General features: G+C 37.3%; 11 protein-coding genes and 1 long non-coding RNA gene across 36 annotated transcripts; 3 read left to right on the top strand and 9 right to left on the bottom strand.

The window, feature by feature from the left end:
- The first annotated feature begins 8274 nt into the window (after positions 1-8274).
- On the top strand, positions 8275-74977 carry LOC102232522 (stAR-related lipid transfer protein 13-like). 5 transcript variants are annotated; one of them, XM_014475722.2, is made up of 18 exons: positions 8275-8504; positions 11012-11996; positions 15784-15927; positions 17138-17284; positions 23809-23842; positions 63535-63606; positions 64667-64748; positions 67152-67215; positions 68515-69875; positions 69969-70139; positions 70407-70566; positions 71604-71802; positions 71899-72112; positions 72532-72646; positions 72752-72973; positions 73489-73706; positions 73807-73983; positions 74110-74977. In XM_014475722.2, the coding sequence occupies exons 2-18, from the start codon at positions 11124-11126 to the stop codon at positions 74225-74227; spliced, it is 4371 nt and encodes a 1456-aa protein (XP_014331208.1). In that variant the 5' UTR covers positions 8275-8504; positions 11012-11123; the 3' UTR covers positions 74228-74977. The 5 variants fall into 5 exon arrangements, with proteins under 5 accessions (XP_014331208.1, XP_023206544.1, XP_005796863.1 ...); XM_023350776.1 differs by lacking the exons at positions 8275-8504; positions 11012-11996; positions 15784-15927; positions 17138-17284; positions 23809-23842 and adding an exon at positions 38665-39070; XM_005796806.2 differs by lacking the exons at positions 8275-8504; positions 11012-11996; positions 15784-15927; positions 17138-17284; positions 23809-23842 and adding an exon at positions 45539-46050.
- Positions 74978-77368: 2391 nt separating this feature from the next.
- Positions 77369-302867, top strand: LOC102233216 (neurobeachin-like). 5 transcript variants are annotated; one of them, XM_023351738.1, is made up of 57 exons: positions 77369-77929; positions 124969-125200; positions 127786-127886; positions 127995-128090; positions 128853-128974; positions 130828-130954; positions 133251-133370; positions 134356-134502; positions 140247-140444; positions 140633-140766; positions 142775-142883; positions 145343-145495; positions 147650-147818; positions 157414-157439; positions 158551-158613; positions 159291-159388; positions 159780-159872; positions 162194-162302; positions 162393-162474; positions 162573-162696; positions 163384-163576; positions 163713-164687; positions 175576-175793; positions 176014-176167; positions 177252-177260; positions 177591-177771; positions 178604-178695; positions 178898-179005; positions 180215-180383; positions 182896-183328; positions 190572-190732; positions 191962-192088; positions 193439-193566; positions 197909-197970; positions 203324-203388; positions 205665-205773; positions 208063-208229; positions 218683-218807; positions 228849-228995; positions 233213-233349; positions 257111-257228; positions 257309-257411; positions 258825-258940; positions 262440-262552; positions 270796-270936; positions 271944-272063; positions 276758-276910; positions 280844-281011; positions 288489-288578; positions 290297-290489; positions 291202-291273; positions 291409-291564; positions 293227-293397; positions 297542-297643; positions 299074-299270; positions 299596-299747; positions 301109-302867. In XM_023351738.1, the coding sequence occupies exons 1-57, from the start codon at positions 77654-77656 to the stop codon at positions 301197-301199; spliced, it is 8595 nt and encodes a 2864-aa protein (XP_023207506.1). In that variant the 5' UTR covers positions 77369-77653; the 3' UTR covers positions 301200-302867. The 5 variants fall into 5 exon arrangements, with proteins under 5 accessions (XP_023207506.1, XP_023207503.1, XP_023207504.1 ...); XM_023351735.1 differs by having other exon boundaries at positions 157414-157493; XM_023351737.1 differs by having other exon boundaries at positions 77370-77929; positions 157414-157493; positions 290312-290489.
- Positions 234254-236244, bottom strand: mab21l1 (mab-21 like 1). Its single transcript, XM_005796808.2, has one exon. It carries the CDS (start codon positions 235846-235848, stop codon positions 234769-234771), a length of 1080 nt encoding a protein of 359 aa, XP_005796865.1. The 5' UTR covers positions 235849-236244; the 3' UTR covers positions 234254-234768.
- On the bottom strand, positions 243388-253495 carry LOC111612034. The gene is made up of 4 exons (XR_002754368.1): positions 253321-253495; positions 249152-249341; positions 243990-244106; positions 243388-243854 (listed from the first exon to the last, which is right to left on the bottom strand). It is a non-coding gene; the product is annotated as an uncharacterized LOC111612034 (long non-coding RNA).
- Positions 302868-302961: 94 nt separating the features above from the next.
- On the bottom strand, positions 302962-317826 carry LOC102233476 (serine/threonine-protein kinase DCLK1-like). 4 transcript variants are annotated; one of them, XM_023351743.1, is made up of 17 exons: positions 317521-317821; positions 316954-317148; positions 316771-316878; positions 316160-316506; positions 312321-312420; positions 311595-311711; positions 311411-311505; positions 310385-310472; positions 310131-310300; positions 309821-309940; positions 309506-309652; positions 308652-308785; positions 308488-308565; positions 308268-308364; positions 308083-308163; positions 307866-307979; positions 302962-304580 (listed from the first exon to the last, which is right to left on the bottom strand). In XM_023351743.1, the coding sequence occupies exons 2-17, from the start codon at positions 317129-317131 to the stop codon at positions 304386-304388; spliced, it is 2169 nt and encodes a 722-aa protein (XP_023207511.1). In that variant the 5' UTR covers positions 317132-317148; positions 317521-317821; the 3' UTR covers positions 302962-304385. The 4 variants fall into 4 exon arrangements, with proteins under 4 accessions (XP_023207511.1, XP_023207508.1, XP_014331242.1 ...); XM_023351741.1 differs by adding an exon at positions 306457-306521 and having other exon boundaries at positions 304434-304580; positions 316771-317148; positions 317521-317826; XM_023351740.1 differs by having other exon boundaries at positions 308268-308361; positions 316771-317148; positions 317521-317824.
- Positions 317827-321564: 3738 nt separating this feature from the next.
- LOC102233736 (spartin-like) lies at positions 321565-329766 on the bottom strand. Of its 3 annotated transcripts, none has more exons than XM_023351789.1 (8): positions 329299-329764; positions 328008-328787; positions 326724-326921; positions 324528-324696; positions 324227-324421; positions 323970-324128; positions 323244-323334; positions 321565-322478 (listed from the first exon to the last, which is right to left on the bottom strand). In XM_023351789.1, exons 2-8 carry the CDS (start codon positions 328782-328784, stop codon positions 322274-322276), a joined length of 1794 nt encoding a protein of 597 aa, XP_023207557.1. In that variant the 5' UTR covers positions 328785-328787; positions 329299-329764; the 3' UTR covers positions 321565-322273. The 3 variants fall into 3 exon arrangements, with proteins under 3 accessions (XP_023207557.1, XP_005796868.1, XP_023207558.1); XM_005796811.3 differs by having other exon boundaries at positions 329198-329763; XM_023351790.1 differs by having other exon boundaries at positions 322315-323108; positions 329198-329766.
- A 16782-nt stretch (positions 329767-346548) lies between these two features.
- LOC102226467 (periostin-like) lies at positions 346549-362411 on the bottom strand. 3 transcript variants are annotated; one of them, XM_014475728.2, is made up of 22 exons: positions 362243-362411; positions 361731-361829; positions 358848-358912; positions 358538-358695; positions 358290-358454; positions 358044-358190; positions 357817-357958; positions 352632-352844; positions 352363-352497; positions 351613-351761; positions 351325-351461; positions 351009-351139; positions 350763-350893; positions 350388-350490; positions 350192-350259; positions 349972-350017; positions 349848-349877; positions 348711-348812; positions 348583-348630; positions 348336-348413; positions 348221-348247; positions 346549-347212 (listed from the first exon to the last, which is right to left on the bottom strand). In XM_014475728.2, exons 1-22 carry the CDS (start codon positions 362359-362361, stop codon positions 347184-347186), a joined length of 2322 nt encoding a protein of 773 aa, XP_014331214.1. In that variant the 5' UTR covers positions 362362-362411; the 3' UTR covers positions 346549-347183. The 3 variants fall into 3 exon arrangements, with proteins under 3 accessions (XP_014331214.1, XP_023207595.1, XP_023207597.1); XM_023351827.1 differs by having other exon boundaries at positions 348225-348247; XM_023351829.1 differs by lacking the exon at positions 348221-348247.
- Positions 362412-363387: 976 nt separating this feature from the next.
- Positions 363388-396610, bottom strand: LOC102226727 (short transient receptor potential channel 4-like). Of its 4 annotated transcripts, none has more exons than XM_023351826.1 (11): positions 396554-396610; positions 372932-373358; positions 371659-372177; positions 367656-368007; positions 367231-367370; positions 366803-367116; positions 366500-366695; positions 366217-366411; positions 365968-366009; positions 365783-365872; positions 363388-365362 (listed from the first exon to the last, which is right to left on the bottom strand). In XM_023351826.1, exons 2-11 carry the CDS (start codon positions 373307-373309, stop codon positions 364829-364831), a joined length of 2760 nt encoding a protein of 919 aa, XP_023207594.1. In that variant the 5' UTR covers positions 373310-373358; positions 396554-396610; the 3' UTR covers positions 363388-364828. The 4 variants fall into 4 exon arrangements, 3 of the variants coding, with proteins under 3 accessions (XP_023207594.1, XP_023207593.1, XP_014331210.1); XM_023351825.1 differs by lacking the exon at positions 396554-396610 and adding an exon at positions 377141-377217; XM_014475724.2 differs by lacking the exon at positions 396554-396610 and adding an exon at positions 373687-373924.
- On the top strand, positions 386472-446923 carry LOC102226984 (FRAS1-related extracellular matrix protein 2-like). Its single transcript, XM_005796870.2, has 24 exons — positions 386472-391644; positions 392735-392824; positions 414770-414916; positions 417416-417646; positions 419325-419450; positions 420425-420676; positions 429241-429390; positions 431893-432102; positions 432186-432383; positions 432490-432654; positions 432891-433073; positions 433179-433309; positions 433398-433553; positions 433753-434056; positions 434198-434329; positions 435539-435870; positions 438924-439116; positions 439249-439353; positions 439577-439704; positions 440602-440736; positions 440915-441041; positions 442456-442643; positions 442734-442880; positions 444726-446923. Exons 1-24 carry the CDS (start codon positions 386634-386636, stop codon positions 445227-445229), a joined length of 9345 nt encoding a protein of 3114 aa, XP_005796927.1. The 5' UTR covers positions 386472-386633; the 3' UTR covers positions 445230-446923.
- Positions 446924-447872: 949 nt separating this feature from the next.
- LOC102233992 (tripartite motif-containing protein 3-like) lies at positions 447873-464677 on the bottom strand. The gene is made up of 13 exons (XM_005796812.3): positions 464527-464677; positions 456473-456653; positions 455319-455559; positions 455060-455211; positions 454770-454950; positions 453589-454318; positions 453342-453445; positions 452397-452564; positions 452131-452299; positions 450877-450936; positions 450578-450648; positions 449925-450065; positions 447873-449837 (listed from the first exon to the last, which is right to left on the bottom strand). Exons 2-13 carry the CDS (start codon positions 456616-456618, stop codon positions 449685-449687), a joined length of 2316 nt encoding a protein of 771 aa, XP_005796869.1. The 5' UTR covers positions 456619-456653; positions 464527-464677; the 3' UTR covers positions 447873-449684.
- Positions 464678-466385: 1708 nt separating this feature from the next.
- Positions 466386-473925, bottom strand: LOC102227236 (FH2 domain-containing protein 1-like). 3 transcript variants are annotated; one of them, XM_023350760.1, is made up of 12 exons: positions 473685-473925; positions 472870-473256; positions 471985-472046; positions 471257-471359; positions 471060-471145; positions 470365-470465; positions 470198-470268; positions 470010-470117; positions 469689-469759; positions 469489-469606; positions 469225-469389; positions 466386-469137 (listed from the first exon to the last, which is right to left on the bottom strand). In XM_023350760.1, exons 2-12 carry the CDS (start codon positions 473215-473217, stop codon positions 467860-467862), a joined length of 2511 nt encoding a protein of 836 aa, XP_023206528.1. In that variant the 5' UTR covers positions 473218-473256; positions 473685-473925; the 3' UTR covers positions 466386-467859. The 3 variants fall into 3 exon arrangements, with proteins under 3 accessions (XP_023206528.1, XP_023206530.1, XP_023206529.1); XM_023350762.1 differs by lacking the exon at positions 472870-473256 and having other exon boundaries at positions 473685-473923; XM_023350761.1 differs by lacking the exon at positions 473685-473925 and having other exon boundaries at positions 472870-473671.
- A 980-nt stretch (positions 473926-474905) lies between these two features.
- Positions 474906-483224, bottom strand: LOC102234416 (arfaptin-2-like). Of its 5 annotated transcripts, none has more exons than XM_023352078.1 (10): positions 482892-483224; positions 482621-482729; positions 481104-481212; positions 480642-480704; positions 480023-480109; positions 479782-479882; positions 478822-479043; positions 478592-478749; positions 478305-478479; positions 474906-476173 (listed from the first exon to the last, which is right to left on the bottom strand). In XM_023352078.1, the coding sequence occupies exons 2-10, from the start codon at positions 482717-482719 to the stop codon at positions 476018-476020; spliced, it is 1170 nt and encodes a 389-aa protein (XP_023207846.1). In that variant the 5' UTR covers positions 482720-482729; positions 482892-483224; the 3' UTR covers positions 474906-476017. The 5 variants fall into 5 exon arrangements, with proteins under 5 accessions (XP_023207846.1, XP_023207845.1, XP_023207847.1 ...); XM_023352077.1 differs by having other exon boundaries at positions 482918-483224; XM_023352079.1 differs by lacking the exon at positions 480642-480704 and having other exon boundaries at positions 482918-483222.
- Positions 483225-508806: the final 25582 nt, after the last annotated feature.

The raw sequence follows: 508806 nt of genomic DNA, 5'->3' as shown, positions 1-508806 counted from the left end.
ATTCATACCATTTAAACTGTTTTTCACATTAGCTGCTGTTTCATGTAACAGACCAGCATAGAGCTGTATAGACATGGAAGTTAAAAGATATAAGGTTATTTTTATTTCATATGTTTACCATAAATGCTTTTACATTTACGTCACAGAGCGCTGTGATGATTGTCTTTATCTCTGTGAGGAAAGTCAACGAGCCTCTATGTTGAATCTTCAGGTATTTGCTTCTTCATTGTCATCCAGTGAGCTGGACGACAATGAAACAGATTGTTCCTGTTTCATATCAGATCAGAACATATGCAGTGTAGATAAGATAAAACGTGTAGCCCTCTTTGCCTTCATTTTGAGTCATTTTGAATTCCTCTTTTTTATGATGATCTGTATGCATGCTGGCTTCTTTCAAATAAAGCCAAACTGCGTTAGAGACTTCTATGCAAATTAGTTACATTGATTATTCACAAGACTTCTTTCATTCTGAGTTTTTTCTCTCCTTTTGATTCAGGAAATGATAAAAGCTTCTTTTTCACTTAGATTTCTGAGCTTTCAAGCCATGGCGAATCGCTCATCCTTCCTGCTGTATTGACATGGATGAGGATAGCTCTGCTTCTTTGAATTCACTGCACTTTCTTTTTTTTTTGTCTGCACCATAACTATCTCTCCACATTGAACTCATCCTCTTTAGCAACCGCCTTAATAAAGATGAATAATATTGCTAAGTAAGCATTAGAAATACTTACATTATACATAACAATACCAAAATAGTATTTGACTCTTGCTATTGTGTCTGGGTTCACTCCTTCATCTGTCTGCTTTAAATTACTGGCAGGTAGCTCAAGGCACCGTCTGGCATGCTCTCGTCTCCGGGGATCTTCTGTAAATGTGTGTGTGGGTTTGATGAGTCTGGTATAGGGGGATTAACTTAACCCCCACCCGAGAAACGCGACTTTATTCACAGTCAGATAAGAAAAAAAGACGAGTGTGGTGGCCCCAGGTGCACAGAAGAAATCTTCGCATAATGGAGAAAGGAGATTAGAAAGCTAATTCAATTACTGACTTCTGCTCTGTTAAAAGGTGTTTCTAATATGGAGAGATGAAGGAGGAGACGGGACTCGCTGCGCAAATGGAGGTTTCCAATTTATTTTGACTGAGCAATTGTGTAGCTTTTTTTCAAATGTTGAAGGTTATATTAATTCTTTATCATGTAGGCTCTTCGTACCGCTCCTTTTAGGCAAATGTACTCTCTTTTTAAATAGATCCCTTGAACTTTACTTCTACTGTGACGTTTTTAAGCTTTCTTTTTGTTCTTTTATTTAATATTGTATAAGGCACACAGGTTTATAAATTCTAAAGGCAACACAAAGGCAACAAGGTTGTCAGTTGTTTAGCCAGAGTATAGCTGTTGAGATGCAACCTACACTGTGTAATCTAATCATACTATTTCTAGTAGATAATCTTGTTTTCATCTTTAAAAAGTCTAAAATATAGCAAATAATTTCCTAAAATTAACTCTTGTCCAGAGTGGACCATCATATCCTCAGTTCAGTTTGCATTCACTCATCATGGGCACGAAAGTTACATTTTTTAATGGTGCTCTTGGAATGAAGTTAAAACACTTAAAACTTCACTGCATTACATTTATTGCAGACTTTTTCTAATTCAAACAGTGTCTAAATGTATGCATGTTAATGAGCTTTGACACCTTGACAACCTGCTTTTGCAACCGCCGAAAAGTTTCCAGAATGATTCTGGTTGAATATTTCATCACTCATATTTGAATGCATTTAAACAAATTGATTCTTTGATAGACCTGGCTTTTAGGCATTATCCAAACTGTCAACACCTTGGTTTAACTATTCTAAGAGATGTTTTAATATATATCTAGGCTTATTCTTTTTCCTATCTCTAATATGCCAAAACCTTGACAAGCCAGGCTTTTTGCTTGTCTTAGTGTGCTGCTGGAATTGTTTCTCATGTTTGTAGATGCTGATTTTGGAATTGGGGCCTTTTGTTTAATCAGAAACCTCTTATTTAATGGTAATGTGAAACTGCTTCACTGTGGACAGGGACAATGATGTTTCTGTAGCTTCCTTTTCATTATACAATTAATTCTTAGTGGTTCCCGGAATGTTATGATTATGATGTTATTCCCTTTCATTGGAGGGGTGACAGTTTGAATCTGGTTTAATTTGGTGCTCCAAAGATCCCTACATCTAAACAGATTTAGGAATAGGCAAAGTAGACTAACACTGAGGTTCTGGCAAAGTCCCTCAATACAGTCCCTTGGGAGAAACGGCACTTGTTTCGGGAGAGGTGGGCTCCAACTTAGTCAGTCCACCACAGTGACACAGGACATTCCACAATAAATTCAAATTTTTTCGTTGTGCGTTTTTTCGTGTCTTTAGGCTTGGCTGTTTTTAAAGCAGCTCTCATTACCTGCCATCACAAAGAACAAGCAGAAAGTCATAGAGTTGATTGTATATTTTTTCTTCTCATCATTCTAAATAAATCATATTGAATTTTTATTGTTTTTTTTAAGGATGTTTTTCTCTCTCTCTCTCAATGCAGTATTGTTAAACTTAATAATGTAACTGCCTTGTAATTTGTACACAGTTGTGATTGATTATCCTCTGGACTTACTATACATTTATCTAAATGAATAGCTCTGCCACTTCTGAATAGCACCGTCAAGCAGGCAGGTATTTTCTTGCACCAGGAGGCTTTTTGTGTTTGTTGTCGCAGCGCAGTAGGGTGATGGGTGGTGTAATGTTTGCATCAGTCACCGGATTTGATCATACCTGTCAATTACACAACATCAAAATCGCAACGTCAAGCCCGCTATAACCCGACTCGTCTTCACCCTCCACCTCACTGCTCTGAGCGGAAGGAATTTGCTGGTAGATTACGAGGCCTGGCAGAGCATGTTGCAGCAGGTGAGGGCAGGGGCTGTTGTTGGAGGGAATTAATCTGTAGCTGCTGTTGGTGTGTGACTGTGACGGCCTCATTCCTCAAAGGCAATCCCCCAGTCACATTGATTTCTTTCCCCTCACATCTCTTTCCTCCAATAAGAACTGACAAACAGGGGACTCTAAGTGTGTGTATAAATATGTGTATGTGCCACATTGCAATTTTCATTCACTGTAGACAATGTTTACATTTGTTTGTTCATTGACGCTGGAAATTATATCCACTGTACTCTCTATCATCTCTCATTGTTTGGAAATGTCCTGACAGATTACTGGGCCCTATTGTGTGTCTGTCATGCGTTTTGTCAAAGCGTTGAACGATGAGACTCTGTTTTTGTTAAATAATGCTGTTACCGGTTGTTCATTTGGAGGAATTTCTGTTGAACATTTAAAAAACATCCAGATACACAAATACTTTTAATAAAGCCACGCAGATCCACTTTGAAACTTTACAACATGTCTGATTAAATGACAATCACTTTTGCTTAAACAGTTCCTTGAACAGTTTTATCTGTAATACGCATCACCATGGAGATTTTCCTATTGCTCTTTTCTTGCTGATTTTTTAGCAACAAAAATAAGTTGGTCTTTTAGAGGCAATTACCAAACCAGACGGCCATCTGCTGCCTACCAAATGTGACAGATCTCATGGGTGTTTAAGGAACACTTGATCCCATCATTAAATGGCAGGTGGGAATTTAAGCACTTACATGGTAGTCACATGGCCAGATTCTGTTTCTTCCTTCCCAACTATATATGTATATATACATTTATCAACCATGTTTATGAGAATACTTTTTCTGAAATATTGCATAAGCTTTAAGCCAAAGCTAACAGAACACAAACACACTAAAACGATCCTGTTTTGACTCATTATTTTCCCAAATGTCTTGGAGATCATAAAAATGTTTTTTTTGTTGTTGCTTAATTTCATTGGTTAAGAGATTGTAAAGAAAATATTCAGTGCTTCCACCAGATGCCAAATTGTGAGATTATGTCCATTCTTTAAAGTGCTGGTCACATTAAAGAATGTTTAACCCTGAAACGAGCAGTTTTTCACAGCTCAGTCTGAAAGCTGCATCATGAATTATGTAAACTTTGCACATGCAATCGATGCGTGATGTTGGAGCAGCTCCTCAGCTTGGTAACGTTTGAAGCCACAGACAGCAGTGATAATACAGAACATCTGTCCGTGATCTGTGGTATGATAGAAATCTGAAGACACATTGAACAGCAACAGAGATGTTGAGTCAGACTGTGGAATTGCTGGAATGTTTTCTAACTGTGCTGGAGTTTTGGATCGTATTTGTCTGTTGCCACAGCTATGTTCAGTTCACATTGCATAACAGAATCGTATAAAACAGCATAAGCAATCCAGTTAAAGCACAGTGTGATGAGATTACCGGTCTATAAAAACAGATATATTTCTATAATTGTTCCTAATGCGCTTCATGTAGATTAGAGTTGTTGGTCTTTGCTGTTTTTACAAACTCCCTTTTGTTCTGTGTAAAAACAACAAAGTGAAATGCTGGCAGACTAACCTGGCACGTTTCAGAAACACAGCTGGCTTCATTCACTTTAATCTTACTATGCCATAAGAAGACCACAGGTACTTCAAAACGTCTGTCTCTTCTTGGCAGCTGTACCGATGCACATGATGGCGCCAAGAGGGAGAGAAAAGGCTCAGCAGAATGTAGTTCCCTACCTAGAAAACTTTCTAGCAACAGTTTTCTTCATGTTTTTTAAATGTGGTATAGAGTAACTGTTGAAGAACACGATTATGGGGACAAGAATCAGCGATAGCAGATAAATCACTTAACCTAATGCTGGTAAATAAGTTCTGAACATGACAACAAGACACAGGAAAGTCATGCCTATGATGCTTTTTCTCCATTAGTAGAGCCTTGTACTGTGGGTGTGGTGGTGTTTGTGTATTTACTGGAGAAATCTTTTAATGGGCCATTAGTTAAAATGAAAACAGTGTACACTGATTTGAACATAGCATCAGGATTGCTTTCTAAATACACAGATGTTACAGCTTGTTTCTTGGCTTCCTTTGCCTTTGTGCACATATTTTTTTAATGTGTTTAATAATTATTAATTGTGTTTTCTCCCATATCTTCCAGTGTGGACTAAAATACTTTTATGCCTCAGTATTTGCCAATTACTTGGGTTGTTGTCGACATCTGGTGTGTCTTTAACATCAATGACCCCTTTTCGAATTAATGAAGAATGAGAATAATGTTGACTTGCTTAATACTAATTTAATCCACTGTAAAATAATGGAGTATTGGGGCCACAGTAGACCATTTCAGAATTTATGAATCTATATATGTAAAACCCTAATGCATTTGTAAATTATTTAACCTGTAATGTTAAAAAATATATTTACCAACCATTTTTTAAATGTTTGGACACAAGTACTACTATATTCAGGCATGAACTCCATTTGACTTCAGACAAGTTGCTGTCCTGGAACTAGGATTTTACTTGCAGATTACTTAAGTCATGTAAATAGCGCGATTAGGACCTCCATGAGTTGAACTTGTTTGTACAGCTCATCCCAGATGTTAGGTAGGATTGAGATCTGGGGAATTTGGAGGTTAAGTCAACACTCCAAAGCCATTCTTTGCACATACGGAGCAAATGTTGGCAAAAGGGGCATGAAAACCACAACTGTTCCTTCTGTAAAACCTTTCATAAACCACTGCAGACTGGGAACAGCACAGAGGAGCGACAGTTTTGAAAAAGCGCTGACACAGTCATTTAAGTATCACATTTGTCGAGCTTTTTTTTAAAATAATATCTCAAACTGCTGGTGTAGGAAATTGACATTTGCAAGTGCCAGTGATTGTGTCAAAGTAACACCTTCCTGAAATGAGACATGGAAAGAATCCAAACAAAGACAAACATGTTAAACTGAGTGATAAAAATTGTGTAAAAAGAGTGTATCTTTAAGCTTTGCTGTAAATTAATGAGCAAACTTACTAATTAACAAACTAACAAATTGTTGTGCAAGTTTTGATGCTGTGAACTCTTTTGTCATGAACTCAGTTTTCCATGTTTCCAGTAAAAATGAGCAGTGAAGGAACTGGAAATTGATATTTTTATTACTTCAGTAAATCAGTCAAAGCAGACCTTAGTAATTTTTTTTCGTGTTATGTGTGTGTTTCTCAGGGGGTTGAAACTGAGCTGAACCACCTACAGATTCCAGGCTTTTGTTATTCATCTCTGCTAGTTTACTTTCTCTTAGCCATAGGTCCCCCTGAAACTTTGTTTTAAAAAAGCTATCATATAAATGCATTCCATCAAAAACCCTTAACATGTTTCATTTAATTTACCACCAGCATGATGCAATATTCTTTTGTTTGTAAATTTCCCTTTTGAAGCATTATGCTGCCATCATCATGGTAGACCACCTTTACAGTATTCACAGGTTTTAAAGCTTGACAAACATTCTTGTTGTCTCTGAAGCCAAATAGCTCAAACATTTTCTTGTCAGATGATCAAACTCACCCAAATGCATTTCCTTCCAGTATTTCTATATATGAGAATCTGCTAAATTAATCATTTCTTGAACAATGTACAATGGTCTCGCTCTCCGTTATTGTTGTTGCCCCTGCTGTTGCTGTTTCAGACTTGTCTCCTTTAGAAGCAGAGCCAGTGTTTTTCTTGCCAGTGAGAACGTCCAGCTGTGGTTAAGTTGAGCTTTTCTCACTCCCACTGGCCTTGGACTTGTTACCTCTACAGCTCTGATAGATTTCTCTTTGTTAGGCTTGTTCTCTCCTGTGTTTCTTTTTCACTCTTTCCTTCTCATACAGATGGAGCTGGAATATTTGTTCCTCTATCTAATAGAGTAAGCATGACCAGCATACGTTTTTTTTAAAATCCCATATTGTCACTCTTACCTGTATCAGCGTAATCAAGTAAAAACAAACTAACTTTTAAGCAACCACTCAACAACTTGTCCCTATTCCGCAACAATTTCATACAAAAGAGGAAATCTAAACTGATATATCCAACAAAGGCACCAGGAATGTCTTTCACTTTGCTCAATAAATCTTACCTTGCACTAATACTTTAAGTTGCTTAATAGTTTTCTATTGTGTCGCTGCTGATTTGTACAAAGTCATCTTTTGCAATTTTTGTATCTCAGTTTTTAAAACACAAAATAGTCTCATAAAAAGACATTTCATTTTATAAATATGTAATATTTTAAGTGAAAATTATTTTCCCAGTGTTAAATTTGGAACTTTCTCATGGGTGCTTGATTCTCAAATGAAACCGGTGGAAACAAGTTTTAGCATTGCTCATTTGCATAATAACCCATGAAAACATGTGCCCTAAATATAAATACTTCAGATATTTTAACATGGCAAACTTGCACTTCACAGCAGCTCTCAGGCTGATCCACCTGAACTGCCATGTAAAATGAATTTAGTACTGAATATGTATGATAGAACATCTGCCTGTTCTAAAAATTAAATAACTATGCATCTGACAAAAGCTCCTTTTCCCACATTTTTATAGTATTTCCTATGTTGCTTGAGAAATCAATCAGACTTCTAATGGTTTTCGTTAAAAATGGTTTTCTTCTTGCACTTTTTCTATTGAGGTCAGATTCCTGGACTGCACAATTAAAAATTACCTTCTGATAACATTCTCCCACCGGAGCTTTGCATCTGTGCAATCTCTTCTGTGATATCACCACACCTCACTTCAAATTAGCATGTTTTTAAGGAAAGTCATAATTATTTTTCCTTACACTTTACAATTATGTTTGACTTTGTGCTGGTCTAGACCATAAAGTCTCAATAAAATGCATTTGATTGTGTCTTATCCATAACAAAAACGTTTTAAAAAGCTCAAGAGATATGAATGTTTTTACTGAATTTGTAATGTAAGGTTTTCAGTCTTGCCCTGATAATTATGGAACTACTTAATTACTCATAATGTCATGGAGGCATCTAAATGTCAGCTTGTGTAGTGAAACATGCCTAAGACCTCTTATGAAGGTGACATCCTCCATGTTTATGTAAACTATGGTGCTCCACATTAATCTCCTTTGCCTTGAAAGCATTCCTCTCTCCGCTGTTTTAAAGCAAAAGATCGCGACAGTGGTTCCATCTCGTTCCTTCAAAGTTCAGCCATTCCTTGGAGCTTATTTGAGCGTCCTGGAAACTTATTTCACCTTGTTCCTCCACAGTGCCAACCTCTGCTGTTGCTCCCCTCCCTCTCCTCACGTCAGCCTCTGTCTCCTTTCTCCTCCCCTTTTCCATCTATCAACAAGTACACATTCTCTCTGCTCTTACACATATTCTGAATGGTGTAGTCACTGCTTGTTGATCAGCCTTTCCCAAGGAAAGAACATGAGGAGGCGGGTGTGACAGCCAGCTTGTCAGAGTAAGTCTATGGGAACATAATAGTGGCTCCTCAAGGGTCTGCCCAACTCTCTTTGCTTACAGGAACCAGCCTGGCTGTCACTGTTTTGCCATGATCATAGTGACACTGTTTGAGCAACACAGACATCTGCTTTCCACTTATCAGGTAAGTTTTGTTTCGTTTCTGTTTTCCTTTAACTCGACTCAGAAGCATTATAGGAAGGAATCCACTAAAAACTCCTCATCATCTTTTTATAATCATACCTGGCTGAGGTTTAGCGTTATATGCTATATGGTGTTTCTGCATGAGGAGACTTGTTCAGGACCTCTCTGTTGAAAATTGAACTAGAAGCTTTTCTAAGTAAGTTGTGGTCTGGCCTTGGCAATCAACACACCCAGTTCATTTTCACCCTGTGACTTCTTGTTTTCAGTTAAATCTGCTTCGCATTCACCAGAGGATAATGAGACCCTCTTTGCATATGTTTTTTTTTTCTTTTTAACACAGGGGTTTCTTAGAGGGAACTCTCATTGCCTGCACACTTCAAATTCACCATGTAGGGGCAAGTTTCTTGGAGGATGGCAAGCAACTGTTTGTTTACTTACAAAGAAACGCTGCAACAAATTAAATCAGCGTGTATGCATATTTTTGTAGCACAGTCAAAAATACCTTGTGCTTTGCTTTTACTGGAAAGCAGAGATTTACTGAGTTTGTTGTCATTCAGCAGTTTTCTTACTGGAACAACAAATGCAAAAATGACTGATTTTTATTGCTCTTCAGTGTTTTCCACATAAAATTTAACATTAGTGCTTATAATATAAGAGGAATCTTTTCTTAGGTTTTGAAATCACACTTGAGAGGCTTAATTTGCTCGTGGAGACAACAGGTTTTTTGTTTTCTTGAAAGTTTCTAGCTTCAGCTGCCCTCTTATCACATCTCAAAATGTTCTCTGAGAAAAATGTTTGTGGTTGAACAAGATGATAAACCTCTGCACAAGCGAGATAGAGCAACGCAGTGTTTGATTTTCTACATGAGCTTTGGATGCCTCGGAAATTGTCGAAGGTGAGTTTTAAAGGACAGCCTAATGAAGGGGTAAGGTGGATGCTAACCGCAGTCGTCCGGGGACATCTTCTGCTCTAATGAATGGTGTAAAGTGTTGTAAATCACCCCCTGTGGAAGAACAGTAAGATTCCTCTATGCAGTGATGTCACTGCTCATATGTGAAGCAGATCCAGACATGAACAGTTCAGTGTGAGCCAGATGTTGAGTTTAATTTCCCTACATACTCTTGGCCAGACTGACTAATCAGAAGTGTGCAGAGGTGCGCTTTGACTCTTCACACTGAGACTTTGGTAATTGTAGAAGAGAAAGAACTTCAGGAAACGTCCGAGGATTAATGCTACCTTGTAAAAGTATTCATACCCCGTCGGTCTTTTCATGTTTACACTTTACAACCATAAACTTTAGTGAGTTCTATTGAGATTTTATGGGATCGAACAACACAACACAAGCTGTGCATATTTATGAAGCAGAAGGAAAGGGAATAGTTTTCAATAGTATGAATAAAAATTCTGAGAGTAACTAAATATACCTATTTATATCCCCCCTCCCTTTACTTTGACACAACTAAACAAGAAGTTGGAATTTATAGGATAAATTCCAAGTGTGTGTACTTTAAGCTAAGTAAATACAGCTGATATTAATGATCATGATGACCAAGGAAAACATCAAACAGGAAAGGATAACATCTTAGGGACAATTAAAGCAGAGTTATGATATAAAACAAAATCCCAAACTCAGAGCATTTAACAGAGCACTGTTCAATCCACCGTCTGAAAATGTATAGAAAATGGAACTGAAAATCTGGCAAGTTGAAGCTGTCTACCAAGGCTGACAGGCTGATCCAGGAGAGCAGAACTCTGGAGGAGCAGATGCTAAACGACTCCACTCAAGTCCCCTTTTGAGCACAAGTTGCTAAATTTTAGTAGTCTTGACAAAAGCAAAAAACAAAAAGAAAGCAGACATAGTAAATACATTAATTTGTCATCTAATGTTTTTGATTTGAATAACTTTTTGATTTGCCTACATCTTTTGAAATGCTCTTCTAAATAAAAACTCCACCTTAAAACATTTAAAAAGTGTCCACCTTTCTCAACCATCTGTGTTGGCAGTCCAGATTTATACGGTTGTTGAATTGTGAAAGCAGGATGTCTAAAATAATTTTCAAGGATTAAATAAATTTCCCACATTCCTCACTTTGGAGATCCATAGTTTAAATCAAAGCATATTCATGAGACAGAATTGACAAGTTAAAGTCTTGATTGAAAATTCATGACAAATCTTGAAACTAACTGTTTACACGCTTTCTGTCCAGTCTCATTTACCTTGAGTTACTTTCCAAAAGAGAATGGGCAAAAAAAGAAGAAAAAATTCTTTCGGTGCCAGAAACTTGTAGGGACATACTCAAAAATACTCAACTTTTGAGTATTCAAAAGTTTCAGGTAGTAGTAACTCCAGGGTTCTGAGCACAAATGCATGCTGTTCATATTTTTGAGGTGAAAAAATGCAAAATTGTTCAGATGGTACAGATAATTTTAAAATTCACCATTTTGCATTTGTTCTGTTTATATGATTTATACAAATTATCTCATCTGTTTTACTTCTCTTTCTTTCAGGCTACTAAATTGAATATATTTTTGATTAAAAAACATGGCCATGTTCCATACAAAACACAAATACCTATGGATTTACGTTTTGAACTATGAGTAAAACAAAAGCAAAATAACAATGGAGACTCCACATGATGCGAGTCTGGAAGAACATCAGACAGCTTTGGGCAGCGTGACCTTTTCTGCACAAGCATTATCTACAGAAGATGAGGATGCTTCAGAAAGAAAAGGTCAAAGGGGAGATGATCTTTTCCCTTCAGACCAAAGACCACAGTTGGAACTTGATGTGGATATACGTGATCGAAAGAAAAGTTTTACCCTTGTCTGTTACAACACTATGGCCCTCAGAGAAACGATGTGTTTTCAAGAACCCAAACAGGTCCTTCTGGATGCAGCTCCTGGAACATCTCAGCTTCTTGTGGAAAATTATCCCTCCATATCATATGCTTCAAATGAAGACTGTTGCCTTCCACCTTCTGCTCATGCAGCAGAAGTTCAGTTAAACCAGTTTGCTCAAAAACAACCTGATTATTCTCTGAATCTTTATTCTACATCTGCACAAAGAGGCTTGAAGGCGCTGGAGCCAATTTCAAATGGTTCCATCATCAGTCAGGCCTGTGCATCCACTCTGGAGATCACTGCTAACCTGCTTCCTAAAATCTCCGACTTACTGCATGTCGTGAAGCAAAGACCAAGCACCATCACCTTCTCCACCAGCACCGGCTCTGCTTGCATCAACAGCCAAGCTTCTGTCTACGACAGCTCTGATAGAGAAGAATCATCAGAGGAGGAGAAAGAGAAGTTTAACTTTAAACTTGAGGATGTGGGGACGGGAGATGATGATGTGTTCCTCGAGTGGCCTCATAGTAAAGATCGTCATATGACTAAAAGGAAACTGAAGAAACGAGGCTGTTTGGAGCCACAAGCAGATTGTGTGTTCACACCCAGCACATGTGGTTATGAGGCTGAGGAGGAAATAAGCAGCAAGGAGGTATGCCATTAACAACACAATACATTTCTTTTAACCTTACATTGCCTTGCAAAAGTATTCATGCCCATTGAGCCTTTCGCTATTATGTGATAACAGCCACTAACATTAACATTAACAGCAGTTTCTCATGAAACCCCCCCCACAAAAATCAAACTTTCCAACTTTAGAATTTGTCTAAGCATTTAAAAACATTTAAAATAAATTTTGAGGTGATTTAATTTTCATTGGTTCTTAGAAGACACTAATGCAGTCATGTTATCGTTGGAAATAGATATGAGGCGTATAATTGTGTAGGAGTGAACTGACTTCCAATTTGTAAGTGAGAGACAGATCCAGGAGGAATTCAAACAGCTTCTGCTTTATTTCCCCTCCCATAGCTGGGAATTGAGTTTGATAAAGTACATCAGACCACATTAGCACTGAACTTCACCTTCCATTTCTGGCTTGTCTCCTTCCTCGCCTCCCTTTCTCTTCGAGGTGCGTCTCTGTCCTTTTCACATGACCTTCATTCCTGCTTTTTTTTATTGCCTATTTAAACGCTTACATGAGCTTTCATAAGCCTGTTGTAATCCATTATATATATATGCTTTGTTACGCCTAGAGGGAACATAGCCAACAACACATACCTGCCATACTTTTTATAACGGTGAGAGGTAATGCACTGGTACATATTAACCTCTCTGTCTGGTGGTAGGACACTGAGGTAATGCTGGCTTTATACGCAAATGGCACACAGCTCTGAACGGGTCATTTTGGAGAGGACAGCAAGAATGCAGGGAATCAAGGGAGTGTATAGTAAATATTATCAAAAGAGTGCAGTAAATACTTTCCATGCCATCACATCACAGACCGTGTTAATGCTTTTAGGCTGAAATGCAAAGTAAAAGAGAGCAGATGTTGCATTATTTTAAAGGACCACTAGATTCTTGAGCTATGTATATATTTCAAGGTAGATTTTTGTGTTTTTTTTGACAAAGTAGTCATGATTTATCTGGAGGAACATCAGAAAATCCCAGCTCAGGTGAGATACTAAGTGCACATGTAAACTATTAATTGTGCTTTCAAAAAACCTGTTCTTTATGTTCTTGTCCTGTTCGTTAGTGCTTGGAAGACAGTATCAAGCACCCCTGTTTGCAGTACAATAAAGTCAGATAAGAACAAAATTACATTTTTTGAATGTTTGTCAGAGTTGATTGGAAAATGGATGGAGCGAAATACATGGCAAAGTCCAGATCTAAATCTCATTGGGAATTTGGAGTAAGATTTGAAAATCAATTTCAAGGATGAAATTCAACCACCTGATATTTGACTAAGTTTGCAAAAAACAATTGGCAAAATTTTTGTCTGTTCATGTGCAAAAAGACAAACCCATGGAACTTTCAGCCTTAATTAGAGAGAAAGCTCACTCTGAAAAGCATTCTCTTGGGAAGGGATTTCACACTTTTATTCCTTATTTGCAAAGGTATTTGAAAGCCATGTATCCGTTTTCTTTCACTTTACAAATATACACAAATAAACTTAATGATTTAACACATTATGTTCCAGTGAAATACACCAAAGTTTAGAGTTGTAAGGGAACAAAATATACCAAAAATTTTAATAATATGAACAAAATTATAAATCAACACAGTCTTCTGAGATAGGAAAATGTTTAAAAAACCCCCAACAAATCAGTTATTTTAAAAGACATTCAGTAACAAAAATATCTGCTTTGGCTTGCCTTAATTTGAATAAGCACAGAAACACATATTTGATTTTAGTATTTGCGTAAAACTTTAGTATCATTTCTGAAACAAGCTGAGAATGCAGTTGTCACCGTCAGCCATGTGAGGGCACTATATGCACAAGGTTCCCAGTCTGCCACTTAATGTCTTCCTTTACAGTTGAACTCACGTATGAATAAAACAAACACATATCTTTCACATATTCTCCCTGTCCCACTCATACATTGCTGTGTTCACATGCTGCTTTGTATTGCGGGGTATTGCCAATGTAATTTATTCCTTCAAGCAGCCAGGTAGCCCATGCCCTTTTCGCATGACCGCTTGCTACGTTGGGATACCTCCATGGTGATCTCTGGCACTCTCAGTGGGTGGCACAGACTAGGCACTGAGCCCAGAGCTCACACACTTAGCTCCTCATTTCCATCTCAAAGCCCCTATGTTGGGGTTCCACAATGTGTCCAACTTGTGCTGATAAAGTTATAGTCTCTTCGCTTTTGGTCATCCCCTGATGATAACATTGCATCTGTCTCATGGAATGACTCACACCAGCTCAGTTCCCATGGCAGTGAGCCTTTGCGCTACTCCCAGGGCCAAATATAGAGGAAAGGGAACGGAGAAATGAATTGAGGGGAGAGTCTCACTTGAGCGTCCAAGCCCCTTCTGGTATTTGTCTCATTCTGAGGGGAAGTGTCTGCATTCCCAAACAGCACCTTGAGGGGATGTCACTAAAAAGATATTTTGTGAGTGCCTTCCAGATTCTGCTTGACTGCAGGCCAGAAAACAGGGCATCTGTTTCTTGCATTTCTGTTTGTCTGACACCAGGGGTTAATTAGCAATCCGGCTCACAAGATCCTCAGCTTCCTCTTCTTATATATTTTCAAGCATTTGGTTTAGAATCTTGAGCTTGATTTCCTCCCAGCAAGTACTATGCACATGTTCGTACTTTATATCTTTCAATTAAAGAATTAAAATAGATAAAATGATGTATCATCACTACAAATCAAAATAGTTCTCAGTATTTTTATTTTGTTTAATTTCCTTTAGGGATAGTTTGGTTTTCTTCTGGGGTGAATGAGAATTCTTTTTATTTGTAAATAGACTCAGAGGTTTGGAGAGATAAATATACTAATCCACTGATAAACATATTACGTTCCCTAGTCAGCACAGCGCTGGAAAGACACACACTGTAAAATGGGAAACTTTATTTTTTTCTCTTGGTGACCCGGAGTGATCTTTAAGACCCCAGAAGGTACCAGGGACCCAGACAGATTTAGATCATTCCTCAGGGATTCAGTGGAAGGAGGTACTTTCTCCCAGCACTCACTCGGTCAGCTGACCCTGCATGGTCATCAGGCTGAGTGGTGCCTGGTGTCTGGTCTGTTACTTCCTTGCAATTTAAAGATAATGCACTAAGTTCAGTATTCAAAACAATTTCTTATTGAAGAGGGTTTCCAGTTTGAGGAAATCAGTTTAATATCTTTCACGTAGGAAGTCATATTCCTAATGTACCTCTTTGTTAAAACAGTAGACTTTTACAGATGTTGACTTCACGCATTTATACTTTCGAGTAAATTATTCAGTAGTGGCATTCCTACTGGCAAATTCTCAGGGTTTTGTTTTTCATTACAGCAAGTATTTTTTCAAATGTCATTTAAGGGTGGATCTTACTCAATTAGCATATCATCCAAAAACTTATCCCCATATTTCAATCGAACAAGTTACTCATATTTTATAGCTTCAACATATGAATCTATAAAATACATTCATATGTTGAATCTATTTTATAGACTCGATATATAAAATAGATTCATATTTAATTAATCTAGGGTAGCCAAACAATCAAAAATAATAACTACCAATTTCTGTAATATAAAGGGTTATTGCTTTAAGATAAAGACTGTGTTGTAAATATGAACAAATACAGGATTTAATTATTTGCAAATAATGTCAGACAATTAGGAAAAATAAAACATCACCAAACTGTCTTATTTCCTATAGTGGTTGTCTAACTGTTGCAATGTTTGGCTGACCTCTCTCATCTGATCTTCTCTGATTACCCCCAGGAGTCTCCACAGGTCACGTCTCCATGGTCTGAGTCAATGAGCCAGATCATGAGTAAACTGGACCAGCTTAATCAAGACATAGAGGAAGCTCTGAGTGCAAGTTCATCACCCTCTGACACGCCTTGCATTGCGCGCAAGAAGCAGGTGAATGTCACACATTCTGGTATGACATTATATCTGCTGTCACTGCGTGCTTGAAGAGGTCGGCCATATATTTTAAAATCACATAGCCGATACGTTCTTTGTTTTGCCTATAAGGACGCAGAGAATTAACAGGATATACTGGGACACTTTTTATAAGAAATTTATCAGACCTCCATGGGTTAAATCAGAATTATGACTGCACCTTCGATGCGTTATGGTGTGCACAGTCACGGCTGATTCTGCACACATTGCTATGAAGCCCTTGCTGCATACTTTGTCATGGCTTTTAAACTTTCTTAAATCAATTTAGTTTGCTCTGCAGAGAAAAAATCCGGGCGGATTATCCAGACCTGCAAGCAGCTGGTGTTTGGAATTTCATGTCCATCACCATTTCTACAAGTGTTCCACATTATGTGGAGATTCCAATAAGACCTGTGAATTCAGTGAGCAGTCTCTTGCAGTCCCAGTAAATGAAGGGGTACAGTAGATTTCTCTCTTGTGGCATGTGTGACTTTTGCAGGATGATGGTACATTCTGTGACAAAACAACCTTCGGTTCAGCTTTAAATATCTGTCTCTGTCTGTTTTATGATGTGGACCCTCGGCACTCAGATGTGATATTTGATTCTAAAGCCTGATGACTGCAGCAAGAACAGACAGTTATTGTACTTCAATGATGCAACAGCAGGAATGAAACTGTGTTTCCAAAAAAAAAAAGACCCCAGTCTCATGGTGGCATGTTCCATGAAATATCTCCAGACTTAGTGTGCAGGAACAAAAGTGGCCTTTTGAGCTCCTTATTCGTGTCCTGCACAGAGGAGCTGTTGTGTAAGAAAGGAGTTTGTATGATTTGGTCTATTAGGAATGGTTCAGAGAGACTTGCATGCCTCCTAGGCATCTGCATAACCGTCCCAGTTATTCACTACGATCTGCTTCAACTAATGGCGGGCAACTGGCAAAGACAAGACGTATTTACTGGGATATTTGACAAGGTCATAGTCTCTGTTCTCTCAAAGGAAGATCTGCACATACAGCCTTCTTTGTGAAGCTCCGTCAAGCTGAACAGAGAGTGGAGACTTCTCTTCCCCAACCGCTGACCTCAGCCTGTTGTTTTTCTTTTCCCCTGGCCGCTGTTGTGTTCATCCTGTCCTCGTCTGTTCGGCCACACAGAGACAGAGCCAGTTTTGATTGTTGTTGTGATGTTGTTGCAGTGGGGTGCTGCTTCAAAGTCCTCGACGAACCAAACCCAAAATGACACAGTTCTCCAAACAGCAGACAGAAGGGAATGTTGGAGCCAAGACACATCTTCTGCTTCATGCAGCTCCTCAACAGGGACAAAAGCAAGAAACAAGAAGATGGTAAGTTGCCCTAAAAATGGTTTCCGGCTTTAAGCTGACAGCTGTTTTTATAAGACTTATGGGACTTTAAGCTGTTGTTCTTTTTCAAGCAGCAATAAACAAGTCCTTTTTGAAGCTTAGCTCTGAATGTCGGCCTTTAGTATTCATGTCTGGTGCTACTACCTGGTAAGAATCAGCTAATCAAAGACTTGCCTATGTTTAGCTGAAATTGTTTCTCCAAAATAAATTAGGAAGGAAGGTGACAAATAACACATTCTCCAAAACCTCTTGAACAAGGTCCACTGTATAATCTCTTATTTGTTTAGCTACTGCCATGATGCTTTTGATGCATTTTTGGTTTCAACAGTGTGTATTGAGATTTAGAGTGGAATTTTTAGTGTTATGTGATGCAACAATTCAGTACATTTCTTTTGCCATGAAGTGCCCCCAAGTGGTTACATAATTGTTAGATGGATTAATCAAAAAGTATGTACTGTTAATTCAAGCAAAAAGCATTCAGAGGGGAATAAATCTTCATTAGTGCAGACAGACTGTCTGCATGACCTAGCATTACATGAAGTTATATAGTCATTGCTGCAATTTTGAAATTGGATTGATTCTGTATGAGTTCCACATCTTAGTATTTTACATAACAGCTAAGGGTAACTATTGCCCTGTCTGTTGCAACAGACAGGGCAAAAGTCCTGTCACATGCATAGGAAAGCAATGCTGGAGCCACGTTTAACCGAGGCATGGATGTCAAGTCTCAAAGGCGGTGCCACTGCACCGTTAGATGCATCCCTACTTCAATGCACCAGTGTCAAATGGCTGAATTACCTCCTAAGCATGCAATCAGAGTCCTGGATGTAATTACTTTATTAAGATGTGTTCAAGTAGCAATAAATCTAAAAGTTGCATTATCCTGGCTTGAGAAAATTAGCGTTTGTGACCACCTGACTCTGGTATCGAATCGACATACACAAGGGGTCTTAAAATAATGCTCTCGAGGGCCAGCTTCTTTCAACTTTAAGACGTGTCTGTGCTTCAACTCACCGGACTTAAGTACCTAATTATTTTTATCCTGCAGTGAAGTTCTGTATTGCTTCACTAAATGTTCGGTAGGCAGTTTAGCTATTTGATTCAGGTGTGTATGACCAAGGATGAAACACCAGCCTTCGAGAAGTGGTGTTTGAGATGCCTGTAAATCACTGAAATACAAGACAGATATGCAATAGTCTAAATAGGGTATTAGAATGATTTTTCAGTCAAGTTTTAGAAAGAATTAAGGGATGTACAGAATGAAATAATTCATAAAGGAAGATGAACTCATCGGCAGCACAACAGATATTTCAAAACTTTGTGCATAAAATGCTTTCTCTTGCAAGCCGCACTGAAAAATTAGGAGTTTGAGACCAGTAATTTTAATTATGTACCAGTATACGTTTGGTTCCGGTTCCACTTAACGATTAAAATAAAATAGCCATGACTCAGCATTGGTGAAGGTCCCAATTGCAGAGAGGAAACAGGTGGGTGAAAAATTGGTTTTTAGTAAATAATATTTACCAAATAAATCCTACAAAAACAGGGTCTACATTCTGGCATGAGTGATTGCATATCAGATTATGCATACACATGAAAATACAGCATACAAACACTAAGATGAATGAAAGAAACATTTTATGGGCTCCTGAATTTTTTTTTCTGAAACTTAACTTTTTAATGTAAATTATGCCTCATGCTAAATGGTTTCCCTTCCTGTTGGTGTGCTACTTCAATCTGGGGCCATAAATCTCTGCCCAATGTAGCAGTGGAGTGTAGGCAATTGAAAACGGTGAAATCAGTAAAAGAGACGACAGAGCTGCAATTAGGCTTGCAACAATCTATTAAATGCCAACATTTATGACAATTTTATTGCAGTTAAACTTTGAAAGTAAATTAAAATCACTTCTGTCTCACAAGAATTGGTAATAATCCACATATCTTTAATAATTGAAGTCTGCCAGATTTGTCTTGTAGAAACAGTACCCACAGAGAGAGCAGCTGCTACATCTTAGGCTCCAATCAAACCTAAAATGGTGAATAATAAACAATTCTGGACAATTTTTATTTGATCAGTATCTAAAATCGAGAGAGTATTTCTATCCAAACGTGCAGAGAAACTAAAAGCGGACGTCTGCACTTCCTTTATTTTATTATTTCTTTGAGATTGTTGGTTCTTATCAATATGCAAACTCTGCAAATCTCTCTAGTATTCTGCATTAATGATTAGGTTTAACTGTTGTGTTTCCAAACAACAATACAGTGCAATTTAATATTAACTAACAATATGAGCAGCAGAGAATGATAAACTAGGAGATAATTAAAGAAAATGCAAGGAATATTCAACCAGTGAGACATCTTTAGCTATCTCCCACTCAAGCTCAACTTTTAGTTCACAGTCAATTCCTTTGCTTTTGGGTGGTTTTTGTAGTAGATATCTACCAGTTTCTGCAACTGAAACTCGGGATGGAGGATGGATCTCCCTGGTTCCTGAATTTTTTTGACAGTGAAAGCACACCTATCTTATTTGACAAAACCAAATATGACAGGTGATTTTGTCCACTTATCATAGTAATCGAAACCCTAGTAATTGAAACTAGGGCTGTAACAAATCATCGAATGATTCAAGTACCTTGATTATTAAAATTTCCTAAGGCAAATTATCTGTCTCAAAGCTTTGTTAAATTATGTTTTACTATTTGACGAACTGTGTTCCAGCCAGGTGATTATTTGTATTGCGTAGCGCACTTAGTTTCACCTATGACTTGTTGACAATTGCTAATAAGGGTTACATATATGAGTATTTTGGCTGAGAACTAACTTTGATTATAATAAGGATAAGTACCTTTCGGTGCTGATACAATTTTAGTCATCCTGTTTTTGGTAAAAACAAAATAGCAATTAAATAATAATTTAAAAAAACAAACTTCTTGCTATCAAGAGTTTGCTTCCTGAGATTTTTTTTGTCTTGGCAGCAATGAATCGTACATAAGGGCCTCTCTAATCCATATGGAACATCTGGAGGCAGCCTATGATAATGTCAAGTCTGATGCAGTCTTGGAGTCTAAGAATGGTGGACATGCTCAGACTGGTAGAACTGACAGAATTGAAAGATGTCTTGTTGATCTACCTGTAAAAAATGTTTTGGAACATGTGGTTTTTTTGAAGTTTAAAATCTGAAATTCATCTCATTCCCTCCCTGAAGAACAACTTCATGATATGCAAAATGTTTTTGTGTTGATAAAGATTGTACATTGTTGAAAGAAGCTACAGTACATACTAAGGCTTGTTTCTTCCTCAAATTGGGACATGTAGAGGAGATGTAGAATGCCTTTCAAATAACAGGAAGAAAACCAAAATTTGTTCTTATAAACACAGGTCAGAAAATATCTTGACTGTATAAGACTCTCCTGACTCTACTGATGACTTAGTAACTTATTAAACTATTAATAACTCTTGAAGTTTTCCAAATTGTGTCAACTACCTCAAACATCAGTACAACATCTTATTGAGGTTAAGAGAAATTGTGAAGAGGAAGGAAAATGGTATCTGCCTTTTAAATGTGTGTAGCAAAAAAACATCTTAAGAGTGTGGCATGGATTTGCATTTAGAACCCTCTCCTCTAATACTTCTAAATGAAATCACTGCACAAGGCAAGTAATTTGCAAAAAGAATTTAGTTGTGTGTGTTTTACTCTTTAACTTGTTTTGTCACTTAAACTGGTGGAAACATGTTTATTTTAGAAAGACTGCATCTAAAATCAATGTTACATGTAGGGCAGGCAACTCTAAACTGAACAAATTAAAAGTGGAGTTTGCTTATGGAAAGTAAAGCTTAAAATTTAGTTTGTAAGCGCTACTTCAAGCAATATCTATGGCAATACCATGAAGAAAGTGTGACTTCTTAACTAGAACACTGTAACCTTAGTGTGATGTCAAGCCCAGTTCGGAGTTCCAACTTTCCAGGTAATTGAAATGCAGCATAATAATGTCATTAGGCAAAATTATGTAAATCTCTAAAATTTTATTTGAACAAAAACAGCTAATTTGAAGATACATGAAATTATCACAGCTACAGATTAAATTGCCTGTGTATTGCTTGGATGTACCAGAGAGTGAACAATTTTATCAATAAGCTGTAATAAATAGTATTAAAATTAAATGTTGCGGTCAAAGCCAGCACACACAATATATACAATACACACACACATACTGTAGTTTCCCTGTTGTTGCTGTTCAGCATAAACTATGATTCCACTAATAGTGGATGGAGACATATTCAGGTTAAGTATTCTTACATTTAGTTGCTGTTGACAGTCTGTCAGCTGGACTGACTGGTTCTGTATCCGCCTCTTTGGCTTGTCACTGTGTGGGGACCCCAGACATCATTCACCCGCACAAACCTGTCACACCACATAAACATCCTTGTTGATGCAGGCAAGGGGAGAGCTTTCCAGTTACATAAAAACCCCGAAATAGATCCTCTTCTCCTCAGTGAAGGATGTCACTTTTTCCGACCTGTAACCTTTGACATGTGTCATTCGTCTAGATACAGCTGCCCTGAATTGGGGGGACGTGTGTTTAATGCAGGTCAGATCTTGAGATATGCTGAGATATACTTTCTGCACAGAAAGAATCGGAGAGAAGACCATGCCAAATCCGTACCTCCTCTAGGGTGAAACATCTGGTTTTTGAGTTCTAATCTTCAGAGTTTATTTTTGAATCTGGGGCTGACGGAGGTCCATGGAGACTCCCTGGACAGAAACCTTTAAAAGTGCAAAGATAATAATCCTAGTTGTGTCCCAAGTGTTTAAATCTGTGATGAAATTCTGCCAAACTGGCAGATTGTACTATCAGTAAAGAGGGACATGTTGTGGCTATTCCTCTCAGTTTTCAAAGGTTGCTATTTACTACTCTGTGTGTTTAAACACATGTAATATTGGAAACATAGAAGTGTGAGTCAGACATTTATGACTTTGTTTTTCTGTCTCCCAAAAGTGGATTATTGAACCAACGGGGCTACTGAGTGGTTGAGGCAGCGCAAAGTTCACCTATGTTCATAAATTTAGCTGTTTGGCTCATTTTGTTTTATTTATTTATTTTTGCTAAAATGTAAAAGCATTGCAGGATGCTCATCCAACCAAACAATTTAATACTGCCAACATTTTTGTTTTCATGCAAGCATTGGTGATTACATCTCTCACTGCCAATGCAAAATCATTTAACTTAGAAGATTTTGTCCAAATTAAAGTGAAAAAAAAAATCACCTTGGTAAATTCAAATTGATTCCCAATCGTCTGCTATGATGAGGCCTGTGCAGTATTGCAGCCGACCATCCTGGGAGGAAAATGGTCCAAGCGAGCAGCATGCGGGTAAATCAGAACATTATGCCACAGAGAAGAAACATTCTGGAACTCTTCCTCAGAAAAAAGCTAAAAAATAAAACTGTTGTTGTTTTTCTGGGTTCCAATGCCTTTTTAATTAACTACAAATTTAACCATAATCACATCTTGTTTTAATTTTTTTTAAAGTTACTAGAAAAATTCTGTCTTTATTTTGAAAAAGAGCTAGTTTACATGAATACCGTTTTTTTTCTTTTTTATGTAACGTGACAAATTCATTTCAATGACACCATCTCAAGAAAATAGCGATCAATATACACAGTAAATACTGTTGGATGAAGAACTACTATATGGAAATTTGTTGATATATATGGATTATATATAGTTTATTTCAAGTGCGAGTTTTGGGTTCTAAGTTTTAATTTCAAAAAATGGATTAGAGTACATGATATTTAATATCATGGCTACAGAAGACAGATTTGGAAACAGTACACAAAAAGCAGATTAGTAAACAATAAATATTTGAGTTAAAATGAGTTAGTCTTTTGTCGGTTTTCTATACCTGCCTAGTACTTGCAGGATTTTTAGAGACATGCTGCCTATCTAGTGGTCAATGAGTGAGATTAGAGCACATCCTGGACAGGTCATCAGTCCATCACAGAGCGACACAGAGATAAACAGTGCAGACAAGCATGCACACATAGAATCTCACCTAAATGCTATTTTCTTCTGGTTTTGTAAGTCACCTGCAGTACAATAAAGTATAGAATTGCAGATAAGAACCTCATACTGCTGTGACCCACAGCATGATTTTACCATCTAACCATTTTATATTTTCTTTTATGGAAGAGGTCATCAAAGATTGCTCAACCTTATAATCCATCTAAACCAATGTTTGGACTAAAACTTCTATTACAACAACATGAACTAAACACAAGCTAGACCTCAAACTTTGATTTAGTTTCTGAAATATTATCTATTTCACTATATCACTGCAAGCTGAGCTGCTAAATAATGCTACCTCTGCGTTATTTAGCTGCTGCTGTGGAAAAGCTGTATTGATTTTGTCATCACAGCACTGATTGCAGCCGTGCTGAAGAATGCAGGTACACATCTGCTCCTCAGCAACAATTACTCATAATTTGCTTCTGTTTCTGCCTTGCAGATGTTTCATAAGATGACCAAAGCAGCTGGTGCAGGTAAGATGTTTTTTATTCTCTTCCAGACATTTTGGTAAGCGATGCTCATGTTGCTTTATAAAATGTTATTGCTACTGCTGCTGCCTGAGCGTAGAGAAAACTAGAGTTGACCTCTAAACCTTAATGTTTTTGTGGATTTTATTTTCCACAAATGTAGGCTTTAGGGACAGCTGAAAGACTAAATATCTACGTAGTACCTTTTCATGCTTTGAGTCTGAGACTGATTGGCAGGGTGATTGTTGGGATAGCAGACTGTGACCTTGGACAGCTGGTGGAGAAAATTTAATTATCAAGGGATTGGATAAATGGATGTAAGACAAAGTTGCTTTTTAAATAGATGGCTGGCTAGTTTAACAGGAAACCGCAGACATCTGCTCATTTGCATTTGCACATTAATTCTGAATGGCTGTTAAGGTACAAACGATTAACTCAAGGCAGAACTGAACAGAAAAAGAAGCTTCAAATCAATGATGGCTGTGTTGATTCGACTGTGTTGGTATCTGTCTCTATTCACTGTGACTGAATCATTAATCAAAGATAAGCCTGTTATCTAACGCACTAAACCTCGGCATTTAGAAACTGTGAACAACTGAAAATCATTGAAATCTAACAGTGTCTTGCAAAAGCACATCCATTAAACTTTTTCAGATTCCAATACATCATATTCACAAATTCTATTGTAATGTGTTTTATTGTGATTTTTCATGATCAGACAACCAAGGCAAGACAGTGCATGGCTGTGAAGGGACTCTCTAAGAATGTTATTCATCAATGTTATTCAGATGTTGCAAAAAATGTACTTAGGGCTATCACAGTAAAGGGGACTCAATACCAAGTTACACCACACTATTCAGATTTTTGCTTCTAAAAATATGTTATTCATACTTTTTCTAGTTTGCAGTTATATACAATTTTGTGTCTACCACCTAACACCCGTAATATGCTTTCATAGCTGTAGTTGTCATGAAGAAATATGAAAACGTTCAAGGTGTATGAATATTTTGGCAAGGTGAAGCGTATGACAGGGTCAGATCATTTTAGGAATCCCTAATCTTTGTGTCGTACTGTAAATTAAAAGCTTAACAGATTATAAAAATCTCCCTGCATCTTAATCCCACAATAAGCCCTGGCCTGCCTGCTGGCATTGCTCAAGCTCCAAACAATGTTGGTAAGATTGATGGTCACAGGTGTCTGCTCTCTCCCTCCCATCCCAGCCTGGTGGAATGTCCAAATGCACATTCTTTTATTTTTAACGCCTTTCATATGGTCCTCGCTCACAGGGATGCAGTTAAAATTAGGCACTGAGCCAGATCATTGTTTCTGTTTTGCTGAGGGGAAATATTTGGCCTGCTGTGATGTGGCCCTTGAGGGGCAGCTGCAGGAGTTGGGTGGATGCCATTTTGGACTCAGGTTGCGATCTCACATGACCTCAGTTGTGCACGATGCTATCACACAAATGGAGTAAACAGGACAAAAAGAAATAAATCGATACAACATTTATTGAGCAGTTAACTAACGTGAGGTCTGCTGCTGAATTATGAGATCTATGCCGAGACTTTCTGCCAAGAGATTTTTTTTGGGGGGGAGAGAAGAGTGAAACTGAGATGTTTATCGACATACTTGTATAATTCTGTTCTGATTATTTAAAACAAGATCACAGACCGTGTCACTGTCAGTTTCATTTACTTTGAGAGTAAATAGATTCTACATGTGGTCTTAACCTTAACCGAATGATAGAATGACTTGGAGATGGATAACGCTATAAAAAAAGGGCAAAGCTGGCAGAGAGTCAAACATATTAGGTGTGATTTTTTTTTTTTCTGGCTGGATTTTACGACTGAGCTGTCGAAACCTCTTTTAAGACATGATTATGGGACAGCCAGATGGTTCTCACTATCGACCATAATAACACTGTCCATCCTGTTAAGTTGATATTGTCCAGGAGGGAGAAAAAAACCCCACATTCCTGAAGATGAATTTCAAAACAGCAAAACAGCTGCACAAGAAGTATTGCTGCTATTGTTGAGGTTCCTAAATGTTCAGTTTTAGCTGCAAGCAATGGATTTCTTTGTTCTAAATGCTCTCTGCATCACCATTTTTGACCATCTTGATCAGTGCTTTGGTCTAATTCTTTAAAATGTTAACGTACTGTCTTGCTAAGCTATTCATACAGTTTTTATTGCATTACGTAACTTTTCAACCACAAATTTAATGTATTTCATTTGGATTTTGTTTGACTGACCAATAAAAAGCAGTAAAAAAAAATTTACAAAAAGAAAAAAAAAGTAAAAGTGGTGTACAAACATTTCAGTCACCTAATCGGTTCATTCTATATTATACTTTTTGTGTCTGTAATTTAATTTCAATGTAAATACAACTTTTCTGTACTTGAAAGGACTATAATCTGGAATGGCAGTAAAAAGTCGTTCTAAAATCCATTATAGGTGATATCCATTTAAAAATGAGTTAATGAATTGTACAAAAACATAAAACATGGACTAACATGTTTTAGCAAAAAAAAAAAGTGCTTTTAACCTACTGCAGCTAATGTTTTCTTCCTGAAAAAAAAACAAACAAAAAAAACATAAGGACTCAGAAAAGATGTGCATGCAAGTATGGAAAAATACCCAAACCTCAATTTAAAGGGTTTATTTTCTGAAGACATTACTTAACATCAATGTTAACCGATTGTCTTTAACTTTTCAGCACATGAGCAGCCGAAGGTTCCTCATTTACTCTCACACTGTGAAATTTATCTAAGGAAATCTATTCCCTACAGCCACTTTAATTTCAGCGCAAAAATTAATGGCTTCCTCTGGTGATAGGAGGCAATTATGTTCATCCATGAAAACCGGCGTCTTGACATTAATCTTAGAATTAATGAAACTTCAGAGGCAACCTAAAGCTTGGATTGCTTAGAGAGATACAGCATAGATTTAGAATACAGAATCAAACATTCACATGTTAGTTGATAATAAGTTAGACTTAAATTTGACTAACTTGATATTTTACAATGATTTCTTCATAGATGACGTGTATTTTGCAAGCATGCTGGCACATTTCAGACATTAATTTAGACCACCAAAATGAATGTGACAGTGTCCAAAGAGAAGCAGCTGTGCAGAACTGAACAAATTCAAATTTGCATAAATACATGTGCTTTGTTATGATAAACATCACCATCCCACAGCAAGTCAGTGGGGAAATAAGACACGTGCAGCTTAACCAGCACTCTGTGGCCCAGAACTGTCAGGAAGAGGCTTCCCTCTTGGCCTCTGCGGTCTCAACCAGCCTCTGCGCATTTCCCCAGATCTTCCCTCTGAATAAATATGCTAATCTACTCTCAATGTGGAAATCTCAAGCTGCTGATTAAAAGTAAAACAAAGAGGATACTCTGTGAATCCCTTGGAGACTTCTGTCTGTTTGTGAGGAAAGGAACGCAAAGCCTCGTGTTGTTCGGACATAGTGTACCAGTATATGGCTCCAACGGAAAAGCTGTAGAAAACATGGAAAGAGGATGTTTTAGCTTGGTGGTAGTGTGAAATGTCAGCCAGTTATTATTGATTACCAAGAACAACTTTTGTGCTTTTCTCAAATTGTATTTTAAGACTGTGTTCTGTCTAATAAGCATGTTTAGCTTCTAAACATTCTAGCAGAAGGGAAAATCAGTGGATGGAAAAATGAATCTTGGATATAAATATTCTTCCTCAACAGCATGTTTGCTGCGTGTTTTCTTCTCAGTTTGAAAAAACAGCAAATGTTTTGTTGAAGTAAGATACATCTCTTAATAATTAGGCTGCTTTGTTCGTGGTTATGATGCTAGAAGCTGGACTGTTGCTGGATCAATGGGCTAAACAAACGTTTAGAAGAAATGGCCTTTTGATGATATTTGCTGTAATGTTTTCGCACGTTGTTGAATTCTCTTCTTGTGGGTTCGAAAAGGAAATGATAAAACAAATCCTAATTATTTTTGGTAACTAAAGCAGCATTGTAACTAAAACAATTTGACATTTTACAAGATTGTTTGAGTTATGTTCTGTAGTGACATTTTCCTCTATGAGAGCTGCTCTCCCTGTGGCTTGACTACTCTGCTGTGCCCTTTGTCTACACTATCAATCTCTGTTCCAGTTAAGAAAGAAAGCACCAGTGGGTATTACATAATGTCTGTATCTTAGCAATGTCATCCGTTCTGTATTTTGCCTCTTGTGTGCTTCTCAGCTGTCCTTAAAGTTCAGGGCTTCAGTCTTGCTAAGGGTCACTGATGGCGGAGGCCCACTGTGACCTCCCACAGCTGCAATCTCTTTCTGTCTCTCTAGAGTCCTGTAAGAGACTTTAATATATACATCCCCAATGCTCCACCACAGTACACTGAGAGCAGAGGACATGGTCTGAAATTTCATAATAAATCAAAAACAACACAAAGAAATGTATAACTGTGAAGTGTCTGAAAAGGTCAAATCTAAAAAATATATGGCACATAATTGTATTCTGCAGTGAATACTTTAGAGGACCATTTTGGACTTCAATTATGAAAGCAAATCTGTTTTTTCCACTTCTACCAGATTTGTGCATGATTTTTCTGTCAATTTTTCTTTGCAAAATAGTTTAACCCCATTTTGATTTGTTGAAAATGATCAAAGAACATAAACTCTTATGTTCTCAATTGGATTATGGTCTGTATTTTGACTAGGGTGTTTTAACACATTAATTATTTCTATCCAAACCATTCTATTATAAATTTGAGGAACTCAGAGTTGATAGCAAGATGGTTGATGCTAAACACAAGGCAGTCCTGGAAGAAAATTTCTAAAAAATGGGCAGAATTTTGTGATAGAAGATATTGTGACCAGATACTTAAATTATTATTGTGTGAACATGGAAAACGAATATGTATAACATTTCTCATCTTCGGTTTGAGCATAAGTTAATCATGGACGTTTTAAGTTTTTGATGTGTCAAATGTCTTTTGAATGTTGGCATTTTTGTTTCTATATAATAATTATTATTATAATTAATAATAATAACTATTATGATTATTATTGTCTTTATTTATTTTGCACATTTGACCCCAATTGTTTTGACAATTGAGCAAAACTGGATTAAACAGAAGTTGTAATAGAGCACATCAGTTTACCATCACATTTTAAAAATGGCAGACCAGGGGTGCTGTGGTGGCGCAGGGGCAAAGCACGACCCACGTATTGAGGCCTCGGTCCTCGTGGTGGTGGTCACAGGTTTGATTCCCGGCCTGGCGACATCTGCCGCATGTCTTCCCCCTGTCTCGTTACCCTGTTTCCTGTTGAAATGCTTTCAAGTAAAGGCCACTAGAGCCCCCCCCCCCCAAAAAAGGCAGACCATTTTTGTCCACATAATACGAAGACTGAACCTGGGAATTGTGGAACTCCTTGATTTAAGGCTGCAGGGAAAATTAATTTTCATTGAATTGTGCCAATATATGTTCTTCCCATTTAACTGCTGAAGATCAGGTGCCAGGTCCTCTAAATTTATCATTTCTGCATGCAGCTCAGAATACAAAGCTCGTGCGCTGCCATGATGAGCGCATGAAAAATTCCACACATGGAAAGATGGAAAATGACTTGTGGTTTCCTGAGTGCAGAGGCCAGCTTGGCGGTTTGACAGGGAAAGCAAAAAGACGGGGGGGGGGAAAGATGCCTGGTTGTATTTCTGGACTTCTCTTTTTATATACAATGATTTGTCAAGGTTGGGAAAACATTAGAGAACTATAAGGATAACCTGCTCTGAAATCTTTTAACATTTTCATCTCAATTATTGTGGCCATGTCTTATAATAATTTCTTCCAGGCTCCTATGCTGAATGTGGTCATCATGTTCAACAATTTCCATCTTCTGCTGGTATGAATTATTGCTGAGTATAAATCATCTGTCCATTATAGTTTGTGTTACTGCATGATGCTGCTTAATTCTACTAATTTTATGTTTTCCAATTAAAGGAAACTGATTTAAATTTCTGATTCCTAATTACTCCATTCTGCCAATTGGAAATGAAGCAGCCAGTAAATTCTTTATGGAGCAGCTTTTCTAAAAAGACTAAGTTTTGCATGTGTGTGCATGTGTTTATGCATGTGTGTGTCTGGTGAGGAATTTAAGCCTGGGATTTGTAAACTAAGTGGAAGGAGACTTGGGCAGTTGTGTGAGGATGCAGTCCAGTTTAACAGGGAACATGTGTGTGAGTGTGTGGGACTATTATGTGAGAAGTGACACAAACTCTAAGAGGTTGGTCCAGCACTCAACTGCCACATAAAAGGAAATACAGAAGCAAGATTTGGGAAGTAATGAGCCAGGAAGGGACATGCAGCTCCAGGGCTTCCAACACTTGACAACAAACAGTCCACAGGGCAGCTTAATTAATCATTATTTTTGCAACTACTCCTTTCCAATTGTGTTCAGGCTTGGAGCTTGTATTTATTTACTTGACCAAAAGTGAAAAATCTGCTAAGACAAAAACCCAATACAAAGTAACAGAGCACATAGCTGAAATGAAAACATTCGGATTCATGAACTTAGGCATCAATGCATGACACAATGGCCACCAAAAGACAAAGTGGCAATAGCAAACTTTTCAGCTCCAATTCCTCCGCTTAGAGAATGAATGAACCAGGAACTGGCAGAAGAATTTGAAACCGAGGTGTGCAATGAGAGGAATATACCGTACTTTAATTCAATCTTGTCCACAAATCAACATTGTCTGTGATCACATGCTTCCACCTTTTCTGGATGAAACACAGTTGCTAGTCTAGTCATTTTGACACTATGCTTAATGAATTTTCATCACCTGTAGTGATGCTTTTTTTTTTAAACAACCAGCAACTGTTATGCTGACATTTCCTTGTGTTACTGCAAATCTTTGGAAAGTCAAGAAACCTTTGGAGAGGGCACTTCCCTTGTCACAAAGCTGCCACAAGTAGCTGAGGGCTCCTACGTCTGTCCTGTCTCCAGCTGGAGGCAGGTCAGTCCCATCTGGGTCCAAACTGCAAATAATTCACACATGTGCGAAGCCACCATTGGCTGATCTACCTAGAATCAGACAGGCAATTAAAAACAACGTTGTTTAATCAATCAATCAATCAATCAAATTTTATTTGTATAGCACATTTCAGCAGCAAGGCATTTCAAAGTGCTTTACATCATAACAAACACAGAATCACAATGCAATATAGAATCAATCATTAAGTCAAGTTACATCAATAAATTTGTAATTGATTACATTTCAAATACAATTCTAAACAGGTGGGTTTTCAGTTGAGATTTAAAAGAAGTCAGTGTTTCAGCTGTTTTACAGTTTTCTGGAAGTTTGTTCCAAATTCGTGGTGCATAGATGCTGAAGGCTGCTTCTCCTCGTTTGGTTCTGGTTCTGGGGATGCAGAGCAGACCAGAACCGGAAGACCTGAGAGGTCTGGAAGGTTGATACAACAACAGCAGATCTTTAATGTATTGTGGTGCTAAGCCGTTCAGTGATTTATAAACTAACAACAGTATTTTAAAGTCTATTCTTTGAGCTACAGGGAGCCAGTGGAGGGACTTTAAAACTGGTGTTATGTGATCTATCTTCCTGGTTTTAGTGAGAACGCGAGCAGCAGCATTCTGGATCAGCTGCAGCTGTTTGATTAATTTGTTGGACAGACCTGTGAAGACGCTGTTGCAATAATCAATACGACTGAAGATGAACGCATGGATGAGTTTCTCTAGATCTGGCTGAGACATTAGTCCTTTAATCCTGGAAATGTTCTTCAGGTGATAGAAGGCCGACTTTGTGACTGTCTTTATGTGGCTCTGGAGGTTCAGAGAAATATCTAAGCTTAAATAAACCACTGTATTTTTTTCTTGTCTGTTTTTGGTCTAATTACATTGGCGATGTTGATAGTAATCAAAAAGCAATCTGAAATAATTGTTCTTTTAAATTACTTTTCTGCATTAAAAAAAATAACGGAAAGACAGACTGATTTATTTTAACATACTTTTGAGATTTTTCAATCTCAATATTCAAAGATACATGGAATTAGCCTTTATTTTTTTTAGACCAGGACACACAAGTAAAACTAAAATCCTACAAGAAATGTACATTTTGTGCTTTTCTGTCAGTGTTTCTAAAAATATAAGTGAACAACTCTTTTTCACATTCAGTGCTTTTATTTATAGGTGAAAGATGTTTAGCAATGTTATTGAGTTCTTTATATTCCACTGTTAAGAACTTTGTCATTGTTTTCCGTGCAAGGTTCTATATAAAAACTGTTTACTTCTTCAGAGTTGACTTCTTCTATCTTTCAGTGGCCTCATGGGTTTTCCACAGAAACTGTAGGGGTTCCAGATGTTGCAGGGAGGCAGAAAGTCTAATCCAAATCTGTCCCACCTACCCCAGGCCTCTCTGTCCTCAGGTTGACAGAGCGCATGGAACAGCTCACACCAAGGTCTGTCCTTCTGCAGTGAAGCAAGGCCACAAGTGACTATGTGACTGGAGCTTTACATAGCTGTGCGCATCCACCTGCACTCAGATAACAAGAAAAAAAAACAGAGCGTGCTGTTTAAAGACGTTCTGTCCTGGGTCAGTGTACCGATGCTGCTTTCTTGTGGTTTCAGATGTGATTAAACAATCTGGCTCGATAATCAAAGCATGGTGGCAAGAAGAATCAGAGCAGTCTTCCTGTATCCTTTAGGCTTATCTGTGTCTCAGTTTCAAAACAGGACTTATGCTGAAGGAATGAGGTTGCATATAAAATAGATTAGTTGGTTGTTGTAAGCTGACTAGCTGACTAAACACAATCTGTCATACAATGATCATATCGCTTCTCTCCACCTTTTCATGTCAAAATGTCCTTGCCAAAATTACCAACCATGATGTGCTCATTATACAAAATATAAACAGTGTGTATGAAAAGCACCATATGTAAGACATATAATCAGTGGACATTGGTGGGCATGTTACGTATTTTGCACAATGTGCTTTGCTACTGCAAGCTCACATGACCACAACTCAGATATTGCAGCAAATACCCAGCAACAGCATCATACCATGTTGTTTTGATGCTTAACTCACTTCAGGATGCTTGACACTGTTGCAGCCATCACTTATATTCAGATTAATTAGACTAATTAATATTTGACAATTTGGAACCGTTAATAGAGCAGTTATTAATATATAATAAACTAAAAAAAGACAGTGACCTAGTGAAAAGTAAAATATCTGGTTCTGCCGCAGCAAAATATTCCTATTCAGAATACTCTGGGGATCTCCAGTTTGTTTCAAAATATGAAAATGTTTCCTTTTCTTTATTCTTGTATACCCAACAATGAGTATGCTCTAGGGAAGTGGGTGAATTATTACAACTCTACAGTCACCAAAGAGATAAACAGAACAGAAAAATAGAAATTGTCAATTAGATGGACTTAAAAAGATTACAGAATAGTACCTATTGGCTACAAGTTTAGTCATGTCACGCTCTGTAAGAAGTTACACTGCTTTCTAACCAAAAAGACAAACAGTCCTAGTGTTCATCCTTGCACACTGGTGTCTTGGCAGGCTGTTCCCGATGAGAGCATGTGCAGCTGCATGGCGTAAACTACTGTCTGCTATCAATCTCCCACAACTCTGCAAATTTCTACTCTTGGAACTTTATCAAATCTCTAGGTATTTGTCTCTCAACTTACAAAAGTGTCTGAGGTGGCACCAAGAAGAAAAATATCTGTTAGTTTGTAGAAATATCTATAAAATTAATTTATACAGCCTTTTGTATACACAATAGTTTTCATAGATAAAATAGACTAACTTTACCAGAATAAGAAGTACTAAAAATGACCTCTACCACATAAAACACTGAAGAGACTCATCCAAGGAAAGTAACAGAACCTAAAGTATTCATCCAAAATCTGCTCATAATGTTAACTTTTCTATTTATTTTCTTTTTTATAAAGCGTATAATGTACAATACATTGTTTATCAACTTTATGAGCCGATTTTCTCTCAAAATATTAATAAATGATTTGTGAAAGACAAAAGATAGCATTTGCCATTTCATTTTAGTCCTTTAGAGGAACATTTGTGTAACATAGAAGGGAAATTCCACTGGATAGAAAACTGTAAGTACATGCTGTAGGTTTAATTTCATGCAGCTGGTTTTTGTTGTTGTTGTTGTTTTGTTTATGCTCTTGGTCAGACACTTAACTTTATTTTCTCTCTGGGAAGAATGCTAAGAAAACATAAACACCAACTTCCTGTTTGGACTTGATTCTTATTGGCTTGTCATCCCTCAGAATATCATTAAATGTTATTTATTCAGTTATCCTGCCATCGCTATGCATTGTTGATTGCTATGGAGCTTAAATAAACCGTGATGTATGCTGTGCATCCTTAGGAGTTAATTCACTGTGGAAAAGGAGAACTAAAGCTGAATTTGATTAATAGTATTATATTTTACATCTGTGAGAATAACAAAAAACGAAACGCTGAGGGAATTGTAGCTCTGTGATTAAATTCTTGTTGCTCTAATAGAAACCAGGTGCAGAACAGTGGTTGAAATGTTTTCCCATGCATTTTTTGTGAGCTATGCAGCCTTAACAGATTTAGAACTGACAGCATTACATGCTTTGTCATTCAATTAAACAATGGCCACATAAATGCTTGTCATGCCAGTTTTGGATTTTCAAGCTGCGTTATGCAAATGTTAATGCCATAAACTTTAAACCCTTTACAACCTTGTCATGTTTTTTTGTTTGTTTGCTTTTTCTATTTACTTTATTGTCAAAGAAGTCATATCAGAAATTTCAGCTCTCGTAAAGAATCTGCACTTCATACTCAGAATTTTGAAGAATTGGATTGTACAGACCTGATCTCCGTTTTGAATATGAATGATTCTATAAAGTACAGTCTGTACTAAAAGAAGAAACCGTGACGTTATAATTGACGTCCCACTAACAAAACAGAATTAGTGGCGGCTTTAATGCATTGAGACCAAAGTCAACTCCTCCTTTCCCAACCGCACAACCTAAAGCCAGATATATACCACATGTGTGGCTCCTCTGGAAAAACGAAGTCCATTTGGGAATATATGGTCAGGAAATTTATAGCACATGCGTACGATGAGCCCTCGGGGACTGGGATAGAGGTGGAAGAGAGATCTCCCCGGCTCCCAGCTCCCCCGATCCTTGTTTCCATTAGGCTGGGAAATGCAGTCTCCCAGACTTTTCAAGGGGGCCTGGTGTAAGACCTCCTGGCCAACAGCATGACCCATTCATGGAGGAGAAATCGGTTTCCTCACATCTGGGATTTTCCCCTAGCAGCCACAGGATAAGCATTCCACATCAGTCATCAGACATGAATGGAGGCAACACACATTTAGAAACTCTGCAAAGCAGATAAGTTGTTCACAAGTAAATATCAGTTTATCTGTATGTGTTAATCAAAGCTGTGAGAGGGGGTAGAGACGAGAAAGAGCAGATGAAAAATCATCAAAAGAATGTCCAGTTTTTCAGGAAAACGAGTGCTTTCTGGAGGCCAACTGGCCAAAACAAACAAAGGGTGAGTCAGTGGAGAAAAAAACTTTCCCAAGCTAACTGATGTTTCCTTCCCTTGCATCTGCTGTTATTTCCACTGCCAACGACTAGGCTGAGAGATTGTTTGGTTAATATGATCTTCAGCCTGATAAGGATCATCTTTATTCTGCAAGATATTTAGGCGTACATGAGGAGCAGCACAGTGACAGGACCTTTGGTGATTCATATTGGAGGTCAGAACCTCACTGCTGTGTTTTCTTCTGTCACTTTTGCACATTGGTTTGACAGAAATTGTGTTTTCCTGTCAGTCTGTGTTTCCATTCCCACCTTTATTGAGGCTCTCTTTGCAGCCTGACATTGTGTCCAACTTTATTATCCTGTTTTCAGCCCATATCATTCCAAAGGATATCCAATGTTAATTAAACTTGATGATAGATATTTAATGTAATGATTAGTTAAGTGCCTCAGAAGGGAAAAACATTCTCACTTCTGTAGTTAGAAAATTTATTGCTGACATACAGTGTTCTGACTTGTGTCTGGTGTGACCATTTTCCGAAATGGTGCTTGACTTACCCTTCAGCTGTAATTGTGCGATGTGTGTTTGCGTGTGTGTGTGTGATCCTACTGGTTCATGGCATTGTTACTGTGCCACTGGCTATCTTGTGACCATCTGAGACATAATCACTTGGATCCAGCTAAACAGGAATCACTCTGAGAATAGTTTAGTTCTTCTACTGTGATTGAGCATTTTTAAAGGTTTGCTTCATGGGAAAAACATGCAGTCTATTTTTTAAGATTATCCAGCTATCTATTATCTTCTGCTAGGCATAGATCAGGTAGCAGAACCAAAAAAAAAACCATGATGTCTATGATGTGATTCCTGGGGATCCCAATATGTTTCTTTCTTAGATGGTATATACTGTAGGTCTGCCTTGACATATCCTTCCAGCAGGACATAACCACAAAACCTCCAAGAGAAGGTACCCATGAGGTGTCTTGATCATATGCTCAAACCATGACTTTAGGCTTGGAGCTGACTAGGTATAAGGCCAGGAGCTGACCTACATCCTGGCCGAATCATACTCAACTATGAACCAGTCCCTGAACCAGGTCTGCAAAGACCTGGCAATCCTTCACTTGTTGAAGGATGCCCAGTCCTTCTACAAGCCTAGGACTGGGAATCCCTTGTGCCACCCCATAGTCCTACAACATACTCTACAAAATACCTCAGTGACACGGTAACAAACTATCTCCAGATCCACAAAACTTCTGTTGACTGGATAACAGTAACTCCCATGATCCACACACAAAGCAAAGATCTGGTATACTGTTCCATAGACAGAGCAAAGTCCACTTTGTTTTTCTTGGATGTGAGGTCAGACAAATTGGTCAGATTCTCTTTTTGAGCAGCCCAAAGCAGGCGTGTCCAACTCCAGTCCTTGACGGGTTAAATTTTCAGATATTTCCCTGCTCCAACACAGCTGGATAAAATTGTTAAATTGCCACCTCACGGAGTTCTTCAAAGAGCTGGAAATTAACCATTGTTTGATTTAGGTGTATCAGAACTAATACATGCAGGATCACTGGTTTCTTGGTTAGTGACTTTGGACTCCACTCCCTTAGAAAAAAAACTTTTCCAAGAAAACCTAAGAAGTTCATGACTCAGTCATTTTGGGACAATTTTCATCCACCGTTGTACAACACTTTTCAGATCAGATATGATAAAATTGGAACTGTTATATGATTCATTGTCTATGCAATATCTCATTTTTATCAGCTCAGACATTCTTCTTTTCACAAGCAGCCCATGAACAGATCCCTGTATTTGCTCTCAAAACAAAGTGGTGATGTATTTCTCAGTGGGTTGTATTTCTTTTCTGCTTTTAATCATTTGTCCTTCTCAGAGACAAAAATGTGTCTTTTTTTCTTCTTGACACACCAGATCGTCATACTGACACTAAAAACTGGCCTTAGCTTATTCATCTGAGAAGCTGTCAATCTTCACCCACTCACTCCATGTGTTTTTAATAGGCTTTAACCTATTATAACAGTAATACTAGTTGGTGCCCACATAATATTTTCAGCTGATATTATATGACTTGTCTCAGGTCATGGACGACCTGCGTGGGCATACAATAATAGAAAAAAAATTCCTAAAATAATTCTGGTAAAACGATTATTGGTGCAGTTGTCCTGCAGGTAGCTGTAGCTGTAGGCCTTTAGAGAAAAAAAATGATGTTTATTCTTCAGGCATGAGCAAAGGCCTTCTTTTGTTTCAGGATTTCTGGTGCAAGCTTTTGTAATAACAACAGTAAATGGTCCTGAAACTGAATCCGGGTCACTGTTAAAGAGCTGATTTGCGCCAACTTATCCGGAGAAAACTCACTGAACTCTAATCAATATTTAAAGCAATATATTGCTTTAAGTATGTATAATTTAAAAACTGTATAATCCTAAAATATAGTTAGAAGTTTAGACTTTTCAAAGTCTAAACTTTGAAAATCAAAGAAGCTGATATTGTACAAGTACAAGTAGTGATACTTGAAGTGTATTTATTAAGTTGAGCAGTACTTGCAAAGTAAATCTTAACAAATGAATAGTGATCAGGTGGATGACTGTGAACTAGGAACCGATGACTTCAGATCCATCGTAACTCTGCTTCACCTGAGAGTTAAAAAACTACAGGTTTAAGAAGTAGGTCAAATCACCAGACATTTAAGTACACATTTTGTTTATTTTTTTAGTGCAATCAGCACATTTTAATACACAAGGAAACCGATTTAGATTTTCAAGGGTGGGTTGGGGAGAAACTACTGACTTTCAAATTACTTAACACTGATTTGAAGGGAAAGTTTTGTTGATTTTATCAAATTGAAATCGGTCATTTTTATATCTGAGTAAAAACTAAAATAAATACCATGTCCTTCTATCAATCAAAAAAAGGCAATAGATTAAAAAAAATCCTTTGTTTTTGGCCCAACATAAGAAAGTCCAATCCCTCGTATATCTCTGTTTAAACAATTTCAATACACTTGAAAAACCTGATATTCACAGATTTGAGACCTTCTTGTCTGAAAACGTAAGAGAATATGTGGTCTAAGCTTTTCTTCAACATACATTTCAAGTGTTGTGAGATCATCTGTTGTTCCTTGCGTCATATAACAGTAACAAGAAACTAAGTACATTCTAACCAATCATAATATAGTGAACTGGGAATGCCTATGATTCTTTCGGTACGTGAAGGCATCACGGTTGTCTGTGCGTAAATCACTATGCACACACAATAAACCCAGGAACACACACGCACATCTGGGGGGCAGTATGAAAGCCTGTCTCTGTGCTTTACTGTCACTTTCTCACTATTATTAGTTTCACTGATTTCCGCTTAAGTTTGAGGAATATATTTCTTTTTTTTTTCTTCCACGAAAATGTTCAGGAACTATTTACCAGCGTTGATGATGCAATAAAAAGGAACTTAAAGCCGGGAATGCATGATTTTTTTTTCTTTTTTTTGAAAACTTTTTTTAAGCTGTGTGAGGTAACAAACGGATTTTATCATGCCGGAGTTCAGGTTTTGAGATGACTTCTAAAAGATATTCAGCGAGGCTGAAGCTCCGGCGGTCTTTCAGTGAGCAGCTGCGGAGCTCCACGTCCAAAGCCTGGGATTTACTCTGGAAGAATGTCAGGGAGCGGAGACTGGCAGGTCAGTAACCCGCTTTTGGTGCACCCTGGAGCCGACGCACATAAGTGGAGTAAAGCGCTTTATGCACTACAGTTGGATAAATGCACGGGTCAATTAATTTAATCCAGGTAGAACCGATTTATTTAGTGAACGACCCTTGCTTTAACAACATGTTATAATTTTACAGTCAGAAGCGTGAAGAAAACAGTTTCTTACATCTGCTAAAAGTTTGACTCTAATTTTCTATTTCCCTGTTGTTCCTGAGGTTTGACCTGTGATTACTCAAGTGATTACTCAAGTAAAATCATTAACTCATTATGTAGACAACTATAACACTAAACGTTCTACTATTTAATTTAAAACAGCATTTGCTATGCTTTGGGGGATGTGGGAATAGATTGAGTTGATTTTCTTTTTAATTCTAGAAGCAAATTATTACTAACTAATATCATGTTTAGAAATAAAACATAGCCGTATCCATTGTGCTGCTTTGTTACGTTAATTTCACCAATACAAAGGATAATGAATTTATTGTGGCCGCAAGGGGGCGCTGATGAGCCATTTTAAATGTCTATGAAATCAAAAGCAAGCCTACACTAATTGAAAATTAGCATTAATCTGGAAAGAATATATGCGGTTCTGTTAATAAGACTGATCTTATGCACTTAATAATGTTCTACGTTTAAATTCTTACGGCTTGCCATAAAGTTCCAATTTTAATACATTTATACAAATGTATTAATACATTTATACGTTTATACAAATGTATTAATACATCTTAATACATTTGGGTACATTGTAACAGTAAACAGTGTCTTTCTGAGAGATCACAGATCTTACTAACCTTCAGTTGCTTTGTTTATTTTCAGAAATCCCTGACTGCAAATAAACCAACCCAGACTGTTTCCAAGAAATGTGTTTCTAATGAACCAGACAATAGACATTTGGCTTGTCCAAACAGCTGTTTATCAGGAGGACAAGGCTGCAAAGCATTGCTTAGTAACACTATTCTCTATCTATACCCCTCAGCCTACCCACCATCACCCATACAAACTCCTTTTATTCCCAAACACATTGTTTTATTTAAAAAATAGACATATAGAAAATAAAAAAAGCTCAGATATGACCACATAATTATTTAAAAACATAGAAAAAATACAACAGAAGTGTATTTGGCACCAACATAGCAGTAGAACCAGTTTGAAATCAAGTAGATTTACCGATCCACCAGCCAGAGGCCAGAGATCAGAATTAGGCAGTTTTCTCCTGATCTGCCCCGATTGGTGATCAGAAGGTATTTAGTTAGTTTTGCAGCAAGCAATAAATAACCATTTTTAGTCTACAAACACATTAACAAACTGCATGTTGTGATTTAATACACTTTCTTTGGATTGATAAGATTAAGATTAGGGAAATTTTATGCTTTGATGCATGAAAATGTCAACTTGTTAGTCCTCTGATTTCCATTGGATTCAAAACTGGCACCTGTTTCATAGAACCTGCAGCCATTTTTTTATTTGATGTGTTTCAGTCCTAGATTAAACTTTAGATTAGATCTAGATTTAAAAAAAGACTTTGCAGGTCAAAGACAACCTGAAATCTGTGTTGGCCAGGAAATGTCAATACACATCTCTCAGTATCACTTAGTCTGACTTTTCTGATCTTAAAGCTGCATGCATTATCTAGGTCCTCTAATAGAATTCAACACCTTGTGCTTATAAATTCAGCACAGGTTGCAATAAATCAAATAAAATCACAAAAAACTAAATGTTCATTCTAAATATAACATCTTAAAGCATACATTTTAAGTGAAATGAATGAAACAATTTATTTAGAGGCTAATGTTGGGAGTGATGCTACAAGGTTCTGTAGTTGCGTAGTTTTACCACTAGATGCAGTGAACTAACCACACCAGCACCACAGTTCATGTGGGAAAGTGGCATGAATTACAAAAACCCGCTTGGTCTTCATCAGGCATGCTGAAGTCATGCAAATGGAGACCAGATGTTTTATGTGATATAAAAACTCGCTGGAGTGCTGTACTTGTTTAGCCTGTGTGTTTTGTGTGTGAAGTCTGACGTTTGCTTGGCTCTGAAGTGCTGACCTCACTGGTAAAGCAACTGAGAGCTGGGATGAATAGTACTTAACACGTTAATCTTCTTTACTTTTATGTCTATGTATTAAAAGGGAGTAATCAAAGTAAGTCTGAACTGTAAATATATCCAGTGAATATGATTGGGGCACACACAAAACACATTTATTGTGAACTCTGAGAAGATTTGGCTTTTTTTTCTTACATTTCTAAGGTGGCATAATTTACTTGGTTGGTTCACAGTGCCTTTGCTTACAAAACTATGCTACAGGCAAACAGCTGAGAACGTCTTTCACAAAGCAGACATTAGTGAAATCACAGGGTGAAGCTAGATGTGTATGGAATTTGGATCACATTTACGCCACTGATGGCAAATTTGTGGCTCATTGCAGATGAATTTGGCCAGTCAAGAAATAATATTATGTGTGTCACATCACAGAAGATGACCTATTTATAACTTAGGACTGATGGATGGCTGCTGTCTCCAAGAGTCTCAGAGTGCTCCATAAAACATGTCTGCCAAGGCACTAACTGCAGCTTGAGATGTTGACTGGAAAAAAGAAAACGCTATTTAGACATTTCAGTTTAAACTGAGGATATTTTAAGTGTCATTAAGCAAAGGGCAAATGTGATTGTATGTTGAAAGTGATGCGTTTGTGATTAAAAGAGGTTTGTTCCAGATTAATTGCAGGAGGAAAAAGATAGATTTGAGCTGTCACAATACATTCCCATAGGAATATTTCAAAAACGTGGTCCTTGGCACCAACATAGCAGGAAAGTTGTACAGTATTTCTTTCATTACATCACAGTCTGGCTTTTAGGTGGGCAGCAGCTTGGACTGGTAGGTGTTTCTCAGTATAACCACAAGTAAATGTACCGTGCTTTCACCTGTTTATTGTTTATTTATAGTGCTGGTAAAGTAAGATAGCAAAATAACAGTTGTAACAGCATTACATCATATATGTATTATTGTTTTGATTTTGATACACATAGTTAGAAGAAAAATATTTTTAAAAATGTAGAAGTTTTTAAGTACTTACGTATTTGTTGCCTTCTACAGTTTTGCTCTTTTTATAGCAGGGGTCTGGAACTCCAGTCCTCGGGTGCCACAGGCCTTCAAGTTTTGGATAAATCCTTACATCAACAAACCCCTATCAAAAGGCTGAATTACCTCCTCGGTATGTCAGCAAGGTTTGCAAAGACCTGGTCATTAACCATTCATTAGATGCAGGTGTGTTGGAGTAGGGATCCATCCAAACATTGCAGGACAGTGGCAATCAAGGACTTGAGTTGCAGATAACAAGCTGGTATGAATCCCACTCTTGGTGCTCTTTTAGTTTGGACACCATCATAGCCCAAGTTTTTTGTAGCAGGCACAGTTAATTCTGACTTTCTTTTAAGCATGGTTGGCTGGTAAAAAAGATTCTTGGTAGAGCTGATGTGCCCGTAGATTTCCTTTCCACCCTAAGGATTTGAATGAACAGTTGGAAGATGACTACAATTTCACAAAAGTATAACATACTTTATACGGCAAAATAACATGACGGGATAAATTAGCTAAAAGTGAATGGATTGTTCAGTAGCTTTCAAAATGAACAGTATTTTATCATTTAATCTGCATTAACAGCTAACTGAATGAGAATCAACTGGTGTTTGAGTGCGTATAAGTTTAACTCTGTACAAAACAACAGCAGAAACTCTAAAAAGCAACAGGGGCATCAGCATTATTGACCACAGGGGGAAAAAAGAAATCTTAGGAACATTCATTTAGTTGTCTCAGGAGTTTGGAAATTTTGCATCACACTAGAGTTATTCTTAAGATTTAACCACTGGAAACATCGCCAGAGTGGAACCATGACTGTCCAGTGCAGATTACATGTCTGCTGGACGATCAAACCACATCACAGCTGCCTTTGCTGCTGCCACACGTGGGCCTCAGGATGAACATAATTTTCCCTCTCTGTAATCACACCTGGCTGAAGCTGAGCAGTTCAAACTAGAAGTTTCCAAAGGCTGGACTTGTATTAAAGAACTGCAGTTGTGCATGCACTCAGTACAAGTTATCATATGGACCGTATCATAAAGATGATTTATTTTTTTTTTTTTTGCTTTTTTCATTAAGATGAACAATCAAATCATCCCTGTCAGGCCTTCCAGTCTATCATAACACCTTGATATGTATTTGTTTGTCTGTGATGCGAGCCTAGATGTCTCCTGCCATGCTGTATTGCAATTTATCTCTCAGACCCAGACAGAGGCATGCTGCAACATGTTTGATATGGGCCCAAGTCGCAGCACTCCCTCTGAGGACAGACCACAGCCGTTTCTGCGTGGCATGCAGTCCAGAGTTAAACACAATGGCATCTCTGAGCACAGCGGAGAATTTTTAGCTCTTTCACAATCCTGACTGAGCTATTTGAATGTAGACGATGTCACCATTGATCTCGTTCATTATGATTCCGTAATACGATACATGGCAAATTTTATCGTCTAGACAAGAAAGGAAGTCCAAAACGGAGACTGATTAATAGCAGCTACACTGTCACTCACAGGCTGCCTCTTATTTTTGAGATCTGATTGGTCAAACGGTCCTTTTACTATGTGAATGAATACAGGTACTTGTGAGTAAAACATGAGTCACCACTCGATGAAATCATCAGAACAGACTCACGCCATCAGTGACTTCTTTTAGGTGTAGCAGCCTTCTATTAATACAACTCCTCTCCAGGGTGTGAAAAGAGCCATTAAACCCAGGAGAAGTTTATGAAAATGTGAAGCCGACGCTGAAGTGTGCTTCTCAATTGTGGTCTTTGTGAAGCTAAGCTGGGGTGGATTTTGCCAGCCAGGCAGAGGAACAGACAGAGGCTGTGTTTAACTTGGTGGCTTGCCCGTTTGTCCTCTTTTCACATGTATGGCACCGTGCTTGTGCTAAACTGGCAGACTCGTATGCTAAGTCTCAAATAGTCATAAGAAGATCGGACTTTTGGATGCATACTTTATTTCTGTTTAGATGTGGGAAGGTTGTTGTTTCAGGCAAGGACAAGGACGTTATACATTTAAATAAGAGTACATGCTTAATTCAAAGTTATAATCTATAGTGCTTAGGCTGGACGATAAAACTAATGATATCTATCACAATAGATGAGAAATGTAGGCAATGAGTGCACATTACTATGGAATCTCAACTGTCTGCAGACAATTTGCGGTCCACAGAATGTGTACACAGTATGCCTAAGGATGTGGGAGCAGTTTCATGTTCAACATGTTCAACAGCTGAAAAATAAATTGTGGCTAAATGAGGAAACATCACTGGTTTGACATTGTTTACATATATAACATTCAAAAAAACTAATCAATAAGTATTGATATCGACTGATATGAAGTTCTTAAATAGTGATACGTTTTTCACCAATATCGGCCAGGCCTAAATTGTGCTGTAAATATCTTTGATAAGTATTTTACATTGTTCTTCTAGTATTAAACAGTTAATAGACTAATCCTACACAATTTGTAAACTAAGCAGATTGGGAGGTTGAGATGAAGTTAAATGGAACAAACTGCATTGTGTAGCTTAATTTACCAACCATTCCCCCAAATTCGTCTTTTCTGACTTCTGTTTCATACCGATAAAAATGATTCCATACCCTATTCATTTAACCATTTCATATCAGTTTTTATGGGTATTTTCGTGAAGATTAATAATAATCATAATCTAATAACTAATAGAGTCTGAGAACTTGTATGGTTTGCTTCTCTCTATAAAGTCCAGATTGGATTATAAATGGACATAATGGAAGATTGCATAAACCTTCCATTTGCTGACCTAGCATTTTTTTTGACATTTAACAAGTTTTCATGCCTGCATATTTGGAAATTACATATAAACATGCATCAGGTCTATAAAGCATTCTATTTAGCAAAATTTTAAAGCTTAATTTTTATTTATTTAATTGACTTTAATTTCCTTATTTTTCTCATAACAAAATTGGAAAAAAATGCCTCGGTCTATAAAAATAATGCCTACAGTCATTATTACATAATATTGGGCATGCAGTGTAGCATGAGCGTGAAATATTTGGTGATTGAGAGGGTTTTCATCAGTGAAGATCAAAGTCACATGTGTATTCAGGCTAAATCTTTTTTTCCCCACTTAGTGGCTGACACTTTGAGGTGACCTACTGTGAGAACTTCCTACCAGTGCCAGTGGAAATAGTTTGGTGGGGGGTAGAAATTAGCATTTCCCATACCAAGAGAAGGACTTCTCTCCTCCTCCTCTTTCTTTTACAGTTTTCTCCAAAGTCTCACTCACACCCAGTAAATTTGGCACCGGCATCACCTGAAACAGCACAGAAGTTGTTCTAGCGCAGGGTAAATCCAAGCGCAGGGTAAATCTATTTTTGTAAGCCCTCCCACACCCTACATCATCCACTATTTCTCCCTTACTCAGTTCATAGGCATTCCAGTGGTATTTATATTTCCCTCCAGAGCGGGGAAGGCTGTCGAGCCTTCATACAGACACTGGATTCAGCTCAGAAAGGTGGGCCGTACTTTTTCCTGCTTCCTTGTGATTGGCTTCACCATGGTCATGTGACCCGCAAAGGGCTGACTCTCCTCTCTGGGCTCCACTGAGCCATCCCTCTCAGGTCTCTTCAGGCTTTTTTGCGCATGTATGTGAAGTTTTCTGTTGCGTGTGGGTGAGTGTGCTTCAGGCACTGATCAGGGGCTTGTTTGGGGTAGAATACAGCCATGTTTCGAGAGCTCCCAGAGTCCACAGGCAGTGACTGCCTGAGCAGCATGACTCCTGAAACTCAGGATATCTACCTTAGAATGGATCATTGCCGCAGGCGCTCTGGCTACAGGCTGGGCAGGATCATCGCCAGACACCAACTAGTGAAGAGGATTGCTGGAGGTAGGAGATGCCTCTGGAAATAAGTGACAGCTCACACCATTGCTTCACTGTTTGGACTTGAAGCTCTTTGTTTCTTTCGGTGTCAGTTTTGTTTTCCTCTCAGATTAGTTCCCCTTTGACAGCTTTACTAAGTAGTCAAAGCTCAAGGTCAATAGATCACAATATGCTTGTAATAAAAATTGAACAGAATCATACTTTAAGGTGAAACACACTCTGTTGATTCTTGCGTTCATTTGTGTTACCATAAAATTCAGTTATAACCTTTGGGCAATTGGTAGTCAAGGGTGAAGCCTTGACAAATGAATAGTATCGACAAACTTTAACAAATGGTAATGTGTGATAAGCCTTAGGATTAACCATCCAAGGAACACTGTGCCCAGAATGTAAACAAGAGATATCAATGAATGTCTTTCTTGGCTGTTTTACAACCCTTCAGCTTATTTGTGCACTGCTGTTTGGAGCTGGGAGTGTTTTCTTTCACTGCAGTAGAGTTTGACTTCTCTTTTAGCTTTCCCCAAAACTCTAAAATATTTCCTTGACTTTAAACTTCAGCTAAGTAAAAACTCCTTGAAATCAAGGGGAGGTGTGGCATGCCTTAACAGTGAGGAGGACAAACCATGTGAAGCCTTGGTTCTCCCTGCAGGTATAAAAACCCTGATGCTGGATGAGAGGGGTGGCTATAGACACAAAACGTCAGAGACATAGTTCCCTTACCAAATGCTCTAACGAGTGAGATAAAATAACAGATTGTGTGGGTAAGATTTTGTTTGTCACCACAGACGACATAAATCAAACTATGCTCTTTTGATCCTAGTGATGTTTATGAGACAAAGTTTTTATTTTGTTGCACAGATTTATGAAGATGCCCTTGAGTTGTGTGTACAGAAGTTGACATAATCTGATGTTTGCTTGCATGTGGAGTCATGTAATTTGTCGTGTGTTACAGATGTTAGCAATTAGGCTCCTCTTTGACATGGAGAAAAAAACTTGTAAACCTTTGGATTCTTCTTTCAAAATAGATTTTTTTGACAGCCATTTTTCAATGTCAAAAGTCACTTTTTGGTTAGTAGGAATTCATTTTTGTCCTTATTCCTTAATTAATTATATATTTTTGGATATCTCCACACTTGACAGAAAGTAAACACTACAAAGGTAATTTGTAATTTTGAGGAGGTCACTGGTATTAGGATAAGGTGCAGTTTTAAAATTGCTCAAATATATTGTTGTGTCGTTCTTACATTTTTTAGTTCTTTTGAAAATACATGTGGTTGTTTGGATTTGATTCCAATTGAGAGAAACATCACAAGCAATAGCATGGAAACCAAAGGAGCACTGCTTACTCAATGTTTCAAAAACAGACTATAGAGAAACTTTTGGAGTCTCAGTATGTTTTCTGACAAGACCAAGACAACATTGGGTTGTTGTAGTTAACCCAGTGGCATCTGCACCTCTGAGTTGCCAAACAAGGTATTCACAGCCTTGTACTTGCTAATATTGCAGATGAAGGAGTGACATTATGAATACAGATGGTCTATGCAACCAACTGGGAAATTTAAAGCATACTGGCACCAGGGCACCACGAACAAACTCTTTTTGGGGTTGTGTTGAAGTTGCCAAGGCAGAGGAGCTTTCCAGATTTCAGTTTCTGTATCAGCTCTATATCTACCATGCAAAGTTATATGTCTTGCTTGTTTTGGCTCCACTATTAAAAATTGTTGTATTTAAAACAGTGGTGTAAATATTGCCATGGTATTTTTTTACTCAAAGTGATCATAGCGTGAACATTTATTACACTATTAAAGACAAAAGAATTTTATATTTTAACGCTCCATCTGTCATTTTTTTTTTACCTACTTGTTTAGTATTCATTGTTGTCTTGTTGTAAATGTAAGGTAAAGTCCAATAAGTTGCTTGTATTCTGAAAATTGTGACATGTATTATAACTTTGGGTGATTAATAGAATTGTGGTTGTGTCATTGTCTTGACTCTTGCATTCCTGCTTCATTGACATTTCTCCTCTCCTCCTATTGGTCTGTTGACACTGCAGGCCATTAGTGAATGGGCACCATGGGGATGGGCAGAATTACTCACATACTGTCATCCTAAATTCTAGGGATGCCTCTTCATCTTAGTCATATTTACTTTTATTATTGTCAAAAACTCTATCCAGTATCTGAGCGTCCTGAGTAACAGATAGATAAGAAAGATGAGATAGAGACACAGGCATTGTTGGGTTGTTTTCAAGTAAAGATATCTGCCTTCACTCCAGAGGAATGTGTTTCTTTCCTGAAAATATTCTTCATATTTCTGAGGAGCATTCCATATGTTAATACGTGGGAGAACCTGCTGCATAGTTTCTCCTTTGTCTGCTTCAACTCCTTTCTTTTCAGCTCATCCCAAGGTTAGCAGTATTTCCGCATCTTTTTGTATATTGTCTTCATGCTGGGTAAAATATTCACCTATTCGGATCCTCAGAGCATGCGTTTTCCTTGGAGACAGTGATAAACACCAAAAATAACAGCAGTAGCTCACTAAATTAATTATGTCAGTTGTTTTCTTATAAAATATGCTGGGCCATAATGGAAACTTAGCAGTTGAATGATTCACAGACCGTTATGTGTGCTTCAGAGTGTTCCAGCTTTGCCAAGAAAAAAAACTCTGGAAACTTCATCAGTACGTTGGTGGAAACTCGAAGCAGCTGAAAACTACAGCGTAACTAAAAGCTCGACTTCAGACTCTGTTCGGTGCTTTGCTTTGTGATGCTGTTGTGTCTCAAACAAGACGTCATTCGACTATTGCCCTGCCTTTAAGACATTTTAAGCCACCCAGATCCGTAAAAATCTATTACAGTATGCTACTATGGCCGGAAGTATGGCCCATGAGATGTAATCATTTACAATTGATATTCACAATCAAGAGTGATTGTGTGCCACTTGTTTGTCAGTGGTTCTCCCTGCTTTTTGGAAACACACACTGTGTTGTGTACCATGCAATCATGAGGGAAAGGTGTTTCCATTGCCCAATTTAACATTTCTAAAAAAATAACAGTTTTTTTGATAGGTTTTGCTTCTATGCTGAGGTGGATTTTTAGAATAGGTTAATATGACAGGAAGTAGTTGGAGGATCATAGTGCAGCATATTTTCTAATGACTTATCGTGAGAACAAATTTATTCATGTGTGATTTTGATTGTGTTTCTTATTTAATGCAAACACTGTCATGGCAAAATTGTGTTGTTTCAACATTAGCAGAATATTGAGTTTTGTGCACATTTGTAATGGAAACACAGCTACTGTGTGCCCTAAATGCTATTTGGACATAAAGGTTAGTCGGTCCATTGTTGTGTGGTGTTTTATTCAAATGCGAAGCTACCACTCATTGCTGTTTTTTTCCAACAATGTTTGTTTTGCTTGTTAAAAGGGTGATAGTCTCTTCCTCCCTTTGTCTTTTCATAGCTTTTCACTTTTAGTTGTTGCATGCCTGACTTTTTCAGGTAGAGAAAAAGATCTGCCTGACACAAAATGTTTCACGACGTCCATCTGTTTCTATAGGGGAGGTTTTATACCCACTTTGAAAACTGACTATTTTTTATAATCTACCGATAGATTTCTTTAAGGAAATGGGGTTATGTTACTCGAGTTACTTGGATACTTGGATTAGAATATGTGGGATTGTATGCATTTCTGAATTATTTTTAAATATTTAAATTATAAGGATAAGATAAATAATTTTGTATTTCTATGGTTAAAAAAAGTAAAAAGGAACAAAATGGCAACACCAGGCTTTGTATTAGGGCTATAAATTGGGAAGGGGTAAATTGACCCAGAGGCTTCTTATGGTGCTGTGTTCATTTGTTCAGTCAGTCACCATACATCCTGTGTGTCTGGATCAGTTATTGTACATTTAGGCGACAGAAATTGATCCTCTAGTGGAAAATACAAATAACCCAACAACAAATGGATTTGTAGAAATCACTATTGTTCACCAGCGACTGTAGTGTGGACAAATAATTTGAATTCTTCCTCCATAATTGTTTCAAACTCTCAATTGTCAAGGAAAACCTATTTATAGAAGTGTCTGAACAGGATAATGTGCTCGCTCTGGAAATTCGTAGAATAGAGAATATAGCAGGCCTCCTTCCTATTTAGACAAGAATTTGTGCTTTTCATCCTTTGACTATGGCAGTTGTTTGAAAATCCAGCAGAGAACTAGTTTGCATTGTTCTCTCTTTTGGAGAGGGATCGTAACAGTAAAAGGGCTCTTCAAAGTAAAGAATAGAAAGACTCTGTCCTCTCACTCTTAGAATCCCTCTCTTATGTAGACTGCTTTATTCATCAATGCTTCACTGCAGCATGAAAATCATCAGCTAAGTGTGAAACTTAGCTGATGAGTTTCACACTTAGCTGAACACACTTAGCTAAGTGTGAAACACTAAGCTGATGATTATTATCTGCCCCTTTGTTCAAACCGAAGTTTGAAGATAAATGTGTATGAAAATGAACATGTTGCTTTGCTCATGATGAGACCTACTTCCGATCAGCTGTTAATTGGGGTGTATTTTTTCTGTCTGAAAGAACATTTTTACCTCCATAGATGTTGAGATGACTTTTTTTCTATTTCTTTCACCTTTTTGATAAGAAGAATTTGCATGAACAGCATGAACAAAGGTTGACCTTTTTGATCCATCTCCATCTCAGGGTTTCAATAATCTTTGAATTCATTTAAATGACATTAATGTGTTTAACTGTTGTAATTTGGAACAGCATGCTGTAGGAAAATGCAGATTTAGATGGAGATCAAACAACTTTGATCAGACCAGACCGATATTAACAGTATTTTCCAGAAAATGTTCTTTTAATCTAATTAGTGAAATTTTTAATGTAGTCATGAGAAATGTTATGCTTTGACTTATACATGTTTGCCTTTCATGCTAAATTGAACAATTCAATTGAAGGTAACTGTCAGATTCTACTTCTCCAAAATGCAGCCTCAAACACACATATAGTTTCATAACATACTGATGTGATCAACATTTCCCCTTTTTTACTGCATCATTTTCAAACTCAACTATTCTTAACAGGAAAAATGTTGAAAAAATTCAGATAGGGTTAAGCTAACACTAACAAAACTGCAAAATTATTTATGCAAAAGAGCTAGAGTAAAATTAAAAGCATTACATTTGATTGGTTGGTGTGCAGATTACAGCCATTTAACATAATTTAGCAATCAGGACCAAGCTCAGTTTCTCCACTAAATTTCTTAAAAGGTCATATCCATAAAGATTCTCTGGAAATTCCTGTTGCAGACGGAGACTGTGGTCTACGTGAAGAGCCGTTTGTCCTGACAGCTGCCACATGTGCACAGCTAATCATTTACCAAGAGCTTTTTTCAGAAATGCCTCTGCTGCATTGTAACAGGAATGAAAAGTTACACATTAACTTTGAAAGGTACAGTGCTTAGTTCCTCAGCATTTCACACATGTCAGGATACCACACGTATGTGCCTAAGTGACTCATTTAGGCCAATTGATTACAAACTATACGCTAACCTTCAGGTTGTTTAACTAAAAAAGTAAGATTAGGACTAGATAGGTTTGTCACTTGTTTATGTTCCCCTTTTTTGTGCAGCTACAAGGAACAGAAGGAGATTTCTAATAATAAGACTGTAGTTTTAAATTGATTAGGCTTTTGTAAATAATAATAAGTATAAAAATTTACCCTTAAATGGTAAGCACATATGGTACATGTCGAAGTTCAACAGTTGCCTGCCCCCCTGTGGTAGAAAAGCTAATCTCATGCCAGTAGAAACGTGAGGGTTGCAGTCAATCAGCTCCTGTGTTCACACACCATCTCTGTGTTAGTTTTCTATTTTAACTTTTAACTATGACTTTCACCACTTATGTGGGAGACGCTGTGTCTATCAAGTGGAACAATGGCTGGACTGCAGTAGTTATAAAGTGACCTTTATTTCCTCATATACAATAATTCAGGCTGCCTGTATTATCCTCTATGTTGCAACTTACCAGCTTGTTGCAGAAGTGCTGCAAGGCTGTTGATGCAGTCCAGCTGCTCTTTCATGTAGTTAATTAGGACCAGCATCCGTTTGGATGGCTCCGTCCTTAACGGTGGACGTCCTGAGAGGGGGTTCTCACGGTTGGGGCTCTTTTTCTATCATTGGTCCCCTCTGTACCCTCTGACTCTCTGAGGCCATTCTAAGAGAAGGAGGAAACTTCACTTAGACCCCTCTGGGAAACTTTCCAAATGAGAGGAAGGAGGACCTAATGAAACTCTGCGGGACTCGACAGAGGAGTTTTCCCTGGATGTTTTTCTTTGATTGTTTCCCCCGTATTCTGCACCTCACTGTGCCGTGGTCTCTGATAAAAGTAATTTGTGTATTATAGTATTTTTATGCTTTAGATCTTCTGAGCATGAGCTGTTTAATTTGTGTGGGTGCCACATCTTATAGACTTTCCAGTCAATATTTTTCCATGTTTGTGTCATGATTTCAGGTCAGCTGGCTAAGCGCTTGTTAGTAATTCATAGTCCCCTTAAGTCATGTCATATGGCATTGCTGGAAAACCAAATTACAGTGTTTATATAAGTTATCAAAGGAACGAAAGAATTACAGTCACACAACCGTAAATTAGAAGTGGGAAAGCAGCGTGACATGGCAAGGCATGCAGGCTACTGAGTTTCACATTAAAGGAGATGTGGACTTCAAATTAGGATGCAAATAGAAATGTAGAGCTTGTTAGGGGAATACAGTTAACTCCATTACCACATGGGAAACGGTAGACACCAGCTGTGGGGGAGGTAGCTGAAAAGACAACTGAAAAAATAGCTTTGACTTACTGAGACGAAAAAGAAACAAAGATTTTCACTGAATTCATGCGTCTGAGACAATTCTCTTTTTCTGTTTCCATTCTTTACATCATAAGGTGCACAGATATTCATAGTTACATTATTACCAAAGTGCATACCCCTCTCTTTTTTTACATTTTTTTTACTTTCCCCTCAATGTTAAATTCATTGTAATGAGATTTTATGATTTCAGCCATCATAGTGATGTACAGAGGTTTTTATTTTTACTGTTTTGTTCTCATATTACCCCCTATAAAACACAAGAACACTTTGACAAAGCATGTCAAAGTTTTAAAATATCCAAGTTTTCCAAAATGAAATGAATGAACATTTTTGCTTTTTCAAAAATGTGTAAAGTCACATCTCCGGTATTAAAGAAATCATTTGTCAGCAAAGGCCACAACTAGTGGAGGAAAGCTGCATGTCTTCATTTGATCCTATCTGGACATAATTAGGGAGAAAATCTCCAAAATTCAACCATGATGACTTTATCAGCAAAAACAAACTCTTTATAAATTCAGCTCAGATGATTGTCAGGACTGTCCAGTGTCTGGAAGTGTTTAGCTTGAACTTGGCATGATATATTTTACAGGAAGCTCAGCTGATTGATTTCTGAAGAATTCTGCACTGTTGATCAAAAGCCCTGTAATAACGGGAAGGGTTCTTTTTAAAGTCTTTTATATTTTATGTGTCATAGGCTCCTTTAGTGTGACTAAAGAGGGGAAAAAAACACCTGTGTGTGTTGCTGACACTTCCTTTGGTCTTTTCTGTTTGCTGAGCAACCTGGGGGTTTCAACATGTGGCTGTTAGAGGGTTTTCTCTTGAGTAAATGTGAGACAGTAACGAGGTTAAAGAAGACACTGTGGAGTTTTTGATTGGACTTTGAAGCTTGCATAGGGGCAACGCAGCTCAAACGCTGTGTCCCAGTATTTGACATCAGTCTGCAACAGCCAGTCAGAACCAGTGGGCTATCATCTTACAGTTGAGGTCAGGGATAATTTGCTAATGCTTCACTGGAAGGCTGTTGTAAGATGGGAATCTCCACTGAAGTGTTCCTCAGTGACTTGAAACACTAAGTGTTATTTCCTTTAAAGATGGTTTGAAGTAATTTCCCATAAAACACTAACCTCCTCCCACATGCTACTGACAGTAAATCCCCATTCAAGCTTTAATCTCATTGTTTTCTCAGACAGCACAAAATCCATGAATCAGTTTGACTCCCGGTGACCACCTTTCCAAAAGAAACAGCATCTGAGTTCAGGTCCGGATGAGTCTTATTGTGCATTGTGAAGTGATTGGAGACCTGTGAATACTACAGAAACCAGTGGCTGACATTACCATAGCTGATTGAAAAATAAAAGGAAGAGAGCAGCACAGAAGGAGTGAGCTCATGGGTTGTTTTCCCCTGAAGATGAAAGAACCCCCTTCTCTGGGTGTCCTTCAGAGGTGAAGGAGAGTGTTACCACAGCTGTGCTGATCTTGTTTAAATTCAATACAGGATCTCGAGATGAAAACAGGCCAGGTGACTTTTGACCCAGCAGGCTTTGGCAATGGTCAATAACAGCAGCTCTCCAGCTCATATAGTTGTTATTTGCACTCAGAATCAATAAGCTCTACGTGTGTGGGTGTGTGTGTGTGTGTGTGTGTGTGTGTGTGTGTGTCTGTCTGCTGTGAAATGAAAGGTTGATCTTTCACCAGTGGACCCATTATAAGTCGTTAACCAGACTGTGTTTATACTAAAGCAGCATGTATCTGTGATCTGACTTCCAGCAGAGAGGGTCAAGAATTGAGCCACACGTGACAAGAACCCCAGTGGAAATATTTAAAAGACTTGTCTGAAATCTGTGGAGTTGGTCTGTAGCATTATAAGGAGATTTAAAAGTAAAAGGGGCGTACTGTGGTGGCGCAGGGGGTTAGCACGCCCCATGTTTGGAGGCCTTAGTCCTCGACGCGGACGTCGCGGGTTCGACTCCTGGTCCCGACGACCTTTGCCGCATGTCTTCCCCCCTCTCCTCGCCCTCCTTCCTGTCTGCCTACTGTCGCAAAAATACAAGACACTAGCGCCGCAAAAACTCTTCGGATAAAAAAAAAGTAAAATGTATGGCTTAAAGTACTTTTATATACATTTCTCTGGATAAATGTAGCATAGTGTAATGCGCCTCCTCCACATGTTGCTGCCCACTGGCTCAGCAGGCTGTAAGGTGTTCTCTAAACTATAAAACACAAGAATGTAATTAAGTAAACTGATATAATTATGTTCTCACAGCTATATTTATTTTTATTTACCTTGGTATTGAATGTCATCAATAAAGATGATGAATATCCACTTTAGGAGTCATAGGACATACACCATACATTAATCAGTTGTCACCTTTAGTATAACAGTTGTCACCAACTATACTAAGTTATTCTAGTTTAGAATAGTTTCTAGTTTCTAGGTAACAATTTGCCAGAAACTGACAGAAAAGAAGCTTATATCAAACAAAAGCAGAACTTTAAGATGCACTGCATCTACAAAAAAATATTGACGTGAGAAGTCTAGTTTCTAGTTCTCAGTTTTAAAAATATTTGTGAAAAACTGCAAAAAAGTTATTTGTCTGCTTACTTTGGATCAGATTGTGATACTTTAGCATGGAAGTTCACTTTTTGGCTTGGCAGTTTGATCAACAGTGGTGGTGGCTGACCCAGCGGAAACAGTTCAAGAAAAGTCTTATTTAGAGAACCAAAGTCCTAAGCAATCGAAATAATACATGATTTTCTTTTTTTAATCAAAAACAATTAGAATATGTTTTTTTTTTATTTATGGAAAATATTGTGTTATTGTGAAACTGGAATATACTAACTCAATGTTATACAGTGAGAATCCCAAGCTGTGATCCATGCTGGGTACTGATCTGGGGTTTCACTGTTTTTCCACTGGTCTCTGAGCTGCAGGAGGTGTGGAGGTTCGTTTCATCCACTCTTTGTTAGAGACACGTGGTCCACTGAAAGGACATCTCCTCATTTCACTGCAAAGCACAATGAAAAGCAGGTCCAAAGATTTGCTGGCTCATTTGTATTTTAGAACATTTTGCTCCGGCACCTTAGCAACACACCCTGGAAGTGACCGTTTAAAATCTACATCCCATGTGGACTACTGGGTAACAGGATCCTAGGGCACTTTGCAGGATCAAACAGGGGACTCGAGGTCCCCGGGTGATTCAACACTGCCTCTCTGTAATTACTTGGCCTATGAAACCAGCTAGCTCATGTGCCAGTCACACCATCAACAACAAAGTCATTTCAACAAAAGCACTGTGTTGTTACTCACCTATGACGGCAGACAATCTCTAAGAGTTTACTCTTGCTCATTAATTCAGCAGCTTCTCTTGTTTATAGATACCAGGAATGCTACCAACACAGTATGCGCTGTGTTATTTGGCTGTGGCACCTCCTGTTTTGCTGATAATTGAGGGAAACTGTGTAGAGGATATTGGAGTCTGAGGAACATGTAGAGCTTGGTTAATTAAGACCTACTACAAATAATAGGAAGGTTTTATTCCCACAATATTAGGTGAATTACAGGGGGTGCAGCTCTGTTAATCCACCTTGTGAATAGTCACCATTATTTTTGGTGAATCAGGGGCCCAGTTTGGCAGCCATCTATAAGATGTGTTTGGATCTAGACTTATAATGCAAAGCATTTATGGAGATCTGTTTGCAGAACCTCAAATAAATATTGATAAAATGTCACTTTCTTACATTTAAAAGAACTAAATTTTCTCCAGTCATTTTAATCCATAGACCATGCATACTCATGTCATGTTCCTACATATGTTTTACTGCTGCAGCTCAGAATGAACTGGAGTGAGTCTTTGGCAGTTTTTATAGATGAAGATTTAAGACGACGAGTTTTCATAAAATAAATAACAGGGATGGAAACAAACTAGCTGTTGCTCAAAATGCTTTAAACTTTTTTAGTCACCGGCTTGCCTCAAATGCTGTGAAGAAGTTACTGTGTGGTGTTAGGAATTATCACAGGTAAAACATTAGAAAAATAGAGGCTGGAAAACACAAATACTCTAATGGTATTATTACATTTATTTTTATAGTCCTTTACAATAACTCCCAAGTTAAGTGCTTTACAGTGGGCAATATAAGATAAAACATATAAAACTCAAGGAATAAAACAGGGTAAAACACAAGAGACAGTAGAATAAAGTAAAAAAATATATTTTCTGAAAATCAATATTGTCTAAATTAATGACCTAAAATTATTTGCTCAGATTATTTTGGTTATAAAAACCAAAAGACAAATAAATTATGTTAAACTGACCAACAACAGTTTTGCAAAGCTGTTGTTACTGCTATAATTCAAAATTTTAGGTTATAATTTAGGCAACCAAACCCACCCTGTATTCAGCCTGGGCATGTCATTTTAATTAGAATTTTTTGTGTCAACACTGTGAAGCCATAGCGTTTCTGCTTAGTGTTATAAAACAATGGGAAACTCAGACTGACCCGTGTCAACTATCCATAATCAATGTCTTTCCAAGAAAAGGGTTTTGAATGAATAGTTACCCATTTCCCTGAATTCTGGTGCTTTTCCTACCAGATGTCAATAATCTGTAATAATAATATGTAATTATTTTGACCTTTAGGAAGTTCAATCTAAAATCCCCTTGAACTAATAGAACTGACATTACATCCCCTCAGGTGGTGATGGAAAAGGAGGGTTTAGTTTTTTTACAGGAGAGTATCACATCGCCATTGGTTATCACTAGATTTAAATATACTTTAGTGAATAAAACTGATTAAAGGGCATATTACTAAGAGTAAATCATTTCCACAACAGTCACAGCAGTCCCTTCCTTCAAGTTCAAACTTTGCATAACATCATTTTCATGTCCCATTATGTTTCTATTTTACAATGTTGCCTGCAATCTCTGACTAATAAAAAACAGCTCTGCTGTTCATCCCGAATACACAAGTTCGGTATTTATCTGCCATCAAATTTGTCTTCCAGCTATCGCTGATCATAATTTGAGCTTCCCATTTGCTGCCATGTGAACAATTGCCAACTGAGAGACAGAAGGAATGTAGGACTATTTTGGGCATGAAACATCAGATGTTGTGGTTTTGGGGCAGACTTAGAGGAGGGGTCTCTGTGTTTCCCCTGGCAGTCTGTCTAGTCGAAGCTGACTTCTCACTGTGAGTGAGTGTCTGTATGCAATTTCCTTCATAAAGGAAAAGAGTGGCCTCTCTTACAGTCTCTCCAAGTATGACGGCATCTTCAGTAGTAGTAGTAGTGTCTGTTTTTTTTTCTCATATTTTTGCCTCTGTGTGTCTTTCTCCAGGTGTTTTAACAGACAATCGTAATGGTCGGTTGGAGCTTTTCTTGTCTGGCTGATTCATTCCGTGGTAATGCATAATGGTAGCAGAAAGCCCAGAGATTTTTATTATACTCCAATTTATGGCCCTTTGTCTTTCTATAAAAATCTAATAAGTGCTAAGTGCATTTACCGGTAAATGCTTTGTTTTTATGGTGACTAAAGTGAATCACCTATGTCATCCTTTTTGTGCTTGGAGATAAATTCCCAGTTCCGGCCAAAGCACTTGTACAGAAAAAATGGCAGCAGCGTCACAGAGTGAGGAGGCAGGCCTCATCCGGAAATCTGCTCACATGATTGGAAATTATGGATGGGTATGGTTTACTTATGTAATCACAGAACCTTGGAAAATCCCACTAAACTAAAGTGCCTTCACATACAAAGATAGGAAACAAAGTGTTCTTATTAGATATAGATTTGGCCATTTCCTCTGTTGTAATCCAATTAGAAAGTAGGTCAATATTTCCTTCACAAAGTCAGTCCAGGGCTGGCTCATCTTGGACTTTATTAATGATAGCATGAGGTTGTTTTTTTTTTTCAAATAGATTATTTTCTTGTCTTTCTTCTAGGAATGGGTTGGTAGCCAATATTAGGGCATAATAGGTTTTAAAACATTACATTTTGAAAACCACAAATATTTTTCATCATGTTTCTGTTGCTCAAAGTTCACTTAATGAGACTGCAGTAAAACTGACTGAGTTCCTGCAGTTTTCTCCAGCTATGTTAATTATAAAGTAACACAATGCTGTCCCACCCCAACCTGTTGATGCACACTGCTGTTCAGCAGGCTGAAAGGATTCGGCAACATTCCCTTGCTTACAAGAGAGAAAACATTCAACTGCATAAACCGAACAAACATCACTCATACTGTAGCTATTATATGCTTATTCAGGAATGACTGTCTAGCTAATTTCAGCTCTTTTACAATTCAGCAGAACTATAAAAAGGAATAGCACTCTATAATTAGTATGTTTACTTGAACATTATATTTTAGTGAATGTTTATTCTGTGGTTTTGATTAATTGTATGTAGCAAAGATCCAAATAATAATAAATGGAAATAGCTTGTTCTTCCCCCTGGCTTTATTACTATAAGAAAGCCAAATCAGAAGCTATGACTAGTTTTTCTCTTCTTTTTTTTAAGCTGGAGTAAGTTATAGATTTTGGGAAGATATTGTACAATTTATTTTTACTCAGAACTATCATACTGTGACAATATCCATGCCTACTTTCTTTAAATTTTTATTTTGTAAAAAGGTTTTATGAATTTATGTCGATCTCTTTTAGATGTTTTGTTATTCTAGTAGCTGGGTTACCAGTAATAAGGATTATTATCTGATATGTTTCTTTTTCTTTGTGATCTAATTATTCAATTGACAGAGTGATCTCCTTCACTGATTTTCCTACAAACAAAGAGACTGAAACAGAGAAGGTTTCAGTCTGAAAAGCTGAGTGCTCCAGCATGATTCACTGCTTCTGATTGCTGGCGGTTTATGTCATGGTTTTCCCCGACTTCAGCTGTCTACGTTTTTTCCATTCCATTGAACCCTAGGAACAACATCTGGAGCTGCACTCCATTCTAGTTTATTTAACTGAAACCTTTCCCACATGAATTTTTCTACCACGTTTTTGGAGTAAGGCTCGAAAGGCTGTGAAAGATAACCTTCGTCTCGCCAAATCCTCACTCAGGAAATTGTTGAAAATTTTTTAAGACTTCATCTTGAAATAGAGAGACAAACTATCGGGATTAAGAAGCAATCTTTTGGCCAATCTTTCCAATCTTTTCCAAAAATGTGCTGACTTGTATATGAAGGAGTTGTTGTGGGCAGAGCTGGGTAGGAGGGTTTGGCACAAGGAGTACATGAGGAAGAGGGGGGTTGAGTGAGTGGGAGCCTGCCACAGTAAAGTGGGTGGGTTAAAGGATAGATTCAGTGTTGGGACAGGCACATGGTGGTTTGGGGGGTAGATAGAGAGAGAAATGGAAAGAGTAAGGAGCTGTGGATCTGACTTCAAACTGCCAGTTGTGTTCAGACAGTGAAAAGGAATGTGGCTCAGCGTGGGAATGAAGATGCTCTGACATGTTTGGAGACACTCGTAACTCTTGATGGATGTAGAAGCTATTCTGGCTCTATGATGAAAATATCCCGTGAGTACGCAACTATTTTTCACTGACAGGAAACCAGCATGTCAGCTGATTCAAGGGTTCTTAAACAATGGATGTGATCTTGTATTGTTTTTTGGGGGTTTTTTTGTTAGTTTGTATTCAAAAGGGTTTTAAAAAGTAGGGCTTGCTTATTAAATTGTATGATTTGTGATCTGTCATTTAGACATAAAGTAGAATGTAATTAAGGTTTTAAAAAAAGTGCTAACTCTGGCTCTTCTCACCATCTGTGATCTGTGCTGATCATTTCACCACTTTGCCATTGTGTACTTTTGTAGCTTTAGATGGACGTGTTTCTGTCTACCATGAGCTCAAGTACTTTTCTATATTCTATTGATTAATTAATGGCTATTTAAATCCAGCAAATAATATCTGTTATCTATCTATTAATTTTATCAGGTCCTAATCTGTCATATTTTATGCAGCAGAGGGGTTAAAAATGAGCATTAGAAACACAAACAAAATGTAACACAAAGTTTTCAGATAGTATACAACTGAATGAAATAATGCTTAGAAATTTTACATTTTAACAGATAAGTAATGGTTGAATTTTGACAGCTTGACTTTGTATCAACCATGAGTCAGTTCATGCCAACTTTGGGAATATATATTCTACTCATAGTTTATTGTAAGAAAGTTGTAAAGCAAAGAAAGTTATTTTTTCATCAGGCCCCAATAAGGATCAGAATCAAAGTGATTCTAAGCTTTCAGAACTTAGTATAAAATCTAAGTATTTTATGACTATATATTTCCAAATTCATTGGAAATACATGACTAAAGAAACAGATGGCAATAGTTTAACTACATGGATATGGAAGGGTTTGTTTACAGGAAATAGAAAGAAACAAGGTAGCAACATGTAGGTACGAAATGAGGGCATGAACCTTTGACTGGACAAGTTGACCTAGAGCTGATACAAGCTATGTCCACAATGTGAATTATATAACAAGTATTCTTTATAGAGTAGACAATGACATCCTTTCCATAGGTGCTTCAGCCGCACGCAACTTTTGACATTTTGCTCCATTGTGTGGCAGCCAAACTGAGTTTTACTTCTTTGTGAAATTGTAATTCTATACCATAGACAGCTTTAAAGCTTTAGGTTGTGAAGAGCAAACACAAGTTCTCATTCTTTGGCACGATGCCCGCCCCAGTCTTTTATCCATGAGAGATTTCCTTGGAGAGAGGATGAGAGGACAGAATGTCTCACTATCATGTTACAGAATGCAAAACAGAGGGATTCCCAGATCCTGTTACTGTTTCTCAGTGGTCCAACCTGAGGTCCTGGGACACAGAAGGGCCTGACAACACTCTCACTATGCATAGCAGTTGAATAATAAAGAGCCTATATTATTCACCTGGGAGGGAGGTCTAGCAGAACACAAAGGCTTTAGCTTGTGCTGACGCAGGTGGGAACACAGCAGAGTGGCTCCTGGCAGCAAACACATGTTGACTTATCTCCTGGTTCAGGGGTAAACAGTAGACATCCAAGGACAGAGGGAGCTGTTAATATTTATTCAGTTGTTGGTCAGTCCTGAAACCAGACAAAGTCAATTTTCTTTGAATTTTTTCATCATCTGGAAGCAAAGCAGCACAGGTGAGTTACACAGAGATAATTTTCTGTAATTATGTGGAACTGTAGGATGAATGACTGCGGTGCATGTTGCAGCTGCTGTGTGCCGGTCACAATTTGGAGCTGAGATTTCGGATTTGCTTTAGTGATTCCCTTTTTAGCTGAAGATGAATCTATGTGCAGTTTGCTCTTAGTCAAGAGCAAAGTTGTTCATGTTCTTTAAAACATAAAAACCCCCCATCTGTACAAAGACTCATTTGGACATGATATTGTTTTAAAGATTGGTTCTGGTAAGTTTAGTCAACTCATAGTTTTTTGTTGTTGTTGTTGTTGTTGTTGTTGTCTTTCTGACTCTGGTAGCCTGACTTTATGATTATATCACAGTTAAAGAGCCAAAGATCTTCCTCTGACTTTCTGCTCTGTGATGACATAAAATAATCATATTTGCTTGATAAATTAATTGAGATGAAGCCACTTGCTTGAGAAATTACACCAGAACAGAATTTTTTTTAAACTGTGGTGATTTTCATTCTAAACATTACTGCTGATCTGAACAAAATATATTGATATATTGTATTTTTAGTCATTCTCTTTTAAATAAGAAACATTATTATTGCCTCGGTTCCTAATGTAGTTTATTGTGGGTTGTAGCACTGATGTGTCAGGTATCATTTCTCATGTAGGCGGTAATTGTCCCCCACCTCTATTAGCATTAATGGAAAGGTGTCAACAGTCTTTTTCCTTTTCAGACCATCAGTGGCACTGATAGCTTCACTCTGCAGGTCACGAGAGGTAGTTTATGATCCAGAGAACAGGATCACCGCTTTTTCAGGCGTTTCTTAGCTTGGAGCTGGAGAGCACTGACAATCATCTTAAGTTGTTTTGCATCTTTCAGTAATAAATCTATCCTTTAGGTGAATGTTTTTTCAACAGTGGGAAAAAAATCTTCCAAAACAAAAAAAGTTGTTTTGTTGTTATTAACAGATTTGCCATGAGCATTTATGTAATTTGCACACAGAACTTCGTTTTTGTAATCTGTTAATCTGAGGTATATGAATTCACATATAAACATTTTCAAAATCTATTTCTTAGCCAATTTATAGATGTCCTGAAGAAAAAGTAGAGCACATCTTGTTTTAAGATGTGTGTTCTCTCGTCTTATAACAAATTTAATCCATAGGAATGGTATGACGGATGTTTTGTGTTTTTAAAACATCATATTATAATCTGTTCATTTTTAGGAGCAACACTTGTAACACTCTGTAAGTGCTGTCTTACAAAAAGTTGCCGCGTTAATGGAAGTTCTCTTTAAGGAGTTAGTACTTTATGTTCCTATTTTGCATATAAAGAGGAATCCATTTGGTCCTTCTACACCTGCCTCTGTATGAAAAAGGTGCCAAGGGATTTTTCTTTCTTCTTTTTTTTGCTGTTTTGATTAATGCTTTGGTGGTTTTGTTCAAATTGAAAATGATCTCAATGAATGTGGTTTATTTTCACTTTTCATCTCTGTTGTTGCCTTGCAGAAATTGAGGCAAAAGAGGCGTGTGACTGGCTGCGGGCAGCAGGATTTCCCCAGTATGCTCAGCTCTTTGAAGGTAATGAAAGCACTCACTGAAACTCCTACACACATTCATCATCACAGGGGGGAGAATTGTTTGTTGAAAGCTAGGGACTAATGAAGTTGCACATGGATAACTCAGTTCTGCAATGAACCAAAAGTTTCATTTTTTATTTTGGATCTAATGTAAAATGGGAATATTTGTTTGTGACCTTTTCAAGTAAATAGTTGTGCCGTGTCATCTGGTCTTTCTCAAACACTGATCACAGAACCCTGTACATCTTGCATGTGCTGTTCTCAAGAAGCCTTCAAGCTGGAGCCCCGAGCAGATCTGCAGACACCACAACACAAACAGAATATCAGATACTTTTAAAAATCTAATCTCTTCCATCCAATAAGTACTTTATAAACATGTCTGCTGTGCTTGACGCCTGAAGTCATAGGAAGAAATTGGTTTTATCAGAGCTTTAAGGGGCTTTACTCCCACAGATCTCTGTGTTGAGGCCAGACTTTTGATGTGCAGTAGTGCTATACATCTTTTTCTCCTGACAGCTTATGGAAAAGTAAAAAAAAAAACTTCTAAAGAGGGAACTGATAATCTTGTCAAAATGCAGAATTCTTCATGCTGATGTTATGTGTTAAAAACCTTATTAATAAATAAATCCATTATTAAGTTTTTTCATATTTTAAAGCCCTTGATATATTTGAATCCCTGCCCTTTTGAACAGGCAGAGCCTTGTCGAGCCATAGCTGCTCATTGTAGCTTCTGTTTTCCATGAGAAGAGACTAACTTCACATGAATTTAGTGAAACGATAGATTCAGTCTCTTAAGTTATGTAACATGAAGCTCATACCGAGAGCAAGTCGCAATGCCCACACAAGTGCTAGCTCTGTTATTTGGGCTAATTCTGTCTGTTTTCATTCAAATTACAGAAAGTTTCATGGCTCCTTTTTACCACTGTAATGAATATTGTGGTTTCCAGACACTTCAATTTTTCCTTTGTGTTAAACAAGACTTGTAGAAAGTGGAATGTTAAGAATACCACTCGCTCTGGATTTTTGCACTCACATGTTTTCTGTTTTTTTTCCCCCTTTAGATTCACAGTTTCCAATTGACATCACGCCTGTGAAAAGAGATCATGACTTTCTGGACAAAGATCTGGTGGAAACTCTGTGCAAGTAAGTGAAATGAGTCACTAAATAAAATGAGAGTTAGTGGAAGAAGATATAATTGTGGATCTGTAGAAGAATCTATGCAGAGTTGCTCATAGTTTTTGGCTCTCCCTGGTAAAGATGTGTAGAATCCTTTAAACTACTTTAAACTAGTTTAAACTTTAAACTTAAGGAGTATGTGACTGAAGCAGCATTCAAAATTGAGGACCAAAACACTTTTACTTCCAAGATATTTATTCAATAGAGAAAAATAATGTTTCTATGTTAAGAACTTATTGTTTTTATGGCAAAATTATTGGTACCCTTACTTTAAATTACTTTATACAACTCCCCATTGCCAGCAGAACAGCTATTCGTCTTCTCCCATAACAGTTTACAAGAATGGAGCAAACAGAAAAAGTGATCTTTGACCGTTCCGTGTCTCACAATCTCTCTACATTGTCCTCAGTCCAGGGTTATGTTTCTGTTATACACTCTTTTCTTCAAATCACTCAACAGGTTTTTAATAGGATTTAATCTGCAGACGGACATGGTCCTGTAAGTAGTGTTGTAGTCAAAACCACCTAACCCAGACCAAGACAAAACCAAGGCCAGAGTGTATCGAGACCGAGATAAGACCAAGACCTTTAGGGTCCGAGACCGAGTCAAGACCAATCACTTCTCAAACACATTACAGTAACTTAATGTTTTTTTTTTTCCCTTTTGGGTTAATGATTTTTTATGAAGAATAAAATAATTGTACCATCGACAGTTGCCTCCACATTGCTTTTTAGAGCCGATGTAGGTCCCCCCCCCCCCCCCCCCCCCAAGTAAAAATGAAAACAGCACTTAAGCAACTACAGTAACTATGGAAACGATCCAAAGAGGGAACCAGGAGACATTAGTGGTGCCTCGCACCGCTCAACATATCGTGACTCTAAACAACCCTAAAGCAACTCATCTGCATTCCAAACTAGCCACGGGATGAATAGGAAACAATTGGAAACAGTTCCACCTCCAGTGTGATGTTGCCCGTGACTTTCCACCATCACTATGGTAACGTAAGAATAGGCCTTTAGTCAGTGATGCCACCACAGTCCCAGAGCAAAAATAAATGCCACCCTGCATACCATGCATTCCTTTAATTGAACAGATAGATATTTCATACATGCTAGTGCAGCCTCTGATCTCCAGCTAAGTACCCTCTTATTTTAGCGACCACATTTAAAGCTCTTTAGGCGTGTGGAATAAAGGGCCCCCCTGCTTGGAAATCCTCTCTTTAGTTCCGTATGCTGCTATCTTCAGTAACAATGATGGGAAAGTCTTGTTTTAATAACCCCTATCATCTACAGCTTTGGAGTGCAGTTAGAGCCTCCATAACAGCGTGCTTGAAAAAGAATCTGGAGCAGTCAACCCCTGATTATCTTTCCACAAATTTGTTACTTTTTTCTGCAACAAGTCAGCTCATCTGTTGTGTGTATTTTCCCATTTTCTTTGGTTGATCCATAAAAAGCGTTTGTGCTGTGATTTCCAGTATTTCACAAAAGAATGTATACATCTGGAATCTCTTCAGATTTTCTCACATTAAAGCAACAAACCTTGATGTGTTTTATTTGAATTTCATGGGAAATGTGATGTGAAGGTTGGATCATGAAGAGAAACCAAAAACATATAGGGTTGCGGAGAAGCACAGGGCAGGGTGACGTTATAACACAAAATAAGAAACTTTGAACATCTCAGAGAGCGCTGCTCAATCCAGCTATTAAAAAAGACATTATTGTTCAAGTGCGTGTTGATACTTTTGGAAAGCAAAGTATATTGTATTTGCAACACAGACAAGTTTTCCTTAGCTGAACAAAGAAAACATGCTCTGATCCCTGACCTGTGATTTAATTCACATATTGTAAACATCAGTTTCATCTGTCTCTATGTGACCTTTGTAAAAGAGGAATTATTAACTATGCTATATTTTTTAGGGAACAAAGTTTTTGTGTGAAGTCTGTTAAACAAACAAACAAAAAAAACAATATTATGCATATAATGTACAGGATGGTTTCAAAGAATGATTCAACACCACACTTCGTGATGTCATCTTTGAGTGAGTCCGTAGGGTTTGACATTTTTTTATCTAAATTTGAAAATAAAAATACTCCAGGCAGCCCTTCGAGCCACCAACATCTCAACTCAGACTCAACAGAAAGAGAATCAAATAGCTGGCAATTACTAACGTTTATTAGATTAAGGATATTATTATATTGACCAGGTCCATTTCCCTAAGGGGTCTGGTTGTGCATCCAGAGAGGAGCCTGATCAGATTAACATTCAAACAGCTCTCAGAACTGAATGGAAATCTATTTTTGGTACGTTCATTCGAGAGTTATTGTCATGCTTTGGCTGCTTGTTCAGTTCAGTTTCCATCTTTTCTTTCAGGCGGCTTAACACACTCAACAAGTGTGCCTCTATGAAGCTTGATGTGAATCTTCCAAAGAAGAAGGTGAGTGTAACTCCTGATTGTTTATTAACATGTTGCTTAGTTAACTGCAAACAGTTTCTTGGTATGACTCTACAATAATAGCTACTGTTTGAAAAATACCATACAACCAGTGTTTTGTTTTGACTTTGTAAAAAAATTAAATTTTTTTAATATCATATTGTAGTGAGAGTGACCAGATTTCCTTCTCACTTTAAACAGAAATTTGTTGTTCTTTCATCTACTTTACATGGTATCATAGTTTATCATGTTTTATATATCTTATTTAAGCAGAAAGTAATGTACATTATTAAATATTTTTGCCATACTATATTTACAGCGACTTGATCATTCAGATTAACATTTGTTGAATGTATGATATTATGAACAGTAAATTATTTAATTGAAACCTGGTGTAGATGTGAAAAGCTATAAATGTTTTATTTCACAAGTAAAAGCTATTTCTTTTAACTATACAATATTATTGTTTCTAAATAGTTTTTCTAAAATTTAATTTGCCAACACAGATTTTAGGTGATTGTGATTGATCTTTAAGCACTGTAATATAAAAGATTTATGAACTGTATTACAAACATTTTTTCCAGCCTTCCTGCGATAAGCGATCAATAATTGTTTATATTAGGAGCAGAGGAAGTTTCACAGCAGATGTGAGAGAAAGCAGTTCCTGTTGGTTTCAAGTTTCAAAACAGACTAAATTATTATGAAGTTAGCATTTTCAACAGTTTTTGGCATTATGGATAAAGGATTAGTTCAATTAGCAAAGTAGTCTATGTGTGTGTGTGTGAATGTAGATGCTTAATGACTTTGAAAATTTCCAAATGGCTTCCAACATTTTAGTTAGACATCAAAAGCTCAAAAGAATCCAAGAGAACAACTTTCCTCTACTCTTTTTCTTTCATGAAATATGCTGAGACATTGCTGCGGTTTGCTCAGGCTGTGAAAGAGCAAGACTTTCATATGGATCCTTTCAAGCTTTTGACGTTTATTTAAAATGTTGGAAGCCATCTGGAAATTTACAAAGCCATTAGAATGTGATTCACCAGTTAGGGTTTCTTAGACTATTGGTTCTCAGACCTGGTCGATAAGTACCCTGCCCTGCCCATCACATATTAATTTAATTAAGCTGTTTAGAAGCAAGAAAACACCTAAAATATGCAGAGCAGGGGTATGTGGACCAGGTTTTGGAACCACCGGCTTAGGCTAAATATTGTTAGATAAAACAAAATTACACTGAATAATTACCAGACTGTTTCCTTCTACTGTACATGTCTCATTAAATATGCAATTGAATATTATCTCTAGAGTGAAGACTCAGATGAAGAGGACCTCTTCGCCATCAGTGACAAATGGACCTTTGAGTGGAGCAGCAAACGTTGGTCCAGATTACAGGATATCGACTGTCTGCTTAGAACGCACGAAAGAGGCCAAACATCTAAAGACGGCTTGCCTCTCCACAGTACGACCAGCAGGGAGAGTGTTCTGACGGATCTCAGTGAGCCCGAGGTCTCATCATTGCACAGTGAAAGCAGCGGTGGCAGTGGTCGAAGGGGCCTTAGCACGGAAGACTCTGACTGCTCTAATCGCACCTGCTCCGATTCTGCAACGATGCCAGACTCTACATCTCTCACAATGCCTCACATCCCCAAAGAATTTTCCCACTATCACTCTATCCCTGACAAGCAAGGCAAGTTTAGCTGCACCCGTGCCAAAGACTTCCTGAAGCGCATGGAAACCCTGAGATCTAAAGGAACGTCAGTGAGGGATCGGAAAACTTTGATCATTAGCTCTCCTGTCATGCAGCAGGAGGCTCAGGCACTGAAGACGCTGCGTTGTGTCGAGATCATAAATGGTGATGCTGGAGCTCCAGAACTTCCGTCAGGCAGAATACTGTCACCACAGTCCGGCAGTGAGGGTAGCAGTCATTCCAGTGGCAGCACTGTCAGCACACCAAGTCTGAAAGAACGAAAGCCTCACCGTGCTGACCACAAGCGCAGTGGGATGTATCTAGAGGACTTAGACATTTTCTCAGGCAACCAAATGAACAAAGTCGCAGAACACAACCGCAGAAATGAATTCTGCTCCTATGAAGATCTAGTAGTCCACATTCCCAAAGACCATAAGCCAGGAACCTTTCCCAAAGCGCTATCCATAGAAAGTCTGTCCCCAACCAATGGAGCCATCAACTGGCATACAGGAAGCATGCACCTGGACTCCACACTAATTTCATGCAGAAAGGAATCCAGACCTGTTACACAATGCTGCTCCAGAGGAAGCCGAATCAGTGTCTACGATAATGTTCCTGGGTCACACTTGTACGCCAGTACTGGAGACTTAATAGACTTGGAGAAAGAAGACCTTTTCCCTCACCTGGATGATATACTGCTACATGTAAATGGTCTGCAGCAGATAGTGGACCACTGGTCAAAAAATGTCCTACCTGGAGGAGAGGGGGTGATGCAGGTGGATAGGGAAAAAGAAGATACGGTACGGCTGCAGTCCTCTAGTCAGATCACTTTAGATTTTGAGGAAAACTCTGTCACCGAAAGCCAGACTACTCCTGGTGATGGAGACAGAGACAAAGTATCATTAGCTGAGACCGAATCTACCAGATTCAGGGAACGGAGAGACTCTGGAGTTGGTGCTTCACTCACCAGACCTAACAGGTAGGATTCATGACAGTGTGCTTAATCAGGCTGTACCAATGTATAATAACATGTTATGAACAAAAACAAACTTTTTTTCTGCTTTGGCATTAGGTTACGATGGCCCAGCTTCCAGATATCCAATCGTCTCAGTCACTCAATGGCATCCCTGCAAATTACAAACCAGTCAGCAGGCCAGCTGAGTTTGTTACAGAAGTTTTCTCTCTTGCGTCTTACAGCAATCATGGAAAAATATTCCATGTCTAACAAGCATGGGTGGACTTGGTAAGTGTTATTAAAACAACACACAGGCAACAATAATGCTCTGTCTTAATGATCAGAAAGACTTTTTTTTAAAATTAATTAACCTGTATTTTATCAAATCTTTTTAAATGTGTTTTGTTTTGTTGTGTAAAGAAGTTTGATTATCTTGGGAAAAAAATTGTTGAAATGACCTTCCTTTATTACTGGCTGTTGTTTAGTAACTTTAGATTTTCTTTTTTATGCATGTTTTAAAGATTATTCATTAATAACATTCATTAATGTTTCTAGGTCTGTACCAAAATTTATGAAGAGAATGAAGGTACCAGACTATAAGGACAAGAATGTGTTCGGAGTGCCACTCATAGTGAATGTGCAGCGCTCCGGTCAGCCCCTGCCGCTTGGCCTCCAGCAGGCTTTGAGATACCTGAGAAGTCAGTGTCTTGACCAGGTCAGTAACCTCCCAACGTTAAGATGTATGTTCTTTATCTATAGGAGAAACTGTAAGTTCATGTACTGTACGGAAAATGGACTCAAAGCTTGATGGGGGTCATTTTGGATGAACTTCAGCATCAGTGCCATTTCACATGCCTACAATCAGCCTGTGGCTTTGCTGTGGTGGTAAAGAAGTCAAGGTTGTCTTAATAGCGGCGTCCATCTCGTCTCCATTGTTAGTTTTTTGGTCCCTTATTATTTTCATGACTGTACTGCATAGATACTCTATGAGGTTTAGGAAAGTTATTTAGCCAAACAATTGTAGTGCTACTATAGTCAGTAAGTTTCTGATAGATGACCACAAAACTTAGAATTTGAGAGGACACACTCTGCTGAGAGCAGCAGAGGACATGTCTCCTCAAACCATCATTGAGTGTGAAAACTTCACACTGGACTTTAACTAAATTGGATTCAAATGCAAAATTTCCTTTATGTAAAAGAAGGACTTTGAAATGTCCAGACCTTTTTTCTTTTAGACTCAGTTTTGATGCTTCTGACATTCCTACTACAGGAATGGCTTATTACTAGGAATGTGACAGCTGTAACTCATGTCCACAATACATCTGTTTGTCGTGGCTCTTGAAGCGCTCCAACTGCAAAATCCCTAAAACCCACAAAGGGGTTGTACTTCACAATACAGTTGTCTATGTTATGTATGAGCGCTTTTCTTCCTCTGTTTGTTCCTTAATTCTAATTTCCATTGGTATTCCTGAGTACAGCACTCTGTGAACTTTTCTGTTGTGTTTTTTGGCTTATATGATTGTGTAACCATAACACAGCCACCACATAATGTCTCCGTGGGGATAATTTTGTTTCATGTATTTTTTGTTTTCGAATCTTAGTAGACAGTTTTTGTTTTTGGGTTTAATTACTAAATAAGTAAACATTTTTACAGTATTCTAATGTATTGAGCAGTAATTTGATACAATGCTGTGAATGAATTCCATGCACTGAAAGTGCCTCTGTTCTAAAGGATTTCTGTTTGTCTTCCAGGTGGGTCTGTTTCGAAAGTCTGGGGTGAAGTCCCGAATTCATGCTTTAAGGCAGATGAATGAAAGCTCTCCAGATAATGTGAATTATGAAGATCAGTCCGCCTATGATGTGGCTGACATGGTGAAGCAATTTTTCAGGGATCTACCTGAACCTCTGCTCACCAGCAAGCTAGGGGAGACATTCCTCCACATTTACCAGTGTAAGCATAACATTCTCTTTTATTGGTGATAATTTTTTTTATCTCCTTCTTTGTTGTCCAACAAGAAATGTAAAATGTTGTATTTTATGTTTGCAGATGTGCCAAAGGATCAAAGGTTACAAGCTGTCCAAGCAGCCATAATGTTGATGCCGGATGAAAACCGAGAGGTGCTGCAGACGCTCCTCTGTTTTCTGAGTGATGTCACTTCTTCCGTGGAGGAAAATCAGATGACACCCATGAACATTGCAGTGTGCCTAGCCCCTTCTCTGTTTCACCTCAATATAATGAGGAAGGACAATCTATCACCAAAGTAATTTCTCTTGGATTATTGCATTGCATCTAATTTAATGTCTGTCCTTTCAGCGCCTCTGCAAAAAAAAAAAAAGTGTATAATGAGCTTAGTTTGCCCGCGTTTCATTAACTTCTGTGTAATTATCTTCACTATGACTCCATAAACCATGGCTTGAAGTGTGCTATGGAGCTTACTCAGCCCTTAGGGGTACATTAGATTACTCTCTCAGCGCCAGTTTACTGAGGTTATGACCCTTTTTATGCTTGCTGTTTTAGAAGCTCAAGCTGTGTACAAACAAAGTAAATATATCACATTAAAATTTCTTTAAAAGGACCAAAGGCGTTTCAACAGGGGGAGAAAGGGGCTTATACTTCATTTATTTAGGATGTTGTACTGAACTCTGTTAGAATTGAAAATTTTTTCCCCATTTTCTCTAGGGCCATGCAGAAAAAGTATGCCACAGGCAGGCCGGACCAGAAGGATCTGAATGAAAACTTAGCTGCGACTCAGGGCCTTGCTCATATGATCATGGAGTGCAATCATCTCTTTGAGGTAGAACCAGTAATTGAAAATTGAAAATATTTCATCCCTGGATGCAACACCCTCTCCTGTATTCATTTGGATCTAGTCTGACCTGTAATTTGGTTTACCCATTAGATCCCTCATGAGATGGTTACTCAGTCACGCAATTCTTACGTGGAGGCCGAATTACATGCACCGACAATCGATGAGCTGTGCAGACAGCTGGAGGAGGAGGATGGAACATATCAAACACATTTGGAAGGGAGACTACAAATTTTCCTTAAAGAGGCCAGAGAAAAGTCCAAATATTGGGTGTCATGCAGCAGTCCAGATAACACAGAGCTGTACTACAAAAAGGTGGGTGGTTTTTTTTCTGTTTTTGATCTTAATCTGCTGGTAATTTTGCCCCTACTGCATTTCCTGCTTTTGTAGTTTTTCACATTCCATATTTTTGGTCATAAAACAAAGTCGCCTGCCGCAGGGGAACATTTCATGCCCAATTTGGCAACTAGTTATTTAAAGTAACTTTCTATAGTGTACTGCATAAAAAATTGAAAATAAAATGGTTTTAGCTCTCTGTCAAATATATCCAGCAGGATGTTGCTTAGAGTTATTTCTATGTACATTTGTATCATAAACTGGTGTAATCTATTGATTTTAGAAAATAACTTTATTTTTCGGTACCAAATGGAAGTTGGAAGGGATGAAAGGGCAGTGTTTGACAACAAAATGGGGGTTTGAATTGTCAAGCAGCAAATTCATCAAGCACCCAACATTTGTTTCAATTATATATCACCAAACCAAAATTTAGTGATTGCTTTAACAAAATATTTAAAATGAATTAAACATCCATGTTTGTGCATTTCTGGCAGGTGGGGGATGGAAATCCTTTAAGACGTTGGCGAGTATCTGTAGAAGTGGAAGCGCCACCATCTGTTGTGTTAAACCGCGTACTGCGGGAGCGCCACCTGTGGGACATGGACTTGCTTCAGTGGAAAGTGTGTGAGACACTGGATAAACAAACTGAGGTGTTTCAGTATGTCCTCAGCCGCATGCCTCCTCATCCCAGTAGGGACTTTGTAGTTCTCAGGTTAGCAACAGCTAGAAAAATAAATAAACAACACGTCATCTTTTAATTCTAATAGGCTATAAAATTTGATTTTGTGTTTTCTTCTCTTTTTTTTGCAAAGGTCTTGGAGGACAGACTTGCCCAAGGGTGCTTGCTCATTGGTTTCTGTATCAATAGAGCATGAGGACTCCTCTGCTACAGAAGGAGTTCGAGCTATGATCCTGGAGTCAACCTACCTACTGGAACCGTGTGGCTCTGGAAAGTCAAGACTAACTCACATCTGCAGAGTTGACTTAAAGTAAACCTAAACATAATTTGTTCTAGATTTTCAGACATTTAAATCTAAATGTAAATCACAAAATGAATGCATTTGCCATGTGTTGTTATTTAACGTGTGGTATTAAGAATATGGTTTTGATTTCAGGGGAAGGACTCCAGATTGGTACAACAAAGCATTTGGTCATCTTTGCGCTGCAGAAGCTGCCCGGATCCGCAACTCCTTTCAGCCGCTGATCACAGATGGACCAGAAACCAAAATCTGAAACTGTTATGTCTGTTAAGCTTTGAGATCAGGACTGAGCTGTTGAGTCATTGCTAAACGGCTCACATGAATTGCACAGACAGTGCCCCTGAACAAAAGCACAGTTTGTTTTTGTGAAAGAGCTCTGAAAACAGTTTCATGCCTTTCAACTTGCACATGGGCAAAGGAGGATATTTTTAGGTGCTGAGCATAATTCATTTGGGAAATTAATTAAATTGCCAATATCCTTCACTTTATAATTTTATTTAGCTTCTGTTGTGAATTATTTTTTTCAAATATATATATGTATTGATATTATTTACAATGTCCAGGACATTCAAGCTCTTAAATGCTTCTGAGAAGCATTAGTTAATCAGTACAGATTTAAATAATATAATTATGTAAACCCAAGTGTTTGTATATTTGTGAGTGAATATTTTGTAATTAAGAACAAATTGTACATTGTGTACATATGAGAGCAGGTAAATAGTACATATGTTAATTTCATATATTGATTCTTACATGGTCAGACTTCTTTTAATACACATGGTACAAGATTGTAAGCTGGTTTTACTTTGGTCATGTAATGACATTTTTAAATATGTGTAATTTTATGTAACTTTGACCTCCAATAGTTGTGGAAAAAAATGACTGAAGGTTTGACTTGATCATACCTGCTTTATGGTACTGGCTCATACAGTCAGGTACAAGACACAGTCTTGTGTTTGTTATTTGTTTGTTATTTTCTAAAATAAAAATATCTTTATTATAAGATTTTTTTGCACATTGTTTCCGAATCTTACCATTGTATCAAGAAATAAATTATAGTTGGTACTTGACAGCAGCTCACCCTGAAGGGAAAAGTAGAAATTCTCCAAATATATGTTGACACCAAACTGTGCTGGAGGTGTTCACTCCTCACCTTTGATTCCCAACGCTTGATCACAGAATCAAAGGTGAGGTTTGTTCATTCTGTAGACCTGTGAATGCATTGAATGGTATGCTGGAGACAATAGAAGTTCTGCTGACAGCATTTCTGCAATCAGTAAGACAACTATATATTATGAAAGATTGAAAAAAAAAACAAAAAAAAATGAATTCAAGCACAGGAATTTTTGTAAAACTGCAGAAATTATCTCAGCTCTGGAGTTAGAGGGACCTCTACTGGACATTTGAGGGGAACACATCCACTGGGAGGTATCAGAGACATTTAGTTTGATTTTAAAGTGATTCAAAATGTGCTGAATAATTTAGCTGTTGTGACTATACCTTTGTTATATCTTACAGTATTGAAGTAAGACTAGGGAAAAAAATCTCAATATTCAATAGAGAAGTAAACATGCCGTTTAAAATTAAATACTTTCAGCTTTAGCACATTTTTTTTGACTAATAAAAACAGATTACATGTAACAAACCTTTATTTTCTGTCCCCTATTCTAAATATTTGCAATCCACAACTTAGTAGGTGGGTTGAATGAGCTACTGATAGAATAAAGACAGAGTGATACTTAATGACTTTGTTAATCAGGACTGGATTACTTTAATAGAAAGTTAAGTTTGGCTTCAAACATTGAAATCATTGTTTGAAGCTAAACTTAAAATCAAAAATCAGTTTAACAAAAACCTGAAATTGAAAAAAAATATTTCCAGACTAAGAGAGGGAGAATTTATCTCTTATGTATGACTGTGTGTGGGCAGGATATATTCGGCAGAAAGCTGGCATTTTTTTCTCAAAACTGATAGGTTCCAGTAAGAAAAGCAACAACAACAATTTGACAAGGACCAAATTGTGATGGCTAGACAACTGGGTCAGGATATGTCCATTACTGCAACTCTTGAGGGGTATTCCAGATGTGCAGATGTCATATGTCTCAAAAAAGGTCGAAGGAAGGAATAGAGGTGAACTGCCCAAGATGTACTGATGCATGAGGAAAGTGAAGGCTGCCCTGTGTGGTCTGATCTAAAAGACAAACTGCTTTACCGCAAACTGCAAAAAATGTTAAAGCAGGTTCCTCACAGTGCATTAGCTGCATAAATCAGATCCCTTTTTTTTAAATTATGTTTTGGTTTTGTGTAGTGCCTCCCTTTTTCTGGTGTCCCAAAATGAAACTCAGTGCTATGAATTCATTTCCATTTTAAATAGAGTCCACCTGTATGTAGTTTATTCTGATTATACACCCAACTGTCCTTATAAGCCCTTTAGGAAGTTTAATGAAGTTTACTGGTGAACTCCTTTATTCTCAGGAATAAAGAGAAAAAGCTAAATAGGGCTTAGGTTACAAAATAGCATCCCAAACTTTGACGATCTGATGAAGCACTGTTCAATCCATCAACCCAAAATACGAAGAGTACGGCACAAATGTAGATCTACAGAGTCATGGCCGTCCAACTACTTCCACAGCTGAAAGCATTATTCAGCAAAGAGTGTCATGGTGACTCTGGAGGAGAAGACATCCACCCATCAGGTGTAAAAATCTGAGTTGGGTGACAAAATATGAAAAAGCTTAATGGCTACGAATATATTTGAAAGTCACTATTTATTTTAAAAAACAGCCTTTGTTAATCACAACCAACAAAATGTTTTGTTTTTTATTCAAATTTTCTCAAATATAGCTTAATGTGGCTTGCAGTTCAAAGAATTTAAGTCATAATTTTATAAACCCTTACAACTGTAAAATATATTGCATAGTTTTGATTTTTAAAGTAACCATTAAAAGACATACACAGGATCCAATGCCATTTACAATTAACTTCTTTAGGTGGTCATTGATAAGTTTGTAAATACACTGGGAATGTTCTTTAAAACGTTGGAAGATGTGGAATGAAAGTGGTGTCATTATGTGCACCTGCGTCAGGTACGCTTTGGCTACCATTTAGTTTTGTCAGGAGGCAGTTCAAGATAAAACTTGAACTGTCTGATTTAAATTCCCAATAAAACAAGTCTAAATATTTAGAAAATTACATTTATAGTAATATAAAATATTTTTTTTCTTTGGCCTATTACTAGAAACTTCGATAAGCTTGAAGCCACCAGGACGTGCTCCATGTGGCAACAAAAAGAGGAACCGCAGCCAGGGGGCGGCAACATGGTGGGTGACAGCGGCTGCAGAGAGGAGAAGCGCATCCAAAAGATCCGCACACACACACACGCACACGCACGCACGCAGCTTTGTGTTCACAGCGCAGGTCAGTCAGCTTGCTTAACCTGCTGGTACCAACAACACACTCCCTTAGCCGAACTCTCCAGAGTGGATTTCTCCCAACAGAAAGAGGCTTCTTTTGCGGTTTTGCTCCTGTTTTCTCCTTGCTTCTCAAGTGTCTTTCTCTTTTTTTTCTTCTTCTTCTTCTTCTTCTTCCTAACGCTCTTAACCAGTAATTAAACACAACACGAAGAGACGGGGGAGAGCCTTTATCAGTGTTTCATTAAAACCTCAGGGTTGGCGTGGAAATGACAAGCGAGAAACCGGTGGCAATGCCGGGCTCGCTGTCGCTCTCGGACCGTCAGCCTGCTCCAGGTCACGGGCATCGCGGAGCTGCGGTCCCCGCTGTTGCCACCGGGAAGCCAATGATGATGTCCGGCTCAGGTTCAGTGGTCCTCCCGGCAGGCATGATCAACCCTGCGGTTCCCATCCGGAATATCAAGATGAAATTTGCTGTTCTGATTGGACTCATCCAGGTCGGCGAGGTTTCTAACCGGGATATTGTGGAGACGGTGCTCAATCTGGTAACATTATCTCCTTATCGCTCAAATTCACACCTGGAATTATTTCTGAAAGCAATGTTCACATATTATTTCATATCATTTTGACACATAGCCTGTGAAAATAAGGAATTGTTTGCAGTACAAATGGCTTGACATTTTCGAGAGAATCTTCAACGTGAATGTTACAGTCATTCATTTAAACAGTAGCCTGTTGGAGGAAAACTGAATATAGCAAAGTAATTTCTGAAGTTTTTAACTTTAGAAAAGTCCAGGAATTTACGAGCACTTGTTTCAGTGAGGAGTTTAAATCCAGTGGTCACTTAAGATTTCAATGTTGTGGTTATATTAAGGAGATTCATCTGCTGCTTCTGGTTGTGACAAAAGCATATTGAGTGATCAAGATATGATTGTCATAGCACTCCAGATCAGGCAAGTCCATAACTGCTGTAACACTTGTGATAGGCAGAGGCTGGTATGAAATTCTTGGGGTACAATAACCTAGGGTAAAAATGTGTAATAGGGAATGGCATTTATTTAAAATGCAAGCAACACAACCTTAATATAACATTGTATTCAATTTAGCTATACTACTGTTATCTATTTTTTTTATTTTGAGACCTAAATATGGTTGTAGTTTCCAGTAGCTAATTGCACAGAATCTTGTGCAATAATTACAAGGAATCTTTTTTTTTTTTTTAAAGTTTCATCTTTAACTAAGCATAAGTCTAACAAGCCGATATTGACTGGTTAGTCAGGCTATCTGCTCCAGACAGCGTTGACTCAAGATTGATAGCTGGCTCTCACTTTGTTTCTACACTACAACATCTGTTTTTTTTAAAACCTACAAACATTTACAAGAAGAAGAAGCCAAATTTTGTTATTTCTGGGAGGAAGCAAAGTTTTTAAAGCCAGGTAATCATAGATGTGTGTCTCAGTAAATGTCTTCTTGTTGAAAAGGTAATTTATCTTAGTAATTCAATTTAAAAAGTGAAACTTGTACACAACCAAAGTAAGGTATTTCCAGCATTTATTCATGTTAAAATTGATTCTTCTCACTCACAGCAAATGAAAACCCCAAAACTCAGTTTTTTAGAAAATGTTCATATTACATGGATTTTTTATTTTTAACTTGCTAATATCAGCCTGCTGGACATTTTGTCCATGTGCAGTACAGTGTGTACAGTAATTAGTTGGGGCTTCTTTTACTTGAACGTAATTCGAGCAAGATATGGCGTGGCATGGAAATGATCAGCCGGTGGTTGGATGCCTTCTTTCAGCCAGCTGACTGGTAGTGGAAAGCAAACAGTTTACTCTGTGGATCACATAGAAAAATCACCAATCAATCTGGGACTTTCTCTAGAATTTTATTATAATCACTTAAAACCGGAAGAAGAGTGTGCTGGAAAATTTGAGTGGGTTTGGAACTGTTAACTTTTTAAATCTCGATTTTTGTCATTTGTAACTTAAACCCCTCTTCTCTATGGTATGTACCTCAGAGTACAATTATTAATACAATTTCTCATAATACAGCTTTTTGACACCAAATTGGATTATGGTGGATTAAAATCTGAAACTTTTATACTGAAGTCATTTTATTCTTTATTTAACATTGAATTAAAAACTAAAACCAGTTTCCAGCTTGTGCTTTGACCATCTGCAGCAGCACTACAGTCTGTTTGCAATAGTTGGCCTCTCCTTGTTAGCACACTAGAGATTAATTACAACCTGTTCTAGCTCAACAGAGACCCACTTTGTGGAGCAGAACAAATTGTAGCCCTTGGCATGTTCAGACATGAGAGCTATACTGCAGGAACTAGAGTCACTGACACCTTGCCCCTTCTCACTTTGCTGTGCTGTTTTAAAAAAAAAAAAAAAATCACACTCTGTTGTATGATAATTCTGATTTTCTTCTTACTCCAACCTGACGGCCGTGACATGATTGCACATTCATTTTTCATAATTTTCTGCTTGATGAATTTATTTTGTGATTGATGCTTTTTTTAAAGTCCTTTGTCCTCACTCTTCAATACAACACTAGATTTTAGCACTGGAGCGATCTATTCAAACTTTATTTTTAAAAGTTTTCTATCAAACCAGTTTAAAACTTTTAAATGACAGATTTAATTAAGAGAGTATGGAAGCTCAGTTGTCTTTCATTTGTAGATATCAGTGCAATTAGATTATGTCTGGTAAGAAAAGATTGACCTCAGTTCAAGCAATAAAAGACTTAGTGCAATAACTGTAATATCAGATTGAAGTTGGTATTTTATCTACCTTTTTATCTAAATTACATCAGAATTTCTGCATCAGACATATATCCTCAAAAAAGCTGGGATGCAAAGACAATTTTGTTGAATACTTTGAGAATATATGTGGGGTTTTTTTTTGCATATAAATTGAGATCAAATTGTCTGAAGATTCCGAGATTTGTGTATTCTGTAACTCATAACATGCAGTTTATAGGATAATGAAGTAATTTATGTAAGATCCATCTAGGAATGTTATGAGGATCTTGATTTGAACATGTACTGTTGAAATATTGATATTTTTTTTCACAAAGGTGCATAGAAGTAGAAAGTTAACATTTATTTGCAGGATAAGAATGCATATTGAAGATAATTGTCTTTAAAACTTGTTATGTTATGATTCACATCAGGGATCCTGAATCATTATGTTCAAAGTCAATTTCAAAGACCCACTTTGGTAAGATTGGACTTTTAAGACAGTTTAGCCTTTACTCACCATTTTCTGTGATCGTCTTATATAATATAGTGTTTATTTTAACATTATGTCAAATCATTTAGCTTTTTAATATCAACCAAAACATAACTAATCAAGATTCTACTGTCATCTTTGAATTATCACACTGCATCTGTAGGCTATTTTGCTTCACTGCCAGTGTTTTAGTTTCAATGTAAAACATGAAAAAAGTCACAAAAAAGCTATGAATAAGCAAATGTCCATGTCAAAACTAAAGTCGTTAAGATTTCCCATGAGTTCGCGTCTTGAGGATTTTCTCAAGTACAAACAACCACAAATTATGTTGCAAAAATTATGTTGAAATTTGTGAGTGGAATTCTTTACATTCATAACAAGTAAAGCATTTAGTCTATATAAATGTTTTTGAAAGGATGTGTGCATACCACAAGTAGGATAATTTGATGTTTTATTTAACAAATAAACCATCTCATTAAAAGACACAGAAGTTGCAAATGTTAATCATAGAAAGAGTTGTTTCTATTTATTGTGGCATTTTATTTATAATACAGCTTCTTGACAAGTAATTTATATTAAGAGTTGGTATGAATTTTTATTCCATTTTTATCGATGGAGGCACAAGTTAAGTCTTTCTATGTATCTGTGCTGTTCTGTCTGCAGCTTTTATGTATATTTTTTGATGTTTTGATGCAATATTTGCAATTGTGCTTATGATTTAAGGTCATAGTAAATTACTTCAAAAATGGCTGTAATCGTTTGTGGAATTGAAATAGCTTTCTCTGATTATATTCCATGCGGTTACATGTTAACCACTACACTGGATGTGTTCTGGATGTGTTCCAGCTGAGATCGATCGAGTCTATGCATATTAGAGAAATAGCATGGCGATCCCATGGAAGGCTTGTTTCTGTATGCGTTCGAGTGGCTATAAGCTATGATTTGCACTCCTGAGTCAGTTACACACTCTGATCAATATCGGGTCAATATGTTCTTTTACAGTTTTATAAATACAAGTTTTTCTTCTGAATTCCCCTTTCTAATGGGCACTGTTTTGGATTATGCCAGAGGCTGTATTTGTGATCTCCACTGTCTTACCTTTCTCCGTTTGGCCACGTTTTGGCCTTTCCGATAGGGCTAAGGGGACACAGTTGGCTGTGACATGAACCACGCTGCTGAGCTTGGCAGCAGCGTGGTTCTGCTTGGCATGTTGTTGCAACTTTGAGACACATTATATCAAGCAATTAAATAGATGTTTCATTAATTGAAAACCCGAGCCTCATGTCTTGTTGATATGCTGTAGCTCTTTGCATTCATCCCCCTGTGTAGAGCAGGTTAATAAAAGATTATGATGTACCTACATGGAACAATTGAGTGTCGTTTCGATGTTGTCATTGTACCACCTGGTGTAGTTGGTTCATGCTACATGCCCTAAATAATTCTACATTAGTTAGGAATGGCAGTGTGTACATCTATAAATTCTTTACTCGTTGAGTCTTTTTATTCTTTCCCATTCAGAACATTTACATTGGAAGGGGGGAGGTGTACGATATGCAAACACTGTGCTTCCTCAGTTGAGTTTATTCAGTTTGAAGCCATTCGGTTTCCCCCCAATCACATTTTCCTTTCCTCTGATCTACTTCATGATAATCTTCTTAGGATTTGAGAGAAAATTGAAATTCTGACGCTGTGCAAATTTGTTTGTTTTAAAAGTAATTTCATTCAGCTGTCAATTGACTCAGCAACATGCCGGTAATGCATTTCCTTGGCCTCAGTCAAGGACGAGGTAAGGGATTGCACTTTTCATGTTTTGCCCTGTCTGCAAATATTCTGTGTCTCTTTGAACATCCAAGATCAAGTTCATTTCAGTAGTAGTTTTATCTAAATGTTCTTTAATTCAGATCAAATGAAAAACGGCAAAATGCATTTTGATCCCAATGCTCATATGCTGTGCAATTTATTAGGTTGTTGTCAGTAGTTTAATAAAGTTTACCTTGAGTTTCAAAGCTCAGATATATTAGCTATATTGAAGTGTAGATAAATTGTCTGTCAACCTGATTACATCGGCAAAAATATAGCTTTTGGGTACATAATCTTTTGATTTAAGAATAACCATTAGTGCCTTTAGGAAATGCTGAAGAGTGAGGTCAGATGACTTTGCAAAAGCTGTAAGTCTGTTATCTTTGTTTCTCCCTTTGGTCTCGCTCCTCTCTTGCTATTCTCATTCGTTCTGCTCACTCATGCGTTCCTACCCCAGTGAGATGCCAATAGTATATTATTTGGCTGCTGCCTAAATTAGTGTCATGGCTCATCCCAGGGAGCATCTCCCAGCTCAGTGGGGGAATGTTGCTAAGAGAACAACTAACTCCTGGTTGTGGGAACTTTATGGGTTACTTTTTTTTTGTTTCTTGATAGAAATGTGCTGAAGCTCAGAATGATGAAATATGTGAACAGTCTTGCTGAAAGAGATGATAATAATATAGATTGACTTAAAGATAACAGTGAGAATTACATTTTTTATCTTTCTGCTTGATGTTTTGAATTTAAAGGATACCTAATAGTTGGAGCATATGGGAGTCTTTTCAACAGAAATTTGTGCAAAAGTATGCTTGATTTATCAAAGCTCTTTTTGAGACATTAATACACAGTTTTTTAAAGAAAACACCCAGGAGTGGATATGTGGAAGACTGCTGTAATTTCTGTGTGTAATGTATGAAAATAGGCAGTTGTAGAGATTTTTTGAGGCGGTCTTTAGCATTCTTGGGCTTCAGCTATTCATGGGCAACTGTGGTCTTTTTGAATACACATAATCTGATAAATCTAATCTAAACTTAATCTAATATCAAATTCACTAACTTTAAACGGCTAGTGTAATTCATCACATACAAATGCCTTTGTATCATTTTGATTTGTATTCTAGCTGACCCGATGCAAAAAAGCAACAAAATTACAACTATTGATATTTCACAAAACAAAGTTTTAAAAAGGTTTATGAGTATTTTTAATAATCTATAGTTAATGTCTGATAATTATTTATTTCAAATGGCTAAGTATAATGGTTTTTAAATGGATGTAATTAGAAGTGGTCAGAAAAAGACCCAAAAAGTGATGAAAGTGTTTTTTTTTTGTTGTTTGTTTTTGAACTTTGAATTATCATTATTATTATTATTATTATTATTATATATATATATATATATATATATATTTTTTTTTTTTTTAAATGAAAAAAAATTAACATCCAAAATGTGTTAAATTAAAGCTGATTGTGGGTTGGGGAGGAGAAACACTAAACCTGTCAACAAAAATATGCAAGATTATTTAGAAAATTGTTTATAATATGGTCGACTGGTAGAATTTGGCTAGACCTAAGCCTATACATACCATGTGTATGTAGGGCCTCCCCATAGAGGTGAGGCCCTCAATGCTCATTTCTATGGAGATGAGCTACATCTTAGATCATGCAAACCTAATTTATATTGCTTTATGCAGCAGACAGACAGCACTGCAGCAGGGTGTTTCCATCACTGTAGAGATTGAACGCAAGCAAAGACAGTCTGACAGCATCACACCCCTGGTGTAGATAACATCTCTGGCTATGTCACGATAACAGTGTGTTTATAGAAATATAAACAGTTCCTTTTTTACTTGTGTTTAGTAGATGTGTGAATTTTATAATTGACTGAAAAAAGGTAAATGTAAAATATGGGGAAACTATAAGATTAATATTTTTTGCCAAAAAAATATATTGAATGTTGCAGGGATTGTTTTTGTCAAATGAAAATTTAGATATGAAAGTACATTTCTTTTATAGTATGCACTGTTTTTAGGATAACAGTGTTCTCTTCTCAGTTACTCCACATTTTTGGAGGGTCACAGATAAGGAAACACGAATCAGAAATGTTTACAGAGAGATCTATTTGAAATGGTTGATGGATTAATTTTGAGCTCTTTCTGATTTATCCACTGGATCATTAAAATGGCAAGTTTTTATGTACATTTGCCTTGTTATTGCTCAAGGTTGGTGCAGTGTGTCAGTGAAAAGCCAGCAAAAAGGATTTTACTTATTTATTATACTTTAATTGGTTGACCGTAAAATACTTGACACATGCTTTTGTGTCATGATTTTGCCTGCTTGTATCCTCTCCAGTCTAGAAGACCCAGCAAATCATTACATTTCTGAAAAGCCAATAGAGCACACAGGAGAACATTTCAGCAAATTGTTTGCCTGTACAAAGACTGGAATTTAATCACAATAGTTTTAAATGGAAAGTATTTTGGGGGTTCAAAATTAATGTTTAAGGCTGCAAACTTTGCTCTTTATGAAATATTGGGTGCAATGTGTTATACTTGGACATGAAATAGCAAAGGAGCAGCAGTAGGCTTTAGGATTTATTTACAAAATGGAAAATGTAGTTTTGTTCATTGTGTGCAAAAATGCGATCATACTGCTCTGCTACATGGCATCACTTTCATAGTGGATTCTCAGCAAAAAAGGCAGAACATTTGTTCTTCCTGTGTCAGAACACACGCAAAAGAAGAAAGCCAAGTCAACTGGTGCACCGTGAGGCATGAGGTCCATATTAAAGGAAGTGACAGATTTATCCTTCTCTCTGCCACATGAACCACTAGGCAGTTAATGATGTGTGCTGTGAATACAGATTTCTGTATTATTCCTGACAAAGCAGGCATTGTTGATAGCATGATTCTGCTTTGAATATGTTTTCATTTACACTTCAGTCCCTGCAGTTTTTACATGCTATTCCTTCTTTGCCTGCATGTGTTTTGTCAGTGGATGTTAAAGGACGTCCGAGTTCATCCTGTTTTGGTTACCTATTGAAATCAAGTGAGGGCTTTAGTGTTTAGAATTAAGCATAAATTCTCAAATTTATTTGCTGCAGCATATCTGGGATCTTTCTATTCCTTGCTGATATTGAAGGCTTTAATACTTAATGTAGCTGAAATAGGAGGGAGATAATGAAGAGTTTAGTAAGAGTTGGGGATTACAATTAATACTGAGATATCAGCTTGATAAATGAAGACACCGTTTATATGTCCCATCTCCCTTGGCACATTCCACCAGGACACTTATTTTTTAGTCACTTAACATCTGCTCATTTTTCCATTATTGAAGTTTAATACAGAAAATCCATCTTTTTGCTTGTCTTTAATTTGTAGTAATATACAATGCTTATCAAATATATTTTCAACTGCAGAGTAAAGGACTTACCTTTATCTCATCTAAAGAATCTTATCAACTGAAGTAAACTTCCGTTTTTTGATTTCGAATATACAGACACTGTGTTCTGTCTACTCGATGAGTTCATCTTGAAATAAACAAATGGTTAAATATATTTGCCAGATGGTTTCTTACAGAGAGCCATCTGTGCAGTCTGTGTAGAAAACCAAAAGAAAAAGGACGTGTAAGGGATGTGGATAAAAAATATATCCCCATCATCCTTAACTGGCAGTCTTCAAAATGACGTGAACAAATAAGCCTGTTCAAAATACAAATCATGCAAAGACTACACTTGAGGGAAACATTATTTTTCCAGAAAATCTTTGTTTGTTGTCTCCAAGCTAAGTAATAAACTAACTTTTATCAGATTAGAATACCACAAACTCATCTGTGGCATGAACTGGTATTTTTATCTAGCTGAATGATTACTGGAATAATTGTGAATTAAGAATTTGCCCCTGAATCTGAATCTGTACCATACACCAAGGCAGCACACTAAAGTTGCATTTGTTTTCTTTACTGTTTGTTGAATTGCTTACTATTTAATCATTTAGCATTAACTAGACAATAAAAATACAATCATAGTGCTATTGATTGTTTTTCTGATTGTTTTGGGAAAGCATCCTAAAAGAAAGAACAAAAAAAATTCTTGCAACATTTTAGTTTTATGAAATCAATGCTACTAAATTTTGTAAGCATTTTTCAAAGTTGCTACATTCGTGCCGCTGGAATTTTATTATATTTTACCAATAAATCTATCGCTATCAGTGATTCCCAGAGGTTCCACTATGTTCGGTGTAGTGTCAGATTCCCAAAGAGTCTATGCTGTACCATTACGCCATAGAAATAAAAGGCAGAAAATCTATTCTGTGAACATGACATAACGACAGTAACCTGCAGGTACTGTAAGTTTTTCAGATTGGTTTTACTATCTTAAATAAAACCAAAGCATAAAGAGAGGATTGTGGGAAATATTTAGATTTTTTTGTTTACAACTTCACCTTCCTTTCTTATTGAGGTTCCTAGCAGAAGCCTTCAGGGACTTCAATGCATCCAGAACTCTGCTCCTAAACTCCAGATGGGCGTGCAGAAACATTAACACTCTCAACCTATTCCAAACTCACTCCATTGGTTTTCTGTTGCTGCTAGGGCTGAGTAGATCTCCTTGTGAACTGACAGCACATTTACAGAAATGTTTCGCCCCCTGTCGACACATTTCTCAACCCACAAATCTGTACATCTTCCCTTTACTTGATTCTGTCGCCTCCTTCCCACCAGCACAAAACTCACCAAGGGCAAATGAGCACACTATGCTGCTGGCCTTTGTCTGTGAAACGCTCTCTCTAACACTTTGAGGAGCAAAGCAGCCTGCGGGCAGTTTTAAACATAATTAAATGTAACATTTGTTGGTTCCTTTAACATTATGCTTTGAAATGTTTCTTTTTATAAAGTTATGAACTTGACTTTAGATAAAATTACCATTTTTATCAGAGATTTTGACATTAATCAAATATTAACCTATATGAGGGAGTTTAGCTCTACAGAGAAGGGAGAAACTGAGATTTTTGCTAATGTAATCTGGGTATGGTATACGTAGCCTTGGTGTATGCTGCGGAGCACATCTCCTATGTTGCTTTGAGGCTTCAGTCCTGGCTGAATGTTGTGCCTACAAGCGTACTGAAGCCGATTTTCAAGCAATGTTTAGATGTGTGTCCCTGGCTAATGCTATTACTGGTGAGAGCTGGACTGCTTTGAAAGAAACATCTGGATGGAGAGCCTCACTGTTTCCTTGGAGTCTGAGGCACAGACAGATTACTGCTGTACCATTTGGTTGATAATGATTCAGCATGGAATTAGATGCTCTATATGGAACAGCTTGGGTAGTGTGATAGTCTTATTGCTGCTGCTAAAATGAATACAGGGCTTCTGGAGTGGCTGTGAAGATTTCTAAGTCCATGTATCACAAGTTTGATAAAATAAGCTCTGATAAATGTTTCAACACTTTATCACATTCCCTGCTGCTGGGCAGAAAATTCACACTGTATCAAACTCATACTTAATGTATATACATAGGTTTTGAAAGTCAACACTCAGCTGTTAAAATTTCAGATTTTTGAAACATAAACAATTTTACTAAAATCATTCAAACATTTTTTTTTCTCATATTTAGTGTAACTGAACTAAAAACAAATGTTAGCTAAAATTGTGTGATTTGGCCGTTTTTACCCACTTACAAATATTCTTCAAGTCATATTGTGAGGATATCTCCTGTTCAAAGCCTTCCACAGGTACCAACAGGTTTTCTGTTGAATTTTTGTTCTACATTTGACTTCGCTGTTCCATAACCTTAGTTTTCTGGGGTTAAGAGTTTTTACCAGTCTCTTTTGTTCTCTGTGTGCAGTTCATCCATCCATGGTCCAGCCCAACACATTGTTTAGAGGAAACTCCAACAACTACTTATCATTTGCTGTTTACTGATGAGTTTTGCTGAGCCATATAATGCTGTTGCTGTTTTTTCATTCTTACTCTGACTGACACCTTTGTGCAATGAAATATCTTGGATTTTTTTTCTCAGCAATGAAAAAATGCAAAAGAGTAAAAAAAAAATCCATAGTAAGTATTTTGCTTGATCTAACCTTTGCCCTTGGTACATTTGTTCATAGCATTTTTGTTAGCAGGTTCTGGAATGTAGCTTAGATATCAGGGGTGACTGTAGAGGAGTTTCACTTTAACTTTCTGTACGAACATTCAGTGTTTTTGGCAAACCAAACTGAGTCAGACTGTAAGAGCCCATGTAAGTACTTTGAGCTATGCTCTTTCTCTTATATTTACCCACCAAAGCCAAATAGTTTCTGGACGTGCTTAATCATTGCTATCATGCCCTATCATTCTTTTAAGCTTGCTGAAATGAAAGCTTTTCAGCTTTCTTTTCAGCTTTGTAAGATACCTTCCTTTGTAAAATGCCTTACCAGGATATAACGGTGGCTTTCTGGCACTGTTTGGTCAGGGATCAGACATAATCATTGCCTCTGTGATCCACATATGTATCAGAAATAGCCTTTTTTCCACTAAGAGATATTCCAAACTTTGAACTTTGTAGACAAAAGCTGAGTTGAATATCATTATTCTTACTTTTATTTAATCTATTCTTGATTTTTCTTTATGAGTCCTTTCATGTGTCTAATGGATCTTGACGATCTCCAGACAGAGCAGAATGCAGCTGTCTCTTTCTTGTGGAGTTTAACTACAAGAAAGAGATGGCACATTTCTCCCGTTTTAGCCTCTTTGGATTGGCTACCTTAGTCCTCACTTTTAGAGCCCTGTACGGTCAAGCTCCAGCCTATTTCTCGGACCATTAACAACTCCACATCACAGTTTGAGATCTGGTCAATGGATGTTAAATATTTTTAGGAAAGACATAAGAGGGGAAAAAAGTCTTAGAGTGATATCCCCAAGTTGTTGAATTTGTTGCTTCATTCTTGACACTGTATTTTTTCTTTGAGTCATTTAAGACTTATTTATTCAGACAAGCTTTTTAACTAAATTTGGGTTGTCTGATATTTTCTTTGCTCTTGTGTATGCCATTCTATTTGTACCATTTATAAATTTCTGTTTCATACATTGTTTTATGTAAATAGTTTATAGTAAAGCAAATATAAGGTAAAGGTGTAATATAACACTACGCAGAAGTCATTGACCTCTACGTTGTACTATTTAGATATAAAGTTTACTTATTTACTACTAGGACAGATGCAATTCATTTACAGTTAACCAGATTTTCTGTCATGAATGGCAGGTGTGTACTCAAGAAGAAAGGTGGTTCAACAAACTATTAGTTAAAGGGTCAAGCTATATATAAAGGTTATGCCCTTTTTCCAGGTACATTGTATAACATATTATGTCAAATTAAAGGTGGTAAAGGGTTTGTTCTACTCTCATTTTTGACATAACAATAACCTAGGACTAAAGGTTGACTTGACTTTCTATAATCTCTTAATACGTCTTTCCTTGGCAAGATGTCTTGTGTGTACACAAGACTTCTTAAAAACTAAGAAGTCTTAAAACTAACTTAAAAACTAAAATACTATCTGTTAAAACTTACAATTGTTGACAGCATCCTGCACTGACCGTCAATTTGCAAGTCTTTACATGTTGACCATCTGGCCCTCAAACACATTTATGAAATTGTCCATATTCCCAGAGTGACCTAGATGGAATATTTATACGGAAGAAGTTAATTACATTTCAACATGTAGATTACAGCACTTACTGTGCTGCCATTTCCATTCAAATTGCTATTTCAAGTAGAGCAGACCACATGACTTGTGCTGCTATGCCTTTTCAGAAGAGGATTAAAATCCGAAGTGAAGAGAATTGCTCTGTATCCCAAGTGTATGATTTTGGAAGTAGTATATTTTTGGCATCACAGTCATTTTTTAGCTCACAATGCTGTATAGCACAGTTTTAAAAAACTGAACTTCTGGGTTCGTGTACAGAATACAGTGTAAAATGTGTTTTGCTGGTGTCTCAGTGGTATAGGGAGCTAGTGAGTTTGTCATTGAGCACTGCTGCTGATTTTCAGTCTCAGCAGGGCTAAAATTGCTTGCAGTAGATGTCCTCCAGTGGAACTGTGTCAGTATGTTTAAACTGGATGACTGAGTTGATTGCAAACTAACAACACTGTTTTTCAGAGATGGAATTGCAATCGGCAGATAAATTGAGCATTATCGTTTATCCATCATTCTCTACATATGCACAGTGCCGTTGAATATGAAGTGTAATTGACTATGAACATCCATCAAATTTTAACAGATTGTACAGGTGTGACAGGTAATACCTTTTTCCAGTACTTCAAAAATGAACCAGATGTAATTACACTTGGAATGATATTTGTCAAGCATTTGTTTTTGTTTATTTTGATGTTTATGGCTCACAACTGATGGAAATCCAAAATCCCTTCCCTTCCAACTGCAAAAAGGATTTCAAATACAGAAATCCTGTCATGCTGGGAGCCTGTCCATGTGCTTTACAGTATATGTACTCAATTCTCGGTTGGGACTCTTTTTGCATGAATTCTTGCATCAGTACAGCATGGCCTGGCAGTGATTAGCCTGTAGCTCTGCAGGGGTGTCAAGTAAGTCATTTTCCTCTTAAGAATACCTCACACATTCTTTATGGGGCTTTGGTGCTTTTCAATCAAGCACATTGATACAAAGTTGCCAGAAAGAGAGGGAATTTACAATCACAACTGTAAATTTCTTTAATGACAAACGGCACCAATTCAAGAATATTTGCATAAGCATTATTGTACATACAATAAGATTCATCCAAAAAGTTGCACAATGCAGTGACTTACACCTCTGGAAATGAAGAAAAATGAAACCTGGGAAACGGCCAATGGTCTGCATACGGCCAACAACTCAGTGGAGGTGTCCAACAACCAGCAATCTTTCTCCTGTTTTTTTCCCCCCATTTTCTAAGCATTGCTGATCCTGAAAACAAAACCAGCTGATTCTCAAAGTGCTGTAATGGCAAGAAGACAGTTGTCAAATTCGGCGTTAAACTGTGGTGGTCCCAATGTGTTTTTATTCCATAATCCCTCCATTTAGTGTGAGCACACAGCCATAATGCTTCTGTCAGTGCTGAAATACTGTAGTAGTAGATTACCATTTTACTCAGTGTGTCTTTGACTTGCTAGTTGCCAGCATTGCTGGGAGCCAAAACTGCCTCCTTAGTTTCTGCTAGTGCACTCCGGGTATAAAAACAAGACTATTCCATATACTGTAAATCATTGACGACATTTGGTTTTAAAAAATGTTCAATGACTTTTTTTAGTTATTGTAAATTAATCATTGCAGCTCCAATTGGCAGGTGCAATCCTGAGCATTTTCATTTAATCGTATCAACAGGAAGGGAGGGTGAAGTGCTCTTTAATGTCCCTAGATGGTTACACTGAAATTTCTCTTAATAAAACACTCAGAGACCTTAATATCCAAACAAAATACAAAGTTTTTAAAAGAGGACTTTTGCTGCAGAGGAACAATCCAGTCTTTTTCTTTTTAGCCCAATTATGATGCTTCTGTTGACTGCTGTTCTGGGATGACGTAAAAGTAATGCAACGGTTTTACCTCATATCTTGGGTAAATCTGTATGCCATAGCTTTTGATAAACTGAATGTAGCTATAGTCCACACCTTGGGAACTTTTTTTTAAAAACTCATCATCTTGACTATGTTTGGCCCCGTTTGCTTGTGCAGCTTTTTCATCCACATGTCTTCCCTCTACTTAACTTTACATTGATATGTTTGGAAACAGCACTTTGAATTGCTATATTCTGAAGGTGATTGCCTGTCAAGTTAATGTTGGCCTTCCTCCTGACAGGATAGAGTATAACATGGCCAATAACATATACACTTGGTAATAAAAAGATTTTCTTTTCTTATGTTGAATTCTAGTTTTTTGTAGTGTATATATACATAAAAATAAACAGTAATAAACACTTGAAATAAATCACTGTGTATTGCAGACATCAATTATGGGTTTCTCTTTTTTTTCCTAGCATTTTTTGCATCGTGTGTGGTGTGTCTTTCTTGTTTAGATTTTTGTGGCCAGCAGTGGCTGATGCAAGCCTCTTTAAACTTTGGAGAAATCAGTGTTAACCCACATGAGACGTAGGCCTCATTTCACCTAGGTGAATGTGACTAGTCTCAAATATTTTTATAATGTATTATTTTTGATCAAAAAACAAATCCGTTTTCTGTGACTTCAAATACGCAGCGACTGTTTTACATTACCTGCTGACTGTTTGACTATCTGTCTCTGACAAACATATTTTTTACACTTTCAGATAATGAGAGTGTGCACACTGTTTTAAATAATTGCTGGCACAGTGAGTAGTTTGTTTTTGTTTGTTTTTTTCATGTAGTTAAAAGTTGCGATATGGGCAGGTGGTGCAGGATGATGTGGAGAAAAAAGTTGTCTTCGTTGCTGTTCATTCACAAAATGTCTTCATCAAGTAAGCAGCTTTTTGGATCACTGAATTTGAAACACCAATCACAGCAGTTGAATATAAAATTAGACTCCAAATATCAAATACTAAAACTCAATTAAATGAAATGGGTTCACAATAAAACAAATAAAAATAAACTGTATGTTATGAAAAACGGGTGCAAAAAAATATTCAGCCTGTGTACTTCTAAATTAATCGATAACATCTATTCTCAGGACTGAACCATTCATCAGATTAAAAGAATAATGCATTTAAAGTTTATATGCCATTTTATTTGCAGGGCTTGAGGGAGTAAAAAGAGCAGGAGTAGAGGAGATGAAGATTGTAAAAGATAAGAGCAAGACAGATGGGCAAGAGGAGAGGAACAGATGAGACATGCAGTTAGCACTTTATAACTGCTCTAAGCAACACGTACAACAAACACAGAGATATAGCCTGGTAAACTAGACTTAAATCAAGTCATACCAACATCATTATTCCATCTGTGGAAAAGCTATAATCTAATAAACCTCAGAATTTTATAGATGCTAGCATCAAAAGTTTTGCTGATAGAAACTTAAATTGTTTTTGTTTTGATTTCAAATTAAGTCAGTTGAAGTATAAAACTGATACAAGTAGTTGCATATACATTTTACTCTTAAATCATGCAAAAGTGATGAAAAATAGCTTTAAGCTAATGTTCTCTTAGTTAGTCATTGAACTTCCTGGTATTTTAGGATCCTGTGGCTTAAATACTGCGGTGCTCAAATTGTATATTTCCAATATAAGATGCAACCTTGTGTTGGCATAACTAAGAGTTGCAGGTTTGATGGAATATCAATAGATTTAATTTTCTCTAGACTTTTTATGCGACCTATCTTATGCTCACTGCTCACTTGCAACCCACAGGTTGATTTTTCATACACTTATTTACCTGCTTTATCTGAGCTACCTGTCAGCAAGAGTTGCATCCCTGTTGATCTAAGTCCCTTGTAGCTGTTTTGTTAATTTAGTTATTTTTGTAAGTAAAACATCACACATGTTCACAGACAGTGGTCACAAAGTTTTTCACAAGAAGAGTAAACCCAGTAATCTGACATGTAATATACAGAAAACAAACACAATTCAATCACAAATTCATGTCATAGAAGCTCAAGTTTGTCTAAAAGCTTCTTGGATTAAATATGTCCTTAGCTGCTCTCTGTGGACAGATTCCAAACCCCTTCAGAAGTTACAAGATGCAGAAGGTAATGCATTCCACAGTATGGGTGCAATGGATTGGGGGAATCAGTCTCCTCTGGTTTTGAAATGGGTGTGGGGGATCTCTAAAAGGTTTTGATTGTATGACCTCAGGTCACAGAAAGAAGTATATATTTGAAATACAAAATATATGAAGGAGCCTGTCTATATGATGCCTTAAAAGTTATGACTGAAATATTAAAATGATCTAACCTGATGGCCAGCCAGTTTAGTGACTACAAAACCAGGGTTTGATGATTTTTTTGTTTGAGAAATTGTGAGGTCTTGCATTGAGTATTGGAAACCCTGAAGATGAGCCAGTCCAGTCTTGTTAAACCAATAAGCTGACCATTATAATAGCCCAGAGACAGAAATATGAATTATCATCGCATTTGTTCATACTACTACTACTTATGATGCATCCAACAGAAATAGAAATATACAAAATAGCATGGGCCTAATGAATCCAAAAATATTTTATTTTAGCATTTTCTGTTTTGTTTTATATGCAGTAGAGGTTTGACACATTTACAAACTGTTTTAACAAATTTGTAATTAGTGTAGAATAATTTGATGCAGATTAGTCCATTTATGGTAAGACATTATGCTTGTATTACCATAATGTGGTACTAATGCATCTTTTTGTGTTCAGGTTAGAAAAAATCAATTCAGGTTAATCAATCTACCCGTTTTCCATTTTGAAGTAGACATGTTTAAATGCAGTCCAGACTTATTGAGAACCTGCAAAAGAGCCCTTTAGTTTAATACCAATGAGAAGCTATTGCACAGATACAAACTTTAGCTAAACCAAGTAGCAGTTTATTAGTTTAACACCACCAACAAAACTAGCGATTCACAAACTTCCTCTCTCCTTACTTCAAAATATGTCTCAAACTTGCATACATTTACTCCTCAATGTCAAAGGTTCTGAAAAGTTCAAAGTTAATTTGGCAGAGGAAGTTAGTGTTTCGTGAAATTGACTTTCTCAAATTGAATATAAAGCAACATTTATTTTGGTGATATCTCATGAAATCCATGTTAACCTATCAAACGCAGAATAAACAAAGTTTAAGGTTGGCCACGCATGGTAGGAATGATTTACACAGCAGTTTTGTAGAAATATATATCTTATCACTGCAACTAAAACGGAGATTCTACATGATTTTTCTTATGTGTTGTACCTTGTCTTTAAAGTATTTCCACAAAAAGTCTTTTGTTGGGACAGAATATTGAAAAGTCTCTTAAGAGACTCAACACACTTTGTCAAGACTTAATGTTTTTGTCCTCTAAACGGATAAATCAAGTTCATCCCACCATCCTCATTACTGACTTGGCCATTGAACAGGGAGTAAATATTTGTTAAATATGCTGATGTCTGTTATTTTGGCAATCTTTGCATACTTAACAGCAACTTGGTAATGATCTGGATTACCCACTGTATTGCTCACACTATTTGGCCTTGGCACGTTCTAAAACCTGTCTGCCAAAAACGGCTCAATGGTTGCAAATTGTGTTTCAGCCAGAAAAAGTTGGCTGATTTATTTAAAGCATCCACCGTCTAAACAAGGAATTTCTCCACCACTGTGAGGGTTATTCTAAAATGGCCTTTATATTGAGCTGTTCTTTGATTTCAGCTGTATGGAAGTAGGACTCTAAAGGGTTATTTCCATTATTTTAAAAGCTACATAATTTGTCTAAACTGAGGGGTGTTTTCTTCTTTGCCAGAGGCAATTTTTCAAGTGTAGTAATGGCCAAATTTCTAAAATGATTAGTATTGATTTATGAAGGATGAATTTAGTCACTGTATTTGTGTAACATAGTAATTTGTTTTGTTGAATTTGTTTCTGCTGAACATAAACACATCTCAGCATCTCATCAGCATAATCTGCCTGGCTTGTTCTGTCAGTTTGTTTGATAGCTGTCATATTGGTCACAACAAAAACAGTGTTAATGTTTTTCCCTCCAACAGACGGGCCAACTTGACATGTTCTGTAGTTACTTTGAGATGGATTATGAAAGCAATTAGAATGGAGATGATCTTGAGCTTGGCAGATAAAAAGACATGCATTTACAAAAAAAGACATGTGAGGAGAAAATATGTAAATCAGCAAGTTTGTCATGTTTTGTGTTTTATAGATAATTTTACATGCTGAAAGTTTTCAACAATTTATTGTTTCTTTATTCATAACTAGTAAAATATTATTAAAATAGGTTCTTGCAGTTCTGCAGAATTCTTGAAGCTTTTGTATTTTAAACAAACAGATTCATAGACTATGAAAGATGTTTCCTGCAAAGAAACAGCTGAAATGAACATCTTTAGAAAAACTTATTTTTAGGTTCTTGAAACAGTTCATAGGAAAACAAGAATGAACGATATTAGCATTCTTCTCACTAAATATATTCCTATTAATATGCAATTCAGTTGAGATGTCTGTTAAACAAAAGTACAAGAACATATTTGAAGACATCGTAACAAATGTCCATGAATGCAAGACAACAAAATATGTATTGAACTCATGCAGCTATATTGATTTTTATTGCAGTCAGATTTTACCTATTTTTGCAGCCATATTTCTTAAATCGGTGCCAAGTATTGTTTGATTTGGATGCAATTAATAGTGTGTAGAGATGTTTTTACTATACCAAATTATCACACATGGTATGTGAAGAAGCATAGAGCTTTACTAGGACCTTGATACATTTATTGTCATAAAACATTATGACATTAGTTGCAGAAATTCCTAAACTTCTGAACATTTCAGTAGGCACCATTGAAGTCATATTCCTGATGTGGAAGAAGCATTATATCATAAATCAGCAGTGACTAGGGTCTTCTGTCTTTTAGCTAGAGAGAAGTGAAAAAGGAAAAACAACACAGGACTACTTCAGAGAGCTGGCAAAGACATAAAAATGACAGGAATAGTTTCTTCCCTGATAACTTCAGTGGGAGATGTACTGTGTGGTACCGGTACCGAAGGCCACATATTCAAAGGAACTCAGCCGCAACATTGCATCTTGTCATAAAACATGGCTGAGGCTGGTCCTCAGCCATGTTTGTCCCTTGGTGAGGTTGTTGTTTTATGTGCTGCAGTCTACCAGCGTAGTATTGGGGTGTATGACACCATCATCTCCTACAACATGTGCTGACCCACCAGGCAAAGCCTGCAAGGTCTCTGAGAATCATGTTTTATGATTTTTCTAGTCTTTTTAAAACCATCCAGATGGATTTCTATCTCTCCCAGAGGATACTGGACAACTTCACTGGCAAGTCACAGCATGTGCAGTACAGACGCCCCACAGGGACCTGTGCTGGCACTGTTCCTCTTTACCCTTTACACTGCACTGCAATAAAATTTATTTTGTGCTATAAATATGGTATGCAGTGAAATACTGACAAAGTGTTTAGTTTATTGTAGGATTACTATTTTCTTTCTTGGATGAACAATTTAAAATGTTATGCTTATGATATTAATTAAACCCATATTACATTTTAAGGTGAATGTAATATGAACTGAACACTAGGGCAGTTCAGTTCAATTCATCTAAATGGCTAATTAGTTTTTTGCTAACATTAGCATCTCCGTTGGAATAAAAAAATGGGGTAAACATATATCTACTTAGCAAGTCAATTGCCAAAGATCACATAAAAAATGCATTAGCTGAATAGAAAAACTTCCGCGTGCCAAATAAACTGCAACTGTATTAAATTCAATAACACTTTGGGATTTTTTTACAGCTTTATCTACCCTCTCTGTCTGCAGTATCCAGAGTAACATTTGAATTGGGATTTGGTGGTCCCTGTCGATACATTTATTCTTGCTTAGAGGTTAGCTGGTGCTTTCAGATCTGTCATGGAGGCAGTGGTGGTGTGGACAGTGTGCCTGTGTTTCTGCACTGAGCCGTGTGATTGCCATGTGTTGGAGGACATGGCCAAGTCTCACTCGGGGCGTCTGCAGATTGGTGTGCATGTGTTCCCTGTGTGGCCATGTTTCTTGGCTGAGCTGTTGGTTGCTCTGATTCTAAACTGGCACACAGTCAAATTGTGTTTGCCTTTTAGAGACCATTATAGTAATGATTAAGACTCTCAGATTGTCTTGTGCCTGGGCCACACAAAGCTCACAGATAGAAATCGCACTGATGAAACTAGAGTGCCAATTGCACTTCCATTGTTTATACCAGGGGTCTGCAAGCTGTGACTCTGTAGCCATGTATGAATATGTGAGCCCTCTGTTGATACATGATTTCAAATATTAAGATGAAGCATCTTTTTGTGTGATCGTTTTTCTTCAACAAAATAACACTAATGGAGCAGAAAATATGCTTTGCCCGTAGACGGTTAACTACATGCTTTTGTTAGCTTTATTTTTTAGAAACATGGACTAAATATTTGATTAATCAAGGTTTTTCTATGTGTTTAATCAAAAAAATCTATGCTTAATAATAACATTTTTGTTTACATTATTTAGAAAATCTGTTTTTTCTTTTTTTCTAAAGAGTCACCTAACGTTTGACGCTTTAGTCCACAATTTAAATTTCATTCCACTTCAAACTATTTCATAATCTGTGCTTTTTTTGATATTTTGTTTAGGAGGACCAAGGACAAAATTGGTTCATTTGAAAGTCATGGTCGCAAAGACGTTGTTTATAGTACACTTTTTACCACAGAGAAAAGCTCTGCATTCCACTGAAACCGTTTTACTGCTCACCTCAGAAATGTACTTCTCTAATCAGATTTAAATCTGAGGATTCATTTAAAAGCTATTCTGTTAATCTGCTCTTTTGATAAACAAGCTCTGAGAAAGGCACCAGTTCAAAATCTAATTGTATTATAGTAATTATTCAAAATGATTGCAATTATTTTGCATTATTTAGTTGACATTAATAATATATCATGAGTCTACAGTGTTTTTCCTGCAAATCTGAAATTACATTGACTAGAGTTTACACTCCTTAAATTATGTCATATTTATGCATCTTCTGTTGAAATGAAAGGCATGAATCAGTTTTTTCTTTAATGGACTGCATTTATTTTTAACAAAGAATATTTGTAGTTATTAGATGAGATCTTTATTTTGTGTCTAAATGTCAGAAATTACAAATGTTTTGTCAGTTTTAAATATTTCCACATTAACATTTGAACAGTTGTTTTCTTAATCATGTAAATGTCAACTTGAGTGTTAAATTAGCCTATTAAAGCGTTTGACCCTTAAAATTTCAGACTTTTTGTATTCGAGCTGAAACGGTGACTTTCAGAGGATATTAAAATAAACTAATTGGAATAAATAAATGTCAAGATTGCATCAGCTTCAGGATTTTTATTATCTCATTAATACAAGATTAGATGTGGTGTTTTCTATTAGAAAATGGAGCATTTTTTTCAGTAGGTAACCTTGTAACCAAAGTTAAGCTAAATTACGCTCATTTGACTAGTAGTCTTTTATTTTATAATAAAAAGGCTCATTAGCTTTTTTTAATTAATTCAGGAAGTAACTGCTCCTCGTGATTGTCATGTGAAGGGAATTCATGCTGTGTTCCAAGTCTAATGTGGTGTGACGTTTCTGTTTCAAAGCCATCTGGCTTCTTTTTCTGTCTGGACTCAGGTTGTTCAAACAAACCCCAGCTCATCTATAATTAATAATTGTCCACATTTGCTTTTATCAATGAATTCACAGGCCTGTGCCTAATAATTGCATTCTGCATCTATCCTGCAGTATCAGTAATTGCTTTATTGGTGGGTATATTACCGTAATCAAAATTGTTCTGAGTTTCTTTCTAATTAAAAATCTTATATTCATGTAATAATGTCTGTATAATACTGCATTAGTTAGAGAACTCAGGACGATGTGGGTTAGTGGGCAGTGTACTTCGAAGACCTTGTCAATCCCACCAGCATATCTTCCATTGAGGAAATGGAGCCTGGTGACTTTGAGTTGGTGCTGAGTTCACCCAGATGGTTAAAAAGTGGCAAGGACCTGGGGGTGGATGAGATTCTCCTGGAGTTCTTTAATTCTCTGGATGCTGTGAGGTTGTCTTGGTCTGATCCAGGTTGATCCAGGTTGACCGGGGTAGTGGACCCCCTTTTCAAAAAGGGGGACTGCAGAGTGTGTTCCAACTATCGGGGAATCACACTCTTAAGCCTCTCAGTAAGGTCTATTCAGGAGTTCTGGAGAGGAGGGTCCCACAGAAACTCACATCTTGAATTCCAGTACTTGTTGCCAAGAAGAACCTTCATGGCATGATGCTGTCACAACCATGCTTCACAGTGGGAATGGTTTGTTCATGATGATGTGCAGTGTTTGTCATTCAGTTGGCCTCCGTTCCACTCAGTGTGAGTTTACTAGCATCGATTGGCTGGACCTCTGTTGAACTAGGTCAATCACTTCAAAGGGGTTGAATATTTGGGTAGTCATTTATTTGATGGTACATATTATTTAATTGTTATTTAGTCTTTGTCTCCTTGCTTAGACTGTTGCCCTTGCGATCTTACCACCATGGTACAGTGCAACAGGAGTTTCTATCAAGATTTTATCCTATCGACTTTACAAAGTGCAAAAAGTTCAAGTCTTATTTGATTTTCAAAGTTTCACAGTGTGTGTTAACCTTGAGGCATGTTTTGGGAAAAGAGTATTTAAATTTATCCATAAAGCTGCTTTATTAGCTTTAAAGTTACTTGGTAATAATGTAATTTCACCTAAAGCAAGCCGCTTCTCTGTGAAAGTTAATTATTTTTTCATGAGTGGATGTGATGTTATATCGTGTGTGCATATGTGAGACTAAGAGAAATAACAAACACCCTATTGAAGTTGGTGAAGAATAAGAAGACCCTGTGATTTGACATTTCCCCTCTCAGGTTGTGCGCAGTGTCACCTCCACTATACTGGGTTGCAGCAAAATAACCTTGTTTCCTTTACCGGAAAAGTGATAAGCTTTCTAGAGTTTGTGTGTGTGTTTTTTTGTATTTGATACATTGTAAGGCCCATTTTCCTTTGCTACATTGTGGAGACCAAATGGTACTTATGGGGCCCAAAACTCCAAAAAGAAGAAATGCTGTTTTTGAGTAATGGTTAGGTTTAGGATGAAGGCATGAATTGAGTTTTGGTTAGGCATTATATCTCATATTGTGTTCTGATAAGGGAAGGGAATCTGTAGGAACTTTATTATCAAGCACAATTAAAAAGTCAAGAATGTGATCTTCAATCTTTTATGTCTCTTTGCTACCTGTTAAAATGACAGATTATTCATATTTCAGTGTAGGTGTTGAAAGTTCAACAGTATAAATTAAAAGAACTTACTCCCTTCGATTTAACCCTTCTATTGCTGACAATGTTCCATGCTGCTTCTCTGTAGCTCTTAGTCCTGCTACAGCCTTATTTCCTCAGTTAATACTGCTGTTAAAATCCAGCAAAACTTCCATCCTCAAAATATTTGAATAAGAAGCATAACAAATAGATGTCTTGTATTTCTTTGTAGTTTCACTTTTAAATGTCTCAAAGGACAGTCACTCTGGTCAAGTAGACGGTTCACGGAGCAGCAAGCAGACGGTTTACAAAGGCCAGGCCTCCAAAACAGTCTCTGTCTGCACATTGAAACCTACTATAATTTGGTAATCTCGTAAATACATCTAATGATACATATTTTTAAATATCTACAATTTCTAAGAGTACTTTTGGCTAGAACCCTTAAACGTCCAAAGTAAAAAATGCCAGACTTCACCAGCATTGTCACAGGACCATGTATTCTGATGGCTAAAGCTTGAAAACCATTTGGAAAGGATTCCTATGTCAGGTGATACTGATACTGGGCCAACTCAGTTCAACCTCAACTCCTTTTTATTTTATGCTTGGTCAATTTTGTTTCAGCTTCTTTTTTATACTTTAAAATCAGGACGCGATGTTTGCTTTTATATCTGGAATTGATCAGCGTAGGAGAGTGGTATTAGCAACTTCTCTTTTGCAATTAGCAGCATTCTGCTTCACAGCCTCATGCCGGCAGATTGAAGCTGACAGATTGTGTTGATGTAAGTAATTACACAGTAGATCAAATAAGACCATAAAAGACCCATTAATCACTCTCCTGTAAACTTCCACGCACAGTCATGCAGAGCACAATGCATACCCACATAAATACACATTAGGGATACACTGAATAGATGAATAATATTTGATTCTTGTTGCAACATTCCCCGAAAAAATCTTTCTTTGTTAAGACAAATGTCTGGTCACACATTAGTTAAGTTTTGTTTTTAGCTTCAACAGATTTTATTTCTGAATTTTTTTTAAAGACCATGCGATTTGAATGGAAATCCGCCCTGCTGCAGGTTGCACACTGTTTTTGGTCTTCATGAACTATGTGACATTTACAGAGAGAAGTGAAAAGCTATTTCCCTTTGCCATACATAAACTGCCCATAGCATTCTGTTGTGGTATTTTATACAATCTCAGTTCAGAAGAGCTATCTGCTAAAAAAGAAAAAAAAAATTCTGTACTCCTAAAGATTGCCTGCCCTGCCTCTCTGTTTGCTATTTAATTCAATGTCTGTATCACTAAAAATCACCCACTCTGCTAACATTCTACTGTTGATGACAATTTGGTTTTTGAATGGTATTGACATATTTTTGATCTATGTTGTGTTCATATCTTTTTTTTTTAATTCTCCACAAAGGACTTAGACAGAATTTGAATTATTCATTTCCTTTTCACTTTCTCCCAGCGTGAACATGACGGTGAAGATTGAGATAGAGATTGAAGTGCAGGCAAGCTGTAGAAACACTTGGCTTTTCTTCTCCTTTCATTTTTGTACAGCCTGTCAGAGTGAATGGAGCAGCTTGAACTCTAAGCCTGAACTCTCTAAGCATTTTTGTCCAGAGTAATTTAGGTTCACAGTATTAGTGTGGATCCAAGTGATGGGTCCACAGACTATTCTTGTAAAAGAAACATTTCCCCTATCACAGTATAAATGGTTAACATTTGTTTAATTTTTCTCCTCCCTATCTTTGGGCATTTCCATTGTTAAGTGGATCTTATATTATTTTAAGAAACAAACATCCTGGCGATCAAATGGCAAGGCAGCTATTTTTGCACAGTTCGTTTTCAATAGAATTTCAATTCAAATACTGAATTCAATTAGGACTGTGAATACTAACAAATTTCAGTGTTTGTAGAGAAACTGTCTGAAGCTTCTTTTAAAATGCAGTTTGATGATGTAGCATGACTAAGACGTTAAACTATTCCTGTCTTTAATTGTCATAAAAAAGTTGGTCTCACTATCTATAACAAATGCATATCAATGAGTTATTGACCTTCATCTTGAGTGATTTTTATTGTGAAAACCCCCCAGGAATATTTCTTTTTATAAGTCTGAAAATTAGGATTTAATTTGGATTTTTTCAAAGACGTCTACACTTAAGCTGAGGATTATATTGAAAATTGACAGGGGATATTATTCAATTTGTTATTATTCACATTTTAAAAAGAATAGTTGATCAAAATCCTTCACAGTTTACACCAACTATCTCAACATAGCACACAAAATAAACAGAAAAAATAAAACAGATGTTAAATGTAGAAAAAAAAAGTTAATCAAAATCATCAGTAGAACATGCAACTCACGGTGTTAACACACCAGTGAAGACAGGTGTGTTTTAACAGAAATTTGAATACAGGAAACAGAGAAGCCTGTTTAATGTTGGAGGGCAGATTCAATTCCTGATCAGTGTAATCAGAAATTAAAATGATTAATGTAAAATAACACTAAGATAAAAACAAAGTTGCTACCCCTAATTGTACTCTGTAGGCTACTTGTAAAATGGAGAGATTATGAATTGAGAATTAAACTTCAAGGAATTAAGAAATATGATTAAAGTTTTCCATTTATCAGTAGAAGTGCAAAAAATATTCTGAGAGCGAGAATGGGGGTGGGGAAGAGGAAAGATATTTTTTCAAATAGTCTTAATCTGTGCACTTTCTGCAGCATAGTTTTTTAAAAAAAAATAGCCTCTTACTGTGCAGGCATGTGCAATTTTGACCATCCAGTTTATTGGTTTACCTTATGAGAAACTCTTGGCATAAATTACTCTTTTTTTTTTTTGGACCTAAAGATTGCAGACACTGAAAGTTTGTTGTTTATGTGGCAGATTGTTGGAAATCTTTGAGATTTCAGGCAATGAATTCAGAATTGTATTCAGGATTTTAATTAAGGAAAGTTACTGAATGACAAGTTGCACATTTCCAAGACATAAGGAAGAACACAAAACAAAGTTGTTGCATGGGATTTACAAATAAGACTCATAGAGCATAGCATCCAAAGCAGACAAAAACTCTATATTGCAACTGAATACAGAAAGGCAATTACTCCTATCTTGGGAGGTTTACCTTATCAGGGAAATCTCTCTGAAGACTCCTAAGATTCTTTCTTACCAACTGTTCCTTCACTCCACTATTGTCTTGTCAACATATGCTTCCAGTAGCACAGTTTCAACTAGGCATGTCAATAGCAAATTTTTCTTGACAATAAACTGTCCCAGTAATTATTACGATAAATGATAATATTGTTGTTTTGAGACCATTTTCAAGTAATACAATAATGGCATAATAATGCATGTTAGCTCTCTCAAAAGCCAATTAACTTTCATTTAGTAAAAAAAACAACAACAAAAAAACAAACACTGAAACTGGAAGATATCACAACCAAAACCAAAAATAACAGACTTTGATGTCTCAAAATTTCCCTTAAAATATTGATAATCATCAGAATAGAAATGATCAGTTTCATTTTCATTTATCATGTGATCAATTGATGCATTGCTTAGTTGCTACTAACTAGGAACTAAGGCTTGGTGTGCAATTTTAAAGGTAAGTCACCTTTAAAATGGATACCAATTATGTCAAAACAAATGTTGAGGTCTTAAAAACATCCATATTTCGTAGATCCTGGGATACTAATAAGTTGTTAGATATACAGCCAGAAAAGGGCATTTGAAAGTACATTAAAGGTCAAATATGAGGTAATTGTGTACTCTACATTATGTGCTTGATGGAATTTGATAGTGCTCTCATGAAACTGATGTTTTGGCAATATTACAATTTTCTTCTCCAGACTAATCAGAAGTGTTCTTTGATGAGATACTGAACTGCAGTGCATTTACTTCTGATCTGCTCATCCATGTGAGAGTAATTTATAATTTGTTTTGGGTAAATCCATCTGCTGTGTAACCCCTAGTCAGACCCAAGCAATTTTGGAATGTAGAGATAAAGAAGCGCAACAAATGGATGACCCAATAATTGTGGATGTCCAAATGAGTAAAATTTTCTCAAAAGGTTAAATATGAAATATGAAAGGGATTTTTGCACTCCACCATAAAAACGTAATAACCCACAAGCATAACAAATAAGGTTTAGCACAATGAAAAGTTTTTAAGTTGACCCATGATTTTTTTTTTTTATATTTCAGAATGATGTCTTACCACAAATGATTTTGGAAAAAAAGGTTTTTGGTCACTTAATGTTACCTCAACATGGGGTTGGATTTGTCCTTTTGTCTCATCGTGTTGACCATGACTCTTCCAGGACTGACAGGCCCAGCAGATGGGACACACACCAAGTGGTCAACTGATTAAAGATCCTGGGTAGAGAGAGGCAAAGATGCAAAGACATTGGGATTGAAGTTTGGGGGCTGCAATAAGTTAAGACTGGATGAGATGGCTGTACCTGAAAATGTGTGTGTAAAGAGATAGGAGCTTATACACAATGACATGCTAAATAATGGTAGTGACAAGCAATCAATTCTTCACAGTGATGTTACTTGTAATTTGTTGTCACTTAAAATTAAATTTAGTTTTAAAACAAAAATGGCACAGCACTCACTTGTAACCCATTGTTTCATACAGACATAGAGTCGACTGTGACTCCATCATCTTGTCTTGAAAGAAGGAGGTTTAGGTTTTCCAGACTTGGTTATGGCTGCTGTTTACAATTTCTCCCTCTTCCTGCATGAGTTTTTTCAATAGTTCAAACAGATATTTACTTTATTTTTAATTGGAGATTTTTACTTGCCCATAAGCTCAGTATGATTGACAGTGAATCAGTGTGCTCGTAATTGGCTTTCTCCCCACTGACCCAGATTGGTGTTTAACTGAAACATGACTAACAGTAAAAATTGTCTGGGACCCCAACTGCAGAGCCTTCTCTCCCACCACTCCTGGAGCATTTCTTTACTTCCTGAGTCTTTGAAATCCTCATGAAGCTTTTAATGTACCTGCAGTATGAGACAACAAGGCTTCCCTCATGACCTGCAGGCTCATCCTGGTATTGAATATGCAAATGCCTCTGCTCTCCTTTACTACAAAGGTACCTATAATGAGCTTGAACCTTTCATTAATTGTTCTCATCCACTGCTGTTAGAACCTGCTCTAACTAGTATGTAGTAGATAATGATGTGCGCCCAGGCAGAGTCCTGATTCATTTAATCCTCACCTGTGTTACCTCTAATGTGTGTAGAGTCACAAGACATTTTGTCACAGAGAACCCACATACTATTTAGCAAGACACGGTTTCCTCTATAATCATTAGTGAAATTACTTGTTTAACCCACTTGTTGCTGACTTATTTATGCTGTTAGTTATTTTTGCCATGCGCAGGCATATAAAGCTAGCTCTTTTTTCCAGGCACACCTTGCCAATACCATTTAGACAAATCTCTGCCTTCAGAACTGCCTTAATTATTTGTGGCATAATTTTAAAAAGAAAACATTTTTTAGTGATTGTTTTTTTCTGCAGATTTGTCAGCTGGACATCAATGATACAAATTTTATGTCCTTGAAGATGATTCAAGGACAGTGTGAGATGATTCAAAATGTAGGGTATACATAGGTAGGGTTAAAGGGACCAGTGTATCATTTTTGTGCTTTTGTGATCTTTATATCATGTTGGAATGTTATTTCCTAATCATCCTAATCATAAATATGGAGTATTTTGGGTGTGTCATGGTGGCGTAGGGGATAGCGCGACCCATGTTTGGAGGCCTTGAGTCCTCGACGCGGCTGTTGCGGGTTCGACTCCCGGACCCGGCGATATTTGCCGCATGTCTTTCCCCCTCTCCTTCCCCCTTTCCTGTCAGCCTATTTTCATATAAGGAACACTAGAGCCCACCCCCTGGAGGGGTAAAAAAATTGAGTAATTTTATAATTTTTGAAGGTAACATAGTTATTTGATTGTGCTATAAAATGTGCCTGGAAAATATATAATACTGGGCATAACATTAAAGTGCATAACATTTCCCACAAATGTTTATTTCATTGCCACTATGTTGAAGCATTGATCAAGGCAGGACACATCAATGTTTTTCTGTATGCCAAATTCTGACCCCACCACCTGAATGTTGCAACTGAAATTGAGAATCATCGGACAAAATGGCATTTTCCAGTCTAGTATTGTCCAATATTGATGAATCTGTGTTAATTGCAGCCGCACTCCCTGTTTTTGGCCAGCAGGAGTGTTCTTCTTATTCTGAATGCCACCTATATTGTGTTTGACTTGTTACTTATGGTATTCTGCAAACCTTGGTGGTAGCAAGTCTCAGTTTTCAGCCTACCCTTTCTTCTCAAAGCTCCAATATCAACAAAGCATTTTAGTTCATACAACTGCCAAATGTAATTTGTTTTCTCCTTTTTTTAGACTGTTCCCTATCTACCAGAGAGAGGGTTGCATGTGAAAACCCTTGTAGATGAACAGTTAATGAAAATACTCAGATTGGCGTATCTGGTACCTACAACAGATCCATGTTCAAGTCACTTGAAATGTCCTTCTTTGCCGTCCTAAAGATCAGTCAGAACTTCAGCAAGTCATCTTCAGTGTTTCTAGATAGGTAAATTCATTCAGTTTGTGCTATAACACTGGCTGAGTCACTGTTTTAATGAGCAATGCCTCAGGAGTACCGAACAAACTGACATGTAATCTCAACCAATAGAAAGGTATGACGCACTGCGTAGCCTGGTTGGCTTTTATATTGACAGTGTCAGATTCTGACATAGTCAGATACTTTGTAGTATCTAGTATTTGGTTTGTATTTAAATAGACTAAATAGTAGTTTATTTAACTACTTTTAATCTCTTAAATTTGGATTTAGGCAGAGGTCATTCCCTAAATTTGTTGAAGGTCAAACTGCTTCTTTACATTGCAATGTTTAAGACTTCTTACTGTCAGTTTTAAACTCTCAATGGAAAAATATACATATATATGTTTGAGTCATAATAAAAACCTTTCTCTGATCTATTGATAACTATTTTTGAGGGAGCCATGAAGGTTATCAGTATTTTTCTTGTGCTTTCCTATCTCTACTTGTCTACATTCAAATTTATAATAAATGCAGAATAAGATGCCTAGTGATAGTGCTCAGATGAAATTGATCTGGTTCCAGATCCAGATCACAACTCGCTATTTGGAGACCTCTGCTTCAAACGGAAAAGCTCTTTGACATAGCAGACTTTTTTTTTTTAGTTGAGGATTATTTTCCCCCTTTTTGTCCCAGATTGTGTTGATCCTTAAATTTTGCATGTACATGCAATTTATCACTTTTATTTCATGTACAGTTAGAGGATATGTGGTCGTTGGTAGATTTCAAATAAAAATTACATTTGAACGAATAAAGAGTGAGGATTTAAAACTGAATGCCCTAGAGGGGGATCTTCGACTGACAGAATCAAAGATGAAAAGGGTTTTTTTTTTGTATCTTATGCATGTGCGTTGTGCTTACAGATCTGGTATTAGTGTTTCTTTTGAGAGCAAGTGGTCTAAAGATGTTTTCTTCCTTCATTTATTTTAATGTAAACTTGGCTAACTGTAAATTGTAAAACAAAGAATTAAGTTATTTCTCAGAAGTTCTGATTAAATATTTCCATCACTGCTGTGAGAGGAAGCTTTGATTTTAGTTTTCAGCCTCAAGTATATGATTGCAGATTTGTGAAAGAAACTAGCAGATCTTGCTGTCGGGGTGTGATGAATAGTCTGCGTGGAAATGGCATCATCAGTGTCGTGGCCGCACAGAGGAACTGAGGAATAGCTGCAGTAAACACCGTGGACTGTCTCTGCTACTTTCCTCATCTCCCCTCTTCAAATTTGTGAGCTGCATACTGATCTCCAGTTTTAACCTAGAGGACATCATGTCCCAGTCCCATCCTGGTAAGAGTTGTGACACTTTGATGATCTGGAGAGGACTGACTCTAGAGCGCTCAGCTGCCATAGTCTTTTCATCATTCACTGTTTTCTGTCCTCTGAAGGTCCGTCTCAAGCCTTTCTGCTTCCTGTCTGTGCTCCTGGTGTCTGCATCACAGCGTAGTACTTTTCAGCTCTCTATCAACGAAGACGTGTTTCTATCGGTATCAGGCATCTCTCTGCTCAGCTTAATGGAAAGTAGGAATCATACAGTGTTTGAGCATGCTTTGCATTGTTTCAGATATCAGGAAAGCATTTTTCTTGACATGCTTATTCAGTGGGAGGTGTGTACAGAGACTAAACTATGACAAAACAGAAAGTGTTCCCTCCATTTTTCTGTTTTCCACAGTGTGGAAGAAAACAATGCATTTAAAATAAGTTTTTATTTTTAGCAGATTATTTTTTAAACTTAGTGGAATCAATATAAACCCAAAGCCCTATCGCTTAATTGACAATCTATAATGCAGGACTATATATCAAAGGACTTTATCTAAAACCATACAAGCCAAGATTAGCTACATCAGAAAGAGTTGATTTAATTTTTTTCATTTTAGGTTACCAATTCACAACAAATTATCATGTTGGAGTATTTTACATCAGCCAAGTTCAACCTCTGTCACATGGAAATTAGTTCAAAAATCGGTTAATTCCAATACAAAGGAACAATGACTCAATCCAATTCAGTGAAATTCAAGAATGGTCACCTAAAGACTAATGCAATCAGTCCATCGATCGGCTGTGCCCCCTGGCAACACAGGGATGTGAGAGGGCTGGTTCCACTCTCCAGCTGTCACAGGGTAAAAGGTGGAGTACAACTTGGAAAGGTTGCTAGTCTCACAATGCAACATAGAAACACAGGATTGCCACAGTACAGCAGTTTTACTGTCATCTTACACTATAATACAATTCAGTCAAGTATGAATTCCCACAACATATCTGTGGATGGCACAAATGATAAAATCTTCATTTCAGCAAGCAACTTGAGCATGCAAGGGATGATATAATTGGAAAGTCCCAAATCTTCAGTAAGACAAAGCTTGATGTGGGCAGTTACTTACTTCAGTCAACCTGGGACTGAGGATTTATTAAACCACTGGGAAAAATCCCAACCCTGAATTACTTACCTTGTTTCTTGTTACATTTATGAAAAAGTTTTGGGCCTTTTTATGGTCCTCCTTTATCAATAAATACTTGTTAGTTTATGAGCAATTTTCTTCTATTCCACTGTATGTTATGATGTTGATATTGAAAGAAAAAACATGTTTTTGCTGTATATATCACACTCTAGCTCTTTTCTGTGTCAGCTAGAATAACTGCTCACCTTGGGGTCATTGTCTTGTTACAAGTCACAGTTGGGCTTAAACATTTTCTGTTTAGGTGTCATCAAAATGGCAATGTAAACCCTAGCCCTGACCTGTTTAGGTAACACTGCTTTTGTCAGATACGACATTGCAAATCAAATTTGTTCTTGATCTTTTAGAGTAGATATTTTTCCTACTAACCCTCCTAAGCAATTCACACACATTTAGGTTTTCTCTGTATATATTCCTATTTGACCACTAACCTTTCACATTATGTTTAATGTTTCAGGACATTGTGTTTACAGTTGACCTCTAGCTCATCACAAATTGATAGCAAGTGATTGTGTTAGTCAATTGCTAACTTCCTTCTTTCTTGGCAGTGTGGCAACAAATACTCAAATGCTCCAGACCAACTAATATGTGAATTTATTGAAATGTTATTTGAATTTGAATTTATTTGGACATGGGTGTTCCTACCACCATTTGGCTTAATTTTTACTTAATACACCAAGACTCAGAAATATGCAATCTGCTCATCTGAAGTATCCCAGTTTTAATACTTGCTTAGGATAACTTTGTGAGTTTTGACTACCAGCAAAGTCAAACAGGAATTTATTCTGTAACATCAAATTAAAACTGAATTCATGTTCATGTGGATGCTTCTTGTCTGGATGGAAGAGCAAAGAGAAGTGCTTTGAAGTTCTGCTTAAAGTAAGAGGAGATGTATGGTTCCCACAAAGAAAGGCCTGTGGCCATAACAGCCTAAAAAAGACTTTAATATGACAGTAACCAACTATTACCATTTGGAGAGGCTCTTTTATAAAGTTTACATTGTTGAAAAATTTTGATTACATTATTTGAATTTAGTACCATCTATTCGTATATGTTTTGTAGAAATCGTATTGTAGTTTTAGTTTTACTGTTTTATATTGATTGTAATTATTGAAAGATTTTGCATTAAGTCATTTTTACATTGTTTTGTACACTTTTGTTTTTGGCAAAACAAATTTCTCATTTGTCCAAGGAAATAGATGAATGATAACCGTTTGGCTGTTTCAAGTTCATTCACATTAACATTGAGATTAATTAATGTCCATTGTCTCAGCCAAATAAATTAATACATTTCAAATATAATGCCATGAGTAGTTGAAATCAGTTGTCGCATAAGAAAACGTATGAGTTCTGTAAAAAATGTTACCATTTATAAATGCCCAAAACTGGTGCAAATATTATAAAATTAGTCCTTTACTTTCTTTCCCATTTAAGACAGAGGACCAGAGGAATGGCCACCAGAATTGTAAATAAGCCTGCGGTTTGGTGCCACTCCATAGATTGTTAATAGAAAACAGAAACCACAGAGGCTTTAGGTGCTTTTCCTCTTTTTAAGATTCACTGTGGCAGTCGGTAGGAAAGCCACATGTGTGTAGCAACGTAAAAATGTGATTAATTACTCGAGTGCAACAAAGGCAAAGTGGTCTCAAGCTATGTTTTTTTTAAGTGCCATTTAAAAGCAAACAGACTGGAATTAATTATCTTTGATCCCCATTTTAGTGGCTATTTGCCAGGGTAAAATGCTGGGTTCTGGTCACCTTACTCCTATGTTGACAGGCTGCTACATGGGACAGAATTTGGCATAAAACAGAGGAACTATGGGTAGGTATAAAGACACTGAATAAAAGCTTGTGCTCTCGCCCAGAGAGTGAGAAGGCTGTGTTACAAAGCTAGACCTGTCAGTTTGGCTTGTCAGAAGTCTAGTGATGATCTCCACTGGTTTTCACATAAAGGGAGCTGTCTTTAGAGCTGAAACCAAGGCACTCAGATTGTCCAACAGACAGGAGCAGAGGGAATCTATGTAACTGGCTCTTTATCACTGCAGTAATCCAAACCTTATAGCCTCCAGGTGCCAGAAATCTTTCTTTGCCCTGCTACTTTATACTTGAACAGTTCTGTAAGCTTTGTATATTAAGGGTGATAGACGTTATCACAATGGTAGTCATTTGAATAATTAAGTTTTGTGAAGCACAATTTAAAATGAAGCAAAAAAAAAAAAACAAGACTTCTACATTCTGCTTTCTTGAAGATATTCCTTTTAAATTAGTCAACTGTATTTTTATGTTTTTTTGCTTAACATAAGGTCTCTATCATACCATGGAAAAAAATCCCTCCTTCCCCTATTACAAATTTGTTCTGTCTTTACTTTTGGAGTAAGATTGGCGATCCGATGATTGTGACACACAAAATTGTGAATACAAAAAGCTGTCTTCAAGCAATTTCATTTATAGGTGTGTATTTTTAAAAATACTCAGATTATCTCTAGCTGATATTAAAATAAATACCTATAAAAACAAATGAGGAAATTTGAGGGGTAAAGATTTTTTCCATGTCACTGTATAAGTGGAACCCTTCACAACAAATATTTGCTCCTGTAGAATCCTGATGGATTTTAAATACTGGCTTAGCTTTTATAATTTTCAGATTTTCTTTTACTACTTTGCTAGTAAAGCGCATATTTGATGAAACCTTTGAATAGTGAGTATCAGCATTAGAGATTTTACATCGACTTGAAACCAGCAGTTCAGCCCAGGAAGTCTTTGGACAAAAAGAGAAGTTCCTTCACAGGTTACACCTTCTTTCTGAACAGTAAGGTCTCTGTTACCAAATGAGTTACAAGAGAAAGCCTGGGTAAGGGAGATTTGGGATTCTCTGATCAGACTGCTGCCCTTTTGACTGAGTCCTGAATAAGTGGTTGAAAATGATGAATGGATGGATTCACTGAGTGTGACCTTGTAAGACAAAGTGGGTTTATCACTCTTGACATATTTCTATTTATTCCATCTTTCTCAAGATAGGAGCAGGAGTTATTCTACAATTACAGCCAAACCATTTTAGCACAAATGGGAAGCACTTAGAAAAATGGGACTTTTAGTGCTTTTTGGGATTTGGCACATTTTCTTTTCTACTTTAATTTACTGGCAAAGAAGATAAGAAGAGCACATCCCTACTGTCCTTTGGATGCAAGTGCGGAAGGAGCTTTGCACATTCAAGATATATTTTCTTCTGATTTACATTTTTTTTTATTTTGCTCAGTACATCACAGCCTTTTTTTAAGGACGTCTAATTTGATGTACTTTTTAGGCTTAAGAGCACTTTAGTCATTGGGGACATTAGGGATTGACAAAAGTGTTTACATCATTTGAGCATCTGCCCGTTTTGAAATATTACAGCATTACAGACATCAACTATATCAAATATAACTGTGTTTTTATGTGATTGACTCCCTTCAATCCTGCAAGGATCAAGGGTGGATGGCTCGATGGATGGATTAGATGGAATTAGAAGTCCAAATAAATAAGCTTCCACCTTTTTGAAATTCAATGTCAGTGTAAAAGCATGTGCTGTGTGAAAACCTCGGGTTTGTTGACACGGGTGGATAAACTGCGTTGCGATGATGAAGGGACACAACAGCTCAGCAATTTTGGAGGCTTTTGTCATAGACTTAGGCTTTGACACAATGTCTTGAACATCATACAGAGGATTGTTTGACAATGCTTTGTATGGCATTGAAACACTAAATCCTGTTTCAAAACCCGATACAAGACTTAGTAATCAACATGCTGAAGTTCTCAGAAAATTAGAGGACATTGTTATGATGGAAGAGATGGAAATGACAGAGGAAATTGTGAGCTATATTTCAAAATTCCACAGTAATATCAGGCATGTTTGTTTTGTTTTATTATTGTTATTGTACTACTCTAGTTTAGATTAAAAACAAATATTCACCTTGGAAGAGTCCAATAAAAATTCAGATCAAAATCTGACTGAGTCTGTATCAAGATCTAAACACAGTTGTTTTTTGATGCTCTTCCTCCAGTGTGACTGAACTACTTTCAGACAAAGAATGAGAAAAAACACTAAGGTTATAAGTTTGAAAAAATAGGAGAAACATACCATTAAACACTCACAGCTGTAGTTGTAGCAGAAATCTGCAGAGTATTGAATAATTGGGGTGAATACAAATGTACATCACCATATTTTAGTACAAAAGAAAATAGAAAAAATAGAAAATGTTATATTTTTCTTCCTCTTAAGTTTTATATTGTATCATCCTATTTAAAAAAATCAAAGAACTCCAGTAAGAAGCATGATTAATAACATGAGAAGCTCTCTTAAGTGTAAATAGGTAAATGAGAGATAATTAGAAAATGGCTTTATAAAACAAAGTGTGCTTAAGATATCACACTACAATTCTCAACCAATTCTCGTTTTCAGCCTGGAGAGAGAGATTAGAAGAGATTTTTTCTCTACCCATTTGTAACTCTCCCAGGGCACATCTGAATTTTTATAGCCCGAGGTCAAAATTAAATTTTGTTTTGAATTTGTTTAACTGAAAATGAAGTTTGAGTTCTGCACAGTTTAATGGTTTTTGTACATTTCAGATAGGGGTTTTATGATGGAATGTTCTTTCAATAAAATAAGACATTTTTATATCGTGGTAGAGAAAAGTTTACAGAATATCTAAGCGGCAGCCTGTTTGATGCAGGCTGAAACCAGATCACTGATGTATAGATGATCATATAACAGGACCCGTGGATCTCTGCCAGCTGCATCTTGGACTTAAATTATTTAAGTTTTTCATCTCACCTTTGAACGGTATGAAGTTTTATGTGTAGCAACAACAGGCATGCTACTCAATAGTCACATGAAGAGTTGTTAGCAGTGGTTCAACAAATCATAAAGCTGATAATTTTGTTCACAGTAAACATGATATTGTTTTTTCAGTGGTTGATCATTTTCTTTATAATTAATCAATCCCAGTTTCTGGTCTATTTGTAAAGTCTGGATGTATTTATTTTTTTCAGTACTCCCTTCTTTTCAGCTGCAATTTTCCACTCTTTAATGCACCAAGGCTCAGCAGTTCCCACTCTGAGGAGACGGTAAACTCTACAAGACTCCTGTTGTTGTGCTGTCAGCTGTACTAGTAATGAAATCTACTCAGTGAATGCATCGGCTCGTGCTGCACTACACCAGCTTTCACTGTGAAACAATGTACATGTCTATGTCTCCATTCTGATCTTAGACCACAAAACAGAACGGTTAAAATATAAAGCAGGAGTGGGGAACTTACATCCTCCATACTCTATGCAGTCCTAAATACTTCTTCCTCTAGCCTGCTACACTATTTAGAACCATTAAGTGAACTATTTAAAAGCTCGGAAGGTGAAGTTATTGATGAACAACAGTGTTTCTTTGATGAAATTGTCAGCGTTGCACATAAGTTCATACCGGGATTGAGATCAGTTTAACCAATGAGTAGTCGAGGGTTGGTGCTTGATATACAGCTGTTGATCATGGTGACTATGGAAAAGAGTAAATCGATGCTGAATGCTCCATTTTTCAGCAAAATGGTCGGGCCAACGTTTTTGGCTTTTGGGAACTTCTCCTTCTTTGACCATTCACATGAAAAAAATTGTTTTAATGTACACAACAAACAGTAACTGGATATTTTCTCTTTTTTGTGCCATTCTCTACAAACCTCAGAGCGGATGATGAAAAACCCCACAGATCAGCATTTTCTGATACACAAACAAGCAGGACATCTTCAAAGTCACTTAAGTTCACTTTCTTCCCCATCCTTATTCTCAGTTTAAACTTTAGTGTGTCATCTTCACTCTATCAAGATGCATAAATGCATTAAGTTGCTGTCATGTGAATGACTGAGTCATTGTTTGAAAGGTGTTCCTAATGAATTGACCTATGGCTTTAGTTATTTAGAAAGAGGTAGAAATGTAACTGGGAAAATACTTTTATAGACTTTTCTTCTGACTCTGCCACTGTTTTTTTTTTTTTTTATATGGATCAAAGAAAGCACACATGGTCATGAATACAAATTTTAAAATAAGATTCGAAGTTCAGCATTCAGTTAATTGAAACATTTTTAATGACGGAGACAATTTAAACAAAACAGTGTTGCTTTAATTTGTCTTCCTGTGTTCTGCATGCTTTTATGTCCCGGAGTAAAATGAAAATGGGTGTTTTCCGTAATGAAATTTGCTTTTCTTTGTTTCTAACAGAACACATAAGATACATTATTTCCTAATGAAATTATGACAGCAGTGGAGTGGTTAGAATAGCTGCATTGAGGTAAGATTGTTTCAAGTGTTAGCTTAATCTTTGAAGCTTATTTCCAGTTTATCTGTGGATGTTTTTTTCCTGGCTTATTTAACTTCCCACGACTATTCAAACACTCATTCTGTTTGATTTTCTTTGTATTACATTCATCCAGTGAACATGAGTAGTTCATGTAACAACTAAAATATATCATGAATGAAAAGGAGCAGCAAGAATTATACACTTATATCTCCCCATTATGATGCTCGTGGGATTAACTGCTGCTTCTATATTACTTTTAGCAATAAAACTTTACCTGTCTCTGTTAGTCCTGTGATAATCTGGTCCTGTGTCCTTCATATTTCAGCTGGGATCATCCTCTCTCCCTTGTGACCGTGTTTAGGGCATCAAGCACAGCAAATTTATGGATCGACAAAGGCTTGTATGCTGAAGTTAGGAAAAGAGCAGAAATACAACATGGCTGTGTTAACAGAATACATAGTGATGAGCTCCTTGTTTGACAAGACTGATTGGAAAGACACCTTTCATTTTTAGCTTCCTGAAACCTTGCTAACCTAATTTGTATGCCAAAGGTGTCTAATGTCTGTGTGAAACATAAACAGTGTCATCTTTAAATGTTTGCTAGTATTATCACAGACAATACACCTCTCCTGATGTCTCACTTTCAGTCTGCTCACATGCTGAAAGTTATTCATTCGGATCACATTTCTCGCACACCTCCCAGTTGTTGCTGGTAGTTTTATGCTAATCTCTGAGGATATGCAGTCAAACGGTGAACATTTCTCCTTAATTTCTGGGAATCAATTCTACTTTTATATAAATGGTTTAAACATTTAATGTACACAGGGAGACGGTAATTGTTAGAGAATGACATTTAGAGTAACTTTCCTAGCAACTTTAAATGCTTGTCCTTTAAGTTTGATTTAATCAATTTTATATTTTCATATTTTTATGCGTATTCTCTGCATTCCACTACCTGAGCTCTGTGAACTTCTGTTGTCAGAAATTCACAGTATCATGTAGCCACATAAGGCAATGCTCCTAGGTAGTCAGTGCACCCTCCTCCCACCCCATTTTATCATTCAAGTCAATGAATGCCATGGATTGACTTGAATGAGGGGATTACAATGTATGTGGTCTGTGTTCTCCGTTTATGTCTTCCTACTAATTAAGAGCTGCTCATCTGTTTCAAAGTGTGGGTAAAGACAGACTTCTCATTTGAAACCGTATGTTTGCTAAGGCTACCTTAGTTTAAAAGTAGTAGCCTTCTATGACATAATTTGCATGAAAGCGTAAAGTTACCATCAAGAACATTAACAGGATTGGTTCCCAATACAGGGATACGTACTTTGAGAGAAATAATAGTCTTTGAAATTCATTGTAATGATTCAGTCATTCTTTAATAACCCAGTTGCTATTGTTTAGAACTACTGATAAATGATGATAAAGTTCCAATCATGTTCTGGATACAAGGGATAATGCCTGTTTTCCACAGGCTTTCTCCCTTTTATCAAGAACATGATAATGTGTTTTTATTACACAATCCAGTAACTATTACCTTCAATTGCTATAAAAATTCTTGATGTAATAAATATCTTGACTTTAGAATTTGATGCCTGGAAATTGTCCCTCTGTCTCTTAAGAACTGAGTGTTGGGCTGAAAAGGAGTTCATACAATAAGCTAAGCAGACCTGCAGACTGGTCGCATTCAAGGTTTGACCTGTCGATTCTGGTTTTAATTGATTCTGATATGATATGAAATAGTATCAGATTTTTTGTTTTATTTCTAATACTTGACCTGTGAATCCCCAATCAGACCTGAAAAAGGAGAAAGCCGCAAATAATAATGTCATACATATTGATTGATGGATCTCTAACTTAGTTGTTCTTGAAGGATTTTATTCCAAATACAAAACACATGAGTAATCAATCACTCTCGGTATTTTAAGAATCTTTTTCCTGTAAATGGCAAAACAGAGTTTTTCAAATCAGTGAATCAGGGTGGATAGTCTGTAGCTTTGCGGGTCTTTAGCAAAGCTCAGCATCAATATAAAGGCCATTCATCAAATTCACTGAAACCACAGCAGCAATAAACTGATTTCTACCTTCCCTGATGTGTTTTCTTCTTGAATAGAAAAGACATTTATCTTATTTTGTCTCCTTTTGCTGTTAAACTTAATCCTTGGATCATTTAAGTATTTTCTACATCTTTTGTGTTGTTTTGTGGAACTCAGTCTGATACTACAAAGTCTTTGGCTGCAGAATGATCACTTTGTTGTAAAATATTTTCTGCTTACCTCTTTTTTTTTTCCAATGTAAGTGTAAGCATTTTGTTTCTGTAGCAAAAAGACCCAGAAACAAATTCTGGAACTTTTCTGTTGTCATTCAACCTCTCCTGGTGAATTTGCAAGTAAAGCCATATAATCTTTCTTTGTTGTATGCATTTATTTCTGTCAGGGATTCCTGCTTGAAGAGTGCCTTGCACTTAAATTCAGTAATTCGTAGAGCCAACCTTTGTAGCAATTACACTATATAATATTTCACTGTGGTGATGTTTTTTTTGGGTGGGATGTATTGGTTTGGGACAGACATATACCACTAAGTCTTGCCCAAAATCAAAAAGTTAAAAGTTCAATTTTGGTCTCATCCAACCAAAGCACTTTCCTCCATATTTGGGGAATGTTTCACATTCCTTTGGCAAACTCCAAATGAGCCTTCCTTGTCATGTTTTCATAAAGCACAGCTCTATTAAGTCTGCAGCTTATTGTGGTTGTTTGGACAGATATTTTGGTCTGCTTGAGAACTCTGCAGCTCCAGCAGGGTTAGCTTTGGTCTGACCGTTGCATCTCTGATTAAAGCCCTCCTTTCCTGTCAGAGAGTTTTGGTGCACAATCTTCTCTAGCCGGTTTGTAGTGGTATTATGTTATTTTTATTTGCTCCAGTGGATCATCAAATATTTATATTATCACCAAATTTTGATTTGCAGTTTTGAACAACTTTGTCTGGAGGTCCCCTTAGTCTTTGTGGTGGTATTTGGGAGATCATAGAGTCTGCACCACCACTAACCAGAGAAGTTGTGTACATGCTGACAGATCTGGCAGGTGGACTTAATTTCACTAACCATGTGAGTTCAAAAGGTATTAAGTAGCATCAGATATTTTTAGAAGCTTCATAGCGGAGAGTCTCTTTATATGCAGGATATACACATGCCAATTTTCAGTTTTTTATTGAAATGTTTTTTGTTTTGTTTTGTTTTACTTTGCCAGCTTAAGATATATTGTCCCTTTTCTTCATATACAATTTAGATATATAAAAAAGAGATTCTAATGTAGCAAAACACAAAAAAATGGCACAGGAATTTAGTCTTTAGCATCGAAAGGTAATTTCATGTTGGTCTTTAAAAGGTCTCTGAACCAGTTGCTAGGCATTCATTATGTTAGATTCTAACATAATGAATGTGTTGTAAACTTAGCTGTAACTGACTTTAACCCTCATAAGTGCAGCACATTTTCTGCTTCTGTTTAGCAGACCACATGAATCAGACACCTTGAGTTTAAATAGACATCTTCCCAAAGATTTTTCCTCCTATTGAGATTTGTTTTACCTTTTTCTAATGTTTATAGAACATATTCAGAATTATGAATAGAATATAACATATTCATTCTCATTCAATTTAGATGCCACTGTAGCCTGTAGACAGAAAACTAAAGTCCAGTTCATGGGGCTGGTCACCATGCCAACAGCAGGACTTCAGCCCTGGCTTAATCAGAAGCAGTTGATTGTTGGGGGATTTTTGACTGCTCTTAATTCACTATCCCATGGCAATAACACATAATTGTGCTCTTTCTTGGTGGGAATAAACAAACTTAATTGAGACTTAATAACCTTGCTCTAGTAAAATGGTATTGACTGAGATGAATAATGGACTCTGACAAAATTTAAATATATTTCAGTGAAGGATTCTTTTTATCTTAACTACTCATGAAGATGGATATCTGCTTTCTTAAAACCCAAAGTGCAAACTTGATCTTTAAGAGAGAGAGTTTCATAGCTCAAAGCCTCTGTTCATCTGAAAATCACATTTAAGCCTGTGTTCTGGGGTATAAGTGCTCTGATGGAACATTAAGCCACTTTGGTGCTGTAGAGATGGAAAAAAGCTTGTCTATTAAGAAGTTATAAAAGTTTTGTTTCTGACACTTAGAGGGAGATGTTACGTAAATTGTCTTTTTAGCATAAGCAAAACTTTCTGTAGCATTTTAATAGTGTGAAGCTGTTCAGAGTTTTTCTTTAGCCTTTTTGTAAATACTGGGAAATGTTTTAACATGACAGTGAGAAATCAAAGATCTCTGGTCATTATCTAATCTCTGAGTTTTGTAGATTTATTCTACTGATACTAACTTTAGCCCATTTTTAGCAAATGAGGAATGATAATTAATATTCAAATATATTTTTTAAGCTCTGGCTGTGAGCGGTCATTAATTGTCTATTCTAGGTGCAGCGGTGTGTGAGACATTACTCACTCATTGTTTGTCTGTTTTTGCTTTAGGGCTTCTTGTCATTGTAAATACAAATACGTTGCTGCTGGCCACACCCTCACAACTCAACATTTCATGCACATGAAATGGCTGCAAACAGATGGGTAATTGTACAATGATACATCTTTGACTCCAAGTCAGACTCAGAATCAGAAAAAATTGCGTCTCTTCCACAATCATTAAAGTTGCAGTAAGTGGTTTCTGAAAAAGTCAATAAGAAAACTCTTGCTTATTCTAGCAGCCATTGCACAGTGCATACAGTGGTAAAACTGTGATAGGCTGTACTTGGCTGGGGTTGCTTAGGGTAAGGAGGCGGTGCACACCGATTGTGACTGAATAATGGGGATTTTTCTTGTGACGGCTAGTTTTCCAGACACCAAAAAATATTATTTCCAGTAAATGGATGTGTTTGTGTGTGTGTGGGTTTAAGCATTTGGATTGTTCCTAGAAGCAGTAGAGGCCCAAGTCAAAATACAAAAATGTGCAAAATGAATTTTGCATAATAAGTCCTCTTTAAGAGCTTCTTTTTTCCCTGAAACTATGGGACCAAGCATTAGTTAGTTTTCCTCCTGAAAGAAAAAAAAAATGGCTCCATCATAATTCTCCTTTGTCCATTGTTACACTTGACACAATTGAGTTGGAAAAAAGCTGTTGTCCTGACAACTGCCAGACCCAGAGTCTGATAAAAACCCGGAGGTGAATAAGAACACCTCTCCACTGCTATAGAATCCAGCAGTGGCATGCTTTACGCCACTGATGCTTTGTATTGCACTTGGTGATGTAAGATTTGGCAAAGCATGTTCCCAAATCTACCTCTGTCATGGCAGCCTGAATGAACTGCTTACATGCATCTATAGGGTATACAGTTTTCCTTTTAAATGGCTTATTGTACCTTTTTTGTATTTTTCTCAGACTTTATTTTTAGACTCCTCGCTGGTACTGAAAATGACATGATTAATTGTGTTGGGGTTTGTACACCCCTTTAACACGTAAGTGACACATTCACTGATCTGAAAAAGATTAAATTATTGCGTTTGCGAAAAGCTGGTCACAGGTCAGGGTAGATAAAAATCAGTGGATTATGTCATCTATGAATTTTTCAGCTTATGCCCAGTCATGAATTACGTGCATCTTTTCTTAACAATTCATAGAGCAGTTGTAACAAATCTGAGGAAACTTTTTATAAATTCATTATCCAGTTCAAATATGGTTTTTTTGGGGGGGGGGATTCTTGACTTGACTTTACAACTTAATACAGCATTGGTTATCACTTGTGACTGCATGTTTTCCTGATCATATTGAAGAAACCATCCAGAAAGGCTGCCTAGCAACTTACTAGTATCACCTCTGACTTTAAAACGAACTAGGACTCTGTTTGAAACCCCTCAGACTGATATTTTATGACATTTTCTTAAAAGAAAATTCAACTAAGGCACCAAAAAAAATGGAAAAAATTAAGCATTGATTACAAATTAAATGTGGTTGTAACACTAAAATGAATCCCACAGTATTTCAGCGCAGCAGAGCACCTTTAGTTTAATCAACAATGAACACAAACACAAGAAAAATAAAACCCTATTAGAATACTTCTAAAGCTTGATTCATGCCTCAATGTTCAATCAATGCAGAGAGTACACCATGAGGCAAGCTTTTCTTTGTATTAATACTTTTGTATGCTGCATACTTCCACCTCCAATTAGACCACCACAATGCTGCTTTACAGAAAGCCTTTTGTAGCAATGTGTCACTATGTGCTTCAAACAACGCAATTTAAAAGCCAATATAAATGGAAGCAACTCAAGGCCTGCGCATGTGGAGCTATAAATGTTCCACAAAAGCCTTTTTGTCTGAAAATGTTGTGAAGATGCTCGAAGGCATAGTAATTAATCAACACTGGGTTCACTGATTTTAGAGATAATTGGAAATATTAAATGATAGAGATGCAGAATGCACATAATTGTTCAAAATAGTTTAAAATATTCTCACACTAACATTCTTTTAGAACAAAACTGAAATTTTAACAAAGCAAACCCAGTGGTGCAATCAGTGGTGGCGTGCTGTAGCCTCAATGCAAACAATGTCAAAGAGACTCAAATGCACACATGGCCACTTTTAGGGTGAATAAAAGATCCTGAGTCATTCAACAATTTATTATCTAAGTCAGTGTAAAAACTTTAGAAATGGGGTGATGTGCTCCAGTTTCCCAGCTTTTGTAACATCTGAACCAGAAGAGTTCTGGATCAGCTGCAGCTGTCTGACTCACTTTTTTTGAAAAATCTGTGAAGACACTGTTGCAGTAATCAGTTCAACTAAAGACAAACACATGAACAAATTTCTCAGGGTGGTGTTGGCACATTAGTGCTTTGATCCTGGAAATGTTCTTTAGGCTAGAGAAGGCCGACTTTATAATTGTCCTTATGCTTCTCTGAAGGTTCAGATCAAGTTCATCACTACACTCAGATTTCAGGTCTGACCAGCAAAAGCTGATGCTGTGTGCTGGCTCTTGATCATTCCTCTTTTGGTCCAAAAGTAATGACTTCATTTCTTATTTTTATGCAGCTGCGGAAAGTTACAACACATCCATGCCTTGATTTGCTCCATACATCTGGTAAATCCCTGAATGGGTTGGTAGCTACCTGGTGACATTGTAATGTAGAGCTGTGTATCATCTGGAAAATAAATGATGCTCCCACATTGGCTGCTTTGCAAATGAAAACCAATGGTGTGTCAAGAATTGTGTGTATTTTAGCTTTCTTTTGAAGATTTTAGAGAAAAAATCAGTTTATTTAAAATATTTGTTATTAAAATTTTTATACTGTTGTTATCTGTATACACAATATCAGAAGTAGATTGATCTTTATGGCAAACAGTCTTACTAGATGACATTGAAAAATTGAAAGATGACTTGTAATAACAGCAGCTGTAGATTTAGGAGCAGAAGAGTCAATGAACGAAACTAAGTGCTTGACTACCTCCACTCTACGGCATCACATAAAGATCTCATGACGAAGTTGAGGCAAGGCACAGTTTTTCCTGCAGTGGACTAGTCTCCTCTGAGTATTTCTCTCTGCTCTTTGCTTTCACCTTACTATTACCTGTCAGTCACAGTAATGTGCAGTGGGTGCAGTGGTTCCAGGGCCATTTGCTGCCTCTTTGCTTTGATGCCCACCAGCGAGTTGTTTTCAGTATGCTTTCATGTACACAGTGCACTTCTTTAGAGAGCTAATTTCATGCTTTTTGGTCTTGAAGAAGAGCACTATTGATTGTTGTTTTCTACTTTCTTTAAAGTGATTTTCATTTGTAATTTAAATTGGTGGTGGTGGTGGAGGGCAGAAGCAATAATGTGTCTATTTCCCGCCTTTTCATTAAAAACCAAACAGTTTTATTGTCATGGATGCTTAAATTCTCATTATAATCAGTGTGTAGGAAGATAAACCTCACTTGCATCTTTTGAGAGCTATTTACCATCGGAGCAGTGATCTGAAACATGCTAGGCAGAAGTATGCTATTAGTTAATTGTATTCCATTAGGAAGATCCAGGTCAAGATGGCTTATAGCTGGATCAAACAAAAATATATCTTAAGTTCATTACAATTCAAATTGCATTCATTCCGAGCATTACATAAGCATGACAGAATATAAATCAAAAACCTGCTTGTGGCTTCTATAAAAATGCTTTCTGCTGGGACATTTTCTGTTTCTCTCTCTTGTAGTTGGTGGGGGGAGAGTTTGACCTGGAGACAAACTTCATTATTCAGGATGCTGAGAGCATTGGCTGCATGGTGGAGCTGCTGGAACACTGTGATGTCACCTGCCAGGCTGAGATCTGGAGCATGTTCACTGCCATTCTTCGAAAAAGTGTTCGAAATCTGCAGACGAGCACTGAAGTGGGGCTCATCCAACAGGTGCTGCTCAAAATGAGCTCAGTGGATGACATGATTGCAGGTATGATGATGATATGAGTAGACATATAATTTGAGCTGTGCTGTTTTAAATGTAAATTTTGAGCTGATTGTCATTTTAATGCGTGGTTACTATATAAGTTAAGCTCTCTTCATTCAGTCAGAAAAATCATTTGCAAATCAGTCTTTTTTTCCAAAATGCAAATTATTTGGCCGCATAGAATTTGATGGAAAATCTGATTTCCATCTACATTGTTCATTGTTCAGGAATGAGGGATATTTGGTCTACCCAGAATTTAGAAAAGTATGTTGATGTTTTCCTGAAATTACAATAAAGTAAATATGTAAAAGAACATAGCAGTGTCACCTTTAGAGGCTGGAAAACTGAAGACGTGGAATAAAAGTAAACTAGGAAAATGTGTTACTGGAGGAACTTATTTGGTTCAATTTACATAATTTATTTTTAATCAGTATTTTAATCACTTAGGTATCACGAGTGGTTCTTGGAGGACAGGTTATCCACCGCGTTAAAGCGAGTGAGAGCATTGAATACCACTCACAGGATGCCACTTAAATTTAGATTTGAGAAACTATTCTTGTCTTGTTGATATTTATACAGAGGCTTCCTAAAAAAAAGTGTTGAACTGAGTAAATACAAGACTTATTGGATCCAAGTCCAAATCCTAACAAAGCTGACTTATTTATTCACAGCCCTGCCAGCATCCTCAGAACAAACATAGGAAAATCTGATTTGGCTAAATTAACAGCAACGGGTTCCACTGCTCATCATTTGCAGCTGCCACTGATCTGTTCATGTTAAAACAGCAGTCTCCAACTATTTTTCTGAGGAATTCATCTCAAATACACATCTTGGTGTGTGTCTCCTTATTGACAAAGATTCACCTTATTTGTACTCTGGGATTGCTAAAAGAGGAAGACATACAAAACTTCAGTTGTGATGAAAATAACAGTTTTTAGCCTGAATCACAGCAAATTTTCAGCAAGGATGATGGCAAAATACGGTTTAGATTTTCAAAAGACATGCTAATGCTGTCAGAATTACCAATTTCAGATTACTCTCTCATTCGGTGCTTCATTCACGTAGGAGATTCAGCTTGTCAAAATAAAAACAAGTCTCTAAGAGCTGCTATATTATGACATCTGGTCTCTTGATGGGTATGAATGATCAAGGTGGCTGTTGATTTTTAAGAAAAATATAACAATTGGACAGATGCAGAAATGACAAGTTAGTCAGGATAGGGTTGTCTTAGCATTTGCACAAATAAGCATCCACACTTTACCAGGATGAAAATGTGCTTATGTGTGTACAATAACGTATTTACAAACTTCATGACAGGCAGATAAGGTTTGCTTTTTTTGACAATGAAAAAAGCTTGGATTTATGGGGTAAGTTTTCATAATCTTGGAAAAACAAAGATTTTACTCGCATGAAAGGCCTTTTGTGTGTCTTTTTATTGGCCCTACCTGGCTCCTGTCCTCAGTGCACTCAGTCATTTACCTCTAGAGCCCTTTACAATGAATCTCAGAATTGAGTTGTTTCCAATGATCATCTTTGAGATGTTTCTACTGGCTAAATTGAGTTCACCTGTTTTACATTTAGTTGATTGGACTCAATTTGAAAGGACACGCACCTGTCTATATACAGTTGACTGTACAGGTCAGAGGTCATTCACCAAGCATGAAATCAAAGGAATTGTCTGTGGACCTCAGAGGTTGTCTTGAGGTAGAAATATTTCTGCTGCTTCAAATGTCCCAGTGAGGTCAGTGGCCTCCATCATTGGTAAATAAATAACATTTGGAAGCAGCTAGACTCTTCCTAAACCTGGCCAGCCATCTAAATGGAGCAACAGGGGAGAAGGGCTTTAGTCATGCAGGTGACCAAGAACTGTCTGGTTTGAATTCCATGGGGTCATGTTTGGAAGAAACCAGACACAGTTCATCACCAGGTCAATACCATCCCTCAGGTGAAACATGGTAGTGGCAGCATCATGCTTAGGCGATGTCAGCAGGAACTAGCAGATTAGTCAGGATAGAGGGAAAGATGAATGCTGCTATGTGCAGGTTGAAAAGCTGCTCCAGGCTGCTCCTGACCTCAGAATGGGGCAACAGTTCAGCAGAAAAATGACCCAAAGTCCATGGCCAAGATCTCAATGGAACGGCTTCAGAACCACGCTGTAAATGTCCTGGAGTGACCAAGCCAGAGTCCATACTTGAATCTAATTGAACATCTCTGGAGAGATCTGAAAATGACGCTGCACAGATGTCTCCCATCCAACTTTATGGACCTGGAGAAGTACTGCCAAGAATAATGGCCTAAAGATATATGTGCTAAACTTGTGGCATCAAATTAAGACTTGATGCAGTAATTTCTGCCAAATGTGGAGCACCATGTGATTTATTGGATTTCTGTTTATTATAAATTAGGGAGTTTATCACATTGATACAGGCGCTGTGTGTGATTTTTACTGAGCCATGTCTCAGGATGAGCAGCAATAGTCCCCTTGAGGATCTCCTGTCCAAGGTGGATTAGTTGTATCTATAAAATTCAACTGCATTTTTGATAATTTTCCTTTTGTTTGTGTGTCTGCTTGCAATGTCTTTTGCCAGACTTACTGGTGGATATGTTGGGTGTATTGGCCAGCTACAGCATCACAGTGAAGGAACTGAAGTTGCTCTTCAGCATGCTCCGAGGAGAAGGTGGCCTTTGGGTTAGTGACATGACAACTGAATGGCTTGATGAATCTATCTTGTTTCCTGTCGTCTGGTATAATCTGTCATAATAAAAGTTGTAATTCTCTCCTTTGACACACATACAGCCAAAGCATGCAATCAAAATGCTGTCGGTGTTAAATCAGATGCCGCAGAGACATGGTCCGGACATCTTCTTCAACTTTCCTGGTCGCAGCGCAGCAGTAAGCATCATTATTATATAATTTCATTACATGTGGTCTACTGAAAAATGTTTGTTAAAAGTATTTTATCAACGTAGGGTGTGCAGAAATATTATTGTGCCTCAATGATAAGAAGCTAAATATGGCAGCAATGGAACTATCAGTTAAACTGTGAGAAAGTTGAATATTAGATATGTTATTTCTCTTGCTTTATGGTTTTGTGCTTGACCTAAAAAATAAGTAGATTAAAATATTAAGAATCTGTTTCATGACACTGCTGAAAATCTTCAAGATTAGCAGTTATTTAGTCAAGCTTCAGTGCTGCAGTTATTTTAACAGACTAAATCTTGGCTGCAGTATGTATTCTTTCATATAATTTCCCTCTGGGATTAATGTTTTGTAATTGAATTTAAATTGCATTGTACATCTGAATGATTTGATTAAATTATCTCTACAGCACTTGTAAGGTCATTCTGTATTTTTCAAATTGACAAGTTATTTTCTGAAAAAAAAATACTTAAACAATGTGTTCTTCCCATTTTACTGTATTTTTGATTGTTTTTTTACACCTAGATTTGACATTTGACACTTTGTTTTATTTTAAAGAGCCTCAATACTTTTATACTTTCTCCTGCAGAGGCTTATTTATATTTACCCAAGTCATTCTAGAGTGTTACTGTTGCAAAATATATATTTTGAGTAGCTTGGTATGGAGGAACGCCAAAAGACTTTAAATAGCTTTCCTGGCTTCTTCATGGTGTTTTTTTATCATGTTTCTTCTAGGCAATTGCTTTGCCTCCCATTGCTAAGTGGCCTTATCAGAGCGGGTTTACATTCAACACTTGGTTCAGAATGGATCCTCTGAATAATATCAATGTAGACAAGGACAAACCATATCTCTACTGGTAAGAGCACAGAAACACACACGTGTGCTTTTTATTTCACCTTAATAATTTTGCTGCTGTATTTCCTCCTGCAGAGGCTTATGAAGCTAACAGCAGCTTTATTGGCAAAGCCTTATTCTGTCTGATGCTTTGTGACCAACACTGATTGTCTAATCTAACCAGTTTATGACTGAATATTGTATTTCAAGGTTAAAATAGTTTTAGACGTTATTTGTCACATGCACATGTACAGCATTTTTATAATGTCTTTAGGAAAATAGCCTTGTTTTTCCAAGATAATGCCACAAATTCTGATGTAGAAACGAAGTACTGCAGCTGGATTACTGAGGGCTTAGAGACACTGTGGAGGTAATCATTTAGATTTGAATAATTGCCACAAAGCGCTCACATACCAGCTTCTCCTGAAGATTTAGGTAATTATTGTAAAAGTCAATGATCCAAAATTGCTGCACTGTCTGGCTCTTTCTCTTTGTTTGTGGAAGAGCCTTTCATTAAAGTCAAATAGTGTAATTTATGATGTCAAGTAAAAGAATCAGAGTGGACAGAAAAGGTGGAAAGATTTTACTGTCTGACAGGGAAGACTGATTAGACAGAGATAATAGTCACTTTGGTCCTTATCACCTCTTGGCTGTCATCAGTGTTTGGGGATCTAAGTGTTTTAAACTCTTCTCCTTAGTAGATCTCTGTTTCTCTGATATGGCAAATGTAAAAGGGAAGAAGACATGGAGCACTGCACTAGCAAAGGTTTTCATATGTGCCTTCTATTCTACACTGACAGTCACAAAAGAGTTAGATCTGCCAAGCTAATCCTGTTTATGCATTGCTCTGGGTGCCTCGCAGCTCAGCAGCAGGCTTGTAAATAACCAAAAAAATAATTGCATCTTTAGAGGCGGACCGAGCTTCTCCAGCAGAGTTTCAGAGTTCTGTTATAGAAAGGGGTAGAGATCCATATGTCTTTATGTACGAAACACAGCTGTGTTTGCATGGCTTTGAGGATGGGTATCTTTGTTTCTTGATCATTACAATGGGTATTTGAGCCCAGCATAATAGCTTTAGGGCTTAAGACTGTAAAAGTAAATTTAGCATGTGTCAGCAGAATAAAAGATGTGCAAAAGGAATTTGTTTGCATCTGAACAGAGTGGCCTGTGCACTGTTTGTTTTTATATGCAGTTTGTATTTCCAGTCAAATGATCTGGTGATGTTTGATTGAAAAGATTAGACAAAATATTCCTACAACCATAATTATTATCACATAATTCAGATGCATGCAACATTTGAACAAATTTTAATTTCATTTATCTTTTCTGATGTTTGTGCATCAGAAAAGATATGCACAATTCCTAAAGATATGCGCAATTCTTAAGCTAAGGAGCTTAAGAATTGCCTTTAAGTTTCTTTTTCAAATTGCTTTCTCTTTGGATTGCTAATCTTCTAACTGTTTATGTATATACTTAACATTGTATAATAAACCCTGGCATTTTTATGCATACTTCAAAGTACAAAAACAAATCACAATTTAACTCCAGAAAGTGACACAGTCGCATTTTAAAATAATCACAATATGGTTTTAGCAAAACACCCAAAAATCCCTCAGAAATTCTTATAAATTCTTCCATTTTAAAATGGTTCTAATACCAGATTTCAACTATTGTTTGCTGTGTGCTTGATTTCAAATAGACGTCTCAAAACGTAACTGTGCACTATAGTGCACATTTGGACAAAAATAACACAGTGATTGACAAAAGGTGTAACTTACATAATTTTGTCAAAGCTTCCTCTTAGATTTCAGATGGTTTAAATTGGATTAAAATTATTGTTGAGCATAAAATAAGTTTTGAAATGTTTTCTTGCAGCTTTCGCACCAGCAAAGGCATTGGCTATTCTGCGCATTTTGTCGGGAATTGTTTGATTGTCACATCGCTGAAGTCCAAAGGCAAAGGCTTCCAACACTGTGTGAAGTATGACTTTCAGCCCAGGACGGTATGTTTGTTTTGATGCTTATTTGAGTATTAACTTTGAAATAAATGTATTCGTTATTGCAGTAGCATAGTTTCACAGTGAAAAATTTAAAAAGAATCCAACCTTTAATTTGGTGCATTTATTCTCTAGCGAATAATAAATACTGTTTTCAACTAAAAATTGGTACCAGAGTTATTGACATTTAAGCTTTTCAACAGATGTAACATTAGCATTTTTTAATTTATGCTTTATTTCTTTAATCTGTTTCTGGAATCTTCTAATTTCTTAATTCTTGATTTTTTGTTTGCTTTTGGTATATATTTCATATGACACTGAGGCTTATTTCATTTAGCAAATAGCATGGAAAAGATCCCATAATTATGTTTCCTCTAAACACAATTTACAGGAAACATAATTCCAGAAACATTGTAAGCACAACACTGGAGGAGATAAGTTTCTTAAGCTCAATGTTGTAGGGCAGCAACAAACAGTAGATTCTTGCTATCACAGACTGTCCGCTACAATCACTTTTACCAGTTAAGTCCAGAATTATTTATACCCATAACTTCAATCAGTTGAATCTAATCACAACAATCAAACCATCAACATTACCATACAAAACATGCAAACCGTCTGTTGTCATTTGTAAAGAAAAAGTTAGGAATCATTTCTAAGATGCAATTTACTAAACAAATTCCCCCCCCAAAAAATTATATCCCTGTCCACTGTTGCATGTTTACGGTGAAATTCTCCACCTTGACATTATGGCATTGTGATAAAACACATTTATTTAAATGCTTCATTCACCTCATTATCAGGAATGTCAAAATATTTGCGATGGCTGTGTATTTTGTATTAATAAATCTAATAGCAGTAGGAGTAAACATTTGTGGACTTCAATTAAATTTTAAATATGTAAAAAAGAAAAGGGGAAAAATACCCTCCCCAGCATTTTAAGCATATTTTGTTGGTTGATTTAACCGAGCAGTTTTTGCTACATTTATTATCGCTTACCCTCAATCGATCAAATTTTGTTTTAATTAGTAACAGTTTCTTTATCACCTGAGTTGTTTAAAACTCAGGAGTCTTACACATGCAAATGTGGATTAGAGAATCAAACCTAATTTATTTTGGTGTGTTTCGGTGGTGTTGCTGTCCCTGTGCAGCAGAAAAACTCACCTGACACGTGTGAAACAATTAGAGGCTTCACATAACACTCGAGGAAAGCTATTTGCCTCATTCCAGGAGTCACGGTGTAGGTATTGTATTGTTGAAGCTGTTCAAAGATAGAGTGCATTAATTAACTTTTTAATTGATTTTTGGATTCAGACATTAGTGAATAAATGTGTTTCTAAATGACCTCCAGACAGGCTTCACTTTTCTGCTCCACCATGAATTTTTTTTGACACAATTTTATCTTTATGCGTAGACAGCTCCTTTCTTCAGTCGAACCAGTAAATAATTGACTGGATCACAAAAGATCCAGTCCAGTGAATAGATGCTTTCACCATCTATTCACTTCTAATGCAGTAAGTGAGTACATTTTAGGTTTCCTTAGGAAGTAGTACAAAGAGAGTCTTTTAGAGTGAAGAAGCAAACAATCCCTAAGTATTAAAATACAATATTTCAAAATCAATATCTACTGAATTTTGTTTTCATTCACACCTAAATTGTGGAGTTCATAGATTTATTTTATTTTTATTGTTTTTTCAAAACAAATAAATATTCTTCACATTCTGAGCATCCAGAGTATTTATTTATTTATTTTTTTAATTAGAGCAGCGTGGTATGTGGGGAAGAAGGCAACATATTGTTGAACATCACAATTACAATTTTCAAAATTGAAATGTGTGATTAATCCACATTTTTCTCACTTTTCTTCTTGTTTTTCTTCAGCACAAATTTCTCGCCGCTTAAAATTCAAACATTTCTCATCTGAAATCTTCAGCATGTTTGTGTCGTGATGTCAGTGAAAGTCCATTCAACAGGCCATTTGCATTCAGAGCATTGACAAACATCCCTTGACATCCAAGCAGTCTTTTGTAATTGCTACATTCTGCATGCTGACATTTCCCTGATGACAGCAATTTAATATACTGTAGAGCTCCATGCAAAGCTAAAATAATGGCTCAAGCCTAAAGAAATCAAGGTTCAGAGTCACCCGGTAGTTTCTTTCCTAAAGATGGAGTCTAAGTATCCCTCTCTGATGTATTACTTCAAATGTACAAAGGAAAAATGAGAAAGATTGATGTGGTTTTTGAAAACGAACACCTCTGGAGCTCATTTCCGTTCAATCTGACTCACTCTTCACCTCCAGTGGTATATGATCAGCATAGTTCACATCTACAGCCGCTGGAGGAACAGTGAAATCAGATGCTACGTAAACGGACAGCTCGTTTCTTATGGGGACATGGCATGGCACGTCAACACAAATGATGTAAGTACTCCTTACTTGTAACACATTTTAACACATGGTTGACAGGGACTTACGTTTTGCATTTCCAGTCATTCACATTATGAAAAGCTCATTTTAAATCCCTTAGCAAGCAAGATGACATGGTCTATTTCTCATCCAGTTATCATGTAATTAGACAGATTTTAATGTTGAAGATGAATTTTTAAACATGAAGGACCCAAAGAACCTGCAGTAACGCAAGTATTTATTTTTTTCAGACTGGTTTAGAAATGTGTTATTTTTTGCAAAAGAAGGAGTGAAGTGTTTTGTTGAAATGTGCGTTTTAAACTATCAGTATGCATTCACACTTTTCAGTTCAAGAAATATTTTGCTCCACTTATTGCAGATCTCTGTTTTGTTCATTTGAGTGGAAAAAAATCAATGAGTCATAATTATTCCGTGAAGCGTGATATTTTTAATGTGCTGGTAACAGAGAATAAAGCTATTTAAACCGAGTAATGGAGAGCTAAATTCAGGATTTTCCTTTCTAATTTTTTATACTTTTCTAGACATTTTACTATGTATACCATGTGTACTAGGCTTTACGTATTTGTATATTCCACAAATCTGAAGTTGACTTCTTAATATGCTGATTCATGAAGAGCTTTTTGACATCTGGACTAATTTGTATTTCACCTATATTTCTAAATTTGTTGCACTTATACTTTTTAAATGCAGTCTTTGCACTTGTATCTACGTACAATTTGTTTTACCTTTCATTTATTTCTACAGAAACGAAAAACTAGTTTCAGTGGTTTCATTTTGATGGAATGTTGTGAGCTTTGCTGGTTACACATTTTAAGATGAAACAAAGGAAATTGGCTATAGTATAGACATACTGTAAATCCTAATTGTAAAACAGTTTACATATTTTGCACTTTGCTGTGATCATTAATGTGGTTCCTGTTTTTTTTCCTAAATTGCTAATGTTCCTAAATGCCCTTTCCTTTACATTTCCTTCTTTCAGAGCTATGATAAGTGCTTCCTCGGGTCTTCAGAAACAGCCGATGCAAACAGAGTGTTCTGTGGGCAGCTAGGAGCTGTCTACGTATTCAGTGAAGCTCTCAATCCGGCACAGATTTTTGCAATTCATCAGCTAGGACCAGGCTATAAGGTATGTGCTTGTGGGTGACTAAATTAGATTATATATAAGCAGTCGGAATCATCCATCCATTTGTGTAATCAATGAGAAGCGCTGCCCCGTAGTTCCTTGCCTTATGTCCTGCTTTTCCTGCCAGATAAACGGCTGCATAAATTACCTATTCCTTGGGAATAATAGCATGGCACACTGGGGGAAAGCTGCAGGAACTCGGTAAAGGGACCGAATCCTGAGCCAACTTATATCAGCTGCAGCAATGCTGCCTAAAAAGCATCAAATCATGAATGTGAATAGAGAAACTTTGACTTGCCGTAAAAGGAGCTGCAAATATTTTTTCACTGACTGTTTTAGCTTCTTTAATATGATGTGTAATTCAACGTTGTTTTATTTGTTTTTAAATGTCTGCCAAGATTGCTCAGTTTACTTCTTCTCTTTACACTCTCATCTTTACCCCTGATATTTGGAGAATTGCGGTTCTTTAAACTCAATACTTGCACTCTGTCATAAAAAGTCAATGAAAGGCACTGCAAAACCGTCTCCAAACACATAATGTCTCACACAGTTTATATCAGAGGGATTTTTTTAACGCTGAAATTTACATCTTACAAAAGCAAAAATAGACTCTCTAGCAAAAACAATGTTCTTTAATTCATTCTATAGCTTTACAAAATTGGATTATAGGTATGTAGGCTTTCTTTTCATTAATGGGATCATCCTTTTTTTCCTAGTGTATTTAAAACAGCTTCCTGAATGAAGAAACCTGCACTGTATTTTCCTTTTGTATTGTTAATGTTAAAATGTTACATTTATTTGTTAAATCAATACGAAGTTTGCACAGATGACTTAAATGTGAATCCTTTGATGGAAAAAATCAGGACGTTCCTAAAAATGTACTGAGTTGAGTTGGTGAAATCTAGTTTCAAAGATGTATAGTTTTGATTTCTTTTCCCAGAAATATGACTTTCAGCCAAATAATGTAAAACCAAGCAGGGTTTGAACTGCATACTATTACTAGAGAGAGAATGAGGCAATTGTTAAAAATTCTTAAATGAATTTTGAACAATTCATTTCAGGCAATTTTCTTTTCATAAAGAAAATTACCTGTAAGTGATGGAGCTCTGATAAGTAATGGAGAATATAATAAATGTAGCCTAGTGGGTTGCTATAATTAGGAAGTTGTCCAGCTGTCAGGAATCCTTCCTGTTTTAATTAAGAGCTGCAGGGACATGGTTTAATGCAGGAGATTACAGCACACATTTATTGTTGTACGTCCACAGTTTGGCTCAGTCTTTAGAAAGAAACCTCTATACTGATGTGGGAGTATTTTTTTTCCTTTCCAATCTCTGGTTACCTCATCTGTGTTTGATCTTTGACACGCTTTGACTTGCTTATACAGTGCTTTGAATGCAACTGTAAATTCTCTAGCTTTTCTGAACATAGACATAGATTATTGCTTCAGTGGGTCACCATTTTCTTGCATGATTTGTGGCCATGAAGCTCAAACGTCTGTCTACAAAATAATCTACAAGTTCTTTTTAAAATTGCACTTGCTAGATTTGATTTTGACCTGGAAGACTTCTGTGCATTTCATTATGAGCATTTATGGGTGTGTTTTTGCATTTGTTCCAAGGATGTAGAACATCCTGAGAAATGTACTGATAATTTCACAAGAAAATGTTGTACTAAAATTGACAAAAGCATGCTTGAAAATATTTCTTACGATTTGTTGCTTCAGTTTTCTTAGTGTAGTTTTTTTTATAAACCGCTGCTAAGAAATTAAGTGAAAACTTTTTTTGTGTGTGTCATTTTTGAGTTTTAAATGATCTATATCACATATCAAACTCAAGGCCCGGGGGCCAAATCTAGCCCACCATAGTTTTTATGTGGCCCTCTAGACTCCAAATTACATCAATAAGTCCCTCCAGTTTTTCACTAATCTGCAAAATTCACACAAAATTAACAAATTCCCACATTTCTTCTGATTTGGTCAAAAACATTGGGTTTAAATGACTGCTGCCTCAGCCTTACTGGATGTCACATTAATCCTCATACATTATTGTAAATATCATAAGAATTTCTTACAAATATTTCTAAATTAGCACCACAAAATATGTGAGCTTGATTGCAAAATCTTGGAGATACTCATCAGTGTGAAAATATGTTTAATATTTAATTTAGAGACTGTTTCTTAATTTATTAACAATTTAATGGGTATTATTAATACATTCTGCCACAACCGACCCTTAAAGAACATTTAGATTTTTCATATACTGTACCCCGAAGAGTTTGACACTGCTGATCTACATGGTATATTAAAAATAAATATCAACACTTTAAAAGAAATCTGTACTTGTAAGTTCTCAATCCATCATAAGTTTTCACTGGCAGATTTACTGCACACTAAGTATTAATCATTGATTGGACTCGTCAAAGCAATTAAGCCATGACTTTACATGTTTTCAAATGATGCACTTGGTTATTTCTGTCCTTACCCTCTATCTCTGTTGCCATACGTGGGCTACAATAGGCAGATTAGTCCTCTGAATTTGTGCCAGCGCTGCTCTGCAGAATGCACCACAAAGTGCCCTAGAAGAGACCGACTTGCACAGCCGTGTTTCTCCTTTCAGGAAAATTAAATGCTACGTCAGTGTAGGCTATGGCTCAGAAGGTGTAATCTATAACCCTAGTGCAGATACAGAATAGCCATGACACCAGAAGTTAAAAACAAAGAATAATCAATACAGAAAAAAAAATCTTTAAATGAATCTGATTGACCAGGTTTACTATCCTTTGCAGGAGTTCCTGTTCTGGAAGCTGAATCTTGTTTATTTTTGCTTCAGTTTCTATGTTTACATTTCAATTTGCTTTACTGTTAAGTGATTATGATACTGATCTGATGCACCTCTAATGGTTCTGTGGGAGGCTGAATCTAAAGAGCCTAAAACGCTTTACATCTGCAAGTATTGACCTAGTTTTTGCTGGTATGGGAGTAATTGTATTGTCTTATTCCTAATTATGGAGTTCATTAAGCCACCTACACTGGGACTGGTAATGATGTCTTTTTGAATATACATTGCAGTACTGAAAGCATCCATTTTTTAAAAGTTCTTGTTACACTCAGACCAGAAAACACTCGGGTTCTGAACCTTTTCAAGCGCTCGCCCTTGCTCAGGGATGGCCTTTTGCTCTTAGAGCAAAAGGGAGAACTGTGCCCTAATTCTTTTATATGACTGGCTGGTCTGTGGAATGATGCTGTCATGGCACAAGGTTTTATAGTCAAAACCCATGTGATCTTTATTTTCACACTGCTGCAGTGCCCGCACAGAAGTGGAGGCACTGGAGCTTGTTATTTTTGGTCACTTGGGCTCCATGAGTAAAAGACTACCCAAGGATGTAAGAGACTACATGATGAGATGCATAATAGCTGCTGTGTGGACTTGATCATAGCAAATGAGGAGAATATGTATATGTATATATTTTTTGGAGCAAAGTAAGAAGTGGTGTAGCAGAAGTTGTAGTTCATCCTTACTATTTCTGATGTTTTTTTACTGGAGAAATATGTGCAGGGATGTAGTGCTAGGTGATGGCATCCATTGCTACATTAATGCAAGTAGATGTTTTACATTAATACACATTAAATGAACAACAGCTTTGTTTGAAATAGTACAAATAGCAAATGAATCATTTTAAAGTCTTTTGCTAGTAACTAGTTAGCTTTAATTCCCATGACTAATTAACTTGTCACTGAGCACAGCTGCGGTATCAAACTGTTATTTGCATTTCTGGTGATTCATGTTTCATTAAATTGTATGAATGCATAGAACTGTTTAACCAATGTTGAAAAGCAGATTCATTTACCATGCATAAAATGCAAAGAATTTAGTTTGTCTCTGAACATGCCCATTAGAATCTCCCGTTGGTTTTCAGACTTGACTCTCGGGCATGCTTAAATTGGGTTTTCAGATCCACGCTCCGACTTCAGAGGTAATAACTAGTCGCTGCAATTGTTCTTGGTTAAGTGCCTACTTCTGTTTTATACATGGTGTTCCCAAAATATGCGTAGGTGTTTCTTCTTATTAGCTCGACATGACAGGTCATTAGTTTTTGTGTTTACTTGGTATAGTTCGTGCCAAATCAAAGTACCACCCGTGGTTAGAATCCTGGGAAAATGGAGCTCTACTGAAGTACTAACAGTCTCAGCCAGTAGCCCTCTTTATGTTTTTACTTCAACTAAAAATAACAGATTTTGATGCATTTTAGGCAGGTGCAGGATGCTCTGAGAAGCTTTTTCTACAAATCTGCTGGGACCATATGGTTGTTTCCTTGCCGCAGAGCTCTATCTCTCTCTTATCAGCACATGCTTGCTGCCCATAATTCTGAGAAAGATGGAAAACATTTCTCGCATTCATTAATAATTCAGCTCTACTGATTAGAGGAATTGATTTAAGTATTAAGCTTAGTCCATTCTCACAGCTTTGACAGATTATTTTAGCTCATCTGTCAACAAATAATTGATTGAGTAAATTAAGACTACTCTGTCATTGATAAGCAATTTGTTATGTTAATTATATTAAATCTCCTATTGAACCATTAACTAGCTGGACTTGTGCTTTCATGAGGTGATCAAAGTGTCTTGAGACAGCAGAAGGTAATATGGCAATGGGTAAATCTGAAATATTAAAAAAGGGAAATCCCCCACTTGTACTGTAGGGACATTTAAAAGTGGCATCCTAAATTAACCAGAAGTTTGATGGTGAAAAAAGTATTTTTCTCTGAAAAGGACTTGATTTAACTTTTGAAGTTTTTCCTCTAATTGTCAGGTTGTGAAACGACAGTAATTCAGAACTTAATTACACACTGCCAGGTTTTATTTGTGTTTTCAATCATATCTGATATCCCTTAATTTACTTCTTTTGCACGAATATATTTAAACCCTAAATGACCCATTCAGTTCTAGGAGAGTGAAAATGCTCACATGTTCAGTTGGTAGCCATTTCAGAGTGAGCAGAGGAGAATTCACAATGACAGTGCTTTGCTGGATACTATTCAAGAAAAGTTTGGCATAAATCGTCTAGTTAAATTAAAACAAGTAAACAATCATTTAAGATTTCAAAGGAACCTTAATTCATTTGGTCAGGCTGTGTTCCTCCTCATCATTACTCTCTGTTGTAGAAGTTGCAGAGCACCAAGTGATGTTCCTCCAGGGAGAAAAAAGGGAAAGAGAGCCAATATTAAGCAACATAAAAGAGCAAAAAGTACTTTGTTTTTGTAAAATACATGTTAATGCAATTGGTGTAATGTGTTTTTAGAAGATATACAAGTGAGATTACATTCAACTTTTTTTTGCAGAAGATAATGACATTAAGGTGAAGTCATGAAATGTTGCACCTCACACAGCTTCTTTACGCTATTCTGCTGCTTCCCAGCTAATTGTGCCAAGAATGGTTTGCATCACTGAAATGGTAAATTGTGTTGCATTTTGTAGCTGATTACACTAATAAAGATTAATAAAGATTGATAAAAATTAAAAAAGACAGTTCTAATCAGTTTAGAAATTGCATTTTCAAAATGTTGCCTTTTTCGCGCAACTTTAATCAGTTCACTCTCAAATAATTTTTTTTCATCAAGTTATAATTAAGATAGCACCACAGAGAATGCGATAAGAGGCTTGTGCAGAAAATAACTTTGCATTTTGTCTCATGTTTCCTTTTATCTCCTAATTCCCTGATTTCCTCTAGTTTTTGTTTTTTCTTTTGCAGAGTACGTTTAAGTTCAAGTCGGAGAGTGATATCCACTTAGCAGAGCATCACAAGCAGGTGTTGTACGACGGTAAATTGGCAGGCTCCATCGCCTTCACCTATAACGCCAAGGCCACCGACGCACAGCTTTGCCTGGAGTCCTCGCCTCGTGAAAACGCCTCTATCTTTGTGCACTCACCGCACGCCCTTATGCTTCAGGTCAAATGCATTACTCTTAATCTGTACACACCACCTGAGGCAATGATGAATTCATTTATGTTTATTTTATTTATGTTTTTATTCAGTCAACAGGAACATTGTTTTTATTTTTTAAATTCTGACTTTGTCTATTCGCAGATATTGTACCAAACATAGTATTTGTTTCTGTTTTACTTTTATCCTCACAGGATGTGAAAGCCACAGTTACACACTCCATCCACAGTGCCATCCACTCTGTTGGTGGTATCCAGGTACTCTTTCCACTTTTTGCTCAGCTGGACTTTCATCAGTCAAAGGACAGCCAGGTGGAAACTACAGTCTGGTAGGTTAATATGTTGTTACCATGCAGAGCACAACCTTGTTTGATGCAGTAGATGTTAAATACATGACACTATAGCAGGTTGGATCTGTTAATGCGACTAGGTTTCACTCTCTGGATCCAGCGTTCTTTTAGGAATAGTTTGTTCAGCTGTCTGAGTCTGAACAGCTCATTTCTGGGTCTTTACAGGGAAAATAGTTGCAATAATTGATTTGCATCTAAATTATTAAATTGATTAAAGTAGGACTAGGAGTATCTCATGCATGTTAATTTGTAAGAAAAATATTTAAATATTTTCCTCCAAGATAGCATTACATAGCTGTTAGACTTATTGCAATGCAGTAGATGTTAAGCCCCATTTAGGCTTAAAATTCTGACCAGTAAGGGCTTGCTGGTTTGCAACTGGGTTGCAAAAATGTGTAATCAGCATTAATGTCTGATATGACCATTCATATACTGTTGTCCCTGATCAGTGTACAGTTGGAATTTAAGAAGTTCTTGATTTCATGCTGGCAAGATGTTGCATTAATGTTGAAAGTCTTTGTTTTCACCAAAAAGTAACCTTTCCTATATCTAGCCAGTTAGTTGTTGTGCTTAGACATATGAAAAAGGGAAGTCATATAATGCACAGCACACAGCAAATATTGCTCTCAGTACATATAAACCGAGGCAATTGAGCAAGTAATCTGTTAAAGAAGTTTTATTAGTCTGAATCCTGTAATAGTGTTTATAAAACTGTAGTCCATTTTTCATTATTATCTCTACTCTCATTCCTCTTATCCTGAGCTTGTCTTGCCAAAGCTTTGCGGTTGTGTGCAGTTTGGATTCTTAGCTCTGCTTTAATACTGCAACAGTTTAATGACATGGATGGATGCAGGAGTGGCCACATTGGAGCACAAATCCCTGATCCCCAAAGCTCTCTGCCTCCAAAGACTCCACTCCTCTCTGCTCTCCGTCCCTCTTCTCGTCTCGCCAGCGTGCGTTCCTCTTTGGTTCACAGTGTGCACCCCTACCAAACATGGCACTTTGTTGTTGCTTTAAGACTTAGTCCCTCTAAAGCCTGCTGGGCATTGGAGTTCAAAGCTTTTTCAGCAATTAACTTCCTGTTTTGCCTGAGGGTTTGCTGCTCCCAACAGCATGCACAGATAGTGATTTTTAAAATATCCTTTTAATAATAATTTTCTATGATACTTCTTGTTGCCAACCTGAATGCAAAGCAGGAGTGAAAACCCATCAGTCAGCTGTGTTCTACCACACTGGAAGAAAACTGGTTTCTTGTTAATTATCTGAACCAAGAAAGCACAAAGTTGATTGTCACACATTTCTGTTTTTACTTTACTTTGTCTGTAATAGCAAAGGTGAATTAATGGAGAAAAAGGGACCTCGAACTGACTATGCACCAACATACGAGATATACATCAGACTGGATGAGCATGCATACTGTGTGCACACTATATGAGCAAGTCTGTGCAGGGGTGATTGCAGTCTTGTTTTTGTTGAGCTGGAGTGGAAACCATTGGAAGCCGATTAAGAAGTGTCACCGAGCACCACTGTCTTTCAGCCAAAAGGCTTCAGCAGAAAAGCTGTACAACAAAGAAACATTTTCTTCACTGCAATGCCTTGGTCCTTTGAACCCCCACTCCCGTATGAACACATACACAATCTGTTAGAGTTCACCTCAAAGACCACCCCTTGCTCCCCAGAGGACTCAAACAAAACCCCAACTTTCTTGTCTGAATTTAAGAGGGATAAAAGGCTGGGCTTGATTCCCCAGCTGATTGCTGACATCCTCTGAAAATGACCTTGTTGTTTTCCCTTGGCTGCACTGTCTTCCCATGCTGCAAGAGCTAATTTATTATCCTATTGCTATTTTTACCACCACAACAACGCAAATGGAACTACCATAACAATCTAATTTTCTATATGACTGTTAGATTTAATTCCTGTTAAGAAGTCTTGTGAAACCCGATGAGTTTTTAGCTTTTCTTCTCTCTCTTTTTTTTTTTTGCAGTGCCACTCTCCTAGCCTTTTTGGTTGAGCTGCTGAAGAGTTCTGTGGCCATGCAGGAGCAGATGCTGGGAGGAAAGGGCTTTTTAGTGATTGGGTACCTGCTAGAGAAGGTATGGAGCCAATCTCATCAAAGTTTCACCGGCAAACCCATTAAGTGTCTATATCATTAAATTAAAATGTTAATGAACAGTGAATTTATCTCAACCATTCGATTGAAAAAGTGGAACTTCTATAATGGGCAGACTTTAACAAATAGAGAAATTTCAAGGTTTGAATTACTTTTAATTTTGGTTAAGATTTGCAATTGATTAAAATTCAAAATGATTGTCCTCATGAAATTCAAATATTAGGCCAATTAGATTTTTAGACAAGCCACACAGTAATGTGTCAGACTGCTGATTTGACAGTTGTCTCCTAAACAGCCTTTGACTCTCACAAGGGGAGTAAAACAAAAAAGCTGTCTGTTTAAGGTGCCACATCCAAACACAGCACTGGAAAGTTAAGTGGAAGGAAAACATGGGGTAGAAAAGTGTACACACACTATAGAAAGAGCCACTATCTTGATTGCAACTATTGTGAAGCAATAATTGCAATCTTGATGCAATGCTTGATTGCTAAGCAAGTTTTAGCAAGAGATCCAAATGTTGATTGTCTTCATCTTAAATGCATTGATGCAGCAATTCATCCAAAAGAAGCCATGACCAAGTAACAAGTGGTTTCATTGCATGGACTTCCTTTCTACTAGGAAGTCCACGTTTATTGAAAATATTTTGTAATGTTAAAACTTCTGAGAAAATCATTTTCAGCTAGCAGTTACGAAGCAAGTCACGAAGTAATAAGGAAATGAACTTAAAAAATGTGTTTTATATCTTGGTGTAACAGCAAAGGGTTTGAATACTTATGGACATATTTTAAATTATTACTCTTTTTATTAAAAATATGTACATTAAAGATTCTTATGTAGATTAAAAAGAAAACTTGATTTAAATAGGTGAAGAATGTGAGGTGCTTTAAATATATACAAGTTTCACTTTTGAGTTGAATTACTGTAACCTTTACATTACATTCCTTACTTATTGAGATCCTCTGTCTCTCATTAATTCAGATCAAATTCCAATTTAAAAAGTCTTGCATCAGCTTTAAAAATCTCTTTTTGCACATTTGCTTTCATTAAAACGTTTGAACGATATGCAATTTCATGTAGACCAACAGTCTGTGAGTTTCCAGTGAACACCCCATTTGCTGTCTCTCATTGTCCAGGTACGCTGTGTCTTGTCTGCGTCTTGTTCTATCAAGGTGCACAGTGTTTTGTCTGTACTCTCAAAGCCCTGTCAGTAGTCTAATCTTCCATTGCCCGTGGCAAAGTCCTGTACGTTTCTTTGAACTGAACAGAGGAACATGTCCCCACTTTCTGCATCAGTCTTTATTTACCCATTTTGTGATTCAGATCTAGCAGCCGGCATCCCCAGAGTGCTGTCTCTTTCAGAGCACTGAGATATGACTCCACTTTGTCACTCAGTGACTTGCCTGTCTGCTGGCTTCAGATGCTGTAAACTAACAGCCAGGCATAGTCGGCACCTGAGAGCTGCCGTTTTTTCTCCCTTCCCTCCTGCTGCCAGGTTTCACACGTTCACATATCGCACCATCTGTTCATGATCTGTTTATGCCACAACTTCTCTCCTCCTTTGGGCTTCATTTTTCTTTCTTCCCTCCTTTCACAAAATTCCCACCTGGAAGGACAATAAGCACCAGGCATGAGTTGTAATGGCACTTGTCACATGCAGAATTGCCTGTAGAAGTGTCCATTTTATCCTTATTTTGTTTTATTATATAATAATGAGATGAACTAGCTGAGTAGATTGATTTCTCACCAATGTTATAATGATGAATTGATACTGCAGTATTTAATACTTGAGAACAAATTTATTTTATTTATATTGTGACCAAGAAACCTCCATTACCCCAAAAGCATTGATAAATTTTGTGTTCTACCAGGTATGAGTTTGTCTGAGAGTCTCAGTATGATACACTTGAGTCCAAGAAAAAAAAATAGTTTGTCATTCTTTTACGTGAATTTGTCTTTCTTGTAAGAAAAGGAAAAACCTTCTTACAACCAGGTGATTAATAGTGTGCAGGAACAGGTGAGGGGGCAACACACTTCTGCTGTGTGGTGCAAAGCTGTGTGCTTTGCTCCACACAGCCGGAGAAACCTCAGGTCACTCTGACGTTTTCTCTGCCATCTCTTCAAAACAACTTTAAATTGTGAAAATGGTATGATGGAAAATTTAAGAAGATGGCTTTTTTTAAAAAACCTTGGTGTGCCTTTTCTTCCAGTAAATGGGTTAACTGTTACCAGTGCATTAAAGAGAAAATTCAGCATGTGCAAGTTTTGAAATTATATTACATATTATGAGTTTAATTTGTTTCCAGGTCAACTATAATAGTCTTGTAGGTCAAGTTTATTAAAATGTTAATTTACAAATAAATAGATTTTCAAAATCCAGTGACCATATTAAAATGCCATCATGAATGTGTTTTTTATTGTGATTTTGTGGCTCTGTTTTTTCAGTCTTCTCGTGCACACATCAGCAGGGCTGTTTTAGAGCAGTTCCTCTCCTTTGCAAAGTATCTTGATGGCCTGCCACATGGAGCGCCACTGCTGAAACAGCTGTGTGATCACATCCTGTTTAATGCAGCAATTTGGATCTATACCCCAGCCAAGGTGAGCTACCGCAAATAACAAGATGAGCAACCAGAGATTCAAACTCGACTGTTTGTCACCACTGCCTTTGTAAAAGTGTGAAGACAAATTTCTTCACATCCAGCTTCTTTTGTGGAAGCAAGATGTCAAGTAGACATTTTCTTTGTGACAATAAAGGTGAGCTTTCAATGGCAGCAGGTAAAACTGGTGGTAAAATACATCTGCAAATGAGAATAAATGAAGGAACAAAAGAACAAGTAAAAACTAACCGTAACTTGTTCTCAGTATATAAATGAAAGCTATTAAACCAAGTTCACAACTAACACGACAAAAGGTGTTACGGCAATTTGCAGCATGAGGAAGAATGGTTTTTTGTTTGTTTTTTTTCCAATTACAAGTTGTGTACATTTCTCTCAAAATGGTGGTGTGTCCTAAATTGGATACTTTAAAGTGCTTTGTTCCTGTGCGACACATTTTTAAATTGCATAGAACATTTAAATGTTGCAGTTATGCTCCAATTTCACTGGTCTCAAATACATTTTTTAAACATTTTGGAGTTTTTCCGATCCTACATTTAAATAATTACCCATAAAATGAAATCAGACTTACTAAAGAAGTAGTGTGTGTGGCAAATGTGTTTTTTTCTTTTATTGGTAGGCAGCACACAAATATATAAATAGAAGTATGAAAGGAATACCAAACTGCCCAGAGGCATGCCAGTGACGCTTCAAAATGGAGCGATCAGAAAGGAAGGATGAAAAATGAGAGAAACAGCTTGGTAATGAAATGGAGTTTGAGCACTTTGAGCATCTCTGAGGCCAACTGCTTGGGTGCACTCTCCTAGGTGGTCAAAGTGGTAAAATTCATTTACCTGTCCCTTTCTGCTACCAACTTATAGCATGCTGCAAGCATGCTTCTCATTTCCAGTATAAGAACCAGGGCCAAATCAGGCAAAAAGTGGGGTGAAATCTGCTCTGAAAATGGCCAAGATAAAGAGAAAGGGCTTTTTGGATGGACCCTTGACTGAAGGTGAAAGTTTGTAATGGGATAATTTTTTCCTGGCTAAAAATCCACTGCATTTTGTTTGTCATTTACCAGTTTATTATTTTTCAGGAAATCATCTTTTTGTATTAACTAAGATAGCTATTTTAATCCCAGCCATTCAGCCTGAACATTGAATGGAGTAGAATATCATCAACCCACAGTTGGGGGACACAGTGTATCAGAAGAACAAGCAAATGGAAAGCACACAGTTAAAACTCCAAATTTGTAATAAAAAAATAATAAAATATAGCATATATTGCACAGTTATGTCAAATGTGCAAAAGCTAAACAGCCATGAAATTAATCTACAGATGGCTCTGCTGGCACCAGTCCATAAAATCTCAACTCCATGTCGTTCTTAGCTGTAATAAGGCAGACTATAGGAAGGATGTGGAAACGTTTGGAGATAGCATTCAGGAGAATTGATGGAGAAGTTTATTGTAACATTTATTACAAAGAAGCTTTATTGCAACAAAAGAATAATCACAAGGTGTCCTTCCTTTTTGTAAGGGCACCTTTCTGAAGTTTGTGTTTTAAAATGTCACACAGCATATAAAATAGGTAACGTTTGCATACTCTACCACTCATAAGGGAATTTAGGAACTAACCTAGATATGGTGTTTCTTTGGAGTACTATAGGTAAAAACATTTGAAATCATACCAGTTATTGTCCTAAACTCCAATGTTGTCAATTTTTTCTGAGCAAGGAAAATCTTGTTTTAAGGATAACATAACTACATTTCATTGCAGTAGACAGCAATAAATAACAGAAAAGTGCTCTAAATCATCGGTTGTCAAAGCCGGTAGGAAATGTCTGAAAAAGTTGGGTACATAAAAACCAAGACTGCAAAAGCACCCGCCGACATTGATGACAAAAAATTTGACTGACTGTTCTCATCAAAAACATGAATTGAAACGTACTTTTCCACTTCCTTTTAAAAACCCATGTTTTAGATTTACTATGCACTTCGACTTCAGGTTTATCTCTTAGCTCTGCTTCCACTTTGGGGGTTTTTCCCACCTGTTAATTTCCACTCCTTGTCCAGTTGATGAAGCTGTTATGTGCCTTTAATAATTATTTCACTGTGCTGTTGGTAATATGAATATATATATTTGTTTTTCTCATTCCAGGTTCAGCTTTCATTATATACATACCTTTCTGCTGAGTTCATTGGCACAGCTACCATTTACAACACAATCCGTCGGGTTGGTACGGTCCTTCAGCTCATGCATATGCTGAAATACTACTACTGGGCCTCCAATCCCGCAGACAGTAGTGGCATCACACCAAAGGGATTAGGTGAGCATATTTAATTTTTATTCATCTGGATGTTGAGTTCCTTTTTTTTTTTTTGCAATAACCATAATTTGATTTTATATGGGTTGTTGTAGGCTTCTCATCTATCTCAGGATGAATCCAAACTACCCTTAGAATTTTAGAAAGGAAATCGCTGGGAGTGAAACAACAACTAGTGTTGTATGTGGTTCCAAGCCTGTTATCAAAGTGACGACAGAAATTGAAGCAGCTCCACCACTTTTTAAATTACTCGTCTCCACACAGAAAGGTTTGTCTGTCAGCTGTTGGGACTGTGGCCAAGAGATGGCAGTTTAGGCAGACACACTATATCATCTATTGTCATCCCAGTAAGGTGCTTGCTGTGGGTGTTAAGTCTATGAAACGTGGCCCAGTCTACCGACTGGCACACTAAGTCTGTGAAACAGCACATCACCAAGTGGGCTGTAAAGGAAAAGAAAGTGTCCTTGAACTGTCATTTCCTTTTTGCTATCCATTATTCTTTTCAGAAACTACCCACTTTCTAATATAGGGGCTGTTTTATATTGGTTTCGAGACCCCACTTTATGCTGCACCAAGGCCCAATAAAATTTACGTGCTGAAGGTTGGAGCTTGACAGCATTGATGTAATACTCTTCACACTATCAAAGGTCAGCTAATCCAAAAGAGGTTTTTTTTCTATGCCTCTGCTTGAATTGTTCCTACAGGTAATTTTCATTTGTATTAATACTGTAGGTACATAAATGAATCCCAGAGTGTAAGTACTGGGAGAATATTGCAGATTCTTTCATGAACTTCATTTTTCTTCTGATTTGTTAGAATGGGATCATAATGAATAGCCTTCTGATAGTTGTATTATTCCTATGCTTAGTTTATCAGAGGTTATTTTGACTTATGGATTCCACTGGGCCTTCACCTTTACTTCTCATCTCTCCAGTCAGATGTTTAACCTACTGAATTGTTTTCAGTGTGGACATGCATCAACCAGGCTTTTCTTTTCTGATGCAGATTTTCAGTTTTTCAGTTTTGACAGGTTGAGATTTTTTTTTTTCAAAATTAAAGTACTATTTTGTTGATATAGGCGGTAGTTTTAAGTCAGCACAACACAAAGGAATGACAAGGCCACTAGCATTTATGTATCAGTGTATCCTTCTAATCTTCATTCAATTTAATTATAGCTCATTTACTTGTGCATCACAGATGATAGTGTACCACTGTATGATATCCAAGAATGGTTTGTAAAGTAGGAAAAACTAATGCTACATGGAAAACTGGACGGGATGCGTTATTCAGAAGATTGTATTTTATCAGTGTGTGTATTAAGAACATGTGCATAAGTCACAGTCAAATCTGACTATTTTACCAAAAAAAAAAAAGAAATTGCTTGTCTTTTCCAATATCATGTTCCAATATTATGTTGCAGTTTCCTTGCTTTTACCATTATTAAATATTATGAGTGAAAATCAGTCATTTGTGTAAAGCCTAGAGATAGAGCAAGACCTCGGGATTGTCTTGATCCATGAGTAATGGTCCAGGGTTTATTATATTGGTATAAATGATTGAAAACATCAGTGAGGGTATTTCCCAGCAATGTGCATGCATTGAAATAAAACTAAGAACAAGGTGAGAAGCTGTAAGCATTTGTGTAAGAAAGTACAGTATATCACTATTGAATTAAAAGTTGACAACACTTATTTGTTTGATTTTCTTTTTAATTGCAAAGACATGTAAACATTTGCCCATCCCAAATTATGCTACCCATTTGTTAATTAAATATGCCTATTAAGCTCCCCTTTCTCTTCTCCAAATGAAGACCTTTGAATAGAAGACAAATTACACCTCTGATTTTAAAGGAAGGCAAAAGGAACTACAGCTGGGGATGCATCGTAAAATGGATCACATTCATGGTGTACATTAGTCTCAGGCTGCCCAGATTCATTTGTCTTTGCTTGCCTGGCAGCTCACTTTTTCTCTCTGTCCTTCTGAACAGAGGAATGACCAAACAAACACAAAAGTAAAAAAAAACAAAAAAGAACCAAGTAGATAATGAAGTGTTGAGTTATGGGACACAGAGAGAACATTTAAAACAGATCTCACTAGCTACATGTTCTTTATCTCAAGGCAAATCCTCTTTTTAGTTTCTTGTGAGAGAGATTATATAAGCACCCTTCTGTCAAAATTTAATCGGAGAGTGATTGATGAGTGATTAATGACACTAATTAATTGCTTTTAATTTCTGGTCACATGATGCCCCTCCCACCATCCGGTCACATGATGCACCTCCCCCCATTCGGTCACATGATACACCCCGCCCCTTTCCATTAAATCTGTCATCAATGCGATACATTGTTTTTGGTGAACTCCTTCTGACCTCCGAGTTTTAAGAATAATACAGTTAAGGTATGAAAAACAATAAGTGTTAGATAATGGAGAATAATATATAATATAATATATTTAAATAGATTTGGAACTTTTTAGATAATTTGTCCCATGACAGCCACTAAATTCATGTCCAAAGAGGGTCCCACTGAGATCACTTCAGATGAAAGGGAGAAGATTCAACTGGAACTCCAACAGCTGGAGAAAACCATCCAAGAGGAAGAAGCACTAAGGGTCCAGGCTGAGAATTTCTTAGAAATATTGGACCAAGAACTGAAATCGGAGCAAGAACTTAGAGCCCAAATTGAGGCAGACAAACAGGGAGCTGTGGAGATTGCAGAGGAACTAATTAAAAAGCTTGAGGACGTGGAGAAGACGTCCAAGGAGGCTCCATCTGAGATCACTTTGGATGATCGGGACAAATTTGAACTGGAACTCCAACAGCTGGAGAAAATGCTTCAAGAGGAGAAAATACTAAGGGTCCAAGGAGAGACTGAAAATGCTGCTCTCTTGAAAACTGTAGAGATCCTTCGGCAGGAAACAAGCAAAGAACGGCCGAAACCATTGGTCTATCACCTCAACAATGAGCTCTTTGACATCTTTCAGCAGGAGATCAAGGGGCTGCACCAAGATGTTGCGGCCATTACAATGGAGAAATTCAACACCAAACGAGACTATAAAGACCTTGTCTCAGAGGAGAGGAAGGAGAAGCAGGCCTTGCTTCTGGAAATTCAGGAGCTCAAGGAGAAGCTGGAGAATGAAAAAAATCTTGGTGCAAAAAGGGAAGCCATCAAGATTCCGCTACAATTCTCTAGTCACTGTGAAGTTTCCAGTGAACATTCAACAGAAGTCAAAGTTCGAGATGAGGACATTCCTTATTTTGATGTCCGACAGCTTCAAGAAATGCTCCAGAGAGAGAGAGAGCTGAGGATTCAGGCTGAAAATGAGAACCTGGATCAATTTAAATGTGCTGAGGCTTTCTTTGAAATGATGGAGCAAGACCTGACAACCGAACGTAAACTTAGAGCCCAAATTGAGGCGGACAAACAGGAAGCTGTGGAGATAGCAGAGCAACTGATTAAAAATCTTGAGGACATGGAGAACATGTCCAAAGAGGGTCCCACTGAGATCACTTCAGATGAAAGGGAGAAGATTCAACTGGAACTCCAACAGCTGGAGAAAACCGTCCAAGAGGAAAAAGCACGAAGGGTCCAGGCTGAGAATTTCTTAGAAATATTGGACCAAGAACTAAAAACGGAACAAGAACGTAAAGCCCAAATTGAGGCATACAAACAGGAAGCTGTGGAGATTGCAGAGGAACTAATTAAAAAGCTTGAGGACGTGGAGAAAACATCCAAGGAGGCTCCATCTGAGATCACTTTGGATGATCGAGACAAATTTGAACTGGGACTCCAACAGCTGGAGAAAATGCTCCAAGAGGAAAAAGCACTAAGGGTCCAAGGAGAGACTGAAAATGCTGCTCTCTTGAAAACTGTAGAGTTTCTTCGACAGGAAACAGACAAAGAACTGCAGAAAGAAAGGGCTCTGAGAAAAGAGGCAGAAAGAGGTAAGCTGGAGTTGGAAAAGGTAAGAGATAAACTTTACCAGGGTTTCGAGAAAGCCTGTAAGATGACAGAGACGCTCTCAGCTGAGGCCGTACTTTTTACCAACAAGCTTCAGGCAGACGACCAAAAACAGAGATCTCTGCTCAAAGATATCCAGGAACTCACCCTCATGCTGGAAAAGGAAAAAACCCTTAGGATCAAGGCAGAGAACTATGAGATGGAGGCCATAGAGATCGTAGAGGCTTTGCAGAAGGAAGCAAAATATAGAACCTGGAAGAACAAAGATTTGAAAAAGAAACGCCATCACATCAAAGCTCAACCTTTTTAAAGTTATGTGAATAACATCCTTGTTGTTGTAAGATTATTAATACTTTAATTTATGTAAAAATAACTCTTATGTTTTTCTGTTTCACCACACCTGATTCAAATGATTGCATGACCTCCTCTGCAGCCACCAAATACTGCAAAAGTCTGTCAATCAGCCATTCATTTGAGTTAGGAGAAGGAGGCACCTAAAACATGTAGGGCATGGGTACTGGAGGACTATGGTTGGGAATCACTGCGACGGCGGTCGATTCCCGGTCTGTCCACCCTTTGCCGTTTGTTTTCCCACTTCACCCACCTTGCCTGCTGGCGATTGTAATCCCAGTGTAGGGTAAGAATAGATTATGACGAGAATTTATTGATGCAGCATATTGAAATGACGGCCATCGAGAAAGCCTAGTGCTCCTCTGATCCAGAGATCTGATCTTTGTCCCAACCCGGGAGCCAATGAACCAATCAACAGCTAACTCCAAACCGGCCTGGTCTGACCGGCCCGATTGGAACCGCAGCTCTCATGGTTCCAGGGAGCCGGGTGGTACCGGGCTGGAAGTGCTAATGCAAAAATGATCAGCCCTGCTGATCCGGTCTGGCCCTGGTCAGACCGGGTCTGGCTGTGCAGTGCTAAAGGGGCTACAGACACATTCACTCCCTTCAGATACATGAAGTGGACTGAAACACATCATACAGCAGGGGTCTCAAACTCCAGTCCTCGAGGGCCGCTGTCCTGCAACTTTTAGATGTGCCTCTGCTGCACCACACCTGAACAGAATAATTACTGTAGGTCATTAAGGCTCTGGAGAACTGATCTACACAAGGAGGATCTAATTAAGCCATTTCATTCCGGTGTTTTGTACCTGTGGCACATCTAAACACTGCAGGACAGCAGCTCTCGAGGACTGGAGTTTGAGACCCCTGCCATACAGTGTCATTTTGTTTTAAATGTTGCAAGTTCTAAGTCAGTGTTTCATTTTTATTGTACTCTTTTATTTAATAAAAAAAGGCTTAAAAACAAACAACAACATAAAAGGAAAGGACAGTTTTGTATTTTTTTTTACTTGGGATTCAGCCTCTTAACTGTAATATAAATAGCTTCTTGTTGTGTTTGTTTCTGTTTTAAATGTTGAACGTTTTACATCATCATTGTATGTATTCAGACTCGTAATGTAATGTAAATAGCTGTTGGTTGTGTTTGTCTTTCTTTTAAATGTTGCAGGTTCTGTGTCAATGTTGCATTTTTTTATGTCCTCCATTTGGTACAAACAAATGCTAAGAAACAAACAACAGAAAAACCACTAAACAAAAATGGAAAGGTTGGATCTATTCCACCTCTTTACAGTAATGTAAATAGCTTCTTATGTTTGTTTCTGTTTAAATGATGAAAGTCTTGCATCATCATTCTATGTATTCAAACTTTAATGTAAATAGCTGTTGATGTGCTTGTCTTTGTTTTAATTGTTGCAGGTATGTTGCATTTTTGTTATTTCGTTTTATTTTAAAAACACACATGCAAACGTTATGTGAATCATGACTCCTTACTCAAACTCGTAACTAGAGATATGCAATGGTGAAAAAATAAAAAAATCCAATGATGGTTCCATATCTTGATATGGAACCATCATACCATGGAACCATTGGATTTTTTTTTATCTTGGTAATTGTCACCATAGCAACCAAGCTTCTAAAATTGCATTTGCTTTGTGATGTCACGCGTTCAAGATTCTGCGTTTTACTTATCAAACAGTGCAGCAATTTAAATGTATTATTTAAGTCAGTCAAAATAAAATGCAGAATGCATCATGTCATTGACTTGACTTGTTTATACGCTTCTCTCTCTTCAAATTACTTTTACCCTGTAATGACTGATTTTATCCATATTTTCTGGGGAAGCCTGTGGAACCAACATGTACATTTGCTTCCTTCTTTCTTTGTTTCTTTCTTTCTTAGACTAGGACCACCACAAAATGATTGAACTCTGAAATGAATAAAAAGTCATTCAGTGAATCATTCAGCACAAAGTTGACTCTTTCCATCTTTAAGATGACTAGAACAAACTCCTCACTGTTGAATCCATGATGTTGGCATCACTTTATTACAGATGATAGTAAATAACTGGAAATGTAGAAATATAATTCTACCAAGATAGAGCTTAATCCGATATTACTGGACACTATTATGGAGTATTATGGAGTTCCATAAAGTCTAACGGTCTGATTATCACTTATTGTTTTTCATACTTTAATTGTGTTGTACTTTAAATCTCTCACACGTGGTCACCCATGCACACTCACCCCGCACACGCACACACGCCCACATGCCTACACACAGGTACACTGAGCACCACACTGAGCATGTGACAGGATGGGAGGGGTCATGTGACCGGATGGGGGGAGGGGCATCATGTGACCGGAAATTAAAAGCAAGTAATTAGTGTCATTAATCACTCATCAATCACTCTCCGATTAAATTTTGACAGAAGGGTGCTTGTATAATCTCTTGTGTTTTTTGCAGGTCCTAATAGAGAATGCTCTCATATTAAAGCCATGTATCATTCGGTTATAGTACAGAATCTGTCCCAGCTGTCGGGCAGATGCTCAGTTTCTCTTAGACTGAGACTTGAATCCACAGCCAACATATTAGCTTTTTCCTCTCTTATCTATTCAGTCTCTGTGCTGGCTTCATTTTTACGAAATGGTGTGTAATGAGGTGGGCAGCAACGCTTCTTGGCCAGTCAGCACATCCAGTTCAAGCTTGTTTTGTCTCTCCTTTAAAGGACAGATCATTAACAGAGATAATGGACTTTAGACGTTTTGGGCTCTTAGGTCATGGTGGAGCATCCTTCACTGAGCAGAACTAAAAATCACCACCATTGGAAAGATTAACTATTTCTCTTCAGAAAATAAAACCTTTCATCGTGTCATCTTCTGTGGTCCATTACAAAGTCCAAATGGGCAAGTTTGTGTGGTGAAAGGAGAACAAAACAGCTCTGTTCACTTCCTTCTCTGCCATTGCCAAAACTAATGACAGACTATAATTCTACAACAGCGTAGAAAAATTACGTCATTCCTACGTCACAACTTCTCCTTCTGTTTGCCGATTGGCCAGCTTTAAGTTCTACTGGGAGAAGCCAAGTCAATAGGAGAATGCCCAGATTGTGCTGTGAAGTGAGATTAAAATCAAGCAGAATTGCACAGGAAGGAAATAGCCAGGCTAGTGACCAGACCTTTGCAGGGGTTGTTAGGCCCTATGACACTCGAACTTCAATGTTTGGACCTAGAATGAAAACTCCATAACGTCTCTCAGTTACATGCAGGATGTGTTTTAAAAATGGTGTTTTCAACAACAAAGTATGGCAGTCCACCGCTGACAAGAGTAGTAAAGTGCTTATTATGCCTTAGGACTCACCTGAATTGTTAGTAACTGTTAATAAGGCAAAAACCCCCCAAAAAACAACTAAAGTCTCTATTTGATACATCTTTCTTTGTCCACCGTCACTGTAGTTCACTAGGGAACCAGAATGCTCACAAATATTAGACTGCAGTGAAAATGGTGGGTGTTTAGTAATTGTCTGTGCTCTTTGATTTTATTTTTTGTTTTGTTTCGTCACTTCATATGCTAATGTCTAAAAGTTGAATGCCAGAATGTAAAATTCCTCTCATAAATGGCCTGGATGTGAGCAGATTTAAAATAGCACTAGAGTTTTTTCCTGTATATTATCACAATATGACTAAAAAGCAACCCACAACTGTCAACAAAATGCATGTACCATTACACTCCAGCCGAATACCTGCTAATGTTGCTTCAAATGTAAAAACAAGGATTTCTGCTACCAAGGACACAGGGAGTTAATCTGTAATAAATCCTTTTTGTGTGGAAAGGTTTGTACAACTATAACGGACGCATGTTATTGTCTTGACTTTATTATCATTCATAAGCTGCAATAAAATTCCAGCAATAATCACATGGCCATAAATTGTTTTTCAATAAACTCATTCTTCTTGTGCCTTTGGGACGCAGGAATTAAAGCAGTCTGTGAATGAGAAACAAGGGCCGTGCAGGGTTTGTGAGCATAATTGGTTGTGAATAACTTAGATGTGGTGGCTGTGGTAATAATGTTCTTATCATCCCTTTTATGTTCGGCTCTATCCCTTTGGTGGAGTTTCCTCTCTCCTGCTATTAATCAGTGTCGGGATGCAGAGGCACTTACCTTCCTCCCCCTTCCTCAGGGAGCCTCATCATTGATTACATTGACTGGCTGAAGTAGCAGGATGGTCAGGTGTCTGCTGCCATTATATCGGTTCCCATTTCAAATAAACATGTGTTCAGCCAAGGCAGAGGTTGGAGTTTATCAGTGCAGGGAAGAAGAGGGGGGAACATTGGGCAAAGTGACCAATTTTCTCTGAACTTCCTCTTGTTGTTGTATTTAACCCAGCTGGTGCTATATAATAGCGCCGTAGTGGCAGAGGATTTTCTCTGTCCTAGTGCTTTGTTTTTTGCACGGGATAAACAACAAATGGGTTAACACGACTGAAATTTTGACAAACCTTTAATGTAACAGCAGGAGTTCTGCTAGCACAACAAGGTCAGAGCATTCTATGTATTGTGATTTCTGTTGTGTCCTAATGAATACTCTTGGGTTTTATTGATCTGGCTGTTGCTGCAGCTTATTAACTCTGTGTACATAAAAACAGGCCTGGCTCAAAACCAGGGAATTTTAAATAAAAATCTAATATAAAAAAATACATTCTTGTGCCAAATGGATCTGAAATTTCACAATATGTAAGAAAATTGATCAGATATTGTTAATTTTGGTGGATATATTATAAAGAGATGAGAAATAAATTACAATTTGAGGTTATTGTCAGAATGCCAAAGTGATTTCAAGTTGTCAGAGGAATTCAGTGCAGTTATAATGTGCTATTCTCCGGTTTGATGGCAATTTGTGAATAAGGTGACCTTAGACTGGCAGCCTGGACCCCATGTTGCGGCCAAGGTTACTTGGGAGACTGTCTGAGTTTAGACGCAGCAGGAAATGATGGATACATTTGGAAGGAATATTGCAGATGGCCTTTCCTTTCCAGCTTATTGTATTTATTGCAAATCTACAAATTCCTCTCTTTTATCAAAAGAGGAAAATGAAAAAAAAATACTATGTTGCTGTTGAAATCTGTTAAAACCTAAGCTTATACACCCAAGGTTTTAGAGCGTTCAGTTTGTCAATTTTCTCACATGCTCAAAGAAAACTCAGAAATAAGACTTAAAAATTGACAGCAGCAGAAAGATGATATCTGCTTTTCTTTCTTATCCTCGCTTCATTTATTTTTTTAAAACCACAGATGGGCCGAGGCCAAACCAGAAAGAGGTAATCTCTCTGCGGGCGTTCATGCTTCTCTTCCTCAAACAACTCATTCTGAAGGTATATCCCACCTGTCTTCATACATCAGATTCCCTACACGACTGCACTGAGAAAATCTAGAGATTCTGCCTTTATCCTGTGAAATGGTCTACTGTTGTGCTCCTTAAGAAGTTAGCTGTGCCGAAAAGGGAATCTTTTTATGTATATCTTAAAGTTAAATATTAAGTAAAAGTACAATATATGTCTGGATTCCAGTATAACGTGAGGTTTTTGCTCTTTCCACTGTTTTTGCATATATTAACTCCAACAGGATTTTTTTTGTCCCAATAGATTTATGAAATTTAAAAATAAGGCTCAACCATTAGTTTCATTTGTTTTTGAAGCTATATTTGATTCAACCCATGCAGCCACAGTTTTCAATAAACTAGATCTTACTGAAGGTGTTTCCAACCAGATTTCTTTAATTGGTATTCTACTGTTGGCATGCTGATTTTAATGTGATTGCAGTTAATTGTGTGGAGACAGAACTTACCAGAAAAGTTGCTGGTTCAAAAATTTAATGAGTAGTGTAAAGCACAAATGCCTCCGTTACACAAGAGCTGCCTGTGTACACCGGAGTCAAGCTAGAAGGATAGGATAGATCACATGACAGATAGACAGCCCTCGAAGCTACATTATCTCTCTCATTGTGAATGTCAGTAAAGTCTGGGAAAGTTAGGATTCTAAGTGGATTGTATGCACAAGCCATACAGTGCAGTCTTATGAGAAAATCCAAAGGCAACAGTCCAGAATTGTTAAAAACTGGACACCTAAAAGTGTCTGCTGGCGTTTGGGCTGACATAATTACTAGTATCCAAACAGGTTGTTCTAGCATAAACAATCTGTTTAGATATTTGTTCCACTACAATACATTTCAAAAACATTTCATTCTCTGTTTCACTGGAGAATAAAAAACAGTCAAATCTTAGTGGGAATTCATGACATAGAAATTTTCTTTATGAAAAACGTCTGAACAAAGAAAATAAGCTGAAACGCTTGTGTCAGATTATTAGTGTACATGTCTTTCATGCTTTCTCCCCTTCTGAATGATTTAATGCGTTATTTTGTTTTCTTTTAGGATCGGGGTGTGAAGGAGGATGAATTGCAGAGCATCCTCAACTATTTGCTAACAATGCAGGAGGTACACGTCTCTTTCTATCCTCCAAGGGAATTCACTCAGCGATGTTATGCCACTCTCCTGCCCTTCGCTGCATTGTCACAAATCCTCCTCAGAATTTTTCTTCTATCAGCAATTTGTTTTAACTAGCAACTCAATTTTTGTCTGCAATGCACAAGTCCAACTATTCTCCATTAGCTGATGTGGGGTAAGGAGTCTGCAACTACTTGAAAAACTGCAATTCCCTTATTTTTCTGCACCTCTACAGATTAGGGGCTTTCTTAATCCCCAGGACCTCTAATGATAAGGGGATTAAGAAAGCATTTGCCTGCCCAGAACATGAAAACTGCAACCTACCTCTGGTGCTAAAGCCATGAGGTAGAGATCTTTCCAGAGTACCAGATGGTGAAGTGCAGGCCACAAAAAGCAAGATATTTTTGGAGTTTGGTTCAGTATCTGACTGGTGACAATTAGGATTCTATTTTCCAACTGAACTGGAAGCCTAAGAGATTTATTTAGCTACTTATGTTGCTTCTTCAACTCTACATGTATACTGAGATATTTTGTGGGCAAATTCACAATTGCAGAAGAGATGGACGATGCATTGACATTGAAAAAACTCAAACTGCATTTCCACTGTTTAACTTTTGTTTTCTTTACTGTTCTGAATCTTCTGTGTTTCTATAATGGTGTGCCTACAGGATGAAAACCTGCATGATGTGTTGCAGTTGGTGGTAGCTCTCATGTCTGAGCATCCAGCTTCCATGATCCCTGCTTTTGACCAGAGAAATGGAATACGGTAAGGAGCGTGCAAAGCATACGATTAAGGCACAAATGTTGATTTCATGACAAAAATCAACATACCTCACTGCACAACATTAGTGTCTGTTCAATAAATGAATAAAAATAATCAGCAGGATATAAAAGTACATAAAACAATGGGATTGCAATAATAAATTATCAAATTTGCCTCATGTTAGCTGTGAAGTTGCAGATACATACGTTAAAATGACTTTGGTTTATTCAAAAGAAAAGATTACTGATTTTATCCAGACCTCCACATATGCAAATTTGTTCCAAAAGAAAGAGGCTGTCAGCCAGCCAGTGAAGTGCCTCTTCATCAATGGGACTATAGTTAATTCTCTGAAGACCATGCTTCTTGGTTAATTTGCATCATGTGTCTATTCCAGGGTAGTCTACAAGCTCTTGGCCTCTAAGAGTGAAAATATTCGTGTACAATCCCTCAAAGTACTTGGATATTTTCTGAAGCACTTGGGACACAAGTAAGTAACCAATTCCATTTGCTATGAATTAGATCAGCAATGGGATATTTTGCTTTTCTTATGATAAATAATTTAAATGAATTGAAATTGGTATATGGTAGTGTTTATAACCTTGCTTTCATCAAAATGTATGCAAGGGTAGATTAGAAAGTTGTGTATCATAAAGTTGACCTTAACATTTTATTCAATGGGAAAAAATCCAGTGAAAATCTGACTTGATGCCAGTTTTGCGAAATGGGGTGCTCCACTTTTCTGAATAGCTTCAGATTCTACAAAATAGTGGCTAACGAGGAGGAGGAGTAGCAATGATCTTTCAGTCAGGCATACTGATTACTCCCAGGTCAGTTATTTATTGCATTTTATTTGAATATCTAATCTTGAGGTTTACTTATCTAATGTTTTCGCCACAATACGTTTTTCTTGCTTTAGTTTTGTATTGCAACTTTTAGGTCAGATCTCAGACTTATCTGATTTAGTGGTAAATAATGCTAAACTCATATGCTATATGCTAGCATCCATATAGACCCTGATGGCCATAGCCTAGATGTTTAATGTCGTTTTCTTCTGTCCTAATCTCTCCTTTCAACGTATACTTGATTTTATTAATGACACAAAGTGAGTACTCTTAAAGTCCTATCTGACTATTAAAAAAACCTAGTTTTTTATTTAATTGCTTATTCCACAACTGAGATAAAATTTTGTAGATAAAGTAGATTTTCATCTGACAATACCACAGCAACTTTTAAAGAATCTCTACATGTTTACAGTTTCCTTTTGTATTGCAGGACACGACAGCAGTGTGTAGCAACCGAATTTCAACCCAATAACAATGTTTTATTGATAGTTTCACAAGCTCAGTGATTGTAGCACTTATCAATATAAAGAAGATGGAAAAAAATAAGAGTCCTACCTAATTTTGAATAAATAAAAGTCTGATTCTTGCACTCAAAGACTGCGACATTCAGCCGGCATGTTTGCTTAAAAGGAGCAAGTCAAAGAGTCAAACTAAAATCTGTGAGGTTTTCTTAACTCAACTTGAATTTACCGTACTATGACTTGGATGCAATTAGGACATATATAATTAATTTTGAATGTGCATAAGTGGATTCTTTTAGAATGATTTGAGTATTTATTTGTGGACATGAGTTGAACCTGTTTGTCTCCTGAAGTGAAGTCTTTGCATCATGCCTTTACTCATTAATTAGCATGATAGAAAGAGGCCCAAGATGCAGTTAAAAAGAAAAAAAAAAAAACTAAAATGTCAAGAGAGATAATAAGAAACTCTTTTGAATGGAAAGCTTACAGTTTTAAATGCAGGTTGCAGGGTGAGCAGAGAGGATAAATGGTGATGCTGTGCTCGCAGCAGTGGAGTGCCAGGGAGTGGTAATGCCGAATGCAAAATAAGGTTAGGCATAAGGCCAAGTTATGCTACTGCAGGCAGAAATAAAACCTTGTAAATCTCGGCTCTTCCCCACAGTATTTTATTTCCAGGTTGTTTTTGCAGACAAGTGTGTAAATGACACTGTTTTGTACCAATGATCAGTGTTTGCTCTTGTTTGAGAAGTCATTTTAAAACGTACATTTTGTATCTGCATATCACTTGGTTTTGGAAGCCATGTAAAGAGCAAAAGTTACATCGTTTTAAATTTTGGTCAAATTTATGTTTATTTCTTTCTTCTCTGCAAATACAGACATTGGAATTAATACAAACAATTTTTTTACATTAAATTTTAGAACAAAGTCTTCAGTGGTTTGTAACTAAATTACCTTTATCCAGTTCAGTGGAAATATATTCTGTCAGAAAAATCTTGACATTGTTTATAGTGTCTCATGAAAGCAAAGCACATCTTTTTCTCTTCATTCTTTTAACATTTGTGCTTTACAGTTCAGTAGGCAATACATCATCAGGCTGCTCTCATTTCAAATTTCCATATTTATGCAGCTGAAAGAAAAGGTGCTCTTTTTCTAAGTGCCCAATTTCCAAGCTTTACAATGTGAAAGAAAGGAGGAAAAAAAAAGTCGAACAAAGAAGCTCTGGCTGACAGCATTTCTTATTCAGTTTGTCACTGTTGAACCTATTCACCTGTAGTGTGCCTCGGTATCTTGAGCCACTCCTGGTGACAGGCTAACTTCTTTATCCTATACACCTACGACAAAATTCACCCAATTTATGACAGCAGGCAGTTTTCCTGACACTTGTCTCTAGAGCCTGGCTCCCTGTGGATGAGCATAGGGAGGCAAGCTGATGGCACTCACTGATTTGAGTGGCTTAGGAAGTTCCAAACACACCACTTCACCGTTCTGCTTGTGTGTATTAACAGAAGGAAGGTGGAAATCATGCACACACACAGCCTTTTTACTCTTCTGCACGAGAGGCTTATGCTGCACACCAACACTGTGTCTGTTACAACTTACAACACCCTTTATGAGGTAACTGCATTGTTTGTTTTTCCCATAAATGCTCAATTATTATGAACTGTGTGAGGGTGATGGCAATCTTTTCACTGCTCCTCATCCCAGATTTTGACAGAGCAGGTGTGCACACAGGTAGTTCACAAACCTCATCCTGAGCCTGACTCCACTGTCAAGATTCAGAATCCAAGTAAGCCTGCTTGATGTCAAGTTGCTCTGCCTTCCACGGTAATTGATTGCTGGAATTAACAAAGTGTGTATTTTTTTTGTAAATGTATTTATTTTCAGTGATTCTCAAGGTTGTAGCAAATTTACTGAAGAGCTCCGCCCCCGGCACAGAACTGATGGAGGTTCGGCGGCTCTTCCTTTCGGATATGATCAAACTCTTCAGCAGCAGTCGAGACAACAGACGGCAAGTAGACTTAGGCCACATTTTTCTCACTTGCTTTATTAAATATCTGACAGATCAATGAATGAATCCAGGAGAAAAGGCAGAGAATCCATGAAACCTATATATAATTACTCTGTAAGAGAAGAAAGTATCCATAGTCATGAGATATATGAAGGGGAAGTATAACAAGACATATTTTCGTTTTTGGTACTAGATTTTTAATTGGTTGTCAAACTTTTTATGTAATTTGTCTAATAAATATATTCAACGTTTCTAACTACTGAGGTATCAACAAAAGCTGACGCTCAGCTTTTATATGTAGCAATATGTCATGTGCCATTAAAAAGGAAATAGATTCAAAAGAATAGACTGAAACAAAATTCAAATGAACAAATTTCATTATGAAACCAATTTTGCTCATCTAAAATGCCAAATGATGTTCAGTTACTGAAGGAAACGAAGAATCACACTTCAACCTTACAAAACCTTGTACTAGGACGTTGAAGGTTCATAGGGCTACATTAAACTATTTAATTTAAATAGTCTAATATCAGGTTAAGGCAAGAAGACTCTAACATACAGAAGCTGACAAGTTTGTTGGCATGACTCTTTTATAAACAATTACCTAATATTTACTAGGCATAAACTTGTTAATGTTTTATCCAGTTTACATGAAGCAGATTTATTTTCACTGTTTGAATTTTACAGGTGTCTGTTGCAGTGCTCTGTATGGCAAGACTGGATGTTTTCTCTCGGCTACATTAACCCCAAAAACTCAGAAGAACAGAAAATGACTGAGATGATGTACAACATATTCCGTATTCTGCTTTATCATGCCATCAAGTATGAATGGGGAGGATGGCGTGTGTGGGTGGACACTCTCTCTATAGCCCACTCTAAGGTCAGTGCAGCACAAAAGAGAGAAACACTGACCTCTGCTGCTGAGGCAGATCTTTTAAGTAATCTGTCAACTATTTAAATAATATTCAGAGGATTACAGTATATTCTATATGTATTTCATTACATTTTCTCTACAGGTGACGTATGAGGCGCACAAAGAATATTTAGCAAAGATGTATGAAGAGTACCAACGTCAGGAGGAGGAGAACATAAAGAAAGGGAAGAAGGGTTTGGTCAGCACCATCTGTGGTCTCTCTGCTCAGACCTCAAACATCAAAGGTGTGATTGAGATCGGAGAAATTGATGATCATTCCCAGACCCCCGACAGCGAGGCAGACTATGAGAGTGCCGATTCGCGCAACCTGCTGACTGAAGGGAAGGGGTCTGAGGGAGACTTCGGGGGATCTGAGAATACATTAGATGGAGTCAGAGTTGCAGTTCATGACCTTCTTGTGGACATCAAAGCTGAAAAGGTGGAAGCTACAGAGGTGAAGATGGATGATACAGAGCTGTCTTCAGAGACAGTGGGAGTATCTGAGAACCGGCCTCTGGTTGAGGTGGATTCTCTGTTGGATAATGTTTACTGTGCCGTTGTGAGGAAGCTCGACAATAATGTCAGCAGTATGTTGATGCCAAAGGGCAGCATGAATGACCAGAATGCTGCCCCTCTCATTACACTGGATGATGAGAAGGACGACATCCCTCACAGTAACAATTTCCTGTTTGGCAAGGTGACGGGCAGCATTGAGGACAATCTCCTACCGGATCTGAGCCTAGCTGAGCCTCTGGTCCTGCCGAGGTCAGAGCTTTCCGATCACACTGGATCCAGGGATGAAATTGGCCTTCTGGCTCACATGACTGGCTCCTTACCCAGCATCTTGGCAAAGGAGGAGTTTGAACTCAAAAAAGTGCTTGAAAACATGAACTCAGAAACTGAAGGCTTTTCCAAAATCCCACAGACCTCTGATGATACAACAGAATTTGAAGGGGAATTGCTGGTTGATAAGACGAATGGTGCAGTAGAGATGAGGAGCAACGCCTCTGAAACCGCAAGGTCAGATGATGGCAAAGAGAAGGAGATGAAAAAGATTCAGACAACAGCCACAACACAGGTTAGTCTTGTCCTGTATTTAAGTCGCACATTTCATATACAAATTTGTTAAAAAATGATAGAAGCTGAACATTACCAACCATTGCAAATAATGACATGGGGTAGAATCCCCCATCCCCTTTCTCCCACAAAAAACAGACCCAATGATGCTGATTCATTCTAATGCAATACTTAATTGAAAGGGTATATTTAAAATGATAGCTGTGTGGAGTTTGAGGTCATTCATGCTATGAACAAAAACAAATGTTTCCCGAATCCATATTGATGGTCTATATAGTTTTGAAAATAAGAGTAAAATGGGTCATTCAAGATGTTAAAGAACATTGTAATTTGATTAAAATTGATTGGTTAATTGATTGTTACACTACACTAACAAAGCCTGCAGCTGGAAGGATTACTTTAAGGACTTTTCAGAAGTTATGCAGCTTACCTCTTAGAACTTTGTTCTTGTTCCTGCCACTTCAAGTAAAACTACAGATTTATCTGCTCTTCCGCATTATGTATAGGTAGTATTGTCATCTCCTACCGTGTAAAGAAACAAACTGAAAAATAGTCTTATAATTCACAAATGCACAGGACGAGATCCACAAATGCACAGGACAAGATCCACACTTGTCTTTTTGATGCAAACACAAATATATATTGATTTACAAGCTGCTACTGGCCTGTGAGTTGTGCTGCATTTGTGTGTGAATTTTGAGACTCCCCTGATGTCCCAATCCACAAATGTCTTTTTTTAATAAATGGTCTATCTGATTGCATGATCAGCAATCAATCAGATAGCTTCCTTGTTTCAGCCAATCACATGAACGGACCCCCACGTTGGGGTACCTTACGTTCCAGCCAATCACATTAACCCATGGACCATACCAGAGGGGCCGCTTTTCATTGGCTGATGCCCATTCTACGTGGTCACGTGCGTGGCCATCTCACAAACACACTTAGCTTCCCGTTAGCTAAGTACAGCATAATGGCAGAACCAGTGTTGTATAAAGTACTGAAATCTCAGAGTCAAGTAAAAGTATAAGTACCTCTCCAAAATATGACTTTGGTAAAAGTCCAAGTCACTGACTGAAATGTTATTTGAGTTAAAGTCTTAAAGTATCTGAAACTTCTTGTACTTAAGTATGGAAATTACTGTAAAAATGGATGTACTCAAGTAATGTAATGAAAAGTACAAGTAAAAAGTAAAACAAAGCAAATGCAGTTTGAATGACATTTTTTATATTTTGGTAAACTTGTCAAATACACTTAAAATAATGTACCCAACCAAGTGCAGGCAAAATTAAACCTGCTAATAGATATACCTGCAGGCATCATTTAGTTAAGAAAATTAGGTGCTTTACCTATAGCACAAGGTTAACTTAACCTGCTTTACAACTGAACCAGCTTCTAAGTATACCCTCCAGGACAGAAAATACAAAGTTTTTGTAAGCCTTAAGTTTTCCCTTCAAGTAAGGTCAGTGCTGAAAATGAGAAAAATAAATAGTACAGAAAATGCGGCCAACATGAAGAAAAAGAGCTGTTACGATTACTCTACTTCACAAATCAGTGAATCAGTCAATGCTACAGTCAGTAGGTGGTGCACACAACTGGTCATTATGCAAAAGAAAAAAAGAATTGGGAGGGAAATGCAGCTTATTGACATCTGTAAACCTGGTTTTGAACTTGCATGCCTTTCCTATATTCGTTAAATTCAGTCTAAATTGCTATCGCTATGGCTTCTGTCCCCCTTGAACAGAGGAGTCTAGGTAGCCTGCTACAGTCAACATTAAGCCTAAGCTAAATCCACCACGTGTGGAACTGAAATAATGCCAAACAAAGTTCATTTATGGTCAACGTTTCACAATACAGTAGTGTCTAGTGACCAAGCTATAGTTACTGAAACAGGAGGATTATAACCATTTCATAAGACGTTACCTCGATGTGTTTCTTCAAGTTGGACGGGGAGTTTTTGTAAGACAGAATTTCCACATCTTCGGGCAGGAATAACATAAACTGCATGCGGTACGACGAATCTTTAACACCCACGAAAGAGTATATTGTGTTTAAATAAGGCCATGGGCTCTCATCACCAGCTGGTGGTTCCCCTGGAGCCGTGTCTAATGTAGTTGCAGTCGTTGTGGTCTCCGTCTCCTCCTCCATGTGGCTGCTGCTGATTGCGAGACTTGCTTTGTGTTTAATGGGAGAAGCGAAACAGGTGTATCCTATTGGAGGTGATGAACAAGCCCAGGCAAGCAGGCTACGGACTTTGTTCGGTAGCCTGCTTGCTACTTGCTAATCAGTAGGTGGGATCAAAACACTTGCGTTTCTCTCTCGCTTTTTTGTAACGAGTAACTAAACCACACATTGAAAATGTATCAGAGTAAAAGTACGCAATTAAGTTCGGAAATATAGTGAAGTAAAAGTGAAAGTCATCAAAAATTTTCATACTCGAGGAAAGTATGAAGTACTCCAAAATATACTTAAGTAAAGTAGTGAAGTATTTTTACTTCGTTACTATACAACACTGGGCAGAACTGATACAACTTCTACACCTTAAAGCCTGTCTGCTACACAGTCTTACGTTAGCTAAACAGGTCAATATGCAATGTGTCTGACATACACTTTAGTGTATCTGACATACACTAAAGATTTTATTTTAGCAGAAAAGGCTTTGGACTAAACTGTTTTTCGTGTTAGCCGCTCTAGCACCAAGTACAGCTAGTCAGTCAACCATCGCTGTGTTCAGGGAAGCGCTGATTAATAATCAAGAAATAGATATCAAGCCTGAAAACTTGATATGGTAACGGACTGAATGTTATGTTTTTAACGTCTTTGCTCGTCTTGCGGGGCGCAGGCGGTTGCCACGGTAACAGGTGTGCTTAAACTACAAAGCGAGAGAGAGTAAAAAGGTAGGAGTGGTTTGAGTTGATCACCTGTTCGGGTTATTTTACCTTTGTTTACCTTTGCTGTTGTGCATTACGGCCGCTGTAGTTTCTAAACATTGGACTAATTACCTCGTTCGTTTGTGAGTTTACGTCATTCACAGCAAACATCCAATAGAACAAATATATTTCATAAAATTTTAACAAACAAATGGCTTCTACCGTGGTAATTATGTGAAATTAAATTAATTATATCCCAACTTCAGAAGATTTGCCTTTACCTTTACGGAGCTCTTTGGTTCCTCCTATCAGTCTGTAGCTTCTCATATTGACGTCATCAAACCAAATTTCAGATCTACCATAACTGACTGACACCTGCTGGCCTCAGGTTTGCAACCAGCTTGACTGAGAAACCAGTAACCTCCTCCCAGATGATGACATGAACTTGTTAGTTCCTCTGTCCATTGTAGTAGCTGATATATTGTGAAAATCCGGTAGAAATGATGCACTAATGAAGTCACGTTTACATAGAAACAAGGCGCCGCGAGGCTTTGCTTGTGAGACTTGCGGTCACGTGGGTCGGTTGTGGGCGGAGCTTGGTAAGGTCCAGTTTAGACCTCGGCCTGGCTTCTGGCAGCGAGCGGTAAGTGGAATATCTATCTTAACATATTTAGTTGTTTATCCCCATATTATGATTATTAATATTACGCAATGTAATTGTGCAACTATCACTAGCTAGCGATTTTAGTGAGAAAGCTGTGCTACCGAACTATGCTAGCGCGTCTGCATGCTCATACCGCCAGGCTAGCGTTTTTCTATGTAGTTGAATTTATTCAAGATAACAATAGCCTTTGTATATTATAAATTGTTATAAAGCCCTGGTCCTTAAATGATAAATTATAGCAGTGTAATAATTCACTTAAGTCAAGCTTTTCAGAAACAAGAAGTTAAGTTTTTTTATATACAGTATATATATATTTTTTACACTTGTACAAGGCTGAATATACAGTCTGCTAAAATATGCTACACACCGCGCTCTTTCCCTCCTTCTATAATATAATATAAAAGGTTTTGATTTGTAGTTCAGGTGTGTGTACATCCCTGAATATAATTTTAAAAAATCAGCTGACAGCAAGTGATTAAAAGGAAATATTTATTTCTTTGTCTCCCTCAGGAATCACTGAGGCATGAAATCCTTCAGATTGTGAGAACAATTCCTGCATCCCGTGAAAGAACATGATCCACCAAGACTTTGTCCTTCATAGAACATGTCCATTTTAAAGGATCCCCAGACCTTTCGAGATTTTCAACTTGAGGTTTTTATACATGTAGTTTGTTTTGAACATTTTAATAAACTGATGTAGTGCTTTAAATATAATTCCTGATTTTTTAAACATTAACATTAATTGCTTTAAACAAATGGCTACATCAACGAGGGCAATCAGGCTGAAAAGTTCTTGTTTTTACAATTGTATAAACTTTAATACTTTTCAAGATAACAATAATTCTGCATTTTTACTAAACCTGCCTAATTTAGCAGGGCACTAATACACAGTGCAGACATCTTATTAGATAAAATGGGATCGCAAAACTGGTGTGCACACTGTAATATGTAGGAAAAAAAGTACTGTAAAAAGGTTTTTAAAATTAAAAAATACTTTAATCAGAAAGGGAAATTAAATGATGTTGTAGCTCATTTATTCAGATTCTTCTAAGAGTTATTGTAGATGGTGATGGCTGATCTACAGAACTTGTCCATATCAGGAACCTAACATAAAAAACATAAAGTCATTCTCCACAAAAAGAAAAAAAATCTCCGCAGATGTAGGAAATGCCTGAGCATCAATGTGATTCAGAAGTAATGAATTTTTAAGTGATATAATTTTACAAAAGTGACTCACTAGAGGCTGATGATATGTGAGCCTACACCAGAACTTCTGGAGGTCAGAGCCATCACCAAATCCTGGTACAAGTCCTGCAGGCCTAGTAGTGGCTGGGGAGCTTTGAGAAGAAGCAGCTGAGAGCCACCTTCATTGGGTCACGCAGCACATCTGATAACACTATGGATGAGAAAAATTTTACTGATTAATCCACAAAAATGTATATTGCAGAATATCTTTCAAAAGATAAGATAAATCTTTATTGTCATTGTCACAAGGACAACGAAATTAAAAAAATCTGAAGTAATGATTGTCTCAAATTCATATATATATATATATATATATATATATATATATATATATATATATAAAACAAATCCAGTTTTGAGATAATCCAGCAAAGATGACATCTGAAATGCTTGCTGTTTAGCCATGGCTTTCAATATATATGCCAAATATAAGGCAGATCAATAGAAGATTGAAAATAAAGTAAGCCACAATGTACTCAATAGCATGTGGAGAGTCACAAACATGTTGATCAACCAAGTAAAAATCTTGATTTATACTTCGTGGCAATTCGTTACCAGAAAAAAACGCTCATGTCTTAACACCAAATTAATAACAAATAATATTATTGTTTATAAAGCATAAGTACTTTTGTGGTACTGCTTATGTGCTTAGACACAATAAATTTACAGTTGGTAAATTTAGCAAAAGTAAAAATCTGATGTTTCGTGGCACTTGGTTACCAGAAAACGCACTCATTTCTTAGCAACAGATCAACAATAAACATTGTTATTGTTTAAAATACGTAAGATTTCTTCTGCTCTTTTGAAATGCTGCTTGTCTTATACTACTTAACAAGAATTGTGCAGTTGATGAATTTTTCAGAAATGTGAAAATAAATATTTTTTTTGGTAGACATATTATAAAACAGACATTCGACACAAAAGTAAAAAATATGATGTATACTTCATGGCACTTCGTAACCTGAAAATGCGCTCACCTTTCAGGAACAGATTAACAACAAACTTGTTCAACAAAATTGTTCAAAATACATAAAAGTACTTCTGCTCTTTTGAAATCCTACTTGTCTTATACTACTTAACAAGAATTGTGCAGTTGGTGAATTTTTTCAGAAAAGTGAAAATGTTTTGGTTTTTTTGTAATTGATGGTGCATATACAGTATATGACATTCAACACAAAAGTAAAAATCTAATTTGTGCTCCGTGGCTGTTCGTTACCAGAAAAGAAAACCCCATCTCAACACCAAATTAAATTATTAACAAAAGATAAGCTCTTTTGAAGTATTGCTTATTTGCTCAGATACAAGAAATTTGCAGTTGGTAAATTTAGGAAAAGTAAAAATCAGATGTTCACTTTGTGGCATTTGGTTACCTGAAATGCCACAAAGTAAAGTTGTTGTTTTTTTGGTCATTGGTAGTGAATATATTATAAAACAAAAATTAAGTGCAAATGTAAAAAAACTGATTTATACGTCGTTGCAGTTTGTTGCCAGAAAAAACCTGCTAATCTCTTAAATAGCAAGTAATATTATTGTTTATAAAACATAAGCACTTTTGAAATACTGCTTGTCTGCTTACATACAAGAAATTTACAATTGGTAAATTTTGCAAAAGTAAAAATCCGATGTTTACTTCTTGGCACTTAGTTACCAGAAAACGCGCTCATCTCTTAGCAACAGATTAACAACAAACATTGTTATTGTTCAAAATACATAAGATTTCTTCTGCTCTTTTGAAATGCTGCTTGTCTTATACTACTTAACAAGAATTGTGCAGTTGATGAATTTTACAGAAAAGTGAAAATATATATTTTTTTGTCATTTGTGGTGAATATATCATAAAACAGACATTCAACACATAAAAAAATATATGATTTATACTTCGTGACAGTTCGTTGCCAGGAAAAAAAATGCTCATTTCTTAACACCAAATTAATAACAAGTAACAATTGTTTAGAAAGCATAAGCACTTTTGAAATACTGCAGATCTGCTTGGACACAAGAAATTTATAATTGGTAAATTTTGCCAAACTATATACGTAATATGTTACATATTAATATGTAATATGTAACATTACATATTACAACTGTAATATGTTTTTCAACATAAGATTTCTAATGCACTTTTGAAATCCTATTTATCTTACACTACTTAACAAGTATTGTCAGATGGTGAATTTTTCAGAAAAGTGAAAATGTTTTTTTTTTTGTTTGTTTCTTGGTGGTGTATATATTATAAAACAGACATTCAACACAAATGTAAAAACCTGATTTATACTTCGTGGCAGTTCGTTACCAGAAAAAAAACGAACACCAAATTAATTATTGTTTATAAAACATAATCTCTTTTGAAATATTATCTGCGTAGACACAAGAAATTTACAGTTAGTAAGTTTCGCAAAAGTAAACATCTGATGTTTCTTTCGTGACACTTCCTTACCAGAAAACGTGCTCATTTCTTAGCAACAGATTAATAACAAATATTGTTATTATTCAAAAAAACATAAAATTTCTTCTGCTAGTGGAGGGGTAAGATACCTTGTTGCTGGAATCGGATGCGGCATGGGGAGGCTTCTTGGGACCAGAATCGACAGAATCACAGAGAGCTGTCATGGATCCCGGACCGACAGAGGCACAAAGAAGCAAGACACTATTGGCCCTCATTTAGTGAAATAGCCTCTCATGGTATTACCAGCACTAGAAAAAAAAGCAGCCTCTTTTTTTCTAGTGATTTTTCAGGTGAGTTTCTAGACGACACAATGACATTGTCAACCACCTGGTGCTCCATAAAAGACAGTGTCCATCCAGCAGAACAGCCCAAAGTTTTAGTGATATCACAGAAAGCAGGAATCCATTTCTGCTGGATTTTGTACCGCTGTCCCTCAATTTTGACCTAGATTTGGTCAACAATGCGTTCTTGTGTCTCTCTCAGGTAGCAAAGACAGCAAACATGTCTTAGGCTCCCTGATTCCTCGACACATTAACAACTTTACAAAAAGCCGTATCGTGTCTTTTCTCTCTCTCGAATGATTTTCTCAGCTCTTCAAGTTTAAGCCTCATTGTATCAGATCCTGGACAAACCTTATAACAGTATTCACCAAAGAACTGAATCCTAACCTCACCTTGAGCAACTCGGTGGGGTCCTCTTCATCCGAGGAAGATGTCACTGTTGATATAACATACTTTAAAAAAGCATGTTAAATATCTCTGTGCACTCATCTTGAATAGTCTCTTCAATGGCCATAGCCTGGGCAAAGGCCTGAGAAACTACATTCTCAAATGTGGCTTTTAAGTCTCGATATTTTAACTGCTGGTTCTCAACCAGGTCCAAATCCACATCTGAAAAGACGTCCATCAGATATCTCAAGAGATATTTGGTCCTCTCTCTGATGCCCTCATCTATATATCCCAATGCCAAATCCTCCCAATCTTCCTCCGGGATTTGACGGATGTATTCTTCAATCGCAGGAATTGCGTAGTCATCCACTAAAACCCAGAGATCTCCTCTTATTAAATCTATCAGAGCCATTTTGCTGAATTAAAAGCAGATCCTTTTCTTTGACTTGAAATGAGGTAGAATTTTACCAACAGGAGTTGTATACTTGTCTGGCCACGAACTATATTTGTGGTCAGACACGGACATGTAGATCGGATCGAATAGTTGACCTATGTTGAACCTGAATCCAGCGTCCTACAATGACTCAACATTAACATACATCCAGCATGAACTTGGGTTTACAGAAGCTAAATAAATTTGCCAGGAGATCCAAGCACATAGAAATAACATGGATTAGTTTGTTGTTAGCGATAGCATTGCTACCATAGACTAATTACTTAAAATAGCGCAAGTCAACAGTCATTTAATGCTTCTTTTGATCCTAAATACTTGACCCAACTCGAAATTAAATAACTGTATGCTCCAGTCTTTTGAAAATTTTTTTCTGGCTCGTCGTATAATATGAACTCGGCTGCTCCAGATATTTAGTTATGTGAATTGCCTCGACACCTGGTAAATCCTCATGATTACAAGAGAAGACTTTTTTACCGAGATGATACGGATCATATCCTAAATATACACATATTTTTACGAGACGCCTCTTCTGTTCCAGTCTTTTTAGGGCATTAGCGTACTTGTGATCAATTTTGCTTTGTTTTGAACCGGAGAAATCCACTTCCGGCCCTCCATCTGAATTTCACGCGTCATCCGAGTCACGTGTCTGAAACCCAGCAATAGGCAGAAGTGGTCCATGAGGCGTCTATTCTTTTATTATGTCTATGGGTCTAGTTTTCACCAACTGTCCCCGCTCCCACTTCAGCCTTACTCATGTTGCCTAGCAACCATGACAGTGTGAAGCAGAGAGTGGCCAAGGAAAAAAAACGACAAACTTTTGGGTCTGTTCTTATGATTGGCTGAAACAAGGAAGCTATCTGATTGGCTGCTGATCATCCAATCAGATAGACCATTAGTATATATAAAAAAATACATTTGTGAATTGAGACTTCATGGGAGTCTCAAAATTCACTCAAATGCAGTGCAAGTCATGGGCCAGAAGCAGCTTGTAAATCAAGATATATTTGTGGTTGCATCAAAAATGCAAGTGTGAATCTTGTTCTGTGCATTTGTGGATATCCTCCTGTGCATTTCTGGATCTCATTCTGTGCATTTGTGAATCTTGATCTGTGCATTTGTAAATTCTGAGACTGTCTTAGCTCCATAAAATTACAGTTTGCTAATAAACACTTTCACAGGGCAAATGGGGCAACATTTATTAGACTTATGAAAGCAAGTCTTATTTGTGTATAGGTAGTTTCTGAGAGGAAGCATGGTGACTCTGGCGTCAAACTAAGGAGATGTTTCACATGGGGTTGTGTTCAATTGACCTACAGAGATTGTAGATTCATTTTAACACATTAAACTACTTGAAAAGAATGTTTTAAAAGAGATACAATACCAAACACCAGCAAGAGAGCCGCATGATCAGACAAACAAGTCTAAAGTGATGCCGTTGTTTCCCCAATCCCTAGATCTTAATTCAGTAGACAACTTGTGTTGGGTAACTTCAAACAGGTTTTCTTTTTTCTAAGGAAAATAACAAGAAATGCAGAAAAAATTGTAGAATGTAGTCCAATTGTACTGGGCTGGAATGTCTGTCCACAGGTATCAAAGGTTTGTTGAGTTTATGCAACACAGATGTGAAACAGTTCTCAGAAAAAGTTGTATTACAACCACAGTTCACTGATTCACAGGACAGCAAAATCTTAAGGCATTTCTTAGTTTATAAAGTAATTGTTTGCAAAGAAAAATGTAGACATAGCCAATATTTCCTTTATCTTACTTTTTGTGGATTTGCAACAAATGATCAAATAAGACAACTTCTTAAACATAGGGAAACAAAGAATGACTTTAAAAAATAACATAGCAGCCCTTGCGTCAAAGAGGAAGGTGAAAAGGAGGTTGTTACTGTTTGGCCCCAAAAGCACTGTTCTGTATCAACAGAGCCACAGAGATCATTTTCTCTGCACTGTGGATGTAATGGGGACAGGAAGGCCTGGTGCACATAAGGCATCATCCCTTTGAGACTCAGGAATCTGGGTTGCTGGAATAGTTAACTGAGGCAACATAAGGGAGGAAGAGACAACACGTTATTCTACAACAGTTGCTCGGGGTTTTCTCTTTTTTCCCTCCTCTGCTTTTTTTTTTTTTTTAGAGGTTAGGCTCTTTCTCTAGATTGGGTCACTGACGACATGCAGCTTTCACTTTTAAGGCCATTTTTCTCTCTCCAGTTACAAAATTGCTTATGGTGAATTTATTGTTTCTGATTCTAAAACAGTTTTATGCTGCATCTTGCTGACTCATTCATCTTATGTTAGAAGTCTCATTGAGTATATAATACACTTTTTTGCATCAGCAAGCAGAAAGAGGTTACATAACTAAATACTTTAAACTGTCAGTTTTTGTTTTTCATGGTGAATGATCTGACAATTGCTCTTTATTTTATGAGTGTGGTCATCATCAGAGCTATTGGATTGCCATCTATCCTCCACATTCTACAAGCATTACATGTAGAATGCTTCCAGGCTGTATTTGTTTTAGTGATAAATTGCTCTCCCATCAGAGTTTGCATGGACGCCCAGTCTCTCAGCTGGAAAAGGACATACGAGCGGACCTTGGCTTTAGGGCCGTCCCCATAACAGAGGAACAGCGACATCAGTTCAGCCCTGGTCCCCGCACTACAATGTTCCGTATTCCAGAGTTCAAATGGTCACCCATGCACCAGAGACTGCTCACTGACCTGCTATTTGCTCTGGAGAGTGATGTCCATGCCTGGAGAAGGTGTGTTAAGTGTATTATGTGAACTGAAGTAATTGTAGAGGGACTTTAAACATGATCAAAGGGGTAATCCTGTAATTTTTTGGAGGGGAGTTTCTGTGCAGCGATCGCTGCTCAGATAAGAATGGCTCAGACTAAATACTGTACAGTATATGCAAATTCCACCCCCAAACAAAAAAAAAAACTGTTATGATGATAACCTTGTTCCCATGTCTCTCTGCAGCCACTGCACCAAATCTGTCATGGACTTTGTTAATAGCAATGAAAACATCATTTTTGTCCACAATACTATCCATCTCATCTCCCAAATGGTAGACAACATAATCATCGCCTGTGGAGGGATTTTGCCCCTTCTTTCTGCAGCCACCTCTCCCTCTGTAAGTGCATCTGTGTCCCACTCAAGGGAAAGGAAATATTGCCATCTAGTGGATCTTAAGTGCAACCACTTTGCTCTATATTTGTCTTGCATTTACAGAAATAACATATGCATGTGCATGCAGTGGTACTTTTTCAATCCAAAATGTATTTTTTATTCAGATCACACATAGTGACATATGTAAAATGTTTGGGACTTTGAATTTAAAAGTGTAATGCAAATTTTACTTTCAGCTACAAAATGACTTTTCCACCACTGAGCAACAGCCCAGTCTTTTTCTCTTAAACTCAAACAAGCCTCTTCATTGGTTATAGTTGTCTCTGGGTCAGGAGTAGTTTAATCATATCCTGATGTCTCTCTGTGCTTTGGCTTTTGAAGAGCTGACATTAGCTCAAGTCCTTGTCTCTGGAATCTGCCCCACACTTATAAATCAACTTGTTTTCCAATTTACTCAAAGCTGCCCTTATCACTGTTGCTGGTACATCTTTTTCAACCAATCTTTTTTTCCTTCTGCTATCCTTTCCATTAATATGTCTGGATATAACACTTTGGGAGCAGTTAACTTATTTAGCAATGAATTTCTGTTGCTTACCCTCCTTGTGAAGGGTGAACAACTGTCAAGTCAGCTTCTCCATTATGGTATATGCCACTTCACATTTTTTTTGTATTAAAAATGTCTCTTTTTCTGTTTCGGTTAACTTACAAATTTTCTGAAAAACTAAATTTGGGGTTTTTCTCAGCTGTCATAATGATCAAAATTAATTAAAATAAACAAAAAAACATTTAATTTATATTAGTCTTTGTGTAATTAGCCCATGCAATAAATAAGTTTCACTTTTTGAATTACTGAATTAAAGTTTTGATGACAATCTATTGAAATTCACCACTGTGTCTGCAGATAGTTGTTCTGTGATCATCTTGTGATCATCCTGGTTTTGAATTCATTGTAAATACTCTTGTTCACTTCAATAACTTTGACCTTTTTGTTTTACTTGCATTCCATTTCATAAATGGCAAAGGGACGTTTTATGGCAAAATGGATTTTAATAATATTTCTTTCTTTATCTTTTTTGGCACTCAACTAGACTGTCAAGGTCAGTACTTATGCCATTTAAAATACTTTCTTTTAATGTTACACCCTATTGATATTTTTTTTTAGAAAAGGATCTTAAATTCCCACTGGTTTGTCTTATTTGGAATATTATGTCCGGTTTGTCAGAGAGCCCATCTATCACCATAACCATGGTAATATGGTAATGAACTATGTAGTTCCTAATTTGCCATGGCATGCATTGACAAGCCACTCTATTTCAGTACTAACTATTTTCATACGTACTGCCTTCCTTTTGTTAAAGACTATTGGTTCAATTGAAAACTTGTCAACTAAATGTTTTACACTTAATTCTCTTGTTTAATCATTCAAGACTGAGTTGGAGAACATTGAGGCGACGCAGGGCATGTCCTCAGAAACCGCCATCACTTTCTTGTCTCGTCTCATGGTTATGGTGGACGTTTTGGTGTTTTCGAGCTCCTTGAACTTCAGCGAGATCGAGGCTGAGAAGAACATGTCCTCTGGTGGTTTGATGCGCCAGTGCCTCCGACTGGGTAGGTTCTGTTTGCCTGAGATGGTTTCCTGCTGACTGAATGTCAGTGCAAAGGAGGGGATGGAAAATTACAGTATCATTAATTCATGCATGTACAACAGAAATTGAATTGAGTTTGAAGATACAATAGTGTTCGCTTCACATAATATTAATTCCTCTAATCCCTTCAAATCCCCTGTTTGATCAGCAGAGCTAATTAATTTAAGGATCCTTTGGTAATTGTGTAGTAAATTCAGAGGATTTCTTTGCAGTTTTTATTTTTAAATTCCCAGAGAGCAGAGAGATTGATCTGCAGTGCAGTCATGTTCTCTTCACAAATGCCTTTTGTGTTTCTGTTAGATGTGGGAATCTGAGGTTTCCTCTGCCTTTCTGTATATCTTGTTTTTCAGTGAATGTAATCAAGCAATAGTGAATTGTACTCAAACAAAAATAAATAATTGCTACATTCGAAATTAAATCATTCTTGAGTCAGCTGTTTTTTGTCTGTATAAAGTCTCATCTTTATCCCTGTGTTTGTGCCTGTGGGTTTGTGTATTTGTGAGTTCGCATTTGGTTGATTGTTGCGGTCCCCAACTTGCAGTTTAGGGGACAGCAAATAGCCTTCAGACTTCAGTGTCCTTTTTCCAAACATACAATTTCTCATCACTGCTTTAGTGTGAAATCAGTCTGGCTGCTGATTTTCCTCCTGCTCCCCTTCCCGTCAGCCTGGAACAAATAGTCATCATAGATAACTGATTAGGTTTAAAGAGGTCATGCATGTTATCAACATTTAATTTTTATTTGATTCTGAAATAGGACCCTGCTTGTGTGCTTGGTGTGTTTTTTGTGTACAGTCTGCTGTGTGGCTGTTAGGAACTGTCTGGAGTTTAGACAGAGGCACAACAACAGGACTCAGGAAATCTTGCAGAATGCTGTGACCTGCAAGGTATGATATAATAAAAGTGTTCATTGCAAATCTAAATTCTGTTACTTCAGCTAGTTAAACATTTCATGATCATTTTCAAAATTTACCATGAGGTTTTTGTTTTTGTTTTTAGTTCTTGCACATCCACCTTTTTATGATTCCAAAGAAACTTTTTTTTAATTTTAATAATTTCAAATCGAGTGATGATGAATTTCTATTTTAGACATCTGGGGAAACTGGCCCTACTAACCTGTCTCCAATCAAAGATCCTGATCGGCTGCTGCAGGATGTGGACATCAACAGACTGCGAGCTGTTGTGTTTCGTGATGTGGTGAGCCTGATCAAACTATCACAATGGAGTTCAAAGTCAGTCCTCAAGAGCCAACATCCTGCGTGTTTTAGTTCAACCCACCTAAATCAGATAAATGGGTTATTAGCAGGCACTTGAAAAGGCCTGGTACTATGTTTAAGAAACCACATCTTAAACATAGATGACACTGGCCCTTGAGGATTGAAGGTGGACTTCTTTGGTTTGACCCTTTTCAGACAACACCAAATGTTTGTCACAATTTAGAGATGTATCAAACAGTTTTGTGACACATTATCGGTTTCTGTTTTTTGCAAGTATTTGACCTGATGAAGCTTTCAGTTTAGCATAATCTAATTTTTTCGCAGGAACTGTTGGATTCCTGATAATGTTTTTCTAGTCTTATTGCCATGAATGGTAATTAATTATGTAGACAATATGAGACAAACATCTGCTGCTGGCCAAAAACCAAAACAAAAAAACCCCTCTAAAATAGCTGCTAAATTTGTTGCTGCTCGCTTCTTCTAAAAAAAAGTGTGTTCTGAAGAGTTGCCTTTTGTGACAAAGTTTATGATGAAGCAACATTGCAGCTGCTTTTTCTCATTCATTCATGGCTGAAATAAACCACAGTCACTTCTTGGTGTGAAGAAAATAGCTTTTATTAAATAGCTTACACCTTTTATGCTTTCCCTGACTTCACTTACTGACACCAAAACCAGTGGTCCCCAACCTTTGTCCTCTGGGCCCACTATCCTGCATGTTTTAGGTGTTTCCCTACCGCTACACATCTGGCTTGAATGGATGGGTGATTAACAGGGTTCTGCAGCAATTGAAGGCATGCCATGGATGTAATGTAATCATTTGAATCAACTGTGCTTCAGTGGGGAAACTGCTGAAACATGCAGTAGAGTGAGCCCTGAGGACCTGGGTTGGGGACCAGTCAAAGTTAATGAAGCACAATATTGTCTGGTTTCTGTCACTAACTGATTTCTTAGTAAATACTTTCACATTGTGGCAAACTTGAGTTTTAAGTGCAATAAGTCTTACTTACTTTTGAAAACAATAGGCATATTTTGTTAGTATGTTGAATAACTATTCTGCAAAGATGGATGTTTTTAGTTAAACCTATTTTTGGAAAGTTGTGGCATTGTATTTTTATGTACGTTTGTGTTTGTAAGAAAACCCAGCCATCTGAATAGAAAGCTACATAACTATTGTGATGTCTTCCCACAGGATGACAGTAAACAAGCCCAGTTCTTGGCTTTGGCTGTTGTGTACTTCATCTCTGTCCTCATGGTTTCCAAATACCGCGACATCCTTGAGCCTCAGTGTGAGTCTGGGAAGATGAGCTGTCAGTTAGGCCGCAGCGTACGCCAGGAGATCAACTCACCGACCAGCAAAGGTACTACGTCCCTTTATTTTGTTGCATCCATTCTTCTGCTCATCTAATCTTAATTTGAAGAGACTGTGCCTGATTAACAAAATGCTAAGTATCCAGAGTGTTTTCTCTTGTTCTGTTGCCAGCTGTAGGAGCTGAGTGCTCATTCACTATAACAACAGGGATATCCCTGCCTGTGTTCCACCAGCTCAATATGATTTATTCATGAGTTCTGCTAATTGCACTGCACACAATTCAGTGTGGAAGCAAATAGACTTGTGCTGAAGTCTGAAGTTAGAAACTTGAATAGGCATCAACATCCACTCTAAAATAAAAGGTAGAAAGTGCCTGGCATCATAAATCATACATTAAGTCACATGAAAGGAAATCATTGGCTGCCCTCAAAGGTTTAACACAATGTCTGCAGCAGTGGAAATTGGTTTTGTGAAATGTACGAGTGAACATACCTTATCAACTTTCATTGAGATAAAAGGTGAAGTGAATAAAATAAAATAGAAGTAGGGGAGAGCGGCCAAAGGGAATATGTAAGTGTAATTTAAAGAGCTGAGACCACGCAAAGAAGATAAGCTGTGAGAAGTTAAGAGATGAAAAAGCAGTGGGTTTTTGGGGCAGTGGAGCCAGGCTTGCTATTTTCAGCCCCATCTGTCAGTGCCCATTAGGCAAGCAATCCACCAGAGGAGAATGGGATCATAGAGGTTGCTGGGAGGAGAAAGGCACACTGCCGCCTTCATAAATTTCTCCAGAAAATAGGGGAATTTTCCAGACGGCATGTGGCAGACGATTGTCTGATGGACCAGGAAGCTAGTCGACTTGCAGGCTAAATCAGGCCCTGCTGACCGCGTTAGGGGGCATGTGATGAATATTAATATATTTGCCCTTGCATTTTAGCAACCACTGAGTCGGGATAAACTACAATCAAAACGACAAGGAGCTTCTGGAACTCTTCAAAAATAATTGGAGAACTAGATAAACTTTCTTAGCTTTACCTTATGTTCTTTTTGTTGCAATATGTAGTAAGATGTTATCTGTCGGTTCCCCATGCTAATAATAAAAAAATAAGAAGAAGAAGAAGAAAAAAGGAGAAAAAAAGTCAAGTTAATCTCACTGGAAAATCAGAGCCTCTGGAAAGGGATCTTAGAGGCTCCCTCGGCATGTGGCTTACTCTACATATGCAATATTTGCTCTTTGGCTTTGAATATAAAGCTATCTCTCGTATGCATTCTTTCTGTTAATAATTTAGATAGTACTGAATTCATCTTTTTCCATTTTATTAAACAAACACAGTGCCTTGCAAAAGTATGAATGTCGGTTGATCTTTTCCACATTGCAACCACAGACTACAATGTGTTTTATTAGGAGTTTAGACTGCAGACCAACACAAAGTTATTATGTGGTTATGAATTTGATGATAAGGATATGAAAGCTGTGATATGCATTTGTATCCAACCACTACCATTCACTGCAGTAACAGTAGGAGGGCTTTTTTTTTGTATGTTTCAACTCACTATGCTCATCTAAACACTGCCATTTGAGTCCTTCGCAAAATAGCTCAAGCTCAGTGATATTGAATAGTGATATCTGTAGACTACTGTAGACTACTGATAAACAATATGGACCAAAATCTTTATAATGGTGTTTTATGGCATTTATTACAATACTCATTATAGTGACAATAAAAAGTATTTGCTACAGTATTTTTAGCAGTACGTTTGCCATTGTATTCACACCTATAAACACAAATACTGGTTCAAAAATGATCAAATTATCTTTATCAAATGGGTTGCTTTGGTACGTCAGTTACACATAGTAATGCATTTTATGGCTAAACCACATTTAATCATATTTTTGAATGTTTTTATATTTAGGGAGGGTCTCATAGAACCAAAGGTGGCAACATTAATAAGGAACTAGGTTTTGGCCAGATTTGGAGGTTTGCAGTTCTCATTAGTTAAATTTTACTATTATCAGGATAAGTCCTAATTATTAAGACATTGCTTTTTACCTATTTTTTTTCACAGAAACACAAAAGAGCACAAAAATCATTCATTAATATGGTAGACATGAATTAAGATTAAGATTTTGCCACAGATTCAAATTTGAATTTAAATCTTGATTTCATCTGGACCCTTCTAACATTATAAATATTTTAATTTAAAGCAGTCCAGGTAAATATCTGCTCATTCTGCTGATTGGTTGGTGCAGATGGTTGCATTTAGGGTATCAGGTTAAAGGGCCCAAATTCACAACACTATGCACATCAACCCAGTACTATTTATTTTAGAAATAAAATAAATTTAAAAAAATCAAACCTTAAAAGAAAGCATTGAAATTTGTTGTTGTAATGCTTCAACATCTGTAAAAAAAATTTCAACAGGCAGCAATACTTTTGCAATACACTTCTTGTTACCATAAGATTGTAGACTGTATGCATCAATGGCACATTTTTTGGCTGTTATTTATTTTATGTATACATGCCAGTGCCTGAAACTCCCTAATTTGTGTCTTTCTTCTACAGAAACACCACTTTCATTCACAAGCAGTAAGGAGATTTTTTTGCCATCTGAAGACCTTCACATAGAAACATCCTTACCCCACACAGACTCTGGGATTGGGGATGAGCAGGTAGCCAGCATCCTTAATGGGTCTGGCCTGGATCATAAAGTGGGAGGAGTTAGTGCTGTGAATGCGCTCATTTCCACACTTTCCTCTGAGGTGAAGAAGTCCCAGGAGATTCTGTCTGAACCCTCTAATGTCGAAGTGCTCAAATCGTCCTCCTCCGTCATCAGCATTAGTCAGTCCAAGAAGGGCATTAATGTCAAGGAGATTTTGAAGAGCTTGGTTGCCGCCCCGATGGAGGGTGTGGAGGCTGGACTTGAGCCAGTGTCCTTCCCAGACTGTGCTGCAAAGGCCCAGGCTGTGCTGCCAGTGCAGTTTCAGTCCTTTGACAGGTGAGATGTTGAGTTGGCTACTAATATGCAACTATCTGAAAATGACAGCCAAATTATTGCAAATGTATCTTATTTTACTTATTGATTTCAGAGTAAGAAGGTCACAACCTGGATTTTTTGAGAGTAGGCATTAAACATCATGTATATTCTCCCACTCATCACTGTTTTGGAACTTTGATCTAATACTTTGGATTTCATATTTAAATTCAAGCATTGTTTTCCACCCATTGTTTTGCACCAGTTATTAGCTACTTGAAAACTTTTTTTCTTCTTTTTTTTGGGTGAAAATTGTCATGTTTATGTAACTGTTTTACTTGGTGTATGCTTAGAATTCACTTTTTAAAAAAAAAGGGTTTTAGTGGCCTTTATTCATTTGTAACTGGACAGGAGAAAGGGCAGAGAAAAAATGGGAAAACATACATTGAGAATCGTAACCTCTTCTCAACCAGTGAACCATGTGGTGCCCCAAATTTCATCATGGTTTTGAGGTCTAAACTGATCTTTGACTAAGATAGAAGAAAAATTCTAGAATTTGGTATAAATAGGCCTGACGCGATAAACGATAAATCAATTAATCGTATGATAAATTAGAACTATCGACGTCATGTTAATTATCGGCATTGTCGGCCCTTTTCTCGTTCTGTTAATGACACCGAATGAAAAAAAGCTCAACTTAGGGTGACCATATTTTACTTTGGGAAAACCCGGACAACCTCAAGCGGAGGAGGGGATGGGAGGGGGCGGGAGTGCTGCCCGCACTGACGCGGCTCAGGGATTACGTGACACGCAGCGCCGTGCGCAGTGCCCTACAATGAACTGTAAGCTATGTAATGTGTTTTGAGGCAGTTGACCAAAATCCCGGACGATTTTTAAATCCCCCCCCCCCCCGGACATCTTTTTAGGTCTGAAAGACATGTCCGGGAAAAAGAGGACGTCTGGTCACCCTAACATTAATGTTGTTTCCACATATCATCTCCAATATCCGCTGGACTTCGGGTTGCGCCGTGTCAGCTGTTTGGGATTCCCCTCAATTTCCCCTCAGAAAACAGGCAGGAGAATCCGGGCTTTCTGATTGGCTACCTGTCACATTAAACAACGGGGGAAACCCCTGATTTAGATCGGAGCGGCCACGACGATCTGCCGTAACACACCACACAATCTTATGAAGACCAACGTCCTAAGATTGTCATAAGGGGAAAAATAGGAGCAAAAAATATTGTAGTGTGAACTATTGCATGAGGTAGTCGATGTGCCCATCTTCTCTATTTAAATCTAATGATTAATGAAGGGCAACATAATATACAGACTTCATAATCTACACTCTTTTGGTTGAATGCAGTATTTATTTCCACTTTAGCTGTATGTTTAGTTTTTATTCAAGTACATTTTTTTATTAATGGAAACTGAGAATCCATTTTATTTTTATTTTTGGTTGTTTTGTTTATTTTGTTTATCAGTTCCAGTGTTAAGTGTTCTTTAGAAAATAGAGCGTATCTATCTTTGGCAAGAAATCCTATGCATTATTACGTCATTTCCATTAAATCAGTGTAAAAAGGTCTTCAAACAATATTATCGTTTATCACAATAGTTTTTGAGACAATTAATCGTTCAGCAAAATTTGTTATCGTGACAGGCCTATATAAATATGTTTAAAACAATGGCGTCTAACTGTGGTCTGCACCAATAAGGGCCCTGCATCATGTTTTAGATGTGCCCCTGCTCCTGTACTGCTGTATCAAATGACTGAATTACCTTTTCAGCATATCAAGTTCTATAGAGGACTGATGATGAACTATTTCTGAGTAAGTTTTTTGAACTGGGGGGACAACAAAAAACATGCTGGACTAATTGGAAACCACTGGTTTAAAGTATAAGCATCATACTTTTCCTTAGTTAGTGACAATCTAGGAAGCATGAAAATCAGAAGAGATTTGTGGTTGTTGATGAACCTGGATGCATGTGGTCTCTCAAGTAACCGTAAAATTGTTATCTTAATCCATCAGGATTATCTCAGGTATGCAGGGTGGCAGTAATGGTTTCCAAGATGACTGGAGCACATTATTTATTTCAAGCCCACTTGTTTTGTGCTCTTTCTCTTCACCAGGAATTTTTTTGTGTTTGAAATGGTCTCTCAAGCACTGTCGTGGTGTTTTAGTTTATTTACATTCCTGGATTAGATTGAACCGCACAGTAATCTGTCTGGATCTGACTGTTTACAAACCTGCTGCTGCAGGGATTTCAAGCTTGAGCTCTCCCTGATCCCAGATTCCTTCTGGCTGTTTTTTTTAGCTGCTTTTGCACAAATGTTCTATTTCTGCCACTGATTTAACATTGTTTATGACAAATTCAGCAAATACACACCCTTGAAGGGTGAGCAAAACACGTCCTGAAATGAGAGCAGCAATGGACACTTCTTTGTCCCTAATGTATTCTGTTGTTGAGCTTGGGCTAGGTGATCCTGATGAATGGAGGGGGAAACATGGAGGAGTATGTGGAGAAAGGACAGCTGACAGGACAGGGGTCTCCTGGGTGTTGATGACAGATTGAACAGAAGCGGCCACAGAACACGCCATGGCCAGCCATCGTCCTCACAGCTCACATCCATAATGGAAGCTGGCAGCCTCAAATTAGTCACCACAGCAAAGTGTATTATTTTTGAAATGCTTTCACACAAAACCTCCTGACCACATTTACAACTTTGTCTAATGCTTCTCATGTCACTCCCCCCTCCTGGTTCTATTTGCTGTGTCTAATTGTGTGCCACCTGCCAGTGAAATGAGCTGCCAACCATGGAAAGGTCTTTCATTTGTCTGTCAGGGAAAAAGTAGATTGAGAGTGACAATATCAAAAAAAGAGGAAAAAAATGCCTTGGAGTGGAGTGCAAGGGGGCCGTCTGTCATATAGAGAACACATTTAAACAGCAGAGCAACCAGACTTCCACTTGACCTGCAAGAAATACAGTAAAGACATACCTCAATAATCCTCCTTTTCCTTCCTTTTGTCTCCCAACCTTCCAGATTAGATTTACTATTGGTCCTTTAATAACGCATGAGAATATATATTTTTTTCTTTGTGTGTAAGTGAAATGTAGTGCCTTGGATTCATGCCCTTTGCACATGTTCTCATTTCAAATTTAATTTGTTGTTTTTATGTGACAGACCAACACAAAGTAGTGCATTATTGAAGTAAAAGAAAAGAAAGATGTGTTTTGTTTCTGAAGAAGGTATCACAGCATAATGATACCTCCTCTTTGCTCCTCTGTGGGGATGATGACATATTTTTTTGTTCATAACAGTCCAAAAGTCCATTCTGGCCTCACCTCAAAGAATCTTCCACATCTTTTTTCATGGCCCATATGGCACTTCTGACAGACTTTTAAACTGGACTTCTTAGGGCTTCTTTCTATCTTTCAAAAATGTCTTTTTTTTTCTTTCCCCTCCTCCATAGTGACCAGATTCGTGGAGGGCATGACTAATAGTTGAACAGATTCTCCCTCCTCTGTATTTTCTTCAGAATTACCATAAGCCTTTTGGCTGTTTCTCTCATTAATGTTTTGCAGCCTGTCAGTTTAGTTGGATGACTGGTAGATTTGCAGTAGTGCCTGGAATTGTTTTTTGGATGCAGCTAGTTCTCCATAATGTTCAAAGCTTTGAATATTGTTGGATAATCTAGCCTTGTTGAAAACCTCTCCACAACTTTATCACTGACCTGTTTTGTGTGGTTCTTAAACTTCATAATACTATTTAACTTTTGTCACGATTGGTTTTGTATTCCTGTCCAATGTTGTTTGGTCATTCTTTATCTGGCTATGGTTTCCCTTTGTGCAACTATCACTGAATTATTTTAATATTTTTACCTCAGTTAGTTCCTTACTTATTGGTACCAATTGAACTCATATGGACCCAGTTTTTACTAATTCTCATCACTTCCCTCCTTTTATTTCCTTACAGGTTTCCTTTATGTCCTCCCTATGTTTTGTTGGGCATCTTTTTCATTGCTAAGTTTCTATTTAAATTAAATATTCACTGAGATTGACCCTCCTGGTCTGTTGTCTGCACTTGGCTCTCCACAATCAGTCGATGCTTGTCCGTCCGTAACAAAGTGTGAGATAGTTTGCTAGGTGTGAATACTTTTGTAAGGCACTGTAAGCACAGTGCTTTACATTTTCTCAATGTTTCTTAATAAAGCCCTTTAGATTAGAATCTTCTCTGGGATTTATAAAGGAAATATTTCTTTGGTTACACTTTCAGTTGCCATGGACTTCATTAATATTCACTCTGAGATTAATCCTTGCTTTATTCTCTGCAACTCAATTAAGACAATCTTATTAATAAAATATGTACTAGATAATCTATACATGATTCATGAGCACTAGACTTATGAATTATTCATGAAAAGAGGTCTATGTTTTAGCAACATCCTGCTAATCTAATCCAACATCTTGGCCAGGCAGAAAGAGATGCTTGCTTCTCCGATGACTTTGGGAAGCAAAAATAAATTCACACATGGTCTCTGCAATTAATAACATGCTGGTGTTTGTCTGAAATCTGTCAATTTAACAGAGTATAACTGTAGATAGCTGTACAAAATAAATAACACTTGTCATCAGTGTTCTTCAGAGCACAGCCTTATCTCTGTTGGTATAAATATTTTAGTAAGCTCTCAAGCACTTCTTGAATATTTCTTCTTTATTATTCTGTGGATTTTGATCCAAGTTTCAAATAATTTGCTTTACTGCTGTTGTCTGTGTAAGATACATATTTGGCTGTCCACTGGGCAGCCAAATATGTTAATGGTATATACAGTTTTTGTAGCTCATCTGCAAAATAAAAATACTTTGATAAATAAAATATCAATGTTTTAACAAACTTGGACAAAATTTGCGGTGTAGTAGAGGAGAATATGGGCAAGTGGTAATAAACCACCCAAAAATGGTTTGCTTCTAGCTCAGCGTGCTTCTTGCTCGTGATCCGGGAGATGGAGTGTGGATATAAAACAGCCACAAAAGACGACAAAAGTGTGTGTTGTTTTGCAGACGGAGGATATCTGGGGATTTGCTTCAGATGACAACAGGCTTAGCTTGTGACAGTGCAAAGGCCTGGCCTTTGTCACCCAGAGTAACTGCAGGATATTGAACGAGACATTATCTGGCACCTTCACAAACTCAAAGGCCAACTGCAGACCCGATAAGGACAAGCTTCTCTTCACTGTCAGGGAGCTGCAGCAGACCCAAAGTCACTACCCTTTTTTTTAAGTCCTTGGCAAGAAAAAGACTGCATGCGAACAGTACTTTGAGTTACTAGGCTGCCTGTTTTCTTTTGAAAGGTCATGTGCAGGTTTTATTTTGATCTTCCATATTCTTTCTGTCACTTTTTTTATTTATAAATGACCTGTCCTTTTCCATTTTTAGCAGTATGTGATGTATAGTGTAGTACCTTCTATATATAGAAAGAAAACCATAATTAATTTCCTAAGTGTTTTTGTGTATTAAATAAAAAAAAAACAACCTTTTGCCCCTCACAAGTTCTAACTGTGTGGATAATTGAGGTAGAGATAATTTAATTTTCTAGGGCTTTAACCGTGAGAGCTAAAAATAAACTAATTTAATTTACAAGTAAGATTAATTATTTTTATTTTTAGAGCAAAGATTTATGCGCAGGGTAAAATACACCACCTCTGTGAAGCAACTCATTTGGTAAATACCTTATTTATTTATAGCAGCCTTCACACTTATTAGTCCATCTGGGAAATGTGTGTAAAAGTCTGGAAATAATTTATATTTTAATTCAGAAGCATACACCATTCAATCTCACCATTTTTTTTCATCTTTGAAAATACACACAAAAAGTGTTTGGTATTTTAAGGGACAACAGTGAGAGCAAATTCTAATTTATAGTGAGAATTTGCTGAGATTGATCACAAAACCACAAACCTTGTTTTATAGAGCTTTTAGTTGGGAACGTTTCAAGTTTAACATGTTAAAGAGCAAAACGCATCTTCATTACTTATTTTTCTTTTTGTTTTGTTTTTCCATTTTATTTACTTTCCTTGCATGGGGGTGAAGCCATAGTCCTGGAATTAAATTTTTGTAGTTTTTGTTTTTTGTTACTGTTGTCAGTGAAACAAAATATATTTAATTCTAAATCTAACAACATACAATGAAACTACAAAAAATATGCACGTGCATTTAGGCTTTCCCTTATGGGGGCAAGGGGGGGAAAAAGGCTCCTATCCACAGTCCTGTTAGTAATATTCTCACAGTTGCTCTTTTGGAGTTATTTGAATGTTTTTCTTTCTTTTTTTTTTCTTTTTTTGCTGTCACAGAGGGACGCTGGTAGCAAAAAGCAGATGTAGAGGAACGAGAGTAGCTCAAAAGCAGATCTTTACATGCATTTACTTATGTCTCTTGTGTATAAGCAAGTGTATTTTTTTAAATGCTATGGGTTAAAAGATGCGGTTACAAGTCAGGATGTTTACTTTTCACATGCCCTGCCTAATGAGTGGGCATGCTTAGGCTGTCTGACTCGAAAAGCAGTAAGACATGAAAAACAAAACTACTTTCTTCTGTTTCTTCCATCACCTAGACATAATAATTTATTTATTTCTATTTCATGTAAAATATTTCCTTTTTTGGAACAAAAGTAAAGAATTTTAAGTAATTTTTAAAGGGTACAAGTCCTATGTCCAAAGTTGTTTGGTAATTAGGTTTTTATTTTAATTGTATGAAAAGGGCACTGTTCATAGTAAATAAAAACCAAAAAACAAACAAAATTGAACTAAACACGATAAGGTACAGAGATGTATAGAAAGTAGAGCTGAAATTAGTTTGAATAAAAGGAAATGCAATTATAAACATTTAAATTCTTAGCATTAAAGTAAAACCACAATTAAATAAAAAAAAAGTTATACTAAAATGTTGGACTGGAAGATACTTGCTACTACTACAGAGGACTTTCTATAAAAAAAATGCTTAATCATTCTTTGGCCATTTTTTGTATATTAATTTAGCTAAGGAGTTTTTTTTCCCTGTAAAAAACATGTTAGTTTCACATAAAGTTCAGCCCCTTTTTTCGTCTAGTTTGTGCCATAAGTTAAACCACATAAATATTTCAGCCGTGTTTAGTCGTGTTTTACAGTTTGAGTCTTTCTCTCCTGTATTATATTAGGTGTTTTATGTTTTCAATCAGCAGAGATTAAACCTGCAAATTTCATTCTATGCACACATTCCTTGTGTTTCCTGTAGGAGTGTGGTGGTTCCTGTGAAGAAAACCTCCCCTGGCAGCTTTGCGATCAACACACTGGGATCCAGCAGCACCAGCACCTCCCCTGGGCTTTCAAGCTGCAGCACCCCCAACATCTTTGCCGCTGCCTCTGCAACCCCTAAAAGCATGATCAACACCACCGGTGGGCATAACAAAAGGGACTTGAAGTAGACATACAAAATTTAATAAATCTACATTCCATATTTGATAGTTAATTTTAGATGATTGTCACTTTAGGTGTGCTTTTCATCCTGGTTGCCCCACGGTTTTTTGTTTTCTTTAGGCCACAACAAGAATAGAAACAAAACTGGCCATTTTGATCTCTTGACCCTGTCTTTGCTATCTAAAACCACTAGATGGCTCTCTTTGCTTTCTGTTCCCCAAGATCCTCCATTGTCCACAACCAACTTCAAAAATACCGTTCTTCACATATTACTGTACCTCCTCTTGCCCCAGATTGAGTCTGTTTGTAATATACTGTAAACTGAAGCCTTTCTAAAAGTGAGAATGAATTTACACGCATATATTTGAAATGTCAAATGTACCCCTGCCAGATTTCATTACCTGCCTCTCTTGCTGTCATGCTGATTTTCCTGGCCCTCTTCTCTGGTGAAATGGCTTCACCTTAGAGCTTATGTTGTCTGCTAGTCTCAAAAAATATTTTTAACACCCAAAGCATTCAGAGCTTCCCCACAAGTTCAGTGTGCTAATTTTGGAAAGAAAGTGTCCCTCTCCTTTATGAGCCCCTGGCTCAGGAATGTGAGAAATGTATCCAAATAAAAAATGTGCTTTCTTTTAGCTAGAACCCCACATTTACACCCAGACCTCGTGAGCTTCATTTGCCTGATTTTTCCCTTTTAGGGAGAATAGTTTAAAGGTGACCATCTGCTTTCGTATAAATGTGATGCTTCACATTTGAATAGGTGTCCTGATTATCACAGCTTTAATTAAAGGTAATTTAGTTGAGGAAATAGTTTTAGTAAATATATTAGTTTTACAAAGTGAATCTTCGACACATTTTGACTTGGCTACAGACAAGAGGGAAACTGATGATTTTAACTGTTGAAATTTGAACTTTTGAGAATTGAGCTGAAGTCTACAGGGTGCCAAAATTTGATTTTATTGGAGCTATATATATATGTATATAGGTTTTGTGTTTTATAGTATTAGAATTTTAAAATGTGGTGTAACATTTAAAATTAAAAAGTTTACATTTAAAACATCCATCCGTTCTTCCATGTCTGCTTAACTTTGCAGATGGGACATCTGAAACCAGACATCTAAAACCTATTAAATTTATTTACATTGAATGTAGCTAGGAATAGTTCTGCTCTTCATAAATGTCGAATACTTTTTTTTGTTCCCCTGCAGGCGGCGCTGAGGCGGCCTCCGCCTCTGCATCGTCTTCCACCAGTTTAGTCAACGGCGCGACGAGTAAAAATCTTCCTGCCGTGCAAACCGTGGCCCCCATGCCTGAAGACACAGTCGAAAATATGAGGTACAACTTGTCTTTTTAACCTTTTTACCATCCCGTGTTGGTAACTCAGTTTGTGTCACTGATGGACTACAAAGTTGGGTGTGTGTAATGAATTTTTTATATGTATTTATTTATCCTAATTGCGTGATTTTATGTATTTAGAAATCCCCATTTATGTTTATCAAGCCTGACATGTGCATAGCTTTGCACATATATCTGGTTAGGACCTTGTCTCACCTCCGTACATTCAATACCTACAAAACAAGATCTTTCTCCACAGTCCATCTTTGTCCAAGTGTTGTGCTAGAGGAATAAAAATTTGGTTTCCATGGCTGCAGTAACACTAAGTCTACCTAAGTAAGTAACACTTAGGTAGACTCTGAAATTGATTATATTATTTTCCTGCTGCAGATTGAGAGGAGAGTAAAGCACCTATGCCAAAATATGTGCTCCAAAAATAAATAAGTTAAAAAAATACATTTCTTATATATATACATATACAGTTTTTCTAAGATATTCTTTATTTGTTGATGAAGCATTTTATCTAACAAGGGTTGCATCTTCTCTTTCCGTCTTTATCTTTTGTGAAATAGACCATAATCCACTACCTAAAGAACTGACACCTTCTGAGCCCAAACCCTTTAGCTCTCTGACAGGATTACAGGCAGCCTACGGAGAAGCAGGCCCATCTGTGCGAGTCACCTAAACCTTCAGCTTGCATCCTCCGTTTTATGCCAATGTGTTATGCCTATGCTGTGTTTTCTCAGCTGGCTGTGGGGCAGATTACACTACACATCCATCCAAATCCTACACCAAGCCTTGCTGTCTCTCTCTGTCTATCTGCTTTTTGCTTGTCTTAGGAAAGAAAACAAGCTACAGCTCTCCTCAGGTTGCCTTTTTTATCTTTGTGTGTACACATAAGAGCACAGAGATAAGCTGAGGCTCGACTCGCATCTCTTTCTGTATTCAGTCTGAGTTGAATAGCTGCATGATCGCTGATTTTCTGAAGGTGTTCAGATAACGTCAGGCGGACTCATGCAGTGACTACTGTACGGCTCCTCTTCTCCAGTCCTGAATTACTGTGATCTCCCTTGTAGCCCTGGCCACATGTCGCTCTAATAAAAAAATCAGCTAGCTGCTTAAATGTGTTCACACAACTTGTTATTGACATTTCTGTTGATGGCAACCACACTCGTGATATTTGCCTCCTCCACAACCCTGGAAAGCTGACTAACTGCTGGCAGCATTGTGCTTGTTTGCCAATTTAGTCATTTCTTTCTGACTATAGCCTGATATGATGTTACAACATTATCTTCATTTTGTTTCAGTTTAACTGTACTCTTTTGACATATTTTGGTGTTCATTTTACAGCATTACTACAAAATTAGAGAGAGCATTGGAGAAGGTGGCTCCCTTGTTGAGAGAGATCTTTGTGGACTTTGCACCCTTTCTGTCACGGACTCTGCTGGGCAGCCATGGACAAGAGTTACTAATTGAAGGTATGGTTGTTGTATTTTAAATGCTGTCTGCTTTCATGTCTCTGTCAGCCTCCTGTTGTATAGTATTAATTTGACTGGCTGCTCCATCGATGTGTGCACCCTCAGCAGAAACCTTGGCCAAGAAAGTCAGTTTTTGCACACAAGCAGGAGTTCCTAACATTTCATCTCCTATGAATGTTTGGTTTTCTTTGTCACTCCCTGGATGCAGTTGTAAAAATGAAACTGGTTTATTTTTACAACCAAACAAATAGCTTGTGGTGCCGTGTTGCTTTGTGCTACATCCAACCATTGAAAACTTGTGTCATATATTTTCTGGTAACTCATTTAATAAACTTTTAACATTATGAATAAAATATTTAGCTTTTTGTGTGCACAATGCTTACGGATTTGAAGGTATCCCAACAATTTTAATCGTCCCTAACCTTCAGTTTCAGTTGCTCACTGCAAAATTACCGTACACAGAAAAAAACACATCTATGCCATGTCACGGCTGCTTTAGCTTGAAATCATGTCAGGACTTTTTGTGCCTAACCTCATGAACTCATATGAGGGAGCGCTTACACACTGCTCCCCAGGCTTTGGCTTGCATTCACAAGATCACGATGGCACTTCAGTCGGCATGCACATGTGCGACACTCCGTCTGCAAATGTTTGCCTGCATAGTGCAAATTATATTTGTGGACTTTTTTGGCCTTTTAACTTACAAGCCAAAATAATTTTTGATCCTATCTAATTTTCCAGCTGTTTTCTCGTAGAAGTAAACTTGAACCACTCGTACTCTTAGCAGTAGATGCAGTGGAGTGAAGCCAACTGAAACAATGCGCTCCCTTGACGTTTTTAGAATTCCTTTGACAAAGCATGTGTGCTTTATCTAGATCATAAATTAAAATAAATGTAATTTCTATTATATATATTTTTTTTAATCCATTTTTTTTTCAGTTTGTTGTTGACTCTGAAAATCGAAAAGTAATCCCCTTTACCAAACCAAACTTCATTTCAAACATTGCACCAATGAGACGTTTTACTCTCGTACAACATGGTTGCACCACAAACATGTTGAGAAGATGTCTTGGATTGACGTTTGGCTGAGGCTTCTTGCTCAATGTCAAGAGGGAGGAAAGAAAACTCAGGTAGCAAAGCTTTGACAAGTGTGAATATGTCTGTTACCCTTTCACTCACAGTCTGTCAGCAGACTGACCAAGCTGACAAACCAAGGCTGATCTCGGGCTGCAGACTGTAACCCCACAAACAAGGTCGTAGATAGACAGCTGGGTCCGCTGCGCTCTTCACCAGACATGTTTAACCCTGTCTGAGTCTCTGAAAAGCACTTTCTGTTCTGGATTAAAACAACTTGATCTGAAATAAGAAGTACACAGATTCCTCACTTACACTTAAACGCTTATAGAATGCTTAGCTGTGTTGAGCCACCTCAGAGTGAATTCGCCGTGGCCTGTTTGTGCTCATGCTGATGTTGTACTTTCTGTTTCTCTCTCTACTTTTCTTCCTGGACCTTCCCAGGCACACAGTTGAAATACTGTGCTGCAGTGCAAAGGCGCTCCATTTACTAGTAATTACCGCCCATCCATCACTCTTTTGATTGCCTTGGGTCAAGCCCTCCTGTGCCCCCTGTGCCCCGTTCCCTCACCCTGTTCCTTCACCCCCTTTTCAGATGCGTGGTCACTGAAGCAATTATGTTGAGTGCATTAAGAGCTTTGCACTTGGAGTTGGTGGGTAAGGGCTGTGCACGAACACTGCTGCTGTTGTGATGCCTGCCGCCTGCTTCTCGCTGTCCCTTGAGTGGCCCAGCCTGCCGCCACATCACCCCACAATGCCACATTCACCCGTGCCTCAACCCTGCGCTGTTTACAGGAAAGGACTGGCAGGGAGTGTTTAAATAGAATGCATTTAGTTTGTCTACCAGCACAAGGCCAGGGTCAGTCGGCCACCTGACTCCCTTGTCAGACCGGACTGACTTATGGCTCGCATGTCACTGCTATAACAAGGGGTCAAACGTGGCACTCCATGTACAAGAGAAGGGTCACTTCCTCTTAGAGTACTTGCAATATGTTCCTTTGGGTAGTTTCCGCTGTTAAATGGAACAAGAAAAAGACACCTCTAAATGATCAATCCACTTTTATTTTGCTATTTTTTTTGTATTAAAAATGGATGTTTGTAGGTGTAGAAATTTTAACTCCATGTTAATTTTGCATCTTCAACTGCAATAAATTTCAAAAGGAGTTTTCAAGGTTTTAAAGTATCATTGCAGTGCTACTCTCTTTTTTCCTCTACTTTATTTTCTGTTTAGCTGACACAGATGAGCCCTTTTGCACATTTAAATTTACATGTAGTTTAAACTTAGTGTCCTTTTTTGGGAGGTAGATTATTTTTGTCAGATTTGTTGCACCGATTCAATTTAAGCACAATGAAGTCCAAACAGTTCCTAAATATTTTGCAATTACAAAACTGATACTAAGTGTGAACTGCCTTGCAAATGTATTCATACCTTGATTTTGTATTTCACAATTTGCCGTGTTACAACAACAAACGACAATGTGTTTGGATAATGGGTGAAATACCACCAGAAAACATTTCATAACTGTGAAATGGATAGAAAGAAATACAACTTGTTAGTGTGGTATGTATCTGTGTTTAGCCCAACTGAACTAAGTTCTTTTTAGGATTGCTTTTAACTGTAATTGCAGCTGCAAGTAATTTTGGGTATATTTCTACCATTTTTCCACATCTAGAGACTCAAAATATGCTTTTGTATGTTAACCAGGACTCAATCAGATTGAAAAAGAGGGTTTGTAACAGCAATTTTCAACACTTGACATAGATTCTCAATTATATCCACCTCTGAACTTTGACTGGACCATTCCACCGCATGAAAATACTTTGATCAGAATCCTTCCATTCTAGTTCTTGCTGTGATTTTAGTGAGTTTTGTTGTTCTGGAACATGAATTTCCATACCAGTCTCAGGTTTATGCAGAGTGAGTTACATTAAAAAGGAATGTGTCACACATACAATTTAGCATGTAGGCCAAAAATGCCTAAAGGTTTTAGTCTCAACCTTATTTTCTGTTTGCTGTCTTCGCTGCATTACTGGTGCAAAATTACAAACAGGACTTTTTATGGCTTTCTTTCAGTAACGGCTTTCTTCTTTCAGTTGTCTTGTCGACAGATTCGCCCACTTGAGATGTGGGTCTCCTCAGCTCCTTTAGAGCAGCCACAGGCTTCTTGGCTTGTTTTCTGGTTAATGCTCTCTCTGCCCAGTCTGTCGGTTTACGTGGGTGGCCATATCCTGGTAGGTTTGCAGTTGTGGCATACTATTTCCATTTTTGGATGATGGACTGAACCTAATATTATGTTATATAATGTAACTCTGCTTTAAACTTGTTCACAACCTTTTCTCTGACCTGTCTGATGTTTTGCTTGGTCTTCATGATGCTTTTTCCTCTATAACATTCTTGCATAAACATCTGAGGCTTTCACAGTTGCATTTACTCAGAAAATATGTTATTAATGAAGTGGCTTCTTATGGTTATTGGTTACAATGGATTTTTATTTAGGAGCATGGCAGTGAAGGGGATTGAAAGCAAATGCTTTTTTTTTTGCAGTAGGTGTTTTAAAACCATTCGTCACTTTCCTTTGACTTGAAAATTCTGTTCTACTTTTTACAGAAAATTGGTAACAGACTCTAAAGCTTTGGTTGTAACAAACTGTGAAAATGTTCAAGGGATATGGACACTTTTGCAAGGTTTTGTAGTCTCTTTTATCACCCAACCTCATCTTTTGAACCAAAGCATGGGTACGATATTGAGTTTTAGTCTGCCTCATCTTTAATTAGTCCTTGAGAGTTACTTTCACTGCTGATTGCACCTCTCATGATTCTCTCCAGGTGCAGCAGAAAGGCGCAGAATATAAAACCAGTTGCAGGCACCGTTTCTACAAATGAGCTTTTCACACCTGTCCATGTTTCATTAGAGTTGTCTGCTTCGGTGGCTCACCGTCTGCAGGACGGAGGCTGGGGAAGAAGCTGTGAATGTCTGCTGTGAGCGTGTGGAATGTGTAAATGTAGATGTGGTTGTGTGAAGAATGCTTATCTGTTACAGATGTTGCTTAAATAGTTTAATAGCAAATTGGAAACACAGCTAAGAGTTTGAAGCCAGATTCAGTGGTGAATCCAGGTGAAATTTTAATGTATGTGCTGCATTGTTTATCTTTAAAACACGATCTTCTGTCTTAACTAATGCAGTAAATATTGATCCTTAAAGATTGTCTGTTTGAAACACGTCTATCTACTGATTCATATCTATTCTTTTCATCTGCTGTCTTGATAGGTCTCGTATGTATGAAGTCAAGCACCTCAGTGGTGGAGCTCGTCATGCTTCTTTGTTCTCAGGTAAAAAAAAAATATATATATATATTTCTCCATCACTCCTTGAAAGCCTTTCTTTTTTTCTTTTTCCTTTCCCTTGGAGTGCAAGTTGTCTTATTTATCTTGGAGCTTAACCTGTCCTGTGCATATCATTTTAGTTCGCTTTCTCCAAGCAAACTGTCCAAGCCAATCAGAGACATACAGCTTCCTGACAGCCCAATGACTTTCTCGCTACACCCGGGAGCACTAATCCCAAACCTTCCTTTAAGAAAATGAGCCCCACCTCATGTCCCTGCAAGTGACTGATCACCTCTGAGCTGACCCTCTGAATCCCTTGTTAAGCCCATGTTTTAGAGAAGGTCAGAGCCCTGATGTAGCAGTTACAACAGGAGATATTTAACATACCTTTTGTCAGCCCATCAGTCTTGCATCAGGAGCCCATAAGGAAGCCATTACTTGGTGCCTCTCTGTGGATCCAGACTGCAGGGCCTGAGACTGGAGGAGGTAGATCGCCACTGTGCTCTCTCCGTGGCATCCAAAATCCAAAGCGCTGTGCAGCAGGGAGCTGAGCTCAACCTATGTTATATGGAGGTCATTATTCAGGAGCTTTCCGGAAAAAAAAAAAAAAAGTGCTTAGATGGGGCAGCCAGAACTGAAATATTGTTGCTCTTGTGATAGTTTTTGAAGGGCTACTTTTTGTGATGTTTCTTGGTCTGCGAAGTATCTATGGTGAGCTGTCTTTCCAGCTCTAGGATTTATTGCAGATGAAAGCGTCAGCATGCTGTTAAGGGCCTGAGTCCATCCCCCCTTTTAAACAGATAGCATTACTGAGGCTCCAGAGGTTCCTGCCATTAGGGGCTCTGGGGATGAAACCCAGGCTGAGATATTGATCAGACCATGAGACCTTGAAACTGGACTATATAGCTGGGTGTCTACAGCCTTTCAACTAGAGGTGAGGTATTACCTCCTAACTCTGCTCTGTTCATAATCAATCTACTTATCTTAGCAACTAATATGATTGAAAAATAATAATGCTGTAATGGCAATTTTTTTCTGCTTCTTTAAGCTGTGGCTCAGGGGAAAGCTAGCTGGTTAAACGCACTGCTTTTCTACATTTTGAAGGGTGATTTGGCAAGACATTGACTCCAGTTTATCAGCTTGTGATTATGTATGTTGCAAGTAATATTTACTCAGTCTCAAACAAGAAAATTAGCACAAAAAGTGAAACAGAAGGAGGGCTTGGCATGTGGAGAAACAGAGTCCATGTTGCACTGAGTAAATACAGCTGTGGTAATGACGCAGGGATACTAGAGATATACATAAAAATTAAGAAGCACATAAAATCCTAATAAGTGGTACAGTTAAGATCACAAAGAGGAAAAAATATATAGGCAAAAAAGGTTAACTCAACAAATGCATAAAACAAAACAAGAGTAGGAAATAAAATGACTTAAATTTATTAAAAAACTAACCTAATGCCACAAAGATTAAAATTAGGTTAAATGAGGAAGAAATATTCAAAATTTCTAAAAGTCAGATAAAATTTCAGAAAAGAGAATTAGCTTGACTTGACTGGCCTTTGTTCTTCACAAAGGTCTTTTCACAGGTAGGGGGAGCAATCAGAATATTTTTACTTTGGGCAAAAACATTTTCCAGAAGTCCTGCATAAGTGACTTGGATGACCTACACAAAAAAAAGGCAAACTGACAAAGACCATAAAAGGCTATGAAAATCAGTGAAAGCACCAGATAACCCTTTTCTCACATTTAGACACCTCATGTGTAAGAAACTAAACAGACTTGAACAAATATTTGTATTAATACTTGATTGCAGCTTTTGATAGAGTAAAAAGTATTTTACTTTCAAACATTTACCAGATGCACAAAACTTCATAATAATTTTAGCACTTTTCATGGTCAGATGGCATGTATTGACTCAAAAGGACTTTGGAAAAGGTTCCTAATTAACATCTTTGGGAGCATCTCAGGTGATTCTTAAACAGCGCAGCAGGTTTTTCTGATGCAGGCTGAGCGTTGGCTGACACCTCCTCGACATGCCAGCTTTGACACATTCCTTACATATTTTAGCTTTAATGTTTTAGGACAGCCAGGAGGGCATTTAGCTGACCTTTAGTCCTTCTCTGTTTTGTGGACTGTCAGTTTTATGAATAAATTAGTGCTAATGATCTGCCTTTTCTTATTTATGCATACTAATCATGGCAATCATGGTGTGGCTGGCTTCGTCTGCAGACACGGTGTGTCTCTCCTCAGCCTGGGCAGCTGAATGAAAAGGTCAAGCAGCTCTGTTTTTTGTAACAGCTTAAACATGTACAGGGGTTTAGGGGGTTCTAGAGTGGAGCCACAGAGATTTACTGATGGAAGGCCCCCAGATGTGGAGACTATAACAGAGCAAAGCTGAGCAGATAAAAGCAAAGGCTCCCACATACTGACAGGTTGGATTGAAACACCACAAATACTTAAAGCCCTGCTGAATTTCAGGAAGATGAAAGTGGGAGGAGAGTGATTCTTCTAAAGACCTAAAAGCTGTTTACTGGGATGGGAGTTTAGGGATTTTAGGCGATTTTGTTTTTTCTCAAAGCTTAGACCAAAGAATGGCAAAATATATCCTAGTAAAGGCAGACTACGATTGTTCTTTATTGCTGGCAGTTTTTTTACTATTAGTAGATTTTCTGATTTAAATATTCTTTGTAGAGTAAGTTTAATTAGAGTTGCCGCATTCTGGTCAGGCTCTGCAAGGACCGCGTCTTTTTCTTTTAAGGGGGAGCATGTCAGCCCTGATTCACTTCAAATGGGCACCAGACGACTTTTAAAAAAAATCTGCAATCAAAGACAGCCTCTATTGCGAGTTTTTCTCTCTTGTAAAGAGAGGAAAAAAAAAGAAGTAGAAAGTCTCTGAAGTGCTATCTCAGCTGTCAACATGCATTCCTTAGACAAGATAGCAAATTTGACTCGCTCACGCCTTTACCTTCACTGACCTGCTGCCACTTTCCTGGCGTCTCCCCGAATGTCACATCTGCCTCGATTTCCGTATTTATTTTTGTCACGTGAGCGCGGTGAGAGGGAAACCTTGGACGTCTGGGCATACATGATCCCTGTCTAAATCAACAACAGCCTACTTCTAGGCAGAAACTGTATGTGAAGAAAGGAGGTCATGGAGAACATTTGGAGCCCAGATGCTCAGCAGTTTGTCAGCACCATATCGCTGACTTAAAGCATCATGGGGTCAGACTGTGTAGTCTTGCATGAACCAGAATGTGTCAGTCACGACAACTGTTCACAAAAGCATTTGCCCATACATAATAATGTCAGTGTCACTTATTCTGATATACACAAGGAAGGCTGCTAACCGTGTACAGACAGAGTAAAGAGTTTGTCACTGTTTTGCATCTGTTATATTTTAGATCTGCGAATAATTGCTCCACTTACAGAAGAACATGATTTGTTCTTCTGCCACACTTAAATAGGTTAGAACTGCACACCAATATTAATTTTAGACATAGATCAATAGAAAAAGTAGTTTTCAAGTGATTTCATTCACTAAGGGCAAAAGCGTGACTCTGTAATCACTTGTTTTTAAATCATGAATCACTTTTTCTAAACTACATTCTTTGGAAATCTGAATTGAATTTCATCTCATTACATCCCATAATTACTACCAGACCTGTGGAATCAGGAAGTTGCATAAATATAACTAGTCTAACAGAATTAATTAGACTAAAAGATCCCAAAAGGCAGCACCTCATGCCCTGATGTGAAGGAATTTAAGAATAGATGAGAAACTAATTCAGCAACATCTGTCAGTCTGGAAAGGGTTACTGAGCCATTTTTGGTTCTTTAGTGAAACACAGTAAGTCTGGAGACTGGAGAACCTTTCCTGAAATTTCTGTCCTGGCAAAACTACCTCAAGAGGGCATTGACTATGAGTCTAGTAAGTCATACTAGAACCCAGAATAACATTTGGGAGAAACTACAAGCTTCACTTTACTCTGTTAAGGTCAGAATTTATTATTCAAAAATAGGAAAAAAAACCCAGAAAAACTTGCATCCATGGGAGACTTCTCAGGCAAAAAACAAAGCAGAATTTTTGGAAGATGTTAGTCCTGTTACATCTGGAGAAAAACTAACAGCGTATCAGAAAATTAACAAAATACCAACAGTTACAAATCTTAGTGGTATTGGGATGGTTTGGTACTACTTTTACTCATGATCTCATCATCACCCACACATTACAGTAGTAATGCAAGGATGATTTTTGATCTCTACCACAAAGTGCTGAAGGACAGTCAGCTATCAGTTTACGACTTTAAGCTCAAACACACATGAGTTATGTGACAGGACAACACACCAGCAGGTTTACTTCCTAATGGCTCAAAGAAAACAAAATAAAAGTTAGTTAGAAGTGGTCTAGTCGAACTCTGGACTTAATCAGATTGAGGTCCTGTTGCATGATCATGAAATCGTTTGAAAATTGCATTTTCCATCAACTCTTGTTATACTAATATAGTATATAGGTATTTTGATGATTTTAAATATTTAAGCATGACAAAATAGCAAAGCACAAAAAATTGCTAGGGGGAAAAATATTCATTGTATTGTGTTTATGGCGATTAAATTACTCTGTGTTGCTGAGCATGAATAGAGAATCTTATCTTTAGATACTCTTGAATTATGTATTTGCTCAAAGCCTTTGGGAACTCAAGGATTTTCTTTTTATTTTCTGCCTGCCCCCTCCCTTTTCGTGAACCGCGGCCTTCTCTGTTTTCTCTTTCATTTGCACCTCAGAAAGGTTACAGGAGAGCTGAGTTTCCCACAGTGAAAGGCACACTCTCAAACTGCTTTTTAATCATTTCCAGAGCCTGTTGTGAGACGGCAAGTGCTGGCACTCCAGCCGGGCCGCGGCTCGGATCCGTTCCAGGAGCACACTTCAGGGCTCACTGAGCCTGCTCAGTAATCTGTCACTGTAAGGGACGAAGGAAATGGCTGTATTTAAGCGAGAGGATACAATTTCATCCCACAATTACATCTCTCCTGTGTTTACAGATCTTTTCACAGAGGAAGAAAACGTTGCCTCACATGTGGTGCAGAATTTCAGCTTTTTATAGAAATCACTTTTTTTTCCTCGAAGGATATATCAACTAAATGCTTTCCTTACCCACTTGAATTTCAAGCTATGGGATGTAATCGAAATTATACTTGAAATATGCATTTAAAAAAAGAAAAGATTTAGTTACATAGTGGATCAAAATAGTACCTCATCATCTACTTTAACATTATAGGATTTGACTTTATAATAGACTTTTACTTTATTGTAATTATGCAATTATGCTGGTTTGAATGACTATCTCTTTTTTTTTCAGGAGTGGCAGAACTCCATTCAGAAGAATGCTGGCCTCGCTTTCATTGAGCTAATAAATGAAGGAAGGTAATTCAACCATTCATTTCAAAATAACAAAGCCCAGCAGCAGCAGGTTTTATGTTGACATTTATTATCAAAATGTACAGTTTATCGTTTCTTCTTGGCAGACATAAAGAGGTTGTTAAGCTAAGTGGAGCAGTGGAGCTTAGCCCTAAATCTCTGATGTCTTAGTGAAGACTAAAGGCAAATAAGCTTTTTTACTTGAATTACGAATAACAACACTGCAGAGCATCTCTTGTGTTGTCTACCTCTATTTGTTCATTTCTTCTTACTCCTCTCTTTCCGTGTTTGGGTGTGGCCAGACTCAGAGTTTTCCTGAGCAGATCAGGGGCAGCTCAGCCTCCTTGTCCATCTGTTGACCCATCTGGCCCGTCCTCCTGCATGCCCAGGCTCTAGGCTCGGTCCAAGCAGGTTTCTCTCTGTCTCCTGCTGGCCCTAGAACAAAGAAGTTCAGTTGGTGGGGCCACACGGCGCTGTCCAGGGTGCTGCTGACAGACGCATAATTTTCCAGTCTTACACTAGACTGTGTCCACCTAACCTGCTTAACTAGACAGATCTACAGGAACCGGCTGGTAAATCTGTTTGCTTTACAAGGCGTGGCTGACACCGATGTTGTTACTGCTGTATTTACAAAGACACATTACGCAAGTAGATGATTTTTTTTTCTTTTTAAAAACGCAGCTGCCCATATCAAACACTGAAAAGATGCCTTCAATGGGTGGGTTAGATTGTTATTTTATAATCTCATTAGATCCTTTTCAAATATGTCAATTTGAAAAAGTCAGATCTGGAACTTTTTCAGCCGTTTTTTGCGGGAGGTTTTATAGTAACAGAAAAATATCAGTACCTTAATCCATTTATGTCATCTTTTATAAAATGCAGGGATCTGAAATGCATTCCACTCAGTGACAAATCAATACAAACATTAACAATAAAAAGCACCTATACCCTTTCAAAGCTACGAACAAACATAGAAACGTTAGTTAGAAACGTTAGTTGTGAAATCTTCACGTTCAGCTTTTATCAGTTTTTTTTTGTGTTCTGCTTTTTTATTGTTCTTCATGTGCATGTAGCAAAAATACCTGGTAGATAACTGATATCTATTTTCCATCTCCAACTGGAACTTGTCAACTCACTTTCTCATCTATTCTTGGTTTCGAAACAAAGCTTCACGTTGTCAGCTTCTCTCTTTGAACTGTGAACTCCTGTCTGTTAATGAGTGCTTGTCAACAGTTAAAGAGGCGAGAGCAGCTGATGACTGTAGTCTCCAGATTAATGACTCTCTTTGGGGACAGAAGGCAATAGTAAAATCTGTATGAGGCTCTAGAGAAGAACAAGATCTGTTTTAATTAAAACAAAACTCGCCTAATGGTGTGTGAAATAGGTTATAATCTTCCAACATATCTGCAGTGAATTTATTTGTTGAAGTTTTGTTTTTTAGATGATACAATTTAAATGTTAAAACCTGTTACCCAAGGACATCTAGATTAGCTTTCTCAGCTTTGCAGGCACTAGGCGGGTTCTCTGAATATTGTTGTCTTTTTTTCTTTCAAAAGATCAAACTGTGCAGAACAGGGTTCAGTGGTGACTTTTTTTGTTAATGGTACAGAAGGCTCAATCACTGACTTTCATTGCTGCAGTACAACCAGACAAAAGAGGCCAATTACTTACAGTGTTTGGCAGCTATATTCTCACCCCTTCATTGTCCTTTGACATTACAACAATCTTCAGATTAATTTTAAAGTCCCTTTTGGTCTCAAAACTTGTGTCAAATTTTATGTATTCTTTGCATGACTTGTAGCAAACTGTATATGGGACTTCTTATTATCTCCTCGTTAGTATAGTGGTGAGTATCCCCGCCTGTCACGCGGGACACCGGGGTTGAATTCCCCGACGGGGAGTGAAGTTTGTTTCAGGTCCCTCTTGAAAATGTGATCTAGATCTCAACGGGGTTTACCTGATTAAATAAAGGAATTATTATTATTGTTATTATTATTATTATATATATTTCTCTAGTTAATGCTCTCTTTGCTCTGCCTGCCAGTTTAGGTGGATAGTCATATCTTGGTATATTTCAGCTTTGACTTGAAATATGTGTTTCTTGGTCTTTGTGATGCAGTTTATTTACTAATGTTCTCTAACAAACTACTGATGCCTTTACAGAACAGCTGTAATAATAGCGAGTTTGAATTTCACACAAGAGTGTTCCATTTGACTATATTTCTCACATTTCCTCATAAATTGCATTTGTAAAAAGTGTCTGTTGCTGTGCAATGTTAAAGGTTGCTGTGCCATGCCATGAAGGACCACATTGTTCGCGTTGCCAACGAGGCTGAATTCATCCTGAACAGACAGCGAGCTGAGGACGTCCACAAACATGCAGAGTTTGAGGTATCAACTTTTATTCCACCTCAAGTTAAATGCCGACATCATCAATGATTTTCATGTAATTGTACCAACACATGACTTTTATTATTAATGGTTCTTTTCTAAACTACATCTACTTCAAATTATTAGATTTTTTTTTTTTTTTTTGCTGTGAACGTACAATTTTATTTTGAGCACTTTCTGATGGGCACTTAACAAATTCCATTACTGTAAAACAGCTATTCAACTTTACAATCTCAATAATAGTGTTCTTTGTAGGATTGACTCTTCACTGTTACAATTTTTATAGCGTTAGCCAAGCAATATCCAAGCAAGGATATTTTATTACTGGTGACCAGCTAACTCCAGGGATTACTATTAAGAGTTTATTCAACCATTTTCCTCAAATTACATTTGAAATGTAATATAAATGTAAGCTTCGATTAAACACAATATGACAAAAGTTTCTAAGTTGGATAGTAACACTACAAAAAACAGAATTTATTTACAGAGCCTTATAAAAATGTTCATTCCCTTTTAATTTTTCCCACACTTTGCCACGCTACAACCACAAACCTTGATGTATTTATTCAGATTTTATGAGATGAAAAGGAAGAGTTATTTTCATAGGGGTATTTTTTTCCAAATATACATCAAAATTTCTCATGGATTTGTCTTTAGCCTTGTCCTGCTGTGCGGTTTACATCCTCAGTCCGTAATTTTTGTTCAAGATTGTCCTAAATTTAGCCTCCTCACCAAACTGACCAGCTTTCCAGGCCCAGCTAAAATAAAGCTGGACCAGGGTTTGTTCAGGATGAGCTTGTAGGACAGGAAATACAATTTTAAGTATATCCAAAGGCAACTGGTTGCACTGGGTTACACATTTAGAGTATCCGAGTAAACACAACCGAATAAATTATTTTTCTGTACTTTATTGGTACAAAGTCATCAAAATCATGCACTGTTCTCTTCCCACTTCACATTTTGAAGCATAAATGTCCCAATAAAAAGCATTAACGTTTTAAAGTAACAAAAGCTGTGAAAGTTGTGAATGTAGGTGTGAATACTTTGCAAGACATCAGAATGTAAGCATTTTTGCATCTCTTCAAACCTCAACTCAAACGCTTCATTCACCTCTGTTAACGGCGTGTACATGTGAGCGATGACATGTTTCTTATCTTAGAAAAGCAGCCAGCCACAAGCAGCTTTTTTGATATACAGTTCTTGAGGATCCTTGACCCGCTAGATAAACTGGAAGAGACGACTAGATATGCGGTGTCAAGGGAACAGGGGAGGAGGGAAGAAGTGTACCTGGCCCTATCCGTCCTGTCTGCCAACTCTAGACAGCTTACACTTTTCATCTGGCGCTGACATTACTTTATTACCCACTCTCCGTGATTGAAGATTCAGGTTACAGATAAGACATTTTTACAATTAAGCTGGTGTCAAGGAGAAGCGTCATATGCTTTAAAGTGATAAATAATGTTTGATATTTGTCACAGAGTCACGTGGTAATGCAGGGTGACAGGCAGCGATTGAGTTATTTGCTTTATGAGGAATATGTTGAAGTATAGTATCTGACAGAATTCAAATTTAAAGCAGGAAATTCAATTAACTTCCAGCTTCTGTTAGCAAATTAGATTGCGAATATTAGCAAGAGTCCCCTCAGGGTAGAAGAGTAAGACAATCTTATTTTAGAAACAAAGACAAGAGCTGTTCTAGTTTACTTTCAACCACCTGGAACCCTTCTATTGCCCCTAAATCAGGACAATTATTTTACACTAATATACCAATTTATTTTATATTTATTTTTTTTATTATTTAAGTAGTATTTTAATAGCATTCTTGCTTTAGAAAATGGCTCTATTTCTATATTTTCCTGTACAGCAAGCCATTTAACTTTTCATATTGTCAATGTAGTTTTGTAAATGGCAATGTACCATATTTTGTGGGACTATTAACATTTTTTTCTCTAACAGCAGCATCCATAGCTACCTAGCAGGGAACCTCATCTGTCTGCAGTTTGAGAATGAACTACCTCCATGTGCTCTCTTTGATTTATAACACTCCTCTAAGGGAGCAGAAATACATCTCTCAACTGTCCGCTAATATCTTTATGCACTCAAGTGTGGTGAATGAAGCCATAACATTCCTCATCGTGACAAATTCTCTATTAGGGGAAATATATTATTCTGACTTTATTCAAATGGAACCTTTTTGAATGGTGTTAGTTCAATGTCAGGCATGGCTTTTTGGGAAAAGACACCATGCAAACAAGGTTAACACTGTTCTTTTGTTCTTTATGTACATTAGTCCAGCTGTGCACAGTATGCTGCAGACAGGAAAGAAGAAGAGAAGATGTGTGACCACCTGATAAGTGCTGCTAAGCATAGAGATCATGTCACAGCCAATCAACTGAAGCAGAAGATTGTCAACATCCTCACCAACAAGCATGGGGCCTGGGGTATACCATGCCAGAGGTAAGTTTTTACAAGTTAAGTCTTAAACATCTGCCATTGATGTGCGATGTTAGGTCCGATCTTCAGGAGCATCAAAAGTTTCTTGCTTACAGTGATCTTCAGTCGATTGATGGGAGCACCGGTTAATATAATTTTCCCAGGACTTGATAGGGTTAGCAGTTGGGTCAGCAAACGCAATTACAGTGTGGAGTGGCCTAATTCCCAGGGGACAGTTGATTGGCTAGTCATCCTACATACATGGGTGGAAGCAATTTGGGGGGCTGGGGTTTCTTTTTATGTACCATTGTCCAGGTTTTCATTGACATTTTACAAAACAGAGCGTATCACCTGGTGGAAGCAGCAGGACTTCCCCATACGAACCCTGATAAAATAACAAGTGGCTCTTCTGCTCTGAAACTTACCTCTGTGTTTTTCCTACATATAATTCAGTGGTGAAAAAATCTAATTATAATCGAAACTTTAAGATTGATCTTATCCATTTAGCCAAAGATTGTATAATTAATCCTGTTGAAATGGCCAGATATATTAGGGGTGCACTGATCAGAAGATTTTGGCTATTTAGCTGATCCTAGTTTATCTGCAAAAACTATGAACAGCACTGAAAAACTGATGAACATTGTAAGTGGTTATTAATTTTCAGATGAGCAACACAACGTCACGCTGTGTGTGTCAGGGATGGCATAGAGCAAAAATTAAATGATCTTTTGGTAGACACTTTTTAGCATCTTCTATTATCATTGTCTAACTCTTTTTTTAATAATACGTCTACACCGTAGAATGTTGTTGGCAATGTAATCTGTTTCATGTGTTCACTGACAGATTTTTCTGTTCTGACCATTCAGACACATAGATAAAGCTAAAACCTGTCGAATGTTGATTACAAGCTGACTTTTTGTGTCACTTTCTGACAAGTTTCCATGCAATAGCTGACATGTTTTAGTTGGTTAACGTTGAAGCTCAGCTCACAGTTGTGTGATTGAGATTTTCAGCTATACATACATGCTTATGTGTTTCTGTTCTTTGTGCTAGCACCAGAACAATAGTAGCAAAAAGGAAAGGAATGGCACTTTAACACTTTGCTGAAGCAGGAACTTTGATTTTATTATTCAGTTTGAAGATGCATTGCAGATACCCTGCATTGCTTTTTCTACCTTAAATCAAGTTTACTATATCCAAGTAGCTTTACAGTGTCATTTTGTCTTGGATGTCATAGGTAGATTTTTTTATTCATATTCAAATGCTATACACTGGCATTGTTTATACTAGTTTGCTAGCATTTGAGTATTTAGGAGAGCGTTCAAATATTACAAATTATTTAAAAATGGTGCCAAAGGAATAATGTAGACAAAATTACATTTATTGTTATGCTAACAATTTGAAAGTAAAATTTTTGCAGTGTCTAAGTGCTTTTTTTTTTTTCTAAATCTGACTAAACCTTAGCAACCCATAAAAATGTGCTGGGTTGAATTTGGGGCTCATGTTCAAATATTTATGGAGCCCCCACCCAGAGGCATAGCATTTGCATTGAAACAAAAGGTTATTGAGCGTGGGTGCATTGTAAATGATACAACAAAACTTCCAACAAATTCAAATTTAATGGTAACCTGCTGGTGAAGAAAAATGATGCAATATGCTCACAAGCTCAAGGCAGTGTTGCAGTTCAGCAGCTTATTCTTATTCACTGCTACATTAACTTTCCCATTTATGCTGCCCTTGTAAAATATAAAGCCCCCAGGCTGTGTGAATGGCTGACGGGGTGTGTGTGCGCGGGGGCACGTGCGGGTGTGTGTGTAGAACCTTTACTTGGTTATGTTTTCATCCTCATACACAGAAACTGTTTTACCTTTTTATTGCTAAATCCTGTCTGGAGATATGCCAAAGAATATTTATCATTAGCACAGAATATCACAAATTAAATTATTCTTAGAACGGCAACCGAATGAAACTTGTGACTTGTTTATGTTGCTTATCCACCAGTGTGTGTTTGCAGCTGATCTCATTAGATGGATAAGAATTAGATTAATCTGTTTCGTCTTTTTCTACAGACATTTGCAGGTTGCCTCTCTGTGAGACACTTTATTTTGTGCCGTTCTTATTGCTCCAAACACCATTAGGAAAGTGTGCTGCAGCATAAACGACAACAGGCAGCTACGAGGTAATAATCTGTACAAGCCTTGAAAACAGCTGCTACAGTCATGCGATTAGACTGAAGAAAAGGCAGATCAGACCCTACGGTGGCCTGTTTGATCATACTATATGCTTGCCTGATGATGAATGTTCCCTTGTATAGAGCCAGCATAGAAAAATCAATACTCCTCAAATTGAAACAGTATAGGGTTGTATTGATCCACTGTGCTAAATCAAAATGAGGAGACTTTGATACATCTCTCCAAGACAGCTCTCTGCTCAGTAATGACACACTATCAATTTTAGCTTTACACTGATAAATCAAGTTGAAAATTGGATGTCAGAATTTTTCCCAGCAAGAGAGTGATTTCCTCTGCCCCCTGGTACCCTCTGCTGTTGACCTTTGAACCCTTGCGGCAGATTATAAAGTTCAGACTTATCCGAAGTGAAAGTAGATGTCAAGGCAAGACTGATGAATACACTGAAGGCTAATGTCCGCCTCTTTTTCAACAGAGGACATTAAAGTCGCATTACTATAAATCCTGTCCCTGTAAAAATAAAAGAGAGTCGATTGAATTGCAACTTTATTTGATAGAGTACATATTTCCTGGCATTCTCAAGTACTTTTCCAACACACTAGATAAATTTTATACACACCTGAAACAAACAAACCTCTTCCGTCCCACCTGAGAATCACTGACAGCTGACAGAGGAGCCTCTGCTACCCTCCATGGCAGCCCTTAACCCTACCTGACTAGTCTATTGATTGTCAACATTTCTTCTGTATAATTACTTTTTTGTAGCAAAGGAGAAAGGAAAATGGCAGCACATATTGATCTGTGGCAAGGCAGTGAAACAGCCGTTTCCCTTGACTAACAGCGAGTTTCATCTCTTGCACGTGATGAATGGTAACAATCTGCCCGTGGATAATAACTTTGTGATGGAATGAACCTCTTTACTCACTATGTGCCCAGAGTATTTGGTCTTGCCTGAAAGGGTTATCAATTCTAATAGAACTGAAGTGTCCTACTGCGTGGGGGGTGGGGACCTTTAGAGGGCTTTAAAGCCTCTGAGGGCTTTAGGTCTGATGTCCCTTTTGGGGCAGAAAACAAAGGTCATGGTCTCCGGTTGAGTCTAACAAGATAAACAAACTTTAACTTGGTGATAAAAATGATAGCAGTAACAACATCTAGACAAGTGGGATGTATAATGTTTTCTCACATCTGGACCTGGACCCATCGTGGGCATTTTTCTTAAACAAACAAAGCAAAAGAATCCTCATTTGAAAGCAAATTGAAGCAAAATCATTTTGATGTAGTTTTTCCAACTCTAAATCAAAAATTATTTTTGCTTTAATTTGCTTTCAAATGAGGATTTTTTTTTGTTTTTTGCTTTGTCTAGGAAAAAAATAACAGAAATCATGTTAGTATCTTAAAGTATTTTGCAAACACCTTTAAACTTCATCCAAATTATGTCTTAGGTTTGAGCAAAATGTTTCAAACGAACACACCACAAAACACCTAAAGGCAAGAAATTTAATGATATATCCATCTTAAATAAAACGTATCGGTTGTGGTATTTTTGATACAGGTCCTGTATTTACTTAGTCTTGGCTCGATATCAAAATGCGCAGCTTTACACACTTCTATAGAATACATATGTCCCACAACCACAACTGCTTGGCCTTGGATGATGAGTAAGTGAGCCTTATTTTTTCACTAAGACAGCTGTGCCACAGCTTTACCAAGAGACTAAAAGAAAGGTTGCCCATAACCAAAAAAAAAATTTCCATACAAGTATGGATTAATATTTAAAACAAAACATGATGACTTTTTGTTGTCATGTTTTCCCAAAGAAAAGTTAGTATAAACAAACCTCTCTGAAATGTAATTGAAAATCTATCATTCAAAGCAAAAATTAATATTATATCTGCAGAAACTGCTATGGGTATAGCAAAGTTAAATATATTGTTGAACTGTTTCTGTTTGACCTACTACTTCACCCATCACGTCTTAAAAAATATGCATCTTCTTTAAAACCACCCTGCAATTACAAATGTTTGTTCTTTTTTAACTGAACCTTATCTTAACATGATGGTCCTTTGTTCTGGCTTCCCAATATATTCATTTTCTTTGCCCTTGGGCCACACTTAACCTTGTACACTGCTAATTATATCTGGAAAGGGGCCCATTCATATAATCATCAATTTCATTGGGTGTTGAAATGGAGCTGGGCATTGCGCGAATGTGCCACATTTTCTGTAAAAGATTGGTTCAGGGAAGCTGGTGATCCTGGGGAGTTTTCTAACATTACAGTGTGGTTCCTCATCCCTCGCTCAACCTCGCATGTCTGTCTTCATTAAACCTGATGACCTCGAGTTAATCTTGTTGGCGCTGTGGTGTTTCCTTTTGTCTTTTTCCCTAGAGCAAATTCTTCACTCTATCTCTTAATCTGCAAAAGAAGAGTCAAGAAGCAAAAACAGAAACATTTGGATCTTGGTGTTCTTTTATTTGCAGTGGTGTTGAGAGATATAAATATATGAAATAGCAAAATTAAAGGGATGAAAGTCTTATGTATCATTTGCAGCCATCTGCGATAATAAAATCATGATGGTGACCATACAGCCACTGACGATTTGGAATCCCAAAGACACATGAAATTTATTGGGGTTTTTTGCTTTTATTTTATGTATATATTTTTTTACTTTATAAGTCGCTTTGAAAGATATGAGTTCATCACCATATGGTTGCCAGTGACCACTTTTGATGAATTGCATTTTTGTTGCCTTTTTTTTATCACAGCAGTATAGAGAAATGTTATATAAGAATGCATAAAATAATGCACTGGTCTATTAAACTGTCGTTTTTTCCTTCCGTCTGGTTTCCATGTTTATTATATCACGGAATTGGTTCTAAGAATAGTTATTTCACAGAGACTGGTAGTTCTTCTAAACTGTCGAGACAGAAATTTGTCAGTAAATATGTATATGCAATAGCCAATATATTTGTTAAACCGTATTTGAGAAATATTTTAAGAGGCAGTGGAACTTGTACCTTCTAAAGATTCCCCTGAAGTTCACTACCTCACAATGAGAGACTGTTAGGAAAGCTTAAAATGAAACAAAAGCCTATTTGTCCTCAGAATGTCACTAAAAACGGATGTGTTCTAAGCAGTGTGGCCGTGCGACAGAAACCAGTTGCTTCGTCTTTGAATAGAATTGTCACTGATTACTGGTATTTATTATAATTACCCCCGACTCATGTCACCAGTGCAGGATTTTAAAAAGAGTATTATGGTGTTTTATTGAATCAGTATGTGCCTGACCTTCCCCCTTACCGCTCCACATAAATCTCTTCAGAGAATAAATTGGATGAAAAAGGAAATCTTGAACCATGAAAATATGATCCGTCTTCAGTCCAACCCCGTCTGTTTGTGAGTCATTATGGTTAAGTGACTTAAAAGACATGCGGTTAACTATAAGCAGTTACCAAAAATAAATAACAAATACTGGTGCAACGATTAATCTAGAAATGTTGTTTGTGTCCTTTTTAGACACTAACTGATCAAGTTACTGATTTGTATTTATTTTAGTATACATTTGCGTGTACTCGCTCATCTTTGTTATTACACCTGAGCAAAGGATTACTAAAAAGCAAGTGCACTATTAACAACTAGTAAAATTCATTTATCCACTACAATTATTGCATATCACTTATTATTTCTGACAATGAATCACTTCATTTTAATAGCTTAACCACGTAAGAAAATTTGTGAATTTCAACATATTTTTAAACCTTCGTAGAAAAATGAATTACACGGTAGCTTTTACATTGTCTGAATCTCAAGACACAACAGGTACATCTTCATAGTCTAACTGATCTACATAATATCTGTACAATCAGTTTTCGAACAGTTTAATGGAATCTCTTCAAACTTCTTAAGCCTGAATCTTCTCAAATATACAAATTTTAATCAATTTCAAATACACTTGCTTAATAAATATGCTGTTTCAAAGCGACTCTTATTTACATCCAGTTGGGCTGTATGGATGCAGAGGATAAGGTCTGTCACACACACACTTCTGTTTGGTGTTTCTTGGCAGTGAAACCATGACTAATAAGCACCTTCAGTGTTTTTGTCATGAAGTCATTTGGTCCTCTTTATTTAAAAATAAACAAAAGTAAATTTGGTTGGTGATTTAGGAACATGTTGAGTGTTTAAATTTTTACAAGGTGACATATCTTTTTTCCATCCTCCAAAGCTAAGACGTCATTAACTGGGAATGACTCCACCATTAAGAAGCTGAATTGGCTTGAAAGCATTAGCAAAATCGCTAACATAGCGTAAGATGGATGCAAAGTAACATTTTTGCCCCAATACAGAATTTTTCTCATCCACAAATCTTATTACAGCTTCTGACCATTATTAGTCTGACGTCCATTTACTGTTTGCTTCATTAAGTACACTTGCTTAATTGGTAATAATAAAAATAGGAATCCACACAATTAAATGGCTGCAAATCAATACATGTAGACATCTACACATGGTGGGGGAAAAAAAAAAACACCAATCCAAACCAGGAGGTCAATCAACCTTGTATACTCGCTTCTCAGTGTGTTAATGGTGGAGGAACAACTTACCATTACATTTAAATCATTTATCCACCGTCATCGGTGTCCATGCTAACTAGCCTGAGCATTCACGACAGGGTCTGCTATCAGGAAGGAGCAGCGAAGGAGGAGGATGGAAGATGAACAGCGAAATTGTGATTGACAGCACTAAGACCCTCCTCCTGCCTTTGATTGGCTGTTTTGAGTTAGCACTGGGAGTAATGGGAGAGGGCAGAGGAGCTCGTTTTTTTCCACAAACTATCTGTCCCATACCATATTGCCACGACATAGTGACAATTTCAACAAACATCTAAAAAAACATATATTTTTTAAAGTTACATACTATAGCTTTAATGCACTGTTTGATAACTAGGATCAATTGGAGTGTATGTGTGACTGAATTGAAATTGTGAATTGGCACTACATAAATAAACTAAATTTAATTAAATAGGTTCTGCAGCACTTAAAACTATAACTCCTCATGTGGAATCAATATGAGCCTTAAGAGTTGATTTTTATGGGGGGTTTTTTCAACCAATATTATACAGTTGGCAATAAAGTGTATAAATCCTTTTGATCATACTGCTATCACAGTATTAAAATTATGTTTATTTTTCTATTGTAAATAAAACCCTGCAGGATGAGTGTTAGATCTGGCACGTCTCACTCCTCAGCAAGGCCTGCTGGAGGAAAATTGTGCTTTAAATATCCATTTAAAAGAGGATAGATTAAAGACAATAGTTCCCTTACACATTTATCCTGCTACACTTAGCAAGTCTGAAAACCTTCATAAATAATGGTGCTCTGTTTCCTGTAGGTTATCAGTGTTGGAAAATTAGCTTTTAAAATGCAGTTTGAAATCCATTTGGCTGATTGATGGGTGATGGGACTAATAAATTTTGCCAGTTTCTAGCGGGTCGGCTCAAAGCCATTCTTTATGGTTGTCACGAGGCCAGACACATTCGATGTGTGAAATAAGGATGTCAAACCAACTCTGATGAAAGGATTTCATTGGGTGGACAATTTGCTGCAGAAAGAAAACAGACTATTATCTTTGCATTAATAATTATGAACAGGAATTTTATATTTAACAGACTCTTTATTACCTAAATTGTACATTAATCTTTATTGTACAAAGGATCTTAGCATTGGTGGTCTGCTGCCAGAGTAAAGTTAGCAGAATTCAAATACTGATACTAGGGGCATATGATCACCCAGGTTTACATTGCCATTAGTCTAAGCAAGTAGAAAGCAGTCTTCAAAATAGCCTGTCAGGTTGCATTGCACCTACATGTCTCAGCTTCCTGAGTTGGATTTTCTTTTGACTATTTCAGATATGCTGTACAAAATAATCAGTCAAAGGCAGATTTTCCTCAAAACAATGAGCAAATATTGAACGACGAGTAGGCCGGGGTCCAATGTACAAGTACAAGTAAGAATTTAGATGGGTTATGCTTTGGCAAAAATTTTGCTCCACAAAACAGACCAGGTTAGCACCTCCATTGTTGCAAAGAAAGCCCAATTGTCTTATTGTTAGCTTCATCCTATCATTCCTATGATATCTGAAGTCCTCAACTTGGGTCAAAGGCTGACCCTCAACACAGAGGAAGCAGTCCACTTTTTTCCAGTTGATATTCATCTAGAGGAACTGACTTGTATTTACCTATCAACAACATGAATAACTTCTTCTGAATAGGCCACCCAATTAGAAAAGTGCTGAGAGGCTGTGATGGTGAAGCAGTTGTCTAGGAATTGCAAAGTTGCCCTGTGTTCCTGTGTACTGATGTGTGAATGTTTTGTTCAGATATATAAATTTGACTTTTATTGTAAAACAGCTTCATGTAATTAGCATAACTACAAAACAAATTCAGTCCAGACCATTGATCATACAGTTCATTTAACATATATTACCAATTGAAACAGCTTGAAAACCATGGATTTAGAATGTCACTGGTCTTACTTGTTGCAAAAAATCTACTTGGAGCTATAGAATATATTTAAGTCCTGTTTTTTATTTAAACGTTTGCACGTTTTTTGTTTTACTCTTGTGTTTAGGCACTGTGACTTAAACTATAATGAGCAACCTCAAGCAAACCACTTGAAAGCATTTTATAATGGTTAATACTATAATAAGGAAATCTTCAAAGAAGGGATTTATCCCCCACTGGCATCTGCTCTCGCTACTTCCACAATAATCACCCAGTTGCCTACAGTGGATTTACATTTTTTACACTGTGTAATCTTGCATTTACAATATCATTTACGTGGGTGTCTCCTTTCCACCCACTGACATCTGTCTTCTTCTCAGTTAAGCTTTGAGGGAGATTGGCAGGGGACAAGCTCAAGGCATTCAGTGTTACTTTGCATATACCAGCTCATGATACTTTGTGAATGCAACATCCGCAGTTGCTTGGACACACTCTCTACTCATAACCGCTTTTGATTGATATTTAACTGAAACTGAGCCCTTGTTGCTGTCAGGACTTGGCTAATTCTCCTGAGTCTTTTGATTTCTTACACTGGTGAATATTATATTCATGGAACAAGGAGGGTCTATTTTGTGATGTGATCCCCTCTAACACTTTAATCTGTTTAGACTGATTCAGAACTGTGCGGCTGAGAAAGGGGGCAAAAATCGAACAAAATACAAGGCTGCCTGCCAAGGTCTTACAGCAACTGACGTACATTGACAAATCACCTCCTGAATTTAAAAACATATTTGACCTGATTCAAGGGTGTTTTTGAGCTGTGGGTTCCCTAATCATTAGCTCCAAGATGTGTATATAACAAGATGTGCTTTATTTTGATGAGTAAAACAAAGATATTGTCCATTTTATTCCAACTACTACAGTGTTGGAATGTGCAGTTATTAATGTGATTGACCAAATTAATTATGATAGTGTCCAATCTCTTCACATTTAAGTGAAAATCATAGATGAAAAATACAGCTATATTTTCTGTGAAGTGCACAGGCTTAAAAACAGCATCAGCTAGTACACATTTGAAAAGCTGTGTACTTAAAGCCCTAATGCTTGTCCCCATGCTTAATGGTTTGCATTAGCTGCAAGCCATAAAATTATCCATAGGTCCTCACTTATGTTGGAATAATCATTTACAAAGATGGCTACCACATGCTGGAACTGTTTTCTTTTTTTTTTCTTTATGGCTTTAATTCGCTGTTATTAATAATGAATAAAAATGCAGTTTTCAATTGGGTTGCTCCAGGGCCCTGGGAATCATTTCAATGAATATTTCAGCACATTATTTTAATCATGGCTCTACATATGCAGTGGGGGGAGGGTTTGTTTTATAGGCTCATGCTTCAACCGCCCCAAGACCCTGATCATTAAACTCCACGCTGTCTGCATTGAGGTTCCTACCTTTGATTTACAAGACTTGTTAAAAAACATTGTAAAAAAAGAAGCCAAGCTGTGCCATTTATACTTGTAATTTGATGCTGTATTTGTAAATGGGGGTGCCTAAGATTTATGTATGTCGGGTTTGCTGGTGCTCCCTGCTGTTATGCTATTGGATTTTGCAGAGGTAGCATTACTTAGGCCTCTAGAGAGCTTGGCAGCATTCACCCTAATAAAGTCCACCATATCTGGTTTGATTTTCTCCCCCAGATGTTTTTTTAAATGTGGCTGCTGTAATCAGGTCATCATTGAGGAGTGTGCTCTCTGTCTAATCTGCCCATCTTTTTGTCTCTCTCGTAGTCAGCTGCATGACTTCTGGCGTCTCGACTACTGGGAAGATGACCTGCGGCGAAGGAGGAGGTTTGTCCGAAACCCATTTGGCTCCACCCACTTGGATATAGCGTGCAAGTCCTCACAAGAATATGGTAGGTGCTTCTTTTATTTGTGGGAAATATAAATCAAACTGCATACCATGTTTTGGGCCTGGAGTTTAGGATTCCAAGTTGAGATGGTTGCAAAGTACAACTAACAAATATGTAACAAAATCTCTGTCTTCTGTTACCATTTTCTCCTTGATTCTAACTTTTCATTGTTTAGTTTTGCCTACCGCCCAGAGTCACTTCTGCGTAAAAACCTTACACCCCAGGCTTTCACAATAAAGCTGTCTTGTCAAAATGAAATTCTCCAGTCCTTCTGCCTGTAACTGAACAGCAGGGTAAATGTTTAATGGGTTTAAGTTTAATGGGCTGATCGCAAAATTATTAGAAGCACCAAACACAGTGGCTACAGTTATCTTTTATTATACACCTTGTGGGATTTTGAATCTTGATGGTGTCCTCTCTTTATTTATATGTTGAGCTACTTAAGACAACAGTTGCTTCAGTCTGTGTCTTATGGTTACCTTAGACTTTTTCTTCAATATAATGCGCTCTAGATGAACACCTGGCAGCTGTTGAAGAAGCAGGTGGTCCCATTTCTAAGATACACGCAGTAATTAAAGCTTCTGCTCCTGATGTTGATTTGTTGTTCATTTTTGTAATGTTTTTTGGATTTTCCAAGTTACCAGGTTTCTCTACAACGGCAGAGAAGAATAGAGAATAGTCTTAAAAAGCTATTCTTAGCCCTTCTGATTTGCACTGGGAAAAATAAAAGGAATTTTCAAATTAAGGCATTCACCAGAGATGTGAGGGGTAAAATGTAATGCGTTAAAGTCATTTACCTGTAAATATTTACACACCTGTTAAACCTATAAAGCATAAACAATAATATTGTCCTGGATCTTCCTAATTCAATCCAATACTTATAGATTGTCCAGATAATATCAGAAAGAAATCTCAAACATTTATCAATATTTTAACACATTTTTAGAGATGAATTTCAGTTTGTGAATTTCCGTCCACAAAATTAATATGTTCTCATTTGCTGTGCATCAGAATGTGTCTATAATTTATATTCAAAATGGTTTTGAGTCCCTGCACGTCACCACCTTTTCTCTTCAGCTCATTGTAATGCAACCATTAAAAGTATTAGGCCTGTGTTGCCTGTTTATTTTGCAACCTTGGGAAGTTAGGTTGCCTGCTGAACTCCTTCATCTGTGGCACAGAACTCCAATGGTAATTCTTTTTTTTTTATCCATTATTTATATTTTTCTGATTCTGTCAAAGTAACTGACTAAAGACTTGTTGAGATCCTACTAACATGCTCTAGTTTTAATGAGCGGAATAATGTATAAACTTGTCAGCTGAAAGGGATTGCCTGCAGTCTGATGCTCACTATCAAAGGTGAGTTGCTTTTTCAAGCTTATTTTAACTGACTTTGATGGGGCTGTGTAGCAAAGGCTTTTATGAGGAGTTAAGATAAAAATACTTTTTTTTTCATCTTTGTGAGACCTTCAGCAGATTTTGGGGGAGCCGGGACAATTGGCAGTTACAATTTTTGTCTTTTACTGCCATGATATTGACAATAGCTGTCCTAGCTTCTGTGAAATCTCAAGGGTTCATTGTTCATCAAATATAGCATCCTCATTTTTAACTGCGATAGAGTATGGACCTTACCAAGCTCCGCCCACAACCGATCCACGTGACCGCAAGTCTCACAAACAAAGCCTCGCGGCGCCTTGTTTCTATGTAAGCTCCATTAGTGCATCATTTCTACCGGATTTTCACAATATATCAGCTACTACAATGGACAGAGGAACTAACAAGTTCATGTCATCATCTGGGAGGAGGTTACTGGTTTCTCAGTCACAAGCTGGTTGCAAACCTGAGGCCAGCAGGTGTCAGTCAGTTATGGTAGATCTGAAATTTGGTTTGATGACGTCAATATGAGAAGCTACAGACTGATAGGAGGAACCAAAGAGCTCTGTAAAGGTAAAGGCAAATCTTCTGAAGTTGGGATATAATTAATTTAATTTCACATAATTACCACGGTAGAAGCCATTTGTTTGTTAAAATTTTATGAAATATATTTGTTCTATTTGATGTTTGTTGTGAATGATGTAAACTCACAAATGAAGGAGGTAATTAGTCCAACGTTTAGAAACTACAGCGGCTGTAATGCGCCACAGCAAAGGTAAACAAAGGTAAAATAACCCGAACAGGTGATCAACTCAAAACCACTCCTACCTTTTTACTCTCTCTCGCTTTGTAGTTTAAGCCCACCTGTTGCCGTGGCAACCGCCTGCGCCCCGCAAGACGAGCAAAGACGTTAAAAACATAACATTCAGTCCGTTACGATATCAAGTTTCCAGGCTTGATATTTATTTCTCGATTATTAATCAGCGCTTCCCTGAACACAGCGATGGTTCTGATTGACTAGCTGTACTTGGTGCTAACGTGGCTAACATGAGTAACAGTTTAGTCCAAAGCCTTTTCTGCTCGAATAAAATCTTTAGTGTATGTCAGATACAGACACATTGCATATTGACCTGTTTAGGTAACGTAAGACTGTGTAGCAGACAGGCTTCAAGGTGTAGAAGTTGGATCAGTTCTGCCATTATGCTGTACTTAGCTAACAGGAAGCGTGTGTTTGTTAGACGGCCACGCACGTGACCACGTAGAATGGGCATCAGCCAATGAAAAGCGGCTCCTGTGGTAAGGTGGAGGGCCGCAAGTAATAAAATGCAAATGAGCAAAGCTGGTGAGAGAGAATATCTGTAATAAAAAGAAAACAGGCAAAATGTTTACTTATCAAAAAAATTACAGAGTATGAGTGACAAGCAGTAAGCTAAGGCCAGTTGGAAACACCAGCTAAATTAAACATGGGAATGTGATTTTTATTTTCTAGTATAACAGACAGCAAAGATGAACGGAATACAAGGCAATAGGCCCAGTGTTACAAAACACAGATTAAGATTCAGGCAAAATTTTGACAACAAGGTAGACTCAAAAATATTTTTAGAGTTTTAAGTGGACCATTCAGTCTGGCACATTACTATTGATTTTAAGTATTATGGTCAACTCTGTGGTCTTTGTTCCTATTGCCAGTATGTCAAAAGTTGTTCCTCAAGGCTATGTATTGGGCCAGTATCTTTATTTCAATTTACATTAACATTGTGCATCATTGTATTCCTGACTTAGCCAAGTATTTCTATGTACATGTCAGTCACTCAAACCCAGTTAACCTGGATTTTGATCATCTGTTAGTTGCATTAAACTTTATTTTGTCAAATTGTTTTAATCTAAGCTTGAAAAACAGAGTATGTTGTTTTTAAACAAAAAAACATTCTACATTTTTCTTTGTCATATCCACAGGGACCCCCCCATTAAATGGCTTATGCATATCTTAGCATATTGATTAATAATCTTTAAGTTCAGTCTTACAATAAACACTTCAAAATTCTTGTTTTCCAAAGTTTACCCTGTTTTAGTTTCAAATTAGCAGAGTTTACAGACCATTTTGGCGTAACTTTTACATTATAAATACAAAAGGTCAAAATTAGTCTACTGCATATAATCCTAAAGGATTAAAAAACCTCAAAAACCTGAAATATTTTTGACTGAGAATGAACTGGACTGGGAATAAAGTATGAAAATACACATATGTTTTAGCCTTTATTTTCTTTCTCTAGTTATTCAGACCTGGAAAATATTTAATCAAGTTAAAATTAAGGAAAATAAAGAAAAAGGGAGGTGGGGGGACATAGCAGCTCTCAAAGGAACCAAAGAACAGACCCAACAGACTAAAGATTCCAATAGTCTGGTATTTGACAGAAGCCTCTGTTTATCCCAGTGTCTTTGCCAGAAAAGTAAACATTAAAGTTGTAAATTAAGCTCTATGCAGCTGCAGAGTAGGGAGGTATTTGAAAAGACAAGTGCAAGAATTTTTTGCTTCTTTGTTTTCTGGAAGAAATAAAGTGTTTGTGTTTCCCAATTATGAGCTGTATTAATTCATTCTTGTAAACTCGCTTAATCAGTTGAGTCATACAGTATATTTTTACTTTAAAATGGAATTAGTATTTTTTAAACTGAAGTAGTATTGTTTTTTTTTAAAAAAACCACATGTTGGATTTAGACTTTGTACGAGATGACCTTAGAATCATCACAGTACTACAGAATATTTTTCCTATGGTTGATACTTTGCTGACGTCTTTCAAGCAACTTTAATGGCAATGGGAAAAGTAGTTTTGTTTAATAAGAGTTGGAATGTTTTTCTTTAGTTTTTTTTTTTTGCCCATTGTGTGTCTGTGCTTTAAAGGATGTAGACTCTGATGGTTGAACTCTACCTTAAACTCTGCCTCATTGTCTATTAGTAGTGCTGACAGCTTAGCTAGCACTTTCGGTCTCTGGCCTTTGCCTGTAATAGCCTGCCTTGGTCCAGCCAGCCTCTGCCCAGAATCAGACTATATTGTTAGGTGATTGGAATTGGGCAAGCATGAAATGGAAGTCACGTTAATATTGATCCAAATGTTTAACGGGGTGTTTTACCTCCTGGTGTCCTTGCTGTCTCATTTCAGGTGAGCGGTTTCTCTTGAAGCTGATTGCACCAGGCAGAGATCTTTATAGCCTTTTACTTCAGCAGGCATAGCCTCATGATGTGATATTAACCTTTACCAACATCATAATTAAAGTCATTATGCTGTGGCAAATGACATCAGAGTATTTTCCAACATACATATTCAGATATTTAAATGTAGGTTTTAAGTAAATGCAGTGAGAAACAAAAGTAATGAAAATGTCAGCATTTTCTGAATGTATTTCTTGAGGGTTTGATGAAGAAATCCACTCATAAAAATAAATTAAAATTATTTAATCCATAAAAGAAATTGTGTGGAATGACTCAAGACTGAATGAAAAAATGAAAGAGAGCTGCTAAAAGGTACAGAAAGCCAAAAACGCTGATCTGCTTATTTATCCCTAATTAAAGAGTTTTTGTTTTTTTTATTTTCAATGTATTTGACAAAAACATGTTATAAAGACTCTTAAGGTTTTTGGATCCATTTTTTTTTTCCAAACCATGTTGATGGAATTGGCTGCAGATTCAATTCTAAATTACTGAATGTTCCAGCCAGCACCAATAATCTGGAAGTGTGAAGCACATATTTTCAGAATTGCATGATTTATGACACAACAGAAACTTGAAAAGTAGTAGTACAGAGCCAAACATTACTTGCAGAAAGCTGCAGAAAAAACGTAGAATTTATATGAGAACAATAAGTAATACACTCAACCACAAGGCCTTTATACTCATCCCACAAGATTTCATTGTTGAAAAAAACTGATTAACGCTCATTTCATGTTTGTTGCAGAACATTTGAAATAAAGAACAAATAAACCCAACTGGTCTGGTGAGATGAGACTGAAATCCTTCACCCTGTAGATGTAATTTCACAGACCATGTTTGAAAGAGAAATGTCACTGCACATCACCGAAAAACACCACCACTAACGGTGAATTTTGGGGGCAGAAACATTTTTCAGCATATCGTGCTGGCAGACTTCATATAACTGAATAAAACATTAATAGAGAAATTTACTGAAATGTTCTTGGCAAGAATCTAAAGTACATAGAAGAGGCTCCCTGAAGCATCAGAATTTGAGGACAGTTTGTGTGGAGCATGAAACTCATTTCTCCATACAGGAGTAGACAACTTGAACCTCTCATTAGAAATAGAGGCTTTTCTACCAAGTATTTCACAAATTTTGTTTTCAGTGCTTATTCCCTGTGCTCTTCCACTTTATTACACAATTTTATGGGCTAACATGTTTTGATTTCTCTTCATGTGTGAATTAAGGGGGTTGTTGCTAACATATAACATATGGGGTTAATTTTGTGTCAGCAGCCCTATTGGAAATGTTTTCTCTGAGAAAGACATTTCTCAGGGATAATAAATACTTATTATTCCCTCTTGATACGGTATGTTCACTTCACTATGAATAGCACATATTTGACTAGAGATGCAGGATTATCACCCTTTGGCCTAATTTTTTATTTTTTTTCCAGAGATGGAGACTGTTGCGTAACAACAAAGTTGACACGCAAAGCACTTAAATACAATATTGGATAAAGATCACTCCTAGAGGAAGCGTCTGTACTGTGTAAACCACTCTACATCAAAAGTTGTCTTGCTTACTTTTACAGCCTCGAAAAATTTACGAATGTCTTGTGTCACAGGAAGTATGAAACTGTCATTTTCCCCCTCATTTATTTTTCCTCAGTACAGATTAAATAAAGGTTAAGAGACAGAGGGAAGAACTGCATCGCCTTCGTGATCCCATGAATAGGACTTTTTCTCTCCTTGTGGAATGTCGAGACAGCGGAGGGGGGAGTCTAGAGTGAAGTGCTGGATCAGAAACAGAGTCTGGAAAAAGTAGCTAAACCATTCTATAAAGCTCACTTTATATACGTTTAAAAATGTATATAGAGAGTTGTTATTTTTCAATACTTAGCTTTTATTCTGTAGCGTTCACAAACTCAAAACTCTTCGGTGGGGAGGGACAGGGGTGTTTAACAGGAGAAACTGCAACATATAATGAAATTAACAAACTGATGTCAACTTATTTCTGTGTCATAGTACTTAGTACTTTAAACAGAGCTTATGTGCTATATGTTGTTGATATAGAAGCAGCTTGTAAACACACCTTCTGACCACAATTGCTGAAGTTCTGAACTGAACCTCTGGGCCAGGTTTTTTATGTACTTCACATTTATATCTATTCTCCAGCTGGTATCCTGGTTTTTTGGAAGCAGTGCCAAGTATCTCTTTCCCACTGATGCATATGTGCTCTGTATATTTTATACCTTTAAGATATTGCTAAAACTTTGAGACAATGTTCTAAAAGGTTGTGAAGATAAGAGGCAAATTATCTACTTTTGCATTTAGCTTAAAATTGTGAATATTGTGTCAAGTGTTGACAGGAGCAAATCTTGATACTATCTTATTTTGTGGCGTTTCTTTAAAAGACAATTGACCTGTTGGTCAGTGGGTGTTTAGTATTATTTTTTTTTTAATTTTGTGTTGATTCTAGACAGACCAATTCATCTTTTGTTTTTTTCTGTCAACATACCCAGTGTGTTAAATTCGGTTTATTTAAATTTTTCATACTCTTGTTTTGTTTGTTGTAGCTTGTAAAATGTGATTTGAAATGATGGTGGATCTGAACTGCAGTCAGTCCAGTTTTATAGCTGAAAGCACATAATGAAGACATGTAGATTTAGTAACAAAAATGTAGTTTATTTTTCTCTTCAACAGATGGCCTGAATAACATATTGTCTTAAAGTATAAGTATAGTAGTAAGTTTCACAGATGCTTAAATGACTGACAATCTTCCTCAGCATTTTATTTCTCCCATCTTTAGCCTTTCTGTGGTCTTTTGTTTTGAACTAATTAGTTCTAGCTCGTAATCAGTTTGTCTGGTTACTTTCTCTTACTTATTCAAGAATTTAACTGGGATTAAACTTAACAAATATTTCTAAAAAAGAAAGTGTGTTCTGCTCCAAACTTTTTTGAGAGAGGAGAGTCCCTACGTACCCTCTAAGGGACTGTAAGGACCTTGCTGAACCCCAGCTATGAGTGCCACAAGACCGCCTCCTTTGGTGACAGCCGGCAGATCTTCATCAGCCTTCAATGAGGGCATGAAAGCTCTGCAGTGCACTTTACGGAGTGTAATTAGTGCACTCTGAGGCAGTTTCAGCTCAGTGATTGAACAAGAGGACCCATGAGACTGGCTTATAGGTGACTTCTCTTGGCACTGTTACTGAAGAGCTCAAAAGCAAACAAGAAATAAAACTGCTGTCACACTAGAAAGCCAGCGACCAATTTATGCTTTGTATTTTTTGTCCTGATTGACAGATGGCATTGCACTATTATTATAATACATCTTCTATTATTTTTCTGCAAAGCCTTAAATCCTCCTCCTTACACTCATTTCCTGCAGTGTAAGTGTTAACACGTACCAAACCCTTTTTAAGTACAGTAGTTTTTCTAAACCTTTTCATAGCCTCATGACTTTTCATCTCAATAGATGTTTTACTTTGACACTTTGTTATTTTATTTGTAATCATGCTTTCTCTAAGAACGGAAGTCCGTTCTGGTAGTTGGAGGGTAATGTTGACTCTCGCAAACACATGCCTCACCTAATGTTGATTTTACATGCTGAAATCACCACCGTTTATTTGGTCTTCTAAACCCCTTTCAGAACTACCAGTCAGAGCCTCAGTCCGTCTGTTGAATTCCCCTTCATTTACTTGAGGCGTAATGATGGTTTACAGAAATCCAGTTTTAGGTTTCACTCTTCCTGCTTTGATTTCAGACCACTGGCAGGCTTTTCCATGTAACATTGCACAGAATTCATTTCCGAAACACTCCAACTTCTTCCCTTCATCTGATGAAAGAACGCCAGATATGAGACAGAGCAGGAAGCAAGGCTTTTGCCCCCCCCTCAGTAGCAGTGTTGACAACAGTCAAATGTGACCTCTTCAAGACAAGGTACATGTTCCTTAAGGGAGGGAAAGGCGAATTAAGAACTGTGGTGAAAGGAAACATGTCAGACATATGTCAGCCACCTCCCTTACCTTGATATGTGTTCTTCCCTTAGCACACAAGTTTCTCCACTGGTTATTTCCAACATTGGACTTTAGGGGGGGGAATCACAGAAGTGTTTCGAGCCGCCGTGTGACGGGCACATGTTCAAGCTGGGCGCATTTTAGATGATCAATGCACTGTGAGGCTTTCGTTTTTGCGTTGTGTAAGAACACATCCTTTTCAATTTCCACTTTATACCATCACCATATGATGAAGTCCTGCTATAAACAGGCTCCTAATTGAGCTGTCTGCTCAGTCCCACTCTTGTCAAGTCTCCAAAAGCAGCTAATATTATCTCTAATCTACACCGAGCGTGATATGTATCCCCCGACTCAGCTTTTGGTCTTTTAAGATAAAGATTGTCTTTTATTGTTGACCTAAAAATAAAAGCTGGCACACTTCTCAAGTTAAACCACTCAAAATATATTCAGTGTAGAATCCCATGAATAGCCTTGCAGTCTTTCATATGCAGATAAAGTGGTGTGTAAATAAAATCAGGGTCATTGTGTTTAGTTGCTTTAGTTTTCTCTATTTAGTGTGATAAGACTAAAACACAGAGCCTATGAAAACATTATTTTATTGTCTATGTCCAAATGGTTTATTCATATTTTCTAACAGTACAAAAAGGTTTCGACAGTTTTTTCCCCCCTAAAATACTGTCTACTATATTGTTATATTGCCTTTTCTTTTTTATATTTTCTCCTAATTTCAAAATATATATACTTTGCAACCAACATAAATGGTGATAGTCTGATGGAGCATCTTCTCGGGTACTGATATTGAGAGACATTTTTTTTATACAAATAACATCATTCCAACAGAAATATGTAGTTGAACTGGGTGTATGCATTGATGCTTGGCTATAAAACACAATTTAATTCTCAGCTGCAGATATAAATGTTTTTTTATGAGTAAGGCTAGCAAGTTTTACTAGGTTTGGTTTACCAAATACTTGTATTTGAATCCATGATGTTGAAAATGAGTGTTTCCATTTTGTTTTTGACTTTTGTTTTGCAGTAACTTAATTGGTTAGTTTAAATTGATGGCAGTGCCCAAATCTAAATAATATATAGATGATCTAATTCTGTATCCTCTCACTGTTTGGGAGTTCAGTTTCAGAAAGCAAAGAAAATGTTTTTAAAATATACTTAGATAAAGCTTTTCCATATCTGTCTCTACTTAGTTCTTATGTTGACAAGTAAAATCAGCTAAAATATTATTGGTTAGTACTAGTCTATTTTCCAACATAAACTTTTATTTCATACTTTTACTTATTATATCTACCTAGAATGTGAAAAGATTCGGGTGATTATACATTAGTTGCTCTTTCATATTGATAAAAATATAATGCATATAAGTCCAATCTTCTGACCCAACCATATTAGTATTTCGGAGATGGCAGATTACATTTCGAGATGTCTCGTTTGTTTTTGTTTTTTTTACAGCCTTAAAGGAAGAAAAGGTCGTGAAGTCCAAGCTAGTTTTCCGGAGCCCAACTTTGGCCAGTCAGAACCCAGAAACAGAACTGGTCCTGGATGGAGAAGACGATAATGTCAGCCTGCTCCATGAAAAGGAGATGGACAACGTTGGCGGTACATCAACATTTCAAATACCCCAGACATTACTGCACCTCCTTTTTTTTCTATTTATTTAATCACTTTGCATTAATTGATTGCATTGTTGATGTTGTATTTTAACTATGCATGCTCATTGTTGTCCACAGTGAAACATCATCACAGAAGATTGTCATGAAACATCATGTTTTCTTATTTGTCCAGGTGCATCTCAATAAATTAGAATATTACTGGAAATATTATTTCTTTCAGTAAGTCACTAAGTGAAACAGTATTTACGTAGATCAGACTGATGTTTTCAAATCGTAATGATGGTAATGTCAGTTTTAAAGCAAATGAAACTACATTTAGTTTATTAGTTTAAAATATTATCGGATAACGAATAAACACATTTAATACAATAATTTGGTTTAGTGAAAAGTGTGTTAAATACCTGCTTAAAATGACTTCAAAGAGTATTTTAATCCCACAATTGAGCCTGATCAGAATACATATTCCAGCTTACTGAGATGCACCGTCATGTGCAGTGTTTGAAGTTTGAGTTTTACCACTGGACCATTTTGCTGACTTTTGACATATGCTTTACACCTCATTGGCTCTTTCATGCTCAAGACCATTTTTTCTTTCTCGCAAGAATCAAGCTTAGCAAACATAAATCAGTATCTAAATGATAATAAACCAACAGTGGTCTGTTTCTGTTTGGACTTTTTTAGAGGAGAAAGTCATGAAATGGATCTGAAAAGAGGGTTGTTTATGCTTATCTAAACATCAGCCTGGACCTAATGTTATTACCGCTATAATGGCGGACACAATTGAAAATGATTTATATTTAATTATGAAGTTAGAATATCCTGCTAAACTCATTTTACGCTTACTTAAATAATAGTATAATAATATATATACAGTATATATTTTTTAGATGGATCGTCTGAAATGATATTTGAACCAGCTGTAATGTAAGGTATCCTCCAGTAAAACAAGCCTCTAATCTTCAGAACTACGATCCTTCTCAGTTTATTCTTAATATATCCTAAATTAGCTTTGAAAGTTTGTGTTACACAGGCAGTCACTTATACAACTTGTGCAATTTTCTACTTGTTTATTTCCTTCAACAGTTCTGTAAGTTAAGCATATACATGCTTTGACTTTAAGCGAGGTAATCATGAAATTTTATATATATATATATATATATATATATATATATATATATATAAGGGAGTTTTAGCAGTTTCCCTATTTTTATGCAATATCTGCATAGAAGTTTCGCAACAGAATGAAAGCACAAATAATTCTCCATTCACATGAAAACTGTGGTCATATACATTTGTTTGCTTACGTCAGCAAAAAATCTTATTTTCCTAAGATTAAGATAAATTGTTCTTTATAGATTTACATTCCTCTTCTAGTAGACTGTTGGTGGATATTTTTAATTTAATGAGTTTCTCTTTAGTAGAACTTTGAATTGTAGATGTACATATTTTGCAAATGCTATTCATAAACAAATGTTATATTCCAGGTTTGCATTATTTGTTAGAAAGAGAGTAAACGTTGATTATTAAAAATATGTTTCAAAGCCATGTGGTGCTAATATTTTGATGTGTGAATTTAAACCGAAGCAGGGCGCTTATGAGCGGCCAAATCCCTTTAAGATCTCACAGATGAGACTAACCCCTCCTCTCTGACCCAGGGCCAGCAGGCAGCCAAATGCTTCATGTCTGTCAGATGAACCCTTCATCGGCCAATCTAAAGCACATAGCAGAGACTAGTACACAACGAGCAGCTTTTCTCCGGGGAAAACTACATGTGACCTTGTAAACGCAGCATTGTTGAGTTTGATAGTTGTAATATGTTTAGAACGTGCGTACTAAGCTAAGATTATTAGCTGGGATTTCTTTTCTATGCTAAGTTCATGTTAAGTTCTTGTTTTTGTCGATAGGGGGACTTCAGTGTGCTGCAACAGTGAGATTATGCTTTTCAGATGAACGATCTGAGTTTGTCCTGCGTATATAATCCCAGGCATGACCAGTCTTAATGAGAGATCTGGGACTAGGTCCTTGTCAACAACAGTCCTCCTCCTGCCAGCCGCTGGGTCAGTGCCTGCTGCTGCTGCCAAAGGGGCGGCGCTTGCACTCATGAGCTCAGGCAGTTGTGGCTACTCAACCTATGATTAGTTTTTCTCCCCCACAAACACTTTAAACGCTGCCTGTGCTCAAGCTGGCATTAAATGAATTTCTTTTGTTTACACATATTTATCCAGAACTGAGTAAAACAGACGTGTGTGTGTGTGAGAGAAAACGAGTATCCGGTCAGACCATTCCTCACGTTAAGGAGTAGTCTATTGTTATGACTCTTCTGCCAGTATACCGGAAGCTTGTTAGCACACCACCAAGTGTGGCTTAGCCGCCACAACCGTTTTGTTTTGCTTTAATTTTGCCTTTTTTGTATCTGGTTTAAGACCCCATTCGAAATAAAGATCACTCGAGTGGTGACGTGTTTATAAAAGAGTAAAATAAATCCACATTTCTTAATAGATCAACTCTGTATGCCAGAGAAGTGCAAAATGTTGTTTTTTATTATTATTTGCAAATTGTGTTTCTGCAAACTGTTTAAAATCTGTGCAAGTAGCCCACCTTCCTTTTACACAAACATTAGTCAAACACTGCATTATCTTCTGTAAATAGTAGCTAAGATTAAACTCTTCCTCTAAACACTTCTCCCAAATGTCCACCTCACTGGTATTAGGCTTTCTCCGAGTTTGTTTGAGGCATGTTTTATTTTTCATTTAATAAAAAAGCCCCAACAGTTTATGGGCTTTACAGATCCTTCACCCCATGTAACTTGCCCTTAATTTTATCATTCTTATGTAAACATTTAATGTTATAGCCTAATTATGAGAATCCCTCAGGGGATTACTTCATAATCCTCTTCTGCCGATGAGCAATAGATACTTAATGCTTCAGGCTGCAGTGTGTTTCTCTTGGTGTGGCTCTTTTGGGACAGATTACAATGCCTTGCGCAGAAGTGTTATGTCTTTTTTTCATTATACTTTGGGGACTTGGATGACATTAAAGACCTCAACGTTTATTGCTGTTAAACCAAAATAAAATAAAATTAGGAAATGCAAAGAAATGGGAGGATATGTTTCACTTAAGTCTGACAGTGACTCGTAATCTCCTGTAAATAATGCTGCAAATGCAGCTAAAAGAGCTCGAGGTTATTGGTTACCTATGTGAAGCTTGTAAGCACTGTGTAATATTTGCTCTGATAGCATCAGCAGATAGGATCAACGTTAATGGAGCCGAGCAATGCTGAGAAGGAAAAAATATACACGTATCCAGGGGAGGATGGTTTTACTGTGCAGCCTGCAAGAGCGATGAAGGGACGCTCTGGGAGCTCCAACCGAAATCCACTTGTATTTCTGTAACCCTATCTCCCATAATTGGCTGAGGAACGCAGATTAAGATTGACGAGACATTAAAGTGGCTCTTTGGAGTTTAAGGGATCGATAAATATCCCGATTTTCGAGGGCTTTCGCTTGAGAGCAGACAAATCACTGGAACGGGGCTCTACAGCGACACTGATCTGACAACATGAAGGAGGAAGAGGGGGAACTGAAATAAGAAAATGCGATCACTATCAGCCCACCGTGTTCAGAATCCGGCCTAATGGGTGATCATTTGCTCCTGAAATCATTCTCTAGGACTTTGCTTGTGCTGTGTTACTTTACCTCACTGAGACACATTCAAAGATTTGCCGTTTTAATTAATAGCCTTCATTTTCTCTCTTCAAAAACACACTATCGTGAAGAATTAGAAACTAGACCTTTCTACTCAGTGGCAACGCTTTTCTTGATAAGCATTTTATTTTTAATTAGTTCTTAAAAACAGATTTTAACAAAAACAATTACGTTTTGGTTTTAAACAACGCTGAATTGCACATTTTCCGCATCGCTATCGAGCAAATCTTCTATAGGGACAAAAACAAAGCACTGATTCTATAAGACTAAAAAATCTAAATATTTTCTCTCATTTTTATTTAAACTTTTTTTTGTAAATATAGCGGGTGTCCAATCAGAATGCTAACAAAAAAGCGCCATCACAATTTTTAAAGATGCTCTACAGGTCGATAACGGGACTGAATCCGCCGTCCTGTGAAATTAAGGTTCCTTCATAATCTAAATAGAAATATTATCCCGGTAATGTCCCCATGTGTCCGTCCTATTTCACCCTCCCCAGGTCCGGTGGTCCTGAGCAGCTCGGCCCAGCTTGTCGCCCCTGTCCTGGTCGCCCGCGGAACTCTGTCCATCACCACCTCTGAGATCTACTTTGAGGTGGACGAGGATGACCCTGCCTTCAAACGGGTCGACCCGAAGGTAAGTAACCTGCACGGAGCGGGCGGAAGGCTTCCTGTTGTTGTTCCTGTAAAGGAAACAAACATCCTGCTGCACTTGATTATTTATTCGCCGTTTTGACGATATTCTGTTTTGCAGAGAAAAATCCGAGTTTGTGTGGGTTTTTTTTTTATTATTATTATTATTTTTACTTTTTTGGTTTGCGTGCGCTTTTAATTTGTGCAATTACTATGTTATTCCTCGGATAACTTATCAAGAGTATATTTTAAGCCAGTTGTGGTTTATTATTTAAAAGGTTTGCTTTTAAGAGAAAACATACACGGGTTTACAGATATTACAATTTTTGTATGTATTGTAAATTTTTCCACACTATTCATATTTATTTTTAATAAATGGTTAAATATTAATCGCACGTCATTATGCTTTTGCATCAGGCCTTCTACGCTACCGTTCAGTTGGCAGTTTTTTTTTTAAAAAAGTGGGGGACACAAGTATATGAAACAGCTCCTTTTATTATCTCTTTAAATTAGATCAAAGACAGAAATAATAATAATAATAATAATAAAAACAGATCACAGATGTTATAATCCAGTGTATTTCAAGTGCATTTTTTTCGAATTAAACTGTAATATATATATATATATATATATATATATACTATATATAGGCTATCATTTTCTTTTTTCTTTTTTCTAAATCACGTTGGCCTATAAGGATGATGAAGGAAAAACAACTCGAGTACTTTTAAATAATCATTCAAGTAACGCGATGGAATGTTTTAGATGTAACAAATGTCGCACGCTTACCATCAAAATGTAAACTCTTAAAAAAAATAGAAAATGTCCATTGAAACAGGTGAGTCAGACTACCACTGATGCAAGAATAAATTAAAAACGTTTCTAGCAGATAAAGAAAAAAGTTCAGATTTAAACAGGTGGATCCTATTTACTTGTCACAGAACAACATTCACAATCTCAGATCACTTGATTCACAATCTATGAATGTATTTACAGTATAATAAAATGTACAGATGTGTTGTTGTTTTTTTTTTATTTATTCATAGTTTGTTATGGGGTTGTATTCTAAAGCATTTGGGAAAATGTTGGATTTTATCCGTCGTGTGGTGCGAAAAAAAAAAAGAATAATAATAAAAAAAGATCTTTTGTGGCCTTCCGGATTAACTGACAATACTTTGAACTTGCTTCTGAAAAGTCTAGTAACACCTCCAAAGATGAACAGGAATAATTACAATCGATACTGTTAGAAAAGAAAGACCGTAGTGAAAAAAGCTGGGCCAAAAATATTTTAACAGAAACTCACATTTCACAACAACTGTTTGGCAAAATTTCCTCCGTCCGTTTATGAGCTCTTTAGACCTCTAACACATTTTTTAAAAGGAAGTAAATCAACATATATATATTTCTTTTCTTTTGTGTTACCTCAGAGTTTCTCCAAGCTTTTGGGGTTGGTCAGTATTTCTCTTGCCAGTCGCCAAGTCTGTTTGGCCGCGTTCTCTAGAGCCGAGTGCGGTTTTCCTTGAAACAGGTCTAAATTAGGCAGAAAATAATGCGGGCACCTCCTGCACTGCAAACACGAAATAAGCTGCAATAGTATCCCGTTCAGGCGATCGCCCAGGCAGTTTTCATCCCAGTCCGACTCCCGGGGATGTTTCTCACACTCGTAGGAAACCAAAGTTTTCATGTGGTAGTTGTTCAGAGGCTGTCCCGGCAGCTCCAGGTGACGGTCTCGCAACGCCTTGAGGACCGACAAGCATTTCTTCCTGCACCCGCCCAGGAGGAGCCGGTTCTCGGCCTCGGCGAACTGCAACACCCAGGCGTCGCTCTCTGCCGAGCTCTGCTTGCCGTTCAGCGAGTAGCATTCTTTGGATAGCAAATTGAAACCCTCCGCCTTGACTTCTGCAACTCGGTTGGGTCCCGGCCAGGGTATGTGCGGCAGAGGCCAGTGCGCAGCGCTTCGCGGCCAGATGCCAGTGCACTTGAAAGCAGGCGTTATTTGGACAACGTATCTGTCTCTTATGCGCAGCTTTACCTCGCTCGTGTCAGCGACCATTTTCACAACATCTCTATAGCTGCATTTATCCACAGCCTGGGCCACCAGCGTCTGAAATCTCGACCGGATCTTGCGCGCAGAGAGGTAGCCGGAGGCGGTGATGAACTCGACCCACAGAGACATGCTTCTCTTGCGGCCGTCGCTGAGCTTGAGGACGGCGCAGCCCGGCAGAGAGCCGTCATCTACGAAGTTGAATACTCCCATCTGATTCAGATAGAGGACGACCTCAAACTCGGTGGGAGAGATGACCTCCAGTCCTTCGAAGCGGTTATCCATCTCGCTGAGGGAGCTGATGAAGCGCGGCTCCTGCACCTCCACCTCCTTCAGCACATCCGACACCACCTTGCACACCTCGCGGATGGTCTTGGAGATGGCCGCCTTCCGAGATTGACATTTCTCGTTGTAGTATTTGTTGAGGTGATACACCAACTTTGCCTGGGCGGCTATCATATTAGGGCAGAGATCCGGGTTATACACCGGAGTCTCGCAGTAAGCCGAGGGATCCAACGCGGCTGTTTGTACGGGAGCCAATTTTAGAGAAGAAGGAAAGCAATCTAAAAAGAAAAAAAAAAGTCAGTTTATTAAATGGCGACGTGCTCAGAGCACATGCGTGATAAACATAACAGTCACAGCTGCTGTGCCGTAAACTGCATTGAAGTGCTCAAAACAAGTTCTCAAAATGATCCGAATGACGTGATTTAAAGTCCATTTGCACTTCGGTCAATAGCGGGAAAATGTCTCTTTTTTGCTCTGACCGCCGTGCCAGTTTGGAGTCCGCGTAATTGCGCTGAGTGCAGTGTGCCCTCTCGACGCAGATGGCTGGCGTTGCTGTGTTTTACAACAAGGAGACACACACGCACACTCTTTATGATGAGGGAGGAGTTGAGATCAGGATGGCCAATCGCTTTCCAAAGCGTCACAGCAGTTTATGGGAAACAAATTAATCCCCGACTGTTAGCCTATATACAAATGAAAAACAGTACATTGCTGATTTTAAAGCGGGGGTCGGTCGAACACCTGCACGTTTGGATTGATCGATATTACTATTATTTATTTATTCATTTATTTTACTAGTCCGACATTCATCCGGTTTTTTCAAACGTCTGTATTAAAAAATAAAGGGGATGTGCTGAGGTTTTTTAATACCGCTAACAAAATTATTAATGCATTTAAAAAAAAAAATCTTTTAATTTTCAGCCGTGTACGAATTAAATTTTTTTCACTGAAGGAATTGTGGCTAAATATAATAAGTAAGATTATTCTAAAGTATGTGGCCTTAAAAATACGTTTTTCAAAAATTAAGTATTCACTATAAGTTTTATTCCCTCTTAAATGATTTAAGCACTAGAAGCAAAAGTGTTTTTGTAGTTTATATTTATTTCTTCTTAATGATTTAGTAATTTATCAAACAGGCTAGGGAAAAACGGGATTTTATAATTTTTGCTTTAAGCCGCTGAATTTATATCTATCTTTGATGATCTTTTTTTTTCGCTTTTTTTGAATGTTTTTAAAACACTTACGTTTTGTTTAAAAGAGCGTATTCATGAGACCGATTTCTTTTTTTGTGGTGTTCAATGAGAAGGAGTGTGTCTGTATTAACATGCAACTGTATTTTGCACAGTTACAATTTTATTTACTAAAAAGGAAATTTGTAATTTTAATATATATTTTTTTTAAATGATCAGATTTTAGTAGCATGAGAAAAATATTATTTCAAATAATGAAAAATAATAATAAATAAAGATTACATTTAGATTTCATTTAGTTAAATTTAAATTTCATTTAGTTTCAAATAGTTTGCTGAGAAACTATTTGAAACTAAATGAAATCTTTATTTATTGTGAGCATTTCATTGCAAAATTGAAGGACTATATATATATATATATATATATATATATATATATATATATATATATATATATATATATATATAATTTATTATTAGGCAGTTTTGAAACAATGAAGCAAGTTTAGCAGTAATTCTAGCATTTAACGGTTGCATGGCTGAATATTTTAATAAGTACCCAGTGATTCACCATGAGGACGCTCTGTATCTGCACTTACACTAAATTGAAGAGATGCCTTCCCTGGCTCTCATCAGTGCACTGACACACCATCTCACAGTGTACTGTTCATGCTTTGAAGAGGACTTCAAAAAGATGATGCTGCTGCATAGATCAGATAAGGAACACGAAGGCACTTACACCCATCTCTGCCCTCGTCAGAGCTGCACACAAGCAGACATTATGAGGGCAATCCACTGCTGCTCAGCCTCTGCTCTACCCACATGGATGCGGCTGAGGAGAGGTGTGGTGTGTGAGGAAGGACCTTGATAGATAGGTGACTCCCATTATCATCGCAGCCTGTCATGAGCACATTGCTAGTAGCTGTTTGGCAAGTGCAGTTGTAATTTTACACTGTTACCGGGCAGAAATTACAGATTTGCAGTATGAAATCTAATTGTGTGATATGCCAGAGGTTATAGCTTTTTATTTTTTTTGTAATGTGATAATGCATCTTATTTCTTCAACTGTATCACATTTAGGACAAATTAAATTTCACAGTCATACATTTCAACTTTTACTGACATATATGGGCAGCATTTATTTAGGATACAGAGGGAAGGCTTCCATGCAGGGAGAGGTAGCTAAAATCCAGTTCCTCTATCTGGCTTTAATAGTCTTTTCCTCTGTCTGTAGCTCAGCAGGTACTTGGCTTTTATTGAAACCAGACTGGTCTCACTTCCCAGACTATCATGCTCTAAGTCGGATACCTCAGAGTCAAGTTGCACCTCTTGAATTTATACCTCAGCCTTTGACCATCCATATGTGTGATAGAAGTGTGGGGTGGGTTGGAGGGGGGATTTTCATTGAGATTATCGCCTCTTAATCTGAACCATGTGGCTGCACGGTTCCCAGTGCAACTCAACCTGCTCCACAGTCCCATGACTCGAGTTGTCAAGTCTGGCCCCGGACATTCATGTCTTCTTACTCATACCATTACAACGCTGCAGTCTTTTTTGCTCTGTGTCCTGTCCTGCCAGGCTTTTGGGGGCTCCCTGGTTTGATAAATGGGATTGTGATATTAGTGCACTTCTGCTTCTGAACCAGCAAAATGCACGCACGATTGTGTAAATCAATACAATGACTTCTACTTCCTGGCCATGTGACACTGTTTTGAAGGCCTCTTTGTTTTTGGAGCATTGCTCTGCACTTGTGCAGCCTGTCTCTCTGTTTTTCTATTTTCTTCAAGTAGGTCTATGAGCGAGGAAATGGAAAAGTTCTTTGTCTTATGACTTAAATGCCTTCTGATGATGACTACCTGGACTTTTAATATTGTGTTTTCTACTGCTGAGCAGTAATATACAATAAGATCATTGCTGAAGGGTATATATTAACTGGTGAAATTAACCAATATGACCCACTGCCTCTTGGGATTAATCTATATTAATTAGACAAAATTGTATCAAAATGAATATTTGGAGGACATCCTTAATTTGTCTCCTCTGTAACAACACTATCCAACAGCAATGTCAGTAATGCTCTGCTGTAACAGATTTTAACTAATTCTCCGGATTAAGTCATCTCCTCGGCAATCTTAAAAATATCCATTACAGATGATCTTTTGTAATTTTATTAATCCTATTACAGAAGAACAAATAATGTCCTTCCCATGTTTTTCCATTAAACTGCTGTGGTTCTCTCAAGGCACTTAAGAACATTCACCAGAGCTACGAAGCTAATGTGAAGATTAGTCCAAATGGATTACAAAAAATCTAAAATATATTTCTGAATAAATCAAACTTAAAAAGTAGGCAATTTAGAGATGTGACACTACTGAGATTCAAGCTGTGAAAAATAATGTACTCGTGGGATTTCTACCTTTGACACAATTGTCTGTAATTGTGTTTATGAGATTGTCAGAGAGAATTTTATTAATAGAGCATTATTATTCCATGCAATATGGTATCTCTGTAGGAGGCCAGCTAATTTTTGAGCCTGGAGCCTCAATGGGGACCCCCTTCAGATTTTGCCCATTCATTTATTTCCTTCTCTGCTGTTGTGTATTTGCAAACTCACTTGTGTAAGTCAGGAAGCCAGTTTCCTGATGCCACTTAACTGGAAGTTCTCTCAGTATTCACCTTAATAGGCACTCTTCTAAAACTTGCTTCAGCAAAAAAAATCCATTTTATAATTTTATTTTTTATTAAAGAAATGAACAAAAGAGCCGTTTTATTAAATACATTTAAAACTTAATTGATTGTCTAATTTTCATTTGACCCTTTACCCCTCCTCTCTGCAATATGGTACGCTTGTCAGCCTGGTGATAGATTACATGCATGCATTTGCATGAATTTAGCATGAGTACAATTTTGTATTGTTTGTCAATGTAACAATCCAGAAAATATTTGGAGCCATCACACAAAAGAAAGAAGAACTTGGCATTTAAAGCAGCTTCTGCACAGGGTGGAAAAATCCCATTGAGGTTAATGTTGCTGCCTTTCAACTTTTCTATTATTACAACATTTAGCTCTGCATTTTTATTTTGTTTCGCCTGCAGTGTGAGGTTTCTTGTTTTTAGGTTTAAAATGATCTTGATGATTTTGTGAGAATTATTCTATTTATTTACTTCCCTTGTTGTAATATTTAATGTTACAGTTTGTGTTCTTTTTCAAGGTTTTTACAATTCTCATCGCTGAAAGCAACCAAACAATTGCAAAGTGATTCATCTTAATTTCAAAATGTCTGCCATGTAAAAGTGGGCGCTGTAATCATCTGCCCACTGACCCCTTGATGCTCATATTCAGACCTCTCTGCAGCACTTATTCCTGATGAATAATTTCAATTCTCAGGTCGATCGAACACATTTCTTACCTGCATCTGACTTGATCTAACATTGGGAGTTTATTAAGGCAACAAAGCAAATAAAAGAATTTGGAGTTTATTGTTAACATTTGCGCAGTCAGTAATAAAATGTTTTTTTGGGGGAAAATCTGCAACAAAAGTAGGTGATGTTGCCTAAATAAGGAATGAAGGGTTCATAATTGCCAGTCTTGGAGATCTGAGGTGCGGGGTGCCAACTGTCAGTGCAGGGCTAATGATGACAAATGTCTCTCTATGCAGATTGCTGCAGCAGTGTGAGAGTGCAGCTGAGACAGGAGGAGAAAGGAAAATGCAAGGGGCTTAACAAGCAAAAGCTTGTGTGCACATTTTTTATTGACCTACATGGAAGTAAACCTCTACAACTGGAGAGATTACTTTAAAAATAAAACAGCTTGATGCTGTTCAAAGCCACAGTTCGGCAACAATGCCTGTAAGGTACAGTATCTCAATGGTGTTTAGGTCTGTAAGAAATCACTGCGTCTGTAAATGTCAGTCCAACACAAAAAAATGAACCAAAGATATTTTATCACTTTTTAAACCCTTTAGAGGAATTTACTGATGAGATGAATAGATATACATGCTTTTAGAAACCTATATAGGCGCCTCTAGAAAGCAATCATATTTTGGGTAACAGAACCAAACTGTTATTAACTTTTTTTCATTAAACTGCTTTGTAACAAAGGCCATAAATCTGATTTCACTTACTGTGACGTAAGGTTCATGCTAATAAAAGAGCAAACCCGGAGTGCTTCATGGCCAGCTTTCCCCAATTTGTTGCATGAATGGCTTTTGAAAGGGGTCCCTCTCTGTACAAAGGGAGTCTCGTCTTTGTTTGGTTTTGCCCCATCTGTGTCATCTGGTGGTCTTTGCAACGGGGTGGTGTCTCAGGGTGCTCCCCAACGGCGTTGCCAGTTGTTTTATGGACTCGCTGGAGTGGTGCGGGGAGTTCATAAGTTGGCTGGGCCATTGTGAGCTGAGCCCAGCTGACACGTGTGAATTGACTCCAGCATATTGACAGATCATTTCCATTAATGAATCGCTGGAGTCTGTCTTGTTTCACTGTGTGATTTACGCCCCTGCTTCATCATCGTCTGAGGTTAGGGTTAACTAATAACACCCTGAATGGCTTAACTCTTAATTGCTGGATGAAGGGAGTCGTTCCTTTTTGCCAGCATTGGGAACTTTAAAGGTTATTTAAGTGTCTACCTTTTGTTATATACGATCTTGTTATGATCATTTTTAAAGTGCTAAATTACAAGTTCTAGCCAAGATTGTCCTGACTAGTATGAATTAGCTTCTTGTTTTTAGGAAAACATAACTTACCATGTTAATATGACAGCAAAGAAGTCAGAAAGCAATACTCCTCCATAAAGTTCATGTTTACTGTATTTAACATCTAGTTTTCAGCAGGAGTTAGTGGCTTGTTTTCCATTTGATAGTGAGCTGCTTTTGTTTGTAGCCACTAGCGTCTCATAAGCTTTGCCCTGGTCTTCCCATGGCGACCATCCAACTTGTTCAAAGCAACAGCCATACACAGCTGATTGCGCTGGCCACAGTCTGGCCTGTCTCCCCCACCACTGCTGTCACATGGAAGCCACATTTGCTCACCACCATTTTATGCTGCTGTCACCCTCCCTTCAAAAGTGGAGGGGAGAGAGGGGAGGTGAAAAGGAGAGGAGGGAAAGAGGAAGGCTCACCCTGAGCGGATGCTAGACAAAGATGGCAGCAGAGACATTTTGTCTACTTTCATTAGTTCTGCTTGTGGTGAGCTGTGCTGAATATTAGCCCGTTACTAACAGAGCCACACATTGTGGAGTGCAGACAGAGTATGTGTCACAATCATATCCAGCCCACCTTATTTCCATCATTCTCACCTAAAAAGTGGGACACGCGGGGTATGGTGCCAATTGCTCATTTTTTTATGGTAATTATCAGTCTTCAAGCCGTGTTATGTGGTAAGTGTGACAAACTTTATCACATAAATTTACATAAATGTTCCCATTAGGGTCAGATGCTCTAGGATCAGCTCAGATCATAAAAGCGGCTGTAAGTCATTCAGATAGGAAGTTTATAAACATATCCCATAGCTAACAGTTACGTTAGCTATGGGATACGTACGCTAACAGAAGTTTTTTGAGGCAATCTCATATTTTAAACCAGTTTAAATTAGAGCTGCCATTTCATATTGCCTATCAACCCCCCAGTAACAGTAAACTAATATTATGACCCTGTTAAAACAAACAAACAAACAAAAAATTTTAATATTGTTCCAGCTTAATAAATGCATGTAGAGTTGTGATCATTGGTTGTTCAGTGTAAATCATTTAAAAATAAAAATAATGTATCGTGCTCTGTCAGTTCACCTATTTGCCAATTTCCTAATTATTTCCCAATTTCTAACCACTGGGCTGACATTTATCCCTTTTTGCTTCCACTCCTATAAAATATGATTGATTAGGACTCCTAATTAAACCAAAGTAACTTCAATAAACTTTTCATAAAATCTATCAACAGTCATTTAACCAAACTTTTTCTTACGACGAACAAGTTATATGTTTATATTTTAAATATCTTTTCTGAGAGCAAAGCACAATTGAAGTAAAATGTCCTGCTTGTTTGGACAAACTTGACTGTTTTTGATTCTGAATAAGTAACGGTAAAGGCTCAAGATAAATTAGCACTTTCACCAATTTGTACCTCTAATTTGTTGCACCCTAGTTGACATTTAGTTTGGTTCTGATTTTATTTGATTTGTTCACTTCTATGAAATATTACAAATTATTGCAACAGATTTAACTGTATTAAGCTACTGCTGCTAGATATTAGTTACTACAGTCACATAGTCACATTTTTTCACAGCAGACCTTGAATAGATTATAGAAAATTACTTTAACATGTTGGGTATAAAATCTCCCCTGGTGGGTGGAATTGCTGTCTTAGGCTAATATTTAATGTTTAATGTATCATGTCAGAGTGCTCAATTTTATACACTAAAAAAACTTACAAACAAGTTGACTAAATCTATAAAGGTATGAAATCATGAAGAGGTAAAATAACCTCCTCATGATGGTCTCACAATTCACCGGGAAAGCCAGCATATCAAATATCTTTTATTCAATTGTTTTCTGCTGACATTTTAAGCATGTCCACATATACTTTTTGAAGTTCTGCCAAAATACAGATGCTTCCTTTGGTTCCATCACTCTAAATCCAGTGTTTTTGTTTACCTAAATAAAACACTCACACTGGGAGCCTCAGACTGTTGCTCCGAAGTGTTTGTGTGGAGATGGATCTGAATGTTGCTTTGTCCTGCTGGGCTTTCATCTGTTGGACTCATTATAGTTGTCATCTCACTGGGCTCTATTAGAGAATTTCAGGAGACTGGGTCCCCATGAAAGAGTCATGATGGGCAGAGAAGTGCTGATGTGCAGGTTCCTGCCTCCAGGCTTCCTCCTGCTCATGAACAGCCTGAAGGCATATAAAACAGGCCTCCCAGGCCAGCCGATGAAACATTCAAGAGTGAATGTCATGACTTTCCTGGTGGTTCTCAGTGAACTGGGCCTGAAACTGGCGCTGGGGGAAAAAAAAGAGAAGTTGTTAAGTTATTATGAAAAGAGTTTCTGGAATATTTTCTTAATGATTAAGAAAAAATATGCCAAAAAGGTGGATGAAAGCAGCGCAGAAACGGATGAAGTTGTGCCGTTCTACCTTGTTAAATTTCAAATGATTTTATTAGCGTCAGTTCTGTGGTCTTGGCAGGGCTTTGGATCTGTCTGAGCGGGGAGTTCGGCAGCAGGGTGAGAGCATGTCGGCTGTTGACACCATCTAACGAAGGGAGGATTAGGAGTTTACAGAGGCAGTAATATGATAGGTCAAAAAGAGGAGGCACTCCTCCACAGTACTTGGCTCTGTAATGAATGATTGACTGGAAAAGGAGAAGCTGCCACTCGCTGGCTGAGTGCTCATCTTGACGTCTGCCGCACCGCTCCACGGCTCCCCTTGATCACGTTTCGCTGCTCCCTTCTCATCTAAGGCACCAGTCTGCAGGGAAAAGCAGCTTTTCCCTCTTATTTTTCTCTCTAATTTACACATTTAAGACATTTTTGTTTGCTCATTTCAATTCCTTTTTTGTCAGTGAGCCTCTCTCTATCAGTCCTGCTCACAGCCCTGAAACCAGCCCCCCCAAAACCCACACACACACACACACGCAGACCCCCACACACGCACGCCAACCCTTCACTTTCCTTTCTGTTTGCCTTGAGGCAGTGAACTAATTTCAGGTTCAGTAATTGCGGTGTGTTGTACACCTGTCTGCTATTAATTCTCCCCTGCCTCTTATTGCTTTTTTTTAATGAGATATTATTGTAATTATCATCATTATGCTGTTTTTTATAATTAACTTGATGAATGTTGGCGTTATGGAAGTATTTATTCTCTATAATCAGTGTAAATGTGTTGGGAACTTCTGAGGACTAATGCTTTCAGACTTTGGTTATAAGTGAACTTGGTGCTTCATTTGCTTGTCCTCAGAAACAAGAGTTGCCGCCTAAAGCACAGTTTGCTTTAGATAAGATGAGGAGAAGTGGGAAGCCTGGTCACTACTGAAAAGGACCCTGCTTGTAGCCGTTTTAAAACCATTACAGCAGTGAAAGGCTTTACAATGGTTAGCGCCAGGCTTTGTTTCAGCCTGTCACAGGCACCCTGTGAAAATCAAATAGTCCCTTTTCCTTAAATGAAAAGGTGAAAAAGGGTTTGTCCACACTCCCATCTTTGAAAAATCTGGTTCCAGTTTTTTTTTTTTTTTTTTTTGGTATTCACTGACATGATTTTGAATGTTATTGTTGAGGAGGCAAACTATTGGGAGGGATGTAAAAGAAAATCTTGACTGAATGAATAATGTGTATCCCCCCCCTTTTAGCTTTCAATCCAATTAGAAGTTTAATAAGGGTCGTGCATAGGGACTTCACGCTCTATATTGGTTTCTTTTAGAGTGAGACTGGGAGAAATGACAGGGTTGAATGTCTTAGAGGTCCAGATGGAAAGGCTGTGCACTTCGATATGTATTGAAGGGTCTTTTGCCTTGTTGTGGTGTTTGAAAATGTTTGGGCAAAGTGTTGTGAGCTGGTTGTAAATGCTCTGTCAGTGTGCTTCTGTATAATATGCTCCACAGATAATTCTGTGACCTTATTGCGCCTCTCAGTCTTCCTGAGAATCGTCACATTGCTCACACTGGCTTCTCTTCGCCTAATATTCCTACAGGAGCACATCCGTTTGAAGTGATAAATCACTCTTAATTGAACTCTGCCTGTGAAAATTGCCTTGTTAAAACTTGTTTTCAAGGGCTGACTTTGAGCAAATAAAGTCTGTGCCTCTAATTCAGCACTCTTCATATCTAATATTAATATACCTGTTTTAAGGTATCAGGCTGTGTTTCATTAAGGAGTCATGTTGTTATGGGTAAAGTTGTGGAAAACTGACTAATTTACTGTGTTAGACCGAAAAGGGCTACAAATGCTAAAATCCACTAACTTGTTATAGTCTTTAAACCCTGGCTGACACCTGGCAAATTTACAACAGATAATTGTTTTCCCTTTGAACTGCACATATTTCTCTGTCATTTCCATAAATGAAGCCATTGGTATTATAGAATTTTTTTGTTTTAAAACTTTGAAACACTGACATCATGACTTCCTGTAAATCTCAAGGCCAGGATGCTGGATAACTGGACATTGGCTTCTCAGGTGGTAGCAATTACCTGATCTTTGCCCTCCTGACTCCCTTGTGTTACCTTTAAGCTGCATTGGTGTTGTCTCATTCATTTTTTTATGTATTTTGGTTAAAACTTCTTTTAGAATAGTCTTTATTTTTTAATCACAATATAAAAATGGATGTGTCTCTATTTCCCTTTTGCAATCAGAACACTCAACAGTGAGCACTGTTTTTATTCTTGACCACTAAAATGAACACTTGTGTAACAGGGTAACTATCATCCGGGCATGAGTGTGTGTAAACGTGCACAAAAGCTATATATTTGCGCTTTAATCCTGCTGTTGGAAGGAAAGTGGGTAGGGGGGTCCAAGAAAGGAACCCATGAAGCCTTTGTGAGTTTGTTCACATGCTGCTCCACTTTCAGCATCTGACAGCCATTTAACTCCACACAACCTGGTTCGCAAGTGCTATCGTTTTGGCGCTCTTGAATCCTGTTAAGAATCGTAATTACAATTTATGTGCCCCCTGCATTTCTTTGAAGCGGTATTGAGTGAGGAAAACAACTCTGGTAATGAAGGACTTTCACTTGTGTGTCAGCATATTGCCACTCTTAAGATAAAACAATGAGACATTTCAGTCTTTTAAAAGTATAAAATGTGTTTACCCAGTGGTTTCCGTGCTTAGAAAGGGTTTCTTGTAATGCTGATAAAACGATGCATCTTGCAGGACATATTTCTTAGACTGGGTCTCTTTAAAGTATAGAAACAGCATGAATAGTGGTGCGAGTGATGTGAAGCACGTTCAATGACTTTCAAAGAGAAAAAGAAGAAAGGGTGAGCATAATGCCTAATAGGTGCTTTAGTAATTTTTGAGTTTTCATAGCTTAATCCGTTCTGAAAAGCTCAAGAGAAGAAAGGCTGCAAATGGCCCTCAGTATTAATTTGATGTGACTTCTGTACAATAAGGGCTCTGGATCCCAGAGCCCATTTTCAGGCTTACCTTCTTTTATCATCCTTAGCCTTTGGAACTTTTGCCTAAATGTTTCATGAAACTAAGGCAGTAAGCCTCTTTGGTATTCTGTCTTTATAAAGCCTGGTTTAGGACTATTGTTACACTGTGTTCAAGGCAAAGGAATGCAACACTGAAGCCACCTCTCCATTCTGCGACATTCAAATTCATTTAGTGCAACTTTGAGAGTTCTTGTTAAAACACACATATGCTATGCCTCATTTCACCTATTTCTTTTTAAGGGGTCTAACCACACATTCACCTTATGAGGGAAGATCATGTACAAAATCGTGTTTACAAGATGGAATGAACGATTTTTACGTAATTTTTGGATCCACATTTTTATTTACACAAAAAAGAGTAAAACTTTCACAGAAACACAGTTAAAGAAGGCAGAATAATTCAGCTTATGCTTACCTAATTCTAAGACTCCTGATGTAGAAGAAAAAAGTGTATAATTTGACTTTTCACATCACTACAACCAGAATAATTTTTAAACAAACTTATTCTGAAGAATATCAGTTCAGTATAGAATTTTCTATACTGTTTAGTGATTTATTGACATATTGTGATTGAATTAGAATGCAGCTCACACTGAGCCTTCAGTTTGGTGCCTAAAGAAAGCAAGTTTTAACTTTATGGTCATTACTATTTTTGTAACTTTTTTCATTGTTTTTTTTTGTACCCCAAATACTTATAAACAAAAGATTAGAGAGGTGGTGGCACTTTCAATGCTAATATAACTAAATGTTTCCAGCAAGTCCAGGTGAACAGTCTTTTAGTCGACCCTAACAACACAACATGGCAACTCAAGATTTGCTTTTCCTCTTGCTTCAAAATAAAAGCCTTACACAGAGACACTCATTGTCAAGATCACCTTCATCTCCAGGGCTTATAATTATCACTTAAAGTCACAATGTATAAGAAATATTTCAAAATTTTAAAATGTTTTTGCCTATTTATTAACACATTGACATCTTCCCATATGTTTAACTGAATTAAAGAAAATCAGAACCTCTAAAGCTGGACATTTATAAAGCTACTCTGAAGAGTGGAAACAAAGGCAAAATATTTTATCACAACATGTAGTACTGATGGCTATGAATGCTGCTGTGAAATATATAGAGATTTGTTTCTGTCAGGAAAAGCATATTTTCTTTGTATGCTTTTAAATTAACATTGTGGAAACCAACAATGCACATACTCGTTGGGTCAGTGACCCTGGAGAAAACAGCTTGCATTAATATGCTTTAATCCAGTGTAATTAGTCAAATTACAGCACACCAAGCAGCTTGTGTGAAGCTGCTGGATTTGGCAGCCACACAAGAGGGCTTGGAGTCCCACTGGACTACAAGGGAGACCTCAAAAGCGCAGTAAATCCTGCTCTTACACCCCTTCACTTTATTTTCCCATTATCTTCCATCTTTTTTTAGCAGTACTAAAGTGCTTAACCTGTTTTGCATGTGCTATTTCCTCTGGTTGCCATATTTGCTTTTTTTAAAAAATTATTATTAATGAAAGATGGTAAAGGACAGCATATGACAACTCAAGTATTACATGCACATTGCTCAGTCTTATGCAAGGGCAGATGTATGACATCTAGGAATGCAAGGGTAAGAAACACAGACACAGTTAAGGCACTTCCTTAGATGGTAGCATTGGCATTAATAAAATGATTTCAGCCATATAATTACATGAGGATAAAGTGCAAATTATTTAGCGCACTCAACAACCAGATTATCATCCAAACCAAACCCTGTTCAGCCTACAGGGGCGAGCCTGTATGACAAAAGGCTCTCATTAGCATAAATTTACAAGCCCTCTTCTTCAGAGAAGCCGATAAGAAACTGTTCCACCTTTCCTTTGGCCCTGAATGGCTTGTTGTGCTTTTGGCAGTGACAGATAAGTCTGGGTAATTCCACTCTATGCGTGGAAAAAAAAAATGCTTCAGATTCTGGCTGCATCCCGAAGGTGTCACCCACTATAATCCTCAAACTGTGCCCAGTAGGAAGGGCGATGTGTGTTTTCCTGATGATATACTGCGAATGACATACAGAATTATACGAAGGAGGACAAATCTGTAACATGTTATTAGGCAATTCCCTCTGAATAACAAGGATAAAAAGGATAATGGATGAGGGTGTCATTATTACCTTGGTTCCAAAGAGGCGTCCAACCAAAAGGTTGAGAGACAAGATTAATTGAAGACGAGTGAGGCGCTCATTGCTCATCAGGCCTACTCGTCTAACCACTTGCTCTTTCTGGCCCTCTCCTCCTCTCTGCCTCTCCATCCTCATCTCATTCTTTCTCTCCTTCTCTGTCCGTTGGCTCTGAACCCATATTCTGCCCACACATGACGTTAAAAAAAGAGAGAGAAAAAGTGGGATTTAAAATGATCGTCTTGGCAGTTTTAGCAGCAGCAAGAGGAAGCTAGTTCTCAGGCCAGGAAGATTTCAGTCATCTTAAGGCTGACAAGTCGCTGAATGTATCCCATTAGGAAAAGCTTTCTGGCAAAAAAAACCCCCAAACCTCAACACTAAATGATGGCATTCCTTCGCTAAAACTGCTTGGAGATGGCATCCTCAAGCCGTTTATCTGGGGGATGTACTTAACATGTATTTTTGCCACATTGTCGTTTGTTAGTCAGTTCTTTTGTTTGATTTTTCAATCAGGTTTGCCCACAAAAATGTGAAATTTTATTAAAAAAAAGGTTTTGTATTGTAACACTTGTGCAAAGGGTGCTTGGTTTCACTTGAATTTGGTGCAATTATGCTCTGAAACAGTTTTAAAATGTACTTTCTGAACATTTTTGTCAGAAGCAAAAGACAACTGGTACTGCAACAGAAATGAACAAAGTAGCACATGCACTTTATTTGCATTGTTGTTTTTTAGAGAGGGTTAAAACTTAAAATTTTCTTGTATGACTACACGTCTTGCAAAAACACTACCCCTTGTGCTGCTTCAAATTTTTACTGTTGTCACATTATTACTACAACTCTTGACAGACCAACACATATATGAAATGTGTGAAGTGAAAACGGTATGTTATGTCTTTTATTTTGCAAATAAAGATCTGAAAATTGTTCCACACATCTGAACAACTTTTATTTCCTAAAAATGCACATTCTGAAAAATGTCTGACAATACCTTGCAAAATAGCTAACGGTCAGTTTTATTGGACATAAACATTAATTTTCAATTCTTGCTACACATACTCAATTGGATTTAGGAGTGCACTTTGATTGGACCACTCTAGCAAATAAATATTCTCTAATCTAAAGCATCACGTTGTAGCTCTGGCTGTATAATTAGGTTCGTTGTCCTGATGCAGGGCGACTCTCTGCCTCAGTCCAAGTCTTTTGCTGTGCTAGACAGGTTTTCTTTCAGGATTGTCTTGCACTTACCTCTATCCATCTTCCTATAACTCTGATTAGCTTATTTGCCCATTTCAGTATGAAATTGAAAAGTTGAATTCAACAGTGCTCCATGAAATTGTCAAATATTCTTTGACAATTGATATTGTTTTGTAACCTGACCCAAAACATCTGCTGTTTCTTGGTCTCTATAATGTTGTTTCTTTGATAATGTCCTCTAGAAAATCTCTGAGACTTTAAAAGAACATCTGTTTTCATACTGAGCTTAAATTACAATAGGTAAGCTCTGTTTATTAATTCACTGAGTTATGTAGACAGTTGGTTGCACTTTTGTTGTATTTAGCGAGTACCAATAGACAAACAAAAATTCAGGTCACACTTTTATGATCTTTATTTATAAAAATCTTGAAGACTATGTATAATTTTTCTTCCACTTTGCAATTATGCATTATGTTCTGTTGGTCTGTAATGTGACATCCAATAAAATTGATGTCAGAGATTACAGTTTATGTGACAAAATATGAAAAGTGTTTGCATTTACACTTTAAAATCAGTTGACAAAAAAACACTTTTTTGTAACATTGTTTTTGGTCTTTAATGCTTATGTAGAAATTAAAACAGATACGATCTGCAGTTTGATTGTTCATGTCAATATGCAAAAGTTTTGTGCAAGTTTATAAAAGACATTTATTTATAGTGCAAATACAGTGCATTCATATGCTATTTATAAGCCAAATATAATCTCTAAATAAATGAACACACAAAAGTGCATTTTGTAGACTTTGTAGTTATTTTATAATCATTTTTTGCTTCTTCTCACCTCTTGGATTTCTTCTTTTTTTAATCACATAGCTTAATGCCAGACTTCATATCAACAAGAAACCCAAGTTTAAGTCCTGTTTGGATTTCTTTTTCAGGCATATTTTAGGACTTTAATGTCTTACATCCACAGAATCTTTATTTTTTTAAGGTGATTGCATATTAGGACCGCTCCTCCCACCCGTCCTACCATGGCAGCTTTGAGGACAGAGCTGCAGGGTTTGCTAATGTGCGTGAAATACTATCCTTGACATGAATGTTATTGACAAACCTGGCTGGACATTTGGGGCAGTGAACTGTCAGTATATTTAATGCATATTCATCTCCTTTATCCCACTGGTCTTTCTAGAGCACTCGAGCTGTGTCATCTTGCCACACTCCAGCAACTACCCAAATATATAGTGACACTGATTATGCAAATCTGTATCTTGTTTTCCTCCAATACCTGCATTAGGAGCCTGCTACATTATTGAAGTTGAGATACCGGCCCTTCAGAGAGGAACCAAGTGGAAATCTGGGGAAATCTTTTACATATTTTCATTTCTACACATCACAACAGTTGTCACATTAAGTGAGAATCAGATGAGAAAAAGCTTTGATGTTTAGTCATACATTATAAATCTTTGCAGGGTGTAAAAGGATTAAAGTGTAAATAAAAGTGCAGATTTGGGCATGTCTTTGGTCACACAGTTAAGATTTTTCGCCGCATGGCTTTGTGAATTTAAACAGCCACATATTACTTTCATTCACAGTGCGTGGGCACACCTGAGTTGTTTGACAAAACAGAAAAACATCAACGGTGTCCTATTTTTTTTTCAAAGGACATAATCCTTAAATTAAAACTAGACCAAACTTTCTTTGCAAAATATTATTTAGTAACTGTTTCATTTTGTTTCCACTAAGTTTCTCAGAAAGATTCAGTTCTTTTCAGTAACATTTGGAGTTGTTTTCCTCAAATCTTTGCTAACATGAAAGCTTTTCATGTGGTTAGTTGAATACCTAATCTTTGGACACTGTCTTTAATATTTTTACTTATGTTGTCTAATTATCCTTTGTAAACAGACTTACAGTACATTCAATGTAATTTGTCTTAGTTTCAAAGGAGTCCCTTGTTCTACACTGTGCTTTGTACAAAGAATTTGGATCCTTAGCTATTGAGAAATTGTTTGCTGGAGGCGTAAATTCTGTTGAATTTTTGAGCAATTTGATCTGATTTCACCCAGTGGCTAATGTTTCCCGTGACGTGTGTAATACATCAGCTCGACGAAGCTTTCAGAAATTGTGTGGACTTTATACAACCTCATGGGGAGAGGAGCCATGACATCTTTGTAGCAATAAAAATTTTTATTTATTCCTCTGGCTCTGACTTAACCAGCTCAATATATGGAAGCATGAGCAACACAGATTGACTGGCTTCGTTCACTTTTTCTGCTTCCATTACCAAACTACAGGCAAGCTATAATTCTCAATAAGCACAGAGACTGACTGTTGGTCATTCACATCTCCTCCTTCTGTTTGCTGATTGGAAACTCAACTGGAGAAATCCAGCTTAATGGGAGGAAGCCCAGACAGAGCACTAAAGGCATTGGCCAGGATAGTTTAAAATATAAACCTTTTGGGCATAATGGTGAACCCCAATGTGGTTTAAATTGTGTGTGAGAGATGATTTGGCTCTGCAGCAGAACTTTTCAACATGTGGCAGCTTGGCTTAAAAATGCAAGGTACACAACAGTGTGACGTGTATTGAGGCATTTAGCTCCATGCTTCTCAAATTGTGTTATGAGTACTAATGGCGGTACTTGGAAGATATTCAGTGGTTTACAATGTAAGTCTGTGTCTGTGTGTAGGGCCTATTTTGACTATAAGGTAAATACAAAGCAAATTAACCATTGCAAATTAAACATAAATGTAAAGCAATGTGATCACTAAGAATAGAGTAAAATAAAAGGTGCATGACTTATTAACATAAAAATAAAACATATTTCAAGTACAAAACATAAACATATTCAATGTCATATCACTTCATCATAATAATTTTCAAATTTCTTTTAAATGCAGAAAAACATACTGACACCTTTAATTGAGTGCCGATGCTTTTTAAATAATATTACATTTGTGATGTTTCTCACCTTACTCTCTGTGGCTTCAATGTTCTTCCACTTAACTCGGGTTTCTTCCCTGCTCTTTTTGTTACCAGGCTTCATTCTTTTCCTTTTGGATTCCCTGATTGCTCAACCTCTTCACAGATTTGGCCCATTTTGCCCTGGGTCAGCCATTGAATACAGTATACGTGGTGTGTGCTGATCCTCCAAATTGCCATGTGTGAAATCCATCCCACTTGCTCCTGAGGGAGTAGTCATATCATTCAAAATGAAACGGGCCTCCCGTATCCTCCCCTTATTCTTTGACTCCACCGTTCCTCTATGGCCGCCTGGGACTGTGCAGTTGTGAGGCTTTATAGTGGAAGCCTATTAGACAAATCTGAGAAGAATGCTGCAGAGGTGCTATGGTACCAGGTTGTCAGTGTGCCCCACACTCTTATATAAACATATCAGTCATGCTGACTTGGAGGTCTCACTGAATTGTATTATTGTCCTATTTTGATATAAATGCACTGAAGGGGGGGGATTGCAACTTTCCATATGGAAGAAAATTGCATCAGGTTTTAGGGAGACTGCTTCGTTAGATTTATTAATAACATCTGTCATTGTGTCTCAGTCAATGTGGAGGTAAAAGCTATTCCGAAGTCAAATATGATTAGAATCTATTTCCATGCATGAAGTGGCACCCTACTGCTTATGAGCTTATTGTCCTCCATTTGAGCATCTGCACATTATTATATATGAGTTTAAACCTAAGCACCACTGTCACAATATGCTTGCCCTCGTCTCATCTGTCACAATATTCTTTATTTCTCTTCTGGAAAGTTCTGAAATGGAGCCAGTACATCAAATCAGCGATGTAAGAAAAACAAAATAATGAAAAGAGAGGACCGAGATGTTAAATTGCTTTAAGGCTGTTATAATGGAGGTGTATCCTCTTGCAGCTGGCAGAGCGGCGCATGCGCTCGTGTCCTCTAATGAGCTTGCATTGAGGGACCCGTGTGGAAACAAAAGGCTGCGCTTGTCGACCACACCAGACTCCCTTCACCCACCCTCTTCCTGCTCCCCCAGCACTGAGCGTGACAGACCAAGAGCAGAGCGCCGGTCCCTTCCTGGTGGTGTGATTAGATTGGGGCCGAAGTCTCCAGCTGGCAGGCCTGTCTGTGACTGGAGGCGGCCGTCCCCAGCGCTTGTCACTGCCTGACACCTCTGACAGGCAGGGGACAGCTTCAGCAGACAGGTTCATTAAATGGCATTTTTTACAGCTGGGCCTCTAAAAATGAGGGCTGGGCTTTGTCAAATCCCGAAGTCTACAGGGGCCTGTGCGTGTTAGTTTAGACCAAAGCTTTGTTGTTATGACATTTTTTTTTTTTTTTGATCTGGGCAGTTTGCAATAAGCTTTTTTTCTCCTCTTTAGCCTCTCTTCTTTGACAGCTAGCCTTTTGCCCTGTGCTTTGTCACAGCATCAAACTCTTCACATTAGTAGTGTACAAAAAATGTTTTGCAGAAATACTAGTCAGGTTAGTGTTTCATCAATTCATTTGCCATGTTTTGGCTGTAAAGACATTTAAAGCAGGGTCTGACTGCTACTCTATTGTTATCCTACTTGTTTTAATGTAGAAATGTATTGAAGGGTACAGAAGAGCAAAATAAAGACTAGACTACTGACATCAACAAATAATTCAGTACAGCTTGATGCGTTTTGAGTGAGTAAATTGTGGCCTTCTAATGATTGCACATCTGTGTGCTTTGCTGTAAAGCATTGTGTTCAGGAGTGCAGAACATCTGGCTGCAGATGAAACGTGGGGGGAAAAAAGAAAAGCTGCCTTCCCTACGAAAGTGGCTGCTGGCCCTCAACAAAATGCCTGCAGCTCTGTAGCCATCCCAGCATCACCTCCCTCTCTCTGTTTCTCCTCCACTCTGCTTGCTGCCTCCTCGGGGCTCTGCTGTCTCTATGACAACTGTTTGAGTAGGGGGTTGCAGAGGTGTCAAGCAGGGGCATTACTAGTAGAAGAGCACCAGAGATGCTGTGCTGTACATTCAGTATCTCCACCTAATCCAATTTTAATTGAGCTCAAGAGATTTTGGCTGTGGCACGGAGGTCGGGCATGAGCTATTCCACGGAGAAATTAAGGCAGCCCAGCTTGTGCTGCACTCTTCCAGTCTGTCACTATTTTAAATGAGCATTAGCATCAGACCTAACCCAGCGCACTATCTTGGTTGCTTATTTCCTTCCCCTGCCCACTCCACCTTAGTCACACCACCTCACACACACGCACACCCTCATACCCCCACACCCACCCCTGCGTGGGTGTCTGCACCACACAGTCACTAATGTGGTGCAGTTTCACTCGCCTGTTATATCTTTATTCTTCCACAGATTCATTGTCTGTGAAGTGCACCAATGTGTGATTATAACCCGGGAAGCCGATGAAGCTTCTCCACAGCTCACCCCGTTGTACAGAATTGTTCAGTGAGATGGAGGGAAGGTGGAAAGGTGTGTGTGAGGGAATCATTCTCACCTGTCAGAATATCTGTCTTGATTTGTGTGTCTGTGTGTGGACCGATTTGTCCTCTGGTGCTGCATACACTAATGATTCTTTGTCTGCTCTTTCTTTTTCTACATGTCATGGTTTTTATTGATTATATATGTGTCACTAACCCATGGGGCTGTTTTGGTGACTACTTCTTTTTGGTCCAGTGAATGGTGTACACCAACAGATAAGTGTGAAAGAGAATCTGTTGACAGCAGCATTTTTTGTTGAAACTTGCCTCGAGTTATGTTATGTTGTCTCCTTAAATATTTTTCACAAGTTGAAATAAGAATTGAATGAACTAGAGCTGTTCTGATTATCCCAGTCTGTACTACTCTTACATTTAGGTGAATGCATGTGTCGAAGAGCTTTTAGATCTAGTTATGTGTTGTCAGCAGTCCGAGAAGAAGAAATCTCATGATTTGTTTAGTTTCTGCTACTCTATTGGATCCACTTTTGCCTTCTGAGCTGCCTTCTTGACTTGTGTCAATATGTCAGCAAAGGTGCTCAATTGGATTAAAAAAACTCTAAAGGTCATTTTAGTAAGCTATCTCATTGTCATATTCAAGAAACTGGTTTGAGCATTAAAACATCATGTATTATCCTGTGCAAGTAACAATCAGAATATGGATACTCTGTGGTGAAAAAGAAATTGACATGATCAGCAACAATATTCAGTTTCTATAGTATTTAAATGATGGTAAGTGATAATCAAGTGGCCCAAATGTGCCTTGAAATGATCCCTTGAATTTTTATACCACTATCATCAGCCTGATGGAGGACAGATCTCTGTTTTCCGTTTGTTTACACTAAAGTCTGAGCCTTATACTTGAATGTTGCAGCTGAAATTGAGACTGATGAGCTCAGGCAACATTCGCCAGTCTGTTGTTGTGCCATTTGTTGGGTCAGAGTCTGTATTCCAGATTCACTGGTTGTAATAGGTGCTTATTTAAGCTACTGTTGATGTTCTGTCATTTTGAACCAGTCATAATTCAATTGTCTGGAAAGTAATTGTTTTTAAAACAACACATTGGTGCAGAAAAATAGTGGAATAAATGAGGCAGGAAAAAGGGAATGTGTGAACCTTTTTGTTAATTAAATGTACTTGCATACCTACACTGAAAAAAACATTGGCTTTGCAAACACTCACTTTTTTTCACTTGATTTGTGTTTAATACACAATTTAAACACTTAATTTATAATGTTGGAAAAAATGTCAACAGTCTGACATGTACCTTCTGCACATTTGTTTCAAATAAATAACTTCTACTTTCATCTCCCAGGTCTTGGTGTACACAGATGGTTTGCATGGCAAATGGATGTTCAGTGAGATTCGGGCGGTTTTTTCCAGGCACTACCTTCTGCAGAATACTGCAATGGAGGTTTTCATGGCTAATAGAAGTAAGGAAAGTAGCAAATAAACTATTTCATTTTTTCCCCCAAAATTATTTAACAGTAATCACATATGTTTATGCTTGCAGCATCTGTCATGTTCAACTTTCCGGACCAAGCCACAGTAAAAAAGATTGTCTATTGTCTCCCTCGAGTGGGAGTGGGCACTAGCTACGGACTACCACAAGCAAGGTAGGATAAGAGATGTCAAGTAAAATAAAACAAAAGCTTGTTAGCATAATAATTCATATCTGTAATGAGTAATATTTTTGGTATTTTGTGGTATCGAGGTGTATCCATTCAGCCAGGAACAACTGAGTTTATTTGAAGTCCCATTGCTCCAGACACTGAAGTGGATGTTCACTGACCCTGACTGAACTGACCTAATTCTCCAACTGAAAACTCAATGTAGCCATGCCAATGGCCACAGAGGGAAAAAAAAGAAACAGATTCCCTTTAGGCTTTCAGCTTCCATGGTGCTAACAGGCTCTTTAAATTACAGCTCTAAAACAAACGGCCCCACGTTCAGATATAATACAACTGACATCATTGCAGAATCTGAATTAATATCTTGCCTTCGCGTAATGCCATGGATTAGAGACCATGCAACACTGCATTCACTTTTTGTTTGGCATTGTGGGTTCATTGTCGTCAGTTTCACAATTTGTTGACATGAAACACAAAAGTACTCAGAATGTAGCTGACTCATTTGCTAAAAGCTTTGGAATGCAACTTTTAAAAGGGATGTGCTTTTTTTTTTTTTTTTTTACATATTTGTTCAAACTGTCACCATGTTGTGACAGTAGAGCATGAGACAGATAATTGATGAATAAATTGTGCTCCTCTGATTTCACCCTATGATTCTACTGCCACCTGCAGAAATGTGCCGCTTTCGGCCAGAAACAACCGATCAGAGCCAGGAGGGTTTCAGTGCAGTCAGTCCAGCTTGTGTATATCCATCCCACACCCTCCCTCTTGCTCTCTTCTGCACTACAGCTCCCCATAACAAAACTTGCCATAAATACGTATGCTAGTTAGCATACCACCAATGATTGCAAATAAACAGTTTTCCTGTAACAGTAAGTTGTTTCTCTCTCATTAACACAGCAGCTGTGCATACACCACTTGACTCTGGTTGTTTCTGACCAAGAGAATTGCATTCCTGCACATGGCAGTAGGACCGCAGGGAGAAGGCTAGATTTTCTCAGATTATCTCTCTCATGTAATACTGTCACAACATGGTTACAGTTTTAAAAAATATGTAAAGAAAAAAAAAAGTTATTTACTGCTGTTTTAAAGCACTGGTCCTCAACTCCAGTCATTGAGAGCTACTGTCCTGCAACTTCTAGAGGCATTACTTCCCCAAACACACCTGCATCAAATAGCTGAATTCCCTCAGTTCTCCAGTGGGATCTGGTTAACGTCATCACCTCATGCTGGAGAAAGGATGCATCTTAGAGGCGCAAGATCTAAAGGCCCAGACCTGGGCGCTCATCATTTATAGCATTGATTAAGCGTATAGCATTTTGAGGGATACGCAGTATGTTCAGAAATATCTGAATTTGTGAAGTATGTCGTCTCCAATTCTTTTTTGATTGTTTTTAGGCGGATCTCCCTGGCAACCCCTCGACAGCTTTTCAAATCCTCAAACATGACCCAGCGCTGGCAGAGAAGAGAAATCTCCAACTTTGAGTATCTGATGTTTCTCAACACCATAGCTGGTAAAGTTTTAATGAAAGCACTTACCTGTTTTCCAAGCGAGATTTGTTATTTGAAACTGTAAAGTAGCTGGAAGTACAGAAATAATAAATCTGTTTTTTTTGTCTTGCAGCCATCAGTTACATTTATAGGTTCTGATTTGTTTTCTTCCTTGTCCAGGTAAACTTAATGACCTGTGATAGTTTTAAGTTTTAATTTATTATTTGTGTGAATCTTTCCACAGCAAGTCTTTATAGTTAGCTAGCAGGATCAATAAATTTTATGTGTCAGTGGTGTTAGAAGCACTAACACTAAGTGGGCTCAGGTATGTCGTATTTGTTTAAGAATCCATGGTGGCTTTAGGCGAGACTCAACACAGTAAACTTCACTGTTTATGAGTATCTGCCGTTTGAAGCAAAAACAGGCGCAGTGGATTTTGCTGGATAATTAGTGCCTGGTTTTGTGAAAGTGTACCCGAGTGTCTGCAGAGTTGAAAGGTTCTGTTGTCGACTCTCTGATCTGAACTGCGACTAACAGGGAAGGCAAGAACAACTGCACGCTACTCTGCTCAGAGAGGTGTCATCCTCTCTGTCGCTGCATATTCATGCATATTTATATTTAGCTTGTGCTCGAGAGTCGATACATTATTGTCAGCTAATTAGATGTAAGGCAGACACAAAAACATGCCCAAAATTCATTAAAAATCCCTAGTAATGACCTAAGCTGCCAGATATGTCAGAATAGTGTGGAGCGGGAGACAGGTGGGGGGTGAAGTGCTGGGAAGAGGCGCGAACAAGGAGACTTCTTCTAATTAAACACTATTCCACTGTTATTAACATCCTGCCACCCTAACTCAGGACTCAGCACCACTAGGTCTCACCACACCAACACCCGACCCCATCCTCTGTGCTCAGTCTGCTGTTTCCTTTCCATTGTGTGCCATTAACCTTGATAATTATGCTCTCTAGCTTCCCCCAAACCTTTCTAGCTGCTCTGAAGAAACATTCTTAGTGACTAGCCTGTCAGGAACTTAGATCGCTTTGGCACTTTTAGAATATCTCGCGAACTTGCTGCAAAAACACAGCCTCTCTACTGGTTCAGTTTTAAAATACTTTCTGCTTATCATTAAAGTCTTTGAACGTTTGAAGGAACATCTTTTTAATGAAGAAATGTTCATCATATCATGTTGCAAATGGTCAAAGAATTAATTCTAACTTTGAATCATAAAATGTTAATCTAAATCATGCATTAATGTTTTGTGGACTAAGATTTTGTTGAATGAACACAAATGTATTGATTTTGAGGACAAGAGTAGGACAATAAAAATCTAGTTATATTAGATTTATTTTTTGTCTGAGTCCCTTTGAAAGAGTCTGATAATCTTATAAAATTATGTTAGAGGGTAGTTGTTGTTTTTTACATTGGCTGATTTATCTAATTTTCTGCTCAAACTTTTTCCATTGAATACATTCTTATTATTCGCGCAAAGAAATTTATCCATAACCCCCTAATTATGATTATTTTTCACATTCAGTTTACGAAAAATAATTGGGTGTCCATAAGAGACAGGAAAATAATTTCTAAATAGTTAACACAATCTGTGAGAAATATACATATTTGGTTGCATTTAGCTAATTTATGAATTATTATAGAAGTAGTTGTATTTTCACATAGGACTTGATTGGCTTGGAAAGAGTCTTTCCCTTAATGTAGTGTTTTGTCTGATTTAAACATTTGTTTGATGATTAGAAATATGTAAGTCTAACACAAAAGCTCACAGATTAATTTTGTGAGGGGACTAATACTTTTCCATAGTACTAAATGTGGTGTGGCTGTCAGTCTCTGGTACTTAGAATTCCTGAATTGTATGTGATCAGCACCAATAATAAGTTGCAAAAAGTTTTTTTAGAGTGCTAAAACAACTTTTGCAAATGTAGGTTGAATTTATTTGGTTTGATGCACTCATTCATAAGAAGAATGTTAAGACATAAAAGCTGTTATGGTTGAGGATCAAATCACATTGATTTGTTTATTTAAACAAATAATCAGCTATGCAATGCTGATTTTAGTAAACATTTTAGTCACAAAGTTTATATATTTTGGCAGGAAAACATTTACATGCAGATTATCAATGCAGTAAAAGCAAAAGTTCACAAAAATAGAAAACCTTAGAGATGGCTGCCCTGATTTCATGTTATTCCAGCTTCTCAAACTAAAGAAAGTTCTTTTGCCAATTCAAGTAGCATTTACCTGTTCACACTACATGTTGGTAGGCAACTGAAAAAGGAAAAGCTGGAATCAATCTAAACCTTCCCAATTATCAGATGGGTAATCTTCCCCACTGAGTCACAGCCACTGTTTTCTATTTCTACTGCCTGTTTCTTTTCTCTTTTTTTAATCTAAAATTTATTTCAAAGTAAAGCAGGACTGACAATGCTGAATTTACTCTTAATTTTTCCCATGAGTTTTTGACACACGTTTTCCCTCAGAAAATATTTTCTCCTTTTATTGAACATAAAGGAAGCTGACATCCCGCAAATCAGCCGCTCAACGCTGAAATGACATCAAAGATATTTAGTAGCTAGATTCTGTAGCTCTGCAATTACAACTGCTCAACTTGCAGACAGGCTTTATGTGACTTTCACCTTTTATTGACAACTCACACTCAGCAGTTTCTGTCTTGGGAAACAAAGAAAACATTCTCACATTTTCTGGTTTACAGTGCCTTCCAACACCACTTAAAGCCCTTCAACCTTTTCACATTTTGTTACATTGCCAACAAAATTTCCATAGCATTTTCTTGAAATCCTATGTGACAGACAACACAAAGTTTTATAGTTATAAAATGGATGAAAAAAAAGACTCAGGGTGTCTTAGTCTTAGGTTGATGAATTGAACAGTGCTATAAGAGAAATTCTGCTTAGGATATTCTTTTATTATCAAAATTTGCACACACTCCTTCTCCACATGACCCCTGAACTGTGTGTGATCCATTGTCTTCATGTTGCTGTTTGTTTGCTAATCTTTATTAAAGTTTTGAGGCAATGTCACAGAACAGCTGTATTTACACTAAAATAATATTACACAGAGTAGGACGATATTTTTTAAATCAGGGGATTTCTGAACTCAATTTATAGTCCTGGATTTGCATGGGAGAGTCAAAGGAAATGATAAAATAATACACACTAAATCTGTGAGATGTTTTTTTATTAGATAAACATTTTGAAAATCATGTTAGCATCCACTTATGTGCTATATTATGTTTGTCTATCATTTAATATCTTGATCATTTACATTAAAGTTTGTTTGTAACTTGACATAATGTGAACATGTTCAAGAGACATGGATACTTTATAGGAGAACGGAAGGAAATCTGTTTAACAGAGCTCTGAGATCAGGGTAGTACTGCATACTTATCCACACAAGATCTACACAAAGCCCCACATGTGCCCTACACTCCACCCCTTGTTTTTCTTTCAGTCTGTCATCACTCACAGATTTTTGTCTGCCAACTGTGCCTAGGGAGGACGTATAATGACCTGAACCAGTACCCAGTCTTCCCCTGGGTTCTCACCAACTATGACTCGGAGGAACTGGACTTGACCCTTCCAGGGAACTTCAGAGATCTCTCCAAGGTATGAGAACCTTTTGGCCATGCAACTTAAAATCTTTTACATAAAAGGTACAAGGCATGAAAATGCTCATTTATTGGTTGGGGATATGCTTATTTAGATTTAAATTGCAAAAAATATTATGGGCTGTGCGCCAGAAGACCACTTCACATTCTAAACTTGGATGTTAGTGGAAGAGGCCTATAAAAATCTTAACTAAAAGGAATATTTAATGTCTACATTTTACAAGCTCTATTATGCATGATGACCTTTTGTACAGGAATTGGATGTGGCACTAATCACTATAGCTCAGTTATTTTCAGTACACATACATCATGACTTTATCATAATTTTTCAGATGCTGAAGAAAAAGTTGCACTTAGACAAAAAAACACTTCTGTAAAAAGTTTACAGTTTTGCAATTTTCTAACTTGTAAAAACCAACCATTAACATCTAATAAGTGGATGAACTTCAAAGATAAATATACTGCAACAACACTTTAGCTGTATAGTATGGGTCTACTGGTGATGTTGAGTTGACCGAGTCCTGCAGAAACAAAGTATTGCCAAATTATTGCTACACAGATATTATGATTTATTTTTCCAGATAGCTGTATTTGTTGTATGCCAGCCATGACAGTTTTCTCTTGTCCGAACAGTTAAATAATTAATTTTTAAATTAATTATTGAAAAAGTTCTGCTCTTTGACTTTGGGAGTCATTTTGAATTTCTTCTACTGCAGACCATTTTCTGCACATAGCAAAGTCTGGTGTATATTAAGCTGAGACATTTAAATCCCTTCCCAAATGTAAATCGCCTCAGATATCTCTTTTGAGGATAAGTTTGGTGTTAACTCTCACTTCAGCAAGCGGGAGGATAGATGCATTGATTGATGGATAGATAGAAGGATATGTTGCAGTGAACTCAGACAATTACAAAGCGCATTAATCTGTGTAATAACAGGATCCTCGCTAATGCTACCCTGTTACAGGAGCTCAGACACAATGTGGCCAATGCCCTTCAGCCCTGATAAATAAATTTCAACATTTTCTGTAACTGAAGGGGAGAAGGCAGCAGATCACTCTACCACGAACCATGGCCCGGTTTACTGGTTTTCTACCCCCCTGCTGTCTCTATATCTCGCTCTTGCACACTGCTGCTCACTGACCTGAAAACAGTCGCATTCCTGTCTGAGCGCTCTCACTCACTTCAGTGCTGCCTTATCCCGTCTCGTTTCCCTTGAAGCACCACTGTTCTAGCTTGGAGCCAAGTTTTCCAGTCTCACTTCTTTACAGTTTGCAACAATTATTAGGTTTTCAATCGACATTATCGTCAACTTCAAAATAAGAGAAGTAACTAAAAAGTTGATCAATATAACAATCTCAATTTCACTAACCCAGATCATGTTGAGCTACTACAGAGTTCTTAGCTTGCTGTGGTCAACTCAGCAACTTTCATCTTTACCTGTTGGGTGTCCCAGGTGGACTGAGAACGCCGCCGGATGTGTGTGTACATGGATGTGTGTTTGGGGGTGGTTGAGCAGAGCTGAGCCACATGCAACCCAACTGCCCTGGGGAGACAGTTATTTATTGTAATGTATTCCAGTGACATCCTCCCATGCTGTTTACAGGCCTGAGCTGCCTTCATTAGCATGAGTTCACAGCCCATGTCTCCTGACAGTTGTCCTTGGAACCCTGGGGCTTATTCCTCCAAAAGTTCACCGATACTGTTGCAGAGCAGGACAGAGGTCTTCACTTGTGTTCTCTCTTCTTGGTCTGCTCTTTTGTTCCATTATGGATTAGTAGTAGTGGTACTGTCTCTGGAGACCTGTTCATTGTTAGACTGAGTGTCTTCCTCAGATAGATTTCCAGTGCATGTGCTTTTACTTTAAGAAGGTGATGTCTATGTTGGTAACGGTCTGGTATTGCCCTGTTTAATAAACTTTAGTTGAACAAGTTCATTTGCTTAAAAAGTCCAGTTCGTTTGAGAAGGTGTGAATGAACTCTTTTTGGTCTGCCTACAAACCTAGGTCATGGTTTGGTTGACCTAAACTCTATTGAAGTTTGAATGCATATGTGAATGCTAAGTGGACCAGAGACCACAACTAAAGTAGAAAGCAGGCCATGCTGCAGGGCATTCTGATTCAATACAACCAAAACAAATTCCATTTCCAAAGACAAAAAAGAAATCCCCAAATCACTCAAATCTTCACTCAATTTTTGTAAAGAAGGACGTTGCACTCTTTGTTTTCTTCAGAAGTTTTCATGTTGTTTCCTTCAACGGTTCTTGATGCAACTCCATCACAGGCGAGTGTGTGGTTCATTTGACACAGTGCAGTGTGAAAACATACAGCACCAGCTGAAGATGTAACAAATGTAGCATTCTTGCTCCCCAATTGATCAGGATCTCCCATACCAGTACCACTAAGTCTAGTTGTACTGTTTCAAATACTTATGTCCAGTTTTGATTTCATATTTTAGTTCAGGGGTATAAAACACTGATACCTGTCTTAGATTTGTAGACACGCCTGAATGAAATGCTTAAATACTATTAGTTCTGCTAATGACATCATCATTTGATTCAAGTGTGCTGAAGCAAATAGACTTTGAAAAATTGCTGGAAACTGACTTTCAAACATGAGAGTTTGCAGAACTTATTTCAGCCATTCTGCTTCTTATAGAAGCACTGAGCTGATATTAGCTGGTTAATTACTGGAGTATTATTTAATCAGCAGGCAGACAAAAATCTGGGCAAAGATGTCCTTATACTTAAAGTGTAATACTAACACAAAAAAATGTCTGAACAATATTTTCACAAGTTTATCAACAGGGGTTAACATTTTTGAAGTTTTTGATTAATATTAACCACACTCACACAACATGGTTTTGTGTAATACACATATTTATTTTATGTTATGTAGTTTTGTTTTTATTTTTAAGTGAGTGCTGTCGCTTGTCGTCTACTTGTTCTTGGATTGCAGTTTTTAAACTTTACAATAAGAATTTTGCAGTCAGAACATAAATGCTGAAGAGATAAGCAAGTGTATTTATTTTTGCTTTTTGATTTACCACATGGTTGAAAATTGAAGCAGCCCATGTCATCTACTGACTCTTTATAACACTACACGTTTACAATAAATTCTCACGCTAGAATTGCACATTGCACACTTTCCCACAGATTACTCATACCTGAAAGGTGCTTCTCACTTGTGATTGATTATCCCTGGGCAGACACCATTGTTTAAGCTGCTCCAGGTTTGCCTCTCTAAATGGTATCCTCCCAAACCTGTACTCACCCACAATTACCTGCTGGTTGGGCATTCAGTGAGCTGTAAACGGTGTTATTGAACATTTCATCGCTGTGCCTCGGGGCCAAACTTCTGCATATTTGTATGTCAGAAATATTTACGCAGCGAAGTGTGTCATTTGATTCTAATGATTATTTCTTGATGGAGTGACAAGTCTATGATAGATGAAGAGAAGTTTCCTCATAGTTGTTAAATGGTGCGATGAAGATTTAATTGCGAAAGAAAGCAGAAAGAAGCAGATGTCATTTAACTCTGCTTTTTCTCACCCTCACCACAGTTTAAGGTATGCATATAATTTAAAAAAATAATTTTAAAATATATTCATATGTTCATACGCTCAGACGTTTGGCATAGCTGCATCCCTGAACCAGTGCACTAAAGTTCAAATTTTCACCCAAACAGTATTTTTAAATTTCAGCTTCCTGAAGGGAAACTTGGCTGCCACAAATTGCCCTTTCTGCACTTTATTCCCACAACAGATTCTTATTCATTCTCATTTTCATTCCAGCCAGGCTGTTTGTGAGCACATCTGCTTTATCTTGATTTGGAGCAACTTTATTGCATTAGACTGGAGCTCCATGCTGTGCTGCTTCTGACAACGGAAGCAAAAATGACTGTGACTTGCCCTGACAGAGCACCATAGCAACATACAGTAATGTAATTTGTTTTGAAATATAAAATGCAATATGCTTCTCTTTGGGAGGTGGCTTGGATATAAGCAAACAAAAGGAGACACTCTTCACGTTCACTCACCAACAGCCACACTCATTTCCAGTTGCCTTGGAGAGCAACACCAGTGCTGATCCTAATTGGATGTGAAGCCAGTCAAAGTTTGATCATACTTTGCTTAGTTCTGTTGATGCATTTCAGTGGGTCAGGTGTTATACAAGAAATGAACTCTGATGAAAGTAAGTCTGGAACTGTCTAATGCAGTTGTTTTCATTGTCTCCTAACTATGATCAGTGCAGGGAAAAGGAACAAGGTGCTTTTTATTTGCTGCAGAGAGCTAACAGAGCTTGTACTGAACTTATCAACAGATGGTGAATATGACAGCATTAAAAGCACTAAAGTGCCACTGACATGTTTTTGCCATGTTATAAATGTTTGCTTTTATTTCATATGAAGTCCCAATCATTGCATTCTCCTCCTAAAAGTTATATATAGATCTCCTCGTTTGAGCATTTCTTTAGTCATTGATGCAAAATTTAACTTTAGAGATATTTATTTGACTATTAAGTAAGAAGTGACATTCATCTGACCGAGGAAGCACCCAGGCCATGTTGACGGTGTACAGTATTTATAATCGCCAGTAAGTAGCATTTCAGAAACAACAGTCTAGGCTCCTCCTTATGTAAAGCTTCCATGTTTCTGTGGCCCAATGCATTATCTGAGCTAGCATAGTTCTGAAGTATACATTTAATCAGTGACCATTTCTTTAGGTCATCCCCCCAACTTTTGAAAGATGAAGTGTGTTATATCTTTAAGTTGATGTTTCTGTATCTGCTTTTCAAGAGACCAACTGTTTACATGTAGGGAAGGTGGCCCAGAGGTCCAGCTCTTAATTCATGCAAAGCATGATGGTTTTTAGTAATAAGGTGAATTCACTGTTTATTTTGGACATAAAGGTAGAAGAATAAAGCCAAGAATCACTAAAAACAAATTTATGCTCATCGTTTTTAGCCTCATGAGTGACGTCCCTTTCCAAAACTCTGCAGGCCCCATCAGTCAGGGGTATGCTGTGTTGTTTTCTGTAAATATCTTTGCTTGCCAAAAACATGTTTTGATATGACAAATTAAAGGTTTTTTTTTGTTGTTTTTTTTTTTTTTGCCAAATGTCACACACAGGTAATGCTTCTTATTACAGTTATGCTAACACAGCTGAACAACTTTGGAACACTGTAAGCATATTTTTGTCTCATTGATGTACAACCAAACACTAAATTAATAGGAAACACATTGTCAACTTAATTGTTTTTGGACCTCTTCTGTGTAACTTTGTCGATTCTTGAAAACGTGTGTGGTTTGCTCTGTAAGAACACGTGCACAGCAAAATACAAGATTATGTTTTGTATTTTTTATTTTATAAAAACATATATTCATTCACTATATGACATTTTTAGCAGTGTACATCCAGCTAAATATTTAAGACAATAAACATCAAAACAAACTACTTGACAAGATTAGTACTGATACAAAGTACTAGCAGATAACTTTTTCACCTTTGTTTTCCTTGTTTCAAATGTATTTCATTGACTTTTTTGCATTGGTCTAAACTGCATTAGTCAAACTAGCAGTGGTTTGATGGAGTGTGTGACGTCTTGTGTCTCACACTCCAATCCATCTGGGCCAAGACGTCACATGCAAGGCTATTACCACCCCATAAATCTATGCAGATCTCAATAAACTTCTCCTTCAGTCTTTTCGGTTGTGCTAACGCTGATGTGGTTTGCCATTAAACTTAAAGGAAGAATGAAAACGTCTCCATTTAGTTAGGACTTTTTAATTTTTTTTTCCTGAGGAATGTGCTGTGTTCCACACAAAGATGTGACTGCAGATATGCTTTGTCTGAGCTTGACAGAGATTTCATTTGGATACAGATTAACAGCAGTTTTAATAATTCCAGGAAATTGCTTTAGTTTTACAATTCGGTCTCCAAATGTTTATAGTTGCAGTTTATTCCATTTCTTCTTAACCTGCTTTAAGGCAGAAAAACAGTCATTGATTACATTACGTGTCTTTCTCCCCCTTTGTCACTGATTCAGTGATACTGAGTATATTAATATTGACTGCCTATATGCCTCCAAGGCTCTTATATTGGATGTTGTGATTGAAAGCGCAGGAAAAGCAATTTATTCACCACTAAATGTAGGTTTAATGGGAGTCATTTTGTTGCATTAAGAACTCTTGGAGATGAAAGCCCGAGTGGTGGTGTCGCAATAATACTTAAGATATTATAGAGGAGTTAGTTTAATTATTATCCACACTATCAAAGCTTCTAACAGTGAAGAAAGAGTCTTAATGGTGAATGCATTTAGGAACATACTTTGTTTTTATATCTTCATAATTATGCACCTTTCAGTTTCAGTGTAGAAATTATCAACAGACAAGTAATTTCTTCCCCAGTACATTTTTAAATTGATTTTAAAAAATAACATGTCCAATGTTCAGAAGCTGGTTCTTTGTTTAGATTTTCAGAATCTTTGCAGACATTTACACCTGCATGTTCTTTTCCATAAATTGTTTTATTAGTAACATTATGGCTGTTCTTAAGTTTGTGAATGCTGATATTCATTCAGTCCTTCAGATCCCAATCTTGTATGTTTCTCCTTGTGTTTCTCCAACCCTAACCCTAACCGTACTAACTTCCATCAGGACTGCAAAATAATAGAAAACATCTCTGAACACAGCAGTAGAAGTCTAATTTCTGAAATCTTGGCTTGAAAATAATTTTGGATAAATTAGTTCTGACCTGCATGAATTAAAAACATTTCAGCAGGGAGAGTTTTTTTTTCCTTGATCCTCACCATGCCATCCTCTGCCCTTTTGCTGTTCTACCCTTTAATTTTTGACAGAATTTAGGATAACAGGACCTTTTAAACGATCTGGAAAATAAATGTGGTTTGACATAAAAAGTCTCACAAATCGAAGCTCCATTTGTGCTTTAAGCTTTCTAGAAACCTGACCTTGTTTTATTTCTGTTCAAGACATGGTGAACCTGTTGAATTTTGCCACTTTATATCTGTACTCCATATTTAAATTTTTTCACTATTATCCAAATGTGTAAATATATTTTTTATAGCTTGACGTAGTAATTTATACTGTAAAGTTGTTTGGGTTTTTTTTTTTTGACTGGTAAATCAAAGTTGTGTTGTTTCATTTTCTGACCTTGTTTTACGTAATACTTAAATAAAGTTTATGTTTTTCCAACTAAAACAAAATCTTTAATCCAGAATCAAGACTGATATCCTGTGCCACTAATTGAATTGTGTTGCTCTTTACAATTAAGTTAAAGTGTCTCAAATGCATATTTTTTGGTCTTTACCGTTTTTGTTAAATGTTTGTAGCTGTGATTATTTTTTTGTGAAAATGAGGCCAATACTGCTTTGTTTTTTTCACAGCATCTTGTAAAGATACATCTAAGAGAAGTTGGTTGCAGTGTGCAGACAGCTGAAGAAAACTTTTACATCGTGACTTGTACTCAAAGTTAGGCCATTTGAAAGCCATGTTTAATTTTCCTTTCACTGCACAATTTCGTGCTAATTTGTGTTAATCTATCACACAAAGTCTGAACAAAATACATAGAGGTTATTGGTTGTAATGTGACAAAAATGTGAAGATGTTCTGAATTCTTTTCCAAGGCAGTATGCTTGCTGACCTAGAAAGGTGACTACTCACCAAATACCTAAGCAAGCATTCCTGTCACTGGTATTTTCTCATTATGGGATTTTCAGAACAGGTTTATCCTCAAAGGAGGCAATAATATGCAAAGCAAAATGCACATATTTTGCAGTTTCACATAAGTTGAGTTTTTTTTTCCCCCTCAGAGAAACTGTAGTTAATTTTAAGATTGGACGAGAAAGCAGTAAGAAAGAATTACCTACTACCACTGACATTTACTTACATGATTTATAGTAAATTGTAAAAGGAACATGACACACATAGAGACTTTGTTTTCTGAGCTAAAAATATTAAAGAATTGTAATTTTTATTATTAAATAACTTTTTATGAAATATTATGAAAGAAGCAGGAAAGCATTTATCCTTTATTTATGTAACCTGTGACATGCTAATTGGAAAATGCACAGATATACTGTTTCAAATAATCAGTCATTTGTTGCCTTCTTAAAGCAGGTGATTTTTTTAAAGTGTAAAAAAGTCCTTCAGGGAGGAAATATTTTTAAACTTCAATTAAGTAACCAAAACTGACAGAACTAAGCTTTTCTCTTTCTGTTTTTTCCAGCCTGTTGGTGCATTGAATCCAAAGCGTGCAGCATTTTACTCCGAACGCTATGAGTCAGGAGAAGAAGACCAGACACCTCCCTATCATTACGACTCCCACTACTCCACTGCTGCCACCACTCTGCATTGGCTCGTCAGAATAGTGAGTATGATCCTTTTGCCGACCTCCATTCCTGTTGTTATTCTAATCGGAGAATTAGTCAAGTATGTGAATAGGAGTGAAGTCAAACCAGAGCCTCAGACAGCTTTTCGTTTCATTTTTTTGTCTGCAGTGGTTGATTGTCACTTGTCAGACTTGATGATGCTGTTACTTTGAGGTCTGTCGGCTTCTGCACAGGATGCAGCTCAACATTTCAATTTGATTGGGGCTGAGTTGGACCAATGGCGCTCAGAAAACACATTTCACAGGCCAGTAAACCGGCATATGTGAACTAAATAAAGAGTGGCTGGGTAATGATTTACAGGGGCTGCTGTGACAGGTTTATGTGTTTCAGGCAACCCAGTGAGCGCTGGAGACATGTCCATCAAGGTTACTGAGCACTGTCCTCATTTACTGAGGAAGAGGAGCAGGAGGCACCTCACCTCCAGTATGGTTCCTATAAAATAGGCCTGTAAAACTCGCAGAGATTCTTTGGAACACTTTACACATGGCTTTGGAAAGCTTACAAAACTGGAACAGTTTTATGGAGAAAGTGCGGCTTAGCTATCCAATGGCCATTATTACTACAAAAGAGCTAATGAACTGAGGGAGTTTCCCTGAAATAAGCTAGAAAGGTTCTAGCGTGTTTGTGTCTTCCACATGGTGACCAATCTGTTCTCTGAAACAGCCAATAGTCGAGATCAGACTCTCTGAAATTCAAACTTTATTATATGCTGCTCTCAGAAAGATCACAATAGTTCTTTTTCTTCAGATCTTAATACAGTTAATTATTTCAGAGCTATTTGCTGCTGTTCAGCTGGGAGAAATAACAAGAAAAACTAGTGCAGATATTTTGAATAAGTGGGCAATTGTCTGTTTTGAAAAATTACGTTTCGTTTTCAGCAAGCATGTCATGCCGTGGTAGTCAACATGTCAAGAAAGTGGGAAAACTGTTGTCTTTTTCCATTTGAGCTTCAATTGAATTGATGTCTCATTTTCGTTCTCTGTAGGAGCCCTTCACCACGTTCTTCCTCGGTGCCAACGATAACAAATTCGACCATCCTGATCGCACATTTTCTGCCATCACACGCTCTTGGAGAAACTGTCAAAGAGACACGTCGGATGTAAAAGTGAGAAATATAACAGTGCAGGATGTATGCTTTACCCTTGCAACTGCAGAACCATCATGTGTTTGTGTTTGTGTATCGATGTGGTTCAGTGGTTTGGCTTTGAGACAAAGTTCAACCCTGAAAATAACAAAATGATGTAGCAATACTTTGTTTTCTACATCTGCTGTTAAAATGCATGCAGAATTACAAACCTGCTTTCCTTCCTCAGTAAAGCTCTCAAGACTATACAAATAAATAACATCCCATTAATTATAAATGTCTTATCTAAACAAAAAGAAATCACAACCCCACAGAGTGCACATACTCTATGCATGTTTGATTTATCTCATGCAAAAAGCAAACTATTTCAGAGGTAGACTGTTCTTGAACAAAGGCTGAATCTGAAAGAAAAACAAAGCCCTCTCTCTCTACAGATTCTCTGTGCACGCACTCAAAAACGCTGAACCCTGCTGATTTGCCTCCATTTTGCCCACTGCATAACGCGCAGCAGGGATACGCACTGACCTCAAAGTGTCATATATTTCTAGCACACCCTGCGTAGGATAGTGTTGCCTCAGGCAATTAATAAAGCATTAATGACAAAAGCTATTTAAAATGTAGTCTTTTATGTACAGACAGGGCTTTTACTTGCTGGGATCAGGGGGAAAACCAGCAATCCATGTGAGGAAGAGGTATAACACTGCAAGACGCTGAACGACTAGATAGTCAAACACCACCCTGTTAACAAATACTGTCTACTTTTGGCCACTTGCACGTCTGCATGCATTTGTTTTTACACACGTAAGATGGTTGCTAAACTATTAGAGGCATTGTACTTTGAAGGACAGTGCAGTATTCCTAAAAGGGTTTCATAATTTAATAGAAAAACGGAAATATTACACAAGAGCTACTTGGTTTGGGTTACTCATGGTTTGTAGCATGGGCAAGCTGCATGTAATGGCACTATGTTAGCTTCTTGTTAGCCCGGTATTCAATGATGTTCAGGACCACAGCCTATCGCAAATAGAAAAAACCTGGGAATACCTAAGAGAATACCTAGAATTTTTACTTTTGAACTTTTCATATAGCTACCACCCAAATATATTTTGCAAGCTATGCCAACAGAAGTATATAAAAAACAACAATTAATTGCTTTAATTTCTTTAAAATAACAATCTGAAAAGTGTGTCATGCGTTTGTATTCACCCCTTTAGAGAAATTTAAAGCAGACATAGTGTGTGACACAACTGCAAAACCACCAATACATGTAGATGTACCTGAACTATCACAAGCTTGGCAATTAGAGTGTTATTTAAAAAAACATCAAAGAGGCCCATTTTAACTCTAAAGCAGCTGCAAAAATTCACAGTTCAGGTAAGAAAATCTGTTACGGACATAACTTTATCATAAATGTGCTACTTTTAAAATACAATACATTTTATAGATTTAATGTGGAAAAGTTACAGCATTTCATGTTTATGGATACATATAAACTGCGACAGACTGGCGACCTGTCCAGGTGACCCCGCCTCTCGCCCGGAACGTTAGCTGGAGATGGGCACCAGCACCACTAGGGGACAAGGGTGTTAGAAAATGGATGGATGGATGGATATATATAAACATAAAATTTTAATATATATGTACTTTATATACCCTCTATAATATATATTTAATATACATAAAGAGCATCACCAATGATATAGCCAGATACAAAATTACCCCCAAAATTGGATACAAATCCACCAAAGTGGGAAAGAGATAAAAGTAGTCAGCTTACAGGGTTAAGCTCAGTGGTCTGAGCCAGACCACTGAGCAGTCCATTGGGCCTCTGATTTAAAGGGAGCTTGTTTTTACCGGGGTCTCTCTTTCATTAACCCCAGCCTCCTCCTGTAGTAATGATGACAAGGCCAAGGGACGCTGAGCTCCTGATGGGGATGACCCCTTAAAGGAGCAAGTCAAATGGAAACACCCCTGATAAAAGAATCTCTCCTTCCTGAAAACACTGTAATTTATGTAAATTCTCTTCCATACCTTTCATTTATGTCTGTATGAACATGCAGTCAAGTTATGCTGGCACAGCTCCCCATTGAAAAAACAGAGATAGACTTTTCTTTAAAGTACCGGGGACAAATCCACACACACGGAAACACACACACAAACTGCCAGTGTGTTGTCTGAAGGTATCCAGCAGCACTCTCCTGGTGACAGATTTTGACAAACATGTCATTAAGGTGACACAGTGTAAAGCAATGTAGGCTTGAGTGATTGACTTGTTAGCCCATTACAATGCTGTTGCAGAATTAATGGCTACCATGGGAGGGTGGCTTGAAAGCAGAGCTGGCAGTTTTAACAGTTTGGCAGTGAGTTACAGCAGCAAGTTTACAACCAAAAAAAGCAGAGGGAAAGTGTGCTTATGTGTGTGTGGAAGAAAAGAAGGAAACACAGATTATGTTTTTTTCTTTCTTTTTTTTTACTCCTTTTTCTGTCATGTGCAGAGGGTGAAATTTGACCAACAGCAGACCAGTAGTCTTATTGGCCTGTACCATGTCATGGCAACTCACTGTCTGAAAACCAAATGATTTATGGGCACCTAAAAGCTCTAAACAGTAAGTTTCCCATAGGCAGGATCAAAGTCTTTATTACCACTGAATCTGACAAATGCTGCTTTGATAAAATAAAGAGAATTAGAGGAGCTAAGGTACTGCCTTGATAAGCTCAGCCTGAGAGAAAGACAATTATTCTTAAAGTTTTCTATGCATCTAATGAGAACAGGGTGAAAGACTTACATTCCTAAAGTGCTTATGCCTGATTGTGCAAAGGTTCTACTCCTTTATCCCTTCTTAGATCAAGAGGGTAAAGGATCAAAATGGATGATGCATAAGTGCTGTCTCCTTTATTTCTATATTTTAATTAACCTTTCCTGGACAGTCTGTCTGGTTAAACTGCATTCCATTTTAACCATGCTGCAGTATTAAAATTGTTAACATGAAATTTAAAATTAAAGACAGTATGGCTTACAAAAGTATTCATACTACTTAAACTTGTAATGCATAATTGTGGAGTGGCAGGAAAATGATTTGTTTTTCATCATTACCATTATCTTCAGAAGTCAGCTAATTGGTGAACTGAGTAGACATATCTGTAGTTTAGTGTCGGTATAACTATTCTGAGAGTACCAATAACCAAAACCTTTGGCATGAGGAGCAAAATTCAATTAATTGGAATTTGGAAAAATGTTGGAGAGCTTCAAAACTAACAAGATATAACTATCCATCGGACAGACCAGCTGGAGGAGCATTAATCTCAGAAACAAGCGTCCCTTGGTAAATCTGAAGGAGCTGCAGAAATTCATGGCTTAGATGGGAGAACCTGTCAACAGGACAATTTGATGTAGTGCCTTAAATCTGTCACTAGTGATATAGAGGCAAGAAGAAAGTCATAGCTAAAAGAAAGTGATAAGACGTGTTGTTGCATATTGACACAATCTACGTATGGGACATTGCTAAGATATGGAAGAAGATTCTCTAGTTTTGTGAGACCAAGCTTGTCCTTTTTGTGCATGTACAAAACACTGTGTGACAGAAATTCCAACTAACTATTACAGCTAACTGACCATCCCCATGGTAAAACATAGTGTGGGTAGCATCATACATTATGCAGGCCTTTCTTCAGCTGAGGCAGAGAAGCTGGTTAGGACTGATAAGAATTTAGATGGAGCCAAATATGGCAATGCTGGAAGAAAACCTGTGAGAGGTTGCCACACCATTCCTAATGTGGTGGAGTTTCACATTACAAAAGGAAAATATCCCTAAAATATCCAGAGTCGTAATTTTATGGTTTAGATCAAAACATATTTATGTAAATTTATTGGGGGATCTGTATCAAGATGAAAACCGATGTTCACAGATGCTGTCCATCCAGTCTGATTAAACTAGAACTGTTTTGCAGAGAAGAATGAACAAAGGTTTCAGCCTCTGGATTCACAAAGATGTAAGAGATATAACAAAATGAAATGCGGATGTATAAGCAGCAAAGGGTGGTTCTACCATGTATAAGCACTAATGCAGATCACATGTTTATTTACCAAATAATTTAGTAATCATTTATTAATTTTCTTCCACTTCACATGTATTTATCAACTTGTGTTGGTTTATCACATAAAATATAAATAAAACCTACAAATGTTTGTGGTCACAGTGAGAAAAATGTGGCAAAAAAATTCAATGGGTTATGAATTTTCCAAGAAACTGTCAAACATATGGGATTTGCTCTTGTTTAAGTACAACAGAAAATCCTGTTGGGAAGCGTGTTGTCTCAAAGCTCAGGTCAATATTTGCTCTCCCCTTGAGTGTAAATCACACTCGGCTTTACATTAAGAGCTCTTTTACCAAGCTCACTTCCCCTCCACAGCAGGGTCCTGACCCCATCACAAGAACCTAGAGACTAGAGAGAAAAACCCAACTCAGTTCCAGTTTCATTTAACACACCTAACACCTCTGCCTGGAATAACGGGACTAGCACCACTCAACGACCCTTTCATGGCCTGCTGTTCAGTTTGTTTGTGTTACCTTTCCCCTTGAATTTTCACTTCATCTCAGTGAGATTGTTTCTTATGTTTTTTTCTTCCCTTTTCCATCTTTATATGCACAGACATATTTGTTTTCAGGCCTTCAGAATCACCCCTGTAATATTATATATACATTTCTCTTCTTTAGGAATTGATTCCCGAGTTCTACTATCTCCCAGAGATGTTTGTTAACAGCAATGGCTACCATTTAGGAATGAGGGAAGATGGAACCATGATCTGTGATGTGGACTTGCCAGCCTGGGCCAAGAAGCCTGAAGACTTTGTTCGGATAAACAGGATGGTAAGCATTACGAGCACTGGCTTTTTAAACTCCACAGGAGTTTAAACACAGCGTCTTTTTCCTGTTCCATACTTATCTGTTGGCATTCAACAGCTGTGATCAATTTAACAATTTTAATTCTATAATAATTAATACTCAATTGTTACCCTCTAACCTTTCCTTATAATGTCTTGTCCAAATCGTGGATTATTAAACTCATTATTCGGTACCATCTCTCCATCCAGAGTTCCTACAATGTCGCTAGAGGAGAGGGCTAAGGGCAATTTTATCTTATAATGCTACCCTTTATGAAGCGGGGCCCCATCACTTGGGTAGGGGGCAAAGGTCTTTATGTCTGAGTCTGTGTGTTTAAACACAGTCCACAGCATGGGACTCCCAACTTCCAACAGGTTTCAGGTATACAGCACCAAAACAGCAAATCAGGGTCATTTGTTGCCATCAGATAAACTCAGTTTTTCCTTTAGTCTCAAATGACTTAGTGCAGAAACTCAGCAAATCTGCTTTCTGCATTAACACAAACACTACACACAAAGGCTACTTGATAAACAGCTTGATATACACTGCAGAACTATAGGATTTTGGTCGCAAATGACTCAATATACAAATATGAACAATCCTGCTTATGGGTCAGCAAAGGTAAACAAAATGTCCTATTGTCTTTTTACAGCTTTGCGAAAAAAGCAATTAATATTACAAATAGAAATTTGATTCCCACTGTTTAATATTTAAACTCTTTTCATAGTATGTAGCACGCTCATGTTTAACAAGTCAAACAACTGTGACTACTTTGTGCCAAAGGTGGAGCAAGGCAGCAAAAATGTACCTTATATTCCCAGTAAAAGATTTTAATATGCCTCTGCTTTCTAATTTAGGCATAATGACCGACTTCCTCTATAAAAGCAAAGCAACTTCTGCAACACAGCTGGGCAGAAACAATATACCCTGAGGTTAGGGGCCGCTGTGTTTTTGGACCTGAAGTAGAAGGACGCCATAGGAACACTCTTGACCTTTTCAGCAAGAGTGGCAGAGTTTGGCTGGTCTTATGCAGGTGACCTTTCCCCAAGCTCAACCCACGCTGCCTGGTTGTGCTCCATCAGGCGTGTACACCAGGGGAGTGGGGGGAGGAACGGGGAAAATGAAAAATTGTTAATGGCATGTCTGCATCACCTAAACAGAAAAGGCGGTTGAATGGAAGAGAAAGAACGACTGCAGTGGAAATGTTGTCATGTTGATGGGATAAACATGCCTGACGTTACCTTGGATTTTTAAACTGTTTAAAAGAATCGTTGTGCAGTTCTTCTATTTTTGCTTTCTTTTGTTCTTTTTTCCCATCTAGCCCACATTTATTTCCTCTTCTGTCGGTGAATCTTCTGGACTTGCATCCCTTTCTCTGTCTCTCTTTTTTCTTCCCTCCTTTCTCTGTTTCTTTTTTCTCCCTCCCTTCCTCCTCCTCCCACTTCCCATCTTTGCATGTGCCACTTTCAATTGTCGTGATATGCCCTGTGGCAAACTCTGCCTCTGTGAGCTCAAGCAGGCTTTGTTGGTAATGGCTGTTATTCCTGACGTGAGGGGAGGAGTGTAAATTTCTCTTTCAAAGCTTCACCTCTGCCTGCATGGGAATTATGTTGTAGCACGCTGTGGAACAATGCTCCGACCCCCATTGCATGTTTTCTATAGGTGCTGTAGATTTGTAATGAGCTTTCTTAAATTATACATAGAATCTCTCTCCAATCCTCCCACAAGAAATCTAGCTTGTTTTTCCACTAAAGCAATAATTCTTCCCTTTTGTGTTTTTAAATCTGCAGTTAGTTTTAAAGTGTGTTTGATCTCGGTATTAATAAGGGAATTTCTTTGTCTCCATGAGGAGACTGTGGTAAGTGAAGAGATAAGTGTGATGGGAAGATTGTCCTTTGTAAGATTGTTAAATTAAGGCAAATATCTCCATTTAACCTACAGTATGATAAAACGGCAGTTATTTTTCTGTGGTTAAGTTACATAACCCTAACCTAATGATACAGCTGGACTCTGTACTGCAAGCTAAATCCATAAAATTCCCCTCTAGGAAATGTGCTTTAAATTGTTTTGTTACCGTCTATTTCTCAGAGACAATAATATATTTATATCTTTTGGGAAATCTTTCCGAAGAAGTTGAATTTCTTCAAATTTTGCTTGTTTGTGTATTTTCTGTTTTGTGCAGATGAATAAAAAAAGACACTTCTACCCTTTTTGCTTTGTCTGAGCAGCAGCTCCACAGTCTATTTAGATCACAAAGATAAGCTGGAACAATAAGAAAAAATAATAACTCATGAAAAGAAATATAATAGCTTCCCTCCACTAGGTTAATTATTGATCCTTAGTTTTACTCTTCCACAAAGCCTTTTTGAGTTCACAATGATTGTTCCCTTTACTGTAGAGTTTCAAAACTGAAGGACGAAAAGCAGCAACAATAGAAGCAAAAGCAGCACACACTAAGATTTCTCCACTTGTTTTTGATATTTCCATAAAGATGCTTTAAGAGGCATGTCACAGTTTTCATTTTCATAATTTGCTATTCTGCTCCTTTTCTGTTAAGATTGAGGACGCTGTGTAAAGTTAGCTGAAACGGTGCTTTCCCAAATGATTTCTTTCTTTGTTTTCCTTCGTCCTCTTGGTGCCAGTTTGTTTTGGCCATGGCTGCTAAATCTCACTAAGTCAGTGAGGCACCTAAGTTGATGTATTTCATCCCACTGGCTCATTTCCTTATACAGTGTATGCACTGTATGGGTGAAAAGCAGGACTGTGAGCATATTTTTTTTTTAAATTCTGCATGTCGTGAGTGGGGTTGTGAATATGATGCATTTTGCAGGTTACAGCTCCTTGCAAAATTCTTCATTCTCCTTTAACTTCTTGGATTTTTTAATATAAAACCCCCAAAACATTCAACATATTTTATTTAACAGACCAACATAACATTCTGAACATAAATGTGAATGAAAGGAAAAGTACATATAGTTTTCCATTTATTTTGTTTTACAATAAAACTTGGAAAACTGAGGGGATACTTGAAGCAAGCACCTTCTGCTGCATTACCAGGAGTATGCCTTTTTGGATGTGTTTGTTCCAAGTTAGCACACACAGACCAGAAGCTTTAAGGTTTGGCCATTTTTCTTCTCCAATTAGCACAAATTCACGTAGACTGGATAGAGAGCAACTGTGAGCAAACATTTTCAAATCTTGCCACAGATTCTCTGTTGACTTAGGTGTGGACATTGAAGTTATCCTTTTAACACATGAATACGCTTCACTCTTAACCATTCTGTTTTAACTACAGTTATATGTTTAGAGTTGTTGATGTTATTATAGGTAAAGCTCTTCTCAAATGAAGTGAAGGGGGAATCTTCCATCATTAATAGCACCCACATATTTCAGAATTTTACTTTAAAAAAAAAAATTTACATCAGAATTTTGTGCTATTTTGTGTTGGTCTATAGCATATAATACCCATTAACTACATTGAAATTTGAAACAAATAGGAGAAGGCTTAAGGGGTGTGAATATAACATAAATGTCTACACCATCAGATTGACTGCATTACATTTTCACCCAATCTTTTTGCTTTATAGCATTGTTTGAAGTGTCTGTGACTAGGATTTAATTTTCTGCTTGGTCATATTTGTGCAATATCAAATTGTCACCTTACTAAGTCACAAAATGTGATTTTGGCAAAGAAAACCAAACAAATAAAAATAATTGGGGGGTGGGGAGGTTGCAACAAGATAAATTTGCCAAAAATTTTACTTTTGGCAAAAAAAAAAAAAGACTTAGACCATTTTTTCAGGAATTATCTCTACTCTGTTTGTGTTTTAAGTTGAGTTTGCCTTGTGACTTTTGGCTCCAGTGCTTTGTGTTCCTGGGGTGCCTCTCACCTCTAATTGCCCTGTGCTCCTCTGACAGGCCCTGGAAAGCGAGTTTGTGTCATGTCAGCTGCATCAGTGGATTGACCTTATTTTCGGCTACAAGCAGCGAGGGCCAGAAGCTGTGCGTGCCCTCAACGTATTTCACCACCTGACTTATGAGGGCTCCGTCAGCTTGGAAAGTATTGCTGACCCTTTGCTCAGAGAGGTAACGCTCATGGAGACAGACACACACATACATATTCTCACGGTGATGAAGCCACCTACTCTCTTACTCACCATGCATGCAACTTCCTGTGTGTATTTGTTCAGACATGCCTTGCAGTTCCTGGAGCGTTCATATCGTGCATCTGTCAGTCAATTAATATGTGATGCAAGTCTAACCCGTAGGATAATCTGTCAGGGTTGCTGACTCTGCATGTTTACTACAAGATTGGAGTCATTTTTGTTGACATGAGATTTTAATTCTGCTGTTCAGTGAAGTCGTTTTCTTTGAATATCATTTCAAATACATTTTTGATCTTGTTAACATCATATTTCAACCCCCTTATTGTGGAATATACTGAATGTTGCTTTTCCTAATCAGGTCAAAATATCTGTCCGAGCTCTTTGATCAGTCACAAGCAATCACTCAATGAATAGATGCATGACATAATCCTCTTATTTTAACAAATTAACTCAGTGACTATTAGGTGGATTGTTCTGTTTGCATAATTGCAAAGGGAAAGGGGACCAAAGACTGCAGCAGCTGGCATGCTTTGTGGCACTTTCCAGTGTGAGCTCTCCTCTCCCTGTGATATTCACCATCTGCTGTCTGCAAAACAACTCATTTATATACTGTCACTTTCAGGGGCGCCTTTATTTATCAAGTGACCACTATGCAAATCACCTGCAGAAGATTTGGCTCATCTAATTACCAAACCATATTGTGAAAGGTTTGGTTTGTGTTATTTCAGGAAATAGTTTTGACGATGCCTTGTTTATTTTCCTTCAGACTGGAAGGTTTTTAGCTGTCTTCTGCTGTCACAGTTGTTACTTTGAGGGGTGACAGTACTCTTAGTTAGTCTCACATTAGGAAGTCAGATATTTAGAGTCCCTAATTATGCTCACATAGCTGAAAGTGTGAGATCTGGATTTAATTGTGCCAGAAACTGGATCTTCTAAATGAAGTTTTTTTTTTTTTTTTATATGATGAGCACTAATTAAGACAAACTGTCCAGCTTTGGTAATTCATTATATTTCATATTTAACTTTTTTTATTTTATTTTACATTATCATTTTTATTTTTACTTTTCTTTGCCCTTGAAATTAAAAACCTGTCAGATATTATATAAAAAAAACAATTATTTAAAAGAAAAGAAAAAAAAATCATGGTTAATTACTTAATTAGGTCACCTTGAGGTGTAATGTTGACAACAAAATAAAATGACACATAGAAACATAAAAATACGTTGTTGAAGCACACAATATTTATTACCTTAGAGAGCTTATGCATTTGCTGTATACATATGTTCCAAAAATACAATTTTGTAAACATTCCTGCTGTTTTAATAGTAAGTGTGTGCCAAAGTATGGCCATTATTAACAGAATCTAATGTTGAATGAGCCATTCTAGCCTATTTCTGAAGCTCATTTGTGACAGAATTGATATTTTTCAAATAATTTTCTGTATGTTGTGTTTGGCATTTACAAGTTGATTTTATTTTGCATTCTAAAAACATCTGATTTCACTTTAATTTGAATCCCGCAGAGATAGAGGATATAGTACAGTTAAAGTAGAATAATTTTATGAAACTATAGGATACTAATATTGCTCAATGTATGCATGTATTTTCTATTTATTTCAATCAGAGTTTACTAATTACTTCTACTACTCCCCCCTCCCAGGTTATTGTGTTACCTGCTTGGATGAGTCAATGAGGTGGAAGTGTGCCGAGTGTTCGTCTCACCAAGATTTGTTGATATGTGATGATTGACTCCTGGTATTGATTCATCCAGGGCCTGACAGGTGAAACTGCCGACCTGGCATTAGTCACAACAATTAAGGCATTTGAAACGTCAAGAAATTAGAGGTCACGAGAGATAATTTCCTTGTGCGTGTCAGATGAAAATGATGACACTTCCTGACATGCTGCCAGGCCTCTGGTCTGTGGTTGAGGAACAGTGACAGCTCTTCTGGGCATGCTGCCGGAACAGCAATCCTTCGCTGTGATGCCTCTCCTGACACCCTTTTCTTATGGAAAAACATGACAGCAACCCCTTGATTCAGACCCCACTGTGTCACTCACAAGTAAACAGACAAATTATTCATCAGTGGAACTCTATTGCTCCTCCTGCCACTGCCCCTCCTGCCACCTCTGCATCAACAAAGACACCAAAGTTTGCTGCAGCAAGCTTCTGACAGCCTTTGAGCTTGTTGACATTCCTTAAATTGATTTCACCTTGATATTCTGATGTTGATGAAATACAAATGTTCAAATGGTTTGCATTACTGTCTCTATCACGTATCATAAAGATTTTAATTCCCATTATATGTGATGAAAGCAGGATTAGACACAGGCACTTACCCATGGACAAATTGTTTGAGACATATTTGCTCTCACTTAAAGTCATATAGATGTCCATTCTCAAGTAATCACTTAAGAAAAAAGCTTCAGGGCAACTCTTTGTTTTACTTCAGGATTACATTCATGACAAGATTGTCTGAAGCAGATTTCTGTTGACATGTAAAGAGTGTCATTACATAGGAAACTAGCACAGCTGCTGTACATTCCTTTATGCGATTTCTCTGGTAAGTGATTTTTTTTTCTTGTATAAAATGTTTTTGTTCCCTAAAAGCCAAATTATTGGAAATAATTTGCTGTGTTGTCTTTGACCTCTGTCAAAAGGTCAAAAAGCTTGCTCCAAATTTGTAGCTGCCATTTCTGGTCTTCAATGATTCAAAATGATCTCACCTTTCTGCACAAGGGAATGTTTGCTTTTGTGTTGCTGCATGTGTGCTCTGGAGAGTGATACTAGTAGATCATCCTACATGTACAGGTCAGTCCCAATAAAATAAAAGGTCATTGAAAAAACGTTGATTTATCTCAGTAATTCAAGTCAAAAATGTAGCTTAACACATTATTGTGTCCCTCAGTGAGGTTTAGGTCAGGTTAGTTTGTTGACCGATTCAGACAGTAATACCACGGTCCATAAACCACACAGTGGTTCTGCTGTTATTGTGGGTAGATGTTACATCTTGTTTAAAAATAGCAGTGGAATTTTCTTGGTTGCATCTGCACCTTTTTCTGTTTCACTGAACATACATTCAGAATTTGTGGACACAGTCAGTTTGTTAGACAAGCTCCTTTTATAGTTAGCCTTAACCTATTATATGACATTTCTCAAAAAAAACAAACAAGAAAACATTTATTTTATTGATCTTATGTACGATTCACATTATTTTAGAAATCAAACACTGGCTTTCGGGTTTGGAATTAGCTGTAGGCCATGATTATCAAAATTAAGAGAAATAAATGAATGTAAGTTATATTAGATTTTGCTGAGATGTAGCCTTTATTACTACTTTGGGGATTACACAGCTGACTGAAGACCTGCCACCTCTTACTTTGTGTTTCTTTCATCACCAAAGAATGATGTTTAAGGTGCATCATCAGGTGCACACTAACCCTACTTGGTCTGCTTTACTCAAACTCTAGTTAATTTGCCTAGAAAGTCCAGGTTGTTTGGGGAGGTGCAGTGGCGCAAAAAGTGGGTATGCAGGGTATGCAACGCATAGGGGCGCTGCACTAGAGGGGGCGCCAAAACCCCGTCTCGAAAAATGTTTTTTTCTTGTTGACATTTTCTATAATTAACAGAATGAAATGATCAATAACAGGGGAACAGCACTGATTAGGCGCCCCTCTGCTCCTTCACCTCCCCTCCTGTCGCTCTCCCTTCCCATGCAGGTGGCTGTGCACGCGCCCCTAAGAGTACGCAGGCGCGTTTTTTTTTTTTTTTAATTTTAGACTACCACTCGTAGTGCACTTGACAAAATGGAGCGGCAGAAAAAAAGCTGTCCGGGGCGCAAAACAGGAAAAGGGAGAAGGATAAAGATGTTGGCGGGATGAAAAAAAGCCTTTCAATGTGGTTGAAAGATAGTAGGTAAGTACCGTCAGTGTATTAGCAGGACAGGAGGGTTGTAAATAATCAAGTTAGCTAAAGCTAGCAGCTAGCCTAATACGGAATCGTCCCATATTTGCTGTTAAAAGTTGCCTCCCCTATTAAACCATTAAGGGACGCGATTTGTTTTGTATTTCTATGAATATCTGATACATAAAATTGTCACAGACACATAACCGCGCACTAAGTAAGAATGACCGAAATATTAACACAGGAAAGCTAAAGCTGCTGTGGCGGCAGTGCCCAGCTATGGTCCAACACTTAGCCCTCCTGGGTGCATTTTTTCACTCATATGTATTATGGATTCTTTAATTAAAGATGAGTTGTTCAAGTTCATGCGTGTATCAGACAAATTAGTCATCAGAGTCACTAAAGCCCTTAAACTCAAAAAGGTTGGTGACCTATTTTACCAACCTTTTTGGCAGGGGGACACTTGATTTTAAATGTCTTATTCAATACCACTACAGTGGTGTTGTGATGTATCTGATAAGTCAGATCAGATGTAATGTCCAATCAGTAACTGTTATCCAACAAGGAGTGGCCTTTACCACACAAAATGGGGGACACATTTAGGCAGTGTATGGTTGTAAATGGCCCACAGAAAGTTTCTGATGGTCCATATCCAGGATCAGAGAAGAATAAGAGGTGTTTTTCCAAAGCATACTGTTTTCGTTTACTGTCTAATGGAGAGAAAGTTGAACGAGATTGGTTACTGTATTCTAAAAATACTAACAGAGTCTATTGTTTTGCATGTAAGCTTTTTGGTGAAGCTAAAGTTCTTGACACATGCCTTGTGGAGGGGTATAATAACTGGCGATGTCTTTCAAAAACACGGAAGCACCATGAAACCAGTAGTTCTCACATAAATGCTTATCTGACGTGGAAAGAAATGGCATCTCGCTTACGCCTAGGTAAAACTATTGATAGTGAACTGCAGAAAACCATGGCAGCTGAAAAAGCACACTGGAGAAGTGTGTTGACTAGAGTTATCGACTGCATACTTTTCCTTGCAGAGAGAAACTTGCCACTAAGGGGGAAAAATTCTCAGTTAGGAAATCCTAAAAATGGAAATTTTCTGGGAATCCTTGAGCTCATAGCGCGATATGATGTAACACTGGCAGAGCATCTTAGAAAGGCTGCCTCCAAACAAACCACTGGATATCTGACATGGTGCACTCAGAATGAATTTTTAGATTCAATATCAGAGTGTGTTTTGAGTAAAATATCTGCCAAGATCAAGTCCTCTAAGTACTTTGCAGTGGAACTGGACTGCACACCTGATATTTCAAAGCAAGAGCAGGCCTCAGTCATCATTCGATATATGGGGGGGCGCCGAAGATATGTTCGCATCCACCTCAAAAATATGGAGTTGCGCCCCTGGGGAGGTGTGAATGCGCACACCAAAAAAGCAAACGCTGATCCACCTAAAAATGTCCTGGTTCGACTGGGGTGAACTCTGAATGCATGTGTGAATATCAATGACTAGACCACTCCAAAAACAGGAGAGTCTAGTACTAGACGGAGTAATGGCACTAGACCAAATACAAAAGATAAATCCTACAACTGCTAAAATCTGTCGCCATTCAATTTCTATTTACATTTTATGAAGAAGGAAGTTGGGCTCAGTGTCATCTTCAAAAGTTTTCGTGTCATTTCTTTCAGTAGGTCTTCTTGCAGCGCCAACACAGCCGAGGGGGTGAACAGGTTTTTTAAAAGGGTTTGGTTTGTTTGACACAGTGCAGTGTGGAGGTGAACTTCACCATCTGAAAATTTTACAAATGTTGCAATTCTGGTCTCCAATCGAACTGAGGCTACCGGACTATCGGATATGAAAACACCCTTAGACAGGAGAACATATTGTTATGAGGAATGTCATGTGCTCACCCAAGCAAGGCAGCTTTTGCTTGGAGGGAAAATAATCTAAATGGTTGTAGTGATCCACTTCTCAGCCAAACAGCAAAGCCTTTAATGACATGAACTAATGACTTGCCTGTTTAGTTATAGTACCTCAGAGTGGAATACAGACATGTTTTTGTCATCCATCTCTGGGGATCAGTGTCCAAGTGACTGAGAAATATTGATGTGTTTTGATCAGCTTGTGAAATAACATATCAATGTTTTAACCTTCAACTACGTAAATCCTCACAAAAGAACTCAAATGTAAAGAAAACTAGCCAAAGATTCCTTTGAAAAATAATATGCTTCAAGACTATCATCGTTCAGCAGCCCAGTTTTCATCATTATGAGTAATTTGATGTTTTCCACATGACAGCTATCTCAGACTTTATGGTCTATGGATCGAGTTTCTTTATTTGAACAGACACCTTGACCCTGAACCTAACCTTAAATACCCATAATGTCAGTTGCCTCAGTTACTTGGCAGACTTTGTTGTAAAAAACACGCTAACGTTTAATGCTTCCCAAATGTGCAAACCAGCTCACAAGAAACTTTCATTGCTGCATGACAGCGCTCACCAGTGTGGACATTGCCTTTTTTGGAGCCGTGAAAGATCTGAAGTGACCAGGCGGTGTTGGGGGCGACTGTGTGCCTCGCAGGTGGCCTGTCCTAATTCGGCATCACCTCCAAAAGCCCTGCGCCACGTCTCTGACTGTGGCATTTGCTACCCAATGGGTCCTTTTTGATAGTGAGTGGTGTGTACAGGGGCAGGAAAATGAGGGCCAGTCACACAGGCAGTCGGGAGGGCAGACGAAAGGCTGAACGATGTATGTTTTATTGTGCACAGTGGCATTGATGGACATCTACAAGCTCTTCTGATGGTGGAAAAGGCTTCAGTCACATCAATCACCTCCACCTTAGAGTGCCACGCTTTCAGTCAAGCTCAGCAGCTCTTACTGCTTCTGTTTAGTTTTTTTTTTTTTTGTCTCTTGTTGCAAGCAGAGAAGCTCTTTTGTCTTTTTTTCCCAAGTTTGTTTTCTAAAAATAGAAGAGCTCAGATTCTTGTGGTGGTGTTCTTTTTTTTCACTGTTCATTATCTGACTTCAGTTGTGTTTTCTCCCTGTTGTTCTCATAGTTTCTCCTCCATAAATCATCCTTCATTGAGGTAGTACCTTTACCTAACTCACAAAGTCTATCTTGTGTGGTGGCGTGTTGGCGTGTGTGTGTGTGTGTATGACTATACACACATGCATTTGTGCTTTGTTTCAAGTACAATAACATCTAAAAGCACGCTGGCCTGCTGCAGTTCTATCTGGATGTCACTCCAGGTTAACGTTTGTGCAGTTGGGGCCCCTGCTCCTGGAAATGGGGAATGGTTAACTGAAGCATGTTAATAGGAAAAGGCTTGTCTCTTCCACACTAACACTTGGATGACTCTGCAGGCAGAGGGGGAAGGGGGAGCACCCAGGCGGATTGGGAGTGCACCCCTTTCCCTTTGCCTCCCCCCTTCCTCAGAGGCACGGCTGAGTTAGGATTTGCTTGCATTGTCAAGTAACGCATTGACCCATCACTTTGATGCATATTGATTGTGACAGCCACTCTCTCACTCTCTCGCTCTCTCCCGCAGGCCACAGAGGCGCAGATCCAGAGCTTTGGACAGACGCCATCTCAGTTGCTTATCGAGCCACATCCTCCACGCAGCTCCGCCATGCACCTGGTGAGAACAGTGAGCATGCTGGGAACCTTCACTGCACCTCTGGATGTGTGTGTGTGCTTCAGGGAGGCTGGGTAGACCTTCTATATTTTGCTCTGTGTTTACAAGCAGTAATAAGTTTGTGAAAGATGATTTCCAACTTGGCATTCTTTCAACCTTTTTTTTTTCTTCTTAACAGCAGTTAAATATTTTATTTTTATCTTGTGTAGTCACACAGCCTCTGTTTAACTAACAGTTATTACGACCAGTATTCTGTGGTGTATCTTAACTGGTCATTTTCGAAAGTAGTGAAGTTTAATGAGAACACTGCTCCCTACTGGTGTAAAAGTCATGTTTTTCCAATTACATTTATGTATAGTGCCTTGCAGAAGCAAACAAACAAAAATAAAACCTTTAACTTTTTCACATTTTGTCACGTAACAATCACATATGGCAGTGAACAGCATTTTATTGGTATTTTTTTAATGAACCAACACTTAGTAAGAGCATTATTATGAAGAGGGAGGAAAGTACATGATGATTTTATAAGTAGCTTACAAATAAGACTCAAAACCCCTTTTTACTATGGTACCCCTAAACACATTCCAACAAAACTAACTGCCTAACAATCTTGCCTCTATGAAAGAGTTGCACAGTAAGTAGAAGTGGATTGATCCCAACAACCAACGTTTATTTTCTTCTTGCTGCCATTTGTGTATATGTTTTAGGATTTGCGTATGTTCAGCAGAGAAAAAATGTTAGTGGTGTAGTCATTATTTTTCGTGATGTTAAGAAGAAGAAGAAGAAGAATTACTTTATTCATCCCAGCAGGGGATAGGCAAAGATATGTATATAATATCATTAAATATGGTTATCGGGAATAACAACAATATTAATATCGGGTATCAAATTTTCACGTTAGTGCATCCCTACCTAAAACCTTTTAAAATGTTTTGTCATAACTTAAAATTTATGTTCACATGCTACTCATCTAATCTGAACATATAGACAGACCACAAATTTTAGATTATCAAGTGTCTTAAATTTTGAAAGCTATGTATCATTTTCTGTCTTCTTTTTAATTACATAACAACAAAAAGTTGAAATAAAGATATTGAAGGTTGTGGCTCAATATCTTATGTGATAGTCACATGATGAAAAATGAATTTTTTTGTTACTTTTACTTTTGAATAACATCCAATGCCTGCTGAGTTGATTATAAAACAATTTTATTAATTTAAGTCCACTCTATTCATCTGCACAGTAGTACGAAAAGTAGTTCACCCTCAAAATATTACAGGTTGTTAATTTCTTCTACACATGCAGAAGAAATGATCAAATTTTAACTATTTTACAATTCAAAACAAAATCAGCTACAAAACCTTAATCCAAATTCTTTCTTATTTTCTTTATTTTATGTGAAAAAGGCTGGACTTTTCTGATGCATGTTTCTGTATCAACCATCTCCTGTGTCTCCAGCTTTCTTTGCCTCCTCTTGGTGTAATCCTTTGTCTAATTGCCAAATGGGGATGTTGCATGAAGTTCTCCTTTGTGTCTGAACGTTGTTTTTTTTTCTTCCACACTAATTCTTCTTCCATTCTTTTCTTACATAATTTCATACCTCTTCTTGTCATCTTTTCTGTGCCCTCCTTTCATGTTCTCAACCGTCATCGTCCTCATCCATCATGACGCCTCCATTTTTTCCCCCCATATTTTTGTCTTTTCTCTCTTCTACTCAATAGTGTTTCCTTCCGCAGAGTCCTCTCATGTTCAAGGACCAGATGCAGCAGGACGTCATCATGGTGTTAAAGTTTCCATCCAATTCGCCGGTTACGCATGTGGCTGCCAACACCCTGCCCCATCTCACTATACCAGCCGTGGTCACCGTCACCTGCAGCCGCTTATTTGCCGTCAATCGATGGCACAACACTGTTGGTGAGCGAAGTGGATGTCTGGAGGTGCTAGAGGTTCAAACACAGACATATGCTGATGGGTGGGTAGGGGGAATGTGGCACACCACATGTGATACCTACCACAGCAGAGGTCCTGTAAAATCACTTCATCACAGTCACACAAGAAACCTTCCCACTGCTCATGATAGACTTGTTGCAAGCTGTCTATGAGAGCGACTAGCACCTTCCAGGTAAGCTGACTATGAGTGTTTCCACATGTTCCTTTTCAGACATGTGTGAACAACATTACCCACGGAGCCCCTCCCTACGAACAAGCCTCACCTCGGGGTCAAAGGGTCAAAGCAATGGTTACTAGGAAATTAGGCCACAACTGCACCACATTCTCCTCACACGTTTCCATCTGTCACTGCAGAAAATACGTAGCACTCGAGACCAAAGAGTACACAGTGTGCGGTTGCCCTTAATGAACACAGCTGCAGCGCCCTGACCATCCTGTTGGAGAGGAAGGAAATGTGGTCTCACTTTTTGAAATAAGAATGATAATAAGGTTTCTGTAATTTTAGACATATCCCTGAATCAAAATGGTTTCACATAAATGAAATGACATTTGACAGTGGAAATGAAAAGTCTAGTAAGACATAAATGATCATGAAAAAATATGAATGAATGGCTGCTTGACTGTGTATGAATGTGAAATTGTAAATCTGTATGCACGTATGCTTACATGAATCCAGGTCTCCGAGGAGCACCAGGCTATTCTCTGGAACAGGCCCATCATCTCCCTATAGAGATGGATTCTCTGGTTGGTGAGTGAGCTCAAAGGAGAATACACAACTTCTAACTAGAAAAGGACATAAATATTTGTCCTTTATGTCTATTTTAGAAAAAAGGCGCTACACCTCAGGTACGGTACTGTTTTTCTTTTTGTGTGTTCCTCTCAGCCAACAGTACTGGCAGCAACAAGCGTCAGATCACAGACCTAGTGGACCAAAGCATCCAAATCACCACACACTGTTTTGTGGTGACAGCTGACAACCGCTACATCCTGGTGTGTGGCTTCTGGGACAAGAGCTTCCGTGTGTACTCCTCTGAGACAGGTAGGTTATAGTGTAAACTCTGTCTCCTACAGGGCTGCGTGCTGATGTGTGGAGGACTGAATGCTATGACAGTAATGATACAGTATTGGTGCAACTGTCTCCTGACACACTGGACACAAAAGTTGATAGCTATACACCTATGCAATGAATTATTAACTGTGATGAGAACTTATTGTCCCTGTAGCTCATTAAAATGTTTTTATTGAATTCAGCTGGGAGCTCATGACATGGTTTGAGAATAAAGTGCTCGACTCCTTGATGTTTTCATCTCTGAATGTCTCCCAATCCTTCATCCTAAAGCAATATAATTTGCATAAAAATTATGCAGTTTTTTTAATTGTGAGCAGCATGATTTGGATGTTTATAGTTGATTAATTTTTCTCTTAGAAGATATCAACCATAAAAAATAAAAAAAAACACCAATAGAAATAATCTTTGCTCTTTGATCTGTTTAGGCAAGCTGACCCTGATCTATAACAGAGATAATTTTATCTCTGTTATATTTTACTTAATGTCTTTTTTTTTTTAAAATAAGCTAGTGTTCGCTGTCATTCTGAATGTGTGTTCCGGACTGGAAATTCACCTTCAAAAGGTTGCATGTGATCTAATGTGTTTCAATTAAACCAAGCGCAGCTCCATCTCCACCATGGTTCAGTGTCTCAGTCTCATCCATTCACACTGATGGTAAAAGGTATTTTTACCATGTTAATTGTGGTGGCTGAATCTACCCATCCCAAGGGCCACCAAAAGAATGAGTGTATTCAAAGCCCAGTGATTGAATCTTTTGATGAGCAGGTGAGCTTGCTTTTACTCCCCTAGGACTTTTTTTTGACACTCGTCCTATTCAGTTCCCTCTCAGCGACAGGTGTGGAGACTGACGGGGCAGCACAGGTCCTGGTCTCTAAGGGACTATGATGCATCGATCATACTCCATTTTGTTGACTGGACTGCTGCAGTTGTGCAGAGACATATCAAGCTAGTGGTTTGTATTGATTGTTGGTTAAAACACATCTGCATAATCCTTCACAGATTACTTAAATTCAGTTTCAGATTTATTCAAGTCCCAAATGGGCAATTAATGTTACAGAAAGAATGTGATTATAAAATGACATAAAAACTAAAAGACAAATAGCAAAAGTAAAAAAAACAACAATTTAACATCCCAAAACAGGCAACATATATAAATCAATACATAATGTACAACAGTGTACTTTCCTTTCTGTTTCAGCCATTCAGTTGGATTGATGCTGTGTTTAGGATCATTGTCATGTTTATGAATGAAGTTCTCCCAATATTTAGCTGTCTGACAGATAACCTCACATTTCACCCTGGAATACTATATATTCAGGAGGTTATTGTCAGTGCAGTGAGTGCAAGGTGTTCAGATCCTGTGGCTGCAGATACACTTAAACTATCAGCCCTCCAGCATCAGTTTTGCTTATTGGTACAGTTTGTTTGCATTGCTACACAAGTCTTGCCAAGAATTATGATCGAAGAATTTAACTATTTTCTCATCTGTTGTGTTGTCTTTTTAAAAACCTAACTAATATAATATTCATTTTAGAGACAAAATGCTTTGTACTACTTAGAGTTGGAGGGCTAGTGCCTGTCTCAGTCATTAGGCTAGCAATAGAAATAATCTTTGCTCTTTGATCTGTTTAGGCAAGCTGACCCAGATCATTTTTGGCCACTGGGATGTGGTGACATGTCTGGCCAGATCAGAGTCGTACATCGGAGGCGATTGCTACATTGTTTCTGGTTCTCGGGATGCTACCCTGCTGCTTTGGTACTGGAGTGGACGGCACCATATTATTGGTGACAACCCCAATCACGGTGAGTATGCACTTTTTCTAGGGTTTTTACAATTGGGGATTAACAAAGTAAGAAAAAAAAACACAACTAACTGTCTTCTGTTCATTTGTCTTAGACAAATTACAATCTGCAGCCAAAACAGACAAGACACATAAACTTAAGTGTACTATGTTTTCTTTTGACTAAAGAAGACACTTATTGTGAAGGTTTGAAGGAAGTTGTATCTTTGGAGCCAGCCAATCAGATGTCAGAGTAGATTTTGATGCACAGACAGAACCTTTTTGTCTTTTTCACAGCTATATTTATGACTTTAAAATTTATGCCGACTGAAATATTCTCACTTTATGTTTCCTACCTTCTGCTTCCTACCAAGACAATGCATTTCACTTACAATCAAACAATACTTCTATCTCAAGTTTAAAATGGTAGCTTGCAAAGCAAATAATGAGCAAGAACATACATGAAAATGATCATTTCTCTTCTTTGGTGGATTATCAACACTTTCCTCCTTTCTGATAAAGTATTGTCATATTACCAAACCCTGGGTGCAGTAGCCTCAAGTGCTGGATAAAATTGCAAAATTAGTATATATATTATTTAATTCAAACATGAATTTTCTTCTTTCTTTTGAAGTTATTTTCCATGAACTCTATCAGGCTGTTTTTCAACGTTTCATTTGCTGAAGCAAAGGACTTTTGATCAACACAGGAACAAAAACGCTGTTCATCCAAAAAAAATCAAAAAGTAAAGCAGAATAAATTATCTGCAGTATAGCTGTTTGATTATTGATACCGAGTGAAACTATTTTCAACAAGAGGACGCCAAGGGCAAGATTAATATTTTTTTTTATTAACAGTACTCTAGAAAAACATTCACATTTCTGTCTGTATCATAACAAATTTCAAATACTGGTTACTTTGAAGTCCAACTCACATGCCTCAGTGTGATACACTCTCTCATTTTTAATGAATGCCAATGTCCCAGTAATTTCTATATAGAACACTGAAATGGTTAGAAGAGATGAAGAGCTGTTTTACCAGTGAAAACTATTTTTATTCTAGTAAATAGTCACTGCACTACATTAACTTAGATTTCTGGAATCATGACTGAACAAAAACTGTGAATGGCATGAAAAAAATATTGTGTAATTTAAAGAAAACCCCAAAACCAAAAGCTGATGAGTCACACGTTTTGAGCTTATCTCGGTGCTCAGGAGAAGCTGTGATTTTTGTTCAGTTACGATGTATTCCAAAAGTATTCTCACTACATTAACTTTTTTTTAAGTTTTGTTAGGTCACCATAATGATTTTGAGTGAATTTGGGATTTTGTGTGGCAGACCAACAGGAAGTATTACATAGACGTGAAGTGGATAGTTATGGTTTATTTACTTTTACAAATAAAAGTCTGAAAAGTGTGGCATACATAAACCGCCTTTGGTATTCCTACTTAAAATCTAGTGCAACTCATTTCCTTTAGAAGTCCCCTCATTAGTAAATAGTGTCCACCTCTGTGTACGAGAAGCTAAAAATTATTGACACAGGAGAGTCAAGTACAACTGCACACTTCAGATTTTGTGAAAATGTTAAAAAGCATCTTTCATTTTTCTTCAACACATCTGCAACTTTCTTGTTGGCCTGTCACAAATTTTATTTTATTGAAATGTCTATAGGTTTGATGAATACTTTTGTAAGCCACTTTTAAATGTCATGTCAAATGTGTTTTTGTTTTCTACTTCATCGTTGCTCTCAGACCTTGGCATCAGTGTGTAATTACTGGTCCTGATTTGGTCCCCATTGGGGATTGGCAAAGCAATGATATCCAGTTTTAATTCATTATCACTGCATGTGAGTGGAATTGAAAAATATTTTAAAAAACAAATTTGTTTTTCAAAGCGTGATCTGGGTACTGCCTGTTACAACATGTGTACATTTTGAAAACTTGTGTTTTCAATTGTGAAAGATTTTAGGAGCTTGAGTTTAGTTGCAAGCATCCTCTAATTAACTTCACTGAGGCTTTGACAGTTAATTAAGAATTTCAGCTTGGATGCCTCCAATTAGTAAGGGGCAACATCACTTGTGTTACTGCAGCAGGAAGAGAGTATTCCCCTGATATCCACATGAAAAGTGCTTGCAATGCATCTTTAGTGGACAAAAAGAAAAGCTAAAGAAAGAATAGCAATTAGAAGATGATTTAGAATCACCCATGAAAAAGTATATACAGTATAGATTTTTCTTTATATGAATATCCTAATTTTATCTCTGTTATATTTTACTTAATGTCTTTTTTTTTTTAAATAAGCTAGTGTTCGCTGTCATTCTGAATGTGTGTTCCGGACTGGAAATTCACCTTCAAAAGGTTGCATGTGATCTAATGTGTTTCAATTAAACCAAGCGCAGCTCCATCTCCACCATGGTTCAGTGTCTCAGTCTCATCCATTCACACTGATGGTAAAAGGTATTTTTACCATGTTAATTGTGGTGGCTGAATCTACCCATCCCAAGGGCCACCAAAAGAATGAGTGTATTCAAAGCCCAGTGATTGAATCTTTTGATGAGCAGGTGAGCTTGCTTTTACTCCCCTAGGACTTTTTTTTGACACTCGTCCTATTCAGTTCCCTCTCAGCGACAGGTGTGGAGACTGACGGGGCAGCACAGGTCCTGGTCTCTAAGGGACTATGATGCATCGATCATACTCCATTTTGTTGACTGGACTGCTGCAGTTGTGCAGAGACATATCAAGCTAGTGGTTTGTATTGATTGTTGGTTAAAACACATCTGCATAATCCTTCACAGATTACTTAAATTCAGTTTCAGATTTATTCAAGTCCCAAATGGGCAATTAATGTTACAGAAAGAATGTGATTATAAAATGACATAAAAACTAAAAGACAAATAGCAAAAGTAAAAAAAACAACAATTTAACATCCCAAAACAGGCAACATATATAAATCAATACATAATGTACAACAGTGTACTTTCCTTTCTGTTTCAGCCATTCAGTTGGATTGATGCTGTGTTTAGGATCATTGTCATGTTTATGAATGAAGTTCTCCCAATATTTAGCTGTCTGACAGATAGCCTCACATTTCACCCTGGAATACTATATATTCAGGAGGTTATTGTCAGTGCAGTGAGTGCAAGGTGTTCAGATCCTGTGGCTGCAGATACACTTAAACTATCAGCCCTCCAGCATCAGTTTTGCTTATTGGTACAGTTTGTTTGCATTGCTACACAAGTCTTGCCAAGAATTATGATCGAAGAATTTAACTATTTTCTCATCTGTTGTGTTGTCTTTTTAAAAACCTAACTAATATAATATTCATTTTAGAGAGAAAATGCTTTGTACTACTTAGAGTTGGAGGGCTAGTGCCTGTCTCAGTCATTAGGCTAGCAATGGGATTTAGACTAGACAGAATGCCTCTCCATCACAGGGCAACATAGAAACACAACTATACGTGGATACACTCATACATAATGGCAACTTCGAGTATTCACTTAAACTAACTACCTTTTTTTGGACTGATGGAGAAAGTTATCTGGAGTGAGAACCCATGACTATGGTAAATTGGGTGAGCTTGCAAGCTTCAGAACTTGAGTCAGAGTTTGAACCCTGAACCTTTTTGCTGCAACAGTGCTTACAGGGCAGCCGGGCACCAACCCTCTTTACATGCTCAGTCATTGCCAATATCGTTTCTTTTTGGCTGCCAATAGAAGCAGCAAAGTTGAACTTACCCCTGAAATGTGTAACATCATATGTAATTTAATTTTGTTTCATATTTCATTGAAAGCTCCTAAGTACAATTATTAATACATTTTTTAATTGGTGATCAGGTTATTTTTAGACAGATTACTTTCCTATGTAGCAAGATCACCGGGTCAGTGGCTCCAGGTGCCATGAATCACCCCTCAGTGACCTCTACCCCTGCAATCATCAATCAAGAGGCGCATGGGAGTGAATCAAGCCATTTCTGCATTTGCATAACAATTCATAGGACTTTCCTTCCAGCAGATGTATGTCACAATCTTATTGGCTAAGAAATGTTAAAGAGATTACATCTATAAAACTAGTTTCACACAATTGTATTATTTAATAAACTAAACAGGACATTTGTTAAACTAAGTCTGTTAATTAGTTAATTGGCGGTCCACATGTCTCATCTTTTAGGTGACTACCCAGCACCACGAGCAGTTCTGACTGGTCATGACCAGGAAGTTGTGTGTGTGTCAGTCTGCGCAGAGCTGGGCCTTGTCATCAGTGGAGCAAAAGGTCAGTGATCTTCTTTGTCTATTCATGTAGCTGTCAACATGGAAAAGTGGAGGACCAGAAATGTGTTAAACATGGGTCTGAAGCAAAACTAATTCACAAGCAAACTGTACAAACAGTACATTTATTACAACAGTAAACTCATCCCTGTTATCAAGTATTTTCCACCGGACATTAAAAACAGCAGTTATCTAACCACTGATAAATAACAGTCTGGACAATTTGCTATTGCAGAATTACAGGCCAACTTTTGACAGTGTCTCAACGGTTAAACAGCTTCTTACCCTTAGCCAACTCCTTTGACGTCTTTCAATCCGGTTTTCCAGCTTACCACAGTAATAAGACTGCCCTCGTCAAAGTGTTCTATGACATCCACCTAAATACAGACTGTGGAAGAACCACAGAGCTGGTTTTGTTGGCCCTCAGCACAGTATTTGACACTGCTGACCATGACATAAGTAACTGGAGATTTGGATGAGACTATCTGGACCAGTACTTGGCTTACTTAAAGAACAGGGATTTCTTAGGTAACTTCTCATCAGAGTGGACATAAATTAAATGCATAGAGTCAATCCTGAGACTCCTCCTGTTTAATACCTATATAGTCCTGTTTGCTCAGGTTATAACTTGCAATAAGATTAGTTACCATAAATATCCAGATGATCCACAGCCTTACATTACAATGTCACCAAATAACTATGAGCCCATCCAGGCACTGAAGAAATGTTTGGGACAAATCAATGTGTGGATGTGCCATGACCATCTAAAGCTGAACAGAAACAAAACGTAATTTATTATCTTTGGAAATACAGAGGAACAATCAAGAGTTTATTTCAAAAGGGACAATGTACATCACATTATATGCCAGTTTTAACCATAAAGGCTATTTCTATATCTGTAGTCCCTCAGGGGACAAGTAATATTAATACAACCTAAAACCAAAATAAAAATAAAACACGTTGTATCAACCATCCAGATGACTCTGGTCTTCTGGGTCTAGTCCACTCTGCATTCCCAGAACCAAACATGGAGCAGTATTCAGCTTCTATGCACCACAAATCTGGAACAAACTTCCAGAAAACTGCAAAACAGGCAAAACTATTATGAGTTCCTTTGAATTAAGACTTAAACCTGACTTGTTCAGAGTTGCCTTTGATTAATAACTGATTAATATATTTGATAACAATTATCAAATATAATAATTTCGATGATGGCATTGGACAAAATGTAATGTTTGTTGCTTTGTTTCGTAGTTGGTATTTGTTTTTATGTTTTTATCTTGTGTAACACTGGCTGTTGCTGAAATGTGCTATAAACATAAATATACTAATATTTGCATTCACAGCCTGACCGGTTCAAAACAATTAGAAATATGTCCAGTTCTTTCTGTTAACACAAGCACAGGTACCTCACACTGTGTTTGGGTTTGACAGAGGGTCCTTGTCTGGTCCACACCATAACTGGGGACCTTCTACGGGAACTAGAGGGGCCGGACAACTATCAGTGCCCACGGCTCATCTCAGTGTCCAGTGAGGGTCACTGCATCATCTATTACGAGAGAGGTCGCTTCTGCAACTTCAGCATAAATGGAAAACTGCTGGCACAGATGGAGGTCAATGATTCCACCAGGGTAAAGAAAGTTGGCAATTAGCATACTCAATAAAAATATCCTTACATACACAAAAAGCAATTCATATCTGGGGCAAAAAGGATTATGCAATCATGTTTTCTTCCCTACCATGTCCTTCATACATTTTCACAATGACTAAGTGAAAAAAGAAAACTAAACACATGACCTTTTTGTTATTCTCATTGTGTATATTCTTTATTCGACTTTAGGCCTTAAATTTAAAAAGAACAAAACTATTTAGTTGCATATTTTACATTCTGCAGTAAAACCACAATTTTTCATAAGCCTAAAGTGGTGTGTTAAATTTCTTTGTATCCCTCCTTAGGCAATTCTCCTGAGCAGTGATGGACACAACCTTGTGACAGGTGGAGACAACGGTGTGGTGGAAGTGTGGCAAGCTTGTGACTTCAGACAACTCTACATCTACCCCGGCTGTGATGCAGGGATCCGAGCCATGGATCTATCACATGATCAAAGGTTAGGTTTGGGCAGTTTCATGATGGTATTTTACCTCAGAGGATGAGTTTTGTTTTAGTTTCTTTTAAAACAGATTTAAATCCTACTATCAAGCATGTCATATGACCCATGAGAACTGTTTTGATACATTTCTCTACAGAGACGATGATAGCTGTTGGTATTCAAAGCTAGAGAAATAGATTTTTTTTTTAACTATATCCAATAGAAGCCTAGATTTGTTCCTGCTTTCATTAAAATGCTCAATCTTTTATAAACGGAAAGACTTTCCTAGCTTTCTGTGCAAATTAATATTACTGACTTTTCTCACATCAAAATGATCAAACTAATGAAGAAATATTTTTAATTTAAGAAAACAATAGAGCAGGAAAAGGTTGAGAGCAAATCATGTCCAAATGGCAGTGCAAAGAATAATGCATATAAAGCAGAAGCTTTATGCTGGACTCAGGTCCATGCAACTGTGGACCAAATTTCCCAGAAGTGTTATTTTTCTTGAAGTGCAAAAGGGGGCAATAGTGCCCAAACTTGTAAATAGTTGGAAATTAGTTTACAAATTCTGCTCTTTTAATGAGCACACAACATGTTGTTTCCCTATGGTTCCACATGCAACAACAGGTTCCTTGGTAAAAGTTAGGATTTAGCCATTTGAACCAAATGCTAGAGATTGTTCTGAGTATTAACATGTGACTGTTTGGAATCCAGTTTCAAATTCATTAAACAGTTTAGTGAAGAAATATCTGCCCTCTTTACCCAATTCACTAGGTGTATTGATGTTTCATGTGTAGATGATCTCTGAGGAGAGTAAAGTGCTTATATGCTTTTTTTCTGTTGCCAATAATATACCAAGCATCTTTAAGATATTCTGCACATAATTTTTAGTACATGGTAGCAGACTTAAATTTCCGGGTCTTTTTGTGTCTGAAAAGTGAGTTTTAGAATGATTTATCTGGTTTGACAAACAATGGAATGGTAGATTTGATTCATACTTTTTGGATCTAAAATAGAATGTTTTACCTTTTGTTTCTTTTAAGGAGTTGCTTTACTTTGTTGCAAAACATTGCCTACATGAGTTCACTGCAAGTAAATGCAAAAGTAAAGTGAGGTTTATAACGTGAGTTACAAAGAACCATTCAGCAGCGACTACTCACGATGCTTGAACGGTCAGAGCCTTGGGGTGAAGCAGTAAGAGGCTACCCTGATAAATCAGCAGCTTCAGTACATTCCAGCCAGACATGAACACAAAGGTTGCAGAAAGACATTGAACAAGTAGCTGTAACCACGTAGATTACTGATGATTTCTGCATGTTTCTCCATATACATATACATGTTTTAAGGTATGTTTATTCCCTTTTGCTACCCTTTAGGACCTTGATCACTGGCATGGCTTCTGGCAGCATTGTGGCATTTAACATAGATTTCAACAGATGGCACTATGAGCATCAAAACAGGTACTGATCAGATGAAAACTTCCAACATAAAGGTTGTTGAGAAAACAAAACCTGCTAACCTGTGACTGTGGTGAGCAGAAGAGGATCCAAATAGCAAAGAAGGGATCAATCAGCAGGAGAACATCAAATATTTTTATGTTCATCTGACCTCAGAGGCAACCACATTCTGATTCATCTGCTGCTATACAATCTGGACACATTGTTTTATTATTGTACCTTAACACCAGCTAAAGTCTTCTCGAACTGAGACGAGTGGGACTGTTGTGATTATGGAGCTGAGGTAATGTATGCACAGATATTAAATTCTAAATGTTTCCCTTTTAACCTGGAAAAAAGTAAAGCAACATATCATTTGACAGATATTTGGAAAAAAGTGTAAAGAGAAAGATCTAAATGCTGGTGGCATAACATTTTTGTTAACTGTAAAAGCTTAATATCTAAATGCTGTGGGACAAGCCAATGAAATGAGAGAGGCCATTGTGCAAGCCATGAATTAATGTAGTCATCACCTTAAACATTTGTTAGTAACATGGATAAAGCTGCTGTGTGCGCCTAAACAGAGGTTAATTTGTATGTTTGTGAAAAGACTAAATGTTCATATATTTGTTGTTCGTTAATATGGAAAAGTGAGTTTTAATGTAATCTTAGTCCTTTGTGATAAATGTTTTTAATATGCCAGCAACATTTAAATGTGACATTGCCTTGTTTTTTTTTTTTTCAAATATTTTTAAGTAGGACTATTAGTTTACATTTTTTGTTCAAAAGATGGCTCAAAAAAATTAAATGCCAAATTTGTTAGATGGTATCTTTTGATTTCAATTTGTAGCAAAACTGACATTTTGGAAATGTCATTTTAATGACCATGTTATTAATGGTGCAGTAGACATCAGTTCATCAAAAAACATTTGTATTTTGTATTCTTTTGCACAAATGTTTTTATCATGTTAATTCACAAACTGCACTTACTGTCAATCTGTACTCTCATAAGCAATATTTTGTTTCTGAATAGATTTAAGGAAGGTTTTCTGTTACTTGACATTAGTTATTGATGCAGATAAAATGCTCTATTTTAGTATTGATTAAAGCTATTAAAGCATTACTATGCTGTTTATCTGTCAATCTATATGAACAAAAATATGCAAATTAATGACTTTTTTTTGTTTCTAAGTGCAGGTCTAACATAAAACCAATCTACCTAAAGCTATAATTTTGCATGCTAAGATATTAAGGTGGCACTGGGTTTACTTTGTGTTCACATAAAACTTGTTTCAAAAAACAATCTGTTTTAACTTATAAAGCAGTGACTAAATTTCATGCAGTGTTTTAATATTCATGCAGTGTTTTAATATTCCAGCTGTGCAGTGTCATTTTAATATGATTTAATTTAAAGGCAACATATTTGGAGATTGTAACTGCATTAAAAAAATTATGGACCCGAGTCAACTTATGTAGTGTTTCTTTAAATAAATGTAAATTGTAAATCTGACATACAAAGGGTGGATTTTTCTGGAATAGTGTTTGGTTATGCTGCCATCTGCTGTTTGAACATGGACGTCCTGAGATCAGTAGTTTAAACTTTTTTTTTTCAGAACAAGTCTTTTGTGTTGCTTTGTTTAATACAGTAATGCTTTTCAGGTGGCAAGTCATGAGGCACCTAATATTTTCACATGAGGAAAACCTATTCACCATTAATAAAAACATTTCTTCACTAACTTGAATTTCTTTGTGCTGTTTGGTACCCCCCAAAAAAGCCCTTTCGTGACATTACATTAATGTCAACATGTGTTTTAATTTTATCAGTTACCATGGACAGAGACTATAATGCAAACTATTCATAAAGAACAACAATTGCAGGAATTTGTTCATTTTTCTTTTACAGCAAGAGAGCAGAATAGTTCAATGGTATGCACTTTATCACATGCAGTCTGGAAAACAAACATTCAAAACTTTTGTCTGAGCAAACTTAATCACGTAATGAGAAAACATACAGGAGGTCTTGGCAGGGCTTTAAAAAGTACTTGCATAAATCACATTAAAATGACTATTAGTGGAAGCACTGTTGAATTCACTTAAGTGTGAAAAATAACTAATGTTGCACCATTTAACTCCGATAGGGAGTCGTGTCAGTTGTCAGAAAAACATTTAGTATTGTGTGCTATGTGCACCTAATTGCACTTGATTGTAGGTGTGCCAAGGCGATGTCTTGATAAAGGTGCAATTTTCAACATACTATGCTCCACTGAGGTTCATCTGCACCACCACCATTACAATAACTAGTTTATTAACCCTCATTTCCTTTGTGAGAAACGTTAATAGAAGTACTAGGTGTCTTTTTACAGTTCAGAATGATCCAGTGTAGCAGCATTTGTCAAATGTGTTTAGGAATTGACAAAGATGTGCTTTGGGATAACATCTTTAGATCCCAAAGCACCATGCTTTCAAGAAATGTAACACTGTAAGATATTAAGCTAATAATGTGATATTTGAATTGAAAATGTAAAAAGTAATATGTATGAAACATATCAAACAAGGTTGTTCAGAAACAAGAGTTTAAATGCAAGAATTCAATAAACTTGTTCTTGTGAAAATTTGGGCAGTACTATGTTGTAACCAGGAGAGGGCCCTAGTGAACTACCTCAAATATCACCTTTCATGAACAAACTGAAGCTGCATTTGTGGCTTTTAAGAAAATATTTCCACAAGACTCCAATCAGCTAATTTGTATTTTTTTTATCTCGACATCTTTTTTTCTTACAGTTAAACTATAATACCTGCTCCACTCCATTATGGTTTAGTCACTCACTGAGCAAAATGATACACAGATGTGGATTTTTCTCACCTTTGTACTCATGCATTACCATTTGGATAAGTATAACTACACCCCAAACTAAAATTTAGAACTACAATGGTGACATTTTTGCAGTGCCCCTGCTAGTGCCAGTTTTTAAAGCAGTATTGAAAAAAAAAATGAGAGAAGTCTGAATAAGTAGGCCAAATTAGCCAAACTAAAATTTTTGCATGCTGTCAAGCTATGTTCATTTTATTGGGCTGTCCTTCAATTTTACAAATGTATTTTAAATTAAAGTGACCAGAAAATGGGTACAATTAAGGACCAGAGACCCATTATTATTTTAAACACAAATCTCTCCAAACATTTTCCAAATAGGAGCCTGGTGTGATTTCTGGACACCTATTAGAAGGGAGAAGTGGGTGAAAGAACGGTGTCAGCTGAACTTGAAGAGAACTCTTCCAACTCTGGGGAGATGACAGGGTTGACCATCTCTGAGGTGGCGGTGGCACCACTGCTGGGCAACAGTTGGGTAGAAAGCTTTACATCCTGGTGGCGTCTTCGTCGGAAAACTTGCTTCTCTTTATCAAGTGGCGTGGTCTAAGAAGGGGTGAAACAGTAGTATATATCAGGTTCTTCTCAAATCAAAGAGGCAAATTAAAAATAAAATAAATAAACTGTGACAAATTGATACAGAACAAAAAGGTGCTTAGCTAATCAGGCACAATGTTGTGAAAAATGTTTGCACCCCCTATGGAGCTACAAATGTCTTGTTTACAATTTTATAAAACAAATGTTTCAGATCAAACTTTAAGGCAAAGATAATCTGAATGCATCAAGCGGTTTTCAAATGATATTCAATATATATGGGGAAAGAACATATCCAAACTAAAGTAACAATTTACCCTCTTGCTGAAACATGAATGATCAGCACTTTGATTTTATTTCACTAGCCACACCAATGCCTGATCACTGGCATGTAGACTAAAGAGAAAAAAAAAAAAACTTCATTTGAACCAGTGACAACATAAAATAGGCTAAGGTATCTCAAAAAGACAATACCTGAACCTAAAGAAATGCAAGACATGGAGGAAATCCTGGACATCCATCAGGCTGGGAAGAGTAGTAAAGTCATTTGCTAGAGGCAAATTGTAGTCCAGAGTAAAACTTCAATATATTCAGACTCCAAGTAAAGAGTAGGTATCCAAGAAATTAATCCAGCAAATAAGTACCAAGAAAGTGATCATGATAGCTGATCTAATTGTAATACAAATGATCAATTAGCAAAATTTAAGCAGACACTTTTAATCCCCTCTCTCCATATAAAAAATAGACTTAATGTGTAAGAACAGGATAAAGTGCTTTAAGTTACAAGTTTATTATACATTTACTTGATATCCAAATGGCACAAATGCTTCAGCAGTTAAAAATAATACAATAAAATTTGTTAGACAAGAGGTCTCATTTAACAAACTGTGGGTTCGTGTTAAAGTTTATTCTTCATTCTGTGAAGTTATTCAGTAATTTCACATAATATTAATAATACTAGTCAAGTTAAAGTAGAGTATGGTGTAGTAAAATTACTATTTTTCTATTTTCAAAAGGTTACTCAAGTAATGTAAATGGTTACTACCCACCTCTGCATGGTATTTGTGAATCTTATAAGGAGTAGGACTTCAACCAGAATTACTCCAAAACACATCGACAAGTCATCCAGGTTGTCATAAAATAACCCAAAACAGGAACTAATGTACTGCTGGCCTCACCTAGAACAATGTTTATGATTTAGCAATAAAACAGAAGCAGGACAAAAACTTCAAATCTCGTCTCTGGCATAAAATTAATATAGTCAGAAAAATGACTATATTGGCAGTCACACGGTGGTGGTAATACGATGGTCTGGAGCCACCTTGCTGCTTCTGGACAAATAGTAGAAAATATAAAAGCAGTAATTCTGCTCCAATAGAAATCCTTAAGCAGAATGTTTGGCTTAGAAAGGACAGCTGGGTTACCTATCGTGACAAAAACCCAACCATTTAGGTTTATGGGGTAATTACTTTCAAAACTGCTTTTCAAGTATTCCATAAAAATAGTTTGATGATCTAAAGAATTTGAGTGTGACAAAAACGGTAAAAACGCAAGATATAAGGGGGGAAATGCATTTTTTTTGTGGCACTTGACAGCACTTCTTGCAATAAACAGAATTTAAACCATCTCAGCAGGTTTTCTGAATCATTAAATTCAGTTTCAATGGAAAGGTAACTTAATGTAATGTGATAAAATATCTCGGTAAACCGTGCAATGAAGAAGAACAGCTGCAGCCCAAACAGCCCAAATGAGATGAGGTAAACTGATGAGGTATGAAAATGATTAAGTTGATGGACATGGGTCAAATCCATGGAGAATGGAAAATGGAGACTGCCAGCACTTTGCCACGGAAGCACTCACTGCACTTTAGCACTTTGCTGTGTCATACCTTATCCAACACAATCCTGGATTCTGGTTGTGATCCAAAGACCCTGACTTCTGGATGGTTAAGTCCTGGTCCAGCAAAGCAGAGGGAGATGAACTCAGTGGATCACCTTGAACTCAAAGCATCGCTGGCCAAATTGTCAGTGAGGTGTCCAACTTTACTTTCCTACTAAAGTTACTACTTCACTGGCAAAAGAATTACACGTAATCTATTTTTTTCTTTATTTTACAACTTCACATGAAAACTCACAATTTGTTCACTACATAAAAAAAATTACCATTCAGCATCTCTTCCATCAATAAATAAGCAGTTGAAAAATTCAATAGTTCTCTTTAAAGTAACATCTTGTACACATAAGCATAATTTATGTGCAGGATGTCCAAGCAACAGTGCCTACAGTCCAGCTAGACAGGATGGCAGGATGAGGCAAAAACAAAAGAAAAACGCATGGCAGTATGACTTTGATGGATGCTAATCTCAAATAATGCTGAGAGAATGAGAGGGATCTGGCTGTAGAGCCTGAATCTAGTGGAGCTGCTATGGTAGAGGGAAACAAGGTCGCTGCAGAGTAGAAATGCCATAATCTAAAACTGATTCTTTAATTCAAATGTAAAGTACATGGAGGTAAGAATGATATATAGTCAGAAGAGCTGCAATCCAAAAAGAGAAATACACCATACAAGACGTAAAACACACTCTTTGGATTGTCAGTGAGTTTGCATTTCAGAGCCATTTAATATCAAGGCTTTCACAGATGGAGAAAAAAAATAAAAAAAATATAAGGAGAAAATTTATCAGGAGTAGATAGAGCAATGTTTTAAGTGAAGTCCTTTATGTTTAAATAATAAAGAATACTGTTACCAGTACTTAGCAATCAAACAATATTCTCTATAAACTAGTAGGGTGGATTAAAAATTTTAAAATTACATTCAAATGGGGGTTTGAGGAATTTTTTATTTTTAATGGAATTTATAAACAAAATATTTAGCCAAAAGCTGTTTGCAATGTAATTCTTCATTTTCAACTGAAAAACCACTTTGATAATGCAAAATGTACATGTTATAATTATCAGAAATCCAATAAAGTGATAATGGGAATTTCTATGTTTCCATTTATATGCAGTATTAAAAAAAGTCAAGTCTTTTCACCCACAAGCAGAGCTCTGCTGAAGGCAATGTCTGTAAAAGGTTATATTTGAGAAATAATAAATAAGATTTTGCTAAAAATGCAATTGCACACTGAGGGTTATGTTGAATCCTAATGGTTTCCTTTTTGAATGGTAAAGCATGAAAAGCAAGGCAGCAAAAAAGAAAAATCAAAATCAGCAAAAAGAAAAAAAAAAAAAAAAACACGGTCTCACTGAAAACAAAATTACAAGCAAACTTTCCATCTAGTTTCTAATGAGTTCTTACTGTAATTACTGACACTCCTGCTGCAGTGCCGTTGAGCTTGGGTCCATAATTAAAATGCTTCTTGATTTTTCCAGCCACAGCAAGCTGGTGCCCCTTTTCTGACAGACTGTCACCCTGAAAAATACAGACACTGCTTAGCAACTTAGTTTGAGTTTCAGTAACACATTCTTCTTCAGCTCTTTTGCTGTATATGTTTGCAGTGATTTACTGAACTTACATTGACCCAGGGGTGATCCAGCACTTGTACAGCTGTGCATCTTTGATCCACAACTACCTGCAGCATGCCAGTGATCAGAGCCTAGAGATAAATGTGTTACCCATAAATATCTTGGAACATAATGAAAAAATCTGGTCTGACAGATTGTGAAGCATATTCATGGTAAAAGTCAACTTCCAGGCAACCTTGGCAGGCTCAGATACATTGTCCCAGTATGGTGCTGGAAATTCAAGATGGCCTTTTAAAATCTCTTCAAAGAGGGCCTCCTGGTCTTCACCACTGCTGCAAAAATGAAATGCACAGTTAAAAAAAAAGGGGGGGAAAAAAACCCACTTCATAACTTCAAAAGCATGTACCGATTACTGGTTATTTTACTTAATGTAATAATAATAATAAAGCACATACCCACGGAAAGGAGGAAAGCCACAGACCAGTATGTAAGTGATGACGCCCGCTGCCCAGATATCAACCTTGAGGCCATATCTGAAGTTACAAAATGAAACACCAGTTAAAAGGATTGAAGAAAAACATACAGTAGTTTTTGCCCCACAAGCCACATTCAACCTTACCCTGTTTCAGCAACAATCTCTGGTGCTACATAAGTTGGTGTTCCACAAACAGCATAAAGAGGACCATTGACAACAGTAGCCAAGCCAAAGTCTCCCAGTTTCAGAGATTTACTACCATCTTGGTGTTCATACACCTGTGTGACAAGAATGGACAAAAACGATAAGCAAAGCCCCTACTTGGTGAGGGATTGAAGTAAAACAAAAACAAGAAATATTGCTTCTAAGCATGTTTAATAATATTTATACTTAATTTTGTATTGTCGTAATAAAGCTGTATACCAGTTGTGAGAATAAGTGGATATGTATATCCACTTGTGTATTGTATATTTGATTTAACTTTTTTGTATATTGAAAAGTTAAAAAGAATCTTAAAGATTCGTTTTGACAGAAACATAATCTGAGGATAAACTGTGAACTTCATGTGTTACATCTCCAAATACCTTGCGAGGGTTTTACAGTGTTAAATCAAGAAAAAAAACTTAAACTTGTGTATGTGTGGACTCCAGTTGGTTTAGATATTGTGCTCCACAATTTTCAGCCCAAAAAAGAAAAGAAAAAAAAAATCCAGCAATTCAATCCAAAAAATTAAAACAAAGACATTTACCAAAAAATACCAGGTGTATTTTTTTTAATTAAGACCCAAAATCTCTTTCTTAGAAAGTGTTATTACGTAAAACCAATTTAAAAAGATTTTTAATACACAGTTTTTATCGCTGACACGTCAATGGGGAATAAAGCTGACTTGACAGCTGTCCAGCAGACAGTCACTGACACATTCTCAAAGCAGGATTAGGTTTCTATAAATGCTCATTCCACAGGATGTATTAAGACAGGCTTTATTAAGTACCACTTACCAAGAGATTTTCTGGTTTTATGTCTCTGTGCACAATATTGAGACTGTGAAGGTACTTGATGGCGCTTGCCAAGTTGAACAGCATACAACTGGCATCCCGCTCTGTGTATCTGTTGGAGGAGGTAATGGCGTCAAAGAGATCTCCTCCCTGGATAAAAGGTTTTTAAATGCAAATAATTATTACATGATTATATAAATTTCATTAAAGAGATTAATTATATTCTAAACATAATATGTATCAACCTTTGGGGAAAGTAGCTTTGAACCTACATTTACTGATGTATTCACCTATAATCTATTTAAAAATGCAAAGTACCTTCACTAGCTCCATTACAAGATAGAGATCTCTACGGGTATCCATTTCCTCGATTAAGAGGACAATGTTAGGATGTTTCACACGCCTCAGGATGGACACTTCACTCTGTATCATGTGTTCCTGAATAATGCAGAAAAAGAAATCACATAACTTGAGAAAAGTTCAGTATTTAAAACGCATAGATTTCACAAAGATGTTTAATCTCTGTGCCCCAAACACACGCACACTAAAATGGAACAAATACGAAAGAACGACAAATTAGCACAAATTTTGTGATTTGATGCGATTCTAAAGGAATAAGAATGCCTACCTTTCCCTTACATTTGTCTTTGCTGATTATTTTTAAAGCGTACTCTCTTCCAGTTGATCTTTCCACACATTCACGAACCACAGCAAAGTTTCCATCCCCTAAAATCCTTCCAACTTTGTATCTGTCTGCTATGGAGGTAGGAACTGGGGAACATTCTTCCACTGGCTCAACTGAGTGAGAAAACATATCTATAATTTATGAAACATAAGGCATAATGACTCGTGTAGTTTTTTTTTTTTATGTCAATACCCCACCTTCACTGTTGGGACCATCTCCTTCATCCATGGAGCTGCATACCTTGGTAGAGGCTAATGAGAGTGAGGAGCCACTGTACTGGGATCCCTATAGACAGGGGGAAAAACTCCCCAAATGATCACATTGTAAAAAATAATGGCAGCAACAGTTTCTAAAAGCTTTAAGAAGAAAAGCTTCAAAAACCTAAATTACATCTAGTCCAAACAAAGAAAAGACAAAAACATGATGCAGAATTGATGCACGAGAATTGATATATGAGCAATAGAGCACAATTTCAGGAAAATATGTAACTACAATACTATAAATGAAATTGTAATTTAGAGGATTTAGATTATATTCAAATGAAGTTACACACAAATACGCAAAGCATGAAAAATTGTATCTGTTATTATAATTACAACCTAGCATCCCTTTGCAATGTGGTTGTAATTTGAACAATGTTGCAAATCTGCAGGCATATGTGATTCTTGCAAAACAGTGACATAACAAAAAAAAGTTATGAAATTTTAGTAAGAAGCCATTTAATGCTTGCATGTGAGCACTAAAGAAATGGCCCCAAATCTTTAAACGTCCATAAATAAACATTTTTATTTCTCCCTTATATTCACTTTCTTAATTAACAACATTTTAAAACATTCAGGGGTCTACACAAAACCTTACTGCTGTAATATAATTAATTTATCCCAAATATTTTTGTGCCTAAAGAAAACGAATGTTTATCAGCACCGATAAAAATAGAATACACAGCAACTATGAAAATGCCCATTTCGGACAAATGAGCATCTCTGGATGCAATTTCTATGCTATCATACATGTAGCAATGACAAACAGCAAAGTGCAACAGTCTTATAGTACAACAGAAACCTGATTTCTAAGACAAATCAGCATGAAATATGGCACAGTCAAATGGTGTAGAAATCATTTGACTATGGACACCACACAAGCTCAAGACAAGAAAAAAAAAGTAAATATTCAATGGCAGCACAGAAGTAGTTCTCTATTCTACAAACTTTGGCTGTTATTACCTGTCGTCTCTGGAGGCTAGTGGGACTGGTTAAAATGGGACTTGGAGATTTTCCAGAACGAGGTGTAGAAAGCGTACTGCCCGCAGTGCCATTTGCTGTTAAGACGGGGGGGAATAAAAAACTGATAAGGAACCAAAACATGGCAAGTTCAAGTTTTAATTATTAAACTTAAACACACATTTACCCGATCCGGCAGGTGAGGGAGACTTGCTTCTACGAGACATTCCACCAGTTCTCGGCAAAGAACGACCATGAACTGTGGGGAGTCGGCCATATGACGACGACTTTGTCACCCTGCATTCTGGTGAGGAGAAATACATTCAAAGCATGAAATGTATTTTACCATGCAAGGTGATAAAGATTCTATTTAGAATAAGCAGTCGTTCTGAGACTTAAGGTGGAATCTGAACAAAAAGATTCAGCACAAAACTAGGCCAAAAATGGAGGGGGAAAAAGTATTGCAGACACACACACACCTCATTCCAAGTATAGAACTAGATCAGTCAGTGAAAATATCACCTGCATTCAGAGCGTGGCATATTTCCAGCACACCCATTTCCTCAGACCAGATTAAATTACCTCTGAGCTGTGTTTAAGCAGCAAATATACTGTGCAAAGGTTAACGTACTTTCCCACAACATAACTTAATATAAAACAATCTACAATGCAGTGACAAAAGGTTAGATACAAGTTAGTGTAAAATGATTTGATGTGAGAAGAGGGAACACAATATTACAATGCTAAATAAAAGACACATTTAAGTATTATCTAGAAGATGGGGAGAAAAAAAACCAACAAAAAACTTTAGCTTACCAAACATTTATATTGGGCACACAGATACTTAAGCATTTTTATGAACTGAAAGTCGATATCACATTAAGCCCATTCAAATCCTCATAGACATACTTACCAGTTTCATCCAAATTGAAATCATCTTGATAGCGAAACTTTTCAGGACCACAAGCAATGAAAATGTCATCTTCTGCAAAAAAGTCCTGAAGACATGTAACCTGTCAAAGAGATTTGAAACAGGGCTCTTAAAAACTACTCTTCAAAGAAAGTACCCTACTTTCCATAGAGGTTACTGTTTTTATTTCAATTGATTTTAGTTTTTGACATTTCAAAATTATTAATTGCTCAGTTTAAATTGGTCAAATGGCTTTTGAGACTCAACTCGCACTCGTCTCAGGACTTGCAAGCCCACCTTTGGACTCGAGCAGAAAGACTTTTGACTAACAAAACACTCATTTGGTCCCACTTGTGGGTGATATACTGCATATTTAAACACAGTAATTACCCTTGACTGCCTGGGATCCTTTGAAAAAAATATATATATAAATTGACATCCATACCTGATAATGTCAAAACAATATTGTTCTTAAGGTGAAAGCAAAGAAAATGGCTCATGATTGAAGAGCTTTGAAATGTGTATCTCCATTCTGAAATGCCACAGTCATCCAATAAAAACCAAAAAACAGATAAATGCATGATTTTTCTGTTTTTAGCATAATTTCTAAATCAATCTAGCTGCACTTCACAAGAGTCGCTATTATGTACAATTTGTTGCACCCTAATTTCTGACAAGTCCGACTGTAGAAATATTGGTGATATGTGACCAATAGATGCTTCTATTCATAAAAAAGACACCATTCTGAGAGTTTGCAACCCATACAAATGCCCTTTATCAGCTCTGCTTTTTGAAATGTTACCATTTTTCTGTTGTCCATTTTACTCTTTAAAACAAAATTATTTTCAGTTGATACACTTAGGAAAACCGTTTTTAGGGAGCTCATGCTAAAAGGCATTTCCCCTTATGTAACGTTTCCTAAGTAGGATGGTTTGAATCCAACTGTATAAGAGTTTGACAAAATTAAGTTGTTCATTGTCTAAATATCTAGACATGCACAAGAAATTAATCAATGGCTCAGATATTCCTTTTGAAATTTGTAAGAAAAATATAAAACTCAATAAATAAAGCTCTTGGTTTCTGTGACAAAACCAAGAGCTAAACTGTGGGTGTGCTAAGGCCTTGCCAGACTGTCAACATGTAAATATAAACTATAAAACATGAACTAAATTCTCCTCACCATCACATATTTCATGAATCTTATAAACATCCAGTATGCATCAAAAGTATAACCTATTTCTCTAATAAAGGTTAAAGAACCATTAAAACTCCCCCTTTGATGACAGCAGGTGGTCATCTGGCCATCTGTTGGCACAACACAACAAAGCCAGCACTGAATAAAGAGCAAAGAATGGCAGAGATCAAACCTACTAAACTCCGTGTTATTAAACCCACAAAATGTTTGTTTTTATCTTGTAACCAAGTTGCTATGTATTGCAAATTTTTTGCTCAGGTCCCTCTTGAAAATGAGATCTAGATCTCAACGGGGTTTACCTGGTTAAATAAAGGAATATGAAAATACTCACACCATTAGAAAAACCTGGGGAAGAAAATAAAATAAAAAATAATAGAGAGAAAAAAGTCTTAAAGAATCATAATTGTCTACATGATGGGTAGTTTGTTTTTGGGACTGAGGAGGGTGATTGTTGGGAATGACCCACTTCACTAGGTACACGCTGCTAGTACCTGGTTAGAATCCTTATTGCCTTCAGAACTGCCTTTTTTCCTTCATGGCATAGATTAAGAAAAAAAAAAAAGATGTTGGAAACATCCTTCTTGAAAATGAGTGGCAGTCGTCTATATATCCATAATGAAAATCTGTTGTTCCAACCTAAAGGCAACCTGTTTAAAATCAGCTGACTGTAGAGGCCACTTACCTCCCTTTCATGACAAGGAGACCAGTTTGAGATGATTTGAGCTTTGTGACATGGTGCTTCATCTTACTGAAAGAAGCCAACACCTACTGTAGCCCATCTGTTCCACTTTATGTGCTCCAATATGGTATTCTTTATACCTTAGTTTGAACCGGTAATTATTTAAACCACATTTTCCTTTTAAAAAATCTGTCAGTTTTCCTCTGGCCACTAACAACATGAGCACACAACTACTGCTCACTAGATATCTTCTCAATTTACAGTCAGTCCCTCTTGACTGACCATCATAAGACATGGTCATGTGTCAAAATCCAATAGCTCAGCAGATTCTATGTGCTCAGATTAGCCAATCTGGCATCAACAACCAATCCACATTCAAAGTCTAGTTACCCCATTGCTCCATTTGAACTTCTGAAATGAGTCTTCATCACATTTAGATGATAAATGAGGTGTTGTCATTGCTGTTTCCAAAAGATTGAACAAGTGTATGTCAGGGACATTCAAGTTAATGGCAACAATAAAGTTCAATGGCTTAGATCACTACGAACTTTAAAAAGATGTGCCCCGACGTACGTATGTTCTATGGCTTTACAAAACAAAAACTAAACACATTAATAACATCAGACTTAGTCATGCTGCCATATGCACAAAACAGCAGACAGTAAAACACAGATGAATCCCGTCGCTAACTCACATGCTCACTGCTCGCTCTGCTGCAGAGACTGTTACTTAGCAACCACTTCGAGAAACCATTCACTCCAGTGTAACACTAGCAGAAAGCGCAGAGGACAGAGTTTTTGAAGTGAATTTTAAAGACGTTACTATTTTTATGGGATGCTTAATCAAGCCTTTTATTAGTTGCCACATTTCTTTCCCTTAAAAACATGCAACCTCCTTGAATATTATAATTTCAAGAGCTTTCAAAAGTAGGATGTGGGTATACTGTGGCTGGCTAATCAATCAATGAAAATACATGTCAATAACTATTGTGCAAAAAGTACTTTTCTGGAAATACTTCAATATTTAGGAGACTAATCCGAAATCAGATTACATGGTTCCATCCAACAGTGTTCTGTTGTTGTAGGAATATGGGATGGAGTCCTAGAAACCCATTTCTGGTAATACATTTAGCAATTATTCCCAGGTGATATGTACTGTGCTCCCTCTTTGAGTAAGAAAGAAATTGCAGGAGGGATGACAGGGCCATCCCTCCTGCAGTTTGGAGTTTCCAAAAAAAAACAGAAAACTTTCCTTACAGCAGTATTCCAAAGTTGTTCATAGCTTTGGAAAACTGCTCCATTTAGAAAATCAGAGTGGATAAAGCTTATCCCCACATCATCCAAGTACCGTAAATATCAATTTCCAATAGATCATAGCTTGGTAAAACTAAAAGCAGAGCTAACTAATGCACATAGGCCATCTACTCCCATTCAAGCAATTAATCTTTTAGAAGGTAGAAGAAAAAAAAAAGCATAAGATAAGAGTACTCTACAATACAGAGCACTTAGTTGTTGGACTTTCTCACAAGACTTTAAATGCAAAACATCCAGAACATATAGCTAGCTGAACTTATAACAATATTGATAAGGTTTTATGAAATTTACATTTTTGATAATCCTATTAATGTTGATCATCAAAACTGAAGTTTTATAGACAATTGAATCCAGTGACCGGAAGGGTCAATATGCAACCTTTCCAACTGGAAATGACAGACTAATATTGCTGAATGACATTTTACAATCTTGAAGGTGATAGTAACATAAAAATTTAAATATCCACTGCAGCCAATGAGAGCACTAAAACTGAGTACAAACATAACCCATAATAATGTAAAATATTTTTTTTGGAAAGAAAAAAAAAGAATGACTCCATTGATGCCAAAGGGTTCTTAAGCTTTCGTGACATTAAAGATATACCCGTTTTATTTGCAAATATTGAGTTTTACAGAATTAGAATTTTAACACTTACCATTTTGCCATCAACAGTACATAGCCTTTTAACGACCCCAGAGTCCAGCTTGATGGCATCTGTGATGTCACTCATGACTTGATCAAAGGAGTGTGCCGTCTTCTTGTTGAGCAAGACCCGAACAGCCTTGCGAGGTTTGACTCCACTGCGGACAATCGTCACCAGTTTGGGCTTTATGAAGTCTTTGGTCTCCCTGGTTTCTGGGGATCCAGCCATGGCGCTGCCCAGGGAAGAAGGATCACGGACAGATGCTGCAGTCCTGGCGCCAACTGCCCAGTTGGGATTTACATTCTTGGTATAGTCTAGTTTCTTGAAAGGCTCTATAGATGCACAAACATAGCTTTCTCCTGCAGAAAATTGGAATAGAAAAGCTAATATACAAGTATGAAACATAGAGCTAAAATGTGAGGATGATTGCATAAAGAACTGTGTATAAGCACATGTTCTTTTTAAAAACACAAAGGAGGTGGCCGTGCCATTTTGTTTATTATGCACTTTCTGACTTGGTTTGACTATAATATCTGCACTTAAGACAGCCAACATAACTTGCCTATGATTCAATATAAATTAAATTTTTTAAACAAAGTTACAACAAAAGGGCTCAAACTCACCTTCCACCAGCTGTTCTATGCTGGTAATCTTGGTTGCTCCATCAACAGTATATATGGTCCTTACTCCTTGGGGCAAGTTGACATTATCTGAGAGAGATCTTGTGAGATCTGCAAGGAGAGCATCTAGAGATCTAAATCTCTCCTGAGAAATGGCATACACAATCCCTTTAAAGTAACGGTCACCGTTGCGGTAGAAATGAATCTTCTTGGCCTTCTTTTCTGAGCTCAGTGCTTGCAGTGTCCTGGTTCTGTAAAGGCTGCAGTGAGCACTGTGAGTTGGACTAGGGAGACCATTCCCTCTGGAGCCCCTTCGGGTGCATCTCTGAGACTTGTCCCGCTCATCAAAATGCTCCAGGTCCATGACTGCTGAATTACACCCTAAAATAAACAAGAAACAAACAAAAAAAAATCTTTAAAAAAAAATCCTTTATCTGGAACTGAGTAAAACCCACCACATCAGAACCATGTTTTGTGACAGTCCATACTGTCTTTCTGGTTTGTGCAAGCTCCAATGCTGCAACTGTTCCTAGTAAACACATAAAGAAGCATGTCACACCCATCTAATGCTCCCTGGTGTCTCATAATTTAAACAGTGTAAAATGGAATATATATTTTAGACAATTATTAAAAAGAACATGACTACCCAAATTATTTTTTCTGAAGAAAAATGATAGTAAACCAAACATGAATAGCAAATAAACGGTTAAAAAAAAAAAAAAAAAAAAATCTAATTTCATTGCAGTCTCTTACCTTGGAGGTGAGGATACAGAGGTAGGCAAAAAGGGTCTGTGCGGAAGTCTTAAATATTCTTATTTATGTGATGCCTTGGAGGAAGCATATGTCCCTTTGTTGCCCTGTGATTGTCCTTAGCCGTCCTGCTGTGTCTGTCCTGTTGTGTGTGCTCGCATGCAGACTGGAGGCAGGGCAGCCGGTCTCCTCTATCCTCCCCTGCTCTTATTCCATTGCGGAGATTTAGCTGACCGTGCTGTCAGCATGGCTCGCGCACGTTTATGACGGAGCGCGCAAACGCAGGATGCGCGGTCACGTAAACCATACAGTACTCAGCTGTAAAACAAGATAAAACAGAGTAATATTGTGTAGATATGATAGTAAAAAGGGTTACCAATCGCTCATTTTTCTTAACGGGGTGAGTTGGTACATATAAGAAAAACTGTCATCACGTGTGAAGGCGTGCATGAAGCGTTTTGGGGTAAACTAGTGGAAGCATAAGCGTAATAGGCTACAATACAGGTCATTTACCCGAAAGGTTTATAGATTAGTGTACCTGATTTCCATTAAATCCACTCAATTTGTTTGTTGCTCTGATCATTTCATGATCAATTTATCTCGATTTAACAAATTCCATCATTAAGTCACAACACTTACACCAGTGAAAAGGGAAACAGAAAACCTGCCCCGTTCTCAATAACTACAAAACATTTCCATGGCCGTATTTATTAAATTACTATATTGCAAATATTCTCATTAATCATAGTGTATACGATTTGATCATTTTTTTTCTTACAGTGTGTTAAATTAATTTATAGAGCTTTTCCCATTGTTTTTAAATTGTCCAACTTTACTCCATGCATCTTCCTCAAACATATGAATGATGAAAAAACCCGTCATAAATAACTGTTCAATTTATTCCCAAAGTTGCAGACAATCTGTGCATGTAACAAAACAAAAATAAGTAGGTCAAATTAATGACGAAGAAAACCGAGAATGAGGTTGGCATTTTATGCAGAAGACCTGCTTTGGCTACGACTTCGTACTTCATTTTTAATAGGGGTCTGTGAAAAGATGACAGACATCTCTTCGGGTACATATTTAAAGCTAAGCGCACTCTGTAATACTTCAGATTTGAAGAAGGGTTTTGAAATCCTTACCATTTGGAGCGCATGTCATAAACTCACCGCCCATTACAAATCACTTTTACCTGTTTCACACAGGTGAAGGTGATGTGTTTAATTAACTTCATCAGACAGATTTTTGTCACGTTAAAAGCACGTGACGGCTGGCTCTCTTATCTCCAGGTGAATGATCTTCTCAAGGGTAACTTGGACTTTTTTTTATTATTATTATTTATTAACCTTTTCAAAAGGGTGAAGATTTTGGATCCAGCTCCACTTTTATTAGTGATATTGTGTTTGCTCAACTATGCCAACACGAACATTAGGACTTGGCTTTAGTTCAAAAGCTTTGAACAATCCGTAGAATCTTGAAGAAGGCAAAATGCTGATCAGGCTAAACATCCAAAGGTTATTAACTAGCAACAACAAAGACAAAAAAAAAAAGATTGTTTCTTTGAACATCTTCTCTCTCTTTTTAATGTTTTTATTACTTTTTGTATAGCAGGCTAAACTAAACTGACTCATGAAGTTTATAATATCCAGAAATGCTAATTGTTCAGCTTAAACAGCACTAATAATAGACAACGGCAATTTGCCTGTTGATTCTTGTATTGCATTGTTATAGCAGGAGCTGACTTCAGAGAAGTGCTTGTGTACTTTTGAGTCTCTTCCAATTTTATTTATTGGGCAAGAAGCAGACGTTCTTTTATACACACCAGGAAAGGATGTTTGGATTAATTAAACTGAATCTCAATTTAGCTGTCATAAAAGTACTGTTTCTGCAGAAATGTTTAGGCCTTACAACACTAAGCACAAACAAGACATCTATGAAGGTTCTAGGAATGTGTTTTTATTACAGTTCAAAAAGTTTAAAATTAAGTTCAAAATTAAGCAACATTATTTGTGTCATGATTGTAATCTTGAGATTTACCAGGGCAGTAGAGTCATAACACTGCATAAACTTTTATTTATGTGTGTATTCTCATGCTTTGCATGAAGATGCCAGAGGTGCTGGAGTGATTTTTTTTTCTTCTCATTTTTGTCAGTCAAAAAGCCAGCAGGTGATACTGTCTTAATTATCTGTCTCATGTAAATTGCAACATTAGCTGCACTGAGGTTCTGCTGTGGAAGGCTACATTAACTAGGAAGAACATAGTTGACAATGTTGTCAACTAGGTTGACATGACAAATATCAATATATAGCACAAAGTGCTGACCAATGTTAAAATCTATAGATGAACAAGTGAATTTTTCACTCCTTGAAAAACAAGACCAACCAACATATTTTTTGGTTTATTAAATAGGTTCATCAGTCCAGAAAAAGTGCTTTTGTACATATCATATTTAACCTGGTGTTTTCTTTCAGCCCTCATCACTGGAAGACTCAGTGAATCTGCAAGAAAAGTGGCCATCTACCACACTGATTGGTTCTCTGATGGATCAAACTTTGGTTCAAGCTGGTAGTCTCAACCCAGTGCATGCCCGACCAATACTTTTAGACAAATCGACTGTCCCACGGGGACAAATGCTACCAGTGAGCCAGGATCAATTTCTATCAGCCTTGTTTCAAATCATGGAAGACCATTTCCTAAACAAACCATCTGCATCTCAGGACTTCACTTCAAGTTCTTTTAGAGGGTCAACGTGGTACCAGCAATGGCGACAGTCTCATCTTTGAGCCAAATGCCTTGTGAGGTGACTTCTAACCAAATTGATCCTCATGATGAAACTCTACAAGAATTAAACTGTGCCTTGAGAAATGTTGACTATTTAGACCATAGTGAATCCCACCTCATTGGTCAACATGCTAGAAGAGAAGCAGATAATTTGGCAAATCAAAAATTCAACCCTGTGTCTCAAAATCAAACTTCACCTCTATGTTCAAGTGATTCGATTCCTAGTGACAGAATTAATCCACTCAGTAGTAACTTGCAAGCCATTTGGCTTTGATGCCGTCACTCACTTTGATGCGAGTCCCCAATGGCTAGATTTGTATATGGATAACAGTGGCAATTTGTGCTTTCCTGATGCTAATCATGAAGAGTCTGCATTTTCACCTGAACCAGGCCTTAACTGGCTTTTTTTGATACAGAGGTCTTTGTTGTTTAACAATTGTTATGTACGTTTTATAGTAGGGTAAGGAAAAAAGAAATTAGCTTGAGGTCTTTGTAAAGCATTGTATTCATGTTTGCCGCCCAAATTTCTTCAGACGTCTTGCATAGGTATAGAAGTTTTGAAGGCCATCATTTCTATGTGCAAGTAAACCCCATTTCATAAGACATTTTAGTTTAAACTCTCTAGTCCTTAATTTAGGTAATTCAGCAGTGAATTACCCATTTTTGTACCATTAAAACCCAACTGCATATTGTAATTATATTTCTGTTAAAATACATGTTTCGTCTCATAGAAATAAAACTTATTCTGCATCTACTTTGTGCCTGTTTTTGGAGTACTTTACCATTTGTCATCTGTAATCCACTCAATATCAATAATGTATTCTGTAGGAAAAATAGTTTACATGAAAATCAGTAGAGATTTGAACACAAAGCTGACAACTGAACTTGCTGGACTTCCTATTTAAATGTCTACTTAAATTATATACAGTGTGATTTCTAAAATATATACTACATTTACCACATATACTACAGTACCAAAGTTGAACAAATATTCTGAAATGGTCTAACATTCAGACCAAACTGAAATGTTAAGCATCCATCAACATTTTGAGGCAAAGGTGGTTGGTAATGACTAATAAATAGCAAGTGGAAATATACTTTTCATTTTTCAAAATATTTTAACTGACTTTTTTCCAGGTGAAAAGTATAAGAGTGCCATTATTGATCTAAAGGTTTTAATCAGCTGGCAGCCTAAAGCTGGACCATAAAGGGAGACAATGCGACAGTTTCACAAAATGGGGGAAAAAAAAAAGTTTGATACCAAGTTAGGATCACAAAAATTAATTTATTACTTGTTTTGTTCACCTCTCACACAGAAGAAACCTTCATTATCATTAAAGTCAAATTTTTAAGACAATTCTTCAGCAAAATTGCACAACAAAAGGCAGTATTACAGCTTGTAGGTTAATACAAATATCATAATTTTTAGTTACACTTCATACTATCAGGTTAGGCAATATTTTAATCACCTTAGTGGAATGTAGGAATCTTCTTTAAGGATGATTAAATAAAGACAAATGAAAATAAAGAAACTTTAAAGTTTCAATTTTTCCAGATGTTAGACTTAACATTGTTTGTAAGCACACTAAGAGATAAAATGTTAAACTCCACAGACAAAACCATTATATGTGATCAAAATTAAGCAATAGTTGTTTATAGATCAATTTAATCTAACACAAAAATACTTGAGGTTTTTAAATATTTATCCTATTTGTAAAATATTGCCCTTAATTTAAATATGGAGAGCATATCAATGTGCTTCAAGTTTTGGTTTCCACTTTCTGGATGTTGATCCAGCTGCTGTATATTTAAAGTGCTTGAGAGCTATACCAATGTGTGGAGTATGCACATCACAGTAGCTACCTAGCAAATATAGAGCATGTTCTTATAAATAATGAGTATTAAATATAGACCTTTCTGATTAGTAAATAAGTTTTAAGGCATTGTTGAGAAAATGAGGCAGAATATCAACAGCTATTTGGTGAGTTTCTCTACTTCCTTCCCGTTTTGTGGTTTTTCCTGAAGCTTGTAGTCTTCCAAAATAGCCTGTGCCGTTTGCTTTCCAGTTCTTTTAACCACAGCTTTGATCCCCAGGTTGTCAATATTGAAGGCAGTAATACCAACATTAATGGCAGAATTGACAGCGTTGTCCGTGGCTTGTCCCGCCGCAGTGCCGTACCTTCCGAGTTGGCAGCAGAGTCAAATTGGGTGAGAGGTCAGAGTAAGAGATAAGAGAATTAATTAGTATGCAGTGCAAGGACTGCAAAGATGCCATGCAGAAGTTCCATTTTACAATTACACCCATGCAGGTTCACAAACCAAAAATATTTATTAGCAGAAGTTTTCTGCAGATGAAAGAAAGTAGGCAAATACTTAAATTAATGCTAAAGCCCTTTAAATTCTCACCTTGCTTAATGAATCTTAGAATAGTTTAATACAACCAAAATTATTCTAAGTAGAAAGTTGTAGCAAAACTCCAGTATTGGATGGTGTATATTCATAATTTACAACAGAAATGTGAAATGTTATAATTAATTTGTATAACACCCAATTTCAATTGATAGAGAATGGAAAGATGTCAGTCCACCAGAAATCAGTTGGTAAAGCATACTTTAGTGAATTAGCACAAGTAGAAGGGAAGTAAAGTGAATCAGTGCTGAACAGTACTGCACAATTCAGGACTGAATTGTGGAAAAAAGGGGAACCATGTTTAATTAGCGTTGGAACAAGTTAAAAAGCTGCGTATTGTTAGAAAGAATTACTGTTCTTCTCATTAGATGTATCAGAGACGTTTTGTAGAGCTCTATATCTGTAAAGCAAATTGAGGAGGAATACAAGTGAGCGTTTGATTTAGCTTCTCTTGTGCAAGAGGTCATTTGCAACAAACAAAGGAAAAAAAAAAAAAGTCTAGTAAACTGAGAAAATTCTTTTCACAAAAACTTACTTATGTTTTATGGTGGTGACCGTTTCTGATGCAACATTTGTAGTGATGTCCTTAGCAGCTGCTTCCAAACCATTCCAAACAGTTGCAAATCCTAGTAACGGGGGAAGAAAACAAAAAAATCCTACTTCAACATTTTTTTTAATGAGTCAAGCAAAAACAAACCTTTATAGTGGTTGGATCCAAATAGATAGCCCGAATCTGGTTTCGTAATGTTATAGAACTATTTGGTACAAAAAGATGGAGCAGATTGAATCTTTTTGTACCAGCAAGACTCAGCAAGCCTTCACCTTCAAATGTTTAAATTCAAAATTGAACAGGAAAAAGGGAGCCACAATACTGCTAACACATTTTCACCCGCTAACACTGCCTGGGAAATGTATTACTAATATTTTGTCACCCATCAACCACAAACATCAGTACACTTATAGTAATTTTATGTAACAAACAGAAGATGGCGCATGATGCATTTTCGATTACTATAGTAATCTTTAGATGAGGCACTAATCATTAGCAAAAAATAAAACAGCTTTAAAAATTATGCATCTTTTTCTTCTACTTTACAATAGTGTCCTATCTTGCATTCCCCTATAGTAAAAAATAAAATGACAATAAGGGTTGTTGTAATGTTACATAGTAATATCGGTGAACGAGTTAAAAGGCAATTAATACTCTCGGAGAATATTTTATAAACTCCTTGGAAGTAACAGAAGTGTAGTTTGACCTTACCTTGCATTCCACTGGCAGCCACCACCATTGCGCCGTCCATGTTTGAGCGCCCGTCTTTATCCTTCTTCATGGACTCAGGAATCAGTTTGCCTCCATGTTTTTTCACATGAGGAGCCAACTCTCGACCAACACAGTTAGCCACAGTACACACACCGTCCACTGCACAGGAAGAGCGCCACTCAATTAGAGGTTCACCACAAAACCCACCGGTCACACAAGGTCAGTAAAGCATGCAGGCAGGAAGTCGTGTCAGTCACCTAGAAACTGGCTGACTTTAACAGCGCCTCCTGTTGCTTGCTTGGCCACATAGAGGCTTTTGGTCACAGTGGGGCTCACATCGGTGGGCTTGTCCTCTGGAGTGATGTGTTCCCTGAGCTTAGACGCCCCTTTCTGAATAGCTTTGCCTGTGTACTCAGCCCCTTTGACCAAACCCCAGCTTAACCAGGAAGCACCTAAAGAGATCAAAGAGGGTCTGCCTCGATGCATTTCTGAGCACTGGAATTTCACACAAATAAAAGTATGTAGATGCTGGAATTTAAGGACAGAACATGACCTCACCAGTTAAGATCCCACTTGCCACTTTTTCACTCCATTCAGGCAAAGTTTTCTCCTCCTCGGTTTCTGCAGATGCCACCTCATCAGCTCCAGGTGGTCTCTCCCTCTCCTCAGGTGCAGCAATGGATACCTTCTGACTGAGATTAACAGAGTCTGCAGCTTCATCTGCGGCCTGACCAAACACACACATGTATTGGTAAGCAACTGAAAAACGACTAACAGTGTACGAAAATAATCTGTTTTCAGTCCAATTTGTTGGGGGGGAAAAAAAAAAAAAAAAATCTGGCTCCCAGTTAATCCAGTATACAAAACAGAGAGCGTCACAGAACACAATAGCTCCTCTCATTCTGGGGTTCTCATCACAAAGCACCATCTGTTTACCCCAAACAGACGGCCATTTTAAGAAAAGGCAGAGCAAAGTTGGAGCTGAAAATCTCAATTCTTCTGCTTGTACTAAAAATAAAAACAAAAAGAGCTTACTCTTTGACAGGATACCACATCCATTAGAGAAGATATCTACCCTGACTGCATTCGTGGAACGTGACCTTGTCTGGCATTACTTTGAAGAGGCATCTCTCCTTCCTCAAAGACTGAACTGACGTTTGTCTTTCAGTTGAGGCTCTGAGCTTGTTCGAAGTGCTGCAGATAAGAGCATTATACCTGATTAATTCTCCTCACCTGCCAGTATCAAATCCCCTCTCTGCTGAGGCAGGGGTAACTTCGGGAGAGACGCCAGATCAGAAGTAAGTAGGGCCAGGCGTTTCTTGCTAGGTTAATGTGATTTAGAGAAAAATTAGGAATAGTCTTCAGTCAGCAGCCTTTACATATTCTGAGTACAATGAAAAAAAATCGTTGGCTCTTTTCCATCAAGAGTCAAAGACTAATAACTTCCAGGTAGACAATAAAATACAAGTAAATGAAAAAATGCAATTATTTGGTAATCTTATGATGTTCCTTTCAAAGTACCCAAAGGCTTTAGTGTTTACTGGATTTTATGTAATAAACTAATGCAAAGCAATAATGCTGGCAAAATACAAATCTGTTTAGTGGTATGCATTTGTATAACTAAACCTTAAATAAAATCCAGAGAGATTAATTGCCTTCAAAAGTCACAACCTCATTAGTAAATAGAGTCTGCCTGTGAGTAATTTGATATCAGTACAAATCCAGCTGTTCTGTGAAGACCTCAGAGTGAACAAAGAGTCATAAAAACTCTTTTTTATGGCAGGTCAGTGATACAGTGGTGAAGAAGTTTATGAAAATTTGCTTCAGTATCACTATCCTATATTAATATTGCTGTTTGGGCTGGTAACCAATAATATGATATATTTCACAATCCTTTTGTCCAGTTGGGGGGGGGGGGGGGGGGATGATGACCACAACGCTGACTTCACCACTCCTTCAGTTAAACTCCCCACAATCTTGTGCAGCCTCACTGTCACATGACCAAACTCATTCCCTCCCTCTTGGGAAACAAATGGCAACAAGATGAAAAATAAATATTGGTTGTTAGTATCAATCAGGTTTCATTTATCAAACCAATACTGATATGTTAAAAAAATTACTAAAACGTTAGAAATTTATTTTGTATTTGAACAAGAAGGTTGTTTGTAAAATGAAAGGCATATGTCAAAAGGTAATGTTTTTCATTTACATTGTTACAAAAATCTGCAAGTATATTTATGCCCAATTAAAAAGTCTTTATTGGCATTACAACAATAAAACCCTTCTTTTAACTGCTGGCCAGTTTTTGGCATGGTTTCACTGGTATATTGATGACTTATCTTGGATGATGAGCTATTTAAGGTTCTGTCTCCTTGCCATCACACAGTTTGCTAGTGAGCTAGAGCAGATGTACGTATTTTGGTGAACAAAGCTCAGACTTGGGCTAGAAATTGTAACTAGTGATCAAAGTGTTGACTTTAAAAGTACAGAGACGAGAACATTTTAAATGCCTGTTGTCCTGTTATGTGTCCAAGTTATGCGTCACTTTCCTAGAATAGCTCTCTGTGCCTCCCAGCAGCACAAGAGGATTTGCTAAAAGCAAATTGTGTAAATGTTCTCTGGTGACTTTCAACACTGAGAAGCACAACAGGAATAAATGACAGCAAGTGCTTGCCAGATTTGTGCATGCATTTTGAGAATTTATATATATTTTTTTAAATCATCAAATGGTGTTGTTGCAGACATTACACTTACCTGAACCCTGAGATCTGTCATCTGAGAGAGCAGGTTCTTAAACAAGGCTCGGTCTGCTGCAGGGAGCTCAGACGACAACACAACCCCGACGTAGTAACCCGGTGCCGGCGCCATCATGTCCGGAAACATAAAAACTCCGGTGTTACACTCTAGCACTGGAGAGTTCACAGACATGAGAGGGTAGAGCCAGTCACACACCTGTCATGACGAAAAGGACAGTTAGGAAAACGCCTGGAAGTGACACAAGAGATGGTGGTTTTCTGTGACACAATCATATTCTTCATAAACAATGTGCCTCTATGTATGGCAAAATAACCAAAATTTACACAGAAGTAAATATTAAACAGGGAGAGGTCGTTTTTAAGGCTTTATTCAAACTTGATTTAGAAAACACTGCCGTCTTCTGATTGCTGCATGTCTAACAAGGTTACAGCATACCAGGATAAGCAGGGTTTATTCCCTCACTCATGTGAATCACTCATGTCACAGAGTGGAACAGAAGGAAGATGAAAATGTCAGTCTCATGACCCAGCAGGAAGACATAAAAAAAACCCAGCAAAATATAATTTAACATTACATGTATTCTGTCCTGGCTCTGTCTGTGTTTTCAGTAATAAACCAATTTGTTGACATACTTTTGATTAGTTTGTCTAATGACACGGTGTAGTGTACACATACAGCCTCCACGTTAAGCAAATCAATTTAGTGGGTCACAGACCAGAAAACCACTAAAACAAACCAATAATGTTGGCTCTACAGACCCAAGCTTTGCTTAAATGCATTATTCCTTTTCATTGTCTCTGGATGCCATGAACCACTAATCAAAACTCTAAAACCCAGATTCAAAGCTATAATCTAAAATGTGACTCTGCCATAAAAGCTTTTTGCTCAGGTTAAGAGTTCTGTGTTTATTCTCAATCTGAAAAGAAAACAACAGGGAAGCATTTAGTGATTAGGAACAGTGTAACAGGTCTAATCCTGACCTGGTATTCTCTGCTGGATGACGTCATAGTCAATGGGATTGAGGTACTCACATGATTGTTTACACAAGGCAAGGAATATTGATCATTAACAAACCAATGCCCTACACCAGTCAAATAGATCTGGACTCCATCTTAAAATCAGATTAAAGGTCACAAGATCGGCTAAAATCAGATGGTGACAGCAGTAATAAGAGTTGTTTAAACCTGTTGCATCACACACACGTATGAAGGTGGCCTATAATCATTATTATCTGAGGCTCTGTTTAAAAAAAAAAAAAAAAAAAAAGGCTTTCTGTCGTACCTGCAGAAATGCTGGCGGTCTACTGGGCATCCTGTCCGAGGGATCACTGGTGAACTTCACCAGCCGCAGGTAGCCGGGGTATGATGGGGCGCTTACTTGCCCCTCGGGTGTGACAAAGAATATCTGAACACCATTAGGGATGTAAAGCAGCTCTTCTCCGTCCTCACCCACACTCTGAGAAGATGACGAGGAAGTAGATGTACGACTATAGAAATCATCCCCGACCACTGACATCTCTCCTGATTCTGTGCCATAAGAGATAGAGACATGGCCATCAGCAGCCTGAGGAGAGTAAGCTGGTGGTTGCTCAGCTGGAACCATTGGGGTATGGCTTGCAGCCACGCCTCTTGCAGCTTCTGTGGCTAGGCATGGTGGGGCTGGTCTTTCTGGCTTTGCTTTGGTGTCGAGCTTTGGATACAGACCTCCAGAAGACATGTGTGCGTCACTAGAACTCTGTGTGGGTGCAGACTCGAGGTCACAACTGGTCTCCAGCATGGCAAGGCGTGTGGTGATGTTGTTCAGCGTCTCCTGCATCTTCTGCTGCATTCGCCTGGCCGATTCCCAGGAGCTGCCAACACACTCCTCGCCCCGAGAAGGCACGCTGATGCCCCTGAGAAGATGCTGTCGACCTCGCTTGTACAACTCCAGAGCCTGCGACTTTTCCCCAACTTCATCTGCTGACAGTCCTTCATTGATGCACTCAAACCCTCTTTCATAGCCATCTTTGATCACTTGGAGTCTGGCATTATCAAATGCATCTTGCTTGGCCTTCTCCATTCCCTGTCACAAGGAATTTCAGACATTTTAGAAGCATAAACAACCAAGCAAGCAACAGTACTAATGGTATTGAGAAAACCTTTAAACTTTACTTTAAGGCAACAAGTTGCTCAACACTTTACTCGTATAGATCACGTGTAAATGCACATGGTTTTAATAATGTACTGCCTACGCGACACAGGAGATATAAATGTCTAAAATGTTCTGATTAGCGTCTCAACATGCTAATCCTGTTGGTTAAACTCAAGCCCACTACAACTAACATCTCAGTATAAACAGAATCGGCTTTAAGGCCTGGATTTAAGAAGTCAGCACTTAATAATCCTAAAAAAGGGTAACACAGAGAACTTTGTTAACATAACATTTACAGCTAATATACCCGAGTAACTTTATCAGCATGCGCAGCTTCCTACCTTAGTGGGTCAAATGTCTGTGAACAGCTCAACTAGCAACTAGCCGCCCGCTATCTGTCTTTTATTTCAAGTACTGAATAGTATTAGCTCGACAGACACACCTGCTTGCTAAAGTTAAGTAGATTCAGCTGTTTGACGACTTCCACCAGTAAAGAGATGTAATTTGATGTCGCAACACGTACCCGTGACCCTTCGAAGCAAAACTGCAGTGACTGGAAAAGTGACGCTATTATTACATTTCCTAGTGGAACTGTGCTTTTATTGTGAAAGTATTACCAGGAAGTACTTGAAGTCCCATGAAGCAAAAACTGATTATTTTCGCAGTTCTTCATTATGACCACTGAACGGCAGCAAAGAGTAACACTATGAGTTGGATTGCCATCTGACATCTCTCTCACACACCCCTACATACCACTATAGCAAGCAAACTAACTACACAAGGTTTTACGGCTCTACACAAAATTTGTTGTGGCAAAAGTGGTTAAATTGTAAAGGGTGTTAGTCCCTGATGTCTGCCGCCATCTTGTGGTCATGATCTTAACTGCAACACACCATTTGTTGGACAGATTATTATTATTATTATTATTGTTTTTATATTATTATTTTTGTTTTATTTTTTTGTTGCTGTTTTAAAGAAATACTTTCAAAATAAATGCTGAAACGCAGATGGACGGGAGTGGATGGACCTGTAGGTTTAATCTCATTGAATGCCTCACTGATGTCAAAGCTGGTTGTTCATGAATAAAGTTGAATGAGGTCAAACCTCTATTACGGAACATCCTCGGGTCTCAGGTAAACATTCTCACACATTAGAACAAATAGCGTCGGATGTCAGACACCATAGACAAAAAACCATCAGACTTCTGACTAAACGACCTCAGAATAAAAAGTCTTTGCAAAAAAGACTTCAAATCCGAAGATGACCAGTGTAGGTAAAATTTGTTTTATGGTCTGTAATGAATGTTAGTTTTTGGACACTTCCACATTTACAACTGAGCCTTTAGGAAAAATTTCGCTTTACCTGAACTCAATCACTGCCCTCTTGCGGTCTTATATGTGACTGCAGCACTATTCGTTTGTTACTTCAATGAAGCAGAGGTATCACTAACAGATTTGTTTCTTGACATTATTACAGAGTGCTAATGGCAAACACATGAAGACACAGAAACTATATTTAAATATAAAATAGAAATAATCTATCAAAGGTGTCAATCTCATTTTCTTTTTAGGCCATATCAATCAAGATCATTGTGACAGAATGTACTAATAAGCCCATTAACAAACTGTTAAAATATTAATAAACTGCTGTTTCTGCATTTAATGAGTGTCACGCAAAATAAACAATACTGAACATGTTTTCACATAGATGCAAATTGGCAGTACAGATAAAAACAGTTTTCATTTTATTGATAAAATAGTATTCAAGAACACAACTGTTTTTTGAAGATTATTTTTGCATCCCTCTACAGGTCCACACAAAAAGGAAAAAAAACTATGACGAGCAGGATTTAGCCCTTGAGTTTGACAAATATGGTATTTATTGTCTCACAGAGGGGAAATTCACCTCAATTAAGCTTTGTGTAGACTGCCTTCAAGATCTGTAGAGGGTGCCAAATCCTATCTTAAATAATAATGACTAGTCAAACGTGGACAACATAAGGGTGGTGGTTTGAGTAAATCCAAACCTTTTATAGAAATCATGTCAATATATTTAGTCTAAGTTTGGAAACGATGCTATCTCCAACATTTCTGAAATGACTATTAAATGTCTTTTTTATAAGCAGATGGATATAAATTTGGCCAGGATAATAAACGCAGCATGAATATTTAACTACTGAAGTGTTAGAAGTAAGTAAGTAAGTAAGTAAGTAAGCCTGCTCTACTCTCCTCATCGTCACCAGATTTTTCTGTGATAGATGCTCTGAGCCCGAAGGCATGTGATAAACATCAGTCTCATCTCGCCTTCACTTTGACAGGTTTCCAGCATGCACAGATACCACAGAGCTGGGACTGCACATGCTCTTCACACATGTGGAGTAAATACAGAAGGACTTTAGGTCACTTCTGTGTCCGGTTTAAATCTCTTAGGCCAAATATTGGACATTCTGATTTAAATATTCTTAGAATAAAATAGGCAGTTCCTGAAATGTTATTTCTCTAAGATTTACATAAATACGCTAACTCTGATGTGAATGAAATTAAACTCGGTTGTACAGAAAGTAAATGACATGTCTCCCTGTTGTTGATTGTTTTAACAGACTTTTTAACAGAATCTTAAAGGAAGCTGTAAATTTACAACATTTTCTCATGGTGAGTAGAACAATGGTTAATTTGTGTAAGTGAAACAAGCTGCTAACACATGTCCTGTGCTCTTGCTGTTAGTTGACATCTGTGCACCATATGTTCAGCTCAGCCTGTTGGGACACTAATCTCTTTACAGGAGAAGATGCATCTAGCTATCGCCAGTGCATTTTTCTATTTTCCTGTCTTCTCTTTTTTTAAATTCTTTATTCCCTCTGCAAATTGTTTAAATTGTAAAGAAAGACTGATTTCATTACTCCAGCTATTGCCTGCTACTGAAACAGATGAAACCCAGTGAGGAATGAGGAACGCAGCCAATATTAAATGATGAGCAGGCGGCGTACTGCTGGTGCTCAGATGTTTGTCAGGAGTTTCAGAGTCGACCTTTTTCAAAACGTGCACTAGGTTACAGATGAAGATTTTATTAAATGGCAATAGTGTTGTTAATTTACTTTTGGATAATTTTATGCATAATGAACTTGCAATGAAAGTGAAGTTGCCCTCATTTTCAAAAGCTGCTCTGAGGATTCTCTCCATACATTTACTGTTAGCTTTTACAGTGTCGCTTTAGTACCATAAAAAAGTTCATAAAGGTTTTTGCCGCTGCCTCGCTATTGCTGACTCTGTTTTCCCATATAACTAAACCTCATTTCGGTGCCTTTTCAAATAAAATTATTTTAACAAGGACAGTCATCTCATTCTTGTTTTGTGTTCATTTTTTGTGCGCTTTCATTGTCTCATTTACTTAGCAGGATGGATTATAATGCCATTAACCTCTTGCAGTTTCTTAGTAATTTTTTCTTCTTACGGCTAACGTCAGTTTTGCAACGTTTTGTACCCTACAGGATGAATATAGCATGATCTCGAGTGAAATCTTAAAAAGATTAATGGGCACTTTGCCAGATCATACAGCTTTAAGTTAGCCATTTATTTGAAACTAGAGTACAGTATGGGTCAGAAGAAAATGAAAAGAGGACAGGAAGAAGCATCATCCGTGTAAACGAGCTCTGGCTTGCATGCCAAAAATCAAAAGCTTCAATTCTATCCAGTCCCTCTTAAAACTCTGCATGGGTAACTCCAAACGTCATCAGACATGAAAGAGACCATTTAGGTTCAAAGACTGCTGATATGCAGCTTTAATGCTCATTGAACTTCATGTACACACCCCTTATGCTTTGCGGTACATTATGTATTTATAACTCCTTGGATGGCATTAAACAAGCTAGCAGGTATCAAGCAAGTTATGTCAGAGATGTTAATTACATTTAACACAGCAATCTATTGTGCTGACAGCAAGGCAGAGCAGTGCAGAGCATATGTTTTGTAATTGCTGCCATGTATATGCAAGAAAAAAACAGCATTCACAATATTTGTGAATGAGATATCTCATGATGAATACACACCAGACAAAGAGGAGAATGTAAATAATGAACACATGATTCCAATTAATGCAAGACCTCATTGTTCTCCCCTTCTTTTCAGCCTGTGTTAAAAGAGAAGAAACCTGACAAATATACTATACAGTTGTGTCCCCTGGAGCAGATTCTTCTAAGCCTAAATTGCAAAAATACAGCAAACTCCATGTGAGGTACAGCAGCTTGACATCCAGACTCAGTAAATCACAGTTTCAACTTGTCTCATGACCTGAGATCAATTCACTGATCTCAGGTCATGAGAAGAAAAACACAAGACCTAAGATCAGTGGGATGATGCTGTTGCAAACCTGTGCCAATATTCTGACACAGTCAAAAAGCAGATTCAGTTATGTTAATTATTGTAAACTGTCTGAATGAAGAGACAAATTGAGATAAAGAGGCTTTTATTTCCAAATAAGACTGTGGCAAACTGGGTGAGTGGAACTGAAACAACACAAATGAGTTTAATTAAAATTTTAAGAGGACAAGAAGCAAGAGTAGAGAATTTAAAATTGGTGTGACGTGAGCTCACTTTCTGATCCTTGTCAGCACTCTTGCAGCCTGTTCTGAAGTAGCTGTAATGCAGATAAAGTTCTTTTAGGAACACAAGAAAGTGGAACAATACAATAACCAGTTTATCAGGTTTTTAAAGCGTAAACTGAGATCTTTGAGACAGGTGTTCAAGCTAAAAGAATCCCCAGGGTGCTGAGCACCTTTTAAAGGCTCCGGAAGAGACCAATGCAGGTGGAAGAGGGGGAGCAATAGTAGCCTACAATACACTTTAGAAGTTTAATGTTGGATTTCTATTTATAGAAATGTCTTTTTAGAAATGAAATGTCTGCTAAAAAATAAATAGTATTTGCTAATAGATATTATTCTCAAGATTTGGTTGTTTTTGTCAAGTTTGTTTATGTATGTATTTTGTTTTACCCTATTTCTTGGTGGGTTTGTTTAATTGGAGCAGCCAGAGACAATAAAAGGCCACATTGCATGTTGATTGCTACATGCGGTTACGTCTTGAGCGTCAACATTGAGCCCACAAGCAGCCGAATCAGTTAGAAACAGCAGCAACAGCATCGGTGTCGGTGGGAGAATGTGTTTATCTTTGTGGAGGCAGAACAGGAGTGCAGAGGGACAGCCATGCCTAGGGCACCATTAAAGCCAGAAGCACCTCTGCCTGGCTCTCTCTATCACTGTCAAATCGCAACAGAGAGGAAAAGCAGATGAGCATTGGAACAAATCTGCATATCTCTAAGGCTCAGTTTATGACTAACGATGAACTGTAAATCGCTGAGATAAATTTAGAAACAACGCTCTTCTTTCGTTAAAAACAGGAATTATCTATTGCTATCACCAACATAAATTAAACAAAGTTGGATTTAAAAGAGGTTAAAATAAAAAAGGACGTCACCATTGATCCCTTCTAAAATATGGAGCAGAGGACTTTACCCTAATTCAAGTCCAACAAGCTGCAAAGTTTTGAGTTGCAATGTCAAGCTCAGCTCTTAAATTAAAACAAATAATTTAAAAAATGCTCTCATTTTCTTGAAATGGTTTTGAATATGGATTACATTAAATCAAATTGTTTGAAGCACATGCCCATTGAAATCAGTAATTCAAAATAAACAAGAACATATTAAAATGTTTAGGTGATGCCCTGAAAAGAGAGAAACCCACTCTCATAATGGAAAGACCCTCATATGCCAAAAATCAGTTTTTGCTGGTTGCCAGGACAGAGATGTTGACAAACATTGGAACGGTTAGTCAAGAGCACCTGCAGAATGAAAGAATAAAATGCAGAGGTTATACGACTACTATAATGACAAACACATGCACCAAGAATTTGAGAGGCAATGTGAGGAGAACTGCTCAGAGCTGGAGGTGCATCCTTTCAGAGCAACAGCCTTCATTATGGGGTTTTACATTAAAAATAATAACAGAAGAAAACCCTTGCAGTTTGTAGTGAAATAAAGCATTTTATCTATTAAGTTTGCACCTAAGAGCGGTGGTTCCATTGCTTGAGGTTAAGACTTTGCCCTAAAATGCCGTTCCATTCCACTTGCTTCTGTTCTTGTTTACTTGTCCTTGGATTTTTTTTTTTTTAGTCACTTAAATACTATTAAAGGGAGTGGCAGTTTTAGTTTTGGCTGTGTTTTGCTCAACTACTAAATTGCAGTCATGTGGTTAAGAAACGCTCTTATGCTGAACCACACATCGTCTGTGCAATAAATATGCCTAAAATATATTCAGATAACACAAGCCACCCTGCTGATTAATTAAACTCAGCAAAGTGGAATACTACTAAAAAGTTTAAAAAGAACTTTGTTTTATTGATGCCAGCTTAATGTGTAAACTTGTTATTTTGGGGGGGGTTAGCAGAGCTTTACACACAAAAAAGGGCTTTATTGTAAACCAGGTTTTCATCTCATACATTAAATCTGAAGTCATGATATATATGAATTGTTCTATCTCCTGATGTTTTTCAGATAACGGCATGCCGTACTGTGCATGTTCCGAATGAACCAGGAAACTATCGAAATGTAAAGAACTTTTAAGGATGAGCCTTTCTAATGACAAAGCCAGGAATGGAAGATTCACAAACGCATGCAAGGTTTGCTGGGGCTGTTTCCCAGGACAATAAAATATCACTGGCAGGAAAATGTAGGAGGAAGGCCAATGATACTGGGTCTGCTACATCAACACAGGGACAGCCAACGACTGATCTAAGAGACAGAGATGAGAAACATTGCGAGTGTTTTACTAGAATTAAGCTTTTAACTAAAAGAGGTATTTATAATCCATGCGAAAATATTATAAAAACATAGTAAAATTAGATGCGGTTGGGGAAATGCATCAAAGTTTGTAAATATCAATTAAAATATACCCTGATTTTTTTTTTTAGCTGTGTGGACATTCTCCATCAGAAGCATTTTAAATAAAAAGACGTTAAACACAGTGAAGCATAATATTTACTTGCACTGCTATATCCTAACAGGCTAATGCTGTCTTGTGTTCTTTGTTCTGACAGATCATGACATACATGCCTTTTGGCTAAATCTGTGGAAAATGTTCTCAACATGTCAGCACAGATGGAAGAATTTCTCAGCTGCATTAAGGTGTGGATTCACTATAATGTCTTACCTGAAGGCAATGATTGAAACAATCCGTTTTGACATCAGAGTTTGAAAAAAACGCAACATTAACAATGTAATAAATTTGATGAATAGCTGTTGTTTAATATTTTTAATCCCATTGAGCTCAATGCATTATAATAATCAACCAATTACTTGTAAATAAAATTATATCTACTTTGTGGTTGATGAACATAAAATATCTTGCTTTAGAATTAAATAAAGACATTGCCTAAAGTTTCTTTCAAACCTTAAAAGAACCTCTAAAAATAACTCTGTTCCTGGTGAAACTCTTGTCTTTTTTGCGTAAATCTTCCTAAATTGTTGCCCTCCAGCAAAAAATGTACTTTTTTGTTAACTCGGGTGAGTGTTTGACCTTTACCACAAAGACGAAAGTATGTGCAAACTTTGACATAAGACTTGTCTTCTGAAACTTAATTGTAAAGATGAAAACTTTTTTTTGTATTCATTTTAAATTTGAGTTTGAGGCATGTGCATACAAGTGGGACGCAATATTCAAATGTGACAGAAAGGCAGAACAAAAACATGAAGCCTTTGGTTATGAGCTGTCTCATACTTAAGCAAACAACCTTTGCAAATACTTTTTCTTCTGAACTTTCGTTTTATTACTTAGTATGTTTCATGGACTAAATGTATCTGGAATTTCCCATCACATAGCTGCACTTTAGAGTAGAAAAACTAAACTTGGCAGCAACTTGTATCGCTTGCAAATAATCTGTACAAGGAGAAGACATGCTAAAGTTGGACAAAAATAGGATTTAGCTGCCTTTGAACATCGTGTGCTTGTTGGTGCCAGTCAGGATTGTAAGTATTTCAAACACAGTTGATCTGCTGGGATTTACACCATCTCATGAGTTTACAGAGAATAGTTTGAAAAGGAGAAAAGAAAAATAAAGGCAGAGAGAAGTTTGTATGGATAAACTTGTCTTTTCCATATCAGAAGTCAGACGAAAATGACAAAACTGGATTTAGATGATAAAGGCAGCAGCAGGTCAAGAAAGCATTCATTAAAACCAAGTATGCAGAGTTCTGTCTGTGAACACACAACACCTTGGACCGTAAAGGAAATGAACCACTCTGGCAGATGACCAACTGGATAACAGTCCTGTTAGTCAAAAGCTGTAAACTGAGGCTATAATGCACAGAGCTCACCAAAGCAAGATGGACTTTAACTTATTGGTTTTTACCAACATAAAAACATGGCTCTGTCCTGTCTTCAATAGGTCCAGCAATTCTGTTTGTGGTGTAATGATGTGGGGAATATTTTCCAGGCACATTTTAAACCCCTGAGTAGTAAGTAATATTTTTAAAATGCCATTGCCTATCTGAGGATTATTCATCACTGTACAGTTTCATATTTAAGGGGAAAATAAGTTACAAAGACTTGTGCTTGTAAAGTCATCAGATCTCCCTCTTTGGATGCTCCTACACAGAATTTTTAACCGTTTTCAATTTTTCCACAAACTGAGATGATCACTGGTTTTGTGTTACATAAGTCAACAGGACAGAAGGCTTTCTAAAGCTTACCCCATATCTAACAAATGTAAAAAAAAAAAAAAAAAAGAAAGGAACAGTCAATCAAACTCCAAAAAACACAGTTCAAATGAAGTTGAACCTGTCCTCGTCTTTGAAAGCTTTACTTTGCCAATGGGTATAATTTTAGGAATCCACAAAGCCATATTTTCAATTGTGCAAATTCTGATGTCATATTATAAAAAGTCCCCTAAGGTAAGGAAAATTCAACTATTCCTGACACATTTATAATGAAACTGAAAACGTTTCTGCAGGACAAAGAAAAGACAAACACATTTGTACAGCCATGTATTTTTTAAAGACTTACAAAAGCCATGAATTGCATTTAGATTTTGCTTGGAATTACACATACACACAAAAAAATCATAATCTCTAATGTGCTCATAGGCGTTTCTCACAAACATACACCGTCTCACCACTGGCTTATCTGGTAAACACACATATGTGTGTTCTTCCACATTGTACTACCTGATTAAATACATACGTTCAAATGTTTTTTCTCAGTTTTAACATTTACTGTTTCGAAGAGAAAAAAAAAGGAACACACATAGCTATGTGTTTTTGGAAACCACTGGCTGGAAGAAAGAGGGAAAGAAGAGTGGAAGAAAAGCCAGACTGGGGATCTGGATCAGAAAAGCACAGGGAATCCCATCTACGTGGCTGATGACTCTGGGAGAATGATGGAAGAGGGGACTGGGAGTTTTACTAGCCATCATTTTACTGATCTTGAAGGAAAATAAGACGTCTCTCTCCACCTACGTGCTCAGCAGCAACACTGACAATACTGACAATGAAGAAATTTAGAAGTTGACAAAAAGAGTTAACACTATGTTGAATATCAGCTTATTTGATTTGATCTAAAGTTAAAACGTGTTTCAAAATAAAATTCAACAATTGGAAATCGTTTCAAATCCTGCATTTAATAAAAATTCTGTGGCATAAAAACCACATATTTAAACGTTCAAAGAAATTATATTGTGTTCTCCTGTTACTTTTTGGTGCTTGCAGAGGTAATGGAAAAAATACATAATCCACTTCTTTAATCATTCAAATAATAATAAAAAAAAACTCTTCAAGCATTTGGAACTCATTATTCTGATCACTAAAAACTGGAATTCTTAAATTTTGTTCATCTCGTCATAATTATTTTTGTAGGTTTATTTAAACATATTTGATGAATAAACTGCCAAATTAATATTTCACAACATTTTTCAAAAGCACTCATAAATGTTTAGTTAAAAACAATGTTTTATATCCATATTAATTGTTCATTTAGTCATTCAGAGTGGTGAACTTTGCAACATCTTGATTTCTGAAATGCTCAATCTCAGCCAGCATGCTATTTCTAAAGTGAATTACGGTATTGACCTCTTGACAAGTAATCCGACTAAAATATTTCATGAGGCAGACATCTGCAGTTTTATTTTGCTGCATTTCCCACGCGCACAATAACAATTGCACTTGTCCTTTTGTATCTGCAGTGTTGTCTAAGCAGTGTACTGCACTCTTAAGACCCTGGCATTGACGTGGAATTTCTTTGGAGACATGATGTCGACCCAAAGCAAATACTCAAGTGTCTAATGCATCACTAAGTTATTGAGCAACAATGAATGTATTGAGAATGTCAATTCAGCTCAAATATTTGCTGCTAAAAAAGATGAACCTCACCTGTAATTTACCTTGGTGGTTTTACTCAAAACTCACAAGACAATGGGATACATCTTACAACACAACAATGAGTTCATATAAAAGCAATTGAGGATTCCATAAAATATCTAAAGATCTGGACTACTACGGAGTTGGAACCAACAATTTAACTGACACAATTCTTTTGGCAACAAAATGCAGCATGCGAAGAAAGACCCCGTGAGGGACATGCCTTATGTAGGAAAGCAGATAATTAGGATTCAGGAGAGTTGAAGGTCCTCACTGCCTGAGGAAATATTAAGTCAGAAGTGTGTGGAGCTGGACCTGGGTTTTTTTTTTTTTACTTTTTGCATGAGAGCAGAAAATGTTATTAGCAGGATGAACTGTTTCTTTAATAATTTTCAATCCAACATTAGAAAGATAAGCATTACATGCTTGCCAGAACTTTCTGACCGAGTCAGAAATTCTATCCCAATAAATTTCTATTCTGTTTTTACGGAAAATGGCAGTTTCCTTGGTTGTAAAGATATTGAGAGTTAAGTTGTTTTAAGTTCACCAGATGTCTTTGAAGATAAGTCTGTGTTATATGAGGCTTGGTCATTTCATGGTGTTTTCTCTGACATAATCAAATTCTACAAGTCCCAGATGTGCAGCCATATTGGAGGCATTCACAGTGATGGGAGCTCTGCATATATGGTGCACATGGAGTTTCCTTCTTAGTTATCCAGGTAACTATGTGCTGTTCTCATCACGTCGCTAAGACTCTCAGCACCTGAAGTCCTTCACAGAACTCTAAGCCAGTTAAATTATAAATAGACAAATCAGAAACACAAAGTAAGAAATGTGTTGGGTGCAGTTTTGGGAGTAAAAAAAGAACTGATCCACATTGGCTGCACAAGGAAAACATAAAACCTAAACAGGGTAATAGAACTGAGGACTTTGGTGGGAAACTTTGTTGCTACTGTAGCAGGGAATGCACCCCAACTAGCACTTCAAAATAACTCACACATGACAGAAATATACCTTTAAGAAAGAAAATTAAATTGAAAGTTGTTGACCAACTGGGTTCTGTTAGGGGAAAAGTAGCCTGGTAAAAACCAGCCCCTTGTTCTACCCTTTCTTTCTTACAAAGGGTCTGGACCTTTGGGTATTGAGAAATAATTGCTTTCTGGAGGCATGGAATCTATTGAAGTTTTAAACGACTGCCGGAATTTGCGTGTACTGTTAAGAAAACAAACAAAAAAAAAAGAAGAAAAAAAACATACCCTACTGCAAAGAGAAAAGTGCCAAGCCAAATGAGATCATTAAGAGAGCTGCAGGTTTTGCCAGGCAAATTTACTTTCCTTTGCAAAACTACCGTCATAATCAGACCGCAATTCAAAAACATATTAGAAACTCAATGTCAATATTCACAACTACTCCTTTTGTACTGTACACTGATTGGCCAGGATGAAATGAAATGCATCCTGAGAAATCAAGAGAGAAATCCCAGATGGGAGTGGGATGGCAAAGCACAGCAACGACCAGGCGAGGTGAAAAGTTGTGCTGGAGTAGTAATAACGCCGTGTTTGTGGAGTGACTGATTATAGAAAAAATAATCCATTAAAAGAATGAGTCATTTAATCTCACCATTTTTATTTCCCTCAAATGGTGGGGATGTTGCTTTGAAAGTTGTGCAGTCATGAAGAAAATTTACAGGACCTATTCAGTACAACAGTGCTTTAAGACTGCAGTATAACCTTAATCCATCTAAACAAGAGGATACCGCCTACATTGCACTACACATAGCTCTGACATACTTACAGAATTATGACAACTACTATAGTTAGAATACTGTCTGTGGACTTCAGGTCATTATTTCACATTATAACCCGATACAACCTGATAGTAAAGCTCTACAACCTGGGACTTTCAATATCAGTGTGCTTCTGTATCAATGAATTTTTCACCAACCAGCCTCAGGTGGTGAGAATAGGAGACCAAACATCATCCTCGCTGGTCCTAACCACAGGCACACCACAGGTCTGTGTATTCTGTTTCCCACTATCAACACAAACACAGTTCTGAACATACAGTATTTTGCAACAAACAATGATGAGAACCACCACAGAAAAGAGATTCAGCAGCTGCCCAGGTGGTATTAGTTTAGCAATCTGGTATTCAACACTAGCAAGACCACCGAGGTCACAGAAGATGTGAGGAAGGTCCAAGAGGACAGACCACCCACCTCTCTTCATGCCGGAGGAGGTGGCGGAAGATGTGGACAACATCAAATTTCTGGGCCACATCACCTCCATCCTGACCTGGTCGATGAACATCTCTTTTCATCCGAGGAAGTCTAACAAAAATCTTCAGAAAATTGAAGAGGGTTGAACTTTCCCAGAATCCTTTTATGAATTTAAAAACATGTTTATTGTGTAAGATATTGCTGTTTCATAAAAATGTGATCGAAATATGATTGTGACTTATTGATTACATTTTATTTAATTTAGTATTTTCCACTGTGCCATATCAATAATAAAACTCAAAGATCGATTTAGTCTTTGTAAATTCTAGTCCAAGAAGTTATTATTGTCCAGATTTATTGGTGCAAAGGCATATAGTCAAAGATGGAAAAAATGTGCATATGCAGAGGGAAAGAATTATGTGTCCTGTGTCCAAGCAGAAATAGATTCAGGAACATTGTTTGCAAATAGGTAGCAACTGCTCTTTTAAACACCTGATACCCCAAGAGACCAGCTATAAATGTCTCTGAAACCTATGGACAACTCATTGGCACACCATCTGATTCCAGATGCAAACACCCAGTTGTCTTCCTGCCTTGTGTTCAAAATAAATTATGTTCCAGTTTGAATTTTACTGCTTGACTTTCTAAATTCCTGCTTAGACAAGAGACTAATTTTCAGCTGGATTTAAATCCCTCATGAAAATCACTTGCCAGGTGTGTGAGGTTTTTACGGCAAGGAATAAAAAAGGCAGCCTTAAAGTGAAGGTAATCTATAATTATGTCACTGACAAAACAAATAAAATTAATACATTCAAAATGTCAAACAAGTAGAACAAAAGACTAGGTAAGATCTGAAATGGTTAAATCTTCATGATGTCATGCAAGCTGCCCTGCAAGCCGGGGCTTATATGAAAGATGTTAAATCTAAGTGTGATATATGAGTGACGAAGGAAGGGATATTGTATCCTCAGGTGTCCTTCCATCAGGAGTTGTCTTCTGTTAGATTATAAATCAAAATAAGTTGTCAGGTCCAATGAAATGTTGTATGTGTGCAGAAAGGCTATGACGGGAATGAAAAAAAAAAAAAACTTTTCCAAAGTTTTGTTACACAGGTGCTTTGCAATGTATATTTTTGCAAGAGTGTTTGTTATGAAAATTGAAAAAATATCCCTGTATTTGTTTGAGAAACTTTCATGGAAGTTGCTGCATGTCATTAATTCCTGTAAGACTGCAGCTGAAAGTGATAAAACTTCCAAGTATATTCTTTTGTTTTTTTATGCTCATGTGAGATAGATTTTACAATTGATTTATGTCAGACTCATATTAACAATTTGTACTCTGTATACCAGTTTGACTGTTGACTAAGCCACTCTTAAAGAAGAAAATGGATGCGTGTGAAATAATGGGTGGATGGATGGAAAATGATTTCTAATGATAGTTATTAACAAAGACAAAAGCGAGCAAATACATTTCTGGACTTTGAAGTTTTGGACTGATTGACTGAATTTGGCTGGACCTTTAAAAGGAGACATTACATTAGAGTTGAAAAAGCAATTTTAAGCAGGGACTTGAACTCACTAAAATAAAATGTGAAAAGAAAGTGCAAAGTCTAGTGAGTCCTGAAACTTCCTCCTTATATGGGAAAGTGTTAAATCCATTAAGGGTCTGCATTTAAAAAGAGCCCTATTTTTCTTGCAAGCAAGTCTAAATCTGCACTTGATAAATATTTGAATGTTGTTTATGACTGCTTATACACACTTGATTTTATTGATGACGTGTTTGACTAAAGGAAAGCTTCACCTGCAGAGGTCACTTTGGTAAATATCAGCTGTGACATAGTTTGTAAACTCTTCTAGGGAGTAAAGGAGGTCTTGTGCTGGCAAACATTGGGCTCTTTTGAACAGAACAGCTGGTGAGCATTTTTTCAAATCTTATTTATACTTCATCTAATCAGGAAAGACTGTTGAGTTTTAAAATCTCATTCACAACACTGTATTTACCGAGCTTGGCAGGACTCCAAAGAGTTCTTAATCTCTGAAAAGACCATGTAAATCACCAAAACACAAAATGACTATAATTGTAGAGTAGGCAGTTCTATTGAAAAACACTTTCTTCTTGGTGTTAGATAGCAAGTCAAGATAGCAAGCAAGTAAAATGGTTCAAAATGAAGTGAAGTCACAAGTCTTTGGTGTGAAAATCAGTTAAGTCCAAAGTATTTCATGTTATTCTAAAATCGAGTCTCAATTCTAAGTCATATGACTTAAGTCCAAACATCTGGTACAAGGTAAAAAGTTCCTCACATAAAGAAATATATAAAAATAACGTATAATGTTTGACTGACTTGTGTAATGGCAATCTACCAAAGCATATCTAGTTTTGTAGGGATAGTGATAAATAGAGTAAAAAGGAAAAGCTATGTCCAAAGCCCAACGCCTGCTTAAAGTCAAACATTATGTATGGTGCATTTGTGTAATTGCTTTATTAAAGCAGTATTTATCACACATAAGATGATAGAACTATGTAAACCTTTAATAACTATAGAATAATGTTTGATTGTAATGTTGTAAGTAGTCCAAGAAATGCTTTCTTAACATTTTATGTACAGTGAATTATAGATTCAATCTCCTATATAATCAGTGGTCTATGTTTAAGTTTGAGTTATCTGTGAATTGTTTGGACTTCTTATGCAACTATACAAAGTTAAGAAATCCTTCTGACCTAGAACTGGCAGGTCCTTTGATTTCATAATGTTCATCTCCAAGCTTTCTGACTAGAGAGTGAAATCCGCTTTTATTTTATTGGCATTTTTCAGTTATATTATAGTAGAGCCCTGCAGAAAAAAAACCTTCTTCATTGGGCACAAAGCCATTATTAGTACATGTTTGTATTTAGGAGCCAAGAGTTTTTTTTTATATCCATATGGCAGGTCACCAATAACTCTATCCAAGATAATCTCTTTAACACCGACTTCGGACACCACAGATCACTCATAGGGTGCAGGTATTCTGCACCATTAAAACTCAAATTCCATTTATGTAATAAGTACAGTTATGAAATTTTCACTCTACAACGTATTCCATGGTAGTGGTACTTTCACAAAGTTAAATTAATTGGAAACAACATCAGATCAGTCTTAGTGGTAGACCGTGTGAAATCAGAGTCAGATCAATCCAAGGCTTACATCAAAAAGTGCGACACAAATGTTCGGGTGCCACACCACTTTAGGTCCACCACTAGATGTAAAGCAATCCAATGGATGAGCGTAGGTTTGGCAGTTATCAGGGGAAGGGTACTTGGCTAACCTCATTGTATCAAATGTAAAGTTTGACTCAGAAAGGATTATGGCATGAATCTACTGTATTTTCCTTAGTTCCAGTGTAAAGAGCTTTTATTGTTTAATTATGCCAATACTTTTTTGACAATCTTATGCCCACATGTTTGTGGAAACATTTTGGGGTTGGCCCCTTTCCTGTTTCTACATCTCCAGTGCCCAAGATCCACGAAGAGTTGGATGTGAATGCTTAATGTGGAGGAACTCGATTAACCCACACGGAGTCCTGACCTCGGCCTGACAGAGTGACTCACAAATTAGAGTGGGGATTGAGAGCCATGTTTTCTCGTCCAACATCATTGTGTGATTTCCCAAATGCACTGCTTGAAGACTGCTCAAATGTTCCTAGAAACACACTTATAAACAATGTGGAAAGCCTTCCCAGAAAAGTTGATGTTTGCAGCTTAATGAGTTGGAACGATATCATATTAAACCCTCCTAGAAACACACTATTAAACCCTCCTAGAAACACAATAAAAGTAGTTTATTTCATAATTATTTATTAATAGAGATGTAATAGAGACATTTTTCCTTTTGAAAAGAAGATGATTGGCAATCTTCTTAATGGCTGTATGATTTTTGTCTTTTTAAAATAAGTTTAGCAAATTTGTTTGTTTGGCAAGCAAATATAGCATGACATAGCATAAAACTAAACAACCTTTGCGGTGTATATTGCCATATAAACATTCAGCAATGTTGCCTGTGAGCTCTGTGTCACTGGAACATGATGTGGTAGTATTCACTGGAAATTTCCAAGCAATTGTAGTTTTACTTTACAACATAACAGCTGAAAAAGCACAACTTCAAATGCAAAGGAGTTTTTGCAATTACAGAATTGTGGTCTTTTAATACAAATCATGTACTTCATCTTGTATACAAAAATGCTAAAACAATATATGTTGCTAATTTATTGACAAGCAAATTATTTTTAGACCACTGTCAATAGAAACATAAACATAGTTTACTTAAGAATTTGTTCAAATTAAGTTACATAAGCGAGAACACATTAGTGAATGGTTTTATGACTTCTTCAAGGGAGATCGCATTAAACTGTGCTTAGTGCATAGAAAAATTGCAATTCTGCTTTTATTCTCCAGAAATAAGGCATCCAGTGTGCAAAATTGTTTTTCGGTACCTTCCAAATGTTTCTTGTTTTTACTTTGGCAGTTGTTCAGGTTTTTATCCATTTTAGTCAATCCAATGAACCATAAACTGAGTTGATGAATTCTGCATGTGAGCCAAACAGCACAGGAACTGGGCCAGATCCAAATGTCTACAAGTTTGAAAAATTGTTATGAAACCTGGTATGCGGTTAAGTAAGATTTTACCGCTGTGCAAGCAAATAAGCATAAGTCGTTTTGTTGTTTACTTTAAAATTATTAATGCTATCATTCATGACAAGATTTGAGGAACTGTTTGAATTTTATGGTTTTAACATATGAATTTGTCTTTTGATGCAACTTCTACTTGTTTGAGCTTACGGAGAGGTATGTTCCTTTCAACCCATAAATTTAGCTCTCAATGTAATTTTTATATGTTAGACCTCATGGAAAAGCATACCACTCTCAAGAAGCATTCTTTCTTGGAGCTCTACTTCACCCTGTGTTACATCTGTTTGTAATATTTAGATAAACGGGTGGGCGAAATCTCCCATAAACCTATAAATGAACAATTGGTCCAGTGAACAGAAAGCTTTTAAACTTTAGAGGACCTTGCTCTTACAAATACAAATGACAGACATAATATTTAGATTTAAGCTATTTTTTTTATATAACATTAACAAACAAATTGAGGAACTGTGCAAGGAAATAAAAATTACTTTTTATGGTAATGCAGTTACCTCAACAGAAGCACTTTATTGTAGGATTTTTGGAAAACAAGAAAGAGCATACCTGGATTTATCCATATCATTACAAATGACACAATCCACTAACCAAATGTACATGAAACCTTAAGCCACTTAAAGTCAGAGATGTTAAAGTTACATAGCAGGTGAAGTAAGAGAAAATAGTTTAGGCCATTTTCATACTGAGATTTTTCTCAAAGCACCTCATTAAGCACTCTTGCTCTAACATTTACCTTGATCAAAATAAAAAAAAGTTAGAAACAATATTTTTGTCCCTATATACTGACTTGATTTTCACTACTATAACCTTCCTCGTTTCAGTTAATTTTAACTGCTAACATACAATGAATTTAAAAATTCAATCTATGTACAAATAAAGCACCTTAAAATTTGAGAATTTATCAAAACAGTTATGTTTAGCAAGTGCTATCACAATATATTCAGGAAACAACACTCTAGATGTATCGTTTGTAAAACACCAGTTTCAGCCTCCATGCTTAACTTCACCAGGAAGATATCCTCATCCGACCATTCTCAGTTCCTTCCCCTCCTCCTGTTGCCACCTAACAGAATAAATGGAAAAATAAATTAATGTCCGTTGCTTTGAACTGGTCTTTGCTTAAATAGGAAATACAGCGAGTATTGCGTCACAGCTCAGAAATCTTTATAGTCTGATCTCAGTTCTTTCCACATGACAGAACCAAGCTCAGCACAGCAAGAAGGTGGAAGTATGACTGCCCCCGCAGAGCCTCAAAACCTGTATGAATTATGGCCCTCAGACAGACCTCACAAAAAAGTTGCACAAAATGCAGTTTCACAGACATAGTAAATGTCAGCTTAACATTTAGGTATGCAATGTGCAGGCAAGCATGTTGAAATAAGCAAGAAGCCAAAGCTGCCATTAGAAATTGTTTGACTTTTTTTGGAAATATGCTCATGTGCTTCCTCACTGAGTTTAAAGGGGGGAAAAAGACTGATACGATCCCTGCATCTGCATGGAAAATGTGATTCAGTACTCCGATGGCTTAACTTAGCTCATGAACTGGAAAGCGATGAAATCAGCCAGCGAGCACATCAGAAAGCACCTACCAGTAAACCCCAAATTTATTTAGTATTTATTCAATTTGTGTAAACTACCAAAAAAAAAAAGGTTTTGCAGTAGGTCTTACTGTTTAGCTTTAACTGTTTTTTCCCAGTGAAGTTACAAGACAACCTGGGGTGATACAAAAAGTTATTCTGCCTGCTCCTAGACAACTAAACATTGTTGTTTTGCTTTATTTTCTATTCTATGCTTCACATTTACCATGCACAAATTATTTTTCCCAAGTAATTTTAAGGAAAACGTAAGCACTTTAAGTTGATTTCTCAAAAAGCCAAACCATTCCATAAATAACACCCAGAAGGACTGATGGGACACAGTACATATATGATGCAGGGCAATACAATCATGTGACACAGATGCAGGAACAGACATGACATTACAGTCAACATTAGCTCAAAGATGATGTTGGGGATTCCATTTAGATTGGGTACAATCTTTTTTTTTTCCTTATTATTTTTATTTATTTTACCTACACCTCTTCTTGCATTAGGTCTTCCTATGAAAGGGAAGCAAGCATACACACTCCATATTAATAAATAACACATTTTCTGAGTTAGTGAGTTATACAGGATTATAAAACTCACTTTGGATCATTCCAGCAAGTTGCTCGGCATCAAGGTTTGTGTTCCCTTCAAAGGTAACAATTCTTGATCTGTCAACTCCTGTTGGAAAAAAAAGACATTTTTATTTGAGTAAAACATCACTTAACAAGTCATAAATCTAATGTTTATCAGTCACACTCCTTTACTTTCTAACTATCATGATGTTGTAAAGATAAAGGCTAAAAACTACAATAAATTTCCTTGGACATCTACTTTTACATCCATTTACCTTCCAGGCCAATGTTTGTGGAGCCTGAACTGGCAGAATATTGAAAGCCTGAAAGGAGAATTTATTAGTCGTCAGAAAGATGACTCATGTCAGACTTTAGAAAGAATGACCAAATGGTAAGTCTTTACCTGGGACAACCCTGGTGAGTTTGCGGACAGAAGGTTCAATGACCCTAGTAACTGTAGTGGTGGACCCGTCAATAATCCTTGTCACTTTTTTCACTTCAGGAGCTGCAAAAATAGAGACTGTTTCATTAAAATGAACTTTGATGAAAATATATTTATGCCTGAGTGCCATGACATTGTATCAGAACTATTACCTTAGCTAAACTTTGGCATCACAAATTCTTATCATATTGTCCCTAGCGATAACTTTCCACAACATTTTAAATATCCATGCATTGTGATGTGCTTACACTTAGAGAGGTCTTGATCGTATTCACTCAATGACTCAAGACTGTTTTTTGATTACGTCTATCTGTTGTATGTATACTGTCAGTGATTTAATCAAGAAAAAAAAAAAAACACACTGACACATGTGTCCACATTGCAATGGGCATGGTTTAAAACCTGTGCTATGGACCACAAGCTTTTCTTTAGCAATTTTTTAAATCCTGCATAATGACATTGATGATAAGAGAGTTTGTCTCATCTTCCTGTGTTCTGAACTTCTGTATCAACAAGACATATCAAAACAGAGAGTAAATTTACAAAATTTAACCTACCACTGTAGCAAATTGCATAAGTTAAAAAAATCCTAAATATTAGCAGGAAGAAGTTATAAATTTATTAAAGGCAGTCACTGTTCATGTTAGGTCAAATTTAGAAACAAATAATACAGATACAAGTATTTCAGGTGATTCATTCTCATTCTGCTAACTTTCATTCTGCTAGCTCCTCTAACTTGTGTTGGAGGAGCTTATTTAGGCTAACACGAAGAAAGATTGTTTAAGCCCAAATATCTGTTGCTGTGTAAGTAAAAAAATAAATCAAACTGCAGCATTTCAAAATTACTGATGAGAAAATCAAAAGCTATACTTTCCAAATAATTTTGTCAGAGTTTTCTGAAGTATAGGACTGAGACTCGGTATTGGTAAATGCCTTGGATAATTAAGATGTAGTATTATGGCCATTAAAAAGGATAAAAGATATTTTAGAATTAAAGATTACTTTCCTTTCTAGTTGCATTATCAGTTTCTCCTTAAACAAAATTCAGTAAAACAAAATGAATTACATAATAATGAAAGGGTTTTAAATCATAATTACATTGATGGACAACACGTGTGATGATCTTCTCTAAAACAAGAAAGAAAGAGAATATTTATTTAAAAAAGATATTGAAAATTCTAAAATGTAAATAGTACTATAACATATAAATATTATTACTCACTCATAAATGTAAGAGGTATTTCTTGATATCTGTATCCTGAAACAAACTGTAAAAATATAATACAATAGTTACATCAGAATAATATAAAAACAATCAATCTTAAGAGAAATTAAGTAAGGAGGTCCGGTGCATTATAAAGCTTCAAGGCATATGTTTTCATTACAAAAACCAACATACTGTCTTATTTAAACACTAAAGCTTTAATAAAAACTTAATTCACCTTGACTTGTATGTAAGTGATGAGCTTCTTGAGTATTGAAAGGAGTTCCTGATTCCCCACAGGGATATCTGGAAGACAGCAGCGGCTGTTAACCACAATTAAGCTTTTGGAGAAAATAAAAAAAAACATGTGCATGCCGTGACAAATAAATTAATGGAAGGGAATGTTAATAAAGTTGAATAGACAAAATTCTCACCTTTAGGGTATAAGATTTGGTTGACAAAATGAATAACACCATTTGTGGCCATCTGATCGGTTTCTGGGAGAAGCAAGGAATTCACTTGCACATCATTATTCACCTGAGACAAACATTTGAAGCATACATAAATGAGAAGATTGTGGTATGATTGACAGAAAGTAACATTGATCTCCACGGTAAGTCAATAGCTTGCTGTTGGCTGTGGTATCACAATTAAAAATGAGATTTTCGAAGATATGGCAATTTCCAGAACAACAACAACAACAAAAAAAAGTCCTAAATATTCAGAACACTATTACGATATGCTGTGCTTAAAACTATGCATAAAGGTTGAATTTTCTTTAGTAAAATCTTTCAGTGCTAAATACCTACAAGTTTTAGTTGAATATTGCTTCCCTGGAGAGATTTTAGCAGATTTGTCACGCCGCCCTCCAAACCACCTCCAATGACGATGCCATTACTTAAGTGATACAGAAGAATTGTCTTGAGCGCATTTTTGTCACCTGAAATGAACAACGGCAAAACCTTATTTGTTGAGGGATTTATGTAATTTTCCACTGCCAACATATGTGCTGGAGGAAGGTATAATAAATGGTAAAGTCATTACAGCAGATGCACCTTTCAACATGTTCAACTCTCTTTCAGTCAAAGCAGCAAACGCCTTATCGCTGGGGGCAAACAAAGTAAAACCTCCCTCTTGTCTGAGCAGGTCTATCAACCCAGCTGCTTCCATTAGAGACAAAAAGATCCTGCAGCACAAAGAAGAAAAAAGTTGGCTGTTATAGAAACCACAGAGGGCTGATGAATTGCACTGACAGCACTATTTTCTTTTCCAGGAGTGCTTAGTGAATTAAACGGAAAATAAAAAGTGATAGAGTAAAATGCTTAATTTTAACACCAAAATCCACTTTAACCAAAATTGCCTAGGACTTACTTAAAATTTCCGTTTTCAGTCAGAATCTCGAACATAGATTTTTCTGCAGGCATCAACATAGTCCTCATGAGATGAAGGGCTCCATTGCTCCCTTCTTTGCTGCCTCGTATCAAGCAGGAATTCTCAATGCACACAGCCTGCAGAGAAAATCCGCAGGATTAAACCAAAGGATTGATGAGGTTTCTCTAAAATACTGTGATTAATGGAAGTATGACATAAGGAATGATGTGTTTGTCTAGTGGTCTAAAGCTCTCATTTTTGGGGAGGACTTTGGGGATGTTGACTCACTGTGCGGTAAATGAAGACCCTGAGGGTCTTTCCTCCAATAGTCTCCAGCTGCTGGCCATTATACAGTTGTCCAAGACCAAACTTTTTCTTTAGGATGTGATTCTCCAGGATGATCTTAAGCTCGCTTTGATCCAGGGACATCACTTCATCTACAATTGAAAGACATTTTCCCTTGTGTAAATAAATACAATTCACAATTGGAAGTAATACTTTGCTAAATTTGTTAATCATCACCACATCTTTCACTAAAGTCATGGGTCTGTAGTCAAGACATGTAACAATAACCTGCACATTTATTTATGCTTTGAATTAACTTGATTTCCTTAAAATCTAATAATTAGTCTGTTTGCTTTAATTTCAAAGAGGCTTGTGTACTTCTGGTGAAGACTCGATTCACTGAGAGATTGTCTTTGACAGAAACCTCATTTTGCCTGGAATGATATAAGTATGTATATCTTAGGTCTTTAAAATCTTTAAAAATAGAGTCATTGTAAAGCGTTTTCTGATTAAAAAGAATTGACTACTTCCACTGTTTGCTGTCCTATATTGTGTGTCTGAACTATACATTCTCTCGCTTCAAAAACATTTCTATGGACATGTCTCCATATACAACTAAAAATGTACAACAAACTTGGAGGAAGAATGTAAGAAAGAAAACACTGCTGCTAAAGAAGTAGTTGTCACTTTAGACCTTTAAGAACTGCAGAAGAGAGATGCCATACATGGTACAGCAAGCTGTGTGTGACTCACCAGTAAAGGCAGCATTGAAAGGAGCCAGCAAAGTATACTCAGCGTCTGCTCTCATTTCAGTGGAAAGGCCCAGCTCAGTGATCATGTCCCCAAAGGTTGCCTGTGAACCTCCCAACAGTTCCATTACTTGCTTAGCTTAAAACCAAAAAATAAATAAATGAATACATAAACAAATACAATTAAAACACAACTGAAATATGAAAAATAGACAAAATAGGAATAAATATAGTGTGCTAAAGTAAGCAGATTAGGGGAAATGTTGAGCTAACCTGAGTCTGGAATCAGCACTTGGTCAATAAGGTGGATGACACCATTGGTAGTGACAATGTCCTTCTTGAGTACCATCTTAATGCCATTAACTGTTAAACTGTCTCCATCACAACCTATTTCAATGTTGTTTCCTTCCAGGGTTTCATAAGAGGTTCCTGCCATGATGGCCTCAGAGCACTGGACTGAGCCCAGGAGGTGGAAATTCAAGAGAGCTGAAAAAAAAGTTGGAAATTGTTATTTCTTTAAGCAGTAAGACATTTATAGAATGGATGGAGATTCATGTTAAGCTGAGCAGATAACACCTTAAAAACCTTTAGACCCTTTTGGACCCTTTGACTGGATGTCTTTGTAATTATAATTAACTCAAAATCAATTTGATATCATTGGCAAAGCTAATGGGCAAGAGAGTTGTTGAGATATTTTGCCAAGTAGTTCAGTATGCTCATTAGGACATCTGCTTCCTGCTACTCAGAGCCTTTACAAATCTTATGCCAAAAATGTTGAACAGCTCACCATATAAAGCACATGTGTCAAACTCAAGATCCAGAAGCCAAGTCCGGCCTACCATATCTTTGTATAGACGGACTTTTTGCTCTATGCACATACATGGAGTTTTCAAGATAACGGTTCTCTGTTTAAATATTATTTCATCAATCAAATCAAAGCAGTTGTTATCTGTATACTTCCAAATTACATCAATCTGATGTTCAGTATTATTTAGTTTTAAGAAGTAGTAATAAGATGCAGAGACAACTATTTATTAAAATTTTAACAGTTTGTTAATGGTATTTTATCAATGCATTCTGTCTGCCCTTTGAGGACATCCATGACTTTGCTATAGCCCAAAATGAAAACAAGTTTCGAACCCTAATCTGAAAGCTTTATATTATAATTACTATAGTGTTTACTTTGTCATTGACAGAACTCCATAAATACTTCTAAAAAATAAATACAAGGCATTTAAATTTGAGATAAAGTTTATTTCTTGAGACTTTATAGCTACATGACGTTCTGATCAGAAGTTTTTAAACATTCATTACCAGCATAATGTTTTTACTATGGAATGAATGAGTGAAAAAGGCAATCAAATCCAATAATTTTTAAACAAGAATTTGGTGCATAAGTTTGAATTTGTTCTCGATGTTCTATTGTCCAAAACAGCATAAAACATACTGGGTCAAATATGTACACATAGAGGGGTGAGAACAAGCTGTTATAAGTAATGAAAACACTAAGTATAAAAATAGAATCCTCAACATAATTTTATTCTACCTTTAGTTTCTCATTGTAATATTATTAAAGTATTATTTCAGTTATTCGGTGCAATTCCATATACATCCGCTAGGGGGCGCCTGTCGCGTTGGCAGCATAGACAACAGTGATGAGATTTTCGGCTCCTTTTCGAGATGCGGCTCTAATGGCTCTTCTTACTGTGGAGAGCCGGCTCTTTCGGCTCCCAAACGGCTCCCCATATATATTTTTGACATTATTAATTAATAGCTTAAACCTAATTTTATAATATTTTGTTTCATTATTGACATTGTTAAGCACTTATGATGAGTAAAAATGCTGCCTAACAATGCTATAGCAATACCGATGCGTGTGATGTCCGCATGTGGCTGTGCAGGTTGTTTGTCGAGCCTGCACGATAGGAAATGCTGACTTTGCACAGTCTGCACAGTGCCCTGGAGCTTGATGTAGCATTAAAATGAGTCCAAATCTTGCTCCGTTTTCTGTCACTCATTTATTTTCACCTATTCAGTTCTCACACTGACTCCCCTTCTTTCTGTCATGCTTCTTGACCGCTGAGTGAGTGTCTGTACATAAACACCTGCCGACGAAAGCTATACAGCTTGGCCAATTGCCTGCCATTTCCACAAAAAAAGTGGAGATAAACTTTTTTTTCAGTGTTTTCCCGCCACATTATTAATTGAAACTATGTGTGATTGGTCAGATGTGTGGAGCACACGTTTGACATGAGGGCAGTGGACCGACCGAGGGAAAAAAACTCTCTGCTCTAGCACTGGCAGAAGAGCAAAACGCGCAAGGAGAGGGAGAAGGGGGCGTAGAGACAACGAGGCACCGCAGGACAAAAAAAAAAAAAACGATGTGGGGAAAAACTATCGGCTCTGGCACTTGCAGAGCACAAGCACAACGACAGGGAGGTGGAGAGACAGCGATATACTGTAGAAAAAAACCCGGCTCCCAAATAGGATCCTAAAACGGCTCCCATTGTGGAGCCGGTTCCAATCGTTCACTTCAAAGAGCCGGCTCTTAGAGCCGGATCGTTCGCGACCGACACATCACTAATAGACAAGGTTGGGTACATAGAAGAAGAATAAACCTTCCTGTTAGATGCTAAAGGAAGCTCAACGTGTGTGTGTCATCTTTTCTATATCAAAATGTATTTTGATGAACATATACCTTGGAAGAGCTTGTGGAATTTAGCGTCAACTAGTGAGTCACGTTATTCAGTTTTTATTAGTATTGTGAAGAAAACAGGATCTGTTCCTGGAGGCTACTTAATACTAATGCTAGGGGACTTTTGTGTGAGCTAGCTAAGGGGAAACTAAGGGATTCTTGAGTTCACTTTGAATAGTGTTTTGCATATTCTGAAACGGTTCTCTCACAAAGGACATTATTTTGGTCTCTTCTTTTTGTAAAATTGACCCTTTTTTCGTGGGTTATTTAAAAAACCAGAGAGACAATATTGTTATGGCATTCAGTCAGTAAGTAATGGCTGCCTATGTGAGAAATTTGGGAAACAGACAGAATTAAAGGAGCATTACACCCTTTTCAGTTTGGTAGATAAAAAGTAGTTTTTTGTGTGAGAGATGAAATACTGTTTTTTAAAAACAATGAATACAGTTAGAAGCTAAGATGTTTAAATAATAAAGTACATTTTATTTGTGCAGAATAAAAGTTGCAAAAGCTAATAAACTAGTTAAATTATGTATTTTATTTTGATAGTTAAAAATACAAAAGGTCTGAGGAAAAGGGACAAGGTATTTAGGTTGAAGCACTAACTAAAAAGAGTTTAGACAATTAAAAGCCATATGTGAATAGATTTTGTAATTTGATAAAATTCATAATGTTAAATGGAGCATGTTAAAAAAAATCTTGTTGGGTTTAAGAGATATGGCCTCTGTGATGTACTGAATCGAAGGATTATCTATGGCAGTTACTCAGTGATAATTAATTTGATATGAAGTATTGCATATGGAGAATGTTCATTACACAGAAGAATAAACCTTCCTTTTAGATTCTAAAAGGAATGTCATCTGTTCTATATCACAGCGTCTCACTGAGAGAACAACATTTCCATATTGCCCTCAGCTCATCCAAGGTTGGTGGGTATACACTTTCACCAATATTTGGTAAAATGTCCTTTTGCAAAATACAATTTGACCAAAAACTAAAGACTTTTTGAAGAAATAAACCAGATTCTGCCAAAGTGCTGGTGAGTATTTAACCAACTTATTTTGGCAGAGTTATTTAAATTGGATTGTTCCCTTGCTTGGACTTAGCTTTTAAGGAAAATCAGTCAATTCTCAGTTGGGTGATTTATGGGGCTAATCCATTGTTTCCTTAATTTATCTATTCCAAAACCAGTTTTAATTTGAGTTTGGGACAATTTTTAAGTTTTAACAAGCAAAACTTGTTAAAGGTTTTGCGTGTTAAACTGCAAAAAATATTAATAGACCAACGTGATGAAGAAGCAAGGAAGCAAACTAGACCCTCAGCACAATGTTACTGTAAGCATCCATAAATAGATGAACTGGGATAATTGGTCTGAAAGGCGGGCTGCATAATGGCGCAGTTGGTAGCACTGTTGCCTTGCAGCAAGAAAGCCCTGGGTTCGATTCTCGGGGTCTTTCTGCACGGAGTTTGCATGTTCTCCCTGTGCATGCGTGGGTTCTCTCCGGGTACTCCGGCTTCCTCCCACAGTCCAAAAACATGACTGTTAAGTTAATTGGTTTCTCTAAATTCTCCCTAGGTGAGTGTGTGTGTGGTTGTTTGTCCCTTGTCTGTCTCTGTGTTGCCCTGCAACAGACTGGAGACCTGTACCCTGCCTCTCGCCCAGAACGTTAGTTGGAGATAGGCACCCCTTCCGACCTCACTAAGGATAAGGGTTACGAGATGGATGGATGGGTCTGAAAAGCTAATTGCAACTCGTTCATTGGTATCTCTTGTTATTGTAGAGACAAACATCAAAATGTTTGAACTTTTTAACCACTGATCATAAAACTTTCCCATGGGATGCAATTGACTTGTCCATGTGGGCAGGTTAATATTCAGGTAAGCTGTTGATCTTGGATAGCTTCTTCTTGCTTATGTGTATGTTGATATTTCAGTGCTGTCACAGTGCATAGTGACAGTTATGGTAAAATAGTCTCCAATTTATGATAGGGCAAAGCCTTGGTGGGTGTTTTCTTGTTTTTTTTTATTGGAGAACATTTGCCTGTTTTCTTCAAATTGAGGGTGACAGGTTTTGTCAGATGCCTAACTGTTGGACACAACAAATGATCCAAAACACATATAAAAAAAGTGGTTTTGGAAATAAAACAGTCACATTTAGAGCTTGGGATTTCCCCAGTGTATTGTAAGCCTAGCAGGCCAGCAGGCTTTACTTGCCCCCCCACGAGGCTAAGCGCTTGTTTTGTTTTAAAGGGTTTTTCATACACCAGTAACAGTGATAGTAAAGACGGATTAAGCTAGGTTTATAGTTGACTCATTGAACTGGATGTGAGAAGGTGTGCAACATTTGCTCCATCCCTACACCTACCCATTGGCCTAACACGCTATTATTTCCAAATTATGATGCCTGTTCATGTGCCTCTGAATTTTTCTAACTTTTCACGTTTGTAACACAACAATGTTGGTGGAATGCCTAAATTAATTTAAACATTTATCTGCCAGAATCGTATTAATGGTTACAGAAAGTAAATTTATCTCAGTTGGAACAATAAGTATTGTATTGAATCACCAAAACTTTAATTAATGACATGCATGCCAATAATGGTTTTTTGTAAACCTCAGAGAACTGTATGCATATCACAGAACCAAAGTGGTTTTCCTTATTTGAATTGATCAAATTCAAGATTTAAAATTCCTTTTTTGAAAACCATCCTTTCCATTAAATTATGCTGTTTTGCTTGTTTCATTTACAATTGTTGGATTTACCTCTCAGGACATCTTTGTCATTTAAAAGTCTTTCCATGGTATCGCCACCAATCTTGTCAAAGGCATTGTTGGTAGGAGCAAAGAGAGTGTAGAATCCTGGCTGACCCAGTTTTTCCAGCAGTCCAGCAGTCTGAGCTACTTCCTAACAAGTGGTTTCAGAAATAGCATTATGATTTAAAAGCTTCAACATAAAAAAAGTAGAAAATATGTATAATGTGCACACTTACAGCTAGCTTTGTTAAATCTTCCTCGACCTCAATATAATCCTGGATAGTGCTTCCAACACTAGTGATGACACGATCAATGACATGAACAACTCCATTGGTTGCAACCTGGTTACCATAGATAATCCTAGCACAGTTTACAGTAACCACCTGTGAACAATATAAATTTTCTCAGTAAACCCCAGACAATCTGTTCCAATGCAAGACTATGTCGTAATACTGCAACATGTACTACATAGCAATACTCACCCCATTGGAATAATGGTTAATATAGAGACCAAGGTCATTGTACATAGAGGTCAATTTCAATCCATTCTTTAGATCTTTGGTTAGGAGGCGTTTGTTGACCATGTGGTAGTGCAGAGCATTGAAGAGTTCAATGTTGACGTTGCTGACCAGTGCATTCCTTATTGTCTGTAAGATGAGAAAAACAAAGTGGTCAAAATGCGACACAAGGAACAACAAGTTAAAGAACTTTTGGTTTTGTCCTGACTCACCTCATCCAACAGCCCCCAGGCGTCATTGCTTGGAGCAAAAAAAGTGAAAGATCCTGGTCCCTCAATCTCAGGTCTTAGCTTAGAAATGTCCGCATAATTTTGGGTTGAAGTAGCCTGAACAAGAGCCAGACTCCCATACACGTGGTCAATTGGAGCAACTAAAAAACAAATGTACTTTTTTGAAAGGACAATTAAAAGTTGCAAAATTACTCCCAATTAATTGAGTGTGAGATCAAAATTAATTCACATCTATTCTCCAAATGGATTAAGGACCTTCATCTAACTTTTATCCACCCAGTTAGTCCTATACCTGCAGGACAGCCTTGCATGCCTTCAAGCTTGATATATCCTGGACAGCATTCATACAGCACAGTCCTGCAGAGAACACAGACAAGCATTCAAGTCTAAACCATGTGTATTTCACATTCTTTAAAATAATGCTTGCAATTACCTTTTTTTTTTTTTTTTACTAAGTTATATAACAATTTTGAAATTTGTAATGAGTTGTCTGTTTTGGATTAGGTTGTCTGTCTTTAAGAGGATTCTTCTGTGTTTGAAGATGTAACTCATTATCTCCTGGATAATCTCAACACAGTGCGATCCAGAAGTCTGAGCCAAAACCTCAGGGAAATGGTGCCTTAAGGATACTGCTACCATTTCAGTAGTCGATTATTATTATTATTATTTTTTTTTGCCAAGCCCTTTTCTTTGAAGATAACCGTTTATTTTGAACTTTTCTTGACATTCGACTAACCTTAGACATGTTGGCATTTTTGCCAATAAAAAGTACTTGGAAGCATAAACATGATTCATTATAAGCTGTAAAAATAATATAATGTTTTAAAAAAGACCCTAACTCTGCCAAAGAAACAACGGATAATTTGTTTATTCCACTCATTTTGCCTGACACTGCAATCCGAAGAGAACTGTAAAACTTAATGTGCAGCTGTGAGACAAATACGTGATTTACACCAACGCGATCAGTCATGTCGAAACTGCAACTCTGACTCCACCTACAGTAAAGCTACTATGTGATGATGTACAGTACATGTTACCCCAAATAACTCCCAGTTATTCAACAATAAAAGGACCCTGAAGAAATGAGCTCTCCGGATGCAGCTATTAAAGATAAGCAATACCACATGCTTCTAGGGATGGCGGAGGAGGTCATTAGAAGAGATTTCTTAGGTTTATTGTGAGAGAATATGATCTTTACCCAACTTCAGCTTGACGTGATTAGGGTGTCCATAGTTATCATGACAAATACTAAGAACAACGTTAGGCTTTTATGTTTTAAAAATGAACCACTTGCAATTGGATCAAAAATATTCATGATTCAGCAATGATTCAACAGAATTTAATTGGAGACATCAATTGTTCAAAATTAGGAGTTTTCTTTCAGGAAGTTGTTTAAAATGTGCATACCATTAAAGCTCCACATGTGTTCTCCAGTTGTAGTGGACGTCTAGAACTAGTATTAAATAGCAGTGCTACTCTCACGGTATGCAATGTTCAAAAAATGAACGAATAAACATAAAAACAACATGTAATAAATGTCTGAAATGCTGCCCGCTAATATAATTTTATTAAATACATAACGATCAAATAGCTCAGAGTTTATAGGCATGGAGATTATTGAGGCACACTGCTTAATCCACTGCAAATATTTTAAACCATGCAAAAACCACTGCTTCTAGGTCATGGCCAACTGCATGTATATAACATCTGTATTTAAACCAAGGTTGAATGGAGTTGCAGGGACGGGGATGAGCTCATACAAGCCCCGATGGGGCAGAGTCAGCAAAACTTGTTATATTGCTTTCCCACACAAAGGGACTGTGCCTGGCAGCGGGCCTGGAAACTTTTGACCATCAGCATCTTTAGAAAAATATTGCACCACTTCAAATCGTGATAACTTTATTGTAAAGTTTCCCCTCTTTAATGTATGTGTTAGTATTGTAATGTAATACACCATAGTCTGTCAAAGAGCTTGGTAGTAAAGTTTTCTTGGAATCAGACTCACTTTGAAAGCACAAATGTTCCCAATGGGAAAAGAACAAATACTTTTGCAGCCTACAAGAGATTAAACCCAGTTGGAACGATATGAAAAGAACAATTTAAACCTTACTGTCTGGACTTCTGCTGTCCAGACAGCAGGAGTCTTGATGCACAGTTGGTGTAAACATTTATTTAATCTCATGGAAAAGCTACTTTTGTTAAAATGTTGGGCTTTGCCAAATTTTCTTATACATTCTATTGTATTCAATTTTATTCCACTTTCAACAAACTTTGTGGTTCTCTATTTAAATAATTTGGGCCAGACCAGGACATGACTGAAACAATATTTTTCGAATAAGTAATGGTTTAAATTCAGATTTAAGTATGTTGGCAAAAAAAAAACATAAAAAAATGTGCTTAATTGTTTGAGTCTCTACTTTCTCACATTAGTCAGTGTATGTTTTCTTCCAAAAGTTTCCACTTAAATTAATATACTCTAGTAAATGTGGGGTTTTATATGGGTGAGTTTTCCTTTTCTTTGCAAGGTGGGCTTTGTTAAAGGATTGGATCTGTGGGGGTTGCCAGAAGGAGGGGCTCACCCAGGGTGCCATTTATGTTAGGACCGCCTCTGTTAAGAACAGCTACCAACTTTAAATGATATGTTTGGTAACAAGGGAGAAAAAGACTCTTAAGACCCACCAAGACATGGCATGGCTTAGATTTATGTTTAAGCTGCAATGTGCTGAGCCAGCAGGACTGCTAACAAAAAAATAGGTTTTAATGACGCCGCTTGATGGGTTTCCATTCATGAATGCAGTCTCTATTCTGCAGCCACATCATATCCTGGAATCAGTGGTTCACCGCTGTGGCACCCAGCGACCACCGGGCTTGTAACATTATTAAACCCCCATCGAAGTTTATGGGATCAAATAGAATTGTCTTTGAGACGAAAGGTTTTAGGACTGCTTCTATAAATGTGTTTTTCATTCTACAAACCAGTGCAACTAAAAGTAACATAACAGATGTTATGATCTGTTACTGTGAAGACATCCAGGTTTCCATGAAAACTACTGAAGATGAAACAGGAGAAGATGGGAGAGCAAGAGGAAATGGCAAGCATGTTTTCAGAAACAGAGCAGGTAACTTTATTTCCTAAACTTGAATGTCATTTCTTTTATCAGGATAACCAACTTACGCTTTCTTTCCGCAGATTGACCCGTGGTACCAATTACGACAAGTACTGAAGTATTTCTTCTTTGTCCCCATAACTTGCTGAAGTGCACAGACATTGGGTCTGGTGAAATTTGTTGGAAAAAATGTGACAAGGATTAATAAGAGTAAAAATTGCTTTTAAATCCAAATTATTCTTTTAGAATATGGAGAAAAAAAGAGACTGCTCTATGTCAAACTTTCAAGTATGAATACATAAGATATAGTAGGTAAAACAAACATCAGTGTCTTTTCAGCTATAAACATTGATGCAATAACAATTATGAGCTTACATTTTTTTAAATAAAATGACATTCTTTTACAGTATATGAAAATAAATTGTAAGAAAGTAAATTTTCTTGAGAAACAAACATAAATGCACTGCCCTCAAAAACTAAAGATTCATGCATGTGCAGTGAAAAATGTAGGTATCTTAAGTTATCATTGCAAACAAGCAAAATTTAAACATAAAAAAAAAATCTTTGTTGTTCGACTTACCCTTCTTTTCTTGCCCTAATGCGGCTGTGGGTAACTATTTTGTCATAAGCTGAGGAGTCAGCATGATCAAAGGTAGAGAGCACAAAGAGTGCAAAGGCAGCCACAAAGAGGAGCTTCATTCTTGATTCCTGAACTCCCCTCTAGCCCAGAGTAAAAGGAACACAGTCCTAACTGGAGTTTATATAGCCCAAGTCTCACCCTCCTCTCTAGGAGGATGGTTGGATTTCTGACATGCATGAGCAACACAAACCTCTCCAAATGTAATATTTCTCCTGTTTGGCACTAAAAACTTTTCATTGCGGTCTACAAATTATTATTTGTAACATTGTTTGTAAAGGAATGATGGTATTTGTGGAGAAAAGTTATCTAAAAATCCAAAGTGCAGATGTTCTTTTTTTCATTTAGAACTAACATTTGTAAACTTTTCAAAATCCAAATCAACGCTTTAAAGGTGTAAAAGCCCACAAACCAAATACTTTTTAGCAGTTATTTTACTTGGAATTAAGATTTTGCATTTACTTAGTCTATTAAAATGTAATTTGTGAGGGAAGCAAAAAGCAATGAAGGGGGAAAACCCCAAACACTTTACATACCGTTTGGAGAAACACCTCTAAGCTGAAATGCATATACTTCAGAATGCAGTTTGTTCCCCCTAGTGGCAGAACAGAGTTTGGACACATTAGTTTTGCACAGAATTCTAGTGTTTTTCCTCCTGCCAGAATATTCAGAGAGAATATCAATTACAGATTTATTTAATTACTTTGATCAAATTTAGATGTGTGGTGCTATGCTGAGGGTCTCTGCCAAAACTCTATTATTTTTTATTGTAGCAAATAAAAACATTTTTAATGATCCTAGCTGACCATTCTAGATCAATTCCAGATCATTCTGCTCATCAGAATTTCCACTGTAAAAGACAGAGTCTTGTAAAGCCAAAAGCAGCCATGGCACATTTACAAAGCAGGGTAAAAACATTACTCTTTTTTTGTGTGAACAAATGATGTCTTAAGTACATCTGTTTTGATACATCAAAACTTAGGAAATGACTGTCTGTGAAACAGCTCAGATATGTAAAATCCCAAATTGGTTGAGAAATTGATGTCTGGTAGCGCCTGGTTGCATATTTAATAGCATATATTGAACTTTATGAGGCATTAAAGTGGCAGATGGCAACTCATAATCTAGTAAGTCAAAACTATGTCAGAGAACAATGTAGCATACAAAAAAGGTTTACATAGCGTTATAGCCTTGCCATTTTAAACATCCCACTCAACTGTTGCTTTTGTACCAAAGACCTGAACCTAGTTTCAGCACTGCGTGTAAAAGATAAGGTGGTCTTCAATCAGCTGTGTTAGTAAGACCAGTCATTTTGATTAGTTTTATGGGGACTGCTTTTGACAGATTAATTTGCTCATTTTCTACCGTGTTACTCAAAAAAATAAAAATACACACACACGTGTCTTTTGTATGATGAATTTGTATAATGTTATGTTATGTGTAAAAATGGCATTACTTCATTTTTAGCCATTGTAAACAGTCATTATTAAAACATATTCATATCTAGCACAGAGGATACTTCATGTCTGGCGACCTACATATAACACTAAAGCTCCTAATTAAGTTAAATCAAATTATACATCAGAATAAGTTTTAAATCCTGACTTCTTCTTCATTCAGGCCATAATAGTTGGATACCATGAATATGCTAATGCGAGTTGTGAACAATGATAATGCATCAATTCTTACATTATTTACCCTGGCCAGTGAGCACAAGCTTGAATAAGTGAAAAACATTCAGCTATGTTAAAACTTAAAATATGTACAACTGTTTAACAACAAACTGTCCTCTGATGTTTTTTTAACACCCCACATTTTCAAATAAAGGCAACTCAGAAGACCATGACATTTTGCTTTATTTTATTAGTGAGTATTTATAATGTTTCATAGTAAAAGTTGTCAAAGCTCATTAGCCCACAAGATATAAAACACAGATCTTTAGAAAGCAGATCCTGAAACCAATCTCAAATCTTTGCACACATGTTCTCTTCTTTAACAACACTCTTAAGATTGTTCCATTTCACAGCTTTACCATCATTGGGGATATGAATGTGAAGTACAGGAAGCCTCTAATTTTCAAGGCTCTGTGATATTCTGAGGTAACGACAAAATTAAACAATACATTAGATTAAATAGTAGACTAGGGGAATATATAATTAGTGTTAACTTTCTAAATGAAATTAGATTCAGATTTTTTTGCACAATTACATAGAATCAAAAATAACAATTTTCAAGTGTATGACTATTTGTGTAGGTAGAGACAGTCTATTTTTTGTAACAGCCAAACAGATGTTCAAAGTAAGAGCTAAATAGCATAGCATACCTGCTGAAAACTCACTTTCCTGAGCAGCAAGTGAGCAATCATGTCGTTCGTAAAGAGGATTTCTTACCGGGTCTTTTATAACTGATTGAACGTATAAGCGCAGTATGGTAGTATAGCTATTGTCTTTCACAAGCTATTTTTTAAAATATGAAGATTAAGTAAATAATGATTTTACTGTGTGTTCCTTATTTTACTTTCTTGCAGACTCAGTTTTGCATTTTTTTTGGACCATTTGTCACTTCCTTAGAAAGGACGGTACAAGAAAATCCTATTTCCTGAGTTTCTGTGTTGATATTCTGTGAGACTTCCACATCTGCTTTACCACTCAGAGCTTTGTCTTGCCTGCCAGATGCCACAAACAAGGAACTTGTTTCATCACATTTCAGAAAGGACGTTTGCTCCTGTTTCGGAGAGCACTCACCCTTTGACTGATCTTTTGATATTTCAATCTCAGTCTTTTCTGCACTCCACACAACAACAGAACAATTATTTTGATAATCTGAGCCCAGAGAGTTGGTTGTGTTGGCAGCTTTATTTTGAAGTATTGTGGGGGACTTTGCCTCCAACATGTGTGACACTTTTTTACGCTCACTGGCAGCAGGTTTACGACAATATTTGAAGGAATTTCCAGGATAAGCCAATGTTGTGCTTGCAACTGGACTTGTTCCCCCGCTGTGAGGTTTACTCTTCATCATTCCCAAAACTTCATAGCGGAAGCTGGAGATATCTTGCTTAAGCTCCTATTCATTAAAGTAAAAAATAAAAAATAAACAAAGAGCAGCAAAAGTTATAAACCAGTTCAAGACCATAGCAATCGATGGTGTTATTTATTCTGTGAAAAAAGGAGTCAAACAGTTTGCCAGTATTTAAGGATGAAGGTAGCAAATAATGTAAATGCAGTTTATAGTGGAGTCCTCCCTGAAAATCAGATTAACATGGTTCATACTAGACACTGCTCAGAATAACAATATACTTTGAATTTTCTTTGAGAAGGAAACTTAGAAAAATGAAGAAAATTATAGGTCGTGTAGCTAAACTGAGCTCAAATGGTTTAGTATAAACTTGATATAAATGTACTCTTGATGTAGTTGCATGTACAGCAATACAAATAGCTTTACACACTTTAAGAAAATCAACGATTAGATTACGATCATACATACCTTAAAGTTTTCCTCTGTCAACCCTTCCTCGGTTTTGGCATCTCTGATCATTGCAGCAACATATCGCTTCACAAGGTTCTTCAGTACCGCCTAAAATGCAAACTAGATTTTAGATAAACTCATACTCTTATTCATCTAAGATCAAAACTAAAATGTAATAGTATGGTACTTGTTTGACAACAAACCTGATATTCATGGTTTAATCTGACATTTTCTGCTGCCCGCACCTGTGATTAAAGGATAAGCAAAAGCAGCATATTATCCCCGTCTACTGCTGATACATTTTCTTTACACGCCCTTTCAAAAAAAAAAAAGAAGCTCTTATGATTCACTTTGAAATAGCTATTAGCTTATTAAATTTATGCCAAGCTCTTTTGGAGCAAAGTGTTGAGGCACTGAAAACTCATCAGAGTAAACATCTTGAAACTCCTTACCCCTAATGTCTCAAATGTGTGCATCGATTTTTTGCCTGGTTTCTTGAACACATTTGTTTTTATCCACCTAAGTAGATAAAACACAGATTTTGGACTCGGGATTATATTGAACGGAGATGGTAAAGTCCCGCCCTCTTCAAAATAGCTCATCCATAATTTTGTCCGTGCAAATTTCCATTCTATGTCTGCATGATCCTGGAAAAAACAAGAAAATAATTGAAATTTTAAGTAATAAGCTAATGTTAAGCCTATTAAAAACAAATGGCTTATCTATAGGACTTACCGCAATGTGCTGGTAGGAATTGTTCATCATTGCAATTAGCATGTTCAGAAGCACCACCAGGGAGATTATATTGTAGGTGCCGAACATAGTAGAGCCAACAAATTTGGTAATTGTATGGTTCGCTTTTACGTTGGTCACATAGAGAGAAATCAAGCCAAACACAGACCAGAATAATGATTGGAGTGTTTCAAACAACCTGAGAAGAGAACAACCAGTAATGTATTTAAAAAATACTGTAACAGGTATGTTGAAACATATTTCTGATTGTTAGAAATATCAGTGGTAAATAATGACTTGACTTACGTTGAAAAGGCATTATTTTGGGTTTGACATCGAATACCGGTGCAGTTCTTTTCACCCTCTGTTGCATAGTAATAATAGAGCTGGTTAAGGCCATTTGCAAAAGCCAAAAGCACGAGACAGTAGATAAACAGAAATTTGAGGATGTCCAGAAGCATTCGGCCAAGTGAAATCTGTAAAGGACCCAAGTGTGAGTTGGCAGTGAAAAGACTGATCAGACGTAAGGTGCTGAAGATGTTAGCAATGGCAAACAAGGCCTCTGCTATCAACGTGGGGTGCAACATTTCCCAGCTGTCTCTCGTTTTGTATCCTCTGTACTGTTAAAAAATAAAAATAAATAAACATTTTATTAGACATCAGTTTGCATTATCTCTGTATAGTCAATGTAAAATCCACAACTAAGCTCATCTAGACTTAAGGCTGCAAATTACCTTTGTATATGCAACAATTTTTAGAGAAATAGTTGCAAGATACAAGGAGTTCATTATGAAGTCCATTATGTTCCACCAATCATCCATGTAGTTCTTTAAACCACCTTCCCACATTTGTTTGATCTCAGCCCATACGAAACCTTGGATAAAACAAGTAGCAGGGGTAAACTGGGATTATCACATTATTGGTCATTAGATATGGTCACCTGGGACAATAAATGGTAAAAAAAAAAAGCTAAAATTTGCTATAATTTTTTTATACACATCTTTACACACATCTACATGTAATCATCTGTAGTAACTTTAGCTACTGTACAGTAGTTACAGTGGCTAAAGTTACAATGTTCAATAAAATTACTTATTACAGATTAAATATGTTCAACAACAGATACATATGATGAACAACAGGTGGCATGTATTGTTACCAATCACCCATGGCAGGATAAGCCATTCCACAGTGGTGGGCGCTGGACCCTGGAAGTAGGCAGCCCGGCATTCTGGGTCACCAGAGTCGATATGCTGTGAGGCCAAGAAGAGCAGGATGAGGAAGGTCAAGTAGGAAGAAGTGTGGCAGATAAACTTGATGAAAGGTTTGCGGATGAATTGGCCATAGCGAGTCGTTGGGAATAACAGGTAGAAGACAGAAAGCAATGGAAAGAGGAGGCCAATGAAAGCACAGGTGATGAGCTTCACTGCCCAGTGACGCCTCCTCCAGCCTGGGAACTCATCGTACCACCGAGACGCAAGAAGCTGCTGGCAGTTGGGTTGAGCAACAAACTGAGGAAAAGAGAGACAGAAGAAAAGGTAAAAGACTAAAATCTAAAATAGGCTCAACCTCTTTCTATCTTTTAAATCTATTTGCTTGTTAAAATACAACAGTTAAATATGGTTGAAATGATTAATCGTGATGAATCAATTATTGAAAATAATCGTTAGCTAATTTAGTCAATCAATTAACTGAATACAGACTCAAAAACATTGATTAATCATCAAAATGACCGACAAATTAATCAATTACTAAACTAATCATTAGTTGCAGCCCCACAGCAAATGTTTAAAATGTGTAAAAATGGCTTTGGGAAAATGATGCAGTTTTAGGCCCCGTTCACAATGGCTTGAAGCTGCAACACCTCTGAATACAACATGGATGCAGGGTTTTTGAGGAGCGCAGTTGGCTCACCGTTTCATGTCATAGAGAATTTGGGTTCTGACTGCCCAATGGATCAGGACTTGGTAGGGAGAAGAGCACACAAATAATACACTACCACCGAACCTCAGCTGTGCTGATTGCTGGGAAACTATAGGAAGGTTTCAGTTTTTCAGGCTGTTATTTCAAAGACAACATCTCAGCATCAATATTGGAGCTGAGGGGAGGAGAAGCTGTCTACAAATTGCAGTATTTAGTCTTACTCATAAAAAAACGCATTACAACGTTTCGGAGCTTCTGAGGCATTGACTCACAATAAGTGAATAATACAATCTAAATTTTGTGTCCTAATTTTTAGCCATTCATGCCGACTTATCCTTATAAATACTGTGGTGGATTACAATTACAGAGCACAACGACAGGTTAAGTGGTTCAGAGTTTTCTGTTGAAACCTCCTTCAGCTGTTATACATTTGATAAACTGATGAAAGACTGGCATGATTTTGTCCTTAACAGGAAAGGAGAAGCTTAAAAGAAACTGATCACAAGGTCAAAGAAATATCCTTGTGACATTTTTAACAATGCAATGTGGTAGGATGGAAACCAGTAAGTGAAAATCTATTTGGTCACAACTTCAAACATATCAGCATCATGATTTCTATCACTTTAATGCTTTCCAAATTTCCCAAAGACGGTAACAAGGAGACTACAGGATGGTCTTAATTCAGAAGGATGGGGTCCTTACCAGCCTTAATAAAACAATAATAATTTTCTGAAATATCTAACAGCCTATATTTTAAACAGTTATTCAGTTTAAGAAATGCAACAATTGATTGCTGTAACTGGAATCCAAATTGAATCTCAAGTCTGTTTCCTACACTTATCCCCCAGTCTACTGAGATTTGATATAAATATTTGATGAACACTCGCAGACAGTAATTGATGTTAATTTCATTTTAGCAACATTGTAGTCAAATAGATCCCATACAGTCTGTTTCGTTCAATTTAACTGTCACCCGCAAAACTATTACATGTTAGTCAATGGTTCCATTAGGAAACCAGTATCCTCATGAAATAAAGCATGAAATTGAGGGTGAATCTGATATTTTTCAACTGTTTTTATGAAATTTCAATAAATATTACACAAATGAAAGAAAAATTAACTATAAAGAGGAGTGCCAGAGGTTTGCTGGATGTTTCATCATGAATTAATGTTTCATTTTCCCCATTCCACAAAACATTAAAGCACAGTATAGCTGCCACATATTTTGTTCCTGAGTGAACATAAAGACAGCATGACTGTGGCTAATACGGAGACAGAAAGGAATATTCAAATTTTATAGATTCAAATAGCCCGAATCTTACGTCCTCCCTCTATTTTCTATTTTACTTCATTATTAAATTATTAGGTTCACAAATAAAATAGATGAGAATATCGTTCCAGCACTTCCTTTCCCTCACACGGTGCTTTCTGCATGTCTACCGAACAGCACAAAGTGAAAACCAGTATTCTAAAGTATAATTTTAATTTTCTAATCCAAAATCTACCTTCGATAGTTAGAGTTGAAACTAGCAATTGCAAAATGCACTAAACATCACAGACTATATGTATACATTTTGTGGTCTGTTTGTTAATGATGTAGTGTTATGTCTGGGATCACAGTCATTTAATCAGATTCATATAAAGTCATGTATGACATTGAAAACGTTGGTTTGCAAAGTAATTCACGGTTGACTCAATGACTTCAAAAGCACTTCAGTACTACGGCTGCCAAAACAAACCCAAATCATCAGTCCTCTCCAACACAATGTTTGAGGCGTGGCTGCTGTGGTTGATAACTGATTTGCTCTGTGGATTTCTCTACAAGTGTTGTTCTGCATTTTGGCCAAACACCAGTTCTTTTGTTTGGTCTTGTCTGTCCAAGGGAGAATGTTTATATTTACTCTAAACTTAGATACAACCTCACAATTACATGTGATTCCAAACAAGTTACTGTGTGTGCCCCAGTGTTTGTTACTGGAGTTTTCAGAGACATTTAACATACATATCACAATGCCGGCTATATCTCAGGTCTTATTGCATGGCATACCCTTGCTGGGGCTTCCATGTTTTTAAGAATGGCAACTAGCTTTTCAGATTTCCACATGTAATGTTCCCTGCCACTATGAAATTCAGATCTGAAATTTGTTTTGGAATAAGCTGTTAAGTCTTGGAGATTTATTTCTCCAAGACTCAACATCTGTTTCAGCTAGCATTACATTAACACCAGTACAGGAAGTGACCAAATCTTTAGCTTTTTAAAGGTGTTCATAGTGTAAATTGTTAAGAAAAGTGTGTTTGATTAGAATGGCATGGTATACAAGTGTACACAAGATCCCCTTTTAGGTTTTACTTTACATGTGTTCTGCATGCCTTGATACTCATCAGAAGTAATGAACACACTAGAGTAACTTTTTGATCCACCTAGAGAAGTAATCTCAGAGCCAGTTTATATTTTATGCTCATCACTTTCATTTCATGAACCTCTCATTTTCCTGCAAAATCCCAGATACAAGACAGAGCCTCTTGATCCCACCAAATCAACATGTGTGATTGTCTGACTGGGGCTAAAGTTTTGCATGGTGCAATCAGAAGCTTGTTTTCCCCATTGCACTGAACAAAACCTAGTGAGTAGAGAAAGTGAATAATTGGAGATTCATCGGTGGATGTTCACTGCTTGTTATTTTATGATCATTGATTTTGTATTTTTGACTATTTATTTTGTAATAGCTATTCTCGCCCTCAACTGTGCTATACATTCACTGTTTCTTGTAGCTTTAGCTAAAAATCAATGAATGCAAACTCAAAAACAGATTTTAAAGACCATAAAATGTCCTTCCCTCATTAAAATGTCATGAGTTTGAATTTCAAGGAAATGATCGTTGTATCTTCCATCATTATACCCAATTATCTAATCATCGTGGGACTCACTAAAAGGGCCTACTGTAATGCATTGTTAAGAGGCAGACTGGCAATTACATGTTGCTCTAAAGTCCCAGAGGATGTCTCCACCCATCTCTGGCCATTTACAGCCCATCTTGGCACTTTTCTTGTCCTTCACTCTTCCTTCACTCCACACTGATCAAATCAGATCAAATCTAGTTTCTTCTTGTACTGGTTTAATAGTATCCCATCCAAGTTTGCACACAAAGGTTACCACACTAAATACATCAATGTTGCTCCTTCTGATCAGACCACCAATGTAGAATTTCAAATAGCTGTTATTAACAAAAGACACGTACCTCCTTCTGGGAGTATTTGATTGCCAGTTTCAAACGGGCTAGGTCATTGTTGTTCTCATCCAGCAGAGGATCGATGTCATCACGGTAGTTGAGAATTATATCCAGCTCCTTGGAGCTTCGAGTCTGGTCCAGAAGGTCTTTTGCAAATTGTTTGCACATTTGGGACAACTCTTCATACTCTGACTTGAACTCATTCTCCACTGTGCTGAGCTCCTTCAGCTCCCAGCTGAGCTGAAAAGCTGTCAGGAATGGATCTTCACTGGAGAGGGCAATGAGAGATGGACTGGCAAGGGCCTTGTAGATGTTAAGACGAGAACGTGAGTGGCGAAGGCTGTCCACGTCTGTGTTGGACATGCAGTCCATGCAGTTGCAACGCACAGCATGTGGCAGAGGTACGGAAACACCTCGTTGCAGAAGCAATTTGATGACCTCATAGTTGTTTGTCTGAGCTGCAAGGATGATTGGAGTGATGTCTGGAGTGAAGTCTGAAAACTGTTTGTCCAACAGAATTGGGGGGATCTTTGCGAGGAACCAAGAGAGAAATGCACAAATGAGTTGACAATGAACAAACCAAAGTAGATAACACAAATATTGTATAGCTTTAGAAGAACATTGCTTTCAAACTCCATACAGGATGCAAACAACAGTTTGAAAGGAACAAATTAATGCCTTCTGACTGAAAGCCCACAGCTAATGGCTTGTGGTTAAGCTGTTCTAAGAAAATTTGTCTGAACATCAATCGTATTTTATTTGGAAAATGCTTTCCAAGATCAGACTAATATTTCCAAGACTAATATTGACTTCAAAATAAGTCTTTTGAAGTTAAAAGACAAAGTTTATGGTGTGTCAAATAAAATACCAATAAAAAAAACATTGAGATTTGTGATTGCAACATAACAAAATGTTCCGCAAGACACTGCATCTGCAAAAAAATCAATGAGATTCAATTTATGTTATCACATTTAAAGTATCAAAAAAATAACTTACTGAGATCTGTAGCTAAATTGATCCAATATGACTAAAACAGCTGGCAGTAAGATTAAATCTATCAACAACAACAACAAAAAAAAGAAAAATCAGCTTGAAAAGTTTTTGGCTTTCTTAACTTTTGAATAATGTCCAGGAAATGGGAGTGAACTGAGTCTTAAACTGAAAGAGACACAACTAGAGCCACTTGAACAAATGATATTTTAAACTTAGTTTAAAAAACACGGAGTTTATATAGAAAAATTACTTTTTGAGGTTGATCTAAACAATATTTGCTTTCTGTTACCTGTTTTTCTCCACGTGGCCTCTTGTGATTGAGAAGCAGCTCCACGGCCCCCACTACTTCCTTACGAATGGCGTGCAGCAGGGCATCACCCACATGGATGTTATAGCTGAGCAGAAGCTCTATGATCTCCAGGTTCTCGTTTTCGATGGCTATAAGGAGGGCCGTGCGTCCCAGCGGGTCGATGCAGTTGATATTGATTCTAAAGTAGATCTCAGCCTCCTCTAACGCTTGTTTTACACTCGCGTAGTCCCCTCTTTCTACGGCCCCCAGGTAGACCTTCTCCATGGGAGAGAGCTCAGCCTCTGCCCGCACAATCCGCAGTGGGAGACGGTCGTTGTATGTGGAGTTGTCAGTTCTCTTGTAAAATAGTTGAGCCATTTTTTTTTCTTTCTTGTTATACTTGCCTATAAGTCTTATCGCAAAACAGCTGGAAGATAACAGAGAGGGAAGTTTTAGCATTTGCAGAGGGACGCCTGTCATAAATCAATTAATCAAATTCTGAAACTAAAGCTCAAATATATCATCACAAACATATAATTGATATATGGCACATGAAAACCTGCCCTTAATTTCACATTTAAGACTTTCAGTTTAAAATGAGTCCCCTGTAAACATTCAACAGTTCACGCAAAATATATTCTTAACCTTATAAAAGTTTCCTTTTTTCTTTCTAGCGGACTGACTAAATTCTATGAATTTGCGCTTATTTTGAAATGAATTGGCAAAGTGAATCTTGAAGAAAAGAAAAACTTTACCGGTTTCCTGTTGCCTTCTGGGTGTGAATCAGACAAATCCCTCGTTAGAAAAACTGTTTCCAGATAAGGAAGTTCGAGGGTCGCTCTCGCATTGTTCAAGCCTTCACCAAACCGCCTGTCGCATCTAATGTCCACTGCTCCTACCCAACACTTCGGTCAAGTTACTGACTACATATATTTTGTTTTTTCCTGTTACATTGATGCGACATGTGATGCAGAGTGGATCGAAGTGACACATCCGCTCTAGGCTGCTGAAGATGAATGAGCATTCACCAACGCCCCTGCTGTCTATTTTGATGTTGTTAACCTGCGACTCACCGAGGGGATTGATTTGTTTTGTTTTGGAAAATGCGACATAACTTTGAGTGTTTTTGTAATTACTTTATTGAATGTAAGTTTAATTCATGTTTCTGCATTCTCAATTTAAAAAACGTATTTGCTAAAATATTAAAATCCCAACACAAGTGCATGCTGACCTTATTATGGATATTACTATCATTTTCGTAATTAAATTATTTAAGAAGAGATTGGAAGTGTTTATTTATGGCAGGTATATTTTTGGCTAGAGAAACCTTTTTTTCTAAAAGTTTTAAGTCATCTACCAAAGCAAACTCAAAACCTTTCAAAACATTTCAGCCTCAGAGGATAAGAAAAACATGGACATCATGTTTTTTTTTTTTGTGTGGGTTTTTTTTCATGCAACTCATATCCCTACAGAGATAATAGCCTGAATAATATTGATTCGATTTTCAACATATTTTCATAATAACGTCCTGATTCCTGAACTTAGCGCTCCTAAAAGTTATTGTGTCAAAGTAAATCATTGCATTTTGTCAACTTTAAAGAAATTGTCGAAGCACAACAATAAAACGTCTTCATGACAGTAAATGCATTGTGCATACACAAGGAGAGGTGTATGGCAAAGTATGTATAGAGAAATCCTTGTTTAGTATTTGCTGTGTGCTCCAGTTCATTATTAAATAGCAAAAGTGCAAACAAGCTGCCCATTTAAGATTTTAAAAATGATACAGGAAAAAAAATAGTCTCAAAAATACTTTAGTCTTTGAATTTGGTTATTATGCGTAGCAGTACATAAAACCTTATAAAAGGTTACAATTATAAAGTGGATGCACAATAGGAGATGGACAGTTGCCCTCCAACTAGCAAAACTGAGAGCCATGGTTAAATTCTTCCAGCATAATGGACAAATTATCTCCAAAACATAATTCGTCCAAAATTATGTAATCATTCAGTAGCTTTTAGTTACTGAATGGACAGCCAAGAACTGGACAGGGAATGGAAGGAAAACATTTTATTGTTAAGGGTCATAGTCTGTGGCAGAGAATTAATCTACCACTTTCCTCAATGGCAGAGCTTCTGAAAGAGAATGTGGAAAAACTAGCACCTGCTTATCCCTAAATACTAATATTATTATAGACTACCCTGGCTATTCTGGTGACGGTTTTACATTATGTGGTCATGTTTGTATAGGACTGAGACTGGTCCAGGAAACAGTCAGAGACACCAACAGATAGTTTGGTAAATGTGATTCTTCCAGGTTAACGACTCTGGTGAAGTAACTGGTTAATGTCTGATAATGGCTCCGATTGATTTTGTAATCAAATTGTTATTTTTTTTCACTTGGCTCCAGATGAGCTCACTTTTGGACACGCCTGTCAGTCACACCCTGTAATGGGAGGAGGTAGGAGAGTCACACAAATAGCAAACTTCACACAGCTCTGTAAATATTACAGACTGCATGCAGTCATTGATTGTGCAGCAATCCCTTTTATAATATGGGGATGTTGAAACATGACAACCCAGTTTTAGCATAAAGAAACCATCGACAGAACTTGGCTCAGTATGAGCAGCCATCTGCCATGACCATCGTGTCAGAAGGTAGAACAAGCAAAAAATACAAAAATAAACCCCCCCACAAATTTATGACATTGTTGTTGAGGTGACTAGTACAGGTTGAACCATATCTGCTACCCATTGACTGCTGAAGATAAGCACCAGAACCTGGAATTGGAAACCCTTCCAGGTATAGAAGATGGATTGGTGGATGGATGTCCTTGAAGTTCTTTGCAGAGTTTTCACTTGCTTAAAAGCCTAAAGCCTTTTCCTAAAACAGAAAGAATCCATGTGGATCCCAGATGTCTTGAGGCAGATACCTTTATGTAAATGCAGGCTCACAGGTTGAGGTAACCAATAAACTTTTATGTTCTGCAAAAACAGGGTATCCAGTGAACTCAATGATGAGGAAGGGTTATGATAAAGCAGATTAAGTAATTAACAGACTGTGATCAGGAATGAGGGAGAAGTAGAATGTGATATTACACTGGACATTAAACCCCTGCCTAGATTCTCCAATAGGTGTTTTGCATCACATTGTGTGTACTCACCTTGTTTCCATGCTTTAATCACATCTCCACAGTACTTAAATTATTATTGCTAAATGCGAACTACCATGATTCCACCATTTCAAAGTAACCTATTTGTTTAAAATCCAGAAAATCCCATCATTTCCAGGAGACAGTGAGCAATCAGGTTTTTGCTTTTTAGCCCTTTGAGAGTTTCTGATGAAGAGACAACTGAACTGCTTAGAAAAATGATCTCCATTTATATATTTTTCTGAAATATAATCACAACCAGCACTGTTGAATTTCTGTCAAATTGCTGCAGTTTAAAAATTTTTCAAAGTTCTTAATTAGATGTTATCGTCGCCAATTCATGGGTACAATTTCCTATGTTGACCTTAAAAAGTCAATGATATTTGAGCTAAGCAAAATAACTTATAAACTGGAATGCGTTATTTACCATGTATGTATAGGTCATGGTGTAAAATGTGTTTTGATGGACGCAGTTTTCTTATGAACAAAAAAAATGAATGAAAATTAAATCATGTTGAGCAGTTGCACTGCAAAGTGAGTAGAAGTGTGTGGATTTGTCTTAAAAGTTGTGGGTAGAAAATATATTTTTCAGTAGTGATGACCTTGGGTGAACGCAGTCTTATTTTCTCCCTTCAGGCAGGAGGAAGCATATGTTTCTACAGTAATGACAGGAATACTTTAAAATATTCCATTTTCTGCAGCAATGGTTGTTAGAGAAAGAAGTTTGGTATGACTGCTATGATCTTCACTGCTTTTCTCAAGCTTCTGTCTGATCATTTGTACTTTGTTTTGCTGCTTAAAAACAGAGAAGATGATTTAGTAAGTCTTGATCTCAGGTGTTTACAGAACCTTCTTTAATAAAATCTTTTATCATTTACTTTTATTTCACAGTGAAGTTGCTTTAAGCAACACACGGTTGTCTGCTGCTCTACTCCAACTCCAAGATGACAAATGTTCTTTGATGATAATTGTAGTGTGGTCAGCTAACTTTATGATGTGGGTAATGTGAACACGTCAGAACAATCATGTGTCATCAATGTGTGCAAGCACTGAGTACACACCCTCTGGCTGATCCGGTGTTCACAGTGAAGGATTTAGTTGTATTGCTGCCAGTTCTGGCAGTCTGGCATCTGGGCATTAAAAAAGGTCCGGATTCAGTCACAGCTGCTAGGAGTCTGCTTCCAACAGCTGAAAAAGGAGGCAGTAGGGTTGTATCAAACACTAATTATCAGTGTCCTGGCATAGGTGGGGATTCAGACTCTTTGGGGGAGTCCAGGTTCATGGGGGAGGGATGTTTTGATCACAATAAATTGCTCAAAACATATCATTATTGCATGAGTGATAACAGAGGGGAGCATTCAGGAAGTCAGTGAAGAGATCTTTCAGTTGCTCTGCACAGTTCTTTAGATGATGCCTTGGTACACTGTCTGGTCCAATGCTGGGGTTGATTAAAAAAGAAAAAAAAGAAAGAAACTCTCAAACCAGACAGACAGCCTTATTGCCAGGCAATGTGGGGAAGATGAAAGCTGGGATGTTGAGGTTATCTGCCTGAGACGAACCCTACAACTCTGGGCATAGTGAATTTGTAGGCTGTCAGTGCCTAGAATCCTTGCCAGTTGGGCTGAAGCAGTTGATGCAGTCTTTGTTGTCAGCAAAACGACTCCTGAGTTTTCAGTCCATCTATGCTTCCCTTCCAGATGCATTTTTTCTGCACTTTCATTCCTCCATACACTGCTGCTTTGTTGCCAAGTCTAAGTTCAGCAACAGAGATTTCAGACAGTGGGGTGGTTTCTGCTGTCAACCATGGGCTTTTGTTGCATGATTCTTGGTACTTCTTACCGCAGCCACTTATGGGTTTTCCCTGTCATAGCCTTTGAGCAAACTTCCATACTGTACTGCCAAACCTTTTCATTCCGAGTCTGTATGCAGACATCAGCATAATATCCAGTTAGGAAACTTTGCAATAGCTTTCTTTTAACTTATAGATTGGCAATATCTTCATATGTAAAGAAAATAAGCCTAATTTTACCTGAAGCTGATCTCCATTGCAGGAAACCTGAATTATTTTTGTACTTTACCTCTGAATAACAAATTAATTCAATCAGTAGATCAAAGAACTTATTTGCCACTAGATGGCAGTAAGACATTTCCTTTTTTGTTAAATTTGCAGGGTGATGACTTTTTCTCTTTTTCTTTATATGTATTTAGATGACTTCCGTAGTCTCCTTTCCTGTCCCTAAATAAATACAGTTCCTTTAGACAGTTTAAAAACTAATTACAGCATAACTGTAAAAGCATATAACATGTATGAGCTAGAACAAAATCAGTGCCTTTTCAGACCTAAACTGTGTGCGTTACAAAGGCTTGATTTCCTTGTTGGCCTTCGCTGTGCATGTGGGAGGGAAATTCATTCAGCATCACAGTACTGTCAATTAGATGCAGTGTGTGTTGGCCAGGTTTCATTCTTGCTTCTCAAAACGAACGTTGATGCAATAGCCGAGCTAGCAGCAGAGATTCATAGTCATTAAATCAGGATTTGAGCTAATTAGGCCTGTCAGCATCAGTGATGAGAGAACACAGCTGTTGTTTGCCAAACAAGACTCAAAAGTTGACTAAATGTTTATGGCACAGTTTCAAAAGTCAACAATGACTTTAAAATTCAATTCTGGACTTTTAGCTGCATTTTAACGCAGTCTTGCTAAAGTATTTACACATTTTTCTCTTTTTCCTTCTTTGTGACATTATATTCAAACATGTTACTGCATTTCATTGACATTTTATGTGATAAATAAAAACATTCAACTGTACATAGAAAACAATATATGCTTATTTAGCCTAACTCTTAGTCAGTACTGCAGAATATGCTTTATCTATCTCTAAAGTTTTTCATTTAAATTTAAGAGTGTTCTTTGCTAAATAAAACATCAATTTGCAAATCTTGCCATAGATTTCCAATTTAAATCTGAATCCTGCCCTGGTCATTCAAACACGTTAATATAATTTGATCCGATCCATTACTTTGTAATTCTGATCCCACATGATTAGGACTCCAAATTATGTATGTATTATCATGGTTAAGATTGTAAAATTTAAGGGAATTTTTAAAATCTGTTATATTATTAAATCGAATCAATCATGAAGTTTTTTACCCTCCTGTTATGCTGCGGGTCAAATTGACCCATTTTAAAGTAGTTTTTTTTAAAATAGTTGGAAGTATTTTTTGCATGAAACTTTCTATTTGTCTTAATAGGTGCACTCTACATATAAATTGAAAATGTATTCATTTTACACATGTGTAACCCCCCCCTGCATCTACTTTTTACAAAGATACTGTTTGGGTCAATTTGACCCGGCAGTCAAGTTGAAGTGCAAAAAAAAGATTAAAAATGTCCAATTCTATATGTTTCCTTACAGCTATGAACCATATTTCACCACACACACGCATGCACACCCCCTCACTACTCTCTTTACTTCACTAGGAAACTAGAGAAAGCAGGTGTTCATACAACTTTTGACAGGAATCTTTTCTGTTCCTGTGGGCAAATTCCACCCACACTGAGTGGACACTCAGCAGAAGTGGAGGAACACATTAATACTCTCTGCATGATTCATTTGTCTTGATTTTAATCAGTGGGTCAATATGACCCTGAACAGTATGTGTGTCTGAAATTCAATTATAAAGATCACCCATTGAAAAAAACAAAAGAAGTATAATATAAAAAAAATTACCAAAGATCAATTTGAAGAAAATTATTGTTTTTTGTGTCTAGGTTTTGTTCAGTGGACATAAACAATTTAAATTCCATTTTTTGTGTCCAAATGAGTAAATGAGTAGGTTGTCGTCATTAACCCTTAATTTCTGAGAAATAAAAAAACATCATTGCACAAATATTGATTGAAATGGTGAGTATTGGAGTTAATAATCAGCTACAAAAATGTTTTGGAGGAATTGTTTGGTTTCTGACACTATTGCATGATTAAACAGTCCCGGGGTCAAATTGACCCACGAACATTATTGCTGTACCTCAGAAACGAACATAACAGGAGAGTTAATAATCACATAATGCAAAACACAAAATGCTTTGTTTACTTTTGGGCAATGCAGAGATCTGTTACCTGTTTGATATCAGGAGAGGAAGCAATGATGTGTGACGGGCTTGTTGATGTCTGTCTGCAGCTCAATCGGATTAATAAAACCAGCCATGTGACACAGCTGAGGGTTTTGTGCCTGTCAGCAGCACACATGTGTTTGTATGTGTCTGTGTGTGGTGCTGGAGGTCAGAGAGTTAAAAATCACTTGGAAGTCATGTGGTCAAGAGGCAAATCAGAAAGCATGAAAAGCCCCTTCTTACAGTTAACGTAAATGATGACAGTTCGTTTTGACAACTAGGGGCCAATGGAAAGTTTTAAGTCAATTATAGCTTGGCAGGGGACTCAGAAATATTTGAGACATTCTCTCAGAACAACCAAGACCCACATATGTACTTTTGTTCTGTATAAAATAAAAGGAAATTGAATAAATGCATTTAAACATAACTAAAATATTGTACAATCTGAGATATTTTGTAGCTTTTTGTGATTTGGTTCAAAGGTGTTTGATTCCTTCTAATGTAGCACTTTCTAACCTCAATCATAAAAAAGTTTAAAACCTATTGTTTCAGTTACAGATGAATGGTAAAACATCTGCTGGTTGGTCTGAGCTTGCCACTGAAAAAGTCAAGTTAGTCAGACTGTACGGAAGCTAGTTTTGACAGAACCCTGGTGCCTCTACAACTGCGTTCGCAATGTTTTATTACTGAGACTTTCAGGCACAGCACTATACATCATATCCCATTAAGATCTCTTGGAAACAGGGTGTTCTCACAAGCGTACTGCCTCAGAAAACAGTGAGTTCCACATAGAGTTAGTTGTAGCTGTTCAAACTTCCTCTATAGTACAACCAGATAACGTTGAAATCCTTGTTCTGTTAAATTTGTATTGCATAAGTATTTTATTAAGTCTTACAAGAAATGCCAATATGTTCAAGAGATACAGCATATATGCCAAGATACATATCAGGTTATATGAATCTTTTTTTTTCTTTTTATTGCCATCCTGTTATGATCCTTTCCTGTAGTGTCACTTTTATAGCTATAAAAGTTTATCACCTTCTTCACCATAATCACAAACTGATGCCTTCCTAGATTACTAATTTGCCTGCAATGACTGCATATTTGTTGCCATTTTTGATTGCTAATGTTCATATTCCTTATAAATTCTGAACTACCAGCCACAACAGTGTGCTCTGTTGGCATTTGCAGTCATCAAATAAAGTTTTGTTTTGCCTTTGTCCCCTGGGCTATCTTTGAGTCACTTTTTACTGACTTCTGTGAAGACCTACTTCTTTCCGTTTCACCCCATGCAGTCAAACCTTCTAAAAATTCACTCATCTGAACCTGAGCACATGTCTATACACCTGCTTCTCATTCCCTTTGGAAATGGCCATGAAATTTACCAACCCAGTTTTTCTCATGTCGTGCCAGGTTGCCGCTTATTGAGTTATTTATCACTAAGGGGACTTTGTGTCAGCTAGATTCTCTTACAATGTTTGTGTATCTCAAGACTTGGTTAGATTTAACTGAGAGTCAGTGAAATCTTTCTGTTCATATTTGGATTTTATCGCTTGTAAGAAGTGGCAAGTATTTAATAAATTAATAAATGCATAGTTTTATTATTTCTCAATCAAGTTGATGAGCTTGCATATGCAAAGCCTTATGGGAAATCAAATGTATTGCTGTCACTGCAATATCAATACGATATAATTTGATGTATTTAATTACGCAGACAGAAGATCTTAATCACATATTATAAATATCTGCAAAAACATCATTACTTTTTAATATAATCAGTTTGCCTCAGTAGATATTGCAAAACTGTTTTTAACCATTTATTTCAGGACATTGGAAAATTGTATGCAGTATAAGACTTGAGCCAGATCTTTAGAAGTGACATTTTTCCCATCAGAGGTTGACCATGAATCCTTTCATGATTAGGGATACTAAAAAGGTATAGTTCTTACACTAGAAGATGGTCTTTTGTAGTTTTCAAAAAGGAAACTAAAACCCCACAATTCCTCAGTCTCTGAGTTAGTAATTTAGGTAAGCATAGATTTCTGTAAAGCATTTTGCAAGACCCTTTATTGTCATAAACATTCAGTAAAGAGCTGAAAAAGCTGGAGAAGTGCTTTGTTCCTACATTAGTTCTTTAATAGAGTCCTCCTTAAATTCCCGGGGAATTTGCAGCCACAGATAAAGAAAATGATTAAACTTGACTTGTTCTGCTGCCTTTTCGTTCTTTAATATCCCAGGAGGAATATAACCTGGGGAAGATGGATTTGGGTGCCGGCCGGCTGTGTGTTCAGCTTCTATAGAGTACATAATTTATTTTTATGGGGTTGGATTTCAGGGAAGTTGCTGCGATCATTTTACTGTATAGGGCTTCAACTCAGGGTAGTACATGATAAAGATGTAATAGGCAAAATATAGCTTTAATGAGATCGGTGAGTGTGGCGTTGTGGCATCTCTTGAGAATAGCCAAATGCAAAAATAGTCCTAAACACGAGCAGCTGTTAAAAAGGAATTGCTTTAGCAACACTAAGAGAAAGATTGGGATAGCACATAAAAATACTGTTATATAGAGCTATTCAGTTAGGAGATTAGGATAATATAACAGTGTCAGAAAGATAAGATATGGACTAGCTTTTAATTATGTGAAATAAAAATCAGCTTTGAATTAAATTATACATAATGGCACATTTTATTGTAAGAAAATACTGAATTTTAACTTTTCTATTTTTATCAGTTCTCATCATAACGTCTTTCAAGTCAGATTGTCATACAGTTTTAATCAGCTTGAGTTAATATATGTTATAGAAAGATAACACAAGCAGACCACAATTCACGACTTGACTTAAAGTCAGCATTCACATATAAAGGACTCCATTAGTGGGATTTGGTTGCAGATTTAGCTCATGTTGAATGAGATGGAACATTATGCAGCTCCTTATTATACCAGCATCAGGTCAATTCTATGTCACTTCTCAGGACTCAAGCCTCATTACATGATGCGCATTTCTATCAAGATTGTTATGATACCAGTGGTGCCACTGAAAGTTGGGAATTTAACTGTTTCAGTGGATGATTTGCTCCTATTGTTCCATGATTTAAAAGATGGGAGATTCAGCTGAAGGCCATCACTCCAATGACCTTGCAAAACAAAATATTTGCAGATTACAAATATGAATAAGTATTTTTGTTCCATTTCTCATAAGTAACTAGACTGGCAAGTTGAACTTAAGAATTCAATTTACTTAATAGCTAAAAGACGTCTGATATATTTTTTTAATAAAAAGAATGTGCAAACTGTATTTATAATCAACATGTCATAGCATGATAATACAATACATTTAAAATGTCTGTCTAGAATATCTGTCCTTAATTTACATTTAAAAGCTGCAAGCTCAGCTCAAGCAGCACCAAATACAGGTAAATGCAAAGCTGGTTCAATCCATCAGCATCATTTGATTTTGAAAGGTAATTCAAATTGCTGGACAGACTATAGTTTCACCGCTGCTACCATTAGTGTGCACAAGCAAGGTTTATAAGGAGGCAGTGGACAAGCTCCATCATAACAGACAACTCTTGTGTGTCCTCTTTGGAAGAATCATAACTAACTAGCATTTTCACTTTCTTGTTGACTAAATCATTTGGTTCATTCTCCACGATAATATAAATGTTTGAACTAAGATTACTAAGGTAGCAACTAACTTTTTAGATCTACTTCAACAACTTTTGCCCCCTGGCAGCCACTGCTGTCAGATGTGCCATGACTGCTAAGTTTAGCATGCTAGCAAGTTTCACTTTAGGATTAAAGTTAATAAACTATTTGAAGCTCTATAAAAAGAAAAATGTTCTTCAAGACAAGATGTGAATTGAAGTCTTGTGATAGTAGTGGAGAATATCACTACACTGTTGGTAGTATCAGGAAAAAAAGAGCTACAATACTAAAAATACAATAACACAATTTAGATAATTTCAATGGCTAATATTTTATTCCTATCAAAATTAATTTGTATAATGCAGCTTATTTGAAGTGATAAATTAATTAGGCTTTATTTGTGTCATCACATGCAAAGACAGAGCAAGTTTGTGAATGCTACACGGTGCGAAAAAAGACAGGCTTTTGTCATTAGCATTCGGTACAACTGTATAAATGAAACAGGGCAACCAACATAATTTTTGTTGTTGATATAAATGATGTAAGATGGTTTGCTGAACTGCAATATTACAACCTCAGCCCCACCTGCACCATACGTAACTGCTGAAGGATAAATCTTCTGCACCTCAGGTGTGCAATTACAAGCTTCAGTTCTTTATAGACTGACACTTCTATCTTCTTGCAAGGACTGGTCATTTACAATAAATTTGATATAAATGTACTATGACAGAATATCATCAAACTCCCCCTTGCTTGAAAAATAAGCTTGGAAAATTGGGTATGATCCAATTCCCTCTATGCAATCACTGCTGTCAGAAAATTCTCCTCATCTTCTTTTTCATTTTCTCTTGTAACTAGATGCTGTCAAGGCCCAGGGGCTTTGCTGAGCAGTTTGCTTGGCTGTATTTATAATTGGACCCTGTCAACAGTGTCCAGTGCAGCAGAAGTGCAAGGTTTGTTATGGCATCTACTTTGTGGCAATTTCAACACATGGCAGCTGTGAGATATTTTGTCTGTCATTAATGCATAAATATGGGATGGTGCAGACACAATAGTTGCCCCTACATGTTTGTGGAAGGAATGAAAATTATCTAAGCACAGCTGAAGCTAAATTCTTGTTTGCAATGTAAAACTTTAGGGTTGTCTATTTACAAGAAAACACTGGCATGTGTGTGTTTGTATACAAAAGAATGGAAGACAAACCTAATAATGATGCCTGCTGTTCCCGTCAAAACCAGAATGTCACTCTTTTTTTCTGTTGACATGATAATTGCATGTAATAGCGGTACAAATGCCAGAAGGGATTTAGAATTCAGCATGGCTCCATCTCTCTGCGGCAAGACTCTAGGTTAGGCATGTTTCAATCCCCTCTGTTATTTCTACATTTTCTATGTTCCTTTGTTCCTGATCAAATGTTCTGTTCACCAAATTGTGGGATTTGACCTGCTTTGCTATTTACTAAGTATCTGTGTGGGTGTTCTCCTAATCAGTGTGGGAGGAAAGGGGGGGGGGAAAGAAGCCAGATCATGACTGAGCTTGTCAAGACGAAAATGCTCTGCTTGGAAAAGTGTCAGACACCTAGAGGACAAATGGGAAATGAGACAACATGGATGCATGACTCCAAAACGACACAGTAGAACTTAGATCCGTTTAGAGCAGGGTGTGGCAGGGTGAAACATGCTGGCTGGCTGTAACGCAAAATTAGGAGAACACTTTTTTCTGATGAATCTCCTTAGGATCATGGTGTCTTGTGCTATAAACATATTTTTTACTTAATAAATCCATGAACTGTACAGGTACAATGTGTAGTATTACTATATACATCCTGAGCTAAACCCACTATCTCCTCAAGAAGTCATAGTAACGTCAGCATCAAGCAGTAGGTTCACAACTGTTCATTATCCAATTTGAAAAGAAGAATACTAGCCTTTAGATGTGCAAAGCTAGTTCCTCAAGAAATGCAGCTGTAACTGAAATGAAAATGGCATCATATAGACATATAATGAACTACACATTTTTCACAAGTTTTACTGTATTTTTTTTTTTAAACCATGCATACTTTTATGTCTACTTCACAATTATGTACCACTTTATGTTAGTCTATCAAATACAACCCCAATAAAATCAATTTAGGTCAGTGGAAGTGACAACATGAGAAAAAGTTCAAGTAGTATGAACAACGCTATTTACGCCCCTCCTCAACACTCCAGGAGGGGGAGACAAAGATCCACTTTGGTGAGGGTAAGAGTCCAGATCGTGTATCTAGACAGACCTGCTTATGGTTGTTTTTCTTTATTGTTAGACGCGTTGTAGGAATAGTTGGGTGTCCTTGACTAAGGCATATTTCCTTTGTTATTTATAAAACATGTGTAGGATGTGTTAAAAACACACCTTCCTTGAACTTGCACACAGACTTTAATCAATAAATCCACTTCTCACGCAAATTTAATCCTACTCATTAAGAGTTTTGCTTAGTAAACCTCAAAGGTCTGTCCTCCCCTCATCACTCTTTCTGTTCAGAATGACACAACCGCCGTCCATTTATCACCCGACAAGCGCATTCCAGGGGAGACACTGGCCAATGGGTAAAGAGGAGGGCGTGACTTTTCTTTTACTCCAGCGAAGCAGGAGTATGAAGTTTCGCCGAACAGTGCACAGCTGCTGGGAGAGAATGGTGCAGCATCGCGCTCAGCTCAGGTGCGTGATATTTCCCAGCTCCGTTTTCATCTTCCTATAACTTTGACCGACGCTCACAGGAGTGCAGGCACAAAGTTTAGACTCTGCCGCTCTACTCCCCAAATGGCTTGGATTATTCCTTCGCATCTGCACGGGACTGGCGCTGCTTTGCTTCTCCTCGCACTGATTCTGACAGGTGATGCCGTAGCAAGTGTTTTTGACAGCTATGGATTATCATACGCCCTGAGGCCCGAGCTCTCGGAAGATACGATACTGGTCGCCAATAATGGGATCCGCGTGCCTTTCGGGAGATCCGTTTTCATTGATCCCATTAACGATTTGGTGGTCCAAGTTCAGCCCGGCGACAGATGCAGCATCACAGTTTTGGACAACGACCCGCTGTCTCAAAGACCAGGACACCTGTCTCCGAAAAAGTTTCCGTGTGAATTTGGCCCCAACGACGTGAAGTATTCACACTTTGGCTCCCGGAGTCCCCCGAGAGACAGAGTGAGATTACAGCTTAGGTACGACACCCAAACGGATACAATAATAATACCGTTCATGATGGAGGTGGAGGTGATCTTCACACAGCTGGAAGTGCTGACGAAAAACATGCCCCTTACTGTTGACAAACTGCTGGGCACCAGTAATCCCATCGATACAGGGATTTTGGAGTTCACCTTTGACAGACGCTCACAGCAATGCAAAATAGCTTCGCTCACCAGCGGGAACGTGATGCCCCGATATGGGAAACTTGTGGATGAGGAGAGCCTCGGAACAATGGTAGATTGTGATGAATTCATTAGGATGAACTTACGTTATCAGCATACTTTTACTTCAAAGTCCCCCAACAGAGATTACATCCCCATGCTGGTAGAATTATATGATAAAGAAGGAAATGTGCTTAAGCAGGAATTTTTCCAGATTTTGGTGCGAATAAAAGACGGAGAGGACAACACGCCCCCTAAGCCCAGCTTTGTTGCCATGATGATGATGGAAGTCGACCAGTTTGTAATGACAGCAGTAACCGTAGACATGCTGGCTGCTGAGGATGTGGAGTCTAATCCCGACGAATTAATTTTCAACATCACTTCCCCTCTCTCCTTTGAAGAGGGCTACATAGTCAGCACAGATGACAGGAATTTACCCATAACCTCATTTTACCAGGGAGACCTCAAAGAATTGAAAATTGCTTATAAACCTCCTGCTGTGGATTCAGACATTGAGAGGATTTTCCAGGTTGAGCTTGAAGTTGTGGACACAGAAGGGGCTGTGTCAGACACGTTTGAATTCATGATTGTTGTTAAGCCGATGAACACGTTGGCCCCTGTGGTTACAAGGAACACTGGTCAGCTACTGTATGAAGGCCAGTCCAGGCCGTTGTCTAGTTCACAGAATCTAGAAATCAGTGATGAGGACAATTTAGACAAAGTAAGAATTAGTGTAATTGATGGCTTGAGGCATGGAGAGTTAACTGTTCTGGGCTCCAGGAGAAAATTTTTCACCCCGGCTGACCTTGACGCTGGAGTAGTCATTTATCAGCATGATGGTAGTGATACATACAGTGATAACATTATCTTCAGGATGACGGATGGCACAAATGAAGTGGAGTTTTTGTTTCCCATCACTGTTGTGCCTACAGACGATGAGGCACCTATTATCAATGCCAACACTGGTTTGATTTTGTTCAAAAATCAAGTTATGCAGATTTTCCCGTCAATGCTCAGTGCTGCAGATATTGACTCAGAAGATTCTACAATAAAGTTTGCATTAGAGCTTCCCTTTCCAACAGTGGGGCAGGTGTTGCTGCGTCAGTCTGAGGCACCAAAGGACCCATCTACCTGGAAGTTTAATACAGAGGATGAGATGTATGAGAAAGTAGTGACTGAGTGGCTGCAGCAGGACATTATCGATGGAAAACTGTTTTACAAGCACAAAGGGCCTCACAGTACGAGCACAGTCATGGATCAATTTGTTTTTAGAGTACAAGATGACAATGATCCCCCAAATAAGTCAGGTAAGAGCACATTCATAATCAAAATAATTCCTGTTGATGACCTCCCGCCTGAACTTTACCCTAGTACAACCTTACAAATGACTGTTCACGAGTACCAGCTGACGTACTTCCGGAAAAAATTCCTCCGCTACACTGACCTTGATTCAGAGGATCGAGATTTAAAATACACCATTATCCAACCGCCTACAGACACAGATGAGAACAGCCCTGTTATACTAGGAGCCCTGGTTTTGACTGAAACCCCAAACACTGAAGTCACAACGTTCACACAGGCACAGATTAACCATCACAAAATAGCCTACAAACCACCTGATCTTGAGCTTGGAATTACCACTCATGTTCTACAGTTCAGATACACTGTGGAAGATGTCTCTAGAAATAGTGTGGAGGGAGATTTTACAATATTCTTAAAGCCTGTGGACAACAAGCCACCTGAAATAACCAACACCGGGTTTACTGTTCTGGAACGTGGCAGACATATCCTCACCAGAGCCGAGTTGGACACCACAGACACAGACACAGACAGCAGCAAGATAACATTCACTATTACACAGCTTCCTCTTCATGGTCAGATCCAGTTCATATTCACTCACATGACAAAAGGGGATACCTTCAACCTTGAGAATATTGGAAATGGAATGATCTCATACATCAACAATGGAGATGAATCAACAGTAGACTTGATAAGAATAGACGTCAGTGATGGGGTGCATGTTGTTCCAATTTCTATAAAAATTACAGTGAAGCCAATTGATGATGAGACTCCAACAATCGATCTGCCAGCGGGTACAATAGGCTCCTACATAGATGTACTAGAAAATGAAGCAACAGAAATCACAAGTAATGTAATTCAGGGAAGAGATGAGGATACAGATGACCTCCGTTTGACCTTCATCGTTGAAGACAAACCATCATTTGGTGAAATCCTAGTGAAAGGAGTCCCATCGAGCACGTTTACTCAAGCTGATATCATTAACGGCTTTGTGGTTTATGCCCATACAAGCGGAGAGATTGGCTTAAACACAAAGGAGGACTTTCTCAATCTCACTCTGACTGATATGTCTGATGAGTGGACTATAGGAGGAAATAAAATTACAGGTGTCAGAGTTCATGTAACTATTCTGCCCCTGGACAGTCAGGCTCCTGAGGTCTTTGTTGGGCCACAGTTTACTGTTACTGAGGGAGAAAAAAATGTCATTCAGATTCTTCATATAAGCGCGGATGATGTCGACACCCCTAATGATGACCTTCTTTGTACAATTATTGTTCAACCCACTTCAGGGTATGTGGAAAACATCTCTCCAGCACCAGGTTCAGAGAAATCCAGGTCTGGGACAGCTATTAGTGCTTTCACCATCAAAGACATTAGACAGAATCACATTTACTATGTTCAAAGCATTCACAAAGGAGTTGAGCCAGTGGAGGACAGGTTTACCTTCAGATGCTCTGATGGTATCAATTTTTCTGAAAGGCACTTTTTTCCCATCTCCGTAATCCCCTCTAATGATGAAAAGCCAGAGATTTACATGAGAGAATTTGTGGTTATGGAGGGCATGAACATAGTTATTGACACTCCCATACTGAACGGTGCTGATGCAGACCTCCCGTCTGACCAGCTCACTTTTTTCATCGCCAAACCCCCCAGACATGGATTTATTCTTAATCAGCTCACCACTGGAACTCTCCCTGTGTCAAACTTCACCTTAGAACAGATCAGGGATGGCTCTAGTATTGTGTATGAGCATGATGACACAGAGACAACAGAAGATAGCTTTGAAATTGTTCTCACAGATGGAAAATTCAATGTAGAGAAAACAGTAATAGTTATGGTTATCCCTGTGGATGATGAAACCCCAAGGATGGCTATTAATGATGGCCTAGAAATTGAGATAGGTGATGTTAAAGTAATTAACAATAATGTTTTAAAAGCCACTGATCTGGACTCTGAGGATAGTACACTTACATATATTATAAGATATGGGCCTGGCCAGGGGTATTTGCAAAGAACAATGCCAACTGGTGAATTGCAAAATATCTCAGTTGGAATGAATTTTTCACAAAATGAAGTAGATCAGGGATTGATTTTGTACATCCACAATGGACAAGAGGGAATCCGTGACCTCATTAAGTTTGATGTGACAGATGGAATCAACCCTTTAATTGACAGATACTTCTATGTAACAATTGGTGGGATTGACATAGTTTTCCCTGACGTAATCAATAAAGGAGTGTCCCTTAAAGAGGGAGGCCGAGTTACCTTGACAACTGATCTTCTTAGTACAAGTGACCTGAACAGTCCAGATGAGCACTTGGTTTTCACAATCACCCGTGCTCCTGTGAGAGGACACCTGGAATGCACAGACACACCTGGGATGCCAATCTCATCCTTTACTCAGCTCCAGCTGGCTGGTAGCAAAATCTACTACATTCACACGGCTGACGACGAGGTGAAAATGGATAGCTTTGAGTTTGAAGTGACTGATGGCTACAACCCCGTGTTCCGCACTTTTCGCATCTCCATCACTGACGTGGACAACAAGAAGCCTGTGGTTACGGTACACGGCCTGGTGGTGATCGAGGGAGAGAATAAACTCATCACACCTTTTGAAATAACAGTTGAAGACAGAGACACTGTTGACCGCCTGTTGAGATTCACAGTTACTCAAATCCCTGTTCACGGTCGCCTGCTCTTCAACAACAGTCAACCTGTCACCTCTTTCACAAAGCAAGACCTAAATGAGAACATGATTAGCTACAAACATGATGGCACAGAGAGCGCAGAGGACAGTTTCTCCTTCACCGTCACCGATGGAACCCACACAGACTTTTATGTCTTCCCCGACACGGTTTTTGAGACCCAAAAACCCCAAGTGATGAAGATTACTGTTCTTGCTGTGGATAATGGGGTGCCTCACATCATAGTTAACAAAGGTGCCCAGACATTGAGGGTGATGGAGAGAGATCTCTTGGGGTTTGTGATCACAAGTAAGTCCCTCAAAGCAGAGGACAGAGACAGCAATCAGGATTCTGTGACTTTTAGGATTACTGTTGCCCCACTACACGGTTACCTGATCAACCTTGGCAGAGGAAATGCAACTGTCTCCACCTTCACACAAGGTAAGAGAGCTGCTTTAAATATTTCTACTGTTCTTGCAACATTTGTGTCATCCTTCACATACTCTGTCTGAAGACTTTGTAATTCTCAAAGATGTTTGATGCTAATCTTAAACCTCTTTATATTTATCTGCTACGTTAAACCTTCTCCCCATTTGACATTATAAAAGCAACATTTCCTAACAAAGGTTTTATTAATATTTCACCCAAAGCTTCTTTTTTTAGATAGAAAAAAGTCTGTTTTCAGGGCCCCAGGCTTACCAGATCTCCAGAGGAGTGTATTTTTTCAAGCAGTGCCTAGTGGGTTCACTTTTGGAAAGAGCTGGTGGAGATTTGTACATTACTGGAAAACTATTTTCAAAGAAAAACCAAGGGAAATATAGATATGGTGGTAAATAATATGAACTGCAAACACGTTGAAGGGAGACTGGCTCAAAGGAAATCACTAGTTTTGTAAACAACACAAGGCTGTGCCGAAGTTATATTTCAAACAAGCCAGGGGGATGCCTTGGTTAATGGTAAATATAGGTGTAGCAGCACATCTGTTGTGTCAATGTCCATGTTATTTCTGCTGAGATTTATGGAGCCACTGTGCAAAGGGTATCCCCAGGTAATTAATACTTCAGCAGTTTTCACAAGCGTAAATAGACAAAAGCTATGCACCACTGATAACATTTTCTAATGCACCCTTTCATTCATTTGAAGATTTTTTGACAGAAATAACTGAAGGCATGAAGGGTTAAACTTTACAAACTACCGTATCAATGATAATGAAGGATTCTGTTTGACAATATGCAATCATGACTGCACACATTAGAATGATGGTGAATCACTTTAAGTCATTTAGGATTTTGGATAAACTTGAAGCATTTTTAGCAGGCATCTCTGCCTAATATGTAAATATTCCAAGACTTTCAGCATGCATATTTTATCACACGGCCTGAGTCTGCATTAGAACGTAGCATTCAAAAGTTGTTTTGCAGAAGCATATCGGGAAAAACAAAAACAAACTCTGAACATATTTTTCTCCTTGTCACCATTCAAGCCATGGCGGTGTTTGTTGTTCTGCTCATACAATTTCTTTCTTTTTCAGCTGAAATCGATGATATGAACATATGCTACATTCTGAAGCATGGTGACAATGCAACAAATGACGTTTTCCATTTCTCCATTGGGGATAATGGTAAGTTTGCTTTCTGTCAATAAGATATTTGAAAAGTTTGATAAGAATCCTTCTCATGCTGATATTGGATTTGTCTCAAATTGAAGTATGAGAATATTTTCTACATGTAGGAAAGTTATGTGAAAAGATGATAAAGACTTCCAGGACAATATTTTCTCTCACACATGATTTAGAGGGAAAGCTATACTGTTTATATTGTAAAATAGATTTTGACTCTGTTGTAATTTCTTGCCTTCTTGCTTATGACCATTTTATTTAAGCATTTGTGTTAGTTTTACTGCAAATTACCCAGTAGCTGGTACTACCGTATGGTTCCAACCTATAATTACTGGTTATTTTTCAGCAAGTAATTATTCATTTAGCAAATGACTAATTGGTAAAGCAATTAGCGAAGACCTTCCCTCTAACGAAGATTTGTAATCAGGCGCAGGCTCAGTGAAAGGTTTGGGGCAATGATGTCGGTGTTGCCGATTAGCAGAAGCAGTGTGCCTTACAGTGTGTCCTTTTCTCTACCCTTCAGCTGTGATGAGTGAGCACAAAGAGCCGCTCTAATAGGGGCCCTCTTTTCCCACAAGTATCTCCCCGGCCTTCATATTTATATTCTCATTTTGCTTTTTTTTTTAGACAAATCTGTTGCTTCGGTTTAAATCAGTGGTAACAGGTGGGCGGGGTACTGATGAGTGATTACTTAAAAGTAGAAGCTGGATCAGTATTATAGATTTTCACCTAAGCGGCTTGCTCGTTTTGAGCAAAGGAGAAACTTCTTTGTTGGTGAGGCTCCATCAGTCCACCTGTTATTACCACACCTGAGTTATTTGTCAGGGATCTTTGCCGGTTTTCTCCCTCTCTTAATGACATACCCAAATCCCACACCAGTAGTTTGTTTTCCAGCGCTGATAAAAGCACTTTCTCAGGTCTCACAATAATTTTTATGTTGCTTTTACATTTAAAAAGGTGATTCTAAACAGCATGTTCTCTTCCGCATCAATTACAGCTTTTTCGACACTGACCATAATTATCATTCTGTGACATTTGAATTGCGCTTTAAAGTTTTCCTGCCTTTTTTAAGTACCGTAGTTGGTCTACCCATCCACAAGGACTTGTCACGTACTGCAGTGCACCTGGTGAGGCAGTCAGTGAACATTTTTTCAATGAGATTTGAGCTACGCTGGTGGCAGCCCTGATTCCCCAGACGGTGCTTGCAGCTCTTTGAACAGCCGTGTTGTGGAGGAGCTGAATGGTGTTCTCCAGCACACAGCTGCGCCATGTCATGTTAAACAACGGAAAACATTCTCCTTCTCACTTCAACCTCATTTAGCCACTAAAACTTTGAAATGTTTTTTCCCCCCTCAGTAAATAGTTGCTTTTGATGGTGCAGCTGCTTATGGTAATTGCAGGAGATTGTGCCAACAGATGTGAACTATCCGTGTGTTTACTACTTGAAGCGCATGTAGAGAAAGTGTTTTTGCTGCTGATTGCCAGTATCTCAATATGTGTGCTACCTCCTTTGCACATGCCATTGTCACGGAAATACTGTCATCATAAAAAGCAAGTGCACCCTTTCTGACATCTGGTCTTTTTGGTATCAGGATATCATAAAAATGATTTAGAGTGTTGGCTTCTGTAAAAACGAAATCTATAGAGCTATGCTGTCAGGATTTATTCAACAAAGATCACACCAATTAGAAAAAGTAGAAAATGTTTTTAAGTAAGAATTAATTGCATCTTTTAATTGAACCACCTATAGCAGCAATATGTTTGAAGTAATTGTTTTCTGTGTGTCTTTATCAGCCATTTATGTTGAGAATGTTGAGAACTTTGGTGGTTGCTGTTTATTTCTGTGCTGTTTTGTATTTATGAAATAGTTTCTACCAACCATTTGTTGTTCATTTTGACAACTGACTAAAGTAATTTTAGATATTTCAGTCATTGTCTGCTTTTAAGGTTGTGCAACTCAGATAAACCATACCTATTTTCACATTTCAGTCATATTTAATGAGAATAGTTTAGACCAAATGGGGATCAGAACAGACATAAATCAAGAAATAGTGTTATACTATTTTTCCAGCATGCTGTATCGCATTTATTTATGCCATTGGTTTTAGGAAATGGGAAATAAAAGTAGTAACTGGCAAAGCATCAATATGAAGTATGACATGTGAGTATGAGTGATCAGCCTCATTTTGACCCATTGGACTATATTTAAAAAGTGCAATTTGATCACTTTTCTGAAACATGCAGAAATTAATTTATACGTAGACCACCACACCAATATGAATATTATTCATTCATATTTCTGACTAGATTTGTCTGGAAGAAGGCAATGTTTAAATTTAATTGATGAAACTCACCCTTTCCAAAACATGTTTTATGTAGTTTTATGTTTTATGTATATTTAAGGATCTAAATAAGCCAGCATTTAATAGATGTTTTAATTTTTTAGGGGGTGTTTAATTATTCCAAATCTGGATTTCCAGCATGAAAATGTCACTTTTAGCCAGGTTTATTTTGAAGCTTGAAATATTTCCAGACTCATCAAATACATCTAGGACACAGGATGGTGAATCAATGTGTCTTCAATATATGTTTACATTGAGTCAGAGGAGGATGCCACTGTGACAAGCAAGATTTGAGACTGAGCAGATGATTTAATTAATATGCCATAAGTGAACTGATATATATATATATATATATATATATATAAATTGATGACCAGTAAGGATCTATTGTGTACCTCTTTTATGTTACTTCTGATAGCCGTCCTCTCAAACAAATACGTTACATATCCATTTTCTTATGTCCAGATACATAAAACTCTGGAATGAAAGGTTGTCTTCTGTGACTGTGCATGTAAATATTATGGCAAATGCATATGTATTCTCCTTTTTGGATGTGTTTACATCAATATGATAAAAGCAAAACAATTGTTATCAATCTAAAAATGAAGCACTGCGTAAATAGATAGTGACAAGCCATTTATTATACTTCTTTTATGTACTTAGATTAATTGGACTGCAGCCCACAATGTTACTGTACTTTGTTGAAAGTGATATTAAATTTTATCTATTAGCTTACTTGCCATTGACTTACTGTGACTTTGTTTTGTAATTGAACTGCCAGGGGCCGGGGTTCCTCTCTGCGGCAATTAATCTCCGGCTTTATACACTTTTTTTTTTAGACTTACATGTTGCGTTAAAGGCCAATTTAGAATTTCATTTCAATGTTTTATCAATTTGACTTAGCCACATAAAAGCTTAAGATGTCTCTTTCACCTTTAATAAGCTACAAATTGTGATTAAATCTTAATATTTTCCACAATATCATTATTTAAAATAGGATTGTTTTTGTTGAAGTCCAGAATCTATAGCAATAAATAGCATATTTATCCACACTACTGACAGGTTATTTTTACTTAAAGCTAACTCATATGCCTTTAAAGCTCTTTTTTTCCAAAGAAGGGAAGACAAGGCTTAGACTACTGCTTTGAAGTAACTTAACACCTGCAAAACAAAGGCGCAAACACAGCTTTAAAGCAAAAATCTCCATAATTACTTGAAAAGTCTTTTGTTTGAAACCAAATTGGTATATGGATGTTTGTGTTTATATGTATGTGTGTTCACAAGGAATGGGACTGCTCTTGTCATTTTAAATCAGTTAATTGATGTGTTTTGGTGGACTCCAGCACTCTCCTTGTCTCCTGGGGATTCAAGTGCATTCAGGTGAGCTTACCTGAACACACACAAGCCCTGGCATTCCCAGGTAGTTGTTTGTTGAGTTGGATCCCTGTCTGCTTCCAGCCAGTCAGTCAACATTACAGATGTTCCTAATGACAGACACAACTGCTGTGGTCTTTGTTTTTCATTCCAGACTTTCTTCTATGTTGTTTTTCCTTTTCCTGGGGAACCTGGAGACTGAAATAGATCATTAAGAGCTCAGTTCTTGAAAGAAGTCTGAAAGGAATTTGACTACAAGAATTCAGTAGAGAGTCAAGTCAACAATTCAGATTTGTTGAGAAATTATTGCGAATAATTACAAAGTAGAGATTTCTTTGAATTTAGTGAAGTGTTTTTGTCTTTAATACACTTCTGCAAGCTTAAAAAGTATGTTTTGCTTGTTATTTCTGCGTCATGAAATAAGGTAAGCTGAAGTCACTAAGTGCTTTCAGCTGATAAATCCTCTGAGCCATTTCAGGCCTCCAGTTATATCTGATATGTTGGTTGTCAACATCTTCCATGTTGCCAGCGTGTAATCGCCTGTGACACAGAGCACACACTCCATCTCTCTTGTCCCTCATCCTGTTTGACTCTGGGTTTGGAGGGATTATTTTACTCCCCATAGCGTGCTAGAGTACAACAAAAGTAAGATAGAACATGCACTCACATGCAGTTGTGAGGTTAGTATACTATATTATTCCCATCACAGCTTAGGTGATGACTCTGCAGGTTTTTTCTGTTCTTCTGTCCTGTTATTAATGAAACTGTATGGGCTATACTTTTCTTGTGGACTGTTACATTTCTCTGTCCTTGGAACCTGTATGGTATGAATCATATGCATAAGGCATGCTGTAAAACTCAGGAAATTACATAGCTGGTCATGTTATCGTCTTTTAAGGAGATTTGGGGGGCATAAAGTTATTTTTCAGCTTCTGCCTGTGCTTGTTTCTTGTTTGTTTTTCACATTTTGTGATTAGAAACCTGACATTTGATTGCTGAGCTTTTCCTGGGAAACAGCTGCTTCATGTTGGGAATAAACACACACACACACACACACACACGCCCATGCACGCACACACGCAAATTAGAGTGAGGATTTAGGCTAATCTTTTTAATTTGGTTAGTAATTTGGGTCATTTTTTTGCTCCCTTGCTGTCTTTCTAATTTTCCATACCAGCCTCCACTATAGCTATAATACAGCATACTGCAATATATATAAAGTTTATTCCCTAACATGTCCACTTGGAGTTTCACAGTAGCAGCTTCAGAAAGAAATGTTTGGTGGTGGTTAGATAGTTTCCACACCATGACTGCCACTGTTTTTCTGGAACCGGACATATTTCCCAACAGCCTAATTTGAGTTTGCTGTGAAACTTAACACTATTTCCATCTATCTGACCCATGTCTAGTTTTTCGACAAGTATGTGAACCAAATTCTACTAATAAGACTTTTCATTGTTGATAACATTGTCATTGATTCAGTCTCAAAGAATTTGTGTTTTACTCTCATTTTACCTTGAGAAAAATAAAAGGTAACCCTGAATGATCAAACGTTTCCCTTTGCCTTAATGTGCCATCAGCAAGTGTAGAGCCAAGGTTAACAAAGCAAAGACGAATTCCCAAAAGTATCAAAATCCCAGGCTCAGACTTGTCCTGTGAAAAGATAATATGTGTCGTCATGACTGCCTTAGGATATCAGTTTAGCAGAACTGAGGTTGTCTCAAGAGTCAAATGCTCCTTAGCTTAGGCTAGCTTTTAATTTTGACAGCTTCTTTATGGATTGTCCCAGTTCTCAAAACTGTAAAGGCTGACAAATGCATGTAAGAAAATACAAATGACATCAGCATCTGTAACAAAAAGAAACTCATCACAATTAAGTGCTGTGTACATTTTAATAGAAGCTAAATAAAAATGTCAGCCTCACACAGAGGGAGCAGTTTTTAACATATTAAAAACAACTTTATAAGATAGTTTTGACAGAGTGGGTGTCATTAATACTAAAGCTGCTGCAGTGACATCTCCTTTTTTCACATTTGCAAGGCTTTTGTTGGTTTTGCTAAATCACTCTGGATAATGTGTTTTTTGGCCCCCAAATCCCAGCAGTGGGCTGGAGCTTCTCTTCTCAGCATTGCTGCATATTAAGCCCCTGACAGCTGGTCCGTAATGTCCCAGCTCTCTTCAGATGAGGCTTGGGTTAGCTATTTGAACTCCTTGCATGATACACCTCTTTTATGTGCACTTATTATGCAGATTCACAGTGGCACAATGAAAGGATCCATCCCAGGTCCATTGTGAGACCAGCTGCCTGATTCTTTAATCAGAGATCTAAAATTGTTCATCAAATTTCTTGGCTACAACTGCGGTTGATGAAAAACTGTTTTGTTGCTGATTTCTTGTCATTTTCTCTCTTGTTTACAGCAACGTAAAAAACAGAGTTGTATTTTTTTTTAGTCAGTATGCCAAATAAGTATAACATTGGGGTGAATTGTGAGTATGGAGCAACCTGATGGAAACCTTCTAAGTATTGTTCCTTTTCTAACTCAAGGTCTAGAGTATGACATTATCTTTGAAAAGCCAATCTCATAAAAAATGCTGATGAAACCTTTAGAAGGTTTTCATTGTGGTTCAAGCCTCTGCTCTCCACCACATGCTTTCCATAAGTGTGGTCTGATAGACAGGATATAAGGTATCAGCTTGTCGAGAAATGGGAAGAGGGAAGAAACCGAGGAGTTGAAAGATAGAAGTGCTTTGTTGGTGCTGCTGTTGGTGAGAGCAAGGCGTCAAGTTGCTTCCTGTCGCCTGAAGTGATGACATGAATGTGCTGATGTGCAGTTCACTCCCCAAACACCTCCTATGTTGACAAGTAGTGAAATGTAGTAGGGTAGTAGTGGCTTCATCTGCATTCGAATAGAGCTCACCATTGACATGATTAGGTGTAAAGTAAGATGCATGCTGGCATGTGTAGGAGAATCTTAGATCTCCACATTTCTGAGAAAATGTGCCTGCCTCAAAGGGTGAGGAATGAAATCAGTGATTTCTTTTAGTTTTGCTATTTAGTGGTCAAAGATTATCTTTGTAATGTCAGCCTTTAACAAGGCATAAAAATGATGGTGTTCAATTGCAGTTTACAAAAAGGGAATTATCAAATGACCAATTTTTCAAGTACAAGCAAGACTTGTCTTTGTTAGAATAAAGCTGAAACCTGATATGTTTCTTTGTCTGTTTAGATGACTGTGTGCGGTGCTGTATTCAGATTTCTTCAGATTTAGCTTTTTCTTATCACACAAATTGTAGCACCAGACAAAAATAACCAGAGTTAAACCAAAAAACAGTTTTTGAATGGTAGTTTTGTTTATTAAAAGTCAAAAAGCTTTTCACACCAACCCATGAGAAAAAATAATTACCCGGTAAGCTTAATAACTGATTGTGCTTACCTTGGCAACAACAGTTGTCATCAAATGTTTGTTATTACTGGCAAGTTTTCCATCAGGAATGCTGGCATATTGTTGCAGAATTGTTTTAAATCAGCCACAGAAAATGAGTTTCCAACATTAAATGTTGCTTAGGATCAACAACAGAATTTAAGTCCAGATTTAGACTAGGTCACTAAATCCTTGTGTGGTTTTTTTATTGTTTTATTTTATTTTACATTTCATAGGTAGACACACCAATGTGCTTCAGATCACTTCCCTACTGTATAAAACAAAGTTATTTTTAGTTTAAGGTCAAAAACTAATGGCTGGACATTCTATTCCAGGATTTCTTGTTCCATTTTTTTTTACAGAAAATCACTTGGACCATGGAGAGTTAAAGCAGCCTCACGTCTGGTTGTAGGTAGTAAAATTGTTAAGTGATCTAAAATGTGACAAAAAAATCAAAAAAGGAAATTATTCTGAAATGGGATAAAAATATTTTTTTACAGCACTGTCGGTATGATTTGTTACAAAAATGTAGTTAGTGTAGTGTAGCTTATTGGTTTTGGAAGCTTTTTTTCCATTTGCAAATGAAAACATCAGTTGTTTTTACTTAGGTTAACTTTGTTGTATTTTGAAATTTGTTTCATGTATGAAGCAGTTATATGGGACAAAAACACAAGAAATCTGATTAGGGGAAAATACCAAATACCTCTTCACTGCACCATGTATAATTATACAAATATTTCCAAAACATCCAGTACAACATTTGTTCTAGTCTGTAAGCAGTTGAAGTTTTGCATTGTTGAATGTTTCGATCTGCCGTCCCTAATCTTTTCTGTTTTTGTCACAGATGGGTAATAAAGAAACTTTAAGAGAAGCTAAACCCAAATCTAAAAACATGAAAATTGTGCAGAGTTTGAATGAACCCTTCCCCCATGAAGAAAACAGGAAGGTGTTACTGACAGAAATTAACTAGACCAAGCAGGGGCTTATCTTAGTTTTCCAGCAGTTGAGCTGGGAGTGAAGAGTTACATATTAGCAAGCAAATAGGAAGATGGAAAAAAAAAGAACCAGAGGGTGCAGGTCTAGACAACTGGGCAGTCTCATACTGTGCTCCAATCATTCTTTAAATCCCCAAATAATTGGCTTATGCATAATAGTTACCACTAAAAGCTTTGAAGGTTATTACTGGTCAATTTTTTTTGAAATTGGGGATTTTTGTGCCTGTCAGGCGTTGTGAAAAAATCAGTATGCTAAAAGCAGTAATTTAAATTTTAAATTTAAAGGGCATATAACATATAAAGTTTTGACTTAGATCCCGCAATTGCTGTATTAATTTCCATAATCCTAAAAAGGCAAAAAAGTATGAAGGAAAAGAAGCAAACATCAGGCAGCCAGGAGCACAGCCAAAACTTGGAATACCAAACTCTGGCATCAATGCACAACACAAAGGTCACTCAAGAGAAAAGTAGTTATATCAAAGCATAAACTCAGCTTAATTTTGAATCCATAAAGTGGAGAATTATGCTGCGATCTATAAAGTGACCAGGAGGAAATCAGAAGAGTTGCTTATTGAGTTGTTGTCTGAGTGCAGTAGATTGGAGACTAAACAAACCGGCTCCTGAGTGAATGACTGCTTATAACAAAAATTCTAAACACTAAAAACACTAACCTTTGGTAGCACTCTAGATGTTAAAGTTTGTGCTCCAGTTCTGACCATCTCTGCTAAGTTTATTCCTGGGACTGTCAGCTCTTTGGTTTCTCCAAACAAATCCATGATAAAAATACTTTATATAAGGTAATCATACAGGTATTGTGCAAGTCTTGCTTTTTTCAACATAATCAGTCCATGGTTTTACTTGTGTTGGTTTAACCCCACCACAGTAATTAAGCTGTTGTCATGTCTAGTTCATCTTCTTCTAGCTCTCAGGAAGAAATTAGATCCAAAAATGCTAAACAACTTTCCTCAGATGTATCAGTGATCTGGGTGTTGAGTCGTAAAAATAATCTTCTAGATTCTACAAGGTGCAAACAGGTGTATTTCAGCATGTACAGATACAGGCTGAATACTGCAATGAAACCACCCCATAATTGATGAACTCCATTGGGGTTTGTGTTTAAAGAAACAAAAGGGCTATCTCCTCCTCTCCCTCTATCTCTCATTTCATTGTTATTATTCTATTGCTATTCTGCAGCATCCTATTTCATCTTTGATTCCACTATTTTCACTTCATCTCCCACATAATCCGGCCATTTCCACTTTTCAGCTACTTTCTCAAATCTGTTAGCAGCTTCTGCTGCTCCCAAGGCAGACATTCAACACCTGCTTGCTCAATTCACACACACAAAGATACAGTAATTACATTCCAGATTCAAGCAAATAGTGGCATATGGGTAATGCACTCAAAGGAGAACATGCATTTCTAGGGTTATTCTAATTATTCACGAAACATTTTGAGGACACTGTCAGATCTCTAACTAAATAAGTATGTTAATGTGTATATATATATTTTTACATCAACAAAAAAAAAGCCCTAAGAAGTCATTTTAACACAATGCTATGAAGGTTCTAGCTGAAGGAAAAGCTTAAATTTTCTAACAGAATCTGCAGTCAAATACAACACTGCTACAGCTACACCTGGATAAAATAGAGGATTTTCTTTCCTGATAAATTTTATGGTCACAAACAACTGTTATCGCCTGGTGGTCTGAGCTATCTGTCCTAGGGGGGACATAAACTGTGTTATGTCCTCTTCCATCAGCTTTGTCTTGTTGCTTCTCTTACATCTAACATTTTCAGTTGTTTCATAATCCTGGGGCAACACATGTTTCTAAACCAGGTATATTTTTGATGGGTGAGAAGAATCCTTTGTTTACCTCTGCTTAGCTCAACCAGGTGTTCAGTGTACTACTGTTAAAATTGTTTTTTCTTCAAAAAGTAATCTATAAAATTACTTCTGCCATCAAGTAATATTTGGTTTGAATATTTTGTTGTTCCAGATGTAATGTCAAAAAAATATATATGCAGGAATGGGAGTTGAAAAGAATTTAGCAATTCCGATTCCATTATAGATCTCACTTATTAATTTGATTTCTTATTGATTCTCGGATTGATTCTCAGCGAATTAGGAAATAAAATAAAAATACAAATGAGTTTGGCTGCATGAACAGTTTTTACAATTTGCATGTCTGTTGTTTCAGGAAGAATTTGAAATCTTTCAGGACTTAAGGTACCTCCAGCTGTGAAAAACACCCTCTCAGATGTTTTGTATTATTTATTTTTGACCGTGTCATTTTACCCTGCATTGATGAAAGGTTTAGCAAACGAGTGTGTGAGCCAGCCTCTGAGCCAGCCTCCCTCTGGCTGTCCTCATCAACTGAAGGTTTACATGAGATGATGGAAGTGGCTAACATTAATGTAATAAACAGGACCTGGAGAAGTCTAATGTTACTTTAGATATTTAAGGCAGAAGATGCTGTGAGCGAGAAGCTCCGTTTTGAGAGTCACAATTGTTCATAAGCAACGTATCAATCACTTTATATTTGTGCAAATTAATTTCATGTTGTGTGGTCAAATACTTGAGCATGTTGGACATGTTTCGTCCTTTTAAAGTACCGGTATTGCAATTGGCCCTGGTATCGTATGTTTTTTGTGAAATGTAGCCACACTTTGGACTTCTTCTTCTGTGACGCCATCTTGGACATGTCTTAGACCAGAGCGTGTACAATATGGCATCATGCAAATACGTCTCATGTTATTGGAGCCGACAAGTGTAATCATTAGGTAGAGAGATTAACAATTGCAAGGAACGGAACTACTCAAATTTCCATCCCTCATACATGTTTTATTGTATAGTGCCTTCCTGGTTTTGACTAAAAAGGTGTTTTTTTTGTCCAGAAAAGCATACTTTTAAAATAATTATTTGCTTTTAAAACCAAATAAAAGCCCACTTGAGGCTCATTAATGTTTTGTACTTGCTTTCAAAGGTTTCAACCCTAGTTTATGATGATATTATGCACTACAAATGAAAAATAGTTTAAAGGGCATTCATTGTACCTTAAAGACTCATTTCGATTAAGGCATTCCATAATAGATTGAGAAATAAATGACATTACCATACTGGCATGTGAACTGCTGTGCTTGTTCAGAGGTTTTGCATTTTTTAGCAGTCTTGTTGTGAACCATATTATTGCATATTAAATTAGGTTGTGGTGTTCAAATTAGTCCATGAAGCAATAATGTAACTGTTTATCCATGTGAAAAACAAAATTGTTTGTTCAACATCTCAGTGCCACACTAACAATAATTTGCATGCACAGGCTGAAAAAAAACCCAATCTATGGCATAATATGTTCTAAGCATCCCTAGATGTGCTTTTAACTTGCCAGTGGAAATTTACATCCAAGGGTTTTTGTTCTGCTGCACAGACTAATCATCCGTCTAAGATTACAAGCAAGAGACAATAACAACAGTAAATGCTTAGAAAATTTCATTCCTCTTTTTATGAATGCAGAACAGCATTCTTATCTTTAACATGCAGGTTTTTGCTGTTCAGCTGGATGTCTCCTTTTCGCCAGCTGTAAACAAAGGACAAAGAGTCATCCAACACCTATTTAAGAATTACCATTTTATTTTTGCAAGGAGCATTTTCCTTTCAGGCAAAAGCCCTTCCGCATGTTGGGGATTTGTAAGTAACGACTGTGAAATGCAGCTGAAACATGTTTGTTCAAATGACTCCAGTGAAGGCCAACCTTGAAAACAGGCACACCAAATTCCCAGCTTTATTAGTATGGTGCTCATGACTCTGTGGGACCGGGATGGGGTTTTTTATATTCTACGGCCTCACACTGTTGCTTTCAGCAAACAGTCCAGCATTATTCGGTCTGACAAGAGAGCAAACACTGTGCATTGAGGGGTCAAGAAATAGCTTGTCCTCTTTTGTCAGGTCCTCTCTTCCTGTATTCTCATGTTTCTTTGTTTTTTCCTGCATTTTCACACATAGCCATGTTGCTGTTTATCGTCTTTCTTTTCCTCCTTGGTGTACCTTCACACCATGAAAACATTAAGTTCAACAATTTATTTTGTCTTCCTGATCTCACAAACATTTTCAATAATATATGAAATGTCAGTTCATAAAATAGCTAAGGCCAACTACAAACATATACTAAGATCTTTTTTAAATATGTGTTTTCCAACTCTTTTCTCAAGCAAGTATATCCACACAGCACAGTTTAAAAAATAAAATCCTTTCTTACAAGAAAAGTTGAAGTGCTGGCAGCCGTATGTGTCACAGGAGTGTTGACTTATGTGTTTCTCTTAATAAAACATTCTTCAGTGCAGCAAAGTTCAGCCCACTCAGAGTAAAACTTTATTCACAGGCCCAATACAAACAAGGAAAGTTAGAACTAGAAGCAACAGAATGTATTAGGCTGCCCTTTAATTCATCTGATTGTCTCTGTTGTATCTGTAACCTTGACTTAATCGCTGCCTGCAGCAGGCTCCCACACAAAAAAGACACAACTTCACATAATTAAAATTTTTATTGTAAGGGAAAATCATTCATTGTATTTTGAAAGATTTAAAGTTATGGAAGACTGCTTAAACCATACATTAAGCAGCAAAAGTAACAGATGGGCAAAGAGACTGAAAATAAAATTGTGTTCAGCAGCTTGAACAGCGCTTCTGTGCAGATATGAACACACAGAACAGATCTCTGTTTCACTGAGTGGTAGGTGATGAACAGTTACCAGTGTCATGAAATATGCATAGCTTTCAAAATGCAACCCTTTTAAAACTGCAAAAAGAAAATACGCAATACAATTTTGACTGTTCAAAATGCTGTTTTTACACTAATACTAATAAATTAATGTTAAATAAAGTGTCTTATAGACCTGTGTTTTTGTACCACCCTTTCTCCACCCATTGCTGCACACTACCAGTCAGCTGTCTAAACGAAGGCTAATATGTTTCTCATATGTATATAAAAGGCAAATTTGGCCATTTGAAAACATTTGTATTTGCTATAATCATGAACATTTTCAGCATGGAAACTAAACAATCAGCAAACATCACAGTTATAAAGGTGATTCCTCTTTTGAAAATACAGTTGCTAAGCTGTTTTTTAAAGCAATTTAATTGTTAATACCATGATATAATGAAACTACTGCATTTTTAACTTGCATCTCATACTGACACATATCTAGTGCTTAACTGTGTTTTTATGAAGAAAACATGTAAGACATTCTGGTACTAATGTACTAATCCTGGCTGTTGCTATGCCAGCTGGAGTGAAGTTCTATACCTTATATTGCTATTTGATAAATAGTAAAATTTTGCAAATAAAACAAATCGATGTAAGTAAAAATGTGCATTGTGGTAAAAAGAATTTCGGAAAAAAAACAAAAAAACCTCGTATTAGCTTAAAGCCATAGGAAAAAAATATTATTAAACACCGGTGTTTTCTTGTACAGTGTCTAAATCAGTTATTTCTGTTGTAAACCAAACATTAAGGGGTTGAAATAGGAATTCACTTGAACCATTTAAAATTACTGTGGTTTTTGCTCAAAGCCTGGCAGCGATTTGTCTTTTTCTCTCCTGTGTTTTTTCAGTGGTGTGCGAATGGTTTGCCACAGCTGCTTGAGCAACCTGTGTGTTCATCCCATAAATAATTGACTGGTAAGAAGTGAGAAACTAAATCCACAATGACCTTTATGTGAGTGCTGAAAAAAGCCCGGTAGCTCCTAATTCAGCCTTTTGTTGGTACTCTCTTTTATATTGAGACTTGAGGCTTTTGCTTTTTAAACCTTGCGGTTCACTGTTAATTAAGACACTACAGGCTTTGTCCTCTTTGATTGACAGCAATGTTAGTCAAGGACAATCAAGGAATAGTTTTTCAGACCTTTTCTACCAATTCAAAGATAACGAGCCGTTTATCGTTTGTTTTTATAACTATTTAAATTTTTTAAGACCCTTTATTTACAACCTTTTTCTTTCTAACCTTTTTATCTACATGTTTTTAAGTGCACTTGTCACTAAAATTATACATGATGTGCCTTTAATGATACCATTAAAATTCTTTCCATACTTTATAGTAATGATGACCTTCCCATATGATTGGATTTTCCTGCCTGTGGAAGAAGAGGTCCTGATCTTTAATACGTGGCAGGGAATCTTCTGTACTTTGCGGGAAAACAGCAAACCAAGCAGAACCCTGAATTGTCTGACAGTTGTTTGCCAAATTATCATTCGAAGGTTGCCTAGGTAAATATAAATCCAGCCTATAATAATTCATTTGTTCTTAAAAGTCCATCAGGTGTGTACGTAGACTTGTATAATCTTATTAAATAATTATCGCCCTTTGAAAAGTCAGCAAGCATGCTTTGAGTTATATTTTCAAAAATAAATATTCCTTTGCATCCGTCAAACCAAATGTAATTAGTGTTTTTATGACTGTTGTACAAGTGTTGTTTTGCTAAACACAACTGACATCATAGCACTGTGTGAGGACACTGAACCTTAAATCAGGTTCCCAGGACGGGAGTGACCTTTACGTGTAATCAAATTGAACAGTACTTCCTCTGCTGTGTTTTTCTCTGAGACCACGAATAAAAAGAGCTTTCATTTAAAAAAAAAGAGCTTCCTGGATTCCTCCTTGCCTTAGTAGACATATGAGAGGCTCCTACTTTGTGACCAAAAGGGACTGTCACAGTGTGGTTTCCACAGCAACCTTTAATTTCTTTTTTGTCAATCATTTCTAGCTTAAATTGAGTTATTTGTTAAAATTCTTGTGAAATCATGCAAATTTTTATCTTTCCTTTTATGTAGGCATATTACTGCACATGGCTCTACATGTGAGAAAATGAATAGGGCTTTTTGGAACCTCAAGTCCTGTCATTTAGTCAATGTTTTAAAAGTATATGTGTCACTTTTGATCTGTGTCTGTTTGGAATAGTGCATGTGTAACTGGATCAAAGGTGTGGAATTCATTGTTGTGTCAGGATGGTGTTACTTTCAGCAGAGCACCATCTCATTTAAGAATAAACTGTCCATCTGAAACTACAAAGTACATATTCCAAGTTCAGCTTCAAGCATCCAGCATGCTGAGGTGAGTGAATCTCAATCAGTGATCACTGAATCTCTTGGCGTAGCAAGAAATTCAGTAATGTCATTATTGAGTCCTTTTCACAACATTTTAAGGGAGTTTGCATCAGTTCTGTAGAAGTGGTGTTTTTCAGCTTATGGGCTCATGGCAGTCAGTTTTAGCTGAATATCAAATTATGTATGATATTGTCAAATTCATAGTAAGGTGGTATCAGGTTTTTCTACACAATTGAAATGTAAGTCAGATAAGCAGTGGTATGACAGGGTTATTAGTTTTATTTTGTGGTTTCCCGACCCACATTGTCCCGATCGGATATGGGTCGATTAGGGTCCATACCTGCTGTTTTTATGCCAGAATCGGAGCATTGCCAGCACAGATGAGTTTATCACTTTCAACAATTTATTAGTTATATTGCTTTTATTAACAAAAGCATACCTAGACATTGCATCCCACATTTAGAATGATCACCAATAGTTTAATCACTTGTGTATTTATTTGAGATGGTAATCTCACAGGATTTTCCTGCTGAGAGCAAACCTCTTCTTGCATTAAGCTTTGATGGGTTCTTTGACCCGGCACTTTTGTTCAGAAGCACCTCTGGCCTTTCTCTTGGGCTCCACAAATGTTGCCTGAGAGTGACCACAGTGTCAGAACGGCCATGGTAGCAGAATGGGCTCTGAGGAGAGGTCAGATTTACTGCAGAGAAGTTCCCTGAGAGGGTACAAAAAGGTCTAGTGCTTGTGAAATAATAACTGTGCTAAATCTTTCGAGCCGTAACCAACTCTCCACTTGTGACTGCAGAGACAAGGCTTAGGGTGATTAGACCATATCATGCTTTCTCTCTCTGCTTGGCCATGTGTTTTCCCTTTCAATAGGATTCTTATATCCACTTTCCCTTAATTGGAGATGGAATAGAATATGCTGGTATAGTCTTGTTCACTGAGGGACAGGTCATGAAATAGACACACTACACCTAAATGTTCAGATGAAGATGAAGAAACATGTTTTCTATGACAGTAATGCATTTCTTTTTACAAAGCAAAGCCATGCAGAGATTCTTTCCCTATTAAAATGGTCTTTAAATTGATGTGTTTCCAAAGCAATATTGTTCCTCCAACAAAAGTACAATTGAAAAAAAAATGATTTGAAATATCTACCAACATTTGACATGCTGCAAAGTTAAACAGATTAGAGTCTCCCTGGCTAATATATTAACAGAAGACAAAGTACAGCGAAAGCAGAATTTCAAACCATATGAAATCCTCCTATATAATAGGTAAAGTTGTTCCTATCAGCATACATTAACCTGCAATTCTATACAGCAGATTATATAGTGACTTATATAACCCAAGAATTTAAAAAGTTACCTTTTCAAAACTTTTACCCTCGCATTGGTTATACTTTTTGAAGTATTTTTAATAACAAAGAGTGACGGCTAAAGTGAGTTTCCTCCAGCAATATAAGGATATAGTTATCTAATACGTTATATATTGTTTTAATACATTTTTGTTTTAAATACTACATGAGTGTATCATAAGTTGGATAATTGATACCAACTCATAATATACAGTTACAAAATATAGGAAATAAGCATTCTTTTAAACTGAATAGTTGGATTTTTGTGAGTGAATTCCTGTAACCAATATTTTTGTTTGCATATAATGTTTGTATTCAGAGTAGATATGAAAGACGAGTCCTTGCTTGTAAGTTGTCCAGAGCAGTGGTTCCCAAAATGTGGCAATGCCATTGCAGGGGGGGGGGGGGGGGTGGTGAGAAGCAGTATGGATGAATGAAAAAAAAAAAAAAAACAGTTACACAAAAGTGTTTCACTGTAAAGATGGTTTGTAGTGTGTTTTGTTGCAACCTGAAGTTTGAAATAAACTTCAGTGGAGTTTGAAAACAAAATATGTGTATAGGTTTATGTCTGGTTGAAAGGTGTGTGTGTCCAATTGATTTTTTTTTTTATTTTTGGGGGGGGGGGATTTTACTGGAATCCATAGGGGGCCCAGAAAATCTTTGGGAGCCACTGGTCTAGAGTACGCTGAGGTTCTTAACTGCTTCAGTGCATCTATTTAAAATAAGTTGTTTAATAAAGTTTAGATTAAGATAGCAAAGAAATAGCTGACGTAAAGACTTACTTACAGCTATTATTAGTAATATAAAGCATATGCTTTACTAAGGCTCAGATTTTATGTGTTTATTAATAATTAAAGACCCTCTATAGTAGAATAATCTTGCTGCTTTTACTGCCAATTTAGTCTCTTTTTATAGCTCATTAATAAATAACATTACTACAGCATGTTGACTAGTAGTTTTTGTGCAAGCTAGTGTTTGTGCAGCTTTATGTTGCTTTCTAATTAAAAAGATCAGACAAATTATGTTTTAAAATTAATGGGGACTGAATGATACATGCGTATTTTTAGGTGTGCTGTCATTTAATCAGCATTTACAGGTTGGTACCCGTTTATAGAGTCTGAGTACTGCGATGCTATCTCTGTAGGCAAATGGCTGCCTGTCTGTCTGCCCTGCTGAATTAACAGATGGGGGTTCATGGGGCATTGCAGCTATACAATGCTTGATGGTACCCAAATAAGGCCTGACTGCAACATGTATGTAGGGAGGAGACGGGGGCTCTCCGTTGGCAGAGTCAGGCCTCTCACATTCTTTAGCCTCTCTGAAAAGCCTTCTGTCTCTCATCACACAACCACCACCACGTGAGCAGAGAGAAGTTGTACAGCTAAATAGACTGTTCATATATTTGAAAAAAATGGTTAAGGTACAAGTGGTGAAAGAAAGGTTGAAACCTTCTGAAATTTTTACTACAAATGCTGAGTAACCATGAATAAACCAGTCAAGCAAATCAGTTGATTGAACTAATAAAGTGTAATCTGTAGAAATTGATATAATGAATAATGCTTTTTAACGGCTGTCAAGCCCAAGTCAACAAAATGCACTTCAGTAAAAAGGAGTGAAAATAAAGGGATTTTGATGTAGTTCACTAAATTTAGTCTCAGCGCTTTAAGGCCAAGCTAAAGATTAACTCTGGTGTTTTCCTTGGGGCCTCTTTGAAGTGGACTTACTTCAGCCCCTTCTTATCTTAATTAGAAAGAAATTTGGAGGAGTGAAGTGGTTCTTTTGAAACTGGCACCTCCACTCCCCCAGTTCCTTGAAGTCTGTACTAATACAGTTTTACCAGGTTGAAGTGTTTTCTCATGTTATTTTAGGCTTATGGTATAAAACTATTTTATGTAGACTTGCGTCTGTGCAGTTCCTTGTGTTCCTAACTGGTCCTAATATCTAAATTGACAGAGCTATTGATACCTAATTGATGCCTAATTTATCTAAAACACATTCAAATAGTGTTGGTCAAAGTATTTTGCTTGTTCACCCTTTTCAAAATCTAGATGAAGTTCCTTTCACACCAATAAAACGGAATGAATCCACTTTCATTGTTTATTGCCGAAGCACTCTGTATTGGCGCTATATTTCAGTCCCAAAATGCACTACTCCTGGTTCATTGATCAGTTTTTTCAAAATAGAGATCACCAACTTTATGCTTCAGTTTGCATATCGATTCTGTCACTGCTTAATGTTTGTTTCCTGGCCATTAAGATGGCGTTTTTAAAATTATTTCATTTTTCTGACTCTTCTTTGTTTTTTTATAATTTCCACCAATTTTCACCATTTTCTGTGCCCTTTAGAACTTGATAGTAAATATTCTTTTTCCAAAGTCTTCCAATACATTGCTTAATTTCCAAACCACAGTAAATGGTTTATAAAGCTGAGGAGTCAGGATCTCTCTTGAGTTATTACTGTAATGATCCAACACAACCTATGCTTCTCTAAATGTTTGCACAGAACCTGGAGCAGATAGATGTGTGTGGCATTTCTCTCTCAACACTAAAATATCTCCAAAAAAGGCCAGGCCGAGCAAGCTGAGTAACCACTCTGCAGCCAACAGACTGTCCACTGACAATCTGGCCAATCTGAGAAATAAATCTGTTCATACAACTAAAATATGTGTTTATTTGGAATTCATGGCAAAACTATAATACAATATCCAACTTTCTGTCTGTAAAGCTGAACTTCAAAAATACGGTAATCAAAATATGAAGTCTTAATTCAATATCCCACTGGGACTAGTCAGATATTCCTTCCAAGAATGTGTCTGTTCCAGTGCTGACATTTGATGGATCTGTTCCAACTGTTTCAAATTCCAACTCTAGTCTTTGGAATCTGAAAATACACCAAGGAAGGGATTGCCAACTTTGGATGGGAGTTTTAGAGTTTTAGGGTTTTGGGTGAAATCAGTAGCAATCAAAACATAGTATGAACAAATTTAAGTCAGAATACGACACTGTGTTAAACGCAAAACTGAATGATTTGTTGCATTGATGCTTACTGTGGCTGGAACTATGCCAAAATTAACAATGTACAGTTTAAAAGACTGTTCTTAAAGTGACATCCAGTTTAAGCAGCTAATATTGACACCAATATCCTGTTTTTATACAGCACATTGTGTTTGGTCAGAAAACTGTGGATTGTTTTTGTTTTAAAACAAGAACATACCTCTTTGAACCTCAGTTTCAAGAACAAATTATGTCCTTGCTGTCATACGAGTACTTTTTTGAAGCATAAAATTCTTTGCCATAAACAAAATAGTTTATCGTTGCTTTGGGACATTCTCAGCATATGCATCTGACAACAACTTAAATAGTTTTTCTTTAAAAATGTTGTAAGTTTAAAATCATGGCCAAGATACCAGACAGATGGCCAAGACTTACGTTTTTGTTGCCTTGGTGAAGGACAGGCTCAAAAGCTTAGGGATCACACATGCAGTGTTTACCACTGGCACCAGTGCCACACTGCTGGCCTTAATCCAAGTGGTGCACTGAGGTCCTGTCATACAAAGGTCACCTGTCTTCAGAAGAATGATGTGGAACACACAGGAAGGAAAAATCCTGCTCTGTAGTAGACCTTAGGAAGGCATGACTCATGCAATGACTGTTTTACCAGCTACTGTAATTGAATACAGCTCCTTCTGCATGTGCCTTTTTCAACCAAGACATTAAAGGTGAAACAGGAAATCTTGCTTTTTTTTGTATTTTATTTAATTTAAAATTTGTGTCTCAATGTGTGTTGCAAAAACCTTAAAAGTCAAGAGAGTCATTGCTTTCTTGTGATCATATACACTGTTACACAGATGCTGGGGAGATTTTAATACCTGTTCAGGCACACACACTTGTTTATATTTCTATCTACGTCAGGACTTTGTGTTGACTTCCATTCAATTTAGTAACTGCATTTATATCTAACCCAGACATTTTACTTAATCCTAATTATTACTAGTATATTCTTATCCCTAAGCTTCACCAAAACTCAATTCACACGTTAATGCTAACTATAATCCCTGAGCCTAAACAAGGCCCACCTCATATTGGCAGGATTAGGAACAGGCTTTGATCTCCACAAGGCACATTGGTCTTCAGAATGTTAATAAATATGCCAGAAGTGGTTCTAAGACGAATATAAATAAGTACACACACACGCATCATAACAGGACTTTGCATTGACTTCCATTCATTTTCCCTTCATTTCTATAACCTAACCTCAACCTAAACTGAACCACTACCAGTACATTCTTAATCCTAACCCTAATTTAAACCAAATACACACCTTAATCTTAAATCTAATCCCTTACCCATAAACAGTATTTTCCTAAAGGGGGCCTTATAAGACCTTACAAGGTGCAAATGCAAAGACACACACATACACACCCCATACATCTTAACCTCCCTTACACATAATACAACACCCATGGTGAAAGTGTAATGGCTCTACGGCGCTTAAAGAGAAAAGGAAATGAATGCAGCGAAGTGGTCGGCTGGAGGTGACAGATTTACTGACCATAACAATAAGGGTGGTGCTGTGCAGAGACTTTCACTTGTGCCTAACATAAACAACAGCAGCACTCTGAATTCTTTCTGCATTGTTCCTGAACCCTCCTGGCAGTTTTGCTTTTATCCCACCACTTTCCGTACTGTTAGCTGTTTAGTGGATCACTCATCTGAATCTCTCATGGCTCCTTCCTAATAGGAGAAGCCAGCAGGTCTCACTGTGCAGGCTTTAACTTTTATTAACCTTTGCCATTATTTACGCTGTTAGCTACTCCTATAGCAATTAAAATATCAAAGTCTGATGCAGTTTCTTTATGCGTCACTGTGTGTGCTTGTTCCAATGTTTTCTGGTGGGGTTTGTGTATCCGTGCACGTTTGATGTCTGTTTTTGTGCCCGCGCTTTGAGTCTTTATGGTCAAATGGTAGCAGTTTTGCCCTTCGGTGTTTTGAGCTTATAGTCTTTGAATAGAACTTCAAAAGGGAAGAATAAAACATCTCAGTTCAGCCAGAAAACAGACACCCTTCATCTTAATTAGAAATAAAGCAATTAGATTGCACAAACTTTGTTCCTTTGACATAAGGGTTTTGCACGCCGCATACCTCCCACTGAGTCCTGGCTAAGACTCAAAATCAACTTCCTAAGATGTCAATGAAATCACTCTAATCAGGGATATTAAATTTTTGCCCCAGACTAAAAACAACCACCGTGTTCATTTAAAAAATATATTTTGAATACTCAGTCCTGGCTAGGTTATCTGACTATGTTTTCTTTTGCAGCTTTGTAAACTAAATAACCTTCTTTCATTTCTATGTGCAGGAGGCAACAGGCTTAGAAACCAGCAGTTCAGGCTAAATTGGGCTTGGATTTCCTTGGAAAAGGAACACTATGTGGTGGACGAGGAGGTCAAGTTCCTAGAGGTGGTGCTGAAACGTCGTGGTTACCTGGGAGAGACTTCGTTTGTTAGTAAGTAGATCTTTCCTCAACCTGCCTTTTTTGGTAGCACAAAATCATTGAAATCACAGTTTCAATGCAATGAAAACTGTGGTCCTCAGATTTTATTTTAAAACCATAACTTAAGATTCTAACAAAGAAGTGCACAAAGAAGATATTGTTTGGCAAGCCATTAAACTGAAAGACAAGCAGACCCTTTGATATATTTTGGGACAAAAGTAAGACTTGCTCAGAAATTCAGTAGGGTCACTCAGGTTATGACCTTTAACCTCTCTCATCCGGCCAGTGTTTGTGTTTCAATCAGACAATAGCAACGGACAATCCCATAATAGCTGTGTGTTCACATGCATAAGGCCTAAGTTAGTGACTATAAAGGATGAACTCAAACCATGAATTTACTAGAACAAAACACTTTTTAAATCTTGTTTGTTCAAAGTCTCAAATTCTTGCTACTGGTACCATTTTTTATTGTAATTAAAATGGCTTCTTGCTAAAGGTTTACCTGTTGAGATAATTTCAGCCGCTTTTATATTTTATTTTCTAATGGTCCCAGTAACCATTAGACCAGTAAAACATAAAATGTAAATGTTAATAACATTCTGGTTTGATTTTTACTGTGCGTGTAGACTCACAGATGCTTTTGAATTATTTAAAAGGTTAATCTTTTAGTTTGAGTCATACTCTATTGCTTCTTCTTTTAAAGGTGCCAAAAGCTTTTATTGGGCCATTTTCTTAAAAACATAAAATGCGTACATCTTTGTTCTCTAGACATTGGGTGTCCTCTGTATCAATACATTTTAACTGGTCATTTTCAGCATCTATGCTTAGTTTTTTCAGAAATACTTTAGAGAAAATCTTGTAGTTCAATAAAGTCTGCTATATCATAACATCTCTTGCAAAAGCAAAAATGATCTTTGATTTTATATGTAAAAAATCAAAGTGCTGCCATGACATTCTCACTGCTCGCTGAGAAAGTTTCTCATAAAAAACCTTTTCATGAAAACTTAGGATAGCTTAATTTGACCTGCCATGCCAACCTCTGATCAAAGAATGCCCCCAGTGGTGGGCTATTGCCTCGCTGCTCTGTGTACACAGTGAGGGCTGCACCAGTTTGGAGGCTACAGTTAGCCCACCTGTCATGAATCCTTAGAAAACTGCTGTGATCAGGGCCATTCAACGCAGGCCTCGTGTGGGGCATAGAATTCAGGCAAATTATATTTTCTCCTCTTATGGCTCTTTGAAGGCTGCAGATCTTTTAAGCCCCATTAAGTGTGACTGTTTTATCTCAGCATAGACGTGCAACAGCATTTTCCCACTATCTTCGCTTGCATATCAAAGTCCAGTTTCATTTTCATCAAATACTGAAACCGTAGTTTATAAGAATTGCTAACTTTGCAATCGTTAACCTGAAAATTATTGACTATATTGTTTATATTTACACAGTAAAAAAAAATGAAGTTTTCATCTCCTTTTCTTCTGCAGTGTTTCACATTTTTTATGCACAGCTACCTAACGTCTTTACATGTTTTTTTTTTGTTGTTGCTGCTGCGTGCAGTCATGCTTTTTTTCCAAAGCTCTGATGCATGTTATGTAGTCAGTTAGCAAAGACAATGGAGGCGCTGTGTGACATTTCACTGGCCTCACTGCTCTGACCCAACAGGAATCATGCCAGAGTCACCGCTATGGTGACTACGAGTATACAGCCAAACAGTGGGCATATAAAAGGTCAGAAACTGCATGGCGGACTAAGACCATTTTTGCTGAGATCAGGCTGGTTTCTACATTTTTTATTTTGTTCTGGCCAGGATGATTAAAAAATTATCCAGGTGTAAAATGTATCCCCCTTATCAATTTTTTGTTTTTCATACTCAGCTGGTCGTATTGGTCGTCGAATATCAACTCAGTCTTACAAAAGAACAACAGAGGAAAAAATGAGTTGCATATCAAATAATTAACATCTTCTTGTTACTACCAAACAAATAAAAGGATTCCACTATTTATCAAAAGTTGTGTGCTGCTTTTATAAGAAAAAAATAGAGTAAAGAGCAAAACGTTATCAAAATTTGACTTGGTTGATGGTCTACTTCAGAGTTTTATCAGGCAGAGAGATTAGAATTTGAAAAATGGTAAAGAAAAAGTAAAGTTCCAAGGTTATAAAACACCAGAGAATCCACCCAGATAAAACTTTACAACAGCTTCTTAAATAAGTCAAATGAAAGTAGAAAGCTGAACCCTTTTGATCCTTTGTTTTTTCTCATACAGGATACTCTATTAAAATTGTACACGGCTTTCATATAGACCAAACAACACAACAACAGTTTAATAGCTCACAAACGCATCCTTTATCTAAACTAAGAGTTAACTTTACCTAAATCATAAAATCCAGTTGGCACAATAAAGTAGGCAAGAGAGCACAGAGTCTCTGAAGGTGAAATGTGAAGATTAAAAATTCACATACATAGATTGTAGAAGATGATAATAAACAAAAAAATATCCACATCTTTCTTTAAGGCATCGGCACAAAGGATAATACTGCAGTGAAGGACAAAGACTTCCGTGGGAAGGCTCAGAAACAGGTGCAGTTCAACCCAGGCCAGACCACATCCACCTGGAAAGTCAGAATCCTGTCAGACAGCGAGTATGAGGTGTCAGAAACCTTCCAAATTGTTCTGTCCGACCCGGTGATGGCTGCTCTCGAATTCCCAGAGGTTGCTACAGTGGAGATCCTGGACCCAGATGATGGTCAGTTACTATTTTACTCAAAAATATGTTTGCAGCTTAACTCATCATGGTTTAAAGTCATACCTACTGCTACGGTTGTCTTTGATTTCTACTAAGCTCTTGTATGGTTTTGAAGCACACTTAGAAGTTTACTTTTGACAAGCAAAGATGTCAATTATGGTTTTGAAGAAGTGGCAACAAAAAACAGAATTACCACATGCTGTTTCTCTACTAAACAAAACACAAAAGCCTGACAAGCAGTATGTTCATATAGGTACTGTACAAAACTGGCTAAACCAGCAATTTTCTTATAGTTTGTTTGTCTTTTAAATAATAGAGAGCTCGGTTTAAAAAAAATAATCCCTCAACCCTTATCAAAGCTAGCTTCATGTTTGGATTTGATCATGGAAATTCATCTTTCATCTGCCTGAGGGCATCAGAGCTCTATAAATACAGCGCTAATCCAGAAGATAAAAGAGGGCTGACAACGTAAAAATACTGAGCACTACCGTATTATGAAGGCTGGTACAGGTTCTAATTTTAGACAAGTATGGGCTTTGAAGGTATTGTCTTTCCTCAAATGTCATGGAACATTATTAGAGAGATTGGTTATGAACTTCATGTGAAATGCTCATTATGATAATATGGAAGAAGCAGAGCTTGAACAGATAAAAAGGAGCTGATGAAACAAAAGGTTTACTCTTGTAGAACTGGAATAGAGAAGAGCAAATATTGATCCTATAGGTCTTTACTGAGCAGAAATTTGTTGTAGACATTGTATAATAATTAACATGTTTATGAAAAGCTTGTTTTTAGGCAAACACTTGTAGGTGGAGGCCCATCAAGAAAAAAAAAAGTCGGCTGCCTTTCTTAAGTAAAAAGGTTTTGTTTTTTTCCTCATGCCCTGAGCAGCCTCTGTCGTCCTACAGCTACATCGATTGTTATTGCATTCTACTGTTTATAGTTTTCAAAGTTTTAAAGTATTTTGGCCTGTCAAGGTCACATAAATTCCAAAGGCATAAAAATATTTATTCTATTTTTTTTTTCTGAGAGCATATGCTTAGAAAGGCCGCAGGACCTCTACGCAGAACCAGTGAGAATAAATTATTACAGACCAGACCGACTACATTAGCTGAAATTCAGAAAAACTAAGTATTGTGGAGAAAAGCTAGAATATTATGTGTTGTTTGCACTGGGTTAAGAAAGGACAACAGATGTGGATTATTTACTACCTGAGCAGTACAATGACCTTCCTGCAGAGGAACTGATAATTGAAGCTGAAGCCACTTAAAAAGATTTTGTGACTGAAATGCTGCAAAATTATTAATGTTTTGAATGACCTACAAAACACAGGGAAGGAAGCAAAAAAAAAAGAGTTTTCAAAAAATTTTCATTAAAGAAAATGTGATTTCTCAGTTTAGGAAGAGAAATTGAAACAAAAAATGTCTTGCAAGAAAACACTTAAATCAAATTGGAGTAGCAAAAAGCAAACTAGAAAGATGTTGTTGTTTTTTTAAAATCACAAGACATTTTCCACATTTAAGAGGTCCAAACATCACAAATTCTTTTTTATGGTGTGTGGACCAAAAAAAGGTGCCAAATCTGTTTGCAAATATGGTAATTATGTTGTTCTGTTTGCATTCTTGTATTACAGTGCAAACAGATTGAATGTGAGTATTTAACTTTTTCCAACATACAGAATCAACAGTGTTCATACCCTCAGCTGTGTACAACATAGAGGAGGACATTGGTGAGCTGCTCATCCCTGTACTCAGAAGTGGGGATGTGAATCAAGAGCTTATGGTTATTTGCTACACTCAGCAAGGTAACACCTACCTGTGTGTGTTAACATTAATGCTGTCTTAGTTATTGTTGGCATGTGGTTTTCATAAATCCTAATGTTTTTTAGTATTGCGTAACCGGTACAGACACTGCAGATTTCTTCTTACTTAGTTTTATAAAGCTTTGACAGATACGAGTTAAATGGTAAAATGGACTGAACTTATATAGCGCTTTTCCAATCATTTGTACCCAATGCAGATTTTTCTTTGAAATATCAAACATAAAAAGATATAAAACAGCATTCAAAGGTTTTTTTTCTCTAACCATTCTAAGAGGAGTCAGTATAAAGCATTTTTATGAAGAAAAGACAGACTGATCGATAACTAATTTTAGCAATGAGGCTGATTAGCAAGCACAGCATGACTAAACATTAATAAAAAGTGAAAAGTCACAGAGAAAGTCACTGAATTGCCAGAGGGGACTGAATACTTGCTAAATCTAGCGACAAAGTTGCCAAGTTGAAAATACGTTCTTCACTCAGCAACAATTTCCTTCCTTTCCATCAGAGTGATCAGGTTCACTGATTGGAAAAAGAAAGTTTTTTTTTCCCAGCTGGTCGCAGGTTAGAACTGGTCAGCCTAAACATTGTTGGTCTGGTCATCCATGAGTGCAGATCCTGTAATTAGTGTTGTAAAGTATATAAATGACGATAATGATTCTATTTAGATGTTAATTAATTAATCTGCTGGTTTGGATTTGTTGGATGAGATTCTGATCTGGAGAGTTAAGATTAGCAACAAGCTTCAATAAACATTTTACAGAAAATTAACTATTTTGTATTGAATTACTAATATTGTTGTTTTTTCCAGATGCACGGCAGACTTGATTGCTAAGTCAATAAGAGCTAAATATATTGTTAGAAAAAAAGGCAAATTATACAACAGATCATGCTTTGTATTGTGTCAAATTTCAGCTCATTAAATTTGTATTCTGTAATTCTCTTTTCTGCCCGTTCAGTTTCCGCCACAGGCACTGTCCCCACCACTGTGCTGTCCTACTCTGATTACATCTCTAGGCCTGAGGACCATCACAGCATCCTGCGCTTTGACAAGGGAGAGATAGAGAAATCCTGTCGGATAGTGATAATTGATGATTCCCTGTACGAAGATGAGGAAAGCTTCAATGTCACCCTCAGCATGCCCATGGGAGGACGCCTCAGCTCAGAGTTCCCCACAGCCAGAGTCATAATCATTCCAGATATGGATGATGGTAAGAGAGCATTTCACTGATTGTAACTGTGCATTAAAATGCAATCAGTCCAATAAATTACAGGGCTGTGATTGTTCAGTGATTTCTTTGGCAATTTTCTTTTTCTACCTTTTACATTTTTAGAAATGTTTTAGGAATCAAAATAAACCCCAGCTTTTTCGTTCTAATTGCCCTTCTTTTCTAGAAGTGTTCTTTATACAAAGTGTAGAAGTGCCTGAACTTGGATGTATTCTTACAGCAGAAACAGTGGCTTCAGGAAAGGTTTTGAAATTGTTTTTCAACTCACCCATAAAATTATCAAGGGACTCAGAACATGCTGATGTCAGTGGCCGTTATGTTTTTGTATATTGTGTTTGTTTGTATTTCACTGACAATGTCTGTGAGAGAAAATGTTTGGGTGTGCAGTCTTCCTCCTTGGTGTTTATCTCACATCTGCAGGCTCTCATTGTTGGGCTGCTGGCTCCCATATCTTCCTGATTTCCTTTGTTCCGAACACCTGTCGGCCTCTCTTCACTCCCCTATCAATCTGGCAATCTGTGAAAGTACGGCTGCTGTGAGGACTCTATATATTGTAGGCAGGTCGCAATGAAGCCAAAAAGCTAAGCATACTAGCAAAAATCATTCAAAATTTACCTAAAAAAAATCACTTTTTTAGTCATATAATTGAAGTGATTAAACAATATTTGGTTATAAAAAAATGTGTGTTGATTGTTTACTTTTAAAAGTAAAAATATGACTTCTGGCTCTAAAGCTTGAACGCTCATGGACAACATTGGATTTGCATGAACGTACAATGGCAAACCAGTAGAATTGAGCTACCAGTTGATAATCGCTATTACATTTTTAAAAGACCAAACAGTAAGTTCATCTGATTATGTAAAATCTACCACAGTAGTTCATATTTTAGTCCTTACTACAATAGAAATATCATCCATAAATTTATGGAGAGGATTTTTTCCATTTATACCTTAAAACCATAGACAAAACAAGAGAAAACAAAAAACACAAAACAGAATTATTTACATAAAATCCTAAGAGAGTTTAAAACCACACAACAGACTGTCATTATTCATTAAACAAAGCCAAAATGAAAAAGCTGTGTTTGAAAGGGGGTTTAAATATAAACTTTTAGTTCTGATTCTTGTAAAGTTATTTTTTTTTTTTTCTAATCGCCTCGCAAGGGGTCTTTTGTGGGCTCTAGTGTCCCTTTTTTTTTTTTCAAAGTAGGCTGACAGGAAAGGTGGAAGGAAGACATGGGGTTAACATCGTCGGGTCCGCGACAGCCGCGTCGAGGACACGTTGCCTCTGAATGTGGGTCGCTCTAACCCCTCCACCACCACGGCACACCCTGATTCTTGTAAAGTTTATGCTCAATTAAAACCACACAACCTGTCAACCTGTGTTTTATTGCCAAAATATATAATAGATCAGAAGCCAGTTTATAATCCCACAGTAAGCAAAGTTTGGAAAACACATTTGCTCTTTGCAGACATTTAGTGTGGAAATTTTAGATGCAAGTCATGTATTTAATGAAGATTTACAGACTCATAACACTGCAGGGATCCAATCAATATGCTAAGAGCATAAAAAGAACAGCTATTGAAATAAACGTAAAGGGATGCACAGATTAATAGTTCTTTTTTTAGAAGCTCTTCTTCCTTAATTTCTTAACTTCTTTATTCACTGACCCGACGCTGAACTTTTCTCATTTTCCTCCTCTGACTGGGTAATGTTTTCTCTGGGATCCTGCTGCTTCAAATTAGCTTAAAGATTCCTGAAGAAACTTGATTGCTAACTTTTTTAAAGACCCTATGGCTTGGAGTGCTTTTTATTTCTTTCTTATCAGTAAAGACTAACTGATTTCTGTAAGTTATATGTTAACTACGAGACTTTCCGATTTTACTCCACTTTTGTTGAAATCTGTAATTTTCCAATAATGTTGATAAAACTTGTCAAAATCTGCAGCTTTCTTTAAAAACTTTCACAGTGAGGTTCTTATTTAGTCAATTCCGTTCTGTTTTATCCTTCCAATCTGCTTTGAAATGGAGGATGCTACGTGTTTAAAAAAGTTAGCAAATTGTTGTAGCCTCGAGTGTAACCAGAGACTGAGCTTGGGAGCTTTTCACCCGTACTACTCTGGAGTATTGACTGCAGCTGCTGAAAATGACTCCTTACAGCATGAAGTGTTTTTTTAAATGGCGTCCCTCTCCATTGAAACTATTAAATTTCAATTTCATGGTCTTTACTGATGGCTTTAACTGTGACAGTGTCAGTCATGGGTGTCTTTTTAGCTCCCATGTTTAAAGATGACACATTTCCTCCCAGAATGAAGAATCAGTGATGTTTGAAAATAAGTTAAACAGTTAAATAAACACAAAGGTGTGCTTTAGGCATTTCTCTGAAGCTGTAGAAGGCGGGCCAAATTTGCAGAGTCAGTCAGAGTATATGTGTGTTGTGGTTACTGTTATGACCAGTTATGACCTGTGCAGAAAAATGGCAAAGCATTTAAAACTATTAAAGAGTGGTGTAGAGAGTCCTACAAAAGTATTCATACTCCTTGAACTTTTTTTCCATGTTACAACGAGAACAGTGGAAAAATACAAACATTTCTTCAATCCTTTGTAAACAAAAATCCTAAAAGTGTGGTGTGTATGGATGTTTTGGTCCTCTGAGTCAGTATGTTGTGGAACCCTCTTTTTCTACGTCTGTCTCTACTGGTTTTGATCATGTTGAAAGCAAATCCTTTGCAAAGTCTTCTTTGAAATTTAGCTGAAATTCAGTCAGATTGGATAAACAGCAATTTAAAAATTTTCCTATCTTTTTTTTTTGCATAATTTTGCACTTCCATTCAGTATACTGCCTCTAGAAACAGTTCAGCATTAAAAAAACAAACAAAAAAAAACATCTAGGTAAGCAAGATGGGGGGCATTAACTAGCTCGCTCACTCTTTGGTTACCTAGCAACCACCTGTTGAGTAACGTGATGTTTTGCCACTGTGTCTCACATCTACTTAAAAATAAAAAGACAAAGGCATGTTGACCTCTCAAGTGCAACAGCTCAAGAGGACAATGTGGATAAAACAGGAAAGGTCACACCACCAGTTTGCCAGTATTTCAAATTTTAAAGCAAAAAATAATAAACATCATTAATTATTGATATTAATTGATTTGAAGCACTTATGGAAGATAGTGTTTGCACTGTGACAAACTCCAGAGCGTGTGAATACCATTGTTCAGCCAGAGTTCAAAACTAAATAGAGTCTGTGACCATACATTGTAGACTTACTATATTATTACTGCGTCCTTCTTTGCTTATGTCTGTTTCACTTTCCTAAGACGATCCAAATACATTGTAAATTGACCACAATCATATTCAGTTCAGTTCGTTGTTAGTTTTGACCTTGTCGAAGCTGTCCAGGGCGTGCTGCACATCTCAGTCAGTGTCAGCCAAGACAGTTCCAAAACTCCCACTGCCCCGAACATGGTGAGGTTGATATGGAAAATGAATTAATGTTGTCGAAACATGAAGAGTGAGGAGAAATAAGATCATGTCAACTCCTCGTGTCTCCCCAAAGGAGTTGATAATGAAAAAGGCTTGAGCACTGATGTTGAAGTAAACAGCTCTGAGGCAAGTGGAACAAAATTGATCTCCTGTCTAAAAGAGTAGAGAGGCAGCAAAAGATTCATTCCCGCTGTTAGTGCAGCTGTTCTGGCTACAGCCAAGGTTCTAATCCGCCCTCTAGACTCTAAGTACACATATGAGTCTAAAGCAAATGGGGGCATCACATCCTTCTTTGTCATCCCTCTTCTAGAATAGCATTCAAGTGCAGCACTTACATGTGCAGAAAGATTCTGTGGCCAGCCAAGCACCTGGCCAAGCCTAAGATGTCTATATGCTCAACGTCCCCAGGAGGCTTTTCAGCAGCTTTGCGAGGTTGTTGGCGCCAATATTTATTAAAAAAAATATATATACCAGCTACCAATTTAAGAAAAATGCTTTCAACAAGATTTTTTCATTTCCAGCAAGCAAACTAAGGCACCATTATGAAATTAGATGCAGGTCAATAATGTAAATTTTCCTAGCTTCACATACAGAGTCCTTGCCAGCCTCTAATAAAACCTGCAATGGGCAACAAAAGTGAAGCAAAGGTGAGACTTTGTTTTGTAACTTTACCTTCACTGTAAATTAAAGCGAGCTGTTCTGATAATCAGTTTTGAGGGAATGTAACATGGAGGTGAGGGGGTGTTTTCTGCATAACTAGAAAAATATATTATTTCATCTCCTGGATTCCAACTTATCTAGAGAATAAAATAATATTACCAACATGCTGGGTCAAAGATGAACATGCTGGTATATGTTTCATGTTTCAGCAGACTCTTCCCACAGTATTTTTGAACAGTTTGATATCTTGCATTGTTGAATTGAATTTAGGGTTCTCTGCTTAAAGATGAAGAAGTGTTATTATTAAACTTGATATTTATATGATAGCAAAAATATATTTTTTAAAATTCTGTAAGAAATTTGGGAACATTTCACACAAACAGCAAACTTTCACCACAGGGTTTTTGAACTTGACAGTTCTTTTATATTTCTATGCTGTTTTATCTTTTTTTTTTTTTTTTTACTTTGTTTTAAAGGGAAATATTTGTTAGAAACAATCTAGTAGAGAGAATACACTACCACATCTTCCCTCTTTCAATAAGATAACATTTTCTCTAATTTTGTGGTGCTTTGATCTAAGATTTTTGGGGTTTCAGTCCATTACCTACCTATATTTAAATATATGCTAATAGAAACTGTTCCCAATCCAAAGAGTTTTTACTTAAATATTTAATGTTGTTTTTCAAATGTGTCCTGGTGCTGTAAAAGCAGATATGAATAAACCACATAGGTTATACCGAGCTTCAGAAACGTAATCTTTAGCCCATATCTTCTGTTATATTTGCATCAATATGTATATTTATATCCATGTGAGCTGCAGCTCATGGTAACCGCAGTCTTTCTTTGTAATTTCTAAATATTCCTACCTTGTGTCAAACTCTACTGACAGACTTAGCAATACCAGATTCTTTATGTTGCATTCTCAGTTATTGTTACTGCTGCAGTCCAACATAACTACACTGCTATCAACATTTGCATAAACATCTGTCTTGTATTTTCACCTTTTTGTCACCAAACTATCCCAGCAGAAGAAGATGCTGAACAGCAATCTGTTCTCTCTGACAGCACGCGTTGGCAACAAGTCTCCTCTATGTTTAAACTTTAATCTTGCAAATCTAAAAGGCATATCTTTTGATATATTCGGAACATCAGTTTATCTAAATTTCATATTTCTCTGTATATTTTATTATTTAAGCATGCCACATTTTCTTGCAGAAAGCTTAAAACCTGTCTAGAAATGACCTCAAGCAGCTCAAGATCCTTTGGATCGCGTCTAGCTGATCTCATGTCCAACAATGACATCACAATGGGTTCTGATAGCGATAATCAAACTAGATTGGTTTTGTCTATATAATCTTTGCACCTTTTTCTAGTTTTTTTTTTCCATCTTTTTAACTATTTTTTTTTAACATTTTGTAAAACAATTTCTCTTCCCTGTTTCTAAAATGACAAAACTGGAAAATCCTGGTTGATAAATTGTGATTTTTTTTTCTACTAAAAGGTAAATCTTTTGGTAGATTTACAATCTGTCCAGGCTTTCTGTATTATTGCAGCCATCCTTACAACACCAGCTGTTTTCTCAGTCGCAGACAATAAGACAGCCAAATCCCTGTGATTTCCACCCCGTTTCTTTTGCCTGCTACGCGGTTGGAGAAACTTGTCGTTTCTTGCGGAGATAATTGCTGTTTGATATTGACTCCGCATCCGGGGGAAAATGTTTTGGTGGGTCGAAACTGTAAGACATGAGACTGCTTGTACAGGTGTATTTATAGCCATGTGTCAGTTGCCTGTATATTTGACTCTGGTTCTGGGGGTATGATTATAAACCATTTTAACGATGGGCGGCATGAATCAGGAGGGAAACTTCCAAACCCTGCCATCATAGCTCACCTGGACTCTTATTTGCTCACATACTAACAGATGTCTATAACACTTAACTGTAGAAAAGCTGTCTTTTGACAGACATTTTTTTTTTGGTGTTTGAAAATTCAGATGTTTATGCTTTTAGTCCCTACTGGAAATGGAAATGCACTTTTGCACTCTGTAGGCTTGGCTAGACTAGAGCGCGGTTGGCAGTCGAGCATTTACCTGAGCTTCAAATGAATCTTACCAATGGAGAAGCTACTTAGCGCTGTGGGAATTATATGCAAAGTTCAAGTGAAATTAAGCTACCAGGGGGAGTTTAACAATTTGCCAAGAGAAGTCTGTGTCTCTCTCCAAGTCTCATCTTTTCGTTTATGCTCACATGAATATAACATAAATTATTTTCCTGGCTCTTTAAATTTGCAGAATAAGTGGACTTGCATAGTAACTATCTGCGGCTGGTTTTTAAATTCAAGTAGGAACAAAAAATAAAAACGATATGAATGTGATGTTTAGCTACTTTAAATAACTAAAACAAAACATATAGTTAGTTTTGATTTGACTCTTCATTACTGGCATCCATGAAACCCTATAGCCTGTGAGCTTTGTGGTGTCAGAGGCTGCTGCTGAACTGAAAGATATGGCTGATGGTTTACCTTTCAGTTAATGGGCCTTGAGTCTTTGAGGGTTTTTTGTTTGTCTGGTGTGCAAACCTTATCTGATTACTGGACTAGTACAACTGTGCCTGAGTTCCTGGCTGCCAACCTCAGTCGTGTAGCTCTTATTACTCCTCCAGGTAGTGTGTGTGCAGGCTGCCAAAACCATCTTTGTTTGGTTTCTCTGTGGGGAGAAATCCTGGCAGCTGCAAGCCTCTTGATGCAGCATTTATTGTTCTGGCCATACTCTCATAACATATTAAAACATAAAAGTGTTCTGGCCTTTGCTTGCACTTAGGTTTAGTGCTTTTCTTAACCACGTGTTTGACTTCTCCAAGGGCTACAAAGTTACTACATTATTAGTTTCTTTTTCGCCCAAAGAACAAGTTTTTACTTCTAATGTCGAGATACTGTAGCTAGGTCAGATAGAATCAGATAACGTATATATCTCATCTGGATGTTGGGCTGGTTGCAGTATTGAGTCTGTCATCTATTACTATTTTATGTGTACTCTATGTCACACAACAGTGAGGTGGAAGTAAAAGAAATATCTGAAGAGTATGTCTTGTATCTTTATCTCCAAGTCTGTTCAGGTATCTTTGCTAACTTTACACAATTAGAGACTGAAATGTTCTGTTTTTCTTTGCAAAACAGCTCAAGCTCAGACAGATTAGATGTTGAGTTTCAACAAACCTTTTTTTATATATTTTCGACTGACTTCGAACCTTTTTAACACATGGATATTCTTTGATCTAAACTGCTTCATCGTAGGTCTGGCTCTATGGTAAAACTCAGTCTGAAGCCTTTTACAGCCCCTAACAGGTTTTCTTCCAGGTTTGTCTTGCATTTAGCTCAAAAGTTCCTTAAATTAATGTCTACAGCATGATGCGTTCACCACTATATTCACAAACAGGTTTCTTTGCATGAAGGGTTCAGGGTGACAGAAACAGAAACAATTTTAATTTCTTCTGAACAGAGCAATTTCCTCAGAGTAAATAAAAACCACCCTTTTCACAATTTTATATGTAAAAACAAATTTAAAATTATGCTTCATTTGTTATCTTCTACCACTCAGTCATGCACTACTTTGACTAGGTCTATCACATAAAATATATTTAAATATGTGGTTATAATGTAATACAATATGAAAAAGATGCAGGAATGCTTTGCAAGGAACCTTCAGCCATTGTTTATATCTATTGTGTAGAAATGCACTCTTTTGCTTGCTGAAATTGCTGCTTGATTGATTTCAACGTTTGGCTAGATTTGCTTGTCACTGGGAAAACTTTCCGAAACCAAACATCCCCGGGAGTCCAAGATCTTAACCAACTATTTCACAAACAGCATGACATATTGGACACCACTAAAAAAGGAGTGTGGTTCTCTAACAGTTAAAAATCACAGCGGGTGAGTTTGGCTGCAGTTGAAACTCAGTTTATAGAAAAGCTAATTGCAGTCAGACAGGCCTGGGCTGGCACTTGGAGCTTTACATCCCCCAGACCTCCTGTCAGGCCTCCTGTCTGCCTCTCAGACCCATCACTATCAAAGTTAGCAGCTCCAGCAGACTCATCCCAAAGAGAACAAGGGAGTCTATTTTGCCTCAAGGTTGCTTTTCGCCTATTAATCTTTGTTTCAACTCTAGAGATGCTTCAACATTGTGTCAGGAAGTTAGAAAGTACAATTACAGCGCTGCTAATTTGATGGAAGAGATCCTTCAGTTTTCCTGTAATTAGAGATAATGCATGTGTGTAGCTATTAAAGATTCAGCTGTGCAATTACATCAAAATTTAACAGTGTTTGTTTGAAGCATTTAATGGACGCCACACTCCTGTTTCCCTTTCCGTATGCAGTGCGTTTCACTCCTATCTCTTTTGTCATTCCTAGCTCCGGTTTTCTACTTTGGAAGCATGGAATACCACGTGGATGAGAGTGACGCCTTTGTGGAGGTGCAGGTGTGGAGGACAGGGTCTGATCTTTCCAAAGGAGGAACTGTAACAGTGCGCTCCAGAAGGACCGATCCGGTCTCAGCTGAGGGTATGTTCCTCTGTTAAAACCACAGATTCCCCCTGCACATGTTTACATTAATATACACCAGACTGAATAACAGGCTTAAGTTGCTGTCCCGCCACTCTTTGGTTATGTACACACAGCAGTCAAATGCGACCTAAATCTGCTTTGTTTGTCCAAATGCGACCTATATGCGGCTTTTTCTCCACAGTCTGAGCGACCCAATTCCAATCTTTTCACCAAAAAATTAAAAATAAAATCTGATTTGTGCCACTTCCATATGTGGTACTAATCCTGAAACTTATCAAATTGTGTTCAAAGTGTCTGCAGTCTGAATAGTCATGTGGTGTTCTATTATTTTATGTTATTGATACGAGAAATACATCCTAATTCTGATCCAGAAAAAGCTAGACACTGTAAATCAGGGCATCAACAATGACCGAAAGTTATGATTATGAAAATTCTGAACCTATGAAGGAAAATTGTGTCACATCACAGTCAGACTACTCCTGGTTCTGACTACACATCCATTTCCTTACTGAAATTGGAGTCAGTACAACTAAAGCAATCACTATTAGTTGTGTTTTCTTTTTATTATGTTCCTTGATGATCTTGTGACGATGCCGTCTGATCTCATTGCTGAATAAACTTATAAATCGATACCATAAACGGCTCAATCCATTATTACTTCCTTAAACAATGCGCTGCTGTGTGACGTTTACGTTCTGCTGTTGGGATTTAAACTGTTCACAGAGAATTTCTATTGCGGTCAGGTATAATTAGCAGTGTGAACGACCATGAAAAAAATAAAAAAAAGTCACATTTTAGCAAAAAATCGGAATTGAGCATCAAGACCTGCTGTGTAAACGTAGCCTTTGTCTTACTGAGCTCAACTACAAAAGAAGATTTTCACTCTGGATATGTAGAGTGGATGGCCTGGGGAATGTAAACATTTTTAGGATGTACAAATTGTTATGAATATAATGCAAGTCTGACTGCCAACTGAGTTTCAGGCGTGCATGCTGATCGCGCTGCATATTGCCACACACTTTGGAGGATGGGACTGATTGCTGTTTCCCCAAGTCTTCCCTGCAGCTTCTATTATCTCTGACCCCCAGGCGGTTATCCTCTTAACAGCTGTTCTTCTACCTGTGCAGCAGCTTTGAAAAGGACCTAGCATCTAATCATATGCGATAGAATGAAAATCCAAGACCACATATAGCTGGGTTATAAATACGTGAAAAATGGCCTGCAGGCAGAGATTGAGCTTTCAGTACAAAAGGCTCTTTAGAAAATGCAAAAAGAAGAATCTGTCTGTAGTTGGAGAGCTGTCCAGTCCCTGACAATGCTGTTTTATTTATTAAATAAACTCACATATCCATCAAATGCTCATAACTGTCATCTGTGTGACAAAATATTTTGCCACAGGGTTGACAGTATACTTTATTTGCCTAGTATACCCTTTTCATCTTCTTCAGTAAGTGACATTCACAAACCAGTTGGGATGTATTTCAAATCTACAGTACTGTCAAAATAAGATCAAGTATTGCCTCTATGGCTCTTTTTAGTTGTCCGTCTTTAAAGCACTAGTGTCTGGTTCCAGTCCTCGAGGAACCTGACACAAGTGCCTGAAGTTTTTAAATGTTTCTGTCTGTTAACACACACCTGAATCACATTTACAGGACTATTCAGGTGTGTTTAACTTGGGACACAAAAAGAGACAGGGATTGAGATTTTGCATAGTGATGTTTTTATAACTTATATCTCCCCTACATATAGTAGAAAATTAATGTGTTTGTAAAAAAAATTAAGAAATCTTAACTCATTTATTTAATTTTTCCAATAAAAAGTCAATACAATGTGACATTTGTCTAATATAGGTATAAAAAAAGGGAACTATGAATGATAATAAGATTTGCAGAAAAAAAAACTTTTTAAAAAGTTCCTCTTTAAATGATATTTGAAAAATTGATATAGCTGAGTCATAAGTGGAAGTGGAGACAGGGATCACATACAAATCCAATATTGAGTGCACTATTTCCAAATGTATGTGCGCAGTGCATACAAACTTTGTTCCCAAACAACATTCAAAACAGATTTGTAAAAAGAGAAAGCTCATACAACCTAAAAGGAACTAAGATTTTGAAAAAAAAAAAAAAAAGAGGTTTAGGACGGAAAGATGCATTTCAATTAAAGACATTATTAAACAATCTCAACAGTGAGCTAAAACAATCTAAATCTGCTTTTGAAAATCATTTTGATGAAGCAATACGGCATTGAATAACCTGATGTTTTGTTGTGTGGTTTTTTTTGTGTATTGTATGAAATATGTCTAATAGTCATCTATAGTAAGTTGAAATGCTAATTTCCTTTTATGCGAATAGTGGGCAGATATTAGAAGTTTATACGTCTTTCTGCTCCTTTTCATTCGTGTTTAGTTTAGTTGTTACATGAAATATTTATACTTATTATTGATTGAATGAAAAATGAAAAATGATATTTGAAAGATCTATATCGTGTGGTGTGCAGCTGGCGTGGATTATGTGGGGATCAGCCGGAATCTGGATTTTGCTCCGGGCGTCACCATGCAAACATTTCGCGTGACCATCCTGGATGATCTTGGTCAGCCGGTCCTGGAAGGTCCAGAAAAATTTGAGCTGGTGCTGCGAATGCCGATGAACGGAATCCTCGGCGAGCCGAGCAAAACGTCCATCATCATCAATGACTCCATCTCTGACTGTGAGTTAAAACTCTTTGTTAAAAGTTAGTCCAATGATTTTGAAAGTGTTTGTGACTTCAAGATCAAATTATTTTTGATTCAGTGCCCAAAGTGCAGTTCCGGCATGCTGTGCATGTGGGGAGTGAAAGCTCAGGACAAATCTCAGCTATGGTGTACCGCAGTGGCGACATCAGCTACAAGTCAACAGTCCGCTGTTACAGCAGGCAGGGGACAGCCCAGGTGATGATGGACTTTAATGAAAGGCCAAACACAGATGCATCCATCATTACCTTCCTACCAGGTGGTGTTGCAGAACTTGACATGTGTCTCCTTTTTTAGCTCTATATGTACTGATGTAAAGATATGTCAGGCTGGGTTTCAGTTTTACACTGTGATTTATTTTGCAGGAGAGATTGAAAAACCTTGTCTACTTGTGCTGGTTGATGACACGGAACACGAGGAGGAGGAAGAGCTTCGTCTAGTCTTGGGGAGTCCCAAGAGCGAATCTCCGTTTGGAGCATCTATTGGAAAGCAAAATGAAACTCTCATTAAAATTAAAGATGATGCAGACAGTAAGAATATTTTGCTAACATATTATATAAAAATGCCTACAGTGATGCACGCTGTAGCCCAAATTAAAGAAATTACATGTAGAACTTTAGTAGTCATATTAAATATTCAAAATTAAATAATTAAATTAAATCAGGACTTTTATGTTTTCGGATTTGCAGTGCTGGTGACATATTATGAGTCTCACTAATGGTGACTATAACGCAGCATTTGATTTCACAGTAACGTCTTTTCACAGGATCTGTTATTAGTTTTGAAGAAACCAAATTCAGTGTGAACGAACCAAAGAAAAAAGGTCAAGTCTCGGTGGTAAAGATCTCAGTGTTGCGTGTCGGAGACACCTCTAAGGTCTCTGTTGTTCGAGTGCACACCAAAGACGGATCTGCTACCTCAGGGGAGGACTACCATCCAATATCTGAGGGTAAATATTACTCTCAGCCTCTTTTATCAGACTGCCAAGTTAGATCTGCTGAAAATACTTCTCAAACTTTCTCGTTGGTGTGTGTGTGTGGTTTTTTTTCTGCAGAAATTGTGTTCAGACAGGGAGACACAGAGCATCATGTGGAGGTGGAGGTTTTATATGATGGTGTCAGAGAAATGAGGGAGGCCTTCACAGTCCATCTTAAGCCTGACGAGAATATGGTGGCAGAAACAAAGGTCATACTTTAACCTTTTTATTATTATCACATGAAAAGTAACATTTTGTTTTCTTGTAAAACACATTTTCTTGTTGGTCAATCAACAGATGAGCAAAGCCATCATCTATATTGAAGAGAGCAACAGCATGGCAGATGTGACGTTTCCCTCCATTCCCGTAGTGATTTCTCTGTTTAATTATGATGACAACGAACAAAACAAACCCTCCCTGCCTGTGGCTGGATACCCTGTCATTTGTGTCACTGTATGTCCTAAACCAATTCCAACGTTTGCTTTTCTTTTACAGTGTCAACTGATTTTTAATTTTGTCTTATAGTTACTGAAGAAAATGTTTATATGCTTTGAGTTGAATTGTAAATTCAGTACCTGCCTTAACAAAATGAATTTGCCTTGGAAACAAATGTTTCTGCTTTTCTCTTATACTCCTCTTTTTCCTCTTCCAGGCCTGTAACCCCAAGTATCCAGACTACCACAAAACAGGGTCTATCTGTGTGAGCGAGAGCATCAACAACACCTTAACTCGCTATCGCTGGCTTGTTAGCGCCCCCACCGGCCCAGATGGTGTCACTAGCCCAATGAGGGAGGTAGACTTTGACACTTTCTTCACTTCCTCCAAACTCATAACTCTGGACTCAGTCTATTTCCAGGCTGGCTCCAGGGTCCAATGCGCTGCCAGGGCTGTGAACTCTAACGGGGATGAAGGACTAGAACAAACTAGCTCCATAGTGTCAATCAGTACAGATGAGGGTGAGCATTTCTTATTAACACTTTTAAAAGATATAGCAATATGAAAAGGTTCTGGTGTGTTGTGTATTTATTATTCTTCTACCAGCCTTTTTTGGGTAAGGATCCACAAATGTTTGTTTTTCATTTGTTGCACATTTTCAGGAATGTGTCAGCCTCGTGCTGTAGGCACGGTTGGGGCTGAGCCATTTTCTGCCAGGCTGCGGTACAGCGGAGCAGAGGAAACAGACCATCCAAACCTCATCAAATTAACTGTCACCATGCCTCACATTGATGGTAAGAGAAAAAGGTTTAGAATGTTTTTAAGTGCCTGGAAGGCAGGGTATTCTCTGGGAGTCCAGCTGTGTGTGATTTAAACTTAGTATCAATACATCTAATCTGTAAAGGCATCAAAGGTTTGTTTGAGAAGATTAGTGAACAAACATCATCAGAAAAGCAAAGAACACACCAGACAAGTCAGGGATAAAGTGGTGGAGATGTTTAAAAGAGGATTGAGTTATAAACATTATCCCGTGCTTTGAGGATCTCATTGAAGTCTGTTCAAAAATAGAACCATTTCAGAAAAGCTACGAGAGAAACAGGCAAAAGCTCCAAGGTAATTCTGAAATCTGAGCAAAGCCCTTGCTGAAAGGAATGTTGAGAAGTTTTATTTGCACTTTTCCACAAGCCGTGTTAGAAGAGTAATGATTTTAAATTTTTGAATTACATACAAAACGCAATGTATAATAGAAAACAAACACTGCACATCATCCTCCACACACCATTCCTACATGGTGACGGCAGCATCATGTTCTAATAATGCTTTTCTTTGGTTGGGATGGGGGTGCTTGTCAGAGTTGATGGGATGAAACTAAAATACAGGATGCTTCTAGAAGAAACCCTGTTTCTGCAAAAGACTTGAATCTGGGCTAGATGTTCACTTTTCAGCAGGATAAAGATATAACCACATGGCCAAAGTTAGATGGGAGTTATCTAGATTAAAGCATTTTTATGTGCCAAAATGAACCAGACAGAATACAGACCTAAATCACATAGGGAATTTGTGAAGGGACTTGAGAAGTTATACTTGCACTAATATTGAGACTGTTGCTATGATGTGCCACTTGATCTATATATAAAACTTAAGAAATTGCTTTGGGTTTATTTCAAATGTAAAGGAGACGGAAAAGAAAGGGGTAAAATTAGGGAAGTTTTAAAGGGAAAGAATGTGATAAGAGAGATGAGATGAGAGAGAGCGGATGAGAAAGAAGCATTGAGAAAGAGAGGGGATGAGAAAGAAGCATTGGAAGAATCCCAGTCAACACCCTACAAGTCTGCTTCTACACTTGCAGAAAGAGAGAAAAAACAGGACCAAGACACTATGGCAAAAAACAGCATGCATAAGTAATAACAATTATAACATCACTGAATGTAGAATGCAGAATATTTATGCAGTGCTTTAGACACTACAGCATGGTATTACCCCCTGTTTGTATCCTCCAACAGGAATGTTGCCGGTTGTATCCACCAGACCCCTTTCTAATTTTGAGCTGACACTGAGCCCCGATGGGACGCGTGTCGGCCACCATCGCTGCTCCAATTTGTTGGACTACACTGAGGTCAAGACCAACTACGGCTTTTTAACCGAAGCCACCAAGAATCCAGAGATTATTGGACAGACAGCGCCTTACCAATACAGCACTTCTCTGAGGGGATCCAGCACTCTACGGTTCTACAGAAACCTCAACTTGGAGGCTTGTTTGTGGGAATTCACCAGCTACTATGACATGTCCGAGCTTCTCAGTGACTGTGGAGGCACCATCGGGACTGATGGACAGGTAGACACTACTGCTTTTGAGCTTCCGCTCACCTTTGAACTCTTATTTTGTCTCTAAAAATTAGGAGCTTCAACTCAATTCAAGATAGCCTTTCCATCTCTTGGGGATAGGATTGTGGCCTCTAGGAGTTATTGATTGAAATTTATGATCTTATTAAAACTGGCCTCTTTGATTGCCACTCAACCACCCAGTAATTCTAAACTGAGAACAAGCATGTGTGGAAGCCAATAATTGCTTGTAGGTTTGTCCCCGCTAGTAATGTCTAACCCAGCACCTGCTCCCCTTTGTTCCCGGTAGAACAAGTTATTTGTCTTGTGAAAGTGGCAGTAAATGGCCAACAGTCTCATAAAAATAAAAATTCATCGTTTTTGCCACATGCACAGAGTGCTCGTTGCAGCAGCAGATGTTTTACACAGCACAAGAGGGTCGAAATCTCCCATCTTCCCCTGGCCTTCTGGCACACATGCCTCTCAGCCTTCAACATTTGCATTCACCTTGGAAACTTGCTCTTAGATCACATTGAGTTAATTAAGGCAGAGAGTTGATAAAAGAGGTCCATAAGAATTCAGAGGGCACCTCATGGTAAAAAACTTCCACTGCAATCCCCTCTGAGCATCAGTAATTTAACCCTGAAGCGCTGTGCCACTATATCCTGTATTTCTGTGCCTGTTGGGCTCCACCAGTTTGTCGATTTTTCCAGTGTAATGTGAGATTTTCACTTTACATAGCTTCAGGTTTGTTTTAATAACAAAGCATCGCCTCGGTGATAAGGACCTTTTTCAACAAGTGGAAATGAGTTGCCTGTAACCTCATAATTTGAATGTGAATGCGGCATTTGGGAACTTGTCTCGACAGGTAACTAGTCGGCTGCCTTGCAAAAGTATTTTTGCACATTAAGCCTTTCCATATTTCCTCTACAATCACAAATGTCAATGAGTCTTTGAGGGTTTTAGTACATAATTGTGACGTGAATAGAAAATGACACAGGTTTAAGTGAAAATCTTAGAAGTGTGAAGTGTGTTTGAATGAAACCATTTGAGTCAACACCATGTAAAGCCACATTTTTCTGCAGATACAATTACAAATCATTTGGGGTGTGACATGTAAATGCTTTTTCTTCTTGTAGAGGGAGGGATTTTTCCCCATTTTTTTCAAGTTTAGTCAGATTAGAGCATGTGTCTAAACAGGCCAGTTTTTCCCACAGATTTCTGTCTTGCCATAGATTCCCAATTTAAATCTGGACCTATTCTGGGCAATTCTAACTCATTATCTCAATATATCCATGCTTTTGTAACTCCAGCTAGCCATTTTCGTTTTCTTTTCTTCCAGGATTGTCACCTTCTTCCATGTTTTTGCTGTGTATCATTCATGACTTGCAACAAACTGCAATTAGGACTTCTTATGGCTTTGCTTTTATGTTTATTTTATTTAGCTTATTCTTCTATTGACAGATTTTTCTAGCTTAGCTCTGGATTTCTGCAGCTTCTCATTGAGTCTCTTGCCTGCTTCTCTGATTCTCTGCTTCCTCTTTGCCAGAGTTGTCACTTTAGGTGGAGTTAGATGTTTTGTTAGGTTTGCAGTTGTGGAAAAGTCTTCCTTATTTTGGATGTTGGATTGAATATCACTCAGTGATATGCAGTTGTTGAGCTGCATTTTATTTAGCGGTTAAATGCAAAAGGAAACATTACTTTATTTTAATTAAATACTTAGCAGTTGTTAATACAATACATAAAGAGGCATAAAGGATGAGTGCTTTTGCAAACACTGCAAGAATAAAATCTTTCCAAGTATTTTTGGTCTAGTTGTTAGTGCAAATATCTTAGTACACTTAAAGGAAAACAAAATTAACTTACAAGTAATTTTTCAGCAAGATATAGGAGCTTGTTTTAAGTCAATAATTCCTTAATATTGATCAAAAAGTACTGGTTCCATTGGAAGATTATTTCACTTATAAAAGGAGAAAATATCATGTAACAAGTGAAATAATAGTACTAGAAATAATCTAGTACTTTTTTGATCAGTATTATATCTTGCTGAAAAATTATTTGTAACTTAATTTTGTCTTTTTTGTTCCAAGTGTATTAACATATTTGCACTAGAAACTAAACCAAACATGGTTCGTAAGATTATGTGTTTTTGCAGTGTAGGTAAATTATATACCTGACTTCTGCCACAAGCAGCATGTTGAGTGCCTTTTCTTGGCTGATTGAGAAAAGACATATTAATATTTAGGCCAAGGATGATTTATTAGATGAACTGTGTGCTTTTGTTCATCCTCCTGGGTTTTTTCAAAGACAGAACTACAGATATATGCATAGAATGAAGGTCCACCAGTACAGACTCAGGATATACATGACAGGATGAGTAGAAAAGAAAACAGCCTTTTCTTGCCAGTGCCCTGTGACCCAAGTTCTCCCCTAAGTGGGCCGGCAGGCTGATTGGAGACAGCTTAGTAGAGGCTCGCTTTAGTGTCATGTCACAGTGCAGGGCTTAGTGCCCAGCTTAACAAGACCGCAGGAATCTATTAAAACCCAGCAGGTTGTGTCAGAAGGCCATTCAGCAAATCATTCGGCTGAGCTCTAAATGCCCAAAGGCGTAGGCACGTCTCCACATGAACACAAAGCTAGTGCAGGCAGGTACCTCTCACAGGTCAGAGGAAAGTGCAGATACCAAAGAGCACTCCCTCCGAGGACTTTGACCATTTTAGGACAGCTCTTTTTAGAGAACGAAACATTCAGTACAGCTGCCATGAGGCATTTGTGGAGATAGAAAATGCAGAATTAACTCTGTGAAGGCACAGCTAAGCGATTCATACACAGAATGCACTAAATATTTCAACTATAGATCAGTAAGAGAAAACTTTTATTGCCATAAGGCATACTAAATGGTCTTTAAACTTCCCTAAAGTATTGTTGTTTGACTTTATCTGTTGCTTTTGTGCAACAGAACATTGATCGGACAATAGCGATATGTGGTTCTATAGTTGGTGTATTGCATGCATAACGAGTACGCCATTAGCAATAGAACTCACAATTATGCTGTTTTCACCACAGGTGCTGAATCTCATCCAATCCTTTGTGACCCTCCGAGTCCCACTGCATGTGTCCTACGTCTTCCATTCTCCTGTGGGAGCAGGAGGCTGGCAGCACTTTGACTTGCAGTCAGAGCTAAGGCTCACGTTTGTGTACGACACTGCCATCTTGTGGCGGGATGGCATTGGGAGTCCACCAGAGGCTGAACTGCAAGGCAAGTTTGGGAAAGGGGTTGGAGTTGTTAATATTTGATGTTAAAAAGTTTAATGTGTGCCAAGTTTGTTGAGAAGGATGTTTAAAATGTATGTAGTTAATAAATAATAGCAGTCTTTCACCATCTCCGCAGGTGCCCTCTACCCAACTAGCATGCGTATAAACGGCCTGGGGCAACTAGTAGTTAACTTCCGCACTGAGGCTCGATTCAGAGGCCTGTTTGTGCTTGCACATCTAGGTACAGTATCTATGATTAAATGTACCTTAATATGATAACTGATTTGACATAATATGTCATTTTGAATAAAAATTATAACTAGATATTTATTTAAAAGAAATGTAAAACTTAATGTGAAGTTTTGATACCTTTAACTGACAGTCCAGTCCCTTTGTTTGACAAATGTTTATATCCAGCTACTCTAATATTTGTACTGATGTATGTTATGTATGTTTTCCCACAGCTTCACCTCTGACCTCAATGGTCATGTGTGCAGAACACCCTGGTTTAACGTTCAACCTCAGCCTTGTTAGGAGTGAGCCAACCTACAGTCAGCCCATTCAACAGTGGACATTCATCTCTGATTTTGCTGTAAGTAAAAGTTTTGTTACTGGGGAAACGGTAAGAGAATCTTCTTTTTTTTTTTCTTGTTTTTGTTATAATAATGATTCCTGGCATCTTATACTGTCGTGAAGGCTGTTCATTTCCCCGAAGATGGTATCATATTTATGAGGAAAAGGCATTTGTAGGTCGAGAAGCAAGCTTTATTTTGTGGGTTGTGGCCATAAAAAATTGTACATATTCATCTTTGACATTTTTAAACAGCTTTTGGCACAGGCATCACCCTCACTGGAATAACAGAACTAGTCATTGGAGAATTCCCAAGATGAGATGCTGGAGTGGCAATCCTATATCATCAAACCTGTCAGAGCAGGGTTTGTCAGAGACAACTTCCAAAATTTAGGATGGAAGAGGACAAAATGTTCTGCCTGCAGTCATCGCCACAACCCTAATGTGTTCTCACCCAATCTGAGAACACATTGGGTGGTGAGTGTCCAATGCAGCCATATTGGATGACTTGTGACAATTGACGACTGAGGAATGGAACACAATCCTCCAGCACTGGGCTGCCCACAATTGGTTGTGTACATTTGTCTCACTTTTGAGGTCCATTTTGTTAAATGAATAAGCTGCTAAATTGCCAGATTGTTTTGTTTCTTCAGACTCCAACCATCCAAACCAAGAAACCGCAACCAAAAAAACAGTCAAAAGCAGAATATGTTGTTTGGCAAGTGTATTTGGCAAGTTTTTCATGGGCAAATAGAAATACTCAGCTCTGCTTCCCAGCCCACAAAGGCATTTTACTTACAAATTTATTCAATTTACAGGGAAAATATCAACCTGTCAGTCATAGCAAATGCACATATCCTAATTTTTTAAGGTTTTCATCTGTTTCAACTTTTTTTAACATGGTTTCTCCTACTTCAGGTGCGTGACTACTCTGGTTTGTACACAGTAAAGCTGATTCCCTGTACTTCCCCTCCGAGCTTAGAGTACACCCTTCCTCCTGTCTGCAGTCCTAGAGAGCCCCTCAACTTTGATTTGGATATCCGCTTTCAGCAGGTACATTCACCTTAATGAATTTCAATTTTAGGATTTAGCATTTTGGAAAAACAATTTTTTAGAGCGTTTTAAAGATAAACATACTCTGTATTGCCCATACAATCCCTAATTTTGATTTTCCTTGTTTTCAGATCTATTTATTTATATTACCTGTGCTGAATCTTCTGTGTGATTCTAGGTTAGCGATCCAGTGGCTGCTGAATTCAGCTTAAACACGCAGATGATCCTGTTGTCCAAACGGACACTCTGGCTGTCAGATGGCTCCATGGGCTTCGGACAGGAGAGTGATACGGCTTTCTCACAGGGTAAAGTGTTACAAAAATCCCTGTAGCAGAAGTTTTATTTCAATATGTTTTAACAGGGCATTTTTGATTGCTCAACACTGTGGGTTTTCTTCATTGAACTTACTAAAAACAAAAATGTCATATTTCATAAAACATTTTTGTAGATTTAGCAGATCTGTATCCCATTATTTTCTGACTTAGTAAGAAGAAAATTAAAAGGAAAGGAGGCCATATGAACTGTCTTTTTGACTTATTTGCTCTTCCTGAGAAAGGAAATTAAAAAAACTGAAGATCTTATTCCAAGTTTGAAATTTAATCCAGTTCTGGAATAACTTTAAATAGAATCAGTGTGTTTTTTTCCCCTCAAGATTGAGTTTTATTCTATTTACTTAAGGTTCAGGTCTCTCTGTTCCTTACAAAGTCCAAAGTCCTGTTTTGTTGACATGCACAGGTCTTTTCTTATTTCATACCCATGTACAGTGCCTGTAAAAAACTATTCACCCTTTGGATGTTTTACTCGTCCTGTCTGTCGCTTTTACAAATCAAATATAATCAACACAATTTGGCTTTTTTGACAAAAAAAAAAAAAACTTAAATGTTGAAATAAAAACTGATTTCTGCAATGATTCCAGTAATGACAAATAAAAAGATTTTACATGAAATACATGACTAGATAAATATTAATCTCCTTTTAGTAATATTACAGGGATCTTCAGCTAAAGGCCTTGTGGGCCACTGCCTCTGCTTCAAAACACCTTTGTCAAATAATGAAGTTATCAGCAGGTTTCTGGAGAGTTTGACTGCACACTGACAAGGTAACTCAGCCGTTTGATTCAGGTGTGTTGTCCAAGGGACACATCTACAAGTTGCAGGACACTGGCCCTTGAGGACTGGAGCTGAAGACCCCTGATTTAGCAGCCGCAACTTTGGCTGCAGTCATAGTATGCAGTCTGTGTGAACAGGTCTCAATCAGCCTGGACAATGCAATTTCACTCCATTCTTTTTGTTTTGCGTGTGGATCTGCTGTGAACAGCCCTTTTCAAATTTTGCCACAAATTCTCTATCAGACTGAGGTCTGGGCTTTGACTGCTATCAAAAATAGAATATTCTGATTCTGATTTTAAAAATGTGCATATATTTTTGTGCATTAAGAAAACAACAAACTATCTGCAATATATGAAAATAAAACTGTTCAAACAACAGAGATGTGCTAATACCAGCAGAAATTGTATTTAAAGTGACCATAACTGTGAAAACACCAGGAGGTATATAAACACTTTTTTAGTTCATTGGAAAAATAACCAAAATCTATTTCTTTATTTTAAAATTAGTTTTTGTTGTCAAAAAGCTTGAACAGTCCATTAAAACATAAAATTTCCCACCATTCTTTAGAATAAATAAGACTAATTTTTTTTTTGTTTGTTTGTTTGTTTAGGGGATACAATTTATGGGAGAGTGATGGTGGATCCAGTTCAGAACTTGGGCGACTCCTTTATTTGCAACATAGAGAAAGTGTTCCTGTGCACTGGTGCTGATGGCTACGTCCCAAAATACAACCCGGGCAACTTTGAGTTTGGTTGCCTGGCTGATGCTCCGTCCCTGCTGTACAGGTTCAAGATTATTGTGAGTAAAAGATAACAAGCCCCCATGTCAAGATGTGTGCTGTGTGGCCATTGGTACCTTGGTGTTCATTTAATGAATTTGTCTCTAAAGGACAAGGCCCAGCCAGAGACCCAGGCCCATTCCTTTGGCAATGTTGCCTTTAATGCTTTCCTGGCAGTGGATGACCCTGGTGCTTTGGTTCTGGTCAGACAGTCTGGGGCAGATGGTTTCAGAATGGATTCTGCAGCTCTCTTTCAGGTCAGTGTTCATCCTTTAAAAAAAATCCTGCGAGTATTTTATCAGCATTTTATTTGGTTGCCTAATTCAGCCTTACAATTTCCAGTAAAACTGGTATAATCACAACATTTCCCCTGTCTAAGAACTAATCCGTAAAGAATAAAAATAGATAAGAGTCACACAAAGTGATTATAAGATATTTTTTTCCCATACATTTTTCTTTTAACAAGCTGTAAGAAAAGAAAAAAGATTCACTGTTTCCACTTAAAAAATTCCAGCAAGTATATAATTCTGGCTTCTAATGGCCTTGAACAGCACAGTCAAGTATGACTCAAAGTTTCAGCCTTTCATCATGTCTACATTGCTTCTTCTTCTAGCCACCGAGTCGGTTTTTCTTGGCTTATTAGGAGGAAAAAGGATCATTTGGTTCACAGTTGGAAGGTGTTCTGCAACAGCCTGAATGCTTCTCTGCTATAACTTAACTGCACAATTTATGGACTCTGTTCATGTGAAAATCACATCATATTGTTTATATTAACTAGATAAATGGCAAATTAAATATATATATTTGCAGAAGTCTTCAGTAATGCAGGAGAGTTCAGTGGGTTCTTCTGTAACAATTTTCATAGGTAAATGTCAAACCCTATAATAAGGCGAGACAAGGAAACATTTGTTTCTATAGCAACGTTGATATACAAGGGCTTTACAAAAAATTGCAAATACTGTTGAAAACATTAAAAAACATTATAATACGCTATATTGTGAGCTAGGGGGAGCATATTGAACAGACTGCAGCCTTGAGAAACCCCACTTGCAATATCTACTAACTAATATTTTTATTCAAAACCTCATGAATTTACATTCCACTAACTTTATTTAATAGCATTAGAAGAGTTTAATTTCAGGAATAACAGCATTTCATTAAAAAAAAAAAAAGAATTAGGACAGATATTTTGGTTTGAGGTGAGCATATGGTGCTCTTAATCTTTCCCTTTTATTTAGTGTTGTAGCATCTTGGTGCTTTATTGTGAATATTTTGTACTAATGGGACAAACATGTGACAATATGTTCACAGAAAGAAAACATGTTGAAAGTTAAGTGCTTAAGAAAAGTTAAATATTTTCAAAATTGAAAATAGATTTCTTTTTATGCCTGTTTAGGTTTTTGAGAAGTTGGGCCAGAAAGTTACTCATGTATGTCAGAAGCCAAAATGCAGTCAGGAATTTGAGCAGAGCATAGTGAAGATTCAGTTACAGCTTGCAGAACTTGCACAAAGAGAAGAGGACACGGAGTGCAGGCTTAGTAACAGGAACAACCAAGAAAGAACAGCAAAAAAAAAGTAAGCTTATATACAGTGGTGACAGTGGAGAATGACATTGACTGCAGGTGTGCTTATCAGGGGATTAGAAACAGCTGTGCAAATTTCTATAATTGCTCAGACTTATTTTTGCTGTGTTTTTTTTTTTTTTTGCTGTGTAAATAAACTGTGTAAGTGTAAATAAAAATGTGCACATTGAATTTATGACAGTTTCTATAAAATGAATGGATCGACTTATAGTTTGATACTTGCTAGGAGTTTATTATTTTTCTTTTGCAATGGACTGAGATGTTTATTTTTCTAATGCTATGCTGAGATATTTAGTAAAGGAGTTATGTACAAACTTGATACTTTTTGGAGTCAGACTCAAGACGTTTTCCACAAATTGTATCTAAAATATGTATTTTAATGCCCATAAGGGGGTGCTGCAACAATATTTTGTATGAGAAATGCTTTTTAAGTGTAATTGTTTAAACCTATTCATGTAGACCCATAAATGAATGACAAATTGAAGACTTTTTATAAGTCCCTTATTTTGCTTTTGTCAGGTGGCTGCAGGGAGAGAGTGGTACATTCATACAATCTACACAGTCCGTTCCCGGGACAATGCGAATCGGGGGATAGGGAAGAGAAGCTTGGAATATCACGCGATCAGCCAGCACTCGGATCGTCTGCCTACGGGTCACCATCGCACCAGAAGGTCTTCCAGCAATGAGCCTGACGTAGTTGATGAGATTGGCGTGGAAAACAACCGTGGTACCAACATCTTGCACATCTCACTGGACCTTAGCAGCCAGCAGAAGACGAGTCCAGAGAAGGAGATCTTCACCAAAGGAATCATCCCCCATGAACTCAACCAGAGAGACAGTGATGATAGACTTGTGTTAATCATTGGGATCTTTGTTGGATTGCTCCTCACTGTGCTTCTCATTATTGTAGTGGTCTTACTGGTGCGGTCTAAGCAGGAGAAGAAAGAAGTACCCAGGAACTCCACCAGTACAGAACCCATGATTACTCAAAACCTCAGCAACAGTGACAGTTCTGAGGTCTAACATGCCAATGATTGACGGATGTAGTTCATTTTTGTTTTGAAAGTGCCTCACAGTTAGCTTAAAAATAAGTTAAGATTTCACATGAAGCAACACAAACAAAAGCTTTGATATTATTCAAAAAATGACTTGAAATATTTCTTCACTTCCAAAGACAGGGAGTGGACCGAGCACTAAGGTAGGTGATGGACATAATTAGTCGCTGTCTCAAAGTACTTGTCAAATTGTCAGCACTCACTTGCTATTATTGATTGGCAATAAAGCCAATTGATCCAAAAAAGGTATTTCGTTTCCAAAGGTGCTACAGGAGATCCCCCCTTATGTTGAATGGCTTTGGCTGTTTTGCTGAGGAGGTCAACAGAAGTTGAATATTACACAGACATTATTGTAAAAAGACTTTGTAGACACTGGCTTGCTTACACTGAAAAAAAGAAATCTTTTATCAAGAAAGAGTTGTCTTTAGATTCAGAGTGTGCCTAAGACGTTCCCAAGACTTTGAGATTTTATGATGTAAAGTGTTTCTTCAGCGTTATCAGCAAAACATACATTTAAATTAAACAAAACCTTTTAATGGACATTTCTGTGTTCATGTGTCTGCATGCTTTTAAGTTTTGTATTTTAAGCACTCTAACCACTTATTTGACTTTGTGAAAAAACCGTGTCTGATCTGCTGTATTTTCCACCACCTGTCGTCACACTGTATATCCCAGTATTTATCCATAGTTAACTGTTTGCATTCCCTTGATATTTTGCTGTTGAAACACTGTTTTAAAACAAATCTGGATTTATGGTTAATATATGGCACTAAATCAAAAAAGAGCATTTCTTTTGGTATTACAGCAGATTTTAAGACAGCTGGTCTGGAGTGTATATCTTATATGAATGGATCAAATCAACGTTTTTAAAGAGGAACCATTTTACACACTTGAAAGAACTTGTACACACTTCGTTTGTGTTGACTGGTGATTGTGTTTTCTAGCGATTACTGTGACACTAAATTTTTGTGTCAGCTGTGCTGTTTAGTTATTTTGTTATATTTCACACAAAGGGAGTTAAATGTTTTCCTACAATCACTGTTATTCACCTTAAAATATGATTTGCTACTATTAAATATGTTAAGTTATTTTCATTGCATTATGTCTAGGCATGAATCATTCATGCCTTTTATTCTCTTCCCTTTGAGAATATTAAATATTAATGTGCCCTGTTTTCATTGAAACACAGTTTACTGAGTTGAAACTTTATCTTTGTTCTTCCTCATATCGAGGCACCTGACTGCCACAAAGCCGATTTTCCCTACATCCTGTTTAAACGCTGACTTCATTATATATTTTATAAATGTTCCAGCATTTGCAGTTTATTTTGAGATTAAAAACAGTTCTATGCAACATTTAGTCTAATGCGTTTACTAAATGTCACTGTCAAGCCTTTTTTCATAGTATTGTTTCACAATCAGTTTGCAACCTTACATTTAACTGTATCTGTGTCTTGTTTTTAACATGTGCTTTGAGTGCGTTCAGAGAGTTATATGTATTTATGTATATACATGTCCTGTATTTTACATTTAAATGTACTACTTGGAAGTTTTGGGAATGGTTGTTTTAAAAAAAAAAGGCATACTGTATTTGCTGTAAGAATTTGTAACATAGACCTGAAGTTCAACATGGTCTGCAAATAAAATAATTTTCCAAGAAAAATCTTTGAAATTTATGGGTTGCAATTATAGTAAAATATGGGCATGCTTGAGAAATTCTGCAAAGTCATCCAGTAGGGTGGAGGGAATAGAATAGAGAAACAGCAGTTATCAAACCAGTAATTAAAAGAACTTGAATATTATTGAAAAAGGTTGTGTTTCAACAGTTTTAACAATGACCAACCGCTTTCACATCTTTTAGTCCGGTTTCCGTGCTCACCACAGTACCGAGACTGCCCTCGTCAAAGTGTTTCAATGACATTAACATAAATAGACTGTGGAAGAACCACAGTGTTGGTTCTGTTGGACCTCAGCAAAGCATTTGACAGGCTTGACCATGACATTATTGAAGTGACTGGAGAGCTGAGCCAGACTCTCTGGTACAGTACTCAACTGGTTTTAATCTCACCCAAGCAACAGGAATTCCTTTGTGTGGCTTACAGAAAATAACACAAAATTATAAACTCATTCAAAAAAAGGTTATGACCGATATAATAGAAAAGATTGCTGATTTGATAGTTGTCCAGCTATTGACACCCTTTCACAAGGAGGGTAAAGCTACAAACGGTAATTACCTAAGAAGCTGACTTTTCTTAGTGTTGCAGCTAAGCATAGATATAGTAAGTTTAGTGGAAGATAGAACTGGTACAAAAAAAGGGGGGGGACTCATAATTTGGGGAGGAGATTGCAATATAATCAAAATACTGTTGATGGATATTGTCAAGGAGATGAGAAACACCCCAGGAGTGTCACAATGCTCATAATATCTATATCACTATTCATGCAAAAGGAGCCTCACCAAGAAATGTTTATATTTTATAGTACACAAACATTACAAATTATAAAAAAAATATGTATCTTTTGCTATTTGGATTTATTGCACCTTTAAACTCTCTTCACTACAGTAAAGAATAAGTTTATTGTACTAAAGGCAAAACAAACAGTCACATTCATTACCATTGTTCAGTAAACCATGTGCTTTTATTACCAGTGCATATTCATAGAGAAAACAAAAATATGGGAAAGGTGAAAAACCTGAAACACATTTCAAAAAATAAAAGTTAAAAAGGCGAGCATTTGACTCTTAAAAGACGTCACTGCTTCTGTTTGGCAAGTTTAAACAACAGGTTGAGATAATTACAAAAAAGGAAACAAAAAACCATTAGATTAAACCAGTGATATTTGAGCTCAGAAAGCACCACAGAGTGAAAGACTAAAGTCAGTGCTTGGATGATAAATAGCGCTGTGGATAACTGAGTGGAACCAGGAGCCTGTCTTGACTACATCATCCTTCTCTGCCGCAGTACATCTGGCATTACAACAAATGAACAGCAGGGGCAGCACTAGCAGCAACACCCTCTGACACAACTCTTGGCTTTTGAATTTTAGTTTGGCATCATGACGGAAGGAACTTGAGCAGAAAAGACAGATAGCTTATAAAATCGTCATTCTGAGTGAAGTCTTAAGCGTTGATGTGTTCACTAGCCAATCCATCTAATAAACAGCAATACACAAATCATATTTTATAAAACCACAAATATGTAAACATCTTAAAACAGAATTCAGATCCCATTTTCCAAATTTAAGTCATTTTAGCTTAACAAATTGACATTTTTGTGCATAAAACATTAAATATTTCTAATATTGTCTCTAACACTTTTGTATAAACTTTGAGGGCTCTCCTGAGTTTGGTGCAGTGTTATTGTCAGACAGCAGCGCTCAATAAAAAGGTATTAACTAGCTTATTAAAGGCCATAATTTAAATTCAAATGCTGGATGTGGATTTATTTCAAAGCAAATTTGCCATGGAAATAAGCAGCACATCTGCACAAATTCTGGACTTGTGAATTCTGCTTTAAGTGGGAAATCTCCATTAAACATTTAAGAAAAAAAAAAGCAAAGAAAAAATTAGAAAAATAATCTGTAAAGACAGAGCTAATAGAAAATAAAATAAATTAGCATTTTACATCAGTTTTCCCTTTAAAACAGCTATGAATGAACACAAAAAAGATAATTGTGCTGCTTAAATAAGCATTTATATGACACTCATCTCTAATGCATGTGCTGGGGATGCGGTTCAAAAGCTCCTTCAACAGCTGCCACACGTGTAAAAAGTCCGAGAATCCTTCATTGTTTACTGCGCTCTGAAAAGGCAAAAAGACTGCGCATTTCAAAATCAAACAGCACTTACATACAGAGTGATTTAATATACACAATGTACATTCATGTACAGTATATACAGTACATACAGCAAAACCAATGCACAGATGATGGTACTCATGATAATGGTGGTAAATGAGAAATGTTTACATTTCATTCCATTGCTAAAGAAGCAGAGCATTGTTCACTTCACTGTAAGCATTTTAAGGTAAAAACAGCTAATGTGCACTATCCCATTGCCTAGAAACTGAGGAGGGAAAAAAAGAAAGAAATTTCATGCATCAGGAAAGGTTTGAGCTGATTAAATATTTCAGCCTATATCTTAAAGTGTTACCGACAGCCTGGTTGAATAATATCACACAACAATGCACATCCATAGATTTGTGTGACCATTTGTCCCGAGGATGCTACATTACTGAGCTTGAATTAAAAGGAGAATCAACCCTCAATACACATCGTAAAAGGTGAAACAACTTGACGGTTATATCTGAGAAATATGCTGATGTGCACATCAAAAGGCTGTACTGGAAATATCATTGCACCCTGTGGATTACATTTGTTGTGTTGTCAGTGCTCCCAGTTGAGGAAATGGCCGTCTCGGGTCTCTACTGCAGGTAGCGGTAGACTTTAAAGCAGTGGTTCCCGGAGTCCGCCACCGCCACATGGCCGTCAGATGTTAGGGCCAAGCCCTGAGGGCCGTACAGCGGGTCAGCTGACGTGTTGATGTAAGAGAGGAAAGACCCTGAGCTGTCAAACACCTACAGCAAAGAGACCGCCCTTAAAACAAATATTCAACTGACATCATTTCCCCTTTTTGATTTTACAGTTTGTATTCTGAAGCAAACCTGGATGCGACTGTTGCCCCAGTCTGCAACAATGATGTTTCCATTGGCATCAACAGCCACGCCTGTTGGAGCGTTGAACTGGCCGTTCCCCTCACCGTGGGAGCCAAATTTGAACAGGAACTCCCCATCAGCATTGTACACCTGTCAGCAGGATTAAATGTGGAGAAGAAAAAGAAAAGAGAATCTGTGTTTTGTTTTTTTATCAAAGGAAATATGCATACATAAGGAAGAATACAGAAACATACCAACATAATTTAAAAGAGCCCAACCATTCAGGTTAGATAACTGCTGGACTAATGTTTTTATAAAGTACAACTTAAATACTAAAACAAGAAAACCCTCCACCCCGTTCATAATTTCTGAACTATCCTTAAAAGCTGTTTCCATTCTGGAAAAATAACCTATTTAAATTAGTTTTTTTTTCATTTCTGATAAGAAGAGTGATCAAACAGGCAGCAAGAATTGTGTAAGAGAAGCTCCACGAAAAAAAAAAAAAAATCTGAAATATGCACCCGTCATGTTATTTACTCAGTCCAACATGGAAATAGAACTGTTTTCATGCTGTTGATGCATGTTCACAGATCCAACATCAGCTTTAAGTTTTAGGTGAGGTTTTGTGTGACATGTACTGTTCTGACATAAGAGTGCCTTACCTTGACTGAGTGGTTGTGAAAGTCTGTTACCACAATCTCATTTTTGTTGTTAACAGCCACAAAGTGAGGACCTGAAAACAGTACAGCAGACAAAAAGGGGAAAGAATAACTATGAGTCACCAGACAAACAACACACAAGAGGAAGTTCCACAAACTTTGAAAAACACAAAGAAGAGAGTCATCTCAGAGACAGCGGATGGTGTGAAATAGAAAAAGATGTGACGTGACAGAGCTGATGAATGAACATTTAAAAGTTTGAGTTTCTTGCAGTTCAGACTAATGTGGAATTCATTACTTACTGAAAAGAGGGCCAGATTTACTAAGCTTTGATTCCAGTGCAATGTTTGCACCACTTTTCTCTAAAAGAAAAAAAGAAGTGAGAAAAGAAATTTAAAGAACATGTGAGTGTAATCTTGAAATGCCCGATAGTTATCTTTCCAGCATCTCAGCAAGTCACAAACGCAGCATACTGCTTCATGCTTTAGTATCTTTAAAATGTATGCCTCTTACTGGATCGGTTATGAGTTAGGAAAACAGAAAGCATAGGACTTACTAAATTATTTATACAACTTGAACTTTTCTACAGTGTTGTGTTGCAACCACAAACATCAATATAGTTGTTTGGGATTTTATGTGATAGGTCAACACAAAGCAGTGGATTTTACAATGTAGAAAGAAATAAAATGTACAGTTTTCAAAAATAGTTTTAAACTCCTTTCCCAGTCATTAACTGCATGTCTTTAACAGTACATCTCAACTAGAAACCAACTTTTTTGCCAATTTTTCTATGCAAAATAGTTCAACATTCATAAGATTGCATGAAAATCAACCTGTGAACATCAGTTTTCAAGTCTTGCCATAGATTGGCTCAATAAGAATAAATCCATTCTTATTCTGTTTGGTTAGTGTTGTTGTCGTGTAGGGAGGAAAACATTTGTCCCAGGTCTCAAACCTTTTCCAGAATTTTTCATATTTTCTTCCAGAAGTGCTCCATTGATCATAATCCACAGACCACAGAATGATGCCGCCAACAGATCCTCACACCCAAGCTGTGGCTCTTTACAGCTCCTCAGAAGTCACCATAGGCCTCCGGGATGCTTCTCTGATTGATTTCTTAATAACTTCTCCATAAACTATATAGGGGGATTATGGATTTTACTATTTAGTTGAGTTTTGAACTTGATTTTACTTAGGGTATAAACAGCCATGAATAATTTTTTTTCTTCCACTCCACAATTCTCAGCTACTTTGTGTTTGTCTATCACATAAAATCCCAATAAAAAGTAGCAGTTGGAAGCCATGTTCAGGCAAAATTTGAAAACTTCCAAGATGTATAAGCAGATTGTGGATATTTAGTTCAAAAATTAAACATGCAGAAATCTATTTAGACCCCAACCTTAAACGGCAGCATGCTGATCACTGAAGCACTTTTAATATGAAACTTTAGAGACATGAGTAAATCTGGCCCATATCATGCGGCTTCATTTTGAAGTGCATTTCCTTCTGCAGTAATTTTTAAACAGTCACACTTTGCATAGAACAGTAGAAAATACCTGCAAAGTGTCGCTCTGAGGTTCCTCTAGCTCCAAACTTTGTCACCAGCTTCCCATTTGATTGGAAGATGAAAACACAGCAGGCTTTGTTGTCAACAGCGATTATGTGTCCATTTTTATCCACAGCCACACCTTTGGGTCCCATCAATCTCCCAGCACCGATTTTACTCTGCGGATGGGTCAGTCAAAGAGATATTTTTATCACTTAGCTTGTATTATTCACTTAAGTGTATATTTAAAAAAAATGGCTGTCAAACACTGCTCACCTTAAACTTCCCGTCCGAGGAGAAAATGCTAATCCATCTGTTATCATAGTCGGCCACTATTATGTCTCCGTTCATGTCCACCGTTACTCCCGTGGGACGTTGTAACTGTCCCGGAGATCGACCTCGCACACCAAACCTCATCTTAAACTGGCCGTCGTTGGAGAACACCTACACAAATAAAAATACAACTCAGGGTTTCTGCAGGGACTGCAGGGGTAGGAGACAGAAGTGAGTCAGTGGCGAAGACGAACGTCGTCATGCCAACCGACAATAAATGTACTCAAGATCGACGCAAAACAGCAAGCTAGCTCGCTAGCTAGGTTAGCACCTAGCTTCTGTCTTCTCCGGTCACAAAATGCAAAATTTTTTCTGTTTTGTTGACAGAAAAGTCTCGCGAGAAAGAACAAAAACAACCAAAAACATAGAATATGCGAGAACCACTCCACAACAAAATTTGAGACTTATAATTAATATATGCAAGTAAGGCGAAATTTCTCGGACATTTTAAGGTCTTACTTTTAAATGCATGGATTTAAGACTTTAAGGATGTGGAGACACCCTGTAATTCAAAATTGCTGGAGGTAATAACCGGCGACGAATGCTGCCTTCCTATTACCTTGGATGTAGAAACACGGATAATGCTGTTCCCTGGTAACAGCATTATAGTTGGTTAGAATTTCAAAATGGCGTCACCCGTATAAATTGTTTGTAATAGTTCTTATAAACATCCTTTTAAGCTTTACTTTTCGTATAGACCACTTAAAAATGTTCAGTTTAGAGTTGCAAGCGCTACATATAACATTGATTTTAGATGCACTTTTACATCCACTTCTTAATAATGTTGATGTGAGCAGCGGCCACATTAAAACATGAAGTTCGCTTCACAAGTTGTAACTGGGGGTAAGAGCTCAGCGTAACTATGTCAGGATTATAGTAAACAATGACCTGTATGCACTGGTTGTTGCTGTCTGCCACCACGATGCGACCATTACTGGAGGCTGAAATGCCCTGAAGATTTGTGAACTCTCCTTTGTCCCGCCCTCTTGTCCCTGCCATGAGAACAAAACCTTGGGTTATTTATGCACCCTTCAAGCTGTACATTTCCATTCAGCTGCATGGTGCTCAGATTATACAAATCTGTTCATATGTGTAAACCATCATGCAACAATAGAGTTAACAGTTTTCCACCCACCAACTCTGTAGATCAGCTCGTCCTCTATTGGGTTCTCCTTTTTCTTGGTGGTGCTATACATGCTGGAAGGCCTGCGTACAGCCTTCTGACGGACATGGCCCCCTCCTCCGCTTGGGGACTTCACTCTTCTCTTCACATCCTCCGGAGACTGCAGGACATCTGACGGTTTGACGGCCCGGAGGCGGAACGGACTCCCCCTCACAGGCTGTTCATATAGCAGCAGAGAGAAGGTGAATTCTCCCTCGGATCGGAGGGAGTACCCGACCTCGTAGGTGCCATTTTTGTTGTCCACCACCTCAGCTTCAGTGCAAACTCCATCTGCAGAAACTATTTCTGCCTTCAGAACAGCATTCCCAGATTTCACCAGTTCTCCATCCTTGTCTTTGGTAGTGACCGTAATGGTGGTGTGCTGGCCGACGATTGCGTGTCGCAGGCCTTCGCCAGTGGCGACGCTTGTATGGCCCACGGCCCCCGTTGTGATGAGGACCCCCAGGTTCTGAATAGAACGTCTCAGTCCGTCCGTCTCTACCTGGCATTCTAGATGTAAATTTTCATGAGGATGCTCAGGGAAGCTGTGTCTCGCCAGAGCGCTGACCCGCTCGCCCATTTGCTTCTGAACCAGAAGGATCTCGGTGGCGCTGCCATGGCTAAGAGCATGTTCCGTGAAGCTACAGCTGCTTTCAATGTTCTCTTTGCCCTGAAGCAAAGAAGTCAGCTGGGTTTGAAGCACCTAAAGATGAATCAACATGGACAGATTTTGAGACGTAAGCCCATACAGTGCCCTGGATATGTTTTCAAACCACAAACTTCAATGGATTTCAATGGGATTTTATCTTTAAAAAAAAAACAGTGATTTCACAGTTACCTTGAAAAAAAAATTGAGCAAAACTTTCAGTGTGAATAAGTATGACAGACTCTTGGCAGCTGAATGAGACTTTTTAGACGTTTACTTATCTCTTTTTCATTCTACTTAGCAATTCTGTGCAACTATAAATTCCCCCCAAAATACCCCAAGGTTTGTGGTTCTAATGTGACAAAATCTGGAAAAAATAAATAAAGTGATATGAATACTTCTGAAAAATGCTGTAGTAAGGCACACATTGCTTGAGCTAATGTGCTTAAAATTACAGCATATCTGTCTTCTGCCCTGACGCAAATCACACTAATCATAGCTCTCTGACCTTCTGCTTGGTGCTGCAGATGTTTTCCACCTCTGTAATGAGAGCAGTCTTGCGTTGGTGCAATGCCTTCTCAAGCTCGTCAAAAGTATTACTAATATCAGTCACTGCCTCGTTTTTCCTCTCCGTTAGCTGCTTGGAGATGTCATTGACCAGCCCGATGGCAGCAGTCAGCTGAGGTAATCTTCCAGAAAAAAAGGTGAGCACAGGTTAAAAAGTTTCTGATGTAAAGTATTTCTAAATTCTGAAGTAAATCTTTAACTTGTGATTTATCAAATCCCTTAAAATCCTACCTGTTGCGCACAGTGTCCAACTGATTTTTAAGAACCGACTTATGCTGCTCCAGCACATCCCTCAGAGGAACGGTCACATGTTCCCTGTGTTCCCCCTCTGTGCACTCCAGACACATGGCTGTCTCACATGATTCACAGTAAAACTCCATTACCTACAGAGGGAGCAATAGAGCATGGGGACAAAATAGCAACAAGTTCCTCAAAGCCAATTTTACAAAAGTGGAAAAGTTCTGTTTTGTTCATTTTTATTGGGGTTTACCTTTCCTTCATGATTGGGGCAAGAAAGGGGTTGACAGGTCGAGGCTGCGTTGGCTGACTCCAGTACATTACACGCCTCGGCTCGACTGCATTCTGTGTCTCGCTGTAACACTTCCATTAGGTTTGTGATGAAGAAGTTGTTCTGAAGGGCCGCCACACCCTTCTCCGGCAAGATAGACGTCTGTCTGCATACTGGACAGGACAGTGTCAAAGACTGGGGAGGGATGTAGTTCTGTAGACATCTACAAGAAAAACAAAGACAGGAGGGACACTCAGACATGAATCATTGTTACTATTGTTTTTGCTAATCTCAGAAGCTAAGCAATAAGCCATAAACTAGTAATCTAGAGAACATAGTTTTATCTGTTAATCTTCAATAATTAAAGGGTTCCTAAAGTATTATATGACGAAACACCCAGACGTTTCTATACACAAATGTCCAGAGCTCTCAGCTCCTTAAGTCAATTTTAAAATGGTAAAACAAAACTGTTCACTGTGAACTACATGTTTTAAATAATCTGCAAAAGACAGACTGGAAGGAAAAGCATAAAGGAGGAGCGAAAGCATGGGAAAACAGAAGGGCATAAAAATAAGAAGATAGGGCAACAAGTAAGGTAAAGACACAGGAAAGAAACTAACAAAAGAAAAATTAAAATGTGGAAAGAAGGAAGGAAAGGCAGAGGAAGGAAAGATGGTTGGCAAAAGCAGGAGGCAAACAAAATAAAATGAGAAAAAGGGACAGAAAGATACAAAGGAATGAAGGAAAAGGGGAAGAACATTGGAAAGAAAATAAATAAGAAAAAAGGTAGGGGGGAAAATCAATGAAAGAGGGAAGAAAAGAAAGGATACAAAGAAGAAAATAAAAGAAGGAAATAAGGGAGAAAAGTAGGGGAAAGAAGCACAAAAGCAAGGTAAGGGTAACAAAGAAAGCAAACACACAAGAAAGTAACAAAGGAAAAAGTCAAACAAGGAAGGAAAAGAGGAAGAACATTGGAAAACAAAAAAATAAAAATAAAATCAGAGACAAAAGGAAGATAGAAGAAAGAAAGGGAGAAAAGGAACCCTGAATATAAAATGCTTTTGCTGTCATATTAATCAGTTTACCAGTCACTTCAACACAAAGGTAAAATCGTATCTGAATGACAGAGATCTTACTTCTCACAGAACGTATGCAGGCAGGGCAGAACCTTGGGGTTGTGATACCGGTCCAAACAGATGCTGCAGACCAGGAATTGCTTGTCTATCTGCCTGACCACGGGGCTGGTGCTGCCGGTCTCACGCTTAGCCATGATGAGTGACATTCAAAGGTGGAGGGGGCGAGGGAAGACCACTTAACCTGCATACACAAAGAGGAAGAAACAGAGGAAATGTTAAGAAAAACCTTGAAAAAAACCATCCATACAGGGTGAGGAGGGAGTGTTTGCTTCAACAAAGCGAGGAGGAAGTGACTCATGGTTATGCTGGGATTATAAATCCTCCCTTAAATACTGTAACAGCTGGCACTTTATGCTCCTCCTCTCTAAACAAACTTAGTCAGACATTTAAGACTTTCAGTCAAAGATCATTTGACTTGCAATGTGAAAAATTCCAAAAATTGAAAGCAGAAAAAAAGCATGTGATTTAAACCACAGAGCACAACAATGACCTCAAACTGGTCTGCACAAATATGTCATGTTATGTAAATCTGTTACAATGCATCTCATGTTTGATTCCTGGTAAGAATTTGCCATACGCTGCGCCAGTTTTATTATTTATATGAAGTTCAGATAAGAGGCTGTCACGCTGGGTCACTGCTCAGATGAAACCGTATCACTGGGCCAAGCACAGATTAACTCTGTATGTCTATGATGTGTAGTACATCTGTCACGTCGTACACAAGCATCACAAAGGATTAAATCCAATCTGAAAACATACTGCTGTATCGTGGACACCAGTGAGAACAGTTATGAAAGCATCAATCTATATTTCACATCTGAATCAGATTTCAGGTCACAGTTTGAGAGAAAAAGCAAAGAAAAAGGGGAATTAGTAACTACTTCCTCCCCCATCCTCCCTTTGTCTTTAATATTAGTAGGACACGTCTCACTTTATCAGACTAATAAAAGCAGCACAGTTTGGTAAATGTCCAACTACTTATTTTTACTCATAGAAATACTAAAAAATAAAAAAATGACAAAAGAACGACAAGCAGTTTTAGCTTTTTTAGTTCCAACACTATCAAATTTTTATTAAACTCACAAAATGTACATAAGAAACCATAAGAATTAAACTCATCTGTACAAAAACAAGTAATGTCAATATTAGAATGAACTATACATTATAAAATCATCATGGTTGACTTAATGCAACAACATTATAAATGAAAACTAGACCCAAATAATATTCTGTTGTTATTACTTGTATTACTAAAAATAAAACATGAAATTCCTCCATCTGACAGAAAATAAGTTAATGGCTAAGAATGTAAAAAAAAATAAGACATTGTAAGGATAAACCTCTTTATTAATATTCTTTACTAATCTCTTTTCCATCATCATCAACGTCATCATCATTATGTGCCAACTACTTTCCCTGAGGTTTACGAGCTTGGTCACTAGGATCGATATCAGATATGGACCTGAATGATAGTAAAGGTCCAGTTCAATTGGCTAAATGCGTTACTGAGAAGCAGAGTTTTAATGCATGGCAACTAAAATATAACAGGCTTCCAGATTTAAAGTCCAAGAAGTCATCTGTGATATTGCACACATTGCAAAAATGAAATGAGGTCAAATCTGCAGCGTTTAAGGAAATGAATAGAACAAGCCCATCCTGCTTACCGCTGTGCAATAGAATGAGTCTGGGTCCATGACCTCATTAGTTTCAATCTGATTTCTTGGTAAAATTTTAGTTGATGATTGTTTACTTGACATCCCTGAAAATCTCATTTGGCTCATATCCAAGCAGAAAGTTAAAGCTTGGTACACTTTTCCATCCTACTTTTGCTTTAAATGCATAAGATCTTTTTCTTTGAGAGTAAGAAAAAGGAAGTTTAAAAAAAAAAAATTCCAACCCAAATTCCTTCCAGTTCCTTCCCCTGACTCGTACCAGGCAGAGTTCAGGAACCACCTGTCTGCCTGCCGCGTTGACGGGGAGACGCTCTGTGAACTGCGCTGCCTGTCTCACTCCAGCAAGCGGGCCTCAAATGCAGCTGTTCCTCCCTGCAGCAAAGGCAAAAACAGCCTCCAACACAATGGCAGCAGCTCTGCTCACAGCTACGCTTCATACTTCATGTTTCATCATTGCCATTTTTTCCCTCAGTTATATAAATGCACTCAGAGTCAGAAGGCTTCATCTTGGCCACAGACATCTTGCGACTGGAGGATTTTCTCAGGCACACAGACTCGATTGTTTCTGCTTCCCAAGTGATTAGAAGCAGAGTCCCTTTCACTGTCCACACAACAAGACCTCGCCCAACCCCGTAAGACCCCCCTTTCCTCGTCTCCTCTAGAAGTCCCCCTCTCCCCGTGCTGTTTTCCCTGCAGCATGGACAGTGACATCAGGAGGAAGCTTGATGAGCCAAAGCCCTTCAGGCTCCTCCCCCCTCTCGACTCGCTGGCCGCACACCCTTTTGGACTGCGACCATCTCCCCCACCTTCGCTTCCCTTCCCTCACCGCTCCTCGGTTCTCCCAGCAGCCCTTCTTGGCTGGGTTCCTCCCACTCGCCTCACCACAGAAAGATCATCTTTCTTTAAAAACAGTCTCTGCCTGACAGCAGGCCTTAGATGGTTCCAGTGTACTAAAAGAAAAGCTAACTAAAAAATGTGAATAAATTAAAAATCAGTGCAAATGATTAAGTTTACAATCATTGTTCTAAGTGAGCTAGTTAATGACATTTCCAGATATATCAACAGTGGCACCAAAACAAAAAACTAGAGTCATAGTACTATCAACCTGGTTTTATAGACAACAAATGTGTATACAGACCTACTTTAATACTTCAAATGCAAATTCATGTGTGAACTCTATTAGCATGCACAGAAGGCAAATGTTTGCCAATTCAGCTGTTTGGATTCAAAGTATTGTTTGGCACTCTCTCCCTGTATTTACAGTTAAGTGGCTTAACGCCCTCCTGCGGGGTCAGGTCCTGACTGCCATCTGGATTAATGGGTCTAACACATTTAGATGACACCATTGAGTTCATTCAGCTTAAATCTAGGAAAAAGATAAACTCTTCATCTGCACAGAAAATGTTAAATGCACTATGGTTCTCCTTAGAACAGATAAGGTAAAGATACGCTCAAAAGCTGGATTCTAGGGTGGTTTTGTGTGTGAAATAAGTTGTTTGTGTACTTAACACTATTTTATTGAAACAGGTTTCTATCAGCTCTATGAAAATTATTCCATAATCACAGAAAGCAGAGAGGTCAACCTAATGTGGTTGGATCTGCTTTGTCAGGCTGGACATGCAATCTCCATCTTTGTAGTACATTAACTACTAAAACAAACCTTTCCCTAGAGATCATCACTTTGTACCATACACTATGTAACATGTCTGTCATTTTTAATGGTAAATAATTAATTTTTAATTCCATTTGTCTTATTTTGAGGTTACAACCATGTGATAGGAAAAATAAACTGCAATTGAGGTAATTCACAAAAATAAAGCAAAAACATTTAAATTACTTTAATTTAAAAATTACAAACAATTACCACTAACAACACTACATCTATTAAAGAAACCATGATGTTACCTATTGGATGCATGTTATTTTGATACATGGAATTAAGCAAAACATATAAAACTATCACAAATAAAACAGGGTTGTAAGTGTTTATTGTGTAGATTGTTATACACTTTTGTCATTTTTTGAAAGCATCAATAAGTACTGTCTTTAAGTTTCTAGAGAAGAAAAGCTGTGTTTGGAAGGCTCTGACAGTATGTAGTAGACATGAAACAACGTTTCAAACGTTAAAATAGAGAAATATACAATACAATCTATGTATTTTTATTTAAAACTGTTTCCTGACCAGCCCCTATTCTATTAATGGTGTTTTCACACTGTTACATTAACACGAAGGAATGGTGGCTCTCTTTTAGTTTTCACAACACAAGTAATTGTGTTCTTCTAGACCCGATACAAGTCAAATGAATTTGTGTGTAAGAAAACCATGGAATTACATTCAATGAGTAGTGTGCAATAATAAACAATAGGGATTAGCCTGCTAGATAGATAGTTAGCTACATATATGTAGAGCTAAAATGGTGCCCAGCTAGCCACATCGATACAAAGCCAATTTTTAGTTATGGGGCTGGCACTTTTGTGTTTTATGTTCAAAAGAAATTACTAACATTGGTGGACTCATATGTTTTTGTGCACCCCTAATAAATATTTTAACAATTTACTTATTAGGATATTTATCCTTGTTGTTGTGTAGCACAGCAGAACAGAAACCTGGGACAGTTTGTTTCAGCTGTTGGCTTTGTACTGGTCAAGCAAACTTTGCCAAAAGCCTCACTGACCTGAAATCAGAAGTGTTGGCCCTCTGTGATATGCTGTCAAGATGAGGGTTTAAAAATAGACTGCAGTTTATGTTTCAGCCACTTGCTCCCATGTCTTCATGCAGTAATTGTTCCTGCAGTCTGCTTACGGACGTCTGTTGACGGATAGTTTCTAGGTATAAAGAAGGCTGCAGTGCATTACACAGCTAGTCAGGCAGATTAAAGTGGGAAAGGCAGCTCAGGAAGTGCTCTCTATTTACCTAAAGTCCCTTGTCAGCAGTAATGCTCTAACTATTTTGTTTAAGCTTTAAATCCCACTGTATTAAAGAGAAGTATTCACCAACAGGCAACCTCATTTAAATGCAGCTCTAGCATACTGACTTCATTGTTTCATTTGTGATATCGACAACAATCCAGTGAACAGGAACTGTTGGTGACGTTTGAAAGTTGCCCACCATTTTTTTTTCCTTCTTCCTTTTATTAAAAAGAGACGGCTGAGAGGGCATCAGGGGCGCTAAAGCTCCATGATGACTCATCAGTCATTATTCACATAACACACAGTAACTTGGACAAAAACTAAGTAGCCCTGCTGCTTCCGCTTCACTGCACCAGTTGAAGGAATCTGTCTGAATACATCAGTCTCTGTCAGAAAGGCCACAAACAAGAACGTCAGTATGAATGTTAGTTTTTCATTAAATGGCAGAAAACAACCTGTGGTGTGACAGGTCAAGGTCTCAAGACTATGCAAAACTATAGACTTCTCTTTGTCAAATTATTTTCAAAGAGATCAATTTGAAAAAACTGAGCACAGAGTTTTTATTCACTAACTGCAAGGACATTGAATGCATTATATATTACTGCCAATGCTGCCAATTTATTCTACGTATTCACTTTAAATTTTACATTCTAAGTAATCTTCCCTGTAAGGTTGATAAACTGTAACAGCCTCTGAGTAGAGATATGACAAAGTGACAGCTTCACATTGGCAAATATCACTCCATGCTCCCCCCTATAAACAGTGGCAGAAGATAATGCGGCATGTTGGCCATGCGTCTGCAGGCACAACATGCACCGCAGACTCTAGAAAAGGTCAATCAATGCATCAGCAGTGCCTGCAACATTCACACACCTGTAGAAACAACAGAACTATTGTGGATCATCTGATTGTGAGCCACATTTCAGTGTTTATAATATATTATCTTGTCCTGTGGAAATAAAATGACAATTGCTAGCCAAAACATTCAATTACAGAGGGTCAGTGTGTAAAGTAGAAGAAAATATAATTTAAACTTTTGGATAAATTACTTCAATGGCTGAATGATAAGAGAAATTAAAGATTTATTTGAAAATATGTTTGCTTGGTGGTGTGGCAAAGCTCAAATTTATTGATCCAAAGTGAGAGGTATATTTTACATAGCCTTTGATTAACTTAAGATATAACATGTATTTGTTTTGTTTAATTTAACATAATCACAAATGTCAATTATCTTCATCAATAAATATGTTTCTTTTTATTGATTTCATAACCCTCAATTATTCTTGATACTTGTCTTTATGGCTAACTCTGGCATATTTTGTAATGAGCGTTGTCATTTTTGAAATAACTAAACAACTCATGCTGCCACAAATTACAGAAGAATTATAAAACAAGTGCATGTTAAAATGATTTAGACAGGTGAAACAGCTTTTCATCAGGATAAAAACATTAAATCCTGACTTAATTTCCTTTAAATGTTAACTAATCCAGGTGATGTGATCAAAAGTCATTGTACAGACACATTTATGTATCGTCTCCTTTGTTGTTACCCACTCATTTTATTTAAATCAAGATGGCGACTTGGCTCTTGCAAGGAAAACCAGTATGTATGTATGCATGTATGGATGGACAGATTGAGTCCAGTTAAACTGCAAGGAAGTTCAATCAAGGATTTATGAGTTATATAAGAGACAATGAGCATCTTAAAGGTCCAAACTTGTGTCTCAAAGCTATTAAAATCCTCAACTATGGTTCAAAAGTAATTTAATTACATTCCAGAGAAAGTGCTGGAGTGACCAGTGTTTTCTCTGATCACAGAGCATAATGTGACACAATGGTGCCCCTCCCCCACCTGTTGCTACCCACCATCACTGAACTGCCTGAAAGAAGGCTTTTCCTCACTTACAAGAAAGACTAATTGACTTATTTAGAACAATGATTAACTTTCAAAAAATGACAAATCTCAGTTATGTTGTAAAACATAAAAACAGCACCACTCATATTGCTGCGATCATTGTACAGACACATTTATGTATCGTCTCCTATGTTGTTACACACAGCACTCATATTACTGCTGCATTGCTTTAAAACTACATTGGTTAATGTCTCTGACTGCAGCTGTACTGGTACACACAATCTACCTGTAATCAACCAGCTAATATTGACCTGTGTTTGTCTGCGTGTCACTGCAAAGAGCAAAAGGTGATAATAATCTGAAATTCTACATTTTTGCTAACGTATATATAATCACAAAAACAACAACAAAAAAACAAGTTTTAGAGATATTATTATTAAATTATTTTCTGACTGAAACTACTAATTTTTGTTTTTGTTTTTTGGATTTCCTCATTAGATACTCTTGCCCTGAACACTGCATTTATGGTTTGCTTCTTGGTTAGTGTTATAAGAGGGAGCACTGAATTTAAAAACCAGAGTCCATGATTGTTCTTTTTTTATTGCCACATGATCAAATCTGGGTTCAAATGTCATCCTGTATCTGGCCCAACTAGACATACAATTTTTAATCCATTTCAGAAGATGCACTGCTATCACTTTCCTTTGTTCAAATACAAACAAGAAGGCAGTCTAAAGATCGTTATATTGAGTATGAAAACTAAGAGAAATCTGAATCCCTGACACAGCCATGGAACAACTGCTAAGTATCTGACCTCTGGCGCAGCATCCAGGACCATCTGGCAACCTCTCAGTGACCCAGTGAAAACAGCCAGAGAGGAAGGGGGAAAAAATAAATAAATCACCTCAACACCTCTATAACCTACTCTCATTAAAGTAACCTTTTAACATAATTAAAGAAGCAACGACATCAACGGATAAAAAGACCCATCAGCTCACTGTTTAGGCCAGAGGTGCAAGACTGATGCATCCCTCTCAGAGCTGTTGCTGCAGTGCAATCGCACAAGTAGTCATGGGCTGACATATTTATACGAGCCTCTGAGAGCTCCCCAGCTGCAAAACTCTATACAAATTCAGATCAGACATGCAATCAAAGATCCCCCTAATCCTCGAAACAAAAGAGCATGTAAGGCTGATTGCAGAGCCCAGCCCTCAGACTGCAGCAGAGATGCCCACCTGCCACAGAGCCCAGCCGGCAGCCAGCTCAGAGCCAAAATGGAGAACTGAGTGGGCTGCTGGAGGAAGCAGCAAAGAATTAGAGCACAGCAGAATATTTTTTTTTTATGCATACACAGCTGAAATAAAAACCTTCAACGAATTCCCGCTGTTAGATAACGAAGAGAACATATACTATAACAAAGAACGCCACATTATCACAAATAAAGCGCCCCTCTGTGATTTATTAGTGCACAGCAGCTGCTTGAGATGGGCCAATCAATTATTCATCTGCTTCCTCCCTCCCTGGTCATTGCATTATGGAGGACTCCAAACAAGATGAGAAAGCAGAAACGCCATCCCGCAAAAACAAATGTCAAGCCCAGATTGGATTGTACTCACATACACTCCCAAGCAGGAGGAACCGGAGGGTCAGCACTGCAGGCGGTGGGGAAAGATTTCCATTGTCAAGTCTCCTCAATTCTCAACAGAACCCACAGACAGGGCGACATAAAGGAAAGGGCAGGGTCTGTCTGGAAGAAGACTGGGACAGTAAGGAAGAGGACGCGGGAAAGGAGGAGAGAATGGGCGTGGATTACAGGCAGCATTGGTCAAATCTCCAGTGGGAGGAGTTGAAGAAGCCAATAGAAGAATGAGGGGGCACGGAATATGGAAATGAGCTGACATCTCAGGATCTGACTAAAAGGAAGAAGCCTGTCTGGTGCAAAGGGGCTTGGCTTTTTTAGCAACCACCCATTAGCCTTAAAAGGACAAAGGATGCAGTTTGTTGCAATGAAAATTCAGATCGCTGGTATGCAAAGTATTGTTAGACTGTGAATACAAAATGAATGTAGATCTAGTTAAAACAGTTCTGTACTAACTGGTCTGATTTACCTACTTTAGAGTTTCATTTTACTCTGTTCTCCATAGAGCATTTTTTTTTAACTATAAAAGGGTCCAATATTCAGAGTATGACGTCAGTGAGAGTCATCACCATGGCCGGATGTAAGAGGATGGGGCCTGTGGGTTGGTAGTGGTGCCACCAAGAGGAAGGGGGTGGAGAGGGGCCACATAAATTCACATCCACAAAGAAATTGTGAAACTGGCCTGTCTTTCCAGATGATCTTCTATGAACAATATTATGTATGAATTTAAGACAGGAAATGAAAAAATAAAATTCACTTAAGTAATTATCCATATATGTTGTTAATGTCCTTCCCTGTGGCATTTTAATGTCCAATTAATGTATGTTAAATCAGCTTTTTTTTTTCTTGAAAACATTAACTTTTATAACATCCAACTTTCTATCATTAAAGCAAAGTATAACAAACTGATGGATAAGTATAGATTTTTGGCACTTAAAAACTAATTTTATTTATCATGAAGTAATTTTTCATTTACTATTTTTTTAAAGTTCCATAATTTCTAAAATCATCTATCCAAATAAACAAGCTCCCTCAACCCTAAACATGTTTTAATACTTTTTCCAGGCCTGCAAAGTGGGAATGTGGCCCAATTACTGAAATACCCTAAAAACAAACAAACAAACAAAAACTGTGGAGGATTTGCTTGAAGAAATTTGTTTTTACATCTGATGGGCTCCAGATCAAGGGGTAGGCTTGGAGACAGGGATATGATATATGTGTTTTGAATGGGTTGCATATAAAAATTTTCTTTAAAAAGACCTCTGAGGGATGTGTGTTTGCACCTTCTTGTAACTAAACAATACAGCTGAATATTTTTAACAAAAACAGATCAGGTCATATCACTGGATGAGTCTGCTTTCACTAAGGAAAGAATATTTTTTATGCATACACAGCATAAAAAATATTGACTGAAGCTGTACTGGACATACTTATCTTCAATTAGTATGTCGAAGATAAAAAACCTCCCTAAAAATTCAAAACTTCTAAAGAAAAAAAATGTGCACATCACCTTTGAATCTGAAGTTTTACTTCAGAAGATGGTCAAAATACTGTATCTTCTTTGGCAAACACATGGATGTCAGAAGGTGGAGCTGTATGATGATGTACTGTACTGTGTTTGTGATGAGTGAGCTGATGCATTCAGTGGGGAATTTGTTGGGGGTAGGGGTTTGAGGTAAAGGGCAAACACAGACTTCATTGGTTTTACACTCCAACTCGGTGTTGCCATAGAGATTGCCTCCAGCTTAGTCAAGATGGCTGCTGCAGTCTGACAGCAGCAGATCACTAGGACTGAGACGGCCTCACATCAATATACAAATAAGGAAAGAACCCATATTTCTGTTTACACATCTTTAATAAATCAAACTCAATTAAAAAATAATCACATATTATACATAGTATTAAATAATTATATTAACATTTTGAATGAAGGTACAAATCTGTATGGAATTTCTGATCATAAATATACATAAATACAGTAAGCTGGAAACTAGACATGACTCCTGTTTATTCATGCACACAAATCCTATTTTCTAAATGACCTATTCCTACATATAGAAAGAGTTACAAAGATAAAATGGTACACAATGTTTTCATTTTTTATCATTTTAAAGTTGATATTTAACAGTCATTTAAATAATCTTTTTTTAAAGAAACAGTAACAGCTATCAGTCTGATAATTCCAAATATTTTACTCATTTTCATTGCATCATTGCGCATAATTGGAATCAGCAAATAATAGTAAAAAGGTTCTATATTCTATGTTAGACGGTGAGATATCCAAAAAAGTTCAACATAAATTAGCAACTTCCATGGATGTCACAAAAGATTGGGGCTTCTGTGAGCTTTTGCCTTGGAGAAAAGGCTCCAAGCTTTTCTCCAAGGAGTTGTAATTTAGCTGTTCTGTATGACAACAGGTTCTGTTGTAATTTCAACAGTGTCAAAGTTTTTGTAACAACATTAATCATATCTTCTCAAGTTAGAATCTGCACTCTTTTCTTTGACAGATACTGGCCCTCATTCAGCTCTGCTCATATACAGACAGCCTTTGTAACACTGACCCATTTCACATAAAAACAATAGCTGAATTCAGCGTGACTGAGAGAAATGACAAGCGGCTGCTCCTTTACTGAGCTTCAACAGCAACCAGAGGCTGAGAATCAGAGGAATGAGAGCTTACAAATAAAATCATAATTCCATGTCAAATTAGCCAAACTGTAAACAAGCAGACATTGCACACAATCACTAAAGAAAAACAATAAATAAACAAATAAAATTCCTAACATACTTTCATTTCTCAATGTCAGAATCTCTTAACTTTGACCTTCTCATCACTTTCTCTGTACTTTCTGTTCCGTTATTGCTTTTTTTCCCAGACCAAGACACACAATGTAAGCCTTTTTTAATTTATCTAACATGTGATTGAATGTAAATATCTTCAATAAAACAAAAATGTAACAACTCTTTTAAAATAGATGTAAATATCTTGCAGTCTGTGTGTCTCCCTCTCTTTTAGCAATCAACTTACAAACTACCTGCAAAGTTTCAATGAATCTATATTCAACCCAATCCATGTTAACTCTCGCCATCTAGTGGTAAAACATGCGAAATGTCTTCTCTTAATAAAACATTCCCCAAACAATTTTTCACAACTTCCTTTCATATCTTTACCTTTCTATCAAAATCAAAAATTAAAAAGCTATACTATTATAATATAACAACAAATCAACTATATTCATGTCTGATTAAGTAACACATAAGTTACATTTTAAATTAATACAACCATTCCCATAATTTTTGAATGTAAAGCCTACACACTTGAATCGGTGGTATTAGGAGCAGCTTCTTTGCTGCTTGGTGATTTGCTTATGTCTCCAAGGCGTCTTAAGAAACTGAAAAAAAATCCAGAGCCCTCAGTCTTTAACCACACGCTCCTGGGAAGAATGTTTTCAACATTAGTGTGTTGGTGGCTCTCTGTGCACTCCATTGATGTTTGTCCTTGGTTTTCTTGAAGCCCTGTTTCTGAAACTTGGTCCAAGGAATCGCTTGGTTTATTTTTCTTTCCTGCCAATGGAGAATTCTGATCCAGACTATGAGATTTTTTTATCTTGTTTGAAATGTCAGTGAAATCAAATGCCTCTTTTGAAGGTGTGTCTTCAACATCCTGTCTTTGCTGGGGTTCCTTGATTTGTGCCAAAGGATTTGGACTTCTAGATGAAGACTGAGGCTGCGCATTTTCTTTCTCTTTTTGCGTTTTAGAAACTTTAGTAGGAACAGTGTGTCGGCGGCCAAGATTGTGTTTTGTGGAGGACTGTGGGCCAAGCAAAAACTGAATCAAATCCTCATGGGTTGGGTCTCCAGGATATCTTTGCGTTTCCTCGTCAAAGGTGAACTGGCGAGCCAAGGTCTTCTTGACAGGAGGGGATTTCTGGTTTTCCAGAGAGTGATCCACAGAGGAAGAACTTCCACGACTGTTCTGGTACTTCAAAACCTTCCTAGCGGCTTCACGCAACTTTTGGACCTCATCCTCATTATTGTCTTGTATATCTTCCTCTTCATCATCTTCAGAAGTGGCAGAGATAGACCTAATTTTGGGAAGAGTGTGGGTTGTTTTAGATTGGCTCGCTGAATCCTGGGAATACACTTTGTCCAACGGTTTTGTCTTTTCTTCGAAGGTAGCTATGTTCTTAGAGTTATTCTCTTGAACATGTGACTGTTCTTGTTTTTGTGGAAAGTTCTCTGTGAGCTCAAATGCAGAATTCCACTCTTTTTTGACCATATCTTTGGCTCTGAAAATGTTCCGATGGTGTAGCGTTCCATTTGAAAAGTTTGTCTGAGAATTGATTTCTGACAAGCTCCCATTAACTGGACTCCCTCTTGTGGGGCTTTCATTGGTTGATGAAGGCTTCCCCAATTTCTTCCTAGAGACGCGATTAGTTAGGGCGTTCTGTAGAACACACTCTAATGCAATTCCCTCCATTTCTTTGTCTCTACTTGAACAGGTAGCAGTGGAACGGCGCTTGGCTGCATTCTCTAATCTATCGATGTGTTTTCGTTTCATCTCTGCCATCTCTCTGGCCTTGTTTTCCTGCAGAAACATCTCCACGTTAATGAATCAAAGCAAGATTGTTCGTTGTATAGCAAAGACAAAAGACATGCCAGTGTGTAGATTTACCTGCACAGCCCGGATAAACCTTTGGCAGAAAGAATTAAAGATAGAACAACATTCCTCCAGCTTAAAAGTCTTGGAGTCTTCACAGAAGTACTCAGCCACAGAGTCACTTACAGCCTGAAGTTCTTCAAAATGAGTCTCTACTTCTTCCAAACAAACATCAGCTTTCTAAATTGAACCCAAATAAGTAATTAGAAAATGGATTCATAGTTTTAATCAGAATTAAGACAATGTTCAACATTTCCCACTCCTGAAGACAACGGTTACCTTTAGAAAACCCTCCATCTGCTCTTTTAGGTCTTCCTGTTTCAAAGTGTCTGCTTTGGCGACTTGTACTTTCTTCTTCTGTCTTTCAATCTCAGCTTCAATGTCACCTTTAATTATCCTGAAATAATGTTAAAATATTCATCAACATTTTGACTGCATCCCAAATATAAGGACAAGAAGATTATTTTGCTAACTTTTACCTTGATCCAGCTTCAATGTGTTTGAGTTGGTCTGGAAATTTCAGCAGTGCCACATCTACCTTCTTTGCTTGCTGTAATAAACACATAATTTAGCTTAAGAATCACATTTCTTCAAAAATTTTATAACAGACTACTTTATTAGCTACATCTGTTTCACTGTTTGGAACGATTTAATGAATCAGCCAGTCTCAAGGCAGCCACTCAGCACATTTAGGCATCTGTGCTCTAATTATTTCAGAAACTGATGATCAATTAGGATTTTCATATACTATCATTTCTTGAGTTTACAGAGAATAGTTTAAAACTACTAAAACTACTTGCCATCACAACATAATGCATGAGATTCATTCCAGGTTTGTTTGCTTTGGTATCTGCCAACTTCAGGAGAGATGACATACGGAAGCCAACTGCACTGCCTGCGTAGCCACCCTGCAAATAAACACAGGTCAGTAATGCAAAACACAAAGGAAAGTTCTCCAATACATCGAGAGTGCAAATTAACTGCTTACAGCATTCATGTAATTTCCTGTTTTCAGCACCAAGCGAATGACAGAGTGTAAATTATCACACTCCAACAGCTCTGCAAAAGAAATACAGTGTTAGCAGCGAAACTCAAGAGTTTCCAGTCCTACTTTATTAGTCATGTTTATTATGAAATTAGTTCAAACGACAATACCTTTTCCAGCTTCTGTGAGCGTACCAATGAATCCTCTTATTTCCTTCATGAGAGTGAAGAATTCCTCCTTCAGCACCAAGCAGCTCAGACGCTCTTCATAACTAACAGACCACATGTAAACCAACTGTTAGCCAGCCTTGAAAAAGTTCTTTGAACTTTCCAACTGGTTTGTCACATTATAGCAACACACTTCTACTCATTTTACAAGGATTTTCTGTCATAAAACAACACAAAGTAGTGCATAATTATAAAGTGGAAAAAAAATGGTGCATGACTTTGAAATATGAAAAGCGTAGTGTGCATTTTTAGTCTCCCATTTGTTCCTTTTGGTTAGGGATAAAGTTGGGGAGACGTTTAAAGAACAGGTTAAGACAACATCCCAAGCTTTCAACATCTCACAGAGCACTGTTCAATTCATCAATTGAAAAAAAGATGAAATATTATGGCACAAACCAACCAAAACATTCCTGTCTACTTAAACTGAAAAATTAGGAAAGGAGAGCATCAGTCAGCTATAATTTACAGTAAAATGTTGTTCTGTAAAGTTCTGAGTCATGGGGGGCTGAACATGAACACATGCCAGGTAGTTCAGGTTTTCATTTGTAAAAAAAGATTTGAAAATTCAGTTTTCAGTTCTGAATCTGAAATGTACATTTTAAATTTGCTGTTCATAGAGGTATCGTCTAGCTGCTTACCTGGGCATCTTTATCAGCATTAGCATAAACAGATCAGCTTCAGGGAGGGCTGATGGGTCACCTTTAAAACCGACCAACTGCTTCATCTGAATAAATGAAAAATAAACCACAAGTCTTCAAACCAAGCAATTTGTTTTCCCATTGGTATACCTTTATTGAAACTGTGCAAGATTAATAAAACAAATTCAAACAAATACCTCCCCTTCATCTGGCAGCAACTTGCACATTTCCCGCAGTTTTCCTGTGCCAAAACTGAGCCCATTTCCCGACTGAATGTCCTGAATCAGGTCCTTCACAGGGCTGTGGATGGAGGTGGAAAGATCACCAGTCATAACCAATCAGAGTGTAATTAATGCTTGTGTAGGCCTGTGACTGATGAGCTGTAAGTCCATGTTAAGACCATCCTTTTGTATGCTTGAAAAACTTGAGTTCCTGACATTTACAAGCCTCTACCTGTTCATAATGGTTTGCAAAAATCTGACTTCAATCATTAAGAGGAGAAATGCTTTACAGGGCTAAGAAATGATGGATAAATCTATGCTACAAAAATGCTTACGACATAACAAGCCTTCCACATTTTCCGTTTGCACTGCAGTAGAATAGCCTGTCAGTTTACTTGCAGATGTTTTAGAGGATAAACAATGATACAGTTACATTTCTTGCTGGGTCTGTTGTGGTTGCCAAACAGCCTCAAACAATACATTTACAAGACTTTCAGTTGCTGATCTGCACTAAATACCACAGGGAGGTCACACAGCACGGATCAGACCTGCCTGGGCATGTTGTCTTTCAAAGGCTTGTGAGCGTCATGTAGCCATGTCAAGCACAAATTTATCTGCCTCATCGTGTGTTGTTTTTACCCTTCAGTATGAAGAAATTGTTGAGTAAAAACACTTACACCCTAAAAGCACAGCCTCTGACTCACCGCTTAAACTGCTTCAGGAATATTCCGATGTTCATGCTTCTTTTGGAGCCGAGGATGGTAACCTGGAAATGAAAACAGACAAAGACACGGCTAACAATCAGTCGAGTCAGTTGTTAAGATAATTTCACTATTGGCTTGAGCAGCATCTTTTTCTATCACATACATCTCTGCGTTCCAAAAAAAAGATGGACGATTCCAAAGGTTAAGGTTTCTGTGAGTTGTTTCTATTGAACAGTCTGAGTAAAGATAGCCTTGTATTCTGAAACAACATTTACTTAAGGTTCTATTCCAAGAAGCCACATATGACAAAGTCAAAGTTTGGGAACATATTTCAGTCCATTTCATACAACAAAACTGGAATCCTTCAAATTAGCTTGATTATCTATAGACAGAGGAAATGTATGGCATAAGGAGGTCACTATAGATTTTACTGTTCTCTAAAGAGAATTATTTCTTCCTTTGGCAAACATGATAATAGGGAGACTCCACCCTTGTACCGAGTGAGCCTACAGCCATACACAATGTTCCTAAGATACTGTTTTCTAAACTTAATTCAATTCATGGAAACAGCTAAAAGGCTTCAAAAATATGTTTTTAATCCTCATTTATTTTAACAAACTAAACAAGAGATAACTTCTCTCCATTTCTAATAACCAATTTCCAGCACATGAGGCTGTAAGAATTGGAAGGGATGTTTTCTGGTTATCTCACATGTAAGCCAAGGGGGAGAAAGAAAATCAATCGAGGTCAAAGGAACAAGTTTTCATATCTAAATGTTACACCGCAACAAAATCCCCAACATTTCAATGTATGGTTTCAACCCCTTGATCTTCAGTTTCTAACTGCTAGAACTTATCTAGCAGAAAACCATCTGGGCAAACTCACCATCTCTCCTCCAGTGCCAGAAGGTAGCTGCCCCCTCACACTTAAGCGGTTCAGGGCCTTTGGATGTTGCTGACCATGTTTGTGGCTAAACAATTCCTCCATGTGATCCGTGTCCAGCTCATACTGGCCATCGGTCTTATCTGATGTCCATATGTTATGCTTTCCAATCACGCTGTGTTTGGGAAGAGCTTCCCAGTTAAAATTGCGCATCCTGGACCGCCGGCGGCCTCCCCAATCCATGAGGCCAGCTCCATGCTGGGGAAGTCCAGGAGCTGGAGGTGGTGGTGGAGGAGGTGGCGGTAGCGGTGGAGGAGGTGGTGGTGGAGCGGGGGGATTTGCTGCTTGCATCTTTGAAGGTCTCAGCAGGTTTAGGGAGCCTTAATGATCCTTGTTTAACACATGCATAATGTTATGTAGTACAATTGGTCTTTAAGACTTGTTCCAAAACGGAAAGTTGAGCTGAAACTGGATATAGAACTGATTTATTGCTATTAAAATCAAAAACCACTTAATCTTTAGTTTCCTTCCAATATATTTAATATTAATTACAATAACACAACTCTAATCCAAGAGGTCCCCTAGCATAAAATAAGTGATACTGCAGTTTGCGTCAGACTATATTCACAGGTCATTCTCTTTTCTACATGTTTTTTTTGGGAGAGAAAACATGATCATGTTTCAAATAGACAAGATTGAGCGTTTATTCAAAAACGAAAATATTGAATACAATCTTTTTACAAACTTTTCTCTGCATACTTCCGTTATCATAACCAAATCGCAGTATTACGATTTAAAAAGTAATACAAACAACTTACATGTTAGTGCCTATATGAAGCAGTCCCATTATCCTTCCTTGCGACCCTCCTGTTGAAACCTAAGGAGCGCCGAGTTAACATTAACTTGGATATGGCGAGGAGAGTGTCGAAATGTACTGCGTGTTTGACGACACGCCTAGGTAAGTCACTTCCATGATATCCCACGCCTTCCCAGCACAGCTAAGTCTGGCGTTTAGCCCGAAGTTACAGTTGTTTTGGGCATGGCGACAGGAGTTGGCTGCTATCTCTGTCCAGCAGCCCGCAGCTCATGTGAGCAGCCCGCTGGATTCCGGCTGCCTGATGGGTGTCTTATCTGAATTCCTATTGATTTTGTGAATTTCTGAACAATTACGCACCGCTGAGGTAAAGTCACAAGCTGTGAAAAGTAAAAAACAAAGTTCTTATTTTTATTTTATTTAGCATTTTCGCTTTCTTTGCTGTTATTCTTTAATTCCCTTTCTTTCTCTTCTCCGTTTTGCACGAAAGGTTTAAAATTATGACTCACACGTGACCTCAGTAAAACTACAAATGATTACCTGTGATTAATCAACAAAATTTTGTTTGTTTTTCTTTGGAAAGCTGAGTTCACTTTCACTAGCCTCACCCAGGTGATTACTGTTAGACCCAGTGGCGGTTCTAGATCATGTTTAGTTGGGGTGGCCAAGGTGGGGCCAGAGGTGGCACAGAACAAAAGGATTAAACACATGCAAATTTCAATATTTTGTTTTATAATATATTACTTGCAGCTTTGAAGCTGCAAATTCTCTCAATTTGCCTGAAGCTAAAAGTACACCTTAAGTTTTTATTTGTTGCTAAAGCAGGAGTATTATGTTATTTTTTTAACATTTATATCATGTTACAATGTGATTCCCTCATCAAAAGCAACATAGTGTTCTTTTGATATTCCCATGTATGAAATCCTGTCATCTCCCACGGCAGCCATTTGGGGGTGCTTAAAAGCTTGGCGATACAAAGTGCTGCTTTTCCCCACAATGCTCCTCTCATCTAGAACCGCCCATGGTTCTGCAGAAATTCAACAACAAATGAGAAACAAAGTCATTCATCACTCTGAAACTATGAATTTGGGACTCCAGTGAACAGCAGCGAGAGTTATTACCCACAAGTGAAAATACATTTGTTTCATATGAAAACATAATGCATAGTAAGCTTTAGTTCTGAACAAATCCGAATGCAACAATAATAGATGACCACAAAGTCCAATGAAACTTATAACATCCAGCACTTTATTGGAAATGCAGACAGAGGAAAAATACAACCAGCCAACTACAGCCTTAGAGAACCCTCAGTATTATACACTTATGTTACAAACAAGTGAATAAATAAAATATGAAAAAAGGTACGTTCTACATTCTGTCTTGGAAGGGACACTGACCTTTGTTTTTAAACTAAAGTGCATTTGTTATTAGGGGTTTGCTGTTTGTGTTCTATGGGTTGAGACTTTAAGAATAAGTTCTTTTAAGAATACTGTTCATAGCGTTACAGTCACCTGCTATTATACCGGTCAAAAATTAACTTGGCTGACAATGATTATTGATCCTTTTTAGTCTATGCAACTGAGATATATGGACTTACTGACAAAGGATCAAACAAATGCACTGATGCGGAATATGACAAAACACACTAGGGTTAAGAAAGTTTGTTTTCCAAAAAAAAGAAAGAATGAAATCATAAGCCAGTAGTGTCGCTGCGCTCATTACAACATAGCGTATCTGGGATAATCCAAAAATTAGAAGACCAAAGTGATAATGACTGTTTATCAGAGTAAAGAAAAAAGTAATTTCATTCCAAATACTAGTTCATTGTACAATGACCCTTCTGGAAGGTATTTCACAAAGTGACAGGAGAAACACAATAGGTTCATTTGAAGAACATGATTCAGAAAATAAATACCATTTAAGATGATATGTCATAACGTTATGTACACCATCTCAGGGATGTGATGTGCTGCTCCAACTTATGGACTTCCTCAAATGTAATATACACCAACATGTTACATGTATCTTTAGGTAAAAATTAAAAATAATGTGCAAAACTGCCCAAGGGAACCTCCATACTAAACTACAATCTTGAACATAAATAAGTGACATGTCTGTAAATGATTGTGCCAACTATAAGAATAGCAAAATAAGAAGTTTGTAATGTAACAAAAAGAAAATAATATTTTCATCTATGTCATCAATGATACTAAAAAAACATTACAAAAAGGTTTTTAATCTGGGTCCTACAGATTAATCATTTAATATGTATTCTTCGAACCACTCATCTGTTGCGTCACTGAAAATGTCAAGAAGCAGATGAACTTTGTGTGTCCATTACTGCTCCTCCAGCCAGGAAGGCTTGTCTGACCCTGGAGGCTTTAACTTCACATTGAACTGTATAAGAGTTTGTTCCAACTGCTGCTGGTTGCCAGCAAAGTAAGCTGAGATTGCATTATGGAAGAGAAGCAGCTGCTTGTGCATCACCTTCACCTAGGAAAAAAAATGAGAAGGAACGTTAAGTTATTGCAAACGAAATGGGAAAAGGAATATTTAAAAATTCACAGAGAGAAACAGTCCTGTAAACTTTTCCATGTTATGTTCCATGAGAAGCACAGACTTTAGTGTATTTTAGTGCAATTTTATGACAGTCCAGTGCAAAATAGGGCAAAAAGTGAAGTCAAAGTGATAAGATTATTATTATTTTTTTTACCACACACACATAAAAAACAAAACAACCTTAAAAGTGTGATTTGGATATGCACTAGTTTCGCTGTCATCTGAGCTTAACACAGTCTTGATATATTTGCAATTGTGCCTTATTTTTTCCATTTTGTCGTTGGGGGTTGGAACAGTGCTCCGTGTTATGTTCATAGAATGGAATATTATTTTATCCCTGACCTGTCTGATGTGTTCTTTGGTCTTTATGGTGTTTGTTCACTAACGTCTGACAAACTAATAAGGCCATTGTGTTATCCAGTCCTCTGTAACTCAGGGGAATGAATTTATAGTGGGACTAAATCACACATTGGTGGTCAGACTCTATGTAATAATTAGATGACTTCTGAAAACAATGGTTGTGTTGGATTTTACAAGGCAGAGAAAAGGGGGGTAAACAGTTTCTGAATGTTCCACCAAGTAAAATGTAAGACTTTTTAAAGAACATTAGGAAAAAAAAATTAAGACCCATATTACGACAAATGTACAAAAGAAATGCTTTCTTTTCAGGGGACTAAAAGTGTGGAATTTCTGGAGTCTGTGGCTCTTGGCATGGGCTTTATGCTTCTCGTGCGGCATATGGCTCTCTACAGCCTTAACCCCTGTAGTGCCAAGCTTTTCTTAAAACACAAATCACAGTGATACAGCTCTCTCCATTCTTCACATTATTATTTGTTTTAACTGTTTACTCAGTTACATTATGTTGCGTCTCTCGTGTCTTTGTTACCTCCCAAGCGTTTTGTCTTACACTAGACTGCTTTTTTAATACTCAGCATTAACACAACCAACTAATTTCCAAGTGACATTTGAAAGCAGCACCTTATTCTTCTCCTTGGTTTGAAGCTACATGCTAGTTTCGGCTTAAACACCACATCAAGCATCGGTGATGTCAGAGTTTGGGTGTGGTCACATTTGTGCCCCTGTGTATGTGTAACCACATCCAACAGTGATGTCATTGCATAATCTCTGAAGCATGGTGAGCTTGTAATGACTTGCATAAAAATGATCAAATTCCTTTACAAACACTTTTTTAAGAATTGAAAATGGAATGTTTTCAAGGTGGAGTAAAGGCTTTGTTCAAATGTAAATAATAATCAATAGTGTGTATATTTGGAAACTGGTGTGGCCCAACTAAGTGTTGAGACAGTCAATGCATTTATTGGACAAAATGATAAAGAAAAACTGCACAATTTGTTAATTTCCTAGGATTTATCGCAACGTGTAATTACTAGGATTTTAATGCATTAATTTTGATATATTAGATAGACTTTAATGTGTTAAAAACATTTATTTCAATCAATTGCGTTTATTTTATTTATTATTTTTAGAAATAAATATTCCGTCTGGAACAGTTTCTCTTGGCATTCATTTATGCTACAAAAAACAAAATGAATGGACGTTAGAAAATACTATTGTGTGCAAGTTGTACAAAAAGAAGTTAGCCTATTTAAGACAAAGCTATTCAAGCCTAAAGTCCAATTTCAATGTAAAACATTTTGAAACGGCACAGACGTTCGCAATGCTATCATCAGCGTCCACATTTCTAATGAAGTATTTTTCAAAGAAGCTACATGAATGATCAGGGGTTCCTGAAACACTTGAAAGCTAAACATGCCCAACAGCACTTTGCACCAATCGGATGTTTGAATAACCAAAATAAATTAAAAACGATAAACATTTTCATTGTTGAGCTCATGTCTCTTTATCCAGTAATTTACAGTCAAAAAGGGTTTTTGAAACTAAAATGTTGCTTATTTTGTCGATGCATAGTTTTCAATTAAAATTTGACTAATTACAGACCTTGCAATCAACTCATTTAAAGATTTTATTTGAGTCCCACCACTAGTAATAACTGGAGTTTATGATAGAAAAAAAAGAGGAAGATGCATAAATCTGCAACGCAAACCTTATTTTCTTCCAGAAATTTAAGTTTGATGGACACATCACTACGAAGCCGTTCGTATTTCTCTCTGTGGGTGTGGTATTCCTGCTGAGCCATCTCAATGCGAACCATAGCGGCTGCATCCCTTGGACCCAAGCTTAGCTCCTCCAGATCAGAGCGATATGCATCAAATTCAAGTCTGCACACATGACAGAAAGAACAGAAACAGTTAAAACTTTATCCATGCTATCCCCTTGCAAATACTTGATTTATGTTACTAATCTCTCAAGTAAAGTGTCAATATTTTATACCTTGCATTTTCATAATGTCTGATTGTCATCAGAGTATCCTCCATGGTTTTATTGACCAGGGTGTTTATGCTGGACACAAAGAAGTTGATGGCACCCAGCAAAGCCTCACCATTCTTGCACAGCAGCTTTTGTGTTTCTGCATTATACCCAAATTCATCCTGCAGGAAAACACAGGAGTTTTAATTGCCTGTTTGACACCATCCAACGTGGACATTGAGTCATCGGTGCACCTGTAACTCAGGGGACTTCTGACTCAGGTCTGTGAACGTGTCCCCGAGAGCCTGCTGCGTTTGCACCATGCTTTGGAAATGAGTGATGAGCGCAGTCGCTAGTCTTAGGATGTTTTCATATTTGCTCTTGGTGTCCCTCAAAACGTCGATCTGGGCTTCCAATTCCAAGTCTACCGTTCGAGAGCCTCTGCCGAACTTCTCCGAGAACATCTGCTTTGTACACTGAAAACACCACAAAGATAATATAGGTTTATTCCTAACAACATGACCAGTTTCCATTACTTTCACTTCAGTAAGTCACTACAAAAAGGGAAACTCATACAGATTCATTATAAAGAGCATAAATAAATTGTAGTTGTGACTGGAGTCAGTGACTCATGGGCCACCACTGGCACCATACCACCATAGTCCTTGGGCTAAGCCACTCGTAAGTCAGGGACAACATCCAACGTCTCTTACAAGAAAAAGGAAAAGAGAAATCCAAAGTCCTCTTCGCATATAAAACTAAATAAAATTTAGAAATCAAGGCCCCGGAGTTTGGATGAAGAGTGGAGAGATACTAAATCAAGGTTTGTTGAGGCCTAGTTTGAGGTTTTCCATAGTCAGACCTATGTGGAGCCATGTCAATTGCTGGCATTGGTCCACAATGTGTTATCAAGTCCAAAGTCAGCCTAGTCCAGGGATTTTAGAGTACTTCATGCTTCCTTCCATGGATTATTCATCTGTCATGAGGAAGATGAGAGATAGCAGAACCAAACAATGCAGATGAGCTGAAGGCTGATATTTATCCATACTGGGTTTACTACATACCTCATCAGAACCATGACATGCTGCACTGATAGAATGCAAAAGGAGCCCTGACCATGTACTGAGTGCATATACTGTGCAATACATAGACATACAGTTTAGCATGGCAAATGTTTTCTACAGTTTATACATGTAGCACACAACTGGCATTACCTTGTACGTATTAATGCCCCATTTCTTTACACTGTCCAGTTTCTCCACTGCCACACCACGAGAAACTTCTTCAGTTGAATTAGTGTTATGATTCAGTGACCCTTAGATGAAAAAAAGAGAAAGAATTGAGTATACTTTGGGACATTGTATTTATTTTTTTTATTTGCAGGGTTGTGGTATATTTGATGGATCATGACAATAAGCGAGGATAAGATAGAGATAGTGAGGAGCTGGGTGATACCTGGATGTTGGTTTGTGTGATGAGCCAGTCGACTGGCTGAAGCATTATTATTAGGCAGGTTAACACCCCTGGATTTCATGCGAATGTCTGAAATGAGCATGGTGGTGATGAAAAGCAGGAATGAGAAAAGGTCACAGATAACGAGGAAGCGTATGCATAGGAACTTGACAATGAAATATCAAGCTGAAGGAACATATAGAAACTGAGTTATGTGATGACGGTGTTACAGTGCGTTTGAAGACATACAGTCCACGATGCAGGTTTCTCATGCAAAATTAAAGTCACTAAAAGAAAATTAGAAAATGCACGATTTTAGGGTCACAATGAAAGTGCAGCGTAACAACAAAACAGTCATTCAAAGCTCATTTTACAGCCCACAGGAGTAAACTGGACATGGAGTCAACATTTTAAGAGACAAAACTGTAATATCACGTTGGTACAGCCCTAATTTTGAAAGTTGCAATACAGTTGTGTTTACCAATGCTGTGAGTCAATAGATACGAGCAAAGTAGCATACAATCCTTTTAGTCAAGCAATACAAAAACTCTTAAAGAATGTCATTAATCCCAACATATAAAAGGTTAAATTAAGAAAAGTTGTCATTAGAACACACAGCCACCTAGTCCTGGTGCAGGGGCCCATCCTCTGTCCAGATACTCAGGGTTGTAGCGAACTCCAGGCCCTAAGGAATATGATGTTTGGAACATGAACCAGCAGCCTAGAGGTCACAAGTTCCTTAGAGGCACAATAATATAGGAGGAGGAAGCGTTCTAGCTCTGCTATGGTTTCCTCAAGGTGCATTACATTAGTGAGCTGCTTGGAGTTCCTTTAAGGCATTCAACAACACTGACAGATCTCTGGCTAAGCTCAGAGCAGCCTGCTTCTGACAAGAGAGTGAAAACAGACAGTGGATGGAACAGTGTGCTACTTCAAATCATGTCTGCCTCGGAACAGTACATAGAGTCATTTTTTTAACAATGAGATATGAAATGGCAACTAATATCGTCAAATATGAGCTTCTAAAGGAAACAAAAGTCATCAAAATGAATAAAAAACAACGTGTTTGATCTCCTGATAATACCTTTGATGGAGCTTGTTGGAATGATGCCCCCAGCCGGTCCTCCATAGCCTCCTGAGACGATACTGGTTTCATTCAGGTTGGGTCCAGACACCATCACCTGCTGCAGATCCTGAGAGATTTACATCCAAAATAAATGTCCACATATAGGGTTGACAGGGCAAAACACAAACAAACAAAAAATGAAAAATAATCCCATCTTTTCATAATTTTATAAACCAAGTTGTATGCTTGCAGTAAACAATGAAAAAAAAAATTGAGCCACTTGTTTGTATTAATATGGCAGTGAACTAATGATGGTCTTGAAAGTCATAAAAAGAAAATGCATACGATCCTCCATACATTGCCGGCTTCACTAAGCGGGACAATGAGGTACCTTTTTGAGACACCTTCAACAAAATCAAGTGTTATTTCAATAAAGTATAAGTCAGAAGCAAGCAATTTTCTCATGCCTACTTTAGATTCTGTTTGACTAAAACTAAAGAGGAAAGATGAGTGTACTATTTATTTTCTTACTTAAATCACTATGTGATTGAAATGCTGCTTCACGAATAGTAAACTAAACTTGTATGATCTAAGCAGACCTAATCTGAGTCACAATGACAGATACCTTTCTGCTGAAGGGTGACAGAATTATGTTGTGTTTAGCCAATCCTAAGGTTTACACACCCGTTAAAATCACAATTGTTCTAGACATAAAAACAAAGAAGGGAGACCAGGATAAGTCATGGTAAAACCTCAATAACTCGGCTGCACAAAAAAGGAAACGAAAAGTCTGTTTGGCCCACTGTTGGGTGAAGCATAATGCACCAGGGGTTCCTTCTGTTAACATTTTGTCAAAGTGGATGAAATCATCAACAACTGAAACCCAATATTTTCATGTGGCTGCCAGAGCCCGGAAGATGATGAGGTATTTCATTAACGTGATTTTTCAGCATCACGTTAAATCCAAATGAACAAAATAATTGCTTTGACAGACAAAAAATGAAGTTCTGGCATAGCTAAATCGGAGTATATTACTTCTGCAAATTAGTTGTGGCAACTACATTCATAGTCAAGATGTCACATGCAGATAGCTTCCATCTGAGGAATGAATGCAAAAGTTAAATTAAACATGTCTGAACAAAGTCTTAGTTTAAAGGTGTTAAGCAACCATGTTAATGTAGCTTTTTTTATTTCTTGCCCAAGAGGTTTCAATTTGGCTGTTTTATTACATTATATATAAATAGAAAGGGATGGACATGATCATCATCAATTACTGAAGCACAAAAAATACTCTTTGGTGCCATCTTGGACAAACAAATCATACGTATTCTACGCCCAAGTTCTTAACCAGCTGCTATTCTTAAATGTGGCTTATTAATACTTTCAATAGCTGCAGGCTTTTGCATGGTTAAGCTAACATTTGGCCTAATCAGTTTAAGACCTAAACACACAGCCAGGTAATATGTAAGAAAACAAAAACACCTCAGTGGCATCATGTATTAAAATATTATGAGGTGGAATAAAAGTTGACTCACCTGCTCCAGGCTATCATCTTCAGTCAGATTCCCTGTATCCCCATTGCTATTAATGGGGATCTCCATGGTAGCAGCCTTGCTCATGATATTGTCTGCCATGATGAAATCTCTGCAAGAAACCAACACAGGATGATAAATTGTTTATACCTTGGCAAAAGCTAATCCCAAAAGCTCTTTAAATCCATACGAAATCAAACCCAGCAGCTAGATAACTCGGATGCTAACGTGTGTGACAAGGAGCAGCGGTGCTGATGTGGCTGCCTGCTGCTACCTGACGAGCTAGCTTCCAATCCTCACCGCTGTGTGTTGAAAGGCAAATCCAGTCTTTCGAAAAAGAAACAAGTTGTGGTAAAACTGGGAGAAAATGTAAATGTAGAGTTAATTCAACAGAAAAGCGCCATTGTTTTTAACTTAATATCCCCGAGAGCATACATTGTTAATCCTAAATCGTTCACATGATTTTCTGTCTGCACCCAGAGAAAATCCCTGCATCTATAGCCAGCTAACGGCTTTAATAAAGTCCCTTCGAAATAATAGCTTCCGTTATATTTATTTGATCACGCACCTCGTTTAAAACACGTACATGAAAAAAATATGGAGTAAAACCCTATGTTACTCTTTCAAGAGTGTCGGGAGTTGCAAAATAAGAGGGAGGGATCAGTAAAGTTAACCAGATGCCCTTATTGTGAAATGTAATACCCTTAACATATCATCACCTCCACCCACAGCTCCATCTTCCACGTAGTACTGTTGACGTAGCCATAGACCTTTTGCATCAGTTGCAGTTGTATGACAGTCCGCTAGATGTCATTCTAAGTTCGTGTTTATTTTCATGATCAGGCACATTTTCTTGGCTGCCTGTTGACTTGTAAATTAGATTTTATGAAATTTTTGTTGAACCCTCTTGAATTAAGCTTTAAGATGAATTTACCACCGTTTTCTGATGACAACATCCCAATAAATTAAAATGTGCAGACAATCATTTATTTTGGAATGTTAACAGTCTGAGAGGCTTGGTAGTAAACTGACCACATTTGTAGATATTTGCCCAATTTATTTTAATCAGGGATGCATGGGAGTTGCACATGGTTTCCAAATGGGGAGGTTTTTCTGTAATTACTCAAGCTCTGAACAGAGAACCTTTCCTAATGCAGATGAAGGCACAAACACACAACAATACGCTGATAGTTTCACTATGGTTGATCTTCCTTAATATACTCTTTTCCTTAACAACTATTTCCCATTTCCTGATCCCTTCTCAAAAATCTAAAATTGCTTGTTGAGAGCAAATATTTCAGAAAAAAACAATGCAATTGTCAAATTAGAGAGCGAAATAAGCCAAATACAAGAAGACTGGGTATTATTGTTTCAGCTCTAATCAACAAATAAACATGTCAACAGATTTGCAGATTTATGTAAATCTGTTATGCTGCTGCCTCTGATTTTAGCATTCTAATGACAGTTGTTGCCTTTTACTGTTGAAATTATTGCAGTGTCTCATCAAATTCAACCATGTAAATAGAAGAGTGAAAAGCCTGAGGATAGACCTCGGGCAAGTATAATTCCAACATCATCAATTGATTTTAACTTCTAATTATTGGCCCTGTTTGTTTTGATCAGTTTGTTTCAGCTCTAATCAAGATCTTTCTGACAGCTCAGCAGTCTTTTTGCATAGTGAAAGACTGTTAGACTGTTCAGCCAGGGAGAAAAGAAAATTAGATCCACATCATATTAGGCATTAACAGCTGTTTAGATATATGTTATGAACTAAAAATAGGACTATTTGAATTGAAAGAATAGATTTAATTTCAAAATCAAAATTCAGATCTTCAATAGTTCATTTAGTGTATAAACATAGGAAAATGCACCTTTCAGTAAAAAGGAATTTTAATAGATTTTTAATCAGCCCTCCTGAAAATAGTTTCCTCTGATTCAGCAGGTCAGTGGATTCAAGGTTTTGTACCAACTCTGTAAATGCCACTAGAAGAGACATTTTCTTGGTCATCGACCTTCACCTCAGATTCCAACATGGCTGCCATGTGTTTAAAGGGGTGCCATTATGTGTTTTCCAAGCACATAATTACTTGATTGTGCTATAAAATGGCACTATGTTCCTGGAAGGAAAGACATAATGCCACTCCTTTAAAAGAAATTTGACTTTGTGGTTTGACGCCTTGAAATGTGCCTTTTTTCTTTGTTTCTGTGGTGAAAGCTCAGCTGGAGACTGTAGCTTCAAGGAGGAGTAAATAGGTGGTGCTTTGTACTAGCAGGTGTTAGGCCACCTAGAATGGTTGCCACTGTAGATTCAAGGATTCTTTAAAACCTCTATGAAAGAATCAAACCAACACTCCAGGTATGTTTTCTGGAACAACACAACATCATGTACATCTAAAAAAAGTTGACTTCACATAATACTTTCTCTTTAAAAGGAACAAACACACAGTTTATTTGCACTACTGACGGCTTGTATCACATTTCACATTTTTCTCTTATGCATATCACTGTAAAGCCACTGTAACTCAGTGTTTTGCACGTTCCTGTTAGTTTGTATTGGTAATAGTATTTCGTTTATCACTGACTACAGTGTTGCACAGGATGCTCTGGATCATGCAGCTGTAGAATTTGGTAAACACGTTTACCAAATTCATGTTTGTCCTTCTTTTTAAGACTTTTTTTTTCCATTTCCACCTTAGCCCTCTGATGGGCTAAGGTGTGTTGTTTCTCACTCGCTTACTGTTCAAAATCACATCCTTATCAACATTAAACTGAGAAAGGTTTTACTTTCACACTTCTCTGATCCACCTGAACTAAAAGTAAAATATTTGATAGGGTTAGATGAATGAATGAAGTCTGTGGAAGATTACATTTCTGTCTGCCATTTCTTGGTGTCATTTCAGTTTATTGTTCTGCTTGGTCACCAGGACTTTCGTCATTTAATTACACTGCAATATTCTGTCCAAAACCCTCTGGTCTTGACATTCATATGAATGTCACCACATATTCCTTGCAGCCCAGCCTTTTATTAGTGGAACCGCTAACTATTAAACTCTGAAAACTACTGCCCTTTATGGCTCGGTTCAGAGACAGAAAATGATCAATTCTGAAATGATATCTCCCATGTGATGTCAGGTATATGTGTCATATAAAAGGACATCAACCGTTATTCTTCCCTTGAGCAAGAGTTGCAACTTGCTCAAATGTGTAGTAATGATGCTGGGATTTAAAGCACACAAAAGAAAGCACATGCACACAACTTAATAATGTATGCTTTCTAAAAGTAATACATAACCTATTTTTTTCATTACTTACTGTGCCATTAATCAGTTAGGATTACCAAAATTATTTATATTTGTTAAATAGCAGAATAATTAAAGAAAGTATTGTTTAGAGATTTTTTAAATCACTTTCTTAAAATTCAGATGTGTTCTATGAATATTATGCCTGGTAATAATATTCCACAGCTCATAAGGGCCTTATGAGCTCCTGATGTTTGAATACACAAAACACACCTACCTATATATTTTGCAGACAACTTTTTAAGCACACCAATTTCCTGTGTGACATCATGAAAAAAAAAGAACTCAGCAAAGATATCAGTAAGATAATTATGAACCTACATAATTCACAATTTCCAGATGCCTGAAGGTGCTATTTTTGTCTGTTCTTACAGTGATGTGAAAGAAGTAATTTTTCCCAATCAAAATAAAAAACAACATTACAGTTCCCAAATGCATTTAGAGACAAGGACCTTTATTTTTGGGAGACATTTTCTATGGTCTTGCCCAAATGATCTTTGTTATACCTGGAAAAATGAGGGTGACGTTTGCAAATAAGAGCTAAAGTATGAGTGGAAGCATTATGTTGTGTTTGCCTTTGGCCTCTAGATGGGATTGTGTGCTTCACAAAAAAGATGGAATCACGAGGAAAGATCATTATGTGGAAACATGTCTTGCAACACCTCAAGACATCATTGAGGAAGTTAATGCTTTGGCACACATGTCCTCCAAAAAGACAACGACCTTAAGCATACCATCCTTTTAGGTAATGAGTGACGGAGAGACAGCATTGTTTTGGAGGGGCCACCACAAACCTCTGTTATCAGCTGCTTTCAAAAGTTGGGGGTTGAGCTGAAAAGCTGTTCAAACATACTGTTTGAGAAGTTTGTAGAAGCTCGTTTGACTTAAAACATAAAGTTTAAAGATGAAGCGAATCATCCGTTCTCCATGCTAAGTTTGTGATGTATGAGGTTACCGAAGAGTCAGTGAGTTGAATTCATGGATTCCATTTATTATACCAAAATACAGCTGGTCCATTCTGACATGCTACCTTTGAGAGCTAACAGTCAAAAGGCATCAAGCAACAGTTGGTAACTTCTTTTGTTAGCCTCTGTCTAAGCTACTCCCCATAGAGGGAGTTCCCTAGTGTGTCATTTCTTCTAAGTAGAGCTCCCCTTTGCATGTCGTTTCCTGTAGGTTTAGCTTAGCAACTAGCTATAAGAGATAAAAGGAAAACACAGAATTTATTTATTCTCAACAAAGGGCAGTTCTACAAATGAAATGTCTGTAAACTTTTGACTTTGAGGAAAATCGTTATTCAGTCATTTAGCAATAAAAATCAGCTTCTTCATTCTACCTGACATTAAAGAGGAAAGACTTATTCTGAATTTAATGCCAGGCAATGTGGTTCAATCTGCAAATTCCTGCAAACAGATTGGGAGACATAAGAGAGAGAAATATTATTTTTATTATATGCCTTGAGATACAATAAATTGTTAGTTTATTGCTGCACAAGCCAGTTCTGGAAGTTCTGAAAGTTTGCAAGCAATGATTCTCGCTCTGATCATGGATTACTCTGAAAGGTGAAAATACCTTTAAATACTTTAGATTTTTCTGCATCCTCACCTTAAAAGAACATCCATCAAACATTTGCTGGAATGACATGAACATAAATCATAGAACTAAACTATTCACAAGGCTAGATGTCAATAGGGTGTGTGAACTTTTTTTTTTTATCAGAGTTTAGAATGCATATCATTAAAGTATCATCCGTAGATTTAATAGCATTAACATATCTTTTAGAATAGGAATCTTTTATCTCCACAAATGTTCTGTTTTGGAGATTTTGAAAACAATAAAAGCAGCTATTCCACTCATCAGAGCAGAAAGAAAGGTAAAGATGTGCTACAGTTTTAAATAAACTTACACAAGGCTGCAAGTTGGAGAAGTTACAATTAAAGATAATTAAGACAGAATTTAATTACAAATTCTCTCACAATTAAGCATGCTAAAGTGTTACCCATCACAGATGTAACTTTATAACAGCTGGATATTTCAACAAGGGATTATTTGGGGTTGTGTAGTAAACCTTTATTTTCACCCTTGGCTAGAAGCATTCATTTCTCACACAGGAGAATGTAAATTTAGTGTTGCCTATAAATTTAGAGCAAGTCCAAATTAAACTTTAAAGAGCTCAGGAGAAATCTCCGCTGAGACCACAGTGCTTGTCACAAATGCAGAATATAAAATCAGGGGGCAGGATGGGGGAAGCGTGAGACTTAGGTTGCAGTCTCCCCCTCCCTGTGTCTTTTTAGAAAACAGTTCATCTTGTTTTTCAGTGATCATTAAGCATGCTTCCAGATGTGGGGAGTGAACCTCATCTTCTCACAGTCGTCTGTTCTCTGTAGCCGAAAACAAGGCTCTGGAAATGGAGAGTGAAGCAAAAAAGAAAACAATTGAAAGCAATGCGGCTTGCATAAAGACTCCAGTAGAATTAACAGTGTTTCACAATTTTCACATGAGAGCATATGGAAGTGATTTTTTATAGTGTCTTTTAGATACCATTTAAAAACAGTCAATCAACCCCTTTTCCAACTGGCAGTTCAATCACCAAAGAGAGTAATTCATCATTATCTTGGATCTTTGAGTGCTGGGACTTTCACCAACTTTTTAAAGAACCAGCACACCAACAACAGCACATTTGCTAAATGCTTTCACTTCAATACAACTCAAGCAACATAAAATACAGAAAACATTTTTCAAATAATGCGTTCATTCATTAAAGAAAAAAAAAGAAAAAAAAACTACCCCAACAAACTTTGGTGGGAACAACTGCCATACAGCTTTCACAGTAACTGACAGTGAGTCTTTTACATTCTTGTTTTGCAGAATTGTTTTAATTTAGTCACAGTGAAGGACTTTTGAGCGTGAATGGTCTCCTGGCCACGTCACACCATCTCATTCAAGGTTAAGCCTGGATTTTGACTGGGCCAATTCAAAACCTTCATTTTTTTCTTTGTTTGTTTAAACCACCCAATCACTAGCATTCTTCAGATTATTATCCTGCTTCATAAACCAAGTGCACTTGCCACTTGTATTATCACAGTTATACAATCTCTGTGAGGAATTTCTATTCAAAAGGATAATTCAAGATGAAATAACAGCAAATCATCCAGATCATGAAGCAGCAAAAGCAGTCCCGGACCATTAAACTGCCACCACCATGTTTTACTATTAGTGGTATTCCTATTGTGCAATGGTTTGAAATATTGCTTTAACAAAGTTCAGTTTTTTCTCATCAATCCGGAAATCATGGAGAGCATCAAGATAAGGGTTAGCCAATGTCATGATAGGCCTTAGTGCTTCTCTGGCTGAAGCATGCAGAGCCTTAGACGTGGCTTTGTGTTGTTTTTTCACCTTCTGAATGAGTCAGACAAAGGCACTCTCAGAAACATTTCGGTAGGCCAGCATCCTAGAGGGTTCACCACTGTTCCTTTTTTTTCTCTCTATTTTGGATAATGACACTCACAGTGGTTTGCTGGAGTCCCAAAGGTCTAGAAATGTCTTTGTAATGCTGTAGATACAGATGGGGTAGATGTCATGACTTTGTTTTTATACTTTGTCAAGCTTCTTCAAATCAGGGCATTTGATTTTCTCTTTTTTTTTTTTTTGGTGTCTGAGTCTGACTGCATGCAGGTTCTGTTTGAATTAATTCTTGATTTTACAGGTCTGACAGTAATCTGCACAACTGAACACAGTTATTATTTGTTCATTAACATTGAACCAAGTCTGTTTGATAGTTGTTTTTATTACCTTAATAAAATCATCATTTGAAAACAGTTTTTTATGTTTACCCTCATTATCTTTGTAAAATGAGAATGTGTGTTTAATAACAAAGATGTGCTTAATATTAAACACATTTGTGTGATTCTAAAACTTGTTTGACATTTCAGCATGACAAGAAAGTAAAAACTCTAAGAGGCAATACTTTTGCCTTTGTGCTGTTTAAAAAGCAAACATCAAAAGAAGAAATAAATTGTCTTGACTGGCAGATGTGCTTAGATGAATTATTACTGCCACAAAGAGACTTTGTTGAATTTTTGAAGGTGTTAATTTAGGAAAAAACACAGGAGCTGTCACAAGTATTTTTTTTTTCAATATTTATTTAGGCAAAGTCCCAAACAACTCAGGAAAATCATATCTTTGTGCTGTCAAATAAAAAGTCCATTGAATTATTTAGCATGTCAGCTTGAACAGTTTTCACCCTAAATTTCACAAGAGATTGCTTTATGAGGCTACAATTTGGGAGCAGGCAAAATTAACTTCACTATATAGCGTGAGAGCAGTGGCCCCAGTGAAATAAAGGCCTTGCTGTTGCTCTGATGTTTCCACTTAAATTCACCTGCATAATAAGAGGGATGACTTGTCAGCAGCCACAAATAAACTGTGAGAGCAATTTCAGAATCGTAAATCCCCCTAGGGATTGCTGGCACTTTCAGTTAAGTGTTAAAGTCACCATTATTTGTTTTCGTGAATGCTACCTTTGGCACGCCCACAGACGCTGTGGTTAGGTCAAGCGCGGAAGCCAATGTCTCATTTTCTTTTCCTTCTTCTTCTCCTTTGTATACTGTTTACTTACTTTCTCATGCAATGTTCTGATGCAAACTTCTAATTTTACAGTGCTTTTGGATGCATGTTCTTTTCCCAACATTGGAACAAAACCTCTGGCTTTATCACATTTAAATTAAAGAACAGGGGAGGTTGATGAATATTCTGTGTATGAGTAATTGGCAATACATGCATGTTGGGTAATGGTTTGCATGATCCTAATTTTCCATTTTAAAACAAACATGTTTTAAAACTCACCCTTTAGATAAGCTTAGTTCTATGTTAACCCTTCCTAAAAAGGCTGGAGATGTAAAATATATGACAGCAAACTCTCTTAGCAATAAAACATGAGGACAGTTTTCACACCTGGATCAATACACCATTAGCCAATAAAATCAATGTTTTACCCTATTATTTATTGTTTATTTAATTATTATTTTACCACAAAGTCTCAAGAGATAAACTGTCCTTCAAGGATGATATTAAAATTTCATTAAAAAATGACTTAAGTACAAGTGTAAAAAACTATTTACAAGAACACAGCAAAAATTAAGACTTTAACAATCCTTTTAAAAAGGATTAAATAATAACATACACTCTTTAGTTAAACAGCTTTTAAGAAAAAGCTGTTCGACTAAGCTAAATACTTTTTTTAAGAACAAATTTCTTCTTAAATTTGATCAAGAAAATAATTAAGAATGAATCAAATTTTTTATTTATTAAAAGCACAAGTACCACTTGCAGGAAAATGCAAAAGAGATCACTGTGATTGGCTGCATAGTGGTGCAGCTGTTGGGTTCAAAACGCCTTTCTCAACTGTGAGAAAAAAAAAGAAAAAAAGCCCATTAGACTTGGTGGTCTCTTTTAAGAAACCCTTAGAAGGGCGTTTGCGTGTGTGTGTGTGTGTATCATTATTTGTCCTGTGTGTCTGTGTGTTGGCTGGTAACCTATCCAGAGTGTATCTCATCTGTCGCCCAATAACCACTGGAGGACCGTCTCACCAGTAACTCTGAGGGATGTGTAAACTATGAATGAAAAGACTGATAATTGTGATGAACTGGATGACAGTTAGCCAGAAACAAGTGGTTGGTGGCAACATGTGCTGTGTTCCTTTTACTTTTAAAGTTCAAATCTGAATTTAGGAGCATCTTCAGACCAGACCTAACCATGATCCAATTACCAGTTTGAAACACAAAGGGATTTAACCATTGATGTATTTATTCACCAGACTAACTGATTATTTAAAAGTATTTAGCTTCCCTTCGCGCTTTTTATTCTTTGGTTTTCTGGTTTAAGCTTTGACCATCTCTGTGTTGTCTTGTCATATCCTAATCAGTTTGCTGTATTTATTATTGTTCAGTAGGTCTTGGCATATAAATGTAATTTGATTCCTTAATTCATGCTAGTGTTTGGTTCCTTGTGCATGTTGGATGTAGTTATTTGTTCAATATTTTTTCCCTTTATTTGACTCTCAGTTCAGCTCCTAATGTTAATCATTCAATTTTCCTCAGTGTACCTATGTGCCCTCTCTCCCAGCAGCACCCTGTTTGTAATCAACCACCTGCGTCTTGTTGGCAATCACACTTCACAGTATTTAAGCTTTTCGGTCTCTGCCATATTTTATGGATTTGAATACTTTCCCTGCCTGATCCACTGCTTACATATAAGCCCCTATGCCATTATTTTTTTTTCATATAAGTATATCATCTTCAGGTTCCTGTCTGTCGTTTGGGACCGGTGAAATAAGTTCACCAAGTTGTATAGTATGTGAAGCTGAATGGGAGAAACCACTGACTTTCATTTTAATATTATTATTAAAACTTCTGCGGAAATCTGATTTTTGTAACTTTTTTCCAACTTCAATTTTGAAAGTTTCAATTTGCAAGAGACATAACACACATCTGAGACTGTATTCATCCATGAATTATGTAGTTCATGAATCGAAATGGTTTTCTTTCTGCTTTTTTTAAAATAAAAATATGACACACTGAGAAAGTCTAACTCCACAACTATTTTAAACACTCTGTAAATATGATGGTACTTGAAAAAAGTACCATTTCCATAAGTGGTTTTTGTGAAACCACCGAGGTGGAGTCTAACTTTCAAGTACCATAACAAAGAGTTTTCCATAAAAGCCTGAGTCATGCTTAAAAGATTACTCACACACTGCACACTCCACTTTTACTGGCACCCCATAAAGATGTGTACAACATATTAGAAGTAATTCATGTTTTATTGCAGTTGCAAACTCGTTCCCTGAAAAATTGCTACAATTCTCTAACAGTGAGATTTTTAACCTACTTTTACAGTCTTTCTCTCTGTGGTGGCAGTATAAATACTATTCCTCATCCAGTATTTCTCATCACAGTTCCAATTGTACTGAACTTTTTATTACATCTATGACTCTAGACGAATGCAATGATAAATAGGACTTTAAGTTTAGCATTGTCATATTTGGTCTTGACTGTTGGGGTATTTGTTTTTCTTGTTACATTTTGTCTTCTGTGTCATCTCTAGTGTTTATAAAGTTGGTCTTGTATTTTTTATTAACAGATCCATTCTTGAATTATCTTGTCTACTTCCTGAGAAAACGAGTGTCCTCTGAAGCAAGGTCTTATGACAATGTGGTCAAGATAGGGCAAGTAATTTCCAACACCTGCTTAAGATCATTTACTGACTGTCGATCTAATTTCAGTTAAAGTCAAGAGAGCATAGAGTAATAAGAGATACAGTTGTTCACTTTGTGTCTGTGAAGTGGCTTCTATAAACATCTGAACAGAATTCTTCAACACTGAAGTGCTAGGAAAGCATTTCCGTCTAAACAATCTTAATCCAAGTCTGGAGCTCTGCTTTGCCACAAGCTGGTTGGGTCTGCAATTTCTGGAGTAACCGTAATTAAAGTTTGTAACTACTTCTATCTTAAAAGTCCAGCTGGATTACTGGCACCTCAAAGAGGACCATAGGCTGGACACAGAGCTGTAGAAGAGCCAACAATGTCTGTGTTAGATGTGACTGGAAAGGTCACAGTAAACACGCTCCAATACAGCACAATGTTCAGTCAGAGTTAGTTTTCCTGCAAATGTGAACTCTCTCTACACACGCACACTCAAACTTAAAAACTATGAGTAAAGCCAGTTACTAAAATTGTTTTTTAAGGTGTGCCAGTTGGCTTGTCATCTGTTAGATGCAAAAGACTGCTGATATAGCAATGATTCAGCTATGCCACACAAATTTAATGGAGGAGAAGTAAAGGAACTAAAGTTTTTACCTTTCAAATGGTTAAAAAAATCATTGTTAAACTTTGGAAAAAATGTTTTCCAAAGTACAAAACATCTGACATTGTTTAGACATCTGTATCATAATTTCTTTTTTGCATTGCTTCATTTTCCTATCACATAGGACACAATTTGTATGCTGTGAAAAATATTACAGTGACATGTAAAAGGAATACTCGCTAAATCCACAAATCTATTTGAAATAGAAATCTTTGGCCCACTAATTCAGTCAAAAAGATGAAAGTAGATTAGATATTTCTTGGGAATACAATGAGCAGATGCTTTGGGGTGGGATGGGATACTGTGTCCATTATACTTTCAATAAATGGTTATTCTTTCTGTATACCAGAAAGGGAAAGCATATTGCATCATATTTTTAATTTAATAGTATTTTGAAACTTTGGTTTGAAGCCTTACCCTTCTTACTTTCATGATTGCATTTTCACTGTGCACTTATCAGAAGGCAATATTTAAAATCTTAAATATTTTAGGATTTTAAATATTCCTAAAATATTTAAGGAACATTCTAGGAATATTTAGGATTTTTCCTAAATATTCCTAAAATATGAAATTCAGAATACTCAGAAGGCATCATCGAAAACCTGCTAGTCTTGACTTACAAACAAAAATAAAAATACCACAGTGCAAGAAATGCAGAAAATAGTAATTCACCAAAACAAAGTTGAAGAAGGCACCCATCCATCTAGCTGTGCTCTTCTTATCCAGAATTGGGTCAGGGGTTACAAGGCCCAGGATATCAATTTCCCTAGTACCACTGTTCAGCTCATTTCAAGCACAGAAGGGATAAACAGTGTCTTGTGTCTTGGGACCCAGGAAGCATCCAGATAATAAGTGCCACACTTAACTACAAAGCTTCTCTCATCTGACAAAATTCCTTAGCTTATCTCTAAGGCTTGCCCAACCTACAGACTTGAGGAGGTTCGTTCCACCCTCTTGTTTCCAGGACTTGGTCCTTTTGGTCATAATTTGGGCTGTTAATGCAGACGTACGTAACTTTTGGGAAAAAAAAAAAAATTCCATATTTTTTTAATACTATCACTACGTTGTAACACTATGGTATGAGGCAGACAATCTGAAAAAAATCGAGCTCCTCTGCCTTCTCCCTATGAACCTGCTTTCATTTGAACAACCAATCAGAGCCAGGAGGAGGGTCTTAGAGCTGTCAGTCACCCTTCTGTACATGCCTCTGACATTCCCTCTGTTGTCTGCTATTCTACAGCTGGTTCACGACAACGCAGGCTGCCATGAATACTCCAGCTAGTTAGCATAGCCACAGATGATGGCAGATAAATGGTTTTCCTGGAACGGTTAATTGCTTCTTGGTCATTAGCACATTAAGCACCACGTACATTAGGTTGAGTGACAGCACTAAGACACTCCTTCTGGCTCTGATTGGTTATTTTTGACCAGAAGCAGTCCATTTCTTTAGACTCCTATTAGTACTGGGAAATGGTGGAGGAGCCTAATCTTTTTACAGATTATGTCTCATATTGTTCTGTCACGACATGGTGACAGATATGTACAAATATGTAAAAAAAACATATTTTTGTAAAAGTTACATGAGCTTTAACAGTTGATCTAAAATGTTCAACACATTAATATTTCGTAATGCAGAATAATCACATTTCCTATTTTTTCTCTTTTTTTTACGTAAAAGCCTCTTTCCCACGGAAAGATTACTTAGTTCAAAGTAGTGTGTGAGTGTCTTGCACTTCACTCAACAACGCAGAGTGTGTTAAGTCAGCGAGATGCGGGAGGAGGGTCATACTGGTGTACTGAGTAGAAAATTTCACTTTAAAAAACACAGTGGTGGACGCTTGGATGAAAACAAGGTAGCAGATAGCCCACTTATTGCAATGATGAATTATCCTTCCACTGAAGCACAATCAGTTTATTGTTATCATTTCTACATCATGTTTGAAACAGAATGACTTCTTCTAAACCTTCCTGAACATGAAAAAACTGAGACATTTGGTTTGAGCCAATAAAACCATTATAGTTTTAGTGGCTCAATTATAACTTTATTGCATTTTTATACTGACTATAAAAATGCACTTTTAAAAAAAAAAAATTAGCATTTTCATAGATTTAAGAACAGTAATTAATTGTGATAAATCACAGTGCTAGAGTGTGATTAATCTCATCACATTTTTTAATAAGTTGACAGCACTAGTCACAATACATATTTCATGTATAGAGAGGTAAGTCGGGAGCTTTTTGCTTCTTCTCTGGTCTTTTTTCACCACAACAGAACGGAGCAATGCTTGCATTGCGTCAGGCAAGACCACAGTCCAAATATTTATCCCATTCTCCATCCTGCCATCATCACTGAACAGGACAACAAGATGCTTTAGCTCCTTTTCTGGACCCAGAGGCTCACACCCTACCCAGAAATAGCAATTTATATTTTTCTGGTTGGGAACCATCGCTTTAGAAGAGTGAATCCCTGTCAGTTCTCATTCCTCTGTAAACTGTTCCAGTGCACGCTAAAGGCAGTGGCTTGAAAATCCTAACAGTATCAAATCACTGGCAAACAGAAAACATAAAAGCCGAACATTCCCTTACCAGCTATTCTTCTTTCTATAGCTACACCTTGAGATTCTGTCAATGAACATGAAAAACAGGACTGGTGAGAAAGGGAAGCCCTTCGCTTTGTTCAGTCTCCAGCTCCTTGTTTCCTTTCCTGTCAGAATTATTTCAAAGACATGTTCAGAAACCTTCTTCAGTTCCCTAAAAAATAAAATATTACAAACTCTGATTCTAAGTTCTTAGAATCTGCTCAGCAAATCCCTGAAGGTGAAGACCTGGTTCGATGTTTCACAGCCGAAAAAGCCGCAGAGCACCTTATACATCTGAGGTGAGTCTATTGGCCTGAACCTCCTTCCCAACACCCTGAAGGGAAGCTGAGAGGTGTGATTCCTCAATAGTTGAAACACACTCACCGATTCCTATTTTAAAAGGTCAGGCACACTATTCCTGTTTGATACAGATTAGGTGTTGCCATGTGACTTTGATACCCCCAACACCACCCAGGAGTCTGCAACCTTTAAAAGCCAAAAAGCCAGTTTTGCCCTCAGTCCAGCTAAATAACACTGGTTTAGAGCCATGAAAACTACTTGACTTTTTGAAAAAACAACTTCTAATTTCTTTTAATAAACATCTAATACAGGAAATATGTTGTAATTTTTAAAGAATGACTATTTCCCCCTATTTTAAGGTTTTAATACAAAAAAACCACAATAAAAATAAAAAAATATGACATTTTCTTATGGGATGTTATTTGTATAGTGTCGAGCCTCATAAGAAAAACAGATCTAAATAAAAAAAATGATTCTGTGCATTTAATTTCACAACAAAAGGATAACAGACGTAATTATCCCATCAAAAAATTGTTAAAAACTTCAGTGGTATGTATAATTTTTAGTCAAAGTAATAAAGAGTCAATGTGGAAGGTCCAAAGAGCCGCTCTCCATACTGAAGCCATAGGTTGCAGACCCCTTTGAATATCTTTAAAATCTTTGGTCACAGCATTTGATTATGTATTACCAAGGTGTGTGTCCAACATTTCAGTTTAGTTTAAACAAAGAAAATATTCAGGGTGAAAAATAATGTCAGGGAGCAGCAGTAAGGCATTTAATTTTATTTTTCTTTTTTAATTAAAAGCTTTCGAAGACTCTCTGAATGGACCAGGAGTCACAAAGACACTGCTTTTAAAATGGTCAGAATCTTATTAAACTTAGAAGCCATTTACAGATTTTTCATCTTTGTTAACTTCTAGGTGAAAATCATGATTCACTTTCCGTTCTTTGAACATGAAACTATCCACTTTGAACTTTTAAATCACATATTCAAAGAGAAAAAGCTTTTGCACTGGGTTTCTCATCAACCCAGTGCAAAAGTAAGTGTTTCAGACTTTTAACAACTGGGGAAGTTCAGTTTTAATCACAGAGAGTGAATTACACCCGAGCTGCACTCAGATGGTCTGATTTACCTTTTCACATTTCATTTTTCAGCATGTTCCATCTGGAGTTGTCAGTAATTAGCATATGCTGATATCTTGAATATAAAGCTCTGCAGATCTGCCACAATCAAAGCTTAATTCCCTTTTTAATTTTTAATAAACAATACATTATTTACATTTCATTATTGTACTGACATGTTCTTTTGATCTTTATCCTCCAACATATGGATCACGAGTAGTACATTACAGGAAGTCACTTTTTTTTTAATGAGTCTTGCAAAAATAGACAATGGTAATTAACACTGATCCTTCCCTACAGTTTGGCTGTTCCATTCCACAGTTCTTCATGAAAATGCCAGAAGCAATCTGTGCTCTCCTATGATGTTTAAATTTAGAAATTTTTACTGCATAATGGTGACAAATATGGAGAGAGGTTCCTTTTTTCTTCTCTGTCTTTGGAAGATTATCTTTATTTACGTTAGAATGAGACTTTTGTGATAATAAATAACTCGTACTGCTTATATGTTGTCACTTTAGCACATATTAGGTGTTAAAGAGGCGGATGGTGACAGTTTTAGCAAACTATGTGTGAGATTAAACTTCACTTTTTATGTGTTACTTTTTTTGTAAACCTGAAGTTATTTTTATGCTAAAGGAACAGTTTCTCTGCATGTACCAGTTGCATTCCTGTTCTGGTTTAAAGTTTCAAACTCAAATGTTTCCTTAAAGCTGTAAAGATTTTCAATCATGAGGCATTACTTTTATGTGATGCTGCATATATGACGGCGCATATTGAACAATCCATGGTCATAAGAGAAAATCTGTCTTGTGTTAATATTTCTGAAGAATACTGGTGTGTAAAAGGTGAATTATCTTTACAGCTCCAATAAGTACCTGTACACTCAGAGCAAGTTAAAGCACATGGGGCTGTAAGTTAAAATTCTTTCCACAAACCCGGTGCCATGCTTGTTCAGTTTTACTCAGTAGCTCAGTAGTATTTCAAAAATGTCAAAATGCTTTGGATTCCACCATTCTTACCACATTGTTATTTGGTAACACGCTGATTTACAAATGAAGTCTGTCTCCTGAGCTAAGTGAAACCAGGAAAGATATTAGCACTGGCAGCCTGAAAAACACATGCAAAACTGAGTATATAAGCTTTGTCATATTCTACATTTTACAGGAAAGACACTCACTGAGAAGGACATGGATCATAGCAAAGCCATAAAAAAGCAACAGCTGAGAGTATTTTGACATTTTTAAGATAAAGTGTTCCCTACTTGCATTACAGTGAAGAGGTATTTATGCTTCCACAGGTTTGTACTTTTCTGTCACATTTAACTTGGGTTCATATCAATAAAAATGCCAAATGATGATTCAGTTTATCAAGGGAAAAAGGAATCCAAACCATTACTGATCATTTACGTAAAAAAGCAATTGACATGACGCCGGCCCCGCCCCCTTGTAGAAGAAGAGCTGTCCTCAACAGGCCAACTGCAATTAAGTCAGACTAACGGACCTCAGTGTGATAGATGAGACATTTTTGTTTTATAAACCAACACTGAGGCAAAGACGGCAGGCAAGAAAACTCTCTAACTAGTCCTAGGTCAGATCTGTAAGGTTATTAGCGGGAAACAATGGAGAAATCAACGATAAAGCCCAAGAGGAAAAATGAGGGACACAAAGTCTGGTTGGCTGTCAGTGTGAGCGCTGTGGGATGCACTTTGCACATCCAAAATGGGTGAGTAGTGACTTAAATAATACTGGCTTGTGAAAATCTGCCATCAGGAAAATGCTTAGAAATAAACAGTAGTATGAAACGGTGTTTAAATGCCAATATAGCAGTTAGCGCAGTCTGTTTTCATGCTGCCGTAGAGCTACAGTTGGGATCTACACGCATAAAATCCAGCACAACTACCTTCATTTATTGATCTGGAAATGTTTAGATGTTTATCATTGTTGTTTTAATTTAACTGAGTTGTGTTTATTGACGCTTAGCTGTCAGCTGTGAGTCGTTAGCACGGAGCCTGAGCCGTTTGTAAGGAGTCATGAGTCGTTAGCACAGAGCTATCAGTAAGGGTCGTTATGACAAAAACTGGGATGTTTACTCCCAGTTGCCTTCGTGGTGCTGAGTGACCTGGTAGTTTCCGCCCTTCAGTTTCATTCAACTGGACGTGAGGTCGGCTGCAGTCCATGATCCATTTCTTGCGTTTTTCCAGACTTCTTTTTGGTTTTGGAACTGTAATAAATTGTATTCCGCCCTCTGCATGTTCAGAGTAAAGGCTGTCGGGATTGCATATTACCCACTGACAACTGGCACCCTGATTATCTATTATTTTCCTAAAAAATTATCTAACTGCAGCGTGTTTTCTGTGATAGATACTGTCAATATTGTCGGAGTACTGTACTTGCAACGCTGATTGCTCAGTTGCTGACAAGTGCCCTGAAATGATTGGGGGAGGGTTGCTCTACGTCAGCATGGGGGCGGAGCCGGCATCATGTCAATTGCTCCCATAACTGCTTGTGCCAGTCTTAACTGGCAGTCAATGTTCTACGACACAATGGAAGAACGTGTGTCCACTCTTCTTTGCTAATCTGTTTCAGTTTCACCATATCTGAGAGTTTCCAAGCATGGACAGTCAAAGTTTAATTTGTTATAAATTAAGATTTGACATTGCTTTTGGATCATTATCCTCCTTGCAGAACCTAAACACACTTGGATTTAATGTCATGAACTGTGTGATGAACATTGTCCTTCAGGATTTTCTAGAGAGCAGAATTTATTATTCCACTAATCACTTCAAAGGCCGTCACACTCCTATCTAGACATAAATAATGCAGTTTATGTTTTTGGAAATGTGCCTTCCTGTTTTTGTTTGTCAACAGAATAATCAAATTTTCACCTGGGGCTTCTTCTATTGTTGCAGTCTCTTTATTAAGCCAGCAGGGCTTTAGCGGTTGCTCTGGCTTCTTTTGTGACATCTTGTCAATTTGTGGATAATGGTTCTCACTGTGGTTTGTTGGAGTTCCACAAACCTTAAAAATGTCTTTGTAACCTTTCCAAGTTGATAGATTTCAATTACTTTCCCATCTTCCCACCTGAGCCTGAATTTGTTTAGGTCAACATGATGCATTGCTTTTTCAGATCCTTTATATCACTCCATCTTGTCAGTGCTGTTTAACTGATTTATTGATTCTGCATGTTTGGCATGCAGAATGAATGACCTCATTGGTTGTGGTCAATAAAATAGGAAAGAAAATGTGGTTTATTGCAGTTATTTATAATTTAACCAGGGAGTGATTTCTATTGCACAAAAGGTCAAGTTTATTTGACCCTATGCAAAATGTCTTTTAAAGTATATAAAAAATGTATGTGAAGAAAAGCTTTCTCATGGCACTGTATGTTTTCAGTTGAATGCATAATCATCCTTTACATACATTATTTTTAATTGGGGAAACTTTATCTTAATTTATCTGTGGTATGATGTTTTACAGACTACAGCTCTAATTCACTGCAGTCAAATACTGTATTGGTTTATCTTCAAATCTCATCAATATGAAATAAACTGTTCAGTGCATGTGTTCCAGTGCAAAATAGTGGGACTTCAGTGATAGTTTTCATGCATTTGTGTGGAACCAACATGCAAAGGGCTAACAGGAAGAGATCACCGCACACAATGAATGTGTGCTTTGAATTGAATGTAACCTTAGCTCACATTGTGGAAGATGAAAACATCAGTCCAGTTATGGTCAGCTTGTATAAAACACGAACAACAAGAACAAAACGCTATGTGGTTTCTACTATGTGCTACCATGTGAATAATTTGTGACCACTGAGAGTAATAATCTAGCTTTCCAATATTCCACTAATGGTCAAAAAACCACTTGGCTATGGGCTTAGCACATAGTTTAGAATTATTCACAGTTGAAGGAAACTGCTGGGTAGAAATCATTTAAACTGTTGAAAGACAAATCTTCCAGTGACCTAAACAATTTACAACCATATTCTTTTTGCATTTCTTTGGCCTACACCATTGTTATTTTTGACCAGGAGCTGTCCTTTAATTCACTAGAATGCCTTAATTCATCCGTGAAACTTGGGAGGGTGGAGGATTGCAACTTTGCATTATTTTAGGGTCCAAATAACTTTCTTGAAAAGCCTCCAGCTGATCTAAAGGGCTGCCGCAGGGGTTCTGAGTTGAACTACATCATAAATCTGCTCTTTTTTAGCAGCTCCTCATGTGTTCCTAAATACCAGAATAGATCTTAAACACTTCATAGAAGTATATTATTCCAAAAAAGCACTTTGCTCTCAGAGTGCATACTTGCTTGTGGTCTCTAAAGTTTCTAACTGTAAAACGTGCATGCACGCTTTTATGCTACTATTTCATGTCACTAACTATGTGGCACTCTCTCGTTCTCTCACCCACAGCTTGTGACTTTTTGCTCTGTGATGTTTTTTCAAGCCAAGATGATGGGTTTTTCCCCATGGGCTACTGACAATGGAGGAATTGTCCTTGCAGTATTAGTAAAAGGCAACCATCAACAAAAAAATAATTTAATCAATGATTAGTTTCTAAATAGTTTAATGGGTGTTAGTTTCTTTAGTCAATAAATTAACACCCATATGGTTTATGTCAGCATTTTTCTACTACTACTACTTTCCTGTCTATGTGTCTGACTCACTCTCCAAAACAGAAAGTAACAAAATGGAGTTTAAATGTTGGATCGTGTCATTGTAGTTAACAGTCAAACAGGAAAAAAAAAGACAAAAATGTTTTTTTTATTCACCTTAAATCTGGTAGGAAACTGGCTTTGTTTCCAACCTTGGCAATGGTGCTAAGACTAAATCTTCTATCAGCTATGCCAACTGATAGAAGAATGAACTGGCCAGAGAACAGTCATTGTATTCATTGACTTTAGATCCAGCTTCAACTGTGATGACCGGATTACCTTAAGGAGATTCTTCTGCAATTGACCCATGAAAGTAATAACAGTCTGGTCCAGATTCAAAGCAACCTCTTTGAAGAATTACCCATAAAGATGAGTGTGCTCTAAGGAGATGCGGTCCCTCCATTCCTGTTGTCGTCAAAAGGAATTCGAAGGTTTGACACAAATCTGTTCATGTTATTATTTTGGTGAAAAAGTATTCACTTTTAAACCAAAATTCTACCAAGTTTGCCCTAGATGTCCATAGACAATTCAGGCATTGCTTAGATGTAGTCTAATAATGTCTACATTTAAAAACTGAAAAGAAGTCTGAGCAGCTGTCATACAAAACCATTTGAGGTCCAGGCCACTGCCACAGATCATAAAGTGTTAAAAGTAAAAAGAAAAACATTGTAGAAACATTCACAGGCACCTGCAGGAGTGTAAGACTGCTAGCTAGGGATCAAATAAGAAGACTTAATAGCAGAGGTCTTTGACCGTAGTCCTGCATCTTTAATCTGGTTAAATACTCCTGAATCAGATTGCTCAATGACGTTCTCAGCATCCAATCACATTTGACCAACTTCTATTTAATTTGATTCAGAATCATATGCATGTAAAAACTACAGCAAGTTTGAAAGCCTTGGCATATTAATAATAATGATAATATTCTTCTTCCCATTTTGACAAATGATAAATTTTCCCCTGCTTTGTATTACAAAATGGGTACATCAAAACAACAATTATGTTGTTGTTTTTCTTTAATTTTGCTGATACTTAAAGGGTAATTCTGTCTAGTTTTGAACTTGGATAGAAACAGAGTAAATTCATCTTTGAATGAAAATTGTGTTGTGTCCCTGTTGTGCTGAAGTTGTTTATAAAGTGTTTATTTCTGTCTTTTATAGTTGTGAAAGCTTTTTTAAGAGATACCAATAGATTAGTGGATTCAATTAAGCATTGTCTGTAAAATACAGACTGATGTGAATCAGTGATGAGGAATACTTGCCATCAGCACAGCATACTGCTGTGAGTCATTACTCTGTGGTGAACGGCTTCATTTTAATTTCTCTACTGTCTGCAATGTTTTTCTCCCCACCAGACTGACAGATTTTAACACATTTTTCCCAGAAAATGAATAATTGCAGATATTGTCATTTAAACTTGATTGAGAGAAAATAAACATGCTTCAATAAATATTTTTTTCAAATTTCAAGAAAAACGCATCATCTTAACTTGAAATGTTCACCCTAAAAGGACTGAACATATGTCGTATATTAAAAAAATAATGTGTACAATAATGTGAACAGAGTTGCTGTTAAACTCGTCTGAGGGACTGATTCATTTTTTACGGGTTTTCCCTGTATGTTGTAATTTATTGATCTCTGACATCATTGTTTTTCAGTCTCAACAACTAGCTCAAAGGTATTTTCAGACACTATTTCAACTTCTGCCTTCAGTTAAATGTACATTATTCAAAGGTTTTGCAAGCATCCCTTGCAAAAATGTATTTCCCAAACCTGCGTAGCATTTTGAACGTAGAATGAGAGATGCATTTAAATGCAGCCATTTTAAAAGGGTGAACTTAAGACAAGTTAAAAAGGGTAGAAACAAATCAAAACAAAGTCGACCCTGAAACACAAGCAGATGGTCTGGTAATAGGAAGCAGGCTGGCCTTGTTGCTAAGTGACACGGGCTAAGAAGAGAGCCCATAGTTTTGGCCGCGGTTTTGCAGGAAAAACACTTCTCCTCCCTAGTCTGAGCCACCCTTTTTCTCCATAGTGCTGTGGTTCTGACGCAGTGGGGAAGGATGGAAGGCAGGCCTAGCCAAATGAGAAACAGACACTCTTCACCCCAGTATTGCCTATTTCTCCCTGTGGCTTTTTTTCTTCTTCTTTTTTTTTTTTTTTAAAGAATTCTATCCAAAAATAGATTTGGGGTTCGCGTGCCATTGGGTTTTGAAACCTTCCCTCCCCCCATTCCCTCTAGTCACGCAAGTAGCCTGGCAAGACCTTGAAGAAAGAACAGGGGGAAAAAACACAACTCATGAGAGACATGAAGATTGTAGGAGTGGGGGGAGTCTCTTTGAAGAGTTTGGAGAAAGGATCATGTTAAGCTGAGGATGGGATGCTTTGGACCATGGCCATCTGTTGAAACAACAAGAAGCAGAGATTTCTGTGCAAGCTTCAGGTATGAGGTGTTTATAGGTAATCCAAGCATGAGTGGAAAGACACTGCTCAGCTTCATGTATTTAATGAATGGAAGCCTGGGTTTCACCACAGAAGAGTCTGTTCCCTACAAAAGCACAAATGAAAATATTCCCATGCCCTCTCTTTGTATGGGATGGATGTCTGCCGCTGATTTTTATCTTTTCACAAGTCTCTTCATATAAAACGTCATCAAAATGAGAACACCACCTTGGTTGTAAAAATGAGACGTACCCTTGAAATCTTGTTAAATGCTTTTAAAAGTCTGTCTGTTTTGGTTGAGTTGCAATAGAAAATACCTTTAAACATAAGGCAGAGAGAGTGACGCATAGCCAAAACATCTTCTGTGCAAGTCATGTTAAAACCATTGCATTCTTGTTGTCATTTTTCCTGCAAAGCTGGAATCCTATTTTTGAGGAGCAGGGGTATTCCTTGGAAGACCTTCATAAGGGTTGTGGCCATTTTCTTTCAACAAATGTTATATGCAAAAACAAAATCTGGCCACTGTACTCTTCATCTTAAACTGTAGTCACTCTGTAGACTCTGATACTTCTCCAGGTACATAACTGATAGACCGATTCATCCACAGTATTTTATTTTTCCATTGAGAGTGGGGACAACACATGAGAGAGTTGGTGCTAGTCTTTACTGAAGCGGACCAGAAAGTGTATCCCAACTATTGAGAAATTGCACTTCTCCATCTAGTGTTGTTAAGGAAGTTGTAACTCGTCAGTTGTTGGATCCGAGAACAGTGAGACTTTCCTGGCCATGGAACCGGTAGTAATTTCAATACTCACTGATTTTGCAAACAGCTACATTTCTCCACCCCTAGGAGACCACGATGAGCAGCATCTGGAAACCGTACTTGTTATGGACAATGAGTTTTATGTTCATCGTGTCATGGTTTATGGGTTTATAGGTCTATGTGTCATGATCTTTGAGATTTTCTTGTTTTGTGTGGAAGTCTGGATTTTTCCAATGTATTTACATGTTCTGTTTTGTGGTTAAGTTTATTTTATGTGTTATGATATTGCTTTGTGCACCTCTGTTTTTTTTCTCCTCCTGTTTGTTTGCTGTTTTGTTAGCCGACTCCCCACACATGCAGTTTGTTAGATGATTAGCCCTGACAAGAACTTAGTTCTTTTTGTTGTTGCCAGCATGTCATCAATGTTTCATGAGTGAGCTGCTCTTTGTTTCAGTCTTGTTCCGTTGTTTGTCAGTGGATTTAGGAAGTTATAATCTGCTTTTCAGTGTTTTAACTGTTTTGATTCTCAGAACGAAAAAAAATCTGTTTTTTGGGGGGGCTCTTCATCCTGCTGCCTCTGCTCATGAGTCTGCATTTGGGTTTTACTTTGTCAAGTACACATGCAACCCACACCGTTTGCCAATACTAAAAGATTTGTTTAAAAGTTCCCATTAAACAGACAAACAATACTCTGGGAAAATCCAATGAGGTCACATCAAACCAGAGAAAAAGAGAGCTGCTCAGGTTTTAGAAAATGTGATGGAATAATGAGGAATGCCATTCAAGTGGTCTGCTATCAGGTGATCAGGAATGATGTATCTAAATGCGTAGCCAAGCTCTTCAACACAACAAACTTACATTTCTCAAGAAGTAGAATTTCCATGAAAAGCTTATTCAAGACATTCAAACTCAACATGTGGTTTGAGCTGGAATGAATTGCGGCAGCTTTTAAAGTTGTGACGCTTGTTGTGTTGCAATAAAAAGACAATGTTGCATCCATTTGGAAGTGTGCAACGCATGTACCGGAGCAAAATTACTCAACATGCATGAAATGACTTGAGCAGCATATTCCTTGATCAAAGTGTGCAACTGATCAGCATGGGTAGCAACACTCACTTCTCCAACAGGTTTAAGGATTTCAAAGAATGAATGTTTGTTCTGTGGAAAACAGCTTTAAGCCTGAATATCATAAACATAGAAAGCTACACAAACCATTGCTTCACTTGCTTGCTCATATTACTGAGAAACTGAAAAATAAACATCAATAGCAACATTTATTTGTAATGTAAAACCAGTAGAGGTACCATATCTGTATTCTTTCTACAATATAGTTTACCACAGCTTGCTCATAGTGTCTCAAAAACCATTAAAACACCCATTTAGTCATATTACAATGAAAAATATAAATTTACTTCACTGATACTTTTGAGATAGACCAATGGAAATCAGTCCATTATCATGAGGTGTAAGAAAAGTGATGAATATATATGTTTTACATATCTGAAAAACTTGGCATGGACTCAGACTCCCTGAGACACTTTGGTAGAGCAAACATTCACTAATAGTTGTTTTGAGGTATATCTCTACCAATTTTGAATATCTAGAAAAGTACAGTTTTTGATAAATTTCCTTTCCAAACTAGTTCAAGCTCTGTCAGAATGGATAGAAAGCAGTTTTTTTGGCATCATTTTTCAAACACTTGTGTACCTCTGTTCACACCTCCCCCTTGCTCTTTGCCGCACTGCTCCTAGATTACTACAACAGAGTCTGCCATGAACGCTCAGGCTAGTTAGCATGGCTTCCGATAACGACAGATCAAAGGTCTTCCTGGAACAATAAGTTGTATCCCTATCATTAACACATTGAGCACAGCATACACAAATGTGATTGATTGCACTAAGACCTTCCTCCTGCCTTTGGTTGGTTGTGTTCTTCTGTGTCCTTCAAATTGACTTCTAGACACGGCTAACAACAAATCTAAAGCTTTTCTGTTGGTAATGAGCACAGTTAATACTTTTCATTTTGACAGATTCCATGAGCCTTCTAACTACTTCTCCTACTATTCTGTTTAGATCAGCAAACATGTGTTGGCAAATTTTCAGTATTCCTCAGTTTTGGATGATCAAGTGGGCAGTGGTCCATGAAATATTCAAAGCTAAAAAAAATTCCAAAACGTCATCTCTGGCCTGGATGGTGTGTCCCTTGGTCTTCAGAGTGCTGCTCATTCATTCAAGATGGCCTGCACAGAGCAGGTGTATTTAGATTAAACACACAAAGGTGAACATTTTATAACTAATAAGGTGACTTATTAATATACTTGATTATATTCAGTGGTGTCAAGGTAAAACAGAGCTGAATACAAATGCGTACCACGTTTTTTGGGCATTTTCTTTGTTAAATTCAATTTAATTCACCATCAGTTTGTGTTGATCGGCCATATAAAATCCCAATAGAACAAGTTATTTTGTGATTGTGTGACAACGTAAAAAAGTACTTTGTCAAGGCAAGGTATATTGGTTGTATTATTAAAAAAATCATTATTTCATGGATTTCTAACCTTGAGGAACACAATTTTTAAAACACAGGCATGACAGCAGTGACAAATCACTGAAAGCCACAGCAGTGAGCATGAGCAAAAAGACAGCCTGGCACTGAAGATTGCATGCTAAATCCAAGCCTTTGTGTACTGACTTTGTGTTGATGGGAAAATGATAGACTTCATTCGATTTGCACGCAGCCTTTCATTTAAGCTTGGGTAATTACTTGCCTTTTACCCTCTTACTCATATCAACTGAGCTCTGTTGTAAATACACTGACTTCTGATGCCAGATTTGGGCCACAAAACTTATTTCATAACCTGAGCCTGTTATGGAGCTGTAACTTGTCTGTATCTTTAACTTGCTACTAGATTCTGTTTACTTTGCCTTGCTGAAGTAAACCAATCTCTCCCATCTTGTTGAAAATGTATTTTCTTATTTTCTTCAGGATGCAGCCTGCAGTGAGGTGCTCAAGAGCCACTTCTTTCTTGCTGGTCATATATGATGGCGAGTGAGTTTCGGAATGGAGAATTTATAAAAGCTTAAATAGTGGATATTCTTTGAGAAACCATCCGTAGGAATGAAATTGGATGATTTTACAACTCTTTTTTTTTTTTTTTTTTTTTTTTTT

Source organism: Xiphophorus maculatus, chromosome 18 (assembly GCF_002775205.1).
Source record: "Xiphophorus maculatus strain JP 163 A chromosome 18, X_maculatus-5.0-male, whole genome shotgun sequence".
NCBI classification, from domain to species: domain Eukaryota; kingdom Metazoa; phylum Chordata; class Actinopteri; order Cyprinodontiformes; family Poeciliidae; genus Xiphophorus; species Xiphophorus maculatus.
Note: the sequence above shows the minus strand (reverse complement) of the source record. Positions and strands in the feature narration are given on the sequence as shown.

What these genes read in the sequence shown, in the direction of transcription:
- LOC102232522 (XM_014475722.2), top strand. Translation starts at nt 11,124, where the DNA reads ATGGAGACTCCACATGATGCGAGTCTGGAAGAACATCAGACAGCTTTG. An exon ending in ATTCCTCCACATTTACCAGT is followed by an intron (nt 71,803 to 71,898) that starts GTAAGCATAACA and finishes TTATGTTTGCAG; the next exon opens with ATGTGCCAAAGGATCAAAGG. An exon ending in CAGAGCTGTACTACAAAAAG is followed by an intron (nt 72,974 to 73,488) that starts GTGGGTGGTTTT and finishes CATTTCTGGCAG; the next exon opens with GTGGGGGATGGAAATCCTTT.
- LOC102233216 (XM_023351735.1), top strand. Translation starts at nt 77,654, where the DNA reads ATGACAAGCGAGAAACCGGTGGCAATGCCGGGCTCGCTGTCGCTCTCG. An exon ending in GAGGAGAAGGTGGCCTTTGG is followed by an intron (nt 127,887 to 127,994) that starts GTTAGTGACATG and finishes ACACACATACAG; the next exon opens with CCAAAGCATGCAATCAAAAT. An exon ending in AGCTAGGACCAGGCTATAAG is followed by an intron (nt 134,503 to 140,246) that starts GTATGTGCTTGT and finishes TTTCTTTTGCAG; the next exon opens with AGTACGTTTAAGTTCAAGTC.
- mab21l1 (XM_005796808.2), bottom strand. Translation starts at nt 235,848, where the DNA reads ATGATAGCCGCCCAGGCAAAGTTGGTGTATCACCTCAACAAATACTAC.
- LOC102233476 (XM_014475756.2), bottom strand. Translation starts at nt 317,131, where the DNA reads ATGGACCTGGAGCATTTTGATGAGCGGGACAAGTCTCAGAGATGCACC. An exon ending in TTGTAATGGAGCTAGTGAAG is followed by an intron (nt 309,653 to 309,820) that starts GTACTTTGCATT and finishes CCTTTTATCCAG; the next exon opens with GGAGGAGATCTCTTTGACGC. An exon ending in TGGATCACCCCTGGGTCAAT is followed by an intron (nt 307,980 to 308,082) that starts GTAAGTTCAGTA and finishes TGTATTTTTCAG; the next exon opens with GGTGACAGTCTGTCAGAAAA.
- LOC102233736 (XM_023351789.1), bottom strand. Translation starts at nt 328,784, where the DNA reads ATGGAGAAGGCCAAGCAAGATGCATTTGATAATGCCAGACTCCAAGTG. An exon ending in TGACAGATCTCAGGGTTCAG is followed by an intron (nt 324,697 to 326,723) that starts GTAAGTGTAATG and finishes GTGTTTGGTCAG; the next exon opens with GCCGCAGATGAAGCTGCAGA. An exon ending in GGCTGCCAGTGGAATGCAAG is followed by an intron (nt 323,335 to 323,969) that starts GTAAGGTCAAAC and finishes CCCCGTTACTAG; the next exon opens with GATTTGCAACTGTTTGGAAT.
- LOC102226467 (XM_023351827.1), bottom strand. Translation starts at nt 362,361, where the DNA reads ATGAAGCTCCTCTTTGTGGCTGCCTTTGCACTCTTTGTGCTCTCTACC. An exon ending in AGAGTTGAACATGTTGAAAG is followed by an intron (nt 350,894 to 351,008) that starts GTGCATCTGCTG and finishes TGTTCATTTCAG; the next exon opens with GTGACAAAAATGCGCTCAAG. An exon ending in GACCTAATGCAAGAAGAGGT is followed by an intron (nt 347,213 to 348,224) that starts GTAGGTAAAATA and finishes TTATTCTGTTAG; the next exon opens with GTGGCAACAGGAGGAGGGGA.
- LOC102226727 (XM_023351825.1), bottom strand. Translation starts at nt 377,217, where the DNA reads ATGCCCAGATGCCAGACTGCCAGAACTGGCAGCAATACAACTAAATCC. An exon ending in TCAAATACTCCCAGAAGGAG is followed by an intron (nt 368,008 to 371,658) that starts GTACGTGTCTTT and finishes TCTTTTCCTCAG; the next exon opens with TTTGTTGCTCAACCCAACTG. An exon ending in TATCCTGCCATGGGTGATTG is followed by an intron (nt 367,371 to 367,655) that starts GTAACAATACAT and finishes GTTTTATCCAAG; the next exon opens with GTTTCGTATGGGCTGAGATC.
- LOC102226984 (XM_005796870.2), top strand. Translation starts at nt 386,634, where the DNA reads ATGGCTTGGATTATTCCTTCGCATCTGCACGGGACTGGCGCTGCTTTG. An exon ending in ATATGGTGGCAGAAACAAAG is followed by an intron (nt 433,310 to 433,397) that starts GTCATACTTTAA and finishes GTCAATCAACAG; the next exon opens with ATGAGCAAAGCCATCATCTA. An exon ending in ATTCTGCAGCTCTCTTTCAG is followed by an intron (nt 442,881 to 444,725) that starts GTCAGTGTTCAT and finishes TGCTTTTGTCAG; the next exon opens with GTGGCTGCAGGGAGAGAGTG.
- LOC102233992 (XM_005796812.3), bottom strand. Translation starts at nt 456,618, where the DNA reads ATGTCACTCATCATGGCTAAGCGTGAGACCGGCAGCACCAGCCCCGTG. An exon ending in CCTCGGACGGGAAGTTTAAG is followed by an intron (nt 452,300 to 452,396) that starts GTGAGCAGTGTT and finishes ACCCATCCGCAG; the next exon opens with AGTAAAATCGGTGCTGGGAG. An exon ending in CTCAGAGCGACACTTTGCAG is followed by an intron (nt 450,937 to 452,130) that starts GTATTTTCTACT and finishes TTTTTCTTTTAG; the next exon opens with AGAAAAGTGGTGCAAACATT.
- LOC102227236 (XM_023350760.1), bottom strand. Translation starts at nt 473,217, where the DNA reads ATGCAAGCAGCAAATCCCCCCGCTCCACCACCACCTCCTCCACCGCTA. An exon ending in TGCTGCCAGATGAAGGGGAG is followed by an intron (nt 471,146 to 471,256) that starts GTATTTGTTTGA and finishes TCATTTATTCAG; the next exon opens with ATGAAGCAGTTGGTCGGTTT. An exon ending in ATGCTGATAAAGATGCCCAG is followed by an intron (nt 470,466 to 471,059) that starts GTAAGCAGCTAG and finishes GTGGTCTGTTAG; the next exon opens with TTATGAAGAGCGTCTGAGCT.
- LOC102234416 (XM_023352078.1), bottom strand. Translation starts at nt 482,719, where the DNA reads ATGGCAGACAATATCATGAGCAAGGCTGCTACCATGGAGATCCCCATT. An exon ending in TCCAACAAGCTCCATCAAAG is followed by an intron (nt 480,705 to 481,103) that starts GTATTATCAGGA and finishes CATATTCCTTAG; the next exon opens with GGCCTGGAGTTCGCTACAAC. An exon ending in AGAAGTCCCCTGAGTTACAG is followed by an intron (nt 478,750 to 478,821) that starts GTGCACCGATGA and finishes GTTTTCCTGCAG; the next exon opens with GATGAATTTGGGTATAATGC.